Genomic DNA, 576,716 nt, shown 5'->3' with positions numbered 1-576,716 from the left:
AGAAAGTGCTGTAAATGGAATTAGAGATGATAAAGGTGACATGAAAATAGGAGAAAAAGATATCCTTGAAGTATGGAGTAATTATAATAATGATAACTAAATACTTAAGGAATTGACAGTGAACACTAGAAATATAAATTAAATCAACTTTAATATACTATAGTACTTTAATATAGTACTTGCATGCACGTGCCATCTTCATGGGAACTTAAGATAATGGCACGTGCACGCAAGTACTACATAATAGCAAATGAGAAATGAAGCGAGGAAGCTACCGTTTTCCTAAAGCCGTGATGGTAAAGACTTGATTAAATCAAGAGTGTCTATAAGTGGTACATTGGTAAATAAGGAGGTAACATCGAAACTAACCATTATGTCTGAATCTTTTAAGATTAGATTTTTAACCAGTGTTTTGAAATGGACTGAATTTTTTTACAAAAGTAGAGGAGTTGCCAGTAAGGGGGACAAGCGACTTGGCTAAATGCCAGGCCAGTTTATATGTGGGATTATCTATGCTATCGACTATGGGGCGTAGGGGGATATTAGTTTTGTGGATTTTTGGTAATCCATAAGTACAGGGTGGTTTAACATGAATTGGTTTTATTTTCCTAATGATTTCTTTGGGCCATGATGTCACTTTTTTCAGTAATTTTCAGACGTTTTTCTTTTGAGACATCGCAGGGTCTTGATGTATAATTTGATACGTGGAACTGTCACATATGAGATCTTGCATTTTTCTGTTATACTCTACTTGATCATGATAACAGTTGCATTTCCTTTATCGGCTTTTGTAATAATAATATTTTTATTATTATATAACTTTTTAAGGGGCAGTTATTTGCTTACGTGACATATTGCTTTTTAAAAAGCTTTATGCCACGTAAGCAAATAACATAATGCTTTTTAAAAGCAATATTCCACATAAGCAAATAACTGCCCTAAAAAAGGTATTTCTCTAGTGAGTGTTCCTGGTAAGATTTACACAAGTGTACTTGAGAAACGGTTGAGAAGGATTGTGGAAGAGAAACTTCGTAAAGAACAAGCTGGATTCAGGCCAAATAGAGGCTGTCAGGATCAGATTTTCACTTTATGATAGATAGTTGATAAATCATGAGAATATAACAAACATCTGTATTTAAGTTTTGCAGATCTGGAAAAGGCATATGACAAGGTGCCAAGAGAGAAGCTATTCCAAATGCTACAGTTATATGGCATTAATGGAGCATTATATCAAGCAATACTTTGTCTTTATTTCAGTTGTAACTCAGCAGTTAGAATTAAAGGAAGTACAGGAAGATGGTTTAATATTAAATCTGGCGTCAGACAAGGATGTACATTATCCCCTCTATTATTCATATGGATCACATTATGAAGGAAAGTGGTATTAAACCTGATATCAAAATTGGAGATGTTAATGTCAGGCTCTTTGCTTTATGCAGCCGATGTCATTCTTCTAAATAAATCCACTACAAGTCTGCAAGATTCCCTCACTAAAGTGAATAATTGTTGTAATAGATATGGTATGAAGGTCAGCATTAAAAAGACAGAGACAATGAAAATAGGCAGAAACATTGAAATTATCAACTGCATTGTGAATGGAGAACCTGTGACACAAGCAAAACATTTCAGCTACTTAAGCATGATTTTTAGTGAAGAATGTAAATTAAATATGGAAATAGACAACAGAATCAACAAAACTGGTATGGTAGGAAGTCAACTGAATAAATTTATACGGAATAAGAGAGAAATTTAGTCAAATCACTAAATTAGCTGTGTATTGTATATAAGACAATATTCAAGCCAATTTTAATTGATAGATCTGAGAGAGCTGTCAGAAGTAAAACACTTAACCAAAGACTAGAGACTGCAGATACGAGTCCTGAGAAAGATTAGAGGTATGAACAGTTGGCAGCAATGACAATATCATATTAAAAACGAGGATATTAGGAAAGAACTTGACATTGTCAGTAACCAGGAATGCATTAGCAGAGCTAATCTCAGGTTACCTATTGTCACTTAAACAGAATGGGAAAGGAAAGATTAGCAAAACAAGTATTCTCTGCCAGGAAAAAGACCCAGAGGAAGACCAAGATATAGGTGATTGATACAGTAAAAAGTGCCTTAGAAGATAGAAATATAAGATCTAATAATGTAACAGACTGATTTGGAGGAAAATTATAGATAGGAAGTTAGTAATGATGTAATTTTTCATGTAATACTATCATATCCTGTGCACCCCTTGAGGATATATATATCAGGAATTTGATGATGATGATACCAAAATGCTTTAGGCTGACATTTATCGATTTTGAAAAGGAATTTGATTCAATCTCAACATCAACTATTTTAGACACTCTTAAAAATCAAGGAAATTGAAAAAAAACTTTCATTGATATACTTAGCAATAAACAGTATAGCAAAAAAAACAAAACAGTACTGAATAACTACAATATATGTTCTGAAGTTCAGTACTGTTTTTTTTTTTTTTTTTTTTATTTATTTTTTTTTTTTAACCATACCATACATAAAAATTCAACTGCAACTGTAAAATCAGGAACAAATACAAAACTTCCTATAAAAAAAAAGAAAATTAAGGAGATGCATTTTTTTCTCCTAATTTATTTACAGATTACAGAAGCCCTAAAAGAAATTTTTAAAAACCTGGATTGGAAAAATAGAGGAATAAATGGCAAAGAACTAAATCACCTATGATTCACTGATAATATTGTGGGAAACTCTCCAGAAGAGCTTCAATAAATGATCAATGATTGAATGCAGAAAGTAAAAAGAAAAGAATTAAATATAAAAAAATACAAAACAAAAATAATGTATAATAAACATCACCAAACATCCAATTCAAACTGAACACCAAGAAATTGATATAGTAACTGTCTATCTTTACCTAGGACATCACAGTAGAGGTAGACTGCGAAGAATAAATTATGTGTAGAATTCAACTTGGTTGGATAGCTTTTGAAAAACACCATGAAACACTCAAAGAAAACATTCCAATCTGCCTTAAAAGAAAAATATTCAAAAGTTGTATACTTACAGTCATGGCATATGGAAGTGAACCATGGACTTTAAAAAACTGACCAACAAATTGAGGATTACCCAGAGGAAAATGGAAACATCATTACTCAATACTATCTATATCTCGGTACATCTTTAGATAGAAAGCGTAATGCTTGGATCAGAGCTCGGACTAGGTGAGCCATTAAAAGATCCAAATGAAAAGACGCAGGTCATATTGCAAGACATAACACTCAAAAAAATGGACAAAGTTGATATCAGAATGGTATCCCAGAGATAAAAAGAGATCTACACAAAGACCAAAGAGACAGTAAGAGGATGAGATTAATGATGGGGAACAACAAATTCTGGAAAACCTTACTCACCATACAAAATATTATTAGTATTATTATTTGACACCTCCAGGAAGTAAAAGACTCATCAACGGATGCTATAAATCACCCAAACCAGCTGTCATACCTTTCCTTAAATTCATTCACACTAGATGCACTCACCCCTAAAGGCAAACTATTCCACTCACTCACTGCTCTCTGGGAGAAAAACCTAGCTCTTACCCCTTTCTTGACTGCAAATAAATTTATCTTCTGGATGACCCTGTATTCTCTCCCCCCCCCCCATATAATTAAAGATTTCATCAGATGATATCCTATAACACTCATTAAAAAGTTTATAGAACTCTATAATATCATCCCTCTTTCTCCTGTTAACCAGAGTCTAAAATCCACATATACTCTCAATTAAGTCATCATAACCTAAATCCCATAATCCAGATATAATCTTTGTAACTCTTCTTTATACCCTTTTCACAGCTTCTTTATCCCCATGGAACCCAGAAGAGGAAATCTGCACACAATCCAGGTGTGATATTATCAAAGCCTTAAAAAGAAGAAACAAAATTACTTCCTTATCCTTACATGTCAAGGTTCACTTCAACATCGCAGTTATCCTCCGAGTTGTATTTACAACTTTTGCTATGTCATCTTCGAACTTCAAATTCCTATCCACCAACATGCCAAGAACCCCCACCTCCTCAGTTTATTGTAGCATAACCCTGCTTATATAATATGCTGCTGGAACTTTAATCATGACAAACTTTACACTTACTAACAATAAACTGACAGCCATTTTTGTTTTACCATATTTCCAGTCTATTCAAATCATTTTGTAAGTGCTGGATATCAGTAGCATCCCTGATTGCCCTGCCTATCTTTGCATCATCGGCAAACAATTGCACATCTGATGTTAGACCCTGACTGATGTCATTAATATATAGATTAAACAATAATGGCCCAAGGACCAAATCCTGAGGTAAACACCAGTCACTATCATACATTCCTTCCATTCCTGTGGTATCATTCCTGAGCTGAGGCTCATGTTATACAAACATGTGAAGGCTTAGCCATTCTGAACATTCCTTTAATAAATGGGCTGATATTCCATCTGTCCCTATACACAAATTCTTATCCAGGTTATGCAACAGCTCTTCAATCTCATTTTCATGAACCTCTAACTCTTCACTCAACATAGCAGTACCACTATGACCATGTTACATACACCTAGTTAACATATCTTAACAAAGTGAGCACTCCTTAATTAAACAATCTCATTAGCTTCCGACACTAGAGTACTACCTGCAATCAATAAAGTTATTCTTTCACATTCATTCTTTCTTTCGCTTGCGGCATAACGATAAAATTCTTTTGGATTGCCTTTAGCTTGCATGAGCAATTTCTTTTCATATTCCAATTTAGCTTTCCACACAATAAGCGTTACTTTTCTAGCCGAGCTTTATATATTTCATAACTCCTCTCACTGTTATTCTCACGATATTCTTGCCACATTCTTCTTGTGAATCTCTTGCTTAATAAGGTTGCACATTTTCATTTCACTCCAGCATTATTTATTCTTCGAACTCTAGGGATACATTCAGACATCGCCTCATTTAAGCACTTTTTCAAAGATCCTCACACATTGCTGACATTTTTCCCACTCAGTAACTGATACCATGGGATTAAAGATAGTATTCACCAAAGTTGATCATAATTTCCAGCTTTGTAGTTCAGCATGTAACCATGTTTAATCAGTGCATCGATACAATCAGATACTTCTCAAGAATGCACAGCATTATCACTGTCACCAATTGGTAACAAACCAGGCATATTCTTAACAGAGACCCTTCTGATGCAATGAGCAAATCCAACACTCTTTGACCTCAAGTTCCTTCTTTCACATGCTGCTTGAGAAAGTTGCCTCACAACAATTCAATAAATTCCTATTTTTTCTTATCATGAGATATCTCTTCTACCCAATGAATGTCTGGAAAATTAAAGTCACCAATAATAATCATTTGTTTGGTACCCATAAGGCTAAATTGGTGATGCATTTCTTTGCCCCCTGTTCAGTTGCAGGGGATGAAGAAATGTATATACAGCAATCCCTCGATAAATGTGCCCTCGATTAGTGGGTCATTTTTTTTTCGATACCAAATTCGATTAGTGCGCCTATATACATCTTAAAAATAAATGTTACAGATTTTAAAAATTTTCGATCTATACATTTTTTATGATTAACTATTTAAAAAATCACTCACCAGGATGAAATAATTACCGATTTGAAACATATTACAAAGTTATTTTTTAATGGCATACTACACTATTTCCATGTGCACTATGTTCCAAATTTACCACCAAAATTTATATCGTCTGCTTTACATAGCATTTTGCTGATCATATCTCATGCAATTGTTTTCCTTACTTTTTCATTTTAAATTAATTTCCTAACCTTTAATCATGAATAAAAGAATTAGTGAGCAAAAAATAGAGGTGTGAAAATGATTTGAAGAGTAATCTGATTGGAAGAAAAACTTGAAATAATAAAGAAAATGAACAAGGCGAGTCCATAGCAAAGATAGGACAAGAACACAAAAATGGGTGAATCAACTGCTGAATACAACTGCTACAAAGAGATAGGTAAGGCTGCTTCAAGTTCATCATGCATGCACTCGAAATCAAAGTATTATAATGATTGAATTAGAGAGACTTCTTTTTGCATGGATAGAAGTTTAACCAAAAACGGATCCTGCTAAACACTGGCTTATTATTATTAAATCAAAAGCATTGTCTCTTTGTAACCTGGAAAGAAAGGCTATAAATGATGAAAAGATGAATTCCACGTTAGTGCTGAGTGATTTGTGCATTTCAAAAAGAGAAATAGCCTACATAATGTTCTAATCACAGGAGAAGCTACAAGTGCAGATAAGGAGATATCCAGAGATTTTGAAACCGGCCTTTTTTTTGGAAGTGAATGCCTTCCAAGACTTTTCTAGCCAAATCAGAAAAATCTGAGCCCGGTTATGAAGTCACAAAGTCGAATGAAATTACTGCTAGCAATATGCGAGCCGTTTGGAAGCACAATCTTCCACATTGTGCAAATGATTTTAGAGGCTTTTCAAATGAATCTAAGTTAATTAAATCTCATTTGAGAAGTTGAGTGATTCCGACTGGCTAAATTTAGATACACAGCGGGAAGATCCTGAAGAAAATTTAATCACTGACAAGCCAAAGAGGTCTCATAGAAACAATTTGAAATAGTTTTCGTACAATCGAAGTTTTTAAGCAGCAATGCTTAGAAACTGACCCTGGTGAAGAGAGAACCAGTAAAATTTGCAGAAGAGGCAACAGGGCCATACCGTCAGTTGTATAAAAAAAAGAACAGAATGCCCGCCAAACTACGTTAGCTCAATTCTTTGTTAAGAAGCAGAATAATAAATTTATATTCTTAATGTTTTATTGTCTTTCAGCTTCATGGTTTTCCTTTAACTAGGCCCTGAGACAACCCTAATTCTTTTATTTAAAAAAAAAAAAAAAAGGGGGGGGGGTCAAAAAAGAAATCTGAGGAACGAATTATATATTTTCCCATAGGTTATTATATTCGATTAGCGCATTTTCGATTAATGCGCCTGTTTTAAATAATGCATTAGGAGCACTAATTGAGGGATTGCTGTATGTAATAATATGTACTCGCCCACTTTTTTAATATGTCCCAATGAGCTAGTGGGGATTTTACAATATGATCAATAGTGCTGTGCCATGGTTGGAGAAGGATTTTTTTTTTTTGTTATTAAATTATAAAAAAAAGTATTTGGTTTTGTGCAGTCCGCAGCTACTCACTAGCTAGCAAAATCTAATCGCCACTTGCAAGTGGGTGAGCATATCTCTTGAGCCCTGTATAACACACACACACACAGTGCCTCAAATTAAAGTATCCCTATTCAGAGCAATCTGTAGAGAGAGAGATCAAGTAGTTCCAGTGGTATCTACCCCTAATTAGATCATGGGGAAGAGATTTTAACAATAAAAAATGAGTCCAAAAAATGACAGGGGAAATAATGCTGAGAGTGAAAAAAGATAGTGAATTTTGTATACCATGTGAGCCATACAGCAGTATAAACAAAGGGGCAAGGACTGACTACAGTCATGTGACTTACAATGTGTGTCTTACTTTGCCTGAACTTGCCTTTGAGAAAGGATTGTCCAAAGGTCAACGTTCCGCAATGCTGAACGTTGACCTTTGGACAATTTTGAAGAACACGAGTGGCAGCAATATGCTTCCAGAGTGCCTTCAGTGAAATAAATCAGTGTTTGAATTTCACACAATTTGGGATCACATTATCCCAGCAGCATTTTAAAAAGGCTAACCTATTCAGTTGTCTAGATATCTTCATTTTCAACTTGCCATATTAACAGACCATGTGTGTGATGGAATCTCCATGGATTATAGTAATTCTTGTAGACAGACTTATACGTTGGATACTCAAAACTATTAATTTTTTAGGAAACAATGTATACTAGAATATTAATTCTAAAAGACTTTAATTAATACTTTTCTATATTTTCGGCAGTGCTATATTGTCATTATCCCTTGCAACTGCAAAAGATGATGGCGACATGAATGTGATCCCAAATTGTGTGAAATTGTGAAACGCTGATTTACTTCACCAAAGGCTCTCCACATGTACAGATGCACTAGCTTCGCTCTTCTATGGAAGCAGATTGCTGCTACTCACATTCTCCTGGCTGACAGTAATGAAGCTATCTGTGCATTCGAAGAAGAGCTTGCTACGACATTCAATGTTGACATTTGGAGATCATGTCTGATGTCTCAAATGCTTCAGCAGACAAAGAATTTCTAAGAATACATTGTTAGCAGATCAAGAAATTTGAAATTGAACAAAAAAACTAAGCTTTGAAGCCTCGGCTACCTCTTAACACAGTAGTAGTTACCTTACCCCAAATCAATTAAAACACTTGCATGTGGCCATAACTATGCAATAGCATTTAAAAGAAATCCTACAGAAGAAATAATGAAACAAATAATGAAATTAAAAGTAACAACAAAATAGTAATTACCAAAGCAGATAAGGGGAATACTATTGTGGTTTTAAACCAATTAAATTACTCAAGTAAGCTTGCCTCCTTACTTTCAGATTGTTCTACCTGCCTCCCTATAGACTATGATCCCACCAGCATACAAATCAGAACACTCCATAGGCTCCTTAAAAAGCTTCCACAGGCCAAGAGGTAACTTTTTAGTTTTTTTAGTTATGGACTAAAACCTTATAACTCTAGATCCCCCTGGATATATGGACCAGCAAAAATCCATAAAGAAAATGTGCATTGTGCCCCATTGGGGATGGCACTGATTCACCCACATACAAATTAGCCAAATATTTAGCCAAAGTGCTCACACAATACACTGGCAACACACCTTCACATATAAAACACTCAACCCACTTTAAAGCCAGTATTGAAAACTTTACCCTGACATAATGGTCAGTGTAATGTTTCCTCCTTATTCAAAAATGTCCCACTCAAAGATGCCTTAGAGACCTCATCCAAGTCATATTTTTTTCCAATACCTTTGCCCTATTTCAGTTCACCATGAACTCAGGCTGTTCGTTAAGCAAGGAAAATTCTTCAAACAGACAGAGCAGAGAACTATAGGTTTTCCACTTTCTCCACCCCTGGCCAACCTCTTTATGGTAACCACTGAAGAAAAAACTTTTAACTCTGCCCCACATAAACCCACTGTATGACTATGCTAGGTGGATGATGTGTTCTTCATTTGGCCACATGGCCTGGATACACTCCACAATTTCTTAACACACTTAACAACACCCCAGGATCCAGTTTACCCTGGAAAAGGAAAACAACAACAGTCTCCTATTCCTAGACACTGATTACAAGCCGACCTGATGGATAGCTAACAATCTGCATCTAAAGTAAACCTATATATATATATATACACACACACACACACATATATATACACAGGTAGATACATTCAACCAGCAGTCTCACAACCCCTTTCCAACAATAAGGGATCATAAAAACCCTTATAACAGGGAAAAATTAATCAGTTCTGATAAGTTCCCTGACTACTGCACATGACCATATCCTTAACAATTTCTTAGCCAATGGCTACAATCCCCCAAAATATTAAAACCATGTAACCACAACCTCTCCTCCCCTCCCCCCTTCAGAGTAGAAATTACTCAAAATCTATCACCATTCCATATATCCAGGGGACATCAAAAAAACTGACAAAAATACTAAGGAAATATGACCTTACAACCAGGTACAGACCACATAAGAAATTGGCATCTCTTATCTGCTCCACCAAAGACCAGCCACATCCCCTAGACCTACCAGGACCCTTGCAGTACTATGGCCAAACAGGTAGGACAGCCAATATCGGAATATCCAGACATAAAAACTATATCTGGTGCCACCAATACAGTTATTCAGGATTTGCTGATCAGTCCTTGGACACCTTCCACAGGATATACTGGAAAAAGGTCACCCCATTACAAATCAGCAAATACGAGTTTGAAAGGTTATTCCTCAAATCTCCCTCTGCTCTGAAAAACTTTCCAAACCTCAACAAATCTGGGTGCATAAAATTGCTCCAAATTTGGGAAGCACACATTTTAAGATCAGCCCAGCAGTCCAAAGCAACCCAATTTAGCCCACTAGGGAGGCACCTTTTAAGACTCTAGGCGCTGGCTTCTATTGCCTTTCTTCAGCCTCATTTGCCCAGTGTTTAGTGTCTGTGTGCACATATCATTTTTTTATGATCCCTGATGATGGCAATGTAACTGCCAAAATATAAGAAAGTATTAATTAGTCTTTTATAATTAATATTCTAGTATACGTTATTTCCTGAAAAATTAACAGTTATGAGTAAGCAATGTATAAGCCTGTCTACAAGAATATTCAACCAGTTCATCTAAACATTCCTTCAACATATCACATGCTTATATCCCAACTGTCCCTATTGTGAATTCTTCAGGTTATGCAATAGCTCTTAAACCTCCTCCTCATGAACCTTCACTAAGTTCTTTATCAACTTGGTGTATATAACATAATGCAGAGATCTTGGTGAAGTGAGCTCTCATTATTTGAAAAATCTGCTTCTTACACAAAGATAATGTCAGCATACAGTAAAATTATTCTTCCCCATTTAATCTTTCTTTTACTTGCAACATCCTGAAAAAAATATTTTGGGTTACCTTTCATATGCACAGTCAATTTTCCTTTATATTGAATTAGCTTTTCATATAATATTTGTAACTTTTCGATCAGCATTTTATAACCACTCTCACAATACTCCTTTCACATCATCATCTTATTGATTTCTTGCTTATTATTGAGTAAGAAATCCATAAGAAGATGATAAGGTAACATTACACATCTCTTTCACTCCCATCCTACTATTCTTTGCATTACAGGGACATTCAGATGCAGCATTATTCAAAGCTTCCATGCACTGCTGATATCCTTCCCAATCGGTACTTGATTCCATGGGACTAAACATAGTTTCTCCAGAGTGTCACAATTAACACAAGAATTGAAGAAGAAATTCTCAAAACTTTGTTTGATAAATGTACAAAATTTTAAACCTTGTCCACAAAAAGCTGGATCACTACAGAGGACAGATGAAGCTATAATGCATCACTTGTGGTGGAAAACAATAATTTAAAAAGTGAACCAACACAGTAGCAGTCCATACATTTCAGTGTTTTAATAAATCCTTTGAAAGAAAAGTTCACCACAATGGGAGAAATAAATCAGTATAGTGATGGTTGTCCACTTGGTGTATGTATTGAAAGACCTTTGTTAACCTGGCTAACCACAAAGATAATTTTTGTTCAATTTGCAGAATTGCACTTTTTTCTATTGCATGCCTCATCACAGTGATGAAGAGGGATTTGCAGCGATTAACCCTTAATTAGTCGCACCTTTTTTTGTTACATAATTAGGTGGATGGGATGAGAATGTCAGAAATCACTCCTTACACCCTAATTGATTGAGCTGACAGCCACCACGCAACTGATTCAGCACAGGGGTAGCAAGAAACTCGGCTACTCGAAATTGTAACAAAAATCCATTCATTGGTTTTGTCAGAAATCGAATCTGAATGATGGCTGGGGTAAAATAGACCCCATGCAACTAATTAAAGATTAAGACTGCTGAAATTCAAATATTTGATTGCAAACCCTGTTAACTTCTGTTCTAATGCAACAGAGCTGGCATAAAATTCTCTTTTTATATCCATTGCAGACATTAAGTCTAACTTATAAACTTGCTCAAGAGTCAGCTAACTGTTCCAACATTCTGAAAAAACATCTACAAACAGATTAATTGTACAATGCGCCCCTCTCCTCCCCTTTAGCTAACTTTTACATGGAGTAACTTGAGAATAAACTCTAAAATTTGCTTAACTTTAGAAAAAGAATCAACCAAATGTTTGCCTTTTCTTGACAAAGTCTCTCCAATCTCCATTTCCATTTATAGAAAGCCAACATACAGGAAAATACCTAAATAACAATTACATCATCATCATGCCCAACAGTATGGAATTATAAAAACAAATTCTTATACAGAAAGCTAGAAATATTTCTTCTGTACAGCTCTTTCCATAGAACTCAACTATCTTTGTCTTACTTTCTTGGTCAATGGCTACAGTCCCTACAAAACAGATAAAATACTAAGGATGTGATGAATATTTGGTTTTGCTTTGGTATTCGGCCGCTTCCACATGTTTTTCAGAGATTCAAACAGAACGATTTCTAAGTTTAATGATTAAACTTATTCTGTAGTACAGCTTCTCAGAAAATTTCTTTTGGCACCAGCTACCAACATATTCCTTGAGTTTTTTTTCAGAAGATGGAAACATTTATGAAGAAAGCAGACATATGTTACTCCAAAAAATGCTTAAAAAATCATTTTCCTATATCATAATTTATCATGAATTCATTTTGATTATGAAATCCATAATTATTCTCTACATTTCACAATTTAAAATAAGTTCCATTAATATTTTTGTTATTTGAAGAAACAAGTGCAATATTTTGTTCTGATGTTCACATACTGTATTAATTTTTTGTAAATACAATGTTCCCTTATGAAATTAAATGATTGTTTTATTATATTGACATGGAATATATTATGGATCTATCTATAGCCAAATGGAATATATTATGGATCTATCTATAGCCAAACTTTATAGCCAAATGCAGAAAGAAAGTGAAGTTTTACTAGCGAGCTTATTGAGAACAAGACGAGAATCAGAGTTGCTGTAGCTGTACTATTTAAACAGCACACTATCTACAAACCTTATATTTGCCTTTTATTAATGAATTGAGTAAGTTTCGTTTAGAGTGAGATACAAGGCTTCAAACTGTCCAAGTTCAAAAAAATTACAAGTAGAAGTGAAGACAAAAGCTTATTCAACACTGTAACTAGGTTATGTCAGTAAGTTAAATTCATAAGTGATCTCTAGGTGAGTGCATAACGAAATATTAAACTATAGAGTTAAGAAGCTTATATTTGTCTTACGTAATTATAATACACAACATTACACGTCCATTTATATGTATAGCAAAATGTGGAAACAAGCAAAAGTAATGCAGAAAAATTTACTAAAAAGCTTATGAGAAGGTTATATTCTTACAAACACTGGTAAATTTTTGAAAATTTTAATCTTTCTACATTTGGCAAGAAAATATGGGTGGATCCATAATATCCTCCATTACAACCTCTCACTTATTTCAAATTGAAGCATCTCAACTCTATACTTAAAAATCTGACAGTTATTATATTTAGGGAAAGAAAATTTTATTTTCCCTTTCATCAAAGAAGATCTTAAAAACCTTAATTTTTGCAATGTAAAATAAACAGAAATAGGACATATTAAAGATACATGCTTATTTCGTAGCAGAATATACAGATATATAGAAACTTAGAAAGTTTCAAATAAAGAAGAGAGGGCTTATGAAAATTCAGTTCTCACCATTAGAGTTGCGTTAGCTTGCATTACTTGAACTTTCCAAGTTTCTTAAGTAGTGCATGAAATATGGATTGATCTCTTTAGTTTATTTACAATGCAGACATGAATATATTTATGCTTTTAAGCACTGCATGTAGTTTACTTAAAAATACAATTTTCTGAAACAGAATTGCTTTGGCATTGAATGAGGATTCTTGCCATTTTAAGGTTTCTGCCTCATCTAGGATGAGAAGTAACAGTTCCAAACAGCTGTCAGGTCAGTGAAAGCTTAATCAAAATAACTAATAAAAGGCAAAAATACAGATGCCACAGCAGCATGGATGTCTTTTAAGAAGTGCAAGTTAAGGCATATCCAATGCCAAAGATTGTATTTATTTCTTTATTTATTTATTTACTTGTGGTCATCTGATTAGGTGAAGTATCATTATTATTATTACACATTTTTTAATCTTTCTTCATTCTTTCATTTGGCTGAAATGCCGAAGCCTGCTGAATTAAATTTTAAACATTGTTAATTAAATTTTGTAAACAAATGTTTTGAACAAAATATACTCCTTAATTTTTTTTTTTAATCAATTTTGATTGTTTTTTTTTTTTATTTTGAAAAAATTTGTTTATAAAATTTAATTCAATACTTCAGGTAAATTTTTGGCACATCCCTATAAAATACTACATGTGCCAACTGTAAGCTCCTCTTCAAACCACACAAGAACAAAACACCACTATTTCTAATTCATATATCCAAGGTATAACTGAAAAGACAGTCAAAGTACTAATAAATTATAACCTACTATATGTCAAACTAGTAACTTTGACCTACTTTCCTAAGGACAAATTCATTTTCTAGAATATCCTCAAGTGTATGAAGTTACCTGTGATTGTAACTTAGCCTACTATGGACAAACGGGAAGATCTGTTAATATCTACCTTGAAGAACATAAGTACATTTGCTACCACTATTATAGGCTGGAAGATGCTTTACATACATCCACACAGGTTTATATGGAAGAAAGCCAATGTGATTATGATCACCAAATTCCTGACATGTATCCTCAGGGGATGTAATAGATATTATGATAGTACTATATGACATCATTGCTAACTTCCTATCAACACTTTTCTTCAAAATTTATCTGTTAAGACCCCTGTACTGTCAAGATCATATATATATTATATATATATATATTTAAAAAAGAACTGAATGACTAGAACCGAGATTTAAGTAAAAAAAGTTTTAATATAAAAACACGACTAGTTTCGGCTTGTAACAGCCTTCATCAAGTGACATTATAAAAGAAAGAAAAAACACTAAAACACTGAAGCTTAAATCAACTATGAACATCATAGAGAATCTCTATACATAATTGACATTAAATCATTGTGGTTGTATTTAAAGCTGTTCTTTCGTTTGTTGTATTGTTGGGAAAGTACGTGCTAGTAGCATCTTGTGAACGCCAGTACATGATTACAGCTGAACGACTATCTGGGAGGTTGTAGCTCAAGTTATTATTTAGATGAACAGGATTGAAGATGGTTTCCCTAGATTCCACGATTTTTCTCTCTAGTTCATCATTGCAACGGAAGATGTTAGTAGATTTTTCCCAGCAGACTTTGTGACTTTGGCTTTCATCATTAGGATTAGCCGAGAAAAGGATATGACTTGATAATGCACTGGCTCGCTGTCTCTTGTAAGTAATGTCCCTCATGTGTTCTTTCATACACAATTCAACAGATTTGTCTGTCTGCCCAATATAAGGAATATCACAATCGCACAATATTTTATATACACCAGGGTATTTGAGATGATGATGACAAGGTTTTGGGTGGCTAATTAAGAAACAGATCGTTGGAAGTGGGGTGAACAAGGTTCCAATATTGTATTTTCTTAGAACTTTTGCTAATTTATGTGAAACTGTACTTATGTAAGGAATAGATATTGCCTTTGAATCTATTTGTTTCTTCTGAACGATGTCTAGGAGGATTAAGAAGGAATCTTTCAATGATTCTCTTGGAATATCCATTAACTTTGAAAGAAGTTTTGAGATTATTTCTGTAAGAAGTTCATTTGGGTCACCAAGAAGAGAACAGGATCTATGTCCCAAGGTGGAAATTATTCGAAGCTTATGAGGAGGGAAGTGATGGGACTGACCATGCAGATATCTGTTGGTATGTGTGGGCTTTCTATATATCGATATTTTGAGTTTACCAGAAGAGCGGGTCAGTTTGACATCAAGAAAAGGCAGGGAATTATCCGTTTCAAGCTTGGCAGTAAACTGATTTTGAGCAAACAGACAAATCTGTTGAATTGCGTATGGAAGAACATATGAGGGACGTTACTTACAAGAGACAGTGAGCCAGTGCATTATCAAGTCATATCCTTTTCTCAGCTAATCCTAATGATGAAAGCCAAAGTCACAAATGGGAAAAATCTACTAACATCTTCCGTTGCAATGATGAACTAGAGAGAAAAATCATGGAATCTAGGGAAATCATCTTCAATCCTGTTCATCTAAATAATAACTTGAGCTACAACCTCCCAGATAGTCATTCAGCTGTAATCATGTACTGGCGTTCACAAGATGCTACTAGCACGTACTTTCCCAACAATACAACAAACGAAAGAACAGCTTTAAATACAACCACAATGATTTAATGTCAATTATGTATAGAGACTCTCTATGATGTTCATAGTTGATTTAAGCTTCAGTGTTTTAGTGTTTTTTCTTTCTTTTATAATGTCACTTGATGAAGGCTGTTACAAGCCGAAAAACTAGTCGTGTTTTTATATTAAAACCTTTTTTACTTAAATCTCGGTTCTAGTCATTCAATTCTTTTTAAAAAAAATGTATGTACCGAGTTAATGATCATTCTTTCATATATATCTCACTCTTCTAAAGTACTTCTTATCAATCCACCTAGATCTTTGTCTTTTTCTTTCCATTGGAGCAAAAAATCATTTTACTAACTTTTCCTCTCCCATTCTGTTAAAGTTACCATATCATCTTTCCTCTGCTAACACATTCCTGAATGCTAACAACAACAAGTACTTTCCTAACATTCTTATTTTTCCTTTCTTTTAGTGTTGCATGGTGATCATTCATTTTAGGAATTGTGGACAACCATGTTATAAATAACTATTTTAATTTCCCGACGTTTCGACGTTCATATTAAAGTCATCATCTGGAGTATATACAAATATACAATGACAAACTGACTTACATTTCACACAGTAAGCTAAAGAAACAACGATTTGATCACCGGTTATTCTACTGGCATGACCTCTAGTGGGAAAAAAAATACAGATAAAAGTACAAATTAATTAATTATTTAGAAACTATATACACATCAAAGCTAAATCCTATTTAAGATAGCATGTGAGAAACATTCTTTCTTATAGATAGTTTTCTTACAGTAACAATGATGTCCTATTTTTAGCATTACGATTGTTATATTAGATTTAGGATTCTGGATTATCTCCAGTGCTTTTTATAGTCAACTCTTAGGGAGAAAGATTCTGTGGGTAGAATATGTGCCTTCCATATGCTTGGGATTTTTAGACCATCATTATTATAATAAATTTAGTTTAATCCTTTATCCAAGCGTAAGCAAACAAAGTTTGCACCTGAAAATATCTTCACGACTGAGGTAAGGTGGTACATCCCTTGGCAACTCATAGCAAAGATGGACCAAGCTCTCATCACTCCTTGTTTCAGTATCTCCCATAATGCAAAGCACATCTCCTTGCAGACATGTATACTGCTATGCATTAAGGAAGGGGCCACTACCCAGACAATGAGTGATGAGAGCTTGGTCTCTCTTTGCTACGAGTTGCCAAGGGATGTACTACCTTACCTCAATCTTGAAGATATTTTCAAGGGCAAACTTTGTTTGCTTACATTTGGATAAAGGATTAAACTAAATTTATTATAGTCTAACCAAGTGAAAAATAAATTTCCAACATCTTTCTCTAAATCCAGAGTAATTTAATAATAAGGTGGTACACCGGGTGGCAACTCATATAGGTAAATATGATCACTCCATTGCTTCTGTCTTAGTATCACCACTCTGGGTCTGCCTCCCACTGACCAGACCTCAATACAGGTCGAAACTGGTCTGGGTAGTGGCCCTTCCCTTAATGCATAGCAGTATACATGTCTGCAAGGAGATGTGCTTTGCATTATGGGATATACTAAGACAAGGAGTGATGAGAGCTTAGTCCACCTTTGCTACGAGTTGCCAAGGGATGTACTACTTTACCTGAGTCCTGAAGATATTTTCAGGTGCAAACTTTCTTTGCTTACACTTGGATAAAGGATTAAACTAAATTTATTATAGTCTAACCAAGTGAAAAATAAACTTCCAACCGTCATTATTGTTCAGATTGGGGTGGTTGATAAGAATCTCACGGGCTTCTTTAAATTTGCATTCATACCATGTTTTGGTGTGATGTAAACAACTGGTGCTTTTCCAGTCAACTCTATGTAAAGTGATCAGGGCATGATCAGAAAGGCCAGTTTCACCATAGTTATTATATTTAATGTGTTGTTTATGTTCCTTTTGTCTGATAGGAATTGTGTGTGTCCTGTTTCCCCTATATATGGTACATTACAGGTGCAATACATACTGTATACTCCAGGGTGAGCCAGCAGAGGAGGTGTGTCTTTCGATGAGTTGAGTAAGCTTTTTAGTTTTGCAGGAGGAAAGGTGGCTTGGGTATACAGGGGAAATAGGATGCACAATTCCTATCACACAAAAGGAACATAAACGACACATTAAATATAATAACTATAGTGAAGCTGGCGTTTCTGATCATGACCTGAACACTTTACATAGAATTAATTGGAAAAGCATCAGTTGTTTACATCACACCAAAACAAGGTAAGAATGCAAATTTAAGGAAGCCCGTGAGATTCTTATCAACCACCCCAATCTGAGCAATAATGATGGTCTAAAAATCCCAAGCATATGGAAGGCACATATTCTACCCACAGAACCTTTCTCCCTAAGAGTTAACTATAAACAGGACTGGAGATAATCCAGAATCTTAAATCTAATATAACAATTGTAATGTTAAAAATAGGACATCATTGTTACTGTAAGAAAACTATCTATAAGAAAGAATGTTTCTCTAATGTTATCTTAAATAGAATTTAGCTTTGATGTATATAGTTTCTAAATAATTAATTTGTAATTTTATCTGTATTTTTTTTTCCACTAGAGGTCATGCCAATAGAATAACCGGTGATCAAATCATAGTTTCTTTAGCTTACTGTGTGAAATGTAACTCAGCTTGTCCTTGTATATATTCCAGATGATGACCTTAATATGAAGGTCGAAACATTGGGAAATTAAAATAGTTATTTATAACACAGTTGTAAAGTCCACAATTTCTAAAATGAATCCTCATTTTTCATATAATATTACAGTGATGCCATATGTTCACTACTCCAATCTTTCTCAGAACTCTCATATCTGTGGTCTCCAGCATATGATTAAGTGTTGTATTTCTTAAACAGCTTTCAGATTCATTAGTTAAAATCGGCTTGAACACTATCGTGAATACAGCTAGTTTAGTGTGTTTTTGACTAACTGATAAGTGTTGACTAAGCAACTGATTAAGTGTTTTTGACAAATCTGTTACAGCAGTAATTCAATTTAGTTAGGGAATTCTGCAAACTCCTACTGGATTTATTTAGATTTATAACTTCATCTGTATAAAGTAAAGAGCTGGGTTTAACATCCCTGGACAAACAACACCAGGTTTAGTGTCAGGTTTAATTCCTTTATACTATGGGAGATGGACAATGAATAATAGTGGAAATCATGTGCATCCTTGTCTCACATTTGATTTAAAATCAAACCATCTTCTTGTGCTTCCTTAAATTCTGTTGACTTACAAAAAATAAACTACACATAGTGTGAAAATTGAAATTTACATTATACAATTGTAGCATTTTGAGCAGTTTCTTCTCTTGGAAGCTTGTTATATTTTCCAGATCCACTAAACTCTCCTACAGATCCTTGTTATACTCCCATGATTTCTCAAACATTTGTCTTAAAGTGAAAATCTGATCCTGATCACCTATGTTTGGCCTGAACCCAGTTGGTTCTTTTCCGAGCTGGTCCAATAATCTTTATGAGCCTTTTTCTCAAGTATGCTTGAATAAATTTTAATAGGAACATTAAATAGGGAAATTCTTCTGTAATTATCACATTCAGTTTTATTTCCCTTTATTATAGATGGATACAATGAGAACTACTTCAATTGCCTGGAATATGACCCTCTGACCAGGTCTTCAGAATTATGCAGTGTAGCTATTGTAAAACTTTTGTACCTCCATATTTTCACATTTCTCTTCAAATATCTACTCTAGCTGCCTTTCCTCATTTCCAGTTTTTAATGACTTTTTTCTGTCTCAAATATGAATATATATCCCTGACTGCATTCCTCTTGAATGTTTTGCCATGAAAGCAATTACTCCAGACATCTAGAACATCATTTAGTTTTTCACATCAACTTCATCACCTCTAATTTCTTTTTAAAACACTTTCTTCCATTTCTAATCAAAGCCTGTGCTTTGATAGAATACACATAATTTTGATTTCACTTACTTGTAGAAACTTTCAGTATGCTTCTTTTCTCTTCAAACCTTCCCAAAAAGGTTTGATTTGTCTACACTTGTAGACACTCACCACATGCTGCTCTGGCTGAATCTCCAACATTTAGTTCTGGTTTTCATACCTTAATTTTCTTGAATAATATTTGCATATTTGAGTACAGTTCACTGCTAACAGGTGTCAACTTTGAATCTTTTTTACATTTTTTAATGTGGTTTCCACTCACAAATTTTTTGTAAACCTAGAATACATTTGCACAGTGAGCAGGATACCCACTTTTCTTTTCAGTATGATATTAAATTTTATCCTGCTTAAAACTAAACGATCACACCCATTTCCAATCCTCCGTATACTGATGCATCCTGCACTACCAAGACAATATTCCTTTCAACATAACATACTCAAGTGAGACTCATTTCTTATGTCTTCCTTCCATTTGAATTTATGCACATCTTTATGGAAAATGGTGTTAGTAAAGACTAGTTCATGTGAGAAGTTTTTGGTATTGAGACCACATTATGATGTAAATAAAGAGTTTAATAAAAATGAGCAATTAAAACCTGACGTAAAACTTACATCATCAGAGGTACAAGTACATAAAAGTTTTACACAACAAAAGCTTATTAACAATTAATTACACAAATAAGATGTTTTTAAGAACTTCACAACTGTTACATATAATTGATTAAAAGTGGTAAATTCGTTACTGTATGGCAACAAAAAAAATGTTATATACTGATTGCTGGCCTGGTTGGCCAAGTGGTTAGTATATCCACTCTCCAGCCATAAGGCTGCAGGTTTGAATCCCACAGTGGGCATGGATGTTTGTGATTGTCTGTAAAAATAAAATACTAGTGGTGGTGGGCAATAGCTGGTGTAAATCAGGGTTTCCCAAATTGTGTTCTGCAGAACACCAGTGTTCCAAAGAAAGTGAATAAGTGTTCCGTGATGTCAGTGACCAAGCCATATATTTTTAAATATGGCAGTAGTTCGGAAAAGGGAATACTACCGTTTATGACCAATCATAAAAATTGTCTGCAAGCCAATTACAACAATGGGTACCGTATTCTCTGTTCTCAAAACTGAACGAAATAACATCTGTGTTGCAAATGTCAGTGACCAAGCCGCATCTTTTTAAACATGGAAATATTCATGAATTATCGTTAATTTTCACTCATCAAAATCTTTCAACATTCGGGAAAGGGAATACCACTGTTTATGATCGGTCATAAAAATGCCTGCAAGCCAATTACAACAATGAGCAGCATATCGTTACAGTCCTTAGGGAGGAAGTTGAATGTAAGAATGAATATAATATGCTAGAGCAAATAAGGACAACAAACCAGAGTGGGATAGTTAATATAAGGCATCAAGGTAGGGTTGGGGCTAATGGGGGTCTTAAATTCATGTACACTAATACTAGGGGTATTAGGAACAAGAAGGAAGAGTTTTTGGCCATGGGTGGCACTTCCTGACCACAGGTTATTGGTATTAGTGAAACATGGCTGACTGTAGATGATATAGCTAGTGGGATTGAATGTGATGGGAATAGTGTGTTCAGGAATGACAGAGAGAATAAAATGGGGGGAGGAGTATTGTTGATGATAGCTGATGAGCTACAGCCAAGGAGAATAGAAGTTGAATTGCAGGATGGAGAAAAGAGCACATTTGAGACCATTTGGTGTGAGATTGTGGCTAGCAGAACTAAATATACAATTGGGTGCTGCTATAGACCAGGTGATGGAAAAGATGGTGGTGACAGTATGCACAAGCAAATAGAAGAAATGAGTGGAAGGAGGGTGATTATTATGGGAGATTTCAACTATGGTCGCATTGATTGGAGTGAGAAGAGGACACAGGGGAGGAAGGAATTGGATTTTATGCGGTAATTAAGGGATAACTATCTACGACAGCATGTAATGGAAAATACTAGGGGTCAGAGAGTGCTTGACCTAGTAATTACATCTGAGGATTTGGCTGTAACAAATATGACCACATTGCCACCAATCGGTGAGAGTGATCATAGGGTCTTGACTTGGGAGGTGGCTAAAGGTGTAGAATTTTCAATTAAGACAGGGTACACGTGGAATTATCGGGCTGGAAAGAATGACAAGCTTAGGAGTTTGATTGGCTCAGTGCCATGGCATGTACAACTGCAAGGACTAGAAGTTGATAGTGCATGGGAGGTAGTTAAGAAGTGCTTCCATGAAGCAATGGCTGACTGTATACCTAGAGTCCGAATAATAAATCAAGTAGGGGTTAAATGGATGAATAACACCATTAAGCTTGAGCTACAAAAAAAGAAACAACTATGGAGGGAATTTAAGGAGAAAGGTGACCAGCAGGCACATGAACGGTATAAAGCGCAGGCCAGAAGGGTGACGAGTGTGGTAATAAAAGCAAAAAAGGATTACGAAAGAACATTGGCCATGCAGGCTAAAGAGAATCCTAAACAGTTTTTTAGATATGTAGCAAGTAAAAGGAAAAATGTACATGGCAGAATGATTTTAAAGAATGCCGATGGTAGGGAGGTAACTGAATCAGTTGAGATAGCTGAGTTACTGAGTGAGCACTTTGCAAGAATATATCATCCAGGTGGTGACATTGCAGAAACGAATAAACCAGTAGATTATATGGGAATTGTGTTGAATGAAGTGGAGGTGAGTAGTCTATTGCATAACCTCAATGTCAATACATCTGTGGGATTGGATGGTATACCAGCTCGTGTAGTACGAGAAACAGCTAAAGAATTGTCAGTACCCTTAACCATTTTGTTTAATTTGAGTCTCGGGTCTGGGTTAGTCCCGAGGGGGTGGAAGGAGGGAAAAATAGTTCCACTGCATAAAGGTGGTTCCAAGACTGCTGTTGTAAATTACCGACGAATTAGCATATCAGGAATCATTGTCAAGGTCTTAGAGAAAATAGTCAAGAGGAAAATACAAGATTGGATAGAAGAAAATGGGATACTGTATCGGGGACAGCATGGTTTTGTGAAGGGTAGGTCATGCCTCAGTAACTTGCTCACGTTTTATAACACAGTGACGGCTGAACTGGATAGGGGTAATGGGTTTACAGTGATACTACTGGACCTTGCCAAGGCCTTTGACAGGATACCACATGGAACCCTAATCAGTAAACTGGAGCAGATGGGGATAGATATAGGGTTGGTAAGATGGATAAGAGGGTGGTTGAAGGAGAGATACCAGAGAGTGGTTTATTCAGGAGTGGAGTCAAAAAGACGGCTTGTGACTAGTGGAGTGCCACAGGGCTCTGTTCTTGGACCACTGCTTTTCAATTTGTTCATCAATGATATTGGAAAGGATTTGAGAGGAAGTGTTCACTTGTTTGCTGATGATGCAAAGTTGGGTAGAGCAATTGTGAGTGCACAGGATGTCAAAATTTTACAGGATGATTTGGATAGTTTGGAGGACTGGGCTAGGAAAAATGGATGTCAGTTTAATGTGGCAAAGTGTAAGGTTATGCACTTTGGGGTGAAAAGAACAGCAGTAGTATATCGCATTGGTGGAACCGTACTCCAGGAGATTGATGAGGCCAGGGATTTGGGAGTGCTGGTGGATAGGGAGTTGAAGTTTAGGGGGCACATTGCAAAAGTGACTAAAACAGCTCACCAAATCACTTGGCTTATGAAAAATACTTTAACATGCAGAGACAAACAAGTTGTTGTTCCTCTGTATCGAGCCTTGATAAGACCCCATCTGGACTTCTGTGCCCAGTTATGGGCACCAGGGTTTCTTCGTGATGGGGAGGAAGTGGAGAGGGTCCAGAGACGAGTGACCAAGATGATAACAGGTCTGTGGAATGAACCTTATGAGAATAGGTTGAGGATTTGTGGGTTGCAGAAATTGGACGATAGGCGAAGGAGGGGTGATATGATTGAGACATTCAAATTACTGAAGGGTTTTTATAAGATTGATCCAGAAGATATTTTTGAAAACATGACTGGTGGTGGGAGGACAAGGGGCCATGCATGGAAGCTGGGCAAGAGCGTGGTTGACAAGGGTGTTAGAGCTAGGTTTTTTACTTGGAGAGTGGTGAATGAGTGGAATAAGCTTCCAGTCTGTTGTGGGTGCTACGACCGTAAATGAGTTCAAGGCAAGATATGATAGATACTGTGTGAATGCTGAATAGTTGTTCCAGACATGATGTTAATGCCTCCCTCGATGAGTCTGTCGACTCCTTGGAGTTTCCCGGAACAATAATAATCCTCTGATCTCAAAACTGAATGAAATAACATCTGTGTTGCAGATGTCAGTGACCAAGCTGCATATTATTAAACATGGAAATATTAATGATTCGTTAATTTTCACACATCGAAAACACATGTACTAACCACAGTAATGACTATTTAATTCATAAATATCTCATCCCAAGTATCTTGGGACATCATTAGTACAGTAGTTCAAACAATATTAGGAATAACAGACAGTTAGGGTGCATGATTACAATGGAATCTCAATATGCATGCAGTAACATGTTAAGAAGTAAATTAAATATAACTAAAAAAAAAAAAATATATATATATATATATATATATAAAGATTATTTTACACAATTTTGTATGACAATTTCTCATACTTCAGGAATAGTAAGAACGTCGTTGCAGTTTAAATTTGGTCTGTGTAGTAGGGCTTCAGCACTTTCTTTATATAAATATGAACGTTTATATAAAGAAAGTGCTGAAGCCCTACTAAACAGACCAAATTTAAACCGCAACGACGTTCTTACTATTCCTAAAGTATGGGAAATTGTCATACAAAATTGTGTAAAATAATCTTTATATATATATATTTTTTTTTTCAGTTATATTTAATTTACTTCTATAACACGTTACTGCACACATATTGAGATTCCAATGTAATCATGCGCCCTAACTGTGTGTTGTTCCTAGTATTGTTTGAACTACTGTACTGATGATGTCCCGAGATACTTGGGATGAAATATTTACAAATTAAATAGCCATTACTGTGGTTAGTACGTGTGTTTTTTAGTGACGAATTCACCACAGGTTTCATTATATAAAAACATCACACATCAAAATCTTTCAACATTTTGGAAAGGGAATACCGCTGTTTATCACGGGTCATAAAAATTGCCTGCAAGCCGATTACAACAATGGTCGGCGTATCCCCTGTTCTCAAAACTGTACGAAATAACATCTGTGTTGCAAATGCTAGTGACCAATCAGCAAGGAAGTATAAAGAAAATTTTTCCACTGAAATTGGATCAAGGTAGTCTGTGTCTGGTTCTCAAATCTGGTAATACTGAATACTTTCTTTGTAAGTTCGTATTGTAGGGTGAAAGTGCTTGTTTCGAAAGTAGTGCTGTGATTTTTTAAAAGTAATAGGCCTACAGATTTAAATTTTAATATGAATAAGAAACAAGGGACTTTGTTTAATTTTGGTGTTAAGAAATCTCTTATTGAAGGTGTTTGTGATGCAACAAATAGTGATTCATCCACCTCCAGCCTACAAAGTGATCTCCAGGATGTATAAAAGGAGGGGAAACCTACCAGCACACAGGAGAAAAAGTCTGCATTCACTCGTAAGTACTTATAATATTATAAATTTTTGGTGATCAAAATGGGATATTTCAATGAAAATCAGCACATATTAATTTAATGATGTTGGCCTGAAGAAACTACAATATTCTACAAGATTTCATTAGTCCAGTAATTGATAACTGATTTAAATGTAATTTTATATTTGTCAACATGTCACACCACATACATAAGTGTACTAATACTCTTCATGATTAGGCCATAATTAATCATTAATACATTACAAAATAACCAAGGTGTTCCATGAAAATTTCAGGATTTGTGAAGTGTTCCGTTGTAGGAAAAATCTGAGAAACGCTGGTGTAGATGATGATGGTAGTTGCGGTTCACTGTAATTGGTGAATTGAGTGTTGGAGATGGAGAGGTAAAGTAGGTGCCCTCCTTCAATGAGTCTCTGAACTCCCTGGAGGTGTCATAATAATAATCATAACTGTTTTACAAGAAAATTTAAAGAAGCCTCACAAATTCTTAGGATCCCTACACAATGCAATAAAAATCAAGGCTTAATTTTACATCAAGAATGGCCTACTTTCATCAAAAATTTAATTTCCACAGACCTAGGATATAACATGCGTGATACACACAGAACATGATCGCAACAACTAGCAATGTTCCAACACAAATACAGTAACGAATTTACTATTTGTATTCTGGTTTATCAATTATATGTAACAGTCGTGAAGTTATCAAAAACATCTAATATGTGTAATTAATTGGTAGTAGGCTTTTGTTGTGTAAAACTTACATACCAGTACCCTGATGATGTAAGTCTCATGACTTACGAAACTTGTCGGGTTTTAATTTCCTATTTTTATTTTATTTTTTTATTAAACTCTTTATTTACATCATTTGGTCTCAATACTGAAAACTTCCTACAGAATTGCTAAACCACAGAAACTTATGTTTGCATCAAGACTAGTTCATGTCCTGAAAAGAAATTTAGCAGCTACATATGATTAATACTCCTTTCTCTAAATTTCCCTGAAACAATTTATATGTCCTGTAATCATTTTCTATTGTGCTGTTTCAATTTCCAACAAGAACCAATTTTTTGTTTCTTTAATGCCTGAAAAAATTGCTTCCATTTCTTCTTTAAAAGAACCTTCTGGGGAGGCAGGAGGCACAAATAAGTCTCACGGTAAAATTCCCCATCCTGATATATTCCTACATCGCTGTACTTGATTGCATACAATTCAATCAGATTATCTTCTTTCATGTATTCAATCAGATTATCTTCTTTTCCCTGATCATTACTGCTCTACAGCATCTTGTATTTGTTGCTTAGAAGAATCTCTCTGTTTGTCTTCTTTCTTTTGGTGTTCCAAAAACAAAGAAAATATCTGGTACCTACCCAATTCTTCTTCTGTTTTTTTGGACTGATGTCTTCTATCTGTTTCTTTGAACTGATGTTCTCATGTTGATCTAAAGTTTGGTATGCTTCAGCAGCAAACGTCACTGTTTGCCCAGGTTTAGTGATGAAAACAATAGGGAGCCTTGTTTAATCAGGCGATGCTCCAATCAATATGTAATTTTATAATGTTGTACCATTTTATTTTGGTATAAGCCAATAAAAATACAAATCTAGTAGTTGGCTAAATCCCAATATAACTAGTCCATTGTCATTTGTTCAATATTCATGTAAATAATTACTGCTGGTACACCATGAGAAGGTGAGAATCAGAATAAGTATACTGTTCACACCATTGCATTGATACTGCATTTTCCATTATCTGTTGGTTCATTTTAACTGATTGCTTAGTTTCAATGAGAAAAAATTAACATGAATATTATTTTTTAAAGCTATGCCTCACTCACTCACACACACACACACACACACACATATATATATATATATATATATATAAATGGTCAATTTTTAGAACATGTCATAAATTTCAACCAAAAAGTAACACAAAACTTCTACTTTCATAGTAAATACAATATTTCAAAGCACACTGGATAATACATTTTTAGCCATTTTTTTTTTAATCAGCATTTCAGAACAACACATTATTCTACAATATTACATAAAATAAATTAAAAATAGTGCTTACTTATCAGAGAATGCAGACTCTTTGAGTATCGAGAGCTGTCTGGAATGGTAAAATTTCCACTTTGAATTGCTAAAGCACTCTCTCCAAAAGGCAACGTGAAGAAGCAAAGTTTATATAACAAACATCCCAGTGCCTATAAAAACATATACAATACTAACATAAATCAAGGTACACAGATCAATTTCATCAAGACTTTGGGGGGTGGGGTGCAAGTAACATTATGCAAAACAAAAATTTTTTAAAGTATGCAACATAAACCTAGAATCACCTCTTCTTGATCTTATCTGGCTCAAAATTTATATGCTCCATTCTGATATATCTGATGTATTCATTTTCTGTCTCAAATGTTCTCAAAAATCTGATAATCACTTTGATATCTTCAAATTTTTTTTATACAGCTCAATGTGACATATCCCCACCAAGAAAAGTGGCTCCAGAGGTACAACCTTGTTACTACCATAAAACCATACAGAATATAAGCTCTTATCTGTGCTCCAAGAATCAGCATACATACAGCCACAAAACATACATCTTCTACAGATTTAGTAAGCACTCTGCAATTAAAGACTTGCCTTTTACTCCAACATCAGAGAAAAAAACACCTGGTTCCAGCACCATTATAGTCACTTAGATTTTATTGACCTCACCTTAGACATTCATCACAGGATTAGTATTGCATGTTAACTATCAAGGACCCTGAAAACTGTGGCGATCCACATTATCTACATAATATGTAATGTATCTCTCCTTGAATACATTTACTGACAAATCACAACACACACTGGCAACATATTCCACTCATCCAACATTCTCCAAGAGAAAAGAAAGTTCTCACATACTTGTTAATTATACTCTTACTCAGTTTCCAGAGATGACCTCTTGTCCTCTCAAGCCAAGTGTTGAATTTCTTCTACATCAATAACTAAATCCTCAATCCATCATCAGAAGTAGCAATCCACAGACTACTCACATCTTGCTCACTCACCACTGGATCCCTTCCACAACCTCATCCACATTAAAGCTGGACCAGTGCACAGTAATCCAAATGTAGTTGTATCAAAGTCACATAAAGAGGAATGATAACCTCCTTATGTCTATTATTAGGGGGTGAGACTAGGTTATTCTCCAATAACCTAGTAAACCTATAAGCTACCATGACCACCTTTGCATTATTCTATCTGAATTTCAACTTCCTACATTACAGTTCAATCAATGTAGTAATAACACAGCTTTAATCATCCATCTCAATGCATAACTTTTACCTTTCCACATTAAACTGGAACTATGTTTTTATCTTATGTGCAAAGATGTCTGCATATGTAAGGCACTGGTAAAAAACAGAGATCTGTGTCAGGTGGACTACAGACAAGAGTATACAAAAGAATATGCAGGTAGTTTATTATGTCTGCACACAAATGCTAGGAGTATCAGAAAAAAAAGGGTAGAGTTTTGTTGCTTTTGTGGCTTTGGTCAGAATGTGGGTATTAGTGAAACCTGGCTATCAGAATCATACTAATTGGTATCGAGTGTAAAGGGTACAGTATTTTTAGAAAGGATAGACAGGATAAGAGAGAGGAGGAGGCATGCTACTTATAATATTGGATGACTTGAATCCAGTTAGTGTGGAGACCTATGACTGTAATAATAAACAGTTTTTCATCTGGCAGTTAGTTTGAAGCCATTGGGCAGGAGGTGGAGGTTAACAAGATCAAATACATAGTGAGGTATAGTTACAGACCTAGTGGATCAGTTGCTAATGATGAAGAAAGGTCAAAGAACCCATGACCAGTCTCCAGAATTAATAATTAAAGGGGTAGTCTGTGGAAAGCACTGTGATGCTCTTCTGAATACAGGTTCCCAGGCCTCCATTATTACTGGAGATTACTTGAAGAAGATAAGGCCCTATGTGAGGAATTATGGGTCCTATTTTAGTAGGTCTGTGAAGTTGTCTGGAATATCAGCTTCCAATATCCATGTGACCAAGTCAGCGTCTTTAAAGTATACTTACTCGAATTTCAGAGGTGTGTTAGGCACAGATTTTTAATCCTGCCCAGGATTTCTCTCTCACGTATTAAATTAATATTTGGAACTGACTTTCTAGTAAAAAATAAGTTTGCATTTGACATTACTCAAGGTGAAGTATATCTCCTAGGAAAGAGAAAGGTTGATAACAAAAATCAAGGGCATCTGACTTTAGTCAGAAGTGAGAGTTATGTCGAGGTAGGAACAAAATACGAAGATGCAGTAGAACCGATAGGGGAGGTTGGAGAGCAGGGAGCCTATGATCAACTTGACTCAAATAAGGGCTCCATTTCAGGTAGTAAAGGAAAGTTCTATAGCCTGTTGCACGTTACCCACCAACTCTCCTGTTGAACTAAGAAAAGTAGTGGAAAATATAGAGGAAGTTCACCCAAGGACGATCTCGATAAATCTTGTCAGTGTCATTGAGTGTCCCAAGGCAGGCTGTAGAAATTCCAAGTTTAATAGAAATTCACACAAAAAAAAAAAAAAAAAAAAAAAACACTGGAAGGGGAATGATGAGATAGAACATGCTATCTTCCAGAAGGGGGAAACGGAAAACTCAAGAAAGAGAAGGACATACTAATTCTGATGACCTAGACCCTATCTATTACAGATATAAGGCTGTTCTCAACCAGGCCATATAAGCGAGCGATCTGTAAACAACAGAAATGGAGAAGAAAGCACAACAAGGAATAGCAATAATGAGTTTGTATAGACTAGGTATAACTTACGACCTAGGGAAAATAGGAAAATCCTCTCCAGAGATAGTGCATGAATGACATATTGAAAATTTTCTAATGCCAAAAAAATTTTGGAGGGGGAAACCTTTGTTAAATCTGAAATGCAAGGTTCAATTTGTTATTGAGCATTTCATTCAGGATTTAACTAGGATCAAAAAAAACTATAAAAAGGAAATGCTTGTACATAGGTGTAAGTGAAAACTTGAACATATTAATATTTTATTAACGGAATTTTGTAAGTGATAAATTGTAAACTGTCTTATAAATAACATATCAGAGTCTAAAAGGTCCTAGTGAAAGTTACTTTAGAAGGAGAAAGTTTAAGCCAAGTTCACTTTAGCCTAATCATCTTTTGAACATAACCCCTGGGTATCACAATGCGAAGTCCAAGACACGGGTATGGCACCCACGTGATGGGGAGTATTTTGGGGAGAAGCATAGGGGAGTGTGCAAAAAAAGAGATAAGTGTCGTGAGCAATTAGTGATGTAGTTGGGAGAGCGGACAAGGGGATATATAAGGATTTGGCAGTGAAAAGAGCTCTCTCTCAGTCCTCTGTTCTTCGTGGTGTCTCTCTCCCTCAGCTGTGGGTTCCGATGGAAGCAGTTCATGGCGACGACTAGAAAGATGGTCAACGACGGCTACAAGTCAGGTAGCGTTCCGCTCCAAGCACAGCAGTGGCACAGCCATGCAGCCAGCGGAGACTGCAGCTTTATGCAGAGTCATACATGCCTATCCGTCGAAGCGGTGTTGCTAAGGTTATAGGAACAGTTGTGGTTCGTGATCGTATTCACTGTTGGTAGGAAGTCGGAGGAAATTACAGATAGCAGACCTAGGAACCTAACCGAAGGGAATCAGCAAAGATTGATGTTAAGCCCACGTGGTCGGTAATGTAGAAACTTTTGTCTTTTGTACTGAGAGCAGGACTAGAGCGAGTGAAAGTGCTAACTGTATATGTGATAGGACCTTTTTATAACTGTCTGGACTATAGTGTTTTACTTTGTAGCTAAATGTTGTATTTTTAGAAGTTCATTGTTACTAAATTATGCCCATGACAGAATTTTGGTATATTGTAGTCTAATCTGGGGAACTGAAAGGTTGTTCACTTATATAACTATGATGAGTTAACGAGAATTGGATTAATTGATCTGTTGAAAATATTTTAAGTAACTATTCAGTTATAATGAGATAGAATGTCTGAAAACTTTTGAGATTTTCTTTCATGAATAAGTCATTATATGTCTAAAGCAAAGTTTTGATCTCTGTGTACAATAACCTTAGTGTAAAATAAATGTTTTGCTTTCTATATCTAAGAAACATGCATGATTTCTCATGCCAATATACCGCTTACTAAAATTAGTAAATTCAAGCGGGGGAGGATTTGGTTACGACTGCTGATTAAGGAATAAACTAATATAGTGTATTAAACAATAGATTCTAATGCCTTGTGATTATCTGTGTGTTAACTCTATGACAGAAATATCTTTTTTGTATAGGAATCAAGATGGCACAGCTGCATTAACAAATAAATTTTTCTCGATTCCAAAAAGGAGCTAACTCCAGAACTGCAACCATAGAAGAATTTTGCTCTCGCCCAGGGCATTCTCTTTGTCTGCAAGAATAATACATGTGATCTGTCTGAAAGAATGTTATCTGATAAAATCGGCTCTAACCTAAGACTAAGCACTGTAAATTAGCGGCCCAAACAGGAACAGCAGAACAACTGATCGAAAGACTAAAGAAATCTTATCTATTTGAACAATAGATAAGATTTATAAGGGACAATAAGGCACGATATATACTTATATACAAGAACTGACATTAGCACGGATACCAAAAGTGTTCAGCTAAACTGGCTATTCCTTTGACCAGGCTATATAATTTGAAGAGAGAAGACTGCACAGGAGTGGAAAGAACGTAAGGTAATCACACTGCACAAGGGTTGTGCAAAGACTGATGTATCCAACTATTGACCAATTAGTATCTGTGGAGTGGTAATGAAGATTCTGAAATTGGTTACAGTTCGCATTCAGAAATGGGTCGACAGGAGAATCTCTGCTTTGCAATGAACAAAAGCCTTAGCAAAATCCAAAAGTATTGACAGAATATAGCATCAAAGACTATTGTATAAATTGGAGAATATGGGTTTGGATTATAAAATATTAGCGTGGATAAGAAGGTGGCTGACTGAAGATATCAAAAATTGGTATACAGGGGATGCGAGTCTGCACGATTTAAGTTAACCCGTAGTGTACCATAAGAATCACTCCTTGGTCCACTGTTACTCTATTTGTGCATCAATGACATTGGAAAGGATTTGACAGGCAACATACAGCTAGTTGCTGATGACGCAAAGTTAGGTAGGGTAATCAGAAATGCAGCTGATATGCAACACTTGCAGAATGATTCGAATAGGCTATAATTGTGGGCATGGGGAAAATGGGTGACAGTTCAATGTCAGTAAATATAAAGTCATGCATTTTGATGAGATGAGATATCCAATTGTAAAAATAATCATAATTTAAAATATGAATATTTCTACAATTGTTTCTCTATTCTAATATATTTTTAGTTTTGATTTCATAATAACAAGTATGATTGGCACTCGCAATGTGCCTGTGATTGATATTATTCTTAAAATTAATGTAAAGCATTTGAGATTTGATATACTTATATTCTGATAGTTGTAATAATTTCAGTCTTCTTTATTGTAATTCATATTTGTTCAAGTGTTGAGATATCTTTTGTTCTTTGTGAAGAGATTCTCTTTATGCTAATGAAGACAACATATCAGCTATTACTACATAACTTCTCTCTCGCCATTTAAATGAAGTGTGCATGCTCGCCGAGGAGATTGATGGGCGATTGACAACTGACAGAGAGAGTATTTGGCACCGTGATAATGAGGAATACAAGTAGAGAGAGAACGGAAATTTGAGAACAGCGTCCAAAGAATTTTGTTCTTAGGAAGATTTTAAAAAAATGTGACAGTCTGGAGAATATTAATATAAGAAGATTATGAAAAGAAATAGTAGCACTGTGAATCTTTAAACTGGACAGAAAGTTTCGTCTTCTGTCCTACGTACACTGAATCTATTTATTATTCTATGGAAAAAAGCAATGGAATTGTTGAAATTTGAAACTGTAAAGTAGTTTATCACAAAGAGTTCTACTTAGATATGTTGTTTATGAAGTAGTAGAAGAAACCTCTTTCTCTGGTACAAAAATTGGTAATTTGTGTGTCAAATTGAACTGTGAGAGGTAAGAATATTTGGGACACAGTCAACTGGGCAATGGAATAAAAGATCAAATATGCAATTCTATTCTGTTGATCTATTACCAGGTAAAAATGAGTTAAAAGAACGGTATAAACATAAAATTTGAAAAATTTTGCTTATAATTAAGTTATTTAAGTTTATTTTTATTGCGTAGTTAGTTGTAATAATTTCAGTCTTCTTTATTGTAATTCATATTTGTTCAAGTGTTGAGATATTTGAAAAATCTCACTTATAATTAAGTTTATTTTTGTTTAGTTAGGTTAGATTGGTTTAGTAAGCGAGATTTTTCAAATAACCTAAGTTTATTTAAGTTTATTTTTATTGCGTAGTTACATTAGGTAAGGTTATTTGAAAAATCTCGCTTATAATTAAGTTTATTTTAAGTTTAAGTTTATTTTTATTGCGTAGTTGTTAGGTAAGCTTAGGTTATTTGAAAAATCTCGTTTATAATTAAGTTTAAGTTTATTTTTGTTGTGTAGTTAGGTTAGGTTATAATAGCAGGAATATAATAAGAATCTTTTTGAAATTTTGTTCTTGAATGCATATAATATAATAAGCTACTAAGGAAAGAATCATTTGGAACACTAATGGAACTTTACGGAGAGAGATACATAGTTGCATATTTGCAGTTAGAATTGAAGGATGTATAGTTTTAATGTAATGGTTACTAGTTTATTAGGTTACTTTTGTAATTAACAAACTACAAATTATGTTTGTTAATTACAAAATAACATTACTAAATGAATTAAAAACTATTTTTATTGTTTTGTTTTTTTTTTTAATTTTAATATTGTGCGATTATACCTTTTCATTTTTAAATCATTTTCGGAGCACTCTTTTTAACCATCTCTTTCTTAAATGATCCCACCAATTTTGATATATGATATAAACAAAAATATATAATATAAATATTTATTAACTACAATAAAGAGCCAAGAGGCAATTTTTATCGGTCTGGGTAGTGACCTTCCTTCATAATGTAAGGCAGTAATACATCTCCTAGGAGCTGCATTTTCATTATGAGAAAATATTAAGGACAGTGATCGAAACTTGTTCCACCTTTGCTTCGAGTTGCCCTAGTGTTGTACTACCAGGTGTTGACTTACGCTTGGACTCACCGAACGTTATTCAGCATGAAACTCTTAGATTTCGATCTTCAAGTTTCTTATTCGGCTTTAAAATAATGAGGGATTTATTATCCCCTTAACTTTATTTATTAACTAGCTGACTCATTTTTTGGATTTGAAATTTCAATGACTTCTATACAATTCGTAATTCTACACAATAAAAATAAACTTAATTATAAGCGAGATTTTTCAAATTTTATATTTATACCGTTCTTTTAACTCATTTGGAACTATCATATACCAAGATTTTAGTAATACAGAGCTTATAAGTATTTTACCAGAACAAGTTATCATAAGGTGTTTTAACCTTATTAAATAAAAATCTCTTGGTATTTCTAGCCTGGCTCCCACTGATGATACCTCAATAAAAGTCGAAACTGGTCTGGGTAGTGGCCCCTTGCGTTTAATACATAGCATCATACATCTCAAGGAGATGGGCTGTGCATTAAGGGTAAATATTAAGAATAGTGATCAGAGCTTATTCTACTTTTACCATGAATTGCCTTGACTTGCACTACTTTGAGGGTCAGCTAGACTTCCAATCCAATACGTGCAGGTGCAAACTTGACTTATTTGTCTGTTTGCTTACTTGGGAAATGCAGTAAAACCAGGTTTAAAATAGCATGGTATCTTTAACATTTATTATACCCAAGGTAAAATATTTTCTACATTTATATCTCATCCAGAGATTTTTATTTAATAAGGTTAAAACACCTTATGGTAACTTGTTCTGGTAAATTACTTATAAGCTCTGTATTACTAAAATCTTGGTATTTCTAGCGTGGCTCCCACTGATAAAACCTCAATAAAGGTCGAAACAGGTCTGGGTAGTGGCCCCTTGCGTTTAATACATAGCATCATACATCTCCTCAAGGAGATGGGCTGTGCATTAAGGGTAAATATTAAGAATAGTGATCAGAGTTTATTCTACTTTTACCATGAGTAAGCTAACAGACAAACAAGTCAAGTTTGTGTCTGCAAGTCTAGCTGATCTTGCACGTAGGTGCAAGTGCAAACTTGACTTGTTTGTCTGTTTGCTTACTTGGAAAATGGAGTAAAACCAGGCTTTTAAAATAGCTTGGTATCTTTAACATTTATTATACCCAAGGTAAAATACTTTCTACCAGAGTTTTCTTTTTCCATAGTGAATTGGATGCATGGGTGAAGGTTATTACCTTTATTACCTTCTACAAAGGATAAAGTGTCTTCTCTATCTTTGGCTGTTTACCAAATATCTTGCGAATGCGATGTCTCTCATTTTGGACAAACTGGCCGTTCTTTGGAAAAAAGAATAAAAGAACATCAATATTATATTGATTATAACAAACCTCTGATGTCTGGTCTGGTGCAGCACAGTATTGAATCTACTCATAGTGTCCAGTGGGATAAAGCTGTTCTCCTCCATAGATGCAGATTCAAATATGAACGCTTATTCAAAGGAAGTTGTGAAACTATCTTACACCGACTGAATTTAAATAGAAATCACTGTCTGTCTCTCTCAAAGATCTGGGAGACTTTTATATTATGTAAAAAACCATTCATCTTAATAGATTAAATTTTTTATTTTCTATTATTTCCTAGCACGCGGTAACAATTGTATTTTAATAGGTGATCCACCGAACATTTTGCTTGTACAGTCATACCCCGACTTATGCGAATCCGGAGTTACGTGGTTTGTACATATTCCCGTCCCACTTCACGCCTCACCACTAGTCGTATCTTTCAGGCGCCAGCCACATTCGCCAGTGTCGCACATGCTGTGAACAAGCACCGACGTGTTTCGCGTGGTCTCCATTCATACACGATTTTTATAATCTACAAACCTTGCGAATGTTTAATGTTATGTTCTTGATAAAAATTTTATCGCATAAAAAATAATAATGTCGTCCAAAAGAAGCAAGTCCGATTCTTCTACAGCTAGCAAGAAAAGAAAAACATTGACTTTGGAAACAAAACTCAACATTATTAAGGATTTTGAAGGCGGAATGAAAATTTGTGAGCTAGCAAAGAAGTTCGATCTACAGGAATCCACAGTAAGAACAATCATAAAAGAAAGGTTTACAGATTTTGGAGGACATAGATTCTAACGAGGAACGAATTGTAGCTACAAGGCAAGGAATAAAAAAATCATTAGCTTGCTATGAAGGAATTTTGCATGACAAGAAAAAGACATTATGCCATCAGACGAATCTATTAGATTTTATGAAACCACTGACATCGAAATAACTTTCTTTTTTTTATGTACGAAAAACTACAATTATGATTATATGTCTTAAAAAATATAGGTGTTTTTGTAAGCATTTGATCCCAATGTATGTTTGTATATATAAATTACATTCAAAATTATACCCCAAGTCACACGAATTTGACTTGCGTGCTATTTTGTTGGTCCCACCTACCGCATAACTTCGGGGTTTTACTGTATTCCATTCCTATTACTGTAAGACACCGAAGATGTACTATTAATTTTAGTACGGAATATTTGTCCTTTTACTAATTGAAGATATCACTGTGGTTTTTACGTGTTTCTTTATTAATTAAACCACTTCCCTCTTTATTTTTGAAATGAAGTCCTTCATTTCAAACCTAAAAATCATAATGACAAAAGCTGCAAAAGAAAGTTTAGGAAAAAAGAAAAAGTGGAAAAGAAAAAGATGCCTTAGGGACTGCGATGATGAAATTAAATGCATTATTGAAGAAAAGAAAAAAGCACATAAAAACTGGCTCAACCTAAAAACAATAGAATCAAAAATTGAATACAGCAGAAAAAAAAAAAAAAACAGCAAAAGCAGCATGCAGGAGAATAAACAGAAACAGATGGAACAATTTTGTAACAAAATTAGAGAGAGACACTGTACGCTCAAAAGACCTAATGCATATATAATCCTCAAGGATCTAAGCAATGAAACTAGAGAAAAAGCAGATATTAATACCATTAAAATAGAATATGGCAAAATTACTACCAAGATCTATGGTATGATGAAAACATTCAAAACAGAAAACTACCCTTTGTAAATATCTCGGATAACATGGAAAACATCACTCTAGAAGAATTAACAGAAGCATTAACCCAAAGCAAAACAGGAAAGGCTCCATGAGAAGACAATATAAACTTGGAAATTATCAAATATGTAGGAACTGAATTCTCACTCAGGTTACTTAACTTTTATAATATGATCTGGAAAGAAGGAAAACGCCTGCAAAATTGGACCAAAGCAATAGCTATCCCCATCTACAAAAAAGGACACAAATCTGATTGTAACAATTATCATGGAATCAGCTTACTTAATACCTGTTATAAAGTATATACAAAAATATTAGCATATGAACTTAAATGTATAGTAGAATCAAAATTAATAGAAGAATAAAATGGATTCAGAAAAGGCAGGTCTTGCATAGACTCTGCATTTATGTTAAAATTATTAATTGAAAAACACAGAGAAATGAAAATAGAAACACACATAACTTTTATAGATTGCACCAAGGCATTTGATCAAATTATCAAAGAAAAACTGTGGGAAATTCTAGAAGAATATAAAATACAAAAACCAACTCTTTAAAGCCTTATATAATATATATCAAGATAACAAAATATCTGTGAAGTATACAATAATTCAACATCAAACTGGAAACCAATAAATAGAGTAGTATGTCAGGGTTGCCCTCTCTCCCCAGTTTTATTTAATATATACATAGATAAAATCATAAAAGAATTTTTATTATTAGATATCTTCATAAAATCATGAAAATAACTAATAATTCAAGATAAACCGTAACACCAGATTAGCTACTCTTCTTTTTGATGATGACCAAATAATCCTTAGAAACAATGAAGATGAACTACAAAAATCATTATGCAGTCTAAATAATCTGATAAAAACATATGGTATGGAAATGAAAGCCATGACAAACAAAAGTCATGGCCTTCAAAGGTGCTAATCCAATAAGAAGCAAAATAGTAATAAACAACAAAATAATAGAGCATGTAAATACATTCAAATATTTAGGTTGCACAATGTCATATGAAAATGAAGCTGATATAGAACCAAAAATATCAAACTTTTTAAAAGTAACAGGCATTGTAAATTTTTTAAAGCCAATTATGTACAAAAAGACACATGAATCTACAATATAGTAGCAAAACCAACTCTTATTTTATGGCAGTGAGATATGGACAATAAAAAAAGCAGATGAAAGAAGAATTGAATCATCGAAAATGAAATTTCTGTGCAGAACTGAAGGAGTCACAATAATGGACAAAATGAAAAGCAGTGAAATCAGAAAAAATCTTTAAATTAAAACCTCCCTAAATGAAATGGTTATTTGCTATAGAGAAAATGGAAGGAACACATACTGAGAATGAATAGAAGCAGAATACCTAAACAAATTCTAAATTACCACCCAAAAAGGTACTCTATGCATAGGAAGCCCCTTAAAAAGATGGAAATAAGTCCAGAATAGACCACTTGTCCTATAAGCCTGGAAAGGAAGAAGTCTTTCATATATTTGAACATGTATAACTACAGTTTATAGGACTACTTAATTCTTTCTCTACGAGTCATTAACTGCACCACACAGTACCACAAATGTAAATTACTAGATACTAATTTGACTAACACTCTTATTTACATCCATGCCTTCCTTTTCTCATATGTGCTGGTAATATGCAAAGGGTTTATCTGATTAATGCATACTGAAACATAATTACCTACACTTTTAGAAATTTAAAAATATAAACAATTATTGAATTTCTTTTAATTATCAGTGAGTTTATAACCAGAAAGTCATAATGATTTGTCTCATGCCCAACAGATGCAAAAATTGGAAGTACGGGACAACTTGTCATATCCCTCCCCCCCATGTTCAAGCACCAAATGATAGAATCTGGACACTGCTCTGCACGAATGTGTTAACGCACTACACACACAGGATTAGAGAAGAAAAGAAAGAAGAAAAAAAAAACCAAAGTACAATAAAGAAGTCATGCTACAAGCAGGTGATACTGTTTTTGGTATCATCTGCTAACAAGCATAAATACTGATTTACCTAAAACATGGGAGACAGCCATTTTAAGATCAACTTAACACTTAAACTTTTCATCCATCATTAGATGGATTGCAATTTTAAAAACATTCCCACAGATAACTGATGGTTTGTGCTGGCATTCTATAACAAAATATTTGTGCTCTGAAGATGCTGGCTATAAAACCAGAAAAATATTAAGATCTAAATAAATATATAAATTTTAAAAAAATTCTTATTTCATTGATTATATAATTATTTTATTTATGCAAATATTAAATACTCTTGAAAGAATGCTGTTTATTGGTTTCCGTTCTGTAACTTTGTTGGTTCTTAGAGCTAATGTTTTGATGTATGTTAGTTAATGATGGGAGAAGGTGATTTGAAATATAACTTCCTGAGTAAAATCTACAAAATATTCTTTATGACATTGTCAAAGGCTTTTTGGTAATCTACAAATGCTATTTGTCTAATCTTTAAAGGTACTTGTGGTATGCATATAAATAACAAATTACACGATAACCACAGGTTCATTAACATTAATTACTGTGGTTATCATGTAATTTGTTGTTTAAATGATATTTGTGTTTTTTTGTTGAATTCGGAATGCTGTTTAAGATTTTTAATGTAAGGGTAGGGTCAATAGAAGATCATCCTTTTCAGAAGTCATTTTGTTCTTCACAAAGCCTATCTTCTACATATGATTTGAGTTGCAAAGTTAATATTTATGTATATAGCTTATAATCGGTATTTGGGGACTTACTCCTCTAGTTTTCAGTTGCACTTATCTTTATCGAAATAATGACCTTATTCCAGCTTTGTGATATTCTTCCTTATACCCAGGAAATGTGACTATATAGGGTTCTTCAAGGAACATATTTTCTATTAGTTCGAAATATGCTAAATAGGACCAAGAATTTCTAATATAGCCGGCATCAATGACTCATGTATACCTGTGATTTAGGTGTAGGACTAACAATAACATTTTACAATCCACTTGTAGTTAAAAGCTTTATATGAATATAGATGATTAAAGAGGTATTCAAAGAGTATATACAAGTACATCATCACTGATTTTACAGCACCCTTGGTTCCACAGCCTTGTCTGATAGCTGTGTTGCAGGACCAAAAGAAGTCACATAACGTAATTTATCACTATGCCTCTGACCCACTAATTATATCTCTCAGATGTCTCTGAAGTGCCAGAGACTGCTAGAAAGTTGCATTTAAAATTAAATTAAATGTGAATTAAGTAATTTAATGAAATGTATTAATATAAATAATTGTGCAAGGGGATATGGACTTGTGGTTATGCTTGACACCATCACTGCCACCACAGTGAACATGCTCTCACTTAGAAGCCCCAGATAGGATTAAATATAAACAAAATAAGCTAAGAATCACTCAAAATCAAGAGATCGCCATCAATTGCATATGTAAATAATTAAGCAAGTGTAGGCAGCACAAGCAACAACATCTATGGTGGTTTAGTGAACTAGTCGACCACAAATGGAACTACTTTATGGTTGCAGTAATTTCAAGAGTGCTCTTGTAATTTTGCCTGGACTAAAGGAGGTACTAGATCAGAGTTTCCCAAATTGTGTTCTGTGGAAAGTGAATAACTGTTCCGGTAAAAATTATCAAAATTAATATTAATATAAGTGGAATGGTTTTAAATGCTGAGACTCTAACCAAGGTTTTTCCCTAAAAATTTCAGGAATTTGTGAAATGTTCCATCGTAGGAAAAATTTGGGAAATACTATACTAGACCATATACTCAGCGGCGTATATGGTCACGTTTTGTTGATGATATATTTGTAGTCTGGTCCCACTGAATTAGATTACTTCAGTTCCTAAAGCAAATAAACTTGTTGTTGTATGTGAAGTTTAATAATGAACATGAACCCAATAACCAACTACCCTTTTGGATACAGTAATAACTTGAAATCCCACAAGTCATGTTGAATTTTCAGTGTATCAGAAGCCGACCTTTACTGGTAGATACATTCACTCATCCTCTCTCCCATTTTCAGTCATCACAGACGATGAGTAATATCAAGAATCTTGTCCAAAAAGCTCATATCATCTGCCCTTCTGCCTCCCTTTTGTTAAATGAAATTAAAAGCACTCTGATGTGTAACGGATACAACAAAACTATCACTCAAAAAATTATTGATAATTATCATCTTTCTACCAGACTACAATCCAAAGTGAAAAGAATTTTAATATCCTACCTTACAGAAAAGGGGTGCTTAAGGGTAAAAGCTGTATAACTGAGAGGAGACCTCAACATAGCCTTTAAAGGAATGTGGAGAACTGACCAGGGCTTCTGAACTAATGTCCAATCCTCACCTTCTTGTGGTGCACCCTGTTTGGTATCTACTTGGAAACTGAATGAACAAGGATGGGCTGGCAATTTGGGATTTAGCCGACCAAATTGTATTCTTATTGGTTAAACCAATATAGAAAATGATGGTACAACATGACAAAATTTCATTACGGCTGGGGCGTCGCCTGGTTAAACAAGGCCCCCCCCATTGTTTTCGCCAGGGTGAACAGCGAGAAGTTAGCTACAGGAACAAATCTGAGAACACAACCCAACTCAACATCACCAGAGTTAAAGATCAGTACTATCAACATAAGAAGCCTGAATGGTAAAGAAATGGGGCTAGCTGAGGAATTAGATAAGTACCAGATCGGCATAATAGGGGTGACTGAAACAAAAAAAAAAGACAAAAACTGGCGAGATCTTTCTGAGCAATAAATACAAAATGTTATATTCGATTGAGGAAAAGAAGGGGTAGCCATAGTATTCAACACAAAAAATGAGGCTAATTTTCTTGTATGGCAGGCAGTCTCAAGTAGAGTAATGTGGGCAAATATGACAATGGGGAACTGGACAATGAGACTTATTTCTGCCTATGGTCCAACAGAAGGTAGAAGTGGAGGAATTTTTTGATGCTTTACAAAAAGCAACTGACACAATGAAAAATCGATCCTTGTTGGGGATCTAAATAGCAGAGTAGGAAATGATTGTGAGACATACAAAAATATTTTGGGAAGATTTGGAGAAAAGAGCAAAGCTAATAATAATGGCAAATATCTGTTGGATTTCTGCTCAGGACATGGACTGGTTATTACTAACACCATGTTCCAACATAAAAATGTGCACAAATTCGCATGGAGAGAAGAGGCAAGGAATAAGGTCTCATTGACTATGTTATTGTTGATGTTTTCTCCCTGGTGCAGGACACTAGAGTGTACAGAGTTTTAAGAAACTTTTAAAGCGAATAAAAGTTGAGCAGCTCTCAGATGTGAACTGTAGACTAAAATACACAAAGATTATTGAAGAAAAAATGAAAGAGTTTGAGAACAGGAATCAAACCTTGGAGATTCAGTGGCAAGCCTTGAAGAAAGCCCTCTTTGATTCGGCTAGAGAGGCATGCGGTGAAGTTGTCTGCAAGGATAGAAAAATTAGAACTCCATGGTGGACGCAGGAAGTTAAAGAGGCAGTGAAGGAAAAGAAGAAAGCGTATCAAAAGTTCCTGTCAAATAAGTCAGCTTGTGCTCTTAGAGAATACAGAGACAAATGCAAGAATGCTAAGCACTGTGTAAAACTAGCTAAACAAAAGTCATGGGAGGACTTTGGCAAGAATATAGAAAATAAATATCAAGAAGGTGGTAGGATATTCTGGAGGTTGTTGAAGCTTAGGAATGGAGGAAAGAGTGCTGTAAAAGGAGTTAGAGATGATAAAGGTGATATCATGACTTACAACTCAAATAAAGACAAAGTATTGTTTGATATAATGTCCCATTGACACCATATAACTGTAGTGTATTGAATAGCTTCTCTCTTGGCACCTTGTCACATGCCTTTTCCAAATCGACAAAACTTAAATACAGATCTTTGTTATATTCCCATGCTTTCTCGACTATTTGTCGTAAAGTGAAGATCTGATCCTGACAGCCTCTATTTGGCCTGAATCCAAGTTAGAGATGATAAAGGTGACATGAAAAAGGAAGAAAAAGATATCCCTGAAGTATGGAGTAATTACTTTGAAAAATTGCTAAATGAAACAAGCAGTGATGACAGCACAGTGGTAAAAAACACTGGCCAGGCATTCAGTCAGGAATACATATCCATACTTGAAGTAGAAAAAGCCATCAAAGGCTTGAAATGTGGAAAGGCAGCAGGAGTAGATAATATTCGACCAGAAATGCTGAAGTATGGTGGTATAAGAGTCTTACAGTGGCTGCACTGCATAGTTCAGAAAGCCTGGACAGAGGGATGAATTCCGAATGGTTGAAGTAGAGCTCAAATAGTACCCATATATAAAAAGGGAAATAAAATTGAATGTGAGAATTACAGAGGTATTTCCATACTAAGTGTTCCTGCTAAGATCTATGCAAGTATACTTGAGAAACGACTGAGAATAATTGTGGAAGAAAAGCTGAGTGAAGAACAAGTTGGATTCAGGCCAAATAGAGGCTGTCAGGATCAAATCTTCACTTTACGACAAATAGTCGAGAAAGCATGGAAATATAACAAAGATCTGTATTTAAGTTTTGTCGATTTGGAAAAGGCATATGACAAGGTGCCAAGAGAGAAGCTATTCAATACACTACATTATATCAAACAATACTTAGTCTTTATCTGAGTTGTAAGTCAGCAGTTAGAATTGAAGGAAGTACATTATCCCCTCTGTTATTCATTATCTATATGGATCACATTATGAAGGAAAGTGGTAATAAACATGATATCAAAATTGGAGATGTTAATGTCAGCTCTTTGCTTTATGCGAATGATGTTATATTTCTAAATAAATTGCTACAAGTCTGCAAGAGTCTCTGACTAAATTGAATAACTGCTGCAATAGATACGGTATGAAGGTTAGCAATAAAAAGACAAAGTCAATGAAAATAGGCAGAATCATTGAAAATGTCAGCTGTGTTGTGAACGGAGAACCTGTGGAACGAGTAAAACATTTCAGCTACTTGGGCACGATTTTTAGTGAAGATGGTAAATTCAATATAGAAATAGAAAACAAAATCAGCAAAGCTGGTTCTGTTGTCTATTTCTGTATTGGTGGGAAGTCATTTGAATAAATTCATATGGAATAAGAGAGAAATTAGTCAGAACACTAAATTAGCTGTATACAAGACAGTATTCAAACCAGTTTTAACTTATAGATCTGAGAGCTGGGTCAGAAGTAAAACACTTGACCAAAGACTAGAGACCACAGATATGAGAGTCCTGAGAAAGATTAGAGGCATGAACAGATGGCATCAATGGCAATATCATATTAAAAACGAGGATATTATGAAAGAACTTGACATTGTCAGCATCTAGGAATGCATTAGCAGAGCTAATCTCAGGTGGTATGGCACTTAAATAGAATGGGAGAAGAAAGATTAGCAAAACAAGTGTTCTCTGCGAGGTTGGCAGCAAAACGACCCAGAGGAAGACCAAGATATAGGTGGATTGATACGGTACAAAGTGCCTTAGACGATAGAAATATAAGATCTGATAATGTTGGAGTCTTGACAAGTAATAGACTGATTTGGAGGAAAATTGTAGATAGGAAGTTAGTAATGATGTAATTTTTTCATTTAGTACTATCATATCCTGTGCACCCCTTGAGGGTACATGGCAGGAATTTGATGATGATGATGACTTTAAAGAAACCTCAGAATAAATAGCACTGATTCTTCATAAATTTGATCTATGTGTTTACTTAAAAACTAGCTCAGAATTTTTCTTCCTTCCATCTACAAAGGATGCATTACGACCTCTTTCCTTACCCGATGTCTAACAAGTACCCTGCTCATCTCATCATTGCTATTTTGGACCGAGTGGTCATTCTCCCTTGATTAGAACTGAATAACATTCAGACTATATTACATTCTTGGAATCAAAGCACCAGTCTCTAAACTTGCTTCTCACACTGACACTAGCCACAGAGTTCTTTGGAACCAAAAGAACGTCTACATTCCATCAAGTTTAAATATGATTGTCTTTTCCATAAAACAGGTGAAATGTTACAAAACTGTCTGAATGTCAGCCAATCAGACTCATGCCAAGTTTTGGGAAGTGGTCTCTATTAATTGTTCATAATCAATAATTAGTTTAAATTATTTTTTTATCTATGTAACTTGTTTACAATTGTTTCTTTGAACTCTAACAGTGTAATCCTATACTTTAGCTGCGACAGGGACATGAGCTAGTATACATGACTTATGACTCAGATGCAACATTGGTTTAAATTAATGTCACCTTTTTATTTTAATAATGAATCTCATGCACAAAAGCTCACAAGACCTATAACAGAACAATGCCATCTGTGAGCAAGTGGTTAAGGAGACAGAAATAATCTGTTAAGATTGCTTAAAAGTGCGAAGATAGTACTCATTGGGAAGAATAGTATGGTAGAATTGTTTCAAAAAACAGGGATGAATGGAATGAAGGAAGATGATAAGTTTGCTTGTCATGTTCAGAGTTAGTGTATAAGGATCGACCAGTGGCTGCTCTAGTTCTTACATAATCAGAAGAAGATGGAAAAATGGTAGCAGTCAGTTCAGTGCAGTAATGGCCACGAACCTACAGAAAGAGCACAATGTGGAAACAGAAGCCCTATGGAAAAGTGACTGAAGGAAGTTGATGAGACAGATGTCACCTATTAAATGGATCACCCTCTTCTGTATATCATCAAGAATGCTAAGGTGGTTTTTGGGTGCACCACCTAAAATTCAAAAACAACATTAAAAGGTTGGTCTGATCTGGGACTTAAATAGTGTCACTTGAGGAGAGAAAAGGTATTTTGAAGAAAAGTTTTCTTAGAGACTGAGGAGACTGCTGATGCAATATGCTTGTGTCAATTAAGCTGGATGTGAGAGTCAGCCCAAGGAGGAATATGATCTTGAAGGGATATTAAAACATTATCAAAAGTAATGAGAGTGAAGTAGGATCTTTTTTGTAGGTAATAAGACAGGACTGCATTTCAACAGTATTGAGATTCACTAAATTATCTTTACCACCACTTGGGAAAGGTAAGGAGATCAGTATTTAAGCCAGGCATGGGCAACCTTTCCTAGTTCGGGGGCCAATTTATCGTTCTGTCCCCGAGTCAAAGGCCGGACCAAATTATTAAATAAAATAAATAAATATTAAATGAATTAAAACAAGTTGCTACTTCATATTTCATTTATTTATAATATAATGCTTTGGTATAAAGCTCTACATAAATTTTATAATATAATGAACGACATAATTTAATTCTTCTGTGATGTGGAAATCTGCATCAACTCCTCGAATAAATATTGCTAGTTGTGCTGTATCAGAGGCATCAGTGCTGTCATCCAAAGCAATTGAAAATGCTTCCAATCTAGCAATGTTCTCTTTTAAACTTTTTTTGATATCATCAGCCATAATTTCTCCATCGGACAACAGTACATCTCGACAAACAAATATTCTCAAAGTCTTTTTTCTTTTCAGGACTAGCGGAGTGTGTTACAACATGTCAGTTCGGTACTTGCATTGGTGTTGTGCTTTGTTTAGTGCCTGCATTGATGTTGTGTTCTGTTCAGTGCCTGCGTTGATGTTGTGTTCTGTTCAGTGCCTGCGGTGTAGAAGACGGTTTTGTTTGACTGTTCTGAATATCGTTTTTAAATCTGGGACAATGTCAGGGGTTATTGCAAAAAAAAAAAAAAAAAGAAAAGTAGATGCAGAGAATCGTCAATTTCAATACAACTGGACGGAGGATTATTATTTTCTTCTGAATGAAGGTTTGCCTATATGTTTGCTGTGCAACGAATCTGTATCCGCCAACAAAGAATACACCTTGAAGAGACACTTTACTTCAAGACATGCGGATCACCCAAAAATTGATGGACAATTACGAAAAGATGAAATACAGAAGTTGAAGAACTTGGATACCCAGCAGTAAATGTTCAACAAGCAAAGAACGCAGCACCACAGCAATGTCAAAGCCAGCTTTGTGGTAAGCGAAAAAATCACTAAGCAATCTAAGTCATTTGGTAAAGGAGAATTTATCAAAGAATGTCTGCTGAACGTTGCAAGTTTGACTAGCGGTGTGTGTATGTGAACACACCGCTAGTCAAAGTGAGAAAGAGACCTTGGTAGGAGAAAACAGTGTGTTTTGCGCAAGTCATATGACGTCAGCTTAATGTGAGTTAGTAGAACATACCATGTTTTCTCCCACCATGAATCAGACAAACTTCGCTGAAATAGATTAGGGCCGGAACAAAAGTAAAGGGCCATATCCAGCCCGTGGGTCGGGGTTTGCCCATATGTGATTTAAGCCATCTTGAGGGTTCAATCATTTGAGTACTACACGGTTTCTCAAATAAAATGGGAGGAGAGTACTACCATCAGCAAAACCATGAATAAGAGTTGAAGTCAGAGAGAGAGAAGGCCATTGATGTAAAGAAGGAAGAGTGCAGGTAAGGGTACAGAACCCTAGAATACTCCAGCATCGATACTGACATCTGGTGAGAGCATGCCATTCATCATGACATACAGTGAACGAGATGGTAGCTCGTTCAGAAGGCCTCGGTGTCAAACACAATCAAATGCCTTTAAAATATCATGAGTAACCACAAGTTTCTCGAAAGCTTTTCAGTCCTGCATCAAAAAGGTGGGTAAGGTAAGCAAGGTCTGTTGTAGAATGAGAATGGCAAAATCCCAATTAGTGGTCGCTTTTACTTAGCGACCACTAATTGGGATTTTGCCATTCTCGGGTAGTGAAGAAGCTGGTTGTTGAGTACCTTCTCCATTGACTTCCAAGAGTACTGAAGTGAGAACAATGAGACAATAGATGGATGGCTGATTTTTATCTCCTTTTTTAGGTACAGACTGGATAAAGGCATGCTTCCATACTGTTAAGTAGGTGTCAAATTAATATGACAGCTTATATAGCTAATATTCCACAAAGTAACCATAAGACAGTGTAAACTGAACTAAACCTAATGGGGATGCTTCTGAAGATTCCCACATCAGGTTGTATTACTACAGTTCTGTCAGGTGTACCTGAAGGTAGTCTGAGTACTGGTATGTGGGAGAGAAATAACAAATTAATGATTTCAACACTGAAAGAAGTATAAGATTTCTCCCAACAACCATAGTTGATAAAACACAATTAGAAACCTTAACATTTTATTTAAATTAAGGGGATATTAAATCCCACATTGTTTCAAAACCGAATAAGAAACTCAAAGATCGGAATCAAAGAGTTTCATGCCGAATATAGTAAACTATAAAATTATCGGCGGATACTAGAGTAAGCCAAAGCACGTAGTACAAACTAGGGCAACTCTGATATGGGTAAAGCTCTGATCACTATTCTTAGTATTTCCCATAATGTAAAAACACATCTCCTAGGAGATATATGATGTTATACATTATGGTGGAAGGTCACTACCCAGACCGGTTTCGACCTTTATTGAGGTCTCGTCAGTAGTAGGAAGACCAAATTAATACTGAGGGTAATACTACATTATGGGAAATACTAAGAATAGTGATCAGATCTTTACCCACCTTTGCTACGAGTTGCCCTAGTTTGCACTATGTGCTTTGGCTTATGCTAGTATCCACCGATACTTTTATAGCTTACTATATTCGGCATGAAACTCTTTGATTCCGATCTTTGAGTTCCTTATTTGGTTTTGAAACAATGTGGGATTTAATATCCCATTAATTTAAATAATGTTACATCACCAAAATGAAGCCTATTGGCTCTTTATTTAAGTAACTTAACATTTTAAATAATAATAGTACAACAATAACTAGCAACCTCACCAAAATTGAATTAGCAGCAGTGAAATCTTTAAAAGCAAGTCAGGATATCATAATTACTAGGGCCAATAAAGGCGGTGGCACGGTTATTTTAAACTGAACAACTTACTTTCTGAGACTAATTGAAAAATGAATCAATTAGTCTCAGAAAACAGCACCTATCAACTCGTGAAATATAATCCAACTAATCAGATTAAAAAGAAAACAGTAAAATTATTTAAATCAGTCCATTCCTGGCCTGCAAACACAGTTAAAAAATTACTTCTGCACCATGCTTGTTCCCTGAGAATTCATGGTTTGCCTAAGATTGATAAGCAGAATGTACCACTTCGATCGATAGTTGAAGGTACTGACAGGCCCAATTATTATCTAGCCAAGAAACTAGCATCAACACTCAAGGAGTTGGTAGGTCCCCCTCCTAAATAAAAAAAAACACAACACTTTGTAAACAAAACTAAGGACACCCCACTTCATAAAAGTGATTTATTAGTAAATTTTGGCTTCTCTGCTCTTTTCAGAATGTCCCAATCCTTCTTTTACAGAGCAAATTTCTGCTTGATATCATAGCACTCTTTTCCCAAGTACTACATTCTGGTTATTTTGAGTGGCAAAATACTTTTTACCTGCAAAAAAGAAGGTACAGCGACAGGCTCATCATCATTTCCTCCCCACCAATACTAACTCTTATATGGCAGTTTTTGAGCAATATGCTCTAGATTTACTTTAAAACCCAAAAACTCATTATGTACCTAGGCCAGATGTATCTGGACTAGGTACATCATGATGTTTTTGTTATCTAGCCAGATGGCCATCAGACTTTAGACAGCTTCCTCAGCCAACTAAACAAACAACACAAATGCATACAATTCACAAATGAAATGCAAAGTCAGAACACACTTCTATTTCTAGATACACTTGTTGCACATCTTTCTACTGGCAATCTTTTCTTCACTGTTTACCATAAACTTACAATATACTCGCCAATATATATTGTAAGGAACAACTTACAATATATATTGGCTTAAACTCTTACCACCACCCAACACAAAAACTAGGTGTCATTAACACACTAAAAACATGGCTGTAAAGATTTGCTCCAATCAGCAAGCACTTAACTATGAATTAAAAGTTATCAGTAATACCTTCCTAAAAAAATGCCTACAGCAAAAATACTATCAACCAAATTTTTCAAAACATTGCAACTAATAATAAAAATAAACTAGATTTCAATAAAATTGTAGTCATTCCATACATCAAAGGAATATCAGATAAAATTAGCATGCTTATAAAACATACCAATGAAAGGTAAATCATTGCATAGGACTACGTGGAAGACAAACTAAATAACATGGATTTCTCAAAAATGATATGGTGCTGTGAATGTGATATGTATGCGTGGGAAGATGTCTCAGATATTTTATATAGAGAGGCTGAATAAGAGAAAAGAAAGAGTGTGGGTATACAGAAAATGTGATATTCTGATGGACCATGAGGCTTGCTTAAATATGAGTAGGGAACATGCCGTGTAACTGACACAGCAGTTGAAGATTGTGCAAATGTTCAGTGTGTGTGTGTGCGTAGAAGTGATAGTGAGAGAAAAAAAGTTCAAAAAAAAAATCACCATATCATCGAATAATTATGATATGGCGATTGGGGTTTACGGTAAACAAGTATGTGTGATTGATGATAAAATAGTGAAAAAAGGGATGCAAGATTTGAAAGATGAGTTGGTGAATATGAGGTGGATGTGGAGTGAAAAGAAGAGAATTGGAGATATGACTGGAAGAGGGAAGAATACAAAAACAAATGATGTCAGCATGAAAAAGGAAATGAAAAACCCACAATTGGCACTGTATGGTTATTCAATTATTAGAGGTGCGGTAGACAAGATTATGTACAAGGTTTGTTTTCCAGGAGGTAAAATGAATAAAGTGAATGAGGCATTGGATATGAGAACCAAGCAAAGGAATTGGTAGTGGTAGCAGGGACAAATAACTTGACTTGGAACAAGAAGAATGTAAGATTGGATATCAGAGGTTGTTGAGAAGGATAAAGGATGATAGTGTAACAAGAAAGGTAGTAACAGTGTGCTGCCCAAGTATGGCATTGATGAGAAGAGGCAAAGAGAAAATTATATGTTAGCAGAAATGTGTGAAGAGAAGGAGTGCAATGTGTTAATATGTGGAATGAGTTTGAAGGAAGAACTGAACTGTATAAGAGTGTTGGACTGCATTTGGAGAGACTGTTGTGGAAGGAGTAATGAATGCAGAGAATGAATCTGAGCAAGTAAGCAATGTAAAAGAGTGGGAGAGTGAGGAAGAAGAGTGTGAAGAAGAGAACAAGTGTCCAAGACAAACAAGGAGACTCAGGGAGGACATGGGAACATAATTAGAAAGGTTGATGTTCCGAAAGGATGTGAATGCGTGTAGACAAAAAGGGAAAGGAATAACTGGGATGTAGGGAAAACAGTTGGATTTGAAGATAGTTCTAGAATGAATAAGGAGAAAAAAGAAATGGCTCTTGACTTGGAACAAGAATAATATAAGATTGGATATCAGGAGGTTATTGAGAAGGATAAAGGATGACAGTATCTGATAGAAGTATCAGAAACAAGGGAAATGAAATGGTTGCATTCATCAAGTTTGTTCAATCAAAAATTGTTGGAATAAGTGAGACAATGGTTGGATGAGGATAACATCCTGACAGGAATATAGATGGAAGCATATGATGTATTTTGCAAAGATAGAAAGGGTAAAAAGAAAGGTGGAGTGCTACTGATCATAGGAGAATAGTTATGTCAATACAAGGTAGAGATGGAAGGGTAAATAGTGGTAGTGGTTTTGAGCTGAGATAGAGGTGAATAGAATGAAATACTTTGTTGGATATTGATACAGACCAGGTAATGTGGAGAGTAGTGACCAGTAAATGCATAAGCAAATTAGCCAAGCAAATGGGAAAAGGGTGATTATTATGGGTGATTTTAATTATGGCAATATAGATTGGGATGATGAGATAGCAACCAGAAGTAAAGAAAATAGTGAGTTCTTGAGGGACCAGTACCTTAGGCAGCATGTAACAGAGGACACATCAGGATTGAGGGTCTTGGATTTTATCATCTCATCAGAGGATGTTATTATAAATGAGGTGTAAAATCTCCCTCCAGTTGATGAGAATGACCATGAAGTGATTACCCGGGTGGTTTCCAACCATGTGAATACTTCTGCAAGAAAAAGGGTACATGTGGAACTACAAGGATGGGGATTAAGCTTGGGAGACGGCTTGCAGCTGTGGCATGGAATGAGGAGTTGGGTGAAAAGGAGATCAGTGCTGCTTGGGTGATATTCAAGAACTATCTAGTAGAAGCAATGTCTAAATGTATTCCAAAGGTTAGAATGTTAAATAAGGTAGGTGTGAAATGAATAAATGAAGAGATTAAGCATAAAATACAGAGAAAAAAGGGCATTGTGGAGACAACATAAGAGGAGTGGCAATAATCAATTCCATGAGAAATACAAAGAAAAGGCAAAGGAGGGTGACTCGGTTGGTAAGGATAGCAAAAGTTCAGTATAAGCAGCAGTTAGCTAATGAAGCCAAAAAAATTCTAGGAAATTCTTTCAATATGTAGTCAGCAAAAAAATAAAATAAAATAATAATAAATAAATAAAAATAAAAAATGATTATGGTAGGATTGCACTGATTCGAGAAAATGGAATAAGGCAACTGCAACAGAGGATGTAGTTCAGATATTCAATATGCAGTTCATAAAGGTCTTTCATCCTTGTGAATGTGACATCATGGAGAGTTTGAGAGCAGTAGATGATGAGGATGAGAGATAGACTGAGTGAGGAAGAGGAATTACTAAGGGTGTGGGACGTGATGATATATTCCCATATATTTCAAAGGAATGTGCCAGGTGGCTGACATCTGTCTTAACATAATTCTTTAATATGAGTTTTACATTGGGTCAAGTTCCAAAGGAGAGGAAGAAAGAAAGATTGTACAGGTGATAAATAAATGAGGTAACAGAATTCAAGCATCATTTGTAGTCCAATCTGTGTGTCAGCTGTTGTGATTAAATTTTTGGAAAGGCTGGCAAGAATCAGGATCAAGAACTGGGCTGACAACAATGGTATTATCTTTGATGGACAGGACGGATTTGCTAAAGGGAGGTCATGTTTTAGTAATCTACTTACTTATTACAATAAGTTAACAGCTACATTGATTGATAGGAGATGGATACACAGTAGTAAACTTACATTTTTCAAGGGCTTTTGATAGATTACCACCTAAGTTGATAGTCAAACTAGAAAAATGGGGTTGGATATTTGACTAGTGCATTGGATTGGAGATTGGCTGTCTGATAGGTATCAACTAGTTGTGTATGAGGGGAGCAATATCCCCAAAGAGAAAAGTCATTAGTGGTGTGTCTGAGAGGTCTTTTTAGGGCCATTGATGTTTAACTTCTATGCTAGCGATATTGGGGAAGATATGAATGGGCATATACAGTTGTTTGCAGATGATGCAAAGTTACTATGAACTATGAGGAGTAGAGCAGATGCTGTGGCCTTACAAGAAAACTTGAATAGACTGAATAAATGGGCAAGGGAGTAGGGATACCAGTTCAGTGTTACAAAATGTAAGATTTTAAAATTTGGAAAAAAAAAGATGGGATGTAGAATTTACACTTGTGGGGATATATTGTGATGATGGATAAGAATCTAAAATTTAGAGGACATATTGCAAATACTGCAAGGACATTGCAATGAATTCTGGCAATGATGCAGATGACACTGACTTGTGGAAGTAAGTCCATTATATAAAGCTCTGATTAAGCCACATACGGACTTTCAAAAATTTGGTCAACTAGTTTTCAAAAGGATGAAGAGATGTTCGAGAGGGTCCAGAGGTGATTGACCAAAAGAGTTTCTGATCTTTTGAATGCTGAATATGCAGTCTAGTGGATAGCAGGAAGAGGGATAACATGATATGAAGAGATATACAAGTTGGTAAGAGAGCTGTTATGTAAGGGGTGGTAAGGATCAATGTTGAAGAGATTTTTCACAAAATTATGGGAGATTGGAGGAGAACAAGGGGTTATCATTGGAAGCTATATACAAGGCAAGTGTGAGTAAGGAAGCAAGAAGTAGGTTTTTTGCATGGAGAGTTGTGAATGATTGGAATGGATTAGCTCAGAGCATGGTATATGCAGAGAATCTGAATGTGTTTAAGGCACAGTATGAGGAGTCTGTAACTCCATGGGAAGTCTTAGGATGATAATAATAATAATAATAATAAAATAAACAGAATACTATAAAAATACAAGCTCAATGTCACCTTTAAACCTCCTGCAAAATTAAAGAACTTATTCAATTTTTCCAAGGATCCACTTCCTCCATTGGCCCACCCTGGAGTATACAGTGCACTTGTAATTTACCTTATATAGGTAAAACTGAATACCAATTCCTATCCAAAAAAAAAGGAACATGATGCATTAAATTTAATAACTACAGTAAATCTGGCCTTTCTTATATAGAATTGACTGGAAAGATGTATGTTCATTGCATCACGCCAAATCGTGGTATGAGCACAAATTTAAAGAGGGTTGTGAAATTCTAATCAACCACCCTAATTTTAACAATAATGACTGACTAAAAATCTCAAATAATAGCACATATTCTACCCACATAACCTTTGTTGATTATAATTAGGACTGTAGTAATCCAGGCCTTAATAAAACAAACACTTATGTAAAATCATGAATTAGGACACTATTGCTGTATTAAAAATTAATATGAATGTGTTCTCTGACCATGTTATAAATAGGATATAGCTCTGATGTAGTTCCCCCCCCTCCAGCTAGAAGTCAATCCAGTAGAATAATGGTTGATCCTGTCATTGTCACTTAGACATTACATACTGTTGATATGTAGATTGTCACTGTATACATATGTGTATACTCCAGATGATGACCATATGAAGGTTGAAATGTCAGGAAATTAAATTATTCTTAACATAGTTGCAATCTACATAATTTATCAATATAAATTCTTTGACAAGTATCCGTCCTATTAAATCAATTTGCTATATTTAATGCTCTTCTAATGTTATAGACCATTTCTTAACTTTCTGATTTCCTTTAGTTAAATTTAGCACACTTGCACAGTGTCCTTCACAAGACAAAACATGAGCTGGCGCAACTGAAGAGACAATTGTTATGTGGTATATCAGGAAGAAAAATGAAAGAAAAAATGAAGGGGAAAAGTATAAACATGTGAAAACCTGGGAGTAAGGAGAATGTATATTGTATGGATATATGATAAGACATGTACTTAATGATAAAGCGACGAAAGCATGTTTCCCTGCTGCAAAGAACAAGGATGTTAAAGAAGCTGTTATCTGAATAGAGAAGCAAAAGAATTGTTTGTTTTGGATGACATGAATGATTTGAAAGGTGAGAAATATGAAATGAGAGAAGGCATAAAAGATTGTGCACAGAAGTGAAAAAGAAAAGTACAAAAGTAAAGACTAAGTCAAAAGACAAAAGTATGATAGAACTAAACTGAGAAGGATGACGATGATTGCTAATAAATAAATGAGAAAATTGTGCAGGAGTTTATAGATGTATGGAGTGAATTTTAAGGGCAAAAGGATTTGTATATGCCTGATGGACTTCATTTGAATGGTTCTGGAGTTAGATGTTCGGAGAGAGTGTTGTTCAGTGAGAGGTTGAGGAATTGCAAAATCAGTAAAACTAGAATTTGGGGGGGGGGTCAGGTATGGGTTTAGCAACTCCAGGACAAATGAGTCTGTGTATGCAAAGTTGAATGTAGTTTCACAGGTTTCACATCCAAATGGGTTTAGTAATGACATTACACAAGGGAAACTGTAGGTGCAAGAGGATGTTGAAATGTGTACATGAGTGCCAAAAGTATCAGAAATAATAAAGGAGAGGAGTTTTTGGCTTTGCTCAGCTCGACTTGGCCAAAAAATTACAGGCATCAGTGAGACCTTGTTGAAAGAAAATTATATACATATAGGGATAGAATGTGAAGGGTATTGAATTTTCAGGAAGAAAAGAGGGAATAAGACATAAAGTGGAATTTGCTGACAATAGCTGAAGAACTTCAAATAACAAAAAATAGGAAGATTTTAGGGCTAGGGGAGATGGAGGCATATTGGGACAAAATATATTAATGGTTGCTGCTACAGACCAGTAGGCAGATATGGATTCCAAGCACTGGCAGGTTAGCAGAATAAGTGCAGGCTGAGCAATTATTATGAAGGACTTAAACTATCAGGATACAGATTGGATGGAGGAAAGGGGATACGGCAAGATGGAAGTGGGATTTATACAACTGCTAAGGGATAATTACCTGCATGTGGTGGAGGGACCAGAGGTTTGAGAATGCTGGACCGGGTAACATCAGAAGATGTATCCATAGCCAAGATACACACTATGCTTCCAACTGGAGAGTGACCATGCAGTCTTGTTCTAAGAGACTGCTAAATATATTCTCTGTAAAGAAAGGGTTTATTTCATGTAAATCCAAAAGACTTTTTTTCATTATGTACCAAGTAAGAGGAAGATGAACTATGAAAGGATGACTTTAATTAATGCTGGTGGCAGGAAGCTGACAGAAGCAAAAGAAATAGTTGAATTGCTGAGTGCAAAGGTGTATCCATCCAGGTGGAGATACTGTAGTTGATGTGATGGAATTGAGGTAGGTGAACAGCATATTGAAAAATACTGACCTGAATATAGGTGGGATTGGATGATATGTTGGCCAATGTTCTAAATGAAACCTTGCCATGCCCTTATTATATAACCACAGAAATAATTACTTTCGTCAATTCTAATGAATCCCGAGATCTGCTATGTTTGCGCATTGAACCATTTCATCAGAGGCACTGCCAGTTCTCCAAGGGAGTAGAAAGAGAATAAGACAGTTTCTTCACACAATGACTTGACACAAATTGTTCACATGCCTCCCCCCCCCCCCCCCCCTGCAGACACTATATAGCTTACTAGTCTAAGTAAATTATGTGTGTTGTCTGTCCTACCGGCAATTCAGACTATTACCTCTTGTTGGTTTCTTGGAACAATACTCACATATCCATGTGTTGTCGGCCATTATAAGAAGGCCAAGTTAAGTGATCTTTGTGACTTCAATGTCTCATTTTTCTTTTGACTCAATTGTTTATCAGTCTTTTTACCCAAAAATATGCATTGAACATATCCCTAAAGCAATTCTTATTGTTATGGAAACATTCAACTTTAAACTTTCATTCTCTGAACTCTTTCCCGAGTAATGGAAAAAAAAAAACATTAACACTCAACTTCTGCAGTACCTTAATACCTCATTAATAAATGATTGTCAGTATGGATTCTGTCACTGTCAAGCAAAAGGGTCTTGCTGAAGTCACCCAACTTTGAGACAAATGCCACAGAAAAGCTGGGGAATCTTAAGTGATGTTCTTGGTATCCTTTAGGCATGTGATCAAGTTTGGCACAAAGGCCTATTAAGCAGGCCTTTGTCTGGGTTCACATTACTATTGTTGGAATAATCTTAATCCTTAGAATACGTGTGTAGAGGCTTAAGTGCTGCGAGGACATCATGTTGGAGGCTTAATGGATTTTTTACAACACTCACAAAGAATTAAAATAGAATTTAATACTTCCTATATTTCGTCCTAGTCACTAGGACATCTACGGGGATTACAAAAACAATTAATGTAACATATACACAAATAACAAACAATACTAAGCCCAACCACGTAGGTGACACTAAAGTCCTATCTAGGTAGAGCACCCTCTAAGGGCAGTAGTAGGTGGCCTGGAATGTAAGGTGGGAACTCTGGTGATGAGTGTTTCCCAAATCTTCGGAAGCTTAATGCAACCGTATTTATTGAGATTTGGTTGGTTTTTGAGAGCTGCTGCTGCTTCTAAGAAAAGTGTCTCTTTTTTGAATTTGCTGTGGTGGAGCATGGTGGTTTTCTTCCATGATACCCTGTGGGTGGTGTCCAAAACATGGTCAGCCAAGCCTGAATGGCCATAGTTGTGTTTGAAGATGCAAGACTTGTGTTCCTCTAGACGGATGGATGCTGATCTGCCTGTCTGTCCAAAGTACGCCAGCTTACAGGAACAGGGTACTTTGTAAACTTCAGGGAGAGAGAGAGGAGGGAGCTGATCTTTCGTAGAACGGATAAGGGTAGCAAGTTTGCGGTAGGGCTTATATGCTGTGTGTAGGTTGTACTGTTTTAGTATCTTGGCTATTTTTTCGGATGTGCCAAGGATGTAGGGTATGGTGATGGCATTTTTAAAATCTTGTTGACGAGAAGGCCGGGGAATGGGGGAGGAGTTGATTATTTTTTTGATACTATGATCGCTGTAGCCATTGGAGAGGAAAGTGTTGTGTATGTGGTTAAGCTCAGTAGTGAGGGCGGTTCCACTGGAACAAAGATTGTGGGCTCTCTTGGTAAGAGTTTTAATAACGCCATATTGTTGAGATGGATGGTGGTGGGAGAGTTTGTGAATGTATCTGCCTGTGTGTGTGGGTTTTCTGTATACGGTGAAGGTAAGTGTATCATTAGGCAGGCGTGTGACTAACGTGTCTAGGAAGGGTAAACCTTATAGTAGACCTTATAGATGGTAAGATTTACCCATCTATAAGGTAAACCTTATAGAAGGGTAAACCTATAGTAGATGCCACCAATGCACCTTGCTATAGACTATTTAAACAACTGGCCAACTCTCTGATCCCCCTCACTGGAAGGTCCCCTTCCTATATAAAAAACTCGACCTACTTTAAAGCCCTCACAGAAAATTTAACCTTGAATAAGACAGACATTTCGGTAAGCTTTGATATCTCCTCTTTGTTTACCAATATTCCCTTAATTGACACATTATCTCTCTTGGAAAACGTTTTTCCCTCTGACATCTTAGATCTCTTTTCCTTTGCCATTAACTCTGGGTGTTTCTCTTGGAACAACAAAATCTACAAGCAGATAGAGGGAACTGCCATGGGTTCCCCCCTCTCACCCCCCCTTGCCAATTTCTATATGGAAGATTTCGAAAAACGAGCCATAGACTCAGCCCCACTCAAACCTTCTATCTGGCTAAGATATGTAGATGATGTGTTCTCTATTTGGCCTCATGGCCCAGACCCTCAGTCATCTCAATAGTCTACATCCAAGAATCCAGTTGACTATGGAAAAGGAAAAGAACAATTGTTTACCCTTCCTAGACACCTTAGTCACACGCCTGCCTAATGATACACTTACCTTCACCGTATACAAAAAACCCACACACACAGGCAGATACATTCACAAACTCTCCCACCACCACCACCCCTCTCAACAATATGGGATTATTAAAACTCTTACCAAGAGAGCCCACAATCTTTGTTCCAGTGGAACCGCCCTCACTACTGAGCTTAACCACATACACAACACTTTCCTCTCCAATGGCTACAGCGATCATAGTATCAAAAAAAATAATCAACTCCTCCCCCATTCCCCGTCCTTCTTGTCAACAAGATTTTAAAAATGCCATCACCATACCCTACATCCTTGGCACATCCGAAAAAATAGCCAAGATACTAAAACAGTACAACCTACACACAGCATATAAGCCCCACCGCAAACTTGCTACCCTTATCCATTCTACGAAAGATCAGCTCCCTCCTCTCTCTCTCTCTCTCCCCCTGGAGTTTACAAAGTACCCTGTTCCTGTAAGCTGGCGTACTTTGGACAGACAGGCAGATCAGCATCCATCCGTCTAGAAGAACACAAGTCTTGCATCTTCAAACACAACTATGGCCATTCAGGCTTGGCTGACCATGTTTTGGACACCACCCACAGGGTATCATGGAAGAAAACCACCATGCTCCACCACAGCAAATTCAAAAAAGAGAGACTTTTCTTAGAAGCAGCAGCAGCTCTCAAAAACCAACCAAATCTCAATAAATACGGTTGCATTAAGCTTCCGAAGATTTGGGAAACACTCATCACCAGAGTTCCCACCTTACATTCCAGGCCACCTACTACTGCCCTTAGAAGGCGCTCTACCTAGATAGGACTTTAGTGTCACCCACGTGGTTGGGCTTAGTATTGTTTGTTATTTGTATATGTTACATTAATTGTTTTTGTAATCCCCGTAGATGTCCTAGTGACTAGGACGAAATATAGGAAGTATTAAATTCTATTTTAATTCTTTGTGAGTGTTGTAAAAAATCCATTAAGCCTCCAACATGACTATCCTTAGACTGTGCAACAAATGCCATAGTCTAGCTGACTGCAAATTCAGTACACAATTTTGCCTTTTGGCACTGTTTATAACTTCCAGAGTATCAGCATACTTCTACAGTCTTAAATCCCCCATTCTTCAGCAAGGTTCTGAAAACTTTGTTAATTTAAATTATAGTAAAACCCATTGGTTTCTTATTTCTTCCTTTTTTTTTTTTCAGTTGTCTTACTTTTAATCCAAATCTCTGTGCAATATGAGATTTTGGGAATAATCTTTCTTGGCATAAAGGAAGACTGGAGATTGTTAGTTATTATTGACTGATTAAAAACCAACCTTTCACAATTGCTAATTGCAATTTCAAGAAATATTTCCAAGGTTGAAACATCAACCTTAGAAATTCTCCTCTAAATCTGTCAAAACAGATTTAGAGGAGAGTTTGAAACAATTTAATTTCAGACTCTCAGAACAAAATATTTTCTTCCTCTTCATTTGCTCCTACTTCTGTCTTTTGGACTAGTCTTCTTTCTTATGTATTTCCTGGAAGGAAATTTCCTTGTCCAGGTCTTCCGAATCGAATATTAACCAGTTCTAATATAGGATTAAAAACCAAGTTTATATAAAATTACTTGGTATCTTCAATAAACAATATAATAACCAAGCCATTAAGCTTGGTTCATTAAAAAAAAAGCAATAGATGCAATTATTACAGCTTTAGATTACATTAGCAACAGCTTCATACATTAAAAGATAAAGAATAGAATATTACCACAAACTTTTTGAATAATAATTCTTACCACAGTAAATTATCAGCTAGAGCATTCAAACTCACCCATATATCTGCTTTAGGAGTAAGTGGTTTTCCACAATAAAGATCTACCATTTCAGGAGCACGATAAGACAATGTAGTATATCTAAAATAAAAATAAAAAAATATAAAGTGAATTCATGCATATTATATACCATGTGCACATGTATATATAGTGCTGCCTGTATGCAAACTTGCAATAATACATTTGATTCTCGAAATGCCTTGCACTATTCACTGTTGGGAACTCAAGTTTCAACTGGGACAGGACAAATGGGTGGAGGGCAGAGTCACAAAAATGTTCCCAAATCAGCATCACAAAAATACTGCAGGCTAAGCAGTTAGGGTATCTACTCTTCAACAGGCTGCAGGTTCAAATCTGACTGTGGGAATGGATGTTTGTGACCGTCTTTAGGTGGTAGATGAATTTTATCGCCTTGTGGAAAACTGTCCCACTCACTGCATGCCTGAAATGGGCTTAAAAAAGTTCCATGTTTGATCTCTAGAGCAGGGTTTCTGGACATTGTAAAAAATAATAATGATAATAATAAAATAGAAAAATCTTAGTCCACTCATGGTACAAATGTACTATAGGCTCACAAACTTTTCATGAGTAGGAGTTATATAAAACAGACAACCAAAATAAAATATAAGTAATGGGCTTCGGTTAATATTCCTCAATGGATCACGCCATAATGGGCATCAAACATTATGACTGGATCGATATTCTGCATGAAATCCAAGTTGCAGTCTTTAATTACAGATACCTACCAGAATGGCAAAACAAGTGGTTTCAAGTACTTAAAAAAACATGAATATGTATATATACAACAATAAAAACTTGGGAAACTCTTAAATATGGTCATTAGTACAGAATCCAACATAACAGATGTATGCAGTACACTGTTATGTATAGCTTTCAGATGTTACTAGCATGGTGAAAATCTGATATGCTGCTTTATCATACAAGAGCATTCCAAATAGATGAGGCCTTGGTTTCTATTTAAGGTGCCTTAAGAGCATGTAACTTAAACCGATTCAGTGAAAGTCCATAACAGAAGATTGCTTTCTGAGCAATGGATTCCACCATTCTTTCCATGACAGATCACCTAGCTAACCTTACTCACCAATTAATGAATGCAAGCCATGGAAAGGTGGAGAACATGTGATTGCTGCTCTTAATATTTCCAAGGAATTTGATCAAGTTTGACATCAAGGCCTTCTTACCAAGCCACCATCTTATAATCTCCCTACTATCTTTCATGATTGAATTGTCAGCTTCTTCTCTGGCTGTTCATTGCATGTCAATCTATCAATACAAGTATCCAGGGCTCTGTACTTACCACAAACTGCTATTCTCAAATTATAAATATAGCTTTGCGGATGATGTTAACACACTCCATTCCTCTTCTTCATTCACAAAACCTTACATTGCTCAAATGATTCATGCTTCAAGTTCTTCTATAAACAATGTCCTAAAAAACCGATCTCCTCAACTATTCAAAAATAATCCTACATTCTTCTTTAAAAGGAAAGATGTTGCTATATAACCTCTTACTCAAACTAATAATATTTCAAATTCTAGTCAGGGTTCTCTCTTCTTGCATTTTCTTGTTTCCTATCCAAGGAACAAAGGCATCAATAGCTTCCACAACTTTTAAAAAACGTTTTTTTTTCCCCAAAAAATACTTCACTCTTCCATAACTTCTAACACTTTATAAATTTTAAATAATCCTTCCTTAGAATGCTTAACCTGAATGTGTTCACTTGTTAAGATTACTTGCCCACTTCTGAAAGCAAGCAATCCTCTTAACAAGTGATCTCCACTCTCACTGACTTCATCCAATCATTTTATCACAGATGCCATTCTCTCCAATAAACATTTTTATGGGCAGTGTTCCACTGAACTCGATATATCTAGTCTTCCATTTTTTTCTAATCATATGAGAGCAGCTGCTGGTCAACATCCATATACAGTTGAGGTCCAAATTCACTGCACCAACTTCTCACCCTCATCATTCATTCCATCTACTTGTTTCTTTGGAACAGCCTTTCCATTCCATTTAGTGCAGAGACACTTTTTTTTTTTTTTTTTTTTTTTTAAAGAGAACCAGGGTTTGGATAGAAGTCAAGAGGTTTTGCAGGTGAGTGGGGAATGAAGACCCTCAATTCCAGTAAGGATCATTTCAGTTATCAGTCAAGAGCTATTTTACACCCAACAATCTGTTTACTACATACAAATCTCAAATCTGTGCATATTTAGAATACTGCTCACATGTTTGGGGTGGTTCACCTAAAACTTCAATTAAAATCCTTGAAACCCCATTCAGAGACTAACAATTATGCTCAGTTTATTCACTTCAACTTTTCTCAAAAGGTGCAGTGTTTCAACACTGTGTCTATTCTACAAGTATTAATATGGTCACTGTTCCAGTGAATTGGTAACCATCATCCCTCCACTTTCTATTGCATTTGTCAATACAAGTGCTGCAGATGCCCAGCATTTCTTCATTGTGCAACTGTAAACACACTGAACATGCTTCTATTCATCCTCTGGAACTGCCTTCTTCATGAAGTATTCCCAAAGAATTACAACCTGCAAGTCTTCAAAAAACTTTGTAGTCCTCATTTGCACCCCACCCAAGTTTCTGATGTGCTTATAGATATAGCTTATAGATTGTGTATGTGATCAATATAAAAAAATAAAATAAATACTCAGGTCCCATGTGCTGCTCTGCCATGTTCATGATAGGCATTCTTGAGGAATTCAAGGAATTCGTTCTTTTCACTCACACACACTTCTTTACTTGTAATCAATGCTTCCATTGTTAAAGTTAACTGTTATTATTACTTGACTGTTCTTCACATGCCATCCCCTAGAAGGAGGTTGGCAACCATCTCCTCACAGAACTTTTTCCTTTCTTTTGCTGCTCTGGAACATTTATGGTAATTAAAGCCAGTCCAGTCCTTAATGTCATCAAACCACATTCTCCTGGGTCAACCTCTCTGTCTTTTTCCATATACTTTCTCTTCTAACATTAATTTCTCAATGTCTTCTTCTTCTCTAGTTAATGTCTAAAATATTTAAGTTTTCGTTAAAGCTGTATAAGTGAGAGGAGACCTCCACATAGCCTTTAGAGGAATGCGGAGAACCGACCAGGGCTTCTGACCTAATGTCCAATCCTCACCATCTTGTGGTGCACACTGGTGGGTATTTACCTGGATACTGAAAGAACAAGGATGGGCTGGCAATTTGAGATTTAGCCGACCAAATTGTATTCTTATTGGCTTAAACCAATATAGAAAATGATGGTACAACATGACAAAATTTCATTACGGCTGGGGCGTCGCCTGATTAAACAAGGCCACCGTTGTTTTCGCCAGGAACCAGTGCGAACAGCGAAAAGTCAGCTACTGGAACAAATCTGAAAGCACACCCTAACTCAACATCACGAAAGTTAAAGATCAGCATAAGAAGCCTGAATGGCAAAGAAATGGAGCTAGCTGAAAAATTATTATTCTTCAATGGTTTCAAGGTATATTTGCTCTTATCACTTTTAGTGTTATTTGCTCTTATCGCATTTAGTGTTGAATACCATAGCCACTTCCTCATATCCCTGATCACAAAAGCCAGAATATATCATTTCATCCTTATTATGTATAAAACAAGAGTGAACAAATCCTGAAACATACTCCAACTAACATAATCAGAGTTCAAGATCGGCACTATCAATATAAGAAGCCTGAATGGCAAAGAAATGGAGCTGGCTGAGGAATTGGATAAGTACCAGATCGATATTATAGAGGTGACTGAAACAAAAAAAAAGACAAAAACTGGTGAGATCTTTCTGAGCAATAAATACAAAATGTTAAATTCAGGCAATGTCATTCGAGGAAAAGAAGGAGTAGCCATAGTATTCAACAAAAAATACGAGGCTAATCTTCTTGAATGGCAAGAAGTTTCAAATAGAGTGATGTGGGCAAATATCAGAATGGGGAAATGGACAATGAGACATTTGTGCCTATGGTCCCACAGAAGGTTCTACTAAGGTACAAGTGGAGGAATTTTTTGATGCTTTAGAAAAAGCATCAAAAAATGACAACTGACACAATGAAAAAGGAAAAGTTGGTCCTTGTTGGGGATCTAAATAGCAGAGTACGAAATGATTGTCAGACATACAAAAATATTTTGGGAAATTTTGGAGAAAAGAGCAAAGCTAATAATAATGGCAAATACCTGTTGGATTTGTGCTCAGGATATGGACTGGTTGTTACTAACACCATTTTCCAACATAAAAATGTGCACAAATTCACATGGAGAGAAGAGGTAAGGGAAAGTCTCATTGACTATGTTATTACTGTTGAAATGATGTTTTCTCCCTGGTGCAGGACACCAGAGTGTACAGAGGATTTGAAATTGGAAATGATCATTATTAATCTTGAGCAGAATAAAATTGAATTTCGTATTGAAAAGAATAACATGTAAGAAAGTTTTAAAGCAAATAAAAGTTGAGCAGCTCTCAGATGGGAATTGTAGACTAAAATACACAAAGATTATTGAAGAAAAAATGAAAGAGTTTGAGAACAGAAATCAAACCTTGGAGATTTAGTGGCAAGCCTTGAAGAAAACCCTGATCGATTCAACCAAAGAGGTATGTGGTATGGTTGTCTGCAAGGATAGAAAAATCAGAACTCCATGGTGGACACAGGAAGTTAAAGAGGCAGTGAAGGAAAAAGAAGAAAGCATATCAAAAGTTCGTGGCAAATAACTCAGCTTTTGCTCTTAGAGAATACAGAGACAAATGTAAGAAAGCAAAACACTGTGTAAAACTAGCTAAACAAACGTCATGGGAGGACTTTGGCAAGAACACAGAAAATAAATATCAAGAAGGTGGTAAGATATTCCAGAGTTTGTTGAAGAAGCTTAGAAATGGAGGAAAGAGTGCTGTAAAAGTAGTTAGAGATGATAAAACTGACATGAAAACAGGAGAAAAAGATATCCTTGAAGTATGGAGTAATTACTTTGAAAAACTGCTACAAGAAACAAGCAGTGATGATACCACAGTGGTAAAAAAACACTGACCATGAATGCAGTCAGGAATACATATCCATACTTGAAGTAGAAAAAGCCATCAAAGGCTTGAAATGTGGAAAGGCAGCAGGAGCACGTAAGAAAAAATAAGTACCGATGTAAGTAAGATAAAAGTACGAAAAATATGTTCCGATGATTGGAGTAGAGCTCTAATAGTACTCATATATAAAAAGGGAAATAAAACTGAATGTGAGAATTACAGAGATATTTCCCTACTGAGTGTTCCTGGCAAGATTTGATAACCATTTGAGAATAACTGTGGAAGAAACACTTGGTGAAGAACAAGCTGGATTCAGGCCAAATAGAGGCTGTCAGGATCGGATCTTCACTTTACGACAAACAGTTGAGAAAGCATGGGAATATTACAAAGATCTGTATTTAAGTTTTGTCGATCTGGAAAAGGCATATGACAAGTCGCCAAGAGAGAAGCTATTCAATACGCTACAGTAACATGGTGTCAATGGGGCATTATATCAAGCAATACTTAGTCTTTATTTGAGTTGTAAATCAGCAGTTAGAATTGAAGGAAGTACAGGAAGATGGTTTAATGTTAAATCTGGTGTGAGACAAGGATGTACATTATCCCCTCTGTTATTCATTATCCATATGGATCACATCATGAAGGACAGTGGTAATAAACATGATATTAGAATTGGAGATGTTAATGTCAGCTCTTTGCTTTATGCAGACAATGTTATACTTCTAAATAAATCTGCTACAAGTTTGCAAGATTCCCTGACTAAATTGAATAACTGTTGTAATAGATATGGTATGAAGGTCAGCAATAAAAAGAAAAAGACAATGAAAATAGGTAGAATTGTTGAAAAATGTCAACTGTGTTGTGGAACAAGTAAAACATTTCAATTACTTAGGTATGATTTTTAGTGAAGATGGTAAATTAAATATGGAAATAGATAACAGAATCAACAAAGCTGGTATGGTAGGCAGTCAATTGAGTAAATTTATATGGAATAAGAGAGAAATTAGTCGGAACACTAAATTAGCTGTATACAAGACAGTGTTAAACCCAGTTTTAACTTATGGATCTGAGAACTGGGTCAGAAGTAAAACACTTGACCAAAGATTAGAGGCATGAAGAGATGGCAACAATGGCAATATCATATTAAAAATGAGGATATTAGGAAAGAACTTGACATTCTCAGCATCCAGGAATGCGTTAGCAGAGCTAATCTCAGGTGGTATGGTCACTTAAACAGAATGGGCGAGGAAAGATTAGCAAAACAAGTGTTCTCTGCCAGGTTGGCAGAGAACACTTGTTTTGCTAATCAGAAATCAGAAAACGACCCAAAGGAAGACCAAGATATAGGTGGATTGATATGGTACTAAGTGCCGCAGACGATAGAAATATAAGATCAGATAATGTTAGAGTCTTGACAAGTAGCAGACTGATTTGGAGGAAAATTGTAGACAGGAAGTTAGTAATGATGTAAATTTTTCATGTAGTACTATCATATCCTGTACACCCCATGAGGGTACATGTCAGGAATTTGATGATGATGTTCTTTTCATTTTTGCTTTCTTTAAAACATCGTTTTTCATTTTCTCTGTCCATGGTATTTTCAATATTCTTCTGATGGTCCACTTGACTGATACTCATCAGATAACTGTCCGAATTTTCAAAATCATCTCTTTTTACATTCCCGGCCTATAAAAACACCCAACTAAATACCTTCAATTCATGCAACCTAAAAGCCATTATCTCTACTTCCTTTAAATTAAACCTTATAGGGACACTCTTCTGAGATCAGTACTTCTCCAACTCCTCTTTTATCATTTCTAAAAAATGTTGTATTCATCATATTCTTAATGTGGGTTGGGGCTAATGGGGGGTCTTAAATTCATGTACACTAATACTAGGAGTATTAGGAACAAGAAGGAAGAGTTTTTGGCCATGGTTGGCACTTCCAGACCACAGGTTATAGGTATTAGTGAAACATGGCTGACTGTAGATGATATAACTAGTGGGATTGAATGTGATGGGTATAGTGTGTTCAGGAATGACAGAGAGAATAAAATGGGGGGAGGAGTATTGTTGATGATAGCTGATGAGCTCCAGCCAAGGAGAATAGAAGTTGAATTGCAGGATAGAGAAAAGAGCACATTTGAGGCCATTTGGTGTGAGATTGTGGCTAGCAGAACTAAATATACAATTGGGTGCTGCTATAGACCAGGTGATGGAAAAGATGGTGGTGACAGTATGCACAAGCAAATAGAAGAAATTGGTGGAAGGAGGGTGATTATTATGGGAGATTTCAACTATGGTCGCATTGATTGGAATGAGGACAGGACACACGGGAGGAAGGAACTGGATTTTATGCGGTTATTAAGGGATAACTATCTGCGACAGCATGTAATGGAAAATACTAATGGTCAGAGAGTGCTTGACCTAGTAATTACATCTGAGGATTTGGCTGTAACAAATATGACCACATTGCCACCAATCGGTGAGAGTGATCATAGGGTCTTAACTTGGGAGGTGGCTAAAGGTGTAGAATTTTCAATTAAGACAGGGTACATGTGGAATTATCGGGCTGGAAAGTATGACAAGCTTAGGAGTTTGATTGGTTCAGTGCCATGGCATGTACAACTGCAAGGACTAGAAGTTGATAGTGCATGGGAGGTAGTTAAGAAGTGCTTGCATGAAGCAATGGCTGACTGTATACCTAGAGTCCGAATAATAAATCAAGTAGGGGTTAAATGGATGAATAACACCATTAAGCTTGAGCTACAAAAAAAGAAACAACTATGGAGGGAATTTAAGGAGAAAGGTGACCAGCAGGCACATGAACGGTATAAAGCACAGGCCAGAAGGGTGACGAGTGTGGTAAGAAAAGCAAAAAAGGATTACGAAAGAACATTGGCCATGCAGGCTAAAGAGAATCCTAAACAGTTTTTTAGATATGTAGCAAGTAAAAGGAAAAATGTACATGGCAGATTGATTTTAAAGAATGCCGATGGTAGGGAGGTAACTGAATCAGTTGAGATAGTTGAGTTACTGAGTGAGCACTTTGCAAAAGTATATCATCCAGATGCTGACATTGCAGAAACGAATAAACCAGTAGATTATACGGGAATTGTGGTTAATGAAGTGGAGGTGAGTAGTCTATTGCATAACCTCAATGTCAATACATCTGTGGGATTGGATGGTATACCAGCTCGTGTTGTACGAGAAGCAGCTAAAGAATTGTCAGTACCCTTGACCATTTGGTTTAATTTGAGTCTCGGGTCTGGGTTAGTCCCGAGCGGGTGGAAAGAGGGGAAACTAGTTCCACTGCATAAAGGTGGTTCCAAGACTGCTGTTGTAAATTACCGACCGATTAGCATATCAGGAATCATTGTCAAGGTCTTAGAGAAATTAGTCAAGAAAAGAATACAGGATTGGATAGATGAAAATGGGATACTGTATGGGGGACAACATGGTTATGTGAAGGGTAGATCATGCCTCAGTAACTTGCTCACGTTTTATAACACAGTGACGGCTGAACTGGATAGGGGTAATGGGTTTACAGTGATACTACTGGACCTTGCCAAGGCCTTTGATAGGATACCACATGGAACCCTTATCAGTAAACTGGAGCAGATGGGTATAGATATAGGTTGGTGAGATGGATAAGAGGGTGGTTGAAGGAGAGATATCAAAGAGTGGTTTATTCAGGAGTGGAGTCTAAAAGACGTCTTGTGACTAGTGGAGTGCCACAGGGCTCTGTTCTTGGACCACTGCTTTTCAATTTGTTCATCAATGATATTGGAAAGGATCTGAGAGGAAGTGTTCACTTGTTTGCTGATGATGCAAAGTTGGGTAGAGCAATTGTGAGTGCACAGGATGTCAAAATTTTACAGGATGATTTGGAGGACTGGGCTAGGAAAAATGGATGTCAATTTAATGTGGCAAAGTGTAAGGTTATGCACTTTGGGGTGAAAAGAATAGCAGCATTGGTGGAACCATACTCCAGGAGATTGATGAGTCCAGGGATTTGGGAGAGTTGGTGGATAGGGAATTGAAGTTTAGGGGGCACATTGCAAAAGTAACTAAAACAGCTCACCAAATCACTTGGCTTCTGAAAAATACTTTAACATGCAGAGACGAACAAGTTGTTGTTCCTCTGTATCGAGCCTTGATAAGACCCCATCTGGACTTCTGTGCCCAGCTATGGGCACCAGGGTTTCTTCGTGATGGGGAGGAAGTGGAGAGGGTCCAGAGATGAGTGACCAAGATGATAGCAGGTCTGTGGAATGAACCTTATGAGAATAGGTTGAAGATTTGTGGGTTGCAGAAATTGGATGATAGGCGAAGGAGGGGTGATATGATTGAGACATTCAAATTACTGAAGGGTTTTTATAAGATTGATCCAGAAGATATTTTTGAAAATATGACTGGTGGTGGGAGGACTAGGGGCCATGCATGGAAGCTGGGCAAGAGCGTGGTTGACAAGGGTGTTAGAGCTAGGTTCTTTACTTGGAGAGTGGCAAATGAGTGGAATAAGCTTCCAGAGTCTGTTGTGGGTGCTACGACCGTGAATGAGTTCAAGGCAAGGTATGATAGATACTGTGTGAATGTTGAATAGTTGTTCTTGACATGATGTTAGGGCCTCCCTCGATGAGTCTGTAGACTCCTTGGAGTTTCCCGGAACAATAATAATAATAATAATATTCTATTCACTTCAGTATATCATCTGTAATCTATGTCTTACACCAATGATTTGTAGATCAATTAATTTTATCAATGCCATGAAGAAACTGTCTGTTTAACTACTACATCTTGCATTGGCGGATAAGCTAGCTGCTTGTCCATGGTCTACTTTCATAATATTCTTCATACGTTCCTTACTAGAATTCTTCACCTAACATTCTGGAAAATATTTAATTTCACCGATTTCAAAGGAGGCTATCATTGAGGCTTGATCTCTTAGCATTCTGCAGCTTTTATGATCCAGATCGAAAGCGGAATCTGCCACTTTCTGAATCAAATCGCCAACAGTGTAAGACGGGATGTTACTTGTGTCCTCTCCAAAGCAAGACCACCAAAAACCAACATATCCAACAAGGAATATAAAGCTCTGCAGGAAATGAGGAATAATAAAGAAATAGCTATCACCAAAACGGATAAGGGAAATGCAACTGTAGTACTTAATCAAAAAGCTAAACAAGTAAGCTTAATGCTCTTCTATTAGATCGGGCTACTTACCTCCCTATCAAATACAATCCCACCAACTCACAAATCAGAAAACTTAACAGACTCCTTAAGAAAGTCACTTCTTGGCCTGTAGAAGTTACCAACAGATTAAAACCGTTTACCTCTATACCGCCCCCCCCCTCCATATTTATGGACTCCCAAAAATACATAAAGAAAATTTGCCATTACGTCCCATAGTGGATGGCATTGATTCCCCCACATACAAATTAGCTAAACATTTGGCCAAAGCGCTCACACACTATACTGGCAACACACCATCACACATAAAAAACTCAGCCCACTTCAAAGCCAGCATAAAAAAACCTTATACTCAAACACTCTGACATAATGGTCAGTTTTGATGTCTCCTCCTTATTCACATATGTCCCACTCAAAGAATCTTTAGAGTTAATCCAAGCTAAATTTCCTCCCAATATCACAGCCCTATTTCAGTTCACTATGAACTCAGGCTATTTTGTTTGGCAAGGAAAATTCTACAAACAAATAGAGGGGACAGCCATGGGTTCTCCACCCTTGGCCAACTTTTATATGGAGACTTTTGAAGAGAAAGCCTTAAACTCTGCCACACAAAAACCAACCATATGGCTTCGCTATGTTCACGATGTGTCTGCTATTTGGCCACATGGCTCTGATACACTCCTCTCTTTCTTAACACACTTAAATAACCAACACCCCAGGATCAAGTTCACTCTGGAAAAAGAGGAAAACAACAGCCTCCCTTTCCTAGACACACTAGTCACCTACCAGCCTGATAGAAACTTGGTTTTCTCAGTTTATAGAAAACCCACCCATACAGGCAGGTACATTCACCAACAATCCCATCACCCCCCTAACAACAATATGGAGTAGTGAAAACACTATATAACAAGGCTAAACTAATCTGTTCTAACGACAAGGTCCTAAACACTGAACTAAATCACATCCTCAACACTTTCTCAGCCAATGGCTGCCCCCACTCAAAAAAAATATTGAAACCAACAACCCCCCTGCCCCCCCTCACAACAAGGATTACTCTAAATCCATCACCATTCCCTACATCCGAGGCACCTCGGAAAAAATTACCAAAATTAAAAAAAAAAGCATGACTTGACCTCTTGTTACAGACCATACAGAAAACTGGCATCCCTTATCTGCTCCACTAAAGACCAACCACTTCTCTTAGACCTACCTGGTGTATACCAGGTCCCTTGGAGCTGTAAACTGTCTTACTTTGGCCAAACAGGCAGGACAGCAAATATCAGAATTTCAGAACACAAGGACTACATCTGGTTTCACAAGTACAGTCACTCTGGTCTTGCAGACCATGCTCTGGATACACGCCACAGAATACGGTGGAAGAAAGATACAGTAATATACTGTAGCACATACAAATTTGAAAGACTATTCATGGAATCAGCCTCAGCCCTAAGAAACTCTCCAAACCTCAACAAATTTGGTTGTATGAGACTGCCCCAAATTTGGGAGGCTTACATCAGTAGACCTTCAGCCCAACAGCCAAGAAAACCTACTTAGCCTGCTAGGGGGCACCATCAGGACTTTTAGGAGAACAATAGCTTCATCACATTCTCAGTTACTGTGTTGTAGTGTCTACGTGCACGTGCTTTTTTGTAAGTTCCTTTTGAAGATGGCAACGTGACGTTGCCGAAATATTGGAAATATTTATTAAAGTGTAATTTAATTTATATTCTTATCTATGTGTTGTCAATTCCTTAAGTGATTTAGTAATGCATAACCAACGAATAAGCTTGTCTACAAGAATAGCTAATGGGTGTTATCAAGAATCCAAAATCTGATTACTACCATCACAACCCATACTCTTCTAGTTGCTTATACTAATAGCTGAACTGTCTTAATTCTCCTTTTCCAGTCTGAACACACACACTTCTCTCAAGAGCAATCTATCCAGCTGCACATTGTCACACCTATTCAAATGCAGATCTCCAGCAAGTGCTCACTCTCCTACCTTTCACATCCCATACTCAATGTATCTCTATCTACACATCCTAGTGTTTAAACAACACTCAACTCCCCCTAGTACCATCTTCAACTTCACTCCATAACACTCAAATTTCACACTTCCTTGTTAAACACACACACACACCTTAAACACCCACACTACTCTGTCTTAACACAATCACATGGGGCTGTCTCTCGCTCATGCCAATGAACTGCACATAAGAGAAGACCCAGAGTAATAATGTTATCTTTTCCAAGAGTCCCCATAGAATCTTCTACTATCATTTTCTGGTCCTCCTTCAAAGGTACCTTACATGCTTAAACTTTTAACAGCCAGTCACCTGTCTAAATTTCCTGCACCTGTTTGAATTCTGTCCTTTCCTCCTCAACCTCACCAATTCTCTGCCAGCATTTCACCTCACTTTTCACATCTTTCAAATCAACTTCACTACCACTCATCTTTCATCTCCACCATTCTACTTTTTTTTTACTTCCTCCTCTTTCTTTCTAACTCTAACAGGTGAATCACTGCTTTTGATGTTCATTCATTCTGTCCCTGTTTTTCTCTATCCATTATCACATATCCTTCATGCTACTTTCAATTACTTCTTTCAGATCAAGAAGTAATAAACTACTTTACATTATTTATTTATTGTTTTTTACTTTGTGCAAGTGAACTTTTCCACTTACATGCTACTTCTTCATATTAACACCACTTACCTAACAGACAAGCACTCGTTCTATGATAGTATTTCACTCAACACATTAGCATCTCTGCTCCAATATCATTTATACATCACATCTCATCATCTCTCATTCAGACTGCATTTTGCACAACTATTCTGCTATCTGATTTAAAGACCCCAAACCTATCTGCATAGTCCACATAATAGGTGTGGCCTGATTCTACAAAAAGGGTTCTAAGTAAGTCCAGCAAGCACTGCCCATTCAAAAAGATAGTTTCCTAGCTGGAGAAAATGTTGACAAGAATCACATGAGTGATAACTCACTCCACTCTCCTTTCAGTTACTCAGATTATATCTCGTATAAGATTCCTCTCCCACATGTTCTCCCTGAACTACTTTCGATTTCATGTCTTTCGGTACTACAGAGATGCCAAGTTGGACAATTTCCGTAACTTCTACTCTTCCTTTCCATGGTAAGACTACTGCTTACACTCTTCTGATCCAAACACTTGTGAGCAAGTCATAGAAATTCTCACCACCACAAAGATCTTAAAAATACTCTACACACAATTCCAGCACACTTTTGAAGCAATTGCGCTAAGGTGTGCCAAAGCAATTGAAAAAAAAAAAAAAAAAAAAGCCAGTATACCAAAATGTTAGAAAATCCAAGTCTAGTTTTGAAAGAGACAACTGCAGAAAACTCTACTCAAGTCCAAATTGCATTTGTATCTTCTGGTCCTTTACAAAAGCTCACTTATGCTTCCATTAGAGTCACCTTCATGAGAGGAATGCATAGGAAGTGATTCATCTAGGTCAGTGATGGTGAACCTTTTTACCCAGGTGTGTCAAACATTTTTTTTTTTAAATAGTGATGTTGTTGATATGCCACTTCCATACATGCATTATAAATTTAATTACTTAACCACAGATGGTGACTTATACATATCATATTAGGCTATTTCTTTAACAGGACATTGATATACAATCTATGAATTCATATTATACAGTTAATTTAATAAACTGAAATTACTGAAATTAGTTTTTTCATCAGAATACCAATATTTTTCAACATCCAAGGTGTGTCACCTGAAACCCTCAAGTGTGTCCGTGCTGACACGCGTGTCAGCACGGGCACACTTGAGGTTCACCGTCACTGACCTAGGTGATCTATGCAGAAGTGGGGTGAGAAACGATGTCAGGCATTTAGTTTTATCTTTAGGTGAGAGACAAATTTCTTCGAAAAGTCCTGAAATAGTGCAATATATGCCTCCCTAGTTTAACAAAAGACATCAGAACAATCTTAAATAACCTAGATACCAAAAAAAGTCATCTGGCCTGGATGTTCTTTCTCTCTCTCTCTCCAATTAAACTCCATAGTTGTGCTTCAGAGCAAACCTGTCCTATATGTTCTCTGGCATCTCCAAGGGTGGTCTGAAAAGTTCTCGGCCTTGACCACAGATGGCAACACTATCAGCAAGATTTTTTTTTCCAAGTTGTACAGCTGTCATAAGCATCCATGTGAAATTGCAAGTCATTCTTTGTTTCTGTCTGAAAAAAAAGTGTTGCCTCTATCCCTTGAAATAGATAAAATTGAGTACCGTGCAGTTATAAAATTCTTTGTAAAAGAAAGTCTAATGCCAGAAGAAATTCATTCAAAGTTCATAAGTTTATGGGCACTCTTCTCTTTCATTTTCAACAATTAAGAAATGGGCTGCTAAGTTTAAACATAGCCATACCAGCCTTGAAGATGATCCACGTGAAGGACATCCAAAAAGTGTAACGACACCAGAAATCAAGTGCACAATATGGTATTGGATGACCGGCGAGTAAAAATGCGTGAAATTGCTGAGACTACAGCCATTTCAAAAGAACGCATAGGATATATTTTGCATGAAGAATTGCAGATGAAAAAGCTTTGTGCAAGATGGGTGATGCACTTGCTCACAGCAGATCAAAAATGCACTGACATGAAAATCTCTGAACAGTGCTTGAAGCATTTTAACAAGAAAAAAACTGATTTTGTGTCAATTTATTATTATGGATGAGACTTTGATTCACGATTACACACCAGAATCCAAACAGCAGTCAAAACAGTAGACAGAAGCTGGTTGTTCAGCGCCAAAGAAGACAAAGTCGGTTCCATCAGCAGGAACCAACAGGAAATGTCATGGCATCGGTGTTTTGGGATGCTAAAGGCATTTTGTTTATTAATTATCTTGAAAAGGATAAAACAATAACCAGGAATATTATTCTGATCTTTTAACCTGAAAATTTTAGATGAAAATATTCATGAGAAAATACCCAGTATGGAGAAGGAAAAAAATCATCTTTCATCAGGACAATGAACCTGCCACAAAGGTGTTTTGGCAATGGGAAAATTAATAGATCTGCGCTACGAATTGTTGGAACATCCACCCTATTCCCCAGATTTAGCTTCCTCTAACTTCTCTTCTCAAAACTAAAACTCTTCTTCGAATCAAGAGGGATTGCAGCTGTAGAGGGGTATTTTGCAGATCTTACTGAGAACCACTACAGGGACAGAATAATTATGCTGGAGCATCGTGGGAATAAATGTATTAGTCTTAAGAGAGATTATGTTGAAAATTAAAAATAATTTTTAAATTATAAATTCGTTTTTTTCACTGTTAGGCCTAGAACTTTCCAGACCACCCTCGTATCATGCCCAGCTGTTACTTATACCAATAGGCAAGTGTGTGTGTGTGTGTGTGTGTGTGTGTGTGTGTGTGTGTGTGTGTGTGTGTGTGTGTATAAAAAGGGGGAGGGGTAAATTTGCCTACCACCAACACAGAACAGAATTTAGAGAGAAATGGTTAACATTTAAGTTTGGCAAGAATTGAATTTACTTTCTGACCAAGGCAAACATTTTGAATTTAATGGATTTTGATCTAATGATTTCAACATGCCAGTATTTTTGTTTAAGGTACATGCCTACATCTCAAACTCTAAAACAATCCTAAAAGGCAAGATGACTGAAAAGAAATGCAGCCTATTAGTAAAATAATATTTGGTTTACAGATCAAGTATTGATAAAATTTTATTAACTCTACCAACTAGTTTCACCACACTTTAACTGTTGGCATCTTCAGGGCACTGACATATAGGCTTAAAACAATCTCACAATTATGAGTAACTGTAAAACTGACAAGAATAATTACAAATAAAATAGTATCGCCGTGTATTGGTCGGTTTCCTGTAAACCAATTGATTTATGCTGCCATCAATTTGTTTTTTGATTAAGATGTCACCTCTCCCTTTACAAATATTCCTGTAGTGGAGGTCATTGACATCTTAAATACCTTGTTCCCACAAGACATAACCTCATTGTTTGCTCACTGCCTAAATTCTAACTACTTTTCATGGAAAAATAAGATCTACCAACAATTAACAGGCTTGGCGATTGGGAGCCCACTTTCACCTTCACGTGCCGACCTGTTTATGGAAGACCTCGTAAACAAAATCTTATCCCAAATTATTCTCAAACCTAAAATTTGGTACAGATATGTGGATGATATCTTCATCGTTTGGAACAACAACAAAGATGACCTATATGACTTTCTCAAAAAGATTAACTCCTTCCATCATTCGATTAAATTTACTCTGGAACTTGAAAGAGACAAACAACTACCATTTTTAGACATCTTAATCAAAAAACAAATTGATGGCAGCATAAATCTATCAGTTTACAGGAAACCGGCCAATACAGGAAGGATACTACCTACATTTCAGCTCCTCTCACCATATCTCACATAAACTCAGCATTGTACACATGTTAAAGAAAAGAGCTATTAGCATCACAACAGACAACGAGACCCTTCAAGATGAGTTAACATTAATTTCTAATTATCTGTACTTGTACGGCTATCCAAGAAGATCAGTCAACAAAATCCTTTTCTCTGAACCACCACAAAGAAAACAAGAAGATATTCAACATATAAAAACTATTGCAATTCTGTGATTCTGTATGTAAGTGGCATCTCCAACAAACTCGCCAACCTCCTCAAACCACACAAAATAAGAATAACATTCCAACCAATAGAAACTATTCGTAAACGACTAAGATCTCCAAAAGATAACCATCCTTTCTATAAATATGCTGGTGTTTATAATATTCCATGCTCATGTGGCTCAAGTTACATTGGACAGACTTCAAGAAGCCTCAAAATCATATGTAAAAAACAACCGACAGGACATTTCTGGCCTATCGTCTCATTTCTCTACAACTAACCATGTCATCGAGTGGAACAAAAGCTGTTCCCCTTACATAGAGGAAAACTACCATTCAAGAATTTTCAAAGCAGCAGCCGCAGTCGCTCGTTCTACTGTTAACCTTAACAGAAATCAAGGCTTTATACTCCCAGAGATATGGAAAACCCTAATTAGATCTCTAAAAATACAAGAAATGAACTTCAACACAAACTACAGGAAGTTCCTTAGCTACAGCTAGCTAACCTTGTACACGCGATACATGTTTCACTCACGTTCGATGCTATTTTATTTGTAATTATTCTTGTCAGCTTTACAGTTACTCATAATTGTGAGATTGTTTTAAGCTTATATGTCAGTGCCCTGAAGATGCCAACAGTTAAAGTATGGCAAAACTAGTTGGTCGAGTTAATAAATTTTATCAATACTTGATCTCAAATATTATTTTACTAATTCATATGATCAAGAAAATAAACCATTATGAAATGCAGCCTATGTTCCCTCCAAACCTTAACTATAATAGATATTTCATTGAAACAAACACATATAGTTCTTTTAAAATTCAAGATATAATTTATGATATTTTTATGATAAAAACATGTAGGAACTTTCCTTGTCCTTCCTTCTGTAATTTTACATAATGATTTCTCAAAAGGAATCTCTACACTTCACACTCTCTCTCACACACAAACATACACAAACTGGACATTATGCATATTTTCAAGCATTAAAAAGATGAGTCAGGAAGTAAAAATTCGTACAAACCCTGTATATGTCTGTATGCTGCATACAGACAAATCAACCAGAGAACACACACAACAGACAAAAATAACACTAATGGACAGCAGATGATAAACGGTGAGTTGTGTGGTGTAGAGTGCCCTCCTGCAACAAATTATTGAAATACATGAAGATGTCAACATGATAATAAAAGCATCAAACAAGTTAACTCTTTTTATAAATGTTCCTCTTGTATTATGGACAAAATTGAATCCACTCTTTACAAAAAAGTCATCATCACAACTGCTTTCACAAAACATTGATGTGGTATGTTTTGCAACCTCTCATGTATGCTGCTAATATAAACTGACTGCATTACTGGAGGCAATTTTTCAAGAATATATATCCACATGGATAAAAATATAGGCTATATTGTGATGGATTTTTTTTGACTCCACATGAAAGGTCACACAACCTATAAAACAGCAATGGTGTGTGAGTAAATGTTTATGGAGAAAGTGGTAATCTGTTGATCTATTTCTGAAAGAGTAGAAGGATGTCCTTAGTGGGAAAAACAGATCCAAGATGGGTTTGAAAAATTAGATTTACAATGTGGAATTTCTGTGACATTCAACTGATTATGTTATTTTATTTTTGCTAAATTCTACATGTGTACCTATAATCACTTAATAGAATTAAGTATTACAATTTCCCAAATTTTGAATACAGAGCACTACCATCTTCTTTTGAGGTGGCAGGGTAGTGTTTCTGAAAATCCCCCGAAACAAATCTTCAAATCTAGGGAAAAAAAGTAGGCAGAACAACTTTGTATCTAACAAATATCTGATAGGTACATTAATCTCAAATACTATGCATTATTTTTTTAAACAAATATCAGTTTCTCATCAGGTTCACTCAAGTACCAATCATACATAGTTATGAAATAGAAACAAATAAAAATTTCTAATAAACAAAACCAATTGTAAACAGATGCATAATTATAACTAGTTTTTAAATAATCCTATTATCAAATCCCCTAATCTGCAGAATGGCTGGTTTGGATAACACAAGAAAGACTATAATTCCAAGGCACTCTGTATATACTAAGTTGACTCTCAACTATATCAAACATCACTGAAACAAGCCGCCACTGATAAGTTCAAACTAAAAACCCATAGGTACAATGCTATACAAAAATAATTTTATAACAAACCATTCACATAGTCAACTATATCCCACACTTCAATGACTGCTACACTAATGACATTTCTGTAGTTGGATCATATTCAAAACACTTCACTTTCTTAAAATAAAATAAAAAATGCAATAAACTTCCATCATACTGTGGAAATTTATTGTATTTTTCTAAACTTGCCCTATTTTGTATGAAAAAGGAGCTAAGGAAATGTGATATCAAATTGTTTGCATCTTGAATACAGTAACCAGTTTGGTCTCTTACTCATTCCAGTGAAATCACAAATATCACCACAGAAAGTCCTGAGAGACCAGAGCCACAGTTCATTATAATGCAAGGTTTGCTATAGTGAATTTAGGGTAATAATACTAACCATACAATCATTCCCATGAAACAAAAGAAATAAAACAAGAAATTACGGAAAACTAAACAAAGATAACTGCCAGAGGGAAAAAAAAAAAAAAAAAATGTGAGGATTAAAAGAAATCACATGAAATAACACAAAAGAAATTGTGATTTCCTCTGTTCTATTCCATGGGGAGTGGAACAGAGGAAATTATCAGAAATAGAGCAAAAGAAATCATGGAAATTGTGAAGAGTAGTGTAATCAAAATCGTGTGAGAAATACAAGAAATCATGGGAAATCACACAAAAGAAATCACATAAACCAAAAGAAGATTGTGAGAAACAGAACAAAGGAAATAGTGAGATACTGTACAATGGCAACAGAATACAGAAGTTTTATGGGAACCATAGATAAAGCACAAAATGACAAGAAAAGTAAAAACAAACAATAATGGGAGACAAAGGAAAGAACTAGAAGAGTATGAAATTATAAAAATCTATCTCAATGGCTTTAACAGGCCTTTAAGGCCCACAACCCTCCAAGAATGCTTGGATTTCGTAACCGAAATACGAGGATAGAATGGTCACCCCTATGTCTTGAAGTATTCCTGGCTGTAAACCGTGTGTTCACTGGACCAGTTTGCTTGCAGGATGAAAAACGCCAGATAAACTGGCAGAAAAACCCTGCTGTCCACGCTCAAGACCGGCTAACTTAGCTATGGCTTAGGAAGAACCTTCAGCTCCTCACGTCGTCGACGGGAATCGAACCTAGGGCACTCCTTCCCCAGTCATATGGTTGTGAAGCGCAAAGTCACTAGGCTAACTGCGCAAACGAAATTATAAAAATGGTAATTGAAAATTAATGATTAAATTTTCTTAACATTTTGGAAGCAATAGTGTACCATTGGTTTAAATTAATGTCAATTATGTGAAATCTTCATAATAAACTAAATATGTATAGTCGTTACTATTAACATTAAAAATAAACTGAAGTCTATACTAATAAAATCAAAAATAACCTGAAAACTTCAGTAGTCAGTCAACTCGATCACCTCCATTACAAAGACGAAGGGAACAGAAGTGATCATTAGTCTTCATTAGTTATCTGCATTAATCTGAAGGAAGGAAAAAAGTGATAGAAAACTAGAACGAATGTCAGCTTCCTGATTAGACACAGACCAATGATTGCATAATTGATACTGTTGCATAAATTGATATCGTTCTCTTAAAACTATAAATTAAAGAAATACTTCACAATATACAATATTTCTCTAATTCAAAATTTAAAAAAAAAGTTGTGAAATTTGCTCCAGTTCTTTGTGTTTGAAAGACTAACAAAAAAAAATATCTAAATTTGTTATTTAGAATGAGTTTTTGACCTCAATTTTTTTATAATAATTATATTAATATGTGACACCTCCAAGAAGTCCAAAGACTCTCGAGGGAGAGCACCTACTGTACAGCTCCATCACTTAATCCACCAACTACAGGGAACTGCAAATTGCATATTTTCTCAAGGCCAATTAGTCTGTAAGTAGTTCATTATGAAGTTTTCAGGTAAGTGATATTCATTTCAGCTAACGAAACCTTCTGAAATTTCAATGTTAATTCTAGATGCTTATATCCTGCTCTTTTAGTTCTGTGCTTTATGTCTAGTTCATACTGATCCTGTGTGTTCTATCCTGAAAGTATGATTTCCAGGCATTTCCTTTTGTCTCCTGATTGTCACATCATTTACTAGGAAGCTTTTGACATAGTGGAGCTTTTTTGGCTTCATAATGAACTTAAAATATCCGTTCTATGGGACTTAGCCATGACTTTTCCATGTGTATAGCACATCATTTCATTATGGAGTTTATTATAGTGTGTATCTATTGTACAGTGTGACAAGACTCTGTTACAATGATCCACAAAATCAGCTCTACAGATGTCTTACATCAATAAGTAATCTCTAAAATTAACAACTGACTTGTCTAAGCCTCACTCAGAAAATTACACATAAATCTGTACTTGTACATAAATTTGTATTAAATTATATAAGAACCAATCCACCAGAACAGGTAATGAATGAGCATCTCAAATTTTAAATTTGTCATTTACAGCTAAAGTTACTCATTGACAGATATTTCCCATTGTCTCTACCCTGTGCTCGTCAAATGTCTTGGACCATTTGACGAGCACAGGGTAGATTATAATCATTATTATTTTGACAGATTATAATCATAATCATTATTATTTTGACAGAAAAATCATTCTATAGAGACTTAAGTTACATAAACCTTAAGTCATGACTGGAACACCATGGAATGTATACTAGCCTAAGAGAAGTACAGGATATTATGATAGTATTACATGAAAAAGTTACACTGTTACTAACTACCGATGAGTAATTTAACTCAAAATTAACCTGTTATCTCTCAAGACTCCGGCATTATCATATTTTATATTTCTGTCTTCTAAGGAATGCTTTACAGCATCAATCCACCTATATCTTTGTCTTCCTCTGAGTCTTTTTCTTGCCAACCTTGCAAACACTTGTTTTGCTAATCTTTCCTCTCCCATTCTGTTTAAGTAACAATACCATCTGAGATTAGTTAGCTCTGCTAACACATTCCTGAATACCAACAATGCAAGCTCTTTCCTAATATCCTCATTTTTAATGTGATACTACCATTGATGTCATCTGTTCACTCAACTAATCTTTCTCAGAACTCTCATAATAGAGGTCTTCAGTCTTTGATTAAATGTTTTTATTTCTAACCCAGCTCTCAGATCCTTAAGTTAAAATTGGTTCGAACACTGTCTTGTATACAGCTAATTTAGTGTTTTAACTGATTTCTTTCTTATTTCTTATAAATTTATTCAGCTGTCTTCCTACCATACCAGCTTTAATAATTCCGTCGTTTATTTCCATATTCAATTTGCCATCTTCACTAAAAATTATACATAAATAGTTACAATGTTTTAGTTCTGTACATTCACCATTCAAGGATTCAGTTCAAGTTTTCAATATTTCTGCCTATTTTCATTGTCTTTGTATTACTGATTTTCATACCTTATTGATTACAACAGTTATTCAATTTAGTAAGGAATTTGTACTATATTTATTGAGAAGTATAACATCATCTACATAAAGTAAAGAGCTAAGATTAACATCACCAATTTTGATATCTGATTTATTATCACTTTCCTTCATAAAGTGATCCAAAACAGATAATAAAAAAAAAAAAAAAAAAAAAAAAAAGAGAGATAATGTGTACAATTGTCACACACCTGATTTAACATCAAACAATCTTCCGGTATCACTTCAATTCTAACTGCTAACTTATAGCTTAAATAAAGACTAATACTTGCTATAATGTCCCATTTACATGATATAACTAGCAATTTGAACAGCTTTCCTCTTGGCACCATGTCATGCCTTTTCCAGATCTACAAAACTTAAATACAAATCCTTGTTATATTCCCAAAATTTCTGAACTATCTGACTTAAGTGAATATCTGATATCTTGACAACCTCTATTTGGCCTGAATTCAGCATGTTCTTCTCCAAGCTTCTCTGTAACAATTTTTCTCAGCTGTTTCTCAAGTATACTTGCATAAATCTTACCAGCAATATTCAATAAGGAAATACCTCTGTAACTCTCACATTCAGTTCTATTTCCCTTTTTATAGATGGGAACTATCAGAGTTCTACTGTAATCATCCAGAATTTGGCCCTCTGACCATGCCTTCCGAATTAGCCATTGTAAAACTTATACCTCCATATTTGAGCATTTCTGGATAAATTTCATCTACTCCTGCTGCCTTTCCATATTTCGGGTTTTTGATGACTCATTTTCTATAAGCAAGGATATGCATTTATGATTGCATTCCTGTTGGGAGTTTTCTATTACCATACTGATGCTGCTTGTTTCATTTAGTAATCTTTCAAACTAATTAATCCAGACAGCTAGAACATCTTCAATTTTCATGTCACCTTTGTCATCTCTGATTCCTTTTACAGTACTCTTTAATCCATTTCTAAGCTTGTTCAACAGCCTCTAGAATATTTTACAATCTTCTTGATATTTATTTTCTTTGTTCTTACCAAAGTCTTCACATGACTTTTGTTTAGCTAGTTTTACACAATACTTCACTTTCCTCACATTTTTCTCTGTATTCTCTAAGATCACAAACCGACTTACTTGCCAGGAGCTTTTGATATGCTTTCTTCTGTTCCTTGACTGCCTCTAACTTCCTGAGTCAACCATGCAGTTATGATTTTTCTATCCTTACACGACATTCCAATCTAGCTGAATCAGTTTTTTTCGGTGTTTGCCACTGAATCTCCAAAGTTCGGTTTTGATTTTCAAACTATTTCATTTTTTCTTGAATGATGTCAGTATATTCAATTCTACAGTTCACCTATGAAAGTTGCTCAATTTGATTCGTTTTAAAACTTTCTTACACATTCTTTTTTCAATATGAAATTCAATTTTATTCTGCTCAAAACTAAATAGAGATAACTTCCTATTTCAAATCCTCTGTATGATCTTGGGTATTGAACCAGTGGGAAAACATCACTAATAACTATAACATAGTGAATGGGACTTTTTTTATTTTTTGCATCTTTGCCAAAAGTTATAGGCATTAGTGAGACTTGGCTAACTGCAGATGATGTAATTACAGGGATTGGATGTGAAAGGTTTAGCATTTTTAGGGAAGATGGAGAAGATAGGATGGAGGGAGGAGTACTGCTGATAATACCAGATGAAATGCAGCCAAACAGAATAGAAGATGGGGTGGGGGGGGGGGGGTGGCTGTTCATTTGAAGCAATTTGGTGTGAGATTAAGCCCAGTAAAACAAAATATACAGTTGGTTGTTGCTATAGGCCAGGGAGTTCCACAGATGATCTAGAAGACATGCATCACCAAATTAGTACAAGGAGTACACATCAAGTGATTATTATGGGAGACTTCAACTATGGAGATATAGACTAGAAGGAAGAAAGATCATGTGACAGGAAGGAAATAGAATTTACACACCTACTAAGAAATAATTACTTAACGCAGCATGTGATGGAGGGGATTAAGGGTGAGAGGGTACTGGACCTGGTCATAGGATCATTAGAGCTATCCATAACCAAGATGACAACATTGACTCCAACTGGTGAAAGTGACCATGCAGTCTTGACTTGGGAGATTGTACAACATGAGGAATATTCTGTCAAGAAGGGATATATGTGGAACTATAAGGCAGATGATTATGACAAGCTTTGGAAGAAGCTTAAATCTGTGCCATGGCATAAAAAACTGCAGGGTAAGGATGTTAGTAGTGCATGGGATATAGCTAAAGATCGTCTGGAGGAAGCAGTACTGAATTGTATACCTAAGGAAAGGAGGGTTAATCAGGTAGGAGTTAGATGGATGAGTAATATTATTAAAGAAGAGATGCGGAAGGAGAAAAATGCTGCGGAGGGTATATAATGAGAAAAGTGACCAGCAAACTCACGAACAGTACAAGACTCAGGCAAGAAAGGTAATCATCATGGCAAGGAAGGCAAAATCAGATTATGCAAAGAATCTAGCCAAAGGAAATCCAAAAGATTTCTTTCGTTATTTGGCAAGTAAGAGAAAGAATGACTGTGGAAGATCAACCTTAATGAGTGATGATGATAGTTATGAGGAGACAGAAGCAGATAAAACAGTCAAGTGACTGAGTGATCACTTTGCAAGGGTATATCATCCTAGTAAGGTTACTACTTTAACCTATGTGACAGACACTAATGTAAGAACAGAGGTGGATGAATTGGAGGTTCTTAGGATATTGCAGAATCTCAATGTAAATATAGCTGTGAGATTAGATGGGATATCAGCTAGGGTTTTGCAAGAATGTGCAAGGGAACTGGCAATGCCTCTGACTAGGCTCTTTAAGTCTCAGCTCTGGTAGAATTCCATGGCAGTGGAAAGAGGGAAAATTAATTCCCTTGCATAAGGGAGGTTCTAAGACTGCAGTAGCAAATTATAGACCAATCAGTATCTCAGGCATGGTGGTGAAAGTACGAGAAAAATTGATCAAAAAGAGAATTCAAGAATGGATAGATAAAAATATGGTAGTATATATGAATGTCAACATGGCTATGTGAAGGATCAGTCATGACTTAGTAATTGACTACCTTTTTTATAACAAGCCGAGGTGGATAAAAGAAATGGCTAACGATGGTTTTGCAAAGCCATTCTGACAGAATACTATATGGAACTTTGTTATGCAAATCAGAACAAATGGGGATGGATATGACACTAGTTAAGTGGATAAGAGGGTGGCTGCTGGACAGATATCAAAAAGTGGTATATGGAGGAGCAGAATCAAGGCAAAAACAGATGACTAGTGGTGTGCTATAAGATTCAGTGTTGGGACCACGGCTGTTTAATTTATACATAAATGATATGGGAAATAACCTGAAAAGAAATATCCAGTTGTTTGCTGATGATGTGAAATTAGGTAGAGTAATAGTTAATCAAGGCAATGTGGAGAGCTTGCAGGGCAATTTAAACATGCTGTCAGTATGAGCAAAAGTTAATGAGTGTCAGTTTAATGTGGAGAAATGTCAAGTTATGCATTTTGAGATAAACAGATAACAAGCTGTGTATCACATTGATAGCACTGTACTCCAGGAAATAGATGAAGCTAGAGATTTAGGAATGGTGGGTAGACAGAGAATTAAAATTTAGAGGACATATTACTAAAGTTGCTAATGTAGCCCATAAGATTACTTGGCTATTGAAGAACACACAAGCAGAGATAAGGAAGTTATTTCTCTTTAAAATGCCTTAATATGCCCCCATCTGGATTACTGTGCTCAAATCTCGTCCCCTGGATTTCTTGGAGGAGGAAGTGGTGGAGAGGATTCAGAGGTGAGTGACCAAGAAGGTGAGTGGCCTGTGGAATGTTCCTTGTGAAAATAGATTGAAGATGCGTGGATTGCAGAAATTGGTTGATAGGAGAAAACTCTTATAAAATAGATGTAGGAATGTTTCAGCATGTGGCTAGAGGAACAAGAAGCCATCCCTGGAAGTTAAATAAAGGTGTAGTTAGTAGGGATGTAGACTAGTTTTTTTTGCTTGGAGAGTTGTGAATAAGTAGAATCAGCTGCAAGAGTCAGTTGTGAGTGCTAGGTCTGTTAATAGGTTCAGGAAAGGTATGATAGATAGTGTGGATAGATTGGGTTTCCCAACGAGTCTTCAGACTCCATGGAGGTGCCAGTATAATAATAATAATAATAAATTTTCTCTCCATGTGAATTTGTGCACATTTTTGTGTTGGGAGGTGTTAGTAATAACTGGTCCATGTCCTTAACAGAAATTCAGCAGGTCTTTACCATTATTATTAGCTTTGCTCTATTTTCCAAATTTTCCCCAAACATTTCTATATGTCTGGTAATCATTTCTTACTCTGCTATTTAGATCTGCAACAAGTATCAACTTTTCCTTTTCATTGTGTCAGCTGCTTATTCTAATGCCGCGAAAAATTTCTTCATTCCTTCTTTAGTAGATTTGTGCCTGTGTGACCATAGGCACAAATAAGTCTCATTGTCCAGTTCCCAATTCTAATATTTGCCCATGTCATTACTTGATATTGCTGCCATTCAAGATTATCCTCACATTTAGTTTTGAACACAATAGATGCCCCTTTCTCTGAATGTTACTGCCTGAATATAACATTTTATGTTTGTTGCTTAGAAAGATCACACTTCTATTATATCGATCTAGCACTTATCCAATTCTTCCATAGGATATGGAAGAATTGGATAAGAAAATTGGATATGAAATTGCTGTGCAGAAGCACTTTAAACATCAAGGAATTCTTAGAAGCAAAATAACATCATCCTAATTTCAATGAAAATTGTCTCTACAGTGTTCTCCCCAGAATTTTTTTTACCAGCCGGATGGAACGAAACATTAGCCAGGCATACAAAAATAATTTTTTCCATTCTTGCTCATTATTTAGCCATGTCAATTCACAACATTAGCCGGGTGGTCAGTAAAACCAGTCAGGCAGTTTGCCCATTCAAAAGGTCCTGGGGAGAAAACTCTATATTCAAAATTTGTGAATTTGCGATGCTATGTGATAATTTTTAAGGGGATTCCATCAATGAGAGGTTGGTCAACCTAGAGTACACTCGTACTGTGGATGGGCAAGAAAGAACTTGTTCACATTTAACATGAAGTAAATATACAAGTGAAGAGCCATGAACTATATTCCTTGGAAAACACATAAGACTGCTGACTGTTCCAAAAGGAGGAACAGTGGAGTGAATGAAGGAAGAGAAGAAGAAATTTGTTTTGAGTTTGGAGATGCATTGTGAGAGTTGATTAGTTGCTGCACACATTTGTATGGATTTGAGAGAGAGAGTGGATATAACATTAATATTAATTCTAACCAACAGTGGCAGCAGAAACTGAGTAACTGTGTGAAAATGAGTGAAGGGTGTGTGTATGGGGGGGGGGTATTAATTAATCTGACTGTCCTTTTCAGTACACAGTCCAGTATCTTTATGCAGCTCTTGCAGAAAATGACCCCAGGCATGAGAGTAATATTCAATGTGGGACAGATTTGTGATTTGTATAAAGATGGAAGTTCTTTAGAGTTATAGTAATGCCAGGGGGGGGAAGAAATATGATAGTGTATGAATGTTCAATGGAACTGGCAATGTCTAACTTTTTGGAGGCACAGGGGAGAATATCTATAATTTGTTCATGCCAAGAGAGATTTGAGATCAGAGTTATCCCAGGAAGATAGATCTCACTATGCATAGGGATTTGGTTATTGTAAAAAGTAAGGCTGGAGGTTTTTTTTTTTTTTTCTGAGAAATAAGACTGTGTTTTGCTAGCATTGAAATTAACAAGATCCCAATGATGAGTGTTTTGGAGATTTGTGTTTAACGTAGTAGAGGCTAAGATTCTGGAGATTAAGGTGATTTGTATATTGTGAGATGTTAAATGAAAAAGAGGAATGCAATGTGCTGCCATCAGCAAAACTATATATTGGGTTGGTAGTCTGCTGGAGTAGATTATTTATATATAGAACGGATAGTGTGAGTGAGAGAACAGTCATGAAGGATGCCTGCATCGGTACTATACTTAGAAGATAACAAGCCATCCACCATCACCTGCCAGAGTGCAGGATAGATACCAGTGGAATAAGAAAGTGTAAAAAGATGACACAGTATTTGAGAAACTCTGAAGCACAAACTTTTAGGACAACTGAAAGAATACCATCACGGACAGGAGACTGCTTTTAGCTCTCTCAAAGTCAATTTTTGACATATTCATAGTTTTCTCCCAGCTATTCTAGGCTGCTTTGGCTTAAGCAGTACAGGCAGATTGAGTTTTAAATGTGTTTTTCGGAAAAGCTTTGTTGGCAGTTCATGACAATTTATTTAATGATATTAATTCACAACACAGAATAATAAGGAAATAATATTTATTTAAATTATTTGCTGATATTTTTACTGGTATTATATCCAGCATCTTAAGATACTGGATATAATACCAGTAAAGATGCTGGATGAATGATAAATGCACATAAACACAAGACAGTTATTTAATTAACCAAATATTTCGGTCTGGAAATAGCAGACCATCTTCAGTGGTATTACAAGAACAGTTTGAAAAAATACAAGCTAGAATACTAACAATAGATCGTTAAAAATAGAACACACCGCGTGATGTTATATCACTAAGTATTAAGTATAAAATGGAACATTTTGAAGTAGACATGATTGGAAAAAAAAAAAATTAATGAGTAATCTTGATTAGACTTTCCCAGATTTTTGATATAGATATACAGTCATTGCGATTCAGGTGGGGATGATGGAGTAAGGCCTCCACGCTTTCCTTGAACAAACGTCTGTCCAAAATAGGAAAGATCACAGTTGGAAGGAATTTGATAAACTCAAGGAAGAGAGAAAGTTGAGCGTTTGTCTTTAGGAGAAGGAAAATGAGAAGACAATTTGTTGATAGGCGAATACGTAGTTGTTAAATCATATTTCTTTAAAATTCTTGCTATAGGTTCTGAAATACCGGAGATATAAGGAATAGACACTCGATATATTGAAACTTTGTTGTTTTGTGGAGGATTATAAGAATTGAGATGTTGAGTACTTTTTTTAGAAAAGCCATTGAGTTTCATGTGTTGTTGGATAGTAGAAAGTTCTTTCAGTAGATAATCAAAAGTAGAACAATTAGTTTTGGCTCTTCTGATGAGGCATTTTATAATTCCTGTTTTTTGACAAGGATGATGGGCTGATTCTTTAAGAATATAACGACCTGTGATTGTTGGTTTCCTGTATACTGTAGTTGTAAGAATATTTGAAGGTGACCGGATGAGGAGAACGTCTAAAAAAGATAACAGTAGTTATGGACTCAGCAAATTACAGAAGAAAACTTTCTCTTTTGCTTTGAGATTGCTCCACATATCAAGAAATTGATTATAATCCAACCAACAGACAACTAAAGAAATTAAATTCTCTCTTAGATGAAGTCATCAGTTTAGATAAAGACACGACTGAAAGACTTAAAACTGATTTTGCAAGACCTCCTAGATTTTATGGCCTTCCAAAAATCCATAAGTTTGACTATCCTCTTCGCCCAATAGTAGATTGTATTGATTCTCCTACTTACCGTATAGCCAAATATCTAGCTAAATTATTGAAATCTTACATTGGCAACTCTAATTCTTTTTTAAAAAACTCCTCAGATTTCTTAGAAAAATTAAAAAATGTCTCATTACAACCTACAGATCTTATGGTTAGCTTTGATATAGAATCTTTATATACCAATGTACCTCTCAAGGAAACTTTAAAATTACTTGCTGACAGCTTTCCTCAAGACATTATAAAACTATTCGATTTCGTAATACATTCTGGATATTTCGTATGTCAAAATAAATTTTACAGCCAAGTAGAAGGAACGGCCACGGGAACATTTAGAAAAAGTCCTCTTCTCATCTATTTTCCCTCACCCATCCTTTTGAGTAAGATATATAGATGACATCTTTACTATCTGGCCTCACAGCAAAAACTCTTTACCTTCTTTTTTAAACAGTATTAATTCCTTGCATCATCGTATAAAGTTTACTATGGAAATAGAAGAAAACAACCAGTTATCTTTTTTAGATGTTCTCCTCATCCGGTCACCTTCAAATATTCTTTAAACTCCAGTATACAGGAAACCAACGTTCACAGGTCGTTATATTCTTAAAGAATCAGCCCATCATCCTTGTCAAAAAACAGGAATTATAAAATGCCTCATCAGAAGAACCAAAACTAATTGTTCTACTATTGATTATCTACAGAAAGAACTTTCTACTATCCAACAACACATGAAACTCAATGGCTTTTCTAAAAAAAAGTACTCAACATCTTCTCAATTCTTATAATCCTCCACAAAACAACAAAGTTTCAATATGTCGAGTGTCTATTCCTTATATCTCCGGTATTTCAGAACCTATCGCAAGAATTTTAAAGAAATATGATTTAACAACTACGTATTCACTTATCAACAAATTGTCTTCTCATTTTCCTTCTCCTAAAGACAAACGCTCAACTTTCTCTCTTCCTGGAGTTTATCAAATTCCTTGCAACTGTGATCTTTCCTATTTTGGACAGACTGGACGTTCTCTTGAAAAAAGAATCCAAGAACATCAATCCTCCATTTTTCACAACAAACCAGAAAAGTCTGGATTGGCTCAACATGGGATTGAAGCTGACCACAGCATCTTTTGGTCCAGGACTCGCCTCTTACATAGATCCCGTTATAGGTTCGAACGTTTGTTCAAGGAAAGTGTGGAGGCCTTACTCCATTGTTCCAACCTGAATCGCAATGACTGTATATCTATATCAAAAATCTGGGAAAGTCTAATCAAGATTACTCATTAATTTTTTTTTTTTTTCCAATCATGTCTCTACTTCAGAATGTTCCATTTTATACTTAATACTTAGTGATATAACATCACGCGGTGTGTTCTATTTTTAACGATCTAATGTTAGTATTCTAGCTTGTATTTTTTAAAACTGTTCTTGTAATACCACTGAAGATGGTCTGCTATTTCCAGACCGAAATATTTGCTTAATTAAATAACTTTCTTGTGTTTACGTGCATTTATCATTCAGTCTTATGTCACAAGTATCCTTAAAACAGCAAAAGATGCTGGATATAATTAGTCACTTAAATGGTGTGCAATATCTTCAGTCATCCAAACCTGATGTTTTGTTTTTGACTGAATCTCAAATTTCCACTAAATCAACCACAGCTCATCTTACAAATTACACCCTAAATGACTCCCTCTGCCATAAGGGAGGGCACTTGCTTGTGTTTTGTGCATTCTGATATTCCTTGCCACATTTTGTTTCATTCATCTGCTGCATCTACTGCTCTCCCAATTCTGAAAATCATTCCGACCTATTCAACTTCCTATCTTTAAAGCTCGATTTCATACAAAATTCCAGAGTGAAGTCATCCTTCTTGGTGATTTCAATGTCCATAATTCTAATTAGCTCACTTTTTCAAATTTCACTGACCAAGCTGGAAGAGGCAGAGATTTTTGCTGTACTTAAAACAGATCATTCACCTTCTTACCTGAATTCCTGACAATACTCTTCACTCATACACTTTAGATCTTTTCTTAACTACTTCTATTTCCAAGTACTCTGTTCAGGTGACTGCTCCTCCTGGCAATTCAGACTACAATCGTATCCAAGTTTCATCTCTGGTGGAATATCCTTCCTTCAGCCATTCACGACCTTACATGCTCTGGCATGAGAACAATGCTAAGTGGGAGGACTTGCATGCCTTTTACTCCTCTTTTCCATCAGACTACTGTTTATATTCTTCAGATCCAGATATCTGTTGTAATCTTGTTACAGGAATAATGCATATTGGAATGGAAACTTTCATTTCTCGCTCTGTTCAAATTCCTCAACCCAAAATGTAAAAACCATGGTTCTCCAAAAAGTGCACTGGGCTGTCCAAAAAAAAGCAAAAAACCTTTCACAAGTGACCTGAGAACAAAACGCCAGCTTCACTCACAACCTACAGAGTTGTTGCAACACGTGTAAAACCACCATTAAGTGCCGAGTCTAAATTAAAAAAAGATAAACACAGAAAAGCCATGCCTTCTGTTTTCCCTCTCGCCTTATGGTAGCATTATAACATCTAAAGACAAAGCTAATGCTTCGGCTTCATTCTTCTCTTCCAACTCCTGCATAAATGACCATGTCAAATTACCTTCTCACTTGTCTAGAATAATGCATTTCATGCATCCTGTGACCTTCTGCCAGAAAGTCATCAGAAGAATCTTGAACAACTTGGATACTACAAAGGCAGCTGGTCCTGATGGAATTCCATCCACTGTGCTCAAGAGATGTGCTCCATTCCTGAACTATCACCTGTTCTTTATCATATATTCACTAAACTGTACCAGCTGGCATTCCACCCTTCAACATGGAAGAAAGTTCTTATACAACCAGTTCCCCCCCTCCAAAAAAAGTTGATAAATGCTTACTATCAACCTATTGCACTCACACCAGCTTAGACTAAAGTAATGGAGAAGTATCAACAACCAGCTTCTTCACCACCTTAAGAACTGCATCTAATTAATGATCATCAATATGGATTTTGCCACATTAGATCCGCAGCAGATCACCTAGCCTACATCATTCATATTTTGACACATTCCATGGTAAGGTTTGGAGAAACCTGTGCTGTTACTCTTGATATCCCCAAGGATTTTGATAGGGTCTGGCATCGAGAGCTTCTCAATAAGTTACCATCATTTAGACTGCCCTCATCCTTATGTGAATAGCTCACTAGGCTGTGTCTTTCGTGTGTGGCATAAATATAAAAATAGTACATGAAACAGCAACAATTTGGTTTAAGAGTGACAATAGTTTAAAAAAATTGTAATGGACAACATAAAAAACAAAAGTCCTAATTGGTGCCTTCTATTATTGAATAAAGAGAGAGGAAACAAGTATTAATTTGATCTTAAAATGAAGACCTTTGGTAAACTGATATATCCATGCTTGTTGAGGTTTGGAGAATGTTTTTAAGCTGCTTCTGATGACAAAAACAATCTCTCTCTCTCTCTGACTCATAATGACTTCTACGTAACACTTCTGTTTTCTTTCATTTGATTTTGTATGAAGGGTATCCAAGCCATGATCTGACAATTCTGACTTTTCATAACGACAGTGCCAAATGTATTATTTTTTTTATGTTCTCCAAAATGTCAACAGTTCCTGTTTGTCCACAGTAGCCAGATCACAAGTACAGGACATTTCACACACTCCTGAATGTGATAAAGATGAGAGTCTATCATTAGGTGAGCAGATGAGAGTTGCCAATTTGCCATATTGTTTAAATGTGGTGCAGAACTGATATCTATTAAGAATTCTAGATATCTTTTTGGGGATACTTAAGGATCAAAACTGTATAACACAGAGGAGACCTCAATATAGCCTTTAAAGGAATGAGTAGAACCGAACAGGACCTACGACCTAATGTCCAATCCTCACCTTCTCGTGGTGCACCCTGTTAGGTATCTATCTACCTGAATACTGAACGAATGAGGTTGGGCTGGAAATTTAGGCTACAGTCGACCAAATTGAATCCTTATTGGCTTAAACCACAAATAAAATGATGGTACAACATCACAGAATTTCATACTGGCTGGGGAATAGCCCAGTTAATCAAGGCCCATGGGTGAACAGTGAAAAGTCAGCTATAGGAACAAATCCTGAAATGCACCCCAACTCAACATTAGAGTACAAGATCGGTACAATCAATATAAGAAGCCTAAATGACAAAGAAATGAAACTGCATGATGAATTGGATAAGTACCAGATCGATATAAGAGGAGTGACTGAAACAAAAAAGACAAAAACTGGTGAGATCTTTCTAAGCAAAAAATACAAAATGTTATATTCAGGCAATAACAATCAGGGAAAAGAAGGAGTAACTACAGTATTCAACACTAAATATGAGGCAAATCTTCTTGAATGGCAGGCAATATCAAGTTGGGTGATGTGGGCAAATATCAGAATGGGGAACTGGACAAGACTTATTTGTGCCTATGGTCCCACAGAAGGTTATGTTAAGTGGAGGAATTTTTTGAGGCTTTAGAGAAAACAACTGAAACAATGAAAAGGAAAAGTTGGTCCTTGTTGGAAATCTAAATAGCAAAGTACGAAATGACAATCATTTCCAAACAGTAGGAAATGATAGTCAGACATACAAAAATATTTTGGGAAAATTTGGAGAAAAGAGCAAAGCTAATAATAATAGCAAATATTTGTTGAATTTCTGCTCAGGACATGGACTGGTTATTATTAACACCATGTTCCAACATTACTATTCACTGTGTCACGAATACTACTAATAATAATCAAATGTGCACAAATTCATATGGAGAGAAGATGCAAGGAATAAGGAGTCTCATTGACTATGTTATTGTTGATAGTGATGTTTTCTCTCTGGTGCAGGACACTAGAATGTACAGAGGATTTGAAATTGGAAGTGATCACCATTTAGCAAGATAAAATTGAACTTCACATTGAAAAGAAGAACATTTAAGAAAGTTTTAAAGCAAATAAAGTTGAGCAGCTCTCAGATGTGAACTGTAGACAAAAATACATAAACATTATTCAAGAAAAATGAAAGAGTTTGAGAACTGGAACCAAACCTTGGAGATTCAGTGGCAAGCTCTGAAGAAAACATTGATTTATTCGGCCAGAGAGTCATGTGGTAAGGTTGTCTGTAAGGATAGAAAAATCAAAACCTCCATGGTGGGCACTGGAAGTTAAAGAGGCAGTGAAGGAAAACAAGAAAGCATATCCAAAGTTCCTGGCAAATAAGTCAACTTATAGAATATAGAGACAAATGTAAGAAAGCTAAGCATTGTGTAAAACTAGCTAAACAAAAGGTCATGAGAAGACTTTGGCAAGAACATTATTAATATTATCTCCAGACTCCATTGAGTCAAAGAATCATCTAGGAGGTCCTTTTGTCAAACACACAGCTCATAATACCATGCCTTAAACACACCCAAATTCCCTGCAGACACCACACACTAAGGCAAGGCATTTCAATCATTCTCAAATGTGCATGCAAAAAAACCTGCTTTTCACTCCCCTGCTAACAGCTTCCTTATGCAGCTTCCAGGGATGCTTCTGGTTCTCCCATGATCTCCCACTGTTTGCTGTAAAACCTCTCCAACACTGATCCTATAACAACCCCTTACTAAAACAAATTTAGCTTAATCATTTATCCAAGTGTAAGCACACAAAGTTTGCACCTGAAAATATCTTCAGGACTGAAGCAAGGGATGTACAAGAGTACATCCCTTGGCAACTCGCAACACAGGTGGACCAAGCTCTCATCACTCCTTGTCTCGGTATCTCCCAAAATGCAAAGCACATCTCCTTGCGGACATGTATACTGCCATGCATTAAGGAAAGGGCCACTACCCAGACTGTTTTCGACCTTTATTGAGGTCTCGTCAGTGGGAGGCAGACCCAGAGTGGTGATACTAAGGCAAAATCAATGGAGATATTTTCAGGTGCAAACTTTGTTTGCATACAACTTGGATAAAGGATTAAACTAAATTTATTATAATCTAACCAAGTGCAAAATAAACTTCCAACATCTTTCTCTAAATCTCAATCAGACCTTGGACATTATGAATGTGAACAACAGAACGTGGCATCATCCAGCATTGTTTAAACTCAGCACTGCTTTGAATCTGCATTCTGATTTTTAATTTTATGAACAGTCAGATGGCTACAATATAGTATGAACTATTACTAATAATTTCTCTTTTCTTTGTGTTTTAAACTTTAAGTTAACTTTAACCCCTGAAGATATAAGTCAAACAACTTACGAAACTTGTCAGGTCTTTTATTAATTCATCATATTCATCATCAAATTCTTGACATGTACCCTCAAGGGGTGTATAGGATATGATAGTACTACATGAAAAATTTACATCATTACTATCTTTAAATCATTACCTATCTACAATTTTCCTCCAAATCAGTCTGTTACTTGGCAAGACCCCCAACATTATCAGATCTTATATTTCTGTCATCTAAGGCACTTTGTACCATATCAATCCACCTATATCTTGGTCTTCCTCTGGGTCGTTTTCCTGCCATCCTGGCAGAGAACACTTGTTTTGCTAATCTTTCCTCACCCATTCTGTTCAAGTGACCATAACACCTGAGATTAGCTCTGCTAACGCATTGCTGGATGCTGACAACGTCAAGTTCTTTCATAATATCGTCGTTTTTAATATGATATTGCCATTGTTGCCATCTGTTCATGCCTCTAATCTTTCTCAGTACTCTCATATCTGTGGTCTTTGGTCCAGTGTTTTACTTCTGACCCAGCTCTCAGCCGTATACAAGACAGTGTTCAAACCAGTTAAAACTGGTTCGAACACTGTCTTGAATACGGCTAATTTAATTTAATTTTATTAATTCATTGTTTTATATAGCTTATTAAAAAAAAAAAGTGGTCCAATTACAGGAATATGCCATGTGAACTTTTAAACCACCGAAACCTTCACTTCCAATCTTTCTCTAAATCCAGAGTAATTTAATAATCAGGTGGTACACCGGTAAGCAACTCATATAGGTAAATATGACCTCTCCATTGCTTTTGCCTTAGTATCACCACTCTGGGTCTGCCTCCCACTGATGAGACCTCAATAAAGATCGAAACTGGTCTGGGTGTGGCCCTTCCCTTAATGCATGGCAGTATACATGTCTGCAAGGAGATGTGCTTTGCATTATGGGAGATACTGAGACATGGAGTGATGAGAGCTTGGTCCACCTTTGCTGCGAGTTTCCAAGGGATGTACTACCTTGGCAACTCGCGGTTATCCATTATCTCATTCCTGAAGATATTTTTAGGTGCAAACTTTGTTTACTTACACTTGGATAAAGGATTAAACTAAATTTATAGTCTGACCAAGTGTAAAATAAACTTCCAAAACCCCTTACTAACTAGTATGTCTCATCATATCACCCCTCTTCCTCCCATCCATTATACTGAAAATTGTATCCTCTCAACCTTTCCTCATATACAACATTCCAGAGATAAAAAATCAACCTTAGAGTCATCTCTGGGCCTTTCAAACAACTGTTTCTCCTTTTGAAAAACAGGTGACTAAATCTGTGTTCATGTGTGGCCTAAGCAGAGTCTTATACAATGGAAGACGAATCTACTTACTTCTACAAGTCAGTGTCCTCTGTATCATTCCCAGAATTTGTTGCATAGTTTTCACAATTTTGGCAATGTGTCCTCTAAATTTTGATCCTTATCCACCATCACCCCAAGATCTATTATTTCCTCCACCTCCAAACAATCCATCCCCACCAAGAATAAATTTTACATCCCATTTTTGCTTCCCAAATTTTAAAAACTTACATTTTGCAACAATGAACTCGCATCCCCATTTCTATGCTCATTCACTCAATTTATTCAAGTTTTCTTGTAAGACATCTTCTCTATTCATATCATATTCATCCCAACTTTGCATCATCTACAAACAACTGAATATCTCCATCCGAATCTTCACCAATACAAATTATCATACAGGTTAAACAGAAACGGTACTAAAACAGACCCCTGAGGCACACCACTAGTGACTTCTGGATATTGCTCACCCATATACAACTTGCTGACACCTATCAGATAGTCAGTCTCCAATGCCCTAATCTAATATCCAACCCTATCCGCTCTAATTTGACAATCAACTTATCACACGGTTATCTATCAAAAACCTTAGCAAAATCTAAGTATAATACTGTGTATCCCTCTACTCCGTCCAAGGAAGCAGTCACTTATTGTAATAAGTAAGTAGATTACTAAAAAAAAACCTCCCTTTAGTAAAATTCATGCTGTCCATTAAAGATAATACCAGAGAACATAGAAAATAAATATCAGGAAGGTGGCAGAAGGATGTTGAAAAAGCTCAGAAATGGAGGAAAGAATGCATTAAAAGGAATAATTAGAGATGATAAAGTTGACTTGAAATTGGAGAAAAAGATATTTGATGTATGGATTAATTACTTCAAAAAATTGCTAAATGAAACAAGTGACAGCAGTGCTAAAAAACACTTTCCTGAAATATGGAAAGGCAGCAGCAGAAGATGATATTCGAGTAGAATACTCAAGTATGAAGGTATGTCTTGCAGTGGCTGCACTGCATAGTTCAGAAAGCCTGGACAGAGAGATGAATTCCATATGATTGGAATAGAGCTCTCAGAGTACCATATATAGAAAGGGAAATAAAACAGAATGTGAGACTTACAGAGGTATTTCCCTACTGAGTGTTCCTGGTGAGATTTATGTAAGTATACTTGAGAAATGGTTGAGAAGGATTGTGGAAGGGAAGCTTGGTGAAGAATAAGCTGGATTCAGGCCAAATAGAGACTGTCAGGATCAGATTTTCACTTTACGACAAATAGTTGAGAAAACATGGGAATATAACAAAGATCTGTATTCAAGTTTTGAACATTTGGAAAAGGCATATGACAATGACAAGAGAGAAGTTATTCAAAACGCTACAGTTGTACAGTGTCAATGGGGCATTAGCAAGCAATACTTAGTCTTTATCTGAGTTGTAAGCCAGCAGTTAGAACTGAAACACAGGAACATGGTTTAACATTAAATCTGGTGTGAGACAAGGATGTATATTATCCCCTCTGTTATTCAGTATCTATATGGATCATATTACGAAGGAAAGTGGTATTACATATGATATAAAAATTAGATATGTTAATGTCAACTCTTTGCTTTATGTGGACAATGCTATACTTCTACATAAATCCACTACAAGTCTGCAAGATTCCCTGACTAAATTGAATAACTGTTGTAATAGATATGGTATGAAGGTCAGCAATCTATTGCTTTCAAAAGACAAAGAGAATGAAAATAGGCAGAATCATTGAAAATGTCACCTTCATTGTGAACGGAGAACCTGTGGAACAAGTAAAACATTTTAGCTACTTAGGCACGATTTTTAGTGAAGATGGTAAATTAAATATGGAAATAGACAACAGAATCGACAAAGCGGGTATGGTAGGAATTCAATTGAATATGGAATAAGAGAGAAATTAGTCAGAATACTAAATTAGCTGTATACAAGACAGTGTTTGAACCAGTTTTAACTTATGAATCTGAGAGCTGGGTCAGAAGTAAAACACTTGACCAAAGATTAGAGACCGCAGATACGAGAATCCTGAGAAAGATTAGAGGCATGAACAGGTGTCATCAATGGCAATATCATATTAAAAACGAGGATATTAGGAAAGAACTTGACATTGTCAGCATCCAGCAATGCGTTAGCAAAGCTAATCTCAGATGGTATGGTTACTTAAACAGAATGGGCGAGAAAAGATTCACAAAAGAAGTGTTCTCTGCCAGATTGGCAGGAAAACGACCCAGAGGAAGACCAAGATATAGGTGGATTGATAGCGACAAAGTACCTTAGACGACAGAAATATAAGATCCAAGTAAAAGTTCTATGAACATATCACACTCTTTATCTTAAAATAATAAGTGTACAGTAAAAGATTACTTCAGCTATCTTGCAGTCAAGAGTATCATGTATAATCCTAGAAATCATAATAGTGAACAAACAAAAAATAACCATGAAGGAGTTTATAAGACTTCTTCCTAGTGTTATGTCCCACTTGGTGCAGGGTCCATGGTTTTGGTCCTTCATTTCATCTGTTTGCAGCATCAGTAAGACATGGCCCGTGGCCCGCATGTCTTCTTTTAGGCTGTCCACCCATCGCTTTTACGGGAGCCTTTACATCGTTGGCCATCTGCGCTAAGTGTAAGGTTTCATCCTGCAACAGATTCCTTGTCAGTCCTGGCCACACATGCCCAATAAATGACAGTCTTACAAACTTCTTGTTGTAAGACTGCCATTTATTAGTTGATTGTTAAGGTTTAACTACCAGACAGCACTGTTTCAAAGCTATGGTTCTCCTCAGTGTCTGAGAGAAGAATTAATATGACCTGAAAGTCAAGGGCTATATTCTATCAACCAGCAGAAAAATAAAGCATCATAAAAAACAAAATGCATTACATTCCTGTTAGAGCAAAAGTCCATGCTGGAATAAAAATAATATATTCTGAGCTCTGAAGTTATTTAAAATATCAGGCTTCTTATTATAAATGCAAAGTGTCGAAAAAGAAAAATGACATTAGTTACACATTACTGTAGTCAGGGGCACATGTTAGAAATGCCAATTTGCAACACTAAACTGATAGGAGGTAATTTTCAAAGAGCCTGTAAAGAAAGCTTTCCTTCAAGTGCTATGCCATTCCATTTTCTCTCCACTTGATTGGATATCTGTTAGAGAGAGAGAGAGATGTAATACCCTTAACAATAAAAAATAACTGATTAGGTATTGCCACTGTGTAAAAGGGTGTTTGTTCTTTAGGTGGGAGAAAAATTTCATTGCTCAGCAGTGAAAGACAACCAATCCTGCTTAGTGGAGTTGTGAAAAAGTTCCGTATTTAGTCTCTAGAGCAGCATTTCCAGTCTATAAAAAACATAATTGAAAAAATAATAAATAAATAAATAATAATAATAAAAGTTGATAAAAAAAAAAATCATAGTCCCCACAAATGGTACAAATCTACCAAACTTTTATGAAAACCTTTCATGGGCCGGGGGGTGGGGATCATTTTTTTTATCTGTTTCATTCTTCGATTGTTAAGAATTGTTTTATGCATGTGTCACTGTGTTGCTGCTGCTATTAAACAGAACTTCATATTAGATGACTTTCTGTTTTCTGGCAAGACTACAGTTTCATGCTCAATTTCTATAATTTCAACTGCTCTTCTGTTTGTACACTCTGTTTTGATTACACTGTACCTCCCTATATTATACATCATCATCATCAAATTCCTGCCATGTACCCACGAGGGGTGTACAGGATATGATAGTACTACATGAAAAAATTATATCATTACTAACTTCCTATCTACAAATTTCCTCCAAATCAGTCTGTTACTTGTCAAGACTCCAACATTATCAGATCTTATATTTCTATCGTCTAAGGCACTTTGTACCGTATCAATCCACCTATATCTTGGTCTTCCTCTGGGTCGTTTTCCTGCCAACCTGGCAGAGAACACTTGTTTTGCTAATCTTTCCTCGCCCATTCTGTTTAGGTGACCATACCACCTGAGATTAGCTCTGCTAATGCATTCCTGGATGCAGACAATGTCAAGTTCTTTCCTAATATCCTCATTTTTAATATGATATTGCCATTGTTGCCATCTGTTCATGCCTCTAATCTTTCTCAGGACTCTCATATCTGCGGTCTTTGGTCCAGTGTTTTACTTCTGACCCAGCTCTCAGATCCATAAGTTTAAAATGGCTTGAACACTGTCTTGTATACAGCTAATTAGTGTTCCGACTAATTTCTCTCTTATTCCATATGAATTTATTCAATTGACTTCCCACAATACCAGCTTTGCTGATTCTGTTGTCTATTTCCATATTTAATTTACCATCTTCAGTAAAAATCATGCCTAAGTAGCTGAAATGTTTTACGTGTTCCACAGGTTCCCCATTCACAACACAGTTGACATTTTCAATGATTCTGCCTATTTTCATTGTCTTTGTCTTTTTATTGCTGACCTTCATACCATATCTATTACTACAGCTATTCAATTTAGTCAGAGAATCTTGCAGACTTGTAGCGGATTTATTTAGAAGTATAACATCATCCGCATAAAGCAAAGAGCTGACATTAACATCTCCAATTTTGATATCATGTTTAATACCACTTTCCTTCATAATGTGATCCATATAGATAATGAATAACAGAGGGGATAATGTACATCCTTGTCTCACACCAGATTTAACATTAAACCATCTTCCTGTACTTCCTTCAATTCTAACTGCTGACTTACAACTCAAATAAAGACTAAGTATTGCTTGATATAATAATGCCCCATTGACACCATATAACTGCAGCGTATTGAATAGCTTCTCTCTTGGCACCTTATCATAGGTCTTTTCCAAATCGACAAAACTTAAATACAGATCTTTGTTATATTCCCATGCTTTCACGACTATTTGTCGTACAGTGAAGATATGATCCTGACAGCCTCTGTTTGGCCTGAATCCAGCTTGTTCTTCACCAAGGTTTTCTTCCACAATTCTTCTCAACCGTTTCTCAAGTATACTTGCATAGATCTTGCCAGGAACACTCAGTAGGGAAATACCTCTGTAATTCTCACATTCAGTTTTATTTCCCTTTTTATATATGGGTACTATGAGAGCTCTACTCCAATCATCGGGAATTCGTCCCTCTGTCCACGCTTTCTGAACTACGCAGTGCAGCCACTGTAAGACTCTTATACCACCATACTTCAGCATTTCTGGTCGAATATCATCTACTCCAGCTGACTTTCCGCATTTCAAGCCTTTGATGGCTTTTTCTACTTCAAGTATGGATATGTATTCCTGCCTGCATGCCTGGTCAGTGTTTTTTACCACTGTGCTGTCATCACTGCTTGCTTCATTTAGCAGTTTTTCGAAGTAATTACTCCATACTTCAAGGATATCTTTTATTACAGTTTTCATGTCACCTTTATCATCTCTAACTCCTTTTACAGCACTCTTTCCTCCATTCCTAAGCTTCTTCAACAACCTCCAGAATATTTTGCCACTTCTTGATATTTATTTTCTATATTCTTGCCAAAGTCCTCCCATGACTTTTGTTTAGCTAGTTTTACACAGTGTTTAGCATTCTTGCATTTGTCTCTATATTCTCTAAGAGCACAAGCTGACTTATTTGACAGGAACTTTTGATATGCTTTCTTCTTTTCCTTCACTGCCTCTTTAACTTCCTGTGTCCACCAGGGAGTTCTGATTTTTCTATCCTTGCAGACAACCTCACCACATGCCTCTCTGGCTGAATCAAGCAGTGTTTTCTTGAAGGCTTGCCACTGAATCTCCAAGGTTTGGTTCCTGTTCTCAAACTCTTTCATTTTTTCTTCAATAATCTTTGTGTATTTTAGTCTACAGTTCACACCTGAGAGCTGCTCAACTTTTATTCACTTTAAAACTTGCTTACACGTTATTCTTTTCAATATGAAATTCAATTTTATCCTGCTCAAGACTAAATAGTGATTACTTCCAATTTCAAATCCTCTGTACACTCTGGTGTCCTGCACCAGGGAGAAAACATCACTATCGACAATAACATAGTCAATGAGACTTTTCTTATTCCTAGCCTCTTCTCTCCATGTGAATTTGTGCACATTTTTATGTTGGAACATGGTGTTAGTAATAACCAGTCCATGTCCTGAGCAGAAATCCAACAGATATTTGCCATTATTATTAGCTTTGCTCTTTTCTCCAAATCTTCCCAAAATATTTTTGTATGTCTTACAATCATTTCCTACTCTGCTATTTAGATCCCCAACAAGGATCAACTTTTCATTTTTCATTGTGTCAGTTGCTTTTTCTAAAGCATCAAAAAATTCCTCCACTTCTACCTTCGTAGAACCTTCTGTGGGACCATAGGCACAAATAAGTCTCATTGTCCAGTTCCCCATTCTCATATTTGCCCACATTACTCTACTTGAGACTGCCTGCCATTCAAGAAGATTAGCCTCGTTGCTTTAGTCAGTTGCTTTTTCTAAAGCATCAAAAAAATTCCTCCACTTCTACCTTGGTAGAACCTTCTGTGGGACCATAGGCACAAATAAGTCTCGTTGTGGAGTTCCCCATTCTCATATTTGCCCACATTACACTACTTGAGACTGTCTGCCCTTCAAGAAGATTAGCCCTATATTATACAAGTATATTTACTACACAAGGTTTTAGGTTGAAAATGTTGCAGTTATTTCTCCTCTATATAATTAGAATAAAGTTTCACTTACCTGAAACAATTCTGCTTTACCACCATCATGTGAGATGTGTAAGGGTTAGTGACAATTTAAATACTGTAGCTTGTTACGTAATAGAAGTATATGTATGCCCTTAAGGACTGCGTAAACACATGTTAATCAATAAATTTTTTTATTCATAAAATAATGATTAATCTTCTAAAAAGTCTTTTATTTTCTAAGTTTCCACTATGAATACTCTAAAGATTTAATTAGCTTTTACAAAAATCAGCCTACTTTATCTGTTCAAAGGTCAGGATCTGATTAAAATATGTAAGTTATTAAATCTTACTTTTTAATTTCTTCTTCTACTTCTGTAACACCATGCACTTCAGGATTTAAAACTTTAGCTGTGGAACTACCAAAGTCACAAAGAACGTAATGGCCAGTGTCACTTAACAGGATATTTTCTACCTAGAAAACCAATGCATAAGTTCCATTTATATGTTAGGCTAAAGACCAAAATAAGACCTAACAAGATAACACAGGATTTGTGCAATATATCAAATTGCTATTATTATGCTAATGCAGTGCATTAAATTACAAATAAATATCTATTTGTATTTTACACATACATAAATTATCCTACATAAATTTAGTTAACAAATAGTAAGTTGCAAATTCAACTTTACAGAAGAGTAATAAAAAAATAATAAAAAATCAACAAAATATTCACATAAAAATCAGGCAAATCAAATCTTGAAAAATGGAGTTTGTATTGAACTTATGATGATGCCTACTAGAATGATATATTATTTGCCTGGGCTTCATGGAATCATAATACTATCATGAGCGGTCAATGCTAGACAACACAAAGTTGTCTAGCATTGACAACTTTGTGTTGTCAATGCTAGATAATAGTATCTAGTATTGACAACATAACTATTATCTAGTATCTCTGTACCCACTTCAAGGTTATTTCATCTCCTTAAAATTCCAGTGACCAGATCTGAGCACAGAAATTCAGATATGGTCTGATCAATGCTTTATACAAATGGGATTATCACCCTTTTATCTCAAGTGGTCAATGTCCTCCTCACTACTACAGCAATTCTCTGAACTGTCTTTTGAAACCTTTGCATCCTCTAAAATTCAAATTTTTATCCAAAATCACCTCAGTATCCCTTGTTTCCTCCACTTCTTCCAGTATAACTGCAAGTGAGTATGAAACATCCCATCTGCAGATCACAAATTTCAAAACCTTACATTTTATTGCATTAAATACCTCCATTACATTTTGTTGCAATAATACCTCCATTCACCTGGCCACCTGTTCGGCTTATTCAAATCCTCTTGAAGAGCCAAAGCTTCAGAACTTTTACTAATAACTGCCCGAAGCTTCACATCATCTGTAAATTAACAAATATCTTTCTGCATGAACATATTTGTTCATGCAACTTAATAAGATGTAGGACCTCCTTTCTGCAATGACTGCAGCAATCCAGCAAAAAAAGTTAAAACACTGGAAGATGATAATTCCAAACATTGACATATGTAACATAGTTACATAAATTAAAGATGCCAAGAAATTATATTCTTAGTTTAATCCTTTATCCAAGTGTAAGCAAACAAAGTTTGCACCTGAACTATTGTCAGGACTGGGAAACTTGTATAAAATAGCTAATGACTTCACATCACTTGCCTTAGTATCCCATAATGCAAAGCACATCTCCTTGCAGACATGTATAATGCTATGCATTATGAGAAGGGATCACTACCCAGACCGGTTTCAACCTTTACTGGGGTCTCTGGGGGGGGGGGTCACTGCCTGGCTTTTTTATGGGAATGATGTCGGCGGTTTTCCCATGTGGTGGGAAAATACTGTATCCTTAAGATTGCATTTGTTATGATGACGAGGTGAACTATAGCCTTTCACAGAAGTAGCTTTATGAATTTGTTAGTGATGCCATCTGGACCTGGTGCTTTTTTGTTGTTTAGATGCTTTATGATGTTGATTATTTCTGCTGGAGTAGTGGGGTTGATGCATTCTGTGTTGTCCTTGGGTAGTCTTAAGGTGCATCTGACCTGCTGATGAACTTTGTAAATGAGGTTGATGTTTTTGGACGCTGCTGCATTGTTTTTCCGGGTTGTCGATGAGAGCTCTTGTCGTGCATGGAGGGGGATTGCATTTGGTGCAGAGGGTTCTCAGGAATTTCTAGATTGTATGATCCTCAGGGTTGATTGCTATTAGCTTATTTTCCCATTCCTGGTTTCTGTGGTTTAGGAGTGCTTATCTGACTTGGCTGATGCTTAGGATATTTTTGTGTTGTGGGGCTCTTGCGTTGTGGTATCTTTTCCTGGCTTTATTTTTTGTTCTGATTAGGTCAATGATATCCTCCAGGGGCCAGATGGTCATGTGGGTGAATGTGGTTATGGTGTCTGCTGTTAGTGCTTTGTTGATATGATTTGTTAAGTTATTCACAGTTTCATATATCTTCTTTTTTTGCAGATGACTGGAGATGGCCCGATGTGTTCTGGGAGAATTTTGGATAGCTTGTCCCATGCTATGAAGGAGTGCGTGGGGGGAGGGGGGTTCAACTTGAGTGCCTAGTTTAAGCTGGATGGGATTGTGGTCTGAGGATAGCTCACTGATCTAGTTGTATTCAGTTGATACTGATATCTGATGTTTCTGAAGATAACGATGTCTAGTACATCTGATCTGCCTTGAGGGCGGTGATGGGTGGGTTCGGTGGGTCCTGCTACTACAACGGAGTTGAGTGTCAAATATTAGTGTGTGACAGTTATTGTTCATTGTGGTGCTGAACAATGCAGTGTGATTGGCGTTTAAGTCTCCTGCTATGATGGTAGAGTATGTGGTGCCAAGGATTAAGTCTGACATCAGCAGGGGGTTGCTTGGTGAGTTGTAGGCTGTGTATATCTAGAGTCTGCAAGCATTGCTGGTGTGACCTCTATGCCAGTTATCTTCAGACTCATGGTTTGGGCATTGGTTGTGGCATTATGCTTTAGATAGGTTTTGATGTAGATGGCAGTGCCCCCACCTCTGGTGCCAAGTCTGTCCGTTTGGTACATGGAATATCCTTTTAGTTTTGGGTTATTTGCAGGTCAGAGGTGCATTTCATTGATTAATATTATGTTGGGATTGCATCTGTGTGCAAACTCTTGTAATTCTAGTATCCTGTTGTTAAGACTGTTGACATTCTAGGCAGCTATCATGAGGGAGTTCGGTTGAATTTTGTTTTTATTCGTGACTGAGGGCCGTCAGAATGGAGTGAGTTCCTTGAAAGAATCTCTTTGTGGAAGTCTGTGATGGGCTGGTTTTGTTGAATTCTTGAAGCATGGTGGCTAGCAAGGCAGTTAAGAGGATGATCATCCTGGTTGCTCCGAGTGACCGGGTGAGGGGGGGGGGCTGGGTAGTTCTTACTACCCCACGATTTTTCAGGTGCAAGCTGCAACCTTCATAACTGAAGGGATGAGGCCTGTCACAGTTGGTACATCTGGCTGGTGAGGTTCTTGGCTTGGTGCAAATAATAGTCAGGTGGTTTTCGCAGCATTTTAGGCACCTATATTCTGCTTTGCATAGCTTTTGGGCATGATAAATTTTTGGCATCTGTGGCATTGCTCTGCTGAAGTTCTTTTTCTGAGTGGTTCTATAGTGATCCTGAGTCTGCAGACTGCGGTTAGCTCGTATATCTATTTTTGGATGTGTTGTTGATTTCAAACAGCACAAGAGGCATCAGTTCGTCTGTTCTTTACATTCTGCTAACCTTGACTTCGATTATCCCCTGGTTGACGAGGTCTGCTGTGATTTCTTCTGAGGTGATATCCTCAGTGACCCCGTGGAGGACTTTTGGTCATGTCTGTAGTGGTAATAGTCATAGGTTGGATTTTTCAACCCTCATCTGTGTTTTTGGCCCAGGAGTAGGCTATGTTTCATTCCCTGAAGATCATTGAGACTGTGGTCCAATTTTCTTTATTGCTTGAGACATCTTGTGTAGGTGAGTCCTCCTCCATGTGGTCATCTTTGGTCCTGCATCTTTTGCTGGTGTGTTCCACCTGGGAGTCCATCTGCCAGAACTCCTTGGGTGGGAAGACTGTTGCGTTTTCTCCTTCTGTATCCGCCTCACCTTCAGGATCATTTGTTTGTGCGTATAGGTTTAGGAAACCATGCCACTCGGTCTCTAACAGTTTCTTGAACAGGTCAAGTGCTTGGTTTCTGTCCAAGTGTTGGATTAAATCATCCGGGTTTATGTTTTCCATATTAAGTACATATAAAATCTTGCCTACAGTTCAGCTGCTGGAGGTAATAATCGTCTGTTGCTGGCCATGGAAACACTTGCGAGCTACTCTGCTTCTCAAATATTATTCACAGTTTTTAAAATAACGAAATTAGTATTTAAAATACACCAACTTTGTATAAATGGAGCACTTTGAATTCACTATTACACTTCATAATATAATCAGGAAATACATGACTAAATTCACTAATCATATCGTCAATCACAACTATCAAATATTTCTACAATTGTAATGTCACCTAATATCACCATACAAACTCGCAAATGCCATAATCACTAATCCTGCATTCAAGGTGACAGCCGACAAATGGCTGTTTCCACAATATTATCCTTTGTAGACACCAATTGTGACCCACCACAGTCACCCATCCACAGGTAGCACTAGCAGTTTGACTCCCTGCACTTCCATCTCAGTATGATACCACTGATTGTTGACCTGGGATGGTCCAATTTGTTAACAATTTGCCAAAGAGACAGGCATGCAACATGGCATCCTATCACAATGCCCCTTTTGTACTCCATTAGTTACTTTCTTGCAGCCATTTCACCTGGCCACAGTTGCGCTGACTTGGGAGCATCATATTCCTCCAATTTATACTGGTTACAAATACGACTTGTTACATGGATGATGCACCCTGCCCGTGGGGTGTCCGCTGACTTCTTTCTAAACAGTGTATGCCTTATCTCATCTACTGATCTTGTCACTGTTGTAAAAGGCAACCAGGTTACTAAAACAAAAGCACCCCTTAACAAATCCAAGCTGGCCTGCATAAGTAATATTGCCCTTGCTGTCCATTTCTGTATATGAGTTATTACCAATTGCTTCAAAATTACAGAAGAAATACAAACTGACCTATAGTTTGATACTTCCATTTTACCACTATCCTTACTCTATATCCGATGCCACTAGCTTACTCTCCTTCCTGTCTCCAGGAACTTGCCCTGTTGCAAGACTTGCAATTAAACAGCCAGGACAATGGCCCAGTTAGTTCCATAGCACTGACTGGGCCATTAGAGGCAGATCAGCCAACTTCTCATCATATACAAGTTCAAAAATAATAATAAATAAATAATAAATAAATAAATAAAATCTCACTGTCCAATTTTTCATTTTAAAATATGTCCCAAAACTGGATTTCATTCTAGATTAACTTCATCCCCTTCCTTGATTACAATTCTCTTGCATTTGTTATTTAGAAATATCTCATCTGTCTTGGTCTTAATCTCATCAATAATCTTTCTGCAATTCCTCTTCTTGCATCAAATCTTTTTCAGTGATAACTTTGTATGCTGATGGTACCATCTTCAATTCTGTCAGATTGCATAGCAGAATTTTCAATGAGAACTTTATGTACTGGTGAAAAGAGAGAAAGGCAAAAATTTCATAACTGGTGACATTTGAGACAGAATAGCGAATTGCAATTTCACAAATTCTTCTGCAATACATATGTCAGTTTCAAGCTGCTTCATAGAATTTTCATGTGAAACTAATATCTATGACTTATCTTCATAGCATACCTATCTACATTCTCTTAATTATCAGTAATTATATAACCAGAAATTCTTTTTCGTTCTAACATAACTTTGGCTTTACATGACAAATCATGAGTCCCCAGAAAGCACACAATAATTTGTTGCATTCCACCCCACAAGTTGGTACTGAACAATAATTTGTGTTGCCTAGTGTAAACATGTTAAACAATTTTGTTTACAGAAAAAAAAAATTATACCTCTATGGTTCAATCATAAGAACAACCCACGCCACGTGGTTGGAAAAATTTGGATTCAGATCTTATCAAGAATGCATCTACTTCTCGTCTTCTATGGGCCATAGGCACACACAAAAGTCTCATTGTCCAATTTCTAAATTCTGAGATGGAAGAGAAAGTTCTTAACTCTTATAAAACATAATTCACACAAATGCACATCATACATTCACTTCATGGTTTATTCCATCTGAGTTAATCCTAAACAATCAACAACATGCATGCGTAAATACTATTAAATTAATAAATAGTACTAATGCTGAGCATAATGAAGTTTTTCATTTATAGATAACCAACACATTTACAACCTACTACAACAATTATGGGGGGGGGGGGTTTGGAGCTTTCCAAAAGTAAAACCTTCACACTGTGTTAACCCCCACCCAGACACCACATGTTAGTGAAATAAAAATCAACCAAGCTTTGAAACCTCTACTTTATTTTCATACATTTCTCAATGTTATTTCCCTCCTTGTCGATATGTTTTCTTCACTGCATAATGTTTTCAAAGCCAATGCAGTAAATTCTTCAACATGTTTTCAAAACTATTTTTCTTATGTTTGCTTTTATCTACTTTTATAATTTTGAAAACTGATGCCCTTGACATGTCTTTCAATTTAGAAAATAACCCGAAGTGAATACAGCCCTGACTAGGCCCACTGGATCAGGAAGAATTTCCACACCTTTAAAGCTAATCGTTTTGACAGCAGTTGAAGTAAATGTATTCCTGTGTGGCTCTGCAACAATATACTGCAAATGCAGCAGCATTTTGCTGGCATCATGACCAATTCACTGTTCTTGACAGAAAATATACAAAACTATGTGGTCACTTTCACCATGTGGCTCTAATGAATGATACCTTTTCTGTCACAAAAGAAAATGGGCTTTCCAGCAGAAGGTTGAATTTCATACTTTTTAAGCCTACATCACAGAATATGGCCACAGAATACTGCATTCCACAGACTTAATTATCACTTTAGGTCATCATGATACTAAACTTTTGTCCCCAGTGGCATACATTGACAACTGATGCAGCACTACCCAAGCACACAATTATTGTAGTCCAATTCTATTATGATTGGGGCTAATCCATGTTCAATTCCATTGCTGGTGATCTGACTTACTCATGGATTAATTACAGTAAATAAGAAATTATAATCATACATCCATATGAAGTATCTACACAACTAGGCTACTTATATACAGAGTCTAACCTTCACATTAATTGCCTTAGTATCCCATTATGCAAAATATGTTTACTTTCAGATGTGTATATTGCTAATAAGTATAAGAAAGATCACTTATCCCATATTGATCAAAACCAGTCAAACCCCAGACTCATTTTGATCTTTACTGAGGTCTTCTTAGCATTTTTCACCCTTAGCTCGTTAGTTTCTCACCCCTCTCTCTGCAGAAAGCAGAGAGAGGGGTGAGAAATCTGCCTTCATTTTAGAATCCTTTCCTTTACAAATTATAGACTCTACAGAACTCTGCACTTTTGCCAACACACACTACCTTTCATATATTAATAACCTTCTCTCACTAGCATCAAATCCAAATGACATATTTTGTTGATGACAGGACACTCCATTCTGCTTCATTCAACTAAGCATGTAGTGCTCAAATGATTCAAGTATCAAGAACATCCATAAAGTATCTCATCTCCTTGTCATTCTTCAGTGGAAAAGGAAAACCTAGCATACTCCGCTATCAAATTTTGTTTTTATATTTCTCTTAAGATCTCACACCTCTTCTCCTTACCTTTGGTGATACTCAGACCCTCAAGTCAAGATCAGATTTCATTTCTTAAGATGACTTGCATCTCCAGCCTTCTTCATGCAAACAGCCCAACACAGTCTCCAAAAACCTAGTGTCCTCATCCATTTAAGACATCTTCTCACCTATACAACACTTAACAGTACATAAATTGCAAATTTACGCAAACTTCAAATGCTGTTCTTGTATTTGGGATGGTACATCAAGCATCTCACTAAAAAATGTTATGTTCTCTAGAAGACAGTAGTCTACTTAACAGAAAAAATCCTTTCTCAGAAGCTATTGCCAATCATCTCAAACCTTCTGTTTCTGCCTTATTCCTTTTCTATAGGTATTTCCATGGATGCTGCTTTGGTGAACAAGCCATAATTGTTCCTCCACTTTCCTATTATTATGAAAAAAAAACAAAATAATCTCCTGATGGACATCCTTATTGGCATAGTAAGCTGAATGATTAGCATGTCTCCAACCAAACAAGCTAGACGTTGGAATGACACTGCCAGCATGAACGTCTTGCAAATGTCTACAGGAAAAAGACAAATTTCATTGCCCACTTAGAGATCACAATCCTACTTATTGAAGAAGGGAATTGAACAAGTTCTGTGCTGATCTCTGGAGTAGGGTTTAAAATTATATAACTCTCAGCACATCCATGGTATAAATGCGAATGTATTATAAGCAACCTATAATGCATCATAGGTAGCCAATACAGGTTATGTAAATACCACCTTTTGTAGGTGGGATTTACATAAAAAATACACATTTCAGCTTCAAGCTTACTGAACCATTTATTGAATAAATTTATATGGAATAAAAGAGAATGTGAGAAGGATTAGCAATCAGATGCCTGGTGCTATGATGTCAGAAAAAAAGATCCAGAGGAAGACATTGGAATAGGTAGATATTAAAGTAGTTAAAAGTGCTTTAGAACAGTGCTTCCCAAACTTATGGATGTAAAGTCCCCCCCCCCCCCTTTGGAAAAATTAAAATATTTCATGACCCCCATCAAAAAAAAAAAAATCGTAATACAGACATATATTATTATAATATTTATTGTATTTATATTCAATACAAAACACACAGAGCGAATATCGCAAAAATCAAATCCAAATATTACATTTTTAGCATCTTACATACACATTTGGCATGGCACACTTAAGTCTTAAAACATTTTAAATTTGTTTTCATTATATTTCACGGCCTCCCTAAACAAAATTAATGGCCCAAGGTGGCCACGGCTCACAGTTTGGGAAGCGCTGCTTTAGAAGACAAATATAAGATCTAATAATTTTTAGAGTCCTGACAGATAAAACTAATTTGGAAGAAAACTGTTAATAAGAAGTTAGTAATAATGTAAGCTGTTCATGTTTACACACTTTTGGGTACATATCAGGAATATGATGATGACTTACTAAATCTCTCTTTCCTTCCTGTGTTCTATGGAACATCCTCCCTTGCACCATTCTCCTCAAGGAATACATCTAATTGTTCAAGGAACATGTTCTCTCTTTCTCCATAACCATTTAATTACAAAAAATGCTGTTGTATTACAGGTTTTGTGATCTCATGTGCAGGAATGATACTTAAAAATGTTTCAGATGTTATGATTGCAATAGAGAAAATAGTGCTGAAAATTTCAAAAATCAAAATTCTACATCAAATAATTAGAGCACATCGTAAATTAACAGTTCTAGAACATAAAGCAGGTACAACAGTAGTTCACTGTTAAACAAGACTTGGTTGTTGTTGTTTTTCTCTTTATTCTTTCTGCTCCTTAGAACTAGACAGTTTTAATTTACAAAACAATTTGAAATGATAATACTTTGAAACACATCAGTAATGTAATTCATCATCATCAAATTACTGCGAAGTACCTTCAATGGGTGTACAGGATATCATCATCATCAAATTCCTGCCAGGTACCCTCAAGGGGGTGTACAGGTACAGGATATGACAGTACTACATGAAAAAATTACATCATTACTAACTTCCTATCTACAATTTTCCTCCAAATCAGTCTGTTACTTGTCAAGACTCCAACATTATCAGATCTTATATTTCTATCGTCTAAGGCACTTTGTACCGTATCAATCCACCTATATCTTGGTCTTCCTCTGGGTTGTTTTCCTGCCAACCTGGCAGAGAACACTTGTTTTGCTAATCTTTCCTCTCCCATTCTATTTAAGTGACCATACCACCTGAGATTAGCTCTGCTAACGCATTCCTGGATGCTGACAATGTCAAGTTCTTTCCTAATATCCTCATTTTTAATATGATATTGCCATTGATGCCATCTGTTCACGCCTATAATCTTTCTCAGAACTCTCATATCTGCAGTCTCTAGTGTTTGGTCAAGTGTTTTACTTCTGACCCAGCTCTCAGATCCATAAGTTAAAACTGGTTTGAACACTGTCTGGTATACAGCTAATTTAGTGTTCCGACTAATTTCTCTCTTATTCCATATGAATTTATTCAATTGACTTCCCACCATACCAGCTTTGCTGATTCTGTTGTCTATTTCTATATTTAATTTACCATCTTCAGTAAAAATCGTGCCTAAGTAGCTGAAATGTTTTACTTGTTCCACAGGTTCTCCATTCACAACACAGTTGACATTTTCAATGATTCTGCCTATTTTCATTGTCTTTGTCTTTTTATTGCTGACCTTCATACCATATCTATTACAACAGTTATTCAATTCAGTCAGAGAATCTTGCAGACTTGCAGGATATGATAATACTAAATGAAAAATTTACGTAATTACTAACTTCCTATCTACAATTTTCCTCCAAATCACTTATCTGTCAACACTCTATCAGATGTTATATTTTTGTCTTCTAAGAAACTTTGTACTGTATCAATCCACCTATATCGTGGTCTTCCTCTGGGACTTTTTCTTGCCAACCTGAAAGAGTACTTGTTTTGCTAATCTTTTCTCGTTCATTCCGTTTAAGTGACCATACCACCTGAGATTAACTCTACCAACACATTCCTAGATGCTAACAATGTTAAGTTCTTTCCTATTATCTTCGTTTTTAACATGACATTGCCATGGTTGCAATCTGTTCACACCCCTAATCTTTCTCAGGACTCTAATATCTCCAGTCTGTGGTCAAGTGTTTTACTTCTAACCCAGCTCTCAGATCCATAAGTTAAAATTGGTTTGAACACTATCTTGTATACAGCTAATTTTGACTAAATTTCTCTCTTATTCCATATAAATGTATTCAATTGATTTCAAATCACACTGGTTTTGTTGATTCTGTTGTCTATTTAATTTAAATTTTCCACTAAAAATCGTGCCATTGGCTGAAATGTTTCACTTGTTCTATAGGTTCTCCATTCACAATGTAGTTGATGCTTCTGCCCATTTTCATTATCTTGACCTTCATACCATATCTATTACAACAGTTATTCAATTTAGTCAGGGAATCTTGCACACTTGTAGCAGATTTATTTAGAAGTATAACATCATCTGCATAAAGCAAAGAGCTGACATTAACAACTCCAATTTTGATATCAGGTTTAATACCATTTTACTTAATAATGTGATCCATATAGATAATGAATAACAGAGGGGATAATGTACATCCCTGTCTCACACCAGATTTAAAATTTAAACCATCTTCTTGCACTTCTTTCAATTCTAACTGATGACTTACAACTCAAATAGAGATTAAGTATTGCTTGATATAATGCCCAATTGATACAATACAACTGTAGCATATTAAATAGCTTCTCTTTTTGGCACCTTGTCATATGCCTTTTCCAGATCTACAAAACTTAACAAATCTATGTTACATTCGTATACTTTCTCAACTATTTATTGTAAAGTGAAGATATGATCCTGACAGCCTCTATTTGGCCTAAATCCAGCTTGTTCTTCACAAAGCTTTTCTTCCACAATCTTTCTCAACCTTTTCTCAAGTATACTTGTGTAAATCTTACCAAGAACACTCAACAGAGAAATAAAACTGACTGTTTGAATTTCAGAGGTATTTCCCTTTTTTTACATATGGTACTATGAGAGCTCTACTTCAATCATGTGGAATTCGTTCCTCTGTCCATGCCTTCTGAATTATGCAGTGCAGCTACTGTAAAACGTTTATACCACCATACTTGAGCATTTCTCGTCGAATATCATCTACTCCTGCTGCCTTTCCACATTTCAAGCTTTTGATGGCTTTTTCTACTTCAAGTATGGATATGTTTTCCAGAATGAATGCCTGTCGAGTGTTTTCTACCACTATGCTATCATTGCTTTTTTTCATTTAGCAATTTTTCGAAGTAATTACTCCATACTTCAAGGATATCTTTTTCTCCAGTGTTCATGTCACCTTTATCATCTCAACTTCCTCTCACAGTATTATTTCCTCCATTTCTGAGCTTCAACAACCTCCAGAATATCTTGCCACCTAATTGATATTTATATTCTATGTTCATACAAAAGTCTTCCCATGACATTTGTTTAGATAGTTTTACACAGTGTTTAGTTTTCTTACATTTGTCTCTGTATTCTCTAATAGCACAAGCTGACTTATTTCCCAAGAACCCTTGATATGCTTTCTTCTTTTTCTTCACTGCCTCTTTAACTTAATGTGTCCACCATGGAGTTCTGATTTTTTTATCCTTGCTTTTCTATCCCAAAATATTATGCAGACAATTTCACCACATGCCTCTCTAATGAACAAATCAATGTTTTCTTCAGGATTTACCACTGAATCTTCAAGGTATGGTTCCAAACTCTTTCACTTTTTCTTGAATAATGTATTTGCATTTTAGTCTACATATCTAAGAGCTGCTCAACTTTTATTCACTTTAAAACTTTCTTAATGTTATTCTTTTCAATATGAAATTCAATTTTATCCTGCTCAAGACTAAATACTGATCATTTCAAATCCTTTGTACACTCTACTTGATATTGTCTGCCATTCAAGAAGATTAGCCTCATATTTTTTGTTGAATACTATAGCTGCTACTCCTTTTCCCCGATTGTTATTACCTGAATATAACATTTTGTATTTATTGTTGCTTAGAAAGATTTCACAAGTTTTTGTCTTTTTTGTTTCAGTGTATTATGTTGATCTGATACTTATCCAATTCTTCTGCTAGTTCCATTTCTTTGCTACTCAGGCTTCTTATGTTGATAGTACTGATCTTGAACTCTGGTGATGTTGAGTTGAAGTGTGTTTTAAGATTTGTTCCAGTAGCTGACTTTTTGCTGTTTGCCCTGGTTCCCTGGCAAAAACAACAGGGGCCTTTTTTAACCGAGGGACACCCCCAGCTGGCATGAAATTCTGTCATGTTGTACCATAATTTTATATTTTGGTTTAAGCCAATAAGAATACAATTAGGTCGGCTAAATCCCAAATTGCCAACCCATCCTCGTTCATTTAGTATCCAGGTAGATACCTAACAGGGTGCACCACAGAAAGGTGAGGAATCGACATTAGGTCGGAAGCCCTGGTCAGTTCTCCATATTCTTTTAAAGGCTATGTTGAGGTCTCCTCTCAGTTATACAGCTTTGAACCTTAAGCACCCCAGTAATGTAATTTCCATCATTAATCTAGTGCTAAGCACAAATGATTGGTGAAAACTTATTTCATTACAATTCCACTTTTACTGGCAAAACAATTTAAATTTTTTCCCCCTCTTTTTTCAACTGTAATTGAACATTTATTAGCAAAACTATTTGAAATAATGAGAATACCTCTCTGGGATGATTAAATTTAATTAAAGAGATATTTAAGATCGCTACAAACATCTGTTAATCCTTTCAATATGGAATTTTTTTAAAAAACATACATGGATTTTTTTTCTTCCTGCATATCTATTGTAGATGTAATTTAGCACATCTAATCCTCAGTTGTAATGAGAATACCACTATTCAAAAATGCCAACAATATGAAGCATACTTTTTTTATCGTCTATAATAATTCTTTTTTTTTTAATTTGTATATTTTTATATACATTATTTGCAGAGAAATTATCAGATTAAGAGCACAAACTGAAGAAATCTTACCTTAAGGTCACGATGAATGATTGGTGTTTGACAGTGATGCAGACGAGAAACAGCTTCACATACATCACAGAATATTTGTAACACCTCATTTTCTGTGAAACCTGACTGAAGCTTTTCATTCATCAACTGTAACACATGACCTAAAAAAAAAAAAAATTAAAATTCTCTATAATTTACTAATGAATTATTTGAATATTAAGTCAGTAATTCAGAAAGCTGGTGATAAGAAAGATCAGGAATTTATTTATGATAATCATAAAATTCCTGTTATGTACTCTCATAGAGTATACAAGACACTATGACTAATACAAATTTCCATTATCTCCTACGAACAATTTTCCTTAAAATATGTTGTCACACACAAACACTTGAATATTTTAAAATCTTATATTTTTGCTTTCTAAGACACAACGGACTTCATCAATCCACCTAGATCTGTCTTCCTGTGAATCTTTTTCCAGCCATCCACTTATCACTAGCCTTTCTTCTCCCATTCTGTTTAAGTGATTATATGTATAGATTAAATCTGCATACACATTTCAGAATGATAATGATGTCAAATTATTTCCTAATATCTTCATTTTTAATGATTCTACAACTGTATCGATTTGTTCTTTTATTTATTTTTATCTCAGAAATCTCAAATTTGTGGCCTGCACTATTTGAATGTTTTATTGCTAATCAAACTCTCAGATCTCGAAGCTAAAACTGGTTTGAACATGGTCTTCTATATATCTACTTTAGTGTTTTGACTACTTTCTGTCTTATTCCATAAAAATTTATCGACTTCTTACCAGCTTTACTAATTCCGTCATCTATTTTCATATTTAAATTGCCATCTTCAACAAAAATTGTACATAAATAGCTGAAATGTTTTACTTGTTCTATAGGTTCTCCATTCAAGATGCTGCTGATGTTTTCAGAGTTCCTGGATATTTTCATAGTCAGTATTTTTATTGTCGAATTTTTTTTTCATACTGAATTTATTACAGTAGTTATTCATTTACTTAAGCTATTCAAGTTTAAGCTGATGATAATATTATTACAGGCAACTCCAGGGAGTCCTTAGACTCATCGAGGGAGGCCCCAAATCATGTTCGTCACACCTATTCGACATTCATATAGTATCTATCATACCTTGCCTTAAACTCATTCACTGTCACAGCATCCACCAGACACTGGCAGCCCATTCCACTCATTAACCACTCTAAAAGTAAAGAACCCAGCTCTAACACCCTTAACTAACCACACTTTTGCCCAGCTTCCATAGATATCCCCTAGTCCTCACATAACCAGCCCTGTTCTCAAAAATATCTTCTGAATTAATTTTATAGAAACCCCTTCAGTAATTTGAATGTCTCAATCATATCTCCCCTCCTCTGCCTAACAACCAATTTTTGCAACCCACAAATCCTCAACCTGTTCTCATAAGGTTCATTCCACAGACCTGCTATCATCTTGGTCACTCGCCTCTGGATCCTCTCAACCTCCTCCCCATCAAGAAGAAACGACTACTGTGACCAAATCTGGGCACAGTAGTCGAGATGGGTCTATAACATGCTTGTCTCTGCTTGTCAGCGTATTCTTCAGCGACCAAGTGATTTGATGAGCTGATTTGGCCACTTTTGCAATATGCCCCCTAAACTTCAACTCCTTATCCACTAACACTTCTAAATCTCGTGCCTGATCAATTTCCTGGAGTACAGTTCCACCAATGTAGTAAACTGCTGCTGATCTTTTCACCCCAAAATGTATAACCTTACATTTTGCCACATTAAATTGACATCCATTCTCCTTAGCCCAGACCTCCAATCTATCCAAATCATCCTGCAAAATTTTGACATCATCTGAATTCACTATTGCCCTACCCAACTTTGCATCATCCGCAAACAAATGAACTGTTCCTCTCAGATCCTATCCTATATCATTAATGAACAAATTAAATAGCAGTGGTCCAAGAACAGATCCTTGTGGCACACCACTAGTCACAGGCTGTCTTGTGGACTGTACTCCTGAATAAACCACTCTCTGATATCTCTCCATCAACCACCCTCCTATCCATCTCACCAACCCTATATCCATTCCCATATGCTGCATTTTACTGATTAGAATTCCATGTGGTATCCTGTCAAAGGCCTTAGCAAGGTCTAGTAGAATCACTGTAAACCCATTACCCTTATCCAGTTCAGCCATCACTGTGTTATAATACATTATATATACTCTTAAATAAATCCAGTACAACTCTGTAGGATTCCTACTGTCTTGCACTATTTATTTAAGAGTATATTATCATCAACATAGCTTAAAGAGTTAATATTAACATCTCCAATTCTGATATCAGATAAATACATCCTTGTGTTACTTCTGATTTTACATCCAACTATCCTACTGCAGCACTTTCAAAATTCTAACTGCTAATTTACAACTTAAATATAGACAATGTATTGCTCTTTCTCACTTACACAATATAACTGTAGCCTTTGAAAAAACTATTCTGTTGGGACCATGTCATATGCCTTTTCCAGATCTACAATACTGAAATAATTCCATTCTCATGATTTCTCAACCATTTGTTGTAATGTGAAAATATGATCCTGACATCCCCTATTTGGACTGAACCCAACTTGTTCTTCTCCAATATTTCACAGTCTTAAGTAGTGACTAGATTCATGATATTTCTCTTCTGTATTCTTACTAAAGTCTTCTCATTACTTAAATACTTTTACAAACACACCTTAGCTCTCTCACATTTTTCTGTGTACTCCCTCAGAGCAACTGAGGACTTACTTGGTAGAAACTTTTGATATACTTTCTTCTTTTCTAGGAATGCCTCTATTTCTTGAATCCGAGACGAAGTTCAAAGTTTTCTATCCTCGAAAAGAACTACATCACACGTATCCTTGAAGTGAATCAATGTTTTCTTCAGTTTGCCAATAAGACTCCAAGGTTGGGTTCTTGTTTTCAATCTTTCATTATCTCTTGAATAACATTTGAATAGCTGAGTTTACAGCTTGCCTGTAAAAGTCACTTGACTGCTGCCAATTTCAAAACAAGTGTCATGTTTGTATTTGCCATAGTGCAGTATAATAGTCAAGTTCTCCATGTGAATCCATGCAAAGTATCTAAAGCATGGTCAGCTAGACATGACCGACTGTAACCGTGATAGCAGACATATTTCTTGTATTCAAGACAACTGTTAGCAGATCTTCCAGTTTGACCCTAATAGGACAGGCTGCAAGAACAAGAAACCTTGTATATGGAACTGATATGGGGAGAATGTTCATCTTTAGGAGAGTGGACAATGGAGATAGCTTCAAACGGGGCATGAAAACAGAATGAAGATTGTATTTCTTTAAAATTCAATTTTTCTGAGGTGCAAGAGATATAGGAAACAGTAACAGCGATACCGTAATATGCATGTTGAGAGGGATGGGAGATGAAGAGGAGGTGCAAGTGTTCTGTTAATTTTTTTCAATGTTGTAGTCATTGAACAGGAAGGTGTGATGAATAAAGGCGAGTTCAGTTGTGAAAGAAGTTTGGAAAGGGATGTTGGTGGATCTGTTTCTGTTAACTTTTCATGATACAATGTTGAGAGGGAGTAGGATGGGAAAGTCTGTGTATAAATATATCCACCTCTGTGGGTAGGCTTTCTGTAAACATTTTAAGAAAGTACTGTTAGGAAGACATTACACATATACAAGAATATAATAACTATTAGAGCTGATAAGAATAATGCCACTGTGGTCCTCTATACAATGTACAATCATAAAATACTTGACATTATGGTCTCACTAATTCCCGTAAGAAAACATTAGACTTCTTAATATGTTATCTCATAGCCTTGTGAATCAACTTAAAAATTCATACCCTTCAGTTCCATCCCCCCCCACCAATATAAGGATTGCCCAAATTTCATAAACCTGATAACACTCAAACTAGTTGCTAACCCATTCTTTAACCCATGTAACTGGCCATACCCCATCATAAATAAAAGATTCCACCCACTTCACCTTTTTAATGCATACTTTAGTTTTAAGTGGTGCTGGCATTGCTTCTTTGCTCACCAATATCTCCTTTCTGACTTCTTCACTTAAACTGTCTTTCTTACTGAGACTTTAATCACATATCTTCCTAACAATATTCTTTTTTTCCGAGTTTACAGAAACCTACTCATACAGATAGATGCATGCATAAACTTTCCCATTATCCTCCTTTCCAACAATACATCATCGTAAAATCTTATTGAAATAACTCTGTAATCTTTCTTGACATAAGGATATTACAGATATTGCTTCCTCTGTGTCCAAGAAATCAGGAGGTCTCTTTCATCTGAACAGCAATTATCTTGACAACTTACAAATCCATCCAACCATTAACACTGTTATCATACTTAAAGTGGTGCCCTTAACAATCCTAGCCCCAGTACAAACAAGAATAATTAGGTCAGTTAATGATGCAGCACATTTTATAAGAATCAATGTTTATAAGAAATGACATTGATTACAAGTAAAAACACGTGTTTGTTAATCAACATTTCTTCACAGTTCAATTCCAAATTCTCAAAAATATTTCCTTCACCCATTCATTTACTTCATTTTGGAATAGTTCCCCCTCCTTATATATTTCCTAGAGTTCAATCTATAGATCTTGTGACTCAATGCTAAAAATATTCTTTTGCTTTTATTGCCATCCACTGTGCAACATATTTTTTACTGTACAACATATTAAACACCCTCTCAATGTATGGAATTACCATAAAAATTAAGATTTCTATGGCATTTTTCAATGATTTAAAGCAGAAATTAATGTCCAGCTGTTCTTTGTTCTCTGAACCTTTTTTTTATTATAAAAACTAAATCCTAATAGCATCAATATATTATAAACATTTCATGAGATATGTCTCAATAATGAATGCTATGATTTTGAAATAAAGAGCAGTCGACTCAGAAAAATTTAACCTCCCACAACCTCTAACAGATAAATTTCTATCTGTAGCAGTCAGTCTGGAAATCTGATGTTATAACATATATTGCATATCAGATGTTACATGTAATACAAGAAACTGGTTTGTCAAAGTAAGAAGCTGTTTTTATTCTCAGGATCAGGAATAAAAAGCTGATTACTGCAATTTAGCATAAATCTGGTACCAAACTTTCTCAATCACATATCCAAGCAGTACCAAATCTTGGTGACGAGAGGTAGAGATGAGGGAAGTAGGCCTACTCATACATCAGATAAAGTAATTTTCTTGAGTTACATAAAATCAGAGCGTTTTTTAAAATTAAAATCTTAATTATGATGTTTTTTTGTTTATATCCTGATTGGCATTAAATCAAAAAAAAAAAAAATCTAGAAAATTCTTCCATCATGTAGTAAGCAAGAGGAAAAATAATTATGGAATGAAAATTATTGGTGTATAACTATGGTAGAGTGATCGAGAGAATAGTAGGATTACTTATTGACTATGATGTCATAAGCATATTTCATGTTGGCGTAAATCAAGGGTGTCAAACTGGTGGCCTGTGTGCAGCCCCCAAAGCAATTTCTTGCAACCCCTGATCCCTCAAGGAAAAGTTTAAAAAAAATGATGGTTGATTTTTATAATAAAACAGAAATACCGTATTTACTCGAACATAACTCGCCCTCGCATATGATTCACACTGATTTTACTTTATGAAAAAAGAAATTCAAAAGTTCTGCATATACATCGCACACGAAAATAAAGTTTAATCACATATCGGGACGATAACTCGCTCCCTGCAGTAAACAACATGTCTTCCCCAACTGCCACTATACTGCAGATGCAAGAAAAACAAGTCGTTTTACTGTATCACCGAATAAAGTACAGAGACATTTGCTGTCTGTGTAATATATTTCTTTATTGCGATTAGAGACAACTGGTATAAAAATGGCACTAACTAATGAATCACATGTCCCCTCCCACATTAACCATGCTGTTTAGACTCAAGCAAAACCATATGTTGCACCAGCAAACCCAGTATCTAACTAAAATCTATTGTTTTTAGTTAGATGTGTGTGTGAGTGTGCCCACTAACTCAAACACAAAGATGCAATAAAATTCATAAATGTGATAAAACTAAGACATATAGAGTGAACTTTGTTATGACAGTTTCAGATATTATGGAATTTGGTTGAAGAGAATTAGTGTTTCAGCTAAAAAAAAACTGTCGGATTGACTTTGTGTTTTTTTTTGTAACGCAATCTTTTGTTAATACTGCACCAATCATATCTACATCTTCATAGCTGTTCTATCTCTATTTGGTTACCATTGATGTCTAATTCACATTCTGCTTTCACTTCTCAGACATTAATGAAGGGTGTTCATTACATATCTAAAATCTTGTAAATTACTTGTAATTTTTACTTGGAATAATGGGAAAGAAGATGACACTATTTGGATAGATAACTCTGACAACACACACAAGGAAACTGCTCTCGAGGCTGGAAGTAGCTATAACGAAGAGGAGATTCTTGGAAAGTCATCCCCCATTTTCAGTTTTTATCTGAAAGGTTTAGGTTCTAAAAATCCCTGCACATATCACGCAACATGATTTTTTAGCTTTAATTTTGGGGGGTTGTTATATTCAGGCAATGACAATCAAGGAAAAGAAGGAGTAGCCATAATATTCAACACAAAATACGAGGCTAATCTTCTTGAATGGCAGTCAGTCTCAAGTAGAGTAATGTGGGCAAATATGAGAACGGGGAACTGGACAATGAGACTTGTTTGTGCCTATGGTCCAACAGAAGGTTCTACTAAGGTAGAAGTGGAGGAATTTTTTGACGCTTTAGAAAAAGCAATTGACACAATGAAAAAGGAAAAGTTGGTCCTTGTTGGGGATCTAAATAGCAGAGTAGGAAATGATTGTGAGACATACAAAAATATTTTGGGAAAATTTGGAGAAAAGAGCAAAGCTAATAATAATGGCAAATATCTGTTGGATTTCTGCTCAGGACATGGACTGGTTATTACTAACACCATGTTCCAACATAAAAATGTGCATAAATTCACATGGAGAGAAGAGGCTAGGAATAAGAAAAGTCTCATTGACTATGTTATTGTTGATAGTGATGTTTTCTCCCTGGTGCAGGACACCAGAGTGTACAGGGGATTTGAAATTGGAAGTAATCACTATTTAGTCTTGAGCACGATAAAATTGAATTTCATATTGAAAAGAATAACATGTAAGAAAGTTTTAAAGCGAATAAAAGTTAAGCAGCTCTCAGATGTGAACTGTAGACTAAAATACAGAAAGATTATTGAAAAGAAAAATGAAAGAGTTTGAGAACAGGAATCAAACATTGGAGATTCAGTGGCAAACTCTGAAGAAAACATTGAATGATTCTGCCAGAGAGGCATGTGGTGATGTTATGTGCAAGGATAAAAAAAATCAGAACTCCCTGGTGGACACAGGAAGTTAAAGAGGCAGTGAAGGAAAAGAAGAAAGCATATAAAAGTTCCTGGCAAATAAGTCAGCTTTTACTCTTACAGAATACAGAGACAAATGTAAGAAAGCTAAACAAAAGTCATGGGAGGACTGGCAAGAATGTAGAAAATAAATATCAAGAAGGTGGCAAAATATTCTGGAGGTTGTTGAAGAAACTTAAGAATGGAGGAAAGAGTGCTGTAAAAGGAGTTAGAGATGATAAAGGTGACATGAAAACAGGAGAAAAAGATGTCCTTGAAGTATGGAGTAATTGCTTTGAAAAACTGCTAAATGAAACAAGCAGTGATGACAGCACAGTGATAAAAAAACACTGACCAGGCATGCAGTCAGGAATACATATCCATACTTGAAGTAGAAAAAGGTATCAAAGGCTTGAAATGTGGAAAGGCAGCAGGAGTAGATGATATTCGACCAGAAATGCTGAAGTATGGTGGTATAAATGTCTTAGAGTGGCTGCACTGCATAGTTCAGAAAGCCTGGACAGAGGGACGAATTCCCGATGATTGGAGTAGAGCTCTCATAGTACCCATATATAAAAAGGGAAATAAAACTGAATGTGAGAATTACAGAAGTATTTCCCTACTGAGTGTTCCTGGCAAGATCTATGCAAGTATACTTGAGAAACGGTTGAGAAGAATTGTGGAAGAAAAGCTTGGTGAAGAACAAGCTGGATTCAGGCCAAACAGAGGCTGTCAGGATCAGATCTTCACTTTACGACAAATAGTCGAGAAAGCATGGGAATATAACAAAGATCTATATTTAAGTTTTGTTGATTTGGAAAAGGCATATGTCAAGTTGCCAAGAGAGAAACTATTCAATACGCTGCAGTTATATTGTGTCAATGAGGCATTATATCAAGCAATACTTAGTCTGTATTTGAGTTGTAAGTCAGCAGTTAGAATTGAAGGAAGTACAGGAAGATGGTTAAATGTTAAATCTGGTGTGAGACAAGGATCTACATTATCCCCTCTGTTATTCATTATCTATATGGATCACATCATGAAGGACAGTGGTAATAAACATGATATTAGAATTGGAGATGTTAATGTCAGCTCTTTGCTTTATGCGGATGATGTTATACTTCTAAAGAAATCCGCTACAAGTCTGCAAGATTCTCTGACTAAATTGAATAGCTGTTGTAATAGATATGGTATGAAGGTCAGCAATAAAAAGACAAAGACAATGAAAATAGGCAGAATCATTGAAAATGTCAACTGTGTTGTGAATGGAGAACCTGTGGAACAAGTAAAACATTTCAGCTACTTAGGGACGATTTTTACTGAAGATGGTAAATTAAATATAGAAATAGACAACAGAATCAGCAAAGCTGGTATGGTGGGAAGTCAATTGAATAAATTCATATGGAATAAGAGAGAAATTAGTCGGAACACTAAATTAGCTGTATACAAGACAGTGTTCAAACCAGTTTTAACTTATGGATCTGAGAGCTGGGTCAGAAGTAAAACACTTGACCAAAGACTAGAGACCGCAGATATGAGAGTCCTGAGAAAGATTAGAGGCGTGAACAGATGACATCGATGGCAATATCATATTAAAAATGAGGATATTAGGAAAGAACTTGACATTGTCAGCATCCAGGAATGCATTAGCAGAGCTAATCTCAGGTGGTATGGTCACTTAAATAGAATGGGAGAGGAAAGATTAGCAAAACAAGTGTTCTCTGCAAGGTTGGCAGGAAAACGACCCAGAGGAAGACCAAGATGTAGGTGGATTGATACGGTACAAAGTGCTTTAGACGATAGAAATATAAGATTTGATAATGTTGGAGTTTTGACAAGTAACAGACTGATTTGGAGGAAAATTGTAGATAGGAAGTTAGTAATGATGTAATTTTTTCATGTAGTACTGTCATATCCTGTACACCCTTTGAGGGTACATGGCAGGAATTTGATGATGATGATGAATTTTTTGGGGGAAAAGTGCGAGTTATATTCGAGTAAATACAGTATCGATTTATTTATTTTCATACAACATTTATAGTTACAATATGGATGTAAAGACCTGCTATAATATAATTGCAGTAATAAAAATTTATGTCGCAATTTCAATGTTAGATCCGATCCTAATCAATCGTAAACTATGTTTATGCTTTTATTGTTATTGAAAGTTTATTTTTCACTTGGTTAGACTATAATAAATTTAGTTTAATCCTTTATCCAAGTGTGAGCAAACAAAGTGCACCTGAAAGTATCTTCAGGACTGGGGTAAGGTGGTACAACACCGGGTGACTCGTTGCGAAGGTGGAGCAAGCTAACACCACTCCTATCTCCCATAATGCAAAACACATCTCTTTGCGGATATCTATAATGTTATGCATTAAGGGAAGGGCCACTACCCAGACTAGTTTCAACCTTTATTGAGGTCTCTTCAGTGGGAGCTAGGCCCAAGTGGAGATACCAGGCAGGAAGCATTAGCAAGGTCATCTCTACCTATAGGAGTTGCCAAATGGAGTGCCACCTTTTTATTAAATTACTCTGGATTTAGAGAAAGATGTTGAAAGTTTATTTTTAACTTGGTTAGACTATAATAAATTTAGCTTAATCCTTTATCCAAGTGTGAGCAAACAAAGTTTGCACCTGAAAGTATCTTCAGGACTGGGGTAAGGTGGTACAACACCACCTTAACCCACTTATAGTACGTTGCTCGTAGCATGCTGAAAAAGTCGAATTCTATTCGCTACCAACTGTTCACATGACGCGCAGCATATGCACTTATGTGAATCCAGCTATGAGTTTATAATTGCCTGCTAAATTCAATCAGTGATCTTTGAAGTCAGTGCGTCGAACACGATTCAATGACAACTTAGCAATGAGAGAATCCCTTTTATTATTTTTTATTTTTTAGCACTAGTCTACAGTTTTGTGCATTTTTATTCAAACATTTTTATAAAAATTGTTAATAATATTAATAATATATTTATTCAATGAAGCAATGTCGCTTTCCAAGCCAACAAGAAAAAGAAAAATTGCTGATGAGGGGAGAAAATTTCAAGAAAAATGAGAATTTAATTACTTCTGCACTGAAAACAAAGGACAAAATTGTGTGCATTATTTGTAATGAAACAATTAGTGTCGCCAATGAATATAATATAAAAAAGGCACTACAATATAAAATTCACAAAGAACAATATCACACTTTGAGGGTAAACTGAGAGAAGAAAAATTAAAAAGTATGAAGAATTCACTTCAAAGTAATAAACAACAAGTATTTTCAAAAATTATGAAAGATAATGAATCAGCAGTGAGAGCCAGTTATGAAATCAGCTATTTATTGGCGAAACATTCCAAACCTTTTAGTGACGGTTCCTTGGTTAAGGAGTGTATGATAAAAGCAACCGAAAATGTATGTCCCAAAAATGTGCAAGTATTTCGTGATATTTTTTGGTCCAGAAATACTGTGATCGAAAGAGTAACCGAAATGGCAGATAATCTGTGTGACCAGTTGCAAGAAATATCCACAAACGTACAGTGCTTTTCAATTGCACTTGACGAAAGTTTCGATATTCATGACGTGGCTCAAGTTGCTTTGTTTCTTCAGGCTTGCGACGACAATATGAATATTACTGAAGAGTTCTTGGAAATGATTCCCATCCATGGAACCACTACAGGGGAGGACATTTTTGATGCAGCATGGGGCATTTTGGAAAAATACAAACTTCTTCTGAACAGGCTCGTAGCAGTGACAACCGATGGTGCTTCAGCAATGACAAGCAAAAATAAACGTTTTGTGTCAAGACTAGCAAAGTTAAAGGAAATGGATCTAGACATTCCAAAACTGTAATCTTTCCACTGCATTATTCATCAGCAGGCCCTGTGCTCCAAAGTATTGGAAATGAGCAGCATACTCAAGCCTGTGACAAATACTGTGAACTTCATCCGATCCAGAGGAATGAATCACCGCCAGTTTGCACAATTTCTAAAAGACTTGGAGAGTGAATTTGAAGGGCTACTATTACACAGAGATTCGTTGGTTATCTTGTCATAAGGTTCTAAAAAGCTTTTTTTTTTTTTTTTTTATTTTAGAGGAGATTAAATTGTTCCTAGAAATGAAAAATCATGATTTTGCATTTCTTAATGATCAGACGTGGGTACAAGATCTAGCATTCTTAGTTGATATTACAGGACATTTGAATGATTTAAATGTCAAACTTCAAGGGAAAGATCAGTTAATAACACACATGTATGATGCACTGTCAAGTTTTAGATGTTAGTTTTGTTTCAAAATCATTTAAAAGAGAATATTCTAAATTACTTTCCTATGTGTGAACAGCTGAACAATATGAATCAGTTTTACCTTTTCTCAATATTGTCTCAAACTAGAAAAGATAAAAGACAAATCTGATAGGTGATTTAAAGATTTTAAGAAGCAAGAAGAAGTTTTTTTTTGCTTTTACAGATCCTTTTTCCTTTAATTTCAAAAAAGCTCCTATTTGTATTCAAATGGAACTTATTGATTTCTAAAATGATTCCATTCTAAAAGTGAAATACCAAGAAGATGGTGTACCAAAAATATAGTTATTTAGGTCAAAAAATGGAAGGCAACAGGAAACCACCTTGCTCATAATCATCTCTCCCTAGAATGGTAGCATTTAGCTACCCCCCCCCCCCCCGCACGCGGCCGTATGGCAGATGGGAACCAGAAGAAGGTCAAAAATATCTGGAAATAAAAAAGTTTGCAGCAAATATTCTATGTTATTTTGGAAACACTTATTTATGTGAACAATTATTCTCATGTATGAAAGGTAACAAAACAGCCCACAGATCAAGATTAACCAACGTCAGCCTTTCTGCCATAATGAAGGTCGTATGCTCACAATCTTGGAGTCCAAATTTTGGCAGGCTGGTTAATAATAAACACTGTCAAGTGTCGGGGGAAAAATAAAAATACTGAAATTAAATTACTATAATTATATTATGCAAGAATATGTATATTTTAACCCAAAAATATTATCCTTTTCCCCCAAAATATTTTCAGTAACATTAAAAAAATTCCCCAAAATATAGAAGTATTTTATTTCAACATACAAAAAATTTCAAACTAACAGGAGGCTCTGTAAATTTTTGTGATGGTTATTAATGAGAGTTTATACTTTTTTTTTTAGAATGTATAAATATATAAATATTTGATTTATTCAAATAAAATTTAATTTCGGTTAATTTGGATTAAATGCTATCTATTGTAAATATTAATATAATCAAAATATTCTTTATATTATTATTATTTTTTTGAGTTCATAATCATTATACTATTATTTTATGTCTTGTAATGACTTAGAATAAATAAAATTTTTGTTATTAATTTTCCTATTTATTGATACTCATTTTTTCACTTTCCTTTGATTCTAATTAGTGCAGGTTTTTTTTAGTCAAAAATATTTTGCGGCCCACTTGAGAAACAGTTTTATAGCAAATGGCCCGCGGTCCAATCGAGTTTGACACTCCTGGTGTAAATCATGCTGTGTAACACCTAGAAGAGAGGAAAATAGGGAAATTAGAAGTGAAAGAATCAGAGGAAAGGCTGTGATAATGAATGACATATCACCACAATCTTTTTAAGGTGTGTGCCAAAGAGTTAGCTATGCCCTTGACCTGGCTATTTCATGAAAAGTTGAAGTGGTAAATGTTAAAGATTGGAAAAAAGACAAGATAGTAACCAATCAACAAGCCTGGTTCTAGGAGAGGAGCTTATTACAGGCCAGCCTGTTTATCTGTGGCTGAAGTCAAAGTACTGGAGAAACTGGTTAGAAATAGAATACAGGATTGGGTTGATGGATATAGTGTGGGTTTGTGATTGGTAAGCCTACTTTTAATGCACTTGCATTTTATGATAAGGTGACAAATATGCTAAATAAAGAAGGTTCATATACAATGATATTTCTGCACTTTCCTAAGGCGCTTGATAGATTATCATATACATTCATGTACAAGCTGAGGAAGATAAGACTGAGTAAGAGTGGTTAGATGGACTGGAGACCAGTTCTCTGAATGATACCATGAAGTTGTGTATGATGGAATAGTGTCTCAGAAATGGAAGGTGACCAGTAGCATGCCTCAGAGTTCTGGTGTTGTGTTTTACTTATGTGTTAAAGATATTTTGTGCAGACTGACTAGGAATTTTCATTCTGTTTGCTGATGATGAGTTGGGGAGAATTATAAGAAGTGTTACTAATGTTAATTCCCTGCACATAGATTTCAATTGCATGAACCAGATGTAGTAGTATTCTTAATATCAATAAATGCAAGATGCTACATTTTTAGAATGCAGGAATACGAGCACAGTACACAGAACTGGAGTGGTGGAACTCCGCTTCAGAAAGTAGATGAGATTTGGTATCTAGAAATGATAGATGACAGTGGACTGTCATTCAGAAAGCACACTAGGTGTTGCAAAGGCTGTACATACTGTTGCTGCTGCTATGATAAGGTGCGTTCACAAGCAGGTATAAGGTGTCTATGATGCTCCACAAGACAATGATCAGACTACACCAATTTACTGTGCTCAGATTTAGTGAATTTTTGCTGTGATATATTTAACAGTGATTTAAGTCAAGAGGAAAGTGTCAAGATGATAGAAATGTTAAGTTGTTGAGGAAAATTTATCAGATTAATAGAGAGGAGATTATAAAACGCATGGAAGATGACAGAGAAAGAACAAGAGGCTATAACTGGAAGATGTATAAATATATGGTGAAGAAAGGTATGAGATTTTCAGAATGGACAATAGTGGGTGAGTGGAATGCATTGCTAGAACATGTGAATTCAGAAGCGTAATTAGTTCATGATTCATTACAATGCACATTTCTATTAAGAGGCTTCTTATGATGAGTAATGTAATAATAATTAGAGAGAATTAATTAAAACATTGACCTAGTTGTATACTAGATGGTGTTCAAACAATTTTAAGTCATGAATCAAAGAGTTCAGTTAGAAATAAAACACTTGATCAAAAACTGGAGGACATGGATATGAGAATTCTGAGGTAGATTTAGGAGATGTGAAGAGATGGCATAAATGGCAGTATCATACTAAAAATGAAGATATTAGGAGGGAACCTGACACTGTTAGCATTGAGGAATGTGTTAGAAGAGCTAATTTCTAGTTGTAAAATCACTTAAACAGAATGGGAAAGGAAAGGTTAGCAAACAAGTTTTTTTTTTTTTTTTGCTGACCGAGAAGAAGACCAAGATCAGTACTATCAACATAACAAGCATGAATGGCAAAGAAATAGAGCTAGATGATGAATTTGATAAGTACCAGATCGACATAATAGGGGTGACTGAAACAAAACACAAAAACTGATGAGATTGTTTATATAAGTAGATTAATATTATTATTATTTAATCTGACTTCTTTATTTTATTTAAACTCTTTATAGAGAAGATCTCTGTTCAACTGAACCATTGTTAATAGTTATGATAATATTAATCCTTATTCAATCTATCCTCAGTTTTACGAGATTTCTCTATAACAATTATTTCTAATTTGAGTGCTTTTATTATATTTATTTATTGCAAGGGTTCACTCCGATTGGTGCAATGACCTCTTTTTTACTATTTCTTTCAGAATTCAAAAAAAAAATAATAATAAATAAATAAATAAAATAAAATTGCTGACTCAAGACCAAAATACAAAATAAAGACATTTAATAAAACAAAAACAATATATATCCACTTCAAACAAATTTACAAAACTATAACTAACTACACTTTGTTTGCACAATGACAAAATCTTCATAGCCAGTTTCTTTCTTTGTCAAAGCCTGTTTCCGAAGATATATGACTTTATTCTTCATTTTCATAGGATCCTTTCTCATCACTCATGTAGCACACATCCTGACTCAATTCCAGAATTGAGTCAGGAAGAATTAATGTGTGCTCAGGAAGAATACATAAAAATATTCATAAATAAAAATAATAGATAGATCCGGCGTTCTTAAAACAGATGAAATTTCCCAATCAGCGTTTCCACAAACATTCCTTTAGAATGTAAATAGCAAATTTCTTCTTTTATTCACTAATGCTTATTGGCAGTCTTAACTCTTCCACTTTAAAAAACTCACAGTTCTATGATTCCCTTTTCAGAATCTACTATTGATCTTCCGATTAGTGATTCCTTGAATATTCCATTTAAAACGTCTATAGCAATATTTTCTTTTATTTACCTATATTTATTCCACTTTAACTTCATAGTTCCACGATTCCTCTTTCAGATTATACTATTAATTTTCCTCCAACTGTTACATAAAAAAAAACTCAATTTCCTCCGAATCTAAATATCTGCCGGCCTGTGTTCTAATTTTTTTCCAAACGATTCCTTGTTTACTCTCCGTTACTTCAATACTGAACGCTCTCCTTGTCAGCTGTCAATCATGCATCAAACTTCTTGGCGAGCATGCGCACTCCATGAAACTGGCAAGCAAGAAGTTAGGTGTAATGGGTGACACGTAGATTACGTTAGCATAACGAAGATGTCTCTTCAAAACACAAAACTTAATATTTTAAACTACAATAAATATTTTTAAGGTAACACAACTATTCAAATCTGGTAAGTACATCAATTTTTTAACTTCTTTACATTTCATTTTGACAAAACAATTTCAATAACGAGAACATCGCAAGTGCCGACAAAGAGTGTTATGAAAGTAAAACTAATAAACATTTTAATATAAACAATACACAAAAATATTCAGAATTTTAAATTATGATTATTTTTATTAGATCTTTCAGAGCAGTAAATACAAAATGTTATATTCGGGCAATAGCAATTAAGGAAAAGGAGGAGTAGCCATAGTATTCAACACTAAATACAAGGCTAATCTTCTTGAATGGCAGGCAATTTAAAGTAGAGTGATGTCGGCAAATATCAGAATGGGAAACTGGACAATCAGACTTATTTGTGCCTATTGTTCCACACAAGGTTCTACTAAGATAAAAGTGGAGAAATTTTTTGAGGATTTAGAGCAGTTTCCCAAACTATGTTCCACAAAAGTGAGTAAGTGTTTCGTGAAAAATTATCAAAATTATTATGAGCCTGGAATGGTTTAAAATGCTGTGACAAGTTCAAACATGTTTGAAAATCGGATGCTGATAACTTTGTGTGCGGATTGTGCTATTAAGGCCAGGGCACGCTAGCCTTGACTCAGCTGCCTGCGGTTGTCGACAACTCTGAAATGTGAGTATAGTATGGAAGTGTTTATTCTAGGAAACCTGAGGTCACAAGCAAGGTCGATGCGATGTGCTGCAGCCCAGCACAGCTGTAGTGTGCGCTGTCGCATTATTGCAATGCGATACAGCATGCTGCCAAAATAGTGTGTGCTTAGCTTTATATTGAATACGAGACAGATGATACTCGACTCTAACCAAAGTATTCCGTTCAAATTTCAGGATTTGAGTGTTCCATCGTAGGAAGAGTTTGAGAAACACTGCTTTAGAGAAAGCAACTCACACAATGAAAAGTTGATCCTTGTAGGGGATCTAAATAGCAGAGTAGGAAATGATTGTCAGACATACAAAAATATTTTGGAAAATTTTGAGAAAAGAGCAAAGCTAATAATAATAACAAATACCTATTAGATTTCTGCTCAGAACATGGACTGGTTATTACTAACACAATGTTCCAACATAAAAATGTGCACAAATTCACATGGAGAGAAGAGGAAGGGAATAAGAAAAGTTACATTCACTGTGTTATTGTTGATAGTGATGTTTTCTCACCGGTGCAGGAACAATAGAGAACAGAGGATTTGAAATTGGAAGTGATCACCATTTAGTCTTGAGCAGGATAAAATTAAATTTCATACTGAAAGAACATGTAAGAAAGTTATAAAGCAAATAAAAGTTGAGCAGCTCTCAGATGTGGACTGCAGACTAAAATAAACAAACATTACTGAAGAAAAAATGAAAGAGTTTGAGAACAGAAACGAAACCTTGAAGATTCAGTGGCAAGCCTTGAAGAAAACATTGACTGATTCAGCTAGAGAGGCAAGTGATGAGATTGCCTGCAAGGATAGAAAAATCAGAATTCCATGGTGGAAACAGGAAGTTAAAGATGCAGTAAAGAAATAAGGAAGCATATCAAAAGTTCCAGGCAAATAAGTCAGCTACTGCTCTTAGAGAATAAGAGAACAAATGTAAGAAAGCTAATCACTGTGTAAAACTAGCTAAACAAGTCATGGGAAGACTTTTGTAAGAACATGCGAAATAAATATCAAGAAGATGGCAAGATATTCTGGAGATTGGCGAACAAGATCAGAAATGGAGTAAAAGAGTGCTGTAAAAATGAATTAGAGATGATAAAGGTGAAATGAAAACTGAAGAAAAAGATATCCTTGAAGTATGGAGTAATTACTTTGAAAAATTGCTAAATGAAACAATCAGTGACAGCACAGTAGTAAAAAATACTGAACAGGCCAGGACCAGGAATACATATCCATACTTGAAGTTGAAAAAGCCATCAAAGGCTTGAAATGCGGAAAGGCAGCAGGAGCAGATGATATTTGACCAGAAATGCTGAAGTGTGAAGATATAAAAGTCTTGAAGTGGCAGCACTGCATAGTTCAGAATGCATGGACAGCGGGACGAATTCCAGATGATTGGAGTGGAGATCTCATAGTACCCATATATAAAAAGGGAAATAAAACTGAATGTGAGAATTACAGAGGTATTTCCCTACTGAGTGTTCCTGGTAAGAGTTATGCAAGCATACTTCAGAAATGGTTGAGAAGGCTTGTGGAAGGGAAGTTTCGTGAAGAACAAGCTGGATTCAGACCAAATAGAGGCTGTCAGGATCAGATTTTCACTTTATGGGAATATAACAAAGATATGTATCGATATGGAAAATGCATACGACAAAATGCCAGGAGAGAAGCTAGTCAAAACGCTACAGTTGTATGGTGTCAGCTGAGCATTATATCAAGCAATAATTAATCTTTATTTGAGTTGCAAGTCAGCAGTAAGAATTGAAGGAAGTACAGGAAAATGGTTTAGTGTTAAATCTGGTGTCAGACAAGGATGTACATTATCTATATGGATCACATTATGAAAGAAAGTGGTATTAAACCTGTTATCAAAATTGGAGTTGTTAATGTCAGCTCTTTGCTTTATGCAGATGATGTACTACTTCTAAATAAATCTGCTACAAGTATGCAAGATTCCCTGACTAAATTGAATAACTGTTGTAATAGATATGGCATGAAGGTCAGCAATAACAAGACTATGAAAATAGACAGAAGCATTAAAAATATCAACTGCATTGTGAATGGAGTGCCTATAGTACAAGTAAAACATTTCAGCTACTTAGGCATGATTTTTAGGGAAGATGGTAAATTAAATAGGCAACAGAATCAACAAAGCTGGTATAGTAGGGAGTCAATTGAATGAATTCATATGGAATAAGAGAGAAATTAGTCAAAACACTAAATTAGCTATATAAAAGACAGTGTTCAAATCAGTTTTAACTTATGGATTTGAGAGCTGGGTTAGAAGTAAAACACTTTTCAAAAGACTAGAAACCTCAGATATGAGAGTCCTGAGAAAGATTAGGGACATGACCAGATGGCATCAATGGCAATATCATATTAAAAACAAGGTTATTAGGAAAGAACTTGACATTGTTAGTATCCATGAATGTATTAGCAGAGCCAATCTCATGTGGTATGGTCACTTAAACACAATGGGAGGGGAAAGGTTAACAAAACAAGTGTTCTCTGCTAGGTTGACAGGAAAAAAGACCCAGAGGAAGACCAAGATATAGGTGGACTGATATGGTAAAAAATGCCTTAGAAGACAGAAATATAAGATCTGATAATGTTGGTCTTGACAGGTAACAGATTGATTTGGAGAAAAACTGTAGATAGGAAGTTAGTAATGATGTAAATTTTTCATGTAGCTATCATATCCTGTACACCTCTTGAGGGCATGTCAGAAATTTGATGATAATGACTATGCCATTTATTCTGTGTACCAATTATTGTTGTTATTGTAATACCAAGTATTATTGTTTGTAAATTGCATGCATTCTCTGGCCAATTTGATGATATATGTGTGTGTGTGTGCGTGCACACGCACGTGCATGTATCACAGATGCGTGTTCTCAGACCTGGTCAATTTATCAGGTTCTGTTAAGACATTCATGCTAGGTACCAGAAATGTATTTTTCTGCACTTGCCAAATGGATAGGATGTGAAAAGTCTTTACATGGACTTGTATTTATATCTTTATTTTTTATTTATATTTTTTTTGTTTCCTAAAAAATATCCTTCATGAAGTTATTCTATATTAATACTACTCCTCCCATCATTTTGCACAGCAAAGCAAAAGTAGGAATTTTATTGTACCATTACATACAGTACAACATCCTAATGACCTATTTCAAAATAACTGGTAAGTGAAATTTTTTCTACAAATTTTTGAAGATTATCATATTCTTTTATTCCAAAAAAAGAACTCCTCATAGTTTTAGACTTAATTTCAGAAAAATACTTAGTAATCCTTTAATCTCTCTTTTATTTTATTTCTTGGAAATTACCCAGAATAAAAAAAAAATTAAACACCTACAAGTCTAAACTTGTTGATGTACCAAGATACAGAATTGTATAAAATGTTAAAAATTTCGTAATTATTTTATAGAAAAAAGATTGCATTTTTGGTGACCATGGAGTAGTCTACCAGTTCAGGTTATGCATTCATAGCCTCCGAGTAAAATCATTGCAAGATCAATGAATTCATTAATAATTTAGAACACACATACAAATATTTCTTTCTATGGAGTTAACATCCTTCCATCCACTGTCTCAAAGAAACATTTGATTTTAAAAAAATTTTTGTTTAGTTATAGCAAATATAAATGGTCACATTTATATTTGCTATAATTGATCACAAATTGGTTCATAACTATATATAATGCTATTTTGATATTGATAATTATAGTAAGAGGGAAAACTACTAATTGTAATGACTGTTGCTTTATTTTCTTTTGCTGTTTAAGGTGGATTATTTAGGATGATATAATGATAAAAAATGCACATTGAAAAGTTTTTTTGTTTTTTTTTAAATAACATGAACTAAGATTTACTTTTGGGATTTTCTGTACCATTAAAACAGTTGTAAATAATAATTTTGTATCAAGATTAGATTTTTATGAAGTGCTTAAAGATCTAAGCTGGATAACTGGGAGGAGACCTCCATTTATTCTTTTAAGGAATGCACAGAACCAACCAGAGCTTCTAACCTAATGACCACTCCTCACCTCACAGTGCATCCCATTAGATATCTACCTAGATACTGAACGAATGAGGATGGGCTAGCAATTGGGAATTTAGCCAACCAAATTGTATTCTTAATTGGCTTAAACCATAATGCAAAACTGATACACATCATAGAATTTCATGCTGGCTAGAGTATCACCCAGTTAAACAAGGCCCTCACTGTTTTCATGAGGGAATCAGGCAAAACAGCAGAATATCAGCTACTGAAACAAATCCCAACTTAATAGAAGGATTCAAAGTTGGCTCCATCAACTGGTCGAGAACAGTCCAAAATAGAGTCGAATGGAATAACATGGGAAAAGCCTTTGCCCAGCAGTGGGATTCTACAAGCTGACAATAACAATAATAACAACAACTATCAGCATAAGAAGCATTAACAGAAAAGAAATGGAACTAGCAGAAGAATTCGATAAGACCAAGAACTAGTTGGACTGATACAGTAAAAAGTGCCTTAGAAGAGAGAAATATAACACCTGATAATATTAGTCTTGATTGATAACAGATTAATTTGGAAGAATTTTGTTGATTGGAAGTTAGTAATCCTGTACATCTCCTTAGGATATATATCAGGAATATGATGATTTCACAAAAAAGCTAGAATGCCATGCTTGGCTACAAAGGGTGATGAATGAGTGGAATGGTTTGCCAGAGGTGGTTGTCAGTTCTCTGTCAGCAAAATCATGGTTTGAATAATGATTTTGCTGACAGAGTTTGAACAAGGTTAGTCTTTGAATGCAATGCAGGAGGTATGGGCAGTATATTATGAATAATGGTTAGCTTTAGCCTAACTGAATAAGTTTTGGGCCACACAGAGATAGCAGTCAATAATTTATTAGCCAATTTGCAAAAATATACCCACCTGATAGAGAAGAGACATAACAGAGAGTTCCAGCATGAGATAGAACACTGTTAGCATGAATGTGTTAATACCGTGACTAATTTTTTACTCTGTAAAACTACTAGTGCTGACACTCATGTATTAGTGTGGTTATCAGTTGATTACACATAAATAAAAACTCATACATTTTACCAGTGATCATAAACAGTAAACAGCTAACTGGGAAAACATGTTCTCCCAATCTTTCATGGAGTGGTGACAAGTGAAAAAACAATATAACACATTCAGGGTGCATTCCGAGAATGAATATAAAGAAATTATATCATTTGGGAAAAGGTTTCTAAAAATCTGAAATACTTCTTTCTCAACTTTCCTTATTGACTATTCTATTAAGATGCCAATTAGTACTGTTTGCTGTGTAACTATTTTGGGTTACTGTGTCATAATTTGCTGGCTACTCTGCAGTGCACCTGAGCACTTTCTAGAGATGAAATGATGCACAGGTATCCAATCCTATCCTAATCTCTTACTGCATTATGACAAAATCAGTGATAATCAACCAAACAGGTATTTGTAATGACTAATATGTCCCAATAGTCAATATAAGTACAGTAAACACACACACAAAAAAACTATTTAATGTAAATCATGCTATAGAATTAGTATCATGTTAAAAAAAAATTAAGCTAATTTGCCTCCCCTCCCCCACCTTTCTAATTTCTTATCTATTAACAATTCCTACAAGTCATGGATGAACAGACAAGCACATTTTTCAAGCCTGCTTATTAGAATGAATCTAATTAGTATTTATGTCAAGCTCTTTTGAAGAAAGATCAGAGGAGACATGCTATGAGTACTTTGTCAAAAGTAGGTCAAATGTTATGACATGTGATGCAAGATGCTGATTTTCTGTCTTGGACTCGGCACATCTATTAGAAAACCAAGAAATGAATAGAGTCAAGGGTTTTGAATGCAGCGAAAAATAAAGGCACATTCCAGCAAGAATAATTTCAATTAACTGGTCAGCACAAATACTTTGATTAGGAGCAGAGAAACAATATCAAAATGATGAAAGGAGGCACAGGAATCCCAAAAGTCACAGGAATCCCAAAAGTCATCCCAACCAACACCAACATGTTGCCAAAGGATATGATGCTGAGACTGGCTGAGGTGATGAATGATCTGTAGAAAAATAATGGTAAGGTTATGGTCAGAGTTGATAAGAGTTATCAGTAATGTATTTGAAAGGACTGGTTAAATTCAAGGTGCTGGATGATAATGATTATCTGACATTGTAGTAGGTTCATGAACAATTTGTAGTAGATCATTACTCACAGCAAGCTTGGTCTATGATGTTAGAAAATGAGAACTAATAGAAATTATGGATATTGACATCTCTAAGGAACATTATCTTGCTGTTGGATATCAAACTTATGTCATAAACTTTAAGAGAATGCAGTATTATCATCAGAATTAGGAGAATAGTAAATGCAAGAAAATGAAATAAAGGGGATCCTGGGTGTAATAACCTCTGGCATAGGATAGCAGTCCTGACAAAAGTACATTCTACCTTTGTTACAGAAGGTAGCATTCATGATGTATGTGCAATTTGAGGTGAGCTGTAGTGACAGACAAGGTTCATCAATATCCTCTGGAATAGGACAGCAATCCTGACAAAAGTATGTTCTACCTACAGAAGGCAGCATTCATGATGTATGGAAATCTGAGGTGAACTGTAGTGACAGAGGATGACAGATGCGGTTCATCAAATGTTTTTTTTTAATTAAAAAAAAAATTGTCGGCTTCAGTGCAAGATTTAATTTTGAACATTAGTGAGTGTATAATTTATATGACCTTTCATGCTGGTGGAATAATCTTGGCAAAATTAAATCGCAATCCATGAGCTTGAACACAACCAGATTCCATAAGCTGAAAAGCTACCATCCTTGAGTTCCAAAATAACGAAACCATGTTATGGATTTCAGAAATCAGCCATAAGAACTGACAGCAATTCTATAAACATCCATTGCCCATATGTGATTTTGGAGAATTGGAAGCTCCACTATATTAAAAATTATCCCTAAGGTTCCACTAATGAGAAATGACTAGCGATTTGATGTAGCCATTTAAGTGGACTTGACCATCTATTTCACTTTTATCCCACAGCACTCTTCACCTTCTGATGACAATACCACATTGAAACAGCAAACAGGCCATAATTACAACATAAGTAAACCCTCAATTTAACGGACTAATAGGGGACAAGGGGTGTCTGTTAAATCACGAATTTTTTAAAATAAAAATATCTGTAACATCATCATTATCATCAAATTCCTGTCATGTACCCTCAAGGGGTGTACAGGGTATGATAGTACTACATGAAAAATTTACATCATTACTAACTTTCCATCTACAATTTTCCGCCAAATCAGTCTGATACTTGTCAAGACTCCAACATTATCAGATCTTATATTTTTATCGTCTAAGGCAGCACTTCCCAAACTGTGGGCCGCAGCCCCCTTGGGGGCCGTAGGTTTTGTTGAAGGGGGCCATGAAATAATGAAAACATATTTAAAATGTTTTAAGACTAAGTAGATTTTTTTTATTTTAAAATAAACGTATTTAACTTTTATTATTTATTATTTCTTTTTTGTTATTTTTTATATTTTAATGGAAAAATTCACACATTGGTGTTGGTTCACAAACTTTGCTTCCTGCATATTTTGGCACTTAATATTAGTAAATATTGCTTATTCATATGTTTCATTTCAAAGCAGTGGTTAATTGCATTTACTTCGAATGCTCTCCAGAGAAGCTCCAAATCTTCCTGTCCCTTTCATCACACATTCGTAATCAGGGACTGTTGATATTGACTTTATATACATATCAAAACTCGTTTTATATTATCACTGTCATCCGAGCTAGTTTTCTGTTACTAATAAAAGTTTCGCATATACTTTACACATGAAAAACAGCTTAAACAAGTTCATGTGGGGGAGATAGTAACTCGCTTGCAGTGGTAAACAACACGCCCTCCCTAACAGCCACTATACTGCAGAGGCAATAAAAAACAAGTACTTTTATTATGCCAGTGAATAACGTATGAGGAGTCTGTGTAATATATTCCTCAACAAATAGTGCAATTAGAGACAACTGGGATAAAAACACTAATTAATGAATCACATGTCCCCTCACAGAAACTATGCTGTATGAACTGAAACAAAACCATATGTTGCATGGGCAAACACAGTAACTAACTAAAAACTATTGTTATTAATTAGATGTGTGTGAGTTTGATTTCCCAAGGCAGCAATAAAATTCAACCGAACGTGTTAAAATTCGTAAAAGTATTAAAACTAAGTAATATATATGTTACCGGCAAAGTGTGAAAAGCAGGCATTCTATAGAATGCGTGGCGTTTTTAGGCAAAGTATAAATGTCTGTTTTCTTTTTATTTTTTTACATACTTTCCCTAGGCATTGTATAGAATACCTAGGCATTATATAGAATGACAAATGCTGTTTCGGCAAAGTATGAAAAAGGCTTTTATTGAAAAGATGCATTTTATTGAAAAAAGGTAACAATTACAAAATTACAGATTTTGAACAATTACAAATTACAAAAAAGAGAAAAAGACCAGTGCTGAACTACTTGTTGCTACAAGGTAGACTGCAATGGCATTTTGAATTGCACTTAACTGCCTTTTTCATACAAAAGCACTTCAAATTTCGGCACTTGGCCTTGCAAGTACACCTCACGAATCCCTGGCCGCTACCCGTGGACTGAGCAGAAGCGGTTGACCGGAGAGCTATTTCATGATCAGGCACGTCTCCAACTCTCAGTAAGTCCTTGTGACATAAAGTGAATTGTGATCTGGCATAGAGTTGGTTTAAAATTCCTTCAGCAGTTCCAAGTCGTTCTGTCACATTCATAACAGCTGCCAGCAGATTGCACAAGTCTCCCCGTCCCTTGTCAACGTTTAGGATAGGAACTCACACAGTGGCCCCCAAAGCTACAGGAGGAAATTTTTTGTCGGAATCCATTTTCATTTTTTCGGCCTGTATTTCCAGATTCAATTTAGATCGAATTTTACCTTCGACAGCATTCTCAATATTGAAGCAAAGAGTACACATAATATAAACATCATCACCTTCTATTTTCTCACTTCAATCGTCTTTACTCTCATGTCCACAGGTGGCATGAACGTTTCGGTGACAGTTTCTGCAAGTATGGGCACCACTGGTTACCTTCAAACAAATGCAGCAGGTAGCAGAACCGGAAGCCTCTTCAGTAGGCCTGTATTCCTCACCACTTTCCTTTCTACCATCGTGGACTACTGTCTCGTCTGTGTTTTGTGCAATAAACTCTTTCTCTTGGATAGGGTGATCTGTTTCTTCTTGTATTGTTTGGATGTTTTCAGTCATTTTTTCCAGTTGCTCCTCAGTCTCTATGTCTTGTAAAACATCTTGGGGTAAGGAATATGTTGTGAGACCCACTTTAGCTTTGCAGCCAAAGAGAGCCTCATATGGTGTTCTCTTAATCCCAGAATGAAATGCCCAGTTCTTCAAAAGTTGCACGAAACATAGTCCCTCACTCCATCGGTCAGTTTTTTTCATCTTGCATCCATGTACACAGCATATTTTCAATGTCCTGATTAGATCTTTCGATACTTCCTTGGCTTTTTGAGTGACGAGGCTTGCCATGGACGATCTTCAAAGTTGGCCAGTACTCCTTTAGGCTTCTCACCACATTATTAGCAAATTCTCTACCATTGTCGGATTGTAGAACTGATGGTGCTCCAAGCAACATAAATATGTCCACGAGGTTATCTGCCACTTCTTCCGCTGTCTTTGATGTCAGAGCCTTGAGAACCACAAACTTAGTGAGATGATCTTGGTATACCATTATAAACTTGTATTCCCTGTCAGGATGTGACTGAAAATCGATGAGATCGACCTGATAATGGGAATTGAACTCGGAAAAAATCATAGGCTTCACTACAACACCCTTTTTAACACTATTTTGTTTTTTCTGACACGACTCACAAAGGTCAATGTACAGTTCAATGTCATGACGAATAATGTTCTTGTACTTGTGTGAGATTTCTTTCAACATTCTGTCACGTCCTCCAAGGCCAATGGCTAAATGAGCTTCATGAAGTACATTAAATAACTCAGAATCTGTGACGTAGAAATAGATTTCACTGATGCCTTCTTAAACAGGATAAATCAACTTACTTTTGCTTTCTACAACCATCACATCATAGTGATTCAGCAGCCAAAAATCATGTGGTATCTTCTTAGAAGCCATCTTAGCATTTTTCACATTGTTCGCTAACTTTTGGTAGGTAGTATCGGTTAAAAAATGCAATTGTTAGCAGCATTGGCTCGAACTTTAGATAGTTCTTCATAGAATAATCATCGTTCCATGTTAACATGCCATGATTCCTGCCCAGACAATGTAGCTTGCTCGGCCATTATTTGTGCAGTTCTGACTCTGTTTGAGGCAAGTGTAGATAGTCACGTGACTCACCTTGCGACATTAACACTTGGGAGGTCACATCTGTTTTGACATATACATGCTAATTGCTACGATGAATATTCTTTTAGGTTGAAGGTCATGAGTAGCTGCGTGTGCATATGTTACGAGTATATTACGAGCATGTATTACTGAAATAGAGAGAAAAAGTATTTTATACTTTGCCAATTTGCCTTTTGGCATTCTATAGAATGCCTAGGAAATGTGTGAAATTCTATGCCGTTCATTAACATAAAAAAACTGCCATAACATTAACATTCATTATATATAATGAATGTTAATGTTATGGCAGTTTCACATATGAAATTCGGTTGAAGAGAGTTAGCATTTCAACTCAATTGTCAGTTATGCTTTTATCTTTCCGTTGCACGATCTTTTGTAAATACTGCACCAATCATATGCACGTTTTAATAACCTGCCTTTGCTGTCTGTTTCGCGTTAGGCTTAATTACCTTAAAGGGAGAAAAGTCACAAAAGAGAAAAATGTTCCTGGTCAGGGGAAGGGATTCCCTTATTCAGGTAATATTCACTAAATTCATGTTATCAGTCTGTGGTGTGCCAGTATTGGTAAGTGGTGATATTATTTGATCTATTCTACGTTAAAAAATTTAACCCTGAGATGGATAAGTGGCTGATAAAAAAAAAAAAAAAATTCCTGTGAACAATCAGAAGAAGCAGAAACAAACTCAAAAAAAGGACAGTATTTCATATTTTACCAGAACAGCCTGCATCGTCCTCAGAACCAAACAGTAAGAGGCAAAAAAGGTAATATATGCATTTGATTTTTGCAATATTCGCTGTGTATGTTTTGTATTGAATATAAATACAATAAATATAATAATAATATATCTCTCTATTACGATTTTTTTCCGAGGGGAGGGGGCGTGAAATATTTTAAATTCTGTGAAGGGAGCCTGACATCCAGAAGTTTGGGAAGCACTGGTCTAAGGCACTATGTACTGTATAAATCCACCTATATCTTGGTCTTTCTTTGGGTCGTTTTCCTGCCAACCTGGCAGAGAACACTTGTTTTGCTAATCTTTCCTTGCCCATTCTATTTAAGTGACCATACCACCTGAGATTAGCTCTGCTAATGCATTCCTGGATGATGACAATATCAAGTTCTTTCCTAATATCCTCATTTTTAATATTTTTAAATTGCCATTGATGCCATTTGTTCAAGCCTCTAATCTTTCTCAAAACTCTCATATCTGCAGTCTCTAGTCAAGTGTTTTACTTCTGACCCAGCTCTCAGATCCATAAGTTAAAACTGGTTTGAACACTGTCTTGTATACAGCTAATTTAGGGTTCCGACTAATTTTTTTCTTATTCCATATGAATTAATTCAATTGACTTCCTACAATACCAGCTTTGTTGATTCTGTTATCTATTTCCATATTTAGTTATCATCTTCACTAGAAATCAAGCCTAAGTAGCTGAAATGTTTTACTTGATCCACAGATTCTCCGTTCACAACGCAGCTGACATTTACAATGATTCTGCCTATTTTCATTCTCTTTGACTTTTTATTGCTGACATCAATACCATATCTATTACAACAGTTATTAAATTTAGTGAGGGAATCCTGCAAACTTGTAGGATTTATTTAGAAGTATAACATCATCTGCATAAAGCAAAGAGTTGACATTAACATCTCCAATTTTGATATCAGGTTTAATACCACTTTCCTTCATAATGTGATCCATATAGATAATGAATAACAGAGGGGATAATGTACATCCTTGTCTCACACCAGACTTAACATTAAACCATCTTCCTGTACATCCTTCAATTCTAACTGCTGACTTACAACTCAAATAATACAGACTAAGTATTGCTTGATATAATGCCCCATTGACACCATATAACTGTAGCGTATTGAATAGCTTCTCTCTTGGCATATGCCTTTTCCAGATCAACAAAACTTAAATACAGATCTTTGTTATATTTCCATGCTTTCTCCACTACATGTTGTAAAGTGAAGAACTGATCCTGACAGCCTCTATTTGGATTGAATCCAGCTTGTTCTTCAAGCTTTTCTTCCACAATTCTTCTGAACCGTTTCTCAAGTATACTTGCATAAATCTTACCAGGAACATTCAGTAGAGAAATACTTCTGTAATTCTCACTTTCAGTGTTATTTCCCTTTTTATATATGGGTACAATGACAGCTCTACTCCAATCATCAGGAATTCGTCCCTCTGTCCAGGCCTTCTGAACTATGCAGTGCAGCCACTGTAAGACTTTTATACCACCATACGTCAGCATTTCTGGTTGAATATCATCTACTCCTGCTGCCTTTCCACATTTCAAGCCTTTGATGGCTATTTTTACTTCAAGTATGGATATGTATTCCTGATTGTATGCCTGTTGAGTGTTTTTTACCACTGTGCTATCGTTGCTTGTTTCATTTAGCAATTTTTTGAAGTAATTACTCCATACTTCAAGGATATCTTTTTCGCCACTTTTCATGTCACCTTTATCATCTACAACTCCTTTTACAGCACATTCTTTCCTCCATTTCTAAGCTTCTTCAACAATCTCCAGAATATTTTGCCACCTTCTTGATCTTTATATTCTTGCCAAAGTCCTCCCATGACTTTTGTTTAGCTAGTTTTACACAGTGTTTAGCTTTCTACATTTGTCTCTGTATTCTCTAAGAGCACAAGCTGACTTATTTTCCAGGGACTTTTGATATGCTTTCTTCTTTTCCTTCATTGCCTCTATAACTTCCTGTGTCCACCATGGAGTTCTGATTTTTCTATCTTTGCAGATATCCTCACCACATGCCTCTCTGGCTGAACCAATCAAGGTTTTTTCTTTGTCATTTTATTGCTGACCTTTTATGCCACTGAATCTCCAAGGTTTCTCAAACTCCTTAATTTTTTTTCTTCAATAATCTTTGTGTATTTTAGTCTACAGTTCACATCTGAGAGCTGCTCAACTTTTGCTTTAAAACATTCTTACATGTAATTCTTTCAATATTAAATTCAATTTTATGCTACTCAAGACTAATAGTGATCATTTCCAATTTCAAACCCTCTGTACACTTTGGTGTCCTGCACCAGGGAGAAAACATCACTATTAACAATAACATAGTCAATGAGACATTTTTTTATTCCTTGCCTCTTTTCTCCATATGAAGTTGTGCAATTTTTATGTTGGAACATGGTGTTAGTAATAACCAGTCCATGTCCTGAGAAGAAATCCAACAGGTATTTGCCATTATTATTAGCTTTGCTCTTTTCTCCAAATTTTCTCAAAATATTTTTGCATGTCTGACAATCATTTCCTACTATGCTATTTAGATCCCCAACAAGGAAGGACCAACTTTTCCTTTTTTATTGTGTCAGTTGCTTTCTCTAAAGCCTCAAAAAAATTCCTCCAATTCTACCTTTGAAGAACCTTCTGTGGGACTATGGGCACAAATAAGTCTCATTGTCCAGTTCCCCATTCTGATATTTGCCCACGTCACTCTACTTGAGACTGCCTGCCATTCAAGAAGATTAGCCTCATATTTAGTGTTGAATAATATGGCTACTCCTTCTTTTCCTTAATTATCATTGCCTGAATATAACATTTTGTATTTATTGTTCAGAAAGATCTCACCAGCAGTTTTTGTCTTTTTTGTTTCAGTCACCCATATTTATGTCGATCTGGTACTTATCTAATTCCTCAGCTAGCTCCATTTCTTTGCCATTCAGTCTTCTTATGTTGATAGTACCGATCTTTAACTCTGGTGATATTAAGTTGGGGGTGTGTTTTAGGATTTGTTCCAGTAGCTGACTTTTCACTGTTCGCCCTGGTTCTCTGGTGAAAACAATGGGGGTCTTGTGTAACTAGGCGACGTCCCAGCAGGCATGAAATTTTATCGTGCAGCACAATCATTCTGTATTTTGGTTTAAGTCAATAAGAATACAATTTGGTCAGCTAAATCCCAAATTGCCAGCCCATCCTCATTCGTTCAGTATTCAGGCAGATACCCAACAGGGTGCACCACAAGAAGGTGAGAATTGGACATTAGGTCAGAAACCCTGGTCAGTTTTCTGCATTTAAAGGCTATGTGAAGGTCTCCTCTCAGTTATAAAGCTTTGACCCTTAAGCACCCCCATATCTGTAACATTATACTGCAATTTTATCAATATTAGCACTGTAATAACAAAAAAATTATTTTACACACAATTTTCACACTTTTAGATAAATTAATGTGAAGTTAATGTTCGATGTTGAGGAGCTTGTGCTTTGAATAAACTATCACGTTTTTTTGGAACTTTTGAATTCTGCTGTTTTTTTTTTATAATTAACTCTCTAAAATTACGAAAATGTGTGTAATAAAACTGCCATAGAAGGTCACGCCACGTGACAAAAGAACCAATTACAGTGCGATTGGTGTGATCACGACCCAAAGCATGTGTTTCAAAATGCATTAGCTATATCATAAATAGTTTGTCAACAAATCACAGGTCAAAGCCATTCAAATGCAGGGGTGCTCCTTAGCAAAATAAGCATACTGTGTTATATTGAACTGACATAGTAATTTTTTTTATAACAAAGGTCATGGATTACTCAGGTTTCATACAAGTTCTAAGTCATATAAATTTTTCAGAATACAGCTTGCTTTTCCCACCTTAACAGGAAGTTAGAATAAGGCCTAACAAGTACAAGAAACTGAAAACATGCCTATCATTTCAACCTGTTTAATTTAAAGATTTTTAGATCCTTTTAATAAATATGGTTAATTTTTTTATGTGATTCTCAATTACAAACAGTTTTGTAAAAACCTACTATACATTTAGTACTGTAAATGGTGGGATAAGGAAGATAATCTGAAAACCCTATTCTAGGAACCAAACATAGAACTTTCAAGCTACTCATGCCTCCAACTAAGGCTAGCAGTCCATACTAGCAAATGAAATTCATCTCTCATCTAAAATAACTGATATTTATAACTCAGCTTAGCTATCTTTGAGTTCACTGTTAATTATCTGATATACCAATGTGACTATAAGAGTGCAAAATTTTGTTTCAGTTAATAAAAAATTACTGTATATGCTAGCACATTTAAAGCAACTTGAAATAATAAGATAACCACAAATTTTACATTAACCATTTACATCTTCAAAGGATGGTGGTTGGTGAAAAATACCTGAAAATGTTAGGTGATAAAGTAGTACTAGAACTTGATTTAATTGGGGACCCAAATCATTCATGCAAGACGGAGCTCCTCTGCAATACATAACTGAAGTATGTCATTGGCTGTATGATATGTTTCTTCATCAATGGATTGGGAGGAGGCACCATGGTGGAGCAGGCACCAGGATCACCCAACCTTAATGCACTGGACTTGGAATATGGATTCCTGAAGAAGAGGTGTATGATGTAAAAATCCGAAATCTTCATCATCTTAGGGAGGAGAGAATTACCGACGCTTGTGCTACAGTCAGCTCCAATATGCTGAGAAGAATCCAAACAAATATGGTACAGCAGCTGAGAGAATAAATGGAGCATCAATGTAGACATGTGGAGCACATATTGTAAATCAAAGTTCAAAAGTCTGGAACCATTGGTTCCAGACTTTTCAGACACCCCGTAATGACAAGCCAAAAGCTTATTAGAACGCAGTATATGTGTCTCTGATAGATGCATATAACTTAACACCAATATGCAAGTACATTACTGGAGAAGCTAGACAGTCTTCTGTTTTCCAATGCAGAATTCAAAGGTTTAGATTGTATATCCAGAGCATAAAACAACTCCTGGATTTGGTAATTTTTTTTTAGTCTCAAATATCATTTCATATGCTGAATATACAGTAAAAGTAATGAACAAGCACTGTATTTTTTTATATATCACAGAACATTACCACTGTTATACAGATGATATCACAGATGAATAATGATAATCTTCCAAGAAAAAATGTTCCATTATACAAGATTTCTACTTTTCTATTATCCAACTTTCCAACAAACAAATCCTTGGTTAACCAATCCTTGAATGGGGTAGTAGGCCAACAGACTTTGGGACAGAACTATGAACTATACATTCAGTTAACTACATCATCATTTACCTGAGTAGCAAACCGGTTTCCAAATGCAATCAGATAATTTAAGTATTACCATAACAAAGGTTCATGCCAAGTATCTTCTTTTTTATTTTACTTCTAGAAAACTTTCTCAAATGATAAATTTCAAAAAGAACAATATATAATTATTTAAATCCCTAAGAGTCCCTCTCCCTTTTCTTGCTAAATTTTAACTCATTCATATTAAATTGCTGTGTTTTCATTTAACTCAATTTGTGCAGATATCATAAAAAGATATTGTTATACATGCTGACGTACCTGTTATTCATATCCCATTTTAGCAATCAGTTTTCAATTTAATATATAAAAGTACAAAATGAAAAATACTGATCAATAGGTCACCTGAATAGTTTGTAACATAATAATAAAAAATCAGCTGCCAGCTTACCTCTATAAAAATGCATCAGCATAAGCACTTCATACACACCATTTCCAACATGATTGATTTTAGAATCCACAAATCCTATGATGTTCTTATGGCCACTAAGACTGCTCTGCATATATGAAAATCAAACAGTATACATTATCTGTTAAAGGACAAATAACTAACCAATCTTCATAAAGAATGAAAAATATTTTTTTAGATTATATCTGTGTAATATTTCTTTTAATTCTTTGTACTATACACAATGATATTGGTTCAACACAGACTTGTCATATACAGATCCTTGAAGCAGTAGGATTCGTCCTCCTAGAAACTTTGGCATTTCATCCTGCGAAACATGTAAACAACCAGAAGAACGTATACAATTTACTGATAAAATATGATGCAAAACTAGCCTTAAATGCTCCAGAAATATTTCCAACTTCCTCAACTCCAAGACACGCACTACCACTTTTCATAAGCTAAACAGGAAAATTGAAAAGTCAACTACCGAATAACCTCACAAAACACTGAAGACAGGCAGACACCATATCAGCAGGAAAATAATTTAACTAGAAGAAATTAGAGAACTGCTATTAAGAGCAAAACAAGCACTACATAATAAGTATCATCAAATTCCTGGCATGTACAGGATATTACGATAGTACTACATGAAAAACTTACATCATTACTAACTTCCTATCAAAAATTTCCCTATAAATCAATTGTTATCTGACAAGATTCTAACATTATCAGATCTTATATTTCTGTCTTCTAAGGCAATTTTTAATGTATCAGTCCACCTATATCTTGAGGTTTTCCACTGGGTCCTTTTACTGCCAACCTAGCAGAGAACATTTCTTTTGCTAATCTTTCCTCTCCCCTTCTGTTTAAGTGATTATACCACCTGAGATTAGCTCTGCTAACACATTTCTGGATGCTAACAAAATCAAGTTCTTTCCTAATATCTTTGTTTTTAATATGATATTGCGATTGATGCCATCTGTTCATGCCCCTAATCTTTCTCTGGACTCTAATATCTGTTGTTTCTAGTCTTTGGTCAAGTGTTTTATTTCTACCCCAACTCTCAGACCCCATTACTATTGTTCAGCTAGTTTTACAGTGTTTAGTTTTCTTACATTTGTCTCTGTATTCTCTAAGATTAGAAGCTGACTCATTCACCAGGAATTTTCGATATGCTTTCTTCTTTTCCTTCACTGCCTCTATAGCTTGTAGTGTTCACCATGTTCTGATTTTTCTATCCTTGCAGACAACCTCACAAGCCTCTGTGGCTGAATCAATCAATGTTTTCTTCAGGGCTTGCCAAAGAATCTCCAAGGTTTAGTTCCTGCTTTCAAGTGCTTTCATTTTATCTTGAATGATGTATGTGTATTTTAGGTATATTTTAGTCTACAGTTCAGATCTAAGAGCTGCTCAACTTTTATTCACTTCAAAACTTTCTTACATGTTCTTCTTTTCAATATGACATTCAATTTTATTCTGCTTAAGACCAAACTGTGATCACTTCCAATTTCAAATCCTCTGTACACTCTATTGTCCTGCACCAGTGTGAAAACATCCCTATCATCAATGAGACTTTTCTAATTCCTTGCCTCTTCTCTCCATGTGAATTTATGCACATTTTTATGTTGGAACATTGCGTTAGTAATAACCAGTCCGTGCCCTGTGCAGAAATCCAACAGGTATTTGCCATTATTATTATTAGCTTTGCTCTTTTCTCCAAATTTTCTAAAACATTTTTATATGTCTGACAATCATTTCCTACTCTGCTATTTAGATCCCCAACTTTTCCATTTTCATTGTGTCAGTTGCTTTCTCTAAAGCCTCAAAACAATTCTCCATTTCTACCTTAGTAGAACCTTCTGTGGGACCATAGGCACAAATAGGTCTAATTGTTCAGTTCCCCATTCTGATATCTGTCCACATCACTCTACTTGATATTGCCTGCCATTCAAGAAGATCAGTCTCGTATTTTGTGTTGAATGTTATAGCTACTCCTTTTCCCTGATTGCTATTGCCTGAATATAACATTTTGTATTTATTGTTTAGAAAGATCTCACCAGTTTTTGTCTTTTTTTTGTTTCAGTCACCCCTATAATATCGATCTGGTACTTATCCAATTCCTCAGCCAGCTCCATTTCTTTGCCATTCAGGCTTCTTATGTTGACAGTACCGATCTTGAACTCTGATTATGTTAGTTGGAGTATGTTTCAGGATTTGTTCACTCTTGTTTTATACATAATAAGTATGAAATGGTATATTCTGGCATTTGTGATCAGGGATATGAGGAAGTGGCTATGGTATTCAACACGAAATGCAAAAACAATTTCCTATATAGCAAGCAATTCAAGTAGAGTGATCAGAGCAAATTTCAAGATGGAAACTGGAAATAAGACTTAATTGTAACTGACTCAGAGAAGAAAATAGGTAAAAATGAAGGTTCAATGCATTAGAGAGGCAGAGATATAAAGAAAAAAGGGGGAGAAAAATGTTCTTGTTGGGAGTACAAACAATAGAGTATGAAATTAATCACAGATATAAATGGATGTTACAGAAAATTTAGAGAATTTGAAAGATAATAATAATAATGACAATTATTTGTTATATTTCTTATTGGGACATTTTTATGTTGGAGCATAATGTTATGTAATATTACTCTTTACGTTGGAATTATGTTGGAATAAAATGGTATTATGTTAGAATAAAAGTACACAAATTCGCAAGGAGAAAACAGACAAAACAAGAAGCCTTATTTTTGAAGAATACATTGGCACTTGCATAGTTAAGTAGTTACCCAAGCTGTTCGGAAGCGAGCAATTAGGCTCATTGATGATCCCTCTCTCACAGATTAATTCACTTCAACCTCTATCTCACAGATGACAATAAACCTCTGATATTCTTGAATAATGTCAAGGATAAAAACCAAAGACTTCTTAGATTAACCTATGTAGTTCCTGCGTGAACATATCAATTTAGTTTTGCTCCCTTAAGATTGCAACTTGACTTGCCAAAAAGATTGGAAGTACAGTATGGTGCAAAAACAGTGCTGAACAACAATACATGTTATGGGGTAACTGGATGTTGAAGTTCAGCCCTGTTTTTTTTTTTTTTTCCCGTCATACTGTATTAAGTTTTTTTCTAATTAATATATAGTATACATTTTTAATTTCCTTAAATAATACTGTTATGGATGACCAACATACAAGCCTTTCTAGCAGAATCATTATTGGATATCTGTATTAAAATTCAGATATCCCACAAATTAAAAATATAAAAACGAATTAAAGTTAAGAGATTAGTAACACGGTATTGTTTTGCCATGTTGTCAGATAAGTATTTTGTATGTTGTGAGCAAGATATTTTAAGATATTGTATTTGTCTTTGGATACTGAAGTCTTGCTTAGATATGCAATAAATTTATTTAGATTAAATATTAGAGTGTAATTTTGTAGTGACCAATCAAGTGTCAAAACATTTCTGTTGTTTGTATCTAGACAAATGTTGTTCAGAAAATGTCAATTACAAGAGAAGCAAAAGTTACTGCTATGTTATCAGATGTGATTAAGTGAGCTTACCTCAGGGCATAAAATATTGTGAAACAAAGAATTGTTATAATTCCTGTAACTTTCATTTTGAAATTAACTTTCCTGAACTATGAAAAGAACTATTACTGATACAGTTCTTTGGAAGAAAACTGAACTCTTACATAAAAGTGGATTCCTTGTAGAGCAGTTATAGGAGAGCATTGATGCTTTTCTACATCAACCAAAGAAACAGATCTGATGGTCTTTCGTTATCCCATTTATGGGATATATTAATTTTATGCAAATTCCTAATCATTTTCTTATTATAATAATTTATTTTTATGTTTTTTTTTTTTAAATTGGGAATTTACTGACCATCTTGGAAGCTGTTACTTGCACTGTAGTGGCATTTTTAAAATTAATTTTTTCATTGCATTTTACGTTCCACTGTTAATGTACTGAAGATACTTAGGTGAAAACTATACATCTGATAAATTTACTTTCACATAAATGAGTTTCTCTCTTCAATTTTTTTTTTCTTTTTCACAAATATGTTTGTAGCAATGGATGATATTCTGCACTCTGAATTCTTAAAGACCATTTTGGAGGGAACAATGTGTAAACTAAAGCTGTAATACACTAGTCCACAAATTTTGAGTAAAACCATTAGATTCTTATTACTATCATCATCATCATCAATCAAATGCCTGCTATATATCCTCAAGGATGAGTACCATACATTGAAAATGTCTAGTACTATAAAAAGAAAATCTAAAATCACTCCACTATAACCACATGCTCCAAAACAAACTCTAGGATATTCCCAAAGATAAAGAAGCTAGGCTTATACATTGGTTATTCATAACTATTATTTTTCAGGAAGTACGTATACTAAAATATTAATGGGGTGCTTAAGGGTCTAAACTATATAACTGAGAGGAGACCTCCACATAACCTTTAAAGGAATGCGGAGAACCGATCAGGGCTTCTGACCTAATGTTCAATCATCACCTTCTCATGGTGCACCCTATCAGGTATCTACCTGGATACTGAACGAACAAGGATTGGCTGGCAATTTGAGATTTAGCCGACCAAATTGTATTCTTATTGGGTTAAACCAAAATAAAAAATGATGGTACAACATGACCGAATTTCATGCCAGTTAGGGTGTCACCCGGTTAAACAAGGTCCCCGTTGTTTTCGCCAGGGAACCAGGGTGAACAGCGAAAAGTCAGCTACTGGAACACACCCCAAATCAACATCAGAGTTCAAGATCAGTAATATCAACATAAGAAGGCTGAATAGCAAAGAAATGGAGATAGCTGAGGAATTGGATAAGTACCAGATCGACATAACAGGAGTGAATGAAACAAAAAAGGCAATAAACTGGTGAGATCTTTCTGAACAAGAAATACAAAATGTTATATTCAGGCAATGGCAATCAAGGAAAAGAAGGAGTAGCCATAGTTTTCAACACTAAATATGAGGCTAATCTTCTTGAATGGCAGGCAGTCTCAAGTAGAGTGATGTGGGCAAATATGAGAATGGGGAACTGGACAAGAGACTTATTTATGCCTATGGTGCCACAGAAGGTTATATATACTAAGGCAGAAGTGGAGGAATTTGTTGAGGCATTAGAGAAAGCAACTGACACAATGAAAAAGGAAAAGTTGGTGCTTGTTGGGGATCTAAACAGCAGAGTAGGAAATGATTGTCAGACATACAAATATATATTGGGAAAATTTGGAGAAAAGAGCAAAGTTAATAATAATAATGGCAAATACCTGTTGGATTTCTGTTCAGGACATGGACTGGTTATTACTAACACAATGCTCCAACATAAAAATGTACACAAATTCACATAGAGAAAACAGGCAAGGAATAAGAAAAGTCTCATTGACTATGTTATTGTTGATAGTGATGTTTTCTCCCTGGTGCAGGATACCAGAGTGTACAGAGGATTTGATACTGGAAGTGATCACTATTTAGTCTTGAGCAGGATAAAATTGAATTTCATTGAAAAGTGTGAATTGTATTGAAAACATGTAAGAAAGTTTTAAAGCAAATAAAAGTTGAGCAGCTCTCAGATGTGAACTGTAGACTAAAATACACAAACATGATTGAAGAAAAAATGAAAGAGTTTGAGAACAGGAATCAAACCTTGGAGATTCAGTGGCAAGCCCTGAAGAAAATACTGATTGATTCAGCCAGGGAGGCATGTGGTGAGGTTGTCTGTAAGGATAGAAAAATCAGAACTCCATGGTGGACACAGGAAGTTAAAGAGGCAGTGAAAGAAAACAAGAAAGCATATCAAAAGTTCCTCGCAAATAAGTCAATTTGTGCTCTTACAGAATACAGACAAATGTAAGAAAGCTAAATACAGTGGTATCTCACTAAACAGAACCTCTTTAGTCTGAACTGTCCAGTAATCCAAACTGCGGTTTGAAAGAAAAAAAGTTTTATTTATTATGTAGTATTATTTTGTGTACTATTATTTTTATTTAATAATTATTATTTTAACTATTATTATTTCTTTTATTATTATTACACTACAGTATTTTTTCATACTGTTCATTGTACGGTTATACTGGAGGCCTATTTTGATTTATCGCGTTTTAACATTTGCCTTTTTATACCGTACAGTAGTACTGTATTGTTGGCATGAATCACAAATGTACACAAAAAGAGGAAATTCAAAACATCCATAATTTGGTTAAAAATATAAATCCAGATGTTGAAATTTCACAAACAGATGTTACGGAATGGATTACAGTTAGAACCGAAAGTGAATTCAAAATCAAATCAGATGCTGAAATTATAAAAATGATGGTACAGAATGAATTAGAAGACAATGATGAACTCAAAGAAAAAAAAAGTAAAACAAGAAGAGGCAGCTGACAGTTTTAATATGTGTATAGAATGTGCTAAGCAGAATGATACACCATTCCACAAAATTTTGTTGCTAATACAGCTCCGAGAAGAAGCATTAGAAAAAAGTTTAACTTCCAAGAAACAAAAGAAAATCAGTGACTTTTTTTTACAAAGAAATAAAAAACTTTTTTTTGTGTGTTGTGTACAAGAAAGTGATATTTTTTTACGCAAATTAAGTTAAGTGATGAACTCTATGCAATTTTATTAAATCAGAATCCTCAACAATTCAAGTGCATACAAATTAAATTTTTTACTAAAATAAACTTGAAGTGTATTTTTTTTTTGTTTTACATTACAGTACAGGCTTTTTTTCTATCATTAAATTAAATTGATATACCATTAGAATTAAATTGAATTAAATTGATATACCATTAGAATCTGATTATTTTTGTCTTAAACACTAGTTATTGTTGTCTCTTGGGGAGAAATTGGCTAATCCGAATGAGCACGCTTTTTATTAGTTCGGATTAGCGAGATACCACTGTACTGTGTAAAACTAGCTAAACAAAAGTCATGGGAGGACTTTTGTTTAGCTAGTTTTGATGGGCCTGTGTTTCACTCAGGATTTCTCCATGAGTGCAGGTCACAAAGATGCCTCCACAAACTCGATCTTGAGCCTCTCTCTTCCATGTTATACCCATAGATTTCACTAGTGGATCTTCCCATCTTGTAGGTGGTCTTCCTGGTTTTCTCTTTATTCTTGGTTGCCAGTTGAGTATTCTATATGTACATCTGTTATCCCTGAATCTAGCTATGTGACCTGCCCATTTCATCTTGCTTTCATATACTGCAGTTACATCTTTTATGCCTGATCTCTTTCTTAGATCCATGTTTCTAACATGTTCAATTTTGCTGATGTTACAAATCCTAAGTTCTATTGTACGCTGAGTTATTCTGAGAGTCTCTTCTTTTCTTGTTGTGTTCCATGTTTCTGATCCATATGTGAGTGAAGGAAGAATGTCACTATTATATAACAGTTTTGCTTTCGCAGAGATGTCAAGATTTGGATCAGTAAGTGTTTCTTTTAGTCTTTAATGATAGCCATGCAGCTTTCTTTCTTTTTGCTAGTTCTTCAGATAAATCGTTATTCATTTTTATTGTTTGTCTTAAGTAATTGTAGGAGTCAATTTCTTCTTTTCAGCTATTTTCTGTTACTGCTGGATGAAGGCCTCCTCCAGTTCTTTCCACCTTTCTCTGTTCTTGGCAATGGTTGACCAATTTTCCCCAACAAAATTTGACAACTCATCACTCCACCTTCTTTTAGGGCATCCTCAGCCTCGTTTCCCTTCTTTTGGAATCCAGTTCATTAATATGGTGGTCCATCGCTCATCTTCTCTTCTGGATAGATGTCCAGCCCATTTTCATTTTAGTCGCTTATGGTGAAAAATGATGTCAGTGATGCGAGTCTGGCTTTTTATCCAGGTGTTTCACTTCTTATCTTTTATTTCCCAGTTTTATTTCCCTTTTTATATATGGGTACTATGAAAGCTCTACTCTAATCATCTGGAATTCGTCCTTCTGTCCAGGTCCTCTGAACCATGCAGTGCAGCCACTGTAAAACTTTTATACCTCCATACGTGAGAATTTCTGGTCTAATATCATCTACTCCAGCTGCCTTTACACATTTCAGACTTTTGATGGCTTTTTCTATTTCAAGGATGGATATGTATTCCTGATTGCATGCCTGGTCAGTGTTTTTTTTTATCACTGTGCTGTCATCACTGCTAGTTTCATTTAGCAATTTTTCGAAGTAATTACTCCATACTTCAAGGATATCTTTTTCTCTAGTTTTCATGTCACGTTTACATCTACAACTCCTTTTATAGCACTTTTTCCTCCATTTCTAAGCTTCTTCAACAACCTCCAGAATATTTTGCCACCTTCTTGATATTTATTTTTTATGTTCTTACCAAAGTCTTCCCATGACTTTTGTTTAGCTAGTTTTACACAGTGTTTAGCTTTCTTACATTTGTCTCTGTATTCTTTAAGAGAGCAAGCTGAATTATTTGCCAGGAACTTTTGATATGCTTTCTTATTTTCCTTCACTGCCTCTTTAACTTCCTGTGTCCACCAGGGAGTTCTGATTTTTCTATCCTTGCAAACAACCTCACCACATGCCTCTCTGGCAGAATCAGTCAACGTTTTCTTCAGAGCTTGTCACTGAATCTCCAAGGTTTGATCCAGTTTATATTATTAAATATTTCTTGAAGGACTGCTGTAAAGATTTTGGGTGATAGAGAGTCTCCTTATCGGACAACTTTTTCAGTCGATATTTTACTGTTACTCATGTGAAGTTGGATTGTTGCTGTTGCAGTGTGGCGTATTTCCTGTTGGAGGTCCATATATTCTCCAAGAACTCCCTGATTCTGGAGTGCTTAGATTATTGCATTAGTTTTGATGGAGTCAAATGTTTTTTCATAATCAATGAAGGTTAAACAGAGGCAATTGGTTTTCTTCTGCTTTTTCTATTATTAATTGTTCTAATGGTTGATTTGAGTCTAGAAGAGGGATTAATTGTTTGTCCTAAGTAATTGTAGGAGTCAACTTGTTCTACAGGGATGTTATTAATACACAGGTGACTGTCACTTGTGCAGATGTTTTTGATCCATTTTGTTTTTTTCTAGATTCATTTCGAAGCCCATCTTACTGCTGCTTGTGTATATTTTTTCACCCATTTCTTCTAGGTCTTTTGGGTTGTGGGATATCAGTACTAGATCATCGGCAAACATAAGGATTTGCAGTTTGCACCATTTATGCTTATTCCTCTGTTTAGGTCCATTTTTTTCAGAAAATGTATACTAAAGTGCTGGCAAATAGATTTGGGAAGATCACATCGCCTTGGTGGACCCCTCTCTTTATATCTATATTTATAGGTTAATCAAATAGGGTTATTTGCAGGTCTGATTATTATTAATTTCTTTTATCATGTGGAGGTAAGTAGGGACCACATTTATTTCCAGTATGGCACTGATGACTGCATTCTGTTCTATGGTATCAAAGCTTTTTTTAAATCAATAAAGAGGAAACAGAGGGATTCAAGAAGGTGGCAAGATATTCTGGAGGTTGCTGAAGAAGCTCAGAAAAGAAGGAAAGAGTATTGTAAAAGGAATTAGAGATAATAAAGGTTACATGGAAACAGGACAAAAAGATATCCTTTAAGAATGTTGTAATTACTTCGAAAAATTGCTAAATGAAACAAGCAATGATGACAGCACAGTAGTAAAAAACACTGATCAGGAATGCAGTCAGGAATACATACTTGAAGTAGAAAAACAAATCAAAAGCCTGAAATGTGGAAAGGCAGCAGGAGTAGATGATATTCAACCAGAAATCCTCAAGTATGGAGGTATAAAAATCTTACAGTGGCTGCACTGCATAGTTCAGAAGGCCTGGACAGAAGGGCGAATTTCAGATGATTGGAGTAGACCTCTCATAGTACCCATATAAAAAGGGAAATAAAACTGAATGTAAGTATTACAGAAGTATTTCCCTGCTGAGTGTTCCTGGTAAGGTATTATCATTATATAACACCTCCAGGGAGTTCAAAGACTCATGGAGGGAGGGCACCTGCTCTACAATTCTCCATCTCCACCACTCCACTAACTGCAACTACCTTCATCTACAACGCACCATCTACCACGACCACCACAATTATTTTCACAAATCACAAACATCCATGCCCATAGCAGGATTCAAACCTGCAACCTTTTCGCTGGAGAGCGGATACGCTAACTACTCAGCCAACCAGACCAGTATACTTGAAAAACTGGTTGAGAAGGATTGTGGAAGAGAAGCTTGGTGAAAGAACAAGCTTGATTCAGGCCAAATGGAGGCTGTCAGGATCAGATTTTCACTTTACGACATATAGTTGAGAAATCATGGGAATATAACAAAGCTCTGTATTTAAGTTTTGTAGATCTGGAAAAGGCATATGACAAGGTGCCATGAGAGAAGCTATTCAATACGCTACGGTTATACGGTGTCCATGAGACATTATATCAAGCAATACTTAGTCTTTGAGTTGTAAGTCAGCAGTTAGAATTGAAGGAAGTACAGGAAGGTGGTTTAATGTTAAATCTGGTGTCAGACAAGGATGTACATTATCCCCTCTGTTATTCATTATCTATATGAATCACATTATGAAGGAAAGTGGTATTAAACCTGATATCAAAATTGGAGATGCTAATATCAGCTCTTTGCTTTATGCAGATGATGTTATACTTTAAATAAATGTGTTACAAGTCTGCAAGATTCCCTGACTAAAGTGAATAACTGTTGTAATAGATATGGTATGAAGGTCAGCATTAAAAAGACAAAGACAATGAAAATAGGCAGAAACATTGAAAATATCAACTGAATTGTGAATGGAAAACCTCCAGAACAAGTAAAACATTTCAGCTTACTTAGGCACAATTTTTAGTGAAGATGGTAAATTAAATATGAAAATAGACAACAGAATCAACAAAGCTGTATGGTAGGAAGTTAACTGAATAAATTTATACGGAATAAGGGAGAAATTACCCAAAATTTCAAGCCTTTGATGGCTTTTTCTACTTCAAGTATGGATATGTATTCCTGACCGTATGCCTGTTGAGTGTTTTTTTTACCACTGTGCTATCACTGCTTGTTTCATTTAGCAATTTTTCGAAGTAATTACTCCATACTTCAAGGATATTTTTTCTTCAGTTTTCATGTCACCTTTACATCTACAACTCCTTTTATAGCACTCTTTCCTCCATTTCTAAGCTTCTTCAACAACCTCCAGAATATCTTACCACCTTCTTGACATTTATTTTCTATTTTTTTGCCAAAGTTCTCCCATGACTTTTGTTTAGCTAGCTTTACACAGTGTTTAGCTTTCTTACATTTCTCACTGTATACTCTAAGAGCACAAGGTGACTTACTGCCAGGAATTTTTGATATGCTTTCTTCTTTTCCTTCATTGCCTCTTTAACTTCCTGTGTCCACCATGGAGTTCTGATTTTTCTATCCTTACAGACAACCTCACCACATGCCTCTCTGGCTGAATCAATCAGGGTTTTCTCTAAGGTTTGCCACTGAATCTCCAAGGTTTGGTTCTCGTTTTCAAACTCTTTCATTTTTTCTTCAATAATCTTTGTGTATTTTAGTCTACCGTTCACATCTGAGAGTTGCTCAATTTTTATTCACTTTAAAACTTTCTTACATGTTATTCCTTTTCAATATGAAATTCAATTTTATCCTGCTCAAGACTAAATAGTGATCACTTCCAATTTCAAATCATCTGTACACTCTGGTGTCCTGCACCAGGGAGAAAACATCATTATCAACAATAACATAGTCAATGAGACTTTTCTTATTCCTTGCCTCTTCTCTCCATGTGAATTTGTGCACATTTTTATGTTGTAACATGGTGTTAGTAATAACCAGTCCATGTCCTGAGCAGAAATCCAACAAGTATTTGTCATTATTATTAGCTTTGCTCTTTTCTCCAAATTTTCCCAAAACATGTTTGTATGTCTGACAATCACTTCCTACTCTGTTATTTAGATCCCCAACAAGGACCAACTTTTCTTTTTTCATTGTGTCAGTGGCTTTCTCTAGAGCCTAAAAAAATTCCTCCACTTCTACCTTAGTGGAGCCTTCTGTTAGACCATAGGCATAAATAAGTCTCATTGTCCAGTTCCCCATTCTAATATTTGCCCACATTTTCATTATAACTCTACTTGTGCCTGCCATTCAAGAAAATTAGCCTCGTATTTAGTGTTGAATACTATGGCTACCCCTTCTTTTCCTCAATCGAATATAACATTTTGTATTTATTGCTCAGAAAGATCTCACCAGTTTTTGTCTTTTTTGTTTCAGTCACCCCCTATGATGTTGATCTGGTACTTATCTAATTCCTCAGCTAGCTCCATTTCTTATGTCAATAGTACCGTTCTTTAGCTATGGTGATGTTGAGCTGGGATGTGCTTTCAGATTTGTTCCAGTAGCTGACTTTTTGCCCTGGTTCCTTGGCAAAAACAACGGGGGTCTTGTTTAAAAGGGCGACGCCCCAGCAGGCATGAAATTTTGTCGTGTTGTACCATCATTTTCTATATTGGTTTAAGCCAATAAGAATACAATTTGTTCAGCTAAATCCCAAATTGCCAGCCCATCCTCGTTTGTTCAGCATCCAGGTAGATACCCAACAGGGTGCACCACGAGAATGTGAGGATTGGACATTAGGTCAGAAGCCCTGGTCAGTTCTCTGCATTCCTTTAAAGGCTATGTGGAGGTCTCCTCTCAGTTATACAGATTTGACCCTTAAGCACCCCTAAGATCATAACTGATGTTATAATTTTTTTTAAAAATAACAAGGGAAAATGCTTATAGAAATATCTATAACTACATGTGGCTTTCATGACAAGAAACAACTGAAATATCACTTGAAATGGAAAACTTGTTACTGAGAACATGTATTGCATAAAAGAGAAGTCTCTAGCTCACACCACAGAGTATAGTATATCAGTATTTAATGATTATGATAAAAACTCATTATTTAACATGAATGGCAAGTAAATTAGCTACAAGTATATGTAAAAATGTAATGAAAATGTGAAAATGGAAGCAGCAATCACAATAATAAAAAGAATACTAACAGAAAAACAATGTTTATGTTTCTTTTTTAATCATATTCAGCCTTCAACAACTTACAAGACCGACTGGGTATAACTAATTCACATAACTTGAATAATTTTAAAACAACCAGTTTAGTTTTAGTTATTAATCAATATACAGTTGTAGCTCTCATTATTAAGTCTTCAAAATGCACAAGCAAACCGTTTAAAAAAACGCCACGGTTACACCAAAGTTTGCTTTATATTATAAACATTAAATTCATTATAACATTTATAATCTAGAATGACATGGACCGGCACTAAAATAAAACTAGAAATACACACTGTTCAGGTATTTTGTCAGACTTGCTCAGTATAATATAATTACTGATGACTTTCTTGCTAATTCATCTTTTAACTGTCCAGCTGCTGAAGCATACATCATATATAGTAAGATGTTTTTTTTTCTTCTCTTAAAAAGACTAACTTAACAAATCTACATAATCAAATTACTGTTCTCAGAAAATGAAATAAGTACAAGAAGAGATTATGCAAATAAAAGCAATATGACTACAGCAGCACATTTCTATGACCAATTCATGAATTAACATATTCCATTTCAGTTTTTGTGTATTTTTTTGCATTTTTTTTTGAAAGGGAAAATTACTTACTGCTATTTGGATTTCCCTTTTACACACGCTAAGATCATGCTCATTATTCACAAACATTCTTTTTAATGCATATCGTACATTATTTGTGGCTCTCACCAGGAACACTATTGCAAATCCACCTATATAAGAAATAAAAATTAGCTTCCTATGAACTCAGAAAAATATGAACTGCTGATAATTTGTTAGAATCAAACTTTTAGATGTACATTAATATTTATATAGTACTGTTCAAGCAAAGTGCAACTGGAAACATTATACAGAATATATAATGTTTCTGTATTGAATTTACCTGAATTGAAATTTATTACAATTTCAATTTGTAATTAAAAAAATAAATAAATAATGAGATGCAATACATAGTTAACTTCATAGAGAAAATACTTCAAGTATTATTTCCTGAATTATGGGAAATCACTTTTTTTCACAAATGTATTAATAATCACCGAATTCTGATTTTGCTATATAAAATCATTTTTGTATAACAAAATGTGTTCTCCATTTAGTTAAATTTCAATATCTCTAGATATGCAAAAAAGCATAATATCTTATTGCTTGATAGCAAGAAAATTGCATATAAAGAATTAAACTGATTATTGTATCAATAATGTAATCAGTTACAAAATAACTGCATATTTAATGCATGTGAAGACTACAACAATGAAATCTGAAATTTCCTTAAATCCTAAGTGACAAACTCGGTGGAGTGAGGACCACTTAAGTAAATCATGTCAAGTCACAGAATTATATCTTACATATGTAAAAATAATTTTATTAAAATACTTCCATTAAGTCAAGAAACATAACTTTCAGTTTATTAGTTGCCACTCTCTTGTAATTTCATATTAGGGTGTTTTTTGTTCATTTGTCACATTCCATCATTGAAAAAACCCCTATGTCCATCCAGAAAACATCTCTGAAAAACATAAATCTCAATCACATTGCCTCCCCTATCTTTCTTCCTATCCAATTAAGATTATAGATTGCATTGTTCTATCTTTCTATTCTAATGTTCTTCCACAGAAAAATATGCATAAACCTTCATACCTACCTCTAACTCCTTTATGAAACTATTTTTCAAGTCCTTGAAATTAAGATGATCAGATCTACACAGTAGTTCAAGGGGTTTGAACAAGAGGCAAACTATCTACTGTCAGCCTTTATGAAATTGGATTTAGATCTGTTAATGGCCGTTTTGTTTATGTTGCATGCTTCAGCATAGGCCGAGTATGAAATTGGTATTCTCAATGCAAGCCACCTGCTGTAAACTAAGGTTTCCCCACCCCCAACTGGTTTGGTACATTTTCTGTTGAACCACAGGCTTGGAGAGTGAATGAAAATTTTGGGTAGAATAAGGAATAAAGGCCTTCATGCCAGTGAGGATAACTTCTGTGAATTGCTTGGAGCAAGCATTTGAGTCAGAAGAGTAAAAGTAATATTCGGATCACAAAAAGAAAGACCAGAAATTCTGAAGCCATCATGTCACGGTGTCTATATGATGTGATGATGAATGATTTTCTTATGGTATTCAATCATTATTTGAATTGCCAAAATGCTAACCAGATTCATCTCCTAAGGAAACACTATTACTGATCTCCGACTGAAGTATTTAACTTAATGCAAAGAACTTTAATCATTAATTAATTATAGTTAAAGAGTAAGTAATCACTCTAAGCATAATAAAAAGTCAATTTAATAAATCAATTATTATCAAAAATTATATACACAACTCATCTGGAGAACACACACAAAAGTCATTATACTGTGAATTATAAATATTAAAATCACTCTCAAAGATTTTTCATTCAAATTGTACAAACAATTAGAGATGAATGTGCATTGAGCTCAATTAAAAAGTTAACAAATCCATCCATAATATATATATATATATATATATACGCACACAGGCCAAGATATAGTATCATATTAATCCATCAATTACCCTCTAAACAACAAACACTTCAAGTAAACTTTCAACAGTTTGTTCTCTAAGTGGATTAGACAGAGCAGATAAATTATATAAAATGTATGTACTTCATTCTCAGTTCAAAGTTTATTAGTAGTCATTCATTCCACTTTCTATATGAGAAATCTAAATGAAGAAACAAAATAGTCCTACCATCCAGTAATTGAGAATTTAGAAACAATGTTTCATCTCAAAATGAAGAAAGAATTCTATAATGGAAGTATATATATTAGCTATGTTCCAATCACTACCAACAGTAGAAATTATTAACTGTTCCTTTACCTCATCAATAACAGATTCCTGCAAGAAGTAGCTCAAAAATATCAGCATATATCAGTTGCCATTAACAGACTATATGCCCATCAATTTCTTAAATAAAACCTCCATTTTAAAAATTCCTCAAATTCATGAAAATACTGGATCCATATTATTCCTTAAGTTCAAATGCATCTCTCTCTCTCTACTATACTTTCCTGTGATGCAGATTCCTCACTCCATGCTTAGCAATATTGCTGTCAATATGTGCCTTGTCCTGAGGAAAATATCCAAAAACTTGACTGAAATATCATTATTTGCACTTTTCTTCAGCATTTTCCTGTGCCAGAAGAAAATGCTGAAGAAAAGTGCAAATCTAAAAATTCACCATGCACTAAGAAAATTAGTTTCAGTTCCGCAACTGCTCTGCTGTTGCAAAACTGAAATACTGAAATTATCAACACTTAAACTAGCCTAGCAATGATTACATAATGCTGTAACATTAAAATATTTCCATATACATTCACATCTTGCACAAATTTCTATTATTAATATTTTACACCCTATATACAACAAAATAAAATATTTATAAATAATGCAATGTGCCAATGTCTGTTTTACTTGAATAGTTATCCTAGAAATACACAATTCCACTTGGCATTTTTATAGTACCAAAGGACACAAGGTTGGGAGTAATTAGAGGAAGAGCATTCTCTGAGAGAAGAGACTTGCACCAGATTGCAATCAAAGTTACTGGGAGAAAAGGTGACCCCTATGGTGCATCCGGAAGGAGAACTGCTTAAAAAGAGATCAAGAGTACTAGGAGAGTGAATAGAGTTATCAGGAATTTGGGTAGGTAGATGTACAATTTGCATTAGGTCACTGCTTAGCAAAGACCTTTGCATCTTATCCAGTCAGTGGTTTTTCAGAATTTAGGGACCAATAAAATACAGCAGATGAATATTGCTAAATGGGACAAGGAAACCTTGAGCTAGAGGAAGTCAAAATCAGGAATTCTAAATCAGTACTTTCTCTACCTAGATAGGACTTTAGTGTCACCCACGTGGTTGGGCTTAGTATTGTTTGTTATTTGTGTATATGTTACATTAATTGTTTTTGTAATCCCCGTAGATGTCCTAGTGACTAGGACGAAATATAGGAAGTATTAAATTCTATTTTAATTCTTTTTGAGTGTTGTAAAAAATCCATTAAGCCTCCAACATTATGTCCTCACAGCACTTAAGCCTCTACACACGTATGTGAATGATGTTTGTCACATAGTTCTACAGATAAGATACTTTAAATTCTTTTGTAGCTGATCTAAAAAGCCAATATCATAAAATACAATTCACACTAGAAAAAATAATTAAATAACTGTTTGCCCTTTCTTGACATACTGGTCAAGTGTTTCAGATTGTTTGTTATTTTTTCTATTTATATAAAATAGCCAACACAGGGAGATACTTCAACAGACAATCACACCATCATCCAAGTTCAATGCTAATTCATATAGCCCGGACTATTTTTTATAGCAATGCAGCTCCTATAAAACATAAAATACATGTCCCCATCTGTGTTCCCCACCCCCGCATAGGCATGCAAGACCAAAGCAAACCATTTTCTATCCCATATATCCAAGGAACATCTGAAGAGATAACTAAAATACTAAAGAAATATAACTTTCACACTATGTTCAAACCATGCTTGAAACTAGCAATCCTGATAGCTCCAAAAGACATACTCCTCTACCAAATCCTGTACTAAAGTGCAATGTAACTGTAACATGGGCATGGCTCACTATGAACAGATGGGAAGATCTGTTAACAGTCTCCTTGAAAAACACAAGAAATACACTCGCTACCATCATCATAGAGTCAGGACTGGTAGAGCATGCTTTGGACACCCGATCCCCTTCCTTCACACAGGAACAGATGAAAGACAACTAGTGCTGCTATGTAAAAGTCATTAACAGGTGGAGAAGACCATTTTTTATAGTTGGCAATGCTTATCAAATACTCTCGTAACATCAACTGGCTGCATTAATGACTGTATTTGCCGACGTATAGGACGCAATCACAACCATCCATTAAAGCAGTACCACATTATATTATATTACCACATATCAATGGATGGTTGTGATCTGTGTGTAGGAGGGGGATCATAATTTAGTTGGTGATAAGTGAATTGATCTTTAAAAAAGGTGGACTTTTTATTGTAATCTCTATAGTTTAAAATAACAGTGACATTGCCCTTGACTGCTTTCAGGATTTTTTTTTTTTTTTTTTTTTTTTTTGTTATTTCTGAGATGTAGAAGTGCTTTATATTTGGTTGGGCATGATGCTTGCAAGAGGTTTCACCTATGCATGTTGGCTACATCAAGCCCAATATTGTTGGCCTAAAACCAACATTGTTGACTAACATAAATTCCACAATCAATGTGGATCATAAAATCTTTGGTTAGTATGTGTCTAGGTGTGATGGCGAAGTTTTGGCCACAACTGAGTATAGCATCTGCTTCAAGGACAGTGGTGGATAGTTTAACCATATTCTTGGAGGCACTGGTGAGTTTTTTTCTTTTTAATGCCAACTTTTCACTTTTGTGAATTCCTTGGCAGTCAATGCACTCAAAGACATCTAAGAACAATGTCCAAAGCTTAGCATTTGGTGCATTAGCAGAGCTCCTCTTGTAGTGTACGAATTGCTTAGCTAGTTAAAGAGTGAAGCAGAATCAACAAAATCTACCACAACCAGTCACCTGAATTCACTCTGATCTAACTATATCCCAGTGGGGCAAGTACAGCCTTATAAACTTCAATGCCACCAAAACTCAGTCCAGTCTGATCTCTCGCAAGAAAGAGCTCGCATCCTTTCCCCTTAACTTCAGTAATACTAAGATGTCCAAACACAATCAGCTTTCTCTTCTTGGACTGACCTGCACCTCCGATCTTTCCTGGAAAAACTGCATTTCACCTATAGCTTCTGCAGCAACCAAAAACTTGGTGTACTTTTTCAAATAACTACTTCACACCTGCTAACTCCATACAAATCCCAAATCTGCCCAGCTATTGCTCCCAATTTGGGGTGGTGCATCAAAATCCTCTCTAAGATTGCTCTATCCAGAAGAGGGCAATCCAGCTAATTAATGATCTCTCTCTCTCACATATCCACTTCAATCGCTCTCTCACAGACTCCATTACGGCCTTGTGCCTATTGTACAGATACTTTCATGGACAGTGCTCTTTCGAACTGGCCACTATTATTCCTCCAAATTCATTAAAACAGGAGCCACAGCTAACCACCACCCTTTTACAGTTCATCTTGAAACTCACCGAACCAACTTCACTGCCTCCTCATTCAATTCCATCTACTTCTGTCCTTCGGAACAGTCTTCCGAATCTGCTTACTCCAAAGATTACAACCCTCAGCTGTTCAAGCAATATGTGAACAGATTCTTCTTTTCTTTTCCCCCCACCCCACACACAACACTAATGTGCTATATGTCTTGTGGCCTTTCGTATGTGCGTGTGTGTGTGTGGATCAGATATAAATTTTCCATCTAAACATTTAGCCAAATTACCTTCTCGTACTACTGACAACATCTTACCACATATCAAAAAAAAATTCATTTTAAGTACATTATACAAGACCTTGCTCCACAACACGGACTTAATGGCCAGTTTCGATGCCACTCCTTATGTACAAACGTACCACTTAAGGACACCTCAGCACTTATCCAAACAGAATTTCCTCCCGATATTTCAGCCTTCTTTCAGTTCACTATAATCTCGGGCTGTTTTGAAAAATTCTACAAACAAATAGAGGGTACAGCAATGGGCTCCCATCCCCATCCCCAAGTCTAACTTTTCCATGGAGACATTTCAAAAGAATGCCCTAAATCCTTCACCCTTTAAACCTGCTATTTGGCTACACTATGACTATTAAATTATTTATGGAATTTACAACGTATACTGGAATATTAATTAAAAGAAACTTTAATAAATATCTCCTATATCTCAGCAATGTCACATTGACATCTTCAAGGGAACATACAACTATGATGTGCATGCAAACACTACAAAAAGCAAATTAAGCAGAAGAGAGAAAACTGCTCTTGTTCCTAGTCCTAAAGGTGCCCCTTAGCAGGCTATATTGAGTTGTCTTGGTTGTTGGGCTGAAGTTCTCAAGATGCAAGCTTCCCAAATTTGTTGAGGTTTGGAAAGTTTTTTTAGAGCTGAGGCTGATCCATGAACAATCTTTCATATTTAAATTTGCTGCGGTGTGTTAACGTGGCTATCTTCCAATGTATTCTGTGGCAGGTATCCAGAGCATGGTCTGCAAGCTCAGAGTGGCTGTATTGGTGACACCGGATGTAGTCTTTGTATTCCGAAATCCTGACATTTGCTGTCCTGCTTGTTTGGCCAAAGCAGGACAGTTTACAGCTGCAAGGGAGCTGGTATACCCCAGGTAGGTCTACGGGAAGTGGTTGGTCTTTGGTGGAGAGGATAAGGGATGCCAATTTTTTTATATGGTTTGTAACAAGAAGTCAGGTCATATTTTTTTTAAGATTTTGGTTAAATTTTCAGAGGTGCCCTGGATATAGGGAATGGTGATGGATTTAGTGTAATATTTGTTATGAAAGGGGAGGAGGGGGAGGGGTTGTGGTTAACTGGTTTTAATATTTTTTTGATTTTTTGGGAGTTGTAGCCATTGGCTAAGAAAGTGTTAAGGATGTGGTTTAGTTCAGTGGAACAGATTAATTTTGCTGTTATACAGTGTTTTTATAACCCTATATTGTTGTGTGTGTGTGGGGGGGGGGGAATTGCTGGTGAATGTATCTGCCTGTATGGGTGGGTTTTCTGTAAACAGAGAAAACCAAGGATCCATCAGGTTGGCGAGTGATTAGAATGTCTAGGAAAGGGAGAATGTTGTTTTTCTTTTTTTCTAAGGTGAACTGGATTCTGGGGTGTTGGTTGTTTAAGTGTGATCAGAAGAAATGGAGTGAATCTGAGCCATGTGGCCAAATAGCGAACACATCATCAACGTAGCGAAGCCAAACAGTGGATTTTTGTAGTGCTGAGTTTAAGGCTTTCTTTTCAAAAGTCTCCACAAAGAAGTTGGCCAGGGGGGGTGGGGAGAGTGGTGAACCCATGGCTGTCCCCTCTATTTGTTTGTAGAATTTTCCTTGCCAAACGAAATAGCCTGAGTTCATGGTGAACTGAAATAGGGCTGAGATATCAGGAGGAGATTTGGCTTGGATGAGCCCTAAGGTTTCCTTGAGTGGGACATTTGTGAATAGGGAAGAGACATCAAAACTGACCATTATGTCAGTATTGGAGTGGGAAGTTTTCTATACTGGCTTTGAAGTGGTCTGAGTTTTTTTATGTGTGATGGTTGATGGTGTATTGCCAGTATAGTGTGTGAGAGCTTTTGGCTAATTTGTATGTGAGGGAATCAATGCCATCCACTATAGGACGTAATGGCACATTTTGTTTATGTATTTTTGGAAGTCCATATATTCGGTGAGGGGATCTAGAGTTAAAAGGTTTTAGTTTGTTGGTAATTTCCACAGTCCAAGAAGTGACCTTCTTAAGGAGCTTTTGGGGTGTTTTAATTTGGGAGCTGGTGGGATTATACTCAATAGGGAGGTAGGTAGCCCGATCTAACAATAAAGCATTAAGCTTACCTGTGTAGTTGGTTTCATTGAGAACCACAGTGGCATTTCCCTTATCTGCTTTGGTGATTACTATTTCTTTGTTTTTCTTCATTTCTTGTAGAGCTTCATATTCTCCTTTGGACAGGTTGGTTTTTGGTGGTCTTGCTTTGATGAGAACACCAGCTACATCCAGTCTGATATTGTTGGCGATATTGTTTGGAAGGTTGCAGATACCACATTATATCTGAATAATTATTTCTTCGGCCAGTATTTTCTTAGGAGATATGGCAAAATTGTGGCCATGTGCTAGTGAGATGAGTGCCTCCAGCTTCAAAGTAATGGAAGAAATGTTGATTACAGTGTTGAGTGGTTGTTGAGGTTCAAAAGTAGAGTCCTTTTTCAAGTTTTCAAATTTTTTGATGTGCCGACTTCGTATCTTTTTATATTCTTTTGCTGCTGAAGCACATGAAACGTCATAGAGAATTGTCCAAAGGTCGTGGTTCAGCATGTCGGAAAGCTCCTCCTCTAGTGCCCGAATAGTTTGTTCTAGTAGTAGGGCGAAGCTAGCACAGTTATAAATGCAGAGAGCCTTCTGTGAAGAGAAACGATACTTTAATTTAACATAATTTGGAATTACCTCATTATCTCCCCACCCCTGGCCAACTTCTCTATGGAGACTTTTGAAGAGAAAGCCTTAAACTCAGGTCCACAAAAATCCACTGTTTGGCTTTACTACGTTGATGATGTATTCGCTATTTGGCCACGTAGCTCAGATACACTCCACTCCTTAACACACTTAAACAACCAACACCCCAGAATCCAGTTCACCTTGGAAAAAGAGGAAAACAACAATCTCCCTTTCCTAGACCACTGTAATCACTTGCCAGCCCGATGGATCCTTGGTTTTCTCTGTTTACAGAAAACCCACCTATACAGGCAGATACATTCACCAGCAATCCTCTCCCCCCACACACACACCCCGACAACAATATAGGGTTATAAAAACACTATATAACAGGGCAAAATTAATCTGTTCAGATGACAATGCCCTAACCACTGAACTAAACCACATCCTTAACAATTTCTTGGCCAATGGCTACAACCCCAAAAAATCAAAAAAATATTAAAACCAGTTAACCACAACCCCCACCTCTCCTTTCATAACAAAGATTACACTAAATCCATCACCATTCCCTATATCCAGAGCACCTCTGAAAAGTTAACCAAAATCTTAAAAAAATATGACCTGACTTCTTGTTACAAACCATATAAAAAATTGGCATCCCTTATCCACTCCACCAAAGACCAACCACTTCCCGTAGACCTACCTGGGGTATACCAGGTCCCTTGCAGCTGTAAACTGTACTACTTTGGCCAAATATGCAGGACAGCAAATGTCAGGATTTCGGAACACAAAGACTACATCCGGTTTCACCAATACAGCCACTCTCGGCTTGCAGATCACGCTCTGGATACCCACCACAGAATACGTTGAAAGATAGCCACATTAATACACCGCAGCAAATTTAAATATGAAAGATTGTTCATGGAATCAGCCTCAGCTCTAAAAAAACTTTCCAAACCTCAACAAATTTGGGTGCATGAAGCCTGCCATAAAATTTGGGAAGCTTGCATCTTGAGAACTTCAGCCAAACAGCCAAGACAATCCAATATAGCACACTGGGGGGACTTTTAGGACTCTAGGAACAACAGTAGTTTTCTCTCTTCTACTTCATTAGCTTTTTGTAGTGCCTGCATGCACATGTCATAGTTGTATGTTCCCATGAAGATGGCAATGGGACAGTGCCGAAATATAGGAGGTATTTATTAAAGTTTCTTTTAATTAATATTCCAGTCATCATCATCATCAAATTCCTGCCATGTACCCTCAAGGGGTGTACAGGATATGATAGTACTACATGAAAAAATTACATCATTACTAACTTCCTATCTACAATTTTCCTCCAAATCAGTCTGTTACTTGTCAAGACTCCAACATTATCAGATCTTATATTTCTATCGTCTAAGGCACTTTGTACCTTATCAATCCACCTATATCTTGGTCTTCCTCTGGGTCGTTTTCCTGCCAACCTGGCAGAGAACACTCGCTTTGCTAATCTTTCCTCTCCCATTCTATTTAAGTGACCGTACCACCTGAGATTAGCTCTGCTAATGCATTCCTGGATGCTGACAATGTCAAGTTCTTTCCTAATATCCTCGTTTTTAATATGATATTTAAATTGATGCCATCTGTTCATGCCTCTAATCTTTCTCAGGACTCTCATATCTGTGGTAGTCTTTGGTCAAGTGTTTTACTTCTGACCCAGCTCTCAGATCCATAAGTTAAAACTGGTTTGAACACTGTCTTGTATACAGCTAATTTAGTGTTCCTACTAATTTCTCTCTTATTCCATATGAATTTATTGAATTGACTTCGTACCATACCAGCTTTGCTGATTCTGTTGTCTATTTCCATATTTAATTTACCATCTTCAGTAAAAATCGTGCCTAAGTAGCTGAAATGTTTTACTTGTTCCACAGGTTCTCCATTCACAACACAGTTGACATTTTCAATGATTCTGCCTATTTTCATTGTCTTTGTCTTTTTATTGCTGACCTTCATACCATATCTATTACAACAGCTATTCAATTTAGTCAGAGAATCTTGCAGACTTGTAGCGGATTTATTTAGAAGTATAACATCATCCGCATAAAGCAAAGAGCTGACATTAACATCTCCAATTTTGATATCAGGTTTAATACCACATTCCTTCATAATGTGATCCATATAGATAATGAATAATAGAGGGGATAATGTACATCCTTGTCTCACACCAGATTTAACATTAAACCATCTTCCTGTACTTCCTTCAATTCTAACTGCTGACTTACAACTCAAATAAAGACTAAGTATTGCTTGATATAATGCCCTATTGACACCATATAACTGCAGCGTATTGAATCGCTTCTCTCTTGGCACTTTGTCATATGCCTTTTCCAAATCGACAAAACTTAAATACAGATCTTTGTTATATTCCCATGCTTTCTCGACTATTTGTTGTAAAGTGAAGATCTGATCCTGACAGCCTCTATTTGGCCTGAATCCAGCTTGTTCTTCACCAAGCTTTTCTTCCACAATTCTTCTCAACCGTTTCTCAAGTATACTTGCATAGATCTTGCCAGGAACACTCAGTAGGGAAATACCTCTGTAATTCTCACATTCAGTTTTATTTCCCTTTTTATATATGGGTACTATGAGAGCTCTACTCCAATCATCGGGAATTCGTCCCTCTGTCCAGGCTTTCTGAACTATGCAGTGCAGCCACTGTAAGACTTTTATGCCACCATACTTCAGCATTTCTAGTCGAATATCATCTACTCCTGCTGCCTTTCCACATTTCAAGCCTTTGATGGCTTTTTCTACTTCAAGTATGGATATGTATTCCTGACTGCATGCCTGGTCAGTGTTTTTTACCACCGTGCTGTCATCACTGCTTGTTTCATTTAGCAGTTTTTCAAAGTAATATTCCAGTATACATTGTAAATTCCTTAAATAATTTAATAGTCATGTGTTACCAACGTATAAGCCTATCTAAAAGAATTGGCTACACTATGTGGATGATGTGTTTTCAATTTGGCAGCATGGCTGGGACATGCTATCCTATTCCATTTGAACAGTCTGCATCCAAGGATCCAATTCACAACAGAAACAGAAAGTAACAACAATCTGCCCTTCCTAGACACTCTAGTTACAAGACAACACAATGGATCTCTGACCTTCATAGTCTACAGAAAACCCACACACGCACAGGTAAATACATCCATCAACAGTTACATCACACCAATCCCAACAATTTGGAACTATGAAAACATTAGTTCATCAAGCAAAATTAATTTGATCAGAAAACATTGTACTCAATGCAGAACTCACCAATATAAACACCTTTTTGGCCAATGGCTGCACCTACCATCAAATAAAAAGAATTTTAACCCCCCCCCCCCCAATCCAAAACAGATTAGAGTAAATTCATTACCATCACCTATATTCATGGCATCTCAGAAAATGTGGCCAAGATCTTTAAAAAAAAAAAAAAGCAGTCTTGTGTCCACTTATAAACCACACAGAGAGCACGACCCTTATCCGCTCCACCAGAGACCAACTACATTCTCTGGATTTAACTGAACTGTACCAGGTACCCTGCACTACAACTATTCACACTATGGAAAAACAAGGACAGCCAACAACTGTATATAAGAGAACCAGGATTACATCCATTTCCACAACAATGGCCATTCAGTATTAGCAAACCATGCCTGGATACCCAAGCAAAGGATTCGGTGGAAAAAAAAGCACCTTACTCCACTGAAGCAAATTTAAATTTGAGAGGATTTTCCTCGAATCTGCTGCAGCTCTTATATCCCAAACTAAACAAGTATGGTTGTATTAAACTGCCTCTCATATGGGAACCCTCACTGGCATACAGTCAGCCCAACTGCCAAGAACACCCAACCAAAGCCAAGAGGTGACATAATTATAGGACTTTAGGGTGTATCTCTCCTGTTCCATCTTTGTTACTGAAGTGTGCCTGCATGCATGTATTTAATCTCAGTGTATTAATCCCTGAAGATGCTGATGTAAGTTTGGCAAAATATAGGAAGTAATGATTAAATATTTTTAGTTATTATGTAGTCTATGTTGTTAATTTCCTTAAACAACATGATCCTGGAGAATCAATGTATAAGCCTAAGCACCAGGATGTACTGAGGGATGATGTTGTAAGGGCAGTAAAAAATCCGAAAAGCTATTAAAAACTCTGGGAATGATGAGATCACTGGAGATATTGAAACATGGTGGTGAGGTGATAATAGACAATCTGTACCAGTTATGAAACATGGCATAAGAGGTATGCAAAACACCAAAAGAATGGACAAGATCAGTTCTAATACCTATTCACACAAAAATAAAATGGATTACAAAAATTACAGAACAATAGCTGTAACAAGTCATATGGGAAAAAAATACTTATTATTTTAACAGAAAGAATAAGGAAACTAATCAAAGAAAATCTGGAAGATGAACAAGCAGGGCTTAGAAGAGGCAGAAGTACTATGGAGCAAATATGCATGTTAAGATTAATTGTGGAGAAAGCTCTGAAAAAAATAAAAAAAAAGATTTGTACCTGTTTAGTTGACTTTCAGAAAGCATTTGACAATATATATCAGAAAATGGCATGGGCTGTACTTGAATCATATGGAGTGGACAAGAACATGATGTGGCTCTTGCAGAACATCAATGACAATGCAGATGCTACTGTGAGAAATAGAAAGATGGTTCTGGACAACAAGAGGTATGAGACAAAGAGACCCAATATCCTAAAGCATCTTTGTCACGCTTTCAGAAAGAACAATGATGTCATAAACGATAATAAGAGGAATTTCAATTTATCGTACTAAAATAAACAATTTGTGATTTGCAGCCAACATAGTCATTATTGAAGAAAATGAACTAGAATGAACAGTACTGAAGATAAAAATGAATATGAAAAAGGGAAAAGATATGGTTAATAATGAACATAGATAAAACAAAAAAATTATATTCAAAGAGAAGAGGATGAAAAAGCAAATAAAGGTCAATAGACAAAAGCTGGAAGAGGTTAGAAACTTCACATACCTGGAGAGTAACATGATGTATGTATGTGTTTCCACTTTATTATTATGATTATTATAATATAATAAATTTATTATATTATATTAATTAAATTAAATAATAAATTAGAGCTTGGGCCTGGCTCCCACTGAAGAGACCTCAATAAAGGTCGAAACTAGTCTGGGTAGTGGCCCTTCCCTTAATGCGTAACATTAGACATATCCGCAAGGAGATGTGTTTTGCATTATAGGAGATACTGAGACAGGATTGTTGGTAGCTTTCTCCACCTTTGCAACGAGTTGTCCTGGTGTTGTACCACCTTACCCCAGTCCTGAAGATACTTTCAGGCGCAAAATTTGTTTGCTCACACTTGGATAAAGGATTAAACTAAATTTATTATACTCTGACCAAGTGAAATATAAACTTTCAACATCTTTCTCTAAATCCAGAGTAATTCATTAAAAAAAAAGGGTGGCACACCATTTGGCAACTCCTATAGGTAGAGATGACCTGCGAATGCTTCTGCCTGGTATCTCAGCTTGGGCCTGGCTCCCACTGAAGAGACCTCAATAAAGGTCGAAACTAGTCTGGGTAGTGGCCCTTAATGCATAACATTAGACATATCCGCAAGGAGATGTGTTTTGCATTATAGGAGATACTGAGACATGAGTGTTGGTAGCTTGCTCCACCTTTGCAACGAGTTGCCCTGGTGTTGTACCACCTTACCCCAGTCCTGAAGATGCTTTCAGGCGCAAACTTTGTTTGCTCACACTTGGATAAAGGATTAAACTAAATTTATTATACTCTAACCAAGTGAAAAATAAACTTTCAAAAGATTATTAAAATAGTAAATTTAATTATTTTCACTTATGAGTGCATAATATGTGATGGGTGGTTAATACCATAGATTCATATCTGGGATATTAATATTATAGGTTAAGAGAGATTGAATGAGAGACAAACAAAATTTAAAAATAATACATTCATTTACAAATAATATTAATATCTATTAATTTACAAATAATATTAATATATATTAATTTACAAATAATATTAGAGAATTATGGTATTGCCTTAATGGTGTGTGTGTAAAATGTTTATGTTTCACAAGCACTATCATCATCATCAAATTCCTGACATGTACCCTCAAGGGGTGTACAGAATATGATGGTACTACATGAAAAATTTACATCATTACTAACATCCTAACTACAATTTTCCTCCAAATTAATCTGTTATCTGTCAAAACTCCAACATTATTAGATCTTATATTTCTATCTTCTAAGGCACTTTTTAACACATCAATCCATCTATATCTTGGTCTTACTCTAGGTCTTTTTCCTGCCAACCTGGCAGAGAACACTTGTTTTGCTAATCTTTCCTCTCCAATTTTGTTTAAGTCACCATACCACCTGAGATTAGCTCTGCTAACACATTCCTGGATTTTAACAATGTCAAGTTCTTTCCTAATATCTTCGTTTTTAATATGATATTGTCATTGATGCCAACTGTTCACACCCCTAATCTTTCTCAGGACTCTCATATCTGCAGTCTCTAATCTGGTCAAGTGATTTACTTCTAATCCAGCTCTCAGATCCATACGTTAAAACTGGTTTGAACACTGTCAGGTATACAGCTAATTTAGTGTTTTGACTAAATATTTCTCTTATTCCATATAAATTTATTCAGACTTCCAACATACCGGCTTTGTTGATTCTGTTGTCTATTTAATTTACCATCTTTACTAAAAATTTGTGCCTAAGAAGCTGAAATGTTTTACTTGTTCTATAGGTTCTCCATTCACAATGCAGTTGATATTTTCAGTGTTTCTGCCTATTTTCATTGTCTTTGTCTTATTATTGCTGACCTTCACACCAAATCTCTTACAACATTTATTCAATTTAGTCAGGGAATCTTTACAGAGTTGTAGCAGATTTATTTAGAAGTATTGCATCATCTGCATAAAGCAAAACAGCTGAGATTAATATCTCAAATTTTGATATCAGGTTTAATACCACTCTCCTATATAATGTGATCCATATAGATAATGTACATCTTTGTCTGATTCTAACTGCTGACTTACAACTCAGATAAAGACTAAGTATTGTTTGATATAATGCTCAATTGACACCATACAACTGTAGTGTTTTGAATAATTCTCTCTTGGCACTTTGTGATATGCCTTTTCCAGATCGTCTACAAAACTTAATACAGATCTTTGTTATATTCCCATGATTTTTTTAACTATTTCTCGTAAAGTGAAAATTTGATGCTGACAGTCCCTATTTGGCCTGAATCCAGCTTGTTCCTCACGAAGCTTCACTTCTACAATCCTTCTCAACCGTTTCTCAAGTATACTTGCATATATCTTACCAGGAACACTCAGTAGGGAAATACCTCTGTAATTCTCACATTCAGTTTTATTTCCCTTTTTATATATCGATACTATGAAATCTCTACTCTAATCATCTGGAATTCGTCCCTCTCTACAGGCCTTCTGAAATATGCTGTGCAGCCACGGTAACTTTTATACCCCATACTCGAGTATTTCTTGTCAAATATCATCTACTCTGGCTGCCTTTCCACATTTCAGGCTTTTGATGGCTTTTTCTACCTCAAGTATGGATATGTATTCCTGACTGAATGCCTAGTCATTGTTTTTTACCATGTGCTGTCACCAATAGTTTCATTTAGCAATTTTTCGAGGAAATTAATCCAAATTTCAAGGATATCTTTTTCTCCAGTGTTCATGTTATCTTTTTCATCTCTAATTCCTTTTACAAAACTCTTTCCTCCATTTCTGAGCTTTTTCAACAACCTCCAGAATATCTTGCTACCTTCTGGATATTTATTTTCTATGGTCTTACCAGTCTTTCCATGGCTTTTGTTTAGCTAGTTTTAGTGTTTAGCTTTCTTACATTTGTCTCTGCATCCTCTAAGAGCAAAAGCTGTCACACAAGTAGCACTAATCTGTTTATGTAATAATGCTGAACCATAGGCCTGTCTGCTGAATCAATATTTTCTTCAGGGATTGCCACTGAATCTCCAGGTTTGGTTTCTGTTCTCAAACTCTTTCATTTTTTTTTAATAATGTTTGTGTATTTCAGTCTACAGTTCACATCTGAGAGCTGTTCAACTATTATTCACTTTAAAAGTTTCTTAATGTTCTTTTCAATATGAATTTCAATTTTATCTTGCTCAAGACTAAATAGTGATCACACCTAATTTCAAATCCTCTGTGCACCAGGCAGAAAACATCACTATCAACAATTACATAGTCAATAAGACTTGTCTTATTCCTTGCCTCTTCTCTCCATGTGAATTTGTGCACATTTTTATGTTGAAACATTGTGTTAATAATAACCCGTCCATGTTCTGAGCAGAAATCCAACAAGTATTTGCCATTATTATTAGCTTTGCTCTTTTCTCCAAATTTTCCCAAAATATTTTTGTATGTCTGACAATCATTTCCTATTGTGCTATTTAGATCCCCAACAAGGACAATTTTCCTCCACTTCTACCTTAGAACCTGCTGTTGAACCATAGGCACAAATAAATTTCATTGTCCAGCTCCATCCATTCTGTTATTAGCCCACATCGCTCTACTTGAAATTGCCTGCCATTCAAGAAGAATAGCTTCGTATTTAGTGTTGAATACTATGGCTACTCCTTTTCCTTGACTGTCATTGCCTGAATATAACATTTTGTATTTAATGCTCAGAAAGATCACCAGTTTTTGTCATTTTTGTTTCAGTCGCCTCTATTATGTCAATCTGGAACTTATCCTATTCCTCAGCTAGCTCCATTTCTTTGCCATTCAGGCTTCTTATATTAATAGTACTGATCTTGAACTCTGGTGATGTTGAGTTGGGGTGTGTTTTAGGATTTGTTTCAGTAGCTGACTTTTTGCTGTTTGCCCTGCTTCTCTGGCATAAACAACAGAGGTCTTGTTTAACTGGGCGACACCCCAGCTGGTATGAAATTCTGTCATATTGTACCATCATTCTATATTTTGGTTTAAGTCAATAAGAATACAATTTGGTTGGCTTAATCCCAAATTGCCAGTCCATCCTCATTCCTTCAGTATACAGGTAGAAACCTAACAGGGTGCACCATGAGAAGGTGAGGATTGGAAATTAGGTCAGAAGCCCTGCTCTCTTATCTGGAATACTCCATTTTAGCCTTTAAAGGAATACAGAGAACCGAGCAGGGCTTCTGACCTAATTTCCAATCTTCTCCTTCTCGTGGTGCACTCTGTTAGGTATCTACCAGGATACTGAACGAACGAGGATGGGCTTTGACCCTTATGCACCCCACCCCTTCTCAAGCACTATATACACATATTTGCATTTTAAATTAAACTCGTCTTTAAAGAGAAAAGGCCCACAAACATTACATAAGAATTTCTTCTCTTCAAAATTACAGGATTTGATGAGAATACACAAACTTTAAACTCATAAGACAGTTTCTTCAGCTCTTAATAATGGCCATAAAACATAAATTTCTTACCTCATATTGTTTTTCCTCTAAAACAAGAAAATAATTTTTGCACAACCTCTTTTCCTCTAAAACAAGAAATTAATTTTTGCACAATCTTTCTTAAAAAAATAACATTTCTTTCATATCTCTGCAATATCAGTTCCTTTCCTATTTTCTTAAAATATGAAGATAATTTTTAAAGTTCCCTTTTTCGTTGTGGAAGCTTCATCATTATCCTTAAATACAAAAAATTCTTTACCGAGTTTATAGAGCTTATCTGGAATACGTTTGCTACATACTGTATCAAAAGGAACTGTTCAAAAGGAACTTTTCTTCAAGAAAAGAAAAAAATAAAATAAAATAAAAATATATATACATATTGTAATAACTGTGGTTACATGTTCAGTATTCTTGTCAGCTGCACCTCTTGTTATACTATGTACTTCCCCTACCCTGCTTTGTCTTTAATTTCTCTTTACTTAATTATCATCAATGGTCAGCTGTCTTAACTCTCAACTACTGCCATGTATATATTTCTACTATATCTCATCTCCCATGCTCTATAGTCTAACAAATTTATTTAACGACTGTGCCAGTTACACTATATATTGAGTGCAAGAGTATACGTTCTTAAACCAAAGACAAAGCAGATATCGTTTGTATTCCTCATTTAAATTTATTCTTACTTTATACTAGTCATGACTTAAATGAAAATCATAATAAGTTCTATCTTATGCAGATTTGAATTTTTTAGGACGGTGCATTGACAAATCAGTCCAATGTGTTGTTTACAAAGCATTTAATTAAGTCTAATTTTTTTAGGGTGCTTAACAAACACCAACTATGCGCAGTATTTAAACCTTATGTTAAATTAGCAACTCTCATCTCTTCACCTAAGGACAAATGCACTCCTTTATCACATCCAGGAGTCTATGAAGTGCCCTGTTCTTGCCATCAAGCCTACTATGGACAGACAGGAAGAACTGTGGACATCCGCCTCAGTGAACACAAAAAATATATCCGACACTTTCGCTATGGCAAGTCAGATCTGGCAGCCCATGCTTTGGATACCCCTGCACACAGGATCAATTGGAAAGAAACAAAAGTAATGCACAGAAGCTGTTACAAGTCAGAGAAGTTGTTCCTGGAATCAACAGAAGCCTTAAAACATACTCCAAACCTTAACAAGTATGGCTGTATAAATCTACCAAAGATTTGGGAGACAGTCATCTTAAGACCAAATTAATATTTATTACTTTTATTTTATTTCATTTTTTCAAACTTTCTAAGACTATCATTTGGATTACTATTTCAAAACTTTGAATTTTTTTTTTTTAAACCTAGATGGCGCCATATTAGGACTTTAGTCTTGTGCTGCAATTACTTTTACTAGCCCCACTGTTACACCGGATTGTGGTTGTTTTGCATTTGTAACAAACTTTGTGTTGTGTGCTCCAAAGATACTGGATATAATACCAGCGAAATATTAGCTTTTAAGTTAATAAATAGTATATTACTTAATCATCTGTGTTCATATCAAACTGTGAAATGTATTACAAAATATGTCTGACAAACACATAAGCCTATCCACACATAATTAAGTCTAAGGCGATATTTACAAAATGATACGGTACATACACAGTCATTAGTTTTCTTACTACTCTCAATTCTTCCCATTCTAGTTAAATACAATATAGCATAACATTACTCAATTATAAGACATACCTTGGTTAAGCCTGATTTGTCATTACTATACAATATCTCACACACAGAGACACTTCACATATAATCATTCTCAGTAATACAACTACTTACAATATTCGTTCAGCAGACAGTCTTTCACATTAATCCTTCATTCACACGTACGTACCCCTTCTTGTCTTTCTTTCCACCTAATGACTCGTTCCTGTCCTCCAACTAAATTTCTTCCTTGTTCAAGTAGTCGACTATACTTTTCTTTATTAGACCTTTGACATGGCAGCAAAGTGCAGCACCTGCCTTTTACGAATGACCTGGCAGAAATCTCTGACATGGCAATGATCCAAGTGGACGACTTCGGAACTCACAATGCTTCTCTTTCTACTTCCGACAGTGATCTCGGCACGATGGGGTCTCAGGTAAGAGGAAGCTTAGAAAAACCCCAAGAACAACGATGCTTCTCTATCAGCTTCCAAGCGATTCAGACGTGACAGAGTCTTAGGTAAGAAAAAGCTTAGAAAACCCTAAGAATAACATTCCTTCCTGAGACTGGCTTATATAGCCTCTGACTTCTGTTGTGTACATGTGCAAGTCTCTTGAAATTGGTCATATATTTACCTACAGACATGCAGACATCATTCTCCATGCATCTTTGGAATTCTTTGTCCATGGCAACTATGATCATGCATTGACCTCTGGACATGACGAGGTCATCTTTGCGGGTCGTTGGAATTTTCCAACCATGACAATTCGAATTTTCTCACTAATCTTAGCAGTAAATTTACTTATTTGACCTATCTGATGACGTCATGCACCACAATATTTTTAACAAAGGCGGAATACAATAATTTTACAGAAAATATAATTTCAGTCAAAATTTAACAATTTCCTGAGTGCATTCTCCAAAATTAAAAAACATGTAAAACCAAATATAAGTTAGAAAGTCACTTATCGTGAGAAATTTTACAATATCACTTATCTATTTCACAACTTTGCTTCATGTAAAAGAAATTCATCCGTTAAGTTTGGGGTAACTATTTGTTTCCCTCATAATGCTCTTTTCCACCTTTCTGGCTTATGAATTATTCAAAACTATTTCTCCCCCTAAACTTCCAATTCTTTCTTTCTTTGAACGTCGCTTTCTCTCTCTCTCTTCTCATGAATGCAACAGTTGCTATATTATTCTCCCTCACTCACTAATTCAACTTCCTCTTCAGATGTTCACACAGACACACTACTGCCTGACCTGAGATTAGCTCTGCTAATGCATTCCTGGATGCCGACAACGTCAAGTTCTTTCCTAATATCCTCATTTTAAATATGATATTGCCATTGATGCCATCTGTTCACGAATCTAATCTTTCTCAGGACTCTCATATCTGCAGTCTCTAGTCTTTGGTCAAGTGTTTTACTTCTGACCCAGCTCTCAGATCCAAAAGTTAAAACTGGTTTGAACACTGTCTTGTATACAGCTAATTTAGTGTTCCGACTAATTTCTCTCTTATTCCATATGAATGTATTCAATTGACTTCCTACCATACCAGATTTGTTGATTCTGTTGTCTATTTCCATATTAAATTACCATCTTCAGTAAAAATCATGCCTAAGTAGCTGAAAGGTTTTACTTGTTCCACAGGTTCCCCGTTCACAACACAACTGACATTTTCAACAATTCTACCTATTTTCATTGTCTTTGTTTTTTTAATGCTGACCTTCATACCATATCTATTACAACAGTTATTCAATTTAGTCAGGGATTCTTGCAAACCTGTAGTGGATTTATTTAGAAGTATAACATCGTCCGCATAAAGCAAAGAGGTAACATTAATATCTCCAATCATGATATCATGTTTAATACCACTTTCCTTCATAATGTGATCCATATAGATAATGAATAACAAAGGGGATAATGTACATCCTTGTCTCACACCAGAGTTAACATTAAACCATCGTCCTGTACTTCCTTCAATTCTAACTGCTGACTTACAACTCAAATACAGACTAAGTATTGCTTGATATAATGCCCCATTGACACCATATAACTGTAGCGTATTGAATAGCTTCTCTCTTGTCACCTTGTCATATGCCTTTTCCAGATCAACAAAACTTAAATACAGATCTTTGTTATATTCCCATGCTTTCTCAACTATTTGTCGTAAAGTGAAGATCTGATCCCGACAGCCTCTATTTGGCCTGAATCCAGCTTGTTCATCACCAAGCTTTTCTTCCACAATTCTTCTCAACCGTTTCTCAAGTATGCTTGCATAGATCTTGCCAGGAACACTCAGTAGGAAAATACCTCTGTAATTCTCACATTCAGTTTTATTTCCCTTTTTATATATGGGTACTATGAGAGCTCTACTCCAATCATCGGGAATTCGTCCCTCTGTCCAGACTTTCTGAACTATGCAGTGCAGCCACTGTAAGACTTTTATACCACCATATTTCAGCTTTTCTGGTCGAATATCATCTACTCCTGCTGACTTTCCACATTTCAAGCCTTTGATGGCTTTTTCTACTTCAAGTATGGATATGTATTCTTGACTGTATGCCTGTTGAGTGTTTTTTTACCACTGTGCTATCACTGCTTGTTTCATTTAGCAATTTTTCGAAGTTATTACTCCATACTTCAAGGATATCTTTTTCTCCTGTTTTCATGTAACCTTTATCATCTCTAACTCCTTTTACAGCACTCTTTCCTCCATTTCTAAGCTTCTTCAACAACCTCCAGAATACCTTCTTGATATTTATTTTCTATGTTCTTGCCAAAGTCCTCCCATGACTTTTGTTTAGCTAGTTTTACACAGTGTTTAGCTTTCTTACATTTGTCTCTGTATTCTCTAAGAGCACAACCTAACTAATTTACCAGGAACTTTTGATATGCTTTCTTCTTTTCCTTCACTGCCTCCTTCCTGTATCCATCATGGAGTTCTGATTTTTCTATCCTTGCAGACAACCTCACCACATGCCTCTCTGGCTGACTCAATCAGGGTTTTCTTCAAGGCTTGCCACTGAATCTCCAAGGTTTGGTTCCTATTTTCAAACTCTTTCATTTTTCCTTCAATAATCCTTGTGTATGTCTACAGTTCACATCTGAGAGCTGCTCAACTTTTATTCACTTTAAAACTTTCTTACATGTTATTCTTTTCAATATGAAATTCAATTTTATCCTGCTCAAGACTAAATAGCAATCACTTTCAATATCAAATTCTCTGTACACTCTGGTATCCTGAACCAGGGAGAAAACATCATTTCAACAATAACATAGTCAATGAGACTTTTCTTATTCCTTCCCTCTTCTCTCAATGTGAATTTGTGCACAATTTGATGTTGAAACATGGTGTTAGTAATAACCATGTCCATGGCCTTAGCAGAAAATCAACAGGTATTTGCTATTATTATTGGCTTTGCTCTTTTCTCTAAATTTTCCCAAAATATTTCTGTATATCTGACAATCATTTCCCACTCTGCTATTTAGATCCCCAACAAGGACCAACTTTTTCTTTTTCATTGTGTCAGTTGCTTTTTCTAAAGCATCAAAAAATTCCTCCACTTCTACTTTAGTAGAAGTACCTCTGTGGGACCATAGGCAGAAATAAGTCTCATTGTCCAATTCCCCATTCTGATATTTGCCCACATCGCTATACTTGAGACTGCCTGCCATTCAAGAAGATTAGCCTCGTATTTTGTGTTGAATACTATGGCTACTCCTTCTTTTCCTTGATTGTCATTTCCTGAATATAACATTTTGTATTTATTGTTCAGAAAGATCTCACCAGTTTTTGTCTCTTTTGTTTCAGTCACCGCTATTATGTCAATCTGGTACTTATCTAATTCCTCAGCTAGCTCCATTTCTTTGCTATTCAGGCTTCTTATGTTGATAGTACCGATCTTTAACTCTGGTGATGATGAGTTGGGGGGGGGTGCTTTCAGATTTGTTTCAGTAGCTGACTTTTTGCCCTGGTTCCCTGGCGAAAACAACAGGGGCCTTGTTTAACCGGGTGACGCCCCAGCTGGCATGAAATTTTGTCATGTTGTACCATCATTTTCTATATTGGTTTAAGCCAATAAGAATACAATTTGGTCGGCTAAATCCCAAATTGCCAGCCCATCCACGTTCGTTCAGTATCCAGGTAGATATCCAACTGGGTGCACCACGAGAAGGTGAGGATTGGACATTAGGTCAGAAGCCCTGGTCGGTTCTCTGCATTCCTTTAAATGCTATGTGGAGGTCTCCTCTCAGTATATATATATTCATCTACAGTCAAAAAAAGTTGAACATATCCAACCACCAAGTCAATGTAACTAATGATCATATATATATATATATATATATATATAAATGATTGTTTATAAGAACTTTTAAATTTAATTGTAATTTAAAAGAATTTTAATTTAAATATTAATTTAAATTACAATTCTTTCTTACAACATTATAAGTTTACCATTTTCTGCACGCTATTAGTGTTAATAATGTGGCAACAAGTGCTTTTATCTGTAGGATGATACTTTAGCTATGGCCATAACACAATTACATTACATAACACAAGTACATCACTACAACTTATGCCAGTTTTCTTGGAGGGAAGGTAGGAGTTACCTGCAGGAAATTCGCCACTGTTTCAGATCAGCCAACTTTAACACTGTTTGTAAAGTTCTATAAATGTCTAGTGTCCTATACAAAGATCCAGCTCTAGGGTTTTGAACCAAAGCGCACATATCCTTCCAAATGCACTACACAGGCAATGAAGGGTGGGTAGACTACTCAGTTTGTTCAGCATCTTAATCTAAAAAGTACAATTCTTGTTCTTAGCATGGAACAAAACATTGTAAAAAAAAAAACTATTATCAGAAAATAAGTCTAATGCTGAAAGATATGCATGCATGAAATGGCAAGAATGAACAACTTACAAGTGAATGAAAGAAAACAATGATGTAAGTATTGTAGCAAAATAGCTTGCTAATGATAATGAATTATTTATCCTGATTATGTAAATTGTGTTATGTACCTATTTATAATTGCATATAACACTTTCTGAAATTTCAAACCAAACACAAAAATTAAAGTACATTAGAAATGTAAGCACAGTTCAGAGCCTCGACTCACACATTCAACAATGAATCCCAGAGGCATAAGATTATTACTCTATATGTGATTGATTAGTTTGCAGATTTGTTTTTCTAGAGTGTTTATTACTTCCTTTGGTGAATAAAAGAAAGGCAGCACAGATTCTCCCTGAGGCACTGCTTAAATGAAATCTTTGAACAGAGATAATTTTGGAGAGAATTATTTTCAGTACTGTACTTTAGGAAAAAAAAAAAAAAAAATGAAGGGTACTATAACATTATTTTAGTTATTAATGAAATGCAGCATAAAGTACTGCAGGATCTCCTGAAAAGAAGTCATCATAAGCTCTTGACAATCTTATGATTAGATACTGAAAAAAATATATGTATATATTCAAATTGCAACATTAAAACCTTTCATAACTTTGGAATAAACTCACCTTCTGCTATTACATCTTCTACTGTAACAGAAAATTTTCCAACTGTATATGATTTACCAATAAATGGTTCTTTTGAGGGTTGTTCATTTTTATTTTCAAATCTTGAAAATAACTTCTTCATTGTTCCAAAGCATTAAAATTTCATAAGTAGGAATGTTTTTAAAACTCACAGAATGCCTAAAGTGTGTAAGAACAAAATCAAGAAAAGTTAGAAAAAATGTACAATAAAATTTTTTAAATACCTATCAGTGCAAATGACAATTTCATTATGAATTTAAAACAATAGTTATTTCTTCTGCAGATGACAAACTTATTTAGTATGAAATCACAAATACACTGCTTAGCAACCTGTTAGGTGGATAATGACTATATCAAAAACAAGTACTGTGTTAGAAAATTAGTTTTGCTTCCAGCTAAATGATGGCCTAGAAGAAGAGAAGAGATGCCATCTCCACTTGGATAGTAGATATCCACTATCCACAGTGGACTCAAATCCCACTGGGCACAGATATTGCCTCTTTAGGTGGTGGATGAATTTCATTGACAATATAAGATCACTACCCCATTTATGGAAGGTCTAAAGTGAAAAGTTATAAGAAAAAAAATGAAAAAATTCCATGTTCCATCTCCTGAGTAGGGTTTCTATACGATTATCCAAGCTAATTATATAGTTATTACAATATTGTTATTACTGAATAGCTCTTTTTAAAGCATTGATCTGATTTTTTATTTATTTATTTTTTTTTTTTTGATATTTTTGGAAGGTTTTAATTGGATTAAGATGTTGGCTACATCCAAACAAATGCTATTGGCTATATTCCACATTCAATGTAGGCAGGTCGTATATTCCACATTCAACGGAAGCCATTCTTTTCACACTTTTGGAACTTGACTAGGTGTAACGACAAAGTTATGTCCTCAACTTAAGTTGTTCATGCTGACAGCTTTATCCATTAGGGCTACCCATGACAAATTTGCAATGATGCAATCCTGTAATTGCGGTTGTTCCACAGCACTAATATGTTGGAGGATTTTGCATTTTTTTTTCTAATACATGCTTTTCACTTTATTGAATTCTTTATTTGTCACTACATCATAGATGCTGATAAGGAGAGCCCACAGTTCCAGATTTAAAATAGCACACAGTACATCATGTAGAGCACTGATAGCTGCATTTATTTTTGATAGCTTCACACAAGTAGTGCTAGTCTGTTTATATAATAATGCTGAACTAGATCATTTGTAAATATGCTGGATATTGGGCAAATAAAACTTATTTTAATTTTGACACAGTTTGGTATCGTATTAGTGTCTCAGCACCTCTTTAAGAAGGCTAACCTGTTTAGCTGAAGTGCCAATTTTTCAGTAAGTGGAATTAACTTTCATTTACCAAACTGTGCAATATTTTAAACCCAGAACTGTGGGTTATCATTGTCAGCATCTCTGATGCATTGGCAAATTTAAAAAAGTGAAAAGCCAGCACTAGAAAAAATTTAAAATCTTCCAACATCGTAGTGCTACAGAACAACAACAATTACAACAAGATCACGTCATTGCAAATTTATCATTAGTAGCCTTAACGAATGAAGCTGTCAGCACAGACAGCTTAAGTCAAAGACATAACTTTGTTGCTACACCCAGGTTCCAAAAGTGAAAATAATGGCTTCTGTTGAACATGGAATATACAGCCCACCTCCAGTAATTGCCAACAGATTTCATTTGGATGTAGTCAACATCTTAATCCAATCCAAACTTCACAAAAACAATATGAAAACAAAAAGCTTTAAACAATCTATACAGTTATTGTAATAACTATAGAAGATAAAGGTAATGCACAACTGTGGTTATGAATTTAACAGAATATGAAAGTAAAATGCACATACTTTTACAAGATCAGTTGACATACCAATCAGGTTGTGATCGTACTAACTCTCAAAAGAATGAAGTTTGCAAATTACTGAAGAAAGTCACTTCTTGGCCAAAAGAAACCATTAATAAGCTCAAGTCTTTTCATATAAAAACACCCAGAATATATGAAGCATCTAAAATTCACAAACATGATACACTCCTATATCCAATTGTGGATAGTATAAACAGTCCTATATACCAATTTGCTAAACATTTAGCTAAATTTATTAAATGTTAGTAAATTGCTATTTGGCCACACGGCCCAGGCACATTGGATACATTCTTAGCGTATTTAAATAGCCAACATCTAAAAATCCACTTCACAATGGAACTGGAAGCTAATAACCGTCTGCCCTTCCTGGATACACTAATCACACATCTTCCAGATGGTTCCTTATCATTCTCAGTTATTAGAAAACCCACACATAAAGGGAGATATTTACACAAACAATCACACCATCACCCTTCTCAACAGTATGGTATCTTAAATGCTAACCCACAGAGCGAGAGCAATCTGTTCCAATGACAATGCTCTTGCTGCTGAACTGTTAAGCCACATCTTCTTGGCCAATGGTTATAATCCCCATAAGATAAACAAAATACTAAATGCTCCTAAGAAACCCCTCCCACTATCCACCACGGAGAACTAAAATTAAACAGTCACCATCCCATATATTAAAAGGCAGATTGGAAAAGATATCTAGAATTCTCAATAAACATCAACTACGCACTGTATTCAGACCATGTGTATCAACTCTCATCCATTCACCTAAGGACAGCATCCCTCCTTTATCACATCCAGGAGTCTACGAAGTACCCTGCTCATGTGATCAAGTCTACTACGGTCAAACAGGAAGAACTCTGGACATCCGCATCAGTGAACATAAAAGATACATCCGACACTATTGCCATGGCAAGTCAAGGCCAAGCAGACCATGCCTTGGATACCCCTGCATGCAGGATCAACTGGAAGAAAACAAAAGTACTGCACAGAAGCTTTTACAAGTCAGAGAGATTGTTCTTAGAAGCAACAGAAGCCTTAAAACATACTCTGAATCTCAACAAATATGGCTGTATAAATTTACTTAAGATTTGGGAGACAGTCATCTTAAGACATAACTAGTACCTGTTCTCTCTCTGTTTTTTTAGGACTTTAGTCTTTGTGTTGTTGCTACAATTTTTTTTTTTTTTTTTTTTAGATAGAGGGCACCCAATTAGGACTTTAGTCTTTGTGTTGTTGTTACAATTTTGTTAAACTAGTCCCTTTGTTACACCATGTTGTTGTAGTCTCGCATACTGTGACAAACTGTGTTTTTGTGCTCTGAAGATGCTGGTTATAACACCAGCAAAATATCAGCAATAAGTCAATAAATAATTATTTACTTAAAATTCTGTGTTCTGATATATACCATCAAAATTAAACAACATGTACGACAAACACATAAGCCTTTCTAAACTCAAAATCCACTTCACAATGGAATGACTGTTTCCTAACACTAGTCACACACCTTCCTAATCTTTATCTTTTTTCTGTTTATATAAAACTTATACATGCAGGGAGATATTTGCACAAACAACTGCACCATCATCCAGCTTAACAATATAATATCTTAAAAAACTAACAGAGCCATAACTACCTGTTCAAATGACAATGCCCTGACCACAGTCATTGATATAACCTTTATATCAATGACATTGCCAGTGGATTGCAAGAGGATATTCAGCTGTTTGCAAATGATGCGAAGCTGGGAAGGATTATTAGTAATAGTGCAGATGTGGTAGCCCTGCAAGAGGATTTAAATAAGCTAGATAGATGGGCAAATGAATGGGCTGTCAGTTTAATGCAGCAAAATGTAAGGTCTTGAGGTTTGGGAAACATCAATGGGATGCTGCATACTCTATGGGAGGAGTTATACTAGAGGAAGTAGGGGAGACAAGAGATTTGGGGTTGATGATTGATAGAAACCTGAAGTTTAGGGGACATATTGCAAAGGTGGTGAAGGTAACACACAGGATTGCTGCAATTATGAGAAGGACACTGACCTGCAGAGATAAGAGGGTTATCATTCCGTTGCATAAGTCTCTGATCAGACCATACTTGGACTACTGTTCTCAGATTTGGTCCCCAGGATTTGAAGGGGATAAATTAACTGTGGAAAGGATACAAAGACGGATGAAAAGATGGTTTCAGGACTGTACAAGCATAGTTATGAGGATCGGCTGAGGGAATGTGGACTGCAGAGTTTGGTGGATAGAAGAAGGAGAGGTGATATGATTGAGACTTTTAAACTGTTGAGAGGTGGTTACAGGGTTGACACTGGGGAGTTCTTTCGCTTGGTTGAACAGCGGGAAGGAGTGATGACAAGAGGCCATCCCTGGAAGTTACAAAAGGAAACTGTGAGCAAGAGGGTAAGGAGTGGTTTCTTTGCGTGGAGGGTGGTTGAACTGTGGAATGCATTGCCTGATGGAGTGGTGGGAGCAAGAACGGTCAATGGGTTTAAAGAGTGGTATGATAGACTTTGTGTTTCTTGGGGGGGGGGGGGGGGGGACCTCCCCTCGATGAGTCTCGACAGACTTTATGTTCTTAGGAAGGACCTGACACGATGAGTCTTTTGACTCCATGGAGGCCTGAATAATAATAATATATTGTGCGTGGGAAATTGTGAAAGAATATTTGTTAGCAGCAATGGTAAGTGTTGTATACCACGAGTGAAGAAGAGGACACAATCTGGAGTAAAGTGGATAACAAACATTATTAAACAGGAATTGCATGCGAAAAAGAGGCTATGGAAGAGATATAAGGAGACAGGTGAAGAGAAGATGCATGAAGAATATAAGACACAGGCCAGAAGAGCGACTAGTGTGGTAAGGAAAGCGAAACTAGAATATGAGAAGAGACTGGCCCTAAGATCCAAAGAAAATCCTAGGGAATTTTTTAGCTATGTGGCCAGTAAGAGGAGAAATGACTGTGGAAGAATGATATTGTGGGATAAAAATTGGAACAGAGTGACTGATGCAGAGGACATAGTGGAATTGTTCAATGAACACTTTATTGCAGTATTTCATCCTAGAGGAGTCAGTTTTAATGATAGAGGGATAGGGCAGTTTCGAGGTTTTAGAGGTTCAGGAGGAGAGTGTGTTTCAGATATCGAGTACTCTGGATGTCAGTAAAGCTTTGGGACTGGATGGGATTTCACCACAAGTTTTGAGAGAATGTGCTAAGGAACTGACAGTGCCTTTAACCTGGCTTTTCAATGAAAGTCTGGCTGCGGGAAAGGTGCCCAGGGAATGGAAGGAAGGTAAGATAGTGCCATTGCATAAGGGTGGTAACAGACTGGAAGTGTCTAATTATAGGCCAGTTTGTGTGTCATCAGTAGTTAAGATCTTGGAAAAAGTAGTGAGGGACCGTATACAGCATTGGGCAGATGAGGGTAACGTTATCTGTGAGAGTCGACATGGATTTGTGAAAGGGCACTCTTGTTTTAGCAATATGCTAGCCTTTTATAATAAAGTTACAAGAACATTAGATGAGGGAAAGGCATATACTGCAATTTTCTTAGACTTAGCAAAGGCATTTGACAAGGTGCCACATGATAAGCTGCAGCACATGGGGTCTGGATGTTAGATTGGTCAACTGGATTCAGGATTGGCTGTCTGACAGGTATCAGAGAGTTGTGTATGGTGGAGCAGTTTCAAGGAAGCAGAGGGTTACAAGTGAGGTCCCACAGGGCTCAGTACTAGGACCTATATTGTTTAACCTTTATATCAATGACATTGCCAGTGAATTGCAAGGGGATATTAAGTTGTTTGCAGATGATGCAAAGCTTGGAAGGATTATTAGTAATAGTGCAGATATGGTACCCCTGCAAGAGGATTTGAATAAGCTAGATAGATGGGCAAATGAATGGGCTGTCAGTTTAATGCAGCAAAATGTAAGGTCTTGAGGTTTGGGAAACATCGATGGGATGCTGCATACTCAGAATTCTACTCTAGGGGAGGAGTTATACTAGAGGAAGTAGGGGAGACAAGAGATCTGGGGTTGATGATTGATAGAAACCTGAAGTTTAGGGGACATATTGCAAAGGTGGTGAAGGTAACACACAGGATTGCTGCAATTATGAGAAGGACACTGACCTGCAGAGATAAAAGGGTTATCATTCCGTTGTGTAAGTCTCTGATCAGACCACACTTAGACTATTGTTCTCAGATTTGGTCCCCAGGATTTGAAGGGGATAAATTAGCTGTGGATAGGGTACAAAGATGGATAACAAAGATGGTTTCAGGACTGTACAATTTTGGTTATGAGAATCGGCTGAAGGAATGTGGACTGCAGAGTTTGGTGGATAGAAGGAGAGGTGATATGATTGAGACTTTTAAACTGTTGAGAGGTGGTTACAGGGTTGACACTGGGAAGTTCTTTCGCTTGGTTGAACAGCAGGAAGGAGTGATGACAAGAGGCCATCCCTGGAAGTTACGAAAGGATATTGTGAGCAAGAGGCTGAGGAGTGGTTTCTTTGCGTGGAGGGTGGTTGAACTGTGGAATGCATTGCCTGATGGAGTGGTGAGAGCGAGAACAGTCAATGAGTTTAAGGAGTGGTATGACAGACCTTGTGTTTCTTGGGGGGGGGGGGGGGGGGACCTCCCCTCGATGAGTCTTGACAGACTTTATGTTCTTAGGAAGGACCTCCCACAATGAGTCTTTTGACTCCATGGAGGCCTGAATAATAATAATAATAATAATAATGGCTATAATCCCCAGAGAGTAGATAAAATACGAAATGCTCCTCAGAATTCCCCTTTACTACTTAATACAAGCAGTGAAGGGGAATTTTGAGGAACATAATTTCCCTTCACTACTTAATACAAGACTATAGCAAAACTGTTACCATCTCATACATTCAGGACACATCCAAAAAAGATATCTAGAGTGTTTAATAAATATCTGCTCTACACCATATTTACACCATATGTCAAATTGGCAACTCTCATCTGTTTGCCTAAGGAATAACTCTCTCCTTTATCATATCCAGGAATATGTGAAGTGTTCTGTACCTGTGATAAGCCTACTGTGGACTGACAGGAAGAATTTTTGACATCTTGAAGATAAAAAACACATTCAACACTATAGTTATGAGAAGTCTGGACTAACAATAAAAAAATCATTGTTTCATTTTTTTTTAATTAACCACACTGTTGCCGTTTTGTGTAGTATAACACTTTTTTGTACTCTGAAGATGATGGATATAATACCAGCAAAATATCAGCAATTGATACCGTTAAATAAATTGACATGTACTGCTAATACATAAGCCTTTCTACTCATTTGATTTAGAGTAGTTCATTCCTCTATTTCATTGTAGCCAACTTCTTGGTCAAGCAGACATTGCTGGTGAACTCTTCATTGTATCATGAAATATATGCATAGAAACAATCTGCAAGGAAATACATAACAGGAATCTCTCAAATTAATGGGGGAAAATATATATATACATATATATATAAACACACACACACACACACACAGTGGTATCTTGCTAATCCGAACTAATAAAAACCGTACTCATTCGGATTAGCGAATTTTTCCCCAAGAGACAACAATAACTACCATTTAAGACAAATATAATCAGATTCTAATGATACATCAATTTAATTCTGTAAATAAATGAAGTAACTGATAGAAAAAAGCTACTGTACTGTAAAGTAAAACTTAAAAAATAATACTGTAGACAAGTTTATTTTAGTAAAAAATTTAGTTTGTATGTACCTGTATTGTTGAGGATTCTGATTTAATAAAATTGCATAGTTCAGTACATAACTTAATTTACATAAAAAATATCTTGTATACAACACAAAAAAAAAAAAGTTTCACAAAATAAGACAAAAGAGTTTTTTTATTTCTTTGTAAAAAAAAAAGTCACCGATTTTCTTTTGCTTCTTGGAAGCTAAACTTTTTTCGAATGCTTCTTCTCGGAGCTGCATTAGCAATAAAATTTTGTGGAATGGCTTATGATTCTGTTTAACCTATTCTGTACACATATTAAAACTGTCAACTGCATCTTCATGCTTTACTTTCTTTTTCTTCGAGTTCTTGATCGTCATCAGCCTTCTAATTTATTCTGTGACGTCATATTTATAATTTCAGCATCTGATTTGATTTCAAATTCACTTTCGGTTCTACCTGTAATCCATTCCTTAACATCTGTTTGTGAAATTTACATTTGTGTACAGTATAAAAAAGCAAACGTGAACACACGATAAATCAAAATAGGCCTCTACAGTATGACCATACAATCGACAGTATGAAAAAAATACTGTACTGTAATAATAATAAAATAAATAATAATAGTTAAAATAATAATTATTAAATAAAAATAATAGTACACAAAATAATAATACATAATAAATAAAACTTTTTTTTCTTTCAAGTCGGATTACTGGAGGGTTCAGAGTAAAGGAGTTCGGATTAGCGAGATACCACTGTGTGTGTGTGTGTTTTAGACATGCAGTCATTCATTTATAAGTGCATATATGTCACATATATGCTTACGTCATGTGCGAATTATGATAGTCACTGCATTGACAGTCAGTCCTTGACTTATGACATATGCGACTTATGATAGTTATATTCACCAAATTCCACCTCACTCCTACAACCTGTGCACTAGGGTGTTAATTCTGTCTTCAAAGCATTTATTAAAGAAATTCTTTGCTCAAACTGTTGCTGCTACACAGACTGAAAAACCCTCCGACTATATAACATCTTGCACTGTACAAAAAATGTACACATTTTTCAAGAGGTCCACACCAGCTTACCTCACCTTACCCTCTTAAAATGAGTTTAAACCTGTACTACAAGTTACGAATGATTTTCCATGTATGGCATATCATCATCAGAACACTTTGTTGCAATTCCTAAATCTGAAGAATTTGTTGTTGCTAACAACCTCTCCTGCCTCCTCTGATGACTGGTCCAATTAACAAAGCAGCAGCTTTGAAGAATTATTCTTGCTATAGGTGTTCCCAGTGATATAGTGATTTCTGACTTACGACAGGATCATCAGAACAGAATGGCATAAGTGTAGCTAGAGCTTTATACTACAAAAAGTCAAAACGACGTATAGGGAAATAAATTAAAACATTATGTTCATTTTTGAAGTAACACTTTCATTTCAACATTCTAGAATGTTATTTTTCTTGATTTTCTGTTAGCAAAATCGATGACATTGTCAAAGTCTATCTCATAGTAATGTAGGTAATTCTTAACCATTTTTATTTAGAAATACTCCTCTCACAACTATCAACACTTACAGCAATTGTGAGGAAAATTCACTGTAGTATTACAATAATTGGAACTGAGTTCTCGAGACTGTATTTTAGAATTAATTGCAAAATTTCAAAAATGTTCAAAGTGCCGCACGGGGCGGAACCCCCCCCCAGCTACGCCTCTGGTCAAGGATTGACGATTTGTGTATATCTATATATAATATATATACAGGATGGTTCAAAATTCCAAGTACAAACTTTGAGAGGAGGTAGAGAACATCAAAATCAATCATATTCACATAGGAAAGCATGACCAGAAACGCCACCGGAAGGTACCAACTTGCTCAACATGATATAGAAATAACACAAGGCAGTAAGTAGTCTAAAAAAATTTATTAGGTGTAACTGAACAGTTAAATAGTAGTTGGATACATAATATGATAAAAGAGATGCATATCTGCCATCTCAGCATTCATAAAACGACCCATATTCTTCATATGACGTACAAAAGCTTGAATGAGGATGCCCCCAACTGCTCATCTGGAAAACTGCCGAACAGCACCACCTATCACTTTCGGGTGGCTTTTCCGATTACATGGAATTCTGAACCCCTGTATACATACAAGGGTAGTCTCAAAAGTTCTCAACCTCGACCATAGATAACAACACTATTGGAAGATTTTTCTTCTAAGTTAGTACATCTGTCATAAGCATCCATGTGAAATTGCAAGTCATTCTATCAAGTAGTTTGTTTTATACAGCTGTCTGATGAAGCAAAAGTGTTGTCTGTATCCCTTCAAATGGATAAAACTGAGTATCATACGGTTATAAAATTCTTTGTAAAAGGAGGTTTAACAGCAAAAGAAATTCATTCGAAGTTCATAAAAATTTATAGGCACTCTTCTCCTTCATTTTCGACAATTAAGAAATGGGCTCCGAGTTTAAGCATGGTCGTACCAGCCTTGAAGATGATCCCAGTGAAGGACATCCAAAAAGTTTAACAACAGAAATCATTGATCAAGTGCATGATATGGTATTGAATGACCAGCGAGTTAAAGTGCGTGAAATTGCTGAGACTATAGGCATTTCAAAAGAACACGTACGATATATTTTGTATGAAGAATTGCATATGAAAAAGCTTTGCGCAAGATGGATGCTGAGCTTGCTCACAGCAGATCAAAAATGCACTTGCATGAAAATCTCTAAACAGTGCTTAGAGTGTTTTAACAAGAATAAAACTGATTTTGTGTTGATTTATTACTATGGATGAGACTTGGATTCATTATTAGACATCAGAGTCCAAACAGCAGTAAAAACAGTGGGCAGAAGCTGGTTGTTCAGTGCCAAAGAAGACAAAGTCGGTTCCATCAGCAGGAAAGGTCATGGCATTGGTGTTCTGGGATGCTAAAGGCATTTTGTTTATTAATTATCTTGAAAAGGGTAAAACAATAACCAGGGAATATTATTCCAATGTTTTAACCAGGCTATACAAAAAAATTCGTGAGAAAAGACCCGGTTTGCAGAAGAAAAAAAAATCATCTTTCATCAGGACAATGCACCTGCCCACAAAGGTATTTTGACAATGGGAAAATTAAGAGATCTGCACTATGAATTGTGAACATCTGCCCTATTCCACAGATTTGGCTCCCTCTGACTTTTAACTCTTCCCAAAACTAAAACTCTTCCTCACTGGTCAGCATTTTTATTCGAATCAAGATTATAGCTTTAGAGGGGTATTTTGCAAATCTTACTGAGAACCACTACAGAGATGGGATAATGGTGCTGGAACATCACTGGAATAAATGTATTAGTCTTAAGGGAGATTATGTTGAAAAATAAAAATAATTTTGAAATTATAAATTTGTTTTTTCATTGTTAGGCCGAGAACTTTTCAGACCACCCTCGTATATCTTTTTTTGCTTTCTTTTCTTTATTATCTGGAAGAAAAGTAGACAGCACAGGATGCAAACCATCCACAAGAGATATGAAGACAGAATCATAACTATAAAAATAAAAGCTATGTTTATAACATAATCTAAATAAATAAACCTACAAGAAATTCAGAGGAAGAAAGTGATAAATTCTGTAAGGATGCTAGAATATAGTAACCAAATTTGCTACCATGATATACAAAAATCAAGAATGGGAAATACTGTTGATTTGGCTCTGTGAAGAGAATGAACAAGATAGTTATGTAACTCATAGAGAACTCGTAACTGGCTATGAGTTCAGTAAAAGAAACAGAATATACAAAAAAAAAAAAAAATGGCACACATACACACTTAAATCTATAGACTGATCTACAGACTAAAAATATAATTCTAATAAGTACCACATACAGAAAAGACATTAAAAAATAGTGAGAGACTAGATGCAAAATCTGATTCTGAAACAAATTCTGTAATTTTCAAATTAATATATATGTTAAAAATACCAAGCAATTTTAAACCTAGTTTTACTCCATTTCCCAAGTAAGCAAACCGACAAACAAGTCAAGTTTGCGCCTGCAAGCGATGCAAGTCTAGCTGATCCTACAGGTAGTGCAAGACCAAGGCAACTCGTGGTAAAGGTGGCATAAGCTCTGATAACTAATCTTAATAATCTTAATAGAGCTTATGCCACCTTTACCACGAGTTTGTGCCTGCATCACTTGCAGGCACAAACTTGACTTGTTTGTCTGTATGCTTACTTGGGAAATGGAGTAAAACCAGGTTTAAAATTGCTTGGTATTTTTAACATTTATTATACCCAAGGTAAAAATACTTTCTACATTGATATCTCCTCCTGAGATTTTTATTCAATAAGGTTAAAACACCTTATGGTAACTTGTTCTGGTAAAATACTTATAAGCTCTGTATTACTAAAATCTTGGTATTTCTAGCCTGGCTCCCACTGAAGAGACCTCAATAAAAGTCAAAACCGATCTGGGTAGTGGCCCCCTTTTTGCAGTCATCGTTGTTTCTACCGTATAGTGCAAAAAGGATGGTTTCTTTCACAAATCAGGAGAAGGCTGATATGCATTTCATTTATGGAGCTGTGGACAGGAATGCACGGGAAGCCCAAAGACTGTACCGAGAGCGCTTTCCGACCAGACAAGTGCCTGATTGTAAAACCTTTCAGCGATTACACCAGTATTTGTGCGAAATGGGCTCCTTTGTCAGTGGCAAGCAGGATACAGGGCGTGCAAGGAGTGGAGGATGCCCCATGTTACAGAGGAAATTCTATGTAGGTTGTAGATTGTCCCAAATGTAGCATGCAAGCAATTTCCCATGCCGTACATGTGCTCCAATCGACGGTGTGGCGAGTTCCAAGAGACGAACGATTACACCACCAAAACCAAGCACAGAGGGTGCATGCCTTGACACCTGCAGATTACTGGCCTCGTGTGGATTTTGCACAGTGGTTCCTGCAGCAGACTGCAGTGCAGCCAAACTTTGATGCATGTCTTATTCACTGACGAATGCACCTTTACACGCAAGGGCATTTTTTAATACCCACAATTATCATGTGTGGGCAACAGAAATCCACATGCCACACGTCCACATTCGTAAAGGCGTTTCTCCATAAATGTTTGGGCTGGAATCCTACATGACCATCTGATTGGCCCATACCTTCTGCCAGCATGACTGAATGGGAGAATGTACCTCGTATTTTTACAAAAGTTCAGTAATACTTGCCAGAATTACTGAACCCTGTTTCAGCAAACATTCAAACACTTATGTGTTTCCAACACAATGGAGCGCTACCCCATTTCAGTGTGGATGTGCGGAACGCCTTGGATGCAACATTTCCAGGATGGTGGATTGGTTGGGGTGGTCCCATTGTTTCGCCGCCACAATCGGCGATCTCATGTCTGGACTTTTTTCTATAGGGCCATATGAAAAGCCTGATCTACGATAGCCCCATCGATTCTAATGAAGAACTTATTGCCAGGATTTCTATTGCTGCTGCTGCCGCTGTACGAGAAATGGTTGGTGTTTTTTGTCAATGTACACCAATCACTACGTCGAAAGTGTGAAGCCTGCATTAATGTTGACGGTTGCTCTTTTGAGCAGTTTCTGTAATTTGTTCAATAAAATTCTTTAATTTATGTTCTGAAATTTCTGCAATTGTTTCAAATCTCCTCTGTCATTCTTGTGTTTCTTCATAGGTGTTCTATTCACCCCTTAAAGTTCAGCCCAAGAGATCTGAATCACCCTGTGTGATTGTGTGTGTGTGTGTGTGTGTGTGTGTGTGTGTGTGTGTGTGTGTGTGTGTGTGTGTGTGTGTGTGTGTGTGTGTGTGTGTGTAATTAATTTTTTAACTTGAGGATACTGTATATTAGGGTTACCAAGTAATTTTATAAGCTTGGTTATTTAACTCCTAATCCCAAGTAAGCAAACAGGTAAGTTCACCTGAAACATAGTTTAAGTCTAAAGATGGTACAACACCAGGGCAACTCATTGTAAAGGTGGGTAAAGCTCTGATCACTATTCTTAGTATTTCCCATAATGTAAAGCACATCTCACTAGAAGATGTATACTGCAATACATTATGGATGGGGTCACTACCCAGACCGGTTTCAACCTTTTTTGAGGTTTCCTCAGTGAGTAGCTAGACCCTAAATACCAAGGTTTTAGTAATACAGAGCCTTATCAACTTTACCTATGCAAGTTGCTACAAAGTGTTTTTATTTTTAATAAGAATCTCTGGAGAAGATATAGATGTAATTAATTTTTTAACTTGGGGATACTGTATATTAGAGTTACCAAGTAATTTTATAAGCTTGGTTATTTAACTCCTAATCCCAAGTAAGCAAACACGTAAGTTTGTGCCTGAAACATAGTTCAAGTCTAAAGATGGTACAACACCAGGGCAACTCACTGTAAAGGTGGGTAAAAGGTAATCCCAAGTAAGCAAACTTAACTGTTTGCTTACTTGGGATTAGGAGTTAAATAACCAAGCTTATAAAATTACTTGGTAACCCAAATATACAGTATCCCCAAGTTAAAAAATTAATTACATCTATATCTCCTCCAGAGATTCTTATTAAAAATAAAAACACCTTGTAGCAGCTATGCATTTCTTGATTTTGTTCAAAAAAGTTTAATAAATATAGGAGATGTCTAAATTCGCAGTCATTTATATTTTTCTTTAAAAAGTAAATACTGTTGGAAAGTTTTTATTGATCTTAACATGTCAATTAAATTTTTATCTCTACCTTGTAACTCTAAATTTAAATTGCTTAATTTCGTACAGAAATCCACTAAAAATAATAAGTGTAACAACCATCTTTTATCACCCAATTGTGGAAAAATATCTCCTTTATCATAAAGAAAAATTTTTATATCGTTAATTAATACAAGAAATCTTTCTAAAAATTGACTTCTGCTGAGCCAGCGAACATTATTGTACAACAGAAGTTCCCTATCATCATCTGCCTGTAATTTAAATAGCTGCCATTGCAGGGCTTTTCCTCGAACAGAATTTACAATTTTAAATGTAATATCCAAAACATCTTTTGTGTTTAATCTTTTACTACACAGTACTTGTTGGTGAATAATACAGTAGTATGTTAAAAATTCTGGATATTTGTCATCGTTTTTACATAATGAAATGAAGCCCGATTTATTACCTATCATTGCAGGAGCACCATCAGTAGTAATAGACACAAGCTTAAAAAGCGGAAATTTGTGTTGTTTCACAAAGTCATCAAATGCCGAAAAAATGTCTTCTCCCCTAGTTCTTCCCAATAATGGCATAATTTTCAAAAGTTCTTTACTTGAATAATCTTGAAATACCATGCGAATAAATACCATTAACTGAGCAATATCAGTGAAGCCATTTGATTCATCAAATTGTAATGAAAATGCAACACACTGATGAATGTCTGACATTAACCTGGCCTGGAAACTTTTCTCTGGCAATTGGAACTCTTCCTTTTGGCAATTTGAAACCTTGTCTGTGGCCAAGGTTTCAAATTCAAGGTTTCAAGCAATTCGGTATAGTTTGTATTAGATGTTTCTAATGCCACCATGTACAGCTTCAGCGACAAAAACATTGCCTTTGTTTTTAACACTCTAACATATTCTTATTAAGGCAGTATATACAGTTAGCGTCAAGAGTCATTTACAGAAACATCTAATACAAACTATACCGAGACAAACAAAGTTTATTTTTTTACAATATTCACATGAGACTTTACCTAAGTAAAAAATCGATGTAATATTCTTTGGAATATTTAATATTTATGCTACAATCAAGTTTTTACACTTTGCTTATAATCGTATTCACTCGGCTCGCTGATTTATTCACTGATTCAAATTAATTAATTTACTGGGACTTATAAGAAAAATTACTGATTTAACAATTTTAACAAAAAATAAATAAACAATAGCAATACACTTAAAGCAAATTAAAAATAATACAAAATAATGATAAATAAAATATTATGTTTTCAGTTTTAATTAAATTTGTAAGTAAAGAGAATACACAAGAGATCGACCAAAAATTGCTCCGTGATCAACGTGTTGAACACTCCTGGTATATGTCATGAATCTGATGATTTGTAGGTGCACGGAATGCATAACCTGAAACACATGGCAGGGACATAGGCAATTTAAAGAATGGTTCAATTGCTTTGTGGTTTTTAGAACTCTAAGGAAGTTCTACGATAACACCAAACTAGATCTTCAAGAATAACCATCCAAGCCTCTTATTCGCATCAGTCTGGATACAATCAGAGAAAGTGAAGGCACTCAAATATAAATCTAGTACTTCATAAAGTGTTATAATATTACTTTACATGAAGATATTTCATGCCAAGAAAAATGAAATTATCATCATTTCAAATTCCTATATGTACCCTCAAAGGATGTACAGGATATTACTATTATAACGGGCAACTCCAGGGAGTCATTGGACTCATCGAGGGAGGCCCCAAATCATATTCATCACAACTATTTGACATTCATACAGTATCTATCATACCTCGCCTTAAACTCATTCACTGTCACAGCATCCACCACAGACTCAGGGAGCGCATTCCACTCATTCACTACTCTAAAAGTAAAGAACCCAGCTCTAACACCTTTACTAACTACACTTTTGCCCAGTTTCCATGGATGTCCCCTAGTCCTCCCAAAACCAGCCCTGTTCTCAAAAATATCTTCTGAATTAATTTTATAGAAACCCTTCAGTAATTTGAATGTCTCAATCATATCTCTCCTCCTCCGCCTATCAACCAATTTTTGCAACCCACAAATCCTCAACCTGTTCTCATACGGTTCATTCCACAGACCTGCTATCATCTTGGTCACTCGCCTCTGGATCCTCTCCACCTCCTCCCCATCAAGAAGAAACCTAGGTGACCAAATCTGAGAACAGTAGTCTAGATGGGGTCTTATCAAGGCTCGATACAGAGGAACAATAACCTGCTTGTCTCTGCTTGTCATCGTATTCTTCAGCAACCAAGTGATTTGATGAGCTGTTTTGGTCACTTTTGCAATGTGTCCCCTAAATTTCAATTCCTTATCTATCAACACTCCTAAATCTCGTGCCTCATCAATTTCCTGGAGCACGGTTCCACCAATGCAGTAAACTGCCGCCAATCTTTTCACCCCAAAATGCATAACCTTACATTTTGCCACATTAAACTGACATCCATTCTCCTTAGCCCAGACCTCCAATCTATCCAAATCATCCTGCAAAATTTTGACGTCATCTGCATTCACTATTGCCCTACCCAACTTCGCATCATCCGCAAACAAATGAACTGTTCCTCTCAGATCATTTCCTATATCATTTATGAACAAATTAAACAGCAGTGGTCCAAGAACAGATCCTTGTAGCACACCACTAGTCACAGGCCGTCTTGTGGACTCTACTCCCGAGTAAACCACTCTCTGATATCTCTCCGTCAACCACCCTCCTATCCATCTCACCAACCCTATGTCCATTCCCATATGCTGCAATTTACTGATTAGAATTCCATGTGGAATTCTAATCAGTACTACATGAAAAACTTACACCATTAGTAACTTCCTATCTATAATTTTCCTTCAAATCAATCTGTTACCTGTCAAGACTCCATCGTTATCAGATCTTATACATCTGTCTTCTAAGGCACTTTTTACTATATCAATTCACCTATATATATATTGGTCTTCCTCTGGATCTTTTTCCTGCAACCTGGCAGAGAACACTTGTTTTACTAATCTTTCCACCCATTCTGTTTAAATGACCATACCACATAAGATTAGCTCTGCTAACACATTCCTGGATGCTAATAATGTTAAGTTCTTTCCTATTATCCTCATTTTTAATATGATCTTGCCACTGATGCCATCTGTTCATGCCTCAAATCTTTTATCATGCTCTCAAGATCAATAAGTCAAAATTGGTTTGAATACTGTCTTGTATACAGCTAATTTAGTGTTCTGACTAATTTCTCTCTTATTCCATATAAATTTATTCAGTTGACTTCTACCATAGCTTGGTTGATTCTGTTGTCTATTTCCATATTTAATTTACCGTCTTCGCTAAAAATCATGCCTAACTAGCTGAAATGTTTTACTTTATAGAGAACCTATAGGGTTCTCCATTCACAATACAGTTGATATTTTCAATAATTCTGCCTATTTTCATTGTCTTTTTCTTACTGTTGTAATAATTTTTGGTATGAAAACCAACAACAGTTATTCAGTTTAGTCAGGGAATCTTGCAGACTTGTACCAGACTTATTTAGGGGTATAACATTGTCTGCATAAAGTAAAGAGCTTAGATTAACATCTCCAAGTTTAATATCACGTTTAATACCATTTTCCTTCACAATTTGATCCATATAGATAATGAATAACAGAGGGGATAATGTATATCCTTGTCTGACCAGATTTAAAATTAAACCATCTTCCTGTACTTCCTACAATTCCAACTGCTGACATATAACACAAATAAAGACTAAGTATTGCTTGGTATAATGCCCCATTCATACCATACAACTGTAGCTTTCAGAATAGATTCTCTCTCTCTCGGCACCTTGTCATATGCTTTTTCCAGATCTACAAACCTTAAATACAGATCTATGTTATATTCCCATGATTTCTTAACTATCTGTCATAAAGTGAAAATCTGATCCTGACAGTCCCTATTTGGCCTGAATCCAGCTTGTTCTTCACCATGCTTCGCTTCCACAATTATTCTCAAATGTTTATCAAGTATACTTGCATATATCTTACCGGGAACACTCGGTAGAGAAATACCTCTGTAATTCTCACATTCAGTTTTATTTCCCCTTTTTATATATGGGTACTATGAGAGCTCTGCTGCAATTATTATTATTATTTGACACCTCCAGAGAGTCCTAAGACTCATCGAGGGAGGACACCTGCTCTACAACTCTGTCTCCACCGTTCAATCCACCAACTTACCGCAACTACAATAACGCCATCTACCGCCGACCACCACCACTAGTTATTTCCACACACAATCACAAACATCCATGCTGACAGCGGGATTCAAACCTGCAGCCTTTTGGCTGGAGAGCGGATATGCTAACCACTCGGCCAGCAAGCCTGGCTGGCCGAGTGGTTAGTGTATCATCTGGAATTCATCCCTATGTCTATGCCTTATGAATTATGCAGTGCTGCCACTGCAAGACTTCTATATCTCCATACTTGAACATTTTCTGGTCAAATAACATTCACTCTTGCTACCTTTCCACATTTCAGGCTTTTGATGGCTTTTTCTACTTCAAGTATGGATATGTATTCCTGACTCCATGCCTGCTCAGTGTTTTTTACCACTGTGCTATCACTGCTTGTATCATTTAGCAATTTTTCGAAGTAATTACTCCATACTTCAAGGATATCTTTTTCTCCCCTTTTCATGTCACCTTTATTATCTCTAACTCCTTTTACAGCATCTTTCCTCTATTTCTAAGCTTCTTCAACAACCTCCAGAATATCTTACCACCTTATTGATATTTATTTTCTATGTTCTTGCCAAAGTCCTCCCATGATTTTTGTTTAGCTAGTTTTACACAGTGTTTGGCTTTCTTACATTTGTCTCTGTATTCTCTAAGAGTAAATACTGGCTTATTTGCCAGGAACTTTTGATATGCTTTTTTCTTTTTTTCATTGCCTCTTTAACTTCCTGTGTCCACCATGGAGTTCTGATTTTTCTATCCTTGCAGACAACCTCACCACATGCCTCTCTGTCTGAATCAATCAATATTTTCTTCAGGATTTGCCACTGAATTTCCAAGGTTTGGTTCCTGTACTCAAAAACTCTTTCATTTATTCTTGAATAATGTGTGTGTATTTTAGTCTACAGTTCAAATATGAGAGCTGCTCAACTTTTATTATCATTATTACTATTATCACGTGACACCTCCAGAGAGTCAAAGACTTATCAAGGGAGAGTACCTACTCTACAACTACAGCGAACCTCATCATTAACAACAACAATGCCATCTACTGCCCCAACCCACCACCACCATCATTAGTATTTTCACAGACAATTAGAGGCATTTGAAATTGGAAGTGATTCGAACCCACAGCCTTTTGGCTGGAGAGCAGACACACTAACCACTCGGCCAAAAGGCAGGTAAATTCAATATGAAATTAACTTTTATCATGCTCATGACTAAATTGTGATCACTTCCAATTTCAAATCCTTGCCAGTTAATGCATAAGTTTATGCCTTAACTATTTTTAGGCACAAACTATTAAATAGTTCAAGTGCCTGAACTATTTAAATTATATTTTTGTATGTCTGACAATCATTTCCTACTCTGCTATTTAGATCCCCAACAAGGATCAACTTTTCCTTTTTCATTGTGTTAGTTGCTATCTCTAAAGCCTCAAAAAATTTCTCCACTTCTATCTTAGTAGAACCTTCTGTGAGACCACAGGCACAAATAAGTCTCCTTGTCCAGTTCTCCATACTGATAACTGCGCCCATTGCTCTACTTGAAATTGCCTGCCATTCAAGAAGATTAGCCTCATATTGGGTGTTGAATACTATGACTACGCCTTCTTTTACTTGATTGTCATTGCCTAAATATAACATTCTGTATTTATTACTCAAAAAGATCTCACCAAGCTTTTGTCATTTTTGTTTCGGTCACTCCCTATTATGTCATTCTGGTACTTATCCAATTCCTCAGCTAGCTCCATTTCTTTGCGAGATCTATATTTCTTCAGGCTTCTTATGTTGATAGTACTGAACTCTGGTGAGTTGGGGTCTGTTTCAGGATTTGTGAATTTTCAATGTAAGCAAAATTTGACCAACAAATGAAATGTGTAATATATGAAGGTTTCATTCTCATGGAAAGGTTTAGACGTTGGTTATACATGCTTACTAAATAGCTTAAGGAAATTACAACATAAAATAGAATATACATTAAAATAAATTTTAATACGCTTCCAATATTTCAGCAACGTCACGTTGCCATTTTCACAGGAACTTAGAAACAAGACACAGTAAATGAGGACAAAGCAGGAAGCTATTCTTTCTCCTAAAAGTCCTGATGGTGCCCCCTAGCAGGCAATGTAGGTGTTCTTGGCTGTTTGCACTGAAGGTCTTCTGATGTAGGTTTCCCAAATTTGGGGCAGTCTCATGCAACCAAATTTGTTGAGGTTTGGATTGTTTCTTAGGCTGATTCCAAGAATAGCCTTTCATATTTGAATTTACTACGGTGTATTATCGTGGCTTTCTTCCACCATATTCTATGGCAGGTATCCAGAGCATGGTCTGCAAGACCAGAGCGGTTATACTGGTGAAACCAGATGTAGTCTTTGTATTCTGAAATTCTGATATTAGCTGTCCTGCCTGTTTGGCCAAAGTAGGACAGCTTACAGCTGCAAGGGACTTGGTATACACCAGGTAGGTCTAGGAGAAGAGGTTGGTTTTAATGGAGCAGATAAGGGATGCCAATTTTCTGTATGGTCTGTAACAAAAAGTCAAGTCATGTTCTTTTAGGATTTTTGTAATTTTTTTCCGAAGTGCCTTGGATATAGGGAATGGTTATGGATTTAGAGTAATCCTTGTTGTGAAGGGGGGGAGGGGGTATTGGTTTCAATATTTTTTGGATTTTTTTTTTTTTTTTTGGGTGTGGGGGTAACCATTGGCTGAGAAAGTGTTGAGAATGTGGTTTAGTTCTGTGGTCAGGGCATTGTCATTTGAACAGATAAGTTTAGCCCTGTTGTGTAGTGTCTTAATGACTCCATATTGTTGCGAGGGGGGAGGAGGATTGTTGGTGGATGTATCTGCCTGTGTGGGTGGATTTTCTATAAACTGAGAAAACCAAGATTCCATCAGGCTGGTGGGTGACTAGTGTGTCTAAGAAGGGAAGGCAATTGTTTTTTTTTTCTTCCAGAGTGAACTTGATTCTGGGGTGTTGGTTGTTTAAATGTGTTAGGAAGGAGAGGAGTGCATCAGAGCCATGTTTGCTATTTGGCCACATTCATCAACATAACGAAGCCATATGGTTGGTTTCTGTGGGGTAGAGCTTAAGGCTTTCTCTTCAAAAGTCTCCATAAAAAAGTTGGCCAAGGGTGGAGAGAGTGGTGAACCCATGGCTGTCCCGTCTACTTATTTGTAGAACTTTCCTTGCCAAACAAAATATCCTTAGTTCCTTGTGAACTGAAAGAGGGCTGTGATATTGGGAGGAAATTTAGCTTGGATTAGCTCTAAGGTTTGCGTGGGACATTTGTGAATAAGGAGGAGACATCAAAACTGACCATTAAGTATTTGTGAGTGTAAGGTTTTCTATGCTGGCTTTGAAGCGGACTGAGTTGCCAGTATAGTGTGTGAGAGCTTTGGCCAAATGTTTACCTAGTTTGTATGTGGGGGAATCAATGCCATCCACTATGGGACGTAATGGCACATTTTCTTTATGTATTTTTGGAAGTCTATATATACGGGAGTATGGAGTTAAATGGTTTTGATATGACAGTGACTTCTATGGGCCAAGAAGTGACCTTCTTGAGGTTCCTGGAGTTTTCTAATTTGCGAGTTGGTGGGATTGTACTCGAAGGGAGGTAAGTAGCCGAATCTAACAATAGAACATTGCTTACCTGTGTAATCCATTTGGCTATACTGGTTTCACCAACATAGCCGCTCTGGTCTTGCAGACCATGCTCTGGATACCTGCCATAGAATATGGTGGAAGAAAGCCACGATAATACACCGTAGTAAATTCAAATACGAAAGGCTATTCATGGAATCAGCCTCAGACCTAAGAAACAATCCACACCTCAACAAATTTGGGAAACCTACATCAGAAGACCTTCAGCTCAAACGGTCAAGAATACCTACATTGCCCGCTAGGGGCATCAGGACTTTTAGGAGAACGAATAGATGCCTGCTTTGTCCTCATTTACTGTGTATTGTGCTTGCATGCACGTGTCTTGTTTCTAAGTTCCTGTGAAAATGGCAACGTGACGTTGTCGATATATTGGAAGTGTATTAAAATTTATTTTAATGTATATTCTATTGTACGTTGCAATTTCCTTAAGCTATTTAGTAAGCATGAAGGTTTGATGAAGCCATTCTTATATATTTAAAATATATATGGCTGTTTTAATTATTTACAGACAATGACATGGCAAGCATTCTATATCTGACAACAGATTTGCAGAAAATAACTATATGGAAAGGAAAAGAACTGTAGATAAAATAATACAAACATGATCACCCAGGAACAGTCAGAATGGTTTTGCTGATGCTTGAATAACAGGATCCAGCAATTTCCAAGTCTGTTACAATGGGGGGGGGGGAAAAGCAATGAGTGGAATAAAGTGCTGTTTTCAGATGTCATTTTTTGAAAATCAGATGGAAGATGGAGAGAAAGAAAAAGCGAACGACTAGGTAGAACAGATGCTATTATGAACAATGCCTGGAGATATATAAGTTTTTTTCCTCCCTCTTGTCAATCGAAGCCAAGAATGATTATAAACATGATGCACATTTTGGTACCTTTGGTAATCTAAAGGTTAAATAATATAGCAGTCAGTTATAAAGACAAACATGAATTATTTCAAGCTACTACAAGCCTCTTATAGTAAATAATGAAATTATTACAGCAATCTCCAGAGTGATGATTTACAGTCCAATATAATAGTAAATAATATAATATAATAGTCCAATATCTAAAAAAGTACATTTAACCACTCATCAAAGAAGTGCCCTCCCATAATAAGTCCTTGTAGACGTCACATTTTGCAAAAGCTTTAAACAGACTACCATATGCAAAACTGTTAAGAAAGCTAAAACAAATGGGAATGGATATAGGATTGGTGAGATGGATAAGAGGGTGGCTATCTGATCAGAAAAGTGATCAGTAATATTTCACAAGGTTCTGTTCTTAGTCCATTGTTGTTTAATTTGTATATTTGTTTATAAGGCATTGATACTTCCACATTTGGATTACTGTGCTCAGGTCTGGTCACCTGAATTCCTTGGCGATGAGGAAGCTGTGGAGAGGGTTCAGAGAAAAGTGACCAAGTTGGTGAGTGATATAAAAAATGCCCCCTACATTGATAGATTGAGAGCTTGTGGATTGCAGAGATTGGTTGATAGGCGAAGAAGAGGGGATATGATAGAAACATTTAAATTACTGAAAGGTTTTTATAGGATTGATGCAGGGGAAATGTTTCAGCTGTGTGATAGTGATGGAAGAACAAGAGGTCATCTCTGGAAATTAAAGAAGAGTGTGGTTAACAAAGGTGTCAGAACAAGGTTTTTTGCCTGGAGGGTGGCGAATGAGTGGAATTCATTGCCTGACTTAGTTGTGAGCTCTTCGTCTGTAAATGAATTCAAGAAGAGATATGACAGATATTGTTTTGCTAGTTTGGGTCTCCCGCGATGAGTCTACTGACTCCATGGAGATACCCGTAATAATAATAATAATAATATTAATGATACCCGTGACAATTTACAGAGCAATATCCAGGTGTTTGCTGATGTTTCTAAATTGGGAAGAGCTATAGTATATAGACAATGCAGCGAACCTGCATAATGATTTCAATCAGTTGTCATTTGGGTCAAAGGGTAATGTAAAGTTATTTACTTTGGATTGAAAAAAGTTTTAGTCTGGAAACTGATGAGGCCAGGGATCTGGGAATTATCACTGACAGGGTACCGAAGTTCAGAGGTCACATTGCAAAAAAATGCGAACCAGTTCAAAAGATCACTTCAATGCTCAAAAATATGATGAATGTAAGGACAGAAAAGTCATTATTTCTCTTTATAGGACTCTGATATGTCCACATCTGGACTATTATGCTCAGACTTGGTCACCAAGGTTTCTTGGGGATGCGAAGGTGGTGGAGAGGATTCAGGGATGAGTAACCAAGATGGCTGCAGGCCTGTGGAATGTTCCACATGAGGAGAGATTGAAGATCTGTGGGTTACAAAAATTGACAGATAGAAGGAACAGAGGTGACATGACAAAAACATTCAAGCTGCTGAAGGGTTTTATAGAATGAAAGTAGAGAAACTTTTTCAATATATGGCAGTTGGTGACACAAGAGATCATCATCGGAAATTGAGTAGTTTCAGTTAGCAATAATTTAAGATCTATATTTTTTTTTTTCTACAAGGGAGATGAATGAGTTGCCTGATGTGGTTGTCAGTAAAACAGTTTAATGAGAGGTATAATAGGCACTGAGTTATAAGGGTTAGTTTCTTACTCCCATGGTGAAATTTTGGTTGCACTATAGGGGATATTATTATAAGCGTGTCTCCATGGAGTCAGAAGACTCATCATTAGAGACCCATACTTCTCATATAACTCATTCACAGACAATGCACTCGCAACCACCTCTGGCAATGCATTCCACACATTCAGTGATAACTAGTCATAAAACCATGTTAACCATGCTCTTACATAATTTCCAGGGATGACCCCTCTTTCTCTCCCTTCCTGTGTTGTATAATAAAAAGTCATCAATATCAATCATATAAAATCCCTTTAATAACTTATATGATTCTATCATATCCTCTCTCCTATACCTATCAGCTAATTTTTGGAACACACAGACCTATCTGTCCTCATAGGAAACATTTTAAAGACTGCAACAATCTTTGTCACTCGTGTCTGGATCCTCTCCACCACTTCTTCGTTACCAGGTAATCCAAGTGACCAGATCTGTGAGCAATAGTCCAGATATGGCCTTATTAATGCCTTATAAGCTGTAACAACAACTTCCTTATCCCTGCTTGTCAGCGTGTTCTTCAATGACCATGTAATTTGATGTGCTGTTTTTACCACCTTTGCAATATGATCTCTAAACTTCAGTTCTCTGTCCACAATAAACCCAAAGTCCCTTGCCTCATCAATTTCTTGCAGTTCAATTCCATTAATATTTGTTTGGTGGATAGAAGAAGGAGAGGTGATATGATTGAGACTTTTAAACTGTTGAGAGGTGGTTACAGGGTTGACACTGGGGAGTTCTTTTGCTTGGTTGAACAGCGGGAAGGAGTGATGACAAGAGGCCATCCCTGGAAGTTATGAAAGGAAACTGTGAGCAAGAGGGTGAGGAGTGGTTTCTTTGCGTGGAGGGTGGTTCTCACCACTCCATCAGGAATGCATTGCCTGATGGAGTGGTGAGAGCGAGAACGGCCAATGAGTTTAAGAAGTGGTATGATAGACTTTGTGTTTAATAAGGGGGACCTCCCCTTGATGAATCTTGACAGACTTTATGTTCTTAGGAAGGACCTCCCACGATGAGTCTTTTGACTCAATGGAGGCCTGAATAATAATAATATAGTGCACAGCATGTGATCTCATCCTCCCAAAGTGCATCACCTTACACACAGCCACATTAAACTGGCAACCATCTACCTTTCCCATACCACCAGCATATTTTATGTCATCATACAAGATATCTACATCACCTTCAATGACCATCACTCTTCCCAATTTTGAATCATCAGCAAACAAGGATATTTCCAATATCATTAATGAGCCCTAAGGTATACCACTTAGCCACCTGCCTTCTCCTGGACTCAAGACCTACATAAACCACTCTTTGATATCTGTCCATCAGCCACTGTATAATCCAAATCACCATCATTGGATAGTCTATTTGCTCCAATTTATGCAACAGAGTTCCATGTGGATCCTCTCAAATGCCTTTGCAAAGTCCAGCAGTATCACCAAGTAAGGATTTCCTTTATCCAGCTCCACTGTTACTTATTATAGAAAGTAAGTTACTAAGGCAGTACCTACCCTTCACAAAACCATGTTGCTCCTTATAAAGTATCATATTTATGTCCACCTGATCCCGAATTCGGAGAAATTTTATCAATTTCTCCAAAACCTTAACCACCACTCCAGATATAATGATTGGCCTATAATTTACTACTCCTGTCTTGGAGCTTCCCTTATACAGTGGAATTATTTTTCACTCTATTGGAACTTGACCAGAACTGAGGCTTATATTAATCAGCTTGGTCTGAGGAGGTGCTAATTCCCTTGCACATTCTCATAACACATGGGCCAATATGCCATCTAACCCTATTGCAGTGTTAGCATTAAGGTTCTGCTATATACTAAGCACCTTTATTTCTATCTCTAGTCTCATTAGTCAGCAACTTCACAACAACAATTGTACACTTTTGCAAAACGATCACTTACTAACCTAACTACTTGATTTGCTTCTGTTACTTTCCTACAATCAACACTAAAAAGTGTTGATGGTAGGAAACCTCTTGCATAGTTCTTTTTTTTTTTTTTTTTTTTTTTTTGAACTCATCAGCTAGCTTCCTCTCATAATTAGCTTTGGCCTTCCTTACCAAACGCATCACTCTACTTGCCTGTACCTCTGCTCATAGGCATGCAGATCACCTTTTTCTTTATACTTCCTCCACAACCTTTTCTTATCTGCAACTCCTGCTCAATAAAACTATTCATCCATCTTACACCTACTTGATTTATCCTCCTGACTCTGGGTATACAGTCTGATACTCAGTGTTCTCCTCAGAAATTTTTACCAGCCGGGTGGAATGAAGCATTAGTTGAGCATACAAAAATTTTGAATGAGTTAAGAAAGACCGTTTTTCATAACAAATTAAAATAGTAATTTTATTAGAAATTACTTCAAACAAGGATAATATTTTATATAGTAATTATAACAAACAAGACTAGGATTTTTCTTATTTTCTCATTAAGTAATGAAAAACCTTGTAATGCTCACGGCTTAAAATTCTATACATTAATTCTTCTCTTCTTCTTAGAAGCCCAGTTGTCAACAGCTTTTTCATCATTAAAATCTGTTGGATCTGGTCCCTCCAGTGAAATCAGCATCAGATTATTTAGTGTGTTCTGACTGATGCGATTCCTCATACAGGTTTTTATCCTTTTTAATGAAGAGAAACTCCTTTCACATTCAGCTGTGCTCACAGCTATGGCCAGTCAAACACCAGCTAGTTTTGCTAAATTTGGAAATGACTCTTTGAGCTCAGATGTTGTTGCTAATTTTAGCAGTATTCGTCTTGGATCTAGATTTTTGTTTGACTGTCCATTAATCATTTTTGATGCAACTGTCCATTCTAGTTTAGTCCTTTCATAGTTTAAAACTGCAGGACTTCCATTTCTAGAATAATAATCAAAAAGAATCTCAGAAACCTCACATTGATCATGACTTTCTGCATTGAAAAGTCTTGAAAAGCAGGAACGATTGGCATATCTGGAAATATTGCTTCTAGGTGTTTAATAACTGTGCCTATGTATTTATCATATATTGTAGTCTTAAACATAATATCAGAATCTGAATAATCAATGTGAAGGTCTGACCATTCATCTGAAAGATGCTTATGAAGATTTTGAAAATGACTGCCAGGAGTACCTTTCAATTCCATGATGGATAGTTTTCTGGGTTCTAAGACTGGCTCTATTTCAGTTAAGTCAACATCTTGCCTTTGCCATGATCTAGACAAGTTAGATAAATGCGGTAACACATCTGAAAGCATCATTAGTGAAGCCACGAAATTGTATGTTCTGATATATTTACTTAAACCTTTGGCTGTGATATCATTTCGTTCGGTGGCCTCTCTTTCCAATGCAGCTATAACACTCACCATGCATTCTCTTAGAAACTGTATTGCAGAATCATGAGATAGCCATCTAGTGTCACTAGCCATTTTAAGTTTAATCTGAGCACTGTTCAGTATATTTTGGATTTGAGTTAAACCAGCCATCCTGACTGAGGAATTTTGGAAGAAAAACAATTGCCTTAAAAGATCATTAAACATGACTAAATAAGGCACTTCAGCAGCTGCTTGGGCACTAGCAAGAGCCAGTCGGTGGTTTACACAACAGTTGACCACGAGCCCATCTGTTTTATCTTTCAGTAGTTTTGCAACTCCCTTTTGCTTTCCAATCATGACAGCTGCTCAATCAGATCCTAGGCACACCAGATTACAAGGTTTTTAAGCCTAGACTGTCAAGGGTTTCAATTACTTTGTTAGTTATAGTCTCAGCTTTGCCATCAATGATATTGTAAGTGGATACAAAACTAACCCTGACCTCTTTTCTTAGTTGACAAACATATTTAATGTACACAATCAGCTGTTTTAAAACTGAGATGTCTGTAGTTTCCACACATATTCATCACATAAAACACTGAAATAATCTGCAGAACGTATATTTTTCAGTATTTCAGATCTAATTCCTGGTAAATTTGCTAAAATATCTATTAACTCTTGCATTATTTTTTCTGAGGTATAATGTGCATTTTACCATTAAGCTGTTCTAAGTAGGAACAGTCCATAGCCTTGCAATGCTCAAGCAATTTTTCAAATAATGTAATATGTGGAAACTCGTTTTTTGCTAACCAATATATATATCTTAAAGCTCTCAGAAAAGCATCTCTCTGCAAGTTATTCAAAATTGAAATGGATTTTTCAATTTGCCCTATTCCAGTTTCTTGTATATGCTGCTCAATTATATCTGAACAAGAATCAGTGTGTAACTTGCTTTGTTCATGATCAACCAAGCTTTCTTTTCGAAGTCTTGTGCATGGTATAGTTACCCAAGTCACTTCCTTGTTTGCGGGTCATCTCTTTCCGTATTTCATACATGTGGAACACATCATTCCATTATCTTTCACCACTAACCAATGGAATTTTTTCATTATCGGGTATTAACACTCACTGTTAATATCCGATAAGCAGTGTTTAGACACACATTTTACATTTGAAAGAGACTCTGCAGAAATCGACCATTCTGTTGTTGGTTTGATGTCTTCACTACTATGCTTATCGGTTTCATCTTTCTTAAAATAACTTAAGAGTGCAGTTTTCTGACTTGACTTTTTACTCATTATGGGGTAATTTAATAAATACAAAATATCATTGTTATTAAATCACTGAATTGTCCACTGACTGTAATACCCGAGACACATAATGTGAGTTATGTCGCGATTTTACTATTTATAAGTATTAATTACTAGGAATGGGAATTGGTATCACTCGAGACTGACGTCATAGTCCTTAAGAGTTTCGAGAATTCCCCGAGATCACAACTATACTTGATGTGCAAGCCTATTTTCTTTTACAAAATAAAATATTAAATACTTGACTCACGATCTTCGGACAAAAACCATTATTAAGAAAAATAAATGTAGATTTTTAACATCGATTTTTGCCTTCGATTCAAATTTGCTCAATTTTCACAATTTATTTCTTTCAAACATCAAAATTATGTCTCTTTCATAAAAGATCTTCTTTGCAACCAATACTGTTGTATTTGAGATCCCAATTTTTGTCTTCTTCCACGTACAGATTGGTGTGCATCAAAGTGAATATCCGAAGCTCTCGAGATTGGCTTGCAATGCAAGAAACTGAGCTGGTCTCATGAGTATCGAGACTCTCCGGTTCGATTTCTCATCACTATTAATTAAAAAATGTCTCAAATTATTTTTCCATTCTTGCTCATTATTTAGCCATGTCAATTCACAACATTAATTAGTCGGACGGTCAGTAAAACCAGCCGGGCAGTATGCCCATTCAAAAGGTCTTTGGGAGAACATTGGATACTGATTTCTTAAACAATGTTTGATAATCACTTCAAATTCTTATGCCATAGCATTGCAGAAAGCTGACTTCTCAGCTTGCCATAATCACTAGCCTTGTAATTCCACATATACCCCTTCTTAACAGAAAATTCTGCACTTCTTAAAATCCCTCAGGTTAAGACCATATGATTGCTTTTTCCAAGTGGTGACAGCGTAACTGAACTGGTTACTGATATGTTCTCCGATGCTATGACCAGATCCAACACTCTCTCAAACCTCTTGTCTCTTCCATTACATGCTGTCTCAGATAATTATCTCTCAACTATATAAACTCCATTTCCTTCTGTCCTTGTGACCATTCCTTCTAAAAACTATCCCCATAGTTAAAATCCCCCATAATGATGCATACCATCTACATTCTCCCTTATATCGCCTGGATTATAGCAGCAACCTATTACATATTTCATCCTGTTTATCTCACAACAAATAGCCTCAAATGAACTGACATCTGCATACCTGTCCTCTTTAGGCACACTCATTTTGGCTTCGATCTTCATCTATCATTAGCAAAACCCCTCCCCCATCCTCCCTGAAAATATTGTATCCCTTACATTATCCTTATATCATTCTTAGTCAACCAAGTCTCACTAATTCCTACAATTTTTGGCTAAGGTGTACTAACTAATGCCAAAAATTCCTTACACTTATTCCAAATACTTTTGGCATTAGTATACATAAACTGCAATACTCTCTTCCTCCCATAAGCTTCCTGTGTGTGGATTAGCCCACACTACACAATTTATTTTCTGAGAACATTTAATCCCACATTCACAGCAATTACTGATGACCTTAGTGTACTATTAACAGCTATCACTTGCCTCCCTAGCAAATCCCATTTCCCTGTTTTTGACCATTTACTCTATCCTTTATCAATAAATGTTCTAAATGCCATGCGCCCAATCCATTTAAGTGCAAACCATCGCTCTTAAAACAATTCCTTCCTTTTATCAAACTCATTCCAGACATTCATGAAATGAATATTCAGTTTCATTTCTTTACAAAAGTTTTTACACAATCTTGACATCATTCCATTTTCTATAATCACTCTTCCATTAATTCATCACTGTTAAATCTTGGTAGCATACTCATGATTTTTCCACTCACTCTACATTCATTGTTCTCATCAAATCTCAAATTCCATCTCACAAAAAATCTTTCACTACCTAGATCATTCATTCCCACAACTACAATACTCACTCACACACTATCCCTCTGCAACTTCACAGCCTCAGTTACATCCCTAATATTTGATCCTGGATAACATGCTTTAATAACTCTACCATCTTTCACATCTGTAATTATAGAATTCCCATACAGAACAGTATATCTTTCTCCTCCTTTTAATTTTAACACTCTTTACACCCACAGCTGCTTGTTTTTTGTCCCTGTTCGTCTCTAACATTTTTTTTGTGAATAGCTCAGTAATCTCTGTAGATGTGTTTCTGCATTTTTCATTCCATGCACACACTCACTTAATCCATTACTAAATATGTCAATTTTGTTCATTATCATTCTCAATGATAATGAACTTTCTACTCCATAAAAAACAATAGAACATACTGGAATGCTGCATGATAAGCTATACAAATTGGTCATTTCAAAATTATAAAATATATTGTAGTCATTAAAAAAAAAAAAAAAAAAATGTCAGGGGGGAAGTGCCTGCGTAATGTACAGGTTCTTCTCTGTCCCAGGAGAATCGTACAGCACAATTTACTTCAACTGCACTTAAATGTAAAGTCTTGATGCTCACTTAAACTTCAAACAATATGCAAACCAGATGTATCACCATATATCTCACAAACACTTCAATGTTTATATTAGTCAAATAAAACATGCAAAACAGTAGACACATCAAAAGATTAGAAATGGTCTGCATAATCTTTCATTGCTACCTTGGCATCAGGTATGATGCTACCTTTGCATATGATAAGATATACTATAAACGATGTTTCTGGGCTTCCTGTGATGAGTCTTTGGATGCCATGGAGACGCCTGTTAACAATAATATTAATTATTATTATTAATAATTGCCTTTATTTGGTTGGACAATTGGAATTTTACTTTTTATCAATCTGGAATGAACATTCAGAAATTGCCTTAATGAAGTCTTTTCTAGCTCAATCTTCAAAGTAATTATACTTGTTTTTATCTCTAAAAGGCTTTTTCTAGCTTAATCTGCAGAGTAATTATACTTGTTGTTATCTCTAAAAGACATGGAAATGCAAGTATGGTACATTTCCTACTGATCTTTATCTTTACATCGTCATGCAGTGATCCAATTTTATTATGGTTTCATTATTTTCAAACATTAACTGATATGTATGCATTTATTTACACATACATATATATCTTAAATTGCTGCGTACCTTTGCTCAGATGAAAACAATTCCAAGCAAAACAAAAATATGTACAATAATCACGATGACGTCACATATGCAACCCTATCGATGGCTGTACGACAAAAATTTATTACAAATAATACAAATCCACATGGATATTTAATCAAATGATAACATACACACCAATGAAATAATAATGCTAATAATAATATATAATGAAAGCAATATTCACGAATGTATGGTCAGCTTATTGTAGTCGCAACATGTCATTCATTGGAGACCTACAATTAAATGTAGCAAAAAAAAAAAAAAAGTAGCAGCCCCTTAAAAGAATACAAATTTACTGTCTGTCTGCCTCGTTACCTACCTCTGCATCGAGTAAATCACATACGACGAAGAAATTGCGACTTCACATAAAAAAGAAAGGATATTAGAAAACACATTACGTGGCAAACAAATAAATAGCTTACTTTATTTTATTTGACATGTCACTAACTTACGGAGTATGTTAGCTCCTTTCTTCTTTTCCGTCTAGTCCCTTTTTACACAACTGGACGAAAATGAAAAATGAATATAACTCCATCAGAAACATTTATGACCTGATAACTGGTTTGCTATGCCAGCTCAGAACAATTTACACTCCCCTTAAAAGATAGTGGTGCATACTACAGACCGCAATGTCAGTTTCTTTAGATGCATTAAAACAAATATGGAGAAAAAAAATAGTAATTTCACATTCTCGCTAAACAGGCCAAGAAATATATGGCACATCAACGTAATATAAAAATATTTTCATAATTTTAATATATATACATACATATGTAATCACTATTTATTCTTAACTGAACATTTCATTTAACAGTCAACAACCTCACAATCTAAGCCTACGAAATGCTGTCTGGCATGCAAGTTTCAGCATCCTCATTTAGGGGCGCTACAATGAAGAAAAAACAGCGGGTAGCATATTATTCACCAAGTCATAGTAATAACTATATAACATCTCATTGAAACGAAAGCCATAACTTTCTTGATTATTAACTGAAGATCCTTTCGTAGTTTAACAACAAAAATCGCAATTAGTCTGCTCTTTATTTATTTAGTTTTATTTTTAGCTAATTCCGAATATTTCTAACAACTTTAAGATTCCACAATGATGGAGAGTATAAAATACTTTCTCATAAACCACTAGTAAATTTTGAATTTCCCTTTTCGTCATTTCAATATTTTTTTTTTTGGATATTTTATCAATAAGGAGCTGATCTTTTCTTCTAGCATTTATAAAATTGCAATTTTATGCAGTTCAGAAAAATTATATTATTTCATAAATAATGGAATATAGAATTCTGTGACTGCGCAAACAGTTCATTTAAATCTACTTGGCAGGCATTTTATTACTATTAGTTACTTGGTTTGTACCCACCTGGTAATCTTTAATTACAGGAAGTGTACCCACAGATACCATGAAATCTTTGATTAAGCCTGATTATATCGAATAGTTAGATTTCTGTGGCATTTGACTAAGTCAAGTGGTTAGATGCTTTAACCAAAATCCACAAATCTCTTCGTCCGTTGCACTCCAATTTTCACATATTTTTTAGCTTAAGTATTCAACATTTCATAAGTAATACCAATAGTTACATTTCTTTTGCTTTCACTTCTCATTCTATTTAATAAATCTAGGATGGGGATTTTTGAAAAAAAAAAGTTCAACATCATTATTCCAAAGGCCAGTGTAGCGCTGTAGAAGAGACCTTTTCACCAATAAAGATAGGCCCCAGAAGAAAGCTGTTCCCAGTTCCAACCTAGTCACGAAGAAGTGGAATTTATTCGCACGCTTTCTTTGCCCGTTCCCAAATAAGTCGATCTGGGGCACGGGAAACAGGGTTTACTTCCGGAAAGTCAGATTTTTCGTCTTCAAAACTGAAGAAAATAATCCGTAGAACTCACAATTTCAGGCAAAAAAAAATAATAATAAATAAAAATACTTTGTTAGGGACCAGGAGTTGGCGCCACTTCTATACCTTTTGTCATTCGGTGGACCAGATAATTTGATTGGTTAACACTGGAGATTGAACTATATCTTTCAGTCACAAAACATTAGATGGGGCTAAAAAGGAGCTTCGGTATACTCCTTGCGAGAAACAAAATTCGTTAGTGGATTTTTTTCTTCTGGAATTATCCCAACTAGTATTTCTCTATAGAAAATGTACAAGATGCTCAAATTGAACATCTTGTACATATTCATAGAATATTGCCTCATATATCTTTTAACTTTCTGTGCAACAGCAAAACCTTTTTCTTTTAGCACTTCTACTCAATTACATGTACTCGTCACCTTCTTTTTGATGTAGTTATTTTTCAACTTCTCTTCACTCAGATTCTGTAGGTTCCTGAAATCAGCACTGAGTTTGTTGATTTTTCATAGCAAGCATATTTTCTAATTTAAATTTCTTCAGCATCAGTTTGCGATCAAATTTTAATGTAATGAAACATCCGACCCTATATACCATCTGATTTGTTTTCTTTAAAAGTTCAGTTTTGACAGTTTCTATTATCACATTTGTGTCTCTAACAGGAGCTGTTTTAGTCTAAATTAGCGAATGGATTTTAGTATGGGTAGTTTTTATTGTCCATTTGTAAAGTTCATATATTTTCGTAAAATTGACATCACTGCAAACTATATTTCTGTCAATATAGCCCGATGTCGTCAACTAGAAAATCTTTAAGTTTAACTTCAAATCTAGGCACATCTATTTACCAGTGATTCGTTTCCTACTAGAGACGATGAGTTCTTATGTAACACATGAAACTCAACTTCAATAACTTTTCGATTTTGTCATAAATAAAATATCTTTGTGCCATTAGAATTTGTTGTATTATTACAGACTGTGGAAATTTGTTTCAAATCATGTTCTCTAAAAACTGCGTTTCGGGCACATATTCGTTAAAGTGTTGCGTGTGCATGCCATTATTCTTTGTATATCTTCCAGAAAATGTTCACTTACAGCTCTTATTGACCAGTTAGGATGGTCCGGTTTTACTCCTTTCACCATTCAGATGGGATGTGGGAAACTGCTACTCTGGCTTCTCAGATGAGTTTATCATAAGTTTGATGCTTCTTCCTAATAGCGACACTATAGCCAACAATTATGTTGGAAGTCACCCGCGATCACGAAATCATGTTCTCTGAGATGATGATAATTTTATAAATATATTTATTCCAAAAAATAAATAAATAAATCAACCAACGCCTATTTTATTGCCGTATAGGGAGTAGGCGAGGCCATTTTAGCCTATCTAACTTTTGGAGACTGAGTGGGCAGTTCAATCTCCACTGATACCCAATTAGAGATAGCTGGCCAAAGGCTATCACTAATGAAGCAGCACACAGTGAAGAGAGACGGCTCAACAAGTGCCGCCATCTCGTGGTCCGTAACTCTAATACAATATATTTTTAATGGCTGAAATAATGTGGGTTCTACGATCGATTATCTTCAGTTTACGAGACGAAAAACCCGAGTTTCCGGGAGAAAAAACGTTTTTGCCCGTGACAGAGATCGACTAACTGGGGAATCAGTCGAAAAAAGGCTTAGAAAAATTTCCTCTGGTCGCTGAATATATTAGAAGGCAAGTCTCCTTCGAAAAATTATTTATTTATTTTTTATAATAAAATAAGTTAGTTTCGGTCACAAAAGCCCTCTGTAGGGCAATTGGAAGAACCACAGTACGTTGCACCCTTGGATTGGAAAAGTCCTAGGTTCGAGTCTCGTTATTACAGGAGGAATCTTTATATGGATTTTTTCCATTTAATGTGACCGATCTCATACGGACGCAGTAGGGTTTTTTCTCCCGGAAACTCGGGTTTTTCATCCCGCATAGAGACAAATTTGCATACACGCAATTCGCAGACAAAAAACACTAGTTGTGGGCAATAGATGGCGTCGATGTAGATGATGATGGTGGTACAAGTTTGGTGTAGTGGTGGTGGTGGTGGTGGAGATTGAGAGTTGTAGAGCAGATGTCCTCCCTCAGTGAGTCTTAGGACTCCTTGGAGGTGTCCCAAAATATTAATAGTAATAATAATAATATACTATAATAATAATATAATAATTTATTCAGCAATTTGAATAGATTCTATCAGGGCCTGCTCTAGGTTTAAGCACAAGAGGCACCCTCCTAGGAGAGCAATGGCTTTGGGATGCCAACATCGTAAAATAAAGTAATAGTATTAAAGAGGACCAGAGAATCGAAGCGTTGGTGGAGCGAACAGTGCAAACCAAAATGCTCTGTGCACTTTTTTGGCAATAAACATAAACTGTTTCAATAATGAAGAATTTAATGATGCCTGTCATGTCTTACAATGAGTTGATTAAACTGGCCTATAGGCACCACAAACTGGCGCACCTAGGTCAGTTTCCAAAGGTAGTACACTACAGTTGGATTAAACTAAAGATTCCGATGAAAAAGACTGTTGAATAAATCAGAAAATATAGGATTGGATTACACAATATTGGAATGGTTAAGATGGCAGATGGTAAGATCAATTGCAGAATAAGAACAGGTAGACATATGGAAGAATGTATTTATACTGCATGACTTTTGGTATCTTTCATAAAGTTGACTGCTTGAAGCCTTTGTTGAGAAGATTAAATCTTTTAAATTTACCTTCAAATATTAATCATGGAATGCATTATTTTTCAAACCAAGTCGTATACCATTTCTTTCTCTTTATATGCCTGTTTTTTTTCTCTTTTTTTTGGAACTATTTCATTCAATAGTTTTGCTTTGTGAGATTCACGTAATATTTTATTTTGTATAACATTGTACGCTTGCTTTTTTCTTCTACTGTTTCACTGACATATAAAAGCCGAAACGCTTCACTTTTTCCTCGTTATGTATAAAAGATCACTAAATGAATGCAAAGCCAGAGACAACATCATTCAATATTGCGTTTTATGAAAAAGCGCATCAAAATCACTTGTGTGTGGTCAATTATTCCTGCTGTGTCTGATTGCAATGATGATGCAGGTGCTGATTCCTGTTAACTTAGAGGCTTTCTAATTCGTTTCACTTCTTTAGACTCTCCTTTAATTGTTTAACTGCCTCAAGAATTGCTACATCTTTGTAGAACTGGTTCCCATTTTGATCTTTCTTCCGCCTACAAACGTAATTCCTTTTATTTCAACTTTATTTAAAAAAAAAAAATGTTTATACTCATCAAGTATAAACGGTTTCTGAATAGTAAAGCTGCATTGCACAATACTCTCAATTTCTGTTTGATTTCCCACATTCTGTATAATCAACCAAGTGTAACAAAAGTGATGTTTTTCTTGTTGTTTCCATATCCAAACCGGGTTTGTTTAGAACTCATGTTAGAGAAGCCAATTACAGAATCATCAATGGAGATGATGAAAATGAATCAACTTGAAGAATTCCCCTTTGATCTAGTAACAAAGCATCTTGAGTGGATCCGTGGAAGTGGCCTTTGGCTGCAGGAAGAAAAACTTGGGTTAACATCTAGTCGCAGGCTAGAGAAACATTTTCTACCTGCTCCTGAGTTAGTCGACCTCTAGCACGGGCAAGCGGATTTTTTCCCCCCGGAAACTCGGGTTTTTCGTCCGCCGACCCACACTAAATTAAATAATTATCAGATTAAATGCTATATGAATAATTTCGTCGTAACCCTTTTGTTTAGATATTTTGATTTTCATCGTAGATCACAATACCTCCAAATGCTTAGGCTTCAACGTTGAGAAATAAATATTTTACTAAGTATACTCACAATATAATTTCTTCTTTCTGATAAAATATCATCATCACGATATACACTGTTCTGTCATTATTAATAATGGATTCAATATGAGAGTGATTAAGAAAATACTTGGCAGAATCCTCTACATGCACCATCATGACTATTTATTTTTACATCCTGAACAATAAGCCAATTAAACAGTTTTGATAGAATCAAAAATGATACTCATAGCCAATGCAATTTCTAGAATGGACGGCCTACAATGGTGCAACAAATTAAGAGTGGCTGTGCCGAATCCAGAAGCCTTTTTTCTAGCATACCATAAATGAAAATGATAAATTGGAATGACAAAAAAAAAAAATTATATTTATATAATACCTGTACAATACGTTGTTATTTCAAAGTTGAAATTAACATTTTTAGAAAGTTCGTGCAATTCTAAAAAATATTATGGAAAATTTTTGTCTTCTTATGAACTTGGAAGTCGGAACGTAGCCGGTTTTTGGCTTTCATTACTGATATCAGGTTAAGGTAGATCGCTGCTGCCATCTCGTGTTCGAAAAGCTCAGTTTGGTTTTTGTGTGGAAACAATTTGAGTTACATTTAAAGGCCGTTTTTGTTTTTTTTTTTGTTTTTTATTTCATTTTAATCAGAGGGATTAAATAATGATGCATTTGAAATGTAGTGCTGGTGGAAATTTTTATAAATGCCATGTACAGCCAGGGTAACAAATAGAGAAGTGCTAGAGCTCATTAAACCATCATCAGGACTGAACGCTAAAAACCACTAGACTACAAATAATTTACTTGGCTACGTCTTGCGTGCCAACTCTCTGGAGAAGTCTGGAATGATGGGAATGGTCAGTGGAACCGGAAGAAAGGCCGAGAAACAACACGCTGGCTCCACACCATTCAAGAGGATACCAACATGAACATCAAACAAAGGAAAGAAGCAGCGCTTAACAGGACAGCATGGAGAACACTTGCCTACAAAGTCACCAAGAGTCGAACATGATTGAATGTGTTAATGAAAACTGAACGCAAAAAACGCCAGTTTTCATGAGAATAATCCTAATTGCCTGCAGTAAACATCATCTAACTCAGGATCTGATGAAAATAAGACTTAAGAAGAAAAAATATCTTTATGGCAGATAGACTTGGATCCATGACAGTATTTTATTTATTTATTTATTATTATTATTTTTTTTGTGGTCTTGCATTGTTTATATACCTACCTATACTGGCCGCTGAATTAGAAACATTATGCAAATGTACGTACCGTCACTTACGCAGCGTATATACAAGTACTTGTTCACGTACTTCCGACCACAGATGCGAGAACCTTGGCTGGCACAACCAAGAAGGCTCAATTCATGTTAAACGAGAGAAAAGAATTAAGGCGATATTCGAGTTGTCAGCAATACAAGAAATCACGTGCTATATACATAAAATTTTTCAACTGCTGTGCAAGCAAAAAATAGTTAACACTTTAAAAACTAGAGATTTTTTAAATGAAAAGCTACTTTTCTGACATATAATAATAAACATTCATCTTACTAAACGCATCGATTAGCCTATTATCGCAATAGATTCGCCTTCTTATGCCATACGCAAAAGTGTTGAGGAGTGTCGAAACTGTTGTCAGACAGTACGTTACCATTTGTCTGAGAAACTATGTAAGAAAGCTAATGGTCAGTAATCATCAATAGTGTTAGTCATAAGAAAAGCAAAGGACTCTTCGGAGTTCGATACAGGACATACTGTATGTACCGGTCTAGCTGGAGCCACGATTCTGAAATCATCAGAGCTGATGGTTTCTCAAAAGGTGAGATATCTATTGTGTTTATTCAGTGGGAAAATTACCTAGTTTGCTTGTCTAAGAAACGTAATTGTGATCCAAAAACAGTATGTCAGGAAATTAGTCGTCGCGGCTGAAAAGGTTTGCACAGACAAATAGGTTTTGTGTGCAGCAGTTGATCAAATCATTCAATGAAGGTACCATATCTCTCTGAAGTGTGTACAGAAAAAAAAAGGATCGGTATTGGCATCACATACCTATGCGGAAACTACTGATTTCTGAGAAGATCCGGAAAGTGCGTCTTCAAGGGTTTAAGGGACCCAGTCACTGGGTCCCTTAAACCCTTGAAAAAAGATATGCATTCCAATGAATCACGGTACACTATCTCCTGTACTGATGGTAGGGGGTGAGTTTTGAGGGCCCTATGAAGGAAAGGTAACTCAAAATTCGGAAGGTGATGCCAGCGTGTGGGGAATGTTTTGTTGGTACGAAACTGGAACCCTGCTATTCCTAGAAGGATGAGTGAGCGTTCAAGGGATATCTCAATATTCCTGTCGATCAAGTCCATCCTGCAATGTTGATCATTTATCCACCTGTTGAAGGTCCTTTCATGGATGACAATACTACTACCATCAATGAATGAAGTAGCATTGTCGTCCATGGACGACAATGCTATATATCAATCATTATGCTTAGGAATTCTACAGCAGCGGTTCATGGAGCATGACAGCAACTTCCACGATCTTCCTTGGCCGCCACGAAGCCCTGATCGTAACCTCGGTGAGAATATATATCAGACATTGTAGTAAAACTCAGAGCAAAGTCCTCTTCCATCAAATCTGAGCAACTTAAATTACTATCTTCTGTACGCTTGGCATGCTGCAGACGTAGATGAAAATCAACACCTTCTGGATCTATGCCAAACTGCACATATTCAGAAATTCGACTTAAAAGAGTTTCAGAATGGAATTAAATAAAAGTTTCTAACTTAGTGGCGTGTGTGTGGATATACTGCAGCAAATGAATAGGGAAAACCTTCACAAAGGTACAAAGCAGTGAATAGGAATTTTGGGCCATTCTGTCTGCGTGCATGTAATGAGATCTTGGATTGTTGAAGGGAGAATGTGACTTGACCTAACCCGACTCTCCAGTTCATAACATAGATGTTTAATAGGGTTGTCTTCATGGGTCTGTGGAGACCAGTAAATTGTGATGAAGTTTATGTTCAGAAACCATGCAGATACAATATCAGCAGCAGGAATACATCCCACAGTACACACACACACACACACACACACACTACAGTTAGGGTAATGTGGGATTTACATATTGCGGCCGAACTATACAAACCGATGTTGTGTGTCTTAGTTCTGCATGGTCATGTGCAGATTCTTGTTCCAATCTATGTCACAAACTCCGCATTCAACGTGTCTTCCGACAAATGGCTGTTTTATATATCTTTCGTTGTATGCTACGGTCACTTTAGGTGAGTGTGGTGGGTCGTACACTATGGAATGCATTTCACTTTCTGCTCCATGTGGTATCACTCCTTTTTAACTTTGGATGGACCAATTCGTTTAGTCCATCCAAAGTTAAAAAGTTTGCAGAACAGAAAGGCTGAAAAATGGCATCCTCTTAAAAGGCACCTTTCAATCTACTTCAGTACCTTGATAGCAGCCATTGTTGCTGATGCTAACTGTTCCTCCAAATGAGTCGGTTAAAAACACGTGACTCGTTAGATGGCAGAACGTACCTTCCCAATGGGTGTGTTCACTGGCTTCTTTTCAGGCAAGGTATATAGTAGCACGTTCTTTTGATTAAGTCGCTAAAAGTTCTAGACTGCTTCCCAACCACCTAGGAGTTACGATCGAACGTCTTTAATTAATTCTTTTCGGGAAATAAAAGGTATTAGGGGATTGTTGAGGCCCTGTGTAGCTCAGTGGAAGTGGCGCTCATGTCCTCAGCGCTTGGTTGCTCGAAGTTTGACTTAAGTTCAAGTCTAGTCACCGACTGGAGGAACTTTTTCTAAGCCTTTCTTCGACCTGTTCCAGAGTTAGTCGATCTCTAGCACTGACAAGCGGATTTTTCCTCCAGGAAACTCAAGAAAATCGATGTAGTAGTACCCACACTATTTCAGAAAGTGACATATCTTGCTAAGGTTAGATACCAAGAGATGGCAGCACCTGTTTGCCAGCCTCTTCATCGGTGGCTGCTATAATTAGTGATAGACATGGGCCAGCTATCTCTGATTGGCCACACGGTGGAGATTGAACTGCCCACTCTGTCTCCAAAAGCTAGTTAGAGTATAAAGGTCTCGCCTACTCCCTCTAAGTGAAGAAAATGTGTTAGCTGATTTATTTATTTATTTTTATAGGGGATTGTTTATTTTATCATTACATTGCGAAACAGTTATCCAAACACTCACATTTTTAATGAAAAAAATTCATTTCGCAAGAAAAGATGAAAATTTCCCAAAATTAAACTTCAACTTTACCTAATGATTTGTGTTCTCCACTGTACCTAATAAGTTCATTAATTTGCTTAGACATGGACTCCACTCATATAGAACATATTTTTCTTATTTCTGCATCTCAGTACTATCATAAAGGACAGTATCAAGTTATCCTTTACATCTCAGTTTATTTTTCCAAGTCTCTTTTTCATGATGATCCCAAATTTCTCTCGGGGTGTCAAGAGAGTTACCTAACCATTGAAGCAAATGGATGTAGTGGTTTTCTAGTCTCACAGTTTTTGAAGTGTGGAATGGAGATAGGCACAAGCGATCCTGCACCGTCAAGTGAAAACCAACCCCAAACATCTTTTAGTTGGATGTTTAGCAGCTTGTTGATGTTGCGCTGGAGAAGTCTTCTCAACCGATGATTTGCACACATAGGGTACTCGCTCTCCTAAAACAAAGAAACGGCTCTCACTTGAGAATATGGCCTTGCAGCAATTGGAATCAATATGCTTCAATCCGGCGCCTGTTTTTCTACATATCCTCCATCAACAGTTGTTTCTTTTTTTTGGTATGATCAGTACTCCTTGCTTCCAACAATCTTCAAAGGATTGTCATGTCAGAAACATTAATCTTCTTCACTGCCAAGTCTCTATTTAAGTCTATAATTAGCAGTACCCAAACTAACGTAACACTCTTTGCCAATTTGTCTTTGTATCATGGATGTGTGCTGGAGATATATCCATTTTATTGCCAGACAAAATGAATGAAACACCAAGAATGTCAACCTGTTTACCCTATAAAAACGCACAAAACTATTAGTAAATATCGTAGATACAGTAAAAATCCTCAACCTGAATAATGAACTAAAACCAAAACCGAAAATCCTAAACCGAAACCAAAACCAAAATGATTCTGAACTGACTTAAATCTATACGAAAACTAAAACTTGATTAACATTTTGGCTTGTTGGATTAATTTCTTGACTGCTTTATTACTAGCCTTCAAGAGCTGCAGATGATTCATTACAGAATACAGATTATGAACTGAACTGTATGAAGCTGGAACATTTTTGCAACTTTAAGAAACTTCTGTTTTTTGGTGGAGAGATTACTTTGTCCACTAGAGGAAAAAGAATATTTCTGTAAGTCTGCTCATTAATACGCAAGAAGAGATGCACCTAAGGCTTTCTTCTAAATTGGGTTTCAATTTCCATCGAATTTTCCTTACATTTTGTAGAATATTGCTTCGCATATTTTTAGGTGATAGGTTTTCTGGGTTTCTCTCTGGTACCTCAGAGAGCCATGTGTTCGGAATTCTACTGAGATGGTACTAAACTTAATTATATTTCTGTAAAAGAAATAAAAATTTGTCTACCCTGAAGCCTGGTGTATTTTTTATCGTTTAATACCAAACGAAATGATATATTCCAGGGGTGGCCACAGCATTCCTCGCGAGCCGCGTGAGGCTGAGTTCAACGTCACGGGGGTCTTTAGGATGTACCAGGAAAAATTAAACAAAAAGAGAAGAGGAGACAACAAGAAAGAAGAACAAAATTTCTGCGATCAAATTTATTGAATTTATGGGACAATAAATCCGAGTTTCCTGAAGAAGATATACGCATGGCAGTGCCAGAGATCGCTTAATTCGGGAATCGGCAGAAACGAATGTACCGGTAGATTTTACGGGAATTGTGGTGAATGAAGTGGAGGTGAGTAGTCTATTGCATAACCTCAATGTCAATACATCTGTGGGATTGGATGGTATACCAGCTCGTGTTGTACGAGAAGCAGCTAAAGAATTGTCAGTACCCTTGACCATTTTGTTTAATTTGAGTCTCGGGTCTGGGTTAGTCCTGAGGGGGTGGAAAGAGGGGAAAATAGTTCCACTGCATAAAGGTGGTTCCAAGACTGCTGTTGTAAATTACCGACCGATTAGCATATCAGGAATCATTGTCAAGGTCTTAGAGAAATTAGTCAAGAAAAGAATACAGGATTGGATAGATGAAAATGGAATATTGTATGGGGGACAACATGGTTTTGTGAAGGGTAGATCATGCCTCAGTAACTTGCTCACGTTTTATAACACAGTGACGGCTGAACTGGATAGGGGTAATTGGTTTACAGTAATACTACTGGACCTTGCCAAGGCTTTTGATAGGATACCACATAGAACCATAATCAGTAAACTGGAGCAGATGGGGATAGATATAGGGTTGGTGAGATGGATAGGAGGGTGGTTGAAAGAGAGAGTGGTTTATTCAGGAGTGGAGTCTAAAAGACGGCTTGTGACTAATTGGAGTGCCACAGGGCTCTGTTCTTGGACCACTGCTTTTCAATTTGTTCATAAATGATATAGGAAAGGATTTGAGAGGAAGTGTTCACTTGTTTGCTGATGATGCAAAGTTGGGTAGAGCAATAATGAGTGCACAGGATGTCAAAATTTTACAGGATGATTTGGATAGTTTGGAGGACTGGGCTAGGAAAAATGGATGTCAATTTAATGTGCCAAAGTGTAAGGTTATGAACTTTGGGGTGAAAAGAATAGCAGCAATATATCGCATTGGTGGAACCGTACTCCAGGAGATTGATGAGGCCAGGGATTTGGGAGTGTTGGTGGATAGGGAATTGAAGTTTAGGGGGCACATTGCAAAAGTGACTAAAACAGCTCACCAAATCACTTGGCTTCTGAAACAAGTTGTTGTTCCTCTGTATCGAGCTTGATAATACCCCATCTGGACTACTGTCACTCTTGGTCACTCTTCTCTGGACCCTCTCCACTTCCTTCCCATCACGAAGAAACTCTGGTGCCCATAACTTTCCTATAAATGATATAGGAAAGGATTTGAGAGGAAGTGTTCACTTGTTTGCTGATGATGCAAAGTTGGGTAGAGCAATAATGAGTGCACAGGATGTCAAAATTTTACAGGATGATTTGGATAGTTTGGAGGACTGGGCTAGGAAAAATGGATGTCAATTTAATGTGCCAAAGTGTAAGGTTATGAACTTTGGGGTGAAAAGAATAGCAGCAATATATCGCATTGGTGGAACCGTACTCCAGGAGATTGATGAGGCCAGGGATTTGGGAGTGTTGGTGGATAGGGAATTGAAGTTTAGGGGGCACATTGCAAAAGTGACTAAAACAGCTCACCAAATCACTTGGCTTCTGAAACAAGTTGTTGTTCCTCTGTATCGAGCTTGATAATACCCCATCTGGACTACTGTGCCCAGTTATGGGCACCAGAGTTTCTTCGTGATGGGAAGGAAGTGGAGAGGGTCCAGAGAAGAGTGACCAAGATGATAGCAGGTCTGTGGAATGAACCTTATGAGAATAGGTTGAAGATTTGTGGGTTGCAGAAATTGGTCGATAGGCGAAGGAGGTGTGATATGATTGAGACATTCAAATTACTGAAGGGTTTCTATAAGATTGATCCAGAAGATATTTTTGAAAATATGACTGGTGGTGGGAGGACTAGGGGCCATGAATGGAAGCTGGGCAAGCGCGTGGTTGTCAAGGGTGTTAGATCTAGGTTTTTTACGTGGAGAGTGGTGAATGAGTGGAATAAGCTTCCAGAATCTGTTGTGGGTGATACGACTGTGAATGAGTTCAAGGCAAGGTATGATAGATACTGTGTGAATGTCGAATAGTTGTTCTTGACATGATGTTAGGGCCTCCCTCGATGAGTCTGTCGACTCCTGGGAGTTGCCCAGAACAATAATAATAATAATAGTTGACAGAAAAATTAAAGCTGTGTGTTGAAAGATCTAATAACTAACTTCCAAATGTCACATAAAATCATTCCTTAATTTCTATTTCGAGTGTCTTGTGAGTGCGTCACTATCAGTATAGTAACGAGGGTAGGAAACGCCTGTGGCAAGTTTCTAACGTGCTCCCCTCCCCAACCCCAAAATGACAAAAAGTTTGAAAAATTTAAATGTAACAAGTTAAATTTTAGTAAATGCAATATGTTAAATACTTACTATAAACCCCATCAAACTGGGTTGCAGTCTGTTGCAGAATTTGTGTATCTAAAACGGTGTATTGCCGAAATTAAAAAATACAATATAAAATAGCGGAGATTTATATCTATTTATTTATTTTTAATTTTTACGTTTTGCGCCGCAAACCTAGTTGCGCCCTTGGCGGGTGCGTCTTTCCCCACGCCCTCGTTAAGGCACTGGTCACTATTGTAGCCTCTTTGATGTTGCGGGCCCTGAAATTGTCTACTGAGTAAGGCATTGAGCTCTTGTCCCATTCAAAATTGTGGTGAGCATGGGAGAAATCGAATGCCATGCCTGAGCTGCGTCTCTGTTGTTATTGACGTGCACAAGACGTTCCTTTTGCCATATTTTTAAACTTCTATCTGTTTGCCCTAACTTGTATTTTTGTGTAACGGTACTACACATTCGATTTCTAGTTATGCAATGATTCATATTTACCACTTATTGAATATTTATTTGTTCCTCCTAACCCAGACGAAGCTACTAGCATGTATGCCGTAACTATATAGGTTTAATTCAATAACTATTACGACCTATATACCAAGTGTTAGTTATTTTTTGTTACATTTGTTTTTGGTGGAAAAAAAATCAACATACCTATCAATTCCTCTATTAATATGCACTCTTCCAGAATTTTCTTAATTTTTTATTAACTGAGTTTTCCACGTGAGCATGACAGCTGATGGTTTTACTCACTTCATAAATGTCTGGATATTTTCTAAAGTCAACTTTGCGGCAGACAGGCGAAGGCCTGTGTAGTTGCGATTTTAAATGTGTGGTGTCATGGCACATTCCTCGCTATTAAAGCTGATCGGTGGCGATGCAAGTCCGTCACTGGTTCATTCGCAATCAACAACGAAGGTTAGTTTAACAAGTAAAGTAAGTAACTTTGAATCTCATTTATCGTTAAATTCAGAAAACATGAAAATGGAAAATAATAATGTGAAACTGGCCAAGTCAACGAAGACTAATTATTATTATTATTATTATTATTATTATTATTATTATTATTATTATTATTATTATTCCTGATACCTCCAAGGAGTCCGAAGACTCATCGCGGGAGGACATCTTCAACTGTCTCTACACCTTACCTCTACTACGAATCAACGCCATCTACCGCCCACCTCCAACACCACCACAACTAGTAATTTTTGTCTGTAAATTGCGTGTGTTCTGAAGGGCCGATTTGTATGTATGCGGGATGAAAAACCCGAGTTTCCGGGAGAAAAAACCCTGCTACCTCCGTATGATATCGGCTAACTCACCATCGATTGAAATTGACCAGATAAAGATTCCTCCCGTCGCGACGAGAATCGCACTTAGGCCTATTCCAATCGAAGGGCGCAATGTACCGTCGTTCTTCCATTAATGGCGAAGAAAATTTATTACCAGTTACTGGAATGAAGTTGGTAAATTCTGCGATTAGCAATTTAGACCTTTTGAAGTCAACAAACCTACTCTCGGACATTGACTGGTCAAATATAGTTATCTTGGAATCTGACCCGAAGTTTGGTCCTTATTCAGAGGAAGATATAATAAAGGGTTTGGGAAAGAGAGTGAAAGGAATTGACGTATGTCACACTGGCCAATTGATGTACATTTATGTCTTTCTTCTATCCTTTAAAAATCCTTTAAATTAAGGAATGATTTACGAATATGGGCAACATTAAAGTGTCTCTCAGGAAAGTAGAAATTCTCGTGCACTGGATGTCACCGCAGGTGCCAAACAAATTGGTGGCATTACATTTTGTAAAATATGGAAAAATAGAGTTTATAGACAACATCACTACGATTAAAAATGATGATTGGTCACATGTTCTCAGCAATAAAAAAAAGTTATTCTAGAATTAAACGAAGGTGTGAAAATTCAGGAAATTCCGTATGTCATCCGGGTAAAGAAGATAACCAGAATTGTGGTGATTCCAGCAAGACCCTCCTCCCGTCGTACTTTAGGTAAGAAAAGAGGTCACCTGAGAAGGCAATGTGTGGAACCAATATGAAAGAATTGCTTTCGCATCGGACATAGTGCTGATAATTGTACAGGAAGCATATATGCATCGATTTTAAAGAGGAAAGTGGATGATCAGAAAATTAATGAAATAGAAGAACTGAAAGATGACCTGTGCAAGATAATGAATCAGCACAGGGGAGCGCCGGCCATATGTTCAGTGTGTGCGACGCACACAGGCGCCAGGATAGTAAAGGCGCCAAAGAGGAGGAAATACTTAAAAACGTTTTTTTAAAGTGATTTTTTTATTGGAGGGGGGTAGGGGCGACAACTAAAGTTTTGCACACAGGCGCCGGACACTACTGGCGCGCTCCTGAATCAGCAACAAATCCACAGACACAAGAAGAAAGGATTCAGGATAAGAAAGTAATGTTACAAGAAGGTATTTAGACAAATTCTCATCCTGTGACAGAAACTACTGTGAAAAATAAATAGAAAAACTGAAGGAAAATATGATGAATGGTGTCCAGGTACACCTAAAGATGATGCCACAGAAGAATCTGAAATAAACATTAAAAATTAAGAAAGTATTAAATAACAAACTATGAAATACATGGAAATAGAATTTGAACAAGAGATTGAGAAAATTCGGAATAAGGGCAAAAGTATTAAAAAACAAAACACAAAATGTGTAACTTCTGTGGAGACAGAATCTGAACAGGAACAGGAAAAGGATATGGAAATAAGTCAAATTGAGAAAAATTAACAAACAAATGTTCCAAACATTTGTTTGTTAATTTTCCTATTTAATGAAGTTCCCGAACAAAAGTGTTCCAGAACTTCATTAATTAGGAAATAAGAAAAAAGAAATCTGTACAAATAATAATATAAACAACATACAGCATGAAAGTGATGAGCCTAAATTGTAATGGTCTAAATCATAAGGATACTCAAAATTTATTAGTAAACCAAATATTAAATCCTTTCCAGATATTATAATGCTATAAGAAATAACAATTTGCTCTATAGAACCCATTCAAAATTTTGAAAAAAGAATAACAGCCCATTATATTTTAACCCACGAGTCTGCAAGTAATAGTAATAGTGGTGGACTGATAACTCAGACATTCATTTACTTTCTCATGAGGTACCCATAAGGCAGATATACAGTAGTAGTAGAAAACAAAGCATGCACATTTATTAATGTATATGTACCAACAAAACTTGGAAAAAAAAATATTTTGGAAACAAATGAAACATCATCTATTATTATTATTATTATTATTATTATTATTTTAACGGTGTCTCCATGGAGTCAAAAGACTCATCGCGGGAGACCCGACATTGACACACTAACCATTATTTACACAATAAAATCAGATTTTAGCTGATTTTTTTTACCTGTCATACCTCTCCTTAAATTCATTCACAGTTGAAGCATTCACAACCAGTTCTGGCAAAGCATTCCACCCATTCACAACCCTCCAAGTAAAAAATCTAGTCCTAACACCCTTGTTAACCACACTCTTACACAATCTCCAGGGATGGCCCCTCGTTCTCTCACATCCTGCATTCGTCTTAAGAATATCATCAGTATCAATCCTGTAAAATCCCTTTAACAATTTAAATACCTCTATCATATCTCCTCTCCTACGTCTATGAGCTAGTTTTTGGAGCCCACAGATCATCAATCTATCCTCATAGGGAACATCCCACAGACTTGCAATAATCTTTGTAACCCGCCTCTGAATCCTCTCTACCACTTCCGCATCACCAAGAAATCCTGGCGACCAGATCTGTGCACAGTAGTCCAAATGCGGCCTTATTAATGCCTTATAGAGTGGAACAATAACTTCCCTATCCCTGCTTGTTAGTGTTTTCTCAACAACCATGTAATTTGATGTGATGTTTTGGCAATCTTAGCAATATGCCTTTTAAACTTAAGTTCTCTGTCCACAATAACTCCCAAGTCTCTTGTCTCATCAACTTCCTGCAGTTCAGTTCCGTTAATATAGTAAACAGCATGCGATATCATCCTCCCGAAGTGCATCACCTTACACTTAGCCACGTTGAACTGACAGTCATTTACCTCAGTCCATAGCGTCAGCCTATTTAAGTCATCCTGTAAAATATCCACATCATTTGAATTGATTATCGCTCTTCCCAATTTTGCATCATCAGCAAACAAGTGGATATTTCCATTCAAGGTATTTCCAATATCATTGATGTACAAATTAAACAATAGAGGACCAAGAACTGAGCCCTGAGGTACACCACTAGTCACTTGCCTTTTCCTGGACTCAGCTCCTCCGTAAACCACTCTTTGATATCTCTGCCAGCCATCCTTTAATCCAAATCACCATCTTCGGATCCAAACCCATTTGCTCTAATTTATGTAACAGAGTTCCATGTGGAATCCTGTCAAAAGCCTTTGCAAAGTCAAGCAGTATCACTGAGTAAGGATTTCCATTATCCAACTCCACAGTTACTTTATTATAGAACGTAAGCAAATTACTTAGGCAAGACCTACCCTTCACAAAACCATGTTGCCCCTTATTGCTGTCCACCCAGTCCTGAATTCTAATTTTAACTAATTTCTCCAAAATCTTAACCACCACTCCAGATATATTGATCGGTCTATAATTTGCAACATCAGTCTTAGAGCCTCCCTTGTGCAATGGAACTATTTTCCCCTCTTTCCACTCTATTGGCACTTTACCAGAACTGAGGCTTAAATTAAACATCCTGGTTAGAGGAGTTGCTAATTCTCTTGCACATTCTCGTAACACATGGGCCGATATGCCATCTAACCCAATGGCAGTGTTAGCATTAAGGTTCTTTAATATATTAAGCACCTCAATTTCATCTATCTCTATACTCTCATCAGTCAATGGCACATCTGACACTGCACTATCACTACGAAGATGGTACGCTTTTGCGAAATGATCACTAAGCAACTCAACTATTTGATTAGCTTCAGTAATTTCCTTACCATCAACACTTTTTAAAGTAATCTTTCCATGGATATTCTTCCTTTTACTAGCCACATAGCGAAAGAACTCTTTAGGGTTTCTTTTGGATTCATCAGCTAGCTTCCTCTCATAATTAGCTTTGGCTTTCCTTACCATACAGGTTACTCTCTTTGCCTGTACCTTATATTGCTCATTGGAACACTCATCACCTTTTTCTTTATACGTCTTCCACAACCTTTTCTTTATCTGCAACTCTTGTTTAATAGTATTAGTCATCCATTTTACTCCTACTTGATTTCCCCTTCTGACTCTGGGAATACAGTCTGATACAGCTTTCTTCAAATATTCCTTGAGAATCTCCCACGCACCATCAACATCTCTCCCCTTGAATTTCTCATGCCATAATACAGCTGAAAGCTGACTTCTCAGCTTTTCATAATCACCAGCCTTGTAATTCCACATATACCCATTCTTAATAGAATATTCAGTACGTCTTTCAATCTCCCAGGTCAAGACCACATGATCGCTTTCCCCAAGTGGAGACATTACAAATTACACATTTCTATATATATATATATATAACTAAATTACTTATTGTAACTAACTTACTTATTGATATGTTCTCCGATGTTATGACCAGATCTAACACTCTAGAATCTCTTGTCCCTTCCATCACATGCTGTCTCAGGTAATTATCTCTTAACAATTGTATAAACTCCATTTCCTTTGTTCCTTGTGACCATTCCTTCTCCCAATCTATGTCCCCAAAGTTAAAATCCCCCATAATAATTACTTGACCTTTACTCATCGTGCTAATTTGCCAGTACATGCTATCTAAATTCTCCCTTATTCCCCTTGGATTATAGCAACAACCAATTACATATTTCGCCTTGTTAATCTTTATCTCACACCAAACAGCCTCTAATGAACTGCCCTCTACATACCTGTCACAGTGAGGTACTTCTATCTTTTTTGGCTTTAATATTTCATCTATCATTAATAAAAACCTCCCCCCATTCTGTCATCTATTGCAAAAAAAAAAAAAAAAATCATTGCCATAGTTGCAGGCGACATGAATATTATAGAAAATAAGTTAAAAGACCAAGAGAAAATAACTGAAGTACCAAGAAGGAATACACTAACATCTTTAAAGATTGTGGACTTACTGATGGTTTCAGGTTTTTATACCCGATGAAAAAAGAATTCACCCACTTCGCTCCAGGCAAGGCATCTAGAATACACAGAATTTACCATACAACCTATCGATTAATAACTGTAAAGTATTTTAAACATGCTCCAGTCGTATTTAGTGATCACTACATAGTAGAGGCTAAACTTCAGCATTCGCAAAAAGAAAAACTAAAAACTTTTATTAATCGGAACTTTCCATTATGGAAATTCAATGAAAAGCTACCAGAGGAAAGTGAATTTAATACGAAAGTAGAAAAATATAACAGTAGAAGCTGAAAAATATGAAAACTCAATCATATGGGAAATAATTAAATTAAACATCAAAAAGGCAGCTATCCGAATAGGAAGTAAAATAAAGAATCAGCAAAAGAGAGCAGGAAAAGATCTTAAAAAGTTATCGAGCTTATACTACTCGGACAGAACAAACAGACAAGTAAAAGCAAAAATGAATCAATTCAAAAATAAAATAAAAGAATTACAATACACGGAAATAGAAGGTGCGTGGTTACGAGCGTGTTTAAACGCTGTAGAAAATGATGAAGGCAAAACATCCACTGCCTGACTATTTGAAAGAGACAGCAAAGAAAGAAGAAGAATAAAGGCACTAGATTATGAAGGGGAAACGTTGCAAGAAGATGCAGACTTACTGAGGGTTTCCTGCAAACACTTTACAGCTATATTCACAGGAAAAGAGAGAGATACCATTGAACGAAATAAATCATGTTATTTGTACTCAAGATAACTGAAATGGAGGCTGAAGAACTTGATGCCCCTATTACAATATCGGAATACAAAAATACAATAGAGCATCTACCGAAAGGAAAATCTCCCTAAGCAGATAATTTAAATGGCGAATTCTATAAGAGATACTTTCAAAAGTTGAAAACCTATTTATGAGGATGATTAAACAAATTTGAAACACAGACAAAACCGAAAACTTCAACCTTCGATACATCACATTAATACCAAAAGTTTTCGATCGAAAAAAAACTGAAAGATATAAAAAAATGGAGAGTTATAACATTGTTAAACACTGACTATAAAATAATCTCAAAAATCCTCACAAACAGAATACAGAGATGTCTGCAGAAATTTGAATCGCCTAATCAAGCACGTGCAGTTAAAGAAAGAAATATAACAGATACCATAACACATCTTAGATGTATATACGAATACTATCAATTGACCAACAGACCATGCATATTAGTAAGTTTAGACATCGAAAGATCTTTTGACACAGTGAGTCATGAATACATCTTTGAAGTAGCAAAAGTATTAGGATTTGGAGCAAACTTTAGGAACTGGTTAAAAATATTTTATGAAAATGCACAAAATCGTATAGTCATAAATAAAATACTCTCCGCACCTGTCAAAATCAATTGTTTCGTATGATAACGAGACCCTCTCTCTATAGCCCTCTTTGTATTAGCAATCGAACCACTAATCAGAGCAACAAACACCCATAAACAAATTCAAGGAACAAACATTCTTGGAGAATGCAAAGCAAAATTGCTAGCTTATGCAGACGGCATAACACTCACACTAGAAAATGAAAAATCCATGTAGGAAAAATTAAAATATTGGACTCCTTTGAAAAAGCTTCAGCTCTTATGGTGAACATGGCGAAGTTTTGCTGTTTGGTAGTTGGTGACTGGAAAAAGGAACCAAAACACCGGCTGGAATGTTGAGGAAAAAAGTGTTTGCCAGTATTAGGAATAAAAATTGGGGTTTAGACACATATGTAGATCAATGGAAAGAGGTTGTATGAAGCCATATTAAAAATAATAACAATAATAATATGCGAAATAGACACCTTTCCGTGAGAGGCAAAGCTAGGACTTGCAATATGCACTTAGCCTCCAGACTGTGTTACAAAATACATAACATTTCATACCACGGACAGTGGGCGGATAAAATTCACAGGCTCTTTGCAACATACATATAGGGTTCACAATATGAACCAATGCGCCGTACAACACTCTTTCACGAAATAGAAGCTGGAGGTCTCGGCCTAGTTAACATACACCTAAAGACCTTGATTATAAGAGCCATTACTGCAGTAAAAGCACATAATAAATCAAACCATGGCTATGCAATTGCTGTGCTACAAAAGTGCCTCCTTGATAAGGTCATCAGCTCTCTTCCTTCGATCAAAAAGAGACCACCCAGAATGTTCCCCTAAATAGCTGAAGGATAAAAAAATTACTGCATTGAGAAATTATTATATACAATAACAACAGCAATATATGCAAAGCTAACTAGAACCAATTTTCCAATACCTCAGCACCGAGAACAAAAAAGAGGAGAGATTAAACTATGTTCAGTGTTAACACATATATTTCGTCTTGCAATAAATCCGTTGTACAAAACCTTTTTCTTTAAAGTTCATCAAGCATGTTTAACAACCAAACTGTGGGTGTAGCATAAGGAATACCACTAGATGGTCTTGCAACCTGTCAGTTCTGTCAAGAGCCAGAAACATTTTATCACATGATGATTTTGTAAAAAAGCAGAAGAAATCTGGAGTCTTGTAAAACAATGGATGTCACAGAATCAAATAATTAATGAGAATCTAATATTTTGGCTAAATAAGAAAACGTTAAGCAGAGTACAAACAATCATAATTATCATAACAATGTATACTATCTGGACACACAGGTGTGACCATATGTATGACAGAACAGGTGGTAAAAACATCCAAACAAAATTCAATAGATACTTGCAAGATGTCATGAGGAATTCTATCTAATTGAAAAGGATGAACGCAGAGGAATGGGAGTCCTTGGAAATTCACTTGCATTTAATTAACAAATGCTATCCTTCAGATAGCTGAATAGGAAGAACATTTATTATTTTATCTATGCACACACACACACACACACACACACACACACACACACACACACACACACACACACACACACACACACACACACACACACACACACACACACACACACACACATATAAATAAATATATATATATATACATTTTTTTTTTTTCAGAATTCATTTTTACTCGGTTGGAATATTATGAAATAAGCTTTAATGACTGATATCGAGAGAATTATGTCATCTTATAATTATACCATGCCATCTTTTTTTCTCTCAGTATCAGTCATTAAAGATTTTTCATCATATATATATATATATATATATATATATATATATATATATATATATATATATATATATATATATATATATATATATATATATATATATATATATATATATATATTGGTATCATTATATATATATATAATGATACCAAGCTATTTTAAACCTGGTTTTACTCCATTTCCCAAGTAAGCCAACGGACAAATTTCTATATATATATATATATATATACATATACCTGTAGTCTTTCTTATGATGTGTAGGAGAGGGACAGGGCATCAATTATCAGGAATGCTAAGTGAACTTTAAGGACTCGAAATATGTAATCAAATAACGGTGTGGTAAAATAGCTAACAATTAAAATTTTTAATAACAGTAATACAAAGGTATTGAGATTTAAAAATGAATGTAATTAATAATGTAATGTCATATAACTGTTCACTCTTAAAAGCTATGATAATTAATTTCACAAAATGAATTACTTGTAACAAATAGTAATACCTTTAAGGAGGTTAAAGCAAATGCAAACATATGATGAATATATCTATCAATGATGCATCCATTTTACTGCTGTGTATTTATTTTTATTTGTATAATAACAGTAAAACAAAGATATTAAGAGTTAAATCTGAATGTGACTAATTGAAATGTCATGTAACTGATCCCTGTTAAAGACTATGAGAAGTAAATTCGCAAAATGAATTACTTGTAATAAATAGTAATTCAGTACCCCTAAGAGATTAAAACAAATGTAAATATATGATGTTTATATACAGGACCGGCGCATAGTATTTTTCTTGTGTGTGCGATTAATGTTCGGCGCCTTTCCAAAAAAAAAAAAAAGTTTTTTTTTGAATTAAGTGTGAATAAAACGAACAGGAAATGAAAAACAAATGAAACCACTTTACAGTTATAAAGTTACCTACGGATTAGTCGTGCTTATACAATTTTTTTCAAGTTAAATAAATTTTCAAAATAATATAAAATAGTAATATAAAGTTAAGAGATTTATTCAAATATCTTTACATTAATTTTGTTTTAATAAATAAATTAATTTTGAAGATTCAACGAAAATAGATAAGAGATTTCACAAGAATGGTTCGCATTGAACTCAAGAGTTCGCCGATTATTTTGTGTCGCTGACGCCGCCCTAAGAGCCCGCTAATATAACAGGCTCGAATGTTGAGAAGAATGAGTTATCAGTAGTAAGCTGACTTTTAGGGCCGGACCACATGCATCCTATCAGATTAAAATTAGGATACGGCCCTTACACGGAACTCAACAATTAATCATAAGTTGATTTATGATATATCAAAAAATAAAGAAGAACTATTTTTAGTATATTTTCGTAAATTTTAATCAAAAACTACAGTGATATAATCGGATCCAGGATACAATTTCAGAATTTGTTTGTTAGTTTCCGGGAAGATCTGAAGGGGCCCGAACAGAAGATGACGTACATTCATAATTATGCGTACCATTCTGTACCATTCGTTGTTCGTTTAAACTCTTATCTCATAATTTTTACATCTTTTAGGCGCCTTGTCTTCTGCAGTGCCTCTGTACATTGCACACGCCACCAGCCCGGCCTGTATATATACAGGGTGTCCCAAAATTCACGCAAGAAGTAATTTTGATAGAAAACACAGGTTTTTAATGAAAAATTGTAATTTCTTATTGATTCATAAAGTATACAATAAAGGATTATGCATGTCGGGTAAATGGCATATCGGGTAATAGCATATCGGGTAAATGGCCTCCACGGCTTTGCAGGCACATACGCACTTTTTTTCGAAATTTTCCATGACCGTTTTGCATAAATGTGGCTGAATTTCGTTGATACCTCGCTGGCATAAACCTTAGACTTCAAAAAACCACAAAGAAAAAAGTCCAACGGCATTAAGTCGCATGATCTGGGCGGCCAATTCTGATCACCAAAACGGGAAATTACACGACCAGGAAATGACTCATGCAGTAATTGAATTGTTTCTCGGGCTGAATGGCATGTGGCACCGTCTTGTTGAAACCACATGTCATTCACATCCATATCTTGCAATTTAGGCACAAAAAACTGGATTATCATGTCGCGATAGCAAGCACCATTAACTGTTATTGCCTTACCAGCCGCATTTTCGAAGAAGAATGGACCGATGATGCCTCCAGCCCAAAATCCGCACCAAACAGTGACACGTTGTGGATGCATTTGTTTCTCAACAATCACTCGTGGATTTTCTGAACCCCAAATGCGACAATTTTGTCGATTAACGAAGCCATCAAGATGAAAATGAGTCTCACCGCTGAAGATGATTTTGTTCGAAAAATAAGCATCCACTTGTTGTTGTTCCATATCCATTCAAGCATTGTTCTTTCGTGTAGCGCTCCATTTTTAATAACCCTGAACTGTCAGCTGTCACGCTGTCTTTTTTTTTTTTTTTTCTCGTTGGCAACACTTTTCCGCAAATGGCGCTAAATTTAAATCGTGCGTGAATTTTGGGATATATATTATTATTATTATTATTATTATTATTATTATTATTCCTGATACCTCCAAGGAGTCCGAAGACTCATCGCGGGAGGACATCTTCAACTGTCTCTACACCTTACCTCTACTACGAATCAACGCCATCTACCGCCCACCTCCAACACCACCACAACTAGTAATTTTTGTCTGTAAATTGCGTGTGTTCTGATGGGCCGATTTGTATGTATGCGAGATGAAAAACCCGAGTTTCCGGGAGAAAAAACCCTTCTACCTCCGTATGAGATCGGCTAACTCACCATCGATTGAAATCGACCAGATAAAGATTCCTCCCGTCGCGACGAGAATCGAACTTAGGCGCAATGTACCGTCGTTCTTCCAATTGCGCTACGGAAGCGCTTTTATATATATATATATATATATATATATATATATATATATATATATATATATATATATATATATATATATATATATATATATATATATATATATATATATATATATATATATATATATCCAGAGTTTAGTAGCAGGTCTCCTGCTACTAAACTCTGGATTATCCCAGAGTTTCTTCCAGTACTTGAGTGTTTCTTCTGCGCTTAGGTGTTCAGCATCGTTTTCTGATTTCCCATCAATATTTTGGCAATATTGATGCTAGTTAGTTCTGAATTGAATGCTTTGCCTGTACTGATTTATTCTGTGTTCATAGCGAATATTTTATTTATTTATTTATTTTGCTGTGACCACAATTGTTTGTTGAAATTCTTTTAATACTCCCGTTGTTGATTCATTTCATGGTTGTATAGTTTACTAGACTGCTCTTGATCTTTTGCTGTTTAACTTTCATTGCTTTAAATTCTCCAAATTACTCACATCTGCTTAGAGTTTATTTTTTATTCTAAACGTTAGATCGATTTTGGAATTCCTCTTATTCATTTATTCAACTGTTTTATTGTATAACCATACTCTGTTGAAACTACAACCAGCAGTGTACATGAGCTGATTTGTTTCTCCTAATGTTCTGTAGGAGTTGTTTCTATTATTAAGTTGATGTTGTTCAATTTTGCATCTAGATTTGTGCTGGGCTTTGTTTCAGTTTTGGTAGTTGCTGTCTTTGTCTGATGCTCATCAGTTGTCCTGCAATCACATTTTTCTGGTTTGTTGTGTAGCCTTTAAGTGATGCTGCTTGTTATTACTTGGATTATCTTCATTGAAACAATTTACAGGCCTTTCAGCTGCTTCAAGTTCTTGAACACATATGTTCTTGAACATTCAAAACACACCATCCTTCAGGATGGTGTATTTTTATATAGTTCAAGACTAAATGAAACGATGAACGAAGAGGATGCTCGTTGTATGAGCGGTCATAATGTTATGCTTTCAGATTATTATTATTATTATTATTATTATTATTATTATTATTATTATTATTATTATTATTATTATTATTATTATTATTATTATTATTCCTGATACCTCCAAGGAGTCTGAAGACTCATCGCGAGAGGGCACCTACAACTGTCTCAACCACTACACCGAACCTCTAGTACGAATCATCTCCATCAACGCCATCTACCGCCCACCTCCACCACTACTGCAACTAGTATTTTTTGTCGGTAAATTGCGTCTGTTCTGAAGGGACGATTTGTCTGTATGCTGGATGAAAAACGCGAGTTTCCAGGTGAAAAAACCCTGCCGTCAGGACCAGCCTTCTTTATAAAGGGGCCCGGGTGCAAGAAACCTTTTGGGGCCCTAAAATATTTTTCAAAGGTAAAAATTAAAGGATTCGAAATAAACATATTGTAAACCTCTTACCTGCAAATGATTTTGGCACAGGAAAACAAACAAACAAAAAAAACCATTTGAATATAATACGTTTCCGCAAATGTGTATAGACTGTGCCCAGGCGATCGTGGGGCCCCGGTGCATTGCACATCCTGCACCCCTGAGATTGCCGGCGCTGACCTCTGCTAACTCGCCTTCGATTGAAATCGTCCAAATAAAGATTCTTCCCGTCGCGACGAGAATCGAACTTAGGCCTGTTCCAGTCGAAGGGCACAATGTACCGTCGTTCTTCCAATTGCGGTACGGAGGCGCTTAAACATTTCCTCCATATTTTAATTATCCAAAGGAAGAGAGCTAGCAGCACCCGGTGTTCCCAGGTGAGACCCTCTCAAGTACTGACAGGGCCCAACGCTGCTTAACTTCGGTGATCGGACGAGAACCGGTGCATTCAAAGCAGCTTTTTCTTTTTTTTTTTTTCATGAACAACTTTATTATCAACGTTTGCAATTATTTACATCATAAGATTACCAAAACAAGCCTTAAAGTACAAGCCATTAGGAAAAAGAAAACCAGGACGTTTTCTTAAACGATTCAACGATGAGTTCTAACTCCGGAACAGGCCATACTAGGCCGCCGAAATCCTTGATATGCATGATGATGATGATGATGAATGAATTATATATACAATATATACAATTGTTATACCATTATTTCAATCGAAGTTTCATGTTATATTATATCATCATGTTATAATGTAGTTGTTACATTACTGTTCTCTTAAAATGCCTTGACTTCCTTTACTTATATACAGGGAATCTCATTATTGGTTACATACACATTACTTCCTATTACATCAATTAAGGTATATTTCAGGTTTGTTAGCTTTTTTTTTTTTCTTCTCTCTCTCAGTTGGGTTCAACACTTTTTTTTCTTTAAGGAATATACAGTAAATTATATTTACATACCATATATATAAATATATATCACACTTATTATATATTTAGCAAACTATATATTCTACAAGATAAATCATATATACATCTGTACAGCGAAATAACATTCATATGCAATCATATACAGAATTTCTTCTATTATATTACAAGTGGCAGTTATAATCACATACAAAGCTTTCACGTATGTTACATAAAATTCGGGGTTTTGTAATTTTCCTGGTAGTTTTTTTTTCTTTTTCAGTTAAACTTGTAACACTGAGTTCATTGTTTGCATTGAAGTAGAAGAGCACTTTTTTTTCCTGCAGTAGGAGATCTGTTCCAAGTGACTCAGACGCTGTTTCCTCTGATGGAGGTGGAGAGCTAGTATCCTTCCGATTTTACTTCCGATTTGCCCCATGTCCACTAGGAGTGATGAAGGTGTCGTTCTGTTGTTGGTTGGAGGGTTCGTCTGATGTAAGGTTGGAGGTTAAGTGTGCCCATTCCTCTGTAGTCATTCTTCTAGACTGGAGTGAATTGGTGATCTCCTCCTGGATATAGTGATGTAATTTTGAAATGGTTCCGGGACTGTCTTCTCTTCTCTTCCATACGCTTTGTCGCACCTGTGAGCCCAATTTGCGTACATCTTTAGGAATAGAACAACTGTTTGCACCCTCTTTATATGTTTTCCTTTTAGCCAGAATAATACTTCTTCATTGATTAATTTGATTTCGCGAAGCCATCTTTTAACGGCTTTCCAAGTTACTTCTGCTTCCTTGCAATATAACATTAGGTGGTATAGTGTTTCCGGTTCCTGGCAAAACTGACATGTTGCATGCCCTTCAAGGAGTATACCTTTAGCCACTATCCACATCTTGGTTAGTAGGCATGCATGGTATACTTTAAAGAAGAAGGTGTTATACTGTGGATGTATTGGGAGCTTGAAGACTTTGTTTAATACCGGACTGATTGTGATTTGTCCTCTTCTTAATTCTCTATGTTGTGGTATGGGAATGGTTGTTCTGCTTAGTTTGTAGTATGTTGCTTTTGTTTTTTGACTTATTAAGGTTTCAGTGTTGATGCGCTCTGTCACAAATACGTATCCCTCCGCCATCTCTGTAAACATTCTAGGAAGTCTTCCGTGAATCTCTGGCATTGTGCTGATTATTCTGTGTGGAAGGCATTTCTGTCGGAATGCTATTGCATATCCGTGGTATGACTCAGTGTTTGCTATTTCTGCAGTGTTCGCTCTGTTGATAACTGTTTTTAAGTGAATATTAAGTAGACCTAGACTTCTGGCTTCTAATTCGTGAAAGAGCGTTGTTCTCCTCATCGGTTCGTACCGACAGCTCTAGATGTAGGTGGCGCACAGCCTGTGGATCTTGTCTGCCCATTGCCCATGGTATGGGATGTTGTTCACTTTGTACCAGATGCAAGAGGATAAATATATGTTGCATATTCGCGCTTTTCCTCTTACAGATAGTTGCCTTGGGCGCGTGGTATTTATTTTCCACGCAACAGCTGCGTGGAGTTCTTTCCACTGTTCTTCATACTTTCTGGACCGCCTATTTTAACTCCCAGAACCAGTAACTATTCCTGAGTTCTTATGCCTTGAGGAATCTCAGGGTTATTTTCCCATTTTCCTATTAGCATGCAATGAGATTTATTCAGGTTTACTTTCTGGGCAGAAGCTTTCGCAAAAGCGTCTAGTAATTTCATTGACTCCTCTATGGATGTTTCCGTCTCTAAGGTTAATGTGATGTCGTCAGCATATGCCAATATTTTTGCTTGGCTCTCCCTGTAAATGTTTGTTCCTTTGATTTCTTTGTTGGAGTTGATCGCACTGATGACTGTATTCAACGTAGTCTGGCTGCTGGGTCAATTATTATTATTATTACAATAATCCTCCTGGAGTCACTACTTATTGAGAGGAGAGAGATATGGAGAATGAGAGAGGTTATTATATCATATAAGAAGTATATGTATGTCACAAAATAATTCCTCCAAGTATGACATCTCAAAGAATGCTAATGTTTTTGTTTATTTTCCAAATTGTGAGGTAATCTCATCCTCATCCTGTTAATTGGATATTTTAAGCATTTATTTATTTTAAATTAAGGGGATTTACCATAATACCAAAGTGTATAGCGAAAAGAACTTATATACTCTGCTATACGAGTTTCCAAAGAGGTGCAACCATTAAGTTACTTAAATATAAAGAGCTAATAAGCTTCATTTCGGCGATATAAACAATATTTTAAATTAAGGGGATATAAAATCCACATTGTTTCAAAACAGAATAAGAAACACAAAGGTATTATGGTCTAGCTACTCACTGATGAAGCCTCAAAAAAGGCTGAAACCGGTCTGGGTAGTGACCTCCCTCCATGATGTAATAACAGCATACATTTCCTAGGAAATGTGTTTTTACATTATGGAAAATACCTAAGAATAGCGATCTGAACTTTCCCCACCTTTGCAACGAGTTATCCGGTATTGTACTACGTACTAGGGTCACTTGCATTAGCTCACGCTAGTGATCGCCGATACTTTATAGTTTACTATATTCGGCATGAAACTCTCTGATTCCAATCTTTGAGTTTCTTATTCGGTTTTGAAACAATGTGGATTTTATATCCCCTTAATTTAAAATATTGTTTATATCTCCGAAATGAAGCTTATTAGCTCTTTATATTTAAGTAGCATTTATTTAGTTTTTGTGAGGAATGCTTTTATCTACATGACAACACTGGCAGATTTTAAGGTGGCGTTATTCATATATATGTGCCTAGGTGATGGCGGAAAATTGTGTTGAAGGTGTTTGGTGAGTGTTTAAATTTTCTAGATGTTGTGCAGGGGAGTTCATATGATAGTGTTTAGGACTTAGGCAGACAGTGATGCGTATAATATGTTGGTTTTTGAATAGTTCTATTTTTCAGAATGAAGCGATAGATAACGCGAGAATTTGCATTTGGATGTTTATTTTCTTGACATTTAATTCATACACGTGGTTAGAGTATCTACTGATGTAATTGTAAGATTAGTTTTGGAAGAGTTGAGCGTAAATCTTTCATTTATCAGCGTATATGGTGTATTTACATTCGGTTGGAAAAAACCGAGGTTCAATTCTTGTCATTGACATTAGGAACATTTCTTCAGAATGAAAGGCCTTTTCTAAGCGGAAGCGAGTTAGTTACGTGAGCACACATGAAACTGACGGTTTTCACCCCGCAGGGATAACTTAGGTTTTCATTTCGCATTTCTTATTTGACTTGGTTAACAAAATCTAAAGCAACAAGATATCTTGTTGGATAAAGAGCATGCAGCTCTGATGAAGGAGGATGTTGGTCTGGACGTACAGTAAATCTGCACTTTAATTTTTTAAGTATAATTGAAATGAGAATTTGAAAAACTATAATTGGTGGTAACCTGGATGAGGAACTGCAAAATACAAATTTGAGATGGGAAAGTTTCTAACAAGCTGATCAGTGGATTACTTCGGGACCGATTTCTACCCCCAAAATTCTTTACATTAAATTATACAACAAGAAACAATATATAATTATATATATATATATATATATATATATATATATATATATATATGTAGAAAGTATTTTACCTTGGACAAACTTGACTTATTTGTCTGTTTGCTGAATTGGGAAATGGAGTAAAACCATGTTTAAAATAGCTAGGCATCTTTAACATATATATATATATGTGTGTATGTGTGTGTTTATGTATATGTCTAATCTAATCCTGTGGCCTCCTGTTTTAAGAGGGTTGCAACTGATGAACAGTCTGCTTCCATACCTCTCTGTCTCTTGCTTATATTAGACTCTTGCCCGTCCAGTCTTTGATGTTGTCTTTCCATTGCAGTCGATGGGGGGGGGTCTTCCTCTTCCTCTCCTTCCCTCCACCATCCCCTGCAATACTATTCTGGGGAGCTCTCTAGAACCCTGTATCAAATCTCCTAAGAACCTCTTCACTGTTCACTCTTTCAGTCCAGCTGATATGATCCATTTTTCTCAAGCACCACATTTCAGACGCATTCAATCGGTTACTCATCTCCTTATTGATCGTCCAGGACTCACATCCGTACGTCTCCATGCTCCAGATCATTGTCTTGAGGATTCTTACTTTAACTGTTCAGCTTTCTGTTTCCTAATATGTGGTATATATGGAAAAATGCTGCTTTTGCTTTTTAATTCTGTTCTTAATTTTATAATTAGATGTATTGTCATCTATTATCTAACTCGCAAGGTATTCAAAACTTTTTACATTCTCTATTCTTTGTCCATTCAAAATGATTTCCATCCCATCGTTTCCTTTCCTTGAAATCTTCATCACTTTTTTCTTCTGAATGTTTATTTTCATTTTATATCTCTCATTTCCAACCCTATTCAGTCTATTCAAAATTCTTTGCTAACCTTTCTCTGTTTCGCTCATAAGTACAATATCATCTGCATATCTTATATTATTTATCAGATGTCCATTTATCTTTATTCCATCCTTCAGATCTTCCAAGGCCTCCCTCATCATCCATTCACTATAAACATTAAAAAGGAGTGGGGCCATCCTACACCCTTATCCTCAGACCCTTTCTTATGGGGATCCATTCAGTATCCTCTCCTTCAAATCTAACCCTGGCTTCTTGAGTTTTATATATTCTGAACAAGAGTCTGATAATTTTTTCATCTATTCCTATTTTATGCAAAATATCAAATAAAACAAAGTAATTAAAATTATTGAAAACTTTTTCATAATCCACAAAGCATAGATATAAATCTTTATTGCACTTAATCATTCTTTCTTCCAATATCCGTAGTGTTGTAATAGCTTCCCTGGTTCCTCTGTTTCTCCTGATGCCAAACTGTGCTTCATTTAATTCTTTCTCTCTATCATCTGTTCCATTCTTCTATATATTATGTTGATTAGGACTTTTGCAACGTGGCTAATCAAGCTGATAGTTCTATTGATATTGGGAATAGGAATAAAAATAGATCTCATGAAGTCTTTTAGGTATTCTATCCTCTTCCAGACTTCTATCGAAGATGATGGGTAGAAGTTTTATTCCTTCCTTTTTCAATGCCTTCAGCAGCTCTCCTTGAATATCATCCACTCCTGGAACTTTCTTATCTTTATTCTCTTAATGGCTGTGTTGGTTTCCCATTTCTTAATTTCTGGGGTATCATCATTATTTGTCTGATTACATTCCAGATTATCTTCATTTCCATAAAGTCCTGTTACATACTTCTTCTACCTTATCAGTTTTTCATTTTTTTCCAACAAAATCTTTCCTCTTTCATCCTTCAAAGCACCCCTTTTTGGCCTTCTCTTCTTCCCTGAAATCAAATTTAATCCTTCAGAATAGACCTTCCTTATATTATTATTATTACATGACACCTCCAGGGAGTCCAATGACTCACTGAGGGAGGGCACCTACTCTACAACTCTCCGTCTCCACCAATCTACCAACCTCAACTACCTTCATCATCTACACCAATGCCATCTACTGCCGACCACCACTAGTATTTTCACAGATAATCACAAACATCCATGCCCACGGTGAGATTCGAACCTGCAGCCTTTTGGCTAGAGAGTGGATACACTAACCATTCGGCCAATATCCTTTGCTGTATAATTTTTCTCTATTTCCTTGCAGACCTGATTGAGCCAATCATCCTTTGCCTTTTTAGCCAGCATTTTTACTTGTTTATTTATCTCTTTATATCTGACTTGGGCTTCGTTGTTGTTTTTATTCTTCCATTTTCTTCTTTCGTCCATTTTTCCTATCACTTTCTCAGTAATCCAGGGCTGGCTTCCTTCCTCTCCTCTCCTTTCTGCCTCACCCAGAAGACATTTAGCACATTCCTTGATTTTCTCTCTTAAATCAGTCCAGATTACTTCTAGGAGTCTATCAGTATCAATATTACTGATCTTATTTTCTAGTTCAGGTTGATATTTCTCTCTGATATCCTTTCTTTTTAGTCCATCAATTCTTATTTTTCTAGTTGCAATTTCATTATTTATTCGTTTTAATCTGATTTTTACTCCAATTGTGAGCAGGTTATGGTCACAATTGCAGTCTGTTCCAAGATAAGTTTTTGTATTTTTTATTACTTTTCTATATCTCTAGTTAATTAGAATGTAATCAGTCTGATTTTTCATTTCTTCACCTCTCTGTCCAGGTGTTCTCCAAGTATACAGTCTTCTCTCATGATGTTGAAATAAGGTGTTAGTCACTATCAATTTGTGTCTTCTACAAAACTCCACCAGTCTATCTTCACTTTCATTTCTTTCTCCCAAGGGCCCACGAGACCATCCTCTCTCCTTTCCCTATCTTTGCATTCATATTTCCCATTACTATCAGTATATCTCTGTTATTTTTCAAATGTAAACATTCCTCTATTTGTTGATGGATCTCTTTGACTTCCTCATCTATATGGTGTGTTATTGGCAAGTATACTCGAATCACAATGATATTTCTAAGTTTGGCCTTTATTTTCAAAGCAATCACTCCTTCAGATCTCTGTCAATATCCCTCCATATTAGCTATCCTTTTATCCAACATTATTATTATTATTATTATTATTATTATTATTACGGGTATCTCCATGGAGTCAGTAGACTCATCGCGGGAGACCCAAACTAGCAAAACAATATCTGTCATATCTCTTCTTGAATTCATTTACAGATGAAGAGCTCACAACAAAGTCAGGCAATGAATTCCACTCATTCACCACCCTCCAGGCAAAAAACCTTGTTCTGACACCTTTGTTAACCACACTCTTCTTTAATTTCCAGAGATGACCTCTTGTTCTTCCATCACTATCACACAGCTGAAACATTTCCCCTGCATCAATCCTATAAAAACCTTTTAGTAATTTGAATGTTTCTATCATATCCCCTCTTCTTCGCCTATCAGCCAATCTCTGCAATCCACAAGCTCTCAATCTATCAATGTAGGGAGCATTTTTTATATCACTCACCAACTTGGTCACTCTTCTCTGAACCCTCTCCACAGCCTCCTCATCTCCAAGGAATCCAGGTGACCAGACCTGAGCACAGTAATCCAAATGTGGAAGTATCAATGATTTATAAAGGGGAATAATAACCTCTTTATCTCTGGATGTCAGTGTGTTCCTCAACAACCAAGTAATCCTATGTGCAATCTTGGACACCTTAGCAATGTGTCCTCTGAACTTCATCTCCTTATCTACCAATACCCCTAAGTCCCTAGCCTCATCAATCTCTTGGAGTACCTTTCCATCGATGTAGTACACAGCTGGTAATCTTTTAATCCCAAAATGCAAGACTTTACACTTTTCCACATTGAACTGACATCCATTTTCTTTTGCCCATTTTACCAGCTTATTTAAATCCTCCTGCAAACTTTCAACATCAGCTTGATTTTTTATTGCACTACACAACTTTGCATCATCAGCAAACAACTGAATATCTCCCTTTAAGCCGTTTCCTATATCATTTATATACAAATTAAACAACATTGGCCCAAGCACAGAGCCCTGAGGCACACCACTGGTCACCTGCCTCATTCTGGACTCGGCTCCTCCATACACCACCTTATGGTATCTCTCCCTGAGCCATTCTCCTATCCATATCACCAATTTAATATCCATTCCCATCTGCTCCAATTTGCGTAACAGTGTTCTATGGGGTATCCTGTCAAAAGCCTTAGCAAAATCCAGAAGTACCACTGTGTAGCCAGTTCCTTTGTCCAACTCTGATGTTATTCTATTATGGATAGTTAATAGATTGCTAAGGCAGGATCTACCTTTAACAAAACCATGTTGGCCTCTATAGAGTATCATATCCTGATCCACCCATTCTTGAATTTTGTCTTTAACCAACTTTTCCAATACTTTTACCACTACTCCTGAGATGGTGATTGGTCTGTAATTCAATACTGCAGTTTTAGAGCCACCCTTATGCAAAGGAACCACTTTGCCTAACTTCCACTCCCTAGGGACCATACCAGAGTTCACACTTAAATTAAATATCCAGGTAAGAGGGGTTGACAATTCATTTGCACATTCACGCAACACCCGAGCTGATATTCCATCTAAGCCTACCGCAGTGTTTGCATTTAAGTTTCGCAATATATTTAATACCTCTGATTCTTTAGCTTCAATTCTCACATTAGGTATTGCTATAGGTATAGAGATATCCTCACTTGGGTGATAGACTTTTGAGAAGTGATCACTCAGTAACTCGACTATTACGTCTGATTTTGTCACCTCAATACCATCAGCACCCACTAAGGTTATCCTTCCGAAGTCATTCTTCCTCTTACTTGCCACATAGCGGAAGAACTCTTTGGGATTACCCTTGATCTCTTTGGCTAAGGTCTTCTCATAATCTGATTTAGCTTTTCTTACTATGCTGGTAACCTTCCTAGCTTGAGCCTTGTACTGCTCATGGGTGTCCTGATCGCCCTTCTCCTTGTAAATTCTCCATAACATTTTCTTTTTTTGTAGTTCAAGCTTGATACTACTGCTCATCCATCTAATGCCTGCCTTGTTTGACCTCCTGACCATGGGGACACAATCTGATATTGCTTTCCTCAGATACCCACTGATTTTATCCCAAGCACTGCTAACATCTTTCCCTTGCAATATGTTCTGCCATGGGATGGCTGCAAGCTCACTCCGAAGCTTGTTATAATTGCCTAACCTGTAGTTTCGTACATACCCCTTCTTAATAGAAAAATCCACAGATTTTGCAACCTCCCAAGTCAATACCACATGATCGCTTTCACCAACTGGAGGTAACGAGGTCACCTTACTTATGCATATAACCTCTGAACCAATAACCAGGTCCAACACTCTCACACCACGTGTCCCTTCAGTTACGTGCTGTTTCAAGTAATTATCTCGTAGCAGATGTATGAACTCCATTTCCTTTTTGCTACGTGATATTTCCTCCTTCCAATTGATATCACCATAATTAAAATCCCCCATAATAATCACTAAGCCTTCACTCATTGCACTAAGTTGCTGATGCATGAATTCAATATCTCCCCCTGTACTCCCTGGCCTATAGCAGCATCCAACTGTATATTTGGTTGCGTTGGTCACTATTTCGCACCAGACTGCCTCAAATGAACTCTCATTCACATGTCTATCATCATGATATACTACTTTCTTTGGCTGCAACACATCAGCTATCATCAACAGTACTCCTCCTCCTGTTCTATCTTCTCTATCCTCCCTGAAAATACTGTACCCATCACATTCAATTCCAGTGACCACATCTTCTGCTGACAGCCAAGTTTCACTAATGCCTACAACTTTTGGTGAGATTTCACTGACTAATGCCAAAAATTCTTCTCTCTTATTTCTAATGCTTCTAGCATTGGTATACAAAAATTGCAGATTCCCTCTAGATCTTGTACCGGCTTTAGAACTGATATATAAGTCACTAACTACCGTAGTCCTATGCCGATTTTTTTCCCCTCTCTTCTGCAATTTATTCTGCCTATAAGGATCAATAAATACACAATCAGTGCTAAAGTTTCTCTCTCTTACACTCAACCTTTTCAATATTAGTTTCCCTGCCCAATAACTTCAACCTGTTCAGAAAACAATAACTTCTTCAATCTCTTATGTCCTTCCATGTTAAGATGCAGTCCATCTCTAGCATACAACTGCCTTTTTCCTTCAAACACACTCCAAACATCAACAAACTCCAGACCTCTTTTTCTGAACATTCTTGCAATCATATCATTCATTATCATTGCTCGTCTACTTAACTCGTAATTGTCAAAACGAGGCAGCACACACACTATTCTCCCATTGACACTTTTCCTCTTCAATTCAATTCAATTTTGAACCCAAAATTGCTAATCTTGTCAAGAGTCATGAAGCACACCCTTCACATTGACAACGTTAGTAAATTGTATACTAAGTTAATAAAAGTTTTATATATATATATATATATATATATATATATATATATATATATATATATATATATATATATATATATATATATATAAAGGAAGATTGTATTATTGTTATTTTGTTATCAAAATTAAATTTTATATTTTATATATTATTTATCCCTCCTATCAAATATGTAATGTTAAGAAGGACGTCAAAAACAAAAACGTATCCCTTTGACGTTAAGCCAGTATAATAATATATGCTATGTTATACATACAATAAACACTGTAACTATAAAATAAACAATCTAAAAACTCACATAAGCGTCTTTTTTTGCTTGTCCTATTATAATTACGTAATAGTAAAATAGAGGGGGGGGGTTGATAAAAAGTCAAGAAACTCTTGAAGTGGTCGACGGTCAAAGAAGTTTGGTGATCCCTGCTTTAGACTCATCGAGGGAGGCACTAACATCATGTCAAGAACAACTATTCAACATCCACACAGTATCTATCATACTTCACCTTGAACTCATTCACAGTCATGGCACCCACAGCAGTCTCTGGCAGCTTATTCTACTCATTCACCACTCTCCAAGTAAGAAACCTACCTCTAATACCCTTGTTAACCACACTCTTGCCCAGTTTCCATGGATGGCCCCTAGTCCTCCCACCACCAGTCCTGTTCTCAAAAATATCTTCTGAATTAATCTTATAGAAACCCTTCATCAATTTGAATGTCTCAATCATATCCCCCCTCTTCCGCCTATCAACCAATTTCTGCAGCCCACAAATCTTCAACCAGTTCTCATAAGGTTCATTCCATAGACTTGCTATCATCTTGGTTACTCGTCTCTGGATCCTCTCCACCTCCTCTCCATCAAGAAGAAACCCTGGTGCCCATATCTGGGCACAATAGTCTAGATGGGGTCTTATCAAGGCTCGATACAGAGGAACAATAACTTGCTTGTTTCTGCTCGTCAAAGTATTCTTCAGTAACCAAGTGATTTGATGGGCTGATTTAGTCACTTTTGCAATGTGCCACCTAAATTTCAACTCCCTATTCACCAACACTCATACTACACTTTCAGATTTCTCATACAGATTCTTTATTATTCTTATGGTTTTGTTGGGAATTCCAAATTCTTCCATAGTTTTCCATAGTTCTTTTCTATGGATTGAATCAAATGCCTGACGAAAGTCTATGAAATGTATGTAGCAACTTTGGTTGTACTGTAGTGTCTTTTCTATTAGCTGTCTTAAGGCGAATAGTTGATCAATTGTGCTTCGTCATGGTCTGAAACCGGCTTGTTCTTCTCCTAGTGCCAGTTCTATATATGGCTTAATTTGTTTTTGGAGTACTTTCGTAAAAACCTTACTTGGAATACTGAGGAGGCTAATGCCTCTGTAATTATTGCATTCTGTTTTATCTCCTTTTTTATATATAGGAGTTATCACTGATTTGTCCAATTAATGGTTCCAAAAGTTGTTCCTCTCCTGCTTTTAAGAATTCTGCATGTATTTGATCAATGCCAGGTGCTTCCCTAGTTTTGAGTTTTTCTATGCTGTGTGCTATTATTTCTTTGGTAAAGATATTTGTTTCCTCTTCCATTTCAGTGGCTGGAATCATAATATCCTGGGAGCTGTTTTTATTATATAAATCTTTGAAGTATTCTTCCCATCTGGCCATTCTTTTTGTTTTCCTTTCAATTAGTTGTCCCTCTTTGTTTTTGATCATTATAATTTTTGTTGTCCATGTCTTACTAATTTGGTCTATTTGTTTATATAATCCATGAAGGTTATTTTCTTTTTACTCCATAACCTTTATTGCCATTTTGCATTTTTCTTCTAACCAGTTTTTCTTGTCCCTTTTAACTAGTTTTCTAATTTCTCTGGTTAATCTATTATATTCATTACTATTATAGTTCTGTTTTAGTTTCATGCTTTTCCTTTGATCACTTAACATTTTTTACTTCATTTAAGATCCAATCCTTTTTACTTTCTCTTTCTGTGTAACCTATTGTTTTTTCTGCCGAATTTAATATTATTTCCTTTAATTTGCACCAATGTTCTTCGATGTTTATATATCTGTTTTGGTAGTTTCTTCAGGTTTTTATTTGGTTCTAGTTGATAATTTCTTAGAATATTGTAGTCTTGTTACATTCAGTCTTCTCTTGACTCTAAAAGTGCTTCCAGATTTTAACTTTATTCTTAGGTTTGCTAATACTAGCTTATGATCTGATCCACAATCTGCAGAGAAGGATCTGCAGTTTAGGATACTTGGTTTCCATCTTTGGTTTACAATAATATAGTTTATCATATTCTTGGTTTGTCTGTCTGGTGATATTCACGTCCATTTTCTTTGGGGTTTTGGATGTTTAAAGAGAGTGTTGGTTATTGTTAGTGTATTATTTGAGCAGAAGTTTAGCATGTTCATTGCTTTCTCCATACCCTAACTTTCTGATTACTCTTGGCCAGGTATCCCAGTCTTTGCCTACTTTTGAGTTCAAGTCCCCCATTACAATTAGGAGATCTTGATTTGATGTCTGTTGTACTGCTTTTTGCAAATCTGTGTAGAACTCCTCAATGTCTTTTTCTGATTATGTTGAAGTTGGTGAGTATACTTGAATAATAGTTAGTGATCCGATTGATGTTTTAAATCTTGCTTTAATTATCCTAGGTGAGATAGGATTGTAGGACAATAGAGAGTTTTGAGCCTTTGGTTTTAATATATAAGTGCTACTCCTTCTTGGTGTTTGTTGTCCTCCCTGCCTGAAGTTAAGATTTTGTACTGTCCATGGGGGAATTCTCCTTTTCCAGTTCATCTGGTTTCGCAGAGCCCAATCACTTCCCATCGGTAGTTATCTAATTCATGCAGTTATATTTTGTTGTGTCCCTTTTTATGATTTTTATTCTATCTAATAATTTTTGCTTATCAATGTTCTACTATTATCTGTGCTCAAGATATCACCAAAAAATTTACTAATACTTAAGTTATTTCTCCCCTTAGTATCCCTAATATTTGTATTATGCTGTGCCTTTTGGGATATTTAATTTGAGATATTATATACAAAAACAAGGAGAAAGAACTAAAATATGTCAGAAAGTGTAACTATGTTGAGTCGTGACACTTTATCTCGTTTCTTAACACATTAATTTCCCGCGTGATTAGGTTCGTAATTTTTCAAGTGGTGCATTGGACAGCAATTTCAAACAACTGTTTTATCATTGGACAAAAGGTTTATTAAATTCCTTAACATGGTAAAATTCAAATTTTAGTTATTACTCAATTCAATGCTATACTAAATATTTACAAACTGACATTAGCTTATCATAAATAATTAAGCTATGATCCTATAATGGGTATTACGATCATGCCACCATACACATTCAACACATAACTTCATATAACATGGACATATAAGATTAATTCACACTATTTAACTATCCAAACTTAAGTAGCTTAACTAAACCATTTACTGCACTAACACATAACTATGACATTTAAACTTTCTTATACAATATAATAGACATGCAAAATTCTCAGGACACTTAATTACTCATATAACATTAACACTAGCCAGCTTACTTTTCAATATATTCTGTCAGATACTAAAGTCCTAGTATTGTTTTTTTGGTCACTTCAACAGTTCAGTATTAGAATAATGATAACTAATGCAGACGAATCTTAGTTAACACGAGATATAATTTACAGTACCTTTCTTTCCTTTATCTTTTTCTGATTGAAGTATCCTGGTATAACCTCTCCGATAATCTGCTTCTCTTATGTTCCCTTTTGAATTGAACTATGCCTATGCGATCTTTACCTTTCGTTATTCAGGACACACTTTGAATCATCTAAATAACGGCTGTGCAACTCGCGACGTGGATATCGATTTCTTTACAGCTTTCCCTTTTTCGTGGTTGTCACTGAAGTTGAAACACAAAGAATATGCTTTCTTTTCCTCGACTATATGGCATTCTTCGCTTCTTACATAGGAAATATGGAACCGAAATTCCGCTCACTTTTGTTTCCGTGTTGTGACGACGGAGATATAACTCCAATCTCGCCACTCAGGAAAACACCGTGAAACCCATACGAAGGAGCTAGCGAAGAACTCTCCTGGAACAGAACCAAAAACCAAAAGCCAAAAAGGTCTAAAAGCCTCCTAGTCCAAAAAGCCTCTTGTGAGGGGGGGTTTCCCAACCCTTTTATATTTGCTCTCCTAACGGCACCCTCTTTAACTTCTTTTCTCCGCCCCCTACTTGATTTTACTTCACCGACCAATTAGGGTGGCGTTTTTCTACCAAATGTCCTTTGGTCGGCGAGCTCGTATCGATGTCTCAATCCGGGAATCGGCCCTGAGCGATAGTCTGTTGTTTTTCTTTTGCTAGCCTCTAACTTAATCCCCTTTCCAAAATTTCTCTATGAATTTACTTAATATTTTAATCTCTAGCCTCTCACATACCATCTCTTATGACTAATCCTTTTCTGTCTTATTTAGTTAAATTTTCTCTTTTATATCATATTACAACATTAATATATTCTTTCTTTTTTGTTAGTTAGTTCAACAAACACCTTTATATTTTATATATTTTATTGGATGCAAGAATATTTCCTTTTCTTTTAAATAATTCATCCATTATCTTTTATGCAGGGTTTTTAATTTATTTATTCTTCATGTTACACCATGATAGCTGAGAATTCTACATTCTTAAGATATCAGGTGTAACAATTTCCAATGCTCCTTCCTGGTGAAGAGTTCTTGCATTCCATGTTCCTATGCTTGTTATGTTTTTCCTGTCTATTAGGTGATGTTTTGTTCCAATGGTATTTTTCGCCTTCACTATCTTGGTTCCCTAATAGTGGGCGTGACCCTTATTTGACTGGGCGACGGTTGAGCTGGTATGTATCTTTAGGTTGGTTAGAGTTCATTTGGTTTTAATGGTTAAGCTTTTGTTGTCAACCACCACTCCTTGACTAGAATTCAGCCACTTTTTTTAGTAGATAGTGAAAACTACAGTTTGAGAGGAAAGAGTCACCCTCTCGCCCTCGAGTTGCTCTAATAGCACTGGGGGAGGGGGAGGAGTAAGAAGTAAGAGAGAGCAGAGGGAAAGAAGAGTAGAAGACCACTCCCCAGATACGATATACCAAGTGTATATTGTATGAAGTAAGATCAGGTCTAGCTTGGGTATCTTGGGTTTGCCATGCCTGTACTCACCAATGTGAGCCCCTGAGTTGGTAAGAACACTACTACAAATATGTTTCTTTGCTACACTACCACTAAACTATGTACTGGTGTCGATACCAAGGCATACACTTGCATCAACAATATTTTAAAAAAATTATTTTATCATATAACAAAACTTATTACTATTTATGAAATTTGCCCTTTGTATGTACAATATGGTAAAAACAAACAATAAGTAAACCATGATTATGTGAGAATTTTACAATGCCATGGCATAATAATCTGTAAAGGAGATAGTCAACAGGAAGAAATATCAGACTGTATGCTAAAGGTTAGGAGGATAAATCAGGCAGGATTTATATGGATGAGTATTTTCATTAAGCAGAAGCTGCAAAAGAACGTTGAGGATGCAAACTCACAAGCTGTATAGGGTTCAGGCAAGAAAGGTGACAGTCAAGTATGGAAGGCAAAATCCAATTACAAGAAGACATTATCTGAACAGACCGAAGAAAATCTTAAAAGACTGCAAGAAAAATAACAACTACTGATGGTAGTGGGATGACAGAAGCATACGAAATACGTAAGTTAACCCATCTGAGAAATCTCTGTATGGGCTATTTCAATTGTAGGTGAATTAGCTGATCTCATACTGAGTAGTAGGGTTTTTCCTTCCAGAAACTTGGATTTTTCATTCCACATACAAGTAAACCTTAAGGGGTACTTAAGGATGAAATTTGTACAGTTGGAAGGAGACCTCCACATATCCTTATAAGGAATGCAGAGAACAGACCATGGCTTCTGATGTAATGTCCAATACTCACCTTCTTGTGATGTAATAAGCAAAAATAGTTCAGAAAAATATGCAGAACTTTAAGAAAATATAAACTTTGCACTGCTTTCAAACTTTATATGAAGTTGGCTGCCCTTATTTTCCCTAAAATACTCTGTTCTAGGTTTGTACAAGATCCACTACCACAATGATCATTTTGATCTAGGTGATCAAAATGATTGCCTTGTATACTTTACTCTGAATCAGATGGGAGAATAAAACCCACTGCAAATACACACTGAAAGATATTTTTGGAGATAGTAGTAGATATAAAAACCAACTGGATTTTAAACAAATATGGTTATGTTAAACTCCCCAAGATTTGGGGATCATTGATTTTTAGATGACCTGCCAGTTGCTAAGGTTATCTGTCCTCATCCATAGGGTGTGCCACCCCCCCTCCCCCAACTCCCTCCCATTTTTTTTTTTTTTGACTTATTCTGGTGTACACCTTCACTTGTGTATTTTTGTGTTAATGCAATTTTTATATTGCATTCCAGAAGATGTTTCTGTGACAGATAAAATATTGAAATTCTTAAATTTGTGTTTAATTATTTCTTTGTGTTGTTTTTCCACTAAAACCTAATTATAAGTATAAAATGTAATCATAGTACTTTATCTTTTAAAGTTCTTTGGCTGATATTCAGTATCTTATCAACATAATTAAGGAGAACACACACATTCATTAAATGTTGAACATCAGCTGAACACTTTTAATAGTATGTGCTATTATATAATTTGAAATATAATCATCAGAGGTGTTGATATTATAATTAAAGACTGTGTAAAAATTTGATGTTGCCAAAATAAATTATCTAAAACATCGACTTTTTGCAGTAGGAATTCACCTAAATTTTCTTGTACAAATGTATATTTTATTTCTCTATGTAAAGCTATCTGTATAAAGAGCAAAATAAGCCCAAAGGGAATTAACTCGCTCATTGTTTAAGAAGGGTTGTAGATGTATTGAAACCAAGAGCATCGCCCGAAATTCGGCATGTCTTTTGAAAATTGTTTGCAAGTCCCGTCGCAGGTGACCTTCAAGTTCAATATTGAAAGGGCGTGGCACGAATCAAAAGAAAACGCCTGTAGGCTGGATTAAGGAGGTGAAGGGAGAAAGTAAGATTGTCGGCGAATATTTGAGAAACATTATCCAGGGTTCTAAAAACTGCCTAGCAAGACTCGCACGGGGATGCTAGGGCTCCAAAAAATTTAATCCAAGGTGCAGGGACTCTGGTGTTTAAAAGGTTTGGTTCAGAGATGAGGAGGACTTCCTTTTCTTCATCCTGAGTGATCCATCCACGAGAGATCGAGGACGAGGACGGTGCCATAAAGTTGCGGTGGGGAAGTGGAGAGACCCGTCCACCAGTAGCGCTCCAGTCACAGCCGAAGATATCCAGAGGCGATAAGTTAAGGAGAAATCTTGCCGTAAAGGTCCTGAAGTTGAGTAAGTGCAAGACCTGACCTACGCAGAAATCCTTCGCTGGGCAGTTCAAGACGCCGGAAAGCCTACCCTATATCCTGCCAGCTGCCACGACTATTCATCGGTGCCCTGTATTGCTTCGAGGAGAATTCCAAAACACGGAATGGAGGAGAGAACCCCCCCCCCCCTCAGGCGCCAGAATAAGAAAAAAAGGACGGAAGACACATGCAAGATAGGAAGAGACCCATGTGAGTCTATATATTCATTAATTGTTGGTGAATTAAGAAAGAATTCCCTATCGAACTGTTAAATTGTCTAGTTTAAGGAGATAGTATTTAGAGTGTTAATATTTCTTGTAAATCTGTGTAATTGCTAATGAGTGAAGCATGAACGCAGTTAATTTTCCTTGGAGAAAATATTGAGCTATTGAAATTTTTTTGATTAATTATATGTGTACTTATGATTGAATTTTATGATAGAGTAGTTCATTGTTCCTGCTATCATATCATTGGAATGTTTGAAACTCAATGAGGTGGATTGTATAAATATAATTGCTTAGATTATCGTTTTATTTATTTATATATTTATTTATTTATATATTTATCAATTAAAGTCTAACTAACGATATAGGGAAAGATCTAAGTGGAACAGTTCATTTGTTCGCTGATGATGCAAAGTTGGGGAGGGCGATAGTGAATGCAGAAGATGTCAAAGTCTTGCAGGATGACTTAGATAGATTGGAGTTCTGGGCTAAGGAGAATGGATGTCAATTTAATGTGACAAAATGTAAGGTTATGCATTTTGGGGTGAAAAGATTAGCAGCAGTATACCACATGGGTGGAACTATACTCCAAGAGATTGATGAGGCCAGGGACTTGGGAGTGTTGGTGGATAGGCAGATGAAGTTTAGGGGGGCACATTGCGAAAGTAGCTAAATCAGCTCATCAACTCACTTGGTTGTTGAAAAATACCTTAACAAGCAGAGACAAGCAAGTTATTGTACCTCTGTACCGAGCCTTAATAAGACCTTATCTTGATTACTGTGCCCAGATTTGGTCACCTCGGTTCCTTCTTGATGGGGAGGAGGTGGAGAGGATCCAGAGGCGAGTGACTAAGATGATAGCAGGTCTATGGAATGAACCATATGAGAACAGGTTGAAGATTTGTGGGTTGCAGAAACTGGTTGATAGGCGGAAAAGGGGAGATATGATTGAGACATTCAAATTGCTAAAAGGATTGTATAAGATTAATTCAGAGGATATTTTTGAGATCAGGACTGGTGGTTGGAGAACTAGGGGACACCTATGGAAGCTGGGCAAGAGTGTGGTTAGCAGTGGTGTTAGAGCTTTAGAGCTGGGTTCTTTACTTTTAGAGTGGTAAATGAGTGGAATAAGCTGCCTGAGTCTGTTGTGGGTGCTATGACAGTGAGCGAGTTCAAGGCAATGTATGATAGATACTGTGAGAATGTCGTATAGTTGTGTGGACATGATGTTTAGGGCCTCCCTCGATGAGTCTAAGGACACCCTGGAGTAGCCCGAAAATAATAATAATAATAATAATAATAATTATGATTATGTGTTTGAAAGGAATGAGATTCTGAGAGATGTATTTGTATACATGTAAGTTGTATTTTGATTGATGCTAAATTAGGAATTTCAAGCGCACCTAACGAATTCATGTTAAGTGTTTAACTTCCTGTTAGTTGTAATATAAAGTATGCTAGTTGAAAGTCTAAGTAAGTAAGTGCGAAAGAATTTAATAGAAACAAAGTTGAGTGATTGAGAAAGAATAAGAATTACCGTTCGTAAATGAATATTGTGATTTCATGTGATATGTACAATTTTTAGACCAAAAATTAAACTTATTGTTATTGTTAATAAAAATAGTTGTCCGATTCAATCTTTTGCAATGCACTGATCCTAAAAAAAACTTTCTTTTGCCTATAGGGGAATTTCAGAGGTGCAGTCTTCTAACAAATAAATATCTGGAGATCCCAGGCATGAGAAAAAAAAAAAAAACTTAAGGTAGAATAAGAAATGAAAATACAAAAATATTAAGATAAAGGAATATTGTTGAAAAGATAATACTACGATAAGAATATTACGTGATAAGATAATACCACGATAAGAATATTATGTGATAAGATATAACTAAGATATAAGAGAAAAGATATATATATATATAAATATAATTAAGAAAGTAAAAACCCCGTTTACAACTGATAAGAAGAAAGATATATATATATATATATATCCAAGGTATTGAAAAAATAAAAGGGTTTTTAAATAAATAAGTAACCCCTATTACAACTGTGTACAAAACTGAGCAACACATAATTGTGTGAAAATTAGATGCTTGATTTACTGTGTTAATTTTTATGAAATTGCTTTATCTTTTAGGCCATGCATATCCAAGGATGATGCCACTGATGTTGCTAAAAGTTCATTTTCATCAGACACTTTGAATAAAGTTAGCCAGACTTTGAAATTATCTGAGGTAACATCAATGGAAGTAGATGACAGAGAATCCAAGGAAGTAAATGAAGGAGAAAGAAGTATTGCTGACAGTGGGGAATTATCTAGTCAGGAGTCTGAAAATAGTGGTGTTGTATCAATTCAAGAACAAACAAGTGATTTGCAGTTACCTCAGAGTCAAGAAAATGAAAATAATTTGCAAAACGATGCTAAATCTGCTACTGAAGGGGACACTTTGGTAACATCGTCTGAATTACCCTTAGACGAGCAATCTAATCAAAGCGAGCCACAGGTATCTGATCAGCTAGTTCCACATACATCCAGTCTTAATGAAGAGAGTCAGAGCTCAGCAATTTCAGAAGAACAAGCATCTGAAATTCCACAGTGCTACTGGTAACTATTTAATATTTATTAAATACATATATCTTAAGTATGCTTAAATCAGTTGCATCTTGGCCTGAAGATACAGTTAAAAAACTATTTCTGCACTACGCTTGTTCCCTGAGAATTATATGCATGCTTATCTAAGATTCACAAACAGAATGTACCACTCCGGCCGATAGTTGAAGGTATAGACAGCCCCATTTATCATCTAGCCAAGAAACTAATCAACACTCAAGGAGTTGGTAGGTCATTCCCCCTCTTATATTAAAGACACACAACACTTTGTAAACAACATGAAAGACATCACACTGGAAAAAAGTGATTTTTTAGTCAGTTTTGATGTCTCTGCCCTCTTCACAAATGTCCCAATCAATGACACAATTCTTCTTTTACAGGACAAATTCCCTCCTGATATCACAGTGCTTTTTGCACATGTACTACATTCTGGCTATTTTGTGTGGCAAAACACTTTCTATCTACAAAAAGAAGGCAGAGCCAAGTGCTCACTGTTAGTCCTCCCCAAATGCTAACTTTTATATGCAGGTTTTTGAGCAACGTGCTCTAGATTCCTCTACTTTAAAATCCAAAGTCTGGCTTAGATATGTTGATGTTGTTTTTGCTATGTGGTCCCATGGCTGCCAGATATTAGACACTTTCCTCAGCCACCTAAACAAACAACACAAACACATACAATTCACAATTGAGATTGAAAGTCAGAACACACTTCCTTTTCTAGATACCCTTGTTACGTCTTCCTTCTGACAGTCTTTCCTTCACTGTTTACTGGAAGCCTATACATACTGGCCAGTATATACGCATAAACTCCTACCACCACCCAACACAAAAACTAGATGTCATTAACACTAAAAAAACAGCGCTTTGAAGATTTTCTCTAATGAACAAGCACTTACAGATGAATTAAAAGTTATCAACAATACCCTCCTGAAAAATGGCTACAGCCAAAATACTATCAACAAAATTCTTCACACGAACTCACTTAAAAACAAAAATATACTAGATTACAATAAAACTGTAACCATTCCATACATTAAAGGGATATCAGATAAAATAAACAGAATACTGCAGAAATACAATCTTAATGCCACTTTTAAACCTCCTGCAAAATTAAAGAACTTATTCAACTCATCCAAGGATCCATTTCTTCCACTGGCCCACCCTAGACTATACCATATTCATTGCACCTGTAATTTTCCCTATATAGGTGAAACAGGATGCACAATTTCTATCAGAAAAAAAGGAACATAAACTCCTTAAATTTAATAACGATGGTAAATTTAATAATGATGGTAAATCTGGCCTTTCTGATCATGCCTTGAATAATCTACATGGAATTGACTGGAAAGGCACCTGTTGTTTACATCACACCAAAACATAATATGAATGCAAATTTAAGGAGGCCTGTGAAATTCTTTCAACTACCCTGATCTTAACAATAATGATGATCTAAAAATCCCAAGAATATGGAATGCACATATTCTACCCACGTAACTTTTCCTTCTAAGTGTTAATTATAAATAGGACTATATGTAATCTAGGATCTCAACTCTAATATAACAACTCTCATGTTAAATTAGGACACCACTTTTAAAACTGTCTATATGAAATTGTTCTCTAATGATGTTATAAATAGGATATGGCTTTGATGTAGTTATTTTATTTTATTTTTTAAAAATTTATTTTATTTAATTATTATTATTTTTTTCACTAGAGGTCAGGCCAGTAAAATAACCATTGACCAAATCATTTGGCATACTATTTGATATGTAATATAGCTTGTCTCTGTATATATATGTTATATATTCTAGACGATGACCCTAATATGAAGGTCAAAATGTTGGGAAATTAAAGTAATTATTTCTAACACGATTGTAGTCTCCATAATTTGTCTGAAATGAATCTGATCACCATGTAACACTAAAGGAAAGGATCATATGTATTTAATATCATATCTTATTACATTGAGATACAGTTGTTAATATTTTATGAATTATCCTATAATATGTGCCATTGTTATTTATAATGTGTATTATAAATAATATTTCATTTACTAACAATTATTTTTATTTTTGACTCCGAGTGTCCCTATATGTTATTATATTTGCACAAAGAGTTCACTCCAATTGGTGCAATGACTTTAACTCACTCTTTCAGAATCCAACTAATCATTGACTCAATACCAAGTACAAAATAAACACATTTAATAAAACTTAAAACAACATATATACACTTCTAGTAAAAATACATAACTACAATTACAGATTATATGGATCCAAGGCCTTATTAAAAAAATATAAACTTACTCTTAAGACAAAACACCTTTTTTTTTACAATCACAAAAAAAATGTTCATAGTCTTACTCTCTTCCTGTTAAGGCTCTTTCCAGAAGTTACAAGGTTCTGTACTTCATTTTTAGGATCCCTTTAAAATTCTTTTTTACTGCCTCACACAAAACAAAATCAAGTTCCTTCCTACTTGAATATATCTTGGCCAGTTTATAAAAACTTAGTTTCAAGATTTCCTTTTTATTCTTTACTTATTCCTTCTTGAAACATATTATTTCCACTATTCCTTTTTCGGAATACAATATGAAATTTCCTTTTAATTGCCACACACAAAAAATCAAGTTCCTCCCAACTTGAATATTCCTCGGCCAGTTTATAAAAACTTAGTTTCAAGATTTCCTTTTTATTCTTACTTATTCCTTCTTGAAACATATTATTTCCACTATTCCTTTTTCGGAATACAATATGAAATTTCCTTTTAACTGCCGCACACAAAAAAATCAAGTTCCTCCCAACTTGAATATTCCTCGGCCAGTTTATAAAAACTTAGTTTCAAGATTTCCTTTTTCTTCTGTACTTATTCTTCTTGGAACATATTATTTCCACTATTCCTTTTCGGAATACAATATAAAATTTCCTTTTAACTGCCGCACACAAAAAATCAAGTTCCTCCCAACTTGAATATTCCTCGGCCAGTTTATAAAAACTTTCCCGAACGCTCTCTTGTTTACCACTGTAACTTGGATACGCAACGCTTTTCTTGTCAGCTGTCAATCAAACATCAAGTTCACTCTGGGAGCATGCGCACTTCAACAACGTCAGAAACTACGCATTGTAAAAATATGGTTGACTCGCTGTATCCACCAGCGCTGAAGAAAGTCTTTCACAAACACAAAATTCAACATTTAAAAATACAATAAACTTTCTTATAAATAATACAAATAATCAATTAAGTAAGTACTTCAATATTTTTACTTCTTTACATATTACTTCTAACATAATATTTTCATAACGAGCACATCACAAGTGCAGACACTGCGTGTATGAAACAAAAACTAACAAACAATATTAATACGTAAAAATATTCAGAATTTTTAATATGATTATTTTTACACAGTAAAACCCCGAAGTTACGCGGTAGGTGGGACCAACAAAAAGGCGTAAGTCGAATTCGTGTAACTCGGGGTATAATTTTGCATGTAATTTATATATACAAACATACAATTGGGACCAAAGGTTTACAAAAACACCTATATATTTTAAGAAATATAATCATAATTGTAGTTTTTCGTACATTAAAAAAAAGAAAGTTATTTCGATGTCGATGGTTTCATAAAATCTAATAGATTCGTCTGATGGCATAATGTCTTTTTCTTGTCATGCAAAATTTCTTCACAGCAAGCTAATGATTTTTTTATTCCTTGCCTTGTGGCTACAATTCGTTCTTCGTAGAATCTATGTCCTCCAAAATCTGTAAACCTTTCTTTTATGATTGTTCTTACTGTGGATTCCTGTAGATTGAACTTTTTTGCTAGCTCACAAATTTTCATTCCACCTTCAAAATCCTTAATAATGTTGTTTTGTTTCCAAAGTCAATGTTTTTCTTTTCTTGCTAGCAGTAGAAGAATCGGACTTGCTTCTTTTGGATGACATTATTATTTTTTTATGTGATAAAATTTTTATCAAGAACATAACATTAAACAATTGCAAGGTTTGTAGACTATAAAAATTGTGTATGAATGGAGACCGCATGAAACACGTCAGTGCTTGTTCACAGCATGTGCAACACTGGCGAATGCTGCTGGCGCTTGAAAGATACGACTAGTGGTGAGGCGTAAAGCGGGATGGGAATATGTACATATAAGAAACCGCGTATGTCGGGGTATGACTGTATATATATTTATATTTAATAAATATATCTTGTTGCATTGACAGGATTATATGCACTGTATGCATATAATCTTGTCATCTTGCACCGTTAATAAATTACTTCATTTGGTTCGAGTGCTTTAACTCTTAACTTCAAAATAACCTGATCTAAATTACAGATCCAACTTCTGTACAAATTTGTATCCCAGAATCTCACATAAATATCTTCTAAATTAACCCATTAATTCATTAAACCCATTAAGAGATTGTCTTCAAAAACCTTATGATTAAAATAAGTCTTTAAAAAAAACAAAAAAAAAAAAACCCAGTATTACTAAACTATGTAAGCACTAGTATAGATCACAACTTCTTTAGATCATATGAAAAAGACCTTTTCTACTCTGCTTCCTTTTAATGTTATCAGCTAACAGTCATTATCACAGAAAATACAGAAACTGCTCTACATATGATAGCAACATAAGTAAAACTCTTCTTGCATCTCAGATAAGAAACAATAACGTCAATGAGATAACTGATATCAGAGCTACCACTATTTATTACAGTGGGTACAGTTAAAAAACAACAACAACAACAATAACCCTATTCTCTTGGAAGTAATGGAATGTCGAATACATTACCTAATCTGTTCCAAATACACTGGACAAGAGGACAGCTGTAGAATGCATGTTCTAATGTTTCCCAATTGGTAACAGATGTCACAGATTTGATCTCCGATGTTAAAGTACCTCCATTTGATGGTATTGACTGTGCAATTCTCCAAGCAAGATCCCTCCTTAACAGGGTATCATTGGAACTTCAATGAGTTACGAAACAAAGGGTTGTTGTCAGTACTTAACTGGGGAAGTTCATGGCGAAAGATGTTAAAATTTCTTTATAGCAAATTTTGCTTTTTTTGATGGAAAGAATGTCAATACTAGAATGTTATAGTAATCTTAGAGTTAACCCAGAATGTTGTAGTACTCAGGAACATTTTCAGCTTTTGGACCTTTATAATCATTTACTCCAAACAGGGAAAGATGAAAAGTCAGGTAGTATCAGAGATGGTCTGCACATGTGTGATTGGTGTATAACATTTTATGGATTTTTGAATCTGTATTGCTTAAATAGCAAAATTTTAAGACTGAAAGCCCAAAGCCTTCATGCTTCTTTCATAGTTGAAGAAATTCCTTTTTAACTACTTGGTATTGGGTGGACCAAAAAAAAAATTACACAGGCTTACTATATAATTGCTTTTCTTCAGCTTCTGTAATGTCTGATATTTATCATGTACAACTGAGCAGAGAAGGTTATGGTTTTAACTGCTATGGCTTTAGAAGAAACGGAAAGTGGCTCAATTTTCCAGTTTTCTAAGGTTTCAGTGTTCTTGTATATAAGTTATTGAACTGGTAATATTAGGTAAGTAGAGAAGGGAATTCCAAGCATAGCGAGGGAAAAGGGAATGTCTCCAAGATCCCACATTGTCTACATTAGCTAAAAATACCCAAAAAGATATATCTGAAATCATTAATCTTTAAATTGCCTACTACATCATTGTCATATGCTAATACTGTATTTTACTTCATAGTTGAAGGAATTGTTATTCCTTGCACAGCACATTTTGTCAACTTCCTGCAAGGTTTAAGAACCAATGCAAAAGAGTAATTGTCTAACAGGATCCTTGCATGTGTCCTTTTTAAATTTTGGCCAGGTATGATAGGAACCCATTAACTAGGATGGATGGGTAGTTGAATTGGCATAGGCTTCTTTATTATTAAAGAAGCCTGTGCCAATTTCTACTGCTTGGCCTGGAACTCCATACACATGTGTGCTTTTAATTATGTATCTTATTCCTACTTTGAGCCTGTTATTGATAATGTGAAAAAATATGGTCTTGGTCAGTATGTTGGGACCTCAGATTGTGGGCATTAGTGTGAAACCTGGCTATCAGAATTAGACATAGTGACTGGTATTGGGTGTAAAAGGTACAGTATTTTTAGGAAGTATAGACAGGATAGCAGAGGAGGGGGGAGTGCTGCTAATGATATTGGATGACTTGAATCCAGTTAGTGTTGAGACCTGTGATATTAGTACTAGTAATGGTGTTCCATGTGGCAGTGAATTTGAAGCCATCTGGTGTGAGGCAGAATCTAACAAGAACAATTACATAGTGGGATGTTGTTACAGACCTGGTGGATTGGTCTAGTGATGAAGAAATGCATCGCCAAATGGAGACAATTTATTATCTATTAGGTTATTATCTATTAGGTTACAAAATTAAATTGGGCTGCAGATGATAATAATAATAATAGGACTCTAGCGTTGATGTAGTAAAGGTTTTTTTTTCCACCAGAAGTCAGGCAAATAATTGTTGTAACGGTTGGTCAGTAACTTTAGCAAACCCTGTAGATTGTAGTGCACCATGTTTCTCTGTATATATGTGTATGCTCCAGATTTTACCTTGATATGAAGGTTGAAACGTCGAGTGTTCATTTTGGTTTATATCAAACTAAAATTTTACTCTAACACAGTAGTTGTCTCCATAATTTTACATAATGTATTCTGATCACCATGTAAGCATGAAAGAAAGGATTCTCATCACCCATGGAGATTGTACTCCCAAGCATTGCAATCAGTACAGTAAGCTAAAGATACATGTTTCCCTTTTGAAACATCAATTGGCTGGCCTTTTTAAAAGATGCAGAGACAGTAATCTTATTCCTAACTGCATCAAGCTGAAAAAGAAATTTACTTCCGCTAAAGCACTTCGTATCTATGCGTGCACAGAGAAAGCAATACTTAGAGAGCAAATCCAAACAGCCCGCAAAAATCTAGCAATAACTCAAAATCAGGTTTTAAATTTACAATCTGAACTATCTAGTTATTTGAATCCAGATATTTTAAATGTGCTTGAAAGGATCACTGCCAATTTGGCTAAATATAGTCTAGAAAGTAATAAAGAAAAACTTGAGGCCAAATTTCATATTTTAAAACAACAGCGAAATGTGAACAACAGACAAGTGAGACAAGAAGCGACCAACCACTTGCATGCAATAGTCATGTGATCAACTTATTAAGCCACACCTTAAATAACAGTCAACTTGCATTACTTGATAAAGGCCTTAACTTCGCAGTAGCACCTAGAACTGTTAATAAATTGGATTTTATATACCACATAGAAAGAGGCATTAAGTCTCTTCCTATTAATATAGCTAATAAAATTTGGTTAGAAACCGGCAATGTTCTGAATAAAAAGAAAACCTTATTTAGCAATCTTACAAAAACAGAACTAGCAGCAATCAAGTCATTAAAAGCTAATCAAGATATAATTATAACAAAATCGGACGAAGGTAATGCCACTGTTGTCCTTGACAGATCAACTTACATCCATCAGATGAATCAACTAGTCTCTGATAACAGTACCTATCAGCTTGTAAACTATAATCCAACTAACAGAATAGAGAAAAAAACTGAGAAATTACTTAAGTCCATCACTTCTTGGCCGTCAGACACTGTTAAAAAACTTATACCCCATTACGGCCATTCTCCCAGAATATATGGTGTTCCTAAAGTACACAAACAAAACATTCTGCTTCAGCCGATAGTTGAAGGAATAGACAGCCCTAATTATCACCTAGCCAAGAAATTAGCGTCAACACTCAAGGAGTTGGTAGGTCATCTCACCCCCCCCCCCTCCTATATAAAGAACACACAACACTTTATAAACAAAATTAAAACATAACACTTGGCAAAGATGATTTATTAGTCAGTTTTGATGTTTCTGCCCTTTTCACAAATGTTCCAATCAGTGACCCAATTCTTCTCCTACAGAACAAATGTCCGCCCTACATTACAGCCCTCTTTGTCCACATACTACGTTCCAGTTATTTCGTGTGGCAAAATAAATTTTACCTACAAAAAGAAGGTACGGCCATGGGCTCACCACTATCTCTCCCCCCCCCCCCCCAATTACTAACTTTTATATGGAAGTTTTTGAGCAAAGTGCTCTTGATTCCTTTACTCTAAAACCTACAATGTGGCTTAGATATGTTGATGATGTTTTCGTTATCTGGCCACATAGTCGACAAATATTAAACACATTCCTTAGCTACCTGAAAAACAACATGAACGCATACAATTTACTATCAAAATTGAAAATCAGAACTCGCTCCAGTTCCTGGATACATTGGTCACACGTCTTCCCTCAGGCAGACCTTCATGGTTTACTGCAAACCGACGAATGTATATACTGGCCAATATATACATTCTTATTCATATCAACACTCATTGCAAAAATTTGGAGTCATTAACACCCTTAATGTATGGAAGCGAAATCTGGACAATAAAACAAAAAGACAAACAAAGATTAATAACAGCTGAAACGAAGTTTATGAGAAAAACTGCAAAGTATACCCTATTTGATCACAAAAGAAATGAAGAAATTATGAAAGAATTAAACCAAGAACCAGTAATAGAAAAATTAGAAAATATAAACATAAATGGATGGAACACGTTCAAAGAATGAAAACAGAAAGATTACCAAAACAAGCCTTAAAGTACAAGCCGCTAGGGAAAAGAAAACCAGGACGTCCTCTTAAAAGATTCAACGATGACTTCTAAGGTCGGAAACAGGCCATGCTAGGCCTAAATCCTTGATACGCATGATGATGATTAACACCCTTAAAAACAGAGCTATAACAGTTTGCTCTAATCAGTACTCTTTAATTCTAATAATCTTTAATTCTTAAACAAGAATTAAAGCAGATCCTCTTGGAGCCAGACCTGAACCGAAACCGGTTCAGGTCTGGCTCCAAGAGGATCTGCTTGGGGGTAGGTTTTTGCCTGTCTCTGAGTGGGGCCACTGCTGAGATTATAGCTCTGCTTGGTGTTGAGCTGAGCCTGCCACTGGGTAGAGCCAATGCTGAGAAATTCTTCTTGGTGATGAGGTGAGCCTGTCACTGAGTGGAACAACGCTGAGTTGGGTGATCTTCTGGGATCGTCTTATTTTTAGAACCTGCTTCACCTATACAAAGGTCGAAACCGGTCTGGTAGTGGCCCTTTCCTTTAAGCATAGCATCATACAGCTCTGCAAGAGGATGTGCTTTGCATTAGGGGAGATACTAAGGGAAAGTGATCAGAGCTTACTCCATCTTTAGCACGAGTTGCCTCAGACCTGAATCTAGTTCAGGCACAAACTTGACTTACTTGTCTGTTTGCTTATTTGGGAAAAAGGATTAAAACCAAGTTTATAAAATTGCTTGGTCATGTTGCTCTCCAGTCCAATTTAATTTTGTAACCTAATAGATGATAATAATAGGACTCCAGCTTTGATGCAGTCAAGGTTTTTTTTTTTTCCACCAGAGGTCAGGCCAATAATTGTTGTAACGGTTGGTCAGTAACGTTAGCAAACCATGTAGATTGTAATGCAGGTTTTTTTTTTTTTTTTTTTTCACCAGAGGTCAAGCCAATAATTATTATAACGGTTGGTCAGTAACTTTAGCAAACAATGTAGATTGTAGTCCATCTTGTTTCTCTGTATATATGCGTATGCTCTAGATGATGACCTTGATATGAAGGTCGAAATGTCGAGTGTTAATTTTGGTTTATATTAAACTAAAGTTTTGCTCTAACACGGTAGTTGTCTCCATAATTTTACATAATGTATTCTGATCATTGTGTAAGCATGAAAGAAAGGATTAGAGATGGGGCTGACTGACAGATATCAAAAAGTGGTATACAGGGGATGTGAGTCTGCAACATTTAAAGTAACTAGTGGTGTACCACAAGAATCAGTCCTTGGTCCACAGTTATTCAATATATATACATTAGTGATATTGGGAAGGATTTGACAGGCAATATACGGCCGTTTGCTGATGATTCAAAGATAGGTAATCTGGAATGCTGCTGATATGCAATACTTGCATAATGATTTTAATAGGCTGAAATTGTGGACATGGGAAAATGGAAATAAATGCAAAGTCATTCACTTCGGCATTATTAGATATACAGTGTCGTATTATATTGGTTGGATTATGTTAGAAGAAAACTGATCAGGCTAGGGATCTTGGAGTGTTAGTAGATCGCAAGTTGAGGTTCAGGTGCCATGTAGCAAAGATTGCAAATATAACTGAAAAGATAATTACAACATTGAAACGAACTTTCACATGTGAAGATAAGGATGTCATTTTTCCTCTTTACAAGGCCTTGATGAAACCTCATTTGGACTATTGTTGGTGTTTCTGTTGTGATTCTGTTACAGTGAAGAGAGTTCAAAGTAGAGTATTAAAAATCATAGGAAGATTTCGGAATATTGATTATGAAGACAGATTGAGAATTTGTAGACTGCAGACACTAGCAAACATCAGAAAGAGGAGTGATATGATTGATAAAAACTTCTGAAATGGTCATAGAGGATTTCAGTTGACAGAATGTTTCAATTTATGGAGGGTAGGGAAAGAATGAGAGGGTATCTTTGGAAGCTGAGAATGAATGCCACTAAAAAGGAGGGGGGTGAGATCTAGATTTTCCTCTTATAGGGTGGTGTATGATTGGAATGGATTACCATTGGATGTTGTGTGTGCAAACAGTATGAATGAATTCAAGAATAAGTACGATAGCTGGTGCATGTGATATGTCGCCTCCCTCGATGAGTCCCTGACTCCCTGGAGGTCTCTCTTATTAATAATAATATATTGTAGTTAGTATTAGATTGAGAAATAGGTCTCCAGCTGCTGATTAAGGTATGATCTCTATTAGGTTTTGTAATGAGGACTGTAAGTCTTGCTGCAAATTCACTTGGTATGTGTATTGATGAGAGAAAAGAATTAAAGAGTATAACTAGAATGGAAAAAATAAAATCCAGGCCTTGCGGTAAAGTTATATTTCTAGACTGTCAAGTCCCAGGGATTTTCATGTCTGGTATTCTTTATAGGCTGTCGTAACTTAATACTGTAATGGGTTTGTCATCACTACCGGTTTTTACAGTGTTTTTGAAAGGAGTCAAGGATGTCTTGAGTGCTTGACATGTCTTCACCACAATGCAGATTTGAATGGTAGTCCTTTCTTTGCAGAATTTAGTGAATTTTCTATTGAAGAATGCTGCTACGTGCTGCTGTTTTCTTATTTTAAAATTTCTTTCTTCTATTTCTTTCTGCTTTTCCACTTATTTCTATGTTAATGTTCCTAACCATGTTGCTACATTCTATACCATTGCGTTGGTTTGCTACGAACCAGCTTCTCTCTTTATACAGGTCTTTCAACTTTTTTCTTTTGAGGAAAACCTATTCCTTTCCCAATTCAATCATATTCTGTTTTACTGCATATTAGTTCAGGTAACATTATTCCAATTTGAACAGAGGGTCTGGTATTTGGTTGAAAGGATCAACGGAAAGTTTGGTGGAAATTTCCATGGTCCAGAATTGATCTCTACTTGTTTCATGCAGCAGAATTTAAGTAGAACTGGATTATGATCTGATATGTTGATGCCAAGATTTTTATATGAATAATTCTATTTATAAGGGAAGAAGAGATATAAATTCTATCAAGACGGGTAGGAATACCTTGATTCATGTACCTATAAAGAACGGAGATTAGGATTACAAATCCTCCATATGTTTACTACAATAGTTGAGCATTGACGAGACATATTTTTAAGTACGTTAGATAACTGTGCATATCCCACTTTTCCACTCCTAGGGTGTCCTCTTATTTTTTCTAATGTGAGGTTTTTCAATACAATCCACTCTCTAGCTGCTGTGATGTAGTGGGCACCATATATGGCTGCAATTCCTGAAAGAATATTCATCTAACTGTTCCAGTGGATGGAGCATAAACATTTATAAACCTTATTACTCATTTACAGTATTTCCAGTCTGTTGTAAGGATTCTCACTTCCGTATCCCTTTGGACATTACAATGACACAAGGAAGTGGGGGGGGGCAAGAATAAGAACTACTACTCAAGCCCTGTTAAATCTTCCAAATCTCCACTAAGAAAGAAGTCAGTATCTATCTGTTAAAGTTTTTATATCTTTATATCTGCAGAGGTATGTTTCTTTGAGAAACAAAAACCTGATATGGTGTAACATAAATTTCCATATAGCTTCTTATTAGCTTGCCTGTGGAATCCTTGTACATTTAATGAGGTAATGCAGAAAGGAGATGAAAAGTCACTGCTAAGTCTTTAACTTCTAGATTTTGGATGAACCTGATGTGGTCTTCAATCTGTGAAGGAGCAACTGTGTAGCCTGCTTCTTGTAAATTGTTTTCCAGTTTTTTACAGTTGCTTTCCATTGTTTCATTTTCATGCTTATCATTCTTGTTTTGGAAGCAAGTTATTTTCTGTTTTCTTTTCATTTAGATAATAATCATACTGAGAAAATTTCAAATCGGTAAACTTTATTATTTTTTCTTTAATTGTATCTCTTGTTTTCCTTCTGAGCCTGAGGAATCTTCATTTGATGATCCACAATCTTATCCATCTTTACATTTTTTATTATTTCTTCTTCTTTTAGGTTTCTTTTAATTTTTTTTTTTTTTGTTTATCCTCAATGTTTGTTATTAATTCATCATTTCTTTTTGATGACCTTGTCTACATATTAAGTTCTTTCAGTTGTCTTACTTGCTTTACTTTTTCATCTCTAGTTTCTCTTCTCCTTGCATAACAGTTTCATTTGTTTGTATTTCATCTTGTATCTGTTCAGTTGTTGTACTGGCTTTGATAATTTCAGCTAATATTGTTCCATCCATATTTGACTGGGAAAGCGGCTGCTACAGTTCTGGAATTTTGAGGTTAATTTCATTGAATTCTTGGTATTCCACAAGTTGCATTGTGGCAGTTCGGTTGAAAAGTGAATGTTTTTGAATTCTTTACATCAGCAATATTATGAAGTATAACCATTTATAATAAAATGCTTAATATTGTTTCAAGTTGTTAAGGACACTAAACAGTGTTGCATTATGGAATTTTTATACACACAATATGATTTTGGGTGGGTTGCTTAAAGATTAAGGTAGATAATTAGGAGGAGACCTCTACATAGTAAGTAATACAAATTTTGATATTGTTTAATTTTCACAAGAGCGTTTTTGAAATTTATTATTGATCCAAATTTTAATTCATTTGTATTCCTGTTCTTACTGAAACTGCCATAGCATAAAAGACATGGAATGTATTACAAGTAGTTAACATCTTTACCTTGATAATATGATCCTTAGGAGCTATTGTAAAATTCGATGCAACATCATAATTCTTACATTGTTTAATTGCATCGATTTTACAGGAGTCACATCCGAAATTCAAAGAATTGTAAAATTGTATATAAGAGATGTAAACAATATCAGTCCATATAAAATTAGCCCAGAAAAATTTACATGCTTCTGTAGATAAAAGATATATGAGTGTGTATTTCAAAAGAGAATCCCTCAGAGATTAGAAGTACGTTAGAATTACCTACATAAGTAATACAAAATGCCCATCTGTTTAGACCCAGAGGAATTACACATGCAAAAATAAAGTAAACAGGTATCTAAAAATAGAAGTTTAGGGGAAATTACCTTAGAGTTTGGAAATATATTTGATGTATCACTCGGTATAGGGTAGAATGGAAACCCATTGTAACCAAAGCAGTCCGACACTGCCGTCAAGGTTGATTGCAGAGGGGGGGGCAGTATACATCAGAAGCTGTTACACTATGCTGAAAAAAGGGATTAAACTACACTTCAGGGAGATAGAAGTTGAACTTTCTAGAAGGAAAGGAGTTAGCACGTGATAGGTACGGGGATCTCAGGCCTTAGTTCAAAGTTTGCGCAGAAATATTTGGGTTCTAAGAAACTTCGCGCAAGGTCCAGAGAGGCGAAATAAAAAGGTCAGGAATGGACTAAGGTGGTTCGACTTGGAGAGATGTGATGCCAGGAGAAAAGAAGGGAGTCGATCCATGGACTGTGTATGATCCCGGATGAAGTCATGGAGGGTAATTGGAGGCGAAACCTTGTAGAGCGGCCCAGGACCAAGATGACCCTACGTCCGAGTGCCTACTACGCCGAAAGATCGCGCTCCAGCCCTGTGAGTAATTCCAGAGTAGAACACGGTGTCCATGATGCGTCTGAAGCGATAGCGCAAGCCGTAACAATAGAGGGGCATCCAGAATAACCCGAAGAGAAGATACAATTAAAGTGCAATTGTGCCTATGAAAGAATTGATGCAAGTTGAATTTTTTTGTTCAAACTTTCTCTTAATTTATGATGTGAAGGACTGTTTTGGATAGACTGAATTCATAGGATTGAAAGATGTAATAGATTGAAAACTAATTCGTACGAAGTAAATCTTCTTTTAGAATAATTGAAAAGATGTTTCCTCGGGCCAACATCATTAAATTAATTTGTGCTGATTTTCATTGACATATCCCATTCTGATTACCAAAAATTTATATTATTATTATAAGTACTTACAAGTGAATGCAGACTTTTTCTCCTGTGTGCTGGTAGTTCCCCCCCCCCCTCCTTTTGTACATCCTGGAGATCACTTTGTAGGCTGGAGGTGGATGAATCACTATCTGTTGCATCACAAACACCTTCAATATGAGATTTCTTAGCACCAAAATTAAACAAAGTTCCTTGTCTCTTATTCATATTGAAATTTAAATCTGTAGGCCTATCACTTTTAAAAAATTTTGTTTTAAAAAATTACGGTTTCGAAACAAGCACTTTCACCCTACAATACAAACTTGCGAATAAAGTATTCAGTATTACTAGATTTGAGAACCGGATACAGACTACCTTAATCTTCAATTTCAGTGGAAAAATTTTCTTTATACTTCCTTACTGATTGGTCAGTAACATTTGCAACACAGATGTTATTTCATTCAGTTTTGAGAACAGACGATATGCCGCCCATTGTTGTAATCGGATTGCAGGCAATTTTTATGACTGGTCATAAACAGCAGTATTCCCTTTCCCAAATATTGAAAGACATATAATGATACAGGGATTATAGCCTTCTCACCGACCTGAATTGCTAACAAAATTAAAATGAATTTTAATTAAAGTTAAAATTTATTTGAACTAAAGTTTAAAAAATTCTTGCATTTCACAAGTTACTAAATTCTTAGTAACTTGTAAAATTTATTTAATAATTTTTATAAGTGGAACTATCTTTTAGAAAAATAAAAGAAACTCAAGATAGATGAGAAAATAAGAAAAGAATTCAGAAATAATTAGAACATTTAATATAAGTATTCAAAAAATAACATCTTTACAGAATAACAGAAAATAAATTAAATTACATAAATATACTTGAAATTTTTTAAATTAAAATTTTAAGGATTTTGATTTCGTATTCACAAAATTAGAAATGGTCTTAACGTCTAATTCCACACATATATCATTTTCAATAGCTATTAACCAAACTAACAAGCTTTTTTTGTGACATACTTCTTAAGTAGGTTTTAATCAATTTCAACTTGGAAAAGGAACGTTCACCGCTAGCTACACTAACAGTTAAGTTAATAGTATTCTTAAAGCAATTGAAAAGTTAGGGAAAGATAAATTATTGGACACAATAAAATTAAGAATATCAAAAGGCTTTTGAATATTTAAATTATCCATCCGAAAAATATCCCGGAAAGCAAATAATTTGTCATATAGTTCTATTGCATTTACGTCTTTATTGTCGCAGTCCTTCAAGAGAATCTCTAAATCGTCACAATTTTTTCCTGAATCTTCGTTATTAATTTGTAGTAATCTATACAAGAAATCGATATTATCATAATATGTTTTTAGTTGTTCAAAACTTTCTATTAATGAACACATTGCCACATCTAGAAGTGTATAAAACACATTCACTCTAAATTTATCTTCTGGCAATTGTGGTATTTCGTCATGATGCTCGTAGTCAAATTGTCATGTCTTCTTTCGTCGCCGAACTTCCGTACCAGTTTTAAATTCTTGTCTCCATTCACCTCTTCACTCAGTTATTTTTCCATTTTTAGAACTTCTTTAAAATTTGTATCTGATCGATACTCTTGTAAGAATATTTTTAAGTTTTCGATAGATTCTAAAGCAAGTGTAATGTTCATATTTTTGTCTTTAAGCATTTTACTCACAGGCTTTATTCTGTTAAGTAAATCATGCCAAGTTATAAGAGAGCAAATAAATTTGTAGTCCTTTATTTTAGCACATAACGTTTGTGCTTCATGCTGAGTTTCTTTATTAAAATTTGCATTATTTAAAATTTCAAAAAGTGCATCGTAAATTTCTCGTAACTGATATCGTAGAGGGCGGATTGCATTAATTTTACTTTCCCATCACGTTTCTTATGGCTGTTTCAATGATAATTTTTTTACGAACTTTAAAAGGATTGCCCAATGTTTGTAAGAGAATGAAAAGAAATTTTATATTTCTTGAATAATTGCAAAGAAACTAATTGTATCTGCATTCACTTTGGCTGCATCATTAATGATTAAATTTAGACTATGAGCAGCATATGGCACTTAAAACACTCGAGGATTTTTGTTCAGAAGCAAATTTTGGAGCCCATATTTTTTCCCTTTCATATTTGCCCCATTGTCATAACCTTGACCTCACATGTCTTCAATGGGAATGTTCCATTTTTCCAGTTGTTCCATTATTGTTGCACATAAACCAAGTCCTGTGGAATCTGATATATCTGCAAAACCTAAAAAGTTTTCCCTGATCTTGACAATTCCATTGTCACAGGAAACAAAGCGAATAATAATGGTCATTTGTTCTGTTTTACTTGCATCAGGTGTGCAGTTTAAAATTATGGAATAATTAGATTTTCGAATGTATAATAAACTAGTATCCCTGATTGCGTTACTTAAAGTTTCCAATATTTCATTTTGACCTGTCTTTACTCAATTAGTGTACTCTATTGTTTCGTTGCAGGGCCCTTTCAACATGATTTTCCATAACGGGATCAAACTTTGCAAACAGTTCGAGTAATTTTAAAAAATTGCCGTTATTCCTTTCATATAATTTATCAGATGATCCGCGAAAAGCTAAATTTCGACTACCAAGGAATTTTATAATTTCAATCAAGCGTTCTGAAACACTCGTCCAATGTTTCTTTTCCATTTCATACATGCTTTGAGTCTGGAAATCAATAGTAGTTTTCTTTTTTTAAATTTTCTAAAGCAAGTATAATGTTCATATTTTTGTCTTTAAGCATTTTACTCACAGGCTTTATTCTGTTAAGTAAATCATGCCAAGTTATAAGAGAGCAAATAAATTTGTAGTCCTTTATTTTAGCACATAATGTTTGTGCTTCATGCTGAGTTTCTTTATTAAAATTTGCATTATTTAAAATTTCAAAATTTTCAAAATTTTAAAATTTTACAGGCTTTATTTTATTAAGTAAATCATGCCAAGTTATAAGAGAGCAAATAAATTTGTAGTCCTTTATTTTAGCACATAATGTTTGTACTTCATGCTGAGTTTTTTTATTAAAATTTGCATTATTTAAAATTTCAAAAAGTTCCTTCCATTTAAAGAAATTTTTCATGTGAGTTAAACTAGTCTCATGGCTATGTAAAGTTATACTTACATTTCTCCAGTCGTTATAGCCTTCTACAAGACTCAGTAGGTGATTCAGTTGATTCAGTAGGTGCGACAAATTTGCAACAAAAGCAAAAAACAGAATTTAAAGTTTCTGAATAAATGAGCCATGTTCTTGGCACAAGCTCCTGTTTTCCATTTTTCTATTATAATACGTGTCGCCAAATTTACGACCATATGTATCTCTGGGATATATTATATTTTTCTTTTGAACAGGCCCATTTCAGTTAAAACAGCTCGTAATTTTTCATCAATATTTCCCCATTCACCTGGATCGTCTAAATTTACAGAGACTAACAATGTGTTAGTTTCGTGGTCAGCTACAACTAAATCTTGTTGTAGTTGACTAAATCCTAACTATTTTTCACTTAAAATTGTTCAATTATCTTGTTCAGTAGTTGCAATAGTACTTTCTTGCAAACTGGATGATGTGCACGTTTCTTCAACTCTTATTTCTGATGTATTGAGTTAGTTACAATCTGCATCAGAATATTTTAATATTTTAATGAATTTATTAAGAGCCCCAGTTTGTTTCTTAATATCTGCTTCTTTCGCAACCTGACGCTTACGATTTTGTGCACCAAATAACTTTTTTTTAAATTTTTGATTCTATTTCTCTTTTATACCCACAAGAAATTATTACATAACACGACACAGAGACGAAATAATAGTCGGCACTGCGCTACTGTCAGTAGCCTACTGAGATGCATGCCATATGACTAGTTAACTAGCAACAAATGTTTTGTACGAAAATTTGTTTCTGCGCATAAAAACGTTTCACTTTAGATAGATTGCAGTAGACACAACATTCTGCAGGCAAGCATTTAGTCTGCTCTCGCTGCAAAATTGTAAACAGCCGGCTGATCAAAGAGGCGGCAATATACATTTTTTTTAAAATTTTTATTCGGTGTATCCGGCCTTATTTATTTTAATATTGATCATTCTGAGAATTTTTTGTTTTTATGATAAAATTTTGTTTCTTAAAAATTAACTTATGAACCGTTCCCTGGCGGCGCCGTCCACATCGTAGTGGCGCCCGCATGCACCGCATTCTCTGCATGCCCGCTTCCGCCGACCCTGCCTGTTATAGATGATGGTAGTTTTCAGTTGGTGGATTGGAGGAGATGAAGAGTTGTAGAGTAGGTACTCTCCCTCAATGAGTCTTTGGATTCCCTGGGGGTGTTACGTAATAATAATAATACAAGAAAAAGTATTGGCTGGTTTTGAACTGTCAAAATAAATTGGTGACTTCTGTTGTGATAGTAATTACCTCCATATGCTCCATCAAGAAATTAAGAGAGATGGATCTTCAATGTATCTGCTGAAGGAAGATATATCCTTGTATATAAGTTAGCTAAAATCTTCAAATTATATACTGTGATCTCAAATATAGTTGACTCACAGTGATGAAAGTGTAAAACATATGCTTAATCTGTATAGCTAAAGAGGGCATTTTCTTTTTCTGTATTGATTGAGATGAAAATCGGTGTTATGTGAATATAGTAGAAACCCTCCCCACTACTTAATTGGTTCCAGAAAAAAACAAGTGAGCTGCCATAAAATCAAAGCTTACATTCATTATAGGTTGAGTGTTATACATTTGAGGTCACTCAGATGCATAAAACTGAAAATATAGTTTAAACTGCATAATACTGCACTGAAGTGCCACTTAAATAATAATAAAGAAACATTTATTTAATTATGCAAAAAAGTGAAAATATATTACAAGGATTTACTACGTGGTTTCTTAAAATAAAAATTTTCTTTAGTTTCCTTTGAATGAAAAAGAATTATTTTCTTGATAAATTTTGCTCTAGCATTAATGGCATTCCTGATTTGAACAAGTTCCATTTTGTCCAAATATGTTTCATTCAAACCATTCAGTTTCTGGTTTCCGGAGTGGAGTCAATTTTCAAACACTACTGTAAGCAAGCCTTTTTAATATTATCTTCCTGTGATAATTCTTTGCTAAGGGGAAGCTCCTTTTCATATGAATTTAACAATTCATTTACATCTTGACTAGAGACTTATAGAGCCAGCCAGTTTGCTATATCAACCCACAATCATTACTTTTCCAAAGAATATTTAAAACCTCCAGTCTTTAATTAAATGTTAGCAGAGTTTCTATCAAATTCGCTTTAGATTAGATTTGGCAAATTCATTTTAGCCATTTGTTTTTATAGCATCAAGTACTGAATTTTCTTCAAAATTCATCGGATGTTGGACTATCATCAAAATGGATAAAATAGTATCACTTCCCAAGCATGGTTCTAGGACAGAAGTTTCCAGTTAGTATATATGCAATTGTGGTCAGGGTATTATAAAAACTTGTTAATAATGGAATTCAGGAGTGGGATGATGGATATATTATTCTCTATCATAGGTTTGGGAAGGGTTTGTCTTTTTTTGTAGTAATCTACATTTTATGATAAGGTGATAAATGTATTGCATATGGAAGATTTATATGTAATAATATACTGGAGCTTTGTAAAGGCATTTGATAATTACCACATGACAAGTTGGTGAAAATCTGCAGAAGATGGGATTGAAGATTGGCTTTCTGAACGATACCACCAAGTTGTGTATGATGGACTAGCATCTAAGAAAAGGAAGGTGACAAGTTGCATTCTTCTTCTTGGGACCCTTACTGTTTAGCTTGCTTGTTAATGATATTTCATGAGGATTGACTGGGGATCTTTGAATATTTGCTGACGATGCGAAGTTAGGAGAATTTTCAGGAGTGTTCTGATGTTAATTTTCTACATGAAGATTTGAATAGCCTTTTAGCTTAGAAAAATCAGTGAGGTTGTAGTTTTGATATTTATAAATGTAAGAAGCTGCACAATTTGGGGTACAGACATATGATGCTGTATTGATGGAGGTGTGATTCAGGAAGTGAATGAGATTTGGTATCTTGGAGTGATGGCTGATGGACTAAAGTTTGAGGGCATGTTGCAAGTGTTGTGAAGACTGCACACTGTATTGCTGCTATGATAAGAAGTACATTGATACACTGCTTGAAAAGAAATCAGTGGATATGATAGTGTAAAGAACAAACAGCCATGGCAACCACATTGATAAGATGTACGACCTCCTTTCCTGCGATGACTGCAGCAATCCTACAGGGCATATTTTCCATAAGTATACGATAGCTACCAATGTGAATTTTGGATCGCTCTTCCTGTAGGCATGTAATGAGGTCTTGGACTGTTGTGGGGGTGGACGTTCCTTGACCTCACCTTACTCTCCAGTTCATCCCACAGATATTCATTAGAGTTGAGATCAGAGCACTGGGGAGACCAGTCAGTGTGGGGGTGTTCATGTCCACAAACCATGCAGTTACAGCAGCAGCCTTGACACGGTGCATTCTCTTGCTGAAAGCGACAACGGTCAGTTCCATAGAAATACCACAAAGTAAGAAGAAATGCATTGTCCAGAATGTTCAGATAAAGTAAATTTATTATAGTCGAACCAAGTGGAAAAACACTTCCAACATCTTTCTCTAAATCCAGAGTAATTTATTAATAAGTGAAATACCATTTGGCATCTCATATAGGTAAATATGACTTCTCCATTGCTTCAACCCTAGTATCACCACCTCTGGGCCTGGCTCCCACTGACGAGACCTCAATAAAGGTCAAAACCGGTCTGGGTAGTGGCCCTTCCCTTAATGTATGGCATTATACATGTCAGCAAGGAGATGTGCTTTGCATTTATGGGAGATACTAAGACAAGGAGTGATGAGGGCTTGGTCCACCTTTACTACGAGTTGCCTCAGTCCTGAACTACTCCAGGTGCAAACTTTGTTTGCCTTCATTTGGGTAAAGGATTACACTAAATTTATTATAGTCTAACCAAGTGGAAAATAAACTTCCAACATCTTTCTCTAAATCCAGAGTAAATGAATAATAAGATGTACACCTTTTGGCAACTCGTATAAGTAAATATGACCTCTCCATTGCTTTTGCCTTAGTATCACCACTTCTGGGTCTGCCTCCCACTGACGAGACCTCAATAAAGGTCGAAACCGGTCCAACCAAGTGGAAAATAAACTTCCAACATCTTTCTCTAAATCCAGAGTAAATGAATAATAAGGTGGTACACCTTTGGGCAACTCGTATAAGTAAATATGACCTCTCTATTGCTTCTGCCTTAGTATCACCACTTCTGGGTCTGCTTCCCACTGACGAGACCTCAATAAAGGTCGAAACCGGTCTGGGTAGTGGCCCTTCCCTTAATGCATAGCTTTATACATGTCTGCAAAGAGATGTGCTTTGCATTATGGGAGATAATGGGAGACAAGGAGTGATGAGAGCTTGGTCCACCTTTACTATGAGTTGCCTCAGTCCTGAACTACTTCAGGTGCAAACTTTGTTTGCCTGCACTTGGGTAAAGGATTAAACTAAATTTATTAAATTTTATGTACTTTTGGCAGGCAGTTACTTTCTGCTTATCTTGCTTGTAAGGCTAAAAATGCATCAGCACTTCCATGAAGTTCAAAGACTCATAATAGGAGATCCAAACTATCCATACAATATTTATGGTATTCCTCCTTAAATTGACTGACAAAGCACTCATAACTGACTTTTGCAACTCATTTCACTCATTTACAGTTCTTCAAATAAGAAGGCTATCTAGTCTTGATACACTCATGCTCATTTTTATGGATGACCTGTTATTCAGCCTCTTCTAGCCAAGTGCTAAAATATTTCCTTTTTTTGTTACTTCTACAAATGCCATTTTAGTAACTTAAATGTTCCTATTATATCCCCTCTTTTCAACCAACTCTTGCAGATCACAAATCCTCAATTTATCCTCATAGGTAGCATTCTATAGATTATAAATTAAAGATGCCAAGAAATTATATTATTGGTTTAATCCTTTATCCAAGTGTAAGCAAACAAAGTTTGCACCTCAAGTATTTTCAGGACAGGCCAACTCATATATAGAGGCTAATGACTTCATATCACTTGCCTTAGTATCCCATAATGCAAAGCATGTATCCTTACTGACATGTATATATAATGCTATGCATTATATCTTTAATTTATAGTATCTTTAATAAATTGATACTTTAAATTTAAATTTCAATAAAGGTTGAAACCAGTCTGGGTAGTGACCCTTCCCATAATGCATAGCATTATACATGTCTGTAATGATATGTGATTTGCATCATGGGATACTAAGTGATGTGAAGTAATTAGCCTATATATATAAATGAGTTGTCCTGTCTTGAAAATACTTTAGGTGCATACTTTGTTTGCTTACACTCGAATAAAGGATTAAACCAAGAATATAATTTCTTGGCATCTTTAATTTATAGTATAACCAAGAGGAAAAACTTCCATCCCATAGATGACTTTCCATTTTTGTCACTCATCACTGGAACCCCCCATTACTTCTTCATTCCCAAGAAACCTAGGGGAACAGACCTGAGAGTAATCCAGATGTTGATGTATCAAATCCTTATATAGAGGCATGATAACTTTGTTATCTCTACTTGCTTATCGAAGAACACTAGCAAGCAATCTCATTAGGTTTTTCTGTGCTGTATAGCATAGACAAACAGTAAAATATAAGTTCTCGTTCTTCCATTCTCAAACATTCTATCTGGCAAAATATATTGATGATGTGTTTTCCATTTGGGCAAATGACTGAGACATGTATACTTCCTCCTCCACCTCAAAGCCAGCACCTCAGAATCCAGTTCACCATAAAAAAAACAAACAAACAATAATAGCCTGCCTTTTGTAGCTCTATTCACACATCTTTCAAATGGCATCTGTCTTTCTCTGTTTACAGAAAACCCACACACACATAGATACATAAATTTTCTCATCATTCTCCCTCTCAACAGTACAGTGTTAACAAAACCTTTGTCAACAGAGCCTCTAACATTTGTTCCACCTAGGCTTCCCTTTCAGCTAATTTCTCCTTTATTTGCGAGATCTTCCTGTTCAATGGTACCATTTCCTCCCTTTTCTGACATCCATCTCTACAAACAGACAATGATGTTATTACTATTTTCTATCTGGGGCACCTCAGAAAATAATAACCGGAATTCCACATATATATATATATATAATCTCTGTACTGCTTTCAAACATCTGAAGCTGGCCTGCTCTTATCCACTCTCCTAAAGATTCACTCCCTCTCTTCTCTGTTCCAGGTGGTTACAAGGTTTCTTGTTCTTTCACATTATCTTATTATGGTTAAACTGTGAGATCTGCAAAACATATACCTAGAAGAACAGATGAAGTACATCTGCTGCCATAAGCATCAGTCTGGTCTAGCAGATCATGCTTTGGAAACCTTGCACAGAATCAATTTAAAAAAAACAAAAAAACTTCTGTGCTTCATTGCAACAAATATAAACTTTAAAGACTTTTTTTATAATCAGCAGCTGATTTGTTAAACCAGCCTAAAATCTTAATAAATATGATTGTGTTAAAAGTTCCAAGATTTGGGAAACTTGAATTCTTAGGCCTCATGCTTTACAGCACCCATGGAGAGTGAGTGCTCTTTACAGGCCTTCAGGCTTTTAGTCAGATTTTTTCTACTTATTGTGTGTGTTTTTGTGTGTGCTTTTACAGTTTTAAGAGTGTATCCCTGATGATGTCTCTGTGTCAGATCTGAAATATAGTATCCAATAAACTTGTATTTTATTGTTTTGCTGTGCTGTATTCATTCCATTAAACTAAATAATGAGTTTAAATTAGCACATAAGCCTGAATACTAAGCAAGTAAACCTGTGATCTACCTTGGCAACCTTAGCAGTATGCCATCTGAACTTTACCTCTGTAAAGTTTACTTCTACAACTGCTAAATACCCAGCATCATCAATTTACTGGAGTATATTTTCCCTTAGTATGGACACAACTTGTAATCTTTTTTATCCCAAAATGTAAAACTTTAAATTTTTCCCATATTAAATTGAACCCATTATCTTTTGCCCATACTGCTAGCTTATTTAAATCATCCTGCAAGTTCTCTACATTGATTAACTTACTTGATTAACTATTACCCTACCCAATTTTTCATCATCAGCAAACAACAGAAGATCATAGCATAGATGTAGTGTTCTAAGTTTATTATTTGTTTGCTTCATGCAACATTTGATCAAAATTGTTAGGCATGCTATTTTCTGTGATCAGGCTGAAATTATTTTAAAAGTTTGTAATGTATTTTTATTAATTCTAGTGGAAAAGTTCAAATTTTTTAAAATTTTCTAGTGGAAAGGAACGAAACCTTAATGCTGTTGAACTTCAATGTGCAGGTTGTTTGAAGTGGTTCCATGAATCTTGTATATCAATTCCATTAGGGTATGTATTCCCCACCCCCTTTTCCATTTTTTTAATGCTCTTTGGATGTATTGCAAGTTTAAATGTAGTTGAGAATGAAACTTATTTTTCTGTGAATAATGTTCTAATTTTTGCACCTCAGTTTATTATTATTTATAATTCTGATGCTTTTTTTAAAAATAAGTATTTTTAATTTAGGTTAGTTTGGTCTTCAGTCTTAAATATAGGTGAAATTACTTCTGTGTGATTGTGAAGTATAATTATTAACTCTGTTGCTCTATTAATGATTCTTTTTTTCCTTTCCTATTTTTGTATTTATATAACTCTAATTCTTAGGTAGTATCAGTAACTCACAAAGGAATATGAATTTAATTTATAATTTTTAATTTATGTAAAAATATATTTTAAAATTTATGGCTCTTGTTTGAAATGCTGCCAGACACATGGATTGCATACAGATATCTATGCCTGTATGCAAAATTAAAATCAAAATTCTCTAGAGGAAGGAAATTCTCTAGATAAATCCACTAATTTATCCTATCACGTGGCGATGTTAAACTCATGTGATATGAGGTAGAAGGGTTGCACTCATTAATTATTGAAAATTTGCTCCCATGTATAAATTATAGATATATTAGGATTAATTTTCACAAAACAAGAGACATAATTAGCTCAGTCATTGTAGACGAAGCCCTTTGGTTTCAACAGACCTGGGTTTGATTCCTATTCGTGACATGAGAAACCTTTACGTGGTCTCTTTTGATTAAAGGTGAGTTCTTGTATGGAGGATTTACAGTCATAAGATATATATATATATACACACACCAAAAATCCCTCATTAGGAGGACTCAACCTGTTTCCCCCCCCCCTAAAGGGAGAGGAGGAAGAGGGAGGGAACTCCATATGAATAAATAAATGGGTGAGGTGGCTGGTCCTTGATAGATGCAGTATGATGGACAAGATGTTATTGACCTGTTGGATGAACAGCAATATATAAGAGCTTACAGTTTCTGTTGTGATCACTATATATATGCTGTCCATCCATTTATTCCTGTTATGCTAAAATAAGAACATCGACAACAAGAATAATGGATCGATACAAAGAACACAATGGATTCAACTTGTGTAGAATGGGCTCTTTTGTGGATTTTTGTTTTGTAGTGATGGAAAAGCTTTCACGTTCCCATGCTCCTGTGTTTTTAATACATCAATCCCATGATTCAACTTGTGTAGAATGGGCTCTTTTGTGGATTTTTGTTTTGTAGTGATTCCTATGGTATTTGTTAGGATACTATGTGAAAGGCTTTGGCATAAACTGGACAACAGGAATTAGAATATAAACTACTGACTTGGATAATCGGGTGGTTGAGAAACAGATATGGGATATGAAGGATGTTGGTTTGCCAGATTAAAGATGACCAGTGGTATACCTCATGGAAAATCCTTTGTCCATTGTTGTTCGATCTGTGTATTAATAAAATTAATACACAGATTAAAGGACTTGACAGGATATTTTCAGTTGTTTACTGATGATCATGCTAAGATTGGCAGGGCAATCTGGAATGCTACTAATATATAGCACTTAAATGGTTCGAATAGGCTGGAAATGGGAGCAAATATTGTTGGCTGGCAATTCAGTGTTATTATGCAAAAAAGTTAAGCACTTCAATGTGATGAGGTATCCAGTGGCATATTGGTGGGATTGTGCTTGGAGAAATTGATGATTCTAGGGATTTTGGAGTTTTGATGGATGGGAATTTGAAGTTCCAACGTCATATAACAAAAATTGCAAATAAAACCTTGGAGGATAATTGTGATATTGAAATGTTGAGAGTATGTGGATTGCAGACACTGGTAGACAGGAGAAGAAGGGGTGATATTGAGGCCTCTAAACTGCTGAAAGGAGGTTATGAGATATTGGTTGATGACTCTTTTTTCGTTATATAGAAGGTGGGTTGAGTACAAGGGGGCATCCATGGAAGGGAATGTGCCATCAAGAAATGGGTGAAACTCACTCTCTGCTCTGAGAGTTTTCTCTCAGAGCAGAGAGTGAGTTGAACAATTTGCCTGTTGAAGTTGTGGCTGCATCTAGCTTGAATGGTTTACAAGAAAGTTATGATAGCTGGTGTGGGTGATATATGACGTCCCTCAATGAGTCCTTGACTACCTGGAGGTCTCTGATGATGATAATAGTAATAGATTCTATGCTCCAAATGATCTCTTTTAGCTACTCATGATTTTTTTTTTCCCCCACAGAAAATGTGTATCCTTTATGACGTACTATACCTTTCTTTGTAAGAGTTGCAGCCCATCTGGAAATGAAAATTTTTCAAAAAAGCAGCCAAGTAAGTGTAATTATGTTATTTTTCTAATTTTGAAAAATCAAGTTTCCTTGCTGGTTGTTCAGTTAATCATTCACTTGTGGTTGAAATTGCTTGATTACATGCTTGCATTAGCAGATGTTAGTCATGATTATATTAATATATGCCCATTAGTAATATTTGCAACATTAATGGTCATTTACCGAAGCTCAGTATAGTGACTGTGCAGATCATTTGTGACTTCACGTAGTATTGCCCATTTCTATCAAAAAGGAAATTAATTGGTACTTCCACTGAAAAAGGTACTTTCCTGATTGGAGGAAATGCTAACTAGATATTATGGTTCAGGAAGATAGCCTTGGGGTTGAACTGGATGATAGCCATCAACAGGCCTTGATGAAACCTGATCAATATATTATTGGTTAGAGTTCCTCTACAAATGTGTTTCCTGACTGCCATAGATGTTCTTAAAATCATGTAATACACAGAATCAGGTTACTGAATCTGATTTCAGATAATAAACTGAATCTGATTTCAGATAATGATGGCAATGAAAAAGGCATTTTGGAATCATCTATGCAGTGAATGGCAATGATTGCTATGGATGAACAGTTTGAGGAAGTTGTTTGAAGGATGGTACTGAACATTTCAAAACGATTATGGACATAGATAATAGGATTTTTAAAGTTGCTTCCTTAAAATAATGAATAAACACAGATTATTTGCTTGCAAATGTTAAAAAAACAGTATCCTTCACTCTGGATAGAGTTATACATATTTCGAATAGCCATGAAGGTTTTATGTTCTGTTTCTTAGAAATTAGTTTATCTTAAGATAAAATATAGGATACCTTCACGTAGTCTTTTAAGGAATGCAGAGAACTGACTGGGCTTCTGGCCTAATGTCCAATCCTCACCTTCTCGTGGTGTACCCTGTTAGGTATCTACCTGGATACTGAATAAATGAGGATGGGATGGCAATTTGGAATTTAGCTGACCAAATTGTATTCTTACTGGTTTAAACCACAATGTAAAATGATGGTACAACATGACAGAATTTCATACTGGCTGGTGCTTTGCCTGGTTCAACAAAGCCCCTGTTGTTTTCACCAGGGAACCAGGGTGAACAGGTCAGCTACTGGAACAAATTCCAGATCACGTCCCAAATCAACATTAACAGATTTCAAGATTGCTTAAGAAGCATAAGAAGAATCAATGGAAAAGAAATGGATAAGTACTAAATTGACAAAAGCATGATTGAAACAAAGAAGACAAAAACAGGTGAAAAGTGACAAATACAAAATGCTATATTAAGTCACTGAGAATCAGGGAAAAGGGGGAATAGCTATAGTATAACACTAAATATGAAGATAATCTTCTTGAATGGCAACCCGTATCAAGTAGAGTGATGTGGACAAATATCAGAATGGGGAATTGGACAATGATATTTATTGTGCCTATTTTCCCACAGAAGTTTCTGTGGGAAAATAGGCACAATAAATAGGCACAAAACCAAGGAAGAAATGGAGGCATTTTGAACCAGCTGCCTTCTCTAATTGAGGCATTAGAGAGGGCAGCTGGCTCATTGAGAAAGGAAAAGTTACTTGTTGGAGATCTAAACAGCAGAGTAATGATTACCAGACATATAGAAATGTTTTGGGAAAATTTGGAGAAAAGTGCAAAGCTAATAATAATGGTAAATGCCTACTGGATTTCTGTTCAGGACATGCATTAGTTATTACTAACACCATGTTCCAATATATAAATGTGCACAAATTCACATGGAGAGAAGGTGAAGAAATAAAAGTCTCATTTACTAGGTTATAGTTGATAGTGATGTTTTCCCACTACTTCAGGACACAAAAATATAGAGGATTTGAAATAGGAAGTGATTACTATTTAGTTTTGAGCAGGATAAAATTGGATTTCATATTGAAAAGAAGTGTGTGTAAGAAATTTTTAAACAAATCAAGGTTGAGCAACTTTCAGAGTGAATTGTAGACTCAAATACATCATTGAATTAAAGATGAAAGAATTTGAAAACAAGAACCAAACCTTGGGGATTAAATGGCAAATCTTGAAAAACATTGATTGATTCAGCCAGAGAGGCATGTGTTGAGGTTGTCTATAAGGATAGAAAAATTAGAACTCCATGGCAGACTTAGGAAGTTAAAGAGGCAGTGAAGGAAAAGAAGAAAGCATATTGAAAGTTCCTGGCAAGTAAGTCAGCTTGTGCTCTTAGAGAATACAAAGGAAAATGTAAAAAAGCAAAACACTCTTTAAAAGTAGCTAAACAAAGGCCATTGAAGACTTTGGTAAGAACAAAGAAAACAAATATCAGGAAGGTGGCAAAATATTTTGGAGGCTGTCGAAAAAGCTCAGAAATGGAGGAAAAAGTACTATGAAAGGAATCAGAGATGATAAAGGTGACATGTAAACTGAAGATAATGATATTCTTTATGTCTGGAGTAATTACTTGGAATGAATTCTAAATGAAACAAGCAGTGTCAGCATGATGGTAGAATACTCCCAGGAATGCATGAAGTAGAAAAAGTCATCCAAAACCTGAAATGTGGAAAGGCAGCTGGAGTAGATGAAATTCGGCCAGAAATGCTTAAATATGGAAGTTTTACTGTGGCTGAATTGCATAATTCAGAAGGCCTGGTCAGAGGGTGAAATTCCAGAGGATTGGAGCAGAGCTCTCATAGTATTCATTTATAAAAAGGGAATTAAAACAAACTGTAAATATTTCTCTACTGAGTGTTACTGGTAAGATTTATAGAAGTATACTTTAGAAACAGTTAAAAGAAAAATTGTGGTGGGGATCAGGCCAGACAGGGTGTCAGGATCAGATTTTCACTTTAAGACTGATAGTTGAGAAATCTTGGAAATATAACAAGGAATTGTATTTAAGTTTTGTTGATCTGGAAAAGTCATGTGACAAGGTGCCAAGAGGAAAGCTGTTTAAAACACTACAGTTATATGGTGTAAATGGGACATTTTATCAAGCATTACATAGTTCCTATTTAAGCTGTGAGTCAGCAGTTAATTAAAGTAGGTACAGCAAAATGGTTTGAAGTAAAATCAGGCATGCAATAAGGGTGCACCTTATCTCCACTGTTATTCCTGATCTATATGGATTTCATTATGAAGGAAAGTGGTATTAAATCTGGTATCAAAATTGGTGATGTTAATCTTAGCTGTTTACTTTATGCAGATGATGTTATACTTTTAAATAAATTCTGTGCAAGTCTGCAAGATTCCCTGACTAAATTGAATAACTGTTGTAATAGGTTTGGTATGAAAATCAGCAATAAAAAGACAAAGACAATGAAAAAGGATACATCAACTGTATCCTGAATTGTGAAATTATAGAACTTTGTTGAAAGTTTTTTTCATTTGGTTGTACTATAAATTAAAGATGCCAAGAAATTATATTCTTGGTTTCATTCTTTATCCAAGTGTAAGCAAATAAAGTTTGTGCACAAAGTCACTTCATGACTGGGCTACTTGTATATAGAGGTTAATAACTTCACATCAATTGCCTTAGTATCCCATAATGCAATGCACATTTCCTTTCAGATTATGATGCTCTGCCTTATGGGCCCTTCCCATAATTCTATGCTTTATGGGAAGGGCCACTACCCAGACCAGTTCAGACTTTATTATTGAGGTCTCATCAGTGGGAGTGAAACCCAGAAGTGATGATCTACCTCTGATGAGACTGCAAACTTTATTTGCTTACACTTGGATAAGGATTAAACCAAGACTATAATTTCTTGGTATCTTTAATTTATAGCACAATCAAGTGGAAAAAAATTTTCAACATATATATGTGTCTAATATATATATGTCGAATAATTCAGAGTATTTTAGTAATAAGGTGTGATACCTTTTGCTATTTGTATATGGAAATATGACTTCTGCATTACTTCAATCTTAGTATCACTTTTGGGTAGTGGCTCTTCCCATAATGCATAGCATTATATTTGTCTGTAAGGATATGTGCATTGTATTATGGACACGAGGACAGTTGTTAAGTCGTTAGCCACTATATTCAAGTAGCCTAGTCGTGAAGTGACTTCACGTGCCAACTTTGTTTGCTTACACTTGGATAAAGGATGAAACCAATAATATAATTTTTTTGACATCTTTAATTTATAGAAAATACAGAACAAGTAAAACATTTCAGCTATTTAGGCACAATTTTTAGTGAAGATAGTAAATTAAACATGGAAATAGACAACAGAATTAGCAAAGCCTATATGATAGGAAGTCAGCTGAATAAATTTATATGGAATAAGAAATAAATTAGTCAAAACACTAAATTAGCTGTATACAAGACTGTTCAAACTAGTTTTAACTTATGGATCTGAGAGCTGGGTTAAAACACTTGATCAAAGGCTAGAGACTTCTGATATGAGAGTTCTCAGAAAGATTAGTGGAATGAACAGATATCATCAATGGCAATATACTTCAAAAATGAGTATATTAGGAAAGAACTCGCTATTGTTAGCATTCAGGAATGTGTTAGTAGAGCTAATCTCAGGTGGCATGGTCCATTAAACAGAATGGGCGAGGAAAGATTAGCAAAACAAGTGTTCTTTGCCAGGTTGGTAGGAAAGACCTAGAGGAAGATCAAGATATAGGTGGCTAGATATAGTTAAAAGTGCCTTAAAAGAAAGAAATGTAAGGTTGATAATATTGGGCTCTTGACAGATAACAGATTAATTTGGAGGAAAATTATTGATCAGAAGTTAGTAATGGTGTAACTTTTTGCACCCCTATACTAACTATTCTAAGCCTATGATGAGCACCCCTTTACTTTTTCACCTCAATTAAGGTCGAAAGTAGTCTGGGTAGTGACCCTTCCCATAATGCATAGCATTATACATACCTGTAAGGATATGTGCTTTGCATTATGGGGTACTAAGGCAAGTGATGTGAAGTCATAAGCTTCTGTATATGAGTTGCCCTAGTCCTGAAAATAGTTCAGGTGCAAACTTGTTTGCTTACACTTGGATAAATGATTAAACCAAGTATATAATTTCTTGGTATCTTTAATTTATAGTATAACCAAGTGAAAAAACTTCCAAAAATTGATGTGTTTCACTACATTATGACACTCACTCAGCTTTTGTACTTCTTCCGGGTTGTTCTCTGTTCTCCTGCAAACTTGTATACACCCTTTTGAAACACCCTGTATATATCTCTATTTTTCTACTACTCCTTTTGTCTAGCTATCCTGGGGGTCTTTTTGACACCACCTTCACCTTCGTTATCCAGATTTTCATACAGGTTAGCATAGGCTTCAGCTTTAGATCTTGCTACTGCTCTCTTTCCCCCCCCCCCCTTTTTTTTTTGCTTCTCTATATTCTATTCTGCTATTCTCATCACCTACTCTGTCCCACTTCTGCTTGGCTATTTTCTTTTCCCTAATACACTTTTGTTGCTCCACTGCCACATTTCCTTGTCCACCTTAATATTTCCTGTTGCCTGGCCCAACACCTCTTTCCCAATGTTACGGATGTTTTCCATTTTGTTATCCCATTTTTCATCTCCCATCGATTCATTTTCAGCAATCATTGTTTGTACCTTCTTGATGAACTCTTTTCTGAGATCATTTTCTCCAATCTCCCACCATCTTGCTTTGCTTATCCCTTTTTGCTTGCTTCCTTTTTATCCCTTATATTTTCACTTAGCAGAGTAGAAGAAGCCTGTGCTGTTCTGTCAACTGCCTCTCTTGGTATTACTTTACAATCATTTACCTCCTTCATGTATTCTTTTCTACAGAGTATATAGTCTACCTGGGAGTGTCCCCCCCCCCCCCCCCCAATTGCTGTATCTATGCTTGCAGTTTGCTGTAGAAAGTGTCCATTGCATAATCAGCAATCCAATCATCTTCATTGTTCCTTTTGCTGACTCCATGTCATTCTTGTTATTGTGAAGATGAAAAGAAATTTTTCCTTTCGTCGTCTTCAGAGCCAGCTTGAGGTGCATATATGTTCACTAAAGTTAGAATTTCTCCACCAAGGTCTATACTCACCACAATTATTCTGTCTGATGTTCAATTCTCTTCTAACACGTTTTCTTTAAGTTCCTGATTGAGCACAATTCCCACTCCATTCATGCTGCAATAAAATAACACTCGCATCCTTCTCCAATCTCTCGTGCTGTTTGTCCTTTCCATTTTGTTTCTTGCACATACAGTATTGCCAGCCTTCTCCACCAAGTCTACAACCTCTTGGTTCCTTCCATTGAGAGAGAACCCACATTCAGGATTCCTATTGTGATGTGTGAAGCCCTTTTTTACTTTGGCTTTTCTAAGCTATCTTCTTTTGCCACACCCACTCTTGATGCAGTAGCCCTTGCCCATTTTTGTGTGTGTGTGGGGGGGGGAAGACAACGCCCATACACATTGCTTCTGGGGTATGCCCTAGTTCTATCATCTTCCTTGAGGTCTGTCTGCATTCAGATCTGGCAAAGTTTTATAGCCACATGCCCCTGATGATGCCAACCTTATATGAGTTCAGTCTACTGGGTGAGGCATATACCTAGGAGAGAAGGCAGACTCCCACTGCATGAGATGAAAAGAAACAGTACATAGGAAAGATTCACCCCTATCCCTCAAATACTCTAATAGCATGGGGGGGGGGGGGAGAAGAAGCAAGAAGAAAGAAAAAAAAAGGGAGGAGAGAAGAGTAGAGACCAGTCTACAAGTAATATAACATCTATACAGGGTGATTCAGAACTCTTGGGCCAAACTTTAACGGGTGATAGAACACACCTAAACAAACACTTTTCGTCATACAATGCATGGTCCGAACTTGAGCTGTGAAGTGCTAGAGGGCGCTTTCCAGTGAACGCTTATTTCAGTGAACACTTTGTTATTTCTACCGTGGAGTGCAAAAAGGATGGATTCTTTCATAAAATCAGGAGAAGGTTGACATGCATTTCATTTATGGAGCTGCATATGGTAATTTGAGGGAAGCCCAAAGACTGTACCGAGAGCGCTTTCCGACCAGACGAGTGCCTGATTGTAAAACCTTTCAGTGATTGCACCAGTATCTGTGCGAAATGGGCTCCTTTGTCAGGGGCATGCAGGATACAGGGCATACAAGGAATGTGAGGATGCCACGTGCTACAGAGGAAATTCTATGTAGGGTGCTACATTCGGGAATGTAGCACTTGAGCAATTTCCCATGCCATACATGCGCCCCAATTGATGGTGTGGCGAGTTCTACGAGACGAACAATTACACTCCTACCATACACAGAGGGTGCATGCCTTGACACTTGCAGATTTCTGGCCTCGTGTGGATTTTGCACAGTGGTTCCTGCAGCAGACTGCAGTTCAACTGGACTTTGATGCACATGTCTTATTCACTGACGAATGCACCTTTACATGTGAGGGCATTTTTAATACACACAATTATCATGTGTGGGCGAGCAGTAATCCGCATGTCACACATCCACATTCGTACCAGTGCCGTTTCTCCATGAATGTTTATGCTGGAATCCTACATGACCATTTGATTGGCCCATACCTTCTGTCAGCATGACTGAATGGGAGAATGTACCTTGTATTTTTAAAAGAGGTCTTGCCAGAATTATTGGACCATGTTCCAGCAAACATTCAAACACAATGGAGTGCCATCCCATTTCAGCGTGGATGTGTGGAACGCCTTGGATGCAACATTTCCAAGACAATGGATTGGTCAGGGTGGTTCCATTGCTTGGCTGCCACGATTGCCCGATCTCTCATGTCTGGACTTTTTCCTGTGGGGCCATATGAAAAGCCTGATCTACAATAGCCCCATCGATTCCAATGAGGACCTTATTGCCAGGATTTCTATTGCTGCTGCCGCTGTATGAGAAATGCTTGGCGGTTGCTCTTTTGAGCAGTTTCTGTAATTTGTTCAATAAAATTTTTTAATTTATGTTCTGTAATTTCTGCAATTGTTTCAAATCTCCTCCGTCATTCTTGTGTGTCTTCATTTCCTGACACCGTAGTTGCTAACCCCTAGTGCTTCACTGCTTGAGTTCGGACCATGCATTGTGTGACGAAAAGTGCTTGTTTAGGTATGTTCTATCACCCCTTAAAGTTTGGCCCAAGAGTTCTGAATCACCCTGTATATTACATGAAGTAAGGCATAGTCTAGCATCAGGCACCTTGGGTTTACCACTTCTGTATTCACTAAAGTGAGCCCTTGAGAAATTTTTCACTCAGTATATGTATATATAAAACTAAAAAATGAACATATCAAGTAAAATAATTATGTGAGATTTTTACATCATTGAAAACACAAGGTCATTATGCATGAAAAGAAAAAAGATATCATTAATTTCAAAGTTTTGTAATAAAGATGAGATACTCCATTTTCTTTTTTGAAGAGGTTTCCAACCTTGTAGACTATCACTTTTCAACTTCTAGACCAGGGTTTCCCAAACTGTGTTTTTCGGAAAGTGAATAAGTGTTCCATGAAAAATTATCAAAATTAATATTAGCCTGGAATGGTTTTAAATGCTGCGACAAGTTCAAACATGCTTGAAAATCAGCTGCTCCTCACTTTGTGGAATGTACTATTAAGGCCAGAGCACACTGACCTTGACCAAGCAGCTGGCTTGAAAGCTGCCCATGGTTGTCGACACCTCCGACTGCAAGTGAAGTATGGGGTTATCTATTCTAGGAAATGTGCAGTCACAAGCAAGGTCCATGCAACGTGCTGCAGCCCGGCATGCCTGTAGTGTGCGCTGTTGCATTTTTGTGATGCGATACAGCCTGCTTCAGCTATAGTGTACGCTTAGCTTTACATTGAATGCGAGACTGATGATACTCGACTTTAACCAAGGTGATCCGTTAAAATTTCAGGATTTGTGAAGTGTTTCATTGTAGGAAAAATTTGGGAAACGCTGCTCTAGACAATGATTTCAGCATGTGTTTTCTCTCCCAAGATTATTCAGATCTGCTCGGGTCATCATTGGGATATGAATTAGCTGCTGAAAATGTGAATCCTGAGAACATAATGTTGCACTTGTAGATCAGTAGTTTAGAAACTAGTAATGTATTATCATGAAGTGCTAGTCTTATGGTTGACAGCAATTATAGTGTTTTATTTAACAGAAGTACCAGTCATTTGCATAGTCTCTTGGTTTCTTTTGTATAATTAGGATATCATATGGCATAGATGAATGTGTATCCTTTCAGTCATCCTCTTATTCACACACTTACTGCAACTTATGTAGTCTGGTCCTGATCTCTCACCTTGCATTCAGAATACAAATTCTGTTTTTTAAATCAGAGGTGTGAATGCTTGATTTGGAGATTTTAATGTTGCTTTGGGTCTTTTTTCCCCCACCATAGAATGAGCCTTGCAATGTTCACATACTTAAAGATATCATGCAGCCTCATGTGGTGATTATTTTTGTGCATTTTTTTTTTACAACAGCAAATTCTGATGCATGGAGTCAGTTTTAAACAAATCATGCTACTGATTAAGAAAGAGCAAATGCTATATTTCATTTGCTCTTTAACTAATACCAGATGTAGTACCTAGAGTGACTGTATTTGTCTGCTTTAGCTCTTAGCAGCAGTGTGTCTCTCATTGGATATTGATAGCATCACTCACTCACACTCACTCACACACACACACACACACACACACACACACACACACACACACACACACACACACACACACACACACACATAGTATACTGTTTAGTCCAATTTTCACGTGAAACAATCTTGAACTGACTTTAAATAACACTGCAGTTTTCTGCTGTAAAAATGTTGATAATGAAACTCTGTACTTTGTGGATAATGGAACAATATGGATGCTCTTTTTGTATTCAAGGTATATAGTTATGTTAAAAATTGCCACTAGCCTAAAGGAAAGTTTCATTGTTGTACATCATTACTAGACAATTGTCATTATAATTGTATATTTATATTGATATATGCTGTATAATTTAAAGGTGTTTTAATTTTTGTTTCTTCTTTATTTATATTATTCTATAAAAGATTTTCCATATCTTTTTTTCCATAGACTTTAGTCAGATGTGTTCAACAGCTATAGCAAATCTTATGCAACAAAGTGCCGTAGAGGGTTGTCCTAGAACTATGTTTTCCAAAGATAAGGTACATTATTCTTTAATTCTTTTTTGAATAATCTGTTTATACTTGCAGCATGGTTGTAAAATAATGTCTGTTGCAGTTCTATTGTTAAATATATATGTTGGCTGCATCTTTGTAATTTCTTAGTCTGTTATCAATTTTCTATCATCAATTTTTGTATTGCTATCAATTGCACCTTTTATTCCTTTTACACATGCACTTCAAGCTTAACTTATTTCTCCTACTTTACTCAAACAAAATTATACTCTACTTAATATAGACCTCGCTATTAATCCTTTATAATCCTCTATATGTCCATACTGCTGGTGAATGACCTTTGTTTTAAGTCTATTCACAATAAACAGATTACTAACTCTCAAACTATGTACTTCAGGAAAATTTATTTTTTTTACAACTGCGCTATTCTAAATTATAAATATAGCTTAAGAATTTAAGTATGGAACATATACAAGATTAAACTTAACATATACAATCCTTTATAGCTATTCGTGGCAATTCTTACTTAGACAGGTTCGCAGGTTCGCTTATTTTTTTTTTGGAGACATTGGCAAATAGATCAGGCAAGATAGTTACACAAACAAAACATTTATTTTAACCTAGTAAAAATGGCACAAAGCACAAACAATTAGGAGACGTTAACTCTCTAAGACCAATTACATACACAGTAGACAACATATACAACTGAATATTACACACACAACATTAAGTTAACCCTATCACAACACTTAGTTATCTAAATTGAACATTCCATCTCCATTCCATTCTGTGTTCTGTAAGACCAGACTTAGGGTTTAAGGTATTCAGTGTAGTACTGATGTTTGCTAATTCTTTTTTCTGCAGAATGGCAGAAAAATTAATTTTCTTTTTTTCTGCTGTTCACACAGGAATCTGATAAACACCAGCTAGAAAAAGAGTTGAAAGATTGTTTTGTAAATGATAGGAGATTAAAATTTTTTTTGATAGGCAAATATGTGTTATTTAGGCAAAATTACTTCAAGATTCTGTCCCTTATAGGTTCAGAGATGCTAGACATCAGGGTTGTTAAATCAATAATTAATAGAGTACATAATATTTGCTCTTTACCTTCAGTCTTACAACAAGTACTTCTCACTTCTCCCTTGATAGTGAGAAGTACTTGTTGTAAGATTCCATTAAAACTTTAATGGAATCAAATGACTATGACCCTCGTCACATTCGGTGGATAATTGACTCCAACATTCTAACACTGATGGATACTTCACTAAAACGTGGAGTGCAAATCCAATATATTTCCAGCATCTACTGAGCCTTGTGGTACCACTAGTCACCTGCCTGCTCCTGGACTCAACTTCTCCATAAATTACTCCTTGATATCTCTCTATTAGACACCCTTTTATCGAAATCACTCTATATCTATCCCCATTTCCTCCAATTTATGCAAACGAGTTATATGTGGAATCCCATCAGATACTTTCACAAAGTCCAGAAGATATCACTGAGTAGCATTTCCCTTGTCCAACTGCAGTGTCACTTTAGCATGAAAACTAAGCAAATTACTAAAGCAAGACATATATCCTTTACAAACCATGTTGCCCTTTATTAGTATCATATGCCTATCTACCCAGTCCTGAATTTTGTCTTTTGCCAATTTCTCCAGTACCTTCTGAAATGATCATTGGCCTATAATTTGCTTCTTCAGTCTTACTACTACTACTCCTTGGCATTACAGTCTATTTAAGACCTGAGCCTGTCTCAGGATAGCCTTCCATTCTTCACGATTCTGTGCCTTGCTCCTCCAGTTCTTTACTCTCATTTTCTTCAAATCATCCTCCACATCGTCAAGCCATCTCCTTTTTGGTCGTCCTCTGGACCTAGATCCACCTGGTCCAGACATGAAGACCTTTTTTACCGCTCTATCATCTCCCATTTGCTGAATATGTCCTAGCCATCTCAGTCTTCTCACCTTTATTTCAGTAATAATATCCACTTCATTGAATTTCTCCATTATTTCTTTGTTATTCCTCACTCTCCAAAGTCCATTCTCATTAATTGGGCCAAAGATCTTTCTTAATACCTTTCGTTCCCATATTTGTAATTGGTTTTGATCTCTCTGGATCCATGTTTTGCAGCCGTACAAAAGCACCGGTTTGAGGATTACTTTATATAGCTGGATTTTACTTTTTATCGAAATCAAATTCGATTTTAATAGTGGCTGAATACTATAATAAGTTCTATTTGCAGCAGCTATTCTATAGATAATTTCAACTGACATACCATTACTTTCTGTTATTACTGAACCCAAATATTTGAACTGCTGGACTTGTTCAAAGGTTTCTTCATCTACTTTGAAACTTTGGCTGTTTCCCAATTTTTGTTTATCTCTGGCAACAATTAAGTATTTTGTTTTAGTTTCGTTTGTTTGTAGTCGCATTTTCCTTGCCTCCTCTCTCATTTGTCTATAACCTTCTCTAAGGCTTCTCTCAGTCCTTGCAATACGGTCCACATCATCCGCAAAAGCCAAAAGCTGTAGACTTCTATTCTTAATAGTTCCACCTCTATTTATAATTACATTTCGTATTACTCTTTCAAGGCATAGGTTGAAAAGCATTGTTGATAGTTGATCTCCTTGTCGTAATCCTTTGGTAATGCTGAACTCAAGTGTGAGTTCGCCCTGTATTTGCACTCTACCCATGGTATTTCTGAGTGTCATTTTAACTAATCTTAAGAGTTTAGTTGGAATTTGGAATTCCTTCATGACTTTAAATAGCTTATCTCTATCGATGTTATCATAGGCTTGTTTAAAGTCCACAAACAAATGGTGCAGATTGATATTGAACTCATAGCATTTCTCCATTATTGTTCGTACTGTAAAAATCTGGTCTGTTGTTGATCTATCATACTTAAAGCCACATTGGTAGTCGCCCAGCGTTTTTTCTATAAAGGGTTCCAATCTAGTTGCCAGTACCCTTGCAAATATTTTGTAAATTACTGCTAACAGTGATATTCCTCTATATTCTTCAGTCTTGGAGCCTCCTTTATGAAAACTATTTTGTCCTCTTTCCACTCAGTTGGCATCTCCCCAGTACTGAGGCTTAAATTAAACAGCTTAGTTAGAGATACTGATAATTCACTTACATTGGCATGTATTATGACAATTACATTATCATAATACATAGGCTAATTTGTCATCTAATCCCACGGGTTCACATTGAGGTTCTGCAATATTTTAAGCATCTTCATTTCTTCAACCACTATTCTCCCATCAGTCAATGTTTACATCCAGCATTGCAACATCACCACCAAGATGGTATACCCCTTGCAAAATGACTATCCAGTAATTCAACTATTTGGTTTGTTTCAGTTATCTCTCCTGCCATCAACACTTTTTGTCATTCCTCCTTTTACTTGCCAGATAGCAAAGCAGATTTGTTTTAGCCTCATCAGCTAGCTTTCTCTCATAATTAGCTTTATTTTCCTTACCATACAGTTTGCCATTCTTGCCTGTACCTTTGTCCTGCTCATGGACATGCTGATCATCTTTTTTATTTATGGTTCCCTCCACAACTTCTTTAAATTCTGCAATTCCTGCCTATTGAGTCATCTAACTTCTACCTGATTTATCCTTCTGACTTTGGGTATATATAGTCTGATACAACTCTCTTCAAAGATCCCTTGACGATATCCAATGCACAACAGACTGTAACACTGAAAGCTCACTCCTCTGCTTGTCCTAATCATCTGTTTTGTAATTGTGAGATTCGGAGAAAATTCTGCATGTCTGGCAGTCTCCCAGGTTAAGGCTACATGATCACTTTCTGCAAGCAGAGGTAGCTTAGCCAGATTGTGTTACTGATCAGTTCTCTGATGCTATGACCATATCCAACACTCTTGAAAGTTATGTCCCCTCCATTACATGTTGTCTGAGGTAATTATTTCTCAGCAACTATAAATTCCATTTCCTTTCCTCCCTGTGACCATTCCTCCTCCAATTTGTCTCCATAGTTGAAATAATTACTTGAGCTGCACTCATTTTGATAATTTGCCATTGCATGTCATCTATATTCTCCCTTGTACCTCCTGTATTATAGTAGCAATTATATATTTAATCCTGTTGGCCTTTATCTCACACCAGATAGCCTTAAATGAACTGCCTTGCCTGCTGCCCTGTTCTCCTGATGCACTTCTACTTTTTTTGGCTTCACTGCTTCTGCTATTATTAGCAAATTCTCTCCCCTATATCCTAAGGTACTATATCCTGTGTATTCTATTCCTGTGACTATATCATATCAGTCTGCCATGTCTCGTTACCTATAATGGCCAAGTTGAGCTAACCAGTGCCAAAAAATCCTCACCCTTATTTTGAATACCTCTTACATGTATACATAAACTATAACATCCTCCTTCATCTCACAACCTCCCTTACACTCTGTGCTGCTTATCCCACGAAAGTTAAGAACCTGTAGACCTACATTCAGCATCACTCTCCCACTCACTGAACTCTACGTTGCCTAGACCCATGCTCACCTTCATCCCTCCCCTCCCATCCACCTTCTGTAAATCCTTCCTTCCTTCTATCCATCAAACTGAGTCCACACATACATAAACAAATTTCATCCCATTCCTCTGCACGATGTGCCCAATTACTTATTTACAATCAAATTATATACATCAGTGATATAGGAAACGATTTGATGAAAAATATTCAGTTGTATGCTGAGGATGCACAACTGGGAAGAGCGATAGTAAATGAAGGTGAAATAAAGATTTTGCATGATGACTTAGACTAGCAGTATGGGCGAAGATAAATGGCTATCATTTTAATGTGGCATAAATTGATGCACTTTGGGAAGAGATTACAAGGTGTGTGTGCTATGGAACTGAACTGCAGGTAACTGATGAATTCAGGGACTTGGGGGGAGGGTTTGATTGTGAACAGGTGAAGTTTAGAGGGCATATTGTGAAGATAGACAAAACAACCCATCAGATTACTTGTTGTTGACGATATACTAATAAGCAGAGATAGAGAAGTTATTGTTCCCCCTTTGTAAAGCTTTATTAAGGCTATATCTGCAATACTTCATGCAGATCTGGTTGTCTGGATTCCATGGGAATTAAGAAGTGGTGGAGAGGACTCAGAGACAAGTGACAAAGATTATGGCAGGTCTCTGGAATGCTCCCTGTGAGAATAGATTGAATAGATAGATCTGGATTTCAAAAATTAGCAGATAGGTAGAAAAGAGGAGACATGATAGAAGCATATAAGTTATTTTTACTTGGAGGGTGATGAATGGGCTGCTAGAGGTGGTTGTGTATGTACTTCATCAGTAAATGAGCTTAATAAGAGGTGTGATAAATATTGTGTGAATAATGGTTAGTTTGCAAATAATTGTTTTCCATGATGAGTCATCTGACTTCATGGAGATACCTATAAAATAATAATAAGTTTTGTAACCTATAGGCAGAATCTTGAAGTTTCACTCTCATACTCCAATCAACAAGATTTCTAATTTCTTACCAACTACAAAGGAAACTTTTATCTCTTTTTCTGGCTGGTGTTTTCCAGATTCCTTGTGAATGTAATCTAACATGCACCTTAAAAGTCTGTTATTGTTCACAGTATTGATACCCTACACACATTGTATTTTTTGGAATGAAGCCTCCTTCTTCATAGAAGCAGTTTTGAATAAAAACATTTCTTCTAAGAAAGTTGTGAAGCTGTTTTACAGCCTAATTTGAATTAGCATGATGCTTTTTCTCTCCAAAGTTTTGGGGGATTCTCATTCTATGGAAATATCAGAAATAATGTTTTTAATCATTCTAGTTCACAGCATCCATTTTGATGATTAATTACTTTGTATTCTTGTCTTTTTGAATTGTTTGTTTATTCCATGCACTGATGATGTACTGTTAATTTCTGTACAAATATTTGTACAGAAATTTAAGTTACTTACTAATTACTTAATAAATACTTAATTACTTAAGTAACTTTAATTTTATTAAAGTTACTTACTGTATTTAACATGTTTTGTTTTCATGAAGTATTCTTGGTTAATGAAGAAGAATAGAGTGTACTCTTACTGACCAAACTATGGATAGTATTTGAGGTTAATGCTTAGTGAAAGACTAGTGCCCTTAGATACCCCAGCATTGATAGAGAAATCTCTGCTGTGGGAATACAGAGAGGTATAAGACAGGGTGACACAATATCTTTAAAATTATTCACAGCATGCCTAGAAGAAATATTCAAACTTCTTGATTGGGAAGGGAAAGGTCTGAAGATAAATGGAAGATGTTTAAGCCATTTACGCTTTGCAGATGATGGTTATCTTGACTTCAATTGCACATGAATTACAGACTCGTATCCATGAACTCCAAATTGTTAGCAAAATAGCTGGCCTAAAGATAAACCTAAAGAAGACCCAAGCTATGTTCAATAGCTATGTCCAACCAGAAACTCTAAAAATCAGTAATGAGGAAATTAAACAAGTAGATCATTACATATACTTAGGACAACAGATACCAATGGAACAAAATATCATGGATGAAATTAAAAGGCGCACGACGCAAGATAGTGAAAAGCATCATTTGGAAAATTACATTCAATATTCAAAAGGCATCTACCATTATGCCTGAAGAGAAAAGTTTTTAACCAATGTATTCTTCCTATACTGACATATGGCTGTGAAACATGGACACTGAATGCAAAGGAAATTCAAAAATTAAGAACAACACAATTTAGTATGGAAAGAAGTATACTTAGTATCACAAGATTGGATCACAAAAGAAATACATAAATAAGAAATCAAACCAAGGTCTCTGACATCATAGGAATAGTGAAACATTTGAAGTGGCAATGGACTGGGCATATTGCTTGAAGACAAGATCAATGATGGACAAAAGAAGTACTGGATTGGATTCCATAAGAGGAAAAATGACCACGATGCCGACCTAATGATTTAAGGATTGATGATATCATCAGATTTGCAGGAGTGACATGGAAAAGGAGAGCCATGAACAGAACTTCATATCAGTTTTGAAGTAATCTTGGAAAGGCCTTCATCCAGCAGTGGATTGACAGTGGCTGATAATGATGATGATGACTATGCTGTACCAGACCAAACTTCTGAGGTTTTACGTATTCAGTGTAACATTCATGTTTATTAATTATTTTTCAACAGAACTGCCTGTCTGTCCGAAGTTCATTTCATAACTTCACATACTTTGGGCAGATAAAGTATGCTGTTTCTCTTATACGGATCTTTTCTCCCATCAAACTCAATTCATGTATCCAAAAACTTGCATCTATTTCTTCTCTGCAATCTGCAATTGAAGCATATCTATCATGTCTTTCTTTATAACTCATTTCTGTTGTATATCAGTAATAAGGTAAGAGTTTTTACTCTCTCACTTTTGTTTTTAGTTTCTCCCAACAATTGTTTCATATCTTCCCTCATTTTTTATTTAAGATGACTTAAATCATTAGTTCCAACAAGCACCACCATCTGCAGTGCTATCTTATCAGATAGCACTGCAGCAGCTGCTGTTCTTCTCATAAATTAGATTTATTCTGGTAAGCATGCAGTATCTATCTTCTTCTTCACTCATAATCTATGTAGACCACTGGGCCACTATAAAGATGAGAGTCCTAACATCTCTCTCTCTCTCTCTCTCCAGATGTTTCTGTCTTGGAGTCTCCTTAACAAAGTAGAGAATGAAGCATTAGTCCTTTCCTTTATGGTTACATAGTGATCAGAATTCATTATAAAAATGATGGAAACAAGTACTGTGTTAGAGTAAAACTTCAATTTAATATAAACCAAAATAGTCACTCGCCATTTCGGCCTTCACATTAAAGTCGTCATCTGGAGCAGAGTTTCCCAAACTGTGTTCCGTGAGAAGTTTTCCTGGAATTTGTCATTTTAGTTTTTTAAGCATTTTATATGAATAAATATTTTATAGTGGAAATATTCTGAGGAGAATAATATTCGTGAATATGTCGAAAAGCTCAGACCCAGAACGCCTAATAACATCTGTGTATCGTTAATTTTCACACATCAAAACCTTTCAACATTTGGGAAAGGGAATACTGCTGTTTATGACTGGTCATAAAAATTGCCTGCAAGCCAATTACAACAATGGGTGGTGTATCCTCTGTTCTAAAACTGAATGAAATAACATCTGTGTTGCAAATGTTAGTGACCAATCAGCAAGGAAGTATAAGGAAAATTTTTCCACTGAAATTGAAGATCAAAATAGTCTGTATCCGGTTCTCAGATCTAGTAATACTGAATACTTTCTTCACAAGTTCATATTGTGAAGAAAGTATTCACAATACGAACAGTATTTAAAAAATAATGAACAGTATTTAAAAAATCATGGCACCATAGTGCCATGATTTTTTAAAAGTAATAGGCCTACAAATTTAAATTTTAATATGAATAAGAGACAAGGGACTTTGTTTAATTTTGGTGTTAGAAATCTCTTATTGAAGGTGTTTGTGACGCAACGGATAGTGATTCATCCGCCTCCAGCCTACAAAGCGATCTCCAGGATCTACAAAAGGAGGGGAAAACTACTAGCACACAGGAGAAAAAGTCTGCATTCACTCATAAGTACTTATAATAATATTATAAATTTTTGGTGATCAGAATGGGATATGTCGATGAAAATCAGCACAAATTAATTTCATGATGTTTAATTAATTATTAATTAATAATAAAAATCTGTTAAATTAACAATTAATTATTAATTAATACATTCAAAATAACCAAGGTGTTCCATGAAAATTTCAGGATTTGTGAAGTGTTCCATCTTAGGAAAATATTTGGGAAACACTGATCTGGAGTATACACATATGTACAAAGAAACAAGCTGCACTACAATCTACATGGGTATGCTAAAGTTACACTGATTTAGTCAACTGTTAAAACTACTAGCTTGACATCTGGTGGGAAAAACAAAACAAGATGTCAGGCAATTATTTTGGTTTATATTAAACTGAAGTTTTACTTTAACACGGTAATTGTTTCCATAATTTTTGTAATGGAAGCATTAGTCCATTTTCTAATATTTATCTATCCAGATGATTCTGGATAGATAAATATTAGAGTCCTGGTTTATTTTACCAAAAGTAAAGCCCTCTAGTGCTATTTTAGATAAACTATCTGATCTAGCTATGTGACCCAACCATCAGAGCTGTTTCCAGTGCATTTTAGTGATGATATTTTCTTGTGTTTTAGCAATGGAATGGATTTTCCTTCTAACCTCATCATTTGTTATATGTGCTATGATTGGTATCTTCAAACATTTTCTGTAGCACTTCATCTTGAAGGCTATAGTGTTTTTTCATCTTCCTTTAGCAATGTCCAATTCTCACATTTGTATAATAAGACAGTGTTAACAAGGGTATCGAAGAAGCAGTCTTGTAGTTAGCTGTATTTTATTTAAATAGATTAACTTCTGAAGGGCAACAGTTGCTTTAGCAGTGCATGCTTTAATGTCACTTAGACCAGCCATCTCTGTGTTGATGCTTCCCAAGTAGATGAATCTTTCTACTTCTTCCAATTTTTCATCAGTAACTGAAATTTTCAGTTTCATAGGTTAATTGTCTGAAGAAATCGTTTTTGATTTGTGAATGATCTTTGATCCATAATCATGAAATGCCTTAGAAACTCTATTAATTCTTGTAACTGATGTTCATTCTCTTCTGTTAGGTCAATGTCATTGGCAAATCTAAAATAATTGATTTTTTTTGCCACCAACTGTAATTCCAGTACAACTGTTTTCCCAAGCTAAGTTTATTATATATTCCAAATAAAGATTAAAAAGCATTGGCAAAAGTATGCAGCCTTGATGCACTCCTCCTCTTTCCATTTTGAAAAGCTTACTGTAGTTGCCATTGATTTCTGTTAACATTTCAGAGGAACGGTAAAGAGTTTTAGTTAGGCATACTGTTTTATTATCTATTCCATACTGGTTCAGTATTTTCCACAATGCCTCATGTCATTCTGAATTGAAGGCCTTCTGTCTATCTATAAAATTGTGACATAGTATTTTATTATGTTCAATATATTTTTCTCCAATAAGAAGTAAACAAAAGATCTATTGCACTCCTGTTTTTACAGAATCCTGCTTAGTTCTCTGAAAGTATGCTTTCTATTTTCTCTCAATCCAATCTTATAGCATATCTTATATATCTTATAGCAGTATCCATAAGCCAGAGAATCAGTTCAAAACGTTATTTTGAATTGATTCTCTGGCCTTGAGCTGCAGAATAAGTGTTACTCTTTCCGCCTGACATTTGACCCAAACTCCAGCCATTTCATCGACTAGGTCACAGTGACATAACGAACCGCTTTTATTTTGGATTACTTGTGAGTGTCATGAGAAGCAAGATGCATCTCATTAAATTAATTGAAAATAGGTATTAATTGCCAGTGAGAAAGCAAAGAATAGCACATCTGCTTTTGCTTTAATTGATGTCTTCTTATCATTTCAGTTATATTAGTCTTCATATTTTCTTTAGGTATTAAGCCCATTGGCGTGTCACAGTCAAGTAACCTTCTTATTGAGAAATAATACTTCTTGCATCTCAGATCATTGGTTCCAGCCAAAACAATCAATGCTTTCACATTCTCTTTCTGCATTCTGACAGCATTACTAATATTATTAATTTTTATCCAGGCAAACAAGATTTTGTGGCACTTTCATGAAGTACTCCCCTCATCTTAGAATCACTTAAAAATTTATCTGCTTACTCTCTTTCTCTCATTTATTTTTACAATTTTGTTTTTGGCTTTGGACATCTTGCTTTTTTTTCTGTTCTCAGGTTGACTGATCAATTGCTGTTTCTGCAGCCTGTCATTCTTGCTTTTTGTCTTGTGAAGGAGCATTCAAGTGTGCTATTGCTTTATATTCAGGTCTTTTATGTTCTCCTGAATTTCTGCCACCATACTTTCAGTACTCTCAACTTTACCTATCACGTAATTTGTTCTCTCTGTATTCACTCTCAAAACATTTATTATACATTTGCTCATCAGTTTCGCTTTCCTTTCATAAATCTTTCAACTTTTACAGTGAGTAATCTCACAAATTTTACACTGGACAAATTGCTTTGTTTTTGCCCAACATGTTATGCATAGGTGCATAGCAGAACAATGTCTTGCATAACCCATAAGTCTGTCCTGCCTAACCCAGCAATATATAGTTTAAGGAAACATACATGATTTACTTGCGAATGAATGACTCAATCTATACTTTGAAAACAAACGCTGCTTAACATATCAAAATGAACTGTCCATTTCTTTGGGAGAAAACTATATAATTCTTCTTATCACTTTTTATTATATTCCAACTTAGCTTCCTTTGAAAGAAATTCATTTGTTAATTTTGATATAACTGTTTCCCTCATAATGCTCTTTTTTGTTTTGCCTTTTTGACTTAAGAAACATCATTGATTTTATGTTTCTCCCTTCAATTTCCAACTTTCAGAACATATTCTGTTCTAATCAACAATACAGCTTCTATTTTTCTTTGTCTCTTACCATATCAACTTCCTCCTTGGAAATAAAAAAAAGTTTCTGCAAGTGCACTACTGCTTGGCATGGTAAATAACATAGCAGCAAAAACAAAAGTAAAATCATTTCCTCGTGTAAACAAGACTACAGTTCCTTATTAGCATGGCAACCTAATCAGAAATGTTTCCATTCTCCAGATCCAGGTACATGTTGTGACTGTGTCAGAACATATCAGAAATTGTGACAGAAATTATCCGTGCTGAAGTGAAAGTCTTCATTCCCACCCAGTATTGAGGACTGGCAAAGAATAAATAATAATAAATAAAAAACAGCTTATCATCATTAAGTTGCTTTAGATAGTAGCTTCAGATTCATTCACAGCATACACTGAAGAAGCCACTAACACTTGAAAACCATTATCAACAGAACTAAGTCAAACATTATAAGGGTCAAGTGTTGAAAACTTCCATTGACATCTGTGGCATTGGCAGTCTTGCTTTCTGGTCAGTTGCAGCACCTGTTGGATGCAGCTGTTGTATCTGTATCCCACCCCTCTATCATCCAGATAGTAGACAGCCAATTCCAAAAAAATATAGGATGAATATATTTATTGTTAAATAGTTGACAATAATTTTTATAGGTAAAGGCATAAATGAAATTAAATTATTATAATCTTGGTAGGCCAGGAAATTTCAATTTAAGGGTTTTTTGGTTGAAAAAATATTGAATTCTCCCTTCATTCTAATTATTATAAAATGATTTGTATAAATTCTTCTGATCTTTTTTTATGATTAGAGTAAGATATGAAATGCTTATAAGTGTATAGTTCAGAGGATAACTTGGGTTTCATATTTCAGAGTGAAAATATTTAAAATTTTATACATTATAAAGCATATCTAAACTTTTTGATTTCAGAATGATAACTGTTTAAATTAACAGTTAATTTTAAACTAACAGTTTTCTTGTATGCCTTTTTAAAATAATATTGCTAAACTGTTTGGTCATTTGGATTGTATTCACATTTCTTTGTTTCAATATGTATGTATTGCTGTGTTGTTCATCTCTATATTTCTTTCTAGGAGGTCATTCCATATATAGAAAAAAATTGGGAGAGTCTTACTACTATGCAAAGAAGGATCAAACAGACTTGGCACAATACTGTTTATAAAGCAGTTGTAAGTAACAGAGTTAAGCCACTCAGTAATTATGTTAATTTAATATTACTCTACCCTTAAGGGAAATTTAAAATTGGCAAAATGTTTGTTGCATTTTCATAATGGTTGATATATGGCAAAACATTTATTTCATGCATTAACCACCATACCAATCTGGACGTGTACATACATCCATAATTACATGGATGTGAAGTGTCCTTTGAAGTGAATATAACCTCTGAATATTATGGAAAAATTATATGGATACAAAGCATATATTTTGGATATATTTGATCCATATAGTCAGTTGGGTGGTTAAACATTTGTTTTAATTAAAGTTACTCACCTATGCAATATTGGTTGTTTTTGGCAAAGTTAGTGTGAGGGCTAAAGAATTGAAAAGAAAAATCTTTATCACTAATACAAACATGTGAAATTAGCATTCTATATTTAAATTGTATTGTTCTCATAAGTTACATTTTACTGGTTACCTTGTATTGTAGACTTGGCATGTTAGTTGGAAGATGATTGCTAAAAAAAAGCATGCCAATACATTTTTTATTTGATGTAAAATTATATATGTTTTTTTTTCCTGCTGCAAGAGAATTCAATAATCTTTATATAAATGTAATATATATAGATGTGACAATAATGTGTCAGGTATAATGATAGTCAGTGCCATAATTAGCTTTTCGGTCCCTGTGCAAGATTTTATTTTTGGCTCCCCTTTTTTTTGGGGGAAAAAAAAAACAAACAAACAAAAAAAGAATACAATAGAAATAGATTGTTAATTTTTAACTTTAACCAAAAACGTTATGGAATCAGCTTGCATGATGGCAAAATTTAAAATTTGAAAATGAAAATATAATAATGATTGTTTTTTTTGATATCCCATTTCAGGCCCTCTTTGTCCTGGGCCATGCACCTGTGCACCTGTTGCACCTGCCTAGTTATGGTACTGATGATAGTTATATCTATACTGCTCAAAACAATTAGGGGATATTTTGGTTTTCTTGTAAATTATAAGTTATAAAAATAATTTACAAATGTATCACGTTTATTTTAAAATATTCTTAACATACAATAGCATAGAACACGCAACTACATACAAAATCACGTTAAGACTTGTTAAAATGTGTCTTAGCCATATTAGCATGTGGGGGGGGGGTATAAAAGCATGGCTTGTTGTGCTCACTTCCACAGTTCATAATTATCACTTCAATTCTAATCTTGTGTCACCTACCACCCATTATTTTGTTAAAAATGGCAGAGCAATATGATATCCCAGAATCCATGGCTTGGAGAGCCATTGGTCGATTAGAAGCTGAACAAACGCAGCAAGTTGTCACTCAAGCGTGTCATGTATCTCAAAGCGTAATTTTGCGACTTTGGAGTTGCTTATTGGAGACGGGAAATGCTTGAAATCATCTTTATGCCATAGGTTTATATGCTCGAAGACCAATGATTTGCATTCCACTTACTGCAAATCACAAAAGAACACGAAGAATTTGGGCACAGGAACACCACAATTGGACAAATGAGCATTGGACTCGTGAACTTTTTAGTGACGAGTCCAAGTTCAGTCTGCAACCAGATCACCGACGTATCTTGATATGGTGTGAAAGTGGAACAAGAAATAATCCACAGTTTGTTCATGAAAGATCCCAACATCAAGGTGGGAGTATGGGCTGGAATAAGTATAGGTGGCCATACTGATCTCTATTTTATCAGAAACGGTTCCTTAACAGCCCAACGGTATCGCGATGAGATTTTGAAATCTATAGTTCGTCCATATGCTGCGCTGCTGTAATTGGCCAAGAATTCATTTTTATGGATGACAGTGCTCGTCACCATCATGCAAATTTGGTGTAAGAGTGGTTTGAGGAAGAAGGTATTGAACGAATGGATTGGACTGTACTGTTTACCGGATTGTAATCCATTTGAACATGCCTGGGATGCTTTAGGTAGGAGTGTTTCTGCTTGACTGGTGCCACCACGATTGCTTCAAGAGCTCGAAATTGCTTTAACTGACAAGTGGGGAAATATCTCACAAGAACTGTTTGATCATCTTATCCAGTTCATGCAATCAAGATGTACCGCTGTTTTGGCTGTTAATGGAGACCATATGCTCTATTAAAAATTAGCAAAAGCATTTTTAGCCATTCTTGTTGTTATTCTTGTTAAAATTATTTCATGCTAAAATGTATAATTTGTTAAATTTGTAATAAATATCGATTATTTATACAATATCTCATCAATTATACCCCATCTATAAGTAAGAAATATTTATTCATGTATAAAGTACCCAATAGTTATAATTATTTGCAGAAATTTATAATTATCCGACAGAAACTAAAATATCCTCTAATCGTTTTGAGCAGTGTATTTGCATATTTATGGTCTTAAAATTTAGTTCATATTTCCTAGAAGCACGAATAGTTGTAGAAGAGGTGGTGTTCCACACAAAGGAGAATCTATTTATGTAGGGTAATACCTCCTCTTCGTAGTGGAAGGGACTTTCTATTGATGATATTGCCATTTACATTTTTCTTATGATTTCTCATCTTTTTGTTGCTAATTCATCAATTTGTTTTAAGTCTGTTTTGCTTTATTTTTTTCCATATCACTATTGCTAGGATTTAGTGTCCTGCTGCTATGTTGATTGTTTTGTGACCTGGGCATTTAGAAATGGTATTCCTAGTGGTGTGCTTACTGTTATGGCACTTAATGGTCTTTGATTGCTTGATTAGGATCAATTCATTTGTGGAATTGCTTGCATGCATGAGATAACAGTTCCTCCCCCCTATTTTTTTATTATTTTATTTATTAGATGTTTTTTTTTTGTATTTTTTATTCACTTTTTCCCTTTTCTGGAAATCCTTCTCTAGAGAAAAATGTCGAAAATTTTCGTGTCAATTCAGGACTTCAATAAGCAGGAGGTTGCTGCAAATCTCCTTCATCATGGTACAGATTGTGGGGTAGCTGTGACTTTTCAATTCTGAGCATTTATTGCTTGCTTGTTAAGTAGGTGTCTATGTATAGCTTTGTGGTGAGGAGTCCTAGTGCTAAATTCAGAACTATCTCTTTACACAAATATAACCTGTTCATCTAAAGAAACTTCATTTAGTTAACCTTATATCAAAAAGAAAAACTGTACCACATGAGTTGGAGCACTATCTGGTATAGTAATATTATATAAAATTTTTTAATTCCATTATGGCATACCTTTGGGGAGAACATAATATTGTAATGAGATCTTGATGTTACTAATACTGAAATATGCTTTGAACTAAAGCAGTTGTGTTGCTAGTATTTTTACCACATGGAACTATTAAAATTTCTGTGTTTCACATCAGGATATAAAAGTGAATAAATAAATTTTAAAAAAAAAGTTAGAAACTGATGGTTATTGGCATTCTGCATACATTAAATGTTTAATGAGAGTGGTCCAGACTTGATGTAAACTCATACCCTATTGCAGGTTTTATTGCATGCTTGAGAATGTTTTATCACTTCAGCCAACTCTTTGAATGCTCTTGAGTAGAAACTGTAATCTATGTGAATCATCTCAGGATGTTACCACAGTACTCGATATTTGGTATCTGTTGTATATGCTGCCATTCCTGGTTTGTGCTTTTACATGTTTTCCACATCCTCAAAATGTTTGGACATGCATGAATGTCTCACCTAACTTGCCTGTCTGTCCTGTGTAACACAACTCACAGGTAGAGTTTATTCTGTAAATGCCAGGTTTCTTAAGTGGTGGTGGATGGGAAACTTTTGGAGGTGAGAAGACCAGAAATCTTGTCAAGGGTGTATAAAGCAACCTTTACATAGAATTTTGTTGACCAGTGTCCTGTTGTAGCCATTCTTTGTCAGTATGGAAATGTGATAAATGCTCCTGGTTTCTTTTGTGTTTATTGGTGGAAATTTTGTATTCTCTCTCTCTCTCTTTTAGGATTCGCATAATACCAGTTTTTTTTTGGTGCCAGATGGTGATGAGATTTGGCATGTAAGTATTGTCCAGTATGGATGAGCTTCCTGTAAACTGAGTAATTGAGTTTGTTCTTCTTGGACACCTCTACGAACATTTCCAGAAACAGTAAAGGCCTATTGACTTCCAATTCAAAAGTGAATTTTATGTGAGGGGTTTATGTTATTTAGGTATGAGATAAATCATTTTAGTTGGTTAGTGGATCTTTCCAAATGATGAAAATAAGCGCAACATGGTTGCATTATGTCCTTGCATTATTACCACAGAAATCTATGTAATGAAATATACTTTGAACTGTCAGATTGGAGAGTGACATCAAGTAGCTTATTTTTCCATTAACATTTGGCAGAGCAGGCTACTTGAAGCAGGCTACCTGTCAGATCAGATTATACAAAACTTGCTGAAATGTTTCAGATGCCAAAAACCTCTGTTTTATTCCTTAAATTTTTGGAAATTCTGAATCCATACTATTCCACAACTTTTAATCACCCCCCCATCCCCCTTTCTCTGCTATGTGATTTCCTTTTCTGCTACCTAGCTGTTATTCTCTAGCATTCTCTGTTGCTAACCCAAACAAATATCGTTTGACACCATGCAGATTGCATTAGTCACATCAGAGTTACTTACTCTGTCCTTGGTGATACTGCTGTCAACACATGCTTTTGTCCAGAGGTAAATATCTTTTAAAAACTTCACTGAAATATTATTATTTGAATTGCTCTGTTCCAATGTCAACTGTGGTAAGCACAAACAGTACATACACTAAATATTTCCATCTATGTTTATTCTTGCCCTTTTACATTATCAATCATTTGCATTACCTGTATGCATCATAATAAAATATGTATAAATAATTCATGCAGTGTGTATTGCACATGAATAATGATTCAATAAATACACAGTGTTCTCTTCCTAGATAATGTGGTTGGTGATGAGCTGGAGATGTGCAATATGTAGTTCTCCCAGCTAAGCTTTCTCCCCATCACACATTTTGGCCTATTTTCACAAACAGCCATTTAGCAAGTATTGCTGCCAAAAAGGCATAGATTCACTAGCTGGAGGAAATGCCAGCTTAGATAACTTAAGTGGTAGATGATTTTAATTGGATAGTGAACACCACTACCAACTGCGTATTGGAAACCTGAGATGGCTTTTACTATGTTTCGTGCCCAGATCCAGGTTTCTGGATCTACACCCATATGTAGTGTGTAGGACAGCTGCAAAGGTATGCCATCTCACTGTGGAGACTTCAAGCCTGAAGTCTCCACAGTGAAGTATCAAATTTGAAGTTCATCAATACAATGGTTCCACAGGCCAATTAGATAGTACATGGGACTGAAACTACTTCTCTTACACCAGTCAGCTTATTAACCAGTTAGTGAAAAGCTAGCTGCCAACTTGGCAAGGTTGTGCCTGGATGGAATCAGATTATAGTTGTATGCAGGAATGAATGTTAAAGACAATGCAGTGGACTGTAGATAAGATACTCTGTATGGTTGGTTGGTTTATTGGTACAAGGACAGCAAAGCTCTTACTGTGCAATATCAAAGGTTACAGCAGCACAAAGTATTAATAAATAGAAAGAGATTTAGTAAATACTATTAAATACTATGTAAAGAAATTAATAAATACTATGCATATACAAAAATTAAGTTCAAAAGGCAGTATTTATGTGTAAATAAAATTTATAATCAAATATGTTTGTATAAATTAATTCTTTGTAAAAATTAATAATTAATTAATTCTTTGTCAAAATGATATCAGTACTGAGATTCAGAGACATATTCTTTCCTCAAATAGATGCTTTTGTGGACTTAGGAAACACCTACGGTCACATCTGATCTCAAGAAAAACAAAGATAATGAATGTACTAAGTACTTGAGAGAACGGTGTTAACCTATGCCTCTGAAAACTGGGTATTATCAATGGCAGGTGAAAGATTGCTAGCTCTCTTTGAAAGAAGAGTTCTCAGATATATTTTTGGAGCAGTACAAGAGCATGATGTGTGGAGGAAAAAATATAACCATGAACTATACACATTATTTAATGATCCAGACATTATTAAGTACATAAAAGTAAAAAGATTAAGTTGGGATGGACACATTATGTGCATGGATAGTAATAGAATAGTTAAGAAGATGTTTAATGCTAAGCCAGAAAGAAAAAGAAAATTGGAAGACCTAAATTAAGATGGGAAGATGCAGTGATGTAAGATATTAAGGTTTTTAGGAGTTAAAAATTGGATGAGTTTGGCATTGCATAAGGAAGGCTGGCAGAAGTTTCTGAAGAAGGTCAGAGCCCACATAGGGCTGTTGAGCTAATGATGATGATGATGCTGCCTGTCATCATGATACTTAAGGAAGTCATCTATTTCAGAAAGTATAATATGCAGATTTTATACCAGTCTTCTACACATAATTTGATAACTGAGTCATCTTTTGAATCCGCTGCTGCATTTCATGATTCCAATGTATCCTACGTCATTCCTTCTGGACTGTATTAACTATTCTGCTTAGTTATATGCTATATAGCTGGCACTTGTATGTAAAAAAAAAAAAAAATGACAAGTGTTACATAATTTAAACTGACTCTTATCTTAGAGTCTTTCTCTTTATAGAAAATATGTTCTTGTTTACAACATGAAACATACTTATCTTATTCTATAAGAAAGTATGCTTCATATAGATGTTCACTTATGTTGAATCCCAATCCACATTAAAATCATGAAAAAATAAGACTACAGATAGGTGCTAGGCTCAACTTGTGTCTTCTCTAGTTACTGTATACGATATCATTCCTTTTTATAGACTACAGATAGCCAATAAAAGAAAAATTAATTTATCAGTGGCAGTCATTATGTGAAAGGATTAAATAAATAAATAAATTGCATGAGATCAAGCCTGAAATTAACTACTTGCCTAGATCATAGTCATCTTACACTTTTTTTAATATCAACTACATACACATCCAAGATGTATTAAAACTTATATAAGCACCATGTGTGGGCAAGTGATTTGAGAGAAGAAAGGAATCTGCTAGTGTATTTCTTGAAGTATCAAGGGTTGTATTCTTTGGGGGAGAAATGGACATGGGGAAGACTGCTTCAAAGTAAACACACACACATGAAATGAAGGAAGAGTATGAGAATTAGCTTGGCGAGTTTAGTCCTGAAGCATACTTGGATTAACACATGAAAATGAAGAAATGCTGGTAACCAATTCCTCAGGGCAATACCCACAGAGCAATGGATAGGATTGGATGCAAGTGAAGGTCATTCACATATAGGAGCAAGATTTGGTCAAACACAGTGGGAAAGTGACAAGTGTCACCGACAGAATGGTCATTATAAGCAAATAGCTCTCTTCTGATACAATCAAGCATTCTGAGGGAGGTTTTTGATGCACCACTCAAAATGTGAGAACAGTATTCTGAGGTTGGGTTGTTTTCAGATTTATGATGTTAGAAGCTGAGCAGAGAAGAAGTATTCATCATGTTCAAGTTTAATGGAGAAAACACATACCTAGAGTTAATAAATTACTTAGTAAATTTTATTTACCTCATGAATTTCTGTGCCAGTATTTCCATGGGCACAAAGTATATAACTAAGCATATGCATGCAGGCAAACACAGGCTGAGTATGAAAGACAGGATCCTATGGTCTTAATTGGTACCCTCTATGGGTGCAGTGATGGACACTTGTTGAAGTCTCAAAATAACGGTCTCCCATATTTTAGATAAAGTGAGGCATAGGAATCCAAATTTGTTCAGATTAGGTGAATGATGTAATGCTGTGACGGATTCTAGGAACAATGTCTTTGATTTATACCTGTTCCTGTATAACAGGGAAGATTTTTCCTATTGGATCTAGTGATTCGTATCTATGGCACATGGTCTGCTACTCCAGAGCAGCTGTAGTACAGATAATGGATGTAGTTTCTGTATTCCTCCAGTTGGATGTTTGTGGTTCTTTCCTGTTTGTCCAAAATAGGAAAGCTTACAAGAGTACTGGATGCCGTAGACCTTGGTGGTGTAGATGATGGAGAAGGCCTTTTGTTGAGTGGATAAGGGTAGCTAATTTTTGATATGGCTTAAAGGCAGTCTGTATGTCATACTTTCTTAACCCTTGTGAGATTTTTTTCTGAAATGCCCTGGATGTAAGGCTTTGCAATTAATTTTTGTGTTCTCTGTTTTTAGGGTAGTTGGGTTTAAGGATGGGCAGAATGTTCTGTTGACTTTGTGAAGGAGAAAGCCATTGGCTAAAAAGTGTCATGATGTGATTGATTTGTATGGATAGACTGGTGTGGTCCTAGCAAATGGTTCTAGATTGATTAGCCAAGGTTTTGATAACACTATATTGCTGGGAGTGGTAGTGATGCGAGTTGATGGATGTACATACCAGTGAAAAAGGATAAGGATCCATTGAGCAGTCACATGATCAGAGTATCAAGGAAGGGCAGATAACTATAGTTTTCCTTTTTTGTGTGATGGATCCTTGGATATTGGGCATTGAGATTTACTAAAAGTGTTTTGAAAGGTTTCAAGATGAAATAATGGCACATTAATTATCAGTGAATCATGAATGGAGGGTACTATCATCAGCAAAGCAATGGATAGAATTGGATGTAAGTGAAGGTCATTCACATATAGGAGTAAGATGAGGTTAAGGCACAGAACCCTATCTGGACATATGTTTTCTCCATTAAACTTCAGCATTGAGAGATAATCAGTGTCTAAGCATCCATACTAGAAGTTAAGTATTGTTAAGAAATGGAAAAGAATTGTAAGCTTTTTTGGAAGTGGAAGAAACTTTGGACATGATAGTTTGATGCAAAAGTCAACCCAAGAAGAGAAACTTGATCTCAGTTGGTGAACAGAATATTATCAAAAATTCATTTATTTCTTATGGGATTCCTCCCTTGCCCCTTAGGATGGGATGAGTCCTCCTAATGAGGGATTAAGTATGTATTTTATGACTGTAGATAAGTGTGTATTAACGGGGCTGGTTTGCCTATTCTGAGAGATGAAAAACTGTTTTTTTTTCTGGGTGAAAAAAAAAAAAAACCTACCTTTGTATGAGACTGGCTAATTCACCTTTAGTCAAAAGAGACCAAATAAAGGTTCCTCCTGTCATGGACAGGAATCGAACTCAGGTCTTTCTGACCAAAGGGCTTCATCTGTAACGACTGAGCTATGGAGGCTTTTTATAAAAAGTGAATTAGAATGATGTATGGTCTTTTTCCCAGGAAATAAGATAGCATTGTGTTTGGGTATTATTAAAATTGATTAGATTATCTTCATTCTCTTCAGAATAGCAAGTAGTTTGTTCAGGTACTGTCATCAGCATAGCAGTGGATAGAATTGGATGTTAGTAAGAGGTCATTTGTGTATAGGAGTAAGATTAGGTCAAAGGACAAGTGTAACTTTTGCATGGAAAAATTTGATGAGAGGAAACCATCCATCATGACATGCATTGAACAACTGGATAGTAAACTGTAATCCATTCACAAAGGGAAAGAGGCGGATCATAGGATGGGCAGCTTGGTAAGAAGGCTGCAATTCCTTAAAAATAATAAAATGATAACAAGTTTCATCAAACTATCCCATGGTTTAGGTCTAGAGGTAGGTAAAAGCATAGCTAGATCTGCTGTAATACAAGAAAGATGGACAATTAGTGATTACTAATTAACAGATGGATCTCTAATTAGTTAAGAAGCTGATTATTGATAACCTTTTTGATAGTACTGAGGTGGGGACAGTGACTCCTTACTTCCCTGTAGGGGAGGCAGGGACTCACCGAGGGACGCCACATCTCTCACATCACTTGTTGTACCTTCTCTTGAATTCATTAATGCTATCTACACTCACCACTTCCAAAAGTAAACCATTCCAATTATGTGTGAGCTTGAATGAATGACTTGTGTGAACTTCAACTTTCTCTATACTAAAAATCTAAGTTCCCTATCCTGGTCAGTTTCTTCTAGCATGATCCTGCCAATGCCCAATCCTCACCTTCTCGTGGTTCACCCTGTTAGGTATCTACCTGGATACTGAACGAACGAGGATGGGCTGGCAATTTGGGATTTAGCCGACCAAATTGTATTCTTATTGGCTTAAACCACAAATAAAATGATGATACAACATGACATTCCCTTAGTAAAGCCATGCTGTTCTTGAAAAGCATCGATTCTCTGTCAATCTTTTTCTGTATGTAATCTCTTTTGAACTTTTCCAAAATCTTCCAAATATCATTCTGTGACTGAACATCTAGTCTGGCTGGAAGCATCCATTAGAGATGGCTTCCTTAAACACAAGCATTTAGTATCGGTTTTCTTAATGTGAAAAAAGCACAGGACACTGCTTGGAGATTTGGAATATTGATAGACCAACACAGTTTTGTTCTCAGAGGGAATCTCCCTCTTTTTATCAAGAACTTTTTATCCAACTGAAACTTCAAAGTCTGAGTGGGACCTGCTCTCCCTCTCCTGCCCATGTACTCAACAAGGTGTTCCACAGGATTCACTTTTAAGTGTCTCATTTTTACAGTCAAAGTTAACTTGATAACGTATTTTTATTTCATATCCAAACACAAGTGGTGCAGTAGTAAGTAAGTGGTACAACATGATTTACAACAAATTATGATACATTACAATGAGATCAGCTTAGATTTGGTAGGTGAATTATAAAGGAAAATAATCCTCTTTTGTGCAAGGTGATGGAAGAAAGGGGCAAGAAAGAAGGTGTTCGATGGACTGGGTTGTCTCGCACTCACAATTGTCTGGGTAGCCACATTTGATGAGGTTTTGTTTGCAGTGTCCTGTCGTTCGAAGTCTGTTGAGGCTTTTCCAAGTATTCCAGTCCAAGTGGGCACCACGTGGAAGATGTTTGGCTGTTGGAATACCAGTGTTATTTTCAGGATATTGTGCAAGCCATTGTTGAAGTCTTGTCTCTGGGAGGTGTTTAGGTGGTACAACAATTGCCAGGAAGCTATGTCGGGATCTTAGTCTTTGGAGCACTGCAGTCTGACTGAATAGTGGGTGGCGTTCATCATTCATTTGTCTGCTTCTTTCATCAGCTGAGAATGCAGATCTTCAAATTGAAGGGGATGCAATACTAGCCAAAGTATACAGGTCTTTTAGTGGTGTTGGTTTCAGGCATCCTGTAATTAAGTGGCAGCTTTCATTCAATGCTGGATCAAGTTTTTCAGCATGGCAGGATCTGGAACATATTGGGCAGGCATATTCAGTAGAAGAATAGCAAAGGGCCAAGGCAGAAGATCTCAGTGTGTTAGGATCTGCACCCCATTTGGAGGAGGTAAGCTCTCTTAGTATATTGTTTCTTGCATTCACTCTTGCCTTTGTTTTTTTTATGTGGGTTTTATATGAGAGGGTGCGATCAAGAGTCACACCGAGGCAGATTGGGTTCCAGGAATGTTCTATTTTAGAACCTTCCCAAGAAATCTGTAGCTTCCTTTTCGCTTCCTTATTGTTAAGGTGGAAAAGGCCAGTCTGGGTTTTGAAGGGGTTTGGTTTTAGTTGATTGCTGGTATATTGTATGTGATTAGACTATTTAAGGCAAGTGATAGAGTAGTTTCAATGGACTTGAAATTTTTTGATTGAGTGGCTGTGGCAAGGTCATCAGCATTGATAAAATTTCTAGTTCCTGGAAAGATGGGGAGATCATTGACGTAGATGTTGAAAAGTAATGATGATAACACACTTCCCTGGGGGAGGCCATTTTTTTTGGAGGTGCCAGCGGCTCTTCCTACTACCCCCCCCCCCCCCCCCAGGTCCACGTAAAAGCGTCTGTTTTCCAAGAGTGATTGGATCAGGAGAGGAGGACAAGGTGATAGTCTCTAGTTATTCTGTATATTTTATTTCTGAGTGTGAGATGGTTTATGGTATCATATGCTGCAGTTAGGTCTACAAAGACTGCTCCTGTAGCTAGTTTTTGCTCATAACCATTTTTTCTATATATTGAGTTAGGTTGAAAATTTGTGATGTGCAGAATTTGCCTGGTCTAAAGCCAGCCTGCTCATCATTAAGATGGCATTCGATTAGGGGTTGTAGCCTATTTAAAATTAATCGTTCATAGAGTTTAAAGAGGTTGCCGAGTAGGTGATATAGGTCTGTAATTTTTTGCTTCTGTTGGAGTGTTCCCTGGTTTCAAAAAGGCCATCACTTTTGCATGCCTCCAGATAGTTGGTATCCTTAGGGTTCTGAGGCAAGTGTTGTATAGGTTTAATAACCACTCTTTAGTCCTGTTTCCAAAATGTTTAACCTGTTCATTACAGACATCATCAAGGCCTGCAGATTTTCTAGGTTTTAATAGGTTTATGGCAGCGTTGAATTCAGTGATGGTGAAATCTGCATTAATCATATTTTGTTCCTCACTTGGGATTCTAAGTATCTTTTTTGTGTGCTTTTTAGGGAATTTTCCATTCAGCAACAGCTGGTGAGCAATTTGATTAGCTGTTACCTGTGGATGCTCATATGGCTTAGTGAAGTCTTTCCTAATTCTCTTGATAAAGTTCCATGCCTTTCTGCTACTATGGGCCATATCAAGGGCTTCTATTTCTTTTTTCCATGAGGAACGCCTTTCCTCTGCCATCTTGGAGCATAATTTTTCTCCTGCTTGGATAGTCTCTTCTGAGAAAGGGTTGGTGTTGTAAAGTTGTAAGTAATCAGCATGCTGGGCTTGTATGTCACTGGAAAGCAGTTTGTGCGGCATCCTCGGAGGATGTGTTTGGTGGAGATTTTCCTCAGTATTTTTATGAATTCAGGATAATCTTGAGGGTTTGGAGGGACTTGTTCTATGTAGCGGTCGATATCATCCATGAAACCCTTCCAATTAGCTTTTTGGAAATTAAATCGTCGTCTGTAAGGGAGTGTGTTGGGCATAATTGCTGGGTTGAATTGAAGCACTATAGGTCTGTGTTGAGAATGTGGAATCAGATTTAAGACCTTTTTAACACAAATATTGGATATTTTTGAGCTAACAAATATGAGGTCAGGGTTATAGCCTTGCTTCCATCTGCCACTGTTGAAAGATGCAGGGAGTTTTGGATTATGTATCAGGTTTAGAGAAAGGTTTTCAGCCCATTTTTCAACAAGTTCTCCATCTTCGTTGGACTTTGTGTAACCCCAGTTAACACTGGCTGTTAAAGTCACCTAATACAACATTAGTCATGTATGCATTATTATTGAGGAGGAGGATGTCAGGGAAGGAAAAAGCTTCTGGTGGTTTATAGACTGAGGTGATTGAGATATTTTTAAATGTGATTGTAATAATCTCAGTGTTTCTGTTGTTCGTTGAGTCAATGGATGATGGGATCAAGTTCTCTTTTGTAAATATTGCACTCCCATATTTATTGTGGGGTATTTCTTTGATGAGTTGCGATGGATGCAAGGTCTTGCAGCACCTTCTCCTCTGTGAGTTTTGCAGGCAGAGCATATCGTAGTCATTATCTCTGTAAATATTTGCAATGTGATCTTGCTTGACACTGAAGAAACCTTCAATATTAAATTATATTATTTTTAGGCCTGGCCCAAAGTAGGATCCTTTAGGGCAGAAATTGGGAGCATTTTAGTTTGATCACTTGCGTTTGGTTGATAGCAGCTTTAGCTTCCCCTAATGGGTATTCAGGATGCAGGAACGAGAACGTAGCTGCTGCGCACCCCAACTTGATAACTGAACAACTTCCTTCAACTGAAAGTAATGCCTCTATGTGGATGACTTTAGTCACATTCATAATCTGTCTGATGCCTATACACTCAGACAGATTTAATAGACATCAGACAGATTATCAAGTTTCATCCCAGTTTTTAACTTTTTACGGAGTATCAGTGTTTGCCATCTTATGTTAATTATGTATCTATTAGTTTAATTAATTGTATATATATGCTTTTAAAATCAAATTTTTTATGAATGTTTTATGATTTCTACACGTTTTTATACTCCTTTTTACATCTGTTTCTACACAGTTTTTATGTTTTTTTTCCCTACATTCTTAATATTTATGCTCTTTATTTTTTATCTTGTGCACTGTTGAGACATTTTACATTTCTTTTTATATGCAGATTTTTATACATGTATTATCTGCTACTTATGTATTACCTTGTGTACTGGTGCAACATCATAGCTGCCCTTGCACCATTAAACCCAAAACAAACAAGTGGAAGGCACATGTTATCCCATCATACCACTTTAAATTAATTTTCTATCAGATCACTCCCAGGAATGTGTGGCCACCCATACTTCTAATTTGGCTCTCTCTCTCTCTCACAGAAGGAAAAGAAAAAAAAATCTAGTCCTCGCCCTCTTTCTAATCTCATTTGTACACAACTTTCAGGATGACCCCTTGTTTTCTCCATTCTTGTCATATATTGAAATATTCCTTCTGCATCAATGCTGTAAAACCCTTTTAATAATTTGTGTTTCTGTCATGTCCTTTCTTTTTGCCTATTGTCTAATCTTGGTAATTCACACACCTTCAATCAATCTTCATAGGGCGTTTTCCACAGATGACTTGTCACTTACCTTTGGATCCTCTCTGCCACATCCTCGTTCCATCGAAATTCAGATGACCAAATCTATGCATAGCAGTAGTCAAAATGTGGCAGAAACACATAAAGCAAGATAACCTCCCTGTTGCTATATGTTCGTTTATTCACGATTAAAGTGATTCTTTGAGCTATTTTGTCCACTTTTGCAGTTTGCCATCATAACTTTATCTTGGGTCCATCAATCTCCAAATCTCTAGTCCTGTCAGTTCCTGCAATTCAGTTTTATTACTTGTAGTGATGTTTCATCTCAAATCGCAAAATATTGCACTTTGCCATATTACGCAGATAACCATTTTCTTTTCTTTACACCAGTAGTCTGTTTAAATCATCTTGTTAAATCTGTACATCTTTAACTGTTGCCCTTTATTTTTTTCTATTAAGCAGGAACTAGATATTCTCCCTCAGCCAATATAGTTCAGTAATGTATAAATTAAATTTGTAATCTATGTTACTGTATACACATCCATTGCATAGTTCAGTGACGTACAAATTAAATTTGTAATCTGTGCTGCCATATACTACACCTTGTCCTCCTATCAGCTACCCTCTCGTCCATGTTATTAACTGTATATCTATCTATCTCCGTTGGCATGAATCTAGATAATTGACATAACAGGTACTGCCTTAGCTATCATGATATTAAATTGTATTGCACCATCATAATGTTTATGTAGTTGTCCCGTATAGAATATACTATTATCCACTGTCTCGTATTGCTACCCAATGTTTATTCTTTCAGCAGCAAACTGGATACCTAGTAATGAGGTGGACCACAGAAAATGCATTTGTAACATTGGATCATAAACCCATGTTAGTTCTGTTTATTCTCTACTGGACATACTGAGGGTCTCCTCTTTATCTAGCTTTGATTCTTTAAGTCCAAAAAATCATTTTTATTATATTGTATTACTTAATAATTCATTACTTTTAATTCCAATTTCAGAGAATTTGTAGGCAATCTAAAATCTAATACATTTTAGTAGAACATGCCATTTTAATTATAGTTAACAAGTTTTTGAATTATTTTAAACCTTTTTAAAATGAAATTTTGATAGATATGAAAGAGATAGAAAGCTTTTGCAAAGTTACATATATATTGTAAATATTTTTTGACAAAGATATATTTATATACATACATACAGGGTGGCCATAATAAAAGAGGTGTTCAGAGCCTTGTAGTGAAAAACGTATTTGCCGAAACTCAACTGAACTTGGTACATTCTGGAACATGGGGTGTTTATTTACAGAAGATAAAAAAATAGTACAAAATTCTGCTGCCAGGTGACATTTGGCACTATAAGCATATGGTTTGGGATTAATTAAATAGTAATGCCTAGAAGAGACACAACAAATCAATTTTCATGTTCATATAACTTACAGATGTAGTTCAATATGTCCTCCTTTCAGGTGTTCTAAGAACTCATTCTGTACATGACATTTTCTACAGCAGAATACAATAGATCTGCATTGATTTGCCTCACATGCTCTGTTATTCTGTCTTTCAAGGTTGCTAAATCAGGAACATGTCCTTCAAGTACTACACGTTTCAGATAGCCCCACAACTAAAAGTCACGGGTTGAGATCAGGCAAATGGAGTGGCCATGTTGTGGGAAATGCATGACCTCTGTGTTCTGTGAAGTGTTTTCGTAACATTCACTGTACCAGCAATCCAGTGTGAGGTGGTGCTCTATCCTGCATGAATATAGTAGAGTCAAGGCATCTTAGCTGCTGCAGTTGCAGAACAACAAAGTTGCACAGCATCTCTCGATACCTAACAGCAGTGACGGTACAAGTTACTGGTCCTGTCGAGTGAAGTTCTTCAAAAAAGTACAGATCGATAATAAATAATGCAATGAAATCATACCACATTGTGACTTTCAGTGAGTGTAAAGGAGTCTGATGGAACATAAGTATTATTCACAGCCCAAATGCAGCAATTGTGTTTAGTTAACACTACCATTCATATAAAAAAAGTGCCTTGTCACTCCACAAGATCGTCCATAGCCATGCATTATCTACCTCCATTCAAGCTAAGAATGTCAGGGCAAACTTTCTGCATCACCATGAAGCAAAACTTGAGTATGGCATGTCCAATAGCCTCGATATTTCCCGGACACTGCTGGATCCTTGTGTGTTATTCATTCCGTGTTCCATGATAGCAGTTGCAACTTTGTGAACTTATTGTGGAATAATCTGTTTGCACCCCTCATTCTGGCCTCACTGCTAAAGATCTGCTATTTTCAAATCATAAAATCATTTTTCTAAAATTTGTTATTGTCATTAGAACTTTTCTCTTATCCTTCAAATGCCAGAATTCTCATAGCATGGCATTAGCATTGCCATGTTGTTGATAGTAAAGCTTGACATTATGCAAATATCATGCGATTCTAGCCCCAGTGTCCACTGATGGCAGAATTTTGTGCTTTCTGTTTTTTTTTTTTATTATAAGTCAAAACCCCATGTTCCAGAGTGTACTTACACCAAGTTTGGGTGAATTTCATCCAATACATTTTTTGATAAAGGGGTCTGAACATCTCCTCTTTAATTATGGCCCACCCTATACATAGAAGGATATATTAATTCATAAATTTCTTTGTGGTAAACTAACATTTAAATATTTATGTTAATCCAGTTGAAGGATGCTGATATTTTTATTTGTGAAGAAAAAGGACCAAATACTGATATGTCTGGAGAAAGCCCTCTGTTTGGTTTAGCAGTTCAGGTGAGCTGATTACTTCTGTACATGCTGTTTACTTTCAAATGACCAGATAGGATGTTAGTAGAAAATGATTTATAGAAGAATGTTTCTTCTGTTTCATAGTATTTGCTATTGCATTATAGTATACATACAACAGTGAAATTTTTGCAGTTGATAGAATGATTTTGTAACTATATTTGGTCATATGAATGCAAAATGCTACATGGCATATACATAGGGATGTGCCGAAGTGGTATTTGGCTGAAGCACTGAATATTCTGTCAAAGCATACTGAATTAAATTTTATAAATAAATGTTTTTTTAAAAAAATACTCATTAAAAATTGAAAAAAAAAAGTTGATGAGTGTATATTTTTTGTTCAAAATATTTGTTTATAAATTTTAATATGCAGTGTTTAAATTTTAGCTAATTATGCTTTGACTGAATATTCAGCATTTCGGCTAAACTGCAGAACGAAAAATAAAAAGAAAAAAAGATTAAAACGTGCATAATAATACTTCACCTAATAATATGAGGAAGGTTGAATATATGACTTTAATGATGATTTAAAAATCCCAAACATATGGAAGGCCTATATTCGACCTTCCTCACCAAGAACAACTATTAACAGGACTGTAGAAAATCCAGTATTGTAAATCAAAAATAGGAATTGTAATACTAAAAATAGGACACCAATTGTTTCTGAAAGAAAACCATCTAAAAGAATGTTTATTTCATTATAAAAATAGAATTTAGCTTGATGTAAAAAAAAGTTTTATTTTATTTTATTTTTATTTATTTATTTTATTTTTTTATTTTATTATTTTTTTTTTATTCACCAGAGGTCACGCCAGTAGAATAACACGTGATCAAATCATTGTTTCTCTAGCTTACAGTTAATGATGTAACTCAGCTTGTTCTGTATACTTATGTACGCTCCAGATGATGATCTTGATGTGAAGATCGAAACGTCGGGATAATAAAAAAGTTTTTTAACACGGTTGTAAATTCCATAAAATTTTTAAAATGAATGCTGATCACCGTGTAACCCTAAAAGAAAGTATTACAATACAATCTTCGGCATCGGAGTTGCCTTAACTTGCACTATTAAAAAGCACTGCATTCACCTTTTGTTAGTTCTTTTGATTAAAGTTTTGCTGGCATGTTGAACTGCTAGTTTTCATCAGGGATCAGGCAGAAACCTTAAAATAACAAGAATTCTAATTTTTCAGAGGACTGTATTTTTCATAAGTGAACAGCAATCAGTGCATAAGATTAATTATCGAAGAGTCTAAATGTATTCATTTCAGCATTGTAAAATAAACAGATCAATTCATATTTCATGCACTTCTTCAGAAACTTATAAAGTTTCTTTAAGTAGTGCAAGCTAAGACAACTCTGATGCTGAGCATTGCATTCTCATAAGCTCTCCTCTTTATTTGAAACTCTCATAGGTTCTGTATTTAGCTACGAAATGTGTATGTTTCTTTAATATCTTCTGTTTATTTTACATTGCCAAAAATGAACACTTTTGGGATCTTCCTTGATAAAAAGGGAAAATAAAATTTGGCTCTCCCTAAATATAATAACTGTCAAATTTTAAAGTATAGAGCCGTGGAATGGATCAGCATGAAGAAGCAAGTACCCACTGTATTGCCATATTATATAAGTCTTATATTACACATAGAATAATTTGATCAGTTTTTGAAATAAGTGAGATATTGTAATGGAGGATTGTAATCAAATGTAAAACAAAAACTTAAAATTTTGAAATTTACCAGAGAGTGTGTAGGAACATATCCTTCTCATAAGCTTTCTAGTAATTTTTTGAAAGTTAGAAAATTTTTCTACATTACTTACTTTCGAATGTTTCCATATTTGCTATAAAATATGCACGAGTCTGTAATATTGTCTATTATGGTATCTGTTTAAGATAAATATAAGCTCCTCAACTGTATAGTTTTAATATTTTATTATGCATCCACCTAGAACACTCATCACTTATGATGAACTTAATTTTCTGACATAGCTAAGTTACAGCATTTAATGAGCTTTTGTCTTCATTTCCGCTTATAATTTTATTTTATTTATTTTTAACTTGGTCAGTTTGAAGCCTGGTGTTTCAGGCTAGTGAAGAATGCTCAATGCATTAATAAAGGCGGATATAGGTGTTGTGGGTAGAGTTCATGTTGTTTAAATAGTGCAGCCAAGACAACTCAGATTTCGGTGTTGTTCTCATAAGCTCGCTGGTAAATTTTTGAAACTTCATTTTCTTTCTACATTTGACTATAAAATATAGATGGATCTATAATATCCTCCATTTTGATATTTGAGAACATTGTATTTAACAGCATAAAAATCAGAACAAAATATTGCACTTAATTGTGAAATATAGAGAATAATTATGGATTTAATAATCCAAATTAATTCGTTATAAATTATTATTATTATTATTATATCACACCTCCAGGGAGTCCAACGACTCATCGAGGGAGGGCATTAACTCAATGAACAGCAATGAAAACTAATGAAAACTAATGAAAAAAAAAATGCTTTCAAGGAATTAGCTGATAGCTAGAGCTGAAAGAAATTTTTTGAGAAAGTGTACTGCAGAATAAGTTCACTATTTAGCCTTGGAAACCCTTTGTTTGCGCATGATAATGGGAAGCATTTTCTGATTTGTTCCGTTTGTTCTGATGCATGTAACAGGAATTTTTCTGCTTCAGCTGGCCAAATACTGAATCTTTCTACTGAATTCAGCTAAAATTGAATATCTGAAAAACATGCTGAAGCAGCAAGTTTAAGTTGACATATATTGTTTATATGCTTCTTTGATATTGGCTGACATATAGAATTGCAGAATACAATGCATGTTTTTTGGTATTTAAGTTATATGCTCTATTAGAATAATACTTAAGCTATATATATATATAGTATATATAGCTGAAGTATTATTCATATACATATACATATGAAGATATATATATTAACTTGTAAGACATAAGAGTGAAATCTCGTAATGTTAGATGTCACCATCTCTCTCTCTTAATCAGTCTTCCCCATGGCTGAGGACTTGCGACACATTATATTACTTTTATCCATCTGTCTTTATATTCTGTCATTTGAAGTGTATTCTCCAACCTTAGTCCAGTAAGAGCAGGAATTTGATTAAACCATCTCTCCCACGAGGCCCCACCTCTTCTTTTAGCTCCTGGTATCCTGCAGTCCTCCTAGTCCTGCAGGAAAAGTTTTTCAGTGTTCTTTCCCTTTCTTGTTGAGATGTGTCCAAAATATTTGAGGATTCTTCTTTCCACCATTTTGCAGAGAATCATTTCAAGATTCATTTGATCTCTGATGCTGAGGCTGGTTCTTTTCTCCAAGGAACTCAAAGCATTCTCTTCATAAGTCTTCTCTTATGTCATTGGAAAAATGTGTTCTTGATAGTTAAATCACAGAAAATCTGTTATCTTTTTGCCTCTCTGATTTCTAACACCAAGTCCCTACTTCCCATGAACTCTTCTGCCATCATTTTTAAATCCAACCTAGTCATTTAGGTCTCCTTGTTTGGTATTTCATAGATGATGTCAGTACTATCCTCATTCATTTTAGCTGTAGGAGCATTAACCTGAAAAAATGTGTTTGGTAGATCATTTACATTAATCTTTAAGATCATAATTCTGTTGCTGATAACGTTGACACCAAGAACAACTTTCATTATCACTTATGTTGCTGCTTAGATATCATTATCACTATATTATTTATTAAACTATTGATTTTTTCTCTCTCTCTTGATTGAAACCAACATCTTGGGAATACTAAAGCACTTGTCACAAAATAAGGCTCTGTGGTGAAATAACTAATGGAAACAATTCAGATTGTAGTGGTAAAAGAAAGAACTAGAGTCTTAGCATTCATATTCATGGAGATATATAGGTAGTTTATGACATTTGGACTGAAGTTGGTTTGTGAATAAGTTTCCTAAATATGACAAATTAACGTAACTATATTTGTGGATCAGGGTACTGCTTAATTGCTGACCATATAAATAGTGTCTCAGATTTATAACTGTTTATGTATGTGTGAAACAAGCGTCCACCATGTATATCCTTGACCTGCATGTCAGGTCCAGAAATGCAATAATAGTCATAACTATTTTCTTATGTGTATCAAGTTGGAGGTGAAGCAGTTCTTCCTGTCTGTTCACAGTAGGCATCATTGCACAGCACTTTGTGTTCCTAGATTCCTTGAAAGATGGTTTTTCTGTGTTTATGTGATCTCCCCTCCTCCCTCCCATCCACCATGTCATACAAGATCATAGCAATATTATCATTACATGACGCCTCCAAGGAGTCTAAGGACTCATTGTGGGAGGGTTCTACACTTGACATACTTTGCCCTCTATACTAATTCAAACCTCTATCTAAATAACGTCACTATCTACAACACTGTGTGTACATACACACGGTGTCTTTTCCAGTCAAAGGGTGCAATAACCCATATATTATGAAATAGTATATAATAATAATTTTACAGCTAAGTAAAAATTCTGGCATGTTCTGTGATGATATTGATAGATAAAATACAATTTTTTTAAATAATGGTTTTACACATGTAAAGGAAATGAGAATTTATATTATTTATATGTTCCTGGATTTTAATAATAATTCTATCCTTAATATGAATACTTAAGGATATATATCCTTAAATACTTTGCTAGTACTACATAAAAATTTAGATTATTGCTAACTTTCTATTGACCATATTCCTCTAAATTAGACTATTATCAGCACTCAAATATTGTCAATTCTTGTATTTGTCCTCCAAGGCATTTTTTATTTATATTGATCCACCCAGATTTAGGTCTTCCTCTGTATTTTTCCTGCCATCAAATATTTGCTCTGCTATTTTTTTTCTCTCCCATTCTTTTCAAGTAACCACACTACTTTAGACTATCTCTACTAATACATTCCTGAATGCTAGTAATGTAAAGTTCCTTGCTAAAATTAGCATTTTTAATAAGTCCCTCCCCCACTTTCCATTGGTACTATTTATTTCTTGTCTTAATTTTTGGTCTCTGGTCTTTGATCAACTATTTTAAATGTTATCAGCTCTCAGATCCATATGTTATCTTTATTAGTTTCAACATTGTATTGTATATATAGTTTAGTGTTTAGACTAATTTCTCCTTTATTAAATATAAATTAATCCAGTAGGCTCTGCACCATTCAATGTTTGCTTATTTTGTTGTCTATTTAAATATATTTGATTTGTGATCTTCACTAAAAATTGTGCCTAAATCATTGAAATGTTTTACTTGTTCTGTGATGTTTTTAATGTTCCTGCTATTTACATAATCTTTTTCTTTTCAGTGCTAGTTTTTTTTTGCCAAATTTGTTGCAGTAGTTCATATTAGTTAAGGAATCCTCTAGACCTGTACTGGATTTATACCAGATTTACTATCATCATCTGCATAAAGTAAAGAGATGTGATTAATATCTCCAGTTTTGATATCACACATATTGCCACTTCTCTTCATAATACAATACGTATTGACAATAAATATAAGTGGAAATAGAATGCATGCTGCATTTGATGTAAATAACATTATAATGTTATTTACATCAAATATTGCAGTATTTTGAATAGTTTTTCTTTTGGCACTTTATGTTATTACTTTTCCACATCTGCAAAACTTTAACACAAATCCGTATTATTATTATTCCTCATAATCGTAATCCTCATAATCAAAGACTGCAGATTATGTAACAAAACAGTCATATAACAATAATGAAGATACTGATAACATTATTCAAATAAGCTCTGCAATGCTTCGAGGAAGAAGCCATCCAAGGAAACAAGTAAATATTATAATCGATTTAATAAAAAATGAATCATTGTAAATATGAATGTGAAAAAAAAGATATTAATATCATTATTTATGCAATTTAAATAAGATATTTTCCTAGCATTCTGTACTGAAAAAAAAAAAATTATATAGATAGATAATTGTGTAATCTATCCTGTGTAACTGAACTATAACTGATTATAAACTATTACTAAAATCGTTATTACTACTAATAACACATAAATTGTTGAACTGTATGACTTGCACACTGTACAAAGTATGTGATAAATTGGAATCTGAATTGAACCGCAAGTGAAAATTCAGATTCCAACTTTCACTTGCAGTTGTGAATCAAGTCGCGCATTGATTCCAAAAAAAATCAAATTTCATATTCGTTAAATTTGCATCTGCCTGTATCGCACATGTAGTTATAAGTAGCGAATTTATGTTAGGGGAAATACCCTTTAGCACGCATGTACGTCAATTGTTTACCGTATGAAGTATTTATTGTTGAAAATTGTCTTCATTTTCTGCCAGGGAAGTGCATTAAAAATCATAAGTGTGTTAATCTCAAGCTGAGCACTTTATTTTCTGGTGAGTTACATGCAATACGTAATGCTTTTTTTTATGTAAAAAAAAATATTTTTATAGTAATGGCCACTTAGAGCACTTTTGCAATATGGTTGAAAACGAAATTAGTGAATTAATGAGGAAAGAGATTTAAATGAGGAGGAACTAGTACAATTAATAGATGACGTCGAACCAAATGGTGGGGAAAGTTCTACCGAAGATTCTGATTGTGATGAATCCATTAAAGAATTCAGTTTAAAGAAATTAGCAGGATTGGACTTGGCAAGAAAGCTATTTTATGGATAATGATCTCAATGGATTGCTCCGGAAAATTCACGGGACAATTGAATATTTGTTTAGTTCCGTATTATAAACTTAATAAAAAAATCTGCAGCATAGTGGTAAGCAAGATCTTATTACTGATTTCTTGATAACTAAACCAACCGAAGTATGCAATGAGAATTATACTAATGATGTCCAAGAGATTTTGAGTGATGACGACGTCCAGCCACTTGTAAATAAAGAACATCTACAAAATCTTAGTTTTGAAGAGAGTGATGACGATTAAAATATACACTTTGTTTTATTTTGATTAAAACATTTATGTATTATGTGCAATGAAGTTTACATACAATTTATAATTTTTTATAAATTTATACTATGCATCTGGAGCCTGTGTAGCTCAGTGGATGTGGCGTTTGCACACCACGGTGCTTGACCGCACGAAGGAAGATTTCTTGGTTTCGAATCTAGTCGGCGACTAGAGGAAATTTTTCTAGGCCTTTTTTCGACCGGTTCCCGAGTTAGTCAATCCCTGACACACGGGCAAGCGGGTTTTTTCTCCTGGAAACTCGGGTTTTTCATCCCGTAAACTCAAGAAAATCGACCTCAGAACCCACATTATTTCAGACATTAAATATGTTGTGTTAGGGGCCACGAGATGCCGGCAATTGTTGAGCCGTCTCTCTTCACTGCGTGTCATTTGATTAGTGATAGTCTTGGGCCAGCTATCTCTGATTGGCTACCAGTAGAGATTGAACTGCCCACTCAATCTCCAAAAGTTAGTAGGGCTAAACTGCCTCGCCTACTCCCTATATACAGGAATAAAAAGGCATTAGCTGATTTTTTTTTTTTTTTTTTTGGCTATGCATTTGTTTCATAGGTTGTTTTCTTAACTTCCATGAATTACCTGAATTAAATAAAAATATATTTTTGTTGGATATGTCATTGTTTCGATAATCTTGAAAAAAAAAAATTTCGGAACTTAACCCTACTTTTTCTATGTGATCTTGAGCTCACATAACGCGATTTATATAATGTGGCATTTTTGTGGAACGTAACATCTGCATTATACGAGGGTTACCTGTATATGTATATAATTTATTTGACAGATAATAAAGTATTATTTGACACTGAAAAAAAAAAACTTATTATTATTATCATCATCTAGGAGGGCGGCTGACGGAGAGATATCAGAGAGTGGTTTACTCAGGAGTAGAGTCCACAAGACGGCCTGTGACTAGTGGTGTGCCACAAGGATCTGTTCTTGGACCACTGCTGTTTAATTTGTTCATAAATGATATAGGAAAGGATCTGAGAGGAACAGTTCATTTGTTTGCGGATGATGCGAAGTTGGGTAGGGCAATAGTGAATGCAGATGACGTCAAAATTTTGCAGGATGATTTGGATAGATTGGAGGTCTGGGCTAAGGAGAATGGATGTCAATTTAATGTGGCAAAATGTAAGGTTATGCATTTTGGGGTGAAAAGATTGGAGGCAGTTTACTGCATTGGTGGAACCGTGCTCCAGGAAATTGATGAGGCACGAGATTTAGGAGTGTTGGTGGATAAGGAATTGAAATTTAGGGGACACATTGCAAAAGTTGCCAAATCAGCTCATCAAATCACTTGGTTGCTGAAGAATACGTTGACAAGCAGAGACAAGCAGGTTATTGTTCCTCTGTATCGAGCCTTGATAAGACCCCATCTCGACTACTGCGCTCAGATTTGGTCACCTAGGTTTCTTCTTGATGGGGAGGAGGTGGAGAGGATCCAGAGGCGAGTGACCAAGATGATAGCAGGTCTGTGGAATGAACCGTATGAGAACAGGTTGAGGATTTGTGGGTTGCAAAAATTGGTTGATAGGCGGAGGAGGGGAGATATGATTGAGACATTCAAATTACTGAAGGGTTTCTATAAAATTAATTCAGAAGATATTTTTGAGAACAGGGCTGGTTGTGGGAGGACTAGGGGACATCCATGGAAACTGGGCAAAAGTGTGGTTAGTAAAGGTGTTAGAGCTGGGTTCTTTACTTTTAGAGTAGTGAATGAGTGGAATGCGCTCCCTTAGTCTGTGGTGGATGCTGCGACAGTGAATGAGTTTAAGGCGAGGTATGATAGATACTGTATGAATGTCGAATAGTTGTGATGAATATGATTTGGGGCCTCCCTCGATGAGTCTAATGACTCCCTGGAGTTGCCCATAATAATAGTAATTATACGGGTATCTCCATGGAGAGAAGACTCATTGCTGTTTGGTTTGAACTAGTTTCAGGTTTCTTTTCCACGATCTTCCTTAGTTGATGTATGTGTCCATAAATTATCATGGAAGATTTTTACTGTTATTATTAACAATAGAACTCAATTGAATGCAAAGATTCATCATAAATATTCCTATATAATTCTCACATTGAGTTTTATTTCTCTTTTTATAGATGGGTACTATGAGCACCCTACTTCAATCATTGGGAATTTGATCTTTCAACCATTCATTCTGAATTATGCAGTGCTGCCATTACAAAATTTATATACTATCATATTTAAGCATTACTGGTTGAATATTAATGATGAGTAATTCAGCTGCCTTTATATATTTCAGGTTTTTGATATATATAAAAAGATAAGCCGAAATTTGAAACGTTTTTATGTCACGTTTTTTGGCTTATCAGCCCAGAACTCGGGGGGGGGGGGGGGGGTTTGAGCACCGTAGCCGCCAGGGGGCAGAGCCCCCTTAGTATATATCATCATCATCATCAAATTCCTGCCATGTACCCTCAAGGGGTGTACAGGATATGATAGTACTACATGAAAAAAAATTATATCATTACTAACTTCCTATCTACAATTTTCCTCCAAATCAGTCTGTTACTTGTCAAGACTCCAACATTATCAGATCTTATATTTCTATCGTCTAAGGCACTTTGTACTGTATCAATTATATATATATATATATATTTTTTTTTTTTTTACCCCAAGTATTGTTGCCTTATGAATGTTATCTACTACTTCTCTATCACTTCTTGTTTCATTTAGAAATCTATCAAAGCATGTAATTACTGTGTGTATGCAGCATATCTCATCTTCAATTTTCATAATACCTTTAAAATCTCTTTTTCCTTTTAGATTACTTTTTCCTTCATTTTGAAACAAAGCCAAACATTTTGCTACCTCCTTCATATTATCTTCTCTCTCTCTCTCTCCCTACACACACACACATGCGGTGATCATATAAGGGTTTGTGGAATGCCACCAGTGGTCTAAATGCTGTTGCTGTGAAGTTTGCAGGAATACATTGTGTGTCATGTGGAAGTGATATCTGAGAAAAAAAAGTAGCTCCAAAATTCACTACATTTGTTTTGTAAACAAATGTAGTGAATGGATGGAATTTGCATATAACATAACTTGGGAGGTGCAAGGAGGGTTTACAAAGATGGACATGGAATTTTTCCCTTCATTCTCATTGCTAATACCACCACAATGATTGCACATCTTGCCCCGATGTGCTTTGCTTGTGAAACTGTACTATCTACACAATTGCAGTGCTGTTGCTGCACTCAGCAAATTTCATCACCCGAACAAATGTCATTGAGACCTATTATCTCCATTTGCTCTTTGATGATTGATTAGTCGTTTTGAAGAAATGGATTATTGGGAATTAGACCTGGCAGAGGTCGCAGACCAATCAGTTGACAAAAAATGAATGAAGTTGCTACTGCCGTTTTGAAGCAGGCCAAGGATAACAGTGTTGGTTCTTGCAGTGCACGTAATACATCAAGACACACAGATGTACCTTACACAACTATCTGGAAAATTCTATGGAAGATTCTGCATTTCTACCCATTCAAGATAATCCTGACACAGGAGTTGTGTCCACAGGACTTAGAAAGATGACTGACATTCGCTTTAACATTTCTTGCGCTAGTGAAGTGGACGCTCTGTTGCTGTGGATGATTTTGTGGGGGATGAGGCTCACTTTCACCTGAACATGTGTTGATACCAACAATTGCCAGATATGGGCTACACAAAACCCACATGTAATTTAACAGATTCCTTTGCAATAATCCAAAGTTGCTGTTTGGTGTGGATTTACAGCTTTTTTTTTTTTTTTTTTTTCTTTCCACTGGACCATTGTTTGAGGACATTCGCCATTTGGATCCTGTAACCTGCCTAGTTACAGAAGTAACTAAGCAGGTCACATGGATTCAGTCATTTGCATGCAGGATAGGGCCTTTCCACACATTGGAGAGGCCCCCATCAACATGGGGAAATACATGTGTGCCATGTTCACCTGATGTGATCCCATGACTTCTGGCTCTGAGGATATTTCAAACACAGGATTTATTGGGAACATCCTGAAAACATGCCAGCTCTGAAAGACAGCATAATTCAGCATGTTAGCAACATCAGTCCTGACCAGCTTTGTTCTACTATTGAACACACTATAGTTTGTGGCTTACCATGAAGGGCAGCACAATGCATAATGGAAGTGAATAAAAATGCTTTATTTATGCTTGTGTCACTTTTCTCGTTTTTACACACAGAAAAATTATATCTACATTCAGTACATCATACAGCACCCTGGTGGTGAATTTTGGAACTACTTTTTTTTTCTTTTTCTTTTTTTTCTCTCTCTCAGATATTGCTTCCATGTGATGCACAACTTTTGCAGCATTTGCATCACTGGATGGCACCCAACAAGGCCTTAAACAGGGATATTTTAATTTTGATCACCTTGTGTGTGTGTGTGTGTGTGTGTGTGTGTGTGTGTGTGTATATATATATCAGTCCGTGCGGTTAGCCTAGCGGTTACGCGCTTCGCAACCATATGCCTGGGGATGGAGTGTCCTAGGTTCGATTCCTGTCGGTGACGTGAGGAGCTTAAGGGTCTTCCTCAGCTATAGCCAAGTTAGCCAGTCTTAGGCATGGACAGCAGGGTTTTTTTCCCCAGTTTATCCTGGGGTTTTTTCTTCCTGCAAAGCAGGCAAACCGGCCCTGTGAACACATGCTTCAGCAGACATGGGATACTATCGGGAATAAGGAGCAACCAACCTATTCTGCTGGATTATCGGTTACTGAAGCTTATGCAGTAAAATGTGTAGGCCTGCGCGAAAGCGTAACGTGATGATATATATCTTCTCTCTCTCTCTCTCTCTCTCTCTCTTTACACACACAGTGCATGTACAGAGTGATCAAAATTAAAGTATCTCTGTTTATGGCCTTGTTGGGCATCACTTATTGATCTAAATACTGCAACACTTTGCATTAATACATTGTGTTGGGTAACATTGAAAAATCTTGTGGCAGAGCACTGATTTTTTAAACTTTTTTTTTTTTAACCCAACACATGGAAGGTCACAAGACCTTTAACACTATAGTACCATGCGTGAGCAAGTAATTAAGAAGGAAAATGTAGCCTGTTGATGTGTTTCTTAAAAAGTGGGAGGTTGTACTCAGTGGGAAAAACAAATCAGTTTGGTGTGCTCAAAGTTGGACAGTGTATGGATGTTGGCCAGTGGCTGCCCTAGTTCTTACATGGTAAGAAGAAAGTGGAGGAATGGCAGCAGCCAATTTTTCTGAATATCATCAAGAATTCTTAGAGAGGTCTTGGGTGCTCCACTCCAAATGTGAGAACAGTATTTCAAAGTTGAACAGAGCTGAGATTTATAAAGTGTTAGGCTCTGAGAGGAAGAAGTAATCTTTAGCATGGAAAAGAGCATCAAGCTTTTTAGAGTCCAAGGAGGCTATGAAAGTGATATGTTTGTGTCAGGATAAACTGGATGTGACAGTCAACCCAAGAAGAGAAAGTTGATCTTGAAAACAACTGGAACATCATCAAAAATGAGAGGGGATGCAGTAGAAAATAAGGCAGGCTTGAGTTACTTTTGGCATTGAATTTTACTAAATTGTCTTCACCCCATTTGAGGATATTGAAGAGGTCAGTGTTCAAGTCACTGGTTATGGAAGATTTTGAGATATCTAACATTAGGGTACTGCAGGTTTTATCACACGAGGAAGAGGAATGAAGAGTACTCTCATTGGTGAAGCTGTGGACAAGATTTGAAGTCCGAGAAAGGGGGTCATTGATGTAAAGAAGGAAGAGTGTTGGTGAGAGAGCACAGAAACCTAAGGCACTCCAGTATTGATGAAGAAATCTGATGAGAGGAAGCTGGCAATCCGATCACAGAGTGTAGAACGGAGGCTATGAGATGGCAGCATGTTCAATAGGCCTTGGTGCCAGATATTCTCAAAATCTTTCCATAGCCTAGTCCAAAGATGGGTGAGATTAGCTATGAGGTCAGCTGAAGACAGAGAATGGCAGAATCCATTATTAATTATATATTTGGTTTAATCTTTTATCCAAGTGTAAGCAAACAAAGTTTGTGCCTGAAGTATTTTCAGGACTGGAGCAACTTGTGGCAAAGGTGGTATAACTTCTCATCACTTGCCTTAGTATCCAATAATGCACAGCACTTCTCTTTGCAGACATGTATAATGCTATGCATTAAGTGGAGGGTCACTACCCAGACTGGTTTTCGACCTTTATTGAGGTCTCATCAGTGAGAGCCAGACCCAGAGGTGGTGATACTAAGGTGGAAGTAATGGAGAAGTCATATTTCCATATATGAGTTGCCAAAAGGTGTCACACCTTATTATTAAAATTCTCTGGATTAGAGATAGTTGATGGAAAATTTTTCACTTGGTTATGCTATCAGTTATACAGGGTGTCCCAAAATTCACCAAAGATTTAAATTTAGCGCCATTTGTGCGGTAAAGTGTTGCCAACGAGGAAAAAAAAGACCACGTGACAGTTGACAGTTCAGGGATATTAAATATGGTCAGAATAGTGATTTAACTTCATCAACTGTGAAAAGATTAATTAAAAAATTCAAGGAAACTTGGATCAATTAGTGATCTTATACACTCTGGCCATCCTTCAACAAGTCGTTCAATAGAAAACATCGAAGCAGTTCGTGAGAGTGTTGCTGAGAGTCCAGGAACATCAATTCGGCACTGTGGTCTTGAATTGGGCATTTCAAGAAGCTCTTTACAGCATATTCTCACGAAAGATTTGCATCTTTATGCTTACAAAGTTCAATTGACTCAAGAACTGAAGCCTATTGACCACACACAGCGAAGAGAGTTCGTTGAATGGATTATGGAACAACAACAAGTGGATGCTTATTTTTCGAACAAAATCATCTTCAGCGATGAGGCTCATTTTCATCTTGATGGCTTCATTAATCGACAAAATTTTCGCATTTGGGGTTCAGAAAATCCACGAGTGATTGTTGAGAAACAAATGCATCCACAACATGTCACTGTTTGGTGCGGATTTTGGGCTGGAGGCATCATCGGTCCATTCTTCTTCGAAAATGCGGCTGGTAAGGCAATAACAGTTAATGGTGCTTGCTATCGCGACATGATAATCCAGTTTTTTGTGCCTAAATTGCAAGATATGGATGTGGACGACATCTGGTTTCAACAAGACGGTGCCACATGCCATACAGCCCGAGAAACATTTCAATTACTGCATGAGTCATTTCCTGGTCGTGTAATTTCCTGTTTTGGTGATGAATTGGCCGCCAAGATCATGTGACTTAACGCCGTTGGACTTTTTTCTTTGGGGTTTTTTTTGAAGTCTAAGGTTTATGCCAACAAGCCCACGACCATCCACACCTTGAAGGAGGAAATTGAGCGCTGTATCAACGAAATTCAGTCACATTTATGCAAAACGGTCATGGAAAATTTCGACAAAAGAGTATGTGCCGCAAAGCTGTGGAAGTCATTTACCTGATATGCTATTCCATGCATAACCCTATATTGTATACTTTATGAATCAATAAGAAATTACAATTTTTAATTAAAAACCTGTGTTTTCGATCAAAATTACTTCTTGCATGAATTTTGGGACACCCTGTATATTTGGTTTAATTCTTTATCCAAGTGTAAGCAAACAAAGTTTGCACCTGAAGTATTTTCTGGACTGGGGCAAGTTGTGGCAAAGGTGATATAACTTCTCATCACTTGCCTTAGTATCCCATAATGAACAGCACATCTCCTTGCAGACATAGCCAAGTGAACAAACATCCATCAACTATCTCTAATCCAGAGAATTTTAATTTGATGGAGAATCATATTTCCACCTCTGGGTCTGGCTTCCTCTGTTTAGATCTCAATAGACATCAAAACCGATCTGGGTAGTGATCCTTCCCTTAATGCATACCATTATACATGTTCTCAAGGAGATGTGCTGTGCATTATGGGATACTAAGGCAAGTGATGAGAAGTTATACCACCTTTGCCACGAATCGCCCCAGTCCATAGCCAAGTGAAAAAACTTCCATCAGCAGAATCCATAAGAAGCTGGTTGTTGATAACCTTCTCCATCACTTCTTAAAATACTGAGACAAGGGCAATTGGATTATAGTTAGATGACTGACTTTTGTCTTTCTTTTTGGGTATAGACTTCATTTGGGCTTGCATCCATGCTGTTGGGAGATGCCAGTAGAATATGAAATTTTTTATAGTCGATACAGGAACAGGAAGAATTGACACCTGTCAATTCTTGACTTATGCTCAAGAATTGAGCACAACTGGAGGAATACCATTTAGACCATGAACCTTATAAAGATTAATGAGGGTTATTCTGATGTCCTTTTGGCAGAAGTTCAGAGGAGGCCTGCAGTGTAAGGTTTGTGAAAGTATGTCGAGGCAGGAGAGAAAAAATCAATGCCAAGACTGCCCTTTTTTTGGGTGAGGTTACCATAGTGCCATCAGAATTCAGGAGAAGTGGCAACTTGGAAGGCAGAACCTATGCCCAACAGCCTTAGCAAAGGACCAGATGGCTTGACTGCCAGGTGAGCAGTAGTCAAGTTTATTGCAATTCATTCTTATGAAGTCTGCTATGAATCATCGATACTTTTTTTATGCCTTTCTGACTGTTCTATAAGCTGAATGAGAAACTGGAGATTTTAATTTAAGCCATTGAACATTAGCTGCATTTTTATCATGGACAGCAGAGACATGTTTTTTTTAAATCAGGACTTGGATAGAGATCAGGAGTTTGTAGTGGTGTGGGGAATGAAGACTCATTGCATAAAAGATTATTTCAGTTACTAGTTCAGTGTAGATGTTTGGATCAGGAGAGCATAAGCAGTAATGTGGCATAAAATTTCTGGAGATCATCCCATTTCGCACAATTCCAGTGTTGTAGTTGCATTTTTATCATGGATGGTAGAGACACGTTTTTTATTGCATAAAAATTCTGGAGATCATCCCACTTGGCACAATTCCAGTGCCGTAGTATAGATGCTGAGATTGGCTGGGAGGAGGATGGACTGTAGAGAAGGATACTTGAAAAAGTTGGTGGTCAGAGTTGCCAAGGGGAGAGCAGACATCCATGATGTATTTGGAGGGATAGTTGGTTAAGAAACAGTCAAGAATTTTGGTAGAATGATGAGGATCGTCTGGTATTCTGGTTGGTAGATTGACTTTGTGTTAAGTCATGACTGATGGCAAATGATTAGCTTCCCTTCCAGCTTGATCTGTGAAGTTGGAGTAGGGGATTACATTATGACTTTGTGTTATGGATGTTGGAAGTCTCCAAGGAGGACAGTTTGGGTAATTAGTTTGTAAGAAATCAATTTTTAGTGGTAGGTTGTCAAAAAGGAGAACAGGATTGCCAGAGTTAGGAGAGTGGTAAAGGCAGCAACTGTAAAATGAGGTAAGAAAATCTTGAGCCAGAGCAGATCGAAAAGTGGGAATTCCAAGTTGGATAGCCTTTGACAAGGGATATTAGATTTCACAAAAGCACATGTTCTGCCCTTTTTGTGGAATGCATCGTGTAGGATATAATTGGGATAGTTGAGGTTGACTGTGGTCGTGGAGGATGCCAACTGAGATTCTGTTAGGAAAAGGAGATCAGGTTTTGATGTCTGTAAGTGGATGTATGTCGTTAATATTTTGTATTAATGCCTAGAATGTTGGTGAAATTTATATGGAAGCATTTTTTTATTGGAAAAAGTTTTGGTGTTATTTTGAGTGGATTGTGGCTTATTTTTATAATTTGTTCCAATTTTTTTGTTATATTTTTCATATTTTTAGATTTTTTTATATTTTTTTATGGGAGTTTTTTTGTATCTGCACTTAGAATGCTAGTATTGTCAATGATTGACTTTCATGTGTAGGGTGGTTGATTCAGAAAACAAAGAGAAGGGGTATGTAGCTTTGTGGAGGACTCGTACATAACTTGCACACAGGGAGTGCCCAGACTCTAGTCCAAGTGTAGCCTCGGACAGTGTCCCTGCATACTATTGAACTGGTCTCCCTCCAGGCATGACTTGGCAGGGTAAGCGGCAGTGGAATTATTTTCCAGCTGATCAGGAATCCTCCAACAGATGTGGTACCATTGGGTTCAGTCCTGTGCACTATCTGGTGGCCAGCCTGCAGAAACTGTTTTACTGCTGTCCCCTCAAATGCAGTAGAAACTGGCTCCCTAGTTGTTGAAAATGATAATAGTCTAATATGCCCAGGCATGGCCATCACCTAAACTGTATGTGAGAAGAAAAGGGAGACAACGTTCCTGTATTGTTTATACTTCATAGTTCTCAAGCAAGTGCATTAGTGAATGTACTGAGGGATCATTCATGTTAATAAATTTGAAATTGGGAGACTGGTCTGACTTTGAAAGGAGACAAATCACTGGTGTGCATTTACTGGAGCATCAGTGACAAAAACTGCCATTTTATTAGGTATATTGAGATCAACAGTTTCTAGAAGAGAAACAGTGCATGAAAATCAAAAACGACAGATTATCGGACATTTAAAAGGATTGTTTCAAAACATGACAGGTCTATCTACTGCAGCATAGGTAACAGTAGAGCCAAACACTCATCTTGCAGAACCTGTTTCCACAAAAACTATCTGATGTATCTTTATAAATCCAATATTCACAGTAGCTAAACTTCTGTTTACTGAAAAGAATGTTTAGATGTGTAAACAATAGAGCCACAGCCATCAAACATGGACATTAGAAAACTGGAAATTGTGTGATATGGTGAGATGAGTTAACCTTTACTCTGTTCCCTACATCAGGATAAGTTTACGTTTGGAGAATATTCAAGGAAGCCCACATTTTGGATTGCGTGGTTCCAACAGTTAAAGAATGGTAGTTGTGGTTAAGTTGATGGTCTGGTCAGCATTATCATGGTATTCTGTTGGTCCCATTATTATTCTTTATAGTAAATTCACTGCAAGTGATTAGCTGGACATTTTGGATAATCATGCGAATCCCATGATCCAGATGTTATTTCTAAACAACAATGCAGTATTCCAAGATGACAGTGCGTCCATTCACACAACATGGACTGTACAGTTGTGGTTTGAAGAGCATGAAGGTGAACTTCAACATCTTCCCTGGCCAGCATAATCACCAGATGTGAACATTATTGAATCACTCTGGTCAGTATAGTAGACTAGAATAAAAAAACAGATTCCCACCTCCAGTGTCTTTAAAACAACTTGAAGATGTTCTTCAAGAAGAATGGTACAGAATTCCCCCAGAAACTATTCAAAACTTATTTGAGTCCATTTCAAGAAAAATTCAGGCTGTACTGAAGACATAAAGGTTCAATACCATGTTGTTGTTATATACAGGTGTCCCTTGCTTTACGCGATTAATTGGTTCTACGAAAATATCGCGTAACACAAAATTGTGTAAAGTGAGTTGAATTTGCCATGGGTGAGATAGGGGTTTCTTCAGGAGGATAAAAAAATGAAAACTTTACATGTGTGAGCAAAAGAAATTTTAATGAATGAATTATTATTATTATTATTATTTCCCAAGACCTCATGGAGTCAAAGACTCATCTGGGAGGTCCTTTTATGACACACTCAAACTCCTTGCCATCACCACACTCTCAGGCAAGGCATTCCAATCATTCACAACTCTGCATGAAAAAACCTGCCTCTCACTCCCCTACTCACACCCTCTTTATACAGTTTCCAGGGATGACCTCTGGTTCGCTCTTGATCTCCACTATTCTCTGTAGAACTTCTCCACCATTGATCTTATAACAACCCCTTACCAACTTGTAGGTCTCTATCATATCTCCCCTCTTCCTTCTCTCCACCAGACTCTGCAAATTACATCTTCTCAATCTTTCCTCATACTCAAATTCTAGAGGTCAGAAACTACCTTAGTCAGTCGCCTTTGGATCCTTTCCAACATCTCTTCATCCTTCTGAAAACTCGGTGACCAAATCTGGACACAATAGTCCATGTGTGGCCTAATCAAAGCCTTATACAGTGGAACAGGAATCTCCCTACTTCTACACGTCAGTGTTCTCCGCATCATTCCCAGAAGTCTTTGTGTTGTCTTTACAATTTTGGCAATGTGTCCCCTCAATTTTAGATCCTTATCCACTATCACCCCAAGATCTCTTATTTCCTTTACTTCCAACAATATATTCTCACCAAGCATAAATTCTGCATCCCATCTTTGTTTTCCAAATTTTAAAACCTTACATTTTGCAACATTGAACTCACAACCCCATTTGCTTGCCCAATCACTCAATTTATTCAAGTCTTCTTGCAAGGCCACAACATCTTCACTACTCTTTATGGTTCGTCCCAACTTTGCATCATCTGCAAACAACTGAATATCTCCATCCAAATCTTCGCCAATATCATTAATATACAAGTTAAATAGTAATGGTCCTAAAACAGACCCCTGAGGCACTCCACTAGTGACTTTCCTTTTCCTGGATATCGCACCCCCTCCATACACAACTTGTTGATACCTATCAGATAGCCGGTCTCCAATCCAATGCACTAATCTAATATCCAACCCCATCTGCTCTAGTTTGACTGTCAACTTATCATGAGGTACTCTATCAAAAGCCTTTGTGAAATCCAAGTATATTACTGTGTATCCTTCTCCTCTGTCCAAGGAAGCAGTCACTTTATTGTAATAAGTAAGTAGATTACTAAAACATGACTTCCCTTTAGCAAATCCATGCTGTCCATCAAAAATTATACCATTGTTGTCAACCCAACTCTGGATCCTAGTTCTCACAAGCTTCTCCAACAACTTAACCACAACACCTGACACAGAGATAGGCCTATAGTTTGATGCTTGAGTTCGATCATCTCCTTTATGAAGTGGCACAATCTTGCCTTCCTTTCACTCTTTAGGAACTTGACCAAGTGCAAGATTCTTAATAAAAAAATATGTCAAGGCAGGTGTCAACTCTCTGGCACATTCCTTCAGAATACACGGTGATATATTATCAAGTCCCACAGCCTTATTTACATCTAGTTTACTCAACTCCCCAAACACCTCTTGCTCACTTACGGTCAGTCTCTCCTCCCCATCATCAACTGCTCTCAATCTCTCCATGAAATCACATTCACAGGATTGAAAGATCTTTATGAACTGCTCATTAAGTATCTCCACCACACATTCTGCAACAGCTGCCTTTATACCATTTAAATTATTTAAACTTATAAACAAAACACACAGAGGAGTGATGTTAGCTTGGTCCACCTTTGCTACGAGTTGCCTGGTGTTGTACTACCTTACTCTAGTCCTGAAGATATTTTTAGGTGCAAACTTTGTTTGCTTACACTTGGATAAAGGATTAAACTAAATTTATTATGGTCTAACCAAGTTAAAAACCAACTTTCAACATCTTTCTCTAAATCCAGAGTAATTTAATAAAAAGGTGGCACACCTTTTGGCAACTCCTATAGGTAAAGATGACCTTGGTATCTCCACTTCAGGGCCTGGCTCCCACTGAAGAAACCTCAGTAAAGGTCGAAACTAGTCTGGGTAGTGACCCTTCCCTTAATACATAACATTATACATATCTGCAAGGAGATGTGTTTTGCATCATGGAAGATACTGAGATAAGGGTGATATTAGCTTGGTTCACCTTTGCTACGAGTTTCCCGGTGTTGTACTACCTTACCCCAGTCCTGAAGATATTTTCAAGTGCAAACTTTGTTTGCTCACACTTGGATAAAGGATTAAACTAAATTTATTAAAACACACAAATTTCATCGTTTTGTCGAGATTGAACACTTGCTGAGGCAAATAATCGTGTTCCTGAATTACACTTTGAAATTTTGCTGGAAATTTCTCAGCAGCAACAACATCAGCTCTCTCAGCCTTGCCAGTCAACTTGAGATTATGGAATCCATGTCGCAACTTGAAACGTTCAAACCACCCAGCACTTGCAGCAAAAGATTGCACTTTAGGATCAGGATCTATAGCAGGCCTACACAACTTGATTGTCTTTGAGGGCCAAATCCAACTTGGACCCTGACCAAGTGCAGATCACTTCAGACCTAGAATCTTAGACTAGTCCACTGCAGCTAAACTTAAGTAAATTTGTTAGTAGGTCTACAGTAAAAACTAATTAATATGCATGTTTAAATTTTTTAGAGTTACAATTTAAATTATAATCAAAATTATTTACAAACAGATATAGCTGCAAAAATTCTCAATAAAAACCATTTAAACATAAACACAAAGTTTACTAATAATTTCACTGAGAATATCACACTTATTCTCAGTGAAATATCAGTGACTGAATGTCACAATGTGACACATTGCATTTCTTTGTTGCCACTATTTTATCAAAGTTTGGTGTCATGTTTGAAGTGGCCGTTCTTAATATGACCTCTAAATTGATATCACTTAAAGATGAATGCTCTTTCGTTTTGTTCAAGTTTAGCACTTCAGGATCAGGATCCTAAAGTGTTAAACTTGATAAAGTTTTTGGGAGCACATATACTAAAGTATATGTGCTCCCAAACATACAAAATATCTGGTAGGCAGTATCCAACAAACTTTTAAATTTATCCTGATCCAGAATAGAATAAAACTCTTGTAAAGTATTCTCCCTATGCTTGATCCGATAAGTTTTCAAAACACAGGAGATCAATAACTTCCATCTGGAGTTCGACAGGTAGATTTCCTGCTTCGACAGAAAATGGATCCTCAATCACTTTTATGCGGACTTTGTCTTCATTACTCAATGGCATTCTTTTCTGAAACTCCTCACTTAGAAGTGATATGTGCTTCTTATATTTTCCACTCACCATTGAATGATATTCTGATGGAATGTTCTGTTGACAAGTTAAGAAATGTATTCTGACATTATTCTGAGGATTACATACAATTCAGTTTCATCAAGGGTGCTGATGACAAACCATTGTGTGTTATTTGTTGTGTGGCATTTTTAAACGAGTCCATGAGACCTTCAAAGTTGAAGCGACATTTGGAATTGAAACATCCGAACTATAGTAATAAGCCAATAGATTTCTTTATAAATAAAATAGAGAACTAATAGCTATCAAGAAGACTATTTCTTCGAATTTTTCTTCGGGAGCTCGGTCTGAAATTTTGTAATGGCTTCTTATGAAATATCAAAATTAATTGCTGAAACTCGTTATCCTCACACAGTTGCTGAGAAATGAATAGTTCCAGCAATGAAAATGTTAGCATCTCGAATATGTGATAAAAAAACAGGAGAGCCAAGTAAATATGCTGACGCTATCAAATAACACAGTGAAGCATAGAATCATGGAGATTGCAGATAATATCGAAGAAACTGTCGTAGGTCACTTAAAGGAGTGCACATTTTTTTTCTTTGCAAGTTGATGAAAGTGCAGGCATATTGGACAATTAAAATTTAATGTGTTTTGTGAGATACGATTGTGACAATACAACTCACAGAGAATTTATTTTTTGTAAACCTCTGACAACAAGAACAACAGCTGAAGAAATTTTTAATTTGTTTGCAAATTACATCAGTGAAAAGGACATTGAATGGAAGAAATGTGTGGGAGTGAGTAGCGATGGAGCCCACTCAATGGCAGCCACACGTACTGGACTTTTTCTGAAGATCAAAGCCTTAGCACCAGACTGATGGGTGCATTGTAGCATTCACAGAGAAGAATTGGCCATCAAAAGAATGCCATTGCTTTTAAATGCAACTATGCGAGAGTGAGTACAATTTATAAACTTTATAAAATCTTGTCCATTGAATTCAAGAATATTCTCTGCATTGTGCAAAGAAATGGGGAGTGAACATGAACATCTTCTTTTACACTGCGAGGTGCGATGGCTGTCAAGAGGGAATGTTTTAATTAGACTTATTGAAATGAAGGATGAAGTTTTAATGTTCTTAGACCAACATCCTCCAACGGCTAGGGATGTAATATTTGAATTCAAAGACAGTTTTCATGATGTCAATTGGTTAATCAAGGTTGCCTGCCTTTGTGGCATTTTTGATTTTTTGAATAATTTAAATCTGGCATTACAAGGAGCAATGTAACTGTATTTAAAATGCAAGAAAAGGTGGAAGCTGCAACAAAAAAACTCAAATTGTGGTCCCGTCATGTGGAAGCAGGGAATTACAAATCTTTTACAAAGTTAACAGAATTACAAAAAGAGTATAATATGAGTTCCATGCCAGATGAGATTTCAGCTGTTATCAAGGAACATATGCTAGGACTGCAGGCAAGTCTGAATGAATAATCCCCCCCCCCCCCAATCAACAGCAACAAAGCATGGATAAGGAACACTTTTACAGTGAACGCAGAATCTGATACAGAATTGCTGGATTCAGATATTAAATCTATAATACTGTCCTGTGATACGGCACTCAAAATCATCTTTAACACAATACCACTGATGGATTTTTGGCTGTCTTGCTGTCAGGAGTACCCAGTTTTAGCAGAAAAAGTGATAAATTTCTAATGCCTTTTGTCACAACCTATAAGTGTGAAACAGGCTTTTCAACACTGGTTTTTCTAAAAAAAAAAAAAATATAGAAACCGATTGGAAGTCAAAGATTTAAGAATAAAGTTATCGTTTCCTCCAGACCTGAAGTTTCTAGTTAACAAACAACAGCATCACACTTCTCATTAATAAATTACTTGGCTTTAGTTTAATTCCTTTATATTTTTGTAAGAGTAAATGCTTTTTTATAATAATAATAATAAATGAAAACTCTATGAACATTCAAATCTGTTTTATTTTACCTATTGGCCATAAAAATTTTAGTGGGTGACGAAAGATGAAGTATTAAAATAACCCGGCCACGGGAAAAAAGTTTCGGGAAACCTTGGAATAGAGTATACTTTGTAGTTTTTCTCATAAACTTCATTTCAGCTGTTTGTTTTATTGTCCAGATTTCACTACCATACAGTAGGACTGATGTATTGTATACTTTTATTCTGGTTTGTTTTGAACTAGGTTAGGTTTAAATATAGAGTTAATTACACCTGTTTTTAGATGTTTCACAATTTTTAGGGTTATATCTTTTTCATTTTCATATGTAATCATACAACTTAGGCTGTTAAATGAATTCACCTGTTCTAAAATCTTGTTATCTATTACTGTTTTAGTTCTTATTGGATCTTGTCCTTTAAAGGCCATCGTTTTTGATTTTTCTGTTGATATTATCATTCCATAATCTTTGGTTATCTCATTTAAATTTAAAATATCTTTCTGTAAGTTGTCTTCAGAATTTGTAATTATTATTTGGTCATCACCAAAAAAGGAGAGTGTTTAAGTTCACAGTAGGAAAAAGCTTAATACCTTGATGGAAATTTTTATTCCATTGTATTATTATTTCATTTAGATAAATATTAAAAAGAGTTGCTGAAAGGGGACATCCCTGTCGGACTCCTTGGTTTATCTCTCTCTTGCATGATAGCTAATAATTTAATCTTATTTGTATTTAATTATTTTAATATATACTTATGATATCTTTTAGAATATTATTTGGTATTTGTCTTTCTTTTAATATGTTAAATAAAATGCTTCTTTTAACTTTGTCAAATGCTTTTTCAAAGTCAGTAAATGTAATATGTGTTTCTAAATTGTATTCTCTTCTTTTCTCTGTTATTAATTTTAGGCAAAAGGTCGGCCTATATAATATTATTAAGTAACACCTCTAGGGAGTCCAAAGACCCAAAGACTCATCAAGGGAGGACACGTACTCTACATCTCTCTCTGATTGTCATTTTCTAAATTCATTCTGTAATTCTAAAATAAAGTTTTCAGAATATTTTATTAATTTGTTATTTAAAATTCTGCTATATATTTTGTAACAGGAATTTAGAATACTTATACCTCTGTAATTTTTAGGGTAATCTCTACTACCTTTTTTAAAGATAGGGATCACAGTTGCTTTTTCTCCTTCTATTGGTGGGTTACTTGTTGAACAGATTTTATTTAAAAATAATAGGAGTTTTTCTTTGAACCTTATTCCTGCATATTTATATAATTCTGAACCTCAATTATCTTCTCCAGGTGATTTTCCATTTCTTGTTTCTTTCAGGCTGATTTCTAATTCTCCTTTTGTTATTTCCTTTTCGTTTTCATTAAATGTTTGCCAGTTATCTTTTTTAAAATAATTATCTTCCCACAATTCTATAGAGAAATTTAGAAATTCTTCTAATTTCAATTTGGTGTTTAATTTTACGTTTTCTTTAGTATCTGTACTTAAATGTTTCAAAATCTTATATACATTGGGTCTTATTTTATATAAATCATGTTAAAAATTAGAAATTAATTTGTTCCATGATTCTCTGTCTTTTTCTGATAAAAATAAATAAATAAATAAAAATAAAATAGACCAAAAGCTAAGAGAAACCCAAGCAGGATTTAGAGCCAACAGGTCATGTATAGACAAACAGCAACACTCAGAATAATAATAGAACAGCCAATAGTATGGCAGTTGATTTTGAAAAAGCTTTTGCCAGCAATGACAGGGAAACAATATGGAAATTGATGTCATATTATGGCATACCATATAAAAATATCAATATAGTTAAAAGAATTATGTAAAGTATAAAACACAAATCATGCATAATGGAGAACTTTCAAAAATTGGAAAGTGCTGTACACAGATGAAGAGAGAAGCAGAAAACAGAGTCAGATGGAGATCTGTGGTCAAGGCATGAAAGACAGAAAGCAGATGGAGTCAGTGCCTTAGCAAACTAAATGACAGAGGAATCAGCAATACTGGAAGTGATCAAAGGATGTCTGAAGAACACTATAGTTGATACCTGCATTGCTCAAGTCAAGGAAATAAATTGTATTTCCTTGTTAAATAAAATGTTATAGTTATATTTTATTTTATTTCCTCTTTATGCAACCCTGGCTTTAGCCAGGGTTGCATAAAGAGGAAATGTTATAGTTATATTACCAGGCCCCCACTACAAAAAAGAAAGAAAGAAAGCCAGGAAAGGGCCAGCAATTTTGAGGGAGGTCAAACATAATTCTCTTCGATTTCCTTTGCATTAAGGAAAATCCAAGAGAATTTTGTTACTATCTGGCATATAAAATGAAAAATCTCCATAGAACAATTTTAGTGAATGCAGAAAGTGTCAGTTGCTTTAAGAAATAGCTGAGTAATTTATTACTTTAGGAAGATAAACATCTTTTTGGCAATTTCAGTGTTGAGATGGAACTAGGTGAATGGATAGAAACATTATCTGGAAGTATTCAATCTACTACAAGAGATGGACTTCAACATAGTAGTCCATATCCCAATGAAAGAGTACTAAAGGAATATGTAAAAGAATTAACATGAACATAAAATAAATGAAAGGCAATTCCATAATAAAATGGTGGAACCAGGACAGTAGTAACCAATTATAGATCAATAGTTATCTCTAAAATGGTCATTAATTTTTTGAAATGATTAATTCTGATCAACATCCAGATGTGAGTAGATAGCACCTCAATTCTCTATAGAAACAGAATGATAATTAAAAGTAAGTCTTATGTAATGCATTCACATAACATCAAATCAGTGATTAATGCAGGCATTGCACAAATTGTATTATTCTGTACTTGCCCACAGGATAAGAATGATAAAATTGTGTCATACTTCCAGATTGCCATCTGTCGGGCATGCGACAAATCGTTACATGTGCTTTCAAGAGAACCTGAAGTTGTTAGAAAGGAAAGGACTTCTTGCTTCCCAGTTATATAATTTACCAAAGGTTCGCAAGACTAACATTCCTCTTTGGCCTATCATAGATGGTATTACGTTAAAGATACCAAGAAATTTTATACTTGGTTTTAATCCTTTTCTCAAGTAAGCAAAACAAAGTTTTGCATGTGAAATATATTCATGTCTAAGCTACTTGTATGTAGAGGCTAATGACTTCGTATCACTTGCCTTAGTTTGTAAACTTTCAACATTGATGGTATTAGTTTGCCTTCTTATCTGTTATCAAAAATTTGGCTAAACTTTTAAAGAACCACATCAGACATACAGACTCCTTCATCAAAAACTTGCAACACTTTGTACAAAAACTAGGAGAAATTTCCATCTTACCATCGGATATTCTAGCTAGTCTAGATATTGTAACTTTGTTCACTAATGTTCCTGTGGATGAAGTTATAGCACTTATAGATTATTTGTTCCCTCCTGACATCTCCAGACTATTTAGGCATTGTCTCCAGTCAAATTATTTTAGATGGAATGGAGAAATTTACAAGCAGCTATCTAGCCTTGCAGTGGGAAGACCCCTGTCTCCTCTGTGTGCTAACTTATTCATGGAAAACTTTGAAAAACATTTCCTCACATCTACAAATCAAAAGTCCTCACTTTAGTGGTGATACATAGATGATGTATTTATTATCTAGAAATACAGTATTGCCGAGTTGTACAATTTTCTTTTGTGCATTAACTCTTTACATCATAAAATTAAATTTGCTTTGGAACTTAAAAATGAAAGAAAATTACCTTTGCTAGATCTTTTAATTTCAAAGAAAAAAAAAAAAGCAGGAGGAGGCCTCTCCTTGACGTATACCATAAGGCCATACAGGTATACCTTTATGAGTGGGCTTACGTATATGTTAAGGAGAAGCTGTCTCCTGCACCCCATATGCTAAGGAGAGGCCTCCTCACTGTACCATATATCACAAAAATTAGATATTATACATAGATTCAAGAAAAGGACAATCTCCATTACGAGAAATTAAGAAAAACTGAAAGAATTACAGTCTCTCTCTCTCTCTCTCTCTCTACTGGTGAGCAATGAACATTCTAAGAAAATAGCACAAAGAATACTATTCTCTACTCCTGCTCCACATAACAAATTCCAAACATTCAGTTCAGAAGCTTAGTTTCCATCCCTTATATTGATAGACTTTCTCTCTCAATTGCCAATCTCCTAAAATCTTATGACACAGGAGAGACTTTCAAATCCATTGTGACTAAACAAGCTTTGTTATCTTCACCTAAGGACCACAACCCTTTCAACAAACATCCTGGAGTTTATAATATTACCATGTTCTTGTGGCCTTTCTTACATAGAGCAAACATCTAGATGTTTAGAAATAAGACAAAAAGAACATATTGGAGACGTAACAACACTCACCATAATATCGAATGGGACAAGAGCTCCATGCCTTACATAGATGACAACTTCAATGCCCACGACATCAAATCTTTTCTTTCTTATCTCTTTTCTTTCATATAAACTATTACTATTTGCTAATGATTACATCTCAAACATGTCACATTGCATGTAACTACTGTCATTGGTTCATATTTTTAATTTGCTTGTTTTGAGTTTTATTTTCTTATATTTTAAAAATAGTATGCTGGTGTCAAAAACATAAGGACGAACACTATTTCTGAAGATTACAATGACAAATTTAGACGAATCAGCTTGTGGCAATTTGTATAACTGATGAATTTAAGTAGAAAGCAGGTACGCTTTCAAATTTTCGAATTGCATGCAAAAGGATCACATGGTTGCACTCAACAGGATAAAAGGCAAAAGGCTGTGCTAAGCAAATTGTGTTTGAAGGAAGCTCTTTTTGTGAAGAAATGAAGTTGCAAAATTGGATGGTTTGTAATGTCTCAAAGACACCACCTTGGTGATTTCACATGGAGAAGAATTATTGGAAAGCTTGAAGAAGGCCTCAGAATTACTGATATTGCCAGAGAGTTTGGAATCTCACATAGTGTTGTATCCAGGATCTGATCAGCATTTCAAACCAAACGAATGAGTTCCAGACATTTGCTAAGAGGTTGCCCTCACGCTGCCGTGGAGCATGAAGACAGATTTTTGATAATAACAGCATATGTAATCAATGCACCATGGCAAGCTTAGCTTGGCATGGTGCATTGATTTGATGCATGAAATGCTTGTGTATGAAAGTAGTACTGCTTACCATCACAGAATGTTCTTGAAAGAGATAGATATGGCGGTGCTGGGGTCATGGTGTTGGGAGGCATTATGCTTAATGGACGCACCAAGGTACAAATACTGGAAAAAGGGACTATAACTGGTGAATGATATTGTAGTGAAGTTCTACAATGTGATGTTCAATTGTTCTCTGGTGCTGTAGGTGAAGAATTCATTTTTATAGGTGACAGTGCCACTACACGTTGTACACAAGCAGTGGAGATACTTGTGGAGACCGAGGATATTAATTGAAGTGGCCAGCATGCTCCTCAGATCTCAACTCCATAGAACTTGTTTGGGACACAGTAGGCAGATGCATTGTTGCTTGAAAATCCCCTCCAGATAACAAGGCCTTTTCCTTGCTCTGAATAAGGAGTGGGTCATTAAGCGGATAAAAATCCTATGTTGTTATATAGCCAGTAAGTGAAACTCAAGATCGAGAACTACGATCTATATGAGTTTCAATGCCGAAAAACTATCGGCGAAGGCAATTCGAAGCAAAGGTGGAGCAAGATCCCTCACTATTCTTGATATTCTCTCATAATGTAAAACACAGCTTCTAGGAGATGTAATACTGTCATTACATTCTGAGGGGAGGTCACTACCCAGACCGGTTTCAACCTTTTTTGAGGTCTCATCAGTGAGTAGGTGGACCTGGAAGATATCAAAGCTTAGTGAAAAGAACTTGCATACCTCCACTATACGAATGCCATAAAGGTGTGCTTGTATTTTAATTAAAATGAAAAGCCAAACGGCTAGTTTTCTGGCAACTTAATAGAAATTAAGCGGATAAAAATCCTATGTTGTTATATAGCCAGTAAGTGAAACTCAAGATCGAGAACTACGATCTATATCAGTTTCAATGCCGAAAAACTATCGGCGAAGGCAATTTGAAGCAAAGGTGGAGCAAGCTCCCTCACTATTCTTGATATTCTCTCATAATGTAAAACACAGCTCCTAGGAGATGTAATACTGTCATTACATTATGAGGGGAGGTCACTACCCAGACCGGTTTCAACCTTTTTTGACAGTATTACATCTCCTAGGAGCTGTGTTTTACATTATGAGAGAATATCAAGAATAGTGAGGGATCTTGCTCCACCTTTGCTTCGAATTGCCTTCGCCGATAGTTTTTCGGCATTGAAACTCATAGATCGTAGTTCTCGATCTTGAGTTTCACTTACTGGCTATATAACAACATAGGATTTTTATCCGCTTAATTTCTATTAAGTTGCCAGAAAACTAGCCGTTTGGCTTTTCATTCTAATTACAAAATACAAGCACACCTTTATGGCATTCGTATAGTGAAGGTATGCAAGTTCTTTTCACTAAGCTTTGATATCTTCCAGGTTTACCTACTCACTGATGAGACCTCAAAAAAGGTTGAAACCAGTCTAGGTAGTGACCTCCCCTCAGAATGTAATGACAGTATTACATCTCCTAGGAGCTGTGTTTTACATTATGAGAGAATATCAAGAATAGTGAGGGAGCTTGCTCCACCTTTGCTTCGAATTGCCTTCGCCAATAGTTTTTCGGCATTGAAACTCATATAGATCATAGTTCTCGATCTTGAGTTTCATTTACTGGCTATATAACAACATAGGATTTTTATCCGCTTAATTTCTATTAAGTTGCCAGAAAACTAGCCGTTTGGCTTTTCATTTTAATTACAGGAGTGGGTCAGTTTGCCTCGACAACTTCTGAAACACTTGGTGATAACATAGTATGATGTTGTGAGAGGTGTGTCATTTGTGTAACAATTTATTAGTATGCTGAAAATAAATTTGTCCACATTTGGCTGTAGTCATGAAAAATTTCACATACAGGTAAAAATGTAGTTCGTCCTTAGCTTTTAGAAACCAGTGTAGTTCATATAGAAGTTTGCTGTTTCATGAAGTTTTAGATATTTTTCAATTAAATAGCATTTGTCTTTATAGAATTTATACAAAATAGGACCCAACTATGAAGCTCTTGGAAAAGCTGCACAACCAAAGCAAAACCAGGAGCTTTCTGGAAATATAAATGGTAAATTCAAAGATAGTTTTTTATGTTTTATTCAATGTTTTGAAAAAGTTATAAACATATGAGGTTTGTCTGGTAAATTCCCAAACTTTTGAATTATTGTGCCAACAAGCACTAGCTGCAGGCTTCATGTGCTGCAATCTAGTGGCAACAGTGGGAAATAGCCTAGCGAAAACCGAAGCATGATATTTTGCTTAGTTATTGTCTTATGTTTGTTTGTGTCAACATGTGTTCAGTTAATCTGGCGATTTTTTGTTGTGTTTAAAATGAGCAATTTCCATGATCAATGAATTTCTGTGAAGTTTTGTGTCTGATTGGGAAAATCCTTCATGGAGACATTTGAAATGTTAAAAACAGCATTTGGGAATGAGGCTTTAGGCCAGACTCAAATGTACAAGTGGTGGAAACATTTCAAAGATGACTGAACTCCAGTCGACAATGATCCCTGTTCAGGATAACCATCAACATTGAAAATTGATGATAATTATGCAAAAGTTTGTTAACTCCTCTATTCCAACCACCATTCAACTGTTTGTGAGGTAACTGAAGAAGTAAACATTTTAAAAAAGTCTGTCATGAGATTCTTATGGAAAATTCAGGCATATATTGCATTGCAGCCAAATTTATGCTTTGCCTTTTGACTGATGATCAAAAACAAACTCGAGTTGATGTGAGCTAAGAGCTTTTCATTCGAGCTTACGAGGATGAAAACTTTTTAAAAAAATATCATTACTGGGATAAGATGTGGGCTTATGGCTATGACATCGAAACAAAAGCTTAGTCATCACAGTGGGTATCAAATGGGTCACTAAAACCCAAAATAATGAGACAAGTGCAGTCAAAAGTGATGATCACAGTTTTTTTTCTTCCGAGAGCATTGTTCACATTCTGTTCCTTCCACAAGGCAAGATTGTGAACAAGGATTATTGTCTTGAGGTAATGCAATGTCTTTGTGAGGCTATCAGAAAAAAAAAAGTCCCGATGCATGGAGGGAACACTGATGGATGCTTCATCATAATGATGTGCCCACGCGCACATCATTACTAATCCGTCAGTTTTTGGCGAAACACAAAACATCGCTCATACCACAGCCTGCTTATTCACCTGACCTCACACTAGCACACTTTTTTGTATTCCTCAAATTGAAATTGATGTTGAAAGCCAACATTTTCCTGAAAGAAGCATTCCAGAAATATTTCAAAGAATGGAAGAAATGCTGGCAGGTGTATACAAAACTTTAAAGGTAACAACACTGAATAGCTTCTAAGTTAGACAATTTGAAAATTTTTATTTAAAATGTTCCAGAATTTCCCAACAAACCTCATATTTAAAGGATAAATAGGCCATTTTCATTTTTGAAATGAATTAATTTCTTTATTTAATTTGATTGAGATATATGTTTTATTTTTCTTAGGACCAATGACTGTTTCTTAGTGTATTTGTATCCCATTAAATTTGAGAATACCGTATTCCATGTGTGAATATCTTGATCATCATATAACATACTAAGGTGCATGTAAGCAGAAATATACACAACCTTAGTTCTCTTTCCCTTTATTATGTTGGTAAGATAAGGATTTTTATTACTTTGTTCTTGTCATGATCCATTGTTCTCTATTGTCAAAACTGGTGAGTTTGTCGAAATAGTTGTGTATGCTGTTGAATTACAAGCATTTGATAGCTTTCTGGATTTATTGTCATTGAGGTACAGAAGGAAAAATACCTTGCAAATGGAATTTAAGCCAGAAAACCGGCTGAGTTTTATCCTCAACCACTAATCACTGTTGCTTGAGACAAAAACCACAATAGGACTCAAAAAACTGCCTAGGAATTTCTGAATTAAAATTGAGCTCTACTTAATTTAAAATTTTGCACTATGTAATATTTTGTTAGCTCATTAATAGTTAATTTGAAAAGAGAAATTCATAAAGTGTAATACCTTAACATCTTTTAATGGAAATGGTGATAAGAACTTGGAACTTTTAAACTTAATATCTAGATTTAAGGAGTACTTTTAGTAATGAATTCATAATTGAGCAATCACTATGTCTACAAAATATAATGCTGAGGTTGAAGTACTAACTATGTATGTAAGGATAGAAGTATAGATTTGAAGAATGAATAATAATTAAAAAAAAAACTGCAATTCAGTTAAATTTGGAATAATAAGAATATAATCCAATTAAACATTAAAATGCAATAAATATGAATATGAAAATGTATATTAAAAAAAATCCTAGAAATGAACAGATCAGTGGTATAAACAAAAAGTCAACGTAATTATTGACCATATGTATGGCATCTGTTTTCAGTAATTGTCAGTTGATAGTTAAAAAGTTGATGGAAAAACATTCCATCAACTTTTTAAGTATAACTCTTAAAAGTTATACTCTTTTAAGTATAATTCTTAAAAGATCAGATCATTGTGTTAATATTGAAGTATGTTATAAACCCTAATATTTGCAATTACTTGCCCTATCCTTCCTGTTGTCAGCCCAGTTGTATCAAGAAATATATCAATCAAGAAATTTTAAATTAGTCTGATCCACTCTCCTAAGGATAAACTCTATTCTCTAGCATATCCTGGAGTGTATGTACCATAGTCTCCCCTTATCCGTGGGTTCACTATCTGCTGTTTCAGTTATCTGTGGTCAACCCCAGTCTGAAAATATTAAATGGAAAATTCCAGAAATAAACAATTTATAATTACATTGGCAAAGTGGATATTAGATCCAACATTATTTCAAAGGTGAATGTTTGTAGAAATGATAAAGTTTCATAAGTTGATCTAAGTGCTTACGAGAATACAATTCTCAGCATCCTCGAGTTGCCTTAGCTATTTAAGTCAAGTAGTGCAAGCTAAGGCAACTCGGGAATGCCAAGGATTGCATTCTTGTAAGCACTCAGACAACTTACGAAACTTTCATAGTTTCTACAAACGTTTGGCTTTGAAATAATGTTGGATCTAATATCCACTTTGCCTATGTAATTTTGTATCGCCAAAATGAAGCCATGTGGTGCTTTCTTTTAGTAATGGACAATTCATAAGTTTTAAATTGCGTATTGTTCTGAGTAGTTCTTGGTTATCAGATTGACTGTTGTGATATTGCAGTGCTTGTGTTCAAGTAATCCTTATTTTACTTAATAATGGTCCCAAAGCACAAGAGCAGTGATGCTGTCAATTCGGACAAAGAGAAGCCGTAAGGTGCTTCCTTTTAAGTGAAAAAGGTGAAAGTTCTCGACTTCATAAAATAATGAATAAATAATAACAATAATAAAAACATATGCCGAGGTTGCTAAGATTCCATTCACATTCAGATAACTTTTATTACGGTATGTTATTATAATTGTTCTATTTTATTATTAGTTATTGTTATTAATCTCTTACTGTGCCTAATTTATAAGTTAAACTTTATCATAGGTATGTAAATATGTATAGGAAAAAATAGTTTATATAAAGGTTCGGTACTATCCTAAGTTCCATGTATCCGCAGTGTGTCTTGGAATGTATTCCCCGTGGATAAGGGGGAAATATTGTATATCATTATTAAAAAAAATTAATAAATAATAATTAAAAAAAAACTGTAATTCAGTTAAACTTTGAATAATAAGAATATAATCCAATTAAACATTAAAATGCAATAAATATGAATCACTGAATTTCAAATTGGCATGTTATAGTGTACATGCAACAATGATCATGTAAGTGAAACAGTTCACTTACATATCTGCATAAACACTCACATCATCATGCAACCCAACAGTATGGTATTTTAAAAACACTTATGCACAGAACCAGATCAATTTGTTCTAATACTACAGCTCTTTTCACTGAACTTAAATATCTGAGACATACTTCCTTGGCCAGTAGCTACAATTTCTGCAAAATAGATAAAATTATACATAATTCCATTACTTCTTTTTCCTCTAAAACATAAGAACAAACACTACTATTCCTATTCCCTGTGTTGGAGGTTCATCAGGAAAGATAGCCAAAGTACTAATAACAAATGGGCTTAGCACCACATTCAAGCTGCATCTTAAATTAGCAATGCTGATCCACTCCACTAAGATAAACTCCATTCTCGAGCATATCCTGGAGTGTATGAAGTTCCTTGTGACTGTGACTTGGCGTACTATGGTCAGATTAGAAGATTTGTTAACATCTACCTTGGAGAACATAAAATAATACATTTGCTATCATTATTATGGCAAGTCAGAACTAGCAGACTACGCTTTGGACACCCCTTCACACAGAGTCAGATTGAAGGAAACCAATCGCATTCTTCACATTGGATTTGTAACCACTTCTGAATTTAGAAGTCGTTACAAATCAGAAAAATTATTTTTAGAGTCAGCCATGGCTATGAAGAATTCTCTAACCTGAACAAGTATGGTTGCATTAATTTGCCAAAAAGTTTGGAGACTATTTTCTTAAGATCAACTCCTACATAGCCGTAGGAGTTGATCTTAAGATCTACAACTTGATTAACATCTACAATTCCTACATACCACTTCTTTTTTTTGCAACATTAGAGGGTGCCAAATTAGGACTTTTGTCCATTATAATTTGAATTGTTTCACTTGCTCGTTGTCACATGCAAACTCTAGCATGCTATTTTGTGCTCTGAAGATGATGGTTTGAAATCCAGTGAAATATAAGCCAGTTAATAAACATCTTTATATATATATATATATATATATATATATAAAATAGTTAATTTGGTGTAATAATTAACTTATTTTAATAGCATTAACATACAATTAAAATAAGTTATGAATAACATTCAAGACCTAAGCTTTTCTTTTAGACTTAGCCATAAGAAGATTATTACTTAAGTATATAACCGAATATTTTTTTCTGAAACTTAAAACTTACAGATCTTCTTCAGTGTGTGTGTGTGACTGGCAATTCAAAAAGAAAGTAGAATAACGAATGGATTTCACAACAGAGAGAATCATGTGCAAGTATGGTATAAGTACAATAGATATAAGGTTTAAAAGTGTACATAAAAAAAAAGATAGAGTATTTTTCACTGTTAGTAAGGATCACATTCTCCAAAACTTTTGTTAAGGAAACATAATGTTAAAATTTATAATGGCACCTGAAGAAAAGATATGTCTTGGACCAGAAGAATTCTGTGGTTTAAGTTGACTCAAAGCCACGTTAGTTCACATTTTTCTTTCTTTCTTTCTTTCTTTCTTTTTTTTTTTTAAAATATATGTAGGACTGATGTTCTTGCAGCCTCTTCTCAGTCCACTGTCCTGTTCGTCCAGAATATCAGAATAGACAATCACAAGAAATCTTGTAAACATTTAGGAGTAAAAGAGGAAACTGTTTAACCTCAGTGAAAGGTAGCATGAAGGAGAGTTTGACTGGAAAGAAAGTAGGCCCCAAGTTATATTTTTTTTTAGGATCTTTGAAATTATTTCAAAGATTCCAGCAATGTATAGGATTGGTACTCTGTGCAGGGTGTCTTAGGACAAGAATGATATTCAGGATCTATTTTTTGGGATAAAGCCATTTTGATATATAATGCTTTGAATAGTGTTAAGCCCTAGTTTATGGTCATGAGGTTTGGAGCAGACATGTGCTCTATTCTGTTTAGAAGTATCTTGATTATGCCTATGAGATGGATGATGTGCAGAGTCTTGAATGTATTGCCTTGTGAAGGTAAGTTTATGATATACTAACGTCAGTATGCCAGATGGTGTGCAGGTGGGAGGGAGAGGAGAATTTCAAGGAAAGCTAATTTTCTTTTAATTCTGTCTCTGTCACAAATTTGATATGAGGATGTAGGTAGATTGTATTTTTGTTAAGAATGAAGGTAGAGCAGTTTCAGGATGTGGTGATATGGCTAAGACATCCTTGCATGCAGAATGATGGCTGAGGTTGTATGGAGAGAAATAATGAGTCTTCCAAATTCTTCAGGTAGTAATTTGCAAGGTAAAGGAAGAGAGGTCTGCCCATGGTGGTACCTCAATCTGCTCATAAATTTTGTTTTTACACATAAAGTTGCCAGAGTGCATGATGAAATCTCACAATTTGAATATATCTGCAGAAAACACTTAACAATTGATGGATTTTAGCTATTAATAAATAAGGATTGAAATGTTGAAACTGATCATGATACTTTTATGTTGTAAATGTTTTTTTTTTTTTTAATTTTTTTAAAGAAATGTGATATATGTTTTACAAAGTAATGGCAGTACGAGTGCCTAAGAGCTGTGATAGAAACTTTGCTAAGTGATAAGTAGGTAGGCAAGTGAGTGCGAGGGGGGGGGGGTGTATTTTTTTTTATTTTCTCCTCTACATACTTTGAGTGGTTAAAACTCTTAAATTCAAAATAAAAATAAAACACTAACTAAACTCCTAAATCTAGCTTGTACACAAGTTCCTACCTCGGGATACCTCATATGTAACTTAACCTCTTAAATAATCTTAATAACTGTTAAACTCATTAAGAGATTGAGTCTTCAAATTCTTGTAACCAAAATAAAAATCTTTAATCTACAAATAACACAAATATATACAACATCAAATCAACTACTTACTACACAAGCACCATTGAATTCTTCAATTCGCTACAAGAAAAAACACTTGAATGCACATAGACCAACAGATATTGTCCTATGGACATAACTTGTGGAATTTCTTTCTTTTTTTTATTTCTCCTTGAGTTCACACAAACTTTTATTTCTCCTTGAGTTCACACAGGAGAAAGACTAACATGAAACAAAAGTTTTCTCCAAATGACAGCAGCATAAGTGAAAACTCTTTTTGCATCTTAAAATCACAGAATACTGAATAAAACATATCTTCTCTTCATCCAAGCTGCTACGATAACTTCACTTTCTATATATGAAAGTAACAGCAAGCTCCACTGAATACACTACTTACAATTATATCATCACGTCTGAAGAAATAACTAAAATGATATTGACAGAAATCACTTATTAGACTGACAATCCTAAATAAAATAACTGGTGATGTTTTTTCTTTCTGAAAAATTTTCATGTTGCTCTAAAATGCAAATACTACAATATAGCCAATTTGCCTATGTTCTAAAAGGGTATAGAAAAACTGGTTATTCCTGTGATTAAAATATTAAAACATAAATGACATGTATTCAACCATATATTAAAAATGGACGGTTTTGACTAGGAGTTGGTTTTTTTCATTATTTTCCCTTGCTCCTCTGAAGACAACTACTAGGTGCAATGGTCCATACACTGTAATTTTATTATTTTTGTTTTCATTTATTCTTCACTGAAGTTCATTATGTCAAAAAAGCAATAAGGAGTAGCCATAGTATTCAACACAAAATACGAGGCTAATCTTCTTGAATGGCAGGCAGTCTCAAGTAGAGTGATGTTGGCAAATATGAGAATGGGGAACTGGACAATGAGACTTATTTGTGCCTATGGTCCCACAGAAGGTTCTACTAAGGTAGAAGTGGAGGAATTTTTTGATGCTTTAGAAAAAGCAACTGACACAATGAAAAAGGAAAAATTGGTCCTTGTTGGGGATCTAAATAGCAGAGTAGGAAATGATTGTCAGACATACAAAAATATTTTGGGAAAATTTGGAGAAAAGAGCAAAGCTAATAATAATGGCAAATACCTGTTGGATTTCTGCTCAGGACATGGACTGGTTATTACTAACACCATGTTCCAACATAAAAATGTGCACAACTTCACATGGAGAGAAGAGGCATGGAATAAGAAAAGTCTCATTGACTATGTTATTCTTGATAGTGATGTTTTCTCCCAGGCGCAGAACACCACAGTATACAGAGGATTTGAAATTGGAAGCGATCACTATTTAGTCTTGAGCAGGATAAAATTGAATTTCATATTGAAAAGAATAACACGTAAGAGGGGTGCTTAAGGGTCAAAGCTGTATAATTGAGAGGAGACCTCCACATAGCCATTAAAGCAATGCGGAGAACCGACCAGGGCTTCTGACCTAATGTCCAATCCTCACCTTCTCGTGGTGCACCCTGTTGGGTATCTACTTGGATACTGAACGAACGAGGATGGGCTGGCAATTTGGAATTTAGCCAACCAAATTATATTCTTATTGGCTTAAACCAATATACAAAATGATGGTACAACATGACAAAATGTCATGCCTGCTGGGGCGTCGCCCTTTTAAACAAGGCCCCTGTTTGTTTTCGCCAGGGAACAAAAAATGGAGAACCTGTGGAACAAGTAAAACATTTCAGCTACTTAGGCACGATTTTTAGTGAAGATGGTAAATTAAATATGGAAATAGACAACAGAATCAGCAAAGCTGGTATGGTGGGAAGTCAATTGAATAAATTCATATGGAATAAGAGAGAAATTAGTCGGAACAGTAAATTAGCTGTATACAAGACAGTGTTCAAATCAGTTTTAACTTATGAATCTGAGAGCTGGGTCAGAAATAAAACACTTGACCAATGACTATAGACAGCAGATATGAGAGTTCTGAGAAAGATTAGAGGCGTGAACCGATGTCATCAATGGCAATATCATATTAAAAACGAGGATATTAGGAAAGAACTTGACATTGTCAGCATCCAGGAATGCGTTAGCAGAGCTAATCTCAGGTGGTATGGGCACTTAAATAGAATGGGAGAGGAAAGATTAGCAAAACAAATGTTCTCTGCCAGGTTGGCAGGAAAATGACACAGAGGAAGACCAAGATATAGGTGGATTGATACGGTATAAAGTGCCTTAGATGATAGAAATATAAGATCTGATAATGTTGGAGTCTTGACAAGTAACAGACTTATTTGGAGGAAAATTGTAGATAGGAAGTTAGTAATGATGTAAATTTTCATGTAGTACTATCATATCCTGTACACCCCTTGAGGGTACATGTCAGGAATTTGATGATGATGAAAGTTATTTTTCTTTTGTTTTTGATTGTCATTTATTACTCTTCTAAGGATTTCGATTTTAGATTTACCAATGTGGTTTTATGAAAATTATGTAGCAGAAATTTTAAATTAGCATGTCAAGAATACAGAGATCTTCCCTAATGTATGTCTAAAAATCTTAGGGAAGATCTCTGTGTTCTTGACATGTTATCACATTTTTAATATATGGCTGAATACATATCATTTATTTTTTATATTTTAATCACAGGAATAACCAGTGTTTCTTTACCAGGAGTGTATGCCCCTTTAGAACATAAGCAAATTGACTATATTGTATTGATCAACTTTACTGTGCCTATTTCTGTATGAACTGACAATCACTGACGTTCCTTTCAGTTTTAACTGAATTAAATCCTATATGGATAAATAACTACAAAAACTTCACTTATCTCTTTACAACAAGGATATTCTGTCTGTCTTCTTTTTTCTAATCTTCCTTATAATTTCTGTCCAGTCTTCATATATTGAAGACAGAAACTCAACAGTTTTCTCCCAGTGTTCCTTCTCTACTCCCTGTACAGTTGAATGCTCAGCAGCAACATTCGATAACTTTCTACTACAATGCTTGCTCAGAAACACAACTGAGAAACTTGTGCTCAAATCTGCTATTGTGTGCAGCCATTACTGCTTACACTGTTGGGCTTGAAACAACAAAGTTCTTTCTTCATAGCGTACAAAAGTTTATTTAAACATAATTTCAAAATAAAACATGCAAAAAGTATAACAATTCTCCAATTCACATCAAGATAAGTTCATTTAATTATTTTCACTCAGTAAATTACTACACTAACTTTTCTTTCTTTGTCATTGATAACATTTCATAAACAATGTTTGTTTACATACAAATGGCACCAGTATCATAATGCTCTGACAGCTCATAAAAAATTACAACTAACTACTAATATCTAATTTAAACAAATTTATTTCATATCTAAGCAAGCCTTCAGTAGCCAATGATAAAAAAAATCATCATCATCATGCGTATCAAGGAGGATTTAGGCCTAGCATGGCCTGTTCTGGCCTTAGAAGTCATCGTTGAATCGTTTAAGAGGGCGTCCTTGTTTTCTTTTACCTAATGTCTTGTACTTTAAGACTTGTTTTTGTAATCTTTCTGTTTTCATTCTTTTAACGTGTTCCATCCATTTATGTATATATTTTTTAATTTTTTCTATTACTGGTTCTTGGTTTAATTCTTTCATAATTTCTTCGTTTATTTTGTGATCAAATAGGGTATACTTTGCAGTTGTTCTCATAAACTTCATTTCTGCTGTTATTAATATTTTTCTTTTTGTTTTATTGTCCAGATTTCGCTTCCATACATTAAGACTGGTAGGGCTAATGTATTGTATACTTTTAGCCTGGTTTGTTTTTGAACTAGGTTTGGTTTAAATATAGAGTTAATTACACCTGTTATTTTTAAATATTTTGCAATTTTTACATTTATATCTTTTTCATTTTCATATGTGATCATACATCCTAGGTAGTTAAATGAATTCACTTGTTCTAAGATCTTGTCATCTATTACTATTTTAGTTCTTGCTGGATCTTGTCCTTTAAAGGCCATAGTTTTTGATTTTTCTGTTGATATTATCATACCATAATCTTTGGCTATCTCATTTAGATCCAAAATAGCTTTCTGTAAGTTATCCTCAGAATTTGTAATTATTATTTGGTCGTCGGCAAAAAGGAGAGTGTTTAAGTTCACAGTAGGAGAAAGTTTAATTCCTTGATGTAAATTTTTATTCCATTTTATTATTATTTCATTTAAGTAGATATTAAAAAGAGTTGCTGAGAGGGGACATCCCTGTCGGACTCCTTGGCTTATCTCTCTCGTATATGATAGCTCGTGATTTAATCTTATTTGTATTTGATTATTTTCATATATACTTGTGCTAGCTTTTAGGATATTATTTGGTATTTGTCTTTCTTTTAATATGTTAAATAATATGTTTCTTTTAACTTTGTCAAATGCTTTTTCAAAGTCAATAAATGCAATATGTGTTTCTAAATTGTATTCTCTTCTTTTCTCTATTATTAATTTTAGGCAAAAGGGCGGGTCTATACATGATCGTCCTTTTCTAAATCCATTCTGTACTTATAAAATAACTTTTTCGGAATATTTCATTAGTTTGCTATTTAAGATTCTGCTATATATTTTGTAACAGGAATGTAGTATGCTAATACCTCTATAATTTTTAGGGTCATCTCTATTACCTTTTTTAAAGATAGGAATCACAATTGCTTTTTTCCATTCTATTGGGGGGGATACCAGTTGAATAAATTTTATTTAAAAATAATATGAGTTTTTCTTTGAATCTTGTTCCTGCATATTTATATAGTTCATCTAGCTTATCTTCTCCAGGTGATTTTTTGTTTCTTGTTTCTTTCAGGCTGATTTCTAATTCTTCTTTAGTTATTCCTTTTCATTTTCGTTAATTGTTTGCCAGTTGTCTTTTTTAAAATATTTATCTGTCCACAATTCTGTGTAGTAGTTTAGAAATTCTTCTAATTTCAATTCGGTGTTTAATTTTACGTTTTCTTTGGTATCTGCATTTAAGTGTTTCAAAATCTTATATACATTGGGTCTTATTTTATATATATCATGTTCTAAATTAGAAAGAAATTTGTTCCATGATTCTATGTCTTTTTCTGACTTCTCTTTTAGCTATGGTTCTTATTCTTTTATATTCTATTTCATCTTCTAATGTTTTACTGCTTAACCATTTGTGATAGGCTTCTTTTTTCTTTTTGATTATTTCTTTGATTGTATCATCCCAGATCTTCAGTTTTTTTCCTTTTATTGAATTTTTTGGTCTTTTTTAAGCTTTCATTTGCTGCTGCATTTAGTATCTTTTTTATATTATTATTATTATTATTCGTGACACCTCCAAAGAGTCCGAAGACTCATCGCGGGAGGATACCTAGAACTGTTTCAACTACTACACCGAACCTCTACTACGAATCATCTCCATCAATGGCCATCTATCACCCACCTCCACCACTACCACAACTAGTATTTTTTGTCTGTAAATTGGGTGTGTTCTGAAGGGCTGATTTGTCTGTATGCGGGATAAAAAACCTGAGTTTCCGGGAGAAAAAACCCTGCTACCTCCGTATGAGATCGGCTAACTCACCTTCGATTGAAATCATCCAGATAAAGATTCCTCCCATCGCGACGAGAATCGAACTTAGGCCTATTCCAATCAAAAGGCGCAATGTACCGTTGTTCTTCCAATTGCGCTACGGAGGGGCAATTGGAAGAACATTAAACCTTTCTATTTCTTCATTTTGTTTTATTTTATATAGATATTGGTTAATTCTTTATTCATATAGCCATTGTACATTTGTGTCATTCAATAGTCTAGTTTTATAAACAAATGTTTCAAATTTTCTTTCTGTTCTTGTTACTTGTAGCCATTTAGGTGGTAATTTTTTTTAACAAGGAAGTGGTCACTGCTTATTTCATATTCTCTGTGAACTCTAACATCTAGTGAAAATTTTGATGTCTTTTCATTTAATATAAAATAATCTAATATTGATTTCCATCCTCTTGCTGCCCAAGTATATTTATGTATGTCTTTATGTTTATAGAAGGAATTTATTATTTTTAGGTTATTATAAACTACAAAGTCAATAAAATTTTTTACCATTCCTGTTTAGAGTATGATCTCCATGTATTCCTATATTATTATTATTAATTTTTGTGTTTCCAATTCTTGCATTTAAGTCTCCTGCTAAAATTACGTAATCATTTTTATTTATTTTATTATATATGTTTTGTAGCTGATTATAAAAATCGATATTATCCTGTTCTCTTCCTTTTTCTGAGACACATAAACCAATTATTGTTAAATAGCCTCTATCTCTTTTTATTCTAGCATTATTCTTTCATTCCATAATTTATAATGTTTTAACTGTTTTGAAAGGGAGTTATGAATCCAAATCATGACTTCTGCTTGTGCTCTTTGGTCTCTGTCGAATCCACTTATCACATTATATCACATTAAAATTTTCGGTTCTCATAGTTCCTTTTAATTTCTTTTTTGTATCAGTGATTACTGCTATTTTAAAATTTCTTTCATTTAATAGTTGGTCTAATTCTATTTCTGCATATGCTATTCCTTTTACATTCCAGTTTGCTATGTGTATTATATTTTGTTGTTTCCATTTTTGTTTTACCTTTTCCATTCCAGGGTCATTTTCCATAGATTCAATCTGATTATCTTTTTCTGTCAGCTTACAAGTAGAATTATGTTCTCCATGTCAGGGGACTAGCACTATGGAATAGTTCAGTGGTAGGGCTGCTACCTTAAGGCTTCTGAACTAGCCTTCTTCCAAATTTAAACCCATAGGAGGAATATGGTATATTGAAAGGGGTAAGAGTAGATTATAGAAGAATTATAGTAAGTTTTATAGAGAGGGCATAGTTGTAAGGCCAGAAATTAAAAGACCCCATGGCCCTTGAGTACTCTTATAGCATAAGGGTCATAAAATAAGAGTTGGCTGATAACGCCTTATAGGAAAGATTAAAGTAAGTGGATCTTTCTCAAAGTAGAAGAGGATAGATCCAGCTAGGGGTCCATGGGAGTGTCACTTCCCTTACAATCAAGATGATTGCCCTTTATGGCCCTGTTGGTCCACGAGTCCTTATTCAGTATATTCGGATCCGCCCAACCGTATACACACACACATATGGTGGGCTCCCCTATCCGCCACCTAGGGGTTACAGGGTCCCCCCCCCGAGAGGATAAAAAAAATAACATCTCAAAATGTCTTGCTCATGGCATACAAAAACAAACATATTTAACTAACAACAAAACAATGCTGCACTTCTAATTTCTTAATTTTAATTCATTTTTATATTTTTAAACTTGTTGGATAGCTGAAATTTAATACAGATATCTTACAATTCTGACTGTATCTGCAGGAAACACTTCACAACAATTGACAGATTTTAGCTATTAGTAAACGAGGATTGAAATGTTGAAACTGATCACAATACTTTTGCATTGTAAGAATTTTAATTTTATCTAAGAAATATGATAAATGTTTTATGAAGTATTGGCAGAAAGAGTGCCTAAGAGCTATGACAGAAACTTTGTTAAGTGGTAAGTAGTTAGAGAGACAATACAGTCTGTGCTTCTTAATAGAGCATACATTGTTTGCTCCAACCCATATGACCTTAAACTAGAACATGACACTATCCAAATAATTCTATAGCAAAGTGGCATCAACACAAAGAAGATCCAGCATATCTTTGATACATACAAGCTCTTCATAAGAATTCAAACCATGTATGTACATTCCAGTCTCATATATTACTGGAATCTCCGAATCAATTTCAAGATTGTAAAAAATATAACTTGTACCCACTTTTCTTCCAGTGTCAGTTAACTCTCCTGCATGTTGCCATCCATGAAGATGAAGTTTTCTTTTAATCCCAAATGTTTAGTAGGTTCCTTGTTGATTGTTTCTCTCTCTCTCTCATATTTTGGATAAACAGGTTGTTCACTTGAGAAGAGACTGCAAGAATACCATTCCTACATCCCCTCTGTTTAATAAAAGAAAATGAAACAAGTCTAGTCCAGAGCAGCATGGAATCAACATGGACAACAAAATCTTCTGGTCAAACCATATTGTGCATTGGTGTCATTTTAAATTTGAATGCTTATTCAAGGAGAGTGCCAAAAGTGCTACTACATCGTTTGGGAAAGTCTAAGATCTGTAACTATAACTTAAAGATGATCTATGAGTGTCAGATTCATATATTTGATTATGTATTTAAGTAATGAACTTTGTGTTTATTACTTAAGTTTTATGAAAATAATTATGTATTATTGTTGGTAAGGGGACAACGTTTTGCTTTGTCATAAATGCCTGTAAAAACTTGTTTACATATGCTTACAAATTCTGACCATCCTTTGCCTTTAATCAAGCAATCATGTCTAATTTGTTGACAATATCTACATGCAGTTTACCTAGAATCCTGTTTCCTTTCTCCAAATTATCTTTGATTGAACCACATATGGACTACTGTGCACTCATTTGGTTTTCAAAAGGATAGAGATGCTGGAAAGGGTCTAGAGGTGTTTGAATAAGGTGGTTTCTGGTCTCTGGAATATTGACTATCAAAAATGGTTGAGAATATGCAGAGTCTAGTGGATAGGTGGAGGAAAGATATGGTAGAAACATATATAAGGGACAGCATTATCATATTAATGTTGAAGAGGCTTCAAACAATGGTAGGAAATGGGAGGCATGGGGACAGAATAAAGGTCATCCCTGGGAATGGTATGAGCCAGATAGTAAGAAGCAGGTTTTTTGCACAGAGAGTGGTGAATGATTGGAATGCATTGCTGAAAGTGTGGTGAGTGCAGTGAATGCTTGGTTGGTTGATTGGTTTATAGGTTGCAAGAACAGCAAAGGTCATTCTGCACCATACCAAAGGTTTCAATAGTACACAAGATCAAAGGTTACAGCAATAAATAAATAGTCAAAGATACCGTAAATGTCAGCGTATAAGACGAGGCCTAAATTTTAGGCAATTTTTAGGTTTTAATTGGTTGTATAAGACGACCCCCCCCCCCCCGTTTCTTCTTTCTTTTATTTTATTTCACCAGGGAACCAGGCCGAACAGCGAAAAGTCAGCTACTGGAACAAATTTGAAAACGCACCCCAACTCAACATCACCAGAGTTAAAGATCGGTACTATCAACATAAGAAGCCTGAATGGAAAAGAAATGAAGCTAGCTGAGGAATTAGATAAGTACCAGATCGACATAATAGGGGTGACTGAAACAAAAAAAGACCAAAACTGGTGAGATCTTTCTGAGCAATAAATACAAAATGTTATATTCAGGCAATGACAATCAAGGAAAAGAAGGAGTAGCCATAGTATTCAACACAAAATACGAGGCTAATCTTCTTGAATGGCAGTCAGTCTCAAGTAGAGTAATGTGGGGAAATATGAGAATGGGGAGCTGGACAATGAGACTTATTTGTGCCTATGGTCCCACAGAAGGTTCTACTAAAGTAGAAGTGGAGGAATTTTTTGACGCTTTAGAAAAAGCAACTGACACAATGAAAAAGGAAAAGTTGGTCCTTTGGGGATCTAAATAGCAGAGTAGGAAATGATTGTGAGACATAAAAATATTTTGGGAAAATTTGGAGAAAAGAGCAAAGCTAATAATAATGGCAAATATTTGTTGGATTTCTGCTCAGGGCATGGACTGGTTATTACTAACACCATGTTCCAACATAAAAATGTGCACAAATTCACATGGAGAGAAGAGGCTAGGAATAAGAAAAGTCTCATAGACTATGTTATTGTTGATAGTGGTGTTTTCTCCCTGGTGCAGAACACCAGAGTGTACAGAGGATTTGAAATTGGAAGTGATCACTATTTAGTCTTGAGCAGGATAAAATTGAATTTCATATTGAAAAGAATAACATGTAAGAAAATTTTAAAGCGAGTAAAAGTTGAGCAGCTCTCAGATGTGAACTGTAGACTAAAATACACAGATTATTGAAGAAAAAATGAAAGAGTTTGAGAACAGGAATCAAACCTTTCATCAAGCCTTGAAGAAAGCCCTGATTGATTCAGCTAGAGAGGCATGTGGTGAAGTTGTCTGCAAGGATAGAAAAATTAGAACTCCTTGGTGGACAGAGGAAGTTAAAGAGGCAGTGAAGGAAAAGAAGAAAGCCTATCAAAAGTTCCTGGCAAATAAGTCAGCTTGTGTTCTTAGAGAATACAGAGACAAATGCAAGAATGCTAAACACTGTGTAAAACTAGCTAAACAAAAGTCATGGGAGGACTTTGGCAAGAATATAGAAAATAAATATCAAGAAGTGGCAAAGTATTCTGGAGGTTGTTGAAGAAGCTTAGGAATGGAGGAAAGAGTGCTGTAAAAGGAGTTAGAGATGATAAAGGTGAGATGAAAATGGGAGAAAAAGATATCCTTGAAGTATGGAGTAATTACTTTGAAAAACTGCTAAATGAAACAAGCATTGATGACAGCACAGTGATAAAAAAAACACTGGCTAGGCATGCAATCAGGAATGCATATCCACATTTAAGTAGAAACAGCCATCAGAGGCTTGAAATGTGGAAAGGCAGAAGGAATAGATGATATTCGACCAGAAATGCTGAAGTATGGTGGTATAAAAGTCTTACAGTGGCAGCACTACATACTTCAGAAAGCCTGAACAGAGGGACAAATTCCTGATGATTGGAGTAGAGCTCTCATAGTACCCATATATAAAAAGGAAAATAAAACTGAATGTGAGAATTGAAGAAGTATTTCTCTACTGAGTATTCCTGGCAAGATCTATGCAAGTATACTTGAGAAACGGTTGAGAAGAATTGTGGAAGAACAAGCTGGATTCAGGCCAAATAGAGGCTGTCGGGATCAGATCTTCACTTTACGACAAATAGTCGAGAAAGCATGGGAATATAAAAAAGATCTGTATTTAAGTTTTGTCGATCTGGAAAAGGCACATGACAAGGTGCCAAGAGAGAGAAGCTATTCAATACGCTACAGTTATATGGTGTCAATGGGGTATTATATCAAGCAATACTTAGTCTTTATTTCAGTTGTAAGTCAGCAGTTAGAATTGAAGGAAGTACAGGAAGATGGTTTAATGTTAAATCTGGTGTGAGACAAGGATGTACATTATCCCCTATTTTATTCATTATCTATATGGATCACATTATGAAGGAAAGCATTATTAAACATGATATCAAAATTGGGGATGCTAATGTCAGCTCTTTGCTTTATGCGGATGATGTTATACTTCTAAATAAATCTGCTACAAGTCTGCAAGGTTCTTTAACTAAATTGAATAACTGTTGTAATAGATATGGTATGAAGGTCAGCAATAATAAGACAATGACAATGAAAATAGGCAGAATCATTGAAAATGTCAACTGTGTTGTGAATGGAGAACCTGTGGAACAAGTAAAACATTTCAGTTACTTAGGCCCGATTTTTACTGAAGATTGTAAATTAAATATAGAAATAGACAACAGAATCAGCAAAGCTGGTATGGTGGGAAGTCAGTTGAATAAATTCATATGGAATAAGAGGAAATTAGTCGGAACACTAAATTAGCTGTATACAAGGTAGTACTCAAACCAGATTTAACTTATGGGTCTGAGAGCTGGGTCAGAAGTAAAATGCTTGACCAAAGACACTTAAACAGAATAGGCGAAGAAAGATTAGCAAAACAAGTGTTCTCTGCCAGGTTAGCAGGAAAACGACCCAGAGGAAGACCAAGATATAGGTGGATTGATACGGTACAAAGTGCCTTAGATGATAGAAATATAAGATCTGATAATGTTGGAGTCTTGACAAGTAACAGACTGATTTGGAGGAAAATTGTAGATAGGAAGTTAGTAACGATGTAATTTTTTTCATGTAGTACTATCATATCCTGTATACCCCTTGAGGGTACATGGCAGGAATTTGATGATGATGATGTGTAACCATTATTTTTTTGCATAGCATAGATTTAGTATTTAAGCGAATTACCCTAATTAAAAGTGATTAGCCCCAATTTTAATTAATTATTAATTTTGCAGTTTTTTTAAATTTTATGATTATTAAAATTGTTATCATTTAAAATCATGGAACCAGCAACAAAATGAAGAACGTATGAAGCTCAATTTAAAATAAGAGTAATTGAAATGGCAAAGCAGGCTAATAACTGTGCTGCCACAAGAAAGTTGTTTGACATAACCGAGAAGATGGTAAGAGAATGGAGGAAGAAAGAAGATATTTAAAAAAAATTGCCAAAGAAAAAATGTGCGATCACCCGGCGACCAAACGCGGGTCACCCGATTGCTGCAACTGGCAAATCACGTTGCAGAATGGGTATTCGAACAAAGGCAGAATGGTTAGCTGTTACAAGAAATATGATTAGAGCATATGCACTAAAATGGTCAAGATTGGATTCGGATGAAAGTATAGAATTTCAAGCTACTTCAGGATGGTGTAATCATTTTATGAACAGACAAAATCTGGTAATACGACAAAAAACGAAAATTGTTAAAAAACTACCAGCAGATCTTGACCACAAACTTACCGGTTTCCATAAATTTATTATTCAGTAGAGACAAGAACATAAATTTCTATTGTCAAATATTGGACATATGGATGAAACTCTTATGGGCTTTGATATGATAAGCAATAAAACAGTGGAGTCTAGTAAGAGTGTGCTAGTTCAAAGTACAGGTCATGAAAAAACAAGGTTTACGGTTGTGTTGTCAAGTTTGGCCGATGGAGCCAAGTTAAAACCAGTGATCATCTTCAAACCTAAGATAAAATTTCCTTCAGGTGTTTTTGTACATTTTCACGAAAAATGATTGATGGACGAAAATGGTGTGAAATTATGGATGTTTTTAACACACCACCAGGCGGTATAATGAAGAAACACAGTTTATTAGTATGGGATATGTTTCCTAGTCATTTAACTGAGAATACTAAAAGTCTTCTAGAAAAAAAAAACCCACAAAAGTTGCTGTTATACCAAGTGGTTTAACTTCTATATTGCAACCACTAGACGTCTGCTTGAACAAACCATTTAAACATCGCATGTGAGAAGAGTTGGATAATTGGATGTTAACGTGAAAAATCATTTACAAACGGTGGATCTATGCATGCTGCATCACTTGATATGTTGTGCAATTTTGTGATCAAAACATGGAATAAAGTAAAAGTAGAGACTGTAATAAAATCATTTAAAAAGTGTGGTATCTCTAATCTTATGGATGGTATGGAAGATGATATGTTGTGGGACACTGATGACGATGAAAATGAAATCAATTCACCGGATTCGAACTGGGATCCATATGATGATCATTTTAACTATGAATCTGAAGAACTATTTTCAAAAGATGATGAAGAAAATTAACATGAAAATTGAGGTTAATAATTATTATTTGTTTTTTAAGACTTACATCTATTGTAATATTTTAAATAAATTTATGTAACAAAAAAATTAATCTGATTTATTTATAAGAACTACCCATTTTCTTATATAATGATGTATTGTAACTACCTAAATGTTCATCCAAGAAATTAAGCTTCCCTTTTTATACTCTCCGTATAAGACGACCCATGATTTTGAGGGGTTTTCTGTAGTATTTGAGAGTCGTCTTATATGTCGCCATATACGGTACATATTATTTACTACAGGGATGGCCAACCTTTTATATTCCATTTGCATACATTTTTTCATGTATGAGTTCACAAAGGGCGAACAAAGTACAACTTCATAGCGCACTAGTATTGATCGTCAACTGACTGACAAAGACCTGCTGTGCCACTGTTGCTAATGCTTGGTGCCTCAGGATCAAACAAGTTAATGTGCAAAAGATATGCATGAAACAATAAAATTGCTAAAAAGTAACTGCTAAGTTTTAGCTTTTTTTTTTACAAATCAGTTTTTGGTTAATACTTTTTGCATAAATATGCATACTTTTTTATAATCATTCGGATCCAATGCACCACTTCTAATCATCAATGTGCCACTTTTGCCACATGCACCATAAGTTGACAGCCCCGATTTACTAATTTATGTACAAAAATTAAGTTAAGCAATGCAGTATCTACATATAAATAAAATTACAGCAAAGGTTACAACAATACACAAGTAGTCAGACAAACTAGTAAACAATATGCATGTACAGAAACCAAGCCAAGCAATGTTTAGCAATGTGATATCTACATATAAACAAAATGATAGCAAAGGTCACACCAGTACACAAGGTATTCATTAGCTACAGCAGTACGTAAATAGTCAAAGATAAACTAGTAAATAACATGTATATACAAAAATTAAGTTAAACAATGCTGTGTATATACATATAAACAAAATTACAGTCAGATGTGTTTGTATAAATTAATTCTTTGGAGTGGGTTAAAAACATCATGCAATCTGTTCGAGTCTCATAACATCTGCCTGAGTGTATTTGACTAGATAGGTAAAGATTTCATTCCCTCCTCATGTAAAAGTACTGGCACTCCACTAGAATATGACAACTAGTGAGATGTGTATTGCATTCTTCACACATGGGAGGGTCATCAGCCTTTAGTAAATAAGAATGTATAAGATGACTGTGACTTATGTGGAGCCTAGCAAGAACAACTTCCTCTCTCCTCTTTCTATGTTGACTAGAATGACAGTGCTTAATTTCATGCTTTATTCATATAATTTGTTTGTCAATGCTTCCTGCCATAATGACTGCTATTGAGCAATTAGATTAGATCTTATAAACTGTCTATAGTCTGTATATGGTAGTACTTGTAAATAGTATATGGAGAAAGTATGAGCTGATCTAGCAGCTGTATCTGCAGTGTTATTTCCCTTAATTTCAGTGGGGCTGGGAATCTAGCACAACCAAACACCAATGCAAATGTATTTAACGCATGGTATGATGAACGTTGTGTGATACGGTGTGCGGTGATCTTCCCATGATGAGTCCATGACTCTTTTGAGGTCTGAAGATTATAATAATAATCATTACACATCAAAACTTACAAAGTCTTAAAATTCCCATATTCACAACATCTATAAAGCATCAGCTGTATCATTAGTACTAAGTAAAGTGATTTTTAACACAGTAATAAACTACAAAACAAACCTCCTTAAAGTAAAAATGCTGTCCTACATATTGCAGCTCCATAATGTTACTTACAAATATCAGTCTCAACCCAGTTGCATTATCGGCTCTATCAGTACCACAGTTTTTTCTCTTAGACACCAAATCACAAAGCAGAAGTACCAACAAAAGGATATCAATAAAAATCTCATTACTGGAATATCATTGTATCATTTAATAATTGTATCATATAAACCTGAAATTAATAAGGTTACTGTTATCAGTTTTCAAGAAAATGGGAGTAAATTGTGATCAGAAACTCAGTAATGAAAGCCAATCAGCATGCTAGAAATTGACTTAACTCTTGCATAATCCCATGTGCAAGGTATTTAAATTATAATTTACTCTCCCTTATCCTCAGTGTATTGCTACCTGATAGCATGCCAACTTAAAAGTATATAGCAGTCTTGTAACTGACATTTTCCTCTTCATCGCCTTTCTTTACTTCCATAATCTGATGATGACTGAAACTGCCATAGTATGCATTGGCAAATAGACTCAATAAGTGGAGGACAGGTAATTATTATGGGGAATTTTAACTATGAGAACATAGATTGGAATGAGGAGAGGTCATTTGGAAATGAAATGGATTTTATGCAGTTACTGAGGGATAATTACCTGACACTGCATATAATGTAATATGTACTAGGGGTTTGAGAGTACTCGATCTAGTAATTGCATTTGAGAATTGTCTATAACGAATATGACCATGTTACCACCAATTGGTGAGAGTAATCATGTCATCTTGACCTGGGAGGTGGCAAAATGTATATGGAATTTTCAGTTAAGATGGGATATATGTGCAATTATAGGGCTAGTAAGTATGAGAAGCTTAGGAGATTGCTTGGATCAATGCCATGGCATGTAAAACTGCAAGGGTAGTTTTACATGCCATGGGTATGTTGATAGTGCATGGGAAATGGTAAAGGAGTGTTTGAGGGAGGTAATGGCAGACTGCATACCTAGAGTCAGGTGAGTAAATCAGGTAAATAGATGAATTTCATCATCAAGCTGGAGCTGCAAAAAAATAAACAATTGTAGAGGGAATTTAAGGAGAAATGTGATCTGCAGGCACATGAACAGTACAAAGCACAGGCCAGAAGGGTAACTAGTGTGGTAAGAAAGGCAAAATCAGAGTACGAAAGGAAATTAGCAATGCAGACTAAAGATAATCCCAAACAGTTCTTTCAATATGCTGCATATGGCAGAATGATTTTAATGAATGCTGATGGTAAGTAGGTAACTGAATCAGTCGAAATAGTAGAATTACTAAGTGAACGCCTTGCAAGATTATATCATCCAGGTGGAGATATTGCAGTAACAAGAGATGCAAAGGCTTATATGGGAATTGAGGTAAATGCAGTGGAGGTGCATAACATATCTGTAATATGTTATGCACCTCCACTGCATTTGTGAATACATTTGTGGGATTGGATGGTATACCAGCTCGAGTTTTACATGAAGGTGCTAGAGAAGTGTCAGTGCCCTTGATAACATTGTTTAATCTAAGTCTCAGCTCTGGGTTAGTCCCAAGAGGGTGGAAAGAGATGAAAATATTTCCATTACATAAATGAAGCTCCAAGCCAGATGTAGCAAATTACCGACCAATCAGGAATTGTCAGAGTATTGGAGAAGTTGATCAAGAACAAAATACAGGAATAGATAGATAGAAATGGAATACTGTATGGAGAGGGGCAACATGGTTTTGTGAAGGGTATGTCATGCCTCAGTAACTTGCTTGCGTTTTAGAATACAGTGGCAGCTGAGTTGGATAAAGGTAATGAGTTTACAGTGATACTGCTGAACTTTGCAAAAGCCTTTGACGATACCACATGGAATTTAAATCAGTAAACTGTAGCATATGGGAATGGATATAGGGTTAGTGATGTGGATAGGAGGGTGATTGATGGAGAGATGTCAGAGAGTAGTTTATCAGGAGTAGAGTCCAAAAGAAGGCCTGTGACTAGTGGCATGTCACAGGGTTCTGTTCTTGGACCGCTACTGTTTAATTTGTACATTAATGATATAGGAAGGAATATGAGAGGAACTGTTCAGTTGTTTGCTGATGATGCAAAGTTGGGTATAGCAATAGTTAATACAGATGATGTCAAAATTTTGTAGAATGATTTGAATAGGTTGGCAGTCTGGGCAAAGTAGAATGGATTCAGTTTAATGTGGCAAAGTATAAGGTTATGTATTTTGGTGTGAAAAGATTACCAGCTGTATACCACATTGGTGGAACTGTACTCCAGGAAATTGATGAAGCTAGTGCTAATGGATAGGGAGTAAGTTTAGGGAGCAAATAGCAAAAGTGGATAAAGCAGCTTATCAGATTACTTGGTTACTGAAGAATATTTTGACAAGGAGAGACAATCAAGTTATTCTTCCTCTATATCTAGTTGATAAGATCCCATCTTAACTTCTGCATGCAGATCTGGATTTCTGTAACCTACAGATCTGAGATTTGTAGGTTACAGAAACTGGTTGATAGGTGGAAAAAGGGTAATATATGATTGAGATATACAAACTACTAGGGATTTTTACAAGAATAATCCAGAGGAAATTTTTCTGAACAGGTCTGGCAGTGGGGGAACTAGAGGCCATCCATGGAAACTGAGTAAGAGTGTAGTTAACAAGAGTGTTAGAACTAAGTTTTTTGTTTGGAGAGTAGTGAATCAGTGGAATAGGTTGCCAGAGTGTTGTGGGTGCCATGATTGTGAATGAGTTCAAAGCAAAGTATGATAGTTATTGCGCAAATGTTGGATAGTTATTGACATGATGTTTAGGGCCTCTCTCGATGAGTCTGAAGACTCCTTGGTCTGTAATCTGTAATAATAATAATTCCTTGCCAGAGGATGCCAGATATTGTATCTCCTCTGTTTTGGCACTCTCTTGCTTATGGTTTCCTTGTTCCATTATATATCACTCATCTAGTGTTTCTGCCATTGATATCATTCTGAAAATAGTGCTGACATCTTTCATTTCTTATCTTTGAAGTTTGATTTCCAGCAGTACAACTACCTCAAAAAACAAACAAACAACAACACCAAAAAAAAAAAAAAACCCAGCTAAGTCATCTTCTTTTACTACTTCAATATCCACATCCCCAACTGGCTTCCTCTTTTACATTTCTCTAGATCAGGCATTCCCAACCCTATGCCTGCAGGCACCATGGTGCCCATTGACCAATTTGTATGTGCCTGCCACTGTCCAAACGTGTGCCGTATAGTTTGAAATAATCACGTACACATCATGCAACAACTCATGCAGCTATTTCCATTAAATATAATGGAAATAGCTGTATGCATTGCAAAGCTTGTTCAAGTAAATGCTGAAGAGCTGGAGCTAGAAATTTTGGATCTTCAGAATGACATTAAGCTAAAATCCCATATAACAGATGAAAACTTCTGGAATCTAATGGATAGAAAAATGTTTCCATTCTTAAAAAGAGCAGCATACAAGATAAAATCGTTTTTCGGTTCCACATACCTCTGTGAATCATTGTTTTCAACCATGAATATCATAAAATCAAAATATAGATCACGACTCACTGATGAGCATCTTGATGATTGTTTAAGAACTGGAATATCATCATATTCTCCTAATTATGAAGCACTGGCCAATGAAATGCAATGCCAAAGATCACACTAACTTACATATATATATTTAAAATTTTATATAATGTAAACTTTTAAGTAATAAAACATTTGATTATAATGTGAACTTTGTATGTATTCATTTAACAAAAGAATTCAAAAAATTTGCTTGAAAAAATGGATGGTGCCCATTGCCCTACCGGTATTTTAGAATGTGCTCTAGGAAACAAAAAGGTTGGGAACCCTGCTCTAGATCATGCTGGAAAAGAAGATAGGGTTTCTATAAGCAGATTCTCTACTAATCAGAATATCAAATCATTCTTTCTGCCAATCCAACATTCTATTCCTTTTTTTAACCAGTCTTCTTTCCATTCATACTATTAAGTCACTTCCTTGGTGATGAAGACCTTATTTAACAGATGAAGACCATAATCTAAGACAAGTTTCTTTCTTCATTCTATCTGTCACTCTGCTTCATGTTCTTTGACATCTCACTTGGAATGAGTTATGAGATTGTTATTTATCCTTTCCAGTCAGATTATTGTTTGCATTTGCCAGAAGCAAATACTTCTTCTGAATAATTTAGAGAAATTATGCAAGTGAGAGTGAGGACCTTCATTCCCCACTCCATTCAGAATTCCCACCAAATTCAGCTGTAGTTTCCCAATTCAGAGTTTTCTCTGACTCTCCTAGCATAGGAGAGTCAAAGAAAAAAATTAGTATGTTGCCATTTTTTGAAACAGTAGCTCCAGCTTCATTCTCAGCATACAGTAAAGCGCAGACCAGTTACAGAACTTGTAGAAATTCAGAAAGGCCTATTCAGAACACTGCACTTGTATGGGATAAATTGAACATTATACAGAGCAATATTTAAGTATCTATATTTAAGTTAGAATTGAAGGTGGTTTGACGTAAAATCAGGTGTAAGAAAAGGATGCACTTGTTTTCCACTCTTTCTCTCCACTCCATTCAATTATCTGTATGGATCACATTATGAAAGTGGCATTATGCTTGATATCAGAATCTGAGATATCAAACTTAGCTCTTTGCTTTATGCAGATGATGGTGTACTCCTAAACTAGAATTCTTTAACTAAATCGAATAATAGCTGTGACATAATTAGCATTAAGATGACCATACTCTGAAAATAGCCAAACTTCACCTGTATTCTCAATAAACCTATAGAAGAAGCAAAATATTTCAGCTATTTAGCAACAAGTTTTTAGTGAAGATGGCAAATTAAATATGAAAATAGACAACAGAATAAGCAAAGCTGGTATTGTGAAGAGACTGAATAAGTGAGAAATCAGCCAAAAAGTTAAATAGAATTATAGAAGACTGTGTTCAAACCAGTGTTAAGTTATGGATTTGAGAGTTGAGTCAGAAGTAAAGCATTTGAACAAAGATTAGAGACCACAGATATGTGAGTTGATGACATCAGTGGTGAATCATATTAAAAATGCAGATGTTAGGAAGGAACTTGTCTGTTAGCATTCATTAAAAATGTGTGATCAGAGTTAATCTGAGGTGGTATGGTCACTTAAACAGAATAGGAGAGGAAATGTTAGCATGACAAGTGTATGATGCCAAGATGGCAGGAAAAGACCCAGAGGAAAACCAAAATCCAGATGAATCAGTGTAGTCAGAAGTGCCCTAGAAAACAGAAATATAATCATCATCATCCTTTCATGGAGTTCCAGTCTCTTTCCATCTTTTTCTTGCTCCTCCTTGACTTTTATATCCTGCAACTGGGTGGTATTGGAGTATTTTTTTGGGTAGTCTTGAACTGTCCATTCTTTCAATATAGTCAATCCACTTCTTTCAGTATTCAGATACTTTGTCCAATACTGAGTTTATTTTTAGTTCTTTATGTATTTCTGTACTTATTTTGTCCCAGAGAGCATAGCCTGCTCTCCGGAATATCATTTCTCCAGTTTCTATTCTTTTTTCTTCTGCAGTTTTTATGGTCCATAATTTATTTCCATGTGATAGAGAAAGTCTTACCAAAACTTTATAAATTCTTATTCTTGTATGCTTTTGAACTTGGTTATTTGAAAATATTATTGATCATTCCTGTTATCTTTAGAAAATTTGACACTTTGATGTCAATGTCAGCTTCTTTGGTATATGATACAGCATGTCCAAGGTATTTGAATCAGTCAATTTGTTCTAAAATGTTATTTTCAATCATGATTTTACTTCTGACTGGAAATGGTCCTTTAGCATGTTCATACTAGGCAGTGTTTTTCATGTTCATTTTAACAGAACTTGTCATTACCATTTGTATGCTGCTTCTGCATTGTGCAGGTGGGCTGAACTGATGCAAAGTTTATGTGGCATGTTAGTTGAAACTCCATTGGTAGAATTTTATTTGAAGTTAGCATTTGTGATCTATCTTAAAGACATCAAAAATTTCAAATACAATCAAACAAACACTTATTTCATGTAATTGAAAATTTGGACAATTAGATGCTGTGTAACCAACAAATGGTTTTGCTTGAGTCTATGCAGCATAATTTTTTCTGTGGCTGGGGATGTGTTTCATTAGGTAATGCCATTTTTATACCAGTTGTCTCTATTTGTTGACAAATATATTACACAGACTGCAAATGTCCCTGTACCTTATTCAGTGATAGAATAAAACACTTGTTTTTTCTTGCCTCTGCAGTATAGTGCCTGTTAGTGATTTATATTTTACAAACAAATCCCTTTTCATCTATTCATAAGTTTTTTTGTTTTTTTTTTAATTATGCCCATCATAAATGCAAATATGAAAGTAGAGTTTATAGGATCATGTATTCTTCACTCCACCCCCAGATACTTATAACACAAGTGCACATATAATATCAGAGATGTAAATTATTCATGATCCACTTTACAGTACTGAAAATATTTTTATTCACTCCTATTCTTTCTCTTCCTAATATTTGCTATTCTTTACATCTTTTAGTAAATCAAGTATAGCAACTAATAATTAAATATATCATTCTCTTTAATTATTGTTTTTTAATATATTCTGAAAAGAACATTCCTTTTCACCTATCCCATCTCCTAAAAGTGAGACTAGTTACAATCGAAGAAACTGTTATGAAAAGTGCACGTCTGATGAATGCAGGAATGAAATTGCTGGTAATTTCATTCGCTTCGCCAGATGGCTAGGTTCATGGTGAGCGAGTTACTATCACCCCAACGTGAACATGCTAAAAGTCATGATTTTTGTTTTATCTGTTGATATTTGCATTCCATATTTTTTTTGCACTTTTGTTTAAGACATATATTGATTTTTGGAGTTCATCTTCACTTCTTGATATGATTATTTGGTTCTGCAAGCACTGTAGCTAGTTCCACGATCCAGTTTATATGCTGGTTTTATATTTTCCTTTATCCACTTCTTTACTAATTCGTCTATATAGATATTAAATAACAGTGGTGAGATTGGGCATCCTCGATGGACCCTTCTGTTTATTCATTTCCATTCTATAACTTTTTCATTGATTCCAAATCAACTACTTGCTGAAATAACTAACATGTATCAGAATGGATAGATTCTTGAGTATGGCCCACAGATGTTCCTTAAGACTCTGTCAGAGGATTTCTGGTAGTCAAATGCTAAGTGTTTCTATGTTGTATTCATAATGTTTTTCAATTAAGTTTTTTAATGTAAAAGCTATGACAATGCATGATTGTCCTTTTTGAAAGCCATTTTGTTCTTCACAGAGTTTATCTTCTACATATGATTTAAGTTTTGAAGTTAATATTCATACGTATAACTTATAACCAGTATTTAGAAGACAATCCTCTGTAGTTTTCACAGTTGCACTTATCGCCTTTTTTATATATTGTGATGATAATTGTCTTATTCCAACTTTTTAGGATTTTTGCTTGCTGCCAGATATTGTTAAATAATTTTAAAAGCCATTTAAAATTATAGGATGCCTGCATATTTTATAAGTCTTATATTTATTCCAGCTTCTCCAGGGGATTTTCCTGATTTGCTTTGCTGTATTGCATGCTTGATTTCTTTAATGTTATTTCTTCCACTGTATAGTTAACAGTAAGCATTAGTTAGTTTTAGATTCGTTACTATCTTGCCACAAGTTGTGGAAGAAGTCCAGCCAGGTTTTCTCTTTGATTATTTCAAGGTTTCACTATTTCTTTTATCTCATTCATTTTTATTCATATTCCTTAGAATTTTATATGTATTTGGTTTCTTCACAGTAAGATCTCTTTCCAATTTTGTTATGAAGTTATTCCATGTTTCTGTATCCTTTTTTCAACATGCTTTTGCTATTGCTCTTTTGTATTTATCATTAATTTTTGCTTCTAGTGATTTTGTGTTCATCCATTATTTATATGCTTCTTTCTTATCTTTGATTATTACTTCAATGTTTTTATCCCAGTTTCTTATTCCTTTTTCTCCTCTTCCATTTACTTTTTGTTCCGAGATATTCTGTTGCTGCATTTATTAATACATTTTTTAAATTATTTCATTCTATCTCTATATCATTATTTTCTTTTATTTCCTCTAGTTTTCCGTTTATTCTTTGCAAATAAAAATAGTTGATATTTTTATCATCCAAGAGTTGAATTCTACAAGATTGCTGGAAATTTCTCTTAGCACTGATTTGGTGAATTTGAAACCATCTTGGAGTATTCTTAAATTTCCTTGTAAGAAATAATTATCAGATTCTATTTCTGCGCTTCTAAATACCCGGCTATTTAGTATCATATTAGCTGTTTTCCCATTAGCTATCATGTAGTCTATTATACCTTTTAGGTTTCTTGTTTCCCAAGTGAATTTATGATAATCTTTATTCTTGAAAAAAAGTGTTAATAATTTTTAAGTTATTATATGCAGAAAAATCCCTAATTCTGTATCCATTTTTATTGCATGTTGTTTCATCATTTGTTCCTATATTTGTACCTAGTGGATGTTCCCTACTCCGACATTAAAATCTCCTATTATTAATAGATAATCATTTGTGTTTATTTTATCTTTTATTTTTTGTAAATCTGAATAAAAGGTGTTGCTGTCTTCCTTTCTTTCTTCTTCAGGGCATAGACACCAATAATAGTCTAGAAGCCACGACTTATTTGTAATTTTAATCCTAGTATTCTCTCACTCCAGTATTTGTGATGTGTGATATTTTTTAAATTGATTTGTGAATAAAGATCATTACTCCTGCATTTGCTCTTTCTTCTTTTCTGACTCCACTATGGATAGATATAGATGTAATTATTTGTTTCATCTGAATCTTTTTGTTTTTTATTTGTTACTGATATTACTGCTAATTTGATATTTCTTTCTATTAGGGTTTTGTTTAGATCTTGATATTTGTAATAGATACTTCTGACATTTCAAGTAGCAACATTCCAGATGTTTTTGTTCATTTTCATTTTTTTTCCCCTTTCCTTATCCTGCTCATATCTGTTAACCTGTCTGAGTCATTTTCCAGAGTAACAATCCAGTTATTTCTTTCTTGAGATGTTGGAGTAAGAAAAGATTCAGCTGGGTTGGTTACTGGCCATCCGCAGTCTAGTTTGGTGGTAGGGCTGCCACCTAGGGTCTTCAAATTTGCCCTATAATATAATATAAATATAATCACAATATTCGGGTGCTGACAGGACATAAGTAATAATATAAACTTAATTATGCTATGCTGTAATAGTATCCTGTACACCCCTTGAGGGTGTATATTATTATTATTATTACGTAACACCTCCAGGGAGTCTAAAGACTCATCGAGGGAGGACACCTACTCTACAACTCTCTATCTCCACAAACGGCAACTACCTTCATCATCCACACCAACACCATCTACCACAGACCACCACCACTAGAATTTTTAAAGACAATCACAAACATCCATGCCACAGCAGGATTCGAACCTGCAGCCATTTGGCTGGAGAGCGGATACGCTAACTACTCGACCAACCAGGCCAACAATTAATGATTCTTTCTCAGATGCACTACTGTTGAGCTTCTCCATAGTGCAATTGGAAGAATGACAGTAAGTTGCGCCCTTCGATGGGAGAAGGCCTAAGTTTGATTCTTGTCATGGCAGGAAGAATCTTAATATGGGTTTTTACAATTGAAGGTGAGTTAGCCAATCTCATTCGGAGGTAGCAGGGTTTTTTCCCCCCCAGAAACTTGGGTTTTTCATCCCACATACAGACAAATTGACTTTCAGAACACATGCAGTTTACAGACAAAAAATACTAGGTGGTGGGTGGTAGTGGCCTTCCGATATTTTAAATCCTGCACTAATGATATTGCATGCAGCCATATAAAGAACAATGTACTACATTCTTCTGGCTTTTATTTTAATTCTTCTGGACAGGTTAACTGATTGTGTCAGAAAGACATCAGCAGAATTGTGTGCAACTTGCATAACAGTAAAGCTTCTGGGTTTGATGAAAATTTCTCTACTTATGAGATGTACTCCAGAAATAATAATGTCTACATTCTGTTGTAATCAGCTGTCATCTTACCCATATCTTTGAGATAAGCCTATATTTATTCAGTGCATTACAAAAAAGAAAAGGACAATAATGTATGCATTGAACTATTAACTTATTAGCTTCACCTCAGCGTTTATTATTATTATTTATATGGGTACTCCATGGAGTCAAAAGACTCATCACAGGAGGCTTGCTCTATCTATTAACGCAGTACCTTACATATCCTTAAACCTATTGTTGGAAGTTTTTTTCACTTGGTTATGCTATAAATTAAAGATACCAAGAAATTATATACTTGGTTTAATCCTTTATCCAAGTGTAAGCAAACAAAGTTTGCACCTGAAGTATTTTCAGGACTCGGGCAACTCGTATAAGGAAGCTAAGACTTCACATCACTTGCCTTAGTATCCCATAATGCAAAGCACATCTCCTTGCAGATGTATAATGCTATGCATTATGGGAAGGGTCACTACCCAGACTAATTTCGACCTTTATTGAGGTCTCTTCAGTAGGAGTCAGACCCAGAGGTGATACTAAGGTCGAAGTAAAGCAGAAGTCATATCTTAATATACGAGTTGCCTAAAGTTGTCACACCTTATTAAGTTACTCTGAATTAGAGAAAATTGTTGGAAGTTTTTTCATTTGGTTATACAATAAATTAAAGATACCAAGAAATTATTTACTTGGTTTAATCCTTTATCCAAGTGTAAGCAAACAAAGTTTGCTCCTGAAATATTTTCTGTACTGAGGCAACTCGTATAAGGATTAAACCAAGTATATAATTTCTTGGTAACCTAACGTAAACTAACCACACTCTTAAACAACTTCAGGTGTGACCCTTTGATTTCTCTCTACTTCTCATGTATTGAAAATTTTCTTCTGTGTCAATCTTATAGAATCTCTTTAGTAACTTATAAGTTTCTATCACATCCCCTCTTCTCTGCCTGTCAACTAAACTCTGCAGCTCACACATACTCAATCTATCCTCATATGGAACATTCCATAGACCTGTCATCAGCTTGGTCACTCATCTCTGAATCATCTCTACCACCTCCCAATACCTAAGAAACACGCATGACCAAATTGTGCACAGTAGTCAACAAGCAAATCAAAGAACAGGAATATAAGGAATATACAACAGTTGGTTTACCAGTTAAAATGGTCTCCATATGCTAGAAATTTAAATTAACAAATAAATAATACTAAAACTATTTTTGATATTTAGATAAGATGAGAATCTCTTAAACTTTTGTGAGAGAGGGAGAGAGAGAGAGGCAGTCATTCTGATTCAGGTTAGGCGATGTAAAAGTGTCTTTTGACTTTTTTTTTTGCATATTTAAAACTGCTTCTATGGAGAAGACAAGCTTCATCCCACTGAATACTGTGTTTAGTATCAATACTATGCTGTGCCAGACCAGACTTTTAAGGTTTCAGGTATTCAATGTACTACTGATATTCATTAATTCTTTTTTCCACAGAACAGCCTGTCTGTCCAAAGTATGTTAAATTAATTCACCAGGGATCTGTAAACACCAGCTGAAGACCATGGTGACAGTTTGTCTTTTGTAGATGACAACAAATGACATATTTGCTGATAGGAAAATATGTGGGATTAAAGTGAAACTTCTTCATAAGTCTACCAGTAGGGTCAGAGATATCAGAAATATAAGAGATTGGAACCTTGCAGTCTATCAAAGAATCCTTAGGTGTTTGAATGTAAGAGTCAATTATCTGTTGAAGTTGATGAGAATTGTAATCATATAATTCCATTCGGGTTTTGATAGTGAGAAATTCTTGTTGTAAGCCTGAGAAACAGGAGAACACATTGTATGCTCTATTAATTAATGACTTGAGAACACCAATTTTTTGGAAGGTGTGATGAGCAGACTTTACATGTGTGTATCTGCCAGTAAACATAGGTTTCCAATAAAAATTGTTGACAAAGTACTGGAGGCTATGCAAATAAGAAGGATGTCTAATAGTGGTAAACTACCAGCATTTTCTTTTTTCAGTGTAAATTGAATATGTGGATGAAAGCTATTGATCTCATGTAGGAAAGTGATGTTTGTTTTCAGAATGAGGTAAAACAGCAAAAATGTCATCTACATAATGAAACCAAAGAGAGGGTTAGGAATGAAGGGATGAATACAAGGTATCCTTCAGATGGTTCAGACAACAGTTCATCAAGGGAGGAGACAGAGGGCTACCCATGGCTGTGCCTTAAAGTTTATTATTGTAGTTATTGTGTAATTTTTTGTTGTTTTATTAGTTTTCTCTTTTGATTTTTCTAGAAATGAAGGTGTTCTTCAGTGTGTGGTTTTTTATATCACCTACCCTTTTTCTTCTCTCACTTTTCTTATATCTTCTCCATAATTTTACTGGTGATAGCATACTCCCTAATCAAATGACAAATCTTTACAGTGCTGGAATATTCCAAGTTTTGCAATTATTGACAACCAGTACTTTAAACACTTAACCCCATAATGATAAATATCACAAATGAAAAATCAAAATTTTGTAGTTATAATAAAAAATGTTATAAGTACAGAAATTTCAGTCAAATTTCTTGACCATTGTTAGTAAGTGAATAATTTAATCATCAGTTTCCTGATATATCCCCTCCATGGGTGGAGTATACAAGGCTACTATGACAGTAGTAGATCATAGCTAATTAGTAATAATGTAAACTTAATCAACAGATTTGCTCCCAATTAGCCTATTACTTGTCAGATCTAATTTTTCGGTCTACTAAGCTCCTGTAGGTCATTTTTCCTACTATCTTGGCAGCATACATCTCTTTTGCTAACCTTTCCTCTCCTATTATAAACTTGAGTGACCATATTGCCTTAGATTAACCCTTCTAAATCATTCTTGAATGGTAACAGTGTTCATTTTAAATATGATTCTGCTACTCTATCTGTTCACTCTCCTAATTTTTTTTCCAGGACTCTCATATCCATGGTCTGTAGTCTCTGATTAACTGCTTTATTTCTAATCCAACTCTCAGATCCTTAACTTAAAATAGGTTTGAATGCTATCTTGTGTACTGCTAGTCTATAGTTTTGGCTAATTTCTCATCCCATATAAATTTATTCAGCTGGCTCTCTATCATATGAGCTTTACATTTTCTGTTTATTCCCATATTTAATCTCCATCTTCACTAAAAACTGTGCCTAAACAGCTGAAATATTTTACTTTTTCCATAGGTTCATTCAGAATTCAGTTGTTTTCTCTGTTTTTGCCTATTTTCATAGTTTTAGTCTTCTTTTTATTGATGATTTTCATGCCAAATTTGTTACTTGTTATGCAATTTAGTTAGAGAACCCTGGAGACTTGCACTTGGATGTGTTTAGGAGTACAACATCATATACATAAAGCAAAGAGCTAAGTTTAATATCTCGAATTCTGATATCAGGTTTAATGCCACTTTCTTTCATAATGCAATCCATATAGTTGATGAATGACAACAGAAATAGTATGCATTCTTTTTGCCTGATTTTACTCCAGACCAGACTTACACCTTAAATATATATAATATTAAATGTTAAATCTATTACCCTGTATAATATTCTATTTACCCCATATAATTGTTGCATTTTGACAAGATTTTCTCTGAGCACCTTGTAGTATGCCGTTTCCAGATCTGCAAACAGATTCTTGTTATATCCCCATGATTTCTCAGCTGTTTGTCTCGAAGTAAAAATCTGATTTTGACAACAACCTCTGTTTGGCCTGAATCCAACTTGAGTTTCTTTCACAATTTTTCTTATCCTCTTCTTAAGTATGTTTTCATAAATCTTACCTGGAACATGTAGTAAAGAAGTGTTTCCATCTGGCATTCAGTTTTTATTCCCATTTTTATAGATGGGACCTATGAGACCTATACTCCAATCATTTGGAATCTGACCTGACCAGTTCCTCTGAATTATGCATTGTAATTACTGAAAAACTCCATATATGCTTAGCATGAGCATTTCTGGTCAAATATAACTTATTTCAGGCTTTTGATAGCTTTTCTACCACAAGTAATTGATATGTATTTGATATGTATTCATCTTGCATTCTGCTTGAATATTTTCTATTACTGTTCTCTTGCTGTTTGCTTTTGTTGAACAGTATTCCAAAGTAATTACTCCAGTCATTCAGATCAAAATTAAAAAAAAAAAAGATAAGAGTATCTTTTGCTTGCTCATCATTTTTATCATCTTTGATTTGTTTTACAGTATTCTTTCTACCATTTCTGAGCTTTGTCAATAGCTTCCAGAACATTTTGACGCCTTCCTGATATTATCTTTTATATTGTTACCAGTCTTCCCGTGACCTTTGTTTAGCTACTTTTTTGCATAGCTTAGCTCTCATACATTTGTTTTTCTGTAAGCGCTCTCCTTTACTTGAAAGTAACATTGAGGACATCCAACGTGGTGTGCCCTTTAGGGAAGCTGCCAACTTATTTGCTAGGAACTTTCAGTATGCTTTCTTCTTTTTGAGGACTTATTCTTTGATTTTTTTGTGTCCAGCATGAAGTTCTTAATTTTCTAGCTTTGCAGACAACATTGCCTTGTGCTACCATAGCAAAATCTCTAAATGTTTTCTTCAGAGTTTGTTATTGACACTCCAAGGTTTGGTTCTTGTTTTTGAACTGTTTCATTTTTATCTTTAGTTCATCTGAATAGCTGATTAACATTAATTCTTTTTAAAACTATTCATACATATTGTTACTGTGATATTCATTTTTCTCCTACTTCAAACTAAGCTATTGATCGCATACTTTTAAATTGTGAATCTGCTTGAAGATATTGCTATCAACAATAACATAGTCACTGAGTCTTTTCTTGTGTCTTCTCTCCATGTGAATGTGTACATATATTTATGTTGAAACATGGTGTTTGTAATAACTTGTTAATATGCTGAACAGAAATCTAGCAGGTACTTACCATTATTATTAGGCTCGCTGTTGTCTCTAAATTTTCCCCAAACTTTTCCATATGCTTGGTAGTATTCACATCCTCCTACTGTCTAGATTTCCAACAAGGACCAGCTTTTACTTTTCTTTATGTGAGCTGCCTTCCCAAATGACTGGAAAAATCTCCCCACTTAGGGAAAACAAAATTTTATTTTGATTTTTTATCAAATAAGATTCTAAAAGGTTTCATTTTGGCCATGTAAAATAAACAGAAAAAGGAAATATTAATAACACATTCTTATTTGCAGCCAAATATACATGTTTTGAAACTTGGATAGTTTTGAATAAAGAAGAGCGAGAGCTTATGAGAATACAGTCCTTGTCATTGGAGTTTCATTACTCCTAAGCATGAACCTGTTGTTCACTTACGAAAAATACAATTCTCTGAAATAGAACTGCTTTCCTATTGAATGAGAATTCCTGTCATTTTAAGGTTTCTACCTCATCTTTGATGAGAATCTAAATTTTCAAAAAAGCTGTCAGGACAGTGAAACCTTAATCAGTAGGTAATGTTAGCTGCCTTCCCTAATGACTGGAAAAATCTCCACACTTAGGGAAAACAAAATTTTATTTTATTTTTTTATCAAATAAGATTCTAAAAGTCTTCATTTTGGCAATGTAAAATAAACAGAAAAAAGGAAATATTAAAAATACATTCTTATTTGCAGCCAAATATACATGTTTTGAAACTTGGATAGTTTTGAATAAAGAAGAGCAAGAGCTTATGAGGATACAGTCCTTGGCATTGGAGTTGCATTAGCATGCACTAGTTAAAAAAACTTTCCAGGTTTCTTTAGTAATGCATTAAATATTCATTGATCTGATTATTTTACATTGCCAAAATTAATACATTTAGGTTTTTCTTTGATAATTACTCCTAAGCATGAACCTGTTGTTCACTTATGAAAAATACAATTCTCTGAAATAGAACTGCTTTCCTATTGAATGAGAATTCCTGTCATTTTAAGGTTTCTACCTCATCTTTGATGAGAATCTAAATTTTCAAAAAAGCTGTCAGGCCAGCGAAAACTTAATCAGTAGATAAATGGCAAATACACAGATGCCTTGGCTGCACTGCCTTTTAAGTAGTGCAAGCTAAGGCAACTGTGATGCCAAAGATTGTATTTTAATCAGCTCTCCAGTCAATTTTTTGAGACTTTCAAAGTTTCTCTCTCTATATATATTCATTTATTTTCATGTGCTTGCATGATTAGGTGAAATTCATTATTACACATTTTTTAAATCTTTCTTCATTTTGCAATTTGGCTGAATAATTATATTTTAAACATTGTGAATTAAATTTTATGAACAAAAATATACACTCATTAATTTTTAATCAGAATATATAATTTTTTTTCAAAACATTTTTTCTAAAATTTAATTCAATTCAGTATGCTTTTGCCAAATTTGAAACTTAATATTTGGTGCTTTGGGAAAATTTCAAACCTAATATTCTGTGCTTCAGCAAAATCCTGCTTTGGTACATCCAAGTTTTTATATCTAGTGTTTTATGTTTAATTGATTTTTTTTTTTAGTAACAGGTGTTAGTGGTAAAGGACGAAGTGCTAAAAGAAAGTTTCCTGGGGATAGTCAGTCGGCATCTACTGGAAAAAAGACTAAAAGGCAAGGAAGAATATAATATGTATGAACTAGTGATTATGAGACAAATGGAAGATGCTGTTGATTCAGTGAAATATTTTATAATTTCTTAATAGTATAATTTAATATAATTTACGTATATTTTGCTTCTGTCAAAAGCGTTTTTTTTTTTTTTTTTATTTGACAAGAAATTATACTCTTGTTTAATTCTGCACCCAAGTATTAGCCAACAAAGTTTGTAAGTGAAATATCTTCTAAGATACTTATCTTAGAAGATATTTTCTACTTCTAAGTAGATGTACAAAATATCTTCTATTAAGCTACTTACTTGTGTATAATTATTAAAAAAAAATGCTTTTTTTATATTTATATCTGATTCAGTAATATGAAGACACACCATACTTGTATATAGAAAACAGATGACTTCTGCATTTGATGTGGCTGCAGTTCTTCTGGAATCTACATCCCGCTGATGAGACATGAGTAAAGATCAGACTCAGTCTGGATAGTGAACTTTGCATAATGCATAGCAATATACACATCCTGCAAATAATAAGTTATGCATTATGAAATACTGATGCAATTGATGTGATGTCAACAGTCTCTATATACAAGGTGGTCTAGTCATGAAGATGATACTTTAGTCATGAAGATGATACTTGTTTAATTCTTTGCACTTGAGTAAAGAGAAAATATCATCAGTATATCATAACCATATAGAAGATTTGAGAATGGCAGCATCAAGGGCATGCTTTTCAAAATGTTCCACAAAGAAATTAGCTAGAGGGAATGAGCCCCCATGGCTGTACCCTCTGTTTACTCTCTTTCTGTAACCCTCTAGCTTTTCAGTTGTGGCTACTTCTCTTGGAAGGACATCATATATAAATATATAGAGAGTAGAGCCATGGGCTCTGTCCCTCTAACTAGTTTCTCTATGGAACATTTTGAAAAACATGCCTCAATACTGCCATTCAGTATTTCCTTGGCCATAGTGACATTATCACAGTGCCAGTATAAAGACGATTGGAACTATTAGAAACATTTGAAAGAACACATGATATATATAAAGACAAGTTTTTGATTTAATAGCTGAATGATTTCATGATAGATTTGCTGTAGTGAACACCCCGATGTATGTGTCAACATTAAATTCAGTTCTCACTGTAGCAAACACTGCTATAACAAATTGCTGAAATGTTCTGCTACACAAAAGTGTGGCAGTTTGATAAGTGGTAATTTAAAAATGGCACATCATCTTAACAGGGTGATGTGATATTCCTTAAATGAATTAGTGCTATTCCCAAGAAGAGAGATCTCATTTTACGTGTCTAAGTAATACTAAGATAATATGGTTCTTTTTTTATTGGGAATAAGGCGGAACTGTGTTTTGCAGGCATTGAAATAGACAAGGTTTATCTGAATAATATATGCACGTAAACACAAGAAAGATATTTAATTAACCAAATATTTTGGTCTGGAAATAGCAGAAATAGTACTTTAAATAATAGCATATACTGCTATTATTTAAAGCAGAACTTACACAGGCATTCACTATAACAAACTCATAAGGATAACAAGAATATTTTGTTATAGTAGAAAGTCTGCTGTAGTGAATTTCTTTTAAATTATTATTGTACCGCAGAACATTTCAGCAATTTGTTATAGCAGTGTTTGCTACAGTGAGAACTGAATTTAATGTTGACACATACATCAGGGTGTTCACTACAGCAAATCTGTTATGAAATCATTCAGCTATTAAATCAAAATATTCAGCTATTAAATCAGCTATAACAAAATATTCTTGTTATCCTTATGTACATGCGTTTATGTGCATATATTATACATATATGTACATAAACACAAGAAAGATATTTAATTAACCAAATATTTTGGTCTGGAAATAGCAGACCATCTTCAGTGGTACTACAAGAACAGTTTCAAAAAAATACAAGGTGGAATACTAACAATAGTATTCCACCGTGTGATGTTATATCACTAAGTATTAAAGGGAATATTTTTAAGCAGAGACATGATTGAAATAAAGATATTAATTAATAATATTAAATAACGTAAAATTAATATGAATTAATGAGTTATCCTGATTAGACTTTCCCAGATTTTTGATAAACAAGAATTTGATAAACTCCCTGATATAAACAGCACTATAAAAGAGCAGTTTATCAAATTCCTTGCAACTGTGATCTCTCCTATTTTGGACAAACTGAACGTTCTCTTCTAAAAAGAATCCAAGAACATCAATCCTCCATTCGTCACAACAAACCTGAAAAATCTGGATTGGCTCAGCACGGGATTGAAACTCACCACAACATCCTTTGGTCAAAAACTCGCCTCTTACAAAGATCCCATTATAAATTTGAACATTTATTCAAAGAAAGCGTAGAGGCCTTACTTCATCGTCCTAACCTGAATCGGAATGACTGTATATCTATATCAAAAATCTGGGAAAGTCTAATCAGGATAACTCATTAATTATTATTATTATTATTGTGACACTTCCAAGTAGTCCAAAGACTCGTTGCGGGAGGACACCTACAACTGTTTCAACTACTACACCGAAGCTCTACTACGAATCATCTCCATCAACGCCATCTACCACCCACCTCCACCACTACCACAACTAGTATTTTTTGTCTGTAAATTGCGTGTGTTCTGAAGGGCCGATTTGTCTGTATGCGGGATGAAAAACCCGAGTTTCCTGGAGAAAAAACCGTGCTACCTCCGTGTGAGATCGGCTAACTCACCTTCGATTGAAATCGTCCAGATAAAGATTCCTCCCATCGTGACGAGAATCGAACTTAGGCCTATTCCAATCGAAGGGTGCAATGTACCGTTGTTCTTCCAATTGCGCTACGGAGGTGCTTCAATTCATATTAATTTTATGTTATTTAATATTATTAATTAATATCTTTATTTCAATCATGTCTCTGCTTAAAATATTCCCTTTAATACTTGGTGATATAACATCATGCATCTTGTTCTATTTTTAAATGATCTATTGTTGGTATTCCACCTTGTATTTTTTTAAAACTGTTCTTGTAATGCCACTGAAGATTGTCTGCTATTTCCAGACCGAAATATTCGGTTAATTAAATATCTTTTTTGTGTTTGCGTGCATATATTATTCAGTCTTTATGTCACAAGTATCCTTAAAACATCAAGGTTTATCCGAGCCTCATTAAAGAATGGTTCAGAGATCAGAATTCAGGCTTGCAGAGTTTGTTTTTCTGTGAGTCATGGTGGGTTATCAGGTGAGAAGGAGGATTGTAGTGTACTGTCATTGGTGAAACTGTGGATTGGATTGATCATCAACTGGAGCAGGTTACTGATGTACAGAAGAAACAGGGTAGGTGAGAGGATAGAACCTTGTGAGATCCCACTATTAGTTTGCATAGTTAGAAGAGGGGGAACTATCACTGCAATATGTATCCATTGAGAAAACTGGTGACCCAGTTGCAGAAGTCATGGGACAGACTGAATTATGGAAACTTACTTGTATAATCCCTTGTGCCAGACCCGATTGAAAGCCTTAGAGATATCTATTGCAATAACTTGGGATTTGCCAAACTCCATGGTGCTTATCCAGAGCTGTGTGGCATAGGTAAGCTGATCCACAGTTGAATGCACTGGCAGAATCCATACTGGAAGTTGTTTATTAGTTTAGTACTTTCAAGATAGCATAGAAGTTGACTGTTAGTAATTCCCTCCATTACAATAGACAGGACTGAGCTGAGAGAGAGATTGCATAATAGTTTGATGGTAAGGATCTGTCACCCCTCTTCAGAAAAGGTTGGACATGGTCTAATTTTTAGGGCATAGGAGATCATAAAGAGGTGACATAGAATAGGAATCAACTCTGGAACACAAATCTTCAGGACAATTGAAGGAATGATGTCAGGGCCCAGGGAACTTTTCTTTGGTATATATTTTGGATGGGATTTTTCTGATCACTTCCTGGTGAAAGGTCAGAGGAGGCATTGAGTGTTGGGTATTTGGAATGGTTGGGGGAGAGGATATTTATCAAAATCATCTATGCAGGCATTTGAGGAAAAGTATGATGACAGAAGATAGGCTTTCTCTGTGAGTGATGATGCAATAGACCAATCTGGATGCAGGAACTTGATCATCATCATCATCATGCTTGTCAAGGATTTAGACCTAGAGTGGCCTGTTCCACCCTTAGAAGTCATCGTTGAATCTCTTAAGATAACGTCCTGGTTTTCTTTTCCCTGGTGGTTTGTAATTTAAGGCTTGTTTTGGTAATCTTTCTGTTTTCATTCTTTCAACGTGTTCCATCCATTTATGTTTATATTTTTAAATTTTTTCTATTACTGATTCATGGTTTAATGCTTTCATAATTTCTTCATTTCTTATGTGATCAAATAGAATATACTTCGCAGATTTTCTCATAAACTTCATTTCAACTGTTATTAATCTTTGTTTATCTTTTTGTTTTATTGTCCCGATTTCACTTTCATACAATAGGACTCGTAGAGCTAATGTATTGTATTCATTTAATCTGGTTTGTTTTTGAAGTAGGTTAGGTTTAAAATATAGACTTAATTGCATCATTTATTTTTAAAAATGCAGGAACTTGATGTATATCCAAATACGTGATTTTAGTTCTAGTACAGGAACATATCAGTGCTGCCCTGTTATCATTCTCCTTATCAAATAATATCTTTAATACTTTGCAACTTCTGTAAAATTTTGGGTTGTGTAGTATGGATTGCTCTCCTGTGATGAGTCCTTGGGCTCTTTGGTGGTATCTTGTAACAATAATAATACATTTTAAACTCAGAATGGCTTGGAGATCACAATGCAGAAAGAATTTGAAAAGATTAAAAGCTGTGACACTTATAAATTTGAAAGGCTTACACCTTTCTAGCTGTAGCTATATAGTAAAAAATAATTTGTAGCTAGAGAATTGTACAACTTTTTTCTATAATGAGCTATTGTACTACTAACTCAAGAGGCTGTCTGCCTTGCATCCAAACAAATGTCTAAATGCTAAATCATTATGATTATTATTAGGCTTGGGATTTAAGATCTATCTCTCTCTTAGTTACTCCTAGGTTGGATTTGGCCCATATCCGTAACTAAGCTAAACCTGTACTCAGTATTACCTAAACAGTTGATGATAATCCATACAAGAGAAATGGTTCAAGTTATGGTACATTAGTGCTGTGGATGGGCAGAAAGTTGAGAAAAAAGAATAATGGTCCTTAAAAAATCTTTATAAAGATTACATTTAACACTCACTATAGCAAACTTATAGGGATCACAGGAATAATTTGTTATGTAGTGAATAGTTTGCTTTCTGCAGAAAATTCACCACACAATTGTGCTTATAGGATTTTGCTGGAATATTTTAGTAACTTGTCATTTATATATATATCTGATCCACACACGAAAGGCCACAAGACCTCATGTCATGTATGGGCAAGAGGAATATAAGAAAGGAGGAGCCTGTTTGCATTTTGCTTGAACAGCTGAGGGTTGTAATCTTTGAGGAAGGCAGAGTGGGGGAGACTGTATAATATAATTTAGTGTTTTGAACAGTTTTTACCCACTGTGTCTTATGTCCTTTTGAGGATTAATAAATCTCAAATACAGATCTTTTATTTCCAGGATGCCCAACTGTCTTATAAAAGTAAAAATCTGATCCTGATAGGTCCTGTTTGCTTCTCCCCCTATCCCCCAATTTATTTCCTAATGTTTTTGGTTTCAACAATTTTTCATGGATTCTCTTCAACCATGCTTGATACAACTATCATTTCAACATTCAGTTTTATTTTTATTTCTCTAGTTTGGTATACACTGATATCTGTTTTCAGTCTGTGATTTTGTATTCTGACAATGCTTTCTAAATGTTTTATTGTTTTTCCCTAATTGAAATTCCCTAAAACTCCTTCATCCTTTCTTTGGTCTACATTTCATGAATAAAGTATTGTATCTTATTATTTGTGTTAAATATTGCTGTTTAAGGTAGTTTATATGTAATTGGTTATTTCTTGATTTTAATCCTTTTTTATTTTACCTTACTCAATTTAAGTCCTACCAGCTGCTCTATTGTTAAGTCGGCTGTGCCATTGTTACGTCCCTGTTTCCTCTATATTATATCTGATTCTACCTTTAAATATCCCTCCTTCTAATCTACTGTCGTGCCCTTAAAATATTAATTCAGATTTATCTCCTCTTCAGATATTGGCAAAATTTATATTATGCTGTGCCTGCCAACACCCTATAACAGAGGAGACTCTTGTTCAGGGAAATAATTCTAAATTTAAAAAGGATACACACAATAATTAATCTCACGTTAGCGCTGTGCAGATTCAGTTAGCAGTCGTGACTCGAATCTCACTTAAGCAATTATATCTATATTCCTTCCCGCCAAAAGGTTCTATTTCATAAGTGGTGGTTTGAATTCATAATCAGGCATAAACTCAGGTATAAGGTACAAAACATGTTTATTGGAAAAACATAAAACATTTACAGTTAAGAAAATTCAAATACTCAATGGATCAAAATTCACTCTAAGTTAAGGTTCATACTAAATCGCAATGAATCTGAGTATATGCTAAATCCTTCAGTTACGAAAGGATAAGATTAAGTGTAAGCATAATATTACTAGGATATAATTCCTTTCACAAGTTATTCACAGAACATGCATTGAACACTTTCATTAATACTCTATCAATAACTATAATAATTCTAAATTTCATTAAGCAAGCCTAGCCATTCTCAATCAAAATACTGCTTATCAACAATTCTTGTTTGTTCCACAGGGTCTTAATTAATTCAGTTAATTTCTCACTTAAAAGTTCTCTACTAGTGTCCTTTAGTTTACAGTATACACAAATTTCTTATTCTTCTAAGCGATTTTTAACATAGAACGAAAATCTTTACATTACCAGATCCTTTCAGATTTCATGCCACCATCTCATGTAGATCTAGATTACCTTACTGTATATTCATCGGCCGTCTTTGCACCTGGCGATGCACTACGCTTTTCTTTGAATCATTTCCGACTGTGGCGTGCTGTCTACCGCTCCATAGAAACTTTCTCCAATGGGACATTCTGCTAAGGCTCGATTCTGCATAGGCCGTCATATCGTGATCAGCTCCGCTTGGAAATGTTCAAGCATTCTCAAGAAAAGAACCCACTGTCCGTCATCACCGTAGTCGATCCACCGCTCTCTCATGAATACCCCAACAAACCTCCTAAAACTCTAATCCAGGAACCGAAAAGGAAAAGGCCTTGTAAAATGGTGTGCTTCGTCTTTTATTCACCCTTTTCGGGCGCCCTCTATTCGATGTGGTTTTCACCCACGAACCCCATCGTTCATGCTCCTTGGGTGATCCTACCCTCTCCCTAATCTGTTAGGTTACATTATTCCAGGTAGCCGTTCTGACGTCATTTTCCACGTAGGTATAGCCTCGATCACTACGCTCGACTCGTACAGATTATACGTGATTATTCCGGATCACTAATAATTTTTTTCAGAATTTCGTAATGTACTAGACAGCTTAATGGGAATTACAAATAACTTAACAATTCCCTTACACAATTCTTACTATTTTGACACAAAATTCTCTGCTTCTCATTTCAGTTATGCAGGAATAACTCTCACTATATGGCACACATGGACTACACATTATTACATAACATAAAATAATTCTTCATAATTATTAGCTGATGTGCAGATATCTCCTTAATTAGTAGTATTTATCATGTTAAATCCTGAATAAAGAATTTACTTGTAAAGCTCTCCATTCAGGATCTAACATTTGAAAGGTTTTACCTGGTTTATTTGTTTGTTTATTTATTTTTTCGACTCATTAATCACTTCACTTTGTTACTTTGTACTTTATTTTATTTGCTTCAGTTTCCAAGTACCTCACTCAACTGAAGAAGCAATTGGTTGAAAGTGAACAGATTTGATTTATATGGTGTTTTATTTGATTTTTGAGTAACGTACCATTTGATTTGAATATATGTAGAGTGTCATGTTGAGAACATTAGGATGAAAGAAAATAAGGGGGAAAAAATCTTCAAAGATTGATCCAGTATTATCTCGACATATTCGTCGCCGTCATCGTTTGAGCAATTTAGGTATAGGCTTTTTATATCCTCTTCCTGCTCTGCAGATGAAGTTGATCTTTCCATCTTAATCGTGGACATCCATGGTCTCTTCTTTCTGTGGGTTTATATTCTAGTGCCAGTTTAGGAATCCTATTGTTATTCATCCTTTCTATGTGGTGTAGCCAATTTTGCTGGTATTCTTCTATTTCTTGTATGATGTTTTTTGTATGTAATCGCTCTCTTATTTCTGTGTTTTTCTTTTTATCTAATCTAGTCAGTCTTAAGAGAGGTCTCAGAAACTTTATCTGTGCTTCTTCCAATCTTTGTCTGTTTCTTTTTTTTTTTTGAATCCAAGTTTCACTTCCAAATTTGCCAGCCTGTTTGGCCGAGTAGTTAGCATATCCACTCTCCAGCCAAAAGGCTGCAGATTCGAATCCTGTCAAGGACTTGGATGTTTCTGATTGTCAGAGAAAATACTAGTAGTGGTGGTGATGGGCAGTAGATGGCGTTGGTCTAGATGATGATGGAAGTTGTGGTTTGTTGTACAGTTGGTGGATTGAGTGGAGGAGATAGAGTTGTAGAGTAGGTGCCTTCCCTCGATGAGTCCTTGGACTCCCTGGAGGTGACACGTAATAATAATAATAAAATTTGAGAAATGTTTTAGATGTCATATTATGAGGGTGGTCTGAAAAGTTCTTGGCCTAACAATGAAAAAACGAATTTATAATTTCAAAATTTTTTTTTTCAACATAATCTTCCTACATTTATTCCAGTGATGCTCCAGCGCCTTATCTCATCCCTGTAGTGGTTCTCCGTAAAATCTGCAAAATACGCCTCTACATCTGCAATCACCTCTTGATTCAAAGAAAAACGCTAACCATCGAGGAAGAGTTTTAATTTTGGGAAGAGATAAAAGTCAGAGAGAGCCAAATCTGGGGAATAGGGTGGATGTTCCAACAATTCATAGTGCAGATCCCTTAATTTTCCCCATTGCCAAAACACTTTTGTGGGCAGGTGAATTGTCCTGATGAAAGATCATTTTTTTCTTCTGCAAACAGAGTCTTTTCTCAGGAATTTTTTTGTCTAGTCTGGTTAAAAGATTGAAATAATATTCCCCGGTTATTGTTTTACCCTTTTCATGCACTTGATCAAGATAACTAATAAACAAAATGCCTTTAGCATCCCAAAACACTGATGCCATGACCTTTCCTGCTGATGGAACCAACTTTGTCTTCTTTGGTGCTGAACAATTGGCTTCTGTCCACTGTTTTAACTGCTGTTTGGATTCTGGTGTGTAATGGTGAATCCAAGTCTCATCTATAGTAATAAATCGATGCACAAAAATCAGTTTTATTCTTGTTAAAATGCTCCAAGCACTTTTCAGAGATTTTCATGCTAGTGTGTTTTTGATCTGCTGTGAGCAAGCTTGGCACCGATCTTGCACAAAGCTTTTTCATTTGCAATTCTTCATGCAAAATATATCCTACACGTTCTTTTGAAATGCCTATAATCTCAGCAATTTCATGCACTTTGAATCGCCAGTCATCCAGTACCATAATGATTTCTGTTGTTGTTACACATTTTGGGCATCCTTCACGTGGATCATCTTCAAGGCTGGTATGGCCACGTTTAAACTTGGCAGACCATTTCTTAATTGTCGAAAATGAAGGAGAAGAGTGCCCATAAACGTTTATGAACTTCGAATGAATTTCTTTTGATATTAAACCTTTTTTTACAAAGAATTTTATAACTGCATGATACTCAATTTTATCCCTTTCGAGGGATACAGAAAACACTTTTGCTTCAGACTGCTGTATAAAACAAACTACTTGATAGAATGACTTGCAATTTCACATGGATGCTTATGACAGATGTATCAACTTAGAAAAAAAAATCTCTTGCCGATAGTGTTGCCATCTATGGTCGAGGTTGAGAAATTTTCAGACCACCCTTGTATGTAAGCTTAATCGAGTTTCTTTAGTCATTTGTTTTCAAAAATTTCTTTTAATTATGCCATTCATTCTATTGTAAATTTGTAATCTTGCTTCTAATTGTGAATCAGAATTGTATTGTGAGATTATATTTCCTAAGTATTTGAATTCTGTAACTTGTTCTGTTATTTTATTGTTAAGCATAATTTTGACTTTTTGAACGGTGTTTCCACACATTGGAATAGTTTTTGTTTCAGAGATTTTCATTTAAAAGATTTTTGCTATTTCATTTAGATGGTTAATTGCAATTTGGAGTTATCTTCTGAATTTGAAAGTAGTACTTGATCATCTGCATAAAGTATTGTATTTAGTTGTATATTATTTGTTAGTTTTATTCCATCTTTGACAGTTTTCTATTCTTTTAGGATTCTGTTTATATAAATGTTGAACAGGATTGGAAATAAGCCACAAATAAAGGAGTAAGACAACAAAGGTTGTCTTACTCCTTTATTTATAGTTATAGGTTCTGATAATGTTCCATCTGCAAATTTAATGCAAATTTTTGTTTCTCTGTATATAGACTTTTTATTGCTTTAATTAATTAAGGAGGTATTTTATCATCTTGTAATATTTTCCAGAATAGATTTCTGTTCATGTTATCATATGCCTTTTCACAGTCAATATATAGAAGAAAAGTGGGCTGGTTAAATTCTTTTCTTTTTTCTATGATCTGTTGCATTGTGAAAGAGGCATCGGTGCATCCTCTCCCTCTTCTAAAACCACACTGTTCTTCTTCTAAATAATTTTCTGTATATTTAATTAGTCTGTTCTTTAAGATGTTTGCATATAGTTTAGATGCTGTTATTAAGAGAGTAATGCCTCTGTAATTTCTATGTTTGTCCTTGAACTTTTTGTGAATATTTATTACTATTCTAGTTTCCCATTCTTTTTGTGATCTTTTGATATTTCCAGATATTATTTAAGAGTTTAAGTGGGTTTTTAGCTATTGTCTGCATATTTAAAGAGCTCAACGCATATAAAATAAGGAAAAAAAAATCTTCCAAGGTTGATCCAGTATTATCTAGACATATTCCAGAATGTTTATTATAATAAAATAAAATACAAGACAAAAAAATATTGAAAAGAAGATGAGTAAAAATTAAAAAGTGACAATGGAACAAAACTGGGTGATTAAATTGAATCGATTAAACAAAACATTGGCCTTATTATCTGATCACAAGTGACTGTATTTAGACATATTGTAATGTCATAAATCTAAATATTACTACTATTTATAATTAAAAGATTCACACAAGCATTGAACTGTACGGCTTGGTAATTTATTTCAGTCATTACTAAAACTGCTTTGTTCTTAGTGCCCTTGCTATAGCATTAACTGATCTGTAAACAATACAGCCAGAATTGTTTCACATATATTATTGCAATTTTGACGAATTAGGTTTATATGTGACCATTTTTTTGTGACTGTATCGGAAAATATGTATTGTTCATTTTCTAGTGATTTGACAATGCCAAAGTTGCCCCCGCATGGATATCCTTTGGAGCATCCATTCAATAAGGATGGATACCGATACATATTAGCAGAACCAGATCCTCATGCACCTTTTCGACAAGAGTTTGATGAAAGCCAGGATTGGGCTGGTAAACCAATTCCAGGTTGGCTATACAGAAAATTGGTTCCTGGCAGTAGCATGCTTGCTATGCATGATAGAGGTATGCTAATTTATTATTTTGCTGAATCAGTTAAATTTTAAGTGCCAAGTTTCTGTTTGACTAACATATTACACTTAGATTTGTTAACTTACTTATCTAAGGAATTCTACCTTTCAAGAATATCATACATAAGCTATTGTTTAAATAACCCTTTATTACTATGGAGATCACTGAAGAGCACATTAGCTCATCATGCTTTATAAGTTTAAAAAAAGTCACCAATGCTGCCAACACTGTAAAAAAAAAAATGTGCAAAAAGTGTATGAAAAAATAATGTTTTCAATGTACGAAAGTTCCAGCATTAGTTCCAAAATGTTCGACAAGGGGACTTTAGCTTGAAAGATTCCCCTCGCTCTGGGCATCCTATCTCTCTCAATAATGATATTCTGGAAGCCGCTATTGCAAGAAATGCCAATGCAACTGTTGAAGATTTAGCACAAAACTGTTGATGATTTAACAAAAGATCTTAATTTATCATCCTCGACCTTCCATCACTTTTTTGCAAGAACTTGGAATAGTGTCTAAGCTCAGCAAATGGGTTCCTCATGAACTGATGAACAATAATTGAAGAGAGCATGTCAACATCTGCACTGCTCTTTATTCTTGAGAGATTAAATCTTCATTTTTGAGTCATGTAGTCACTGGTGATGAAAGGTCGATACTTTACAAGAATGATAAGTGCCGAAGGCAGTGGAACATTCAGGGGAACAGGCTAAACCTCAGCCAAAACAAGACTCTCACCCAAGAGGTTTTGTTAAGTATTTGGTGGGATATGGTTGGTATTATACACTTTAAACTATTGCTCAAAACAACTCAATCAATTGGATGTAAAACTGAAAGAAAAGAGGTGTTCTTTAGTCCATCGAAAGGATGTTATTTTTTACCATGATAATGCATGCCCTTAAAGTACAAGAATCAGCTGTGCCAAGATTGAGGAACTCAGCTGGGAAAAGCTTCCGCATCTGTATTATCCTGATCTTGCACCTTCAGATTACCACTTAGTTCGAAGTTTTGCAGCATTTCATTAATGAAAAACAATACGATACATTAGATTATGTGACTTCTTTGCTTCTAAACTTCTTTGCTTCTGAACCTCCTGAATTCTATAGAAATGGCATTATGAAGTTTCACACTGTTGAAAGAACATTATTGATTCAAATGGAGAATATACTGTATATACTTCATTAAATTAGCAAGTGATTTATCTTTTGTATCCTTTCAAAACTTAATGCTAAAAATGACATTACTTTTGGGATGACACATATATAGTCAGTTTACTAAATAATATATATATATATATATATATATATATATATAAATCCTTAAATAAGCATAATTAAGAACATATATAAATGTATCCTGGTTGGCTGAGTGGTTAACATACCACTCTTCAATCAGCATTCAATGAGTTGGAATCCCACCATGAGCATGGGTGCTTCTGATTGTCTTTTATTATTATAATAATGTGACACCTCCAGGGAGTCCAAAGACTCATTGAGGAATAGTGTGCCAACAGCATCAAACGATTGTCCTCTTCCAACTACTAACCGCACTCAACCTTGCTTAGCCTCCTTACAGTTCAAATGTACTGTAAGTTTGCAACCTTTCTTGGTTGGGAGATACACACACACACACACACACACAAAAAAAGTGAACTTTATGCAAATATTCAAAGATTTTAGATTTTTTTGTTATTCTTCTCATTTCTGCTCCTTAATAAATAAGATTTAATGATAATTTTGCTTTTTTTTCTATTATAATTTGTGCAAAAATTTTAGACGTTGATTTCTAACTTGTATTTCTGACTTAACACTCTGTAATAATTAATGTTTTCCAGTATACTTGAAGGATGTTGATCAGACAATAAAAATACGAATAACAGTTTAACACATGCAGAAAGCTAGCTCTTATTTCACAACTTGTTACATAGGCATCATCTGAAAGAACATGTAAAGAAATGGTAAAAAGGCGTTCAATAGATTGAGATAATCCTGACATCATATGTTTACAACTTAAGTCTTGATCACAGTGGTATGTTTAGGATTACATTTACACACTATTAGAGTTAACTAATGAATAGTCCTAAATATAAATTACAGCATTTTTGCATATGTTATAGTAGCATCCAGGAAAGTTTCTATAGTTACTTCTCAGGATACTGTCATACTGGATACTGATCATTTGTACAGGATACTTTGATACATCTGATAAAATGCCCATTTTGCCATCCTTTCCTCTCCAATTCTGCTTAAGTTCTGTTGCAGTTGAAGTGACTATACTACTTCAGTTTAGTTCTGCTCACACATTCTTGAATACTGACAGTGAGAGGCTCTTTTTTTTTTTCTTAAATTATTTTTATTATGATTCTGCCATTGATGTTATTTGTTCTCTTCCCTAAGAATACTAAGTTAAAATTGGTTTGAAGACTGGCTTGTATATATATATATATATATATATATATCTACTTCTTTTCGGCATTTTAGTTCCAGACCGTCGTGGGGTCTGTCGCTTGGACAATTTTCTTCCACTTATTTCTATCTTGGGTATCCCTTTTGATGTTTTCCCACCATCTTTTCCTTGGTCTTCCTTTTCTTTTCTTACCCCTTCACTTCCATTGTTATGACTCTGAATTGGGTGGTCTACTGGTCTTCTCCATACATGGCTGGCCCACCTTAATTTACTTTCTCTCACTTTGTTGCTAATTTTTCTAACCCCGATCTCTTTTCTTATATCTTCATTCCTCCTATGCCCTTTCCTTTTTGTTCTATTTTTCCATCTTAGCATCCTCATCTCTGTTCTTTCCAATTCCTCCTGAGTTCTATTTGTTGCCCATGTCTCTGCTCTGTACAACAAAGCCAGTCTAATGGCTGATTTATTTATACTTGTTCAGTTTTTTCAGTGCATTTTTGTTGCATATCACTCCTGACATCTCTTTCCATTTAGTCCCACCTGCACGAATTCTTTCTCTGACTGCCAAGTTACATGGGCCTTCCCTCTCTATGGTTGAATCCCGGTCCCTAAAATGGTCAACTCCTTTCAATATACCACCTTCTCTATCCTTTATATACTAATTTCTTAATGTCCTTTCCTCCTACTAACCATTACTTCAGTTTTCTTAGTATTTATTTTTAGATCTGCATCCTCCGAGGTATTTTGCCACTCTATAAAACTTTTGGGCCTCTTCTACAGTTTCACCTGTGATTGTGTGTGTGTGTGTGTGTGTATGTACACACACACACACACACACACACACACACACATATATATATATATATATATATATATACACACACACACGCATACACACAGTACATTCTGGTTAATTGGTCCACTGGTTAATCAGGGCAGCATTTTATTGGGACAAGTCTGGAAGAACAAAAATGAAATAAGAATATAACATGACTTTGCTTCATATCTTTGAGATACGGTGTTGTTTAATTGGGCCATCCAGTATCATCTGCCACATGGAGTGTTAGAAAAATTACGTAAACTTGATTTAAAAATTTAGTGCTGGTGACCTGCAATATTGATAAAAGAGGACTATTTTATTGTGCCACATTAGATGACTCCCTGTGTTATAAACACAATACACTGGATCAGTATTTTATGTTGGAGGTTTAATGGATTTTTTACAACACTCAAAAAGAATTAAAATAGAATTTAATACTTCCTATATTTCGTCCTAGTCACTAGGACATCTACGGGGATTACAAAGACAATTAATGTAACATGCACACAAAAACTAACAATACTAAGCCCAACCACGTGGGTGACAATAAAGTCCTTGCTCCACCACAGCAAATTCAAGAAAGAGAGACTTTTCTTAGAAGCAGCAGCAGCTCTCAAAAACCAACTAAATCTTAACAAATACGGTTGTATTAAGCTTCCGAAGATTTGGGAAACGGTCATCACCAGAGGTCCCACCTTACATTCCAGGCCACCTACAACTGCCCTTAGAGGGCGCTCCACCTAGATAGGACTTTATTGTCACCCACATGGTTGGGCTTAGTATTGTTAGTTTTTGTGTGCATGTTACATTAATTGTCTTTGTAATCCCCGTAGATGTCCTAGTGACTAGGACGAAATATAGGAAGTATTAAATTCTATTTTAATTCTTTTTGAGTGTTGTAAAAAATCCATTAAACCTCCAACATAATGTCCTCACAGCACTTAAGCCTCTACACAAGAACACTGGATCAGTGGAAGCAACAGATCATGTAATCATGTTATTATTATAATACGGTGTTTCCATGGAGTCTGGAGACTCATCATGGGAGGCTAAAACTAACTATTATATACAGAAAACCTATCATACCTCTCTTTAAACTTATTCACTGCCAGAGAAATCACAACTAATTCTGGCAATCCATTCTGCTTGTTTAGCACTCTCCATTCAAAAAATCATACCACTACTGACAACACTCTTATGCAATTTCCATGGATGGAAGTTGTGTCCCAAGTTCTCTATTTGTCATGTAAAGAAAAATTTCCTTTACATCAATTTTATAAATTCCCTTTAATAAGTTTCTATTATGTATGCTCTTTTCTGCCTTTCAACTAACCCACAGATCTTCAACCTATTGTAATAGGCATATTCTTCAGACCTGTCACCAGCTTAATCATTTGTGTCTGAATCTTCTCTACAATCTCCTGTTCTCTCAAAACCCAGGTGATGAAATCTGTGCAGTGTAGTCAAGATGCAACAACAATTTATTATAAAAAGAGGGATAATAACCATTTAATTCTTAGCATTTTTTCAGCATCTAAGCATTGAACCATTGTACCAACTTTTGCAATATACCCTCTGAACTTAAAAACTCTATTTCCACCATTATCCCAAAGTCCCTAGCCTCATCAACTTCCTGCAATCCAATACCATCAAATCACCCTCATTCTACTCCATCATATACTACTGTCTGGTGTCTGTCACCTTCCCCACACAAACAATCCATGCTACTAGGTTCATACTCATTCCCATCTGCTCAAAATTTTGTAAATGTATTTGCAAAATCTAGCAGTATCATGGTGTAGTCATTTCCTTTATCCAGTGCTGCTGTCACATTTATTATAAAATGTCAATAAATTACTAAGACAGGACCTGCCTTTTACAAAGTCGTGCTGCCCACTATAGAGTATCATTGAACAATCTTTCCAATACTTTAACAACCACTACTGATATATTAATTGGTCTGTAGTTTGCTACCTCTGTCTTGTGGCTGCCTTTATGCAATGAAACTATCTCACCCTCTTTCCACTCCCCTGGAATCCTGCAGAGCTGAGACTTAGAATGAACAACTTCATCAAAGGCAATGCCAATTTTCTTGCATGTTCATATAGTACACACACACTGACATTCCATCCAGTCCCACTGCTGTTTTCACATCCATGTTTTTCAATATACTGAACATCTCCTCTTTATCTATCTCAATTCTCACATTATTCGCTGTCACATCGGCAACTGCAGAATCGCCTCCTGGATAGTCATCATCACGAACCATGGGTTCACTGCCTGTTGATCCATTGCCTCTTTCACTATCCTCTTCCACTTTTTTTGTCCACCACACAGTGTCGCAAACCCATTCCACACCAGTCTTTTGTGTCATCTATCCATTCTCTGTATGGTGTTCAACTATTATCTACGCACGAGATATCACCAAAATTTTTACTAATACTTTTTAAGTTAATTCTCCCCTTAGTATCCCTAATATTTGTATTATGCTGCGCTTTTTGGGACATTTAGTTTAAGATAATATATACAAAAACAAGGAGAAAGACCTAAAATATGTCTGAAGGTGAAACTATGTTGCAGTCATGACACTTTATCTCGTTTCTTAACACATTAATTTCCCCCGTGATTAGGTTCGTAATTTTTCAAGTGGTGCATTGGGCAGCAATTTCAGACAACTGTTTTATCATTGGACAAAAGGTTTATTAAATTCCTTAACATGGTACAATTCAAATATTAGTTATTACTCAATTCAGTGCTATACTAAATATTTACAAACTGACATTAGCTTATCATAAATAATTAAGCTATGATCCTATAATGAGTATTACGATCATGCCACCATACACATCTATCCCAATGGCTTTAACAGGCCTTTAAGGCCCACAACCATCCAAGCATGCTTGGATTTCGTAACCGAAATACGAGGATAGAATGGTCACTCCTATGCCTCAAGGTATTCTTGGCTGTATCTCTGTGTGTTCACGGGGCTGGTTTGCCTGCTTGCGGGATGAAAAACACCAGATAAACTGGTGGAAAAACCCTACTGCCCGCGCCGAAGACCGGCTAACTTGGCTATGGCTGAGGAAAATCCTTCAGCTCCTCACATCTCCGAGGGGAGTCGAACCTAGGACACTCCTTCCCCAGGCATATGGTTGCGAAGCGCAAAGCCACTAGGCTAACCGCCATACACATTCAACACATAAATTCATTTGACACGGACATATAAAATTAATTCACACTATTTAACTATCCAAACTTAAGTAGATGGGTGCTTAAGGGTCAAAGCTGTATAACTGAGAGGAGACCTCCACATAGCCTTTAAAAGGAATGCGGAGAACCAACCAGGGCTTCTGACCTAATGTCCAATCCTCACCTTCTCGTGGTGCACTCTGTTGGGTATCTACTTGGATACTGAACGAACAAGGATGGGCTGGCAATTTGGGATTTAGCCGAACAAATTGTATTCTTATTGGTTAAACCAAAATAAAAAATGATGGTACAACATGACAAAATTTCATTCCGGCTGGGGCGTCGCCCAGTTAAACAAGGCCCCCGTTGTTTTTGGCAGGGAACCAGGGCGAACAGCGAAAAGTCAGCTACTGGAACAAATCTGAAAACAAACCCCAACTCAACATCACCAGAGTTAAAGATCGGTACTATCAACGTAAGAAGCCTGAATGGCAAAGAAATGGAGCTAGCTGAGGAATTAGATAAGTACCAGATCATAGGGGTGACTGAAACAAAAAAGACCAAAACTGGTGAGATTTTTCTGAGCAATAAATACAAAATGTTATATTCAGGCAATGATAATCAAGGAAAAGAAGGAGTAACCATAGTATTCAACACAAAATATGAGGCTAATCTTCTTGAATGGCAGTCAGTCTGAAATAGAGTAATGTGGACAAATATGAGAATGGGGAACTGGACAACTTATTTGTGCCTATGGTCCCACAGAAGGTTCTACTAAGGTAGAAGTGAAGGAATTTTTTGAGGCTTTAGAAAAAGCAACTGACACAATGAAAAATGAAAAGTTGGTCCTTGTTGGGGATCTAAATAGCAGAGTAGGAAATGATTGTGAAACATACAAAAATATTTTGGGAAAATTTGGAGAAAAGAGCAAAGCTAATAACAATGGCAAATATCTGTTGGATTTCTGCTCAGGGCATGGACTGGTTATTACTAACACCATGTTCCAACATAAAAATGTGCACAAATTCACATGGAGAGAAGAGGCTAGGAATAAGAAAAGTCTCATTGACTATGTTATTGTTGATAGTGATGTTTTCTCCCTGGTGCAGGACACTAGAGTGTACAGGGGATTTGAAATTGGAAGTGATCACTATTTAGTCTTGAGCAGGATAAAATTGAATTTCATATTGAAAAGAATAACATGTAAGAAAGTTTTAAAGCGAATAAAAGTTGAGCAGCTCTCAGATGTGAACTGTTGACTAAAATACACAAAGAATATTGAAGAAAAAATGAAAGAGTTTGAGAACAGGAATCAAACCTTGGAGATTCAGTGGCAAACTCTGTAGAAAACACTGACTGATTCAGGCAGAGAGGCATGTGGTGAGGTTGTCTGTAAGTATAGAAAAATCAGAACTCCATGGTGGAAAAAGGAAGTTAAAGAGGCAGTGAAGGAAAAGAAGAAAGTATATCAAAACTTCCTGTCAAATAAGTCAGCATGTGCTCTTAGAGAATATAGAGACAAATGCAAGAATGCTAAACACTGTGTAAAACTAGCTAAGCAAAAGTCATGGGAATACTTTGGCAAGAATATAGAAAATAAATATCACGAAGGTGGCAAAATATTCTGGAGGTTGTTGAAGAAGCTTAGGAATGGAGGAAAGAGTGCTGTAAAAGGAGTTAGAGATGATAAAGGTGACATGAAAACTGGAGAAAAAGATATCCTTGAAGTTTGGAGTAATTACTTTGAAAAACTGCTAAATGAAACAAGCAGTGATGACAGCACAGTGGTAAAAAACACTGACCAGGCATGCAGTCGGGAATACATATCCATACTTGAAGTAGAAAAAGCCATCAAAGGCTTGAAATGTGGAAAGGCAGCTGGAGTAGATGATATTCGATCAGAAATGCTGAAATATGGTGGTATAAGAGTCTTGCAGTGGCTGCACTGTATAGTTCAGAAAGCCTGGACAGAGGGATGAATTCCTGATGATTGGAGTAGAGCTCTCATAGTACCCATATATATGAAAAGGGAAATAAAACTGAATGTGAGAATTACAGAGCTATTTCCCTACTGAGTGTTCCTGGCAAGATCTATGCAAGTATACTTGAGAAATGGTTGAGAAGAATTGTGGAAGAAAAGCTTGGTGAAGAACAAGCTGGATTCAGGCCAAATAGAGGCTGTCAGGATCAGATCTTTACTTTACGACAAATAGTCGAGAAAGCATGGGAATATAACAAAGATCTGTATTTAAGTTTTGTCGATTTGGAAAAGGCATATGACAAGGTGCCAAGAGAGAAGCTATTCAATACGCTGCAGTTATATGGTGTCAATGGGGCATTATATCAAGCAATACTTAGTCTTTATTTGAGTTGTAAGTCAGCAGTTAGAATTGAAGGGAGTACAGGAAGATGGTTTAATGTTAAATGTGGTGTGAGACAAGGATGTACATTATCCCCTCTGTTATTCATTATCTATATGAATCACATTATGAAGGAATGTGGTATTAAAACTGATATCAAAATTGGAGATGTTAATGTCAGCTTTTTGCTTTATACGGATGATGTTATACTTCTAAATAAATCCGCTACAAGTCTGCAAGATTCTCTGACTAAATTGAATAGCTGTTGTAATAGATATGGTATGAAGGTCAGCAATAAAAAGACAAAGACAATGAAAATAGGCAGAATCATTGAAAATGTCAACTGTGTTGTGAATGGAGAACCTGTGGAACAAGTAAAACATTTCAGCTACTTAGGCACGATTTTTACTGAAGATGGTAAATTAAATATAGAAATTGACAACAGAATCAGCAAAGCTGGTATGGTGGGAAGTCAATTGAATACATTCATATGGAATAAAAAAGAAATTAGTCGGAACACTAAATTAGCTGTATACAAGACTGTGTTCAAACCAATTTTAACTTATCGATCTGAGAGCTGGGTCAGAAGTAAAACACTTGACCAAAGACTAGAGACCACAGATATGAGAGTCCTGAGAAAGATTAGAGGCGTGAACAGATGGCATCAATGGCAATATCATATTAAAAATGAGGATATTAGGAAAGAACTTGACATTGTCAGCATCCAGGAATGCGTTAGCAGAGCTAATCTCAGGTGGTATGGTCACTTAAATAGAATGGGAGAGGAAAGATTAGCAAAACAAGTGTTCTCTGCCAGGTTGGCAGGAAAACGACCCAGAGGAAGACCAAGATATAGGTGGATTGATACGGTACAAAGTGCCTTAGACGATAGAAATATAAGATCTGATAATGTTGGAGTCTTGACAAGTAACAGACTGATTTGGAGGAAAATTGTAGATAGGAAGTTAGTAATGATGTAATTTTTTCATGTAGTACTGTCATATCCTGTACACCCCTTGAGGGTACATGGCAGGAATTTGATGACGATGAGAAAATATAAATAAAGAAACAAAGATAGCTATGTTTGCTGATGATATGGTCCTATTCTCAGCTCACAACAACTTAGAAACAGCAGAATGTCACTTAAACAAAGCCATCGAAAGTTTATCTACATACTGTGAAAACCAAAAAATCAAAATTGGCCCTACTAAATCAGAAATTTGTGTATTTACCATTAATAACCACCTCAGAAAGTGGAGACCAAAGATTAAGCTAAATAGTCAACTAATTACATTTAAGGAAAACTCCAAATACCTTGGAGTTACTCTGGATCCATCACTAAGCTTCAATAAACATATCAGCAATGTTGCAATCACAGCAAAAAGAAGACTAAATATCATGAAAAGTATCTCAGGTAAAGAGTGGGGAGCTGATGCTAAAACCTTAAAAGTCACATACACCTCCATTATCCGACCCATAATGGAATATGTTTTGCCCATCTATGCAAATATCACAAACCAGTTTAGACTAGCTTATAAAAATTCAGAAAAATGCAGCTAGAATCATATGTGCACTAAGAAATACAGCTTCTGGAAAAATAGCAGAATTTGCATCCATCTTTGTTCCTTTAAAAATTAGGTAGCAAGAAAATCTTACTAAATTTGTAGAAAAAAGAGCCAACCTTGCCCATCATAAAACAACTGCACTTTTTAAAAAAGAGTGGCAACCAACAAACAGAATAAAGAAAAAATCAACACTGCATAAAATCATGAAAAATAAAATTCCCTTTGATTGTCCATATAAAATAGCCAACTACCCAGCATTTCCTCCAAGTCAAGACAGGAAAAATATAGTTATTAATTTTGAAATGGGGAAACATTAGAAAAAAAGTCTAGAAAACCCTGAAATCTTGAAATCATTAGCTCTTTCAAAAATAATGGAATATGGACCTGACTAATAAAAATCTACACAGATAGCTCCAAAAATTCAAATGGCAATTCTGGGAGTGGTATACTCATCTATGGCTCTCAAAATATAGAACTAAAAACAACCAACAGTATAGGATGCAATTCATACCATGCAGAATTAATAGCCATTAACACAGCACTACAACATTTGGATAAACAAAACTGAAAGGAATTTATATTTCTCACAGATTCTTTAGCAGCCTTTCAAGCTATTAAGAACTTCTACACTAGCCATCAAGAAATATTTAGAGACATAGCAAAAAACATAAACAAACTACATAAGGATTCCAAAATAATTTTCCAATGGATTCCATGCCATGTGGGATTAAAGGGAAATGAAACTGCAGATGAAGTAGCAAAAATGGCTGCAACATCAAGTGATACCACAGATTTTGATCTTTTAAAATCTAAAAGAATGATTCTCCAGGACATGACTCACCACTGGTATTCAGCAGAAAAAGAAGGAGCTACCATCAACTCAGAGTTTAATTGCTGTGCCATTACCATGATCTCTTGCCACAAGACTGGCCACGCAAGATCAATCAAGTTTAGTAATAGCATAAAAGTCTTCCCCATCTGCAAAATCTGAACATCGAGGAAGCATCACCAATGCACTTACTAAATTGTATGAATAGTTTTAAATGTAAACTTTATAACAACCCAGAAAAGGTGCTATATAAAATACATGAATTTGACTTCTATTATCTGATGTAATAATACCATGGGATAATAAAAATAAATAAATAAATAGTTTTGAAGGTCGAGATGGATAGTGCTGGGGGGGAAGTGAGATTTGAGTTTCTGTTCAAAAGAGTAGGTGGGGTTTGGTGGACTGCAGATGGTAGTCGACACTATTAAGGTTGGAGTCGAGACCATGGATGTTGGTAAAGTGGATATGCAAGGTTCTGTGGGGCATGGATTTGACCGCAAGAGTCTTGCATGTTTCCTATGCAGTGCTTGCATACTGGTCTCCTTTGTCTCCTGCACTAGTTTTGTTTGTTTGTAGTCTATGATCCAACTGTTGTCTCCATTTTGGCATTTTTCTTCTAGTTGTCTTTGGAGTTGACATCTTTGTTCCCTCTGGGCAAAAGTTAAATCAAGTCGAGCACGTATGCACGATTGGGGGGGGGGGGGGGGCAAGTGTCCTTTAGCTTGTTATTTATCGGTGTTATTAATTTGGATGTGTTTGTCGGTGTATCACAAGTCACTTTCACAGGACGTGAAAAGTTCGTTCCATCCTCTCTTTTGCTTATGGGTCCAAAATGATGGCATATGACGATATTTCTGGGATTGAAGTTGCATTCACCTGCTAATTTCCTGATGTCTTCTTTTATGATTTACCGTTTTCTGCCCGATTTGAAGTATAAAAAGCTATTAGAAACCTGAAATGTGGAAAGGCTGCTGGAGTAGATGATATTTGACCAAAAATGCTAAAATATGGAAGTATAAAAGTTTTACAGTTGTTACACTGTATAATTCAGACTGCCTGGTCAGAGGGTCAAATTCTAGATGATTGGAGCAGGAGCACCCTAGTACCCATCTATAAAAAAAAGGGAATAAAGCTGAATGTGAGAATTACAGAGGAATTTCTCTGTTGAGTGTATCTGATGATTTTTGCAAGTATTCTTGAGAAATTGCTAAGAAAAATTGTGGAGGAGAAGCTAAGTTCAGGCCAAACAGAGGTTGTCCAGATCAGATTTTTACTTTAAGCCAAATAGCTGAGAAATCATGCAAATATAAGTTCAGGCATATGACAAGGTGCCAAGAGGAAAGCTGTTTAAAATACTCCAAGTTATATGGTGTAAATGGGACATCATATCAAGAAGTACATAGTCTCTATTTTAGTTGTAAATCAGCAGTTAGAATTAAAGGAGTGGTTTTATAAGTCAGATGTGTGATAAATGCGTATGCCATCTCCACTGTCATTTATCATCTATATGAATCACATTATGAAGGAAAGCAGTATTTAACCTGATAGCAAAATTGGAAATGCTAATATCATCTTTTTGCTTTATGCAGCTGATGTTATACTCCTCAATAAATCCATGACAAGTCTGCAGTATTCCCTGACCAAATTGAGTAACTGCTGTGATAAATTTGGTATGAAAATCAGCATTAAAAAAAGACAGCGAAAATAGGCAGAAACATTGAAAGCATCTACTGCCTCCTGAATAGAGAACCTGTAGAACAAGTAAAACATTTCAGCTGTTTAGGTGCAATTTTTAATTAAAATGCCAAATCAAATTAAATTTGGAAATAGATAGCAGATTTAGCAAAAACTGGTATGGTAGGAAGCCAACTGAATAAATTTATATGTAATAAGAGAGAGAGATTGATTAGTCAAAACGCTAAACTCACTGTTTACAAGCTGAACTAGCTGAACATTTAAGCAAAGTGGTCACCCAGTATACTGTCAATACCTCTTTGCACATTAAAAATTCTGCCCACTTGAAAGCCATTATAAAAAACATAACACTTCAACACATTGACATATGGTCAGTTTTGATCCATTCACCAATGTTCCTCTTAAGGATACTTTAGACCTTATCCTAGCATAATTTTCTCTCAATATCTTAGCCTTTTTTAAGTTTGCCATGAACTTGAGCTATTTCATTTGGCAAGAAAAATTCTATAAACAAATAGAGTGATAGCCATGAGACAACCCCCCACCACTCCTGAACTATTTAATGGAGACCTTTGAAGAAAGAGTCTTAGCCTCTGCCCCATAAAGACCTACAGGTTTGCTTTGCTGCAGAAATGATATAGTGATGTGTTCTCAATTTGATCACACATCTTAATAACCAGTGCCTTAGAATCCATTTCTCCTTGGAAAATTAAAAACAGTCTCCCCCTTACTAGACACCTTGATTATATGCTAATCTGATGGATTCTTGACATTCTCAGTTTACAGACCGCCCACACACAGGCAGATTCATTTACCAACAGTCACCTCCTTCCCAGCAGTGTGGGATTATTAAAACCCTGTAGAATTGATCAGCTCCCAAAAGAATGCCATCACCACTGAACTTGAATATATTCACAACACATTCTTAGCCCATGGAAACCATCCTCACCAAATCCAAAAATATTAAAAACCACAAACCGCAATCTTCCTTCTACTCTCCTCCTCCAGAATAGAGGCTATGCCAAATCTGTTACCACCCATATATCCAGGCACTTCAGAAAAATCTAAAAAAACCCTTAAAAGACACAACCTTGTAACTACTTACAGACCATATAAAAATTTTGCATACATTATCTGCTTTCTCAAAGACCAGCCACAGTCCCTAGTGTTATACCCTGATAACTTAAGAATGTGAAAATTTCAGTTATCATGATGTAACAAGAGAAGAAATAAAAACCCTTTATAAATAACTAAGTAAGCAAGCTTGTTCCTAAGCAGGTATCGTTAAGAGCCTTTGAAAGTAACGAATACATAAAAATAAAAAGAAAGAAAAATATGCTTGCATCCAAGTGTAAAATATAGCTGAAATTGTTTGTCGACCTAAATAAAAAAAATTATATAGTTGTGATGTGATAAAATAAGGTTAAGTAAAGCAAAGAAGATTAGTCATAGGATTTTTGTATGTGAGAGGCTAGTTTTTACACTTGAAATAAGAGATTAAAAATTCGAGTTAATTCTTAGAAAATTTTGGAAAGGGGATTAATTTAGTATAGATGACATAGAGGTTAGCTTAAACAAAAACCAAAGCTCAAGGTCAATTCCTGAATTGAGACTTCGTCACGTGTCAGTCGCGTGCACACGGACTGCATGATGTTTTGGCAAAAAAATGCCACTCTAATTGGCGACTCCAGTAAGGAGGGAAGAAAAGAATTTGAAGAAGGTGCTGGTAGGGGTCATCGTATAAAAGGGTTAGGGAATCCCCCCTCACGAGGCTTTTTTCCTCAGAGTTTTTTTCACGAGTCTTCGTATAGGTCTCACGCAATTTTCCTGAGTGACAGGTTAGGAGTTTTCTCCATCCGACACAATAAGGAAACAAAGTGTGCAGGATTTCGATTCCATGTTCCTATTGTAAGAAATGAGGGACGCCATTTAGTTAAAAAGAAAGAAGATAATGTCAGTGTGTTTCATCATCCAGTGATCATAACGAGAGAAGGAAAAATCTATAAAGAAGTCAGTGGTGAGTTTCACAGCCATAGAATAGATGATCCTATGTATGTCCTTAATTCAAGCATGTAAGGTAAAGATTGTGAAAGCCCATCTTAGTGCCAAAGGAACTTAGGAGTGATAAGTTATAGAAGAGTTCGTCCTAGGAAGGTGCAATCGGAAAAGCATAGAGACCAGTGTAGAAGACTCAAGTCAAAAGGTACTGTAAAAACTCATGTCAATTCAAATCATATGTAACTGTAATCATTGTTCAATTACTGAACAGTTGAAGGGATTAATGAGAATTATACTAGGACTTTAGTTCATGTCAGACTAGAATGAAAATGAGCTTGTTACTATACATTAATAAGTATTCATGTGCCTAGAGATTTATGCATGTACATTGTATTTTATTTACGAGAGTTTTAAAGGTCAAAAGTGCGTATTAGCTCAGCGAAAGGATAGATTTAATCCATATTGTCTTAGTAAGAAAATTAGAGTAACTGAATATATATGTCCTAGAAAATACAGAATTATAGCGTGATCAGATCAGTAAGGGGTTAGACAAAAAAGTCAACTAGTTCTAGAATTATACATGTTTGTATGTATAGAAACTGTTATGAAGATCTGATCACAATTCTTATATAGGATCTTAACCTAATACTTGTGTTTAGCTAGTGTTAATTTGTATTATATATTCCTAGTATTGAATTGAGTTTTATTTGATAAAGAATGAATTGTATCATGTTTATGAGTTCAATAAACTTTTGTTCCTTGAAAATACAGTTGTCTGAGATTGCCGCTCAATGCACCACTTGTAACAACGTACGAACCTAATCACGCAATTTTGTTAAGTTACGAGATAAAGGTCACGACTGCATATTAGTTTCACACTCAGACATAATTTGGTAATTGCTCCTTGTTTTTGAATTTTATATCTGAAACTAAATGTCCTGAAAGGCGCAGTATGAAATAAATATTTAGGGACACTTAAGGGGAGAAGAAGCTTGAATATTTGTATTTGGGTGATATCTCATATATAGATAAGATTTGGATAAAGACAAGTAGAGTTTCACATGTAAGGATAGTTGAAAGCCTAATAATCGTAAATTGGGACACAACACTAGATCTGCGAGGTATCTACCTCACACCATACTGCTGTAAGCTACCTTACTACTGGCAGACTGGTAGGGTAGCCAACATAAGAATTGCTGAACACGAAGTTACTTCTGGTTCTACCACTACAGCCATCAGGCTTCACTGACCATGTTTTAGCCCACTTGTTATAAGATATGATGGAAAAAGGCTACCTTACTTCACAGAAGCAAATTTAAATATAAAAGACTTTTCTTAGAATCCACCTCAACCTACAGTAACTACCCTCAGCTAATTTGGTTGTATGAAAGTACCCTAAATCTCAGAAATACTCATCTTAGCTAACTAGGGGTACTGTTTAGAACTTTAGACTTGCATTTGTTGTTCTGCTTTAGTCATACTTATTTATAACTAAATAGGTATGACTGCATGCACATATCAATTTGTTCTTTATTTCCTGAAGATGGCAGTTTGGTCCTGCCAAAATATTGAAAATATTAAGATATTCTAATTAACATATAGTGTATATTATAACTTCCTAAAGAAGTAATATTAGGAAGGAATGCAGTTGATGTTTTCAGTGTTCCTGCTTATTTTCATACTCTTTGCCTTTTTATTGCTGATTTTCATACCAAACGTATTACAGCAGTTACTCAATTTAGCTAGGAAATCCTGCAGACTTTACAGGATTTATTTGAGAGTATAACACATCTGCATAAATATATCGGCCCATCAACTATGTAACTCTTATTTTTAACTGCTGTCTTACAACTCATATATAAAACTATGCATTGTTTGATATAATTCCCATATAGAGTAATCTATCATTTATCCAAACCAAAAAACAACAACCCGCCAATTAACTGACCCTTGTGTGTTATCTGATTTCTAGTTGAGCACTATGCAGCTGTACTTCAGTTATCTGAACCTTTAATTATCAGAACTTACTGTTCTGATAATTGAAGGGTCAGATGAATGAGTAGATTACTGTAATTGTAGTGTTTTGAACACCTTTTTCTTGGTGGCTTGTGATAATGGTCAAAGCCAAGTAATTGGGGTGAGACTTCCACATTGTCTTTAAGGAATGTGGAGAACCAACTTGGGCTTCTGACCTAATGGCCAATCCTCACTTTCATGTGGTGCACACTATTAGTAGGTATTCACTAAGTATACTGAATGAGCAAGATTGGGCTGGCAATTTGACACCAAATTGTACTCCCTGTTGGCTTAAACCACAAAAAATATGTTGCTGCAATATGATGAGATTTCATGCCGGCTGGAGTGTTGCCCAGTTAAACAAGGCCCCATGCTGTTTTCTTCAGGGAAAACAGCATGGGACCCTACTGGAACAGACTCAAGCTCAACTTGAAGTAGAAGAACAAACCCAACATCAGAACTGAATATAGCAACCATGAATATGAGGAGTATCAATGAAAAGGAAATTAAGCTTGCAGAAGAACTGAAAAAAAAATATAGATGTAATAGCATCACTGAAACAAAGAAGACAAAAACAGGTGAGCTCTTACCAAATAATAATTATAGGATGTTATATTCAGGTAATAATGATCAAGGAAAAGGAGTAGCGATAGCATTCAACACCTAGCATGAAGATAAACTTCTTGATTGGAAAGTGGTTTCAAGTGAAGTCTTGTGGATCAACTTCCAAATTAGAAAATGGACAATGAAACTTATTTGTTCCTATGAAAGGAACAAATAAGTTTCATTGAAATAAGTCACACAGAAAGATCTAAGAAGGAAGTATAGGAATTTTTTGAGTCACTAGATCAGGTAACTGACATTTAAAAAAAAAAAAAGTAAGACTGCTAAGCTATTTGTAAATTCTAAACAAAAGTCATAGGAAGACTGGCAGGAATATAGAAAATAAATATCATGAGTTTGGCAAAGTGTTCTGGAGACTATTGAAAAAGCTTAGAAATGGAAAGAAAAAAAAGAGTACTGTAAAAGGAATCAAAAATGATCAAGGTAACATGAAAATGGAAAGTAAGGATATCCTAGATGCCTGGAGTAATTACTTTGAAAAAACTGTTAAGTGAAACAAGCAGTGGCAGAATTCTTATAGAAAATTTTCAAGAGAAATGCAAAGAGAGAACATATTAATACTTGAGGTAGAAAAAGGCATCAATGGAAGGCTGCTGAAGTAGATGACATTCAACCAGAAATGCTCAAATATGGAAGAATAAAAATTTTGCAGTTGCTATGGTGCATAATTCAGAGGGACTGGTCAAAAGGTCAAATTTCAGATAATTAGAGTATTGCTCTCATTGTTGATGACGCCATCTAGTCGTTTTTGACTCTTGCTGATCTTGTGAACAAAGGCTCTCCATCTCACTCAGCCTCTTGTGCTTTCTCTCAACAATTTTAGGCTCAAGTTGGTAAGTTCTTTTATGTTGTCCATCCAACTCTTTTGTGTTCTTCCTCTTCTTCTCATTCCTTCAGTCTTCCCCAACATAACTGTCTTTTCGAATGATTCATCAGCTGGCATAATATAACCAAAGTACATCAACTTCTGTTAAGTAGTCATCGCCTCCAGGGAGAATTCTGTCTTTATCCTCTCTAAAACTTTCTTATTAGTCATTCTCTCAGTCTATGGGATTCTTAATAGTCTCCTAAACACCTGTAATTCAGATGAATCAGTTCACTTTCTGTCTTTCTTCTTTATAATCCAGCTTTCACATCCATACATCACTACTCAAAATACCATTGCTTTAACAATTCCAAGTTTCGTGGCCTTACTCACACCTCTATCTTTCATAATTTTCCTCAGGTTTAACATAGCTTTTTTTTCACATGACTATCCCTCTTTTAATTTCATCTTCACATTTACTATCATTTCTGATTCTGGGCCTTAGTAAATCATAATTTTAATGTTTTCTATTTTATATTGCTCTTATAAATTCATTTAAATTGCCAGAAGCCATCACTTTTGTTTTGCTGATAATTCAGCCTATCTTTGTTATTTTACCTCTTAACCAATAGAATCAACTGCTCCAGGTCTTTCTTAGTTTCTGCTATAAGAGTTGTATCATTTGCATATCTTAAATTATTTATTTTCTGCCATCATCAAATTTCTGACATGTACCATCAAGGGATGTATAGGATATTTTGATATTACTACATGAAAAACTTACATCATTACTAACTTCTTATCAACAATTTTCTTCCAAATCAATCTGCTATCTGTCAAGACTCCAACATTATCAGATCTTATGTTTATGTCCTCTAACACACTTTTTACTGTATGAATCTACCTATATCTTGGTATTTCTCTGGTATTTTTCCTGCCAAATTGGTAGAGAATACTTGTTTTGCTAATTTTTCCTTTCTCATTCTGATTAAGTGACCATACCACCAGATTAGCTTTGCTAACACATTCCTGGATGCAAATAATGTCAAGTTCTTTCCTAATATCCTCGTTTTAATATTGATATTGCCACTGATGCCTTCTGTTCATGCCCCTAATCTTTCTCAGGACTCTCATATCTCTGGTCTCTAGTCATCGGTCAAGTTTTATTTCTAACCCAGCTTTCAAATCCATAGGTAAAAACTAGTTTGAACACTGTCTTGTATGCAGCTAATTTAGTGTTTTGACTAATTTCTCTCTTATTCCATATAAATTTATTCAGTCGACTTCCTATCATACTGGCTTTGTTGATCCTGTTGTCTATTACCATATTTAATTTACCATCTTCATTAAAAATCATGCCTAAGTAGCTGAATTATTCTATAGGTTCTCCATTCACAATGCAGTTGATATTTTAAATGCTTCTGCCTATTTTCATTGTTGTTTGGCTTGTTATTGCTGACCTTCATATCATATCTATTACAACAGTTATTCAGTTTAGTCAGGGAATCTTGCAGACTTGTAGTGGATTTATTTAGAAGTATAAACTCATCCATATAAAGCAAAGAGCTGAGATTAACATCTACAATTTTGATATCATGTTTAATACCACTTTCCTTCATAATGTGATCCATATAGATAATGAATAACAGAGGGGATAATGTACATCCTTGTCTCACACCAGATTTAACATTAAACCATCTTCCTGTATTTCCTTCAATTCTAACTGCTGACTTACAACTCAAATAAAGACTAAGTATTGCTTGATATAATGCCCCATTGACATCATATAACTGTAGTGTTTTGAATAACTCTTCTCTTGGCACCTTATCATATGCCCCTTTTGCAGGTCTTCTTCTTTTCAGCTATTTTCTGTACACTGCTGGATAAAGGCCTCCTCCAGTTCCTTCCACCTTTCTCTATTCTTGGCAATGGTTTTGCAGGTCCAAAACTTAAATACAGATCTTTATTATATTCCCATGATTTCTCAACTATTTGTCATAAAGTGAAAATCTGATCCTAACAGCCTCTGTTTGACCTGAATCCAGCTTATTCTTCACCAAGCATCCCTTCCACAACCCTTCTCAACTGTTTCTCAAGTATACTTGCATGAATCTTACCAGGAACACTCAGTAGGGAAATACCTCTATAATTCTCACATTCAGTTTTATTTCTCTTTTTGTATATGGCTACTATGAGAGCTCTACTCCAATCATCTGAATTTTCCCCTCTGTCCAGGCCTTCTTAACTATGCAGTGCAGCCAAGTCCTTTACAAGACTTTTATACCTCCATCATCTACTCCTACTGCCTTTCAAGCTTTTGATGGCTTTTTCTGCTTCAAGTATGGATATATATTCCTGATTGCATGTTTGTTGAGTTTACCACTGAGCTGTCACTGCTTGTTTCATTTAGCAATTTTTCGAAGTAATTACTCCATACCTCAAGGATGTTTTTCTCTAGTTTTCATGTCACCTTTATCATCTCTAATTTCTTTTACAGCATTCTTTCCTTCATTTCTGAGCTTTTTCAACAGCCTCCAGAATATTTTGTCACCTTCCTGATATTTATTAATTAATTAATTTATTTTTTGCCACCAGTCTTAATTCCAGGTGGATCTTTGTCCAAGTTAGTCATTCTCATGATATATTCACTATAAATAATAATAATAATAATAAAGATTTAGTGACAGTATACAACCCTGCTGGACCCCTTCTTCTACTCGAACACTGTCTGTTTCTCCAAAGACTGTGTTTCCTAAAGCTTGTTGGTTGTCATACAGCTCTCCTATCAAGAGAATTAGATGTTCAGATATTCCCATTGATCTCATTATAATCTACAATCTGTTGTGATCCACACAATCAAAAGCTTTCTTATAATCAATGAAACTGATGAATACTTCCTTCTGAAATTCTCTTGTTCTTTCTGTAATCCATCTTATATTTGCTATTTGGTCTCTAGTTCATCTACCTTTCCTAAAGCCTGCCTGTTCTTGTGGCATGTCTCTATTCACCTATGGCTCCACCTTTATTGGATCAGTTTCAGCATAACTTTAGTTGCGTGGGAAACTAAAGTGATGGTTCTATAATTGAAGGAGTTCGATTGAGGTTGAGTTCGAGGTTATATCGTAGTGTGTAGTGTTCGTGCAAGCTCCTGATAAGATAAGTATTATTTTCAGTTATCGTTGATAAAATTAGTTAATATTGCGTAGTTTTGTTTGCCTTGCGTATTTTAGTGCGTCTGTTTGTGTGTTTTTGGTGTGTATAACTTATTATTTGATAAAACACGTTGCAATTATTATGGCACCTGTACGAAGGAAAATGGCGGCCAGTAATGATGGTTCGCCATCGTTATCAAAGAACAGTAGTATAAAAGAAATGAGTCAGTGTACTATCTGTGAAATGTACGCTTTACGGAGTGCGGTCGGAGTGTGGATAGATGATAATAAAGGATTGAATGTGTGTAGAAAATGTAGGGAGAATGAGGAATTGAAGTGTATTTCGGATCGTGAGTGTGATATTTTTGTCAAACTTCAGAATGAAGAAAATAGCGATATGACAAGAAACGGCAAGGTTGTGCATGAGAATTATGAGAGTGTGAATGTAGATAGTGTGAATGATAGTATTAATGGTTTCTCAGAGAATAAAAAAGATGAGATAGATGCATTGAATGAGATTGCGTTGTTGAATGGTGCGATAGAAAGGGCAAAGCAGCAGCTAGAGTGCATGAACAAAAGTCGACTGAATGAACCAACCAATAATAAAAGGTATGACAGGAAAAATAGGCGTATGAATGTGAACATGAACAAAATGAAGGATAGAGTGCTGTATGGAGACTCGTTAGTACGAGGTGTGTTAGTAGAGGATTTGACAAAATCGTACCAACCTGGTGCGACCATAAAGGATGTAACTGAGTCTATTAGAGAGCAAAAGGAAAGGGTGAAAGAAATGATTGTTGTGGCAGGTACGAATGATTTGAAAGGAGATAAAATGGAAATGATAGAAGACCTGAATGAATTGTTTGAGGTAGCAAAAGAAAAGAGTGAGAGAGTTAGAATGATTAGTCTTTTGCCACGGTATGACAGTGAAATGTTTAAAAGGAGGGCCATAATTGCGAATGACTTTATGCGTGGGTTACGTATGATGAGTGGTGTGGAATTTGTGGATGTGTGGAGTGAGTTTGATGGGTGAAAGGATCTATATAAGATGGATGGCTTGCATTTGAATGGTTATGGTGTAAGAAGACTTGAGAAAGTGTTGCTGAATGTAGTGGATGTGCAAATTCAGGGAAACTAGATTTGTTAAGGGGGCGGGAGTAGATATACAGTCCTTAGGGAGGCAGTTGAATGTAAGAATGAATATAACATGCTAGAGCAAATAAGGACAACAAACCAGAGTGGGATAGTTAATACAAGGCATCAAGTAGGGTTGGGGCTAATGGGGGTCTTAAATTCATGTACACTAATACTAGGAGTATTAGGAACAAGAAGGAAGAGTTTTTGGCCATGGTTGGCACTTCCAGACCACAGGTTATTGGTATTAGTGAAACATGGCTGACTGTAGATGATATAGCTAGTGGGATTGAATGTGATGGGTATAGTGTGTTCAGGAATGACAGAGAGAATAAAATGGGGGGAGGAGTATTGTTGATGATAGCTGATGAGCTACAGCCAAGGAGAATAGAAGTTGAATTGCAGGATAGAGAAAAGAGCGCATTTGAGGCCATTTGGTGTGAGATTGTGGCTAGCAGAACTAAATATACAATTGGGTGCTGCTATAGACCAGGTGATGGAAAAGATGGTGGTGACAATATGCACAAGCAAATAGAAGAAATGAGTGGAAGGAGGGTGATTATTTTGGGTGATTTCAACTATGGTCGCATTGATTGGAGTGAGGAGAGGACACACGGGAGGAAGGAATTGGATTTTATGCGGTTATTAAGGGATAACTATCTGCGACAGCATGTAATGGAAAATACTAGGGGTCAGAGAGTGCTTGACCTAGTAATTACATCTGAGGATTTGGCTGTAACAAATATGACCACATTGCCACCAATCGGTGAGAGTGATCATAGGGTCTTGACTTGGGAGGTGGCTAAAGGTGTAGAATTTTCAATAAAGACAGGGTACATTTGGAATTATCGGGCTGGAAAGTATGACAAGCTTAGGAGTTTGATTGGCTCAGTGCCATGGCATGTACAACTGCAAGGACTAGAAGTTGATAGTGCATGGGAGGTAGTTAAGAAGTGCTTGCATGAAGCATTGGCTGATTGTATACCTAGAGTCCGAATAATAAATCAAGTAGGAGTTAAATGGATGAATAACACCATTAAGCTTGAGCTGCAAAAAAAGAAACAACTATGGAGGGAATTTAACGAGAAAGGTGACCGGCAGGCACATGAACGGTATAAAGCGCAGGCCAGAAGGGTGACGAGTGTGGTAAGAAAAGCAAAAAAGGATTACGAAAGAACATTGGCCATGCAGGCTAAAGAGAATCCTAAACAGTTTTTTAGATATGTAGCAAGTAAAAGGAAAAATGTACATGGCAGAATGATTTTAAAGAATGCCGATGGTAGGGAGGTAACTGAATCAGTTGAGATAGCTGAGTTACTGAGTGAGCACTTTGCAAGAATATATCATCCAGGTGGTGACATTGCAGAAACGAATAAACCAGTAGATTATACGGGAATTGTGGTGAATGAAGTGGAGGTGAGTAGTCTATTGCATAACCTCAATGTCAATACATCTGTGGGATTGGATGGTATACCAGCTTGTGTAGTATGAGAAGCAGCTAAAGAATTGTCAGTACCCTTGACCATTTTGTTTAATTTGAGTCTCGGGTCTGGGTTAGTACCGAGCGGGTGGAAGGAGGGGAAAATAGTTCCACTGCATAAAGGTGGTTCCAAGACTGCTGTTGTAAATTACCGACTGATTAGCATATCAGGAATCATTGTCAAGGTCTTAGAGAAATTAGTCAAGAAAAGAATACAGGATTGGATAGATGAAAATGGGATATTGTATGGGGGACAACATGGTTTTGTGAAGGGTAGATCATGCCTCAGTAACTTGCTCACGTTTTATAACACACTGACGGCTGAACTGAATAGGGGTAATGGGTTTACAGTGATACTACTGGACCTTGCCAAGGCCTTTGACAGGATACCACATGGAACCCTAATCAGTAAACTGGAGCAGATGGGGATAGATATAGGGTTGGTAAGATGGATAGGAGGGTGGTTGAAGGAGAGATACCAGAGAGTGGTTTATTCAGGAGTGGAGTCAAAAAGACGTCTTGTGACTAGTGGAGTGCCGCAGTGCTCTGTTCTTGGACCACTGCTTTTCAATTTGTTCATCAATGATATAGGAAAGGATTTGAGAGGAAGTGTTCACTTGTTTGCTGATGATGCAAAGTTGGGTAGAGCAATTGTGAGTGCACAGGATGTCAAAATTTTACAGGATGATTTGGATAGTTTGGAGGACTGGGCTAGGAAAAATGGATGTCAGTTTAATGTGGCAAAGTGTAAGGTTATGCACTTTGGGGTGAAAAGAATAGCAGCAGTATATCACATAGGTGGAACCGTACTCCAGGAGATTGATGAGGCCAGGGATTTGGGAGTGCTGGTGGATAGGGAGTTGAAGTTTAGGGGGCACATTGCAAAAGTAACTAAAACAGCTCACCAAATCACTTGGCTTATGAAAAATACTTTAACATGCAGAGAGAAGCAAGTTGTTGTTCCTCTGTATCGAGCCTTGATAAGACCCCATCTGGACTTCTGTGCCCAGTTATGGGCACCAGGGTTTCTTCGTGATGGGGAGGAAGTGGAGAGGGTCCAGAGATGAGTGACCAAGATGATAGCAGGTCTGTGGAATGAACCTTATGAGAATAGGTTGAGGATTTGTGGGTTGCAGAAATTGGACGATAGGCGAAGGAGGGGTGATATGATTGAGACATTCAAATTACTGAAGGGTTTTTATAAGATTGATCCAGAAGATATTTTTGAAAATATGACTGGTGGTGGGAGGACTAGGGGCCATGCATGGAAGCTGGGCAAGAGCGTGGTTGACAAGGGTGTTAGAGCTAGGTTTTTTACTTGGAGAGTGGTGAATGAGTGGAATAAGCTTCCAGATTCTGTTGTGGGTGCTACGACCGTGAATGAGTTCAAGGCAAGATATGATAGATACTGTGTGAATGTTGAATAGTTGTTCCAGACATGATGTTAGGGCCTCCCTCAATGAGTCTGTCGACTCCTTGGAGTTTCCCGGAACAATAATAATAATAATAATAATAATAATAATAATTCTCAATCTCTGGGATTTGCTTTTTTTGGAATTGGAATGAATAGTGATGTTTTCCAATCTCTAGACCAGCATATTTTCTTCCAAACCCGATGACAAATTTCAGTGAATATATTCACTAATTCATCCCCAGCTACTCTCAACAATTCCACTGACACTCCATCAGTGCCACCCCATTCAGCAAGAAATTTCATCATCATTTTATGCCATCATTTTGTTTAGGTTTAAGCCAATAAGAATGCAGTTTGGTTGGTTAAATCCCAAATTTTAGTCTATCCTTGTTCATTCATTGATCAAGTAGATACACATTAATGTGGTACATCATGAGGTGAGAATTGGAACTTAAGGTCAGAAGCCCAGATTGGTTCTCCACATTCCTTAAAAGTATGGCAGTCTCCTCCCAGTTATCTAGCTTTGACCCTTAAGCGACTCCTCAGACAATTTTACCACACACACATACAAGGATATTTTAAAAAGCTCTGCCCACTATGCATCATGCTTGGCCAGTGAAATGATGTAATAGTTTCCACCTTCATATCTGGCAGTCTTTTCCCAGTTATCTATCTTTGACCCTTAAGCGACTCCTCGGACAATTTTGCCACACACACATACGAGGATATTTTGAAAAGCTCTGCCCACTACACATCATGATTGGCCTGTGAAATGATGTAATAGTATCCACCTTCACATCTGTTGTAAGCAGACTCTCAGTAATAAAAATATGATTGTTTTGTTTCTAAATACTTCAAAGTGGAGGAACAATGTGACTCGTTGCTTAAGGATGTTACCAATAGACATACTCACTACCAGCCCACATTCTTTATTTTCATAGATGCCATTTTAATTTTCTATTTCACATCCATGTGTTTTTTTTTTTTTTTTAAATCACTCAGTTTATGTAAAACCTTTTTTTTCTCCCCCCGTTAGCTCCACAGTTAAAAATAGCAGAAGATAGATTATGTATTACTGGAGACAAGGGCTACTGCATGATTCGTGGTACCCATGGTATGTATTTTTTTTTTATTTACTACTTTCTAATTATCTTGCTGTGTACTGCAGATTATATTCTCTTATTAACATTCTCCTGTGGAGAGTGAGTTGAAGTTTAGAGGGCATATTGTAAAGGTAACCAAAACAGCACATCAGATTATGTGGTTGTTGAAGAATACACTAGCAAGCAGGGATAGAGAGGTTATCGTTCCCTTATATAAGGCTTTAATAAGGCGACATCTGGACTCCTGGATTTCATGGTGATGAAGTTGTAGAGAAGACCCAGAGGTGAGCGACAAAGATTGTGGCAGGTCTGTGAAATACTTCCTATGAGAATGGATTGACAGTCTGTAGGCTTCAAAAATTAGCTGGTAGGCAAAAAGAGGAGACATGATAGAAGCATTTAAGTTTTTAAAGGGATTTTACAGGGTAGACACTGAAGACTTTTTTTCAGTACATGGCAAAAAGGGAGAGAACGATGGGTCACCTGTGGAAGTTGTGTAGGAGTATGGTTAGCAAGGGTGGGTGTTAGGACTAGGTTTTTTGCTTGGAGGATGGCAAATGGGTGGAATGGGTTGCCATAGGTGGTTGTGGGTGCTTCAGTGAATGAATTTAAGGAGAAGTATGACAGGTACGAGGGGGGGGGGAGGGTCTGAAAAGTTTATAAACACCTGCAACAAAAATGATATTAAAGCAACCAATATAACCAAAAGAAAGAACATATGAGGATACAAGAACATAAGTTACCTTCATAACTCTTCTACTATTATGTTCTTTCTTGCAGTTATATCAGTTGCTTTAATATCATTTTGTTCTATGTGCTTATCAGCACTTTCCAGGCCCTTCCCCCTTGTATTGCGTGAATGATCGTCTAGTGTTTGAATAAATTGATTTCCTGTGATGAGTCTTCTGACTCTGTAGAGATACCTGTATAATAATAATAATAATTTTAATTTGTTCACTAATGTCATTTACTGAGTGTGTGTATTACTCAAAAAATATAAGACTGAATGAGTCGCATGGTAATTTTCGAACTCCTTTCGCTTGGGCCATGATGATTTCATGTGAACTGCCAAGTTCTTGGAAAAAAGAACTTGGCAGTTCATATAAATCACCGTTTATGTTGCTCCAACTGATGAAAGGTTATTTGCAAACCTATAATTCATTTTGTATTGTGGGTGGGCTCATGTATTAGATTAATCTAATATATGAGCAAGCAGTATATATTAACCTCACACACACATGCACGCGTGCACACACACACACACACACACACAAAGAGGTACATAGCATTATAGCATGTTAGTGCTGTGTGCAGCTAGGTGTTTAAGAAGAAAAAAGGTGCCTGTTAATGTTTAATGATGGGTGTAGCCCTCAGGGGAAACACAATGTAATAAAGACTGTTCCAAAAATCAGATGAATAGAATGAAAGAGGAGAATGAGATCTTCACCAAGTTTGAAGCTCAATTATGTATAGATGAGGGAGGAAAAAAGAGAGGAATCATTGTTTTGTGATATGCTTTATGAAATATGAGAAGAATATTCTAAGGTTAGATGAATATAGGTATTGTATAGGATTAACAGCTATTCAGTTGAGAAATGATGTCTTGAGAAGAATAGGATACCAAGGTTTTTTGAATGCTTTGGATATTGGACATGTATATCAGAAAAGGCAAGGCCAGAGAGTAAGTCAACTCAGAAAGAGAAATCTTGTTGGAGATCTGGGTGTTATCTAAGGCAGTATGAGATGAAATGAGATTTCTCTTTTTGAGAAATAAGACAGAACTATGTTTGGATAGAAATAAAGGTAAGATTATATTTATTCACTAAAGAATTGTATGTAGATTCTGTTTATATCATTGATTCTAGTTTTTCTGTGTGGAGAGCACTGTAGTACCTGTAAATCTGCAAATTATCAGTAGCCATTAAGCCAATTACTCTCAATGAACAGTTGAGACCAGCTATCTACTGTTTTCCAAAGTTACGGCCAATTGAGTTCTACCTAGAAACTACTTAGTTAACCTCTTTGGAACATAAAAACATATTAAAAAATTATGCATAGTAGCTTATACTGTGCATTTTTTAAAACATTAAATAGTTTGATTTATTGACTTGATTGTTTTTCTATTTTTTAAAAGATATATAATTTTTTAAAAGTATTGAAGGTTTTCATTTCGCCAGTGTTTTTGAATTCAGCAGATATGCCAGTTATCTTTGAAAATTGAAAGAACAGTGAAAAAATTTAACAGAGAATTTATATTTAATCACTGACTAGATATAATTAAGAAAATTGACATAAACTGGGTTTTATATTGGCCGAAGGATTTTAATTGATACTAAGTAAGAAATACCAACAAGTTTCACCAACTTAGCTGTTTGGCTTCTTCATCTTCATCTCTTTTATTCACCCTGAAGATGCTAAACAGCTTCTTCAGGGTGAATAAAAGAGATACAAAACAACTTAAACTGTTCATGAAGGAATGAACCGAATACAGTTGTATTTTTTTACAAATACAGAAGAACGCGTACATCAAGCTCATGGAGCGTGTATGATGTTAACTGTTGTTATGCAGGAACGTTCTGTAATTAGCAGCGAAATTTAACTCTGGCATGCTTAATAATCTTATGAGGGTCTTCCAAATATCAGCTAGAATTAATCCTTGGTTTCAATTAAGGTTGTGTTTAGAACGGATGACTGTTATGGCTTCTTTTGTGTATTGGGAGGCAGAAATCTTCCTCTAAATTGGGCATGAAGCTTTTGTCCCATTTGATGGTATGGTTTGTCCTCGAGAAATGAAAGGCTAACCCAGAATTGTCTTCTCTGTTATTGTTTACATCTCGTACGTGTTCTTTTTTTTTTTTAATTTCCACACTTCTTGAAATCTGAGCAATGTAATTTAATCCACATGAACAGGAGATGTTATAGACACTGGCATATTTGAAGAAGGCATGATTGTCTTTCAGAGATCTTAAAAAATGGTGGATAGTCTTTAAAGGTTTAAAAGTCACTCATATTTCATGTGGCTTGAGGAGTGTAGCAATCTTTTTAGAAACTGTCCCAGCATAAGGAATGGCGATGGTGGATTTGTAACGTATTTCCCCAGATTGTTGTTGTGGGGGGGTCGCAGAAAAGTATCTTATGGATCAATTTTGTTTAGATAACCATTGCCTATCAGGGTTTTTCATATGTGGGATAGTTCATCTTTGAGATCTTTATCATCTGCAGTGATGCGAGAGGACCTATTTGATTGGATTTAAATTAAGCAAGTAGATATGAAATGCTATCAAATATACGAAGACATCTCCTACAATATAGACCAAAATCTGTGGTCACTTTTAGACAACATGATAAATAATAGTTTTCACAAGGCCTTTTCTATCAGCAAAAAAAAAACCAAATTGAAAAATTCAACGCTCTTTATGAAAACAGTTATAAGGCAAGACCTAATCTGCCAGATAACACAGTAATCTTCAATTTCTCCGAACATGGTTTAAAAAAACCGGAAGTTAGTATACTTCTTGGTTCAATTTTGGGTTTCAATTTTGCTATTGTCCCAGACCAAATTCCTACAGTGGACATCATATGTAACATAGAAAAACAGTTTTGTCATTACCGGAATCCATAGCAAATGATCTCAGACTGAAAAGCGCCATCATTCTCTCATCTTCAAGAGCTCCAAACCCAAATATCATGCCTTTAGAAAAAAAGAGCTATGTTTAGTTTGAAGAAAAATAGAGAAATTATCATGTTCAAAGCAGAAAAAGGAAGCTCTACAGTTGTCTTAAACATCAGAGATTACAAGAAAAAGATCACAGACTTACTCTCTGACACATCTACCTATCATGTTTTAGATTCAGATCCCACAGGAAAAAATCACAATGAAACAAACAACTTTTGTAATATGGACAGCTGGCCAACAGACTTAAAACGAAGATTAAAGTTGTTACAATCACTAACGCTGTCACTATATGGCTCTCCTAAAGTGCATAAAAATGGAATACCGCTGCGCCCTATAGTGGATAGAATTAATTCTCCTACATACTTATTATTGAAACACTTTGCAAGTCTCCTTAAGGCACACATCCATAATTCGGATACCTACATAAAAAATTCACAACATTTCGTTGATAAATTAAAGAACATCTCGATCTCCAAAAAAGACATTCTTGCAAGCCCGGATATAATATCCTTATTTACTGATGTTCGTAGAAGAAGTAATCAGCATTTTGAGAAACCTCTTCCCTGAAGATATTACTTCGCTTTTCCATCATTGCCTAAAATCAAATTTTTTCTTATGGAATGAAACGATTTACAAACCATTAACAGGCCTCGCGATGGGTAGCTGCAAAAACACTGATATACTTGTTAGTGCTGATCTAATGCAAACTCTCCTACACATCAAAAGACTAAATAATCACCATATTTCTAACATCTAAAAACTTTTCCTAACCATTTCTCCTCCATATATATTGTACATAACTCAGACCATAATCTCAAATTGTGCATAACTCAGACCATAATCTCAAAGTTTATATTTCTGTGTTCTTATCACAGCTACTCTTTTCTTTTGTGTGTGTCTGTTGGCACTGCATTGGTGCTAGATGAAATTATCTCTCTGTAATTTATGTTCCTTTCCATAGTCTGATTACTATTTCTACTCTCATAAGTCAGATATCTGTTCTACTTGAACAACTGTGATAATTCTTGCTGGAATGAAGTTTTTCATACTGCATTTCATCTCTGATGACCACAGTAAGTGCAAAGGTAGGCCAAAAGGGAAAAAATTTACCCTTTCAGAAATAGCACAAGACAAAACAGCTTTTAAAAAAACTTCCTTCTCATATAGTAATGTCTTGTTCTTCACCAGGATCATTAGGTATAATTTCTACCCTTTCATGCATTTTTTACTTTTCTTTAACATTCAGATGTTACCATTGAACATCATGTAAAGATAAAACTAACTTAATGGCATTCTTCTCCTCTATATAGAATGTTATAGAATGTTCATCCATTGTATACTTTCTTTATCACACTTGTGTGGCATTTCTCTTATAGAGAGAATAAGCCTATATTCAGACTATTTCATAAAACAGAAATTTTTCTTAGCCTGTAGAAACCTGTGATGTTGTGACCTGGGGCCATATCTGTTCTCGGTCTTGCTTGAAATTTACTGAACAAATTTTCATCCTCCTCCTCTTTGATTCCTGTGATCTCTCTTTGTCTGTCTTCCTCATATTGTATTCCCCAAGAATTACAACTTCATGTATTCAAATATCAAAAAGTTCCTCCTTTGGTTTTAAAAAACAACTCTAACTCATTGTTGGCAGAACATTTTTTTTTTCCATTATATTCAAAATATTGATCTTCATATTTAAATATAAAAGTTTTTTTAATGTCAATAGCAAGTAATGAATTACACTGCATCCCCAAATAATATTTGATATTAAAGATGTATCTAATTGTGAAATGTTACAAAAATTTCATCCTTAATAACCCAGGTTAGATTTTAGAATAAATATTATTTTCTGGTGTATACCTTCTTCAGCTGTACTACCAGACTCCAAAAGTGTCTAACACAATATACACAGTGGGCCCGTTAAGTAATGAGATTAATTTTTTACAAAACAGTCCTTAGAATAAAAGTAACAAATGTGTTATAGTTTTGACAGCTAGAGTATGTTGTAATCGCAAGTGCAACTTTTGAGTTGGGTAATGCAGCAGTTTTCATGTGGCAACCATTGAAGTAAAAGTGTGTGAGTGGAGCATGTCAGAAGTTGTGTCATGGAGCAAAGAGCTGTGATAAATTTTACTGTAAATTAGGAAAAACTGCTACAGAAGTGTATCAACACATAAAAAAGTTTATGGTGATGACTGAGCTGTGCAGAGGTGTTCCACTGGTTTTCAACGTTTAAAGATGGGAGGGAATCCCTAGAGGATGAACCACGCTGTGAATGGCCGTTTTCTGTGTGAACAAATGAAAATGTGGCGAACAGTCAGTAATAATGTGATGTTTCAGAAAGAACTGATCCACGACAATTGTTCTGTTGCACGACACACCTACTCGCTGCCTGTGAAGCAGTTTCTGGCTTTGAAGTTGATCTGATCTGTGTGATCCCCCCCCCCCCCCCTCCATTCACCAGATTTGACTCCCTCAGATTTTTTCCTCTTCCCAAAGACAAAGTGAGTGTGCCTTGAAAGGTGAACGCTTCAGCAAGATTGAGGACATTCAATACAGTGTGACACAGAGACCGAAGGAGTTTCCTGTTTGAACACCTGTATGACAGATGTAAACGTTGTGTGGAGTTGAAGGGAAATTATTTTGAATCTGTGTAATTGACAATTTCAAATATAGTTCTTTGTTTTGATATAATAATGGTTGTTTATTACATAACATTAATATACACACTGTGTATATTTCATGGTTAGGTTCTGAGTGAAAACATTTTTCCCCATTTATATATTATTTGATCATCCTTCTTACATTTTGAACATCTAAACTGCTCCAAATGGTATCAACCCACTTGCATGTGAGTCATCCTCTTTCCTGTTATTTTGTCTGACACACTTATTTTCTTTTTAATTTTTCATTTCCTATTTTGTTTGAGTGTAAACTAATCTTATATTAGTTCACATGTTTGTGATTACTAAAAATGTCAATTATTTACAGATATACAAGTAGTCCCCGGGTTACTGATCAGATACATTCCTGAGAACGTATTTAGGTTGGATTTGAACATAACTCGGATTCCTGATGAATAGTGCATATATGGTAATAATAATAAGAACAATGCTATAATGGCTCATATGTGGCAAAATAGTACAGTGTAATACTGTAATAATAATAATACCCCTGTACTGTAATAATAAGTTACAGAAACTATTGTGCTCTTACTTTTAATTCAAACAAACAGAACATAAAAACAAACTCATACAAAAGGTTTCAATAGGAGAAATTTCAAAAAAGAATATTAAAGGTTAATACTCACCTATTGTTGCATCAATGTCTTGCTTATTGGAAGGGGCATTTTTGAGGAGACAAGAAGGTAGGCTAACATTAATCGGAAGATGATGATGATGCAGTGGGTGCTGGAGAATCAGTATTTGAATCAAGATCAGATTCTAGTGCTAGAGAGGATTGATCTGTGCTGGAGAATCATGATTTGATTCTGTTGCTGGAGGAGGGGAGTTTACTACTGAAGTTGGTTTCTTGAAAAAGGTATCTAAGGGTTATCTGCAAAGAAGCCTTTTTCTTTTGTTCATCATAAATGGCCTTGTAGCAGCTGAACTGCATAGTAAACCTTTGTAAACCACTCAATGTTTAGGATCTTGCTCCTCAAACTTAGCAAATCCTGCTTCAGAGAGACGAAAGGTTTCAGCTAATTCTTTTGTTGTAAACTTTCTTGGCTATGGATCTTCCGATTCTTTGTGTTCTTGTGTTTCTATCAGCTGCTTTTCTATCTCCATAAGATCTTTATTGGTTAATTCTTGTGAATGGAACTCTAGTAAGTCAATGACATCATTTTCATCGATGTCCGATTTTAGTGCATTACTATCCACCACAGCTTTTCTGGCTTTGGCAGTATCTTCGTCTTCTGTGAAGCCACAAAAATCCTCACAGAATTGAGAGCACAGTTTGTTTCACACCCTTTCATTGTTGATTGCTTTACTTCCTCCCAAGAATCAGCAATGTTTTTGATGACATCATAGATGTTATAATTCTTCCAGAACTCTCTCAAGGTCATCTTATTATCTTCCTTAGCCGTGACTGCTTGTGGAAGTGTTGCCTTAAGTAATAAGCCTTAAATGCAGAAATAAAGACATGGTCTATTGGCTGTAATAACGATGTAGAATTGGGTGGTAAAAATATGACGTTTACATTAGGGTGAACGTCATTTAAAGATGTTGGAGATCCAGGAGCATTGTCTAGCAAAAGCAGAATTTTAAAGGGAATTTTCTTTTCTGAACAATAATGTTCTACAGCAGGAATAAGACAGTTCAAGAACCAATCTTCAAACCTGGCAAGTGTGACCCAGGCCCTTAAATTTGACTTCCAAATAATGGGAAGAGCTGCTTTAATAATGCAGCAAAGTGCTCTTGGATTTTCAGAGTGGTAAACAAGCAAAGGCTTGAACTTTTAAAATCTCTGGATGCATTACCCTCAAGCAATAAGGTTAGTCTGTCCTTTGCTGCTTTATGCCCTAGTGCACTTTTTTCTTCTTTCAAGATATAAGTTCTTTCAGGCATTTTTTTCCCAGAACAGTCCACTTTCATCTACGTTAAATATTTTTTCTAGCAAATAACCCCTCCTCAATAAATTTCTTCAGCATTTTCAGACAATTCAGTTGCTTCAGCTACATCGACACTGGCTGCCTCCCTTTGCACTTTAATATTATGCATATTTGCCCTATTTTTGAAACGATTAAGCCAATCTTTACTTGCAACAAATTCTTCATCACAACTACCTTCACTTTCTACACATGCAGCTTTTAAACTGTTGAAAATGCTTTGGGCCTTTTCCTGCATTAATGCTAGGCTAATAGGCATGTTATGCTTATTTTGATCTTCTAACCAAATCAGTAATAACCTCTCCATTTCAATAATTAATCCACTACACTGCTTAGTAATAACTGATGATTTCATTGGAGCACTGCCTTTCACATGTTCGATTATTCTCACTTCATCCTTTGTAATTGTTCCTATAGCTGAGCAACTAAAGCCTAATGCTTTCCCAATGAATGATGCCTTCTGGCCTCTCTCCGAATGCTTAATTATTTCTACTTTCATTTCCATTGTAATTGCCTTTCTCTTCACTACAGGCTCACCTGGATTTGCAGTGGACTTTTGTTTTGGAGGTTTGGTTATAAGGGTAATCACAGACTCATAAAATTGAATAAAATAGTTAAGATGAAAGTGATGCTGTGCATAAGCAACCATATAAACAGTGAGACTAGCATAAAGATGCTGCACCAATGAACTGCTTATGCCATGCAGGTTTGTTTGCATGTGCAGAAGAAACTAGTTCTCAAATTATTAATTTAATTATTTAATTATTAATTATCCTTATGGGAGAGCCCATTCGTGAGTATGGAACACCATTAGTCGGGTCGCCTGTATTAATATTTAATGTGGTTCTACTGCTGAAGCCAACACTTTACCTTTATTCTTCTTGAAACTTTCATAACATCAGTCTTCAGTTTTTATCACCAACTCGCTCTCTAATCTATTTGTTAAAATTGGTTTCAACACTGTCTTGTTTACTGCTAGTAGTGTTTTGGCTGATTTCTTTCTTATTCCATATAAATTTATTCATTGGACTTCCTATCATACCAGACTTCATCTGTTATCTATTTCCATATTTAATTTGCCATTTTCTTTTCACTAAAATTTTTTTCCAAACAACTAAATGATGTGACCTGTCTTGTAAGGTCTCTGCTCAGAATGCATTTGTTTTCTGTTTTTTGATTGTCCTTTTCAGAACAGTTAATTAATTCTTCTAAAGCATCTTTAAATACTTGCATTAAATTTCTTTAAGAGATATTGTAATCTATATAGAGCAAAGGAAAAAATTAAGTTTAATAACTTCTACTTGAATATTTCAAGTAGAAGTTATATCACTTTCCTTAATGTGGTCTTTAATCTCTTTAATTCCTTAATCTCTTTCCTCAGCCATATAAGCATGCTTGAATTTCAAGCAAAAATTGATTCACGAGTTTGAAATGCTAGAAGAAGCCACTCCTTTGTTCATCTGACACCTAGTTCTCTCCCTGACAAATGGTTTATAAATTTCAATAATAGGCCTTTAACCTATGAAGAATTAAGTGCATTATCAAAAAGTACAGATTTTGAATTATCATCTCGATAAATACCTTATTTAGATTTCATGGTAGGTGTAGAAAAGGACATAAGAGACTTATATTCAGATGAAGATAAAAAACTTTGCTTTGAAATGCTCCTTTGAATCCATTGTCAAAGCTACATGCTCTTCGAACCTTTGCTGAAACATGAACATTGACATCAGTCAATGTTGGTGTTTTGGCATGAAAGTAGACAAAGGCAGTGTCACTGTTTTGATGGACACCATGGAGCATAATTGCAAACAATGTTTTATTACAGGACAGATTGACATATAGTATAATCAGCAGAGATCCTACTTAAAGCCAAATAAACAAGTAAATTATTGGATCAAACATATGCTTAAATGCTAACTCTGTTGTAAAATCATGAATTCACCATGTTCTTATGTCCCCCCACAAGTATCTGTGGCCTTCTCAAGGTGCATAAATATGGTTATCTGCTACATCCAATAGTTTTGGATCACCCTTCTTCCTTGCTATCTCTGGGTCAGGCTTCGTAACTAAGTTGTTCCTCTCACTGCTACCGGATACAATCTGGTTATGGATGGAACTACGTGTTTTTTCCACTCCCTCGGGTGGGTCATCCAGCAGCTGGCACGATTCTGCACGAGCTATTGATTCTCGTACGGCTCTCTGTGGGATACTTCTCAGAGCTATCAGGAATACGGCCAGCTGTCTGACGACATAACACCCCGGCCCTTCCTATCTCCAATCACTCGTCGAGAGTCCTCTATATCAAAATCCTGGAAAGACAAAAAAAGAGAGGCTTGCAACTTGGCACGTATTGCCTTATATATTCTTTTTCAGCACCCTCTTTCTCTGTATTCTTTTACCACACGATCCTTAACTTACATTGCCCTTAAGTGATTCTTTGCTTTCCCCCCTTGCTACTAGGTGTTGTTTTCGAGGAAAGTTCGCTTACGTCAGCTTCCTCATAAGCTGCAGCCTTTGGCGTAACGGTAGGCATGGCCCAGATGTGACCTTTGATCTGTTAATCATTGCCTGTCTGGCAATGATATTTTGGTCAGATATTTTGGTAGCTTTATAAGACATCAAATTAGCTAGTATTTCTTTTATATACAATGCTAATCTGACATAATTCCCGATCTTAGCTTTCCGTCTGACAATCAATATTCCTATCGCCTTTAGGTGATCGATATACACTTTCTGATACAATAAACTAGGTGTTTCTCACCTTCTGCTGGTAAGCAGGTATTATGCATTTTTTTATGTTTTTGTTAAACTTTCATATTAGATTCCTGAATGAAGAACTTGTCAAGAAGTTCTCCATTCAGGGTCTAACAGTTGTAAATTAGGTACCCTCCCTCAATGAGTCATTGGACTCCCTGGAAGTGTCATGTAATAATAATAATATTTCTCTAATCCAGAGTAATTACATAATAAGGTGTGACACCTTTTGGCAACTGGCATATGGAAATATGACTTCTGCATTGCTTCAACCTTGGTATCACCTCTGGGTCTGGCTCCCACTGAAGAGACCTCAATAAAGGTCGAAACCGGTCTGGGTAGTAGTGATTCTTCCCATAATGCATAGCATTATACATATCCACAAGGAGATGTGCTTTGCATTATTGGATACTAAGGAAAGTGATGAGAACTCAGTCCACCTTTGCCATGAGTTGCCCCAGTCCTGAGGCTACTTCAGGTGCAAACTTTGTTTGCTTACACTTTGATAAAGGATTAAACTAAATATATAATTTATAGGCTAACCAAGTGGGAAAAAAAAACAAAAAAAAAAAAAAAAAAAAAAACTTCCAATCCACTGTACATGCTCTTTGCATCATTGAAGACAATGTTGGGTTGGGTAATGTGGATCTTGCATATTGCAGTCCTACCACGAAAGCTCATGTTGTCAGCCTTAATTCTAAATGTTTTTTGTGCAGATTTTTATGTTCCACTTGATGCCAAGAAATGGCAGTTTTTACATATTATCCTTCGTAGCATGCTATGGTCACGTTCAGTGCGTGTGTGTTGGATCATCCACTGTGGGTGCACTTGCATTCGACTCCCTGTACTTTCATCGCAGTATGGTATCATTGTTGACTTGGGATGGCCCAATTTTTCAACAATTTGCCGAACAGATAAGCCTGCAACATGCCATCCTATCACAATGCCTCTTTCAAACTCTGTATGTTCCCTTTGTGCAACCGTTTTCCCCAAACACAGTTGCACTGACTTGTGAGCATCATATTCCTCCAATTTATACTGGCTACAAACATGTGATTCGTTACATGGCATTATACACCTTGCTCATGGGGGTGTCTATTGACTTCTTTCCAAGCAGTATTTATCACAATTGAAAACAGCAGCACTACAAAGTTTTTTTTAAGGATGAAACTGATGGGAAATAGGGAACAGTCCAAAGGAATTCTTTTCTAATTTTTCTCTAACAGAAAAAACTCAAATTTGAACTTCTTTAAGCACTACTCACTTCGGTTTTCCAAAATTCCATTCCCTTTGATTCTTTTCATTTCAAAGGTGTTATTTATGTTTGCTTAAATATACCATATCAGAGAGCTTCCTCTTTTTTAGCTTTAGTTATGAATCCTTTACCCTATTCTACCAGATTCATTTGTTGCCTCTGTTGCTGTTCTAATGAAAAACAGCTATGTGGAACTTTTTTTTTTTTTTTTTTTTAATTTCCTTTCTTAGCATGGTGGAGAAAAATCAATATCTAAATGTTGATTTTTTTCCACCATGCTAACTTTTTTGACAGTGAGGTTCTCTTCCTTGGAGTTTTTAATATTCACAATTCCAGCTTTCCTTATCCAGGGGCAGAGATCAAGCAGGTAGAGATGCTCAGCCATCACAAGTGATCTTACATAAATTGTTCACGTCTACTAAAATACTAGATGTTGAAAGTTTATTTTTCACTTGGTTAGAGTATAATAAAATTAGTTTAATCCTTTATCCAAGTGTGAGCAAACAAAGTTTGCACCTGAAGTATCTTCAGGACTAGGGTAAGGTGATACAACACCAGGGCAACTCGTTGCAAAGGTGGAGAAAGCTACCAACACTCCTATCTCAGTATCTCCTATAATGCAAAACACATCTCCATGCGGATATGTCTAATATGTCTAATGAAGAGACCTCAATAAAGGTCGAAACTAGTCTGGGTAGTGGCCCTTCCCTTAATGAATAACATTAGACATATCCGCATGGAGATGTGTTTTGCATTATAGGAGATACTGAGATAGGAGTGTTGGTAGCTTTCTCCACCTTTGCAACGAGTTGCCCTGGTGTTGTATCACCTTACCCTAGTCCTGAAGATACTTCAGGTGCAAACTTTGTTTGCTCACACTTGGATAAAGGATTAAACTAATTTTATTATACTCTAACCAAGTGAAAAATAAACTTTCAACATCTTTCTCTAAATCCAGAGTAATTTATTAAAAAAGGGTGGCACACCATTTGGCAACTCCTATAGGTAGAGATGATCTGCTAATGCTTCTGCCTGGTATCTCCACTTGGGCCTGGCTCCCACTGAAGAGACCTCAATAAAGGTCGAAACTAGTCTGGGTAGTGGCCCTTCCCTTAATGCATAACATTAGACATATCCGCATGGAGATGTGTTTTGCATTATATAGGAGATACTGAGATAGGAGTGTTGGTAGCTTTCTCCACCTTTGCAACGAGTTGCCATGGTGTTGTATCACCTTACCCTAGTCCTGAAGATACTTCAGGTGCAAACTTTGTTTGCTCACACTTGGATAAAGGATTAAACTAATTTTATTATAAAATACTAGATAGTCTTAACCACTGTACCTGCACTCTAGATCTCTTTTGTATATGATGTGAATGTTGTTTGTTGTTTAGTCAATACACATAACAATCTAGTTTTGATTTCTTCTCTCATGGCGCAACACTTGCACAATTATTTTCATGCACTTATTGTCTTGCGTTATAAGAATACCAAGTGGGATGAGCTTTGTGACTTTGGGCGTCATTTCCTTGGTTTCAGTTTTCTGACCAACACATTTCTAATGAATCATCATCATCATCTGAAGCAATTCTTAAGGGTATGGAAACATTTTAACCTCTCCTCTTTTATCTAAGCCTTGGTTCTCCAAGAAGCGTGCCAAGACTGCATAAGGGAAGAACTGGGCTTATTTTGAAATGTCTTCCATTATCTTTTATACCAAAGTCCAAAATAGCCATAAGAACACTTTCAGCACACCCAAAACTGATTTCAAAAGGAAAAAAAGCAGAAAATTTACATTATATCCAAATGCCAGCACCATGTTTTATAGTTTCTTTCCAAGCTGTTTTTTCCAACTGTGGACAAAAGTTATATGACTATAACTTTTGTTCAACCATGCTTCCATTATGTTTGAATGGTGCGTTATTACCCACAGAAAAAGCCAATCTCCTGGTTTCTTATTTTCACCTAATTTTCACATAGATGATCTTGGCAAATGTCTTTATGCCATTCAAAGCATGCAGTGTTCAATCCACTATTTGATTTTTTTGCCAGAAAGAGATTAGAAGAATCTTGTCTAAACGAGAAACCAAAAAGTCTCCTGACCCTGATTGCATTTGTTCAGTTGCACTAAAGGTTTATGCTTCAGAGTTGACTACAGTTTTGTGTTGCCTTTTTTCCTCTCCTATATCAAGGCTCTTTCTTCCATTCACAGTGAACTTCAAACCTGCAGAATATTTGCACAAATTTTTCTTCATTTTCCTTAATTCCTTCTACTGATTTTTTTTTTTTTTTTTCATATTCAACAATTTCATGAGAAATGCAAAAAATTTAATTACCATCCAATTTCACCCACTCCGGTTATTTCTGAAATCATGGAGAAAACACTCAACTATTAAAGTATTTCTGGTATGGATTCTCCCATTTTGATCAACAGGTGATCTTCTTGCATATGTTATCCATATTTGGACTTAGGCCATGGAGGACTTTGGGTGATCTGAAGTAGTTGTCTTGATATCTCGAAGGCATTGACTAAGTTTGGCACAAAGTCCCATTAAATAATGTAAGTAAAAAATATTGAGAAAAGATGGCAGAAATTTAAAGAGGGCATAAAAAAGGCAGTAAAACTAGCAATTTTCAAATTTGAGAAGATGAGTGAACCCTGGATGAATGACAAGATACTGAAAATGATGGAGGAAAGAAAGAAATGCAAAAATCATCCTGAATACAAGAACTTAAACAAGGGGATCAGGAAAGAATGCATGATTGCAAAAGAACTATGGCTTAACAAATGCAGGGAAATCAAACTTTTGGACCAAAAACATAAAACCAAAGAACTTCATGAAAAGTTATGGAACTAACTAGCAAATCTGGGAAAAGGGTAGGCTCTCATTGCATTGAAGATGCCAGTGGAAACAAATGGAGAAAGACAAAATAAGAGATAGATGAGAAGAGTATTCAAAGGAACTCTGCAATCATGGTAGAATAGATGAGCCATTATAAGAAAATTTGGAGAGTCATGCTGTTTTTACCTGGGAAGTAACAAATGCCATTAGGAAACTGAAACTAGGAAAAGCTCCAGGATCGGATGGAATTATGGCAGAATGCCTGAAGGCTTTAAATGATAAGGCCATGAGATCACTGACTGACATATGTAACCAAAGATATGCAACTAGACACCTGCCAAAATATCTTAAACACTTGACACTCCTACCAATACCTAAAAAATCTAAGACAACCAAATGTGAAGCTTACAGAACAGTCTGATAGCAAACGTTATGCTATATATCATCCTAGAAAGAAATAAACATAAAATGAAATTGGAAATTAATGAGATACAAACTGTAAATTAAAGATATCAAGAAATTGTATGCTTGGGTTTAATCCTTTGTCCAAGTGTAAGCAAACAAAGTTTGCACCTGAAGTATTTTCAGGACTGGGGTAACTCGTATATAGGGGCTAATGACTTCACATCACTTGCCTTAGTATCCCATAACGAAAGCACATATCCTTGCAGACATGTATAATGCTGTGCATTATGGGAAGAGTCACTACCTAGACCAGTTTCAAACTTTATTGAGGTCTCGTCACCTCTGAGTCTAGCTCCCACTGATGAGACCTCAATAAGGGTTGAAACCAGTCTGGGTAGTGACTCTTCCCATAATGTATAGCATTATACATATCTGCAGGGGTATGTGCTTTGCATTATGGGATACTAAGGCAAGTGATGGAAGTTATTAGCCTCTATATACGGTATCTTTAATTTCTAAATTTCTTGGTATCTTTAATTTATAGTATAACCAAGTGGAAAAACTTCCAAGAGACACAAACTGGTTTTCAGGAAAATACGAGGGTGGTCTGAAAAGTTCTCGGCCTTGACCATAGATTGCAACACTATTGGCAAGATTTTTTTCTTCTAAGTTGGTACATCTGTCACAAGCATCCATGTGAAATTGCAAGTCATTCTATCAAGTAGTTTGTTTATATAGCTGTCTGAAGCAAAAGTGTTGTCTGTATCCCTTGAAATGGATAAAATTGAGTATCGTGCGGTTATAAAATTCTTTGTAAAAAAAGGTTTAACCCCAAAACAAATTCATTCGAACTTTATAAAAGTTCATGGGCACTCTTCTCCTTCATTTTAGACAGTTAACAAAAGGGGGCTGCCAAGTTTAAACATGGCCTTACCAGCCTTGAAGTGATCCACATGAAGGACATCCAAAAAGTGTAACACAGAAATCATTGATCAAGTGCACGATAAGGTATTGGATGACCAGTGAGTCAAAGTGCGTGAAATTGCTGATACTAGAGGCATTTCAAAAGAACGTGTAGGCTATATTTTGCATGAAGAATTGCAAATGAAAAAGCTTTGCACAAGATGGTTGTCGCTCTTGCTCACAGCAGATCAAAAATGCACTCGCATGAAAATCTCTGAACAGTGATTAGAGTATTTTAACAAGAATAAAACTGATTTTGTGCTTTGATTTATTACTATGGATGAGACTTGGATTCACCATTACACACCAGAATCCAAACAGCATTCAAAACAGTAGACAGAAGCTGCTTTTCAGTGCCGAAGAAGAGAAAGTCGGTTCCATCAGCAGGAAAGATCATGGCATCGGTGTTTTGGGATGCCAAAGGCATTTTGTTTATTAATTATCTTGAAAAGGGTAAAACAATATCTGGAGAATATTATTCTGATCTTTTAACCAGACTAGACAAAAAAATCATCTTTCATCAAGACATTGCACCTGCCCACAAAGGTGTTTTGGCAGTGGGAAAATTAAGGGTTCTGCACTAAGAATTGTTGGAACATCCACCCTATTCCCCAAATTTGGCTCCTTCTAACTTCTATATCTTTCCAAAACTAAAAATCTTCCTTGCTGGGCAGCTTTTTTCTTTGAATCAAGAGGTGATTGCAGCTGTAGAGGGGTATTTTGCAGATCTTTCTGAGAACCACTACAGCGATGGGATAATGGTGCCGGAGCATCGTTGGAATAAATGTATTAGTCATAAGGGAGATTATGTTGAAAAATAAAAATAATTTTGAAATTATGAATTTGTTTTTTCATTGTTAGGCTGAGAACTTTTCAGACCACCCTCATAGAGAAGTAAACTAAAGTAGGACTCTTCATTGTTAGAACCAGTGCTTTTTTTTGGTGGTATGCAGTACCAGCACCTTTTTTTCTTAAGTTTTTAAAAATTTGCAATTTATTGACAGCAAAATGTATTATAAATATTTCGTGAGATGGTTCTGTGTTCACAAATCGAATTTTCAGTTTTGATTACTCATAAGTTGGTACCCTGCTTTCCTGTTTCATAGGTTGGTATGCAACCAGAAACAGGAAGTTGTGTTCACTTCCGATTGCTTCCAATATCAGTTTGTCAGTTTTATATTCACTCTGCAACAGGCAGGTGTTCACGTAAGTTTTGAATTAATCTAATTTAAATCAGTGTAATCAGTATTCAAAATGAGTAAAATCCTCTTCACACTTGGTGAAGAGGATCATGAAACCAAGACCGAAGATCCACGTGGTCAAAAGGAAGCAGATTCTGATAATGATTGTCCTGAATGTTGGACACTTTTGCAAAAAAATGACTGGAGAATCTCGCAAACAACAGTTAGTGCGTTAATGGTAAATTAAGAAAAAAGATTTACGATCGAAAGGAGAGTGCAGTGCACAAAGCGTGCCAAAATATAAAATCTGAAGCAAAAAACGAAACATTAGAGAAAGTTTTCCTAAATACTCTGTCTCATAATAAAGTCGTAACAGGAAAAGTGTTTCGAACCGCTTACAAAGTAGCAAGGAGAAATCAATCATTTAACAACTTTGAAGATGAAATAAATTTACAATAACTTAATGGCCTGGCCATGGGATATATTCTTCATTCTGCAAATACTTGCATTAATATTGTGAGCCATATCTCAAATGAAATGAGGAAAACATTAATAGACAATATAGTGAACTCCAAGAACAAAATATCATTACTGAATCGCTTCAACAGTTTCATGGACAAACTTTATGTGACTTATCATGCTTCACCTAAGAATGCTAGGGAACTACAGGAATGTGCAGCGACTCTAGAACTTCAACTTCTTAAAATTGACAGAATTCAAACACTCGCTGGGTTGCATCTAGCTTTCACATTATTTCTGCAGTGTGGCAAGACTTTGAAGCCCTTGTCCATCACTTTCTGGAGGCAAAAGAAGACAGCAGAAGAAGCAAAACAGATCACTTTCTTTATGAGGGCCTTTTAAGAAAAATAACGTCATGCGAGTTTGTTCTTGATGTGGGCATTATGTGTGATGCTCTCCAAGAACTTAGTGAACTAAGTGTCGATTTACAAGAGAGAAATATTGACTTGTACAAAGTAGACCGGAAGATAAAGAATACAGTTTAACTTTTCGAAGAAAGAATTGAAAATCCTGGGCTGTACTACAGTGTTTCTCTTCAAAGTCAGAAGAACATGAAGTTCAAAGGGATTGAGCTCCACAAAAATGAAAGACACAGTCCTGCAATAAGTTCATCTGCTTTCTATAAAAGTCTGAAAGAAGCTGTGGAAAGTGTCTGCTTAGGAGATGATGCTGATTTGCCTGAATGTGCTAAGATTTTAGATTCCAAGTATTAGCCAGAAAATCCTGGGAAGCATCTAACATTTGGTGAAGCTGAAATTAAAAAGTTAGCATGCAAATTTCGCTTAAATGAAAGAGAAGCAGTTCGTGGTTTTTGTGAATATCTTCAAGAAAATAAAGTCCCGGACATACTACTTCCTCTAAAGCACACTTTGGGAATTGCAATATCTTCCAGTGAATGTGAAAAGGGTTTTTCCTTGCTACTTCATCTAGGTCATCTATGCTTGTACGGACAACTTCTACACTGATGTTCATCAGGATAGTAGGACTTCCTCTCACTCAGTTCAACCCTAGCAAATATGTGGACTCATGGTTGCTCCAAGGTCGTCATTCTGCAGTTGATACCAAAAGCAAGAAGTGATCTAGAGATGATGAGGATATATCGGAGGATATGTTAAAAGTGTGGAAGTTGCTATAATAACATCTTCATGGTGAGTACCGGCATCTTTTTTCCAGAAGAAAAGCACTGGTTAGAACTATTATAGAAAGATATCTGGAGACGTAGAAAGAAGTCTATTTATGTTTTATTGACTATACAAAGGCCTTTGACAATGTTGAACGTGAACAACTGATAGAATGCATAAAAAAATTAGAAGTAGGTGCCAAAGATACCAGATTACTGATAAATTTATATTGAGAGCAAACTGCCTCAATAAAAATTGCAGGAGAAACCTCAGAGGAATTCCCAGTAAAGAAGGGTGTCAAACAAGGCCATGTTCTTTTTTGTATATTGTTTAACCTCTATATACTGAAAGTATCTTCGAAATTAGCAGAATTTAAGGAGTCAGCATAGGAGTTAGAAATATAAACAACTTAAGATATGCAGACGAACGATACCATCCTGCTGGCTGAAAAAAAAAAAAAAAAACATGCTGGTAATGAGTAAAAGGGAAAATGAAAATACCCAATATAAATATTAAGATCAGAGGAAATACTTTAGATGAAGTAGAGAGTCATATATATTTGGTTCAACTAATTACAGAGAGTTGAAGGTGTGAAAAGGAAATATTAAGAACGATAGAAATTGCTAGATCCACCTTCATTAGCATGATAAACATTCTGATCTCAAGAAAAATACACACAAAAACAAGAATTAGGCTGTCCAAATGCTACATATGGTCAACACTGCTATATGGAGCAGAAACCTGGACAATATCAAAATATTGTGAAATTATATTATCTGAAATATCTGAAAGACTTTCAAATATGAATCCTTAGCCCCATGGACTGCCGAAAACTAATTTAGAGATGATTGGAGAAGAAAGGATTCTGTTGAAAACCATTAAGAAAAGGAAAATCTCCTACCTTGGTCACATACTAAGGCATGAATCCCTACAAAAAACACTTTTAGAAGGAATGATATAAAGAAAAAGAAAAATAGGAAGACAAAGAACAGAACTGTAGACTAAAATACAGAAAGATTATTGAAAAGAAAATGAAAGAGTTCGAGAACAGGAATCAAACCTTGGAGATTCAGTGGCAAACTCTGAAGAAAACATTGATTGATTCTGCCAGAGAGGCATGTGGCGAGGGTGTGTGCAAGGATAAAAAAATCAGAACCCCCGTGGACACAGGAAGTTAAAGAGGTACTTAATGAAAAGAAGAAAGCATATAAAAATTCCTGGCAAATAAGTCAGCTTTTACTTTTACAGAATACAGAGACAAATGTAAGAAAGCTAAACAGTGTGTGAAACTAGCTAAACAAAAGTCATAGGAGGACTTTGGCAAGAATATAGAAAATAAATATCAAGAAGGTGGCAAAATATTCTGGAGGTTGTTGAAGAAGCTTAGGAATGGAGGAAAGAGTGCTGTAAAAGGAGTTAGAGATGATAAAGGTGACATGAAAACAGGAGAAAGAGATATCCTTGAAGTATGGAGTAATTACTTTGAAAAACTGCTAAATGAAACAAGCAGTGATTACAGCACAGTGATAAAAAACACTGACCACGCATGCAGTCAGGAATACATATCCATACTTGAAGTAGAAAAAGCCATCAAAGGCTCGAAATGTGGAAAGGCAGCAGGAGTAGATGATATTCGACCAGAAATGCTGAAGTATGGTGGTATAAAAGTCTTACAGTGGCTGCACTGCATAGTTCAGAAAGCCTGGATAGAGGGATGAATTCCAGATGATTGGAGTAGAGCTCTCATAGTACCCATATATAAAAAGGGAAATAAAACTGAATGTGAGAATTACAGAGGTATTTCCCTACTGAGTGTTCCTGGCAAGATCTATGCAAGTATACTTGAGAAACAGTTGAGAAGAATTGTGGAAGAAAAGCTTGGTGAAGAACAAGCTGGATTCAGGCCAAACAGAGGCTGTCAGGATCAGATCTTCACTTTACGACAAATAGTCGAGAAAGCATGGGAATATAACAAAGATCTGTATTTAAGTTTTGTCGATTTGGAAAAGGCACATGACAAGGTGCCAAGAGAGAGAAGCTATTCAATATGCTGCAGTTATATGGTGTCAATAGGGCATTATATCAAGCAATACTTAGTCTTTATTTGAGTTGTAAGTCAGCAGTTAGAATTGAAGGAAGTACAGGAAGATGGTTTAATGTTAAATCTGGTGTGAGACAAGGATGTACATTATCCCCTCTGTTATTCATTATCTATATGGATCACATTATGAAGGAAAGTGGTATTAAACCTGATATCAAAATCGGAGATGTTAATGTCAGCTCTTTGCTTTATACGGATGATGTTATACTTCTAAATAAATCCGCTACAAGTCTGCAAGCTTCTCTGACTAAATTGAATAGCAGTTGTAATAGATATGGTATGAAGGTCAGCAATAAAAAGACAAAGACAATGAAAATAGGCAGAATCATTGAAAATGTCAACTGTGTTGTGAATGGAGAACCTGTGGAACAAGTAAAACATTTCAGCTACTTAGGAACGATTTTTACTGAAGATGGTAAATTAAATATAAAAATAGACAACAGAATCAGCAAAGCTGGTATGGTTTGAAGTCAATTGAATAAATTCATATGGAATAAGAGAGAAATTAGTCGGAACACTAAATTAGCTGTATACAAGACAGTGTTCAAACCAGTTTTAATTTATGGACCTGAGAGCCGGGTCAGAAGTAAAACACTTGACCAAAGACTAGAGACTGCAGATATGAGAGTCCTGAGAAAGATTAGAGGCGTGAACAGATGGCATCAATGGCAATATCATATTAAAAATGAGGATAGTAGGAGAGAACTTGACATTTTCAGTATCCAGGAATGCATTAGCAGAGCTAATCTCAGGTGGTATGGTCACTTAAATAGAATGGGAGAGGAAAGATTAGCAAAACAAGTGTTCTCTGCCAGGTTGGCAGGAAAACGACCCAGAGGAAGACCAAGATATAGGTGGATTGATACGGTACAAAGTGCCTTAGACGATAGAAATATAAGATCTGATAATGTTGGAGTCTTGACAAGTAACAGACTGATTTGGAGGAAAATTGTAGATAGGAAGTTAGTAATGATGTAATTTTTTTCATGTAGTACTGTCATATCCTGTACACCCCTTAAGGGTACATGGCAGGAATTTGATGATGATGATTAGAACAAATTGGATAGCAAAAATCAAGGACTTGACTTGTTTTGTCTTATAAAGAATTTTTCTGTACGTGGAGGGTGGAAGTTCATGGTAGTCATCCTCCTTCGTAGGAGATGACACCTGACAAGACAAAAAAATTCGCATGGCTCTATTCTTTTACCTTCTCTCTTTGTTCCATTTATTGCAAATCAAATACACTGTTTTGCTGATGATAGTACATTGCACTCCTCTGTCTCATTTGAAAAGACTTCCAATATTCAGATCACCAAAACGCTTTCAGAATATCAATTTTTGTAGTCCTAAATTTTGATCTCTACATCATTCTTCAATGAGTGTTATGATAAAAGACCTTGTTAATTTCAGTGCTAGTAAAACACAAGTGTTTTTTATTTTTTTTGCAAAAAAAAAGAACCCTTTCATTATTTTCGGCAGTATCCAAATCTCTAGACAAGCTGAGATTTCTGTCGTGGGAATTAGTTTAACCTCAAATCCCCCCGCTATCCTCTCTTGGCATAAACATACCGCTTGAATCCCCCCCAAAAAAGAAAGTTTTTTTTGTTCAAGGTGCTACTTTGCCTCTGAACATCTACTAACTCTGTGTATAAATCATTAATCTGTCCAACCATTCAATGCTTGTTCTCACATTTTGGATCATGCCCATAAGAACACCCTCAAAATGGCTGTGATTCATTGCTCTCTTTTGCACAGAATTCTCATTATTGCTGGGCATAGCAATAAATAAAAATGGACATAGTTCATCAGAATTGGCATCAATAATTCTCTCACTCTCTTCTAGATTTGCTAAAAAACATTCAGAAGAGAATGTGAAGCTATTCAGTATCCCTTTACAGTTGAACCCTAAACTTGAAGAACATTTTTCGTCACCTTCCTTCATTCCTCCTACTGCTGTCATTTAGAATACTATTCCTTCTTATGTATTTCCTAAGGAGTACAATCTTCAAAGCCAACATTAACAAGTTTCTTCTTTCTCTTCACCTTTATACCCATCTGCATAAGTTGAACAACCTTATAGGATAGGATTACCAAAAAAGAAATGTGAAGTGTTAATAGGAACTTTAAATATGACTCTTTATTTATTTATTTATTTTTTTCTTAGTTGAAGACTATTCTATTCTTATCATAATTTGCAGGCATGGTATTTCCTTCAGAGCATCTAGAATGTAGCATCAGTATCCCACCCCATATCGCCAGTATTATCTGGCTAGACATAGCCAACATTTTAAAGTCAGAAAAGCCTCCAAAAATAAACTTATCTCATGTGGAATTAACTGCACTTTAAAATACCTGTGCCATAACCAGAATATTATCATCACCAAAGCAGATAATACTACTGTTATACTTCATCGTTCTGAATATGATAGAAAAAATGTCGATCTTACTCAGAGATTGATCGACATACTTCCTAATTTACACTGACCCTACCCAAACACAAAAAAAAAGTTCTTGAAAAATTATTAGATGTTGCATTCTGACCTCCTGAGACTATTCAAAAACTTACACTATAGAATTTTAGATCTTCTTGATTTATCAAAAATACACACAGAATTCCCTGGAGACCCATAGTGGACAGTATTGGTTTTCGTACTTATAAAGTAGCCCAACACTTAGCCAAAGAGCTTTCTCTCTTATTACTAGCCACATTTCCCTTGTAAAAAAACTTTGTGCATTCAAATCTTGCTTTTCAGATATGATCCTCAGAGACACCAACATCATGGTGACTGTTGATATTGTTTCTCTTTTTACTAATGTACTCCTAAAAGAAACCTCAGAACTCATTCAGACTCCTTCCCCTAGACATATCAGCCTTATTCACCTTCACAATACATTGGTTATTTTACCTGGCTGGGAAAAACCTACAAGCAGACTGAAGACACAGCTATGGGCTTACTCCCCCCCCCCACTAGTTTTTACACATATCATTTTGATAACATTGCCCTAAATTCTGTCCCTCTCAAACCAACAATATGGCCACACTTTTTTGACGTGTTCTTCATTTGTCTACATGGCAGGGTTATGTTAGAAACATTTTTAGCACACCTCAACAACCAACCCTCTAGGTTCCATTTCACTATTGAAAAGGAGAACAATAACTGTCCTTCCTTGACACTCTGGTTACTTGGCTACCAAACAAGTCCTTATCCATTTCTGTCTACAGAAAACCCACATGCACTGGAAGGTACACCCACTACCCTTCCCAGCAGTATAATGTTATCAAAACCATAACAAACTGATTTAGAACCATCTGCTCAGACCAGCCTCTCCACTGAAATCAACTGGGGATGGTCCTGTTGTTTGCTTGTCTAGAGGCTTCAACTTCCTGAAGATCAGTATTCTGGACACACCACCCATCAACCTCATTGATGGTCTACCCCTTCCTCTTTTTCCAGGAACTTTACCTTCTGTTACTTGAGAAATCCTCCTTTCAACTTTCATCTGTCAATATCTTTAAGGAGCCTTAAAGTTCTACTGTCCTGTCTACCGCCTGTCAGTTTGTCTGCCTTTCAGTATATGATATCCACAACAACCTTCTGTAACACCACATCTCAAAAGCAGCTATCTGTTTCCTATCAGATTTCTTTAGATTACACGTCTCACATCCATGATTTGCTATTGGAAAAACAGCTACATCCCAAATCTTCAGTTTAGTTCCAGTGGGGGCAGATCCATCCCTCCAGATTTTAGATACGTCTCTGACTGTTGTTTTATCCATTCTTAATCTTCTAACATCTTTTGAACAGCAATTCTTCACATTGTATCCCAAGTACTTGAACTTGCTGACTTCTTCAATTCTTTCTCCATTAAGGTACACTTGTTTCTAAAGATCTTTCCTGTCTGTATTTCCTTTGAGAACAATAATCTTTGTCTTACTAGGATTGAGCTGAATTCTTCTGTTCTTATTGATTTCATTAACTTTATCAAGGATTTGTCCTTGTTCTTCCTTGTCATTACAGAGGAGTACTGTATCATCAGTGTACCTCAGATTAATGATTAATCTACTACCTATCCTACTTTCTGTCTTAAGCTGATCAAATGCTAAATGCACAGTGTCCTCAGCATAGATACTAAACAGATGAGGAGAAAGTTGACATCCCCCCTAACTTCCTTTAACAACATGAAGCCAGTCAGTTAATCCAACACATGTTCTTGCCATTGCTGCTTACTCACTGTACAAGTGAGCTATCAACCTGATAATGTGTTGATGAAAACCCATTATTTTACTTCCCACAGTTTCACATGATGAACACAGTCAAAAGCTTTGGAATAAATACTTATTCCAAATAAATATTTGGAATAACCAATATCATAATCACCAATAATGCCCTAAATATATATACCTCTCTTGAGTATTGATAGCCAATGTATTTAAATAAGGGACACTCCTAAACAAAAACAGGCTATAATAGCCGCAATTATAATAATTTGGAATAACTATTTATTAATAAATATTCCAAATACAGTCATACCCCGACTTACGCAAATCCATAGTTACACAATTTCTTATATGTACATATTCCTATCCCACTTCACGCCTCACCACTAGTCGTATCTTTCCGGCGCCGGCTGCATTCGCCAGTGTCGCACATGCTGTGAACAAGCAGTGACGTGTTTCGCGCAGTCTCCATTCATACACAATTTTTATAGTTCTACAAACCTTGTGATTGTTTAATGTTATGTTCTTGATAAAAATTTTATCGCATAAAAAATAATAATGTCATCCAAAAGAAGCAAGTCCGATTCTTCTACAGCTAGCAAGAAAAGAAAAACATTGAGTTTGGAAGCAAAACTCAACATCATTAAGGATTTTGAAGGCAGAATGAAAATTTGTGAGCTAGCAAAGAAGTTCGATCTACAGGAATCCACAGTAAGAACAATCATAAAAGAATGGTTTACAGATTTTGGAGGACATAGATTCTAACGAGGAACGAATTGTAGCCACAAGGCAAAGAATAAAAAAATCATTAGCTTGCTATGAAGAAATTTTGCGTGACAAGAAAAAGACATTATGCCGTCAGACGAATCTATTAGATTTTATGAAACCATCACATCGAAATAACTTTCTTTTTTTTTATGTATGAAAAACTACAATTATGATTATATTTTTTAAAAAAATAGGTGTTTTTGTAAACCTTTGGTCCCAATTGTATGTTTGTATATATAAATTACATGCAAAATTATACCCCGAGTCACACAAATTCGACTTACGTGCTTTTGGTTAGTCCCACCTACCACGTAACTTCGGGTATGGCTGTAGTTATGCCCGTTTTATTTAATTTCATTAATTTCAAATAAATAACCTAAAAATTTCTTCATGGATTTTTCAGTTGTGTGGCACACACATACCTGGCACACTTGGAATATACGTCCCTGTTTTAAAAAATATATTTAATTGACTCTAAAAATGTGATTATTACTAAAATCAGTTATAAGAAAAATAGTCTTCTAATTCCTTAAGTAACCTTGATTTTAAGTCTTTAGTTCCCACTAATACAAATATCTGAGACTACCTTTCATTTTCCTTAATAGCATTATAAATAGCATGTAAACCTTCACACCATGCAAACATATTTGAGTATCTTTCTTATAGTTGATTCTACTAAATATATTTTTAATTATGTGAAACATGTACTATAATGGTGCTATGTATACGTCATATTAATATTATTTTTGGAAATCTAGTGCTTATATTTTATTTTGCATATTATTATTCTATTTGTTTGCAAATCTTAAAAGACTCAACCTTTTTCTATCAAACTTTCTTTCCATTAACTCTTATGAAATGGTTCATCCTATAACTGGATTCACTGTCAGTTGGTTGTTACTTGGTTTGCATTGTTATTGTCCCCCCATACTTAATTGCAATTTTTTAAATTATTTTAGTTAGTATGATGGTTACTGCCTGCTGAAATTCAGTTGATCTAATTACCTAAAATCACTGATCTGCATATTTTTACTTTTCCACGTTATGAAATCTAAACATCAGGTGCTTAATGTATTCAAGTTTGACTTGGTTAAAGATAAGGATGATACATGATACCGTTAATAAACAATGTGTTAAATATATATATATATAGTACTCTTATATAAAAATTCAACTGAATAATTAAAAAGCTTTCATAAGTAGCATTTTTTGTATTAGTTTTATTAATTTTAAGATGATAATTGCTGTATTCTAAAATGAATTTCTTAAATTTAAGGTGTCACACAAGGTAATTGGTATTTTGAATGTACAATAGAAGAAATGTCAGAAGGATCTGCCACACGTTTGGGATGGTCACAAGCACTAGGTTAGTATTTTGGAATTATCCATTTAGCAATATATATTTGTTGCATCTTTTTTGCTATGCTATATGTGGCTTTCTAAGTGCATGTCACTGTTTCTCAACAGATGATTGAAAAATGATGAAATGGATGTGAAGAGGCATGTGAAAGAAATGAGAGGTTGATTTGAGAAAAGAAGTGATATGTTTTTGAGATTTGATAGAAAAGTGAATGGATGAATTGTACAGAAAGTTGGCATTTGCTCTGCAGACATTTTTTTGGGGGGGGGGGATAGTGGAAAGAGAGGATTTATATGAGTAGATGAGATGAGATGCATACTGACAAATTTAGTAGTAGATATTTTCTAAGGCTGTATGTAAAAGAAAGAGTTATGAGAATTTTCAAGATGGAATAAGAACCTTATTCTAAACTACATAAAAATATAGGGATTGATTTCTAACATTTCTGTAATCTTGGAAAATTCCGTAAGATATTTTCAGAATACATATAAATATTTCTGGACCAGATAGCAAAACATTACTAATTCTAACTCTAAACATACATGATGTTTCAGGAAATTCAGTATATAGACTAAATAATGACTTGAAATTCACATATTATTTACATTGGAAGACCAAGATATCATTAGTGGTTGGGAAATTGTGAAGGAATATTTGTTAGCAGCAATAGTAAGTTGTATTCCACGAGTGAAGAAGTGGACACAATTTGGTGTAAAGTGGATGACAAACAATATCAAACAGGAACTGCAGGTGAAAAAGAGATTATGAAAGAGATATAAGGAGAGGGGGTGGAGCAGATGCATGAAGAATATATGACTCAGGCCAGGAGAGTGACTAGTATGCCGAGGAAGGCAAAACTGGAATATGAGAAAAGATTGGCACTGAGATCCAAAAAAAAGCCTAGGGAATTTTTTAGCTATGTGGCCAGTAGGAGGAGAAATGATTGTGGAAGAATGACATTGTGGGATAAAAATGGGAATAGAGTTACTGATGCAGAGGACATAGTGGAATTGCTCAATGAGCACTTTATTGGAGAATTTCATCCTGGAGAAGAAGGTTTTAATATTAGAGGATTAGGGTAGGTTTAGAGATGCAAGAGGAGAGTGCATTCCAAATACTGAGTACTCTGGATGTCAGTAAAGCTGTGGGACTGGATGGTGTAAAATTGCTGTCTTATTCTAAAATCTTTTATTCTATTGTAAAGTCTTACTTATTCTTCTTCTTTGTTCTCTAAAATTTCTGTCTAGATATGCTTGTACTTAATGAATTTATCTCTAACACCTTAATTACCCTTTTAATTTAAATATTCTACCTGGGCCGTTATTCACTCTTAAGAACAATGCTAGTGGATATAAGACAAAGGAATTGCTAATGGTCAACACCAATTCCTTTGTTTCAATACTGGATCTGATTCCTTTTTCGGATTCAGGGAAAATTTCTATTATCCTGCGCCACCCTGAATCCTAGATTAACAAAGAGTGCAGAACCAAGGAACCAGAACACAGTTTAGCATACCATCTTATTTCACTATAACTTATTTATGCAATCGTAGCCTCCCTATTTAACTTATCTCCCACTGTGGTCTGAATTTTATGAGAAAGTGCAATAGAGGAGAAAATCAGGCAAGGCACCAGTTAAACTTAAAAAGCAAAACATTTAATTACAATTGAAGCATCTTACACTTTATGAATATACACTAATAAAGCAGTCTACAATTTCTAAGGAATGAGCATTAATTATTTAACCTCTCTATCTTTATCATAACATGCAAAACAAAGAACTTCATATATAGTTTACAACTTCTACTTGATAGATCAAACATACTCTTCTATACTCTTCAATACTAAAGGACATTTGCTAATTGAATTTCTAATTTAGCTCCACATGCTCTTACAATAATTTTTTCACTAAAATTTCATAATCACTCTACTATAAAAAGAATATTATCTCTAGAGTCCTTCCTATAATTACAAACTTTCTTCTTATACACAATTGCTTATAAAAACATAGACTGTACATTACCAACTGCTGGGGAACTGTTTGGCCACTTCACATAGCACGACTGGACAATCATTTTCGATTCCTGGTTCATTCTGCTTTTTCTGAGGCATTCTTCACAGGTACGAGCTGTAGTTATCTCTGCCGCCGAAAGTAGGCATACGTTGTTCTCTGGTTAACTGGCACAACATCGTAATGATATCTCCGGAAATATCGGAGATTTCCTTCCGCTGGGCTGATCGCTGACTGGTAAACTTTCAGGAATTTCACGGCATAGTTCCTCAGTCTTTATCTCGAATCCGCATCGAAAAGTGGGGGAAGAGAAGGAGCCACGAGGAGGTTCCAACACACCAGAGCACGAGCCCAAGAGCATAAGAGTAAGAGAGCGTTTTAGGTGCTGCAACGACTTTTTAAATTGCGCACTCCCGATTTCTTCTACGTCATCCAGTACTTAGCGCCACACACGGAATTCTAGCATACTCTTCCGAGTGTGTGTGTATGGGGGGGGGGACTACGTGCTTACCTAAAGGGTGCACGTGTACTTGTAGCACGTGTTTAGATTCCGGCCACTTTTACTTAATCGGATTATCTTTTCTCCCAGCAATTTGTAAGTATTTACACAAAAGCAGCAAGGTTTAATAATTTAAGCAATTTACAATATTTTACCTTATAACATAAAGTAGTGAAAAAATATCCTCAATTTAGTAATACTTTGGTAAATTACAAGAATTTAGTAAGCTCAACATATCAATATGTGATTCAAAAATGTAAACCCATGTTAATTCTGTAGGAAATGTTAATTAATTCAATTTTAGTTTCATTCAGAATTTAACAATGGTATTTCACCATGGGTTTTGAGAGAATGTGCTAAAGAACTGACAGCTCCTTTGTCCTGGCTTTTCAATGAAAATGTAGCCATGGGAGAGGTAACTAAGGAATGGAAAGATGGTAAGATAGTGCCATTGCATAAGGGTGGTAGCAGACTGGAAGTGTGTAATTATAGACCGGTTTGTGTGTCATCAGTAGTTATTAAGGTCTTGGAGAAATTAGTGAGGGACTATATACAATGTTGGGCAGATGAGGGTAATGTTATCTGTGAGAATCAACATGGATTTGTTAAGGGGTGCTCTAGATTAAGTAATATGATTGCCTTTTATAATAAAGTGACAAGAGTAGTTGATGAGGGAAAGGCATACACTGCAATTTTTTTTGGATTTTGCAAAGACATTTGACAGGGTGCCACATGATAAGCTGATATTTAAGTTACAGCACACAGGTTTAGATGTCAGATTAGTCAACTGGATTCAGGATTGGCTGTCTGATAGGTATCAGAGAGTAGTGTATGGTGGGGCAATATCAAGGAAGCAGAAGGTTACAAGTGGGGTTCCACAGGGCTCGGTACTTGGATCTGTATTGTTTAACCTTTATATCAATGACATTGTCAATGGATTGCAAGGGGATATTCAGTTGTTTTCAGATGATGTGAAGCTGAGGATTATTAGTAATAGTGCAGATGTGGCAGCCCTGCAAGAGGATTTGAAATAACTAGAGAGATGGGCAAATGAATGGGGATGTCAGTTTAATGCAGCAAAATGTAAACTCTTGAAGTTTTGGGATACATCGATGGGAGGCTGTATACTTGATTGGAGGCTGCATACCTGATTGAAGGAGCTGTACTGGAGGAAGTAGGGGAGACAAGAGATCTGGGGGGTGATGATTGATAGAAAACTGAAATTCAGGGAATACATTGCAAAGGTGGTGAAGGTAACCCAGAGGATTGCTGCAATATTGAGAAGGATGCTGACCTGCAGAGATAGAAGAGTTATCATTCCGCTATATAAGACCCTGATCAGACCACACTTAGACTATTGTTCTCAAATTTGGTCCCCAAGATTTGAAGGGGATAAATTAACTGTGCAAAGGGTGTAGAGGCAGATAACAAAGATAGCTTTAGAACTGTACAATGTTAGATATGGGGATCGGCTGAGGGATTGTGAACTTCAGAGTTTGGTGGATAGAAGAAGGAGAGGTGATATGATCGAGACTTTTAAACTGTTGAGAGGCAGTTACAGGGTGGACACTGAGGAGTTCTGTCACTTGGTGGAGCAGCGAGAAGGAGAGATGACAAAGGGCCATTCCTGGAAGTTGTGAAAGGAGGCTGTGAGCAAGAGGGTGGGGAGTGGTTTCTTTGCATGTAGGGTGGTGGAACCGTGGAATGTATTGCCTGATAGAGTGGTGAGAGCAAGAACAGTCAATGAGTTCAAGGAGTAGTATGATATACTTTGTGTTTCCTAGGAAGGAATTCTCTCGATGAGTCTCTTGACTACATGGAGGCCTGAATAATAATAATAATCATAATATTTTGTGAAATTTAAATTGGCATCTTTAGAGGATTACTACACTTGTGTTAACATGTGCATGCAAGCATACTTCAGTAAATAATAATGAACAGGAAAAATACAGGGATGCCTAAAGTCGTAAAACTATACAACCTATTTAGTGGCTTTAGTTGAGTTTCTTCACCACTGGACTGATTGTCTGCAGATTAGGTTCCCACATCAGAGCTAGTTTAATGCATCTATATTTCTTCAAGTTGGGATAGTTCATGAGGGCAGAAGCAGATTGAAGGAAAAGCCTCTCAAATTTAAATTTGTCTGGGTTGAGTAAGGAGGTTTTTTTTTATTGGATCCTGTAATGGGTATCCAGGGCATAGTCTGTCAAACCTGAGTGGCCATAATGGTGAAGCAGATATTAGTCTTGGTGTTCTGATATTTTGATGTTGGCTGTCCTGCCTGTTTGGCCATAGTTCGAATGGTTGCAGCTGCAAGGTAACTGGTAGATGTGAGATAAATCCAGATGTTGCAGCTGGTTTTTAGGAGAATGAATAACGGATGCTAACTTTCTCTGTTGTTTTAGAGTAATCACTAGTGTGCTTTTTTTGAAGATCTTAGTCATCTTTTCAGAAAGGCCACAGATATATGGAATGGTAAGGGATTTGCTGTAATCTATATTTAGAGGAGGAGAGAGTGAAGGGGGGGTGGGTGGGTAGAAGCTGTCAGTAGTGTTTTTATCTGGCAAGGGGTATAGCTATTGGCTAAAAAGGTGTTTTGTATATGGTTAAGTTCTGTGGTCAGTGCAGTGTTATCAGAGCAAATCAGTATTGTCTGATGTACTAGGGTTTTTATAGTGCCATAATGTTGGGAGGGAGCGGGCTGTGATGGTTGATGGATGTATTTATCTGGATGTGTACGGGTATTCTGTAGAAGGTGAAAGCCAAAGATGTGTCTGGTTGTTTTACCTAGGTTATGTATGAAAGGTAGACTGTAATTTTCTATTTCTGTTGTGGGTGGGATTCTTGGATGTACACTGTTCAAATAGAAGAAGAAAGCATTTAGGGTGTCCTGGACATGTCACCAAATAGCAAACACATCATCTACATAGTGTAACCATATAACAGGTTTGGAAGGGGCAGAGTTAAACTCATTCTTTTCAAATTTATCCACAAAGAAGGTTTGGTGGGGGTGAGGGGGATAAGATACTGAGAGGGAATTTTGCTTGGATTAGATGAAAAGAGCTTTAAATGGGAAAATATTTGTGAATAAGGAGACAAAGATTTCAAAACTGCCTATTAAGTCAGTATCAAGGAAGGTGAGATCTCGTATTTTGAATTTAAAGTAGACTGAGTTTTTTTTTTTTATATGTGAAGAGGTGTTGCCAGTAGTATGAAAGAACACTTTGGCTCTTTCATACTTCAGTTCAGATAGTTCAGAAGGCTTAGCCAGAGGGATGAATTCCAGATGATTGGAGTACAGCTCTCATAGTACCTATATACAAAAAGGGAAATAAAACTGAATGTGAGAATTACAGAGGCATTTCCCTAGTGAGTGTTCCTGGTAAGATTTAAGCGAGAATACAGGTATCCCTTGATGTTACCACGTATATCAAAACCACGTTAATCAAATCTAATAATCAATGCTAAAAATTACAATTCATCCATGATCAATTACTGTATTAATGAGTCCTTTTATATGGTGCGCTTTTAGGAAAGATAAAAAAATGAATGCAAAGTAAATGTTTAATAAATACTTGTACCTACATTATTTACTGCAATTTTTTTATCAAAATTAGTTATCAAGAGTCGTTTGAACAGTTTTAGTTTTTTTCTTATCAGCATAAATTGTACGATAATAAGCAAAATTTTATTGTTTTTCTCTGCCGAGGTCTGGAGAGTCACAGACCTCGGCAGAGAAAAACAATAAAACATAAAGAAAAAACACTGGAAATATAATATATGATGGTACAAATTAAGTTAATATTGAATCCAACATTATTTCATAGCCGAATATAGAAACTACAAGAGTTTCGTGCCAAATATATAGAAACCTAAAGGTTTTGGTGGATGCAAGCATAAGCAATCTTATGGGCAACTCGTAGTAAAGGTGGAGTAAGCTCCAGATCACTTTCCTTAGTATTTTCAATAATGTAAAGAACATCTCCTTACGGACATGTATGATAAATAAGCCTTTGGCTCTCTATTTCAGTAATATATGATGGTTTATTTATTTTCAGTTACAATCTAGAAATTATTAAACAAAGAATAAAAAAAAACAGCAACTAAACCATACTATACTGATTCTTGTGTAGAGGCTTAAGTGCTGTGAGGACATTATGTTGGAGGTTTAATGGATTTTTTACAACACTCAAAAAGAATTAAAATAGAATTTAATACTTCCTATATTTCGTCCTAGTCACTAGGACATCTACGGGGATTACAAAAACAATTAATGTAACATGCACACAAAAACTTACAATACTAAGCCCAACCACGTGGGTGACACTAAAGTCCTATCTAGGTGGAGCGCCCTCTAAGGGCGGTAGTAGGTGGCCTGGAATGTAAGGTCTTTTGTAGAACAGATTTCCGTTCTACGAAAGATCAGCTCCCTCCTCTTTCTCTGCCTGGAGTTTACAAAGTACCCTGTTCCTGTAAGCTTGCGTACTTTGGACAGACAGGCAGATCAGCATCCATCCGCCTGGAGGAACACAAGTCGTACATCGTTAAACACAACTATGGCCATTCAGGCTTGGCTGACCATGTTTTGGACACCACCCACAGAGTATCATGGAAGAAAACCACCATGCTCCACCACAGCAAATTCAAGAAAGAGAGACTTTTCTTAGAAGCAGCAGCAGCTCTCAGAAACCAACCAAATCTTAACAAATACGGTTGCATTAAAGCTTCCGAAGATTTGGAAAACACTCATCACCAGAGGTCCCACCTTACATTCCAGGCCACTTACTACCGCCCTTAGAGGGCTTAGTATTGTAAGTTTTTGTGTGCATGTTACATTAATTGTTTTTGTAATCCCCGTAGATGTCCTAGTGACTAGGACGAAATATAGGAAGTATTAAATTCTATTTTAATTCTTTTTGAGTGTTGTAAAAAATCCATTAAACCCGCAACATAACATACTATACTGACCTCGGAGGTCGCAGTATATCTCTCAGATATAATTTACTGTCAAATATCACAAACCTTTACATAACATGTGTTAAACCTAACTGACAACAAAAAAACAATGCAGAATATCACTCGTAACATATGAATGCACAGCTACTCATGACCTCCAAGCTATACACTGAATTGTGTAAGAAAATTTATATTCAACATTTTGCATGTATTTGTCAGGTCAGATCAGCTGCGAGCTCTACAGGGTTAAAGGCGCGTTAATCAAAACTCTTACCGTGTATATCAAGGAATTGCCGCAGTTGATTTCAGCACGTTAATCAAATCCTGCGTTAAGCAAGGGATACCTGTACTTGAGAAATGGTTGAGGATTGCAGAAGGGAAGCTTGGTGAAGAACAAGCTGGATTAAGGCCACATATGAAGGTGGTCTGAAAAACAATGAAAAAACGAATTTATAATTTCAAAATTATTTTTATTTTTCAATATAATCTCTCTTAAGACTAATACATTTATTCTAGTGATGCTCCAGCGCCATTATCCCATCCCTGTTGTGGTTCTCAGTATGATCTGCAAAATACCCCTCTATGGCTGCAATTTGAAGGAAAATTTTTTCCTCTTGATTTGAAGGAAAATGCTCACCAGCGAGGAAGAGTTTTAGTTTTGAAGAGATAAAAGTCATAGGGAGCCAAATCTGGGGAATAGGGCGGATGTTCCAGCAATTCATAGTGCAGATCCCTTAATTTTCCCATGGGCAGGTGAATTGTCCTGATGAAAGATGATTTTTTTCTTCTGCAAACAGAGTATTTTCTCACAAATTTTTTTGTCTAGTCTGGTTAAAAGATCAGAATAATATTCCCTGGTTATTGTTTTACCCTTTTCAAGATAATTAATTAACAAAATGCCTTTAGCATCCCAAAACACCGATGCCATGACCTTTCCTGCTGATGGAACTGACTTTCTCTTCTTTGGTGCTGAACAACCGGCTTCTGTCCACTGTTTCGACTGCTGTTTGGAGTCTGGTGTGTAATGGTTAATCCAAGTCTCATCCATAGTAATAAATCGATGCACAAAAATCAGTTTTAATCTTGTTAAAACGCTTCAAGCTCTGTTCAGATATTTTCATGCAGGTGCGTTTTTGATCTGCTGTGAGCAAGCGCAGCACCCATCTTGCACAAAGCTTTTTCATTTGCAATTCTTCATGTAAAATATATCCTACACGTTCTTTTGAAATGCCTATAGTCTTAGCAATTTCACACACTTTTGACTTGCCGGTCATCCAATATCATATTGTGCACTTGATTAATGGTGTTGTTACACTTTTTGGACGTCCTTCATGTGGATCATCTTCAAGGCTGGTACGGCCAAGTTTAAACTTGGCAGCCCATTTCTTAATGCCGAAAACGAAGGAGAAGAGTGCCCATAAACTTTTATGAACTTCAAATTTCTTTTGGCATTAAACCTTAGAAATTAAACATTAAACATTAAACCAAAGAATTTTATAACTGCACGATACTCATCCATTTCAAGGGATACAGACAACACTTTTGCTTCAGACAGCTGTATAAAACAAACTACTTGATAGAATGACTTGCAATTTCACATGGATGCTTGTGACAGATGTACCTACTTAGAAAAAAAAAAACTTGCCAATAGTGTTGCCATCTATGGTTGAGGCTGAGAACTTTTCAGACCACCATCGTAGAGGCTGTCAGGATCAGATTTTCATTTTATGACAAATAGTTGAGAAATCGTGGGAATCTAACAAAGATCTATATTTAAGTTTTGTAGACCTGCAAAAGGCATGTGACAAGGTACCAAGAAAAAAAGCTATTCAATACTTAGCCTTTATTTGGGTATAAGTCAGCAGTTAGAATTGAAGGAAGTACAGGAAGATGGTTTGATATTAAATCTAGTGTTTCCTTCATAAGGTAATCCTCTGTATGGATCACCTTATGAAGGAAAGCAGTATTAAACCCGATATCAAACTTGGAGATGTTAACGTCAGTTCTTTACTTTATGCAGAAGATGTTATACTTTTAAATAAATCCAGTACAAGTCTGCAAGATTCCCTGACTAAATTAAATAACTGTTGTAATAAATTTGGTATGAAAACCATCAATAACAAGATAAAGACAATGAAAATAGTAGAAACATTGAAAATATCATCTGCATTGTGAATGGGGAACCTATAGAAGAAGTAATACATTTCAGCTACATAATCACAATTTTTATTGAAGATGGTAAATTAAATATGAAAATAGATAACAGAATCAATAAGCCAGTATGATAGGAAGTCAACAGAATAAATTTATATGGAATAAGAAAGAAATTAGTCAAAACACTAAATTAGCTGTATACAAGACAGTGTTCAAACGAATTTTAACGTAAAGACCTGGGAGCTGGGTTAGAAATAAAACACTTGACAAAAGACTACATACCGCAGATATGAGAGTCCTGAGAAAAATTAGGGACATGAACAGATGGCACCAAAGGCAATATCATATTAAAAACATACAAAAGACTACATACCGCAGATATGAGAGTCCTGAGAAAAATTAGGGGCATGAACAGATGGCACCAAAGGCAATATCATATTAAAAACGAGGATATTGGGAAAGAACTTAACATTATTAGCATCCAGGAATGTGTTAGCTGAACTAATCTCATATGGTATGGTCACTTAAACAGAAATGGAGAGGAAAGATTACCATAGCAAGTGTTCTCTGCTAGGTTTGCAGGTAAAAGACCCAGAGGAAGATCAATATAAATGTAGATTGATTCAGTAAAAAGTGTGCCTTAGAAGATAGAAATATAAGATCTAATAATGTTTGGAGTCTTGACAGGTAACAGATTGATTTGAAGGAAAATTATAGATAGGAAGTTAGTAATGCTGTAAGTTCTTCACGATGTAGTACTATTTTAATATTCTGTACATCATTGAGGGTAGATGTCAAGAATTTGATGATGATAAAAATAGGATGGTTCTAGCACCAAACCATGTGGGATTCCATATTTTATTATTTTTATTGTTCATCTACTTGTTTTCACATCAGTGCATCTACATCTTTGTCACTCCAGATTATTCACAGGTGTTGTCAGAAAATTTTCTAATGAAGCATGTAGTGATATAATAAGGTGCATTAATTTTTCTAACTTTCCTTTTTGGAGCATTTTTAATAGTTTTTCACTGAGAACTTTATCAAATGACTTTTACAAAATTTACATGCGGTCATCATCAAATTCCTGACATGTACCCTCAAAGGGGTGTACAGGATATGATAGTACTACATGAAAAATTTACATTTTTCCTCCAAATCAGTCTGTTACTTGTCAAGACTTCAACATTATCAGACCTTATATTTCTATCGTCTAAGGTACTTTCTACCATATCGATCCACCTATATCTTGGTCTTCCTCTGGGTAGTCTTCCTGCCAACTTGGCAGAGAATGCCCGTTTTGCTAATCTTTCCTCTCCCATTCTATTTAAGTGACTATACCGCCTGAGATCAGCTCTGCTAATTCATTCTTGGATGCTGACAATGTCAAGTTCTTTCCTAATATCCTCGTTTTTAATATGATATTGCCATTGACGCCATCTATTCACGCCTCTAATCTTTCTCAGGACTCACATATCTGCGGTCTCTAGTCTTTGGTCAAGTGTTTTACTTCTGACCCAGCTCTCAGATCCATAAGTTAAAACTGGTTTGAACACTGTCTAGCATACAGCTAATTTAGTGTTCCGACTAATTTCTCTCTTATTCCATATGAATTTATTTACTTGACTTCCTACCATACCAGCTTTGTTGATTCTGTTGTCTATTTCCATATTTAATTTACCATCTTCACTAAAAATCGTGCCTAAGTAGCTAAAATGTTTTACTTGTTCCGCAGGTTCTCCTTCCAAAACACATTTGACATTTTCAACGATTCTACATATTTTAATTGTCTTTGTCTTTTTATTGCTGACCTTCATACCACATCTCTTACAACAGTTATTCAATTTAGTCAGGGAATCTTGCAAACTTCTAGCAGATTTATTTAGAAGTATAACATCGTCCGCATAAAGCAAAGAGCTGACATTAACATCTCCAGTTCTGATATCATAGAATGATATATGCACGTAAACACAAGAAAGATATTTAATTAACCAAATATTTCAGTCTGGAAATAGCAGACCATCGTCAGTGGTATTACAAGAACAGTTTTAAAAAATACAAGCTAGAATACTAACAATTGATGTTATATCACTAAGCATGAAACGGAATATTTTGAAGTAGAGACATGATTGAAAAAAAAATAAATAAAATAATGAGTAATCTTGATTTCACTTTCCCAGATTTTTGATATAGATATACAGTCATTACGATTCAGGTTGGGATGATGGAGCAAGGCAGCCACGCTTTCATTGAACAAACGTTCAAACCTATAACGGGATCTATGCAAGAGGCGAGTCCTGGACCAAAAGATGCTGTGGTCAGTTTCAATTCCGTGTTGAGCCAATCCAGAATTTTCAGGTTTGTTGTGAAGAATGGAGGATTGATGGTCTTGGATTCTTTTTTTCAAGAGAACGTCCAGTCTGTCCAAAATAGGAGAGATCACAGTTGGAAGGAATTTGATAAATTCCAGGAAGAGATAAAGTTGAGCGTTTGTCTTTAGGAGAAGGAAAATGAGAAGACAATTTGTTAATAGGTGAATACGTAGCTGTTAAATCATATTTCTTTAAAATTATTGCAATAGGTTCTGAAATACCGGAGATATAAGGAATAGGCACTCGACGTATTGAAACTTTGTTTTTTTGTGGAGGATTATTAGAATTGAGAAAATGTTGAGTACTTTTTTCAGAAAAGCCATTGAGTTTCATGTGTTGTTGGACAGTAGAAATTTCTTTCTGTAGATAATCAAAAGTAGAACAATTAGTTTTGGCTCTTCAGATGAGGCATTTTATAATTCCTGTTTTTTGACATGGATGATGGGCTGATTCTTTAAGAATATAATGACCTGTGAACATTGGTTTCCTGTATACTGTAGTTGTAAGAATATTTGAAGTTGACTGGATGAGGAGAATGTCTAAAAAAGATAACTGGTTGTTTTCTTCTATTTCCATAGTAAACTTTATACGATGATGGAAGGAATTGATACTGTTTAAAAAAGAAGGTAAAGAGTTTTTGCTGTGTGGCCGAATAGTAAAGATGTCATCTATATCTTACACAAAAGGATGGTTGAGGGAAAATAGATGAGAAGAGGACTTTTTCTAAATGTTCTAAATAAAAGTTGGCTAAAGCAGGAGAAAGAGGACTTCCCATGGCCGTTCCTTCTACTTGGCTGTAAAATTTATTTTGACATACGAAATATTCAGAATGTATTACGAAATCGAATAGTTTTGTAATGTCTTCAGGAAAGATGTCAGCAAGTAATATCATTCAGTGTCATAAGTATCCTTAAAGCAGCAAATTCTGATATCATGTTTAATGCCACTTTCCATCATAATGTGATCCATATAGATAATGAATAACAAAGGGGATAATGTACATCCTTGTCTCACACCTGATTTAACATTAAACCATCTTCCTGTACTTCCTTCAATTCTAACTGCTGACTTGCAACTCAAATTAAGACTAAGTATTGCTTGATATAATCCCCCATTGACACCAATGGGTGTCAATGGGGGATTATATCAAGTAGTCTATTGAATAGCTGTTGTGTATTGAATAGCTTCTCTCTTGGCACCTTGTCGTATGCCATTTCAAGATCGACAAAACTTAAATACAGATCTGTTATATTCCCATGCTTTCTCAACTATTTGTCGTAAAGTGAAGATCAGATCCTGACAATCTGTATTTGGCCTGAATCCAGCTTGTTCTTCACTAAGCTTTTCTTCCACAATCCTTCTCAACCGTTTCTTAAGTATACTTGCATATATCTTACCAGGAATACTCAGTAGAGAAATACCTCTGTAAATTCTCACATTCAGTTTTATTTCCCTTTTTATATATGGGTTCTATTAGAGCTCTACTCCAATCATCAGGAATTCACCCCTCTGTCCAGACCTTCTGAATTATGCAGTGCAGCCACTGTAAGACTTTTATACCACCACACTTCAGCATTTCTGGTCGAATATCTTCTATTCCTCCTGCTTTTCCACATTTCAAGCCTTTGACGGCTTTTTCTACTTCAAGTATGGATATGTATTCCTGACTGCATGCCTGTTGAATGTTTTTTACCACTGTGCTGTCATCACTGCTTGTTTCATTTAGCAATTTTTCGAAGTAATTACTCCATACTTCAAGGATATCTTTTTCTCCTGTTTTCATGTCACCTTTATCATCTCTAACTCCTTTTACAGCACTCTTTCTTCCATTTCTAAGCATCTTCAACAACCTCCAGAATATCTTACCACCTTCTTGATATTTACTTTCTATGTTCTTGCTAAAGTCCTTCCATGACTTTGACTTTCGTTTAGCTAGTTTTACACAGTGTTTAGTTTCTTGCATTTGTCTCTGTATTCTCTAAGAACACAAGCTGACTTATTTGCCAGGAACTTTTGATAGGCTTTCTTCTTTTCCTTCACTGCCTCTTTAACTTCCTGTGTCCACCATGGAGTTCTGATTTTTCTATCCTTGCAGACAACCTCACCACATGCCTCCCTGGCTGAATCAATCATGGTTTTCTTCAAGGCTTGCCACTGCATCTCCAAGGTTTGGTTCTTGTTTTCAAACTCTTTCATTTTTTTTCAATAATCTTTGTGTATTTTAGTCTACAGTTCATATCTGAAAGCTGCTCAACTTTTATTTGCTTTAAAATTTCTTACATGTTATTCTTTTCAATACAAAATTCAATTTTATCCTGCTCAAGACTATATAGTGATCGCTTCCAATTTCAAATCCTCTGTATACTCTGGTGTTCTGCACCAGGGAGAAAATATCATTATCAACAATAACATAGTCAATGAGACTTTTCTTATTCTTTGCTTCTTCTCTCCATGTGAATTTGTGCACATTTTTATGTTGGAACATGGTGTTAGTAATAACCAGTCCATGTCCTGAGCAGAAATCCAACAGGTATTTGCCATTATTATTAGCTTTGCTCTTTTCTCCAAATTTTCCCAAAATATTTTTGTATATCTGACAATAACGTCCTACTCTGCTATTTAGATCCCCAACAAGGACTAACTTTTCCTTTTTAATTGTATCAGTAGCTTTCTCTAGAGCCTCAAAAAATTCTTCCACTTCTACCTTAGTAGAGCCTTCTGTGTTATCATAGGCACAATTAAGTCTCATTGTCCAGTTCCCCATTCTGATATTTGCCCACAACACTCTACTTGAGACTGCCTGCCATTCAAGAAGATTAGCTTCGTATTTAGTGTTGAATACTATAGCTATCCCTTCTTTTCCTTGGTTGTCATTTCCTGAATATAACATTTTGTATTTATTGCTCAGAAAGATCTCACCAGTTTTTGTCTTTTTTTCTTTTAGTCACCCCTATTATGTCGATCTGGTACTTATCTAATTCCTCATGTAACTCCATTTCTTTGCAATTCAGGCTTCTAATGTTGATAGTACCGATCTTTAATGCTGGTGATGTTGAGTTAGGGAGTGCTTTCAGATTTGTGCTTACAGATTTACATGCAGTTTATATATATATGTGTATATTGAATAGTTTTTCAATGAGAACTTCAATCTATAACTTTTATAATAAATAAATGCAGTTTACACAGGCACACACATGCACACACAATACTTCAGTAAAGTAGCGAGAATGAAGTATGTCATTATTGACAGTATTATAAATATTACATTTTTTGAAATTTATTTGCATTTGAATAGTCTTTCATGGAGGGTTCCTCAGCAAATCCTTCCTATTTTTATAAGCAGGTTGCCAGTTTTCTCCTTGGTCATATACTGTGTCTCAGATTTTCGAGATAATGCAGGTGTTCCTTAAGGCTCTGTTAATTGGTTATTGCTTATTCTTCTCTCACTAACTTTAGGTCCTGCTCATGTCTTTGCTGATGATAGTACTCTCTGCTCATCATATCATATGACAGACCTTGAAGTGATAAAAAATTTCAAGCTTCAAGATCATCTAACATAATTGCATTAAACACTGATCACCACACCATCATCTGAAATAAGTTTTTTCTTGCAAAAAGACCTTAGTTCTTATCCCGTTACCTTTTGATAATGTTCTTCTTACCAGTCAAGATCAAATCTCTTCTTGAGCTGACTCTTACTCCTAATTTCTTTCTTGAAATAATGAGATCACCTTTATAGCATTTATGGCTTCCAAAACATGTTGCATACTTTTTTATCTGTCCAATTTTTTACTCTGTATACAAATCTCAAATCCATCCAACCTTGGTTTAATGCTCTCACATTTAGAGAGTTGCACCTCAATCCTCTCAAAAAATTCTTAATGCTTTGTTCAGAAGAAGACAGTTTGGCTAACTGAAACCTCTCTCTTTCTCTCACTCTAGGCACTGTCTCACAGATAGTCAATTTCCACATTTCATGTCTTTCCTACAGATATGGGCACTGTTTGGCAGAACTGTAAACCATCAAGGCCCTCTTTCTGCTTAAAGTACAATAACATGAGCAGCAGCTGTGCAAGATCCATTTGCAGTTTAACTGCTGACTCACCAAACCTGATATGCCTGTTCATCATTGCTCAAATCAGTTTTAACTTAAGGTTTCGAGAGTTGACTTAGATCCAGTTGATCAAAAGAGATTTAGAAAAGAAAGCGCTGAGAAAAATTAGGAGGGTGAATAAATAGCATTAGTGTTAGAATTGTTTTAGAAATGAATTTTTTTAAAAAAAAAAAGATATCAGCATTGTTAGCCTTCAAGAATGTGCGAGGTGATGTGATCTGATGTGAAGTGTAAATTATACTTAAAAAGAAATTAATATATTTTTTATGCTTTACTCAAGCATAAGCAGATGTAGGGTTGTATGTGAAGCTCATTCTTGGGTGAAGAATAAAAGCAAAGAATATAATTTCCCATTAAATATAACTTACTTTCTGACCTATTGAAAAACTTTCCATAGGTATGTTCACTTAGAATGGAAGAAAGGAAAGTTACCAGAACGACATTTAGGAGAATAGAAAGTTCAGAAGAAGCTCTATTGATGCTTTTGGTGTAGCACCTTATAAGACTGAGATGTTCAAAAAAAAAAGACCAAACTTTTGCTATAAAGACATTATAGCTCATTTTACGTTTAAGCACTGTCCCCTTCAAGGTAGTCCCCTCTACTGGCGATACACCATTCCCAACATTTCTACCATTGAAATGCTTATTGGAACGCACTTTCTGTGATGGTGTACTGTTCTCCTATCACATTTTTCTGAATCTCCTCAGTGGTTTGGAAATGACGTCTTTTCAAAGTGGTTTTAAGTTTGGGAAACAATTTTCATTTCTATTTGCATTGGCAAATAGTTCCTCACTGATTTCAACACGGTTCTCTTTCTGATCATCAGCCAACAAACGCAACACGAATTTTGCACTGACACGACGCATCTGAAGTTTTTCAGTCAAAATTTGATGACAAGATCCTATGCTGATGCCCACTTTATCAACAACTTGGACAGTTAATGACGATTTCTACGAATCACAGCATGAACTGTCTCGACATGATCATCATCCGTTGATGTGGAAGGTCATCCAGGCCTGGGATCTTCACTGACTGATGTTCTACTCTTTTTAAAATGCTTAAACCACTCATAGCACTGCTTTTGGATCAGACAGTCCTCCCTATATGCTTGGATAAGCAATTGATATGCCTCTGTAAATTTTTTAGAAAGTTTGCAGCAAAATTTCACACACACACACACACGTTGTTTTTCAAACTATTTCATTATCACTTTGTCATTAATGCGATGAACAGCTTATGCACGTGCTCACGTCAGTGGATGTAACTTGACGACTAACGCTCAGAGCAGAACTTGTTCAAAACCTACCACTAACCGTGCTCTCTATGCTGGTTGGCATACTATTTAAAAAGTCTGGTCTTTTTTTGAACACCTCTAATATAATAGGATAGTATTGGAGATGTGACTTGATAAAGAACAGATTAATTTGGAAGAAAATTGTTGATTGGCTGCTTGTAATAATGTAAACTAAAGTTTGCAGTACTTGTATATGCAAAGACGAATTCGCTATTTTCCTCTTTTAGTGTATTCATCTATTTTAAATTCCCAAATAGTAAGGTTTCTCCTTAGGAAATGCTTTTACTAATCTCAGGTTTAAGTGTTCATTTTAATACAGGGAAACATTATCCTTAATTATTCTAGCTGAAGTCAGAAATTACTGCCAAGTATATCCAAATAAATAATCAAATAAACCAGACTTCTCCAAATTATCTTTATGGTTATTCCCCCCCCCCCCCCCCCAGAGTGACTTTGTTAACATTAGTTCTTTTTTTCAGTTATAATTTGTATTGTTTCTACAACTAACTAGTTACATGCTTTGTGCTTGACACAATTGTGTTGTAATTTGTGCTCTGATGATGCTAGTTAGAAAAACCAGCCAAATATTAGCACGTTCAATAAATCAATTATATATATATTTTAACTTGGCTTTGTTTATACCACATATGGGCAACCCGTGTGCCGGATCTGGCTGTGATTTATTTCAACAAAGTTTGTCTGATTCATGGTGGGAGAAAACATGGTGTGTTCTTCTAACTCACATTAAGCTGACGTCATAGGACTTGGGCAAAACACACTATGTTTTCTCCAACCAAGGTCTCTTTCTCACTTTGACTAGCGGCATGTGTGAACGTGCTACAACGTGTCAGAGTTCGGTTCTTGCATTGGTGTTGTGCTTTGTTCAGTATCTGCAATGATGTTATGTTCTGTTCGGTGCTTGCGTTGATGTTGTGTTCTGTTCAGTGCCTGCAGTATAGAAGACAGTTTTGTTTGACAGTTCTGAATATCGCTTATAAATTTGGGACAATGTCAGGGATTATTGCAAAAAAAAAGAAAAGTAGATGCAGAGAATCGTCAATTTCAAGACAACTGGATGGAGGATTATTATTTTATTCTGAATAAAGGTTTGCATGTATGTTTGCTGTGTAACGAATTCATATCTGTCAACAAAGAATACAACTTGAAGAGACAGTTTACTTCGAGACATGCAGATCACCCAAAAATTGATGGACAACTACAAAAAGATGAAATACAGAAGTTGAAGAAGAACTTGGATATTTAGCAGCAAATGTTCAACAAGCAAAGAATGCAGCACCACAGCATTGTCAAAGCCAGCTTTGTGGTAAGCGAAAAAAATCGCTAAGCATTCTAAGTCATTTGGTGAAGGAGAATTTATCAATTATGTTGGAGGTTTAATGGATTTTTTGCAACACTCGAAAAGAATTAAATTAGAATTTAATACTTCCTATATTTCGTCCTAGTCGCTAGGACATCTACGGGGATTACAAAAACAATTAATGTAACATGCACACAAAAACTTACAATACTAAGCCCAATCACGTGGGTGACACTAAAGTCCTATCTAGGTGGAGCGCCCTCTAAGGGCGGTAGTAGGTGGTGGCCTGGAATGTAAAGTGGGACCTCTGGTGATGAGTGTTTCCCAAATCTTCAGAAGCTTAATGCAACCGTATTTGTTAAGATTTGGTTGGTTTCTGAGAGCTGCTGCTGTTTCTAAGAAAAGTCTCTCTTCGTGAATTTGCTGTGGTGGAGCATGGTGGTTTTCTTCCATGATACTCTGTGGGTGGTGTCCAAAACATGGTCAGCCAAGCCTGAATGGCCATAGTTGTGTTTAACGATGTACGACTTGTGTTGCTCCAGGCAGATGGATGCTGATCTGCCTGTCTGTCCAAAGTACGCAAGCTTACAGGAACAGGATACTTTGTAAACTCCAGGCAGAGAGAGAGAGGAGGGAGCTGATCTTTCGTAGAACAGATAAGGGTAGCAAGTTTGCGGTAGGGCTTATATGCTGTGTGTAGGTTATACTTTTTTAGTATCTTGGCTAATTTTTCCGAAGTGCCTCAGATGTAGGGTATGGTGATGGCATTTTTAAAATCTTGTTGACGAGAGGGACGGGGAATGGGGGAGGAATTGATTATTTTTTTGATACTGTGTTCGCTGTAGCCATTGGAGAGGAAAGTTCTGTGTATGTGGTTAAGCTCAGTAGTGAGGGCGGTTCCACTGGAACAAAGATTGTGGGCTCTCTTGGTAAGGGTTTTAATGATGCCATATTGTTGTGAGGGGTGGTGGTGGGAGAGTTTGTGAATGTATCTGCCTGTGTGTATGGGTTTTCTGTATACAGTGAAGGCAAGTGTATCATTAGGCAGGCACGTGACTAAGGTGTCTAGGAAGGGTAAACAATTGTTCTTTTCCTTTTCCATAGTAAACTAGATTCTTGGATGTAGGCTATTGAGATGACCGAGGAAGGAGTCTAACGTGTCTGGGCCATGAGGCCAAATGGAGAACACATCATCTACATATCTTAGCCAGATAGAAGGTTTGAGTGGGAGTGAGTCTATGGCTCGTTTTTCGAAATCTTCCATATAGAAATTGGCAAGGGGGAGTGAGAGGGGAGAACCCATGGCGGTTCCTTCTATCTGCTTGTAGATTTTGTTATTCCAAGAGAAACCCAAGAGAAGATTGCTCGAATGGAAGCATTTTCAATTGCTTTGGATGGCAGCACTGATGCCTCCGATACAGCACAACTAGCAATATTTATTCAAGGAGTTGATGCAGATTTCAACATCACAAAAGAATTATTGGCGCTTCTGCCGTTAAAAGGAACAACTACCGGTGAAGATATATTTGAAATAGTCAACACAGTCTTCGAGAGATTTGGGCTTAAATGGAGTTCACTGTCTTGCATATGCACTGATGGAGCCCCTGCAATGGTTGGTGCACAGAAGGGATTTATTGGAATAGTTCATGAAAGAGCAACAGAACTACAAATCCATCCGGAAAATTTAACAAATTTTCACTGCATTATCCACCAACAAAATCTGTGTGCAAAACCAATTAAATTTACAAATGTTATGGAAATTGTAGTAGCCAGTATTAACTTTATTAAGTCACGTGCACTTAATTACCGCCAATTTAAGGAGTATTTGGCAGACCTATTTCGGATTATGAAGATGTGTCTTATTATTGTGAAGTGAGGTTGTTGAGTAAAGGTAAAATGTTAAAACGATTTTATGATCTGAGACAAGACATTACAGATTTTATGGACATAAAAGGAAACACAATTAGCCAAGTAAAAGATCACGAGTGGGTGTGTGATTTAGCATTCCTTGTAGATATCACCGGATACCTAAACGAACTGAATCTTAAATCGCAAAAACAAGGACAATTGGTTCATGAACTGCATGGACATGTCAAAGCTTTTTGTAATAAACCAAGATTGTTGGAAAGTCAGATAAGAGCTAAAAATTGTTATCATTTTCCTACTCTAGCAACTCATTAAAATATCCCTTATAATTGTTATTGAGATGAACTGAAGCCACTAATAGAGCAAATTGATACAAGGTTTGCCGACTTCAAAAACAAAGACTCCACATTCGCTATATTTGCTTGTCCGATGGATGCTGTTGAAAATAATGTGCCAGAAAACTTACAGATGGAACTTATTGAGCTTCAGGTGGATTTTGTGCTAAAATCACAATTTAACAACATTGCTTTGACGGATTTTTATAAATTTTATTTGGTGGAAGAAAAATATACAAATTTACCCACCTTTTCAAGAAAAATCATTTGTCTTTACGGCAGCACATATGTGTGAACAGTTTTTTTCAAGGATGAAATACAATAAATCAAAAAATCGTACAAGAATAACAGACGAAAACCTTGAAAATTCTATGCGATTATCCTTAAGTAATATTAACGTCAATATCGATAGTCTCATAGTTGAAGTACAAGGCCAATCTGATAATATTTTGTTTTAATTCATTGAATATTAATTTATTTTATTTAATAATTTGGTCTAGCCCTTGACTCGGAGACAGAATGATAATTTGGCCCCCGAACTAGGAAAGGTTGCCTATGCCTGATTTATAGCATGAAGCACTATGTAAATCAATAATTCACACAAACTTTCACAGATTTTTTTTTTTTCCATTTTAGACTGCACAAGAAATAAATCTGTACATTATGCACTGAACTATATCAAACAAATTTGTAATGATAAACGTTGGCCAAGAAATATCATCACAATAATCTAACAAGCTTACTCCACATAAAGTAAACTTCAACTAAATTTTCACCACTGTTAGTTCTTTGAGTGTACTAAGCAGACCAGCTAAATTATATCAGTCCTCTCTGACATATCCGTCTTTCTCATTCATCCTTTCCTTATTACTGAAAGAGAATTTAAAAGAAGAAACAAGTCTTTCCAGTAGTAGAGAAAGAATATTCATCAAACAGAAACATTATCACCATGCAATCAGAAGAAATTACAGTTTGTCTGATTCATGGTCCTTGTAGCATAATGGAGGCATCTATATTTAAAATAAATACTTCTCTTCTAATCACTAAATGAAATGAGTTGATTTGTATCTTCAGTTAAAGAGAATCCTTTAAAAAGTACTTTGAAAATATCAGCATATTGATTGCCATGAACGGACTGTATGTCTATGCCTTTCTTTTAGGGTTACACGGTAATCAGCATTCATTTTAAAAATTTTATGGAATTTACAACCATGTTAAAAAAACTTTTTTTATTATCCTGACGTTTTGATCCTTCACATCAAGATCATCATCTGGAGCATACATAAATATACAGGACAAGCTGAGTTACATCATTAACTGTAAGCTAGAGAAACAATGATTTAATCACATGTTATTCTACTGGCATGACCTCTGGTGGAAAAAAAAAAAAAAATAATAATAATAAAAAATAAAAATAAAATAAAATAAAAAATAAATTTTTACATCAAGCTAAATTCTATTTTACAATGACAGGAATAAACATTCTTTTAGATGGTTTTCTTTCAGAAACAATTGGTGTCCTATTTTTAGTATTACAATTCTTATTTTTGATTTACAATACTGGATTTTCTACAGTCCTGTTTATAGTTGTTCTTGGTGAGGAAGGTCGAATATATATCTTCCATATGTTTGGGATTTTTAAACCATCATTGTTGTTCAGATTGGGGTGGTTGCTGATAATCTCACAGGCTTCCTTGAATTTCCGTTCATACCATGTTCTAGTGTGATGTAGACAGCTGGTGGTTTTCCAGTCAATTCTGTGTAAGGTATTCAGGGCATGATCAGAACGGCCAGCTTCACCATAATTATTATATTTAATATGTCATTTATGTTCTTTTTGTCTAATAGGAATAGTGCGTCCTGTTTCTCCTATATATGGTATGTTGCAAGTACAACAAATCTGGTATACTCCAGGGTGAGCTATTGGAGGGAGTGGGTCTTTGGATGAGTTGAGTAAGGTTTTTAATTTTGCAGGAGGTTTAAAGGTGGCTTTGAGGTTGTACTTTTGTAGTACTCTGTTTATTTTGTCTGATATTCCTTTAATGTAGGGAATGGTTATAGTTTTACTGTAGTCTGGTTTTTTATTGTGGTTTTGTAGAGAATTTTGTTTATAGTGTTTTGGCTGTATCCGTTTTTTTTGTAAGTTATTACTACTACTATTACTATTATTACGGGCAACTCCTGGGAGTCATTAGACTCATCGAGGGAGGCCCCAAATCATATTCATCACAAATATTCAACATTCATACAGTACCTATCATACCTCGCCTTAAACTCATTCACTGTCACAGCATCCACCACAGACTCAGGGAGCGCATTCCACTCATTCACTACTCTAAAAGTAAAGAACCCAGCTCTAACACCTTTACTAACCACACTTTTGCACAGTTTCCATGGATGTCCCCTAGTCCTCCCACAACCAGCCCTGTTCTCAAAAATATCTTCTGAATTAATTTTATAGAAACCCTTCAGTAATTTGAATATCTCAATCATATCTCCCCTCCCCTGCCTATCAACCAATTTTTGCAACCCACAAATCCTCAACCTGTTCTCATAAGGTTCATTCCACAGACCTGCTATCATCTTGGTCACTCGCCTCTGAATCCTCTCCACCTCCTCCCCATCAAGAAGAAACCTAGGTGACCAAATCTGAGCACAGTAGTCGAGATGGGGTCTTATCAAGGCTCGATACAGAGGAACAATAACCTGCTTGTCTCTGCTTGTCAACGTATTCTTCAGCAACCAAGTGATTTGATGAGCTGATTTGGCCACTTTTGCAATGTGTCCCCTAAATTTCAATTCCTTATCCACCAACACTCCTAAATCTCGTGCCTCATCAATTTCCTGGAGCACAGTTCCACCAATGCTGTAAACTGACACCAATCTTTTCACCCCAAAATGCATAATCTTACATTTTGCCGCATTAAATTGACATCCATTCTCCTCAGCCCAGACCTCCAATCTATCCAAATCATCCTGCAAAATTCTGATGTCATCTGCATTCACTATTGCCCTCCCCAACTTCGCATCATCCGCAAACAAATGAACTGTTCCTCTCAGATCCTTTCCTATATTATTAATGAACAAATTAAACAGCAGTGGTCCAGGTCCAAGAATAGATCCTTGTGGCACACCACTAGTCACCGGCCGTCTTGTGGACTTTACTCCTGAGTAAACCATTCTCTGATATCTCTCCATCAACCACCCTCCTATCCATCTCAGCAACCCTATGTCCATCCCCATATGCTGCAATTTACTGATTAGAATTCCATGTGGTATCCCGTCAAAGGCCTTAGCAAGGTCCAGTGGAATCACTGTAAACCCATTACCCTTATCCAGTTCAGTCATCACTGTGTTATAATATGTGAGCAAGTTACTGAGGCATGACCTACCCTTCACAAAACCATGCTGTCCCGGATACAGTATCCCATTTTCTTCTATCCAATCTTGTATTTTCCTCTTGACTATTTTCTCTAAGACCTTGATAATGATTCCTGTTATGCTGATTGGCCGGTAATTTTCAACAGCAGCCTTGGAACCACCTTTGTGCAGCGGAACTATTTTCCCCTCTTTCCACCCCCTTGGGACTGACCCAGATCCGAGGCTCAAGTTAAACAAAATGGTCAAGGGCACTGACAATTCTTTAGCCGCTTCACGTTCGACACGAGCTGGTATACCATCCAATCCCACGGATGTATTGACATTGAGGTTCTGTAATAGACTAGTTACCTCTACTTCATTCATCACAATTCCAGTATAAGCTGTTGGTTCTTCCATTCCTGCAAAGTCACCACCTGGATGATATACTCTTGCAAAGTGCTCGCTCAGTAATTCCACAATATCGACTGATTCGGTTACCTCCCTACCCTCAGCATTTTTTAAGATCATTCTACCATGAGCATTTTTCCTTTTACTTGCAACATATTGAAAAAACTGTTTGGGATTCTCTTTAGCCTGCATGGCCAATTTTCTTTCATAATCTGCTTTTGCTTTTCTTACCACCCTTGTTACCATCCTGGCCTGAGCTTTATACTGTTCCTGTGCCACATGGTCACCTTTCTCCTTAAATTCCCTCCACAATTGTTTCTTTTTTTGCAGTTCAAGGTTAATAGTGTTATTCATCCATTTAACCCCTACTTGATTTATTATTCGGACTCTTGGTATACAATCAACCATTGCCTCCTGCAAACAGTTCTTAACCACCTCCCATGCACTATCAACATCCAGCCCTTGCAGATTTACATGCCATAGCACTGAGCCAAGCACACACCTAAGCTTGTCATACTTACCAGCCCGGTAATTCGACATGTACCCTGTCTTAATTGTAAATTCCACTCCTTTAGCACCTCCCAAGTCATGACCTTATGGTCACTCTCACCAATTGGTGGCAACATGATCATGTTCGTTACAGCCACATTCTCAGTTGCATTTACAAGGTCCAGCACTCTCTGCCCCCAGGTATTTTCCACTACATGTTGCCGTAGATGGTTGTCCCTTAATAACCGCATAAAATCCAATTCCTTCCTCCCATGTGCCCTCTCCTCTTTCCAGTCAATGTTACCATAATTGAAATCACCCATAATAATTACCCTCCTTCCACTCATTTCTTCTATTTGCCTATGCATACTATCCCCACCATCTATTCCATCACCCAATTGTATATTTTGTTCTGCTAGATTCTATCTCACACCAATCAGCCTCAAATGTGCTCTTTTCTCTATCATGCAGTTCAACTTCTATACTCCTTGGCTGCAGCTCATCAGCTATCATCAATAACACTCCTCCCCCCTTTTTATTCACCCTGTCACTCCTGAACACGCTGTACCTGTCGCATTCAATCCCACTAGTGTTATCATCTTCTGTCAGCCATGTTTCAATAATACCAGCAATCTGTGGCCTGGAAGTGCCAACCATGGCCAAAAACTCCTCCTTCTTGTTCCTAATACTCCTGGCTGGTAATTAATTTACGGAATTAACAACGCATATAAAGTAAATTAATTAAAGATAACTTTAATGAATCACTTCTATATTTCGACAATGTCACATTGTCATCTTCAGGAACATAAAGATATGGTATGTGCACTACAGGAACTAACAAAGCAAATGAGGCAGAAATTAAGACACTAATTTTGTTCCTAAAGTCCTAATGGTGCCCTCTTGTGGGCTAATTTGGTAGTCTTGGCCGTTGGGCTGAAGTTCTCATAATGAAAGTCTCCCAAATTTGGGGCAGTTTCATGCACCCAAATTTGTTGAGGTTAGGAACGTTTTTTAGAGCTGCTGAAGATTCTTTGAATAATCTTTCGTATTTAAACTTGCTGCGATGGATTATTTTTGTCTTCTTCCAACGAATTTTATGGTGGGTATCTAAGGCATGGTCTGCCAGCCCAGAGCGGCTGTACTGGTGAAACCGGATGTAGTCTTGGTGTTCTGAAATCCTGATATTTGTTGTTCTGCCTGTTTGGCCAAAGTAGGACAATTTGCAGCTGCAAGGGACCTGGTATACACCAGGTAGGTCTAGGGGAAGTGGTTGGTCTTTGGTAGAGCGGATAAGGGATGCCAACTTTTTATATGGTCTGTAACAGGAAGTAAGGTCATATTTCTTGAGGATATTAGTTATTTTTTCAGAGGTGCCCTGGATGTAGGGGATAGTGATGGACTTGGTGTAGTCTTTATTGTTGAGGGGGGGAGGGGGGTTGTGGTTTTCAGGTTTTAGTATTTTTTGGATTTTTTTTGGGGTTATAGCCATTGGCTAAGAAAGTATTGAGGATGTGGTTTAGTTCTATAGTCAGGGCCTTGTCATCTGAGCAGATTAATTTTGCCCTGTTATATAGTGTTTTTATCACCCCATATTGTTGTGAGGGGGGGTGGTGGGATTGCTGGTGAATGTATCTGCCAGTGTGGGTGGGTTTTCTGTAAACAGAGAAAACCAAAGATCCATCAAGCTGGCGGGTGATTAAAGTGTCTAGGAAGGGTAGGGTGTTGTTTTCCTCTTTTTCTAAGGTGAACTGGACTCTGGGATGTTGGTTGTTTAAGTGTGTTAGGAAGGAGTGGAGTGAGTCTGAGCCATGTGGCCAAATAGCAAACACATCATCCACATAACGAAGCCAAATAGTGGGTTTTTGTGGGGCGGAGTTTAAGGCTTTTTCTTCAAATGTCTCCATAAAGAAATTGGCCAAGGGTGGGGAAAGTGGTGAACCCATGGCTGTCCCCTCTATCTGTTTGTAGAACTTTCCTTGCCAAACGAAATAGCCTGAGTTCATTGTGAACTGAAATAGGGCTGAGATATCGGGAGGAAACTTGGCTTGGATGAGCTCAAGGGTTTCTTTGAGTGGGACATTAGTGAATAGGGAGGAGACGTCAAAACTGACCATTATGTCAGTGTGTTGGAGTGTGAGGTTTTCTATACTGGCTTTAAAGTGGGCCGAGTTTTTTATGTATGATGGTGTGTTGCCAGTGTAGTGTGTGAGCGTTTTGGCTAAATGTTTGGCTAATTTATATGTGGGGGAATCAATGCCATCCACTATGGGACGTAATGGCACATTTTGTTTATGTATTTTGTTTATGTTTATGTATTATGGGGTGATAAAAACACTATATAACAGGGCAAAATTAATCTGCTCAGATGACAAGGCCCTGACTATAGAACTAAACCACATCCTCAATACTTTCTTAGCCAATGGCTATAACCCCAAAAAAATCCAAAAAATACTAAAACCTGAAAACCACAACCCCCCTCCCCCCCTCAACAATAAAGACTACACCAAGTCCATCACTATCCCCTACATCCAGGGCACCTCTGAAAAAATAACTAATATCCTCAAGAAATATGACCTTACTTCCTGTTACAGACCATATAAAAAGTTGGCATCCCTTATCCGCTCTACCAAAGACCAACCACTTCCCCTAGACCTACCTGGTGTATACCAGGTCCCTTGCAGCTGCAAATTGTCCTACTTTGGCCAAACAGGCAGAACAACAAATATCAGGATTTCAGAACACCAAGACTACATCCGGTTTCACCAGTACAGCCGCTCTGGGCTGGCAGACCATGCCTTAGATACCCACCATAAAATTCGTTGGAAGAAGACAAAAATAATCCATCGCAGCAAGTTTAAATACGAAAGATTATTCAAAGAATCTTCAGCAGCTCTAAAAAACGTTCCTAACCTCAACAAATTTGGGTGCATGAAACTGCCCCAAATTTGGGAGACTTTCATTATGAGAACTTCAGCCCAACGGCCAAGACTACCAAATTAGCCCGCAAGAGGGCACCATTAGGACTTTAGGAACAAAATTAGTGTCTTAATTTCTGCCTCATTTGCTTTGTTAGTTCCTGTAGTGCACATACCATATCTTTATGTTCCTGAAGATGACAATGTGACATTGTCGAAATATAGAAGTGATTCATTAAAGTTATCTTTAATTAATTTACTTTATATGCGTTGTTAATTCCGTAAATTAATTACCAGTTATGTCTAACCAACGTATAAGTCTTACCACTAGAATAATACTCCTGGCATTAGTGTACATGAATTGCAGAAACCCATTTGTCCTATCCCTACTTTGATGCCTTGTACTAACTATCCCATTCTGATTTGTTGTCCTTCGTACTCGCTCGGGCATAATATACTCATTCATATACCCAACTGCCTCCCTAAAGTCTGCATATCTACTCACCCCCCCCTCTTAATAAATCTAGTTTCCCTGAGTCTGTACATCCACTTCCACATCATTCATCAACACTTTTTCAAGTCTCCGTACACCAACTCCATTCAAATGTAACCCATCCATCTTATATAAGTCCTTTTGCCCATCGAACTCATTCCACACATCCACAAATTCCACACCACTCTCCATGCATAACCCACGCATAAAGTCATTGGCAATTATGGCCCTCCTTCTAAACACTTCGCTGTCATACCGCGGTAAGATACTCACCATCCTAACTCTTTCACTCTTCTCTTTTGCTACCTCAAATAATTCCCTCACATCCTCTATCATTTCCATTTTGTCCTCTTTCAAATCATTTGTTCCTGCCACGATTATCATCTCTTTCACCCTCTGTTTTTGCAGTCGAATTGTTTCGCTGACATCCTTTATGTTCGCACCCAGCTGGTACAACTTCATTAAACTCTCAACTATTATGCCTCTTAATAGCGAATCCCCATACAGCACTTGCTCCTTCATTTTATTGACGTTTACAAACATTCTGTTATTTGCCGTCACAGACTTGCCGGTTATTTGTCGGTACATTCAGCACACATTTTTCCATACACTCCAGTTGACTTTTAGCTCTGTGTATTGCACCGTTCAAACTGGCAATTTCACTACTCGCATATATCTCACCACTTTCATTATCAATCAAATCATCCATTCGTTCTGTATTTATACCCTCATTTACACTTTCAACGATGCTCTCACACCTATCTGGCACTGCCACGCAATTCTCTAGCACACCGCCATTTTCTACATTCTGACTATTGTTAACGATATCACTCTCGCCACACGAAACACGCTCGAAATCCTCATTCCCTTTATACTTTCTGCACATATTAACTCCACTATCACTTTCTAACCAGACTCCCACCGCTCTTCGCAAGGCATACATCTCACAGACAGTACATTGCATAAAATCGTTTACATTAAAACTCTTAAACAAACATGGCGACCTGGCCGTCATTTTTTTCTTTATCGGTGCCATATGTACGCTATCTCATCTTAAAATTAATAATTAAAATAACAGAAAACACGCAAAAATTGCACAGACACACCAAGAAAGAAAAAGCAAACAATACTTCTTAAAATTCTAGTAAAATTTCTAATGTTAACACAAAATACTACTAATCTTTTCAGGAGCTCTCGACAAGCCAACGATCTAATCAGTGCGACACCCAATTATTATATCACCTTATATTACTGATAATTTTAAATTTGTCTTTCAGTGCCTGTTCACTGGAACAAATCGTGTGAGCTCTGTTTTTAGCGTGTTGATGACACCTAGTTTTTGTGTTGGGTTTTTGTTTTGTGGTATGAGTTTATGTGTATATATTGTCCCGTATGTGTCGTTTTTGGTAAACAGTGAAGGAAAGATTGCCCGAGGGAAGATGTGTGACAAGTGTATCTAGAAACGGAAGTGTGTTGTGTTTTTCAATTTCATTTGTGAACTATATGCGTTTGTGTTGTTTGTTTAGGTGGCTAAGGAATGTGTCTAATGTCTGGCGGCCATGGGACCAGATCACGAAAACATCGTCAACGTATCTAAGCCAGACTTATTAGATTTATACTAAGCCAATTTTAGAGGGGAGGAATCTAGGGCAAGTTGCTCAAAATGTTTGATGTAAAAGTTAGCAATACATGCGTAATACATGCGCAAAAAGTGCCGTGATATCTGGAGTGAATTTGTTCTGTAGTAGAAGGATTATGTCATTGTTTGGGACATTCGTAAAGAGGGCAGAGATGTCAAAACTGACTAATAAATCATCTTTTTCTAATGTAATGTCTTTGATGTTTATGAAGTGTTGTGTGTTTTTGATATAGGAAGGGGAATGACCTACCAACTCCTTGAGTATTGCCGCTAATTTTTTGGCTAAGTGATACGTCGGGCTATCAATTCCTTCAACAATAGGTCTTAGTGGGGTGTTTTCTTTGTGAATTTTTGGTAGCCCGTAAATTCTAGGGGAGTATGCGTATTGAGGGAACAGTTTTTTTACTGTATCTTCGGGCCATGTGGTAATTGATTTAAGTAGTTTCTCTGTTTTGTTTTTTGTTCTGTTAGTTGGGTTGTAGTTAACTAATTTGTATGTGTTATTGTCAGAGACCAGCAGATTCATTTTTTCTATATAAGTGGTACGGTTTAAATTGACAGTGGCATTTCCTTTATCGGCTCTGGTTATTACTATGTTCGGATTTGTTTTAAGTGATTTTATCGCTGTTAATTCGTGTTTAGTTATATTGCTTGTTATTGTTTTGTTATGGTTTAAAATGTTCGCAGTTTCTATACGTATTTTGTCTGCTATGTTATTAGGTATGAATCTTAGGCCTCTTTCCATATTACAAATAACTTCAAGTTTGTCTATCGTTTTTGGTGCTATAGCAAAATTTAAACCTTTGTTAAGTATGGAGATTTCGTCTTTGTTTAGAGCGTGGTTAGATAGGTTAATTATGTTATTGATACCTGTGGGTGATTGGTGGCTCCTGTTTCTTGCTTCTGGTTGGTTGTTGTTGTTCATTCACTGTGGCAAACTTTGAATATGGTGGCTGGTTTTGTCATTCTTTTAGTCTCTGAAATTTGGAAATTGGGTTTTTTCTTTCTTCCGTTTGTTGGATGTGGTTTGCTGTGTTGTCCGTAATCCTTTCTAGGATTATCCAGATATCTGCGTTTAAGTAGTTAGACAGCTCCGTTTTTTTCTTTTAGTAGCTGGTTTTGTGTAGCAGCTAGGTTCTTTCTGGTAGCTTGGATCTACTCTCTCAGTAGTGCTTTCTCCATGCAGTGGTATATTCTTTGTGCCTTTGTTGAAATTAATTTTTTCTTTAGCCTGATGCAATTAGGAGTGATATTGCTGTCCCTACACCGTTTTAAAAATGCCAGTCGATTGATCAAATTTGAAACTTGGATCTTCAGCTTACTGTATCGATTACATCGCTTGTGGGTCAATCTCCATGAATTATCGTAATCCTTTCTTTTAGGGTTACACAGTGATCAGCATTCATTTTAAAAATTTTATGGAATTTACAACCGTGTTAAAAAAACTTTTTTTATTATCCCGACGTTTCGATCTTCACATCAAGATCATCATCTGGAGTGTACATAAATATACAGGACAAGCTGAGTTACATCATTAACTTTACATCATTACAACATTAACTAGAGAAACAATGATCAAATCATTGTTTCTCTAGCTTACAGTTAATGATGTAACTCAGCTTGTCCTGTATATTTATGTACTATTCCTATTAGACAAAAAGAACATAAACGACACATTAAATATAATAATTATGGTGAAGCTGGCCTTTCTGATCATGCCCTGAATACCTTACACAGAATTGACTGGAAAACCACCAGCTGTCTACATCACACTAGAACATGGTATGAACGGAAATTCAAGGAAGCCTGTGAGATTATCAGCAACCACCCCAATCTGAACAACAATGATGGTTTAAAAATCCCAAACATATGGAAGGTATATATTCGACCTTCCTCACCAAGAACAACTATAAACAGGACTGTAGAAAATCCAGTATTGTAAATCAAAAATAAGAATTGTAATACTAAAAATAGGACACCAATTGTTTCTGAAAGAAAACCATCTAAAAGAATGTTTATTCTTGTCATTGTAAAAATAGAATTTAGCTTGATGTAAAAATTTATTTATTTTTTATTTTATTTTATTATTTTTATTTTTATTTTTTTTTCCACCAGAGGTCACGCTAGTAGAATAACGTGATCAAATTATTGTTTCTCTAGCTTACAGTTAATGATGTAACTCAGCTTGTCCTGTATATTTATGTATGCTCCAGATGATGATCTTGATGTGAAGATCGAAACGTCGGGATAATAAAAAAAAGTTTTTTTAACATGGTTGTAAATTCTATAAAATTTTTAAAATGTATATCTATGCACTTCACTCTCTGCTTTCAGTCGGTATTTCAAACATCTCCTCCATCCTCCCCAATTGCTACATACCATACATTATGTGACTTATTACAAATTGCATTGGTCACATGTTGGTTTTTCACTCCTGTGCTTGAAAGACAAAGAACTCGCATTGGAAAAACTTTGTCCGTGGTAAAATTTTTAACTTAAGTGTCATAGGCATCTTTGGTACAAAAATAGAGCAGCATAATATATGTATGTGAATAATTTGAGCCTGATGGTTAGGAGGAGGGAGGGAAAGGGGTGGATATGATTGAGACATATAAGCTGGTAAAGGATTCTTACCAGATTAATCTCACAGAGGTTTTATACATCATGGGGGGGGGGGGTATGTGGCATGAGGCCGTTCATGGAAGCTGTGTAAAGAAGGTATGAGCAGGAAGAGATGAGGAGTGTGATTTTTGCATTGAGAGAGAGAGAGATGAGTGCAGAGAGAGTTAATGCATTTAATGCACAGTATGATGAACTGGGTGTGTGACAGCAGGACCTCCCACAGTGAGTCATTAGGCTTAATGATGATGATGATAATAATAATAATTTGTATATTATAATATTTGTTATTTTGTTGTTCTATTTCTTTATTGAAGAAAGATGCCTTTAACACTTGGACAGAAATTTTACTATTAAAGATCAAGTTTTTCACTATGAGTCTCCCATCTCTTTAATTTGAATACTCATGTTTTTTTCACTTTTAAAACAGATATGTTTTAAAATTGTGCAAAATTTCACACCCATCGTAAATTTTATTATAATGGGTGCGAAAAGAATAATCATAATGGGGGGGGGCTTTAATTATCCAAACATTGATTGGGTAGCTATGAAATCGCATCAGAAGAATGAAACTGAATTTATTGAGATGTTGTGAGACAACTTCTTCAAGCAGCACATAACAAAAAGAATTCGAGGTTAAAGACTAATAGATCTGATTATAATGTCAGAGGGAGTTTCAGTTAAAGATGTAATTTAACTATTCTGCCTCCAGTTGGTGACGGTGATCATGTGTTACTCGTTTGGGAAGTAGCTAAGTTTATGAATGTTCCATTCAGAAAGGGTTACATGCTGAACTACAAAGCAGGAAAACATGATCACCTGAGGGGTATGCTTGGTTCTCTACCATAGTATGAGTTATTGGATGCATGGGAAGTGTTTAAAAAATACTTAAACAATGCTGCTATACCACATAGGAAGAGACTTTATTTTTAGGGCATAGTTAAGAGACAACTATGCTCCTCTAAGCCAGTACGCATACCCCTGGGGATATGCGAAAGGTCGTTAAGGGGTAGTACGTGGCAATTTTCGGCTATGCATAATTAAATTTCAACAAACAGTGCAATTAGAGACAACCGGGATTAAAAATGGCGCTAACTAATGAATCACATAGACCAAGCAAAACCATATGTTGCCGGTGGAACATATGGTTTTGCTTGGAGAAAAGTTGAAGAAAATTAGCATTTCAACTCAACTGTTGAAACGCTAATTTGTCTTTGGGTCACGCGATCTTTTGTTAATACTGCACCAATCATATGCAGTTCTTCGCTGCTTTACGTATCTCAAGTCTTGTAAATTACTGGTAATTTTTGCTTGAAATAATGTGAAAGAAGATGATGCTATTTGGGTAGATGACTTTGACGATGCATACAAAGAAACTGTTCTCGATGCCAAAAGTAGCGATAGCGAGTAGGAGCTTCTTGGTAAGTCGCACCATTTTCAGTTTTTTTCTGAAAACTTTAGTTTCCGAAAATCCCCGCACATATCTCACAACACGATTTTTTAGCTTTAATTTCGGGAAAATAGTTAGTTATATTCGGGTAAATATATGGTATTTTTTTTAGCTTTCAAATTCTTACGTATGGATCATTGGTTAAAGATTGGATTTATAAAACCCCCAAAAGAGAGCAATATAGCAAATACAAGTAGCTGTAAGCAACGAGAAATCATTGATATTTCATCTGGATCAAATGAAATTGTTAAGAGTGTGTCGTCTGACATCTGTAGAGAACCAACTAGGAAGAGGATGAAAACTCTTGGTAAGTATGATATGAATTATTTGAAATGTGGATTTTCATGGACAGGAAATGAAGAGGAACCTATTCCAAATTTTGTTCTATTAAAAATAAATCATATTTTTTGTTTACATGAACATATAAATTCAAATAAAATAGATATTTAATTTTTAATTAATATTGTAAGTAAGTTATTCATTTTTAATTAATTAATTGTGGTACTTGGTAATAATGAAAATTTAAGAAGGGGTACGTGGATATCTGAAGTTTGAGAAACACTGTTCTAAGCAATAGAGCAGGCTCATTTGTTTCAGCATAAAAACTTTGAATGGGTGCTGTGTGAAAAACAGCAGTAGCTATTCTTATACTCTGATGATGGATAGGGTCCAACCATCAGAGCATGGTCTCCCTTGCAGAATTATAAACTTGGGACCCATAATCAAGCTTTGACCATACAAGTGTACAATAAAGACAGAGCAAGGAACATCAATCAGTCCCCTATTTTGTAGAGGATAAATTACAAAAGAGATTCAGTGCTTTTTTTTTTTTTTTTCATTTGTCCCTAAGTTAGCAAATGTGTGTAAAGAATGTAAGCTTTCTGTCAAAGATCAGTCCTAAGAACTTGGCCCCTAGTGCTACTGGAATAATATTTTGTCCCATTACTAAAACAAGATCTGATTGAAGGATACATTTTCAGCATAAGTGTATGCAGACAGTTTTTCTGTCGAAAACCTTAATTTGTTACTAAGTGGCCATGAAGAGAGACAATTAATTGATTGTTGATGTTATATTTTAATTATCCTCATATTACAAGGGTTACAGTAAACTTTGAGGTCATCATCATCATAAAGAGCATTGCTTAATGTGGGAGGCAGCTGTTCAGTGATTGAATTAACTATGATAGCAAAGAGTGTCACATTTAAAACATAGCTTTGAGGAACACCTTCTTCTTGAGGATATAGTTGATGTAAATGGTGGAGGGTAGAGACAAAGAATGTATAAGCGCTTGACGTAGTGAGCAAGTAAAGGGTGATTATTATGGGTGATTTCCATTACCGAAATAGTTTGGAATGAAGAGATAGCATCAGGGAATAAGAAGAATAAATTTGTCGAGTTCTTAAGGGACAACAGTATTAGACAGTCAGTCATGGAGGGCACACAAAAGTTACATCTGGTTATATTCTTAACCGGTGTTCCCCAGAACATGTGTTCCGCCAGAGAAAGATATCACATGACACAGTTCTGAGTGTCATTTTGTTATAGTTTTCAACATCATATTTGTGTGAGCTCGGTTTCTCAATAATAACCAATATAAAAACTAAAAAGCATGAAAGACTTACTAATATAGACAAAGAGATGAGAGTAGCTATATCACGTATTAGACCTGATATTGCTGAAATCTGCAAAAGCTGACAAGCTCTCGAATATTGTAATAAAATATGTTCCATTTTTATAAAAGCAAGTCCATGCATATTTTTATTAGTTTTATGACCCTAATGCTTTTGGTGTTCCCCAAATTTTTCTTATAATCAAAAGTGTTCCGTGACTTTGAAAAGGTTAAGAACCACTGCATTAGAGAATGTGATTGTAAATGGAGTGTCTAATTTTCCCTTGGTTGGTGAGAGTGATCATGGAGTGATCACCTGGATTGTAACCAGTAATATGAGAACTTCTGTAAGAAGGGATATATGAGGAACTACAAGTCTGACGATTATGAAAAGCTTAGGAGACAACTCGGAGCTGTAAGGTCGAAAGGGTAGTTGAGTGGTAAGGAGACAGATGCTGCATGGGCACTCATCAAGAGCTATTTAACAGCAGCAATTCTGAGTGTGTATTCTAAAGGTGAAAATCTTAACAAGGTATAAGTAAAATTGGATGAATGAAGAGATTAGGCGTGAAATCTGGAAGAAGGAAGTACTGTGGAGGCAACACATGATGAATGTCAGTAATAATCAGTTGCATGAAGAGTACAAAGAGTAACTAGGAAGATGACTTGATTGGTGAAGGCATTTACCAATCAAGTCATTTACTGTGCAGCAAAAGTACAGTATGAGAAGAAATTAGCCAATCAAGTTTAAAAAAAAAAAAAAAAAAAAAAAAACCCTAGTGAGTTCTTTCGATATGTGGCAAGTAGAAGACAAAATGACTATGGATGAATAAAGATAATTGATGACACAGGCAAATCGGTAACCAATGCAGCATGTATATAATTGAAGTATTCAATTATCAGTTTATCTGCATATTTCGTCTCGGAGTGTAGAGGGTACGGTGGTTGAAAAACTCATGGCGAATAAGCAGGAGGTATGAGGAATTAAGTAAACTTGATGTAAATAAATCAGCAAGACTTGACATATATTGTTTTTAAAATGATAGTGTTTTACAAAATTAAAATTTATAAAATTTTACATAATTATGTAAAATTAAAAAAAAAAGTATTCGTTCAGTTTCTCCAATACACCGTTTCATACATATAATAACTTTAGTTTAATCCTTTATCCAAGTGTAAGCAAACAAAGTTTGCACCTTCAGGACTGAGGCAACTCATGGTAAAGGTGGACCAAGCTCTCATTGCTCCTCGTCTTAGTACTCCCATAATGCAAAGCATCTCCTTGTAGACATTTATAATGCTATGCATTAAGGGAAGGGCCACTACCCAGACAGGTTTCGACCTTTTTTGAGGTCTCATCAGTAGGAGCCAGACCCAAAGGTGGTGACACCAAGGTGAAGCAATGGAGAGGTCATATTTACCTATATGAGTTGCCAAAAGGTGTCTCACCTTATTAATAAATTACTCTGGATTTAGAGAAAGATGTTGGAAGTTTTTTCCCACTTGGTTAGACTATAATAAATTTAGTTTAATCCTTTATCCAAGTGTAAGCAAACAAAGTTTGCACCTGAAGTATCTTCAGGACTGAGGCAATTCGTGGTAAAGGTGGACCAAGCTCTCATCACTCCTTGTCTTAGTATCTCCCATACACTTGGATTCCCATACACTTTGTTAGATCCTGAATGGAGGATTTTCTAAGAAGTTGTTCATTCAGAATCTAACATGAAAATTTTAACTAATTTGAGATAATACCTGCACACCAGCAGAAAGTAATAAAGACCTTGTTTGTTGTATATGAGAATGTGCATTAATATGTGAATTGTATTAGAAATATTTGTAATCAAAAACGGAAAACTAAATTAGAGAATTATGTCAGATTAATGATTCTTTGTAAAAGAAATATTAGCTTAAATTTGTGTCCTATTAAGCTATCTCAAATAATGTAAGTCGCCAGACAGGTAATGAGTAACAGTGCAAAGGTTGCATCTGAAATGCACGTTACGTATTGGTCGTAACGCTGGAGGCTACAGCGTATGCAGAAAATAAAGTAAGCTATTTTCCTCGAAGACAGCACCTAACAGTAATAGGGAGAGTAAGGATCATCTTAAGGGCATTAAAATTAAGGGTCTTGCGAAAAAGAGGATACAGCAAAAAGAGGGCACTAGAACACAGAATATAAGGCATTGCATGCCATATTGCAGGGCTTTTTCGTTTTATTCCAGATTTCATCTCGAGGATTCTTGACCGGTTGTTGGAGAGAGGACAAACCAGGGTTCTATGATGTTGGACAGTGGGCCGTTTTCCTGATTATGCTGAAGAAAATACCACGTGGAGCCATACGTGAATCATCAGCTTATGCAGAATCATGCCAGTCGCTGGATGTCCCATTGGAAAGGAGCGAGATAGCCCTCAGTCGCAGAAGAAAATAGTTAGAGTCCGGCAACAGTAGAAAGGACGACATAGCCATAAGCTGAAATAGCCAATCGAAGGATGACCAGAACAACAACACGTGGTAGTTAATAGACCTTCGGAAAGAAATTTTCAATAGACCTTCAGAAAGAAAAGTACCGATATCTATTTAAGTGTGTGTTAGAGTGAATGCCAATGAATCTAGGAATATTTCCCTGAACGTGAATAAATTCCTGTTATAGGATACTGGCTGGCACAGTATAAATATAAATTTGCCAGTATCTGAAAAGCAGATATCCCTAGGTAGAATCTAGTTAGGCTATACATAAGTAAAGATAATAGAGGTTAAAGAAGTATATAAGTTAAGAAAGTAGAGAGAAACAACGACGTAACAACTTGCTTACACTTCGACAGACAAGGAGTGATGAGAGCTTGGTCCACCTTTACCACGAGTTGTCTCAGTCCTGAAGGAACAAACTTTGTTGGCTTACACTTGGATGAAGGATTAAACTAAATTTATTATAGTCTAACTAAGTGGGAAAAAACTTCCAACAGTTTCATACATATTAAGGTAGTGTTGTCTTTTGCTGTAGTGAATCTGTAAAGGGCCAGTTTATTATAGTGAATAACCTTTAACATAACATTATTGTTATTATTATTATTATTAAGAGAGACCTCTAGGGAGTCAGAGATTCATCGTGGGAGGCCACGTACTAAACACACTAGCTATCATACTTATTCTTGAATTCATTCACACAGCTGGCACTCACAACATCCAATGGCAATCCATCCCAATTTCTGAGAGAAAAATCTAGCCCTCACATCTTTCTTGACAGCCTTCATTCTCAGCTTCTAAGGATGCCCACTCGTCCTTTACCCACCCTCCATAATAGTCTGCAATCTACAAATTCTCAATCTGTCTTCATAATCAGTATTCCACAATCCTGATATCATTTTTAACACTATCCTTTGTACTCTCTCCAATATATCAGGATCACAACGGAAAGCAGGAAACTAGACCTGTGCACAGTAGTCCATGTGAGGTCTTATCAAGACCTTGTAAAGAGGCAAAACATCCTTATCTTTACATGTGAATGTTCGTTTCAGTATTGCAATTATCTTTTGAGTTGTATTTGCAATCTTTGCCACATGGCCCCTGAACTTCAACTTCCTATCTATTAACACTCCAAGATCCCTAGCCTCATCAGTTTCTTCTAGCCTAATCCCACCAATATAATATGACATTGAATATCTAATCATGTTGAAGTGAATGACTTTACATTTACTGACATTGAACTGACACCCATTTTCCCATGCCCACAATTCCAGCCTATTCAAATCATTCTGCAAGTACTGCATATCAGTAGCATTCCTGATTAGCCTACCTATCTTTGCATCATCAGCAAATAGCTGTATGTCGCTTATCAAATCCTTCCCAATATCATTAATGTACAGATTGAATAACAGTGGACCAAGCAGTGATCCTTGTGGTACACCACTTGTTACCTTAAATCTTGTAGACTCACCCCCCCCCCCCCATCACTTTTTAATATCTGTCAGTTAGCCATCCTCTTATCCATGCTAATATTCTATAACTCAAACCCATTTTCTCTAATTTATGCAACAGTCTACCATGCTGTATTCTATCAAAAGCCTTAGCAAAATCCAGAAGTATCATGGTGTATCCATTTCCCTTGTCTGGTTCAATGGTAACATTGTTATAGAATGTGAGCAAGTTGTTAAAACATGACCTTCCCTTAATAAACACATGTTGTTCATTGCAAAGTAGAGATTCACTGTCAACCCATTTCTGAATGCGAGCTGTAACCAGTTTTTCCAAAATTTTCACCACCGCCGCCACCACTTCTGAGATAGTAAATGGTCGATAGCTGGATACATCGATCTTTGCACCACCTTTGTGCAATGGAATTGCACAAAATAAAATTTGCTATTTCAAGCTTTCAGATAATTTTTAGGCAGACAAATTCACTATAGTGGTTCTTGCTATAGCGAGAGTTAATTATATTTTGAAAAGTTTTGATATTACTTCTCTAAAACAATGTCAGTCATTATTTGTTAAGTACAGTGTCCATGATACACAGGATGTCAGCATCGGTTCAGTACCTGCCATGGTAAGATATTTATACATTTCAAAAATTGTGTGGTTGTTGATGCCTTATGAGTAGTATTTATTGTTGTATGTTGCAAAAGGCTACTCGAGTTTTTTTCAAAATCAACAGGTGTCTTATAATGCGAAGAAGTGAAGAAAAAAGTAGCTGAAGAAAAGCGACAAAGATCAACATATCCTGTTAACCATTCTTTGACATCTGTAGTTGTCCAGATTTATCTTAAGCCTGTCTATATCTATATCTTTCTATAATAAATACCAAGGCTAATTTTTTTATGATGGAGTTGGTACATATTTACATTCTCCCAGCCATGAAGATCTAGGGAAGGGGAAGATATTATAGTGCTCGGAGATCCTTATGTTTTGAATTGCAAGCTGTTATAGCACTCAAAATTTGTAGTTCTTCTAGTGTACTTAAATTCTGTTACTTTTGAAATGGTTGCTCTCTCTCTCTCTCCCCCCCTCTTTCTTTTTTCCCCTCCCTATAATACCGGTTTCTAATTAGCTGGTTTGAGGAAAACAGGACATGATCCAAAGCTTTATTGATGAGTTGAAGCACTGAATCAGTATGGATCTAAATATACTTAACTGTTTCTGATGACAGATAAATATTTTAGTTGCCTAATGTTCTGAACTGCAGGAAAGTGTTTCCATATTATTTTATAGACACTAAAGTTTTTATTTGTGGAAAATAATATATGAGAAGATTTGTTTTTGCCTTATTTTATGAAAACTGTTACTGGATTTTTCTTAGAGTTTAGAAACTACTTATCTAACTTTAGTAACAGAAATTTGGTTAATTATTATTATTGCTTTTATTGTTTTTCTTTCCCAATAAATAAATTTAAAAAAAAATTGAATTTTCAGGTAATCTTCAAGCACCTTTAGGATATGATCATTTTAGTTATTCCTGGAGGTCAAGGAAAGGTACAAAGTTTCATCAGAGTAGAGGGTTTCATTACAGTGATGGAGGCTATGGACAGGGAGATGTATTGGGTTTTCTTATTATTCTTCCAGCTATTTCTGATGTTTTTCCATTACCTCCTACATATAAAGATAAGGTATTACAAATATCTTGTCTAATAGAAAATTAATCTTATTTAAATTAGCTTTCTCATTCTTTTAAAATATTATGCAGGTGATGTATACTTGTATGCTCCTAAATAAATCCCATACATGTCTTCAGGATTCCAAAGCTAAGTAACTGCTCTAACGTGTTTGGCATGAAAATCAGCAACAGAAAGACTATAAATATAGGCAGGAACACAGAAAACTTCAACTGCATTCTCGATGGAGAACTATAGAACAAGTAAAATATTTCAGCTATTTAGGTACAGTTTTTAGTGAAGATGCCAAATTACATATGGAAATAGACAACAGACACCAGTTGATTTTTATATGATCAAAACACTAAACTAGAAGTATAAATATTAGGAAATTCGTAATGGTGATGATGATGTATATTTCTTCTGTCATAACCAAGATAAAATGATACATAACAAAAGCATATTCCTAAATATGAGAATTCTGTTCAGTCATTTTTGATAATGTGTTCAGAATGACAGTTTTACTGAAGTTGGGTCCTATCCTATTCCCTCAGCCGTATGGCTGGTGGGGGTAGCTGTTTGCTACCATACTAGGGAGATGATTATGAGCAAGGTGGTTTCCCATTGTCTTTCTTGTTTCCATTCAATGTTTTCTTCAGGATTTGCCACTGAATCACAAAGGTTTTTTTTGAAATTCTTTCATTTGAAAGCTGCTCAACCTTGATTCATTTTAAAACTTCTTGCACACTTTTCTTTTCAATGTGAAATTCAATTTTATTCTTCTCAAAACTAAATAGTGATCACTTCCTATTTCAAATCCTCTGTTTACTCTTGTGTCATGAAGCAGTGGGAAAACATTCCAACAACTATGACATTGTCAGTGAGACTTTCTTATTTCTTGCATCTTTTCTCCATGTGAATTTATGCACATATCTATGTTGGAACATAGTGTTGACAATAATCCATGTCAGACACGTGCACTCTTTCTTATGAAGTAAAAAAAAATATAGAATTTTGTTGGGAGTTTTCCGTGTTAAGACCACATTATTATGTAATTAAAGAGTTTAATAAAAAATAAGCAATTAAAACCCAGCAAGTTTTGTAAGTTACATGACTTACATCATCTGAGGTACTGATAATTAAAAGTTTTGAACAATAAAAGCCTATTAACAATTAATTGCACTTATTAGATGTTTTTGATAACTTCCCAACTGTAACATATAATTGATAAACCAGAATAAAAATGGCAAATTCATTATGCGTGTTGAAACATTTCTAGTTGTTGCTATCGCGTTTTGTGGTATCATGCGTGTTATTCTAGGTCAGTTAAATTTTTAATGAAAGCAGACCATACTTGATGTAAAATTAAGCCTTGATTTTTATTGCATTGTGTAGGGATCCTAAACATTTGCAAGACTTCTTTAAAATTTCTTGTAAAACAGTTATAATCAATATATGACATTTATGTTTGCTGCCAAAGTACCTGATGGCTAGTAGTGGTTGTGTGGAATTCCAGGCCTGATTTATGTTCTCTTTTTTTTTTCGACATCTTTTACGTATTCAGACATGTGGACCTTCCTGTCTTGCCTACTTAACAAATGCCACAAGTTCAATGAATCTTGTAGATGGCTGGTTTTTTGATGGGGAGATATGGAGGATGTAGGAATCTTGATTTTTTTGTAAAGGTAAAAAAGTCACTTTTACATTGTACTCGAAGAGCAACATAGCCATTTTGTCTGTGACATTCTTGATGTAAGACAACGTGATTGCATTCTTGAAATCTTATTTAAGTAAGGGAGTTGCAGATGTTGTATTAAGAATTTTTCTGATCGTCTTGGATTCAAAACCTAATACTTTATGATTTTGAATCCAGGACGATCAGAAAAAAGTCTGAGGTAGTGCAACTCTTCATTCCTTTTAATTGACTTGCTTGATATGTCCTGTTTCGTAAAGTTTTAATAATGCCTATCTTTTGCAATGGATGGTGGCATGAAGTGGCATTTAAAAATCTTCCTGTGATGGTAGGTTTTCTATATATGGAAAAGGATAACCTTTTTTCCTCTTTGTTTACTTCTACAAGGATATCAAGGAACGGTAATTTTTTGTACTGTTCTAGTTCAAGAGTGAATTTTAGATTGGGATGCAAGTAGTTCAGATAATCTTTGAAAGCTCATTCACTATTCCTGACCAAATAGAGAATAGTAATAGCATTACTGTAGTCTGTATGTTGAAAAGGACAGTTGGAAAGGCTGGCAAATAATGGAGAGTTTAGCTGCAAGGTAGAACAGAAGTTTGAGGCTCTGTTTGCAAAGGTTTTGATAACACCATATTGTTGAGCAGGTGGGGGATGAAGGGAGAATAAACTTCCATTATCTTCCTTAAACTTCATCCTACATATAGAATATTGCATCATCTGCAATATGCCTCCTATGTGTTAAGACTTATATGCTGGGAGAACATCATGTTGGAGGTTTAATGGAATATTTACAGCACTAAGAAAGGACTAAAAACTAATTTTAATGCTTCCTATATTTCTTCTATCACTGAGACACCAAATGAAAATATCATCAATGTAACATAACCAAATTTTTGGTTTCTTCTGATAGGTTTTTAATGCAATAGTTTTGAAATTTTCCATAAACAGGCTGGCTAAAGCTGGAGAAAGGGGAAACCCATGACAAGTCCTCCTTATTGTTCCCAATATTTGTCTTGAAATGTGAAAAAATAAAAGGGGTTTTCCATGCAGTGTTTTAATAGTCCTACAGTGCCCCAGAAGAAATATTGGAAATTTGGAAAACTGGAAAGCTATCTCAGTGACAGAAGAAATAGTTTTTAGTCCTCTCCAACATGATGTCCTTCCAGCATTTAAGCCTTAACACATAGGATGCATATTGCAGATGCCATATTCTATATGTAGCATGAAGTTTAAGGAAGATAAAGGAAGTTTATTCTCCATTTATCCCCCCCCCCCCCCACCTGCCCAACGATATGGTGTTATCAAAACCACTGCAAACCGAGCCTCCAACTTCTGTTCTACCTTGCAGATAAACTCTCCTTTATATGCCAATCCTTCCTGCTGTCCTTCTCAACATGCAGACTACAGTAATGCTATTACTATTCTCTGTATCTCAGGAGCACCTCAGGAAAAATAGCCAGAACTCTGAAGAAATATAATCTCTGCATTTCTTTCAAATCTCATCTTAAACTGGCTGCACTTATATATTCTCCTAAGTATTCACTCCGTTACATCTTTGTTTCAGATGTTTACAAGGTTCTTTGTTGTTCTTACCAATTATTTTATTATTGCTTTACTGGTAGATCTGCCATCAACTGCCTAGAAGAACTTAAATTAGAGATCGCAAGAAATTATATTTTGTTTAATCCTTTAAACACACATTCTGGACCATGTTTTTTGGTAATTAAATCTGAATGCCTATTTGAAAAGGGATAATAACACAACAATTGTCACAAATTATGAAGAGAGTAATATAACATTTTTATTATTGATTAATATTTGGCTCTTTTTATTAGAAAATGTGACATAATTAGGAATTAACAACAAACTTGGCAAATATTTCAAATATTGCCGATATTTCAAAATGGAGTGGACAGTTTTTGCTGTTTAGTACATTGTGGACCCTGCTCTTGCCTGTATTACATCTTGGCATCGGCTGGCCATTGACAAAATCAAATTCCCAATGGATGCAACTGTCAATTCATGGTTCCATACCCTTATAATGGCTTCTTGAAGCTTCTGAAGTGTTTTCACATCATCTTATGTATTTCAGTCTCCACTTTCCTGCCATCTTGACATCAATCACCTGTTTTGCTAAATAGCTGTAATATTTTACTTGTTCTATAGGTTCTCCATTTAAAATGCAGTTGATATTTTTAACTGTTTCTGCCTATTTTTATTGTCGTCTGTCTCTCCCATTTGAAGTGACCCAGCCACTGAATGCAAACAGTGTCAAGTTCCTTCCTAACATCTTCATTTTTGACATTATTCTGCCATTGATGTCATCTGTTCACTCTTCCAATCTTTTATGAAGTACTTTATTTCTAAACCTACTCTCAGATCCATAATTTTAAACTGGTTCGAACACTCTTGTATACCACCAGTTTATTGCTGTTGCTAATTTATCTCTTATTCCACATAAATTTATTCATCTGTTGGGGTGCTCACCAGCATCTCTGGCAATCCATTCCACTCATTCACCACACTCCAAGAAAGAACTTAATCTGCACAGTCTTACTACCCACAGACTTAGACAGCTTCTAAGTGTGATCCCCTGTATTTCTCCCCATGTATTGAAAAATACTTCTGTGTCAATCTTATACTATCCCTTTAGCAACTTATAAATTTCTCTCATGTCCCCCTCCTCCAGTTGTCAGCTAAACTCTGCAACCCACACACCTGCAATCTATCTTCATATGGAGCATTCTACAGACCTGTCACTTCTCTGAATGCTCTCAATCCCCAAGAAATGCTGGCAACCAAATCTGTGCACAGTACTCAACATGTGGCCGAATCATAGCCTTATAAAGAGGGATAATAACCTCCATTTCTTTACTTGTCAGTGTGCTCCTCAGCATCCAAATAATCATCTGAGCTATTTTGCCACCTCTTGCAATATATCCTCTGAATTTCAAATCTCTATCCACCATCAGCCCTAAATCCCTAGCCTCATCAATTTCCTGTAAACTAGTACCATCAATATGATACAAAGCATGTAATCTTTTCATCCCAAAGTGCATTAGCTTGCATTTTACAACATTAAATTGACAACTATCGTCCTTTGCCCACACTGCCAATTTATTTAAATCACCTTGTAAGATATCTACATCACCTTTATCAACTATTGCCTGCCTAGTTTTGCATCATCAGCAAACAACTGAATGTTCCCCTTCAAATCTTCTGCTATATCATTAATATACCAATTAAAGAGTAGTGGTGTCCGTGCGGTTAGCCGAGTGGCTATGTGCTTTGCAACCATATCCCTGGGAAAGGAGTGTCCTGGGATCAATTCCCATCACCGATATGAAGAGCTTCAGGATCTTTCTCAGACATAGCCAAGTTAGCCAGTCTTGGGCGTGGACTGCAGGGTTTTTCTTCCCAGTTTATCTGGGGTTTTTCCTCCTGCAAGCAGGCAAACTGGCCCCATGAACACATGCATCTACAGACATAGGACACACCGGGAGACATAGGGCTAGCCACCTTATCCTCGGAACGGGTACGGCTTAAAGGGCTAAGGATTGCACCGTAACAGGCCACTAGGCCTAATATGTGAAGTGAAGAAGAAGAAGAGTACTGGTCCTAGTACAGAGCCCTGGGGAACTCCACTAGTCACTCTCATTCACCTTGATTCCACTCCACCATACACCATCCCTGCTACCATGCTACATACTCCAATTCTGTCAAATGCCTTTGCAAAGTCCAGCAGTATCATAGTGTAGCCATTTCCTTTATCCAATCCTGCTGTCACCTTATTATAAAATCTGAATAAATTACTGAGACAGGACCTATCTTTTACAAAGACATGCTGTCCCCTGTAAAGTATCATATTTCTATTCACCCATTCCTGAATTTTACTTTTAACCAACTTTTCCAATACTTTAACCACCATCTGGACCAAATAATATCCAGAGATACTATCTGGTCTGTAATTTGCTGCTTCTGTCTTGGAGCTACCTTTATATATAAAGGTGGCTCTAAGCTATTTTACACACTTTCCACTCCCTTGGAACCTTGCTAGAGCTGAGACTTAGATTAAACAATTTTGTCAGAAGCACTGCCAGTTCAATTGCACATGAGCAGACATATACCATCCAGGCCCATGGCTATATTCACATTGATATTTTTCAATATACTGATTACTTCCAGTTCATCTACCTCAATTGCTCACATCAGTCTCTGTCACCTCAGTAACTGCAATTCACCACCTGGATGATATATCCTTGCAAAGTGATCACTTAGTAACTGAACTATTTTTTTTGCTTCTGAAACTTTCCTACCAACATCACTTAGTAATTGTCTTTCCATAATCATTCTTTCTCTTACTCGCTATGTAGAAAAACAAAACAAAACTTTTGGATTTACTTTGGCCTGCTTAGCTAATTTTCTCTTGAAATCTGATTTAGCCTTCCTTATCATACTATAATTACCCTTCTCGCTTGTGTTTTATATTGCCTATGGGCATGCTGATCACTCTGTTGTTTAAATTCCTTCCATTATACTTTCTTTCTTTGCAGCTCCTGCTTTATACGGCTAGTCATCCACTTAATTCCTACTTGGTTTATCCTCCTGACCCTGTCTGTGTATGCACTCTGATACTGCCTCACTAAAAATCCTTGACCATTTCCCATGCACTAATGACCTTCATTCCATGTAGTTTCTTATGCAATGGCACTGCCCCAAGTTGCCACCTAAGTTTGTTATAATTGCCAGCTTTGTGGTTCCGCACAGTGGTGCACTCAGGATTTAATCTTGGGGGAGAGCTGAGTTGAATGGATAAAAATATTTTTAATGCAGATTCAATAAAATTCATTAGGTGATTATAAAAATTTATTTAAAGAATAAAATCCAGTTTTCTTTTCTATATATACACAAAGAGTAAGAGTTTCTTTTTGTAAAAGAAACTCTTACTCTGTGTATATATAGCAAAGCCAGTCCGTTCAATTGTGATTGTGTCATGGTAGATCTTAAATAGGTTTTTAAAAGGCATAAGGTAGAAAATTACCTTTCATTGATGCATGTTGTTACTAGAAGTATTGCAAATATTTTTTCATAAGTAGTATAGAAATAGAAGACACGATATAACATGAATAAAAAAACGAATTTTAATTAGGAAAAGGTTTTTTGAAAATGTTCTAGTGTTTCCCCCCCCCCCTTTGGAGGTTGCCAGGGCCCTTTGTTCCCCCTCTGGGTGCATCACTGGTTCTGCATAAACCCTTTTCTGACTGAAATTTCCATGTGTTGAGCAACCTCCCAGGACAAGACTGCACGATCACTTTCCCATATCAGAGGTAGAGTTGCTACTGCAGTTATAGATAGATTTTCTAATGCTGTTACCAGATCTAGCGCACTCAAACCTCTGGTCCCCTTCCATCACATGCTGTTTCAGGTAATTATATAGTTATAAGTGCAAGCCAAGCAATTATCCCATGATAATTACTCGGCTTGCACTTATTGTGCTAATCTGCTGATGCTTGTCGTCCACATTTTCTTCTGCTATAGACCCCAGGTCTATAGCAGAAACCAACAGTATATTTTGCGCCTGTTGGTTTCTATCTCACACCTGAACCATTTCCATGAGCTCTACAGTCTTCCCATAACTTCTATTTTTGTTGGTTGAAGTTCTTTGTCTATAATTAATAATACCCCTCCTCCTGCCCTGTGTTCTCTGAAAATACAATATCCATTACATTCTATCCCTGTAAATACACCATTCTCTGACAACCAGGTCTTGCTGATGCTAATAATTTTTGGTCGAGTTGAGCTGACCAATGCTAAAAACTCCTCTCCTTCATTTCTGATACTTTGGGCATTTGTTTACATGCATTACAACATCCCCTTTAGTCCACAGTTACTCTTACATAATGTCATTACCTGCCCATTCAGATTCAAAACCTGAAAAACTGCATCCAGCTCATAATCATTCCCGTACTCACACTTATCTCTCCCAGTGATGGGCTAGACACATACTTGATTTCTTCCCCTTTAATATCTAGTTTCCCTGGTTTTGCACTTCCAAACTCTGACTGATCAACACTTTTTCCAAGTACCTAATTACAAATCCATTTAAGTGTTCAGAATTTTAAGGCTCCAGTGGGATTCATAGCATACTTGATGGGTCACTAGTGAGGAAGAGGTCCTGGGTGTTTCGAGAGTTGGGGTAAGATTGCAAATATTTTGTACAATTTTATTTGTGATTGCAAATGTCTCAGCCTGTCTATCTAATTGATCGGTGTAGTTGGGGAAAAAAATAACAAAACAGTTAGCTGATTTTGAACATTGCAGTCTCCAAGGAAGATGGTTTCATTGTTAGGAAAGTTGGACTAAAATCAGCATTTAAAGAAAGGACAGAGTGGTTGCTGGTATTGGGAGAGCAGTAGAGTGAGAATGAGGTAGAAAATCCTATCATATCCTTCTCATCCGTCTAGGATGGGTTGAGTCCTCTCCTAATGAGGGGTTACTGGCGTATTAACATAGCCGGTTTGCCACTCCTCTGCTGCACTAAGGGCGAGATTCATGGTATCCGTGTGTGTGTGTTCATGGGGCTGGTTTGCCTGCTTATGGGATGAAAATCCCTGCTGTCCATGCCCAAGACCAGCTAACTTGGCTATGGTTAAGGAAGATCCTTAAGCTCCTCATGTCGTCAGTGGGAATCAAACCTAGGACACTCCTTCCCCAGGCATATGGTTGCGAAGCGCATAGCCATTAGGCTAATTGCGTGACTAGAGGTAGAAAATATGAGAGAAAATTAGGTGAGCAGGTCAAGTTGAACTCAAGTTATACGTATGTGGCAAGTGAAAGGAAACCTTAGTGAAGACTAAGGTAGAGAAGATGACATAAACAGAAGAAATGGTTAAATTTTGGTATGTTCACTTTTCAAATGTGTATCGTCCATGTGGAGATAATAAAGTGATTGATATATCCAGGATATCAATTTGGGAGTAGAGATTAATCAACCGGAGATGTTCAGATTATTAACAAAATCTCACTGTGAATACAGCCATGGGATTGGATGTCATATCAGCTTGTGTATTATGGGAAAGTGCACAAAAATAGCAATGCCCCTTAATCTGGCTATGTAGTTTAAAGACTCAGCAATGGTAAATTAATTGGAAAAGGGGTACGATGGTTCTGTTACAAAAGAGAAGCTCCAAGAGAGAGAGAGAGAGAATAATAATTATTATTAAGAGAAACCTCCATGGAGTCAGGAACTCAATGAGGGAAGTCACATATTGCCCCCACCAGGTGCCATACCTATTCTTGATTTCATTTGAGAATTTTCCACTCAGAAGTGAATGTAGATAGTGTGCAGGAAGTGAAACATAGGCTTTGACTAAAAAATTGACCAACAAGTTGAAGATTATGCAGTGGAAAATGGAAAAAAATCACTACTCAGTATTACCATTCTAGATAGAAAGCACAATACTTAAGATTTAGATGGCAAAGGGCAGGTCATATTGCAAGAAATAACACTTAAAAAATGGATAAAGTTGATATCCGAATGGTATCCCAGAGATGGAACGAGAGCTATAGGTAGACCAAAAAGACAGTGGGAGGATGAAATTAAAGAGATGGCTGGAACTCAGTGGCATAGAAAGGCTTAAAACAGGACTAAATGGAGGCAACCTTCATCCAGCAATGGACAGAAAATGACTGATGATGATGACCTAACTCACTGTCTCCATCGATGTCCTGTATCCAATCATATTACTCCTCTTACTCGTGTTTGCTAGTGGCTGCAGTGCACAAATTTTCAGTTTGTATTCATAATCTGTATTCCACAATCTCCTATGTACTCTCTCCACAGTATCAGAATCACCATGGAAACCAGACCTGTGCACAATAGCCCAAGTAAGGTTTTATCAAGGATGTAAACAGGCAAAATGATTTCCTATTCTTTACATGCCAAGGTTCGCTTCAACATTGCAATTATTCTCTGTGTTGTATTTGCAATCTTTGTTATATGGCCCATGAGCCTGATCAGTTTCTTCTAGCATAATCCCATCTTCATAATATGACATTGGATGTCTAATCTCACTGAAGTGCATGACTGAACTGATAGCCATTTTCACATAACTGCAATTCTAACTTGTTCAAATCATTCTGAGTACTGTATATCGGCTGCATTCACGATTACCCTATGCAAACTTTCATCAGCAGCAGATAGCTGTATGTCTCAATATTTTTAATGTAAAGATTGGATATCACAATGATCAGACCTTGGTCCATTGTTATGCAATGGACCAAAGACTTGCAAACTCACATCTTCTGTATATCACTTTTTTGATATCTATCAGTCAGCCATCCTCTTATCAATGCTAATATTTTATAATCCATTCTCATATTCTCCAATTTTTGCAGCAGTCTTCCAGGCTGTATTCTGTCACAAGTCTTAGCAAAGTCCAAAATTGTCATGATGTATCCATCCCTTTTGTCTAACAACAGTAATATCATTATAGAATGTGAACAAATTGTTCAAACATGACCTTTCCATAGTAAATCCATGCTGTTCATTCAAAGTATAGATTCTCTGTCAACCCATTTCTGTATGCAAGCCCTCAACAACTTTTCAAAATCTTCACTACCACTCCAAAGATACTGATAGGTTGATAGTTGGTATAGTGGTGTTGAAGATCTTTGTACAAGAGTTGTGTAAAAACTGACTATACATTCTTTCCACTTTTGTGAAATCTTACCTGTTTTATGACTCAAATTATGTAGCCTGCTCAGAGGAATAAATAGCTAGTTCAGCAAACGCTCTTTTAGCATCCGTGCTGATATCCCATCAGTCCCTAATGCTGAATTCTTATTCAGTTTGTGCATCAGCTCTAGAACCTTTTCCTCATTCATTACACTCCTGCCCTATTTATGCTGTGAACTCTAGAGTCACATTCCAATAATGCATCATTTAAGTATTTTTAGCAAAATGGGCACTCATTAGTTGAATAATCTCTTTTGCATCTGTCTCTCTCATATCATCATATCAATTCAGTGGAGTTATTCTTTTGGGTTGTCTTTACCTTGCAGAGCCAGTGTCTTAGCCTTTCATACAACAGTTGAACTCTTCTGTCCTGCTTCTTATAATTTTCATAACTGATGTCATCCTTATGCACACTATATTCCTTTCACATCATCTTTTTCTTACAAATCTCTTGCCAAAAAAGATTCCACATTCGTTCACTCCTATCCTATTTATTTTTCGAACTCTAGGGATACATTCCATTATTGCACCATTTAAGTATTTTTTGAATGCTTTACATACATTCCTGTATCCTTCCCATCTAGAAATTATACTATAGAGTAGACTCCTCGGTTGGTCATAATTTCCTGCATAGGATTTCTGAATGAAAACATCTGTAAACTTAGTGATCATGCTGAACTGATTTTGGAAATGGCTATCACCAACTGGCAGAAATGACATGTCTTATCTCTGACACTATAATCAGATATAACCCTCCTTGAGTGTGTTAGTTTGTCTTATACACAAGTGCCAGTTTCTCCTCCCCCCTCAGAAAATGCTCTTTTAGATCATTATTCTTTCCTTCATTGTTACATGGTGATCAACATTCATTATTAAATATTATGGTAACAAATACCATGTTATAGTAAAACTTCAGTTTAATATAAACTAAAATAATCACTCGACGTTTTGACCTTCATATCAAGGTCATCATCTGGAGTATACACATATACAAAGAAATAAGCTACATTGCAATCTATGTGGTATTCTAAAGTTACCAGTAATTTGGTCAACTATTAAAACTACTAGCCTGCTCTCTGGTTAAAAAAACATGGTTGTCCTAAATGGATCTGCTTACATTTATCAACTGAATCAATTAGTCTCTGATAGCAGCAGTCATCAATTTGTGAACTATAATCCAACTAACAGGATTAAGAAGAAAACTGTTACCCCTATTATGACCGTTCTCTCAGAATATATGGTGTTCCCAAGGTACACAAACATAACATTCTGCTTCTGCTGATAGTTAAAGGTATAGACAGTCATAATTATCACCTTGCCAAGAAATTAGCATCAACACTCAAGGAGTTTGTAGGTCATTCTTCCCCCTATATAAAGAATGCACAACACTTCATAAACAAAATTAAAAACTTAATGCCTGGCAAAGAAGATTTATTAATCAGTTTTGATGTTTCTGCCCTTTTCACAAATGTCCTTCAGTGAACAATTCTTCGCTTACAGATTGAATTTCTGCCCAATGTTATGGCTCTCTTTGCCCACATACTAAGTTCTGGTTATTTGTGGCAAAATAATTTTTACAAAAAGAAGGTACAGTTATGGACTCACCACTATCCTCCCCCAAATTGCCAACTTTTATATGGAAGCTTTTGAGCAATATACAATACTCTAGATTCCTTCACTTTAAAACCTACAGTTTGGCTTAGATATGTTTGATGATGTTTTTGTTATCTGGCCACACAGCTGCCAAACTCTAAACACCTTCCTCAGCCACCTGAACAAACAACATGAGTGCATACAATTTACTATTGAAATTGAAAAGCAAAACTCACTTCTTTTCCTGGATACATTGGTCACACATCTTCCCTCAAGCAGTCTATTCTTCGCTGTCGACTGCAAGCCTACACATACTGGCCAATATATACATGTCAACTCTTATCATCACTCTTAAAAAAAAAAAAAAAAAAAAAACACCTATAACAATTTGCTCTGATGAACAAGCTCTTAAAGAAGAATTACAAATTATTAGCAGTACATTTATAAATATAATGGCTGTACCAAAAATACCATCAATAAACTTCATCAAAAAATGCATATATGGATTATAAAACCATAGTTATCCTATACATTAAAGGGTTATCAAATAAAATGAATAGAATTCTAGACCATCACAATCTTAATGATACTTTTAAACCACCTATAAAATTAAAAAGCATTATTCAACTCCTTAAAGGATCCTATTCTCCATTGGCCCACCCTGGAGTATACCATCTTCATTGAACTTATAGCATACCTTATATTGGTGAAACTGGATGTACAATTCCTGTCTGTAAAAAATTTTGGTGAAGCAGGCCTCTCAGATCACACTCCTATGCTGAATTGATTGGAGAAGTCTCTGTTCTTTACATCATACATAAACCTAGTATGAACGTAAATTTAAAGAAGCCTGTGAAATTTTGATCAAATCAACCATCCTAATCTTAACAATAATGTTGGCATAAAAATACTAAGAATTTAAATGGCACACATTCAACCCACGTAAGTTCTTCAAGTTTTCCAGCAAAACCAAGACTCTAAGCAATAATTTCAGCTCTTATAGATTGGCCACCATCTATATTGTTTTGTTCTAATTTATATAAGTCGTTATGTCAGAGCATGTTGTTCTCTAGCTTATTATATCTCTTAATGATTTTTAACTAAACAGATAAAATAATAACAGGACTCTATCTTTGTAGTAAGTGTTTTTTTTTTTTTTTTTAACGTTAGGCCAGCTTTAATGGTTAACCAAATTACTGTAACTTTAGCATACCATGAGGATTGTAATTGTTTCTTTGTAGATACGTGCATGTTCTAGATGATGGATGACCTTGATATGAAGGGCAAAACATTGAGTGATTATTTTGGCTTATATTAAACTGAAGTTTTACTATAACATGGTAGTTTCCATAATTTTTAATAATGAATTTTAGATCACTAATTAGGTTTATATTAATGCAAATGAATTGGTTATGAGAAGCAGGACTCTATGCCAAACACATTAAGATGAATTCTTTCCTTTACTGTTACATGGCAATCAGCATTCATTTCAGTAAAATCATGGAGACTATAACTATGTTAGGAATAAATAATTTAATTTCCTGATGTTTTCACCTTCATATTAAGGTCATCTGTGGTATACAATTAGATATACAGAGATAAGCTATATTACATTTCAAACAGTAAGCCAAAGTGACAATGATTTTATCAACCATTATTCTACTGGTGACTTCTTGTTAAAAAAAAACTGACAATGATTTGATCAACCATTATTCTACTGGCCACTTCTTGTGAAAAAAAACAAAACAAAACATCAAAGCTATATTCTATTTAACATCATCAGAAAACAAATTCATATAGATAGTTTTAATACAGCAAAGTGTTAGTCTAATCCATAATTTAACAAGCGTCAGGATACTGGATTGCTTACAGGTATCGACAACCCCAATTATCACGTAGCCAAGAAACTAGCATCAACACTCAAGGAGTTGTAGGTCATTCCCCCTCTTATATTAAAAACACAAAACACTTTGTAAACAAAATTAAAGACATCACACTAGAAAAAAGTGATTTATTAGTCAGTTTTGATGTCTCTGCCCTTTTCATGAATGTCCTAATTAATGACATAATTCTTCTTTTACAGGACAAATTTCCACCTGATATCACAGTGCTCTTTGCACTTATACTACATTCTAGCAACATGCTTTTTACCTACAGAAAGAATGCACAGCCATGGGTTCACCATTATCACCCTCAGTTGCTAACTTTTATATGGAAGCTTTTGAGCAACTTACTCTAGATTCCTTTAATTTAAAACCCAAGTCTGCTCAGATATGTCAATGATATTTTCATTATCTGGTCCCATGGCTGCCAGATATTAGACACTTTCCTCAGCCACCTAAACAAACAACACAAACATTTACAATTACAATTCACAATTAAAATTGAAAGCCAGAACTCTCTTCCCTTTCTAGATACATTCGTCACACGTCTTCCTTTTAGCAGTCTTTTTTTTCCTTCACTGTTTACCACAAGCCTACACACACTGGCCAATATATACACTTAAGCTCTTACCACCATCCAAAACAAAAACTAGGTGTCATTAACAAACTAAAAAAAAAACAAAAAACAGGGCTTTGAAGATTTGCTCCAGTGAACAAGCACTTAAACATGAATTAAAAGTTATCAGCAATACCTTTCTGCAAAATCACTACAGCCAAAAAACTATCAACAAAATTCTTCACAAGACTCTATTTAAAAACAAAAATAAACTGTATTACAATAAAACTCTGGCCATTCCATACATTAAAGGTATATCACATAAAATACACAGAATACTACAGAAATATAACCTTAATGCCACCTTTAAACCTCCTGCAAAATTAAAGAACTTACTCAACTCATCCAAGGATCCATTTCCTCCACTGGCCTACCCTGGAGTATATCGTACCCATTGCACCTGTAATTTGCCCTATGTAAGTGAAACAGGATGCACAAATTTCTATCAGAAAAAAAGAAACATAAATGACATATTAAATTTAATAACTGTGGTAAAGCTGGCCTTTCTGATCATGCCTTGAATACTCTAAATAGAATTGACAGGAAAGGCACCTGCTGTTTACATCACACCAAAACGTGGTATGAGTGTAAATTTAACAAGGCCTGTGAAATTCTTATCAACCACCCTAATCTTAACAACAGTGGTGGTCTAAAAATCCCAAGAATAAGGATGGCACATATTCCACCCACTTAACCTTTTGGTCTAAGAGTTAATTATAAGTAGGACTGTAAGCAATCCAGGGTCCTAACTCTAATATAACACTGTTGTTAAATTATGGATTTGGCCACCACTTTTGCTGTATTAAAACTGCCTATATCAATTTGTTCTCCGATGATGTTATTAATAGAATATAAACTTTGATGTAGTTTTTTTTTTTTTTTTTACTAGATGTCAGGACAGTAGAATAATGGTTGATCAAATCATTGTCACTTTGGCATACTGTTTGAAGAGTAATATAGCTCGTCTTTGTATATATATGTGTGTGTATACTCCAGATGATGACTTTAATATGAAGGTTGAAACGTTGAGAAATTAAAGTAATTATTCCTAACACAGTTATAGTCTCCCTAATTTTACTGAAATGAACATTAAGGTGAAGGCATAACAATATATATATATATTCAATTTAAATAAAAACACACAGGACAAAAAATTATGGAATGCTGATTGGAACATGTCCATTATTTTAAAGTTGATGAACGTAAAGAGTCATAGATATAGGTAGAGTAAAAGTGCTGGAATATGATTGTGGATGTGTGGGTGTGTGTTTAATGTGTCTATATTCTCTTTTAAAGTTACAACCATGGGATGTAAAGGTGACATTACCGAGTGGTATAAGGGTGCCATTGTTTTTGGCCAAGAATATTGACATTCTTTGCAAGAGGTAGCGAAATTTGTTGGAATATCTGAATCCACAGTCAGTAGTGTCCATTTACAGTGGAAGAAGAATGGAAGCTATCACCATAGGCTGAGTAACTGTGGTAGAAGCTCTCTGATAAGAAATTGGGATCATAGGCGTTTGGGATGACCAGCAACAGCTGAATGTTTCCAGATTTATCAAGCATTGTACTGCTTCAACAGCAAAATGCTGCACCCAGTAAACCAATTTCAGAATGAACACAAGGAGAGAACTGCATTGGTTTAGGCATTTTCAGTCAGGTTGCCTGGATACTTAACAACTCTCCAGAAGAAAAATCGCCTTGCTTGGGCAAAACATCATCATCATTAGATCTGTAGAGACAAATAATATGGTCTGATGGAAAAAAAAGTCTGGCTTTTTTCATCATCCTTTTTTTCATTTAACCTTCCACATGATCCGCTCCAGGATCACGTGGAAGGTTAGAGAGGCATTTAACTCCGAATGTGTCCAAGAGCTATGCATAAAGGAGTGATAGTATCATGTTTTGGAGCTGTATTACAAGTCCTGGCAGAGTCTCAGTCTTGAACAATAGTACATGCCAACTCGTTAACTATGATCCAAACAATAGAATAAAAAAAAAAACAGAGAAACTACTTAAATCAATTACTACATGGCCAGAAGATACAAACAAAAAATTACTTCCGCACTACGCTCGTTCCCCGAGAATTTACGGTCTATCAAAGATACAAAACACTCTGGCCGATAATTGAAGGTATAGACAGCCCAAATTATCACCTAGCCAAGAAATTAGCGGCAACACTCAAGAAGTTGGCAGGTCATTCCCCTTCCTACATCAGAAACACACAACACTTCCTAAACATAATCATAGACATTATTAGAAAAAGATGATTTATTAGTCAGTTTTGATGTCTCTGCCCTATTTACGAATGTCCCAATCAGTGACACAATCCTTCTTTTATTACGGCACTCTTTGTGAATGTATTACGTTCTGGTTATTTTGTATGGCAAAATGCTTTCTACCTACATAAAGAAGGCACAGCCATGGGCTCACCATTACCCCCCCCCCCCCCCCATCCCATCCCATTGCTAACTTTTATATGGAACATTTTGAGCAACATGCTCTAGATTCCTCTCCCAGATATCTCAACATATCTAAGCAAAGTCTGGCTTAGATATGTTGATGATGGTTTCACGATCTGGCCTCTTGGCTGCCAGACACTAGACACTTTCCTTAGCCACCTAAACAAAACAACACAAATGCATACGGTTCACAATTGAGATTGAAAAACAGAACACGTTTCCGTTTCTAGATGCACTTGTCACACATCTTCTTTCTGGCAGTCTTTCCTTCACTGTTTACTGGAAACTGACACATACTGGCTAATATATACATATAAACTCCTACCACCACCCGACACAAAAACTAGGTGTCATTAATACTCTAAAAAATAGGGCTTTGAAGATCTGCTCTAATGAACAAGCACTGAAAGACAAATTTAAAGTTATCAGCAATACTTTTCTAAAAAAATGGTTACAGCCAAAACACTATTAACAAAATTCTCTGTAAGACCTCAATAAAAAACAAAGATAAACCAGACTACAATAAAACTATAACCATTCCTTACATTAAAGGGACATCAAATAAAATAAACAGAATACTATAGAAATACAACCTCAAAGCCACCTTTAAAACTCCTCCAAAATTAAAAAGCTTGCTCAACTCATCCAATGACCCACCCCCCTCTGCTGGCCCACCCTGAAGTATACCGTACTTATTGCACCTGTAATCTACCATATATAGGGGAAACAGTATGCACAATTCCTATCAGACAAAAAGGAGCATAAACAACACATTATTGAAAAACAGAACATGTTTCCGTTTCTAGATGCACTTGTCACACATCTTCTTTCTGGCAGTCTTTCCTTCACTGTTTACCGGAAACTGACACATACTGGCTAATATATACACATAAACTCTTACCACCACCTGACACAAAAACTAGGTGTCATTAATACTCTAAAAAATAGGGCTTTGAAGATCTGCTCTAATGAACAAGCACTGAAAGACAAATTTAAAGTTATCAGCAATACTTTTCTAAAAAAATGGTTACAGCCAAAACTCTATAAGACCTCAATAAAAAACAAAGATAAACCAAACTACAATAAAACTATAACCATTCCTTACATTAAAGGGACATCAGATAAAATAAACAGAATACTATAGAAATACAACCTCAAAGCCACCTTTAAAACTCCTCCAAAATTAAAAAGCTTGCTCAACTCATCGAAAGCCCCACCCCCCCTCTGCTGGCCCACCCTGGAGTATACCGTACTTATTGCACCTGTAATCTACCATATATAGGGGAAACAGGATGCACAATTCCTATCAGACAAAAAGGAGCATAAACAACACATTAAATATAATAACTATGGTGAAGCTGGCCTTTCTGATCATGCACTGAACACTTTACATTGAATTGACTGGAAAAACACCAGTTGTTTGCATCACACCAAAACATGGTATGAATGCAAATTTAAGGAAGCTTGTGAGATTCTTATCTACCACCCCAATCTGAACAATAATGAAGGTCTAAAAATCCCAAGCATATGGAAGGCACATATTCTACCCACAGAACCTTTCTCCCTAAGAGTTAACTATAAAAAGGACTGTAGATAATCCAGAATCCTAAATCTAATATAACAATTGTAATTAAAAATAGGACATCATTGTTACTGTAAGAAAACTATCTACAAGAAAGAATGTTTCTCTCATGTATCTTAAATAGAATTTAGCTTTGATGTAGTTTCTAAATAATTAATTAATTTGTAATTTTATCTGTATTTTTTTTTTTTTTTATTTTTCACTAGAGGTCATGCCAGTAGAATAACCGGTGATCAAATCACTGTTTCTTTAGCTTACTGTGTGAAATGTAATTGTCCTTGTACATTTGTATGTACTCCAGATGATGACCTTAATATAAAGATCAAAACGTCGGGAAATTGAAATAGTTATTTATATCATGGTTGTAAAGTTCATAATTTCTAAAATGAAAGGTAGAGATGATTCAATATGTTCCTCAGCTAAAAAAAAAAAAAGAAATTCACTTGTCATTGAGTTCAAACGAATCAGGTGAGGTTCATTCTGATGTGTATAAAGCATTAAACTTAATGGTTTCTACAGTTCCAACAGTAGTAACCTGTGTAGATAAGAACTGTTTACGTGCAGGAGTTCTTAATGCAAAAGTGGCAAGAATACCATATTCAAGATGTGAAGCAATAGAAAAATTATTAGTGCTGTGGATTGATGATACTAGTCAAAACAACAATGTACTTTAATTTATAACTTATTGTCTTGGTTTATTTATGTAAAATTATAAAATAACCATAGTTCTTTATAAAAATTGAAATTATTAACATGTAGAGGTCAGTTTTTATAGCAAAGCAACCAGTCTCAGTTAAATGCATCATAATTTTTACCTGAATTTACGAATTATTCACTTTATGAACAGTGGGCTGGGAATCCAACCCCTTCATAAAATGAGGCCTTCTTGTATTATAATATGATAGTAAATATAATTATATTTAATTTTCTCTGATTTTTTTACTAGCCTTTGGTGAAATTCAAGAGTTATTTATATTTTGAAGAAAAGGATGAAATCCAGTCGACAATTAAAAGTCTCCAACCACTTTCAGGAAGTAAGGTAAAGTGTAGATTTATTTCTGAAAAGTTTAGTGTTATACTACTCATCTCTGAAGATATTCATGAATGTAAGAATTGTATTTCCATACTGCTTTCTTGGTATGTTCCTTTAAAAAAAAAAAAAACTTGTGCATTGGGAATAAATAATTCTTTATTTATTTATGTATTCTCAGAGCATCTCTGACACTAATAACACTGGTAGTATACTTGTAAGTTCATTGAATTTTTGTTTGAGATAAAATTCTGTGACCATATGAAATAGTCAGTCTGAAATAATTCAAAGCTTAGAACAAGAAATTAAGGGCCAGAAAACTGCTCCTGGTTTTGGTAATCTTCTTTGTATTTCATAGGTTGAGTTATTGTGATTAGAATTATAATTGAAGGAATTCAGGCTATGAAGCTAGTGTACTCTGTGTCTGTATGTGTTCTCTGGCCAATTCTGGCCATTGCAGGAAGTGTGTGTGTGGGGGGGGGGGGGAATCATCCATGTGAATCTGGTCAAGTCACATTCTTTTAAAAGCTTATAATGGTTCCTTGCTTTCTAGACAGAATTTGAACTCGGGTCTTTCCAACCAAAGGGAACAGGTTACAGCTTGCTTCTTTATACAGTGTGAAGGCTAGTGAGACAAGTTTAGTTTTTTGGTTAAAGGGTAAGTTTAATGATTCTAACTAAACTACATTTAATTCAGCTACAAAAACAAAGGACAAAAAAGCAGAAACTTAAAATTGACAAGTTCTTGAAAAATAAGTTTCTTAATTGAGACTTCAGAGATAAAATAAATGTTAATAGATTAATGGAATACAATAAAATGACAGAAACTAGATAAAGCTGTAGGATTCCATAACTTTTGGAGGCCAGCCATTAATGTAAAGTTCATCTTATGAATTCGCATTGATGATGTGGATATGTAATAAAAACTTAGGAGAAAAACAACTTTTATACAAATTTAAGGAGGTTGACAAATAAGATGAAATTACCATGAAAAGCTGGTAGGAAATTGTACTAAGAACAACTGTGAAAGCACATGGAGCATGTGAATTGTGGCACAAGTAATCCATTTTCTAGTGTTGTTTTGAGATAGTTAGCTGAAAAGTTAAAATTGGGAGTGAGAAAAGTTATTTAATTAAAAAGACTTCCAGATGTCACTTTGGGTAAGTTCCTCAATTTTTGTTGAGGGAACAATATGAAAAAATGACAGTTGCAGATTCTTTTATCTGACGAGAGAGATAATTTTTTTTCTAGTTAAAGCATGGAGGCCTTGTATCAGTCGATATCATTGTGTGTGTTTGTGTCAAATTAGCTAAGCCTCTCTTTCTTCCCTATTATGAGCCACATCATAAAGATAAGAACAAGGACTTCAGTAAACTCTGAATGTTTGTAGAAGAGATTGTTTTCTTCAAGAGAGCAAAGGAGGCTGCATATGGTAAAAATAGGTTTGAAGGTCATTCTGATTGAAAGACTGCTGATATAAGGGATTGAAACCGAGTCTCTGTAGTGCACATTAAGATATAGCCAAGGAGTAGGAAGGGAATGATTCCTATTTTTTGTAGAGAGATGAAGGATGGAAGCAACATCCAAAGTGGACTTGTGGTAAATGTCTAATGTGAAACCATTCTGAGATAAGGCTATCGAGGATGGGTTATTTGCTGAAAGGGATTGAAAGCAAATTGAAAATTATTTTTCAATTTGCTAGTTGAGTTGATGTCTTGCTTCCGATGATAAAAATATCATCTCTATCAAATGGCTGGCTAGTGCAAAAAGTGTTTACCAAATCTTCCTTGAAAAGGGTCTGCACGTGGAGGCCATCCCCATGGTTGGGCCAATTAGTTGTTTATAGAGACAACCACATGCCATTTGAAGTAATTAGATAGAAGATAACAGTATTTGGAAAACCTTGTGACATCAGATAAGAAGAGGTCTTAAAACTTCACCATCTAGAACATTTGTGTATACTGAGATGATGTCAAGACTGGTGTGAGGTGGAGTCTAACAAGATTAAATACATAGTGGGGTGTTGCTAGTGACGAAGAAATGCATCACAAAATAAATACAAAGGGTGCGAAAAGAGTAATCATAATGGGGGACTTTAATTATCTGAACATTGATTGGGTAGCTGTGAAATCGCATAAGAAGAATGAAACTGAATTTATTGAGTTGTTGCAAAACAACTTCCTCAAGCAGCATGTGACAGAAGGAACTCTTGTTCAAAAGGTTTAGATCTGATTATAGTGTCAGAGGAGGTTTCAGTTAAAGCTGTTGTTACATCCTGAATGAAGCACTTCATTAAAAGAAACGATTCATTTAGGATTTAACAAATCAGAAAAATCAGCTGAGAGAAAAAACTTGTACTCGAACAGAAGAAATAAAGTACCAACTGTAAATAGAATTACCTCCTTTTAGTAGAATTGTAAGAACTTCGTGTATAAATTAGTATTATATGAAATGCATCATGTATACAATGAATGAGTAAATTAGATGTAAACATTAGTCTAAAGGTCACAGGCGGGCCTGAGGCATTGGCAATCTCGGAAAGCGGTGCACATTTGTTTCCCGGAAGCGGCTGCTTTGATCTCGCGATGTGCCGAAGTTGCCGCAGATAAAGAAAGTAGCGGGTGGGAAAAGATCACAGAAAGTAGTAAGAGGGTGCTAAAAAGGGGGAAAGTGAAGAGAGAATAAAAAGGGTTTGCACCCCTTTCTCAGGGCTTTTTTCACCTGTTTTGCTGGATGATGATTTGACTTCTCTCGTGGACGGGTGGTTCCTGATGGTGTTTCTTGGCGATAGTTCGATATCGGAAGGTGCGCCTTTCCCTTCGATGTCTGAATTTCTGCTGGTACTAAAGTGTGAGATGTCGGCATATGCTGCCTTCGCTGAAAGTTCCGACAGATAGAAACAAGGATGGCCCGAAACAGATCGAGAATAGACGAGGGAAAAACGCCAGGTGTAGAGCATAGTTTAATCTGATGACCATAGTGATCCACCACGTGGACGCAGGCTTATGGAAGTATCGAAGGTAATTCAAACAAAGAAAGACAGTTCAGATGCACCTGGAGATCCTACCCCAAGAAGTGGTAAAGTACAGATTTTGTCGTATAATTATCCAGTCGGAAAAAGGGAAAGATCGTTGTAGTGTATTAATCGAGTATGGACAATATTTGAGAACTTTAAGTGATTATTTAGCAGTGGCTGATATCCATAAGACAAATTGTTAGGAATGATTATAGATGATTGTGACTAGCTTAATATGCAAGACTAAAATAGTAAGTAGAAGTGTATAATGTGTATATTATGTGTGTTAAGTCTCTAACTCAAAAGAAGGATTTATTGTTCATGTATTAGAGTATGAATCAGTTTGAAAATGTTTGATTTAGCATGTCCTTGAACTAATTGAAAGTGAGATTGGTCTAAGTGTATATTATGTCTTTAGATTCCAATAAATATGTTTTTTCTTTTATACCTGAGTTTTGCCTGTAATATGAACCAAAACTACCACTCATTAATCTGAACCATAGTGGTGGTGGTGGTGGGGATTGAAGGAAAGGCATAACATGTTATAGAGGTTACGACTGCAAACCAGAATTAACTTAGCCACAGTAGAGCATTTAATTTATGAATTTAAGCACTAAATTTATTTGCCTATGTGCACCAAAAGTCTGAAAAGTCTCCCTGAATAAGAGTCCCCTCTATTCTAGGATATTGGCTGGTGCAGCTTTAAAAAATAAATTTGTCAATATCTGAAGAGGAGACGGCCCCAGAAAGAAATTAGAGGATTCATTTCTTTTAGCAAGGAATGACCTTTAACAGTCAGGGTAAGCACGTGAGTAAAATTAGGAATCGACTGGAGATAAAGAATTTGCTTTCCTTATAGAATGAGCACGTAAGAAGTGATACAGATATTAGAGTCAGGGAAATTTTATAAGTCTTATAGTTATTGTAGAGAGATAAATTCACAAAGGAAGTAAATTATTTTAGGAAGAGCAATGACATAAAATGGTGCAGACCCAGCAAGTATATATAACACTAACTATTCTGCCTCCAGTTGGTGACAGTGATACTCACTTACAAAGTGGCTAAGTTTATGAGTGCAAAGCATATTAACAATGCGTGCGAAGTGCTTAAAAAATACTTAAATGATGCGATATCAGAATGCGTCCCTAGAGTTCTAAGAATAAATAGAGTAGGAGTGAAATGGATGTATAATCAAATTAAGCAAGAGATTCATAAGAAAAAGATGATGTGAAAGGAATAGTGCGTGCATAAGGATGATGTTAGTTATGATAATTATAAGCAGCAGGCCAGAAGAGTCACAAATGTTGTATGGAAAGCTAAGTCTGAGTATGAAAAGAAACTGGCTCTGCAAGTTAAAGACAACCTAAAAGAATTCTATCATTATGCTGCAGGTAAAAGAATGAATGAATTTGAAAGAATAACTTGACCGAATTACAAAAATGGTACATGGGTGATGCAGAGGTAAATAAATAAATAAATTCCGTGTGATGATACAGTATTCCCCCTTTTTACGAGAGTTCACGGTACCATCTAGTCCCCCCAAATTTTATCCGGGCTCCGGAACCGGCATAGGCTGACGAATCAAACCTATGGCTGGGTCAGTGTTTCTGACTGTAATCCGCGTGTGTCCTCGGATCGGTTTGCCTGCTTGCAGGATGAAAAACACCAGATAAACTGGTGGAAAAAACCTTGCTGTCCACGCCCAAGACCGGCTAACTTGGCTATGACTGAAGAAATGTGGTGATTGTTCAACTAATGAGTAGCAATTTTGCTAAAAGCTATGAACCTGGTATATGCAACATTGAACTCACCACTACCTCTTCACTGTGTGAGGAAACTCATGAGATACCAGAATGGTTGCTAAAAAGTGTTCAGCTTGCAACACAAAAGAATCAACCATGGTTATTTGTTCATAAGGCACACTCAGTGGGAATCAAGGATTGATCCTGTGTGATATTTGGAAATCTTTATAGATTTTTAGACCATTTGTTAGACTTTAACTTTTCAGCCAGTTGTGTTCCACACATTACTGAACAACAGTTAACCTGTGCCTCCTATTATGTTCTATAATTTAGTAATGGGATAGTTCATGTTAGCCTTTTACTATATTTTTGTTCATCTTAATCCATAAGAAGAAGCCACAAGTATCTTCACCGAAACTAATTAGTTTCCATTTTTATATTGTTATTGCCAAATAAATCAATTGTATTTTTCTTTATAATTGATTTTTACTCTTCAAAAGTCTACATATTCATTAAGAACTGTATATTTCAGTGATATGAGAGTGGTTATTTAAAAATTTAATTATTTATTAGTTTTTTATTAATTTTTAAATTACATTAATTTTGTTGTTGCTGCTATCATTTGTTCCATTTCTGTTGATGCATATCATGTGCTTTTTTTAAGTGTTTCCATAGTAATATTTCTATTAATGTTCTAAAGATGACTAATAATGATTTCAAATTATGTCATTTTCAGTCGCTGTGATAATGAATGACACCATTTATACTATTATTCTGATAAAACCCCTCTCCTTATCATCCCAGATATAACTACTAATCAATACATGAAATGATTATTATGTTAACCATTGAATTGTAGTATTTATTTATTCATTCATTGCTTTGTTATCTCAGTTCCAGAGTTAAGAAATTATGATCTTGTCAAGTACAGTATTTTGATACTTGACATTCTGTGTTTTACTCTAGCATAATGAGAGCAGACATTGTTGTTGAGACATTGTTATAATATCTGCAAATGCAAATCATGCTTCTTTGAAAGTATATATGGTGTACCATGTTGTGATGAAAGCTACTGCCTGGAATGACCTCAAACTTTTAAGAAGGTCCAGTCCCTTTTAGTGGAAATAGTGGGTTGCATAGTAAATTATACTTTGTATAATGAGAGCTCACTAAAGGATTCGTTTATTCTCAAAAGTTACTAATTATACATATATAGCTGATCATAAGCTACTTGACATATGAACTTTGTTTGCTTATGGTAGGGTAAAATATGGATGAAAAGAAAATATAATTTCTTGTCAAGTATCCAATCCAGTGAGAAAAATCATAATCAGTACCAGAAATTCTGAGCAATTTAACTCACCATTGTATCTTTTAGATAATTTATTGTAAAAATCGAACATCTGCAACATGTAACAGGTGTTTGCATGAAAAATTATATGTAGCAAATAAAATGTGTGCATTTGTTGAATTAATTCAAAACTTAATTGACTGAATAATCATAATTATCTAGTCAATTCTCATTATTATATTAGCACATATTTTCTATTTTCAGAATTTAAAAATATTTAATAAAATATTAATTAAAATGATTTTTGTGATAACTAAGTACTTTGTAAGAAATCTGTTTATAAAGTTAAATGTATTTAATTACTTTGTCTTTTAGATAATTTATTTTAAAAATGGAGAGAATATGGGAATAGCTTGGGAAGATATATATGCCGGAACTTATTATCCTGCCATTTCTTTATATAAGAGTTGTACTGTGAGTATTTAGTATAATTAAATCAGTTACAGTTGAATAATGATAATTCATTTCTCCACTTCCATAAAATGGAATTACATTATTATGATCATTATGGCCTTAAGAACCTATAGCCTAAGAACAAAATCACAAACTGAGAGTCAACTGTACATATTAGAGGTTTTGCAACATCTCCAGTGGCATTAATAAAAAATAAATTTAATTCTGACACACATTATCATATAGGATATTGATGCATATTATAATCTGTCAATGAATGAAATAATGCTGATAATTTATACTTTTTTATGATAAACTTGTCTATGAAAGCTATACTACATTTAGTCCCAGGTGCAGGCTAAGGATTAGATAACCTCGAATCTGTACTTTTAATCAAGTATAATAACTTTTCAAGTCATTATGGTCTCACACCAGATAATAAAAGTTTTCTTTCACCTAAAGAAATATACAAACACCCATGTTACAATGAGATTTAAACTCATTGATCTAATGAGTTTGTATGATGAATTATATTACAGACCAGGACTGCAAGAAATGGGTAGAAATGCTGAACAGAGTCTAATAGCAAAATAGCTCAAAAAAATACTAGCAGGAATAAGAAAGATATTACACCTCTTTATAAGACTTCAATATTACCATATCTGGACAAATTCACAAATTGGGTCATCTGGCTTTCTTGAGGTGGAAGTTGTGGATACTATTAAGAGGCAAGTGATCAAAATGGTTACTGGTTTGCAATGTCTCTCTATGAGGACAAATAGAGGTTTGTGGAATGCTAAGTATAGTGGATGGGAGAAAGAGGGTTGTTGCAGAATAGGAGCTGAAGAAATTTTTCATTACATAACAGGCTGAAAGAGAACAAGGATCATCTTTGGCTGTTGCAGAAGAGTAATTATCAAGAGTACGAGGAATAGATTTTTTGCTGTATGAATAATGGTTATTATGGGATTCTTGTCATGAGTCTTACTCCATGGAGATGCTCATGTAATAATAACACTACATGAGCATCTCCATGGAGTTTAAATAACACTGGGGAGGGGGTGGGGAGCATAAGTTTGGCACAAAGGCCAAACTTGACAATGAAATTCCTATATTTTTATCAAGATATCTTATGGTTTGCATTCTACCATTTGCAGTTTCCTCAATAGTTGTTCACTGCATATCATAGATGATGGTCTCTCTTTCTCCTGTATATTAATGACCTTTTCTCATTAAGGCCACAGTGATCATCTACAGTTTTGCTGATGACAATGCATTCTGTTCTTCTTCTTCATTATCAGTTTTCTGATATGTACCCTCAAGGAGTGTTCAGGCTACTGTGACAACAAAATATATGACTTAGTTTACATTATTACTCTCCTGTCACCAATTTTCCTCCAGATTAGTATGTTACTTCTCAGCACTCCACTAATGTTGTATCTAAAAGACTATTCTCTAAGGCACTTATGATTGAATCAGTCCACCTCAACCTTGGATCCTTTTCCTGCCATGCCATCACGCACCTGTTTTGCTACCCTCCTCCATTCTATTTAAATAGCCATACCACCCCTAGATTAGCTGTGCTTACACATTAATGAATGCTAACAATGTCAGATTCCTTTCCAATATGATTCTGCCACTGATGCCATCTGTTGTACTCCCCTGATTTTTCTCAGAACTCATTGATCATTGCTTTATTTCTAAATCGACTCTAAGATCTATAACTAAAAACTGGTTTGAACACTGTCTTGTATACTGCTAGTTTAGTGTTTTGGCTAATTTCTCTCTTATTTCATTTAAATGTATTCATCTGGCTCCCCACCATACCAGCTTTACTTGTTTTGTTGTCTATTTCCAGATTTAATTGCATTTTCACTAAAAATTATGTCTAAATAGATAATCTTTTACTTCTATAGGCTTTTCTTTCAGAATGCAGCCGAAGTCTTCTATGTTCCTGGCTGTTTTCATCTTCATTCCAGATTTGTTACAGCTATTATTCAATTTAGTTAGAGAATCTTGGAGATGCACTGGATGTGCTTAGTAGTACAACATCACCTGCATAAAGCAAAGAGCTAAATTTGATATCTCCCATTCTAATATCAAATCTAATGCCACTTTCTTTTGTAACATGATCCATATTGATGATGAATGAGAGTGAAGTTAATGTGTATCCTGAATTTTCATCAAAGCACCTTCTATTTTCTTCGTTCTAACTGCTGACTTTACAACTTAAATATAGACTGTATCTCTTTGTATAATAATCCATTTACCCATATAATTGTAGTGTTTTGAAAAGTTTATCCCTGGGCACCTTGTCGTATTCCTTTTTCAGGTCTACAAAACTTAAGTACAGCACCTTGTTATATTGCTGTGATTTCTCAATTGTTTGTCATAATGTGAAAATCTAATCATGACATTATTTGGCCTGAACACAGTTTCTTCTTCTCCAAGTTTTTCTTTCACAATTTTTCTCAGCCTCATTTTAAGTATGTTTGCATACTTTCTCACATTCAGCTTTATTTCTTTTCTTATAGATTTGAGCTATGAGAGTTCTACTCCAATATTCTGGAATTCAACAGTGTATAAAAAAAAATCTTATACCTTTGCTATTATGAGCATTTCTGGTAGAATATCATCTACTCCAGCTGCCTTTCCACATTTCTGGTTTTTGATGCCTTTTCTACCTCACATATTGATATGTACTCCTGTTCTGTTTGTAATCCACTTAAAACTTTCTCATACTGTTCTGTCACTGTTTGTTTCCTTTAATTCTTTCAAAGTAATTATTCCCAACATATCAAATATTTTTAATTTTCATTTTGCCTTTATTGGCGCTGTTTCCTCCATTTCTAAGGTTTATCAACAGCTTCCAGAATTCTGCCATCTTCTTGATATTTATCTTCTTCCCATGACTTTTTTCTTTAACTACTGTTATGAGCTTGATTTGCTCCAAGTTTGTTATTCCCCCGCCAACTTATCCATATTATTTTTTATATTAAAAGCAGTCATGGAGTAAGAGAACAATATATTTAATTTTTTTTTAGTTAGAATGTTTCAGATTTGTATTCATGATGGTTCATTCATTTTAGGATCAATGTTCTGAAGAATGAAGCTCAATGATAAAAAAATTAAAATATTTACAGTAAATATATATAATTATATAAAACAGGTAATACATACAATGAATTACATAAATGAGCTCAATAATATTCTCTCATATTCTGATTTTCAGTTAAATTTAATACTGAGAGATAACAAGAAATACTTTATAAAACAAACTGAACATAGCATTCAGCTAAAAGTTCTGTAGTCTCACATGACCATATAGAAATTTCTTTTATCACTGTTAAAGATATTTTCCTTTATTTAATTTTTGACTCATTCATTCGGTCTACCTCTTGGATTCCTTAAATAGAATAGCTAAAGATCTCACTAGACCATTCTAAACTAGGCATGAAGAATATCACTGAATACCACTATTTTTTTCTGTATTCTTTTAGGGTATCTGTCAGGCACTTTTGGTATGACTTCTTCTTTTCCAGGACTACGTGTTTCCGTATTCTGTTTGTATTTTTCTATCTTTGTAAACAACTTCACTAAATGCCTCCCTAGCTGAATCAGTCAATGTTTAGTTCTGATCTTGACAGTAAGATGCCAAGGTTTAGTTTTTGCACCCTTTCATTTTTCCTTCAATAATGTTTGTATAGTTGAATCTACAAATGTACCTTTGAAAGCTGCTTAACTTCAGTTTTTTTTAAAAACTTTCCTACACTGATCTTTTCAATGTGATATTCATTTTTATATCCTACTTAAAACTAAGTGAAGTAGATCTCTTCCAATTTCAAATCCTCTCTTGATGAGAGGAATCTTTGTTTTTTTTCAACTGAAGGTGAGTGTTAGCCAATTTCATACTGAGGTAACAGGGTTTTTTCTCCCTGCATACAGACAAAAAATATTAGTGGTAGTGGAAGAGTAAGTGCCCTCCCTTGATGAGGCTTTGGACTCCTTGGAGGTGTCATGTAATAGTAAAATTACTCTGTACACTTGATCTTGATAGTGAGACCCCAAGGTTTAGTTGTTCTTTTCACACTATTTTATTTTTTCTTAAAATAATGTTTGTATAGTTGAGTCTACAGTGTAGAAAACTGCTTAATTTTAATTCTTTGAAAAGAAGAGTATGCCAGAGAGTTTTAAAATGTGATATTCATTTTTATCCTACTTAAAACTAAGAAAAGGTTCCTTCCACTTTCAAAACCTCTGTACACTCTTGTAGCTTGAAGATGTTACTATCAACAATGATATAGACTTTTCTTGTGTTTATTCTCCTCATGAACATCTTGTTGGAACATAGCATTAGTAATGACTAGTCTATATATGCTGAGTAGAAGTCAACAGATACCAACCTTTTCTCAATATTTTTCCAAAATGTTTCTATGTGCCTGGTGGAATTCATTTCCTACTCTCCTGTTTAAATCTCCAAAAACAAGGACCACTTTTTTCATTTTCTTAGTCAGCTGACTGCTGTAATGACTCAAAAAATTTCTCCTGCTCTTCTGTGCAATATGTTTCCTTTTCCATTTCCCTATTTTGAAGTTTGCTCAGATAATTTTGTTTAAAACTGGCTTCCAATAAAGAAATTTATTCTCATGTTTGGTGTTGAGTACTATCACCTCTCCTTCCTTTTCTTGATCGTTATTGCATATAAGCGGGGAACCATACCATAGTTCCCCTCTTATCTGTGGGTTCGCTATCTGCTGTCAACCCCATTTGAAAATATTAAATGGAAAATTCCAGAAATTAGCAATTTATGATTAGATCCAACATTATTTCAGAGTCAAATGTTTGTAGAAACTATGAAAGTTTCGTAAGTTAGCCTGAGAGCTTACAATCCTCAGGATCCCCGGGTTGCCTTAACTTACACTACTTGAATTAAGTAGCTAAGGCAGCTCAAGGATGCAGAGGATTGTATTCTCATAAGCTCTCAGGTTAACTTAAGAAAATTTCATAGTTTCTACAAACATTTAGCTTTGAAATAATGTTCGATCTAATATCCACTTTGCTATGTAATTTTACATCACCGAAATTAAGCCACATGGCTCTTTCTTTTAGTAATAGACAATTCATAAGTTTTAAATTGCATGCATCATTCTGAGTAGTTTGGTTATCAGATTGACTGACACAGTATCGCAGTGCTTGTGTTCAAGTAACCCTTATTTTACTTAATAATGGCCCCAAAGCACAAGAGTAGTGATGCTGGCAATTCGGATATGCCAAAGAGAGAAGTCGTAAAGTGCTTCCTTTTAAGTGAAAAAGGTGACTTCATAAAATAATAAATAAAAAACGTATTCCTAGGTTGCTAAGATTCCATTCACATAACTTTTATCACAGTATGTTGTTATAATTGTTCTATTTTGTTAATCTCTCACTGTGCCTAATTTATAAATTAAACTTTCTTATAGATATGCATATCTATGGGGTGTCTTGGAACGTATCCTGTGCAGATAAGGGGGAACTACTGTATTATTATTTAGTAAGGACTCTCTTTTTATTGTCTTTTTTTTTGTCACATGTTACTTTTCCACTGAAGGTTAATGGTTCCTATCTTCAATTATTCTGACATCGGGTTCATTTTTTTTTAAGTTTGTTGCAGTAAAAGGCTTTTCACTGTCTTGTTTAATCTGGCTATGCCCCAGCTGGCATGAAATCAAGTCGCACTGCATTTTTTTAAGCCAATAGAGGGCAGTTTTTGGCCAGCTAAATATCAAATTGCTAGCCCATCGTCATTCATTCTATACCCAGTGGATACCTAATGTTGGGGCACATCACGTGAAGGTGAGGATTGCATGTTATGTCAGAAGTCCAAATGATTTTAAGTTTAACTTCCATAACTATTGTTTTAAAGAGTGATTAGTGGGGTGAGGATAAACTTCACTGATTCCAAAACACGGCCCTGTCTTATTGCTTGTAACCTTCCCACTTTGATAATCTTTAGACATTTGGTTGGACTGACTTAAACCTAGCCTGTTCTCTTACAAATGATAATGCTTCTTGAGTTTCAAAAACAATACATATACTTTTATTCTCAATATGATACTTCTCACCTGATGCAACTGAATAAATCCCTAATTTGTCCAGTGCTGAAGTTCACATTTGGGAGATGATGCACCTAAAACTTCCCAAACAATGCTATCCAGAAGAACCAGTCTTATTAATTGGTGATATCCTTTTTACAGATTTACTCTAATGATATTCTCATAGATTCTCTGTTTCTATGATTTTTTTCATTAGTTATTTTAATTGGTACTGCTCTATTAAACTGGTTGCCAACATTCCTCCAAACATGTAGAAACACAAGGAACTTCAGATGAACATCTGTAACAGTTCAGTTTTCAGCATTTTTTCTCCTTCATTCTATCCACACCTGTATCTCATTTGGCATTGACAATGCTCTTTGGTTGGAAAGATCTAGATTTAAATCTTGTCTAGGATATGAAGAATCTTTATAATGGCTTTTCAACTGAAGGTAAGTTAGAAGGAATTTTTCTTCCAGAAACTTAGGTTTTTCACCCACACAACAGACAGACTGAGCCATAAGAACATAAGCAATACACTGGCTTCATAGCTTGAGTTGCTTCAGCCGTAAATCCAAAAACAGTCCTCTGATCTTGGAAACAGCCTTTCCCCCCCAAAACTACAACTCCTATCCATTCAAGAAACACACTAAAAGATTCTGTCTGTGAAGCTAATCACATTATGTGTTACAGGTGCTGCCTTTCATGAGTAAGGATGATAACATGTGGAAAAATAACTTCAGCGAATGCTGACGGTAGCAGACGAGATGATTTTTCACACTTAGTGAAGTGGGTGCTCACTTCATTAAAATCTACCAACCCAGTTGTAATATTCAACAACCAGTATGCTTCAACAAAAAAAAGTATTGTAGACATTTATTTACATGTCATATATATAATGATATTAAAAATCTACTTTAACAATTTCCATATCATACTTTGATTTAGGCGAGATGTAATGGGGAGTTCTTTTACTTGTTTATCACTTGCCAGATGATGTCCATGTTTCAACCAGGATTTAGCATGTGGAATAGTGTCAAATTCTTCTATAGATATAGATTTTCTCATTAAATAACTTAAAATAACTTAATAATAACTTAAAATAACTTAGAGCAGGTCTTGTCTCTATTAGTAGAGAATTTCTTCGAACATCAATAATGTTATTCATTGTACTGAACTTTCTTTCAGCTTCAGCAGAATTAAAGCAATTACATTCAAAATTCTTTTAGCTCTCAAAATACTATTTGGAATCTTTTTATGTTCTATATCTCTGCTGTCAATAAAATCTGGAAAGTCCTTTACTGAAACAATGTACTTTATGAATTTAACTGTTTTAGTTTTACACGTGTGGATAGGCTTATGTGTTCGTCAGACATTTTTGTAATAGATTTCACGGTTTGATATGAACACAGATGATTAAGAAAATAACTATTTATTAACTTAAAAGCTAATATTTTGCTGGTATTATATCCAGCATCTTCAGAGCACACAACACAAAGTTTGTTACAAATGCAAAACAACTACAATCTGGTGTAACAGTGGGACTAGTAAAAGTAATTGCAGCGTGCAATTACTTTACTTGTTCTAATATGGCGCCATCTAGGTTTAAAAAAAAAAAAAAATTCAAAGTTTTGAAATAGTAGTCCAAATGATAGTCTTAGAAAGTTTGAAGAAATGAAATAAAATAAAAGTAATAAATATTAATTTGGTCTTAAGATGACTGTCTCCCAAATCTTTGGTAGATTTATACAGCCATACTTGTTAAGGTTTGGAGTATGTTTTAAGGCTTCTGTTGATTCCAGGAACCACCTCTCTGACTTGTAGAAGCTTCTGTGCATTACTTTTATTTCTTTCCAATTGATCCTGTGTGCAGGGGTATCCAAAGCATGGTCTGCCAGACCCGACTTGCCATAGCGAAAGTGTCAGATATATTTTTTGTGTTCACTGAGGTGGATGTCCACAGTTCTTCCTGTCTGTCCGTAGTAGGCTTGATGGCAAGAACAGGGCACTTCATAGACTCCTGGATGTGATAAAGGAGTGCATTTGTCCTTAGGTGAACGGATGAGAGTTGCTAATTTTACATAAGGTTTAAATACCGTGCATAGTTGGTGTTTGTTAAGCACCCTAGATATCTTTTCAGATGGGCCTTTAATGTATGGGATGGTGATAGTTTTGTTGTAGTCTTCTGTGGTAGATAGAGGGGATTTCTGGGTAGCATTTAGTATGTTATCTATTTTATGGGGATTATAACCGTTGGTTAAGGAGGTGTGTCGTAGGTGAGAAAGTTCAGCAGTGAGAGCAATGTCATTGGAACAGATTGCTCTAACTCTATGGGTTAGTGTTTTTAAGATATCATATTGTTGAGAAGGGTGATGGTGTGATTGTTTGTGTAAGTATCTCCCTGTATGCGTGGGTTTTCTATAAACCGAAAATGATAAGGAACCTTCTGGAAGATGTGTGATCAGTATGTCCAGGAGGGGTAGGCAGTCATTGGCTTCTAGTTCCATTGTAAAGTGGATTTTAGGGTGCTGGCTATTTAGATGCACTAAAAATGTATTCAATGTGTCTGGGCCATGTGGCCAAATAGCAAACACATTATCAACATAGCGTAGCCAGAGACTAGGTTTGAGAGTGGCTGTGTTGATAGCTAATTTTTCCAGATGTTCTATGTAGAAATTGGCTAAGGGGGGAGAAAGGGGCAAACCCATAGCTGTCCCATCTAATTGTTTGTATATTTTCCCTTTCCAAGTAAAACAACCTGCCTGTACTGTGAATTTAAATAGCTGAAATATATCTGGGGGAAACTGTGAATTTAGTAAGTTAAGTGTTTCAATCAGTGGTACATTAGTGAATAATGAGGTGATATCAGAACTCACCATTAGGTCTGAACTATTTAAGGTGTGGTTTTCTAAAATACTTTTTAGGTGGGTAGAATTTTTAACAAAAGAGGAAGAATTGCTTGTGTAAGTGGTTAGTAATTTGGCTAAATGTTTAGCTAGTTTATATGTAGGACTGTTTATACTATCTACAATAGGATGCAAAGGTATATCTTGTTTATGTATTTTAGGAGCACCATATATTCCGGGTGTTTTAACGTTCAAGGGTTTGAGTTTTTTTGACAATTTCTTTTGGCCAGGAAGTGACTTTGTTCAACTTGCACACCTTATTCTTTTGTAAGTTGGTGGGATCTCGATTTATGATTTGATATGTAGACCGGTCTTGGAGCAGTGTCTGTTCACCTAAGGACAAGTGCACTCCTTTATCACATCCAGGAGTCTATGAAGTGCCCTGTTCTTGCCATCAAGCCTACTACGGACACACAGGAAGAACTGTGGACATCTGCCTCAGTGAACACAAAAAAATATATCCGACACTTTTGCTATGGCAAGTTGGGTCTGGCAGACCATGCTTTGGATACCCCTGCACACTGGATCAATTGGAAAGAAACAAAAGTAATGCACAGAAGCCTTAAAACATACTCCAAACCTTAACAAGTATGGCTGTATAAATCTACCAAAGATTTGGGAGACAGTCATCTTAAGAACAAATTAATATTTATTACTTTTATTTTATTTCATTTTTTCAAACTTTCTAAGACTATCATTTGGACTACTATTTCACAACTTTGAATTCTTTTTTTTTTTTTTTCAAACCTAGATGGTCCCATATTAGGACTTTAGTCTTGTGTTGCACGCTGCAATTACTTTTACTAGTCCCACTGTTACACCGGATTGTGGTTGTTTTGCATTTGTAACAAACTTTGTGTTGTGTGCTCTGAAGATGCTGGATATAATACCAGTGAATTATCAGCTTTTAAGTTAATAAATAGTTATTTTCTTAATCATCTGTGTTCATATCAAACCGTGAAATCTATTACAAAAATGTTTTAGTTTTATTTCACCTTCAATCAGGTTGCTGTTCAGTGTTGCTAATTAATAAGCATATGTAAACAATAAGCTATTGTTTACATATGCTTAAAAAGTCATCCAAAAAACGCCGCCTTTTCATTCTGAGGAAGAAGCAAAGAAAATTTTTAATAATTATGAACATCATACTTGAACACGAAATCTTTCTGCATGCATACACCGTAACCATCGTTGTTTGAGCACTCCAAACTTACACATTAGAAAGAGTGTGCATCACCTGATTGAGGCATTTTGAGCATGTTTGGATTTGTCGACAGTTGAAATTCGAAAGTGTGAGTGTTTGTAAATAAAGTAAAAACATGCTAAGTATGTCACTGAGTATGCACCGATAAATCGTACTGTGGTGTAATCAGTGTGGCTTTTCCTTAAATCTATAAATATGCTTGCATTTTCATTATTTGTTTAATTAACTAAAGGCATTATGATAAAATTAAATCCCTTTAACAACTGGTATAGCTGAATATCACCTCTAAGTAGATAGAGTGTGAATGAGTAAGATAAAATATGACCTCCCTCTATGAACCTTTGACTCCCTGGAGGTCTTATGTAATATTACCAGAGATCACTGTAATCTGCTTCTTTATGCGTGTCTATGAATATACAGTGTTAAATCAAGGTTACAAAGATAATATTTAAGATTATTTTTGACTAAACCTAACAATGAGTAAAAGGCACAAGAAATGTTGATAATATATTCATGGCATGAGAAGAAAGATAAACAGTGCTGACAATGCACAAAAGCTGTGAAATTAAAAATTGTTTCAAATTTTCAAACAGCATGTGCTAGAAGTATATAAATTATGGAACGTTAATACTATTTTAAAGTATAGACTGATTTTATTTAAGAAATTTTTTCTAAAATAGGTCCTGCAGTTGTAAGAAACATCTCTCATCTGGTATTGAATTACTATGAAAAAAATGTAGTTTTAAGATATAACAACGAAAACATTGAGCATTTCAAGATTAATGGACCAAAGATACATGAACCCACACATATATTACAAGGAAGGTTCATTTAATCTTATTTTTTATTTAAAGTTTTTAGTTAAACAAAAACTGGAGTCCTTCAAGATTTCTTTAGAAATGGACGTAATTTTGAATTCTGTTGATGGCACTACAGTTAGGAAAATTATCGCTAACCTATTAACAGCAACGTTACACCCATGCATTTCATCTTGCTGTACTAAAATTGTTTTATGTTAAAAAATTGAAAGATAACAATAGTAGTGAGTCCAGACAAAGGTGATGTTGAATTGAAATACAATGAATTAGATTCTGATCATGTAGAAAACATGCTTTCACAGCATTTTCTAGTATAAGAAAAATTGTTTATCAATAATGGAACAGATTTTCAAAGAAAAGAGAACTTCAGTAGAAGAGCTTGCAATGCGAAGCAGTATGATGAAAAAAAATGGAAAGTAAAAGCAGATCTAAAAACAAAACTCATGAGAGAGATATTCATTTTGATGACAGAATCGGTTTCCAGATTATTTGTAGCTAAACAAAGATCTGAGCAATTAATACTTTTTTTTTTAACAATGATGTAAATAAATATTAAATCATGGTGCATTTTATTATTACATTATGCTTGTTTCCAGTACAGTCATCCCTCGACTTATGTCCTTTTAAAGATACGTCCGTGATCCCATAATGGAATAAATAAAATTTTTGACTATACTTTCGAATAAGACGCAAGCATAAAGTAAAAAGGTGAAAAAATTCATTTAGCAACAATGCAGTGGCAACCTTCCTCAGCAGTTGGGATTTGGCTCAACAGTTCCTCTGTTTATGTTGTGTTTGAAAAATATGTTATTTGTAGTTAATTATTTTGCAGTATTTTGTACAACATAGCCCCTACACACCCAATTAAAAACCCAGTGAAGAATCACAGAAAAAATATGGTGAATCTGCAAGTTCCGATGAGAAGGCTGCCAAGGAGTTTGTGGAGAAATTGGAAAAAATTATTTGACACAGCAAATATTTAATATGGATGAAACGTCCTTGTTTTGGAAAAAAATGCCCTAGCAGACAATTCATCCACGACTAAAATCTATGCCTGGTTTCAAAGCTCTTGACCATGTTACAATTCTGTTAGGGAGTAATGTGGCTGGATATAAACTGAAACCATCTGTGATATGGCAGTGAGAATTCACGACCCTTCAAAAACATTAGGAAGCATACACTTCCAGTTCATTAGCAGAGATATAAGAAGTCATGGATGCCTTAATCAACTGTTATGTGAGTGAAATGGAAAGCTATTGTGTGAAAGAAAATGTAGAATTTAAAATTTTATTAATTCTAGATAATACTCCAGGTCATCCATCTTATATCGGTGATCTTCACCAAGTTCAAGGTCATGTTTCTCCCTCGAAACACTACTTCATTGATCCAACTGATGGATCAGAGAGTTCTTGCAGTGTTTGAGGCTTATTATCTACGGAGAACTTTTTTCACAAGCCATTTCTGCTAATGAAGGAAATGACCAGACTCTCATGCTATTAAAAATATTGCTGTAGTATGGGACGAAGTGATTTTTCAATGTATGAGTGGCATATGTAAAAAGACATTAAAAAGGTTTGTGCATGATTTTAGAAGTTTTGAAAAAAAATGAAGATATTTGTAAACTGAGTGAAGAAATAGTGATCCTAGGAAACAATCTGAAGAGTTGACAACCTGGAGGAACAACATGTTGCAGAAAAGGAAGAGAAACAAGGAGTGGTATTTAAACAATTCACAGTGCAGGGTCTTGCAGAAATGTGCTCTGCAGTTAGCAATGTTCTCAAAATGGTTGAAGACATGGACCCCAATGTTGAACGTTACTTATTAGTAGAAAGGAAAGTACATGATTTGTTTGCTTGCTATAAACAAGTTTATGATGAAAAGAAGAAGAGGAATAAGCAAAGCACATCGGACATTTTCATCAAAAACACAAAGGTTACACCAGAAGAGCCGCAGCCTGGTCCTTCACATAGGGAAGGTAATGAAGATGTGGAGGAAGATTTGGGTGCTTATTCTCCTGTTTTTTAGTGGCAGTAACACACGGTAGTTTTATAATAAGGTTTGAAAATTAAAATGAGAGTATACTTATTACTGTTATGTCCCTAACCCCTATAACTCTGTTGATTTAATATATCAACTTATGTTATCATCAACTTGCGATCATCAAACTTTGAGTTTGATGATTGCAAGCAAAATTAATTAAGATTTAAGAGAAACTGTGAATATTATATTAAAATAGTAAAATTTTCAGGAACTGCAATTTCCCATTTCTAAGTCTGCACTGCTAACACATGTTTTATATCCCTATAGGGTAGGCAAGACCATTTTTAGCCTTATCTAACTTTTGCAGATTGATGGGTTTTTCAATCTCCACTGATAGCTAATCAGAGTTTAGTTGGCCCAAGATTATCACTAATTATACACAGCATCTGAACAAGTATCAGTACCACAATCTCTTGGTCCCTAATTCTATATTTTTATTGTCTGAAATTGTTAAAAAATCAAATGTAGAACCCACACTGAGGAACCAGTCGAAGAAAGACTTAGAAATTGTTCCTCTAGTCAGTGACTAGAATTGAACCTGGGTCTCCATAGTGTTATGGACACACATACCACATCCACTGAGTTACAGGCTCATTGCTGATTCCCTTTCTCCCTGAGTCTTTGTTAGTGCTGTTGATTGTATACAAAGTAATAACATGTGATTTTATTATGCAGAGCTTTGTATGAAATCAAAAACAGTTTGCATTCACACATGTGGAGACTATTTTTCTGCCTACTTGTACTAGCAGTAAGACATTTGTCACAACGTATTCTTGAGTTAATACTGGTAGAACAGAATTCTAGGCTTTGCTTAAATATATATGTTGTGGTATTCAAAGATTTCCTGTTAAATAATATTTGTACAAACTGAACCTAGATATGAGGAAGGGCTGAAAAGCTCTGATAACCACAAGTAAGAGCATATCTTAAAACCTTTTAACCACATGTTTCATCAAATTGTAATAATTTGTTCTCTTTCGTTTAGGATATATAAGAAGCCATGTCAGAGGTTTTGAAGCAATTCGAATACACAGAGGTGCACACTGTTAATCAAGTTTTTCATGCTGCAAGAAAAGTCTGCAACTGAGATTCACCAAACTTTGTGCAAGACAACAGATGCCTCAGGTCAAGAAGACCTTCCACAATGATCAAATTGATGTAGTGAATGCCATGATCCTTGATGATAGACAAATACCAGCCAAAAGTAGGATCATTATCCAACAACATCTGGACATGCAGAAATTCTCAGCAAAGTGGTCAATGAAGTCATATCTAAAAAGCAACAAGGGAAATGCTTTTTTTTTTTTTCCTCAGGGGATTCCCAAATGTTTGAATGCTGACCAAAAGAGAACATGTGCTGTCATCTCAAGGGATTTTGGGTCATTTTCAAAAATCAGGTGCAAATTTTTTGACTCATATTGTGATTGTTTATGAAACATGGCTTCATCACTATGACCCAGAGACCAAACAACAATCAATGGAGTGTAGACAGAAAGGTTCTCCACATCCAAACCCAAAAGTCAGCAGGGAAGATTCTTGCCGATGTCTTTTGGGATATGGAAGGTGTATTCCTTACTAAGTACCTCAAAAAACAAACAAACAAACAAAAAAAAAGGTGAAAATGTTACAGCAGCAGTTTATTCAACAACTCCGAAGGGAAAATGCCACTGGAAACTGAGCAGGTTACTTTTGCAGGACCTGCCCACACTGCTCATGAAACCCAACAGACAAGTTGGGCTTTCAATGTCTGCCTCACCCACTCTATTCACCAGACTTGGCCCCATCTGACTATTTCCTATTCCCAAATTTACCCCAGATGATGAAGTCATATCTGCAACTTGAGGACTAGTTTGTGCAACAAGGGACATACTTTTTTCTCAGAGGATTGCAAATGATGCAGGAGCATTGTAACAACATGTATAACACTTTGTGGGATTTGTGTAAGTTACATGGTTCTAGCTTAATTCCTTCATGGTGATTATTACAACTTTTCAGCACACACCCTCACAGATTAATTATTATTATTACGGGCAACTCCAAGGAGTCCTTAGACTCATCGAGGGAGGCCCTAACATCATGTCAAGAACAACTATTCAACATTCACATAGTATCTATCATACTTTGCCTTTAACTCATTCACAGTCATGGCACCCACAACAGACACTGGCAGCTTATTCCACTCATTCACCACTCTCCAAGTAAAAACCTAGCTCTAACACCCTTGCCCAGTTTCCATGGATGGCCCCTAGTCCTCCCACCACCAGTCCTGTTCTCAAAAATATCTTCTGAATTAATCTTATAGAAACCCTTCAGTAATTTGAATGTCTCAATCTTATCCCTTCCCTCCCCTCTTCCACCTATCAACCAATTTCTGTAACCCGCAAATCTTCAACCTGTTCTCATAAGGTTCATTCCATAGACCTGCTATCATCTTGGTCGCCCCATCAAGAAGAAACTCTGGGCACAATAGTCTAGATGGGGTCTTATCAAGGCTCAATACAGAGGAACAATAACTTGCTTGTCTCTACTCGTCAAAGTATTCTTCAGTAACCAAGTGATTTGATGAACTGATTTAGCCACTTTTGCAATGTGCCCCCTAAACTTCAACTCCCTATCTACCAACTCCCAAATCCTTGGCCTCTTCAATCTCCTGGAATACAGTTCCACCAATGTGGTATACTGCTGCTAATCTTTTCACCCCAAAATGCATAACCTTAAATTGACATCCATTCTCCTTAGCAGCCCAGTCCTCCAAACTATCCAAATCATCCTGCAAAATTTTGACATCCTGTGCACTTGCTATTACTCTACCCAATTTTGCATCATCACCTAACAAATGAACAGTTCCTCTCAGATCCTTTCCTATATCGTTAATAAACAAATTAAACAGTAGTGGTCCAAGAACAGAACCCTGTGGCACACCACTAGTCACAGGCCGTCTTTTGGACTCTACTCCTGAATAAACTACTCTGATATCTCTCCATCATCCACCAGTTTACTGATTAGAATTCCATGTGGTATTCTGTCAAAGGCCTTAGCGCGGTCCAGTAGAATCACTGTAAACCTGTAATGATTAGCTGTTTTTGTATCTTAATATGAGGACTGATTAAAAACATCTCTAAACTAAATTTTGTTAAGCAGCTGCTAATGACAGTGAAGAATTTGCATGTGGCGTACCACTTGATACATACATTTTCTGATTTGATGTACCAAAGGTTGAGTTTGTGAGTGAGCGTGTTGTAGTGGTGGTTTCTCTCTGTCTGTAACCAAGCATAATGGTGACACAGCCAAACAGACCTTCATATATCATAGGAAGTCTACTCATCAAAGCAGAGCTGATCATTTTGGTTGATGTAGTAGGAATAAGTATTCCTATGTCAACACCATAGATTTGACTGAGTAGAACCAATCTCCAGATGTCATGTTATGCACAGCATCTCTGTTGCTCCCAAACTTACCTTACTAGATTGTCTCCCTCTTTTCTATTATAAAAATGTACATTGAAGGGAAAATGATTTCAGGACATGTGATAGCTGTAGAGAATGCTCCCAAATAATGCAAGGGTAGCAATTTAAAGGAAATAACCCAAAGTGATTTGTATGTATGCTTCAATTCTTTTCTCACCTCTTGTACACATATAGTGCTGTCTAAATGTTTGCAGATTGGCAGTATGTGACTTGCTGAGACAAAGTATGGTTGTATTTATAGTCTCTGAGAATTTTCATGAATGCAGTTTAATTATTTATCATTTTTTTTGGTGTTAAAGAGCAAAATTTTGAACCATGATTTATTTTAAAATCAATAAAACTGCTTTAGTGACACTTTTGAAAATGCAGTAATCTGGAACGGTACATGAATTTTGAAGATCTGATTTCTAGATCTGAGGATGGATAAAAGTCAGTGAAGGAGTTGTGTATCAAGAATTCCTTCATATACCAATGAGCAGTATTATTTAATTATCCATAAGAGCGGCTGATTTAGTGCATAATTTTTGGCCAAAAACAACATGGCAGTGTTACTGCCTTCTACACTTCTTGTGCCCTATTTCTGTTCTCTAAGATGAAACTGCAGGTATAAAGAACAGATTGAATTATGGGGCAGTGCTAATCTTAAAGGAAAACTACCAATGGGGAGATACTGGATTTCTTGTATGAACACACTATTTGATATAAGGCTACATTTAGTTTATCAGCCAGTCTGGAATATTTTGGGCAGCACCTGATATGTTTATTAAAATTATTCTAGTACAGCCATGTAAATATTAACAGAAAATTATTCCAATCATTTTTATTTAAATATTTTATCTTTTAGCAGGTGAGTGTGAACTTTGGGCCAAATTTTAAATATTCACCGAAAGTACCATTTACTGGAGTAAGTACTCAAAATATCTTATATTTTAAGATATCTGAACTCTTGAATAATAAATTCCTTTTATGTTATGCTTTGTATCCATGTTATTTCAATTTGAATGGACACTTTGCATCCACTTTTTTTTACTGACATAGGATGTCTTGTTACTTCACTGAGATTTTATTCAAGATGGTTAACTCCCATGGGTCCAAGAAAAATTCACTAGTTATGTTATAGAGAATTTCCTTTAGGATAATACTGATGTCTTGAAGATTTAAATGAGGGACTTTTGTGCTAAGTTAGATTAAGTTTCTTTGGCCCAAATTGTAGCTAGCAACAAGAAACAAGTGTGTAGTGAAATTCACTATATTATGAGGACACAGATTGGAAGTGGGAAAGATCATACAGTGTGTGGGGAGGTGATGAGAAATGTAACTCGTATACAATATCAGCATAAACAGAGGGAAGTAAGCTTAGTGTGTCTGCTTTCATCCGTATGCAATCACAAAACAGAATAACATGGATGTTGAAAGTTTATTTTTCACTTGGTTAGAATATAATAAATTTAGTTTAATCCTTTATCCAAGTGTGAGCAAACAAAGTTTGCGCCTGAAAGTATCTTCAGGACTGGGGTAAGGTAGTGCAACACCAGGACGACTCCTTGCAAAGGTGGAGCAAGCTACTAACAGTCCTATCTCAGTATCTCCCATAATGCAAAACGCATCTCCTTGCGGATATGTCTAATGTTATGCATTAGACATGGCCCTTCCCTTAATGCATAACATTAGACATATCTGCAGAAATGTCCACTGACTGGTTGTGTTGAGTAAAGTAAGAACCTGAAACCTATGACAAAGAAAAAGTAGAGCAAGGAGAAAATTTCCATAATGCATAGTATTATACGCATCTGAAGGGATGTGTGCTTTGCGTTATGAGATACTAAGCAATTGATGTGAAGTCATCAGCCTCTGTATACAATTAGCATAGACACGAAGATACTTCACGTGCAAACTTTTAGCTTACACTTGGTTAAAGGATTAAACAAGATCATAATTTCTTGGCAAGTTCGGTCTAACTTGTAACCAAGTGAAATAAACTTTCTACAACAACACAAAGTTGGTTGCTGCTGAAGGTAAGGGGGATTCAAGTGAAGACATGCATCAACAAATAAATTAGTACAATGATTGCATGTTATGTAATTATTAGAGGGCATGTCACTATGGGGAAGTAAATGCAATTTATCCACCTACTTAAAAGATAATTGCTTGAAACAGCATGTGATGGAGGGGACTCTCAAAAGTGTTGGATCTGGTCATAACATTTGTCTATAACCTAGGTAGTCACATTGCCTCTGATTGTTAGAATGGCCAAGTATTCTTGACTTATGAGCCTTCTAAACATGAAATTTTCAATCAAGGTTTGGTTTATATAGATTTTATGGCCAAAGCAACTCAGGGTATGAGGCCAGTGTATTATGTATGTTAATTGAGTTTGTTCTAATGGCTGGTTTGCCTGCTTTGCAGGATGAAAATCCCTGCTACCTCTATCTTCACTCAAAAAGCCTATTCGACTGAAAGCCATCCGTGATATGATTTCTTCGTATCCAGATGGGAGTTGAACCCAGGTATTTTCAGCCAAAGGACATCTTTGGAACTATCTGAGCTGTGGAAGCTCACAGTCAAGAAAGGATGTACAAAGAGTTTCCAAATAATGGTGAAAGGGAATTAGATAAAACACCGTGGACAGATAGAATTAGCTATGAGGCAACAGTAGCGCTACACTGCCATTGCAGTTTAGCGCTACTGTTGCCTCATAGCTAATTCCAGTTGCAAGATAGCAGCTACCATGTGAGTGTTGTCCAAAACAGGTGTCTGTGAAGTTATTCATTTTTTGCAAGCAAAGGGGGATTTACCAAGTTATGTTCACCCTGAATTGGCGATATGAAAGAAGCAGGTGTGTTTTTTGGTGCAGCAAATTTAAAGCAAGCTGTGGTGACATTGAAGATTGATATCAGGCTTGCCTTCATTGAGCAAGACAGAAGACAATATTTTGCACATTAAGGGTATCATTCTTGAAGACCAGTGAATGAAACTGCACAAATGGCATGAGGAAATCCACTGTTTATGATGTTTTTTGGCAAGTGTGCTCCCACTTGGCATCCCAACAGTTGTCAGAGGAATACAAGGCAACATGCATGGGGATGTAACTGGAGAATCTGTTGCAATACAACGACAAAGTTGAGGATTTTCTCTTTTAAGTAGCAGTGCCTGTGGCATAAGGATCGTTAAAAGAATTTTAGGAGTGCATGGGAAATGGTCAAGGTCAGGAGAAAAAATCAGGTATGAGTAATGTCATTAAGTAGGAGATCCCAAAGAATCTGGAGAAAGTGAAAAGTAAAGTGCTGATTGTAAGTGAAAAATGGTTGGGTTACTGAGTGATCACTTTGCAGAGGTCTGTCATCCAAGTGCGGATATTGTTGTGGCAGGGAATAGAGGTTGATGAATTGGAACTACACAGGATATTTCAGAATATCAGCCCAAATATGGCCATGATGAGATATTATCTGCAAAGGAATTGTCTCTGACTGTGGGTTAACCAATATGTGTCAAATTAACACAAGGGCAACAGTAAATAATATATTTAATAGCCAAATATTTCAACCTGAGACATTGGATTATTTAAAATAATAAGAGCTTCATGATGCTATACAATAGAACAACAATTTGGCACTTTCTTTAAACAAAATAATATTCGGTGGAGAAAAGCATGCAAGAATACTAGTCTTACATTGTCAATAAGAAATCTGATTAAACCAGTAAATTTATCTTAAAGCAGGTCTTTCAATCAGTGGTAAAAAATCACATAAATATTGTTCATCAAATTCCTGATAGGGACTCTCAAGGAGTATTCCTGTAGTTCATTGTATCTTGTAAAGTTTACATCAACAATTTGACTCTGCCATTGTTAATCTTATATTTCAGTCTCGTCTCGAAGTACATTATAAACTTTTGTAACAGTCCATGTAGATCTTGGTCTTCCTGGCATTAGACATGTTTTACTAACCTTTACTTTCCCATTATATTCAGGTGACCATATCACTTTAGATTTGCTCTGCTAACAGTGTTAAGTGGTAGAATCCTATGTTATATATTTACTCCCCCAATGTTTCACAGAACTCTTATGTCTGTAACCTCCAGCTGCTTTACAATTTTGATGCATTTGTCTCTTATTTCATATAAATTTATTCACTATTCTCTACCATTATATCTGTCCATATTTAAATTGCCATCCCACTAAAAATTGTGCCTGAATATACTTCAATTATGAGAACAGCAAATAGCCTTCTCACTGTGGTCAGATAAATGATAGATTACTGTATATATTACAAGAATATCATCAAGGGTCCGCGCGGTTAGCCTAGTGGCTATGCGCTTCGCAACCATATGCCTGGGGAAGGAGTGTCCTAGGTTCGATTCCCGTCGGTGACGTGAGGAGCTGAAGGATCTTCCTCAGCCATAGCCAAGTTAGCCAGTCTTGGACAGCAGGGTTTTTTCCCCAGTTTATTCTGGGGTTTTTCATCCCACAAAGCAGGCAAACTGGCCTTGAGAACTTAACACTACAGGCCATAGGGCTGACCACCTTATCCTGTAAACGGATTGAGGTCCGATGATCAATGGACCCTCGACACCGCGAGGTAAAAGAGGGTATAAAGAAGATGAGAACATTGAAAAGACTGGTCATGTAGCACTTTCTTGCTTGTGTCTTAACTATGTAAACAGGAGAATACACAATTACAGTTCAAAGGGAAACAATTGTTAGCTTTTGCAGTTCAAATACAAAGTTACCTATTCATTATTACAAAAAAAAAGTGAATAGTTAATTGCAATTACTTTCCGAAACATTGAGATGTGATCAGAATGTTTATGATTTTGCTGACATGATGATAAAATATCTCAAGTTTCGAGTAACAGATAATGAAATTTAAATCTTCTGGAGAGAATAATCTTGGTTTCATTCTAAAAGAACCCACTGTCTAGTATTCATTGTATGGTAAGCAAGGCCAGATCTATGGTCTTCCAAAGGTGCCATAGTTAATTGTATTAGCTTTCTCTAGTAAATATCTTACTAGTTTTCTTTGTATCCTGACTGGCCACATGAGTTCTATTAAAAGCAGCATTGCTGTTCAGTTCTTGAGGATGTTGTACGAGCAGCTCATTGCTGAGGATAACATCTCCAATTTTGTTACCAGGTTTAATGCCACTTTCCTTCATAATCTAATGTAACATCAAACCATCTTCCTCCTCCAATTATAAACTATGTATTGCTTGTTATAATGTCCTATTTACCCCATATAAATGTAATGTTTTGAACAGCATTTCTCTTAGGACCTTGTCATATGCTATTTTCAAATCAAGAAAGCTTAAACACATGTTGTCATCTCTGATTATTTTTTACGGTCCTTTCCCTCCATTTCTAAGCTTTTCATTAGCCTCCAGAATATTTGCCACCTTACTGATATTTCTGTTTTTTATTAAAAATCTGCCACAACCTTTATTAGCGAGTTTTATTCTTTTACATTTCCCCCATATTCTTCAGAGCTCAAGCTGACTTATTTGCCAGGAACTTTTGATACATTTTCTTCTTTTCCTTGACTTCAACTTTTTGAGTCCACTATGAAGTTCTAATTTTCTGTCCATGCAGATAATCACCACATGTCCAATGAATCTTGAACATACAACTGATCTCTGCTTATCTTTGATTTTAAAACTTGTGTGTGAAAGTTTTAAAATCAAAGATAAAATCACACTTTTCTTTTCAATATGATATTCACTTTTAACCAGCTCAAATCTAAATGATCACTTTCTATTTCAAATCCTCTGTGTACTCTTGTATTCTGAATGAGCATGAAGATATCTCTATCAACAAGACTACTTTTATTTATTTCTTCTCTCAGTGTGAATTTGTGCACATTTATATTGGAACATTGTAATGACTACTCCATGTTCTGAACCCAACAAGTACTTACCATTATTATTAGCTTTATTCACATTTTCCTAAAACATTCTTATGTATGTATGGTAATTGTGTCCTACTCCACTGTTTAGATTTCAACAGGTACTGCCCTATTTTTTGTCACTTTCCTGTCTGATACTTTGAAAGAGTTCTGTACTTTCTACTAAGGAAACCTTCTGTGGGACTTTATGCACAAATATGTCTCACTGTCCATTTCCCCATGTCACTTTATTTGTTATATTGTTTGCTGTTTGCTAGTGTTGAATACTATAGCTACTCCTTTTCTCTGATCATTATTGGTTGAATATAAAACATTTTGTATTTGTTGCTTAGAAAAAAAAATCTGATCTGTTTTTGTATTCTTTCTTTTGGTAACACCTATTACGCTGTTCTGGTACTTACTGAGTTTTTCTTCTAGCTCCATTTTTTTCTGTTGATTTGTTCTGATAGTTGAATTTACTGTTCACTCTGGTTCCTTGACAAAAACAATGGAGATGCCTAAAGTCACAGCACTCCTCAATTTTGTGCCAGATCCATCTGTCTGGCACAAAATTCTCTCATAATGTCACAAGTTGGAATGTAAGCCATAATAACTGAATAAAATCTAATATGGATTTTATTTTAGCCCTAGTGTGAAGGGTATCTTCAGTATGATTTTCAAATTAACCAAATAGAACAGAAACTGGAAGAATTGACAGTGAATACATGTACAAAATTAATTAAAATTTTTTTAATTAAATGGTTTCTTTAATCCAAGAAATCATAAGTAACTCGTACATCAACAAGTCATCCCCCACTAATCTAAAAACATGTGCTCCAACATGAATAACGCCAATCCTATATTCTCCATTTTGACTGAGCACATCTGGGAAAGGGGGGGGGGCACTATTCATGGAAAAGGTTTTTGAGAAGTTGCCATATTTACTACCTAGAAGCCCACCAACTGATCTTCTAGCCCTCACCACCCACCATGGAAAGATTTAGAGAAATTCATTTGGTAATGGTTGACTTTTGTATGGTATTTGATTGGGTTTGGTAAAGAAGCATGCACTGCAAACTACCATCAATGTCCAACTTTCTCTCTGGCTGCTTACTAACAAGCAAGAAGCAGGCTATTATAACTTTTATAAGAGCCCTTATCAAGGCAAAGTTTGTTTGCTTATACTTGGATAAAGGGTTAAACTAAGAATATAATTTCTTGGCATCTTTAATTTATAGTATAACCAAGTGAAAAAACTTAGAACATCTATCTCAAATCCAGAGTATTTTAGTAATGAGGTGTGACACCATTTGATTACTTGTATATGGAAATATGACTTCTGCATTACTTCAAACTTGGTCTTGCTTCCACTGATGAGACCTCAATAAAGATGGAACCAGTCTGGCAGTGACCCTTCCCATAATGCGTAGCATTTTGTGATACTAAGGCAAGTGATGTGAAGTCATTAGCCTAGTCATTAAGTTACCATGTGCCAACTTTTTCACCTTTATCTTGTCATTTGGTTTCACTTCAGTATCCAATCAGATGTATACTTTACTAAACTGATCTTGTAATAACAGTTGGAGGTGACAAAGGTTATTCTTCAATAGTCGTTGTTTATTTTACTTGGCATATAATCTTACATGTAAGCAGAAATCCAAAGCTGTTTTTATGACTACTTTTCATAGTCTAATTTTGCCCAGGAGCAGTATAAAAAAAGCAGGTGAGAAGTTACAGTTTTAACTGTCACTTTCCTAGCCTGCTTTTTATAGTATTCCTGGGTCTAGTCATCACTTATTATCTCCTATTGGATCAAATAATATTTTATTTTTATGTATCTCTTGGTTCCAGGGCTAATTCATCTGTTATTATTATTGCACAGAACATCTCTATATAATCCAAAGACCATGGGAGACTTAGACTGTACCTCTCCTTGAAGTCACTGACAGACAAAGCACTCACATCTGGTTCTGCTCATCCACCACTCTCCAAGCAAAAAATCTAATCCCTTACTCAATTTCTAAGGATGACCCCTTGTTTGGTTCCCTCCAGCCAAGTGCTGAAATATTTGGATCATATCACTTCTTTACCAACCCCATCAATTATACCTGTTGCACTCAACTGACCCCTCACTTTTGGATTTTCATCCCAAGAAACCTGGACATGGTAATCCTGATGTAGGTTACTGCACTCATGTCTGCAGATTTGAAGATCAATATGATTTATTCTCCTGACTCTAGGGATGCTGTAAAGCTACAGCTTTCTTTGCTGCAAAGTGCTGCTTTCTCAGTCTGTCATGATCACTTATGTTTATAGTTCAACATACATCCTTTTTCTTTAAAGCAGCATGAACACTCTAAATGGAGGCAAGCCCTTACCTGATAAATATAGATTCGCAGATACTAGATCTCAAGGTTGAGAAAAACAATGAACTGCTTGGACAGGCAAAACTTACAAGTGCTTTCAATCTCCACTCCAAGTGTGACTGGAATGAAAAGAAAGCATGCAATTTCTTGAAAAATTTACCAGCTACAATAGGAAAAACAGTATTTTTTTTATAATACCTCATTGGTTCATACTACTCATATTCAATCCATAAAACTTAACTTGAGAACAATCATTTCCCGTGTACTCTTAGAGGTGTTCAGATAACGTTATAATTCTACATTATGAGGGTAGTCTGAAAACTTCTCAGCCTCGACCATAAATAGCAACACTATCGGCAAGATTTTTTTCTAAGTTGGTACATCTGTCATAAGCATCCATGTGAAATTGCAAGTCATTCTATCAAGTAGTTTGTTTTATACAGCTGTCTGAATCCCTTGAAATGAATAAAATTGAGCATCGTGTGGTTATAAAATTCTTTGTAAAAGAAGGTTGCCAAAAGAAATTCATTTGAAGTTCATAAAAGTTTATGGGCACACTTCTCCTTCATTTTCAACAATTAAGAAATGGGCTGCCAAGTTTAAACATGGCCGTACCAGTCTGGAAGATGATCCATGTGAAGGACGTCCAAAACGTGTAATAACACCAGAAATCATTGATCAAGTGCACAATATGGTATTGGATGACTAGCTAGTCAAAGTGTGTAAAATTACTGAAACTATAGGCATTTCAAAAGAATGTGTAGGATATATTTTGCATGAAGAATTGCAAATGAAAAGGCTTTGTGCAAGATGGGTGCCGCGCTTGCTCACAGCAGATCAAAAACGCACTCGCATGAAAATCTCTGAACAGTGTTGGAGCATTTTAACAAGAATAAAACTGATTTTGTGCATCGATTTATTACTATGGATGAGACTTGGATTCACCATTACACACCAGAAGCCGGTGGTTGTTCAGCGCCAAAGATGGTTCCATGAGCAGGAAAGATCATGGCATCGGTATTTTGTTTATTATCTTGAAAAGGGTAAAACAATAACCATGGAATATTATTCCAATCTTTTAACCAGACGACAAAAAAATTCGTGAGAAAAGACCTAGTTTGCAGAAGAAAAAAATCATTTTTCCTCAGGACAATGCACCTGCCCACAAAGATGTTTTGGCAATGATAAAATTAAGCGATCTGCACTATGAATTGTTGGAACATCCACCCTATTCCCCAGATTGGGCTTCCCAAAACTAAAACTTTTCCTCGCTGGTCAGTTTTTCTTTGAATCAAGAGGTGATTGCAGATCTTACTGAGAACCACTACAATGATAGGATAATGTTGCGGAGCATTGCTGGAATAAGTCATAAGGGAGATTATGTTGAAAAATAAAAATAATTTTTAAATTGTTAGGCCAAGAACTTTTCAGACCATCCCCGTATTATTAGCTTCCCATTAAAAATTTCAATTTGGATTTTTTTCGGGATATGTTCTCTGCCATCTAGCACCTGTTTTGCTAGACTGCAATTTTATTTTAAATCACATTGTTCATTCTCAGATTAACACTATACCCATTTTTTAATACTAACAATGTCTCTGAGTCCTTGTTAATGATTTTGGCATTGATGTTATCTGTGTATTCACTGTCCTTTGTCTCTATATTAACTGTTTATTTCCAATTCATCTTTCATATATATGATTAAAATTATCTCAACTATAAATTTATCAGCTGGCCCATTACCAAATCACTTTTACTATAGCGAACCTACTGAATAATCTTGACCAAAGAAGGTTATGCAAAAAGAAATTCATTGTAGCAAACTGTGCTCTCATCTAAAGATGGGCACACAGAAAAAGCAAATCATTTTTTGCTTGTTCTGTGTGCTACAGAGAATGTAGGTTTCTATAAATGACAGTTCATCAGTAATTAATTCAATCAATTAGCATGAGCCATATGTGATGTGATAAAAATAACCTTGAGGGATCACTTACATTACTCACAAAGCATGTTGTTGATTGTGAGCCTCCTTCATATGTATTCCAATTATATTTTAATTGTTGTCTTTAAGAAAAAATCTGATTCTGACAACTAAGTTTATCTTTCCTAAGTTCTTTTCTTCTTCTCATGTATGTTTGCATAAATTTTACCTGGAACACTCATTAAGGAAATTGCTGTAATTCTCTTTCAGTTTTATTTTTATAAATGGATTTATAAACTATGAATTGTAATACATTTTAAAATGTTCTTCATAAGAGGCATAACCTCCTCCTTTTAATAATATGCCAGCATACTGTTTCGTAGTTGTTATGCTAATGAATGTCTATTGAACTTGTACAATAGCCATTTCAAAAGTAAGATATGAGGACTTTTCAGTGGTATCACTTTACTGGAGAACACATGATTGAAGGTTGAGAGTTATGATGGGGACTATTTGAGATGTGTTACCACATTTTTAAAGAGTTGGACTGCTAGGAAAGGGCCATTTCTGCTTTAGTCCAATCTCTTTCAAAACTTACTAGGATCCTTGTACAATACAGTATAATAAATTGACAGAAGTCGTAAGGATAGTGTTTTCTTTTCCTTAGTATCATTTGTGAAGAGATTTCCCATATTATTAAAGAACTCTTAAGGAAAATATTTTTTAAAAAAAATAGTTTATTTAACATAGTTCATATTTTTACTAGCTATTTTATTTATATTTAAGATGAATGAAGCAGCTCATCTTGCCCTTATTGAACAGGCAGTAGCAGATATGGTTTATCTTGTTGAGAATGAAGGAAAGCTGAGATTAGACACATTCACAATTTGACAGTAATGGTGTAGCATATACCATTAACTCATCTTTTAATTTATCATCATTAGACATAAATCACCTGAGTTATGTAATTATGAAAAGCAATAAAATTTTTATAATATTGAATCTGCAGTTTCTTGAGATTTCACTGTTGTGTGCTCCAAGGTAGGTGCTATTGCTCTTATAAATTTATGGCATATTTTAATTAAGATAAAAGTTTGGTATCTGTTGCATGCACAGCACTATTATCTTTGTTCATTGTGAAAACAAGAATTATCATTCTCATACTCTTCTGAAAATTATCTATGTGCTGGTTGGTTATATGTAACACCACCTTTGAATAAAGATGGGAATGTCATTAAAAAAAAAAAAATTGAGCAGTAAATCCTTCAAGCCTTCCCCAGGGCTTAATGAAGTCCCCTCCGACAAAGTTCCTGTATGCAGATAGAACTTAAAATATAAAAAGCAAATATCATTTCTCACAGAATACAGTTTACAACAGCACACTCATGGAATTTTGTTAGTTGAAGAATTTCTAACAGAACATTAATTAAATTCTATTAGGGGAATTTCTCACACACTGACCTCGTTTGCTGCTCAACCTCCTTAAAGCATCATTGTATAAGTTTTCCAGCTTCAATGGAATACTGTTGGTGAAGGACACTAGAAGAAAGCCAGCCTTTAAGAGTATGCATGCAGTCACTCCTGCTTCCTTGTACATAACACGTGAATGCTGCAGTATAAGCATCAAGTCATCAACAAGTGACTAAGACACTGATCAGGGTGTTGTGTTTAGTAGGTTAGTCAAAATACTTCAGCCTTTTGAGATTCATCCTCTGATTGGAGCATGCCATTTAGAATCTGCTGAGTAATGTGTGTAAAACAACTCAGCTGCTACTGTAGACAAACCTGATTTTTGTGGAGCAGTGAGTAGAACAGTTCTTTGTGAATAGCAGTTGAACATAAGTTTAGTCAGTTCTAATGGGTAAGAGAAATCCATTCAAAGTGGGATGTTACAAGGTGAGAAAAGAAGTTCATCATCATCAAATTCCTGCCATGTACCCTCAAGAGGTGTACAGGATATGATAGTACTACATTAAAAATTTACATCATTACTAACTTCCTATCTACCTTACTACAATTTTCCTCCAACTCAGTCTGTTACTTGTCAAGACTCCAACATTTTAAGATGTTATATTTCTATCGTCTAAGGCACTTTGTAACGTATCGATCCACCTATATCTTGTTCTTCCTCTGGGTCGTTTTCCTGCCAAAGAACAATGTTTTGCTAATCTTTCCTCTCCCATTCTGTTTAAGTGACCATACCACCTGAGATTAGCTCTGCTAACGCATTCCTGAATGCTGACAATGTCAAGTTCTTTCCTAATATCATATTACCATCTGTTCATGATCTTTCTCAGGACTCTCATATCTGTGGTCTCTAGTCTATGGTCAAGTGTTTTACTTCTACCCCAGCTCTCAGACACATAAGTTAAAATTGGCTTGAATACTGTCTTGTATACAGCTAATTTAGTGTTTTGGCTAATTTCTCTCTTATTTCATATAAATTTATTCAGTTGACTTCCTACCATACCAGCTTGGTTGATTCTGTTGTCTATTTCCATATTTAATTTACCGTCTTCACTAAAAATCGTACCTAAGTAGCTGAAATGTTTTATTTGTTCTATAGGTTCTCAATTCAAAATGCAGTTGATATTCTCAATGTTTCTACCTATCTTCATTGTCTTAGTAATGCTGACTTTCATACCATATCTATTACAACAGTTATTCAATTTAGTCAGAGAATCTTGCAGACTTGTAGCAGATTTATTTAGAAGTATAACATTATCCACATAAAGCAAAGAGCTGAGATTAGCATCTCCAATTTTCATATCAGGTTTAATACCACTTTCCTTCATAATGTGATCCATATGGATAATGTACATAAGGATGTACAAATCTGGTGTCACACATGTACATGTGTGACACCAGATTTAACATTAAACCATCTTCTTGTACTTCCTTACAACTCAAATAAAGACTAAGTATTGCTTGATATAATACCCCATTGATACCATATAACTGTAGCGTATTGAATAGCTTCTCTCTTGGCACCTTGTCATATGCCTTTTCCAGATCGACAAAACTTAAATACAGATCTTTGTTATATTCCCATGATTTTTCAACTATTTGTCATAAAGTGAAGATCTGATCCTGACAGCCTCTATTTGGCCTGAATCCAGCTTGTTCTTCCACAGTTCTTCTCAACCATTTCTCAAGTATACTTGCATAAATCTTACCAGGAACACTCAGTAGGGAAATACCTCTGTAATTCTCACATTCAGTTTTATTTCCCTTTTTATATATGGATACTATGAGAGCTCTACTCCAATAATCGGGAATTCATCCCTCTGTCCAGGACTTCTGAACTATGCAGTGCAGCCACTGTAAGACTTTTATACCACCATACTTCAGCATTTCTGGTCGAATATCATCTACTCCTGCTACCTTTCCACATTTCAAGCATGGATGTGTATTCCTGACAGTATGCCAGTTGAGTGTTTTTTACCACTATGCTATCACTGCTTGTTTCATTTAGTAATTTGTCAAAGTAATTACTCCATACTTATAGAATATCTTTTTCTCCCATTTTCATGTCACCTTTATCATCTCTAAGTCCTATTACAGCACTACCTCCGAATAACGAGTCACTGCACAACGCTCTTTCCTTCATTTCTGAAACTCTCCCACTCTTACGCTTATTTTTCCTTTCAAACACTTATTTCCGTTAGCCAAGGCACTCTGGAAAGCGTTTTGCAGGTGCTCCAATTGCCATTGCGCACTGTGTATTACTCCGCATAACCTTGCGATCTCACTCCTTACAAATAATTCCTCATTTGTTTCATCATTTAAACCAATTTCTCTCTCTGTATAATTGCTTTCACTCTCTATTTGATCTTTCTTCCATTTCTAAGCTTCTTCAACAACCTCCAGAATATTTTGCCACCTTGTTGATATTTATTTTCTGTGTTTTTGCGAAAGTCCTCCCATGAGTTTTGTTTAGCTTTCTTACATTTGTCTCTGTATTTTCTAAGAGCACAAGCAGACTTATTTGGCAGGAACTTTTGATATGCTTTCTTCTTTTCCTTCACTGCCTCTTTAACTTACTGTGTCCACCATGGAGTTCTGTCCTTGCAGACAACCTCACCACATGCCTTTTTGGCTGAATCAATCAGAGTTTTCTTGAAAGCTTGCCAGTGAATCTCCAAGGTTTGGTTCCTGTTCTCAAACTCTTTCATTTTTTCTTCAATAATCTTTGTGTATGTTTAGTGTACAGTTCACACCTGAGAGCTACTCAACTTTTATTTGCTTTAAAACTTTCTTACATGTTATTCTTTTCAATATGAAATTCAAGTTTATCCTGCTCAAGACTAAATGGTGATTGCTTCCAATTTCAAATCGTCTGTACACTCTGGTATCCTGCACCAGGGAGGAAACATCACTATTAACAATAACATAGTTAATGAGACTTTTCTTATTCCTTGCCTCTTCTCTCCATGTGAATTTGTGCACATTTTTATGTTGGAACATGGTGTTAGTAATAACCAGTCCATGTCCTGAGCAGAAATCCAATTAGTATTTGCCATTATTATTAGCTTTGCTCTTTTCTCCAAATATTTTTGTCTGACAATCATTTCCTACTCTGCTATTTAGATCCCCAACAAGGAGCAACTTTTCCTTTTTCATTGTGTCAGTTGCTTTCTCTAAAGCCTCAAAAAATTCCTTCACTTCTATCTTAGTAGAACCTTCTATGGGACCCTAGGCACAAATAAGTCTCATTGTCTAATTCCCCATTCTGATATTTGCCCACATCACTCTACTTGAGACTGCCAGAAGATTAGCCTCGTATTTAGTGTTGAATACTATGGCTACTCTTTCTTTTCCTTGTCTGAATATAACATTTTGTATTTATTGCTCAGAAAGATCTCACCAGTTTTTGTCTTTTTTGTTTCAGTCACCCCTATTATGTCGATCTGGTACTTATCTAATTCCTCAGCTAGCTCCATTTCTTTGCCATTGAGGCTTCTTATGTTGATAGTACCGGATTTTTAACTCTGGTGATGTTGCGTTGGAGTGTGTTTTCAGATTTGTTCCAGTAGCTGACTTTTCGCTGTTTGCTCTGGTCCCCTGGCAACAACAGGGGCCTTATTTAACTGGGTGATGCCCCAGCCGGTATGAAATTTTGTCATGTTGTACCACCATTTTTTTATTTTGGTTTAAGCCAATAAGAATACACTTTGGTCGACTAAATCCCAAACTGCCAGCCCATCCTCGTCTGTTCAGTATCCATTTAGATATCCAACAGGGTGCACCACGAGAAGGTGAGGATTGGACATTGGGTCAGAAGCCCTGGTTGGTTCTCCACATTCCTTTAAAGGCTATGTGGATGTCTCCTCTCAGTTATACAGCTTTGACTCTTAAGCATCCTCTGAGAAAAGAAGTTGGTCCTGCCAATAGACCAAAAGGGAATAGGGTTTATATTTTGAAATATGGTAATTCAATTAGGTTGTCTGGAGATAGTGATGCTATCCCCACAAAGTAGCATAATGGTCCTTAAAATTCTAAGAGAGTGGGGCATGCTTCATGCTGGATTGTACTAATGTCTACAAGTTCACACACTATAGTGTTATAGTCGCTTATAATAATCTGTAGAGGGAATATGACCCTTTATCATTGCAGTGACTGGAATTCAATGTAAAGTCATGCTTTGTGCATTGAAAGGCAGCACTAGCTGGAGTTGCTTTTGTAGAGTTCCAATATGAATGCCCTATTGATGTAGCCACTCAAATTGAAGCACTAAGGCAACTGTTGCTTCCTATGAGGTGCATTTTTTTGCAATTCCAATACTTCAAAGTGGATGAAAGTGCTTAATGTCACCCAGAAGTTTGTTGTGTGAAAACTTAATAGTCGTAATTAAATTACAGTTCTAGGTGTGCATTTTTAATATTTAATATATATATAAACTGCATGATCCCCCCCCCTCATGTTTCTACTTATTTCCTGTAGAAAATTATACAAAATCAATGCTGTTTTACAGGTTATCAAGTGTATAAAATGTGCCTGCAATTTGCAGTCACTTACTTTTCTCGTGAAGTGAAAAATGAATTCAAATACAGAGTGAAACATTAACTCCATACATCCCTGGAAACAGAAGATTCATTGTGGGAGGTCCCACTGACATGCAACATGCACTTATTAAACTTTGCCTTA

The 576,716-nt window shown here is 35.6% G+C and overlaps 2 protein-coding genes across 10 annotated transcripts in view; one reads left to right on the top strand and one right to left on the bottom strand.

Moving 5' to 3' along the window:
* Positions 1-225,968, bottom strand: part of LOC150104406 (uncharacterized) — a 459,199-nt gene extending 233,231 nt beyond the window's left edge. Inside the window, exons 1-8 of one of the 6 annotated variants that reach the window (XM_090396357.1) lie at positions 225,856-225,968; positions 192,406-192,582; positions 167,204-167,322; positions 153,503-153,608; positions 119,904-120,043; positions 106,376-106,497; positions 61,706-61,787; positions 27,634-27,766 (exon numbers count right to left, since the gene is read on the bottom strand). In XM_090396357.1, the coding sequence (XP_090252483.1) occupies positions 27,634-27,766; positions 61,706-61,787; positions 106,376-106,497; positions 119,904-120,043; positions 153,503-153,608; positions 167,204-167,322; positions 192,406-192,526 (823 nt within the window). In that variant the 5' untranslated portion in view covers positions 192,527-192,582; positions 225,856-225,968. The other 5 variants (XM_090396356.1, XM_090396354.1, XM_090396358.1 and 2 more) reach the window with 5 other exon arrangements.
* A 30,219-nt stretch (positions 225,969-256,187) lies between these two features.
* Positions 256,188-571,571, top strand: ash2 (Set1/Ash2 histone methyltransferase complex subunit ash2). 4 transcript variants are annotated; one of them, XM_090396985.1, is made up of 17 exons: positions 256,188-256,239; positions 273,163-273,630; positions 298,594-298,683; positions 300,919-301,007; positions 311,031-311,122; positions 323,694-323,789; positions 340,957-341,046; positions 371,883-371,970; positions 410,118-410,199; positions 421,730-421,944; positions 448,474-448,551; positions 476,231-476,320; positions 517,621-517,814; positions 537,315-537,407; positions 543,823-543,921; positions 561,251-561,310; positions 571,356-571,571. In XM_090396985.1, the coding sequence occupies exons 1-17, from the start codon at positions 256,211-256,213 to the stop codon at positions 571,458-571,460; spliced, it is 2,058 nt and encodes a 685-aa protein (XP_090253111.1). In that variant the 5' UTR covers positions 256,188-256,210; the 3' UTR covers positions 571,461-571,571. The 4 variants fall into 4 exon arrangements, with proteins under 4 accessions (XP_090253111.1, XP_090253110.1, XP_090253109.1 ...); XM_090396984.1 differs by having other exon boundaries at positions 410,112-410,199; positions 561,254-561,310; XM_090396983.1 differs by having other exon boundaries at positions 410,112-410,199.
* The last annotated feature ends 5,145 nt before the right edge of the window (positions 571,572-576,716 follow it).

This window comes from Typopeltis vanoorti, chromosome 8 (assembly GCF_054136105.1).
Source record: "Typopeltis vanoorti isolate ZY-2024b chromosome 8, IOZ_Tvanoo_1.0, whole genome shotgun sequence".
In the NCBI taxonomy this organism is placed as follows: Eukaryota; Metazoa; Arthropoda; class Arachnida; order Uropygi; family Thelyphonidae; genus Typopeltis; species Typopeltis vanoorti.
This window is presented reverse-complemented; position numbering and strand designations above follow the sequence as displayed.

Excerpts from the sequence above, each read along its gene's own strand:
- ash2 (XM_090396983.1), top strand. The coding sequence starts at position 256,211 with ATGGCGGAAAATTGTGTTGAAGGTGTTTG. Across the intron at positions 301,008-311,030 it reads TTTTTCAAAAAAGCAGCCAA|ACTTTAGTCAGATGTGTTCA; the intron begins GTAAGTGTAATT and ends TTTTTTCCATAG. Across the intron at positions 311,123-323,693 it reads CTATGTTTTCCAAAGATAAG|GAGGTCATTCCATATATAGA; the intron begins GTACATTATTCT and ends ATTTCTTTCTAG.